The following is a 513900-nucleotide window of genomic DNA, read 5'->3' as shown; positions in this document are numbered from 1 at the left end:
GAGAACCAAGTATATAGAAGTACCCAAAATACCCACAAACCAGCTTCTTGGTCACAAATTGCAAATAGCCACATGCCAGACACCACTAGTTGCTGACAACCACAACTACTTGTGGTTATATATTTATAACCAAAATATCTTTTTTTTTGTTTTTGTTTTTGTTTTTGGATATGAGGCTTTGGCATATCTAACTGCTTTCAGAGGTTATGTTAGTGTGCAGTGATCATTATTTTATAATTCTGTTTTTATAAAACTCTTTAATGTTGACTTGAGTCCCTGTCCTAGTGGAGCAATAGCTTACAGTTTCTGTTTCCTAAGATGCACACATGCACTAGAGTCAATGTTATCAGAAGGCAAGGAAGCTACCAGTATGTTTATTGGACATTGTGCCTGTAGGAAGCCCAAACAGAAACAGGGATTAGCAGCAATGTGGGAACCCAGCACACACACACAAAGCCCTGCCTTGAACCAGGGTCCATTGCATACACACAAGAGGTGTAATTACCTCTGGAGAAGATATAGAATGTTGCTCTGCTAAACCCCATATTTTTTTATATATAATTTGGAAACACAGGCTGAGAGCAAAATGTCAGTTTCAGAGAATTTTTTCAACATAAAGCCTTCTGAAAACAGAAGGTACAGGTATGGGACCTGTTATCCAGAATGCTCAGGCCCTGTTATCCAGAATGCTCAGGACCTGGGGCTTTCCAGATAATGGATATTTCCTTAATTTGGATCTTTATACCTTAAGTCTACTAGAAAATCATACAATGGCATGTAAAGTCTAATATAGAATAAGGCTAGAAATGTGCATTGCTGTATTTTGTATACTAAATATAAACATGAACTTACTGCACTAATCAAACAAATAATTTATGCTTTCAAAGTTGGCTACAGGGGGTCACCATCTTGTAACTTTGTTAAACATCTTTGCAAGACTAAGACTGTGCACATGCTCAGTGTGGTCTGGGCTGCTTAGGAATCGTCATAAACAAAGCTGCTTGAGTTCTGCATGGCTGGGAAGTAAGGCAGGGGGGCTCCCCCTGCTGTTCATAAGTATGATTGTTTCCCTGCTCAGCAGTTAGGGACCATTTGACAATTCCTATCCACAGCAGTACATGAAGGGAGAATTTCACTGCATACAGTCAAGTTTCTTATAAAAATGGTACACATTTTTTAATTAAAGTATATTGGAGATAGGTTTCTTTTTTATTGAAGAAAGTAAAAATGGGATTTTATTTTTTTTGCCTTTACATGCCCTTTAAATAACCCCAATAGGCTGGTTTTACTTCCAATAAGGATTAATCATATCTTAGATTGGATCAAGTACAAGGTACTGTTTTATTATTACAGAGAAAAAGGAAATCATTTAAAAAAAATTAGATTATTTGGATAAAATGGCATCTATGGGAGATGGCCTTTCGATAAGGCAGAGATTTCTAGATAACGAGTTTCCGAATAACGGATACCATACCTGTATTTACTTTTCTCATGCCATTTACATAGCCTTAATACCACAAATGAGAGTTTAGCGCTCACATGAGGCATTATGGGAGGTGACATGCAAATCACTTCCATATGTTCTAGGTGCACATCCCATTGTGTTCACTTCCACAGGTCACAAAATTTCCAATTCTTGGACGGCATTCCACAAGTCACTTTTTCAATCTCAGCAAAGGGTCAATGTAGACCTGAAACTTTATTGTGATGGTCTGTGCCAGCTTAATGAATAAAGGTGTTTTAACCATATGAAAAAGTGATTTGTGGAGTGCTGTCCAAGAACTGGAAGCTTGATTTCATTGCAGCTCAGAGGCATGGAACATGGTACATGAAATGAAATGAAAGCATTTCCTTTTCAAAGGCATATATTATTAGAAAATATATTTTTTATATGTTGTAAAAAGGAATCATTTATATGAAAACATGTCCCTTTTTTAATATATTTGTATACAGAAATATATTAAAATGGTATTGTTTCTCTTCAGTAGCAGAATCTCTCTTTTTAATACTTGATCTATTTAGGTTTGATAAAAAATTAAAAAACCCATTAGAAAGCAACCAAAAGTTTTAGCATTGTGACATTTACTGATCCCAAACAGCCAATTGAATTCTGAATATGTTAGCATTTATGGTTTAATAAATAACACCCATTTCTGAAGCCCACCAGTGAATCACTAGCAAAAGTCAAATTGTTAGCTCTAGGGGCAATAGCTTTCTTATCCCTGAGTCTCAACATACGGTACTTTGTAACTTTATATACAAACTGTAGCTAAAGATATGCATTCATTCAATAACCACCATCCTTAGAAGGAAATTCCATAACTGTCCTTGCAATAAAGAAAGAATTCCTATGCTGACACTCTACAATCCTTGTTTTAGTGGAGTTTATATTTCTACATTTTGAGTATTTTCCTCTAAGGAGCCTCAATTTTAAACGGATCAAACTTTTAAACTGGTCAAACCTTTCTCTTTGAATGATATCATTCCTTTAATTAATTAGTTTTTTCTTTCTCTTTTCTTTTTTCTCTCTTTTTACAGCTTTTTACATGTCTGTCTAGTATATAGATATAACCACATTTGTACCCCATACTCCCAATGAAGTCAAAACATTTTACACACAGGCATGATTGTACTGTATTTCCAAAAACTAAAACAAAATGGGATGACATACCATATGGATATGTATATTGAAAGTATATAAACTGTAACTGTATTTATCAAAATCCGAATTCTTCTGATATTTTATTAAAAAAAAAAAGTCTCGCCAAACTAATATCCACGATTTGACCTTATTTATTATTAAAAAAGCTTGATTTAATCTGATGGAGGAAAAACGCAATAAATTCATAACCCGAATCGAGTTTTTCCCGAATAGTAAGATTTCAGATTTTTGCACGAAAAGCCTGAAATTTCCGGATTTTCGGGCTAATTTCAGCGCAGACCAGACAAACTTCCAAATAGGATAGGCACCTCTTCCATTGACTTATATACAACCTCGGCAGGTCTGAGATGGCAGATTTTTTTATGTTTTGCAGCCTCGGCATATAATACATTTTTAAAAATGGGGGTTTTTTTCACTAAAATTACTGATTTTATAGTTAAAAAAACGAAAATTGTTCGAGTTTTTAGCATTCTTTAATTTAAAAAAATGCTGTTACCTTTTCCCTATGCCATTGTGTCTAAGTATTTCTATTAGCTGGTAGTGTTTCTATTATTAACAAATTTGTCTCATTATTACTCAAGAACCATCGCATCGTGGAATGATGCACAAAGGGCGCAGAACATATACATCAATACACACCATTACAGTGTATGTATAAGGTGAAGCTCTTTATGATGTACGGACCGGAATCATTTGTAGAACTGACAAATACAAGTACAAATGTAAAAAAAAAACAATATAGATACATCTTAATGAAACACGTAAGATAATTGAATATGCCTTAAAGCACTTTTTGGCAATATTTTTTGCTTACTATGCAGTCTTAAATATGTTTCTATGCTGGAATAAAATACATTTTGTGCATTAAAATAGCTTTAAAAGCCTTCATGCTAAATTGTGGAATATTTCTGAAAGCCAGGTAGAAGAAGCCAAAACCACTTTGAGGATGAATAGAGTCAAATAACCTTTTGAGTTATGTAGGATTATAAAAAAAGTTTTCTATAATGGCTGAAATATCCTGAAATGGAAACATAGCATATAATGGATGGTTTGCAACACCTACGGGCACATTTACTATGGGTCGAATATCGAGGGTTAATTAACCCTCGATATTCGACCATCAAAGTTACCGCAATTCGTTCGTGCGAACGATTCGAAGGATTTTAATCCATCGATCGAACGATTTTCCTTCGATCAGAAATTGCTATGAAAGCCTATGGGGACCTTCCCCATAGGCTAAAATTGGTGCTCGGTAGGTTTTAAGTGGTAAGTAGGTGGTCGAAGTTTTTTTTGAAGAGACAGTACTTCGACTATCGAATGGTCAAATAGTCGAAGATTTTTAGTTCGAATCGTTCGATTCAAAGTCGCAGTCGAAGGTCGAAGTAGCCAAAAAAATACTTCAAAGTATTTTTCATTATAATCCTTCACTCGAGCTAAGTAAATGTGCCCCCTACTGTTTTTGGTTTATTGTTTAGTTATATTTTTCTCATTATTGCTGTGTCTTGTCATGTGATTTTTGTTATATAAGAGTTATTAGTTGCCATGTGGTTACTTCAACGTTAGTTCGCAAAATATCACAGTACCTAGAGAACCCCCTAAATGCCTACCCTTCTGATTCTGAGTTTGTATAACTTCATCCTACACATCCAGTTAACCTTTGTGTTCAAAATTGCATCTTTTGATAGTATTCAGATATTTTTTTTCCTAAACATTAACATTTCTAGGAAGCATATGTGCTACATGGGGCCTTACGGAATATGATGCTAAGTAAGTGAAAAAGAAAACTCAAATATATATAATACACAAGCGTCATGAATATTGTGTCAATTCCTTATAGCTAATTGATGTCATCAGTTATAATTGGTGCTTAGTGTAATTTGTCTCAAATAAGTCAGTTAAAGGATCAGTAACACCAAGAAATTTAAATGTTTAAAAGGTATGACACTGGTAAAACTGGTTTGTTTGCTTAAGAAGCACTATTAGGGTCAGGGCACGTGCTCATATTCGGGGGGGATTAGTCGCCCGGCAACAAATTTCCCCTTATTCGGGGCGACTAATTTCCCAGATCTGCCTCCCACCGGCTAGAATGTTAATCCTCAGCAGGATGGCACTCGGAGCGCTTCGTTTTCTGAAGTCTCCCTTTTCAGCTTTGAATGGCTGCCCCCATGGAAACACAGTAGCTTGTTTATACAGTAGAAGCTATTGAAGCGTTTCTTTCGCAAGCCAATTAACATATACCTGTAAATAATTCCCTTCCTGCACTATCTATATTCATATATAGATAGTGTAGGAATGGAATTATTCACAGGTGTATGCTTAAAAGCGGGGAGGCCCATTTACTATTGGTCGAATGTCGAGGGTTAATTAACCCTCGATATTCGACCATCGAAGTAAAATCCTTTGACTTCGAATATCGAAGTCGAAGGATTTACTGCAAACACTTCAATTGAACGATCGATGGAAAAATCCTTCGAACGATTCGAAGGATTTTAATCCATCCATCGAACAAATTTCCTTCGATCAGAAATTGCTTAGAAAGCTTATGGGGAAGGTCCCCATAGGCTAACATTGGTGCTGGGTAGGTTTTAAGTGGCGAAGTAGGTAGTCAAGTTTTTTTTTAAAGAGACAGTACTTCGACTATGGAATGGTTGAATAGTGGAACGATTTTTAGTTCGAATCGTTCGATTCGAAGTCGAAGTAGCCTATTCGATAGTCGAACTACCCCAAAAAAACTTCGAAATTCAACGTTTTTTTACGTTGAATCCTTCACTCGAGCTTAGTAAATGTGCCCCTTAGGGGCAGATTCATTAAGGGTCGAATTTCGAAGTTAAAAATACTTCGAAATTCGACCCTCGAATTGAAATCCTTCGACTTCGAATATCGAAGTCGAAGGATTTAGCGCTAATCCTGCGATCGATCGATCGAAGGATTTTTCGTTCGATCGAACGATTAAATCCTTCGAATCGAACGATTCGAACGATTTTAATCCAACGATCGAAGGAAAATCCTTCGATCAAAAAATCACAGGCAAGCCTATGGGGACCTTCCCCATAGGCTAACATTGACTTCGGTAGGTTTTACCTGCCGAAGTAAAGGGTCGAAGTTTTTTTTAAAGGGGAAGTACTTCGACTATCGAATGGTCGAATAGTCGAACGATTTTTCGTTCGATTCGTTCGATTTCGTTCGAATTCGAACGAATTTAACCAATTCGATGGTCGAAGTACCAAAAAAATACTTCTAAATTCGAATTTTTTTCATTCGAATCCTTCACTTGAGCTTCATGAATCGGCCCCTTAGTGTAGGACTCACGTACAATGAGGGGCCTTGACGTGGCACATGAGCTTACATATTTTGGCCAAAATATGGAACTAACACCTAATTTTTTGTAACAATTATTTTTAAAGAAAAACCGTTCTTCTTCTAAATGAGTAAATCTCGGCTGCAGAAAACAAAGCCAGAATCTAACTCTGTTTCACCAGACCTGTTAAGTTCTTTAAATTACATTTTTATTTATTCATATTATTTTATTTTAATTGATGGCAAAGACTCAAAGTAGTACAGATTGCTGTGAACATTTTCTCTTTCTGGAACATTCTTTCTTAACTGGTCCCTGGTGCATAGATGAAAATACAAGCATGGTGTGTTAACCTAAGTAACAAATTATTGCTTGCAAGCTGAAGTAGCTGTAAGTCCCTGATGCACAGATCAATTATTTACATATAAAGCAACTCAGCATCTCCTTCAGCTTCTATTTTTTTCAGTGTAGTTAGCGAATGGCCGACTTAATTTCACTTTAAGCTTCTGGCAGTTTTGAGCAAAAGTTTAAATTCACAGTGGTAAGTAGTTTTAAAAAATCTGTATTTTTATAAAGCACAATAATTCTGTGTTTATATTTTTTGTGTTTCAGGCTTTGACAGATTATTTTAATCTTTAGTGTCCCGGCGGCCCTTTATTATTATCCTTACTGGTACAGAACCAGACGAGAAAAATAGAAACTACACATCTTTTGAAGACCTTTTCAATGTAGCTATTGCAAAGGAAAAATATGTTCCTCTCATTATAGCTGGGTAGATTTCACAGTGTCAGAGAGGACTCCTCCACAAGACTATGTGGACTAGGCCAAAGCACTAAACTGAAAATGATTTAACAAAAAACAATACTAATATTCACAAGCATACATATTTAAATGACTAAAAGCTGTAAGTCCCTGATGCACAGATCAATTATTTACATATAAAGCAACTCAACATCTCCTTCAGCTCCTATTTTTTTCAGTGTAGTTAGCGAATGGCCGACTTAATTTCACTTTAAGCTTCTGGCAGTTTTGAGCAAAAGTTTAAATTCAAAGTGGTAAGTAGTTTTAAAAAATCAGTATTTTTATAAAGCACAATAATTCTGTGTTTATATTTTTGTGTTTCAGGCTTTGACAGATAATAGACAATACTAATATTCACAAGCATACATATTTAAATGACTATAGGGTTTAGACTAGGTCAGCATTGGTCAGCATTGCGTGGACTTTGTATGAAGCAGGTCATATGCTCATAGAGAGTGCCAATAAAAGCATTGATTGGCTATTTGGTAGCATGTGCACTGGCAGCCTACAGAAGGCTCTGTTGGGTAGTGCACATGGTTTTTGTAACTCATATATGAGCACCTGATTTGAAGCCCCTGGGAGCAACATCAAATGGGTCGGTGATCACCCAGGGCCAATGGTAGGGGATCACTGCTCCAGATCAAGTTGATCCTAGCATATTGGCTGAATGTGATCCTTGAATCCCTAGGGTTTAAGGAGGTATATAAAAATGATAATATAATAATAAAACTTTGACCTTGGATGAAGCCAACTTTTTACAAAAAGCCGACCATGCAGGCTACATAACTTGCTACTAGACTGCCAGCAGTTTGGCAGTGTGGGAAGGATGAGAGAAGGTGGACAAAGGGTGGACACTCTCTGCCAGCTGCATCTAACATACAAGAGGGTCATCATTTAGACATCTTAAATTGTCCATAGAGTGGCCAACCTTGAAGGTACCCAACTGATCGGCCAACCTTGAAGGTACCCAACTGATCAGACAATCAGATCTGCAGGTAGTGAAGAGTAGGCAGGTCCAGACTGAGCATTAAAATAGGCCCTGGCATTTCAGGTACACAGAGGCCAAATCAGCCCACACAGAGGCCCAATACAGCCCCTACCATCCTACTAAATACTGACTTTCTATGGGACCTTATAGCAGCCCCTCTGGCATTTGCCAGAACCCACAGATTGCCAGTCCGGGTCTAAGAGTAGGTGTAGTACTTCTTACTTCCTCAACTGATAATTAGAGATGTCGCGAACTGTTCGCCGGCGAACTTGTTCGCGCGAACATCGGGTGTTCGCGCTCGCCGGAAGTTCGCGAACGTCGCGCGACGTTCGCCATTTTGGGTTCGCCATTGTTGGCGCTTTTTTTTGCCCTCTCACCCCAGACCAGCTGGTACATGGCAGCCAATCAGGAAGCTCTCCCCTGGACCACTCCCCTTCCCTATAAAAACCGAAGCCCTGCAGCGTTTTTTCACTCTGCCTGTGTGTGCTGAAGAGATAGTGTAGGGAGAGAGCTGCTGCCTGTTAGTGATTTCAGGGACAGTTGAAAGTTTGCTGGCTAGTAATCGTTTTGATACTGCTCTGTTATTGGAGGGACAGAAGTCTGCAGGGGTTTGAGGGACATTTAAGCTTAGGTAGCTTTGCTGGCTAGTAATCTACCTTCTACTGCAGTGCTCTGTATGTAGCTGCAGTGGGCAGCTGTCCTGCTTCTGATCTCATCTGCTGACTGCTGCAATAACAGTAGTCCTTGTAAGGACTGCTTTTATTTATTTTTTTGTTGTTTTACTACTACTACTACTACTACTACTATAAGAGCCCAGTGCTATTAGTCTAGCAGTGTTGGGGAGTGGGACTGGTGTGCTAATCTGCTGCTCCTAGTAGTTCAGCAGCACCAACTTTAATTTTTTTTTTTAATATTCATTTTTTTTTTATTTTACTTTTTTTTATTTTACTACCGCTGTAGTAGTGTATAAGTTGACCTTTTAGGCATTATTTGCCCTGTAGGCATTATTTGCACACTGTTTTCTTCAACCCGCCATCGAGCTGTGTGACCTTGTTCACATTCTGTCTAAATATCCATAATATTACCGTCTCCAGAAAAAACACCGGAGTCACTTTTTCAAGCAGCCATAATATATTTTACGTAATCCGTATCCACCGCTGTAGTAGTGTATACGTTGGCCTTGTAGGCATTATTTGCACAGTGTTTTCTTCAACCCGCCATCGAGCTGTGTGAGCTTGTTCACATTTTGTCTAAATATTGATAATATTATCGTCTCTAGAAAAACCACTTGAGTTACTTTTTTTCAAGCAGCATTCATATATTTTACGTAATCCGTATCCACCGCTGTAGTAGTGTATACGTTGACCTTGTAGGCATTATTTGCACACTGTTTTCTTCAACCCGCCATCGAGCTGTGTGACCTTGTTCACATTTTGTCTAAATATTGATAATATTATCGTCTCTAGAAAAACCACTTGAGTTACTTTTTTTCAAGCAGCATTCATATATTTTACGTAATCCGTATCCACCGCTGTAGTAGTGTATACGTTGACCTTGTAGGCATTATTTGCACACTGTTTTCTTCAACCCGCCATCGAGCTGTGTGACCTTGTTCACATTTTGTCTAAATATTGATAATATTATCGTCTCTAGAAAAACCACTTGAGTTACTTTTTTTCAAGCAGCATTCATATATTTTACGTAATCCGTATCCACCGCTGTAGTAGTGTATACGTTGACTTTGTAGGCATTATTTGCACAGTGTTTTCTTCAACCCGCCATCTAGCTGTGTGTATTATCGTTTCCAGAAAAACCAACTGAGTTTTTGTTGTTGTTGTTGTTTTTTAAAAATAATGCCAGGCAAAGGCAGGCCGCCACGCAGAGGCCGTGCTAGGGGCCGTGCTGCTATGCAATCCTGTGGCCCTAGCAAATTGCCCAGTTTTAAAAAGCCAATGACCCTGAACTCCCAAAATGCTGAAGAGGTAGTTGACTGGCTTACACAGCACACCCCATCCTCTACCGTTTCTAACTTTACCACAACATCCTCCTCATCCTCCACTGCTATGGCCACCCACGTAACACTTCCTCCACCACCGGTGCCCCTTCTTCACTGGGGTCAGAGGAGTTATTTTCCAATGAGTTTCTTGAACTGAGTAATGCGCAACCATTATTGCCAGAAGAAGATGAAGGAGATGAGGACCTTACACCAGATTTAATTCTGGCAGAGAACACGATAGAGATGGACATAATGAGTGATGAGGAGGAGGTCCCCGCTGCTGCTTCCTTCTGTGATGTGTCAGAAGAAATTGATGCATCTGAGGAGAATGATGATGAGGAGATTGATGTTTTGTGGGTGCCTAGTAGAAGAGAGCAAGAGGAGGGTAGTTCAGATGGAGAGACGGAGAGTCAGAGAGGCAGTAGGAGAATAAGACTTAGAAGAAGCAGGGAGGACAGCCCGCAGGGATCAGCAGGGCAACAACATGTATCGGCACCTGTGTTCAGCCGGCCAACGCACCCGCCATTGCCGCCAATACCGCCAACTCCGCCAACTTCTACTGTTACCGCCAGATCGCACACTTCCAAAAAGTCAGCAGTGTGGGATTTTTTTAATGTGTGTGCCTCTGACAAAAGCATTGTAATTTGCAATGAGTGCAGTCAGAAACTGAGCCTTGGTAAGCCCAACAGCCACATAGGTACAACTTCTATGCGAAGGCACATGAGCGGCAAGCACAAAGCACTTTGGGAGCAACACCTCAAAGGCAACAGGCAAACTAAAAGCCACACTCCTTCTGGTCCAGCATCTTACTGCTCTACCTCTGCTCTCCTTGACCCGTCTGAACCACCCTCCACTCCGCCTTCCACCTTGACCACCTGTTCCCATTCCCAGTCATCTGCCACCAGCCAAGTTTCTGTGAAGGCCATGTTTGAGCGTAAGAAGCCAATGTCTGACTGTCACCCCCTTGCCCGGCGTCTGACAGCTGGCTTGTCTGCACTCTTAGCCCGCCAGCTTTTACCATACCAGCTGGTGGACTCTGAGGCCTTCCGCAAATTTGTAGCAATTGGGACACCGCAGTGGAAGGTACCCAGCCGCAATTTTTTTTCTAAAAAGGGAATACCACACCTGTACCAACATGTGCAGAGCCAAGTTACCGCATCTCTGTCACTTAGTGTTGGGCCAAAGGTCCATATGACTACTGACGCATGGTCCTCCAAGCATGGTCAGGGCAGGTATGTCACCTACACTGCCCACTGGGTGAACTTGGTAATGGCTGGGAAGCAGGGAATGGGTAGCTCAACAACAACAGTGGAGTTGGTGTCACCGCCACGGATTGCACGCGGTTCTGCCACCACCTCTACTCCTCCATCACTCTCTACCTCGTCTTCTTCTTCTTCTTACTCTGCTGCTGGGTCCTCCTTCTCCTCCTCCACACCTGTGCACCCCCAGCTCCCCCTAGGCTATTCGACGTGCCAGGTACGCCGTTGTCACGCTGTCTTGGGGATGACGTGCCTGGAAAGCAAAAACCATACCGGATCTGTACTCCTGTCATCTCTGCAGTCACAGGCCGATCGGTGGCTGACCCCACACCAACTGCAGATCGGAAAAGTGGTGTGTGACAATGGAAGCAATCTGTTGGCAGCGTTGAGACTAGGCAATTTAACACATGTGCCCTGCATGGCACATGTGTTAAATTTAATAGTCCAACGTTTTGTCTCCAAGTACCCAGGATTCCAGGACGTTCTCACCCAGTCCAGAAAGGTGTCGGCCCATTTCAGACGTTCCTACACAGCCATGGCACGCCTTGCTGACATTCAGCAGCGCTACAACATGCCAGTCAGGCGTTTGATTTCTGACAGCCAGACTCGCTGGAATTCAACGCTCCTTATGTTGGAACGTCTGCTGCAACAACAAAGGGCCGTCAACGAGTACCTTTTTGAACTGGGTGGTAGGACTGGATCTGCACAGCTGGGGATTTTTTTCCCCCGTTACTGGGTGCTTATGCGCGATGCCTGCAGGCTCATGCGACCTTTTGAAGAGGTGACAAATATGGTCAGTCGCACCGAAGGCACCATCAGCGACCTAATACCCTTCGCTTTCTTCCTGGAGCGTGCCGTGCGACGAGTGACAGATGAGGCTGTAGACCAGCGTGACGAGGAGCTGGAAGCGCACGATTTCTGGTCGGAATCACCAGAACGAACCCAGGCACCTGCTGCAACGCAGGGAGAGGTGCCAGAAGTGGAGTCAGAGGAGGAAGGTGGCTTTGTGGAGGAGGAGGAGGAGGACCAACAGGAGCAGGCTTCCCAGGGGGCTAGTGGTGACCTTTTGGGGACCCCTGGTCTTGTACGTGGCTGGGGGGAGGAGACCGTGGATGATGCAGTCCTTGATAATGAGGAAGCGGAGATGGATAGCTCTGCATCCAACCTTGTGAGAATGGGGTCTTTCATGCTGTCATGCCTGTTGAAGGACCCCCGTATCAAGAGGCTTAAGGAGAAGGACCTGTACTGGGTCGCAACGCTACTAGACCCTCGGTACAAGCATAAAGTGTCAGAAATGTTACCAACATACCACAAGTCCGAAAAGATGCGGCATTTACAAACCAGCCTGCAAAACATGTTGTACAATGCTTTTAAGGGTGATGTCACTTCAGGAACTCATCAACATTCCAGGGGCAGAGGTGCCAGTAATCCTGCCACGAGCACACCTGCAAGGACAAAGCCCTTTGGCCAGTCTGTAACGTCAGACATGCAAATGTTTTTCTGTCCAAGGCAGCGCCACAACCCTTCTGGATCCACCCTCAAAGAACGCCTCGACCGGCAGGTAGCGGACTACCTGGCATTAACTGCAGATATCGACACTCTGAGGAGCGATGAACCCCTGGACTACTGGGTGCGCAGGCTTGATCTGTGGCCAGAGCTGTCACAATTTGCCATGAACCTCTTGTCTTGCCCAGCCTCAAGTGTGCTCTCAGAAAGGACCTTCAGTGCAGCAGGAGGGATTGTAACTGAGAAGAGAACTCGCCTAGGTCACAAAAGTGTCGATTACCTGACCTTTATTAAAATGAATGAGGGGTGGATCTCGGAGGGTTACTGCACGCCGGAAGACTTGTTCTGACTTCTATGCAGCTGTCCTTCTCTTCAAGCCTCATGACTCCACACACAGCTGTCCTTTAGCGTCCTCCTCCTCCCTCCGCCACCGTTACAAACTAGGGTGCAAACCCTACTGGTTTAATTTTTTCTGGCCTCTGTGCTTCAGTGGCTGCAACCAAAAAAACTGGGCAAACAATGTCTACAAGGTCAACGTATGGCAAAAAATGACTATTTTCAGCATTTATATGGCATATTTTTTCTGGCAACTGTGCTTCAGTGGCTGCATCCAAAAAAATGCATATTTTCTGCATTTATATGGCATAATTTTTCTGGCCTCTGTGCTTCAGTGGCTGCAACCAAAAAAATGCATATTTTCTGCATTTATATGGCATAATTTTTCTGGCCTCTGTGCTTCAGTGGCTGCAACCAAAAAAATTTATATTTTCAGCATTTATATGGCATAATTTTTCTGGCAACTGTGCTTCAGTGGCTGCGACCAAAAAAATGACTATTTTCAGCATTTATATGGCATATTTTTTCTGGCCTCTGTGCTTCAGTGGCTGCGGCCAAAAAAACTGGGCAAACAATGCCTACAAGGTCAACGACGTTGACCTTGTAGGCATTGTTTGCCCAGTTTTTTTGGCCGCAGCCACTGAAGCACAGAGGCCAGAAAAAATATGCCATATAAATGCTGAAAATAGTCATTTTTTGCCATACGTTGACTCAACGTATATGGCAAAAAATGACTATTTTCAGCATTTATATGGCATATTTTTTCTGGCAACTGTGCTTCAGTGGCTGCGACCAAAAAAATGCATATTTTCTGCATTTATATGGCATAATTTTTCTGGCCTCTGTGCTTCAGTGGCTGCAACCAAAAAATTTATATTTTCAGCATTTATATGGCATAATTTTTCTGTCAACTGTGCTTCAGTGGCTGCGACCAAAAAAATGCATGTTTTCTGCATTTATATGGCATAATTTTTCTGGCCTCTGTGCTTCAGTGGCTGCAACCAAAAAAGTTTATATTTTCAGCATTTATATGGCATAATTTTTCTGTCAACTGTGCTTCAGTGGCTGCGACCAAAAAAATGCATATTTTCTGCATTTATATGGCATAATTTTTCTGGCCTCTGTGCTTCAGTGGCTGCAACCAAAAAAATTTATATTTTCAGCATTTATATGGCATAATTTTTCTGGCAACTGTGCTTCAGTGGCTGCGTCCAAAAAAACTGGGCAAACAATGTCTACAAGGTCAACGTATGGCGAAAAATGACTATTTTCAGCATTTATATGGCATATTTTTTCTGGCAACTGTGCTTCAGTGGCTGCGTCCAAAAAAACTGGGCAAACAATGCCTACAAGGTCAACGTATGGCAGTTGTTTAAAGAGAACAGTAGATTACTAGCCAGCAAAGCTACCTAAGCTAAAATGTCCCTCAAATCCCTGCAGACTTCTGTCCCTCCAATACAGAGCAGTATCAAGCAGATTACTAGCCAGCAAACTTACTATCATCTGTCCCTGAAATCACTAACAGCTCTCCCCCTACACTATCTCTTCCAAGCACACACAGGCAGATTTTTCAGATACATTTTTGCCCTTGATCCCCCTCTGGCATGCCACTGTCCAGGTCGTTGCACCCTTTAAACAACTTTAAAATCATTTTTCTGGCCAGAAATGTCTTTTCTAGATGTTAAAGTTCGCCTTCCCATTGAAGTCTATGGGGTTCGCGAACCGTTCGCTTACCGCTCGCGTTTTTGCGCAAGTTCGCGAATATGTTCGCGAACTTTTTTTCCGACGTTCGCTACATCCCTACTGATAATGTACCCAGTGATAATATACAGCAGCAGTTTGACAGATCAACTGTATTCTAATGGTTCACAGGTTGATATATCAAATTTAGCCTATGACTGATATACATGACTAGACAGGCATATACTGTATGACCAGTTTTGCACAACAGTGTCTTGGTATGACTAAGCCTTCTAAATGAATAATACATTGAATATTTCTGAGCTGTAAAAGAATGCTGTTAACAAAGAAAAACAACAGATAGGGATGCACAGAGCAAGATTATGTCCAGCAGCTGAAAGAGGAACTATAATTAAAATAATAAGGGTTTATGTGAAGCAACTAAGAATATTTATAAAGCTGAGTAACTTCACTTCTTCTTGTGCCAAAAAAACAGCAGTCTTGCAACTATTCTGTAATACACAATACATAGCAAGATCAATGGTTCCCTTTCTGAAAGGGTCAGGTTATGCATATACCATCTTAGCAAGAAAAAGATTTTTCATTTAATTGATTTCATTGGGACAGCAGGAGAGGTTTGAAAGATTAGCTGAAGCAGCAAATGAGGCCACTGCAAATCCCAAAAGTTCTGGGTCTTTTTGCAAGTGTAGATCTCCTTATCACTGTGTTATAATCCTCTACTAAAAGAACAACTTGGGGACAAGGCCAAGCAGGGTGGACAAGAACCGACATCAGCTTTTTACCTTTATTTGCATATATATAGCTACAGTCCCTTCCCTCAATATACTTTGGCTCCAGCCAATGAACTGGGTCTAGCAGATTTTGTTTTTGTCTGATTTATTACTTAGTATCCCAGTTCACTCATAGTTATACTTTCATACTGACAACCCAGCCTTCCATTTAGAAGTGTCAGGGGGCCTATCGGCTCCCAGCGGGTAGTAGTCGGGACCAAGGAGGAAGCTCGGGGGGTTAAAGACCAAGTTTGCGGTATCAGAAGGGAACAGGAGTAATCGTCATCAATTCCAGGCAAAAGTTCAGTAGGCAGACAGTAGAGTAGCATAAGTAGAGTAGCATAATCCAAGTTCTGGCAGGGTCAGGAATCAATAAACACGAATTATAGAATCACCCAGGAACCAAACAGGAAATCCTACAATCAGGCATCGAACCCGTGACCTGGAAGTCCTTTAGTATTTGAATTTCGTGCCAGGCGCGTGACATCATCGGACCACGTGGGTCATGGGCGCCACCATCTTGGAAGCGGTGCCGAAGAGGAGCGGATCGCGATCAGGCGCTCCTGACAAGAAGCAGCATTCTTTAACTCCATCAGAGGCCTTAGAAATATATTTTCATGGGAGCTTAATTATCTTAAATGGATCATTAGAGACTGTGCCAGCTTTCATTAAGGTACTTGCTACATTAGGTAGTTGAATTCAAAATCTTATACTTCTGTATAGTTCACTACCAGAGTGACTGTCTCCTGTGTGTGTATTGGTTTAGCAGAACCACAATAGTGTGGTGCGAGTCAACGTCATCGTTGACCTTTGGTTTTCCTTCCCTTCATGCTGCAGTGCCATTGCTACGGGTTGCTATAGCAACGTGATCGTTCCTTAGCATATCTTGCGTTTATTTTGTTCAGAACGCTTTCAGATTTCACAGGGTAGGTAGCGTTTTGGCTCTAGTATTAATTCATTGGTGGACGGTTTAAAACCAACGCAAACAATATGCCTGATTGTATTGATTGTGCGTGTGGCGTGAGAGGTCATGGGGGAGGATTCAATTTGGCGCATGCGAACTTGACACAGGGAGACATAGGATGTGACGTATAGAGGACCAACAAGGTGGCCGCAAAGACAGTTACGGGACAAAAGTTCTATGGCATAGTGCAAGTGCGGGAGACAGAATTGGGCCGTGAAAGCTTAGCGGTCCAGGAGGGGTGTGCATAAGCAAGACTTAGAGATAAGTATTAAAATGTACCTTTCCTTCTCCTTTAAGAGCCGAATGTCCATTTTTTAAAATGGACATTCGGCTCTTCTAGTGCAGTGAGCGCAATATCACTGCACTACTAATGCGGCCCCCCTGGACCTGCTCCAATGCTAAAAGTTGAAAGCTCGGAGCGGCAGGGGGGCGTTAGCAGCCCCTGAAACGCTGGTGTTTGTGTCCAAGGAGGGAACATTCAGCAGGGCTTAATATTCCAGAGTGTGGAAACTACCCAGTATGGCGAGAACCCCAGAATATTCCAGAGTGTGGAAGCCACTCTGTATGGTGAGAAAACCAGCGTGGGGAAAAGACTGAATGCTTGATTTTACTGTGTTCCAGTGACTTTATATTGGAAAAAGTCTTGTGAATAAACCTGAGTTTTTGATGAAGATGCAGTGTCCCTGTCTTTATGCTCCTCATCCTCTGCTTACCTGCCTACCATAGATAAAAGTGTACAGGCATCCAGCTTGTCACACATCCTAATCACATGGTCTAAAGAAGCTGGGACATAATGCAGGTTTGCATTTAATTAGACCAGTTTATACATAAAGGAACATGATTCTTCTGCAACCTGACCCAAAGTCCAGCTATCACATAAGGTCTCACATGTTAAAGGTAAATAGGAAGCTTTGGTCTTAAAGTTAAAGCCACTCCACAGAGGTACATGAACAGGTGGCTATTTCTCACCCCTGAAAGAGTGCCTCTTGAAGCAATAATAATATTATAAAAATGCGTAATTATTAGCCTCACAAGGAAACTTCCGCCTTCTCATTCTAGCAGGCGGAAGACAGGGGGAAGCTGTTCGGGAACATTAGTCACCCCAAAGAAGAGGTGATTAATCGCCGGGCGACTATATCTCCCCGAATCTCCTGGTGTGGCCTTACCCTTACCTGAGAGAAATACTCAAGAACAGCTCAAATAACATTTTGAAAGCCTAGTTGCTCCATGGCACCTGTTTGCCTGTCCACCTGGACCTTTTGCTCTGTGGAGTATCCAGGAGGTATAGGATTGGGTGAGGCAAGGCCATTCACCATCAAAGTAACTGCATCGCACCCTCCTACATTGGCAAGAACTTTTTTCAGCTTCTCTATGCACTTGGTAACCCCTTCTGTGGGCAGCTATTTGCTACAGAAATATAATGAAATGTACAATCAGAATTACAGAAATAATTTGATTGTAGGCTATAATCCCTGTGTGAACAACGTATGAAGTTTCATTGTTTTTAGCAAAGGCAATTTAGCCAAATTTAATCCTATAACACACAAACATGCTGTCTTTTGCTTTTTGATAAGATTTCCCTAAGTGCTCCTTATTATATCATGCCCCATGCATCGGTATCGCTATTAGACATTAATATGATTTTTTCTCAGCGCTGAAACAGAAGTCTGGCCAGATATTTTAGTGTTTATCTAACCTTGCTTGACCTATGCTATGCAACATTAATCTTTAATGACCCTGTCATGTTAGCTTGGAAGTATTTTGAAGTTAGATCCTTTCTGCGGGTAATAGATAACTATCCATTGGTTAGATTTTCTTACGTTTATAAAGGATTTCATTTCAGAAGGTATTTACCAAATTCAAAGGATGCTATATGCGTTTAAGGATAAAATATATTGGACATTACAATGTTTTTAGCTTCTTTGCACATATTTCATGTGCTTTCTGCTTAATGATTCAATATTGTGATTTTGTATAAGATTGTGTAGGGAAGTGTTATTTGCCCTTTCCCTAACTGCATAACCCTGTGACTTTAAATCTGGATCCACCAAAAGCATGGCTGCTGCTTGCACTGCAGTGAGACAGTTTTCAGCCACAGCCTGTCCAATCAGCAAGAAGGATTTGCTTCTGACCTTGTGACCTCTCTGAAAGAAGTTTGGAGCCAAAATGAAAGTGAGGCTTAGGTTAACCAGGAAGAAGAGAAGAGGAAAGCATGGACTAATACACTGAGAGCAGCCTGCAATCTCTCCTTCTCTTTTGTGAGTGTTCCTGCTGATTGAACTGAGTAGGAAGCTAGGGATTTCACCTATAGAACATTTACCCATATAGGGAATCCCATAGCCAGAGCACAGGGAGTTAGTTAACCCTTTCCAGTCAGCCATCATAGTGACTGGAACTAGTGCAGCTGCCTGAGCTATTGTTAGGGAAGTAATCCCTGTAGGATAGATAGGACTTCAGCCCTGTAGTGAGTTGCCAGCGTGTACACCGGATCTGGACTGTGGATTTCCCATCAGCCTCCGTGACACGTGCAGTGGATCCTCAGGATTTTAGGAAGCCTTTCCCTACACCAGCATTCCAAGCACAGTGTGGATTAAAGCTGCCAGACTGCTTCCCTGTATCTGCTCTGCCTCACAGGATCTCTTTCTTCTTTCACTATCACTGGGAGTTGGTGAGACCTTCACTCTACACACCCCGGGGTGCATCAATCTAGTGTTGCAACACATACCTCTTCTATTACTACTTTGGTATATCCCCTCAGACCCCTAGTGTGCACACTCACTATTCTTAAAGTGACAGTAGACATTTTCATACAAAAGGGTGATACTTATATTGTCTAATATTCATCGTATTATTGTTATTTCACTGTTCTTATTGCATTTGCATATATTGCATTTCTAATATTACATATTACTGCATATCTGCCTATTGTGTGGTTTATTGTCTGCTACAATTGGTACCAAAATCACTGCTATTGCAGTTCCCAGGGAGTTGTATGCCACCAATATCTGGTTTTAGCCCTGGGTGGAGGCACTTAACTTATCCAAACCCCGCAAATCTCCCACTTAGCGGAGGCTTGGGATCTATACTGTTAGCGCCACAGTGTGGCCCTGGATATTCCTGCCAAGATCGGGTTACAATTGCTATTGACTGAATTCATATCTCATTACCGAAAGGATGTGGTCACTTTTAAAGATTTCACCACTTTGCACTCTGACTGCCAGATAATCCTCTAATGGTTAGTTCATGAAAGGCTCCTGCATGTTGACAGTTCAGCATAATATCAGAACAAATGAAAATGATCCAACTCATATCTGACAAAGTGAAATCTTTTCCCCTGTGGTATCCTTCAGTTTCATACAGACCAGCAAATAATAAGCTGTAAATATATTCAACTGAAGTGAACATTTGAATGATATAAAGGCTGATTTATGCTTTTATTCTGCAATGCAATTTTCCCCCCCAGAATTCCAGGGTCATTGCCAATGGCCACAAAATAGCATGCATGTGTAAATAGTTACTTTTGGTGTCACTATGAACTTTAGCTAGCCACTAAACTTTATGCTAAAGGGGTAGCTCCTAGTGATGTGTGGGTCGAGAATTTCTCGACCCAGGCCCGCTTTATTTATAGACCCGCGGGTCTATAGGAGGAAGTCTATAAATTCCGGCGCTGGAAGCAGGCAGTACTAGGTCGTGGGCGGGGAGAGCAGGAGAAGAGCTCGACCCGCGCATTTCGTCCAGGGGTAAACCCGAGGGTCCCGTGGGCCTCGGGTCGGCCCACACATCACTAGTAGCTCACCTTTGAGTTAACTTTTAGTTTGATGTAGGGAGTTATCTTCTGAGACAATTTGCATTTGGTTTTCATTTTTTATTATTTTGGTTATTTATATTTGTACCCTAGCAACCAGATTGCTGAAATTACAAACTGGAGAGCAGCTGAATATAAAGCTAAATAACTCAAAAACTACAAATAATAAAACATTAAAACCAGTTGCAAATTGTCTCATCACTCTCTACATCATACTAAAAGTTAATTTAAAGGTGAACAATATTCTAGACACAGTTATGTTGCTGAGGAATCAAACCTCTGGGCTTTCCCTTCCCCATGATCTGATTTTTTTTGTACCTTTGGCTTTTGTCCGCCCAATGTTTCTGTCCAACTGCTTCCTTCTTTATCAGCTAGTTCTAAGAAAGGGGAAACTTAGGTAGAGGTACATATTTGAGCATCCAATAGCCTTCCCTCTGACCTTTCACAGTTTTCCAATGAACTGCCTGAGAGAGGTTAAAGGTGAACTCCGGCTTCCAAACTATAATTTGATAAAGAGGCCCACATAACACAGGAACCCCTAATATACCCATCACAGTTACCTGTTTCTTTAAAAAGTATGAATAAATGCAATTTTCTATGCTGAAATTCAACTGTTTAATAGTTCTTCTCTTTCTGCATCATTTGAAATCCTGGCAGGGAAGGCGGGACTAAACACTACAATGTGTTATATCTACCGCTCAACCGCCACTTCACTTTCCTGCAATGGTGGTGCTGGTTCTCCGTCGGCCCCGGCAAGGCCCCTCAACAGTAGCAGCAAAATCACGGGTCCGCACACACTCTATGGGGCACATTTACTATGTGTCGAATATTGAGGGTTAATTAACCCTCGATATTCGTCCATCGAAGTAAAATCCTTTGAATATCGTAGTGAAAGGATTTACCGCATTTCGTTCAATCGAACGATCGAAGGAAAACTAAAAATTTTCGTTTGAAACGCTCGATTCGAAGTCGAAGTAGCCAATTCGATGGTCGAAGTAGCCAAAAAAATACTTCAAAATTCAATGTATTTTTCATTTTAATCCTTCACTCGAGCTCCTATGTGTATGCCCCTATGTGTATGCAGCCCTCTTTTTATTAATGTATCACTACAAGGATCAATGTTTCCGAAACGTTGATCCTTGTAGTGATACATTAATAAAAAAAGGGGCCGCGTCCCTGACTGCAGATACATAGAGTGTGTGTGTGGACTCGTGATTTTGCTGCTACTGTTGAGGGGACTAAACACTACTTCTCGGCTTACAGACAGCATGCAGGAACTACATAACCCACAATGCATTGCACTGTGATATTCTGTTCCCTATTGAAATCATGTGTGCAGGGAATTGTGGGGTTTGGAGGATGCAGGCTGAGGACAGATGGCTGTTGATACAGAGTAACAGTAGTCAGCCAGCTCAGCAAAGTAGTCAGACAGATCAGCAGGAGAGCAGGGGGCTAGGCTTAGGGAACTGTCAGAAACCATTAAAAATCATGAAAAGTCTGTAAAAATTTTTAATTTATGTATATTGCAAAGGTGAAATTATGTTTACTTTTCAAAAAGATAAAGCTATGTTTGTGTGGAATGCCCCTTTAATAAGGGGAAAATGGAAAATGCTATATACAGTTCTGTATGCAGTTTTATACAGAATCCACCCCTGCTAGAATTCCACGATACTACTCAAAGTAACCAGAGACAGACATCTTAATGCAGGCAAGACACTATATTTCTATATATTGTGTAGCTTTTAAATATTACTATGTGGTGGAACACTTTTTTTAATATCTGCTTTTTAAAGAATTATAAATGTAATAATAATTTGCTTGCTTCTGTAAGACCAATTGTAAAGAACTAAGTTTTTTTAACTGTGACCTATGCCAAAAAGATAAAAGTGTATGTTGAAAGAGAAACATAAATTGCAAATTCTCTCTCTTTATTTCTCGTACAGACAAGTGCAGCAGGGTTGCCCTCATTGCAAAGAAAAACTGCCCACTTCAGTGCTGCAGACAAGAGCACATTTTCTACTTCAGTTGAAGTGCTCTATGAACATTCACTATGTCTAACGGTAGACAGGAAAACTGGTGTAGATGTGAAACGTTATAATAAGAACGAAAGAGATAATGAGGCTGTATTGAATCAAATTTAGGATTAACCATACAAAAAACTCATAGCACACATAGAATATATACTATATCTTTCTGCATATATATTTTAGTGTATATATATTTTATATATATATATATATATATATATATATATATATATATATATATATTTATACTGGCAGTGAAACAACTGTCTTCACCCTCTCATCCACTTTAATTGAAATCAGTGGAATGCCTTGAGCCTAAGTAAGGCGTAACTATTATTGTATGTGTCCTCTCAAAGATATATGGCGTATCCAATGTAGTTCAAAAGTTATCAGTTCTGTAAAATCGCACAGATAAATTTCTAACTTGCAGTAGAACCTTTACTGCTTTTTCTTGGGGAAAGATCTTTCCACTCTTTCCTCCCGCAGTAATTCTGTGCTGTTTTCTACTGGTTTGTATTGATATCTCATCCGTGAAAATTACTTATCTTGACTTAAAAGTGTAAACACATATATTGCTAAAAGGATACATTGATAAACACAGACAGTGATATAGGAGAGCTAAAATTAAATGGGTTGTTCACCTTTGAGTTATCTTTTAGTATGACATAGAGAGTGATATTCTGAGACAATTTGCAATTGGTTTTTGTTTTTTATTATTTGTGGTTTTTGAGTTATTTAGCTTTTTATGCAACAACGATTTATGCTCTGATTTGAATAAAAGACAGGGGAGGGCCTGACTAGGAAGATGATGGATAAAACGTAGCAATAACAGGACATTTGTAGCTTTACAGAGCATTTGTTTTTAGATGGGGTCAGTGACCCCCATTTGAAAGCTGGTAAGAGTCAGAAGAAACAGGCAAATCATTTAAAAAACCATAACAAATAAATAATGAAGACCAATTGAAAAGTTTGGCCATTCTATATGCTGCAGTATTGTTACTCCAATAAATTGCATGTAAGACATGAATAGTTGCAAGAACTATGTTCTTAGTTTAAAGTATTCTTGACCTATATGAATACTGATCTTAGTTAGATCGATAATTGCAAGAATAGAAGCCTCTCCTGAACCAGTAGATTAGTCCAACTCTGTTCTTATTAAAAATGGTTAGTGCTCTTTAGGCTTTCTGATTAATATATTTGAAGTTGAAATGTACCTACTGTTTAGGTAGGCTGGGGACATGTTAAGATGCAACCAACATTTTTGGTTGGCAAAATGAAATAGACTGTATCCAAACATCTAAGATGTTCAAAGCTATTTCTACTTTTTCAGCCGTTCAAAGCTGAAAAAGGAAAAAAAGCCCTGGTTTGCATAGTAGATAACAGATTAACTCTGTATAATATAGTGGGATTATAACAAAAGTTTATGTTATCCGCTATTAAACCTGTGCCGTTCTCCCTTTTATCTGACTAAATGGCTTTACAAGTGCAGAGCAACAGTACAATATAATTCAATTCATTTAAAATACTTTCACTTTTTGATGTTACTGGTCCTTTAAATGCTCTATTCTGCTACAGAGGAACTAGAATGTTCTGGATGGTTCATGTTAACAGTGTCATATTTTGTTCCCTGGGCCAGTGTCGGACTGGCCCACTGGGATACCAGGAAAACTCCCGGTGGGCCCAGGTGTCAGTGGGCCCTCATGCTATTAAACTTTTGGCCTATTTCATGGCCATTCCCTATTTCTATGAGAACAAAGAGGTTAAATAGATGGAATAATAGATTATAGTATGTAAAGAAAAGAGACTAGGAGAATAGAGGTTGAGTGAGGAGATGAAGAATATTAGTACTGAGAGTGGGCCCCTGGTTTAAGGTTTTTGGGTGGGCCCCTGGTGTCCCAGTCCGACACTGCCCTGGGCTTCTGAAAAAACAGTAATCTACACCGTATACCCAATATCCAGAATATATAAAATACAAAGAACATTAGTCCAGAAAATCCCTCCAGCCAGTCTGTATCAGAAGAATGCTAATTATGTAGATGTGCATGATTTTATTCAATTAGCCTCAAACACCAGAGACACTCTCCAAAATTTGTTTTAGTACCTTGGAAAATGTGTTAAGGCAGACTGAGTGAGCCTCCAGTTAAACAGACAGACTGTAACACAGAAGCAAACCCAACCTTTGTCTCTGTTTCAAGGATACATTGATGACATTTCTATAAGGGCCCAGGCTGTTGTCCTCCTTTTGCAGAAGCCTCCCAATGCTGTTACACCCCCTCCAACCCTAACAGCAGAGCCGGGCCAAGGTATTTTGGCACCCTAGGTAGGGCTTCAATCAGTGCCCCCCCCCACCCAGTCCTGCATAACCATTTCCCACCTTACCATTCATATAGCCCCCTGTACCTGTGCCAGCAGCCATCATGTTGCCCCATGTACCTGTGCCAATGGCAGTCAATCCCTCAGCTTGCCCCCAAAATCCTAATCTGTACCTATATAAACCAAAACATCCATCATAGTTTAACCTCTAATCTGCGGCAGTCCAAAAAATCCATCATATTTTCCCTAATTTGTACCTGTGCCATCATATTGCCCCAAACATCTGTGTACCTTAACCCCGTGTACCTGAGCCAGCAGCAGCAGCCAAGCCCTCATATTGCCCCCAATCTGTACCTGTGTCAGCAGCAGCCAAAAAATCCACAATATTGCCCCCAAATATGTACTTGTGCCAGCAGGAGCCAAAAATCCATCATATTGCCCTTAAATATGTACCTGTGCCAGCAGCAGATAAAAATCCATCATATTGCCCCCAAATCATCCATTTACCTGTGCCAGCAGCAGCCAAGATATTGCCCACAAATATTTACCTGTGCCAGCAGCTGCCAAGAGGGAGGTGGGGAGTGCTTCTGCCCGCAGTACTAATCATGGGCAAGAGTAGGTTGGATCAGGCGGTTTATAAAATTGAAAAACTATTAAAGGCCAAGAAAATCAGGGTTTAAAAGAAAAAAGAGCCCCACATGATAGCACCCTAGGCGGGCGCCTACTCTGTCTACCCCTAGTTCTGGCCATCTTACTGCTATTTGTGTTGAATTACTTTCATTTTTTTAATCTGACAGAATTCCTACCCTTTGCAATTATAAATCAGACACAGAGCCGCAATTAATATGACATGTACGACAATGTAAGTAGCATGATGTTTATTCCCTGACCCCACAGATCCCATAGTCTAATTTTAGCGTACACTGCTGAGGGAGCAATTCAACTTGCCAAGATCACAGACTTTAAATAAGTTAATTTTTTAGAAAAAAAAAAGTATTATCCTCTTCCTACTGGTTTAATACTTTTAAAAGACCTGAGAGTTGAACTCTGCACAACATAGACATATTCAGAAAAGCTGATTAATAACAAAGCATCTTATGTGCAACTGGTTTTCTTTTATCCCCAAAAGCCCTTTAAAATCCTGCCACAGCTCTGTACTACAGCTAATGATTCACGCACAAAGCCAAATATAGGATTCCCTCTCCTTTGCAATTTTTTTGAATTGTGTATGTAATGCCTTACTGTATAGCGTAGTCTCTCTATGTCATTTCTAATTACATTGTGTATTTTGTTCGACTGCAGGAACAAAAATCTGCACATCTGCTGGTTCCATCTTTGGTTTTTTTTAGTTTTCTTTCCAGCAGGCATGGGAAAGTTTCTTTTCTTTTTTTTCTTTTTCTGACATCTGCAGTAAACATGTTCGCTGCCTCAGACAGAAAATGAGCAGCGAGTAACAGAAGTGAGTAACCCCAGACCTTATTAGTGTAATTGATGACAGAGGCCACTTCCGCCAAGGAGTCTGGAAAGCAGCAACAATTGAAATATTTAATGACACATTAAAGTGAAGCACAAAACACAGGGGAGATTAATAAAAAGTGCTTTGCAGGGGAATTCGGCAGTTCTTATCTATAAAACAAGGCTCAAGCAATGCAGTTCATATATCTGGTTATAAGCCTGAATATTATTAGAAATGGCCATTACAATTACATGGCCATTAAGTTACTTAGTTGTTATTGCTAGAAAGTTAGACTTATTGCAAGCTGCCGTTGATATTGCATCTCACTGCCTACTGCCAGAATACCATGTTTGGGCATGGCCAGGGCATTTGGTTTTAAAGTCAGTGGTAGTTCTCACAAACAGACGTGCTGTCCTCAGAGTACAGGGCCTCCACAGCGGTGCTCCTTCTGGTATCACTCTATCCTGGAACCTATTTGTTTGGGTCTGACAACCAGGGTGGCTCCCAGAGTACTAATCCTTGCTGTGCCTAACACTAACCCATTGCCTCCCTTACCCTACCCACTACCCAACCCTACCTGCAATAGGTTAACTTACCTTCTGACCTGGGAACCACAATACTGTAAGTGGCATCACCGTGGACAGGACTCATGTAGTGGATCAACATCATCTGGGAGGTGAGGGGGATTATTATAATGCATACAATTTGCAAATATTACCTGATCTGATCCAAAGCATGTCTCTACCCTTAGTCTGAATTTCATACCTACAGAGAACTATGACTCCTACCATCTTTTACCATCTTCTCCTAGTGAGGCCTCCTACCTCATGCCCTTAAGCACCTTTCATCCCCTCCAGCAAATAGACACACCTCTGGGAAAGGAAATCCTTGGACAGCACAATTTTTAAGGTGGCATGCCGTCCAGTCATATCTACTCCCTAATTCCTGAATATACACAGGACTGGGAGTGCAGAAGATTATATTTTCGGTGTTATTACTCAAGCGCAGCATTAAGCATTACCATTTTCAGTGGCTCAGTGGTAAGCACTCCTGTCTTGGAGTGCTGGGGTTTGGAGTTCTGTACCAGTCTGTGTATTAAAAAAACAAGGAGTTTGTATTGATGAGTTTCCGCTGGTACTCTGGTCTCCCATACTTTGAAAAACATACAGGCAGGTTAATCAGCTTTATAAAACTGACACTGGTGGATATAAAAAGGGACATTAAGTTGGCCATGCACAAATCGATATAAGCTGCCGACAGAAAGTTGGCCAGATGTCGATTGGGCAGTTTTAAAAATCATATTGAATCGAGGATTGCATCAACAAACCGATGGGATTTTTAAACCTGCCCAATGGCTGCCTGCCCTTATTCTCCTCGTCACAATCCGATTGTTGGGCCCTAAGGACTACGATGTGCGGGTCAGGGTTTCCCTGACCCGCACCCGACCCTAACCCGCCCTGCACCAACCCGCGCCCAACCGCACTTGCTTCCGGGGGTCCTTTTATAGACCCGCACTGACCCCCCGATGACAGGGCGAGCAGACGCGAGAGTATAAAACAGGAACCCGGTAGTAGGATGCCGGTTGCGCCACCAGCGAGGAGCACTGCGAGGTCGACCCGCGGGTATCGGTTCGGCCCGAACATCACTACTAGGGACCACGATCAGATCAACCCAATATCTGGGAGAGATCTGCTTGTTTTGTGACCTCGCCGAAGGAAGTCTGATACAAAAGGCCATCTGTACATAATAGAAGGAAATTATTACTTTGAGGGTTTACTGGTATATTTATATAGACATTTCTGATAAAGCTTGCTTAATTTTAACCTTTTCTTTTCCTGAAACTATTGATAACTGACTCTCTGCTCTATAGGAATTATATTTTCTTATTATATAGGATTTTTGATGAGAAATAAATATTTGCTTTAAGCATATTGTTCCAATAACATAGATTTATATAAGTCCCTGCATATACTATTTTGACACTCCTGGCATATTTGATGACTTTCCAGAGATCATTTTCTTATGCATCTCTTTAAAAACCATAGACGTACTGTGCATCAAAACATTTCTTGCTTTTCTTAAATACATCCCTTGGCAGTACCTTTGGTTTAATGTCTTTCTAGAAAACAATATTTCAGTCCAGGCACTTATCACTGATAAAGAACCCCAAATCCATTTTTTCAAGTATAACCTTTTCCTTTTCTAAAATTTTAACTAATGTTCCAGATTCTTTAGAAACGATCAAACAATCTTTCAAAAGAAAATCACATAGTTACAAAACAACCAAAAGGATGAGGTATAGTGACATCGAATAGAGGAGAAAGTAGACAGGTGCTTGTAACAATATCCTGGCCTACTTCTAATTTTTAGACTCCATATTTGCAGTATTTTATGAACACCACAGACTGTTAATTGGGCTAATGGCGCACTTTATATGGGTTATTTGTGTCTTTTCTGTAATCTATTATTCTGATACATTATAAATTCATTCAAAAAGGTAATTTGTGGGTCTCATAGGGACTGTCATCTCAGGTTTGCAGAAGCATAGCACGGTCTGCAGATTCATAGTTTAGATCTAGTCACATGGGAATCCATTAAAGTTAATGTGAGCAATTATACATGATCTATATTAGACTTTAATACAGTTTGAAAGATGTCTTTCCATTTCAGTCACTCCAGGAATTCGATGGGGAAAATGGCAATTAGATTTTAAAAGCTTAGTGACGGATAAAGTCCAAATGTCAGAAATACCAATGTTTTCTTTATGTAAAGCACTTCATTGTTTTTTAATGAATGCTTGCTCTATAGTCATTGTCTCTTGTGAAGAAGAAAAGGCCAGTCTACAATTTTGTCAGCTCTAAATTTGGATTTCCAGTTTTATACAATAAAATAGTTTAGTGAGAAAGGCATCCAGTAGCATTCTAAACACATCAATCTTGAAATTTCTTATTATCACACTCTTCTGTGGTCAACTGGGTTGTGCGTGGCCCATTGGGTCACCTCAGGCCACACACCCAAGTAGTGAAAATTGGAGCTGGCCTACACATCTGAATACTGATAAAACTGACCCTACTGTGTGTGAATGTGGAAGGGACTTACATTGTAAACTCCACTGGGTTTGGGACTGATAAAGTATAATCTCTTTGAAGTGCTGTGGCAATGTTTTGGTGCTATGTACTGTCGATATAAAAATGAATTGGCTATACGGAAGTTGGTGCACACTAACTGGTATAACCAACTATTCTGTCCCTTTATAAATTGTGTATTCAAACTATGGTGTTTATATTTCTGGTTCTATCTATTCATGTTCCTGAGACCCCATCTGGTTCCAAGTTGTTGAGTCCCTTCTTTACTCCATGACCCCAACCTTGTTCCTGTGCTCCTGTCCCCGCCTTGTCCTGTCTCTGTGGAGTGCCTGGCTTTTACCTTTTGGCTGTTCTTGGACTCGTTTGCCTGCTGCCTGACCCTGCCTTTGGCATGATTACCAGACTCTGTTTCTGCCTGCCGATTTCTCCTGTCACTGGCCTATATATGTGTTTATATTTTTCACCTTGCACCAGTCCCTGTTTTGTTTTTTCTCTATTAAACTTGCATTACTTTCATTATGACTCATCATTAGCTCGACTCTGCCATTTACGAGTATTTCCCAGGCTACCCAGTTTACAGACTCCCATCAGATTGCTTCTCTGTGGTGTCAGATCGTAACAAAGTGTTAGTTACATTGTAAAGGAGTGTTAATATTTATTCAAAACCTGCCACACTTTTTTTGCTACTTATAGCTGCAATGCTACTAAATCTCTAACTTAATATTTGCTCAGTATGTAAGGTTAAACTAATTTATTAAGACTACTTGAAAATCTGATGAGGCTGTAGACAAATACTTTTCATGCATTGCAATGACTGCTGGTGTTTCTCAACAAATTTTTGCACTTCTGTTGCACTGACTATGGCATTTTAGAGAAGCTTCGGAGAAGCAATACAAATCATACATGCTACTAATGTAGACGCCCGTAGCATACATAATAATTTTATTAATGATTTGATTTTGGTAAAATAAGTCTGGGTGATGACTATAATGTGCATGTGATACAGTATTTGTGTGAGATTCCAACACAATTGTTGACTTGTACAAGGGGATAAATCAATGGTTTGATTCAAGCCTGTATTCCAGTGCAACATTTCTGGTGGCTCTCATTTAAATACTATAGCAAGACTTTGTAACAGTTGTTTAAGGGCCAATCTAGGGAAAACAATGAGCATTTACACTAAAACTTAACCTACCTTCCTAACTGGCTTTAAGACTGGACCATATTTGAACTGATCTGTTCCCACAAGTGGACCAGCCCCATGGCTATGTCAGACTGTAGTATTGGTTGTGGGGTTAATCCCCTGGATCTGCCCTGAACTCAGTCATTTCTGACCAGAAATACTACAACTCTAACTGTAACATCAAGAAGTATGGAGAACTCTGCCTGTCAATTGGCTCATGTGACCTAACAAGTATAGTTTGTTTGGTATGTTTGTGTCCACTGTGAATCATACGATCCCATTTTTTAAAATGGCAATTTTCTATTTATGATTATCCAATGGCACATACTACTAAAAAGTATATTATTATGAAAATGGTTTATTTACATGAAGCAGGGTTTTATATTTGAGCTGTTGTATGCAATATATTTTTATAGAGACCTACATTGTTTGAGGGATATAGTTTTCCTTTAAGTGGCATATTAAAGAATCTTTCCAAACTGGTATATATATGTAAATATTGCCCTTTTACATCTCTTGTCTTGAACCACCATTTAGTGATGGTTTGTGTGCTGCTTCAGAGATCACCTGACCAGAAATACTACAGCTCTAACTTTAGCAGGAAGAAGCAAAAGACAGAACTCTGTCTGTTAATTGGCTCATGTGACCAGTGTTTGGTTTGTTTGTATGCACCGTGAATTGTGGGATCCAAGGGGGCGGCCCCTATTTTTTAAAAAAGGCAATTTTCTATTTATGATTACCCAATGGCACATACTACTTAAGATATATCATTCTGAAAATGGTTTATTTACATACATAAAGCAGGGTTTTACATATGTTTTATGCAATATATTTTTATACAGACCTACATTGTTCGAGGGGTATAGTTTTCATTTAATGATAAAATAGGAAATTTGCATTTGCCCAGATTCTTTTTAAAGCACATCATTTTAAAATCCCTTTGAATGCAGTGATTATGTTCATTATCAGCTATTAAACAATAGTGTTGATAGGCTGAAACAGATTTTTTTTATTTACTTTGTACCCTGTCCTAGCATGACCTGTGATTTCATGAAGCTTGTTATCCTTAAATATTGGGAAATGAGGAACAGTGCCTGCTGATCTTGCTGCTTTCCAATACAATACACATAAATAGTTCGTTGATGCGTAAAGAGTACTGGTTTTTGACGATGAGTCAATAAATGAGTCACTATTCACATATCCTGTGGTGGTGGTGGTAATGCCATGGGATATAGAACCTAGCTGTTTTATATAGGAATCTGTAATGTTAAACAAAGTACAATGCAGTATTATAAAGAAAGTCAGAGGGATCTGTACAGTATTGCTTTTGTTGTTTATTTGGACTGAAAAGAGCATAGCAATAGTCACAAAACACTAGAGACAACAGTAATGATTGTTTCCAAAAGATTTTGGTGTTTTCTTGTTTACACCACTGTGCACACTCTGATAGAACTGTGTACTGTATATTGCACTTTGGACATACAGCCATGTATCTTTTTGTTACAGTAAAGGACATTCACAGGAGCAGTGATGTATGGGCAACAAATATTGCCAATTGAGTCATATTGCCAACCTTGGCCCATTTACTGATTACTCTTCAGTCTGCTGATATCCTAAATCCTTATCCTTTCCTTTAATTGGGCTGCATAGTTTTGTGTCATCTGCAAACACTGATACATTATTTATTACCCTCCCCTAAGTCATTAATGAACAAGTTAAATAAAAGTGGACCCAATACCGAGCCCTGAGGGACCCCACTTAGAACCTTACTCCAAGTAGAGAATGTACCATTAACAACCACCCTCTGTACCTGATCCTGTAGCCAGTTTCCTATCCATGTCCAATGATCCTCATAAAGCCCAACAGAGCTTAGTTTAGAGAGAAGTCGTGGAGCAGTGTAATCACATCCATTGGCAAAATGCAAATAGATCACATCTACTGCCCCGCCCACTGTCCAGCATCTTACTTACCTCATCAAAAAAAGCAACTTTGTCTTTATAAAGCCATGCTTATAAAGCCATTCACCAGGGCACAATTATTAATATGATGCTTTAGCAAGCCTTTAAATAATTTGCCCACCATAGATGTCAAATTTACTGTCTATAATTACCAGGCTGAGATTGTAATCTCTTTTTAAATATGGGAATTACATCAGTTTTCTTCCAATCCATATGTACCAGATGAAAGCGAGTCTGAGAAAATCATAAATAGAGGCCAGTCTAAAACCAAACTAAGCTCTCTTAGTACCCGATGATAATTGTGTATTATTCTGCACCATATATTAAGGCTGGGGAATTCTAAGAGCATGGAAGATAGTAGCAGCATCCATATCAAGCTTTCTAGATGCGAGTATCCATCCCTTTTTTTTCAGACTCACTTGCCAACTGTTATCTCCTGTTCTTGTATTAATCCAAGTCAAAAATTCAAAAAGATATATACCCAGTCAATCAATTGGTCTGTATGCCTTTTTAATATTTTTGATGAATAAAAAGTGATTTTTTAAACTTTGAAAATTGACTGGGTATATATCTTTTTGAATTTTTGACTTGGGCGCCCTTTGGAGTTGGGGGCTATATCCCAGTGTCTTTGGCCCTTTTTGACTGGCCTATATTAGATTGCAGCAGTTAAGTACGAGTATTTGTCCTGGACTTGTATTAATCCAGACAGATTATATTTCAAATGTTCCAAGAGATATATAAATAACATTTATGAATAAATAATGTTTACATTTATTGATATTTATATACACGCAGTTCCACAATTTTCATTTGTGAGCATATTAAAACCCACAACATGAGTGTATCCACATAGGGGGAATGTAATTAAAAGTGTTTTTTTTAAATGGCGTTTTTATCAATGTTTAGCACTGCTCACAATGTAAAATCATTTGCTGGGGAATATTACATTGCGCATTATCACTAAGCAAAGGTTAGCGTTAACACTTGCTCTGTAGTTTCATTAAATATGTTGTTGAAAAAAATGTTGTTTTCTTTTTTTATTACATACACTGCGAATGTTCCCAAAAGCCAAATGTTCGCAAGGAAGTTGCTGAGGTCTGTTATCAGTTAAAAAAAACATGGTCGCTAACTTGCATTAACAAAACATATTACATTCCCCCAATAGTGTTTGAACCTACCAGAATAATGTTAGGCTTGGGGGAAAATTCACTAAGCGCCGAAGCGCCTAACGCTAGCGTCAATTCACTAGCGTTGGTCATTTTCGTTATTTCGCAAATTCACGAACACTGGCGTAAATTCGCTAGTGTTACTTCACACCCTTACGCCTGGCGAATTTTCGCAACGGACGTAACTACGCAAATTCACTAACGCGCGCATTGTACTTAACGCTACCTTTTACGCTAGACTTCCTTCGCCACCTCAGACCAGGCGAAGCGCAATAGAGTAGATAGGGATTGCTTCAAAAAAAGTTAAAAATTTTTCTAAGTCCCAAAAACGCTGGCATTTTTTCTATATTATGGGTGATAGGCTGAAAAAGATCGAAAAAATTTTTGGGGCTCCCCTCCTTCCCCCCTACATTTCCTAACTCATGGCAACTTAACTATACATTTCCCAGGCATTTGTAGTGATTGTACGTATTCCAAATTTGAATTTGGCGCCGTATGCAAATTAACCATCGCTAGCGTAACTTCGCTTCGCTTAGCGAATCAACGCTAGCGCAACTTCGCAACCTTAAGCTACCCCTGAGCGCAACTTCAGATTTTAGTGAATTTGTGGAGCGCTGGCGAAACTACGCCTGGCGAAGTGCGGCGAAGTTACGCCTGGCGCAACTACGAATCTTAGTGAATTTGCCCCTTGGAGTGAGCTTTCTTTGTAATGTTGTAACTGGGGATGCACCGAATCTACTATTTGGGATTCAGCCAAATCCCCGAATCCTTGGTGAAAGATTCGGCAGAATACCGAGCCGAAACCGAATCCTAATTTGCATATGCAAATTAGGGTCAGGAAAGGAAAAAGTGGGAAAAAATCTTCCTTTGTGATAAAAAGTCACGTGATTTCCCTACCCAACTGTAATTTACATATGCAAATTAGGATTCAGATTAGGTTCGGCCAGGCACAAGGATTCGGCCGAATCCGAATGTCTAAAAAAGGCCGAATCCTGAACCGAATCCTGGATTCGGTGCATCCCTAGTTGTAACACTGCTATGGACAAATATTCATTCTGAAAACATGTACAGGTATAAGACTTGTTATGCAGAATGCTCGGAACCTGGGGCTTTCCGGATAATTGACTCTTTCTGTAATTTGGATCTTCAAACCTTAAGTCTGCTGGAAAACCATGTAAACATTAAATAAACCCAATAGGCTGGTTCTGTTTCCAATAAGGATTAGTTGTATCTTAGTACAAGGTACTGTTCTATTCTAACAGATAAAAGGAAAATCAATTTTAAATATTCAAATTATTTGGATAAAATGGAGTCCATGGGAGATGGCCTTTCTGTAATTCGGATCTTTCTAGAAAACTGGTTTCCGGATAATGGATCCCATACCTGTACCATGTTCCAAACTTCCCCTAAACACCAGATTCTTCTTTCTCAGGCTGGGATGAAAAGGGATGATATGTGATGTGCTGCATACCCTTTAGCACATTAAAATGATCATCATTTCTTCTAAGTTTTACCTGTTTATCGGCTCTTAATTCTTATCATACCTACACTCGGGCATTGATGTAACAGAGATCTTTGGCTTGTAGAATAAAGGGTTATTAAATATTCAAATAGACTATTAGGTAGATAGTTCTTACAGACTAAATGCTTTGTCATTTTTATGATATATCGCTTATACATTAGCAGACACGTTGCAAAGAATCACTGTATCATTTTCTCTACTGTTCATTTAATAATAATGTCCTTTACAACCTTTGCTCTCTCGCTTCATATGCTGGAATCTCCCCACTTTAATTAAGCACACTCTCTACACTGACTTCTCTCCTTTCAGTTAGCTTGCCAGCAATCACTGGTCTTTAAGCAGCTACAGCAACTGATATGTATCTATGTCTTCTTGAACTTATTTTACCACTACACGGATGTATTTTCAGTCACTTAACAAATTTCAGTCACTTAACAAGAGTTCCACTTGATAGGGATAGTTCTCAGGAACAATGTCTGGAGTTCATTTCTGCAAATGACTTGAGTGGAGTAGAGAAGCATTTAGTTTGCTTACCTTCTATTGCAAATGTCTAAAAATATTTCCTTCATAAGGTTTTTGCTTTCTTTGAATAATGAGCATATCTAAATGTCAACCAATCACTGAGAAGCAATTATCTGCAAGCTCGGAAACATTTAAGCTGTGCTATTTGCTAGACTAAAGGTGACCATACGATGAGACATCACCAAACAAGCGGATCTCTACCCGATATGCAAACCTTGAGGTGGGAGATATCAGGCTGATCCAATCGTGAGCCCTAGGGCCCAACAATCAGATCATAACGAAGGGTAACGGGTCATGGGATCGCGATCCGACAGGATTTTTAGTCCTGTCTTTCAGCCAGATTTCGATCGGGGAAGCCTGTCGGAGGACCCCATACACAGGCCAATAAGCTGTCGACTCGGTCTGACGGCGGCGTTTATTGGCCCGTGTATGGCCACCTTAAGGCTAATTATATCAAAGTACTTAATGTAAAAAAACAAAAACCCATTTTGACAGATCATTTATATTTTCAACACCAAAAAGGCTATTGATTGTATTCATTTTTACTTACAAACAGTATATTTCTTATACAGGAATGGGCTCCGTTATCCGGAAACTCGTTATGCAGAAAACTCCGAATTACGGAAAGGCAGTCTCCCATAGACTCCATTCTATTCAAATAATCCAAAATTTTAAAAATGATTTCCTTTTTCTCTGTAATAAAAAAACAGTAGCTTGTACTCGATCCAAACTAAGATATAATTAATCCTTATTGGAAGCAAAACCAGCCTATTGGGTTTATTTAATTTTTACATGATTTTCTAGTAGACTTAAGAAAGATCTGTTATCCTGAGCATTCTGGATAACAGGTCCCATACCTGTATCTTTGTATGGATTTCCATCAGACTGCTATATTCTCTCCTGTAATTCTGCTGAGAAATCTCTACTACCTTAAAAGCTTCAGATATTTCTTCCCACAGTAAAGAATAGGCGTTGTACAATCAGGCACAGCAAGGTTATTAACAAGGTGCAAAGAGGCCGCATACCTCATGCAATGTTGTACAACCCCACCTCACCTACATTTCATTCATGAGACACTGTCAGTTAACCCCCGTGATCAGTAAAAGATCAAGTCTTTGATTAATGTTAACCTATGCATTCGATAACCTGCGTCGTGTCTTCTTTTTCATGTTGTCCCCTGCAGTAAAAGTGTTGTTGAAAAACAAGTACATAACAAATCCAGCTTTCTTGCCCTCTTAAAATTTATCATCTGTAAATCTATTGAAAAAAACACTTTCTGGGAAATAAATCCCAGGCTGTCTGCTTCTGCGTGTTCTTTACTTATCCGTGTATTGATTTCTGTCCTGAAGATTTAAGCCTCTCAATTTGTTTTATGAGTAGGAGGCTGCAAACCTGACGATCGACAGTGATAGATATTTTTCAGTGTATTTTTATAGAGAGATAAAAAGCATTTTTTTCATATTAGTTGTTTCCTTACTTCATCAGAGAATAGTTTCTTTGACAAAAGGTGAAGGATGATTTGCGTGTTTTCCTCCTGGCTCCTGTAAGTACCTGAGTTAAAGCTTCCAACAGTCTAACAATTTATAGCATGATATATAATATACTTGTATTGAAGTGCTGTCTTTAGAGCATTCCCTCATTACCATCATTGCACAAGGAGAGGATATATTTGTAATAAATACAGTGTATATATGAAAACCGTCATAGATTGCAGACTCTATTGTAGTTTAATCCCTGCCACAACTCTGCACAACAATCAGGGTTGCACCAAACTTTCCAACATGGCAAAGAATAACATTTTTCCCAAATTAAGCTCTCTTGACATAGGAGTTAGAAAAAACAATTTCGACAAATTACCCACGTTGTATGATTCCTTCCCAAAATTCTAAAGTAATTGCGGCCACTGCAATTAGGTGCAACATTTTTCACTAATTACAGGAGGTGCGGAGATCTGCTCCACCTTTTATGTGGGAAGAAGCGCAGGATATGGGCACACACTTACATCACCTTCAGTTGTATACAGGAATGGGATCCGTTATCCAGAAACCCGTTATCCAGAAAGTTCCGAATTACAGAATGCCCGTCTCCCATAGACTCCATTTTATCCCAATAATCCAAATTTTAAAATATGATTTCCTTTTTCTCTGTAATAATAAAACAGTACTTTGTTCTTGATCCCAACTAAGATATAATAAATCACTATTGGAAGCAAAACCAGCCTATTGCGTCTATTTAATGTTTACATGATTTTCTAGTAGGTTTTACAGTATGAAGATCCAAATCACAGAAAGATCTTTTATCCGAAAAAAAACCCAGGTCCCGAGCATTCTGGATAACAGGTCCCATACCTGTACAAGTATGAAACCTGTTATGCAGAATGCTCAGGACCTAGGGTTTTCCAGATAAAGGGTCTTTCAGTAATTTGGCTCACTGTTTCTTAAGATACTAAAAAAATGTTTAAACATTTGCTCTGGCAAATTCACTAAAGTGCGGATTTTACTGAACGTTACCTCTTTTGCCAGAGTTGACTTCACCACCTCAGACCAGGTGAAGTTCTAAAAAGAAGCTACATCTTCCTCAATCCTCTGTCACTTACATCATATCCTGGGAGCAGAAAATGCATTAAAGTACAAAAAACGCTGGCGACTTTTCCTTTTTTTAAGTGGGATTTCCTGCAAAAGTCTCAACTTACTTTTTTCGGGTAACCGGTTTTCTCCAGAAATTTTATAACATATGGAACTTTAATTTTACAGTGGGCTCATGTGTAGGGCATTATATTAACTCTCTTGTCTTTATTAAGGTTCCCTGGACATGTGTAATAAAAAGTGGTAACTTCATGCATTTGCACCAACATTTATATTAAATACCTCTATACAACTTTAAATTACCGCCATATGCAAATTGACCTAAGCACAAGATCCCTAGCGAATTTTCGCTAGCGCATCTTCGATATGAAATGCTCACACTGCCGAGGTAACGCTAGCAAAAAGTCGCCAGCGTTCGGCGCCCAGGACTGAACTCTGCATGTTAGTGAATTAGTGTAGTGGTAGCAAATTCGCGCCTGGCTATGTGGTGCAATGTGTGCGAAGCGGTCACTGGCGACAATTCGCCCTTTAGTGAATCTGCCCCTTGGAATCGTGTACATGGCACTGTTTTATTATTACAAAGAAAAAAGGAAATAATTTTGAAATTATTTCATTAAAATGGAGTTTATGGGAGAAGGCCTTGCTGTAATTAATAGCTTTCTGGATAATGGATACCATGCCTGTAATTGTATTTGATACAGCTGGTGCAACAAGCAATGGGATCCTGTACTTGCTACCCAATCATGGCAGGTGCCTTGTGCTTCAGCCACCAGCAAGCCAACTGTTATATTCTGTTGTCGCAGACACAATGCAGGATATTCTAACTGTTCTCAATTAACACAAATAACAGAACTACCACCTCAACCAGGTCCTTCAGTGTGGCAATCCTCCCAGTTGGTTAGAAGGTTGTTTCAGCTCCTTATGTTTTTTGATCTTTGGTCAATGAAACCAATACATGTTGCGGTTTTAATAACAACACTTGCCCAAAAGGGTGAAACACATAACACTATAATAGATTTCAGAATTCTTTCCTATGAAGATCTGTATCTATGTTTAATTAGCTTATAGTTCTCATATCTCTTGCTGCTTACAGCTCCACTACACAGGGCACTAATTATTAATCAGCCATGCCCCCCATATACATAAAGATTGTGACAACGGGCCTTTCAAAGAGTAAAGCTATGGCAACATTTTATCATAATATAATTATGAGCAAATCACTCATCTCTAAGCAGGTCCAGACTGAGAATTAAAATAGGCCCTGGCATTTCAGGTACACAGAGGCCCAATCAGCCCACACTAGCCCACTAAATACTGACTTTCTATGGGACCTGATAGCAGCCCCTCTGGCATTTGCCAGAACCCACAAACTGCCAGTCCGGGTCTGTCTCTAAGAAATGAGTTTGTTCTCCGTAGCCATTCTCCAGTATTTTGATTTGCTGTGTATAGATAAGCACATTTTATTTATTTTATCCTGTCTGACATGCCTGATGTACAGATTTTGTTAGGTTTCTATTTCATGGTCAGAAAAGCAGATCAATATAACATGGCTATTTATGTTTATGGGGCTAACACACATATAAATTAGCCTTCTTCTTCTACCATTGCAGTTTTAAGACATCATTATGCCTTGAAGTTCTGTAGATGATTCTTGCTTTAATCACAATACTATGGGTTTCAGCGTTGAACATAAGAATTGTTATATAAAAGAAATTATGGCACTAGAACATGGGCTATAGATTTTTACTGAGAGAAAGTCTACTTTGCAACACCCTTAGATTTTGTGAAAAAGTAGCAGTTTACTGCAGACATGTGTATGGTTTCTTCCAAGAATAAGGATGGCCAAGGCTGCAATTTATGCTACTTTTGAACTGAGAGGACTGCTCAAATAGATAGGTTAAGAAAGCACAAATGTTTTATTAATTGAGGAGAAATTCATCTAAATTCACATTTACTGAATTGTGGGGTCTACTAGTAATTTGGTTAATTTTGTGGTATGGTATGTGATCTATTACTCAGAATGTCAGGGGCCTGTGGTTTTTCCCATACTGCAAAGCACCATACCTTAAGGCTAGAAAAATTAGAAATGTAAGAACAGGCCAATAGGATTGTTTTGCCATCAACATGGATTTAAGATTGTTTAATTATCATATCATGAGAAATGGCATTCCCATATTTCAGAGCTTTCTGAATACTGGGTTTCAGGATAATTGATCCCATACCGGTAAATAAACTTGTTTTAATAGAGCCAAGAAAGATGGAATAGATACAAAATAAATGAATGCAATGAAGGTTTGTGCCATGTCAAGCAACCTATTGCAATCAATTTGGTGAAAATTAAATCCCATCTGAGGATTGTGTGCTAAAGGTTAGTAGACCTGATGCAAATGATGTGTCTTTTTTACTTTGCCCCATTTGAATAAAGTGTTTTCAAAAGAATATATGAGGGAACCTTGCAGTCCCACTGTAGTTTAACTCGGAATAAGAGTAATAAGCAGCCATAAACAGGCTCGGACTGGCAATCTGTGGGTTCTGGCAAATGCCAGAGGGGCTGCTATAAGTTGCCATAGAAGGTCAGTATTTAGTGGGCTGGTGGAGGCAGTTTGGGCCTCTGTGTACCTGAAATGCCAGGGCCTATTTTAGTTCTCAGTCCAGACCTGACCATAAAATATAGATTATTTCCATTTTTGATAAGATTATCATTGCCAATAATATAATAATGTTCTTTGGTACAAGGTATTTAATTCTCTTAGTGAACCTATAACAGTTTTGTGCTAAAATGTAGGGCATGTGAGATTTTATGAGAATGCATATGTTTTATGCCAGATATTCTAAAAAGTCACTCAACTATAACACCCCTATATATTTTGCTGCCCTATATGTTCTGGGAATTATAACAGAAGGTAGGATTTCCTGGTCAGTTGATTAGGTGGTATAGGTTACTAATTGGAATGAGTGAACTTTTTCAGCCTCAGCAAAATTCACATTCACCAGCAGCTAAAATGCTGCCATGTGGTCTGTTTTACTGGGGGAAAACACAGACTGTTGCACCAGAAAATAAACCCCACAGAAGTGATTATTATGTGCATCTTGCCTTCTCAGATAATAGGCCCTTCCCAGCTTTGAATCTTCAATTTAAGAAGCTGTCCAGGCAACATGTTAGGAACAAATTGACAAAATGGGAGACATTTCTGGCCCTGGCCCCCTGGCAGGACACACACATGTGGATGCACTTGCCTCTAGATTTTCTAGCAATGTGCATCTTTACTGCAAGGTCATTTTGCCTTCCCATTGACAACAATGCATTTGGATAATATTTTGCTGATAAAATGACTGTCATTCTGTTCTTTAAACTACATGGACAATGAGCTAGAATATGATGAAGTCCAAAGGCCACCAAGGTTGCAGATTTTGCCCAGCCAGGCAAAAGCAAAAAAGGGGTGTCTTCCATAATTTTGCATGATCCTCAAAAGTGCTACAATTCATGTACAGAAAGGAAAAGGCTATTTTAAAAACTTCCCTGCTCTTTAATTCAAGTGAAGTAAAACCAAACATTTTCCTTTTTTTCTAGACATTCACATCAAAAATGCAATCAGTTTTTCCATCCAGGTGTGAAATACGAAAATAGACTTGCGGTATCCACCAGAATTATGTATAACATAAAGGGCCTGATCTTAAAATAAGGGATAGTATTTGGAGCCATTCCATAATCAAGTCTGAACAGTCTCAAGTCAAAATAAGTCTTTCAAACGTTCTGTTATACTGTTTGGTTCAAGGTAAAAGCCCTTTTGAATTTTGTGAAGGAAAGAGAAAAACTATTCTTGTATGTCAGAATTGCACTGGGAATAGCCAGCAATGCAATAATGAACACTTGAAGGCTATATATTTACTTTGACCACAGCACCCACAATTGAAATTGGAGGAAGAGTGTGGGTACTATCTGGACATATATACAGTATATATATATATATATATATATATATATATATATATATATATATATATATATATATATATATATATATATATATAGAGCAATCCACAAAAGCACTCACAGCAGCCGCCATCAAGCATGTATCAATAAGTCTTTATTTGCGCATTTGATGCACCATGCACAAATAAAGACTTATTGATACATGCTTGATGGCGGATGGAGTGCTTTCGTAGACTGCTGTAGATAGCAAATTACTATGTGATTGGTGAGTGCCGATTAATCCTACACACACACACACACACACACACACACACACCACACCAGATTTTCAAGTGTTCAAAACAACATTTCGGCCCACATTGGGGCCTTTATCAAGGAAAGGCGGAAAGATCCGAAGTCACAAAAGGAGCCAACATTGAAGTCCTGAAGCGGCGAAAAGAAACAATGTCAAGTAAGGAGCTGACACTGAAGTCCTGAAGCAGCGAAAATACCCGAAGTCACAAAAACAGCTATAATTGAAGTCCTCAAGCCACAAGTTCAATTCTACTGACACCAATGTGGGTTTTTTTTAATCCCCTGGCCACCAATGTTTTATTTTAATAATCTATAGGCCATTGCCACCAAATTTTTGCAAATTTCCTGTGTCAATTCTGATCTTTATTTGCCCATCACTATTGCACACACTACAGCATTGGAGCCTAAAAAATGTACTAATGTTCTTAGTAACTTATTACAGGGAAATGGTATGCCAGTGGGCCAGTCCGACACTGAACATAACATAAAATAATTGGGCATCTTATCACAGTTGAAGCTGTTTGGGCTGGCCATGCACCCTGCTAAAAGTAGAGATGGTTGAACAAAAACATTAAGTAAACGCAAGGAGGAATGCATGTAGGAGAGCGTATGTGCACAAATGTATATATAAAAATAAGTATGAATGGAGATGACAAGGAGAGGCAGTTTGGATCACAGACAGTAGCAAAGAGTGGTGACCTCATGTCCACAGGAAGAAAAGAGAAAGCTTGTTGGGAGAAGGTTTTTATAGGGATGCAACTAATCCACAATTTGGGATTCGGCAGAATCCTGCATGAAAGATTCGGCCGAATACCGAACCGAATCTGAATCCTAATTTGCATATGCAAATTATGGATGGGAAAGGAAAACATTTTTCTACTGCCTTGTTTTGTGACAAAAGGCACTTAATTTCAAATCCGAATCTTGCTAAAAAAGGCCAAATCCTGGCCGAATCCTGGATTCGGTGCATCCCTAGTTTTTAAGAAGTGTCTGTTCTAATGCCTAATAAAATATTTCTTCCAATATCAAATTAATTAATACAATATATTAATATAGCTAACAGCAGTATTAAACAAAAAAAACACCATCTTATAAACAGCAACCTGTCTGCCTTGGTGGAAAGTTTTCTCACAATGGTTTTGATTTTAAATGCAAATGTTTATGTATTAGGCATACAACTGGTACTGACAAATATATGTGACTCTAATCGGCTATTGTTTATGTGTCATATAAAACAAAGAACCTACTTTTATTGAATTAAGAAGTGATATGAAAGATGTAATGACCAGGCTGTGCCAGCCTAAGGTTGTAAATGTCAAGGAAAATCAATCATATGCTTTTTGGATTACCCACAGTGTATATGGAAAAGCACATATTATGGTAGTAGTTTATTGTCAGATAAGCCATCTGGTGTTTTATGCCTTGGGCTCTCAGTTAAATGTTTGCTTATTACCAAGTTGTATGTGTAGCCAACTTACAGAAAAGAATAAGTAAAGAAGCAAAACATTGCTCTTTTCCCAACAGATTGCTTCAGAAATCCAGAGAGGCAAATACAAAGTCAGTTGGGCCCAAATATACGAATGTGTGATAAATTATATGTAGGTAAAATGTACAAGTTGTAAGTATAACATATCAATATTAAAACAAAAGTGTTGCCATCTCACTTAGGACTAGGGATGCACAAATTCACTTTTTTGGATTCGGCCAAATACTGAACCAAATCCGAGGGGTGGGAAGGGGAAAACATTCTTTTCTCCCTTGTTTTGTGACAAAAAGTCACGCGATTTCCCTCCCTGCCCCTAATTTGCATATACAAATTAGGATTCGGAATCCTGCTGACAAAGGCCGATTCCTGCCCAAATCCCGTACCGAATCCTGGATTCGGTGCATCCCTACTTAGGACCCCTTCAACCTGAGACTTATTTGCAAACCAGTCACAGATAAGCTCATCCACTTTGTGCTCAGCTGAGGTTGCACAAAGTCTGTAGCATTCTTTAAAGGCACTTGTACACTAATACTGCTTCTTACACTTATATACAGTATAGTTGCGCTCTGTGTCTGTCTCACCTCCTACTGTGAATTGCACACAGTTTGTCTATTAAAGCAGCAAAATATTGGAGCTTTGACCACCCCATGTAAGAGCATTGGTGAGCTGCATATTGTTTTACATACTCATGGTGGACAGTACTGTGCAAGTATTATAGAGTTTGTTAGAGTAAATGGCCTACGTGATGCATCACAGGTACACTGAGCTTTGTCCACTCTACTGTTGAGTTATTAAAAGAGATGTTCAATTTACCAAAGAGACAGTTGGGCAGATGTGCAAAATACTGCAGTGATATGGTGCACTGGATAGAGGTGTACAACATGAAATCAAAACCAGCTGAATTCACAATTCCAAAAGAGGTATTTCAGAAGAATGGTGTAACTAGCATACAGCAGACCCCATAACTGTGGGAGGGCCTGAGTTGGTCGGGGGGGGTCTGCTTCACAGTAGTTAGTCCTTTCCCTAGCCCCTTCTGTGGGTTTTACCATTTGCCTCAAACTACTAACAAGTTGCAGGATGGAGGAGGAGAACAATGTGCACTGGGCCTCCACAACTCAAATTTATTGGATCATTGACGAAAACCAGCATCAAACAGACCAAAACTATTGAGAATCACACAATATTGAGAAGGCACAAAATATGTTCCAATTATTAAAGGGACCATCTGCTATTAACTTCTACATGATTTTGATGGTTTTAGCTGGAGTTGGATTTGAGCAGCTTTGGAGCATAATAAATAATAACATTCAAGTCTTTTTCCCTTTAAAACGCAACCAGAAAAATAAGAGGTTTATAATATTAATAATAATATTATAATATTATTAATAGGTCCCTATATCTTAGTTGGGATCAAGTACAAGGTGCTGTTTTGTTATTACAGAAAAAAAGAAAAACGTTTTTAAAAAATGTTTATGAAAATGGAGAGAGATGACCATTCAGAGCTTTCTGGATAACAGGTTTCAAGATAACAAGTCCCCTACCTATAGTAAAATAGATAGATTAATGGTGAAAATACAGGTAAGGTGGCAAAGCAAGGGGGGTGAGACCCTGTTGCAATTTAAAACAGTTTGCTATTTCAAAAAAAATCTTAATAAAATAGGTAAAAGCATTATATAGCTCCATGTTCACTGTGATAAGCAACAGAGGAATGTATTTCTCCTGTTTTATATTCATATATATATATATATATATATATATATATATATATATATATATATATATATATATATATATATATATATATACACTGCTGCAGTTAGCAACTAAAAAACAATATTTACTATACATAATTATAGTCTCCTGAGTCTATCGACAATAAAAAAAACTACCATCTGTTTCTCAAATGTTACATATCCAACTACAGGAAACCACAATGATGTTCACATACGTTATCAGTATCCCGAAAGCGGGAGGCTGCTAACACATTTAAGGAAGCTGATAACTTTTATTGAAAGAATACAATATGATACAGCTGCACATAACTCATAGGCAGTTCCAATGCTGATATTATTTGCTTTTGTTTTGTATTGACCTGATCACTGTAAAGTTAGCCATTATGGGGGTATATTTATCAAAGGGTGACGTTAGAGCTCTCCACAGTCCGCAGAGTGAAATACCGCCTCTCTCCATTCATTTCTATGGGATTTTATAAGGCGTATTTATCAAATGGTGAACTTTCACTATCACATATCTCACCTTTGAATCTTGACTTGCACACATCTTGATCTCAGAACTACTTCTTTTTATAGATTGCAATCTATTATGCAGGACCCTTTTTAAATTCTTTATCAAGTAGAGAGGGAAGTGTAAAAGTGATCAAGAGTGCAAAGAGCATGCAAGAGAATTACTGCATGGGGTTTCATGTTCTGCACCTCACAGACCTCGATCCCTAATATGTTTCTTTTTTTGCAAAATTAGTAGTTCTCTTTTCACTAGAAACAAATCCAAAATTCTTGCAAATAATTCCCTGGGGTAGAATGAATTAACAGCAATAAAAGTGCATTATGTCCATCTAGGCATGCAGTGTGCAATTTTCTTGCATTCAAATTTTCACTTGCTCTGTTCTAAAATAGGCACTTTTCTCTTTATTAGAAACTTTTTGTTAGTTAAGTAGAATTGTATTTATTTTGCTTAGGTCTCCCTAAATTACACTAGCTTAAAATGAAACAGTTTTTTCATAATTCAGCTACAAGTGCATTTGATTAAGCACCGCTAAACTCTAAACAAAAACATTGTGCATAAGTTGCTAATTTAGTTTCCATCTTGATTTTAAGATTGTTCCAATGTTGCTACTAACCATGTAACAGTTTAAAGTTATGATTTAGGGGGAGGTTTCCAAATGTTAGGCATAGTGATATAATCATTTACCTTCAGCATTCAAGATGAATCCAGCACTCACAGGACTGTATATTTAGTGCAAGTTTATTGCGATCAACATTTTGGTCACCATGCAGGGTACTTGATACCCCGGCCAGTGTTTCTGTTAGCAAAAAATGGCAACATCCCAATGTACTTCTGCAGCACAAAGTGATTTATTTTATTTCCATGTACAGTAAAAAGGCAAACTTTAAACAAAAAGCTGTCTTTTTCACTCTACTGTTCATGGGTCAGCCTGGGCAACAGAAGAAAGAATAAGTACACAGGTTGGAGTTGCAGTTTTCTGCTCACAGGGACCAGGGTATCAGGCAAGTTATTATAATCAGCTGCAGAACAAAAAGTTAAATAGTTTAAAACTCCCAACAAATTAACAATAATGGTAAATTGGAAATTGTCCTAAAATACAAATGTCTGCTAATATTAAATATTAATTTAAAAGTGAGCTTCCTCCTTAATTAAAATATTGGCAGCTTATTTTTTTGTAGTGTAATCGAGTTGCCTTTTTTTTTTTTAAAAAAGCTGGGTGTTATTCTTGATGCATTTCTAAGAAAGAGTGCATTTGTTGCAGTAACAGGATGTTCTAACGGACATATGTAGCTGTCACCACAGAGCAAACAAGGAAACACTGATGACATAATCAAAACTGTACACAACAATAATTGATTAGAAGTTTTTATTAAAGCTGAGAAGAAATAGGTTTCTCGGCAAGACATTTTTACAGCTTTTCTCAGAATTGGCAAAAAAAGGAATACAGGAAATTAGCAGGATTGCAGATACTGTATGCAGGCCTTCTACTAATATTATCTGTAAGAAGATGCACATCAACAAGGTTTGGCTGATATGGAATATAGATCTTATGGAATATAGATTATATGGAATATAGATATTATTACTCTCTGCAGATATGGCGATGTGATTGCATATAGTAGAAGAAACGCAGTAGAATGAAATAAGGCACATAATTATACAAATATAATACACAAAGACCATGCATATCCTGTTTAAAATCTTTCTTTATTAAATTTTAACAGGAATATAAAAAGGACAAGGCAGTGTACTTTCTCATATTGCATGTACATTCTCATACATTTTCTGGTATACCGTGTGGAGGGGGAGAATGTTAGCATGGGAAGGGTATAAAGGGAGAGGATAGAAAGAGGAAGGAAGGCACTTCATTTATGACCTATTGCTACGTTTAACTCTGTGTTGTCCCATTTCGATTTGTTTGTGTTGCACTGGTATGTCCTCCAGGTAGTGGAGGTGTTCAAATTTAAACTCTCGCCATTACAGCCCATAGAGAGCAAGGAAGAGTAAAAAAATAAGCTTCCCTACTATGGGGTATATTTATCAAAGAGTGACGTTAGAGATCGCCACAGTCCGCTAGAGTGAAATTCCACCAAGCTCCATTCATTTCTATGGGATTTTTAAAAGAGTGTTTATCAATGGGTGAAAGTTAAAAAAGTAGCCTTTAAAAATACCAGAGAAATGAGTGGAGAAAGGCAAAATCTCACTCTAGGGGAGTGTGGCGATTTCTAACTCCACTCTTTGATAAATTTACCCTTACGGGTTTGACATATTGCTAAACGCAATAAACATCAAGTCAGGCCTGGACTTATGAAGAGACCACAAAGGCCCGGGCCTAGGGAGGCAAAATTTGAGGGGAGGCATGGCGCCCAGCCACATCTAGAGGTGCATTGGGAGCTGGGGGCGATCATGCGCTCGTGGAGGGAGGATTTGTGCTTATTCGCCGGCAGGCACTAGGACCTGGCAGCCGGCGTATGAACTTACAGGGGGTGGACGCGTATGGGCACGTGCTAGGACCCAGAAAGCTCTCTATGAAATGCTCCTGCTGAAATTTACACTAGCCAAACTAGTGCCAGTGTTTGGCCACCAAGACACAACTTCACATTTTAGTGAAATAGCATAGTGGTAGCGAATTAACGGCTGGTGAAGTGGCGCAAAGCCTTCTCAGGCAAAAATTCGCCCTTTAGTGAATTTGCCCCTTTGAGAATGTCTTAAGGGCAGAGACACATGCTTAGATTTGGGGAGATGACAATCAGATTTCTTTGTTTTCCAAAGTCGCCCGAGGTTGCCTCACAAGGAAACTTCAGGCGACTTCAGGAAAACGAAGCGCTCTGAGTGCAGTCCCGCCAGCAATTTAGATTATAGCCGGCAGGAGGCAGTTTGGGTACATTAGTCGCCCCGAAGAAGAGGCAATTTATTGCTGGGCGACTAAACCCCAGATCTCAGTGTATGTCTCTGCCCTTAAAGAGAAGGAAAGCTGCAATCTTGGATTGGAGCTTTCACTTTCCTTTAAGGGACATGAAATGAAATTCCACAAAAAGGGTTAATTTCTAGAGAAATCTTGATAGTGGGCATGAGAAGAAGTGATTAGAGAAATGAGAAGCCATCAGTTTTTTACATTAGATGGTGTTGAGGTAAAGTAAGTACAGTCTTTTGGAACACATTTCATTGGAATTGTACAGGTATGGTTATCCAGAAACCCCTTATCAAGAAAGCTCAGAATAACGGAAAGCCTGTTTCCCATAGATTCCATTATAATCAAATAATCCAATTTTTTCAAAATGATTTCCCTTTTCTATGCAATAATAAAACGGTACATTGTACTTGATACAAACTAAGATATAATTAATCCTTATTGGAAGCAAACCCAGCCTATTGGGTTTATTTAATGTTTACATGATTTTCTAGTAGACTTAAGGTATGACGATCCATTATCCGGAAAACCCCCAGGTCACAAGCATTCTGAATAACACTTCCCATACCTGTACTTACTTTGCTTTACCAGCACTTGATACATAACACCTCATGTGCTACTAATAAAATGTAAAGCTACTAGATCCTTTAATATTGTACATTTTGTATGGTTAAACCAACTGTTCTGCATGTTTCTTGAACAGAAAGTTCTTTGTTGTTCCATTAATATCATGCACTTTGTACCTCATGAGGAACATAACTTGGCTTTTGACAAACTGTAATGTAACAGTCACACACAAATCTAATAAGTGTGATTTCTACATGCCCTATCTATGAAAAGTTTCCAAAAGGGACACGAAAGTGCAATTTATGAAACAAGGTACCACAGACGTCTAAACTATGGCCTTCTTTCTTTATTTTGCAATAAGCGGCTGACTTATACCAAAATCCTACATCATGTTCTCATTCACCTCTTCCATGTCTGTTAATGTATCCCACTTGTATAAACAGGTGAAAAATAATGTTTTGGCAGATTTGACACGGAGAGGTCACCTATAATTTCCTTAAATCAGGGAACATAAAGAACCTACTGTGCTGTCTTCTCTGGCCTAGATTAGATTTGAAACTTTAGGGATTACATGTTGTTTTTTTCTGCCAATTTTCCATTAAACAGAATTTTTTTTTCTTTGAATTGTATATTTGTATGTCACAGTAACGATTTTACAAGCAGAGTTTAAGTGGTTTACTTTCCTTTCCCTGTGCTGTTAAGCAGGCCTTTTCTGGCTCATGCAGTTTTAATGGTCCTTTATAATGAAAAGACTTTATACTGTTTTAAAAATAAATATTAGCAAAAATCTATACACTCCCTGTAGGAGAAGCAAAATAACTGAACTGTATATACTGTAGCAGTACAACATTTTAACTGTTAAGGACTTTACAAAATCACCTGAAACATACGAGGCACAAGCTTTGGGTATAGAAAAACTAGGCATCAATAAAATATTAATTTCCTGCAATATTCAGAAGTCTGACTATTTTATTTTCCAGTAAAAACGTTTTTAGATACATAGGTAATTGTGTTTTACCTAGCTAAAAATATATATATAATATAAGTATTATGTAATTATCCTAGGGATGCACCGAATCCACCTTTTTGGATTTCGCCGAACCCCCAAATCCTTTGTGAAAGATTCGGCCGAATACTGAAGCGAATCCGAACCCTAATTTGCATATGCAAATTAGGGGTGGGAAAATGAAAATATTTTTTATTTCCTTGTTTTGTGACAAAAAGTCACATGATTTACCTCCCCACCCCTAATTTACATATGCAAATTAGGGTTCGGATTCGGTTCGGCCAGGCAGAAGGATTCGGCCGAATCCTGCTTAAAAAGGCCGAATCCTGGCCGAATCCCAAATCCTGGATTCGGTGCATCCCTATATTATACATTGGTTTAAATCGTCTGCCTTACGACTGCCATAAGCAGGAATAAAATATAGGTCAACCTACTGCCTTGCTTCCCCCACAGTTCCCTGGTCTGTACATTCTGAGTAGTGATGTGCAGGCAAAACCAGCAGGGCACAGATGGGTTCAGGCCAACATTGGCAAAGGATTGGCAGAGCGGGCCATGTTCTGCGCTCTCCCTTCTGCCCTCCCTGCCATGACCTTACTGCATGGCTTCCATCTCCAGAAGCCTCTATTTATAGGCATGCACCTGTCCAACACCCCCCCCCCCTCTTTGTGACATCAGAGATGGGGCTGCATATCTCTCAGCATTTGAAAAATGGAAAGAGGGACAAAAGGGACTATTATGACCACACCCCTTTAATGGCCCCACCTCCTAATTACAATGTCCATTTTACCAAATTTGGCAGGTTATGAAAGTTTGAACATATTTCTGGGAATTTTATTGCAATGTTTTATGTGTTATAACAGTTTTGTTAATGAAAGTGAAATGACCTTTAAGCTGTGAGTCTCAGTTCTCCCAAGAGACTTGCTTATCTTAAATAGTTACAATTGTATCTTTACTTATCTTAAATTGTTACAAAAGTTTCTACGTACAGCTGCTGAATGTTCTGGGCTTTCTGTCAAAAAGCCTGTTATTTTAATTAAGTTTCAGAAACTTTGGGGCAGATTTATTAAGGTTTATTATATCAGATTTATTAAGGTTTGAATTGTAAATTAGAATTAGAATTTTCGAGTTGGATTTTTGGTCTAAAATTTTACAATACATTATCAAAAATTACCTAAAACCTGTCAAATTCATATATAAGTCAATGGGAGAGGTCTAGTGACCAATTTGGAGACGTTTGCAGCCTTCCTGATATTCAAGTTTTTTTCAAATAAAAAACTAGAATTGAGTTCGAGTTTTTGGGTTGATTTAGCTTCCAATAAGGATTAATTATATCTTAGATGGGATCAATTACAAGGTACTGTTTTATTAATACAGAGAAAAAGGAAATTATTTTTAAAAATTCAGATTATTTTACTATAATGGAGTCTATGGGAGACAGCCTTTCTGGATAATGGATCAAATATCTGTAAACTATTTTTGTAATTTACTTGTCATTTAAAATTAAATACATTGTTGGGTTTCTGGTGCATTCTGCATGGGTGTTCAGTGGGTTTACGATTACCTGTAGTAGATACCATACTTGTTCTATTTTATGTTTTGGTAGCCGAGGATGAGTAGAGTATAACAGAGCTTTATTAGCAGGTTCATGCAGCCATTACACTTCAACTCTAATACTTCAAAACAGTCTAGAAAGTACTATGTACACAGTATAATTCTTGTGCACAGTGACACCTACAGGCCCTTTGTATAAACACTACATTTAACCTCAGCCACTTATCTGAATATACTATTTCAGGAATTTGAATGAATCTGATATAATAGGTTCCTCTGTTTCTCTATCATTTTTCATTATAGCCTCAAATGTTTTAACTTAGTTGTTCCGGGCTGAATCAGTATTAGGCATATGTCGCATACAGCATCCTTGATCGGTATGGTTCTTTCAGGGAGAAATGGCTGTTCTTCCTGAGAATCGAGAAGTTCAATATGCCTATGTGACATGCAATAAAATACAAAGGAAAACGTTAAAATAGTTAATGACTGCCTAATTTGTTCGTATGTACATGAGAGATTGCTTCATACTCAAGAAAGCTTTTTTTGGGGCCTTAAAGGAGTTGACTACGGTAAAATATAGGTGTTCTTTAAATCAGTAGTTTTTTATATGCACCTTGCAGTATCTACTAATTACATGAACATAATTTATTCTCCTATAGCTAATTATCCCATCTTAGAGCTGCTTCTGACATAGTGCTGCTTCTGACATAGTGCTGCACCCTTTTAAGCCATACAGTTTGAGAAAAGTTGGTAGTTTTAAAAGAAAATGCGAATTGGCATTGTTCACAGTGACCCCATCTCTCCCATGTAATGAACATTTAATTAGTAAAGTCTTTATATTGTTAAGATGTCAACTTGCTACTGTTTATTTCCACTCCATTAAGCTGAGATTTCCCATTTTCTGTATAACTACAGAAAGAAAAGAGACTAAAATAATCAGAGAAAAATCAGATTTAAATTCAATAAGAATGTTTTATTGTAGTAAAAAAAGAATTACAATTTAAAACAAGTTCACTTATATAAATGAAGGAAAATGCAGGTATTTACCTTTTACTAAACTTAGGAGCAGATTTACTAAGGTTAGAATGGTTAACTCGAATTTTCAAAAAATATTTTTGGTCAAAACTCACAAATTCAAATTAAAACCACCAACTCGATTTTGAGTTTGAATGTGAGATTTATCACACCTCGACCCTGGAAACAGTTCTAATTCAACTATTCTTCACCTAAAACCTGCCGAGTTCATGTAGAAGTCAATGGCAGAGGTCCCTTGAACTATTTTAAGATGTTAATAGTAGCGATGAGCCACATTTTTAACAAGTTTCGCTTAGAAAACTACACCCTATAGACTCCAATGGGAAAAGTCTAGGGACTATTCAATGAAATTTTAGACAAAATGTTTCATTAATAACATACCATTCAAATTGTAAATAAAATCTAATTTATTTAAATTAAAAAATTCAAATTACCCTAAAATTCAACCTTTGATAACTCACTGACTCCCATAATGTTGGAACATATCATCTATATCAATATAAAAAATTGTGTGGCAGTAATTATATTATGAGTGAATGTATCATATTATTACATAATTTCTTTTCCTCAATGACTCTGCTAATTAAACCTGTAGTGGACTAAAAATTCCACAGTGATGCAATAGGTTTCAGATAGAATCTTGAACAATAAGGTATAGCAGCTATTTTTTTTTGCCAAAGGCGGGCAGCACAGGAGGCGTAAAGTGTGACAAATGTTGCATTGTAAGAAAGCACAAGAGCAAAAGTAAAACTGGTGAAAATTCTCTATAAGAATTTAGTAGTGATTTCCACATACTGTACGACTGTAGGGGAGAAAATTTGGTAGAGAATTTTAACTAAAAAGAAATGACAAGTAGGTTATAAACAGAGATTACGTAAATATTGCTGGAGAAAAAATGTGAAATTATGCCAAAGTGAAGAGGATTTTTACCAATGTGAAATTAATTTGTCAAAACGATCCTTTTTGTAAATTGGCAATGCTGTCATTTTGGTGAAAAGACTGCAGACTGCAGATCTTCACTCTATAGTAAATATACCCCATTGATAGTGATGGGCTTCGCTTTGCCGAAAAATTCCCCCACGAATTTTGTTCAAAAAATTTGTGAAACGGCCAAAAAACAGACGCCGGCGTCCGTTTTTTTTTTTTTTGACGCCGGCGAATTTGCCCATCACTACCCATTGACATTTTCTTTTATAGTACTATTTTTAAATTTGAAGACAATTTAAGCTAAAAATACAAATGTTTTTTCATTACATTAATCATATTTTTTTAATAAATTAAGCTAGAACCCTTTAAAAAAGGTTAAAAGAATAGTTCAGTGTGCAAATAAAAACTGTGTAAATAAATAGGCTGTGCAAAATAAAAAATGTTTCTAATATAGTTAGTTAGCCAAAAATGTAATGTATAAAGGCTGGAGTGAACAGATGTCTAATAAAACGGCCAAAATCCAACTTCCTACTTTTCAGCTCTATAACTCTGAGTTAGTCAGCGACTTGAAGGGGGGCCACATGGGACATTTCTGTTCAGTAAGTTTGTAATTGATCCTCAGCATTCAGCTCAGATTCAAAAGCAACAGATATGACCCATGTGGCCCCCCCTCAAGTCTCTGATTGGTTACTGCCTGGTAGCCAGGGTAACCAGTCAGTGTAAACCAAGAGAGCTGAAAAGCAGGAAGTACTGATCTGACTGACTTGTTATACATCAAATCACTCCAGCCTTTATACATTACATTTTTGACTAACTAACTATATTAGAAACATTTTTTATTTTGCACAGCCTATCTACAGTATTTACCCAGTTTTTATTTTTACACTGAACAATTCCTTTAAGAAACAGTGCTCTAAAACGAGCAAATGGCAGTATAAATGCTAGAATATCTGGCAAAATAATATACAATAAAACTGTTTTTATTATTTGTCTAGACCAAATGATAGCAAAAGAAACAGTAAACGCATTAGGTAAGCATGGCAAATAAATGGTCATAGAAACTGAAGCCTATAAAACACTTGGTACATCTCTTATTACAGAGGCAGAATTTGTTTCACTCTCATTAACCTGCACAGATTGGCAAATCACTGGAAAACAAATAAATTGCTACATTTTTAAAAACTAGCTCATTATTTTTGTATTGCTTAACACATATGACAGCACCCTGCAACTTTTTCCATAAATTGGGCCCATTAAATCTCATTGCACATGTTTGAAGGATGAACTACATAAAGGGGCATATTTATCAAGGGTCGGATTTCAAATTGAAAAAACTTTGAAATTCAAATTCAAAAAGACCAACTGAAATTAAGTCATAGGTTTTTTTTGTTTAAATAGGTCCATTTTCGATCTAATAGGTCCATATTCGGCCAAATTCGAATCGTTCGAATCCGGTTCGAAGTTTTTCCAAAAAAAAAACTTAGATTTTTCAAAGTCCACCAATTGACTCCAAATAGCTTCTAGGAGGTCCCCCATAGGCTAAAACAGCAATTTAGCAGGTTTTAGATGGCGAATGGTCAAAGTAGAATTTTTAAAGAGACAGTACATAATAAATTTCGATATTCGAATTTTCAAAGTTTCTTCAAATTCGAATCGAATTTGGACTATTCCCTAGTCGAAGTACAGAAAAAATAGCTCAAATTCAAATTTTATTCATTCGAAAATTCAACTCAACCGCCCCTAATTGAAGCCCTTAAACAGGCTGCCATAAAAATCCCTTTGAGTGTCATATCTGGTCCATGGGCCTCCAGTTGGAAAGCCATGCTCTGTTTTATTTTTATGCTCATGGCACACATGACATTTTTTTCAGCTGCGAGCTTCCAAAAGTCTCACTGCCAGTCATTTGCTTAAGTGAAAACCAGGTAGCTACATGTGCCATGAGCCTTAAAGGAGAACTAAAGTTTAACTAAGGAAGAAGGTAAAAATGTTATACATTATGTTTTGGGCTTCTGTACCAGCCCAAGGCAACCACAGCCCTTTAGCAGTAAAGATCTGTGTCTCCAAAGATGCCCCAGTAGCTCCCCATCTTATTTTCTGCCGATTCACTGCACATGCTCTGTGCTGCTGTCACTTACTGAGCTTAGGGACCCACTAACAATATACAGTATACATAAAATGTCACAATATAAGGCTGGTTAGTAATTAATACAGATAATTACTACATGGCAGCACAGAAATCAGTGCAACTAGTATCAGAATTTAATTATCAGCCCTGTAGCATCAGCATATATTACAGACCAACCTCATTTTCTGTTTTATCATTTGCAATGACCCCTAAGCTTAGCTTCTCAACAGCTGCTCAGAGCCCACTGAGTATGTGAGTGTCACAGACACTTTACAAGATGGTGACCCCCTGTGACAAGTTTGAAGTCCTGGATCATTGCTGTTATTGACCAGCTGAAACTTTAGGCTGGAGCAATAAGTTCAGTATATAAAATATGGCGTTTTTAGCCACATTCACGTTTAGGGTTTAGTTCTCTTTTAAAACGGCCCTTCCCATATATTCAATTTCTATTTGCAACACACTTCTAGAAGTCCAGTTTGAAGGTGAATTCATGTGATATTTTGATTAAGTAATGTGGTTCTGCACCGTTGAATTATATGGTTTAATATGACTAGTGTGAAAAAAATACTCATGTATTATAAGGGATAATGTACCCCCTACTATAAATGATAAGTATATTAGAAGTCACTGAGGGGTTCTGTGACCATATAAAGGCACAAGGCTGCAGAGTTATACAGGGAATTCTGAGTATCACTTGCATATTAAAAGAAGTAATGTACCACCTACTGTAATGGTAAACTATTGAATCCTTGTAATTTTTAAATAAGATGTTCTTATAATAAATGGCAAATCAACAAAATGGTTAATAAGGACACACTAGATTTGTGTGGTGTCAGTATAGAATATTTTACTGTACTGTAACGTAATAATAATTAATTAATAACTGTAATATTTTACATTAATTACAGTTAAGCGAGAAAGGCAGCTCTCTATGTACATATTTTTTGCAGTTTTACCCAAATATATGTGTGTTTACATGTGGGCTGCTTTGATTTTTTGGCCCGGGCTGCTTTTTTACTCCCTGTCCGGCCCTGATCATTGTGCCCTAGGCAACTGCCTCTTCTGCCTACCCCGGATATACTGTACATACACACATATAGTACCTATACTAAACTAACTATAGAGGTTCTTCCTTCTCAGATTAGCAATTTTGGGTTTTGCTTATGCAAATAAACACAAATGCATAGATAAATATGTTCAGAATATCCTTGGTTCATGCAATAAGAAAGTTACTATAAACTTCTAAAATGATACACTTTCAAAATTTATTTATTTGCATGGCCACAGAAATTTAAAAAAAATACACAAAGTACGTGGTGGTTACTCACACATTTTACAGTGACCCTCTTGAAACTTTTGTGAAAATTGTTCAATCAAATTAAAATAAATGTAACAAATAAAACAAAACTGTGAAAGACATGAGAAAAAAACAGCGGTAGCAAATGAACTAATTTTTTAGCATATTTTTGTATTTATGTTTTGCACTAAATTCAAATAAAAGTTAAAGACCAAGCTAGTAGGTAAGCTTGCAGTAACCAATAAATATCTTTGCAAAGATGAGGCAATCTTGGATGTAGCCTACATGCTCAATCCCTGGAGCCCCATGAAAGGGTTTTATAAGTCTGAAATCATAGGGAGGGGAGCATTTATGAGATGTAGGAGTAGAATTAAATTAAAACTTTCCTTGTGGATTCTTTTCTATAAATTGTTTTTCTGTTTTTTTAGAGCAAACCGTGCCCCAAGTCAAGTGCTGATCCACATCAAATAATATAACACTCTAAAACAAAAATCATATTTTATATTTATGGATTTACTGCTGGGTATGCAGTTTAAACGTTTATGTTCCTTTGCTTGATGCCAAATCTGATCTAAAATTATTAGGTTTAAAAGTTTGTGTTTTTCCATAATTCCTTCATATTTTTTTTGTAAAGAATTATTTTTCAAAAGATTAAGGCATACATTAAGAGCTATATATACAGAAAATTAAAGTATAAATACCCCACATTAGCTCTTTATACTTAGATATCAATGTAGATGAGGTATAGACAGTTGCTAGCTCATACACATTCCTCCTATTTCCTACTCCTTATTCTCTCTGTTATGCTCTTTTTTTCCTTTCTCTTTCCTATGAATTTCTTTCCATTTGCATTTCCTCTCCTACTTTGCCTCCCCATTATTATTTACTTTCTCCCCATAAAAATATCTCTACAATTACTAACGAAATGTGACACCATTCTTAACAAAGTCCTTTTTCTTTGTTTCTTTTTAGACAAAGAAAATATTGTATCAACAGTTTCAGAGTAGCGTTATACGTATTCTACTGCAGCCTGAAACTGCTTGCCATTTAATAAATGGGAAGCTGACCTGTAAGTAATTAAGTTATGCCCAGTCACAGGAATCTTCTTACTAGATGTCTATGTGGAATATTATGACCTTTACTAGAATGTATACAGAAAGAAATAATGCTGAAAGTTATTACAGTGTTTTCCACTAAATCAAAAGGGCACCAGTAAAAATAGTTTTATATTCAGAGCTGCTACATAAACCAATAAAGTAAAAATGTTTGTTTAGGTCTGATAACTTTATTGATGCAGTAAATTTAATATAGCTGTAGGGTGTCTCATAAATATATAATTTTACTGACTTAAATCATGCCAGTTCATTACAATGAAGGAAAATACAAACAACCTAACATAAAGAGTGGTTTAAAAACTAGGGGTTGCACTTTACATTACGGATACTAAAATGACAAAATAAGAAGGAAAAATAGTTTCACAATATAGTAAAGCTTGTGAAAACAAATATGTCTCCGAAAAACAAAAGGCAACAAACGATTGCATTCAGCAAAGTTGCCATAGTGCACACTTTAATTGGCGATTTATTTAGATGCCTAAACTATTCTTACAAATACATAGCCCTTGTATATGTATAGTGTCAGAGAAGGAAAATAAAGACAAAATAAGCCTAAGGATCAACCCAAAATATTCTCTTTTAGTGTTCACGGCCCGCTAATCAAATGTGTAGCCCTTGCTTCACTTGAATATATGTAATAACTACAGGGTGGCTGTACTTCTGTGTGGTCCCCAAAGCCTTCAAAACAATTTATGGATGTTCTGTCCTTAGGTTTATATAAGGGCTCCAGTGGAGTTATTCCGTTTTTACAGAAACACATAGGGGCGGATTCACTAAAGGGCAATTGTCGACAGCGACCGCTTTGCACACTTCAACCACTTTACCAGGTGCAAAATTGTTACCACTACGCTAATTCTAAAATAAACTAAATGCAAGGTTGCATCGTGGGCTCCAAATGCTGGCGACTTTTCACAAGTGATACTTCTTCAGTGTGAGCATTTCATAGCGAAGATTCGCTAGTGTTCGTTTGTGCCTATCGAAAATTCGCTAGTAATATTATGCTTATGTCAATTTAAATAGGGGGGGGGCACATAAAAGTCATATACACGTCTTTTTAGGAGGTGTAAATGCTTGAAGTTGTCACTTTTTATTACAATTTCACAAGGGAGCTTATTAAAGACATAAATGCTCATCTAATGCCCTAGACATGAGCCCATCCTAAAATATATGTGGCAGGCCCATCAAATGTGTTAAAAAAATGTACACACAAAAATCTTTGATATTAAGGCAATCCTGCTTTAAACATCAATTTAACACCTGCGGAGCTTCTGAAGATGAGGTTAATAGGGATCACCACTTGTTTCAAAGATATTCACTTCCCCGCTCTGCAGCTTTTGGCAATGGAGTACTCCCGCTCCAAATATATAGACATTTGTAGTACAAAAAACTCCAGCTATAGCAGCAGCCTGTTTGACACATCCTCCCTCTTCCAGTTCTGCAATGAGTGAGGAGTCTGTATGCCTGAAACTGCTCCAAGAACAAGTGTGAACTGACCGGACCATAGAGGGACCGATTGCCGGCACGGGACTTGTTCTCAGCACTAAACACACACGGAGTGGGACATATGGGGTGCCGTTTGTCCCAAATACATTCTGTATACAAAACTATCCCTAATACACAGAATGAATGTCTCTCATGTTATATAAGTATTTGTGACCATACACAGAGAAAAAAATATACAAAAGACTTATTTCTATTAAAAGAATGAAAACAAAATCTGGTTAGTGCACAAAAGGATGTCATTATATCACAAACTCCATTCTGTACAGTTTAACAAGCAATCTGTCTCACAAATGTATAACCTCCATGTAACGGACGCACTTATGTGCAAAGTTACTTACAGAATGAATTATGTAAAAACAAAGTTGGACATAATATATAATAGTGTAACTAACTAGTGATTGTCAAGCTAGATTTGACTGACAAAATAGATATCTGTGACAGAAAGCAAGATTTTATAGTACAGGATTCATTCTTTCCACAAAATGACAGTTTTGTTTCACAAAACAGATAAAATAACCATTCTGTGAAGCAACACTGTCAGTCACATTCCTGAACCAATAAGAACAAAGCTTATTGCCATATACAAACAAGATGAGAAGTGGCCAGCTCTGCTCCACATGGCTAAGGCAAAGGATCTGACCTGCTATAGAGGGCGCCCTCTAATGTCCCCTGTGCTGCATAGTAATAAACATGAACAAACCTTTCCTAAAAGAGCTGCTGTTAAACACTACAGGTTCATAAATGGAAGTTTTTACAAATGGCTGAGAAATATAATGCTGCTGCATTTATAATGATTGTAGAGAAAGAAAAGTATGCAAAACTTATATAAATATGATCATTTTAGGTGATATGGCTATTCTTATTGTAGTAACCTGCTTGTGTGGCCATTTTGGTTAAGGGCATTCCTGCTGTTTTGCCATTATCTTATGACTCACTCCTGTTCCTCTTCCTGTCTAAGCTGAGAGTAATAATGGGACAGGCCACACCCACCTGCGATGTTGTATTAAATGTACCAGAAGTTACTGTGCTTGTCTGGCTGCTTTGCCTGACTCTCAGAGTCAGTTATAAGTTTTATATATGATAGTTAGACTCCAATGTCTCCTCCTAGCTGTAATCTTGCACCAATTAGCTTTTAGTAGTCTCTTAATAATGTGCTTAGCTATAGTTCAACTACTACATAATAGCTTTAGCCAGAGACTTTGGACTGATCATGTGCACACATACCTCCCAACTGTCCCTTTTTCAGAGGGTCAGTCCCTCTTTTGACAGCTCAACCTGAGGTCCCTCATTTGTACTGGAAAGTCTCTCTATTCTCTGCACTGAACTGCCAGAAAAAAAAACCAAAGTTTCTAACTTAATTGGCTTTTGGCAGAGAGGCCAGTACAGCTAACAGGTGCAACTAAGATTCTTTATAACAATTTTGAGATAAGAAAATACGTAATTTTAACAGTTTAGATAAGGAGAAATATTTTCACATTTTTAAAACCTGCTAAACTTTGTAAAATGAACATGGTAATTAGGGGGTGTGGCCACAAAATGGGTGTGGTCAAAAAATTGCTGCACTACATGCAAAAGAATTTTTTGTCTCTCTTTTTATTTCCAAAATGTTGCGAGGTATGGTTCAACTACTACATAATAGCTTTAGCCAGAGACTTTGGACTGATCATGTGCACACATACCTCCCAACTGTCCCTTTTTCAGAGGGTCAGTCCCTCTTTGACAGCTCAACCTGAGGTCCCTCATTTGTACTGGAAAGTCCCTCTTTTCTCTGCACTGAACAGCCAGAAAAAAAAAAATTCTAACTTAATTGGCTTTTGGCAGAGAGGCCAGTACAGCTAACAGGTGCAACTAAGATACTTTGTAACAATTTTGAGATAAGAAAATAAGTAATTTTAACAGTTTAGATAAGGAGAAATATTTTCAAACTTTTATAACCTGCCAAATTTCGTAAAATGAACCTGGTAATTAAGGGGTGTGGCCACAAAAATGGGTGTAGTCAAAAAAAAATTGCCGCTTTACATGACTACAAATTTTTTGTCCCTCTTTTTACTTCCAAAATGTTGGGAGGTATGACCACGCATTCTCTACAGTATGATGTGTAGTTTATATGAGCAGCCACTCCTGAGTACTGCGTGTAAACAAAAGGGGGTCATTTAGGCAGGGACAATTTTAGGGGATCATAATCTATTTATATAGAAGCAACAAGCTGCACAATGCTTTATATTTATTTATAACAAAAGACTCTAATGATGTCGTCCCCTTACCTGCCCAGTGCTTAACCCTTTCACATCAGAGTGGGTGGAGGGGGGCACAACATTAAAGCAGAGAGCACAACTGTGCCCATGTCACATGCATGTCCAGGGTCGCGAGCAGGGGGGACAAGTGTTCCAGGCCTGAAGGGGGGCCCAGAAGTGCTGCATTTTTCAAAGAGCCGGGTCCCCTTTACGAGCGCCCGAGCCATGCGGCCATTTCGCATATTACAGAATGCGGAAGTGCCGAAAAGACGAAGCTGAAGTCCCGAAGCGCGGGAAAAGACCCAAATTCACGAAAGGAGGTGAAGTTGAAGTCCTAAAGCCTTTTGTTTACACACAGTACTCAGGAGTGGCTGCTCATATAACCTACACATCATACTATACACAATGTGTGTGCACATGATCAGTCCCAAGTCTCTGGCTAAAGGCGGTAAAGCTATTATGTAGTAGTTGAACTATAGCTAAGCAAATTATTAAGAGACTACTAAAAGCTAATTGGTGCAAGATTACAGCTAGGAGGAGACATTGGAGTCTAACTATCATATATAAAACTTATAACTGACTCTGAGAGTCAGGCAAAGCAGCCAGACAAGCACAGTAACTTCTGGTACATTTAATACAACATCGCAGGTGGGTGTGGCCTGTCCCATTATTACTCTCAGCTTAGACAGGAAGAGGAACAGGAGTGAGTCATAAGATAATGGCAAAACAGCAGGAATGCCCTTAACCAAAATGGCCACACAAGCAGGTTACTACAATAAGAATAGCCATATCACCTAAAATGATCATATTTATATAAGTTTTGCATACTTTTCTTTCTCTACAATCATTATAAATGCAGCAGCATTATATTTCTCAGCCATTTGTAAAAACTTCCATTTATGAACCTGTAGTGTTTAACAGCAGCTCTTTTAGGAAAGGTTTGTTCATGTTTATTACTATGCAGCACAGGGGACATTAGAGGGCGCCCTCTATAGCAGGTCAGATCCTTTGCCTTAGCCATGTGGAGCAGAGCTGGCCACTTCTCATCTTGTTTGTATATGGCAATAAGCTTTGTTCTTATTGGTTCAGGAATGTGACTGACAGTGTTGCTTCACAGAATGGTTATTTTATCTGTTTTGTGAAACAAAACTGTCATTTTGTGGAAAGAATGAATCCTGTACTATAAAATCTTGCTTTCTGTCACAAATATCTATTTTGTCAGTCAAATCTAGCTTGACAATCACTAGTTAGTTACACTATTATATATTATGTCCAACTTTGTTTTTACATAATTCATTCTGTAAGTAACTTTGCACATAAGTGTGTCCGTTACATGGAGGTTATACATTTGTGAGACAGATTGCTTGTTAAACTGTACAGAATGGAGTTTGTGATATAATGACATCCTTTTGTGCACTAACCAGATTTTGTTTTCATTCTTTAATAGAAATAAGTCTTTTGTATATTTTTTTCTCTGTGTATGGTCACAAATACTTATATAACATGAGAGACATTCATTCTGTGTATTAGGGATAGTTTTGTATACAGAATGTATTTGGGACAAACGGCACCCCATAGGGACAGAGACCGAAAAATACAGACAGATAAGAAACTTATCTGCGACTACTTTTTTTTTTATCCTGTGAGTGTAACTTTGTATGTGGGGATATGCTGAACTATAACTAAATATAAACTAACTAAGTGACAAGGTCCCTTGTCTCTTTGCGCTTTTATTTTTTACTAAAGAATCCTGCTTTAAAAATCGAAAAATGTCGCCTGCGGTTTTTTTACACTTTTTATGACTTTCCGGGGTACAGGATATGATGTCACTGACAGATGTCATCAGATTGAGGAAGATATAGTTTTGTTTCAGCAGTTTGCCTGGTCTGAAGTGGCAACGGAAACTCTGGCGAAAGAGGTAACATTCAGTAAAATCCGCAATTTAGTGAATTTGTGGAGCAACGGCCATTTGGCAGAGTGAAAAGTCGCCTGGCAATAGAGTGTGAATGAACGCTAGTGACGGTTTCTTTCGCTAGCGAATTGTTGTCTGCGTCTTTTAGTGAATTGGCGATGTCCCTTCAGATGGGATTTCTGGTGAAAAGTTGACAGCTTTAGCCACTTCGCCCTTTAGTAGGGTTAATGAGTTCACCCATTCCAGTCTTGATATGACATGCAGTACATGAGAGGTGAGGGCTAGGAGACAAAATTAACTATATAGAGCTACTTTTTGTACAAGAGTGCAAAAGTGAACACAAAAGTAATGATTAGGAAAGAAAGTCTGAAGAGGTTTAGAGAGCAAGAACAACTGGTCATTACAGTCAGCACAGGAAAAAGTTTAAAGGGAATCTGTCGTCATTTTAAACTTTTTTTTTTTTTTGCATTTTTATAAAAAACACACATCAACAACGTTAAAACAATAAAAATATTCTACTTCTGAGAAACCCACTTTAATGGCTCTCTATTCTTAGCATGGAAGACTCAACCTTTGCCAGATTATTTTGTCAACATCTGATAAGAAGGTTAATATAACACTGGGCATGCACCAAGAATCTATAAGCTTGGCACCTCTTCTGCAAAGGGGAGTGTTAGAGGATGGAGTCAGAGTGGGACCACAACATTTACTAGTGCAAATGTAAATCTGCCTCTGCTCAAGAACCCTCCTAGTATGGAAAGGCCATTTTCAGCCTGAGATTGTATATTAAACTTTATACATATGTATTAAAAATAATAATAATAATAATAATCTGGCAAAAGCTGCATGAATTACCTGTTCTTTGTGTTGCGTCACTGAATTGTCTTCCCCCATTGTTCGTCATTTATAATAAAAAAAACAATTAAGTGTAGTTAACCCTTGGACACAAACAGAAGTTACACACTTTCTTTATTGTACAATCTAAATCCCGAGCTTATACTTAACTATATTTCTACATATAAAAAATTATTTTGTTCATCAAGCGAAGTCCAAACAGTGGCTGACAATTTAAGAAATAATTAAATAATCTTGATACAAATAAAGAGATCATAGTGAAGCAGCAAGCAGGAAGTCTGTTTTGTCCCACACAATCACAAATGAATGAGCAGAAAGCTTCTCTTCTAAATCTGCAGTTATCCCCAGTGATTTCTCATTCATTGCCTTTCTGTCTGCAGAATTTCAAAGGCCCAGTCAGTCTCAGCCTGCAATGTATTTATGTTTCATAAACAAATAACTGTTCATTGATTAAATATTATTGGTTGTATTCATTCATGGGATAGGTAACACTGATATATAAAAACAGGTCGATAGTGCTCACCAGCCAATATATATAGAGTAATTTATTCAGTGGGATTACAAAACATTGCTGTTGTAAATCTGCATCAGGTCCGGACTGTTATTCAAAACAGGCCCTGGCATTTCAAGTACATAGAGGCCAAAACAGCCCCACACCAGCCCACTAAATAAGGACTTTCTATTCCATATTACAGAAGTACATACGGCATTTGCCAGAATCCACAGATTGCCAGTCCGGGCCTGACCTGCATGCATTATCAGGACCCTCATCAGTGGCATATCTAGTTACAAGGAGGATTTGCACCAAGACTCTGTCACCGCCAGATCTCCATCTACTCTGCCACCCACATTAAGACTTATAGAAGCTCTGGCAGGTAAAGTTGGCCCAGGTGTGATCACACCAACTTCTATTTAGGCCACTGGCACTCAATAGAAACAAACTTTTTCCTCTAAGGCCCTACAATGTGAACTTTTGTTGCCCCCTTGTAACCATCCCTTGTAGGGTTGTATAATTCGTTTTCAGGTAGCATTGCCACTGGTCCTCATTAGAAACCAACTTTTTCTTCTGGGACCTTACAATGTGAACTTTAATTCCCCCCTTGGAATGTACTGAATGGTAATAATGTAGTATTCAGGGCTATTTCAGTTACCATGATGATAATTATTATTAATAACATGGATTTACATAACATCAATATATTCAGCAATGACAGGACTTCCTACAATTGTACCATCTATACTTCTTTGATAACCCTATTGGACCTTCCCCACTGCCTCTTTCCTGCCATGGCTCATTGACCTGGCACTGGTAAGTTGGCAATGTCATTTTCATTGCAAGAATTTAAGAAAAAAAATGTACTTGGTTAAATATGAGAGAACGTACTGTATATATTTAGAATATTTCTGGTTTTGCCTGTTTCCTGATCTATGTCCCATGCAACAATTAACACATTCTACTTGCCTGGATTACTTTTTTGCTTGAAAATAATGTATCGCCAATAGAAGTGATGCACAAAAGAAATAGGGTACCAGCTAATAACAGAAATTACTGGGGACTTAGAAACATATTTTTTTTCCAGAACTAGACTATAAAATTATTATACCCTAATGAGAACAAAATACAATTCTCAGAATTAATGATGACACTAGGGCAAAATCCTCACCTTAATAAGTAAACAAGGCATAATACTGCCCAAAACACAGTAAGGAAATAGGTCAATATAATGGCCACAACCAATAAATAGACAGGCAAATACGCTCCAAACTCAGGTCCCTGGAAACTAGAGATCAGAGGTCTCTGGACTCATCTTAATGATTCTATAGTCTTTAGGATGGGGGATGGGATCCAACTTCTGCTTAATTATATATTAATCACAACCAGACAAATAATTCCATTGTTGTATCTCTACATCTGTTTGGTGCAGCTGGTGGAACTGTTTTTATACATGACCATCCATTCCAGACATAAAGATATATTATCCCAAGATAATATAGTAACTAGGGGCCAGTGTTCCCTATAAATTTGTTTTTGGTTATGTGTGCAAAATATATCTTTTGTGCCATTTTTAAAAATGGGCATACACTTTTAAAGATTGAATTAAACAAACTACATTTAGACTGTGTTAAAGTCTATATAAACAATCTAACAAACTAACTTGGCTTTTGGGTATTATGTCATTATGCTCCACAACTTCCCACAGTTCACCTGGGCTACTCCTTTTGTGCAATAAACCACATTATCACGAAAAGCATAAATCCATTGAATCATTAGGATAAGCTTACCGCTTTCCAAGTTGGGTCCGGGTGCTCATGCCCCAGACCTTCAGCATAGGGGAGTAATTCACGACAAAAACAGCATTAGGCAGGCACCAATCTGGAACATCCAACAGAAATAGAATCCATGAGCCAAAAGTTGAATATAAAAATATAATACCTTATTTTACACTACATCTAAAAGGATACAGCCTGACGCGTTTCGTGTCACGCAAGGACACTTAATCATAGGCTAATTTTCTTGAAATACACACAAAATATTTAAAGGAAAGAAAGCCAATAAGAGATCACTAAGGTGGAGCTAGTAAAATTGCCTAAAGACTACTAGAGACAATAAGACAATTATACCTTTAGGCAATTTTACTAGCTCCGCCTTAGTGATCTCTTATTGGCTCTCTTTCCTTTAAATATTTTGTGTGTATTTCAAGAAAATAAGCCAATGATTAAGTCAGGCTGTATCCTTTTAGATGTAGTGTAAAATAAGGTATTATATTTTTATATTCAACTTTTGGCCCATAGATTCTATTTCTGTTGGATGTTCTGGATTGGTGCCTGCCTAATGCTGTTTTTGTCGTGAATTACTCCTTTTGTGTACAGCATCAAACAGATATACCTCCCTATCACTCATGCAGGATTTGTGCCGGTGTCAGTTATTTTGTTAGGTTTTGTGTGCTGACATTAGTTATCTGAGTTAGCTCTAATAAATCCGCTAGGAATGGGAGCCCCCCTAAAAAATCAAAATCAAAATCTGACTCTGACTCCTGCATGAGAAGAGAATGAAGAGAGACAGAAAGGGGAATGCTGAGAAGCGAAAAGTGAAGAGTAAATTGATTATTTACAGAATTGTTAATTGATTATATTTAGAAGCTAAAAAATTATTGAATCTGTTACAATACAATTCTGTAATATTGAAAATTACATATGGTACATGCCACATAATATACATGGCCATCTTGCGTGTTCACACTGTTCAGCAAACCCTTATAAAAGTCAAGGTCTTGTTTCCAGGATGTTTTCTTTTTTTTTTTTTATAAAGCAACCCCTTAAATCTGGCTTTAGTATTTTATGATGACATTAGGGCAACTTTTGCTAGTACTCTCCTCTAGCCAGACAGACACAGAAGTTACAATATATTTGCACATTATTCTTCCAACCCCAGAATTTACAATATATTTGCACATTATTCTTCCACCCCCAGCCATGCTCTTCATTTATTGTCTTGTTCGGTTGTTTCTGCTGATCATGGCGTATTTGCGGAAAAGCTGTCACACAAGACAATTGTTGTGCACATCATCTCATGGGAAAATCACATGGCATACAAGTGCTGAAATTTCCCAATAAGTACTTAAATAGGCTTCTATTGTTATGTAGTAAGCTTAAGCAGTTGATGGAAGTCTTCCTTTAAAAGAAAGAGCAATTGCTTACAGGACAATCGCTTCTTGGGAACAGACTTAGCATATTCACAGGGGCAGCATGTCTAGCCCCAGACAATTGCTTTAAGGGGTCAGATTAATGACCCCCGCCAATGTCATGATTATGTACAAGATTGTTCAGCCATGTGCAACAGCACAGCTCCTACAGGGAACAGCAGAAGTGAAGAATAAGCAATTTAGAGTTTCATGGACAATGCATGTATTACTTAGCAATATAAATTAATGCTAACATTACAGTAATACTTACTGTATAAACAGTTTGAAAGGTAAGATTCCTTTTCTTGTATTATTTATGAATATAAAATAGTTTGTATCATTTTAAGCCGTGACAGTATAAAGGACTTTTGACCATATTCAATTAGCCCCAATCATTTTTGGATATGCTCCATTTACAGCTAAAATAAAAGACAACAAAGACTGGTTAATGGTAATATTAAACCAAAACAGACCCAGTGGCAGATATGTGCCTAGACATTTAAATAAATAACATTTTCCAACAGAGACTCAAAGTCCAGGGCTGAGTGGGGCAGGGATACAGGAGGTTGGCACGTGTCCCTTAGATCTGCTCTGAGGTTTGCAGCTATTCAATGCAGTTTTCTTTCAGGGACCAATGAAGCAAAAAATTTGAGGCAAGGTGTGAATTTTGCAATGGATAGAGATTAAGGAACAGGAATAAAATGAGCTGCTCTATGGATTTTAAGTTATATCACTCAATGGCCATTTATCTTAATAGGGAAATATATTGTCTATGGCAGATGCTCCTGACATTTCCAGCTGATTCTCACCTAGTAGCAGAAGCATCTGCCATAGATGGAGTGCTCCATATTCATAAGAAAGGTTAGCAGCTGTCAGCAGCCACAGCATTTTGGTCACTATGATTCATATGGTTCCCACATAACATAAGCACACCCTACTTCCCTTACCAAGCCACCTCTATGCCACTAGCCCCTTAAGCCTTTTTTCCCTTTCTACCAGGTTAACCCAATTCCACATATACAATTCCATATATATATTTGCTTAATTTAATTATGATTCAGTGATGATTGAGAGTGACCCAAGCTGGATATGTGGATAGGCCTTAAAGACTTTAATAAGTTGTAGACCCAAAAGAACAACAAATCCCTTCATATTCAAACACATGCAGATAACAACTTGCATTCTAATTATGACATTATTGCAAATCATTTCAGCATGTGTATCTTGTTGCATTGGCTGGTGAATGGCAACATCCTAGCAACCAGACATTTGTTTGAATGAGGTATCAATAGAAGAAGAAGGCATTAGTTAAAAAAAAAAAAAGAATTAAAAAGAAGCCATTTAAAAAAAGAAATGGCAATAAAAATCTAGATCCCCATAAATCTAACTCATTCATATTTGTTGGGGGTCATTGACTCTATCAACCAGCTGTCAGGCAAAATAGAACGGCAAATAATTCACCCTCCACATTTCACAGTTGCTTGGATTACTTCCATATTAAAGTAAACGTAATTTGTCCTCCCAGGAAAACGAAATTCTAAGAAACATTCCTTCAATATCAAATGTCTTTAAGACAATATAACTTACATCAAAAGCAGTGTTCCTTTATACCTTTTTGTTAAGCAGCTTATTTCTGCTACATATTTTCAAGAATCAGGACTAGCAGTATTTCTTTTCACCTTTCAGTTAATCAGTTGATTTCTACTACATTGTTTCAAGAGTCAGGACTAGCAGCATGGAGAATGTAAAGGAATAAACAAGCAACACCTATCACTGCACACCAGGGGTGGATTCTGGTTTAAAAATGCACACTATAGAGTTTTCAGGTTGAAGGTCACCCTGTGTATGCAGTGACAGGTAGTTACTATTTATGTCAAACTCAGCCTGCACTGGAAGTATTTGGTGGTTTGGTAGTTTTCTCCACTGGTAAAGATCCACTTGTGGGCAATCGGGATGAGTCACTTTAGATTTCGAGCACTTGTTTCACAATACAGAGGCAAAGATCGAAATAAATTACCCTTTACATAAAAGGCTCCTTAACATTAGTGCTGCATGATCAATGCAACTGAAGAGCAGTCTCAATGCGCATTTAAACCTGTCTTGATGACTTCAGAGCAAGTGCGAGATGTGGAGATATTTTGTCAAATTCAACCTCTAAGTTACATTCCCTGTATAATGAACTCATCTGTCTTAGAAACCAGCACTTGTGGCAAGACAGAGCCAGTGGTGGGGCTAACAAAGTGGGGAAAGGTAGGGGAGCTCATTTTAGCTTTATTTTCAGATGAAAACACATATAGGTGGAAGGGCTGTCATAGCTAGAGTAGTCTCTTAGGCCACTGACAGACGAGGAGTTTATTCCCCTGCGATTTATCTCCTCTAGCGTCGGTGACTAATCTCTGAATGCTTTCCCATTAGCAATTATGTAAATCACCAGTGGAAAAACATAAAAGAAGCTTCAGCTTTCCAAAATCGCCCCAAAGTTTTCTTGCAAGGAAACTTTGGAAAGCTGAAGCGACTGGTATGCTTTCCGACCAACGATTTACATTATTGCAGATGGGAAAACATTCAGAGAAGATTAGTTGTCTGCGCTAGGGGAGATTAATCGTGAGGCGACTAATCTCCTCGTCTGTTAGGGCACATATCGAGCTGTGGATGAACTTGTGACAGTCCTTATTGGACATCTTTTTCCTATAGAATGAGAATATTCCTGAAAACCATGGTCCACTGCCTATGACAGACTCTAGTGTTGTCATGCAGAGATCACTTTCCAATGGGATGAAGCTGCTGGTTAGAAGTGCTTCAGTTCTCCCAAAGTACCCAAATCTTAAACTAACTCTGCTGATTTCAGTGGAAGAGGGTAACGATATAAGCAAAACTGTCTTCTGTTTGCACAGTTTAATACAAATAAAGAGTAACAGATGTTTTAGCTAAAAAGAAAAGGCAGAACACATTTTCAACACAAGCACTATTTGACTCTTGTTAAAGACAGCTGTATATCGCCACCTTAGAAAAAATAATAATATATACGAAATATGGCATTATTAAGGAGACATTCATTCACGTTTCCAAGCAACATATATTGAACAAAGCTGTGTTGATATTACATGTAAATGTATACATTGTTTTCATTTTGTGAAGCAGTATAATAAGCTTTAAATGGTATCCTTTTGGGCCTTCTGTCTTTCAGAATATTATTCACTGTCATCACTATTTCAAAGATGTCTGTCTTCACTATTAAAAAAATTAACAAATCATGAATATCAGCAGTTTATTCCCTGTAAAGGACATGGTTTTGCAAGTGATGAAAAATACAGGATGCATTGGAAATATACCTAAGAAAACACAGCAGAAAAATGAAGGCGTGACAAGAACATAGTTGTATAATTTTTGTGCACACATTTAATTTGCTCCATTTATTTTATCTATGTCTATATGTCTAAAATGTTTAACAATACATTTTTACAAAAATACGGGGGAGGAATTAACAGTTGTTTAGACTTCATCGTGGAAACAAAATAATTACTGTAAATAAAGATTACATTGGAACTGCATTTCTAAAGTGCTGCTTAATTGTCTCTTGTTAAATCTATAGCATTTGAAAAGTCTTTCTCACTAAGTCATAGCTTCTCATGAACAGTACTCACCACTGTTATCCTGATGATCAAGAGAGTATAATCCAGAACAATATGCCCATCCTTATGTTTACATGGAACTAGTGCACTAAATTAAAGGGAAACATGTTTTTTTTTTCAAAATGTACCAATTATTAGCGCTCCTACAACAGAATCCTGCCTTGTAAACCATTTATCAAAAGAGCAAAAAAATTTTTTTTATATTTCATTTTGAAATTTGATGTACATGAGGCTAGACATGTTCTTAGTTTCCAAAGTGCCCAAGCCATGTAATTTGTGCTCTGTTAAACTTCTGTGACTTTTTACTGCTGTACTGTAAGTTCACCCCTCCCTTTACATCCCCCAGCAGTCAATCAGAAGAACAATGGTAAGGTAACAAGATAGCAGCATTCAGAAACCTGCACTGCTAAAATGCTTCCAATTTACATCTAGTGGTAGATATGAGAATAGCACTCAATAGTAAAATAACCAATTCCAACCAAAGCTCCTCCAGTTACATTGAGTAGGAAAAACAATAGCTTTTCTGAAAGCAATAGCAGTGTGAATTTCTGGCTCTTACCTGAAATGGCTGCCTACACACCAATATTACAACTTTTATCAGTTCAAGAACAAATGTTTAAATATTATAATGAATTATTTGCAATGTACAGTGTAATTTAATAAAACATTGCACCATAAAAACCATGATAGAATCCCTTTAAAAGACACACAACATAATTTTCTTTCACAAAATAAGCAGGTCTTAAAAAGCATTAAAAATGAAATTGTATATAATGCGTTCGGTAATTTATCAATATGTGTAGCCATTTACTATGGTTCTATTTCACACATGTTCCTCGTAAGGCAACTTCGGAAAACGAATCGCCGCGTGTGCTTAGCGCCAGTGATTTTTCATTTTAGCCAGCGCAAGAGTGAGGGAAGGCATTCAGGGAGATTGGTCGCCGCAAAGACGAGGCGATTAGTTGCCAGGCGACTAAATCTCCCCAAATGTCCCCCAGTGTGACCTTACCCTAAGACACACTAAGCTACTAGAAGCAGCTACTTGTCATGGTATGGGTATTTTCTGGCATTTTTTAGCCTTGATAAGTAGCTAATACTAGTAACTCCATGGGGCAAATTCACTAATGTGCGAAGCACCTAACGCTAGCGCAAATTCGCCAGCGTGACGTCATTTCATTACTTCGCGGTAAACTCGCTAGCGAAGTGTACCTACTCTAGCGCTACTAGAGTAGGTACGCCAGGCGAAGTTGCACTATGACGAAGGGACGTTACTACGGTAATTCACTAACTTGCGGATTTTACTGAACGTTACCTCTTGCACCAGACTTGCCTTCGCCACCTCAGACCAGGCGAAGTGCAATAGAGTAGATAGGGATTGCTTCAAAAAAAGTTGAAATTTTTTCTAAGTCCCACATAACGCTCGTGTATTTTCCTTTTTTAAGGGTGATAGGCTGAAAAAGATTGTACATTTTTTTGGGGTACCCTCCTTCCCCCCTACATTTCCTAACATATGGCACCTAAACTATACAGTGGCCACATGTGTAGGGCAATATACCACCTCTATTTTATTTTATGAAGCTTTCGCAGGCTTGTGTAGTGTAATGTATTTGCTGCTACATATACGTCCATTGTACTTTAACTTGGTGCCGTATGCAAATTAGGCATCGCTAGTGTAACTGCGCGTTCCTTGACAAATTAACGCTAGCACAACTTCGCTACCTTTTGCTCCATGAGCGCAACTTCGGATTTTAGTGAATTAGCGGCGCCCTGGCGAGACTTCGCCTGGCCAAGTGCGGCGAAGCCTGCGCTAGCGCAACTCCACAGGTTAGTGAATTTGCGCCCATGTGTCTTCACCCTAAACTGGCCATAGACACAAAGATCTAATCTGCATGTATGGCCGATGTATGACAATTTTCAGCTCCATGCTTTATATTCTTCTAGTCTGAATGGCCTGGTGTTGACAGGTAAGTTTGCTCAGTTCAGTCTCAGATCGTGTCGAAAACGTCCATGTAGTCCTACCCTTACTCAATCAAAATGCAAAATTCACCTTGCCTAAAAACATTGGTGCATGTAAATGGTTTTCAACCCAAGTGGTGGTGGCTATCAGGATCGGACTGGGCCGGTGGGACACCGGGAAAAAACCCGGTGGCCCCCTGGCTCTTGTGGGACCAGCCGGCCCAGATTTGCCTCTAGAATCGCGATGCAGAGGCTTATTCCTGCCGGCAAAAACATTGCTCGCTGCAGTGCGTCAGTGCAACGGCAGCGGGGGGGGCCTTAGGACAGCAGCCCTGGTGGGCCCCGGGCTCCCAGTCCGACCCTGTTGGCTATTGTGCCAAATCAATATGTCTTTACAATTTGGGTGGTTAGAATTTGGTGTGGACAACATTGTTGTCAAGATATTTTATTGTCTTTCTAGAGTAGGAGTCCTAAACCTTTTTTACTCGTGAGACACATTTAAATGTAAAAAAGAGTTGGAGAGCGACACAAGCATGAAAAAGTCCATGGGGATGTCAAATAAGGGCTGTGATTGCCTGTTAGCCCCAATGTGGACTGGCAGCATACAGGAGGCTCTGCTTGGCATTACACCTGGTTTTTATACAACCACAACTTGCCTCCAAGCCAGGAATTAAAAAATAAGCATCTGCTTTGATGCCACTGGAAGCAACATCCAAGGGGTTGGTGAGCAACATGTTGCTCGCAAGCTTCTGGTTGGGGATCACTGTTCTAGAGCAACACCATATTCTGCTGTTAAATGCAGCATGAGATATCTTACTGTCTACAAGAAATATGAGACCATTTAGATGAATATTTATAAATAGTGCACAAACATCTGTGGATAAGTTTTACTGAATGCATACTGGATGTTTTATATTATATTTGCAACAGGAATGTTTTTAAGTTTTCTTTTTTTCAGGTCTGATTCAATGCAGACACACTTGAGAAAGGGCACCACTTGCCTGAAACATGTCGTGTAAAGCAGCATGAATAATAAATAATCACAAGCAGTTAATCTGCGTTTGAGTGCTCTGCTCTCTTTCATTGAAAAAAAGTCAATGCAGACAGTGCTTGCTTCACAAATTGAAGCTCAAATACATCACTATAATTACAACAAGCTATATTAGCAGTTTGCATTTTGGACAAGCAAACAGGCAGCATTGTATTGTATACTTGGTTATATATTATCTATTCTACTATGAAGTATTTATCATCTCTCATATTCTTTTGTCTCTCTATTTGTATGTAAATTCTAAATATCTGAAGGGATGATTTAAATCAAAAGATAATGTTTTACAGTATATGCATTTTATGTGAGATTTGACCACTGATTGGAAGTTCTTTTGTGTTGCCCTCCAGTTTGGAATTTAAACTGCTGGGTTCCCTTTTACATGAGCAAAAAGGCAGTGATTTGCTTGTAAAGGTGGCCATACACAGAGAGGTCCGCTCGTTTGGCGATATCTCTCCTGATATGCCCACCTTGAGGTGGGCGTTATCGGACTGATCTGATAGTGGGCCTAACAATCAGATCATAATGCAGGACTGTGGGCCGGTCGGATCGTGGGACCACATCAACAAACAGATGCGGTCCGCATTCCGACTGGATTTTTAACCCTGCCCAATCAACGTCTACCCTACTTTTGGCCAGATATTGATCGGGGGCCAATAAGATGCCATTTACAACTGCTAAAATGGATGCAAAGGTGGTGCTTATTTGTGCCATTCAATAAAGTTCCCTATGTTCAAACATGTTCATTGCATTTCTGTATAGATGTGTTAGGCACAATTCTGGCCATCCAGTCTGCTCTGACAAATCTTGTGCAAAGTTGCTACTAACACTGGGGGACCTTGGAGCTACTACCAACCTAAAAATGAAGGTACCGTAACTGCAGAACTTCCTCTCCGGGTTGCATTAATAGCCCCAAAGTATCACATGTCAATGCTGCTTTAATGCCGCACACAAGAAGTGACACAATTACAAAACCTTAGCTGCAACTTGCACCCAATTTACATAAAAAATGTATTGGCAATTGTGGTCACTTTTAAGTACCAGCATCGCAAATGTGAATTTAGAAGGAGAATTTATAGACTATAATCATGAAAATCTGGTCTTATACTTTTTTTGTGTTTTTTGTTGGCCTTGGTGTGCAGCTATCAGTGTTCTTAACACACGCAAACGTAATATATCCTTTAACTATATTGAACAAGACACTTACAGTTACTACATCCCTACATTTTACAATTATGTATGTAATATAACTGTACACGTAGTTAGTTGTTCAAGACTGATTAAGTAGAAGAGCACGGGACATGAGAAAAAAATATTCGTCATTTAAAAGATGCTTCTGAGCGTACATATCAGGACTTAATTCTTCTGCAAGTAGAGATGAATAAATAATTTAGAAGCTGATTCATTCTGACAAAATTCAGTGGCATAATATAATGCACTGCTTTATTTAATATTATCATTTACTTACATAATAACAATCAATCATTGTGACAGAGAAAACATAACTGTAGATTTATGGCAGTGAGTTACATGAAGCAGCGATATCGCTATCACATTAATAATATGTATTTTGCTATTGCAAAGCATCTGGTTTCACTCACTTTCTTTTTGGCTAAATATGCACACATCTATACACACATATAAACACATGCAGTATTTTTAAAATGACTTCCAGATTCAATATTTGAAACAAACATTTGTGAAATGGGGTTATCCCCACATTTGTGGGAACATATTTATAGAGTATACTGTATATCACAACAGCTGTAAAGCCAGAACTTGTTTGGATGTGTGAGGAAATGTTCAGTGAGTGTGGACTCAAATTCGGTAAGATCTAATTTTATCCTTGCTTCTTTGGTTATCTCGTGTGTCATACTCTTACATATGTGTAATGTTGATATTGCAGCCAGGGAAAGGGTGGGGTTCCAACTATGGTATCGATGGTAACTAGCATGTTATGCCCTTGGGGCATACAGGTACCTGCACTTAGTTACAATTTCTAGACTTCATGAGAGATCAGGTCTTTCAAAATATTACTTATGTACTGTATATATCCACAATTTGCTGGTTACACTCACCTTCTAGTTTGTGCTTACCAAAGTACAATTGCACTCTCTGCACTAGAAGATTTAAAATTCCAATTTAAAAATTGGAAATTTGGCTCTTGAATTCACCAGGAGCGTTTTTGAAACTGCCCAGGTAACTTGCAGGCTGTTACCAAGTTTCTCAACTTGCCTCAAGGCAGCAGCGCCCTTGTTTACATTTTTAATTAATAAGGTCACAGCGTGTGTCACTGATATTACAAAATTGCTTTGTGTATTTCATTACAAATTTTACCTGCCCTGATACACCAGCATTGGTAGATCTATGGCAGACAAATACTGTATGTAAACCCCTAAGCATAGTATGATAGCAAAAAATGAAAACCTTGGGAAAGTTACTAGAGTAAGAGACAGAACTTTTATACTGCTGCTAAGATATTCGAGTCCACAGAAAATTTAGCATATTAAATACATTTCTCTGATTTGTGATGCATTCAGTCAATTTGTGGTCTGTCAGCTGCAAAGAATCTCTAACCTAAAATGATAGGCAAAGCAAAATGAAGAGATTAAGATTTGTATATTGTTTACTTCAGAGATTGTTTTGAACTTCAAATAAAAACATATATGTAAGTGCTTTTTTGTTCTTCTGTCGCCCACACACAAGTTCCCAATGTTTCTGTGAAGGTTTTCATTCACCCAGGTCATGGTATATCTAGTAGAAGGAGCAACTGGACATGATGTGTAAAGCTCACCATAGACGTTAAAGATTTTTCTCTCCTTAATGACCGATTTTAGTACGATCCAATGAATAGGGATGTAGCGAACGGCGGAAAAAATGTTCGCGAACATATTCGCGAACTTGCGTCAAAAATGCGAACGGTTCGCGAACGTCGCGAACCCCATAGACTTCAATGGGAAGGCGAATTTTAAAAGCTAGAAAAGACATTTCTGGCCAGAAAAATGATTTTAAAGTTGTTTAAAGGGTGCAACGACCTGGACAGTGGCATGCCAGAGGGGGATCAAGGGCAAAAATGTATCTGAAAAATACATTGTTGACACAGCGCTGCGTTTTGTGCTGTAAAGGGCAGAAATCACACTACGTCACTCAGGTGATGTTTCTGGACACGGAATGTGAAAAAGCTCACACAGCTAGGTGGCACTTGGTTAAAGACTGGGCAAACAATGCCTGCAAGGGCAACGTATACAGTAGTGGGTACGGAATATATTATTGCTGCTGTAAAAACATCACTCAGGTGATGTTTACGGACACGGAATTATTATTGTTATTTAGACAGAATGTGAAAAAGCTCACACAGCTAGGTGGCACTTGCATACCTCCCAACTGTCCCTCTTTTGACCACTCAACCCCCTGTCCCTCTTTTGTACTGGAAAGTCCCTCTTTTCTCTGAACTGAACAGCCAGAAAAAAAACAGTTTCTAACTTAATTAGCTTTTGGCAGAGAGCTCAGAACAGCTAAGAGGTGCAAATAAGATACTTTGTAACAATTTTGACTCTGGTTGGTGCTGGTAGTGGTGAACTACTAGGAGGAGCAGCACACCAGTCCCTCTTTTCTCTGAACTGAACAGCCAGAAAAAAAACAGTTTCTAACTTAATTAGCTTTTGGCAGAGAGCTCAGAACAGCTAACAGGTGCAAATAAGATACTTTGTAACAATTTTGACTCTGGTTGGTGCTGGTAGTGGTGAACTACTAGGAGGAGCAGCACACCAGTCCCACTCCCCAACACAGCTAGACTAATAGCACTGGGCTCTTATAGTAGCAAAGTAAAAAAACAAAAAAGAAAATAAAAGCAGTCCTTACAAGGACTATTGGGTTATTACAGCAGTCAGCAGATGAGATCAGAAGCAGTGCCCACAGCAGCTACATACAGAGCACTGCAGTAGAAGGTAGATTACTAGTCAGCAAAGCTAACTAACCTAAACTCACTGTCCCTCAAATCCCTGCAGAGTTCTGTCCCTACAATACAGAGCAGTATCAAGTAGATTACTAGCCAGCAAAGTTACTATCAACTGTCCCTCAAATCACTAAACAGCTCTCTCCCTACACTAGCTCTTCCAAGCACACACAGGCAGAATGAAAAAACGCTGCAGGGCTTCAGTTTATATATGGAAGGGGAGTGGTCCAGGGGGTGTGGGGGTGGTCCAGGAGGGAGAGCTTCCTGATTGGCTGCCATGTATCTGCTGCTCTGGGGTGAGAGGGCAAAAATAAGCGTCAGCTAAGGCGAACCCAAATTGGCGAACGTCGCGCGACGTTCGCGAACATTCGGCGGACGCAAACGGTCGATGTTCGCGCGAATTAGTTCGCGGGCGAACAGTCCGCGACATCCCTACCAATGAATCCGTCAAATTATCGTGAGGTTAGTGGGCACCGAATGATCTTGCCTAATGATTTTTGGTCCAACATTGGTCAGAAAATCAATCAGCCAGGTTAGAAGATTTTCATCATTCACAGTGAAATCGATCCTTTGTCCAATTGCTTGCAGGGCCAACCAGGCAGCTACCCACAGTTTTCCTGGCTTCAACTAGACAATAATGCTTGAAATGGTCTTTTTAGTTGATGGACAAATCGTACATTTAACTGACCATATCAGGATAAGCTTGGTCTTACGATAACGAAAACATCTTTTAAAAATCTTAACATCTATTGCCACCTTAAAGGAGAAGGAAACCCCCTGGGCGCAAAACCCCTCCCCTGTGTTGCCCCCCCTCCCTCCTCCCCCCTGGCCTACCTGTCCCCCTGGGCAAATGCCCCTAACTTGTTACTCACCCCTCTGCGCAGGTCCTGTGCACGGAGATCACAGTCGCCATCGTCTCCCACGTGCGTCTTCTTCCTGCTTTGACCGGCGTCTTCTCGCGCATGCGCAGTAGGAACATTTACCGGTACGGCTCTACATGCGCCGAATGTCACTGAAATCGGAAAACTTTGTTACTAATGTTACTATTCAGAGAGGTGACAATTGAAACTCACAGAGGTTGTGAAAACTGTGAGGTTACTGTAATAGAATTACCAAGGTGTCTTGAGAATATCTTCAATGATTAAAGGAGAAGGAAAGTTCTGCACTTGGGGGTGCCAAACCCCAAGTGATTGTATTTACCTATCTGGAACCCGGGGCCGGTGCTCCAATCAGCAGAAAACTGCACCGGCCCGGGGTTATACCAGTGAGCACCACGGATCGATCCTCCTCCAGCTTCTTCTTGCTTCAAATTTCCTGGGGCAAACGCATGCACAGTTGAACAAAATAGGCGACTTTTTAGTTAAAATTCGGCTTTTCATTCGACTGTGCATACGCAGCCGCATGAAGAAAGCAGTGCTCACTGGTCTAACCATGGGCCGGTGCAGTTTTCTGCTGATAGGAGCACCGGCCCAGGGTTTCAGATAGGTAAATACAATCACTTGGGGTTTGGCACCCCCAAGTGCAGAACTTTCCTTCTCCTTTAATCATTGAAGATATTCTCAAGACACCTTGGTAATTCTATTACAGTAACCTCACAGTTTTCACAACCTCTGTGAGTTTCAATTGTCACCTCTCTGAATAGTAACATTATGATTGGATTATTGGAAGAGTTTATATGCCTAGACTTCTCGTACCGGTCAGTTGAACTGAAGAAGCTGCTCGGATGAGTAGTGAAATGTCTTCAATGATTACTCAGCAAGTCCAGTTGCGCTAGGTTTACTTCTACCAGGTTCCCAGAGCCTCCCCCAAAATTATTTTGCATAATAAAATAATTACAAATATGAAGTGTTCTTTAAAGTTATTTGTAAATGTAATTTCTATTGAAAAAAGCTGGAGTGGCTGCTAACATTCTTTTACCTTTTGGGGCAGATTGATCAAAATGTGAGTTTAGAACTTAAAAAATAAAAACTCAACCACGTTATATTCATTCCTATGGGATTTTTAGAATTGTATTCATCAATGGGTGAAAGTTAGAACTCACTATTTCATAAATTCGGTTCTAAAAGTCCCATAGGAATGAATAGAACATGGATGAGCTTTTATTTTATTTATTAATCTCTAAACTCTCATTTTGATCAATCTGCCCCTTGGTTCTAACACCAGAAACAATGTAGCCCTAGCCAGCTGAGTAACAAACAAGAACTGACTTTTCTTCATGAGTCTGAACCAGTGATAAATACTGTTTTCATTTACATGTTCAAATAACCTAAAAGCCAATGTTTAATTGTATTTCTGATTTTTAAAATGGTCCAATAGGATCAGCCCACCTCCAACTGACTTCTACAGCACCTTGACAACTTTTACTTGGCAAATTTTGATATTAAAGAGCTTTTTAGAAATACAGGAAAACCACAAGTTTTTCATGATTCATGGAATTGACTGGTCATGTCCTTTGAGACAAGTGCTCTGAGAGTATGCCTACAACCCCTTGCATAAAGCAAGACAGGATTCTGCTTTCTGCAGAAAAGAAATTTAGAACAAAAGCATTTTTCAAAACTATGTTGTCCTATTAGTATAGTACGACCATGCTTACATATCGCTTTACAGAGCTCGTCTATCCATCCCTAAACAGTGTAGGTTTATCATATGGGGCAGATTTATCGAAGGTCGAATTTCAAATTTATGTGAATTTTTGTTTACTCTAATAAAGTTGAATGTACTCACAACTCAAATGGGTGGTTATTTAGGAAATAATTTGAATGTCTACAATTCGACCGAATGGGAATGACCAGAAAATTCACTCCCAATCTAATCAAATATGAACAAAACTCAAATCAAATTTTCCTCCAAAAAAAACTTGAATGTCAGGAGGGCTATTAACATCTTCAAATTGGTCAATGGACATCTGCCATTGACTTGAATGTGGCAGGTTTTAGGTGGCGAATATTTGAATTAGAGCTGTTTTCTCGTTCGAGATGTGATAAATCTCACATTCGAATTTACATTTGAGTTAGTGCTTTTAAATTCGATTTTGTGAGTTTTGGCACAAAAAAAATAATCTAATTTTAATTTGCCATTCACGCCTTAATAAATCTGCCCCTATAAATTCATAACATTTACACACTAGGGTAACTTTTTATCAGGTGTCAAACAACCTGCCAGACAAGGGAAGATGTTACAAGCTCTTTGCAGTTTAGAATTGAACTTGCTGCAAGCAAGCAATGGTGACCACTGAGCTGCTGTCTACTCTTTACACATTTTTTGCTGGCACAAGTAAACATATTTAATACTAATGGTAAAAAAACAAACTATGATTATTTGTCTATTATAAAAAAGTTGTTTTAAATCTTGGCTCTCTCTGGCAGGACTTAAACTTTCATCCTTCCCTGTCATATGGTTAGCTTATATTATTCTGATCGATTATACACACTCTCTCAGATGATCAGAATGGGGTCTTGCTTTATTATTCTAACACAGCCTTTCCTGTCATAACTCTGTTGGTGGGGTGGGGGAGGGTGGAGAGGAGGGGCAGATATGTGTTTTGTGGGGAAAGGACCAGACGTCCTTAGGGGCGAGCTGCCCTCTTTTCTGCTGCTCCATGCTGACCTCAGTCTGTGTTTTGAATTAGAGAATGAGAAAATCAATATATGGTGTTGATTATCTATTTGGTTCTGTGATAGTTCCACGGCATTCAGATTTTGTCATCATAATTGATGTATAAAGCGCCAGAAAGTGATGAAGCACTTTACACATATATATATACAATCATTTTAAAGTCACTCCCTGGGTTTCTTGATTTTCTATTTTAGTTTAGCAAAAACATTAAATATTGTGTAGTCACCAGAATAGTTTTAATCTTCCAACTAATATAAAGTAAAACAACTAGCTGGGTTGTGGAAATAAATTGCAAACATTTTCTTTCTCAGAATTCTCTAATACAGGAATGGGAAACTGATGTTCCTTAAGAATTATCAGCTCGGACTATCCACTTGACAGTAAAAAGCCCTCAAGGTTTTGTAAATCTACAGCCTCTCAGCAACCCTGTCTCAAAGAGAATGCAGCTGCTGTTGAGCCACAACTCCCAGGATCCCCGCCTTTGGTATAGAAAGAGCTATGGGGACCCATGGCTCCTTTATAAATAATAATTGGTGTTGCAGTTTATTAGCATCTGCACAGCTTCAGAACTAACATATTACTACATCAATGTAGTACAGGCAGGGGATCTGTTATCCAGAAACCCATATTCCAGGTAGCTCAAAAATACAGGAAGGCCATTTATCATAAATTCCGTTTGAAGCAAATCATTTTTATTTAATTATTTTCTTTGCAATGACAAAACAGACCTATGCTAACAAATCCATGTTGGTGGCCAAACAGTCCGATTTGGTCTTTTTCTAAAGCATTTTTAGCAGACAATGTATAGTGATCCAAATTACGGAAAGATCCCTTCTTCAGAAAATCCCAGGTTACAAATATTCCAGATAATAGATTCTACAACTGCAAGGATAACTGCTATAACATTTAGGGCAGAGACATACGTAGAGATTAGTTGCCCGTCGACTAATCTCCCCGAAATGCTTTAGGCTAGGGGCACACGGCGCGATTTCGCCGCGATTCTGCGCTGGGCGAGTTGTCGCTGCGTTTTTTAAGCCGAAATAGCTTTGCTAACTTTGGCGCTGGCGTCAATGCAAATCGCGGCGAAATCGCTGCGCTAATTCACACGCGGCGATGCTTTTTCTACTGTCGCCCGGAAACGCCCAGCGAGGCAACTTCGGACGACAATAGAAAATGAATCGCCGCGTGTGAATTAGCGCAGCGATTTCGCCGCGATTTGCATTGACGCCAGCGCCAAAGTTAGCAAAGCTATTTCGGCTTAAAAAACGCAGCGACAACTCGCTTAGCGCAGAATCGCGGCGAAATCGCGCCGTGTGCCCCTAACCTTAGAATCTAAATCGCCGGTAGGATGGCCATGCACGTTTCAGCATGTAACGCCGACCTGAGGCGGCGTACTAAATGCGGCCCTCCCCTACCCATCATGCTTACCTTTAAATCGCCAACTGGGGTCCAGGGTGCATCCCTAGCAAAGAGAGCGAAATTGCGCTCTCTTTGCTACAAAAGCCGAGTTTCCGGTTTAAAAAATGGAAAGGAAATTTGGCTCTTATAGTTACCAGGAGCGGCTTTTTCCCGCCCCTGGTAACTTCTGAGGAGCTGCCGAAGTTGCCTCACGAAAAAACTTAGAACGACCAGAAAATGAAGCGCTCTGAGTGCCATCCCGTTGACGAATTAGATTCTAGCCGGCGGGAAGGCAGTTCGGGGAGATTAGTCGCCCCAAAGAAGAGAAGATTTCTCCCCGTGTGTCTCTGCCCTAAAGGTAACTGCCAGAACCTTGATGTAACATTGGGTCAGGTGATTATAGGTGTGCTCTGGATAATTTCCTAACCTGCAAGATCCTGCCAATTATGAAAAGTGTTAGGTGGCCATAGACTAAAAGATCTGCTCGTTTGGTGACATCGCCAAACGAGTCTTTCCCCGATATACCACAAACGGGCATGGCTACATCGGGGGTAATCTGAAAGTTCAGTCCTATGGCCGAACGATCAGATTACGATGAGAGCGCACGGGCTCCGGCGGGATCGGTTGGGACAAAATCAAACCTGTACGATCGACCAAATTACCGATCTCTGCCGGACGAAAAATGTCGGGACTCTCCACACGGTCCGAAAATCGTACGAATCCTCAATTCGTACGATAGGATTTTTGCTTCTATGGCCACCTTTAACTGAGGGGCAATTACCAGCAAATTGTTACCCAATCCCTATGGAATTTGCAATTTCCATAGGGATTGGGTAACAATTTCTGCAGGTTCTATTCCCTTAAAATTGCTGTATATATATTATAGGCAGATTTGCCACTTACTTTGCTTTGTAACTTTGAAATGACCTGGCTGTGCCTAGAATTTATAAAACCAAACAGTAAAGCTCTATAACTCAACATAAAGTTCTATGTGGAGAAATAATTTCTCTGGGGTTCTCTGCAAATACGCATTTGGTCAGAAATAAATGTTTGTTATAGCACGGACTTGATGCTTCTGACAGAAACAAATTTCCAGTGATATCCAGAGCCTTTAACTCAATAAAACTAGTGTGAAAGTGCCGGGTGAATCTAGTTCAGGTGCCTCCCGCTGCCCAACGTGCGACAGCCGCACAGACTGGAGGCCGCAATGAAGCCGCGGCCGCAGAGCGCTTAGCTGGCGGGAGTTATGACAGGGAAGCCCCGGTACAATTGGAGGGTTTGTGATGGACAGAGAAGCCGGCAAGAGCTGCTCGGCGCCGGCAGAGGGAAAGAGGGAGGGTGGGTGTGGAAGTCCGCTCCGTGTTTTGCTCTTGCTCCCTCCCTCCTTCCTTTCCCCCTCCTCCGCCGCTTTGCTCCTGAACTCCAGCCCCCTCTCTATCAGCCTCTCACTCCGTCTCAATATGTCTCAAGATGGCGGCCAATGCGGGATCGATGTTTCAATATTGGAAGCGCTTTGATTTACAGCAGCTGCAGGTCAGCTCCCTTTTCTTTCCCTTTCTTCTGTCTCACCCTGTGCCGCTCTCTCCCCGCTTCCCAATCGTCCGTTCCGGGGCCCTCTCCGCGGCCAGGGACTGGGGCAAAATCGCCGGTTTCCCGGCCGCTCTCATTGATAACGTTTTATCAGAAATTGATCCTCTTTGTTCAATTCATCGATCAGCCAAGATGGCGCCGGCTCTGTGGCGCCGCTCTCTTCCTCTCCCCCGCTTCCTCTCCCGTGTCCCCTTTGCTTTTACCGAGGGCCCGGCTCGGTGGGGACCCCTCTTTTACCCCCAACACCTTTACACCTCTTCAAGTTTATTTTTTTATTGTACTTTTTTTCCCCCCCTCTCCCTCCGCTCTTTTATTGAACTTGCCTAATTTCCCTGCTTGTTTGGCTTTGCTGATGGTGGTGGCGCTGTGGTGCCAGACTGAGCTGCTGCTACTGCTTCTCCCTCCTCCTTCCCTACATCAGGCTCTGAGCTACAGTCGCACAGCCCGCTGCTTCCCACTCACATTTTGAGGAAGAAACTTTATAAAGGACACAATTAAAAGAATTCTATATATTGCCCTTTGCTTTCTGCTATTTCCTGCACAGGGGGTGATGCTTATCATTTGACTTTTGTGGGATTTCTTGCTTGGATGCTTTTTATAAAGGGAAATTTCAGAAGGACCAAATAATAGATTTTGAATTATCCAGTGTGATTCTATATTTTTGTCTTTGCTTTCCTAGGCATGTGTTTTTGTTTTTTTTTTTACCTCACGAGTTCTGTAGGGATTCTTATTCTCTAAGGTTTTGTTTGGAGGAAGGTGGGAATTTTAAGAAGCCTGAAGGAGCCTTCGTATTTCCTATATCAGGCATGTTCTGGGTCTGGTCACACTTTAGATACGGACTGTAAGTACTGGAAGGAGTCGTAGCAGACTGCAACTTTGTGCGTCACCAGTCGTTCGACCGACGGCCTCATTCATCTCTGTAGAGTCGTATGGAAATTTAAGCCAAGTTGCCTTTTTTTGTTGCTGTCAGATTTCTTACGTTGTAATGTGAAATAACATTAACATCAGAACTGACAAGTGTTGTGCATGCTTCATGCTTCGACCGTCTTGTCTGGTGATGCGGCGGTGCTGTAACCTGACAGAAAGCAAGCTGATCTGTGTAGTGTGAATGAGGCCTTAGACTTATTGAGATTACGATGCCGTACAGATTCATTCTGCGACTTCTTCTGGTGTTGTAGATGTAAACGAAATAGGTAGACTATGTGGACACATAACATCAATGTTATAGGGAAGAAAAATGAGTGGCAAAAACTCAAAACCCTTAATAGGTAACTATATCGGGCATATTTATATCAGGGTAACCATTATCGGGTGAGTGGCAGCGTCGATTTTTAACATTTTGCTCATTTACGACTTTATACTGTACCATCTGGTATCCTTTTGTTAACATAATCCAGTTCTGCTTGAACTTTTCAGCGATGAAAGCCCAATCGCATGTGATATTTTTCGAATTGTTATTGGTACCTGTTTTTCTATCCGTTCTGTTTAAGATGAGTAATGGTTGATATTGTAGGATAGTGTAAACAGTGATTGGGCACGTTACCTTTTGTCTCATTACAGTAATGATGGCTGCATGTAAATATTGGTGATGACCCAGTTTTGTGTAAGGATTAGAAATAAAATCCCATAAACTTCGTACTGTGTAACACATTGTTTCTGATGTTTTTCATTCTGAACAGAGTTGGCAAATGTCAATTATCATATAAACCTACTTATTGTTAAAAAATAACTATTTTTCCTGTAGTGTAAATGTAAGCTTTACTTTGTATTAAGGCTCACAAATTGATTTTTATACAACATATACATGATTGTATAGTCTGTATTATTTTTTCAAAGCCTAAAGTCCGATAGGGTTTTTTTTTTTCCACCCGTGGTTGTTTTGATTGTCTTTACCAAACCAGTTCCTGTTATTATTGTGTGAAAGACTGAAAAAGTACAGGTCTGGGCTACAAAGTCATGACTCGGCTCAATAGATCTTCACTGTTTAGTTACACAAGGGCAAACTAATACATTTTACTGTAGCGACATGAAGTGCTTTTAACTTAAGTTACATATTTTTTGCAGCATTAATGTTGTCCGAAGTATTTTTATATAGTGACTTGTTTGAAACTGCTGCTCAGAGTGACATTTATACCTGATCATGTTTCTTAAATTTAAAGAGAATTATATATAAAATACACCTTTCTTAAATAACTGATTATTCGTGTTTTATTTGGTTGGGGGAAATGTATGGTGACTGATATCATCATGTAGGGTTGCAAAATATGTAAAGGCTCCAAAAAGCCTAATTAGAAATAATGGAGTGTGAAACAAAATGTGTGCACACATTTAATTTATTCAGTCGGAACAAACATGTAGGTGTGGAAATCAAGAAATGGGAATACATGGTCTGTTGTCCTTGAAATAATAGTTTTTGTAAGGATTATAGATTGCATTTTGTCAACTGCACAAAGATCACGATTGTGTCTTTGTTAAATTGAAACCCATTAATCATAGTCCGAATAGAGAAGGTGAAGGGTCTCACATTTCATATGAGTGAGCAGCCTTGTTTCAATACAAGGTTTAGAAAGAAGCCCAAAGAAAAACAAACACATCAGCGTGAATCACAAGTCCAGAGCACGTATCCCTCAGTTTATTACAGTGTATCAAATAAGGCGTAGAAAAAGGCCACTAAGTATTTAAATATTGATGTCTCAACAAATAAATGGTCTGATGGGAGAAGGCACAGTTGACCTTATGGGTTTATTTATAGCACCTTCTGTTTATATTGTTTTACAGACTTTTACAAAGAGAAGTGGGCTGTATTCAGACTTTATAATCCTGTGCCTGGAAAACCAGGTGGAGTACTCAAAACGAGATCCAGATGCCGAAATCTGAAATAATGTTTTTAGATAAGCAGGAACATGTTAGGGTCTCTCTCCTTGCAGATGGGACTAGGGTTAGCACCATTATTTACACTCTCTTGGATATAATTGAAACCAAACGCATTCATTATTTTAACATGGTAGGAACATTATTTAAGAGTCATGGAATTCTTCCATCTTTTTTATGGGCCGTAAGGACATTATTCTGCTGACAGTAGACAACAAAATCTCCTTGGTGGAAGTTTACATCATGTATTGTTTAAAGATTAAACATTTTAAATAGTTATATCAGGTGTGGCCAACCTGCAAGGTCCCCCAGCAGTTGTATTACAGTCCTCAGCACCCTTAGACTGTCAGGGCTGACTGGGTGGTATAGCTTACAAACAACTGGAGGAACACACTGTGTATTGTTGATTTAGCGGTGATACCCCTCCCCCCACGTTCTAACACTGGCCCTTGAGTTGGTAAGCTGTTTTGACTTGGGAGTAATCATCCCCCCTCCATGTTTGTGACACGTAATACATTTGAAACAGGCACATTAAAGCTAAACCAAGCAGGCTTTGTTATTGATCCTCTGTTTAGAAAGTGTATTCATTTAATAGCTTCAAACATACTCAAGGCTTGTATAGATAACATTTTGGGCCATCTCTCTAATCGTTGACAAAATGGGTAAGGTGGCATCTAGACTATGTTCTGTTTACTATTTGGCAAGTTATTGGGACACCTTGTTTAGATGTTGTGGGGAGACTTCCTGCAGCAGTCTTATTAGTGAAGCAAACTGTTCATTAGCAGTGAAAATCATCTGTAGATTGTCAACCTCTTGTTTTGCCATGTCTGTAAACTAGAGAAAGCATTTACCCTCTGTATATACATGGATAATCTGGTATGCTTGGGACCTGGGGTTTTCAGTATAAGGGGTCTTTCTGTATTAAGGAGTGCCGTTCCGTAGGGCCGCTAAACATTTAAACATTAAAATAAATGGCTGAACAATAGCCTTACTATCATGGATTTGTGCTAGCTTATTTATTTAAGAAAATGTGGTGTCTCATTATTACAGCATTTTAAAGCATATTACAGCATTTTGTCACAAATGAGGAATTGTTTGTTGGAGCTTTCTGGATAACGGATCCCTTGCTGGTATTGTAGAGAGCATTTTATGAGAAACATCATATTTTGCATTGGAGGATGTTCTCTGCTATTACTTGCCTTTTGATTTGTTTGTATGTGTTTATACACACACACAAATAACTACTTTAATGCTTCTCATAATAAATACGTTTTACATTCAAGATTAAGTGCTAAGTGTTGTGACGAGGGGAGAGACTTCTGTGCTGCAGAGCTTACAATCCTTGTATTCTGGGTTGTTTTTTTTTCTAACTGCATGTGCAGTTATGAAGGTCTATATTCATTCTAGCATGGAAAAATGTACAAGTGTTTGTGTTGAAAGGTTCAAAAGAAAATAATTTGTTTTCCATGCAAGCGATCACAAACATAAAGCGGATGCTGAATTTGCCTTACCATAGTTGATCATTATGTGCACGCATACTATAACAAAATTGTGTCCAAAAAGCCCAAATTCCTTGTGTTCTGTATACAGATCAATTTTCATATGTATGGCCTATCTATAGCTTCAGCAAACCCTAATTTGAATCAACTTTGATGGGTTGGAAAAAACTTGTGTGTGTTGCTTTATGACCTAGAAATGTATTTTGCAAAGGGATATGCTCTATAAAAATATATAAACGCTGTAAAGGATATTTTAGTCATGCCTGGGAATTGTTTTTTCACTTTGCTTCGTCTGTTACTTTTTTGTGGGAATGTTATATTACAAATAAAGGAATAACATTTGCAATTAAAGCACTAAACACATTTGTCATGATATTAACTTCTTAAATTACATCAACTCTTTAGCAGTTCTAAAGTTTCATAACTGAATAATCATTATTTTTCATCTTGGTTTGCACAAGGAGGTATTTATTATTGTAATTTATGGGGGTGTTCTAATTTATATTAACTTATGTTATGGATAGAGTATTTCTAAACATTTTTCTCAGTTTGTTGTCATTATTTCTTGAGTTCTCAAACTTTTAGCCTTCCTTTTCTGGCTCTTTTCAGACTGCAGCTGAAAGTGCTTTCTTTTTGCTGGGGTCACTGACCCTGGCATCAAAAAAAAAAAAAAAAATATAAAGTGACTGACGGGCTGCTTCTTGAGCTGTATTGCTGTTGTTGTTCTTATTGCTTATTTTTAGGCCCTTTTTTTTTTATTAATCTGCCATTTTGATTTCAAACCTGCTCTGTGTTTGCGAGAAACTTACCTAGATACAATTAAATATTAAGCTTGTAAGCTGCAGAGCAAAAAAAAAAAATGCAACTAGTAATTCAAAAGCTACAAAAAGTGCAGACCAATATTTGTCTTAGACTTAAATACAGATAATTAAGCCTCTAAAATGAATGGTGTCTCCCCAGTCCAGCAGTCAATTTGTCAGTTTTTTTCCCCCTCCATGGTTTTTACTATTGAGGTATACATCAATCCTATCTTGAAATTTAGCTCAAAATGCCTGGCAGTCTAAGACAAAGTTCCAGTGCTGTCAATCATTTCCAATTCAATTGAATAGGAAGCGGAATTGGCAGTTCCGTCATCTTTTCAACCAATTACAAATGTGGCTCATGTGCCATCAGCCTTATTTTGTCAAATTCAGCTATGATTTTTTTAACTTAAACTTTGTTGGTTTTGCAAATGTTGAATTGGGGTTTCTGGCATTTCTCAGCACTTTGAAGAAAAGCCACACTGGGAGATGTGCTGAAATTCAGAGAATGTTCTTCAGCTCAGACCAGTGAAATTCAATTGTTTGCTGTAAGCATCACTGAATTCTAACACCAAACCCATTTCATAAAGTTGATGAAAAAGCTTAAAGTGATACTGACACCCAAAAATATTTTCAAAATATTAATCTACATTAAAATTTACCTATAGGTCATATTGATCATTTTTCATTGATAGTTCTGCTTTTGTAAGTAATTGTTACTTGAAGTTCCTAAACCTGTTTTGCCAACCTGACTGTCCCTTCTAAACCTGTCAGAGTTTCTAATGTTAATCGACTACTGCTGTACAAATATGGCAGCCCCTCATAGAGGGGCATGGGAGGTAAGAAAGGTAATGTAAAAGCATCAGGCAAATACTATTATGGCAAAATTACAAGTGACATTCAAAGATAATGATATTATAAGATATAAATATAAGTTTATTTTCTGTTGTCAGCATTCATATTAAGCCAATGAAAGTCTAAGGGGCTCCATTACAATTTGATAATTGTAGCAACACAATTGGAGTAATGCACTTGATTTTTTTTAGGTCAAAAGTACTTAAAGTGTCAAAATAGGACAAAACAGATGATTTAGACTTTTGTATATGACATGGCCAAAGTTAGATATACTGCGACAGTTGCCATATCAGTAGTAGTATCTTGGAGGCACATAAAGATAAAATTAAGATTTTTTTCTACAATTCACTCTACATAAAATAACTGCTTATTTTAGCACCTTTGTAGCTGAAAGCATTGATGATATGTGAAATTGAAAGGTGAAGTGCCTAGAAAATATTTATGTAAGGTTAAAACCCACCGTGACTGTATGAGGCATTCCTACTGTTGCTTTTCTGATAAGCTGGAATTCACTTTCTCAATCACTTTCTATTAGGTGGGAAACAGACATACATGTAATCTTTTTAATGTATTTTATCAATACAAATTCCCTTGTCTTTCCCCATATAAAGTGACTTAATACTGACCGTTATAAACCTTTTCCCTGCTTAGTTGAGAACTGGATAGGAGAGTGAATAAAAGGGGACTGAATACCTCAGTGAACCAAATGTATTTTAACCAAGTGATACCTGATCTATCCCTTCAGATTATGCCCCATATATGGAAGAGTCTATCAAAGCCATGCAATGCATTGTGATCTTTACTCTGTTTTTAACTTTGGGGAAATTAAAATGGCATCAGACCAGGGATTTTAAACCTATGGGTAAGGACCCAAATATTGTTTCCTGTTATGTTTATGGTGGGTCTCCATGATCCCCTTTAATACATTTAATTCTATTTAAAAGAAATTCAGCTATAATTGAAGTAGAACTAAATATAGAACTGTGGTGTGGTGTACTACGTTGTTAGGAATCCGCCAGTCATTCTAGTTGCCAGCATTCTTCTTCAAAATCTGCTCCAGAATGTGGTACATGTTCTTGGTTGCGCCACCATACTTTTCCAGTGTCTAAAGCAGGGATCCCCACCCTTTTGAACCTGTGAGCAACATTCAGAAGTAAAATGAGATGGGGAGCAACAAAAGCATCTTGGGGTGCCAAATAAGTGCTGTGACTGGCCATTTGGTAGCCCCTATGTGGATTGTCAACCTACATTGAGACTCTGGCAGTGCACCTGGTTTTTATACAACCAAAACTTGCCTCCAAGCCTGGAATTAAAAAATAAGCGCCTGCTTTGAGGCCACTGGGAGCAACATCCAAGGAGCTGGAGAGCAACATGTTGCTCACAAACTACTGGTTGGGGATCACTGGTCTAAAGCATCCTAAAGCTCAGGGATTGTCTGGAATACCAGAACAAATAGGGACAATATAAGTGGCTAAAATGACTCTGGGATGCAACAACTTACCACCTCTCATGCATTTTATCTTTTTTTCTTTAAATTGTATCTTTGGTTCATTATTAACCAATTTTAGATTCTTCAGTTTGACTCTTAGACATTATCTTGTTCTTCTTGTGGAGTGCTGTAAATATTTACATGGAATAATGCACCTCCTCTCCTAAATATATATTAGAAGTCCCAAAGATGTTGCATGACTATATTAAGGCATGAGGCTTCAGGCAATGAAAAAAAGCATATTTACATACTGGGATAGCGACGGCCAGTCAAAACAGGGAGCCATGGTTAACGGGAAACACCCCCAGTTCCAAGGGTACATTAATCAAAAATGTAAAAAGTATCCCGTAATTCATACTTCCATAAAACTCTACTTTTATTCAAAAGTCATATTAAAAGAATAAACATACAGACCCCATGGTATTCTGCCATACGCGTTTCATACCCTCTTGAGGCTTCATCCCACTGGTTTTTATAAAGGTTGGGTGGTTTATGGAATGTTAAGGCGGCTTCTGATATACTTATTTTAAAGTACAATTCTTCTGATACTTTACAAATGTTGAGATACCCTGTGATATTAGTGACGTTACATAGCACCAGTTATAATTGATGCTATTATTTGGCTCCATATTCCTCCCACACTTCAAAAACACGTGGGAAGGTTAATTGGCTCTTAAAAAAAAAAAATATGGGAGCCTTGGACTAATTAACTCTTTTATTGCTGTCTGGTGAAAGAGGGAAAAGAAACACTGCATAGCAAACCCTTACAAGAAACAGGAATGAAATTTCAATATATTGTTTTTAGAAATCACAACAATTCAAGGATGTCAGCTTGTTGATAATAACATTTAATTGAGGCATGCAGGTGTATCCAACCAGATTATTCTCTCAAACTATTCAAGTTAGCAATGCATTTCACATTGTAAGTTACAATATCAGAGTCTGCAAAAGAGTCAGTGCCATAAACATATCCAAGTACTGTTTCTGCCAGACAATAAAATACGTGACACCTGTCATAATACTCTGAGCCTGCTTTCCCAATCTGTATGTGTCTGATAATTATAGTCGCTGTTAAAGTAAAAAAAAAAAAATGCAGTTCGTGTTTTATAATGGATGAAATCTCTGACCTTTTTCAATAGCAGTTTTAAGTTATAGCTCATTGCAAAGCATATATGTATAAACGGGCAGTGGAATTTGGGAAATATAGTGTGGAAGAATAGCATATAATATATTGTATGGGAACTTCCATGATCTTATCTATTTATCTCATTTTTACATGTTAATTTATATGCTGATTTAAGTAACAGAACTGTATCTTTTAGCAAATATCTGCCACTAGGAAAGAAAACTTTGCCTTTTAGCCTATGGTGCATCCTTATATATTTCATTAGTGTTTTGTATGTCCTGTAGTGCATGAAATATGTTTCATGTGTGCAGCAATTTGCTGGAGATGGCATATTGTTTGTAGGGATGCACCGAATCCAGGATTTCGGTTCCGGATTCGGCCAGGATTCGGCCTTTTTCAGCAGGATTTGGATTCGGCCGAATCCTTCTGCCTGGCCAAACCGAATCCTAATTTGCATATGAAAATTGGGGGTGGGAAGGGAAATCGCGTGAATTTTTGTTACAAAACAAGAAAGTAAAACATTTTTCCCCTTTCCCTTCGGATTCGGTACAGTATTCGGCCGAATCTTTTACAAAGGATTCGGGGGTTCGGCCAAATCCAAAATAGTGGATTCAGTGCATCCCTAATTGTTTGCAGACTAGATTATGCAGAAATAACAGGGGTCTACCTATTATATATTATTATCTGTTGATTGTTTTTAAAAACATAATATTTTGAAACCTATTTTACACCAGTCTAGACTTGGATGGTTTTTCCATTTTTATTGTTATGCCCATGACTAGTTGTGCCATAAGCCAAGCAGGCAAGTCTTACATTGTGCCTGATTATATTTGAATTAATTGATTTTTGGTTTTTATGTTTTGCTGCTCATATCTAGCATATAAACAAGTGGGTGTTAAAGGAACAGTAACATCAAAAAGTGAAAATGTTTTAAAGTAACAAAACTATAATGCAGTGTTGCCCTGCACTGATGAAACTGATGTGTTTGCTTCAGAATCACTACTATAGTTTATATAAATAAGCTGATGTGTAGCAATGTGGGCAGCCATTCAATGGAGAAAAGGTTTCGGTTACACAGCAGTTAGCAGATAAGCTCTGTAGAACATAATGGTGTTATCTGTTGTCCACCATTTAACCTGTGCCATATATCCTTTTTTCAATTTCCGCTATTGCTACACAGGTAAGTTAAAGTAGTCACTTAGGGGTGCCTAACTTTTGGCGAGAGGTGCCAGCAACTAATTGATCAAATAGTTGCTCTGTGACATAGTTCCATGAGCATGCTCAGTAGGTACTGGTGCTGAGCTATGCATCAACAAATGGATCAAACTGTTAACGGTTTAGAAAGTTCAAGGGGAACTATTGCAAAAATGAAAATGTAATATATATTTAGTATATACAGTATAGTGAAATAAGAAACTTTCTAAATTAAATCAATTAAAAAGTTTGCACTGGTTCTGAAATAATTGAATTCATCTTCACTATTCCTCTCTCAGCATCTGTTTGTCTTCATTCTGTCTTCATGCAGCAGCTGGGTGTTAGATATTCATTGACAGATCCAATATATCTTATAGGGAGGGGGGGCTCCTTTTACATAGAAGATGTATAAGAGCTCATTCTATTAAAATCACCAGAAATCCTGTCTTTCTACATGCAGAATTTGTGCAAAAATTAAGTTATTTTGTTTGTACTGGAATCAGTTATTTGAAAGGCAGTCCCCCTATAAGATATAATGGATGTAACTTTCAATATTCAGTTGATTGTATTTACAAAGTTTCTTATTTCAGTATGATCAAGCTTATATTCAATTTTCATTTTTGTGATAATTCCCCTTTACAGAGCTGCTCCTGGGGAAAATTTGTTTCTAAAACTCACATTTTAGAAACTGTAATAGAATTTTTTTTGTTGCGTACTATTTGAAAACAAGTTTTGTGAAGGTGAATATCCCCTTGAAAGCTGCTTATCTAAATCATCATGAACTGTAATGATGCATGTGACTTTGAAGACGTGCAGGTCTCATCTGACTCGCAGCTCATTACTGATGTGAATTCTCTACAGAAACTCTTATGTGCCTTTAGTGAGAATTCTAGCTTAGTTCTCTTATGTACCACAGAATGTTAAAATATATTATAGCTCTCACCCAGGCGGTTAACAGATGTTACACACATTTGTGGATCATGAGCTGAGCATGATCAAAAATCCCTTCAGTTTTGCAGGTATGGCAAAATGGCAACTGGAATTATTAGTGGTACAGGCCCAGAATTCTGTGTCGGTATGTGCACACTCAAACACAAGGCCTGTTTATCCTGCTGTGTAAAACAAATGGCAAATTTATCTAGGTGTGTGTTTTCTTTTATCGCCAGATTTGACATTAAATTTACACCGACCTTTTGTAAGCCATATAAATCAATGGTAAAAAATTCCAGGAGTAGAGCTGGCCACAGATGCAAAGATCCGATCGTACGAATCAACGTACGATCGGACTTCTCCATCTCTCGACCTGCCACTAACCATTTCGATCAAATAAAGCACAAAAGAACAGATCAGCCGATGTTCTGCCCCTGACAGCAATTGTACGAAAGTGATGTCCGACCAAAGCTAGTGACAATCTCCCTCTGAAAATTGTACGATCGGCAATACATGCAGAGATATTACCCCGCAGCCGACAAATCTTTTAACCTGTCCTATCGACCAAACGTCCGATCTCCGCCGGACGAAAAATTACGGGACTCTCCACACACGGTCCGAAAATCGTACGAATCCTTGTTTCATACGATTAGATCTTTGCGTCTATGGCCAGCTGTCAGTTTCAGTGGAGATTGCTCAGTGAAAAACACAGAAAAAACGCAATCGATGAATGACTTATTTTTACATATCATTTCTAAGCGTCTGCTACCTCTGAATTTCTGGTTGTGTGTGTTGCATTTGGGGCCTATATATCATGCTGTGCAGAAGAACAGCGACCAAAGTGTAGAATATTTGGTGCTGCCCACTGTTTCTTAGAGGAGCTTTATTTGTATCTGATATACTAAACATTGACTTTCTGTATACATCAAAGACTCTTCAAGGCAGTGAAAATCTTGATGATCGATCGCAGATGTATTGGAATACTTGAAATTGACCTGGAAGGAAAATGCTGCAGAAGAAGCTGTCTTTAGGCAACGCCATAGTGCTCTCAGGAGGAATGGTGATGGTTAAAGCAGTCAAAAGTATTTGGTCCATCGTTTACATGACCGTCTAGCTATTAAAGGGGTGGTTCACCTTCAAACAACAAGTTGTTTTCAGATAGATCACCAGAAATAACGACTTTTCCAATGACTCTCTATTTTCTGTGTGACCGTTTATCTAATATTGAAGTGTAAAGTAGGGGAGGTGGGCCGCCGACCCTGTAAACTGTTCTAAATGGATACATTTCGTTGATACATGTCTTGCTGAACAGAATCTCTGGGTTTTATTACATGCAGCTGTTAGAATTGATACAATAGTTGCTAATATGCCAGAAATGCTGATGAGAAATGTATCAACCAAATGTTGCAAAATCGTAACAGTTTAAAAATGATACACTAGTTGCTAATACTCCAGAAATGCTGCTGAGAAATGTATCAACTAAATGTTGCAAAATGTTACCAGTTTAAAATTGTTACAATAGTTGCTAATATTCCAGAAATGCTGCTGAGAAATGTATCAACTAAATGTTGCAAAATCATAACCGTTTAGAGCAGTGATCCCCAACCAGTAGCTCGTGAGTAACATGTTGCTCTCCAACCCCTTGGATGTTGCTCCCAGTGGCCTCAAAGCAAAAGCTTATTTTTGAATTCCTGACTTGGAGACAAGTTTTGGTTGTATAAAAACCAGGTGCACTGCCAAACAGAGCCCCAATGTAGGTTGACAAGCCATATAGGGGCTACCAAATGGCCAATCACAGCACTTATTTGGCACCCCAAGAACATTTTTCATGCTTGTGTTGCTCCTCAACTCCTTTTACTTTTGTCCCTTGTTCCTTCCCACTTGCAGTGTTGTAACTCACTAGTGGGAAAACATGTGCATTCCTTGTGGGGTTACATTGGAAAGAGAAAGTGAAGTGTATGTTTTCCAAATTTTTCTTTAGCATTAATGCTGGCCCGTTATGAAGTAAACTAGGGATTGTTTTGTTGCCCGCAGATTTACTGTGGTGACAATGTGCCATTGCCCCAAATAAAATAAGTTTGTTGTTTCGATGTCATAGAGTGGTACTGTGTAGCTGTATGTGAAAAACAAAGATGAGAGACTTCAGCTGTTGTAACTGCTACTTAGTTGCTAATGGAATAGTGTTTCAGAGAACTGAAACTTGATCACTTTTGACAATGTGACATTGTTTTATTGTTAGGTAAAATATGTTTTCAATCTCTGTAATATGAAATCCTCCCCTCCCCTTGCTACAGTGATCCCTTGTCCTGTTTAACAACTGGTGCATATTGGCTTAAATATTGTGGGCCACACATTTGCAGACGTTACACTCAGCATGACAAGGCACAATAGTGTCATATCCCATTCGCTTTGTATTCTAGTGTTTTGTCCCTTCCCTCACTACAATAAAGGTGGCCAGAGACGTTCAGATTTTTCTCTCCCTAATGACCAATTTTATTGCTATACAGATTTGTCAAATTATTGTGAGGTTAGTGGGCACGATACAATCGTGCATCTGATGATTTTTCGGCTGACATCAGTCAGAAAATCGATTGGTCAGGTTAGAAAATTTTCATCGTTCACAGAAAGAATGTACCCATTGTCCAATTGTTTGCAGGGCCAAGCAGCCAGCTACTCACAGTTTTCCTGGCTTCAACTAGACGGTATCACTTTAAAAGGTCTTTTTAGTTGATAGACAAATAAAACATTTAAACGATCGTTTCAGAATAAACTTGGCCTTAGGATACCACAAAGATCTGTGTGTGTGTATGCAAAGATATTCTTTTTTTTTTCTTCAACTTTAGACTATACCCAAGGCTTGCTGCAGATCTGAATAATTTTTAAAAAATTAAATTTGGCTTCTGCACTTGCTTTGTATCTTCCCCTGCCACCTGTTATAGGACTGCAACTAAATGTTTTCTGTTATTTCCTACCTCAATGAAATCAAAATCTTCTTGCATTCTTCTATTAAGATTATTTATATGTTTTGGTATTAGCTTGTATTAGTTGCCATAATTTTTAAAAAAAAATCAATTGACAATTCTGCTGAGCCAATACCTAATCTACCGTAATTCAAACCCAAGTCATGTGATGTAAATCACAATCAACTGAAGGTTACACTTTTTTTTTTATTCTGATGATGCATTGTTTATTGGTGCAGATTAGTGTTTGGCAACTCATTTAAAGGGGATCTCCACCTAAAAAAAATGTTTTCCATAATAAAATATGCAACTGGCACATCAGCATAGAATGTGGCTGCAAGTGTGTGTTAGTTTTCCTGGAAGTTTTGTTCCTGGAAGGCGCTATTTAAGATAATTGCGACTTGCAGATAATTGCTTGTTGCCGTGCCGTAACTGCATAGCAGCACCCCAGCACTAAGAGATATGTGCTAAATGGAATGTTGACGAAGTCCCAACACATACAGTACTCAAACATTGTTGAAAACAGTTTGTTGTTTTTGCGCATTGTGTCATTACGCACAGCAATTTGTATGACAAAGCTCTGATTGACGTAATGACATGGTGATTTGTGGAAAATATGAACAGTGCAAAGGTTTTTAGGAGAGTATAACAAATCATGGGTAATTTAGAAATATATCTGGCTGAAATACTCATGTAAAAATGATTGCATTCTTCATAGGTGTTTTTATACCACACAATTTTATAATAAAATGCCATAAAACATCAACGGGGGCATATTCACCAAATAAATGGTGTAAAAATCTGTGCAAACTATGGGGCAAATTCAGTAAAGGGCAAATTTTCGCCAGCGACCACTTCGCCACACTTTGTGCCACTTCGCCAGGCGCAAATTTATCAACACTATGCTAATTCACTAAAATACAAAGTTGCATCTCAGCAGCCAATGGTTGGTGAATTTTCGCCATCGATACTTCAGCAGTGCGAAAATTTCATAGCGAAGTTTCGCTAGCGTTCATTTCTGCCTAATGAAACTTCGTTAGTACTCTTACGCTACGATGAATTTCCGGCATACAGGATATGATGTCACTGACATAAGATTGAAAAAGATGTAGCCTAGTCTGAGGTGGCGAAATAAACTCTGGCGAAAGAGATAACGTTCAGTAAAATTTGCATCTTAAAGAATTTGCGAAGTAACGACCGTTCGTCAGAGTGAAAAGTCACCTGGCGATAAGGTGCTAATGAACGCTAGCGACTGTCTGGTTTGCTACTGAATTGTCCTCTTCGCCAGTTAGTGAATTGCCAATGTCCCTGCCAATGGGATTTCTGACTAATTGTCGCTAACGTCGGCCACTTCACCCTTTAGTGAATCTGCCCCTGTGTTTGCCAGATAAAGGGTTAATCTGGTCATGTAACAAAAAAAAACCTATTTACTTCATTACAGGTGAATAAACTAGATCTTTAATTTATGTGTGAAAGTCAATATAGGACTGTGCTTTGCATTAATGTGTGTGCCTCACAAAGTATGGAAATATATCTGCAAGGTAATGATCCGGATCAAGTTGTCTCCCCTCCCATCTGTATGACTGCAGTTTTAGGGAGATGCTGTGTACTAGATCTTCATAAAAAAGACAGTTTGAATTACATTGAAGTGCTGTGCTTTGTATGCAGGAGTCGAATTCTTGCAACTAACTGTATGTACATCTGTTTTTCTAATGACCAAACATTGTTTCTCTTTTTATGTATCTGTTAGTGTTCTGTTCCAGACAGTAGAGAATATATAAATTAAACAGTGGAGTCAGTGCCATAGAATGACAGCAACAGAGCAGCATATTTTATACTTACTCCCGCCTCCAGAGATCACTACTTAAATTTTTTCTGGAAGGGCGTTATATACAACAGGATCTTTGCAAAACTTTTGCTCTACATATTATATTTAGGGATGGTTGTGACTCTAAAGCACAGCGCTTTCAGATCCAGAACTAAATTATGTCTTTGCTACAGTGAAACTATTCACATAGGGCTGCAGCTGTTGAATTAACCAAATATTTCCTTTTTGTTTAGCTTTTTTTTTTACCCAAAACTGATAGTTTACCATATCTATGACACACCGGTACATAGGTTTCTGTTTTAATTCCCACCACCCTGTTTATATTCAGTTCTACATATAATATATACATGAAGGAACCAAAATAGTTTGAAATCTTTATTTGGTTATTATGGTATGGTTAAAGGGATACTGTCATGGGGAAATTTCTTTTTTCAAAATGAATCAGTTAATAGTGCTGCTTCAGCAGAATTCTGCACTGAAATCCATTTCTCAAAAGAGCAAACTGATTTTTTTATATTCAATTTTGAAATCTGACATGGGGCTAGACATTTTGTCAATTCCCCAGCTGCCCCTGGTCATGTGACTTGTGCCTGCACTTTAGGAGAGAAATGCTTTCTGGCAGGCTGCTGTTTTTCCTTCTCAATGTAACTGAATGTGTCTGTGGGACATGGGTTTTTACTATTGAGTGTTATTCTTAGATCTACCAGGCAGTTACAGTATCTTGTGTTAGGGAGCTGTTATCTGGTTACCTTCCCATTGTTCTTTTGTTTGGCTGCTGGGGGGGTGGAAGGGAGGGGGTGATATCACTCCAACTTGCAGTACAGCAGTAAAGAGTGATTGAAGTTTATCAGAGCACAAGTCACATGACCAGGGGCAGCTGGGAAATTGACAAAATGTCTAGCCCCATGTCAGATTTCAAAATTTATTATAAAAAAATCTGTTTGCTCTTTTGAGAAATGGATTTCAGTGCAGAATTCTGCTGGAGCAGCACTATTAACTGATTCATTTTGAAAAAAATGTTTTCTCCATGACAGTATCCCTTTAACTTGTGTTTTAAATATTATTAATCTATTGATTCATCCTGGGTCTGTTAGTCCAACAACCCGTTTCACTGAAAAGATCCATATCTACCATATGATCCAATTGCAAGTGGCTAAGCTTTGAGCTTTCACATTGGCAATTTTTCTGAGTTTTTTACCCTACATACCCCCCCTTCCTCCTCCCCCAGCCTAGCTGCTACCCCGGGCAAATGCAGATTCTGTCCAGTGGAGTTCATGGGCCCCATCTTCTTCCCTTCGGTAATCTTCAGTGTAGCGGCACATCCACAGTTGGAGCAATTTTCTGTGCATGCGCCAAAACTTACGAAAATTGCCAAAGCGCAGGTCTCTTCCGAAGATTACCGAAGCGCCTGAAGATGGCGCCCGCAAATGCTGATGCCTGAATCTGCACCGAGGTGTAAGTAAAAAGTTAGGGGCATTTGCCCGGGGTAACACTTAGGCTGGGGGGAGGAGGGAGGGGGGTCTATGTAGGGTAGGGGGCTTAGGGTTTTTAAACTTTTGGGTTTGCTTCTCCTTTAAGGCTGTTGCCTTAAAGTTTAAAGGAACAGTAACACCAAAAAAGGAATGTGCTTCAAAGTAATTAAAATATAATGTACTGTTTCCCCGCACTAGTACAATTGCTGTGTTTACTTTAGAAAGACTCCTATAGTTTATACAAACAAGCTGCTGTGTAGCAATGGGGGCAGCCTTTCAAAGCACTGGTTACATAGCAGATAACAGATGCAGTCTGTAGAATACCGTTGTATTCTATTGCAGAACTTATCTGTTATCTGCTGAGTAACCTGTGCCTTTTCACCTTTTTCAGCTGATTGACTGCCCCCATGGCTATACTGCAGCTTATTTATATAAACTATATGTCTTTCTAAAGAAAAACACACAACTTTTACCAATGCAGGGCAACCGTACATGATATTGTAATTACTTTAAAACGCTTTTATTTTTTGGAGTTACTGTTCATTTAATAAGGCAGTATACCCCCTTGTTCAACATAAGTTCAGAGAGTAGGGCTTCTGCTGAAAATTTATTCTACCCCTTTAAGACTTAAACCCCTGTAATACTGAATCTTTTTTTTCTTTTGCTCATGGACCAAACAGCTGTTTAGCCAAAGAAAGCTAAAAGTGAAGTGGGGCTTTGATCACTTCAGACCTTCCAGCAATTCTGATAGATGTACAAACCGGCTCATACAAATCTGTACGGAACAGAACGGAAGTGGAAATCTAAAGTTGTTGCAGCTCTCGTTCTCGTTTACTTTCTGTTCTACTTACTGTAATTAAAAAATGCCTGGATGAACTTAATAACATATGATTCATCTGACAAGCACTAATTGCTCTGTATCAGGCCAAGAGAAGATGAATACTGTCAAAAACCACAAGTCAGACAAACTGATTCTGCCTAAGTCTGACACCATGTTCCCATGTTCAAACCAGTTTTTACTGGAGCTTTTCCAGCGCCAAAAGAAAATCCTTGCCTTTATTTTATTCTCCGTCAAGCTTTGTTATTTTAAATGATGTTCCTTTGATGAGAAAGGAATTATTCATTTAATACAGCCAATACTTATTTACTGAACATTTTATATGTGGTTTCAGGATATGTTTTGCTTTTCAGCCTGCCTTGCTCCTTGGGGTTGAAGACTTATTGCACATTAATCATGTTTTATATTAATAGACGAAGCAATACTCAAGTACGCACAAAGTCCCTCTCTCCTCTAGACAAAAATTATTTGCTGTGCAAATATGAGAACACTATGGGCAATGGGTTATTATCTTTTGCGAAAGTTAAGAAAAAAATTATAGAAGTGTTTGACTATCCACAAATATGCACATATACATGCAGTTGCATTGTTTGAATTTAAGATGGAGCAGCGTCCGTATTCGCAATGCCATGTACAAAGCACCACCATTAACTTTTATTCAGCAATTACCCCTCTTATGTCAAATATATTCAAATGTATTTTATAAAGAATGGGGGTGGGTGATGTAGTTAATACTAGGGATGCACCAAATCCACTATTTGGGATTCGGCCGAATCCCCAAAACCTTGGTGAAAGTTTCGAATACCAAACAGAATCCTAATTTGCCTGTGCAAATTAGGGGAAGGAAAGGAAAAAGTGGGTAAAAAATTATCTTTTGTGATGAAAAGTCACGTGATAGAGGGCACATCTTTATACAGTAGATAACAGCTGTGCAGAATGCAATCATTTTAGTTCTTATGCAGGAAGATAAACAATGGAAAAATGTCACATGAATGTTGGAGAACTATAGAATGAAAACATCTCCTTTCATTTAATAGGGGCTTGAGCACCTGATACAAATTTTAAAGATACAAAAATATACATGTTTTACTGGTCCTTAAACAGAAATCACCATGAAGTGACTCTTAACATTGCTGCAGTTTTTAATAGAAGATCTAAAAACACCATTTTTACATATATGGTTGGCAATGTCCTCTCAATGAATAATATTTAAGGAGTTTGTGCCTTTTCTTTGAGGCTTTGACCTGATTACTTATCCAAACATATTTGAGTTTTAACATTTTTAGAGAGAAAGTAGTTTTACAATTATGTAACATCATCAGGTATTTGCATATAAAGGAAAGGTAAAGAACGAGAAAAGAACAAAGATAGATTTGGTCCTTTCTTGGTACAGCGAAAGGGCAGAATGAAGAAAAAAATATAAATTCAATTAAAAGTAACTTTTGACAGACAGGGACTTTTCCGCTGGCTTGATCTTGTCTTTTCATGCCGAGCCATCTGGTGCAATCTCCATTACTAACAGTTTATGATATCTCCTTTTTTATGTGCAAATTATTATGTAGAACATTACAAAGATTTACAGTGACGGTTAACCCTTTACCTCCCGAATGAAGTTTGACAGTCTTATTTCCTACTACTGTCATTTATGTTACGGTCACTTTAATAAGAAGAAAATTATCCCAGCAGAATATTTTTTGGAATCTGGATTAATGCTAGAACAACTGAAGCCAACGCTCATAAGTGGAGAACATACAGATTCCAGGTAGAAATACATCAATTTGCCAACGCCATGAGACAGATCAGCTGTACCTTCAGACTACCTTTCTAGCCCATACTTTGAACTAATGTATTAAATACGCCTCCTCTGTCCTTTTGTGTTGATGAATATAATGAACTTGTGAAAGGAGTTAAAGGTGCTTTTGGAGACTGTTCAAGCAGATGTAAACTCCTGGCCTGGGCTCTCGGCGCCATATTTTACAGTAGCTGCAACAGGGTGTGGGGCTTGAAGCATCTTGGATTAATTTAGAACTGGTGAAAATAGAATACAGCTGTTCTCACAGCAGGTTTTGATGGATTTTTGAGGCAGCTTTCACTAGCAACAAATTTTGGAGTTATCAATGAGAACACAAGCTGACTGAATATTAAAGTGAAAAGTATTTAAACATATACTATATGTATTCTTTAGCCTGCTGTTTTGTAAAAGGCTAAGCAATCCATTTTCAGCCTTGTCATAAACAGGCCATACACTGTGGGGCCCATTTACTATCAATCGAATTGCAATCAGTGGGAGCTGCACTGATCTTATTGAACTGCTTTTAATTAATTCAGACTTTTAGAGGTTTTCAGATTTTTTTTCACTAGGAATTGTCAGAAACACATTTTTGCAGGTTTTGAAGTCGTTAGAGCATTGTTCAGTGCTTTTTTTTGATGGTTAAAGCGATACTGTAATGGGAAAACATGTTTTTTTCAAAACACATTAGTTAATAGTGCTGCTCCAGCAGAATTCTGCACTGAAATCCATTTTTCAAAAGAGAAAACAGATTTTTTTATATTCAATTTTGAAATCTGACATGGGGCAAGACATATTGTCTGTTTCCCTTTCCCAGCTGCCCCCAGTCACGCGACTTGTTCTCTGATAAACTTTAGTCACTCTTTACTGTTGTACTGCAAGTTGGCATGACATCACCCCCCCAGTAGCCTAATAAAAGAACAATGGAAAGGTAACTAGATAACAACCAGATTTTTTTTAATAACCCCAACCCCACTATTTTTTTATGATAACACTTTATAAGGCTTGGTTTTTATCCTTAACATTTTTCTGCTCCCTTCAATAAGGATCAATACTTTGGGTATCTTGTCTCTAATCTTGCCATACCCTCTTCAATAGAAGTTAACACACAGCACTGCATAGATCATAGAGTAAACATACATTTTACAGTGTCAGCAGTCAGAACTGCGGATGCTGTTGAATTTGCATTCTTTGACAGTTGGTTTAACTAAATTTGTTAAAGGACAAGTATAGCAAAAAATATATGTTGTAACGTATACAATTTACTCTGTACTCTGCATGAGCATGGAAATTACATCTTGTTGAACCAATGAAGGTACATGTGAAGGTTTAGGTTACATGTAAGAACTGATCTAACCACGAATCCTAAAAACATAACCTAAATATGCAAACATTTTAAGTTATGTAAAAGGTAATAAGGTCTATCTGCAAATTAAAAACAATTAGTGTTAAATGCAGGTTATCAAACTGGCTTCTTAAAATTGAAAAAGGTGTGACTCTTATTTGTAAGTCTACTTTCAGTTGTTTCATCAGTGACTCATGGGTGTCATTCAAATGAAATGGAGTATAGTTCTAGCTGCATAGATTAATTAAAGCATATTGGCTTTGGCAAATGCATACAAATCAAGGAACCATGCATGTGTTTTTAGGACCCAGAGGGCAGGCTACACCCATTTCCTTAATTAAATGGTTTTTGTAGCAAGAGTTGTCTTTTCAGTTGCTCTATAAACATATGTGAATGGATTGGTGTTGATTTACTACTTAGTGTGCTATTTCGTATATTACTCACATTCTTGTTATTTTAGTAGTTTTATATATTCGCAGTTTTAAGTCTTTTGACTCTACAGTACCCTAGAGTTACCTGATTATGCAGTATATAGGGTAACTTATGCTCTTACCTTAAAGGAGAAGGAATGTCATTTACACTTAGGGGTGTCAAAAGCTAGGCACCCCCAAGTGATTGTATTTACTTACCTGACACCCCGGGGCCGGTGTTCCTATCAGCAGAAACCTGCACCGGCCTGGGGGTCTTCCAGCGAGCACCATGGAGCTATCATCTTCTTTATTTCTTCTCTTTTAAAATTTCCCATGACTGACGCATACACATTAGAACAAAATAACCGGCTTTTTTGTTAAAGTTTTGCTTTTCGCGCTACGGCACATATATACCCGCGTTAAGTAAGAAGAAGCCGATCGCTCTGTGGTGCTTGCTGGAAGAACCCCGGGCTAGTACACGTTTCTGCTAATAGGAGCACCAACCGGGGTGTTGGGTAAGGATGCCACCTATTCGGCCCATGGAATACGAGCAGGGGGTGGGGCCATAACGCGGTGGGGGCGGGACTGTGCAGCGGCTGGGCGGGCCGTGATGTCAGGGACGGAACTATGACACGGCGATTGCTGATTGACATGTCTCGTCAATTATAGGAAATCCTGCCCAGTTTTCCTAGTTTGGAAAACCAGGCAGGTAGTTTGACTCGGCAGCCCTTCAAAAAACCGTGCTGTCCGGGTCAAAACCGGGCAGATGGCAACCCTAATTTGGGGGTGCCTAACTTTTGGCATCCCCAAGTATAACAACACTTTCCTTCTCCTTTAAATAGAAAATTGATGTAAATTGCTCAAAGGACCAATCAGATCAAGTTTTAAAACTTTGCATAACTTCAGTTTTTGGGCTTAGATCCATTTAAATGCTGTACTATGACATATCAGTGTCGTGGGGGAAAGCGGCAGGGCCTGGGCCAGAGTGGAGCTGTTTTTTTCTCCAGGGCTAAATAAATGATGGATCCACCTCTTGAATGACATGCATGTTTTACATAGTGTTTATTTGCCAACAAGTTCAAATCAGAGTGCTGCTATGTCCCCCAATAATTGTAAAATTAAAATTTAAAAACATCCTGCATAGAGCCTAGTTTTGCACAGCCTATTCAAGTACAAATTGAAGTCCATATTGCTTAATTGAATCATCAACTTTTTGTGTGACTGTTTTTAATTAATCACAATCACTGCCACCCCTGCATCTAGGTTTATGCTTACCTTCTCATAGAAGTCAATTATATTTGTACGGCAGGATCGATTGCTAATAAAACAATGCTGGCACGTACTTAGTGTTTTGATTTGAAATGTATTCCAATACCTTATGACTTAATATTCCTTCCAGAGGTTTCCTTCCACAGTCTAGCAGGCCAGTGGATAAGAATGGATTCTTTGTTTGAGTAATGACACCACATTAGCAAATCACCAATCTCTCGGTGCTATGCCAAACATGAGAGAATCCCACAAGATTAAATAAAATGCTCTGGCAACCATAGTGCTAAAACCCTTTAGCACCCTTGTATGAATACTTTCAAGTACTTTGACTATTACATTTGGTCCATTATAAAGGAGGCCTTCATTAACTTGTTTCTTATTGTCTATAAAATACTGTTTATATACCTCAAAATTTAAATAATTTGCCCTGCTTAGCAATACCCTTTTTATTTTACATTTTTACAAGCTTGATAGTCTCATGGCTAACTGTTCTTTAAACTCTTTGCCAGCCAAACACGTACAGTGTACGTGCTGGCAGGCAAGGGCTCATTCTGCCAAAAACACACATTGTACGTTCCTCTGCAGTTGAGCCCTTCTCTCTACATCATTATGTGCTTTTTAGCATAGGTGTACAAAGGTGTCTTTTTCGCTTGTTGAATTCGAGTGTGTACTTTTCAAAACTACATGGTTTTCTGGCGGTCTTTGTGCAAATTTTTTCTGCAGCATTTTAACGCGATTTTCAAAAAATGTCATAAAAACCACTATGTTTAGGAAGGATTTGTAGTGTAGATCTGGTGTAGAAAGTCATTTTTACCCTTGTTGGATTCGTCAGCATGTGTACATTCCAAATGTATATAGTTTTTTGGGGGGGTCTTTGTATAGTTAGGGTGTCTTTTGGCACATAATACTCAGTCAGTGGGCTCAGATTAAAAATGTTGAGATAAATGTGGCCAATTGCAATCATTTTAGGCAATTTTCAGAAATTGCTGCCTTTAGCATAGCTTTGCTGATTTAAGCGTAGCTTTGCAATTAGGTAGTTTGCAGTAGAAAGACATAATTACCCATTTTGGATTTATCAGAATGTGTACTTTACAAAAATATATGGTGTTTGGTTGTCTTTGTACTGTTATGGGGTCTTGCCCCACATTATACGCAGACAGGGGGCTTTGTTCACTGAAGGCAAATTGTCAGCCAAGAAAATTCATATGCACTGTTTTCATTTGGGGTCCGCACATGCCGCCTACTTTGGTATATCTGTGCATATTGGGCATCAAGCTGTTCCGTAGACCCGTGGGATTCATATTTAGGGTATTTCCAATTGTATGTAAGAAATTGGGTGAGATAAATTGGGCAAATTGTAATATTTTTTTATGTGATTTTCAGAGATGTAAAAAACCAATGCCTTTAGCATAGCTTTGCAGTTGGGTAGTTTGGAGTAGAAAGACATAATTACCCATTTTGGATTCAACAGAATGCGTACTTTCCAAAAAGATATGGTTTTCAGGGGTCACCATAATCTTTTGTAGCTTTTATCCCACATAAAACTGGCAGTGTTTATAAATTAGAGTAAATGTAAGCCATCAAATAAGTATGCACAAGGTAGTTTTTGGGGTCTTTACATGCTATAATCTTTGATAAACCTATGTACATTGGATATCAGCGGACCCCAGGCTTTCATGTGTAGGGTGTTTTATCTTGGTACCCAATAGTATGTGGGAGATAGGATGCTGCCAGGTTGAAGTTTTGAGGTTATTTTCATAAATGTCCCCAAAATCGCCAAATTTAAGAAAAGTTTTCCAGCTCGGTGGTTTGGGGTAGAAAGACATGCCTTCCCAATTTGGATTCAGGGGAATGCCTACTTTCCGAAAATATATGTATAGTTTTCTGGTGTAAACGTACTTTTTTCCATATTTGCCACTCAAAAAATGCTGTAACTGTGGTGATTTTGCAGTACCTGAAATGACAGAACTGATAGCTTGTAGGGGGGCATCTTTATTTTGGGGCTCCTATATTGCCATGTACTTAGGTAAAACCAATACACATTGGGCATCCAACTGTTCAGTGGACTCCTTGTTTTCATTTTCGTGTGTTTTACATTGGTAACTAATGATGTGTGGGGGATAAGATGGTAAAAAATTTAAGTTTTGAGGTGATTTTCGGAAATATCACCACAATTGCCAAATTTAGGAAAGCTTTGTGACTTGGTACTTTGGAAGAGAAAGACCTACATACCCAATTTGAATTCTAGGGACTGTGTACTTTCCAAAAATATATGGTTTTCTGGGGTGAATGTACTTTTTTGTAGCTTTGTCCCTCATAAAATGATGTAAATGTGTTGATTTTGCAGTGGACTCAAGGGGGCCCATTTACTTAGTTTGAGTGAAGGAATAGAATAAAAAAAACTTAGAATTTCGAATGTTTTTTTTGGCTACTTCGACTTCGAATCGAATGATTCGCACTTAAAATCGTTCGACTATTCGACCATTCGATAGTCGAAGTACTGTCTCTTTAAAAAAAAACTTTGACCCCCTACTTCGCCACCTAAAACCTACCGAAGTGCAATGTTAGCCTATGGGGAAGGTCCCTATAGGCTTTCTAATGTTTTTTTGGTCGAAGAAAAATCGTTCGATCGATAGATTAAAATCCTTCGATATTCGAAGTCGAAGGATTTACATTCGGCAGTCGAATATCAAGGGTTAATTAACTCGATATTCGATCCTATGTAAATCTGCCCCCTGGTGTCCATATTTAGGATGTTTTACCTTGGTAGCTAATTATATGTGGTAGATATGATGCTGTAGACTGGAAGCTTTGAGGTAATTTTTTCTGAATATTCACAAATCTTTATAAAAAAATGTATAACTTAGGGAAAGAATTGCAACTTGGTAGTTTGTAGTACATAGATATATTTACCCATATTGGATTCACCAGAATCTGTTCTTTCTAATAATGCATAGTTTTCTAGGGTAAACCTACTGTTAGTGAAATGTTTGGCCTTGAAATCAGAAGTATTCAGTTTTGTGGAGCGGTGCTTTGGAACTTTGGCAGTGCAGAAAGTGAGTGAGAAAGCTCCATAAAACTATATATTTGGTATTGTCGCATTCAGGAGACATAGAACTTTCCAAATCTGCTGTGTCCTTGTACATAAAACAGTTTCTAATTTTGTATTATTGGAAACATGATTTTTTCCCTGTTTTTAGACACTTAGAAGCCTATTATTTTTACAGAAGTGGAATTACACCATAATTCTAGCATATTTTGAAATCTTAGGTTGTCTCGAAAAAAACAATATATCGTTTTTTCTGGGTAAACTAAAATACCCTCCCAGGAAAGGCCCCTAAAGTTAAAGAGCGCAATATGTTAAAAAATGGTCTGGCAAGTAAAGTACCAAATCGGCTGGCAGTGAAAGGGTTAACCATGTATTGTTTGTTTTCAAGGGGAGTACTATATAGAGAGGTTTAGCATTTTGAAGACGTTTTGGGTTTGTGTATTAAGGGTCTTTCTCACAGTTGTCTCTTTAAAATAATCACAAAAGAGATTTTGTTCTATTTACTCCTTAGCTTATCCACATAAGTGCTGAAGGTTAATTCATCATTATTTCAGAAAGCATTTTTTGAGTTGTATCTTGGACATAGGGCAGCCATCAAAGATGATGGGGACCCATGCTAAGTCATAGCCGTCCCACCCACCCAAGGGGCCTGAGTTATTAGCCAGTTAAGTAGAATGGAGCAAAGTATTTTTTGCTATAGCTGCCCATTCATCATACATTACTTTCAGTTGTGTCCTTTCGTGTAAAGAGCAAGCCATCTTTTGGCATCTTGTTTTAAGGGTAGTACACAGCAGGAAATTATTTTAATAGTTCAAAGGTACCAAAAAATGGAGCCCGGTTTCCTAGTTGGGTGGAAACTGCACCTATATTTTATATTCGCTAGGTTCTGCAAAAGGTTCTGTTTTCTCATAGGGATATGTTAGTTCAGGAATGCCCATACATTATTACTGCAAGGTCTACTTTTAGTGATGTCCCATTATGATCTACATCCATAAAGGCATTTTTAGCATTCTATTCCGTGGAAAATATTACTTAAATATTGAGAAAAAGTATACTGCTATATTTTAACAAGTAACAATTTCTTATGTAACCTTAGTGTAATAAATATCTGAATGTAAAGAACGAAACAGGAGGGTGATGTAGACAAGCTGTTTGCTGATAGTGTCTTGAGATCTACTGATCACTGGCTAAAGGTCTACTGGTAGATCCCAATCTACCTTTTGGGCACCCCTGCGTTCGTTCTACATACATAATTCAATTGGAACACACACTGTTTAATTGGAACAAACACTCAGGGTAAAACTCTTTGAAGGAATTGTTCAGTGTAAAAATAAAAACTGGGTAAATAAGTTGTGCAAAATAAGAAATGTTTCTAATATAGTTAGGCAAAAATGTAATGAATAAAGGCTGGAGTGACTGGATGTGTAACATAATAGCCAGAACACCACTTCCTGCTTTTCAGCTCTCTTGGTTTCCACTGACTGGTTACCCTGGTTACCAGGCAGTAACCAATCAGAGACTTGAAGGGGGGGCCACATGGTTCATATCTGTTGCTTTTGAATCTGAGCTGCATGCTGAGGATCAATTGCAGAGAGCTGAAAAGCAGGAAGTAGTGTTCTGGCTATTATGTTACACATCCAGTCACTCCAGCCTTCATACATTACATTTTTGCCTAACTATATTAGAAACATTTTTTATTTTGCACAGCCTATCGATTTACCCAGTTTTTATTTTCATACTGAACTGTTCCTTTAAGATGAAATTGTTGAATGACAGGTGTTAGCAAGCTGTTAGCAAGCTAAGGCTATATAAAATATGACAGGACCCTTCACTTTCTCTTGATTCTCTCTCTCTGAGCCCAGTGATCTATGCAGTATTGAAGAGTGTTTTTATGACTGTCGAGATTTACTGTTTATAGCAAAAAAATGTCATTTCCTGTGCATATCAAACACGTTGACAGTATGAGAATGTCCATCTTATAACTGTAATTTCCATTAATGGGGTGGATCACCTTCATGTTAACTTTTAGTATATCATAGAATGGCCAATTTTAAGCAACATTTCAATTTGTCTTTATATTGTCTTTATGTATTTATTTTTGATAGCTGTTGAATTATTTGTCTTCTCCTTCTGACTGTTTCCAGCTTTCAAATGGGGGTCACTGACCCCCATCTAAAAAACAAATGCTCTGTAAAGTTACAAATGTATTGTTATTGCTAGTTTTTATTACTCACCTTTCTATTCAGTCCCTCCCCTATTCATATGCCAGTTAAAAATGGTGCATAGTTGCTAGATTACTTTGGACCCTAGCAACCAGATTGCTGGAATTGCAAACTAGAGAACTGCTGAATAAAGAGCTCAATAACTCAAAAACCACAAATAATAAAAAATGAAAACCAATCGCAGACTGTCTATCAATCTCTACATCATACTAAAAGGTGAACAAGCCCTTTAAATGACGTACAAAACTGTTGAGTTCAGGGAATGGTTGTGTTACAATTTTAATCTGCAAAGAAAGGTAGGATATAGAAGACTCCGTTGGAATAGCAGTGGGCTTGCTCCTGGTTTTGCTTCCATTTGTGTCTTTGTTAAAAAACAAAATGAACAAAAAAAAAAGTGGAAATGAGGAGCATATTGGTTGTTACATTTTATCCGGCAACAAGTCATTGTAGCAAATTTTCCATTTGAGACCCATACTCTAAACTCTGAAGTGCAGCTCCGAGCATTAAATAGGAGTTTTAACCTAATGTGGAAGAATGCCTATGTGCTTTTTTGGGTACTGTTGGAATATTATAGCAGGGTAGCTGTAATGATGCTTTCTGTTTCTTTTACCCTAAAGTGAACCATGAAGAGCTTAAGGTGGCCATAGACGCACAGATAATATCATACGAAACAAATTTTCGTACGATATTCGGTGCGTGTATGGTGGGAAAAGAGCCGACTGATATTGGCAGAAGACTTGAATATTGGTTGGCTCCTCAATCAGGCTGGATGGAAAATTTTGATTGGATGCCTTTGAAGGGACCCAAACATCGTCCATTGTTAGTGCTGAATCATCTGTATATCTGACGATTCAGCTCTACACTTGTGTATTGAAACAAAACAATCTTTCTTTCGTAATTATTTGTTACGTTTATTGCCACCTTTACAGGAACTCACAAACTCCGAAAGCCTATACACACTACCTTTTAATGAGTGCATTTGCATAACCATTGTTTTTCTATTAGAATATTTCGGCTTCCATTGATATGCAATTCATTTGCAAATTGTAAGGTGCAAAATTTAACTTTTGTTTGAATATGTGTCTGTTGGGTATACATATGCAGGTTGCACCAAAAAAAAAAAACTATAGATGAAATCTCTAACATTAAGGGTCAGGGCACACACTCAGATTCGGGAGATTAGTCGCCCGTGACAAATCTCCTCTTCTTCAGGGCGACTAATGTCCCTGAACTGCCTCCCGCCGGCTGGATGGCACTCGGAACAATTCGTTTTCCAAAATTGCCTCACGCGGAAACTTCGGGCGACTTCGGAAAACAAAGCGCTCCTAGTGTCATTCCGCTGGAGATTTACATTTTAGCCGGTGGGAGGCAGTTCGGGGAGATTAGTTGCCCCGAAGAAGAGGAGATTTGTTAGCGGGCGAATAATCCCCTGAATCTGAGCGTGTGCCCTGACCCTAAAGGCAATTCTGCTGTCTCCTTCAACATTTTAACTGCAGGCATATGATTGCATTTGAAGTGCCCAACTTACACAATATGAAACAACTAAAGGCAGAAAAACCAGGTGTCAAAGGCCTGATGAAATATTGCACATGTTTTGAAATTAATGCAGATGCATTTTTCTGTAATGTCTCACCATGCAGTGTTAAAGGCATACATCATTTCTCCCACAGGATAACTAAGAGCAATAAAGATTAGGGTTATACAGTATATTTTTGCATTATCATAAATATACAGCCAGTGTATATTTTCCTGAAGGAACCTGAAACTATCCTTCCTTTTCTTTGCTAAGCAATGTCAGATCAGTTAATGGCAAGCCTGCCTGCTGACTAAATATGCCTTTTGTATTGTATCAAAACTTCTTACTGTTGAACAGAAATCCTGGTGATCTCTGTCGAGTTGGCAGTAATTGGAGCTTAACAGGATGTCCGTTAAGACAGTAAGCAAAGTCTCAACTATTGTCAATAGTCTGTGTTCAGGTCTGTGTCTTCAGATCCTCCCACAACAGGCAGAGGAAGGAGTTGAAAAGTGTAAGGAAAACAAACACATCACAGTTCTGACCGAACTGCCTTTGCCCAAAACTGCAAATTAAATCCCTTAAAGGAAAACTATAACCCTCAAACAATGTAGGTCTCTCTCTCTTTCTCTCTCTCTATGGTTAGGCCATAGCTGCCCAATCAATGGACTTTGTACAATCAGAAATCAGGAGACTGCAATTGAAGCTGGAAATTCTGGATGGCAGATAACCTGCGCTGTTAAAATGTGTGGTCACCCTAGACGAGGCTCAAATGTATGGAGCTCTTTCAAATTGTAGTTCACTTAACCTGGTCATAAGTACTACTAGATACAAAAACCTACTGAACCAATTCAAACAATACAAACTTGTCATACTGCTCCCCTTTCATTGTACAGAGATGAATAAAATGTAGATGCTAACCAGTATTCTAACATTATAGCTAGTATGTTTGAAGGCTACTAGACTGCTCAAATGGCACCTGCCTATGAAAAGAACTCTAGATTTATTAAATGGTAAACATAATGAGGTTTTGCAACCGAAGAACATAATAATTGAATAAACTTTACAACTGGATTATCTGATTGAAGAAGCAGTGCCTAAAGACCCTTCCTCCACACTTTCTTCTAGTTCAATATATGCGTATGTGTGTCACGATTTAGAAATACCGCTTAAAGGAAAACTATACCCCCAAAATGAATACTTAAGCAACAGATAGTTTATATCAAATTGAATGACATATTAAAGAATCTTACCAAACTGGAATATATATTTACATAAATATTGCCCTTTTACATCTCTTGCCTTGAACCACCATTTTGTGACTCTATCTGTGCTGCCTCAGAGATCACCTGACCAGAAATACTACAACACTAACTGTAACAGGAAGAAGTGAGGAAGCAAAAGGCAGAACTCTGTCTGTTAATTGGCTCATGTGACCTTACATGTGGTTTGTATGTGAGTACAGTGAATCGTACGATCTCAGGGGGCGGCCCTTATTTTTTAAAATGGCAATTTTCTATTTATGATTACCCAATGGCACATACTACTAAAAAAGTATATTATTATGATAATGGTTCATTTACATGAAGCAGGGTTTTACACATGAGCTCAGTATCTTTTAATAGAGACCTACATTTTTTTCGGGGGTATAGTTTTCCTTTAAGGCGCACTGACAAAAAATGGCAGCCATCATGCTGCAATCATAAATATCTTAGATTTGTATTGTGGGTAAGGATGTTGCTAAGCACCATGGCCTTACTACATGCATTAATAATGCACCCTTTTTGTATTATAGGTCTTCAGGCTAATTATTATTATTATTCTTTAATTATATACCGCTAACATATTCAGGAATTTTGTTGTTTGTCGTCACCAAAATGTTTGTATTTATTTATTAGCAGCAAATTAGCTGCTCAGAAGAAATGTATGCAACCTTTGGCAAATGATGATGATCAAATCACACTCCTCAATACAGGGACTCGCATTCCCTCGTTTTTATCTAACCCATCTGCAGTCTTACACAGAAGTCCCCTAATTGTAATGGTCCAACTGAAGTAGCAAATGTGGAAAATAATGCTGAATTTTGTATTAGAAAACCATAGCAATTTGGTTTAAAATATTGTGACATGTAGCAGCCCCCTAGTAAACAAGTCCCCCAATAAGCTAAAAAGAAAATCATTCGCCACACCTTGTGTCACTGACCTCGCTCATGCTTTCTTTCTTTGACAGAGAGAACTTGACACAACAGCAACAGTATTGGCAAACAGACAAGATGAAAGTGAACAATCCAGAAAAAACCTTATTGATCAAAGTCGGGAATTCAAGAAAAACACTCCAGAGGTAAGCTAGTGTTTGACAATAAATTCAAAACATTCATTTTATTTATAGATTGACCTGTTCTGTAGACACATGCATTTGCAATATTAGCAAAATTGATTGTTTCAAAGGGAATTAATTCTACACTTTATCTTCATATATCCACTGCCATGCTATATATTGTATGTCTTATTTAACTGGTTAAGAAACACTGTATAAAATATTTATACTGTTTTGGGCCTGGATGACTCATTATTCAAGTGTTAGTGTTTTCATAATGCCATTGGTATGCCCTATTTTCTGAATATGACGCTTGTTTTTTTTATGGCTTAGCTCACTATGGAGACTTGCATGAGTCAGGTTCCTTGCACATGTAAAAGCAGTAAGCAGCCAGCCTTAAGATGGCCATAGACGTAACAATTACGATCTTTCTTGGAAAAGATCTTTCCCAGAAAGATCGTTTGTTTCAGTACACACGTGTAGAGTTGACACGTCAGATATACAGTTAGAAACAATAGAATTCTACCTGTATCTGAGAATTCAGCACTAGCAATGGCCGATGTTTGGGTGCCTTTAAAGGTGCCCGATCAAAATTTTCCATCCAACCCGATCGACGAGCCGACCAATATCCAAGTCTTTTGCCGATATCGGTCTACTCTTTTCCCACCATACACGCACTGAATATTGTACGAAAGTTTGTTTCGTACGATATTATCTGTGCGTCTATGGCCACCTTTAGAGTGCTCCTTAGTGAGTTGGGCCTAGGAGTACATGTGACTGTACCACAGAATATCAACCATTTTTGACCATTTTGATCACCCCAAAGACATGGTCCTGGGATGATATCCTAGTGGTTAAAAAAAAAAAAAAGACCATTATTTCTTGGTGTTGGTAATTCCCAGTAACAAAAAGTGCTGTAAATAGCACAGGGGTACGCAATATACAGTATGTTGAAACTCTATCTTTTAAATACCCAGGCATGATCTGGGAGCATTATTGCTGCACAAAGTTATATATTGAAAGTTCCAGATGCAATGAGCCTTTAAACCTGTTTTTATTTGCCTGACAATTTGAAACAGACGTCAATTGGGGGTGCCAACCCAAGATACTGCTGTAGGAGCACCACATGACCATCTTCTGAATCCCAGGATCCTTGCTGCTATTGTGCTGATAGCCAGTGACTTGAAGTTGAAACGCTTTTAAGTAAAAATGTGACTTTTTGCTTTACTGTGCATGTATACCTGCCCCATGGCTGTAAAGTGATCCACAAGGAAAAAGAAGATGTCTAATTGGCTCTACAATAGTACCCTTGGCCAGAGCCGTTTTTGGCAAACTGGAGCACTGGGCTGGGGTTTCTGGGACGTGATTATACATTTCCTTCTCTTTTAACAATGAAATTGATATACAACTTTTTTTTTTTAATAATGCTTTATTGGTAAAGTCACTGGCACAGACTTAATGACTGAGATGCAAAATTGCAAGAATGCATTTGCCCATAGGGACCAATAGGTAGTTTGTTTTGTTTTGTATGCTACAAGTTAGGTTGCCCCAGGTTAAAGCATTTAGCACCTATAATTATAAATCAGCCCAACTGTACTTTGGCCTAGGCTGGCCAAGGTCTGGTTACTAGTGATGACTTCTATGTCTAAGTCTTTATGACCTTGGGCAAATCATTTAATATCCCTGCAGCTCAGACAACCTAAAAACATAAGCTCACCATGAAAAGGGCAGAGAGATCTATCTTGTCTCTGTAGGAGATCAGCTGGCTGATACACTAAGCTTACACTTCTGTATAAGAATCATGATGAATTACATGTAGTGGCCTGAATCTAGAAAGCATTTACTCTGGGACCCCAGCCACAAAATGGGCTCCATGAAAATACATTTTACATATTATTATACCTAGATATCAGTGCCATAACAGTCTGTGACTTTTTACAGTTCTCTTATAAATGTTGATTTTCAAAAGCATTTTCCAATGTTCTCTTGCCATATCTACTAGTTTCTTGCAGTAAACCATTATCAATGCAGGTTGGCAGGGAAGATGTTAATGCTATTGGCACCCTGGAGACATTATGCCTTCTGCCCTTGGATGCTCAGCTGCAACATCTGGTTTCCTGTTTGTGCTGTTAAACTGATATATATATATATATATATATATATTTTTATAGTCTTTGAGCAGTTTTTTTTTAAACTTTCCCATGCAGGCAAAGAGCACAAAATATGATCATACGTTTTGGACACCTCCCCAAAAAAAGAGACAGTTGGGGTAAAACTCCTTTATATCAAAAGCATTTCAGATTTATCTGCCTTTAATTGACAGAACATTCTTTTGGGCAATTATCACATGAACACCTATGCTTGTATTGGTAGATAAATGTGCGTGCGTGCAAATCTAGGTCAGTGTCTGAGAGACTTATCCCCCTGTCCCAGGCCAATGATAGAGAAAACAGTGCTAGTCTCTGGCATGGTGCCATTCAAATTATTATATTACAGTCATACACTAAAAGCTACTATATGCAGTAAGCAGATATTTGAGATTGGTCACTTCCCTCCTGGCACAAACAGCAGCCACCTTGTCACCCTTTATGCCATTCCTGATTTAGGTTGAGTAACTAGGCAAGATCAGTGTTTCTAACAGAAAATAAAACCTGATAACCATTTACCCCTTACATTATTAATCTAAAAGTTTAATGTAGTATGAGTGTAGCGACACTACATTGACCATGTAAACGGAGTAACTTAAATTTAAAATCTATAAAGAGATTTCTAATGAGATAGGAGATAATTAATTATACTGTTTGTATGTTTTGTATCACATGTAAACCAAACCAAGTACAATGTACATGTACCCGAGAGTGTGTGCTGCAGGAATGTTAGTTTTTGTTGAACCTCGGCTATAATTCATTTTACAGTTAGGCCCATAAATCTTTGGACAACTTTTTTCTAATTTTGGTTCTGTATATTACCACAATGAATTTTAAATGAAACAACCCAGATGCAGTTGAACTGCAGACTTTCATCTTTAATTCAGTGGGTTGAACAAAAGGATTGCATAAAAATGTCAGGGACTAAAGCCTTTTTTTTAACACAATCACTTCATTTCAGGGGCTCAAAAGTAATTGGACCATTGACTCAAAGGCTTTTTCATGGGCAGGTGTGGGCAATTCCTACGTTATGTCATTATCAATGAAGCAGATTAAAGCCCTGGAGTTGATTTGAGGGGAGGGGTGCTTTTATGTGAAAGATTTTGCAGTGAACAGACATGCAGTCAAAGGAACTCTCCATGCAGGTGAAACAAGCCTTCCTTAAGCTGCAAAAACAGAAAAACAAGTGAACAACAGGTAGGTAGGTGTATCGATATCCAAGTCTACCATAAAGAGAAAAAAAAGCCAGCACAGTTCTGGAAAAACTCTCTTTGGACAGATGAAACCAAGATCAACGTTTCATAATGACCCAAAACATTCAACCAAAGCAACCCAGGAGTTTATTAAAACAAAGAAGTGGAATATTTTTGAATGTCACCTGATCTGAACCCAATTGAGCTGCATTTCACTTGTTGAAGACTAAACTTCGGACAGAAAGGCCCACAAACAAACAGCAACTGAAAGCCGCTGCAGTAAAGGCCTGGCAGAGCATTACAAAGGAGGAAACCCAGAATCCGGTGATGTCCATGAGTTCAAGACTTCAGGCTGTCATTGCCAGCAAAGGGTTTTCAACCAAGTATTAGAAATTAACATTTTATTTTCAGTTTTTTAATTTGTCCGATTACTTTTGAGCCCCTGAAATGTAGTGATTGTGTTAAAAAAGGCTTTAGTTCTTATCTTATCCTATCTTTTTGTTCAACCCACTGGATTAAAGCTGAAAGTCTGCAGTTCAACTGCATCTGAGTTGTTTCATTTCAAAATTCATTGTGGTAATGTACAGAAGCAAAATTAGAAAACAAATTGTCTCTATCCAAAGATTTATGGGCCTAACTGTTTCAGCACTTTTAGAGTCTAAAGTTTTGATCACCACTACTTGCCCTACCTAGACCATTGCTTATTAATTTGAATGGGTGGAATCAGACGGCATGCTTTGTATTCCTAATTGCAGTTGCTGGAAGGCACTTGCTGCTTCTCATTAAAGTGATTGGGGAGGCGATCAGGGTAAGTAGCAGCATTTCGATCACAGCCACAAAAAAAGCTTATAGACTTGACCTCTAGTAAAGGGCTTTCAGCTTGCAACATCTAGGTGCAAGCAGAAATAAATCTGCAACATTCCAGTATATCTATGTTTATTTTGCACATTAGATTTTAAAACCATCCCTTTCTAGCCAACGATTTAAACCGTTTTTTCTTCCTCTTTAGTATCCATGTTATTACTATTTTATGTATGTAAACTTGCTTAAAGTATACATTTTATGCATCATTTCTTCAAAACACTAAAGTAGAAAATTGTATCCATAAAGAGGCTTTTTGGTTTTTGGGTGCTTTACATTTTTATTAATGTTTCCATAAAACAAAATACGTTTTTTTTTTTCTATTTCTTTTTTTGTTTTTACATAGAGATTCTTTGTGCATTAACACATCCAAGGGGTTGATGAATATATGGAAAAATGGATTTGTACTTTTACACCGTGTCTACAATGTGACAATATATCTCCCTTTTTTTCCTTTTAAAATGTCTAGAGGCATGATTTATGATTGCCTAACATATTACTAAACTCCTGGTAGGTGTTTTACTTGGCAGAAACGGCATCAAGGGATTTTGTAAACCTTTTAGTACCACTTTTTTTTTTGGTATCTAGTTCACTTTGAAATATATAGAAAAAAATGCTGAATAGCTGAGTGATCTGAATATTTAACCCAGCAATGTGTCACTTTTTATTCAACTTAGTTGAACTATTAACAGGTTTTAAGAATATTGTTCTTGTTGAATAAGTTGTGAAGTTGTGTATATTTTTATATGCTAGTAAACTGTCGTCCGATATGAGGGGTTGAGCCCTCATATCTCTGCAAGAAATCTAGTATTGATAGTACCTGTGAAACACAGACACAGCCAAGCAAGGTCATCTATTGCCAATGCTTTTTATATTGCTTTCCATTAGCATCATATATTGTATTCATTACCATGTATGTCTCTTCCCTGCACTCTTCTCTCTCACTATTTTGCTCCATCTGAATTGCTGTTAAGGTCCCCATACACAGGCCGATATAAGATGCCGACAGATTAAGTCAGCAACAGGATTTTTAAATCTGCCAGTTATTGATCGGGGGAAGCCTGATCAATATCTGGCAGATTTAAAAATCCTGGCAGATCGAGGGCTGCATCAGTTTGTAGTTGCGGTCCACAATCCGATCACCTGTATTCGCCTTCTTGTGATCCGATTGTTGGGCCCTAGGGCCCACGATTCGATCAGCCTAATATTGCCCACCTCAAGGTGGGCATATCTGGGAGAGATCCGCTCATTTGGCGACCTTGACATTTATAAGTGGTCAGTAACAATCCGCATCTAATTCTATATTTTTAAAATATTTCTCTATGAATGTGCAAGTCTATCTGTCTTTCTGAGATAGTTTTGAATGCTGCAAACCTCTTTCACGCCACTGATTTTGGTGCAACTACAAAATGATACAGACAAATGGAGACTGGATCTGACAAGTCAGATCACACACTGAGCACTTGTGTCACTGTTTATTCTGAATGCTGTTCATCTGAATGCTGTTTACAGCCATATACCCAAAATTGTTTTTGAGCAGGCGCATGCATGCAGTTAAAGAATGATGCGTTATACTGCATGATGCAGTACAGTGTCTGAAACGCTGTATTAACCTTTAATCTAATATTTAGATGTGCATATTTTAATCTGACGTGTGCGTAAAGCCTATTGTGTGCACCCTACAAATTATTATTCTAGGGATGTATGAGGTTTATATAACATATAATGGAGTGATCAGAACTGACCATTTTTGTTTCATACCACTTAATAGTTGATGCTTCCCTTTAGGGATGAACCAAATCCAAATTGCATATGCAAATTAGGGGCAGGGAGTGAAATTGTGTGACTTTTTGTCACAAAACAAGGAAGTGACATATGTGTTCCCCTTCCCACCCCTTCTTTGCATATGTAAATTAGGATTCAGTTCGAATCTTTCCCGAAGGATTTGGGGGTTCAGCCAAATCCAAAATATTGGATTCGGTGCATCCCTGCTTCCCTTTGACTAGCAGAGCATGCTCTTTGTGAGGGCCTTACTTGCTACGGCATGACTAAAACAGTTTTACTGTCAGGTCTCCCTAAAACAGGGTTCCCCAACATCTTTTGCCTGTGAGCCACATTCAAATGTAAAAAGATTTGGGGAGCAACACAAGCAGGAAAAAGTCCCTTGGGGTAACAAATAATGGCTGTGATTGGCTATTTGGTAGCCATATGTGGACTGGCAGCCTACAGGAGGCTCTACTTGGCACTATACTTAGTTTCCAAGACTGGAATTCAAAAATAAGCCCCTGCTTTGAGGACACTGAGAGCAACATCCAAGGGGTTGGAGAGCAACAAGTTGCTCACAAGCTACTGGTTGGGGATCACTGCCCTAAAGCCATATTGGCTGTCCCACAGTGGTGGCCCAGCAAGGGAGCATTATGAATGTTGATCTGCTCCCATCCCACACCCAGACGTGCCGGAAATTTTAGACTTTGTGGAAAGGCCACCTAGGCCCGATCCTAGGGCGGCAGGATTTTAGGGGACGGCATGCTGTCCAACCACACCCACATTGATTCAAAAACACAGGTTATGCGCTGTAGATACAACATTTTTTTAAAATTCCCATGTGCCAATCCCCATTGCTTTGGTCCCGATGATGAAAATAAACAAGACAGGGGCGACGAACTGCAGTGGGCCCTGCTTGCAGCCGGTTGCTAGACATCCCTGATTTACCCATTTGAGCTGCAATACCAACATTTAATTACATTAGGTACAATTAATACTTTGATCTTACCAAAATACTGATTTATCCCTTTTAGTTTCATTCATTTTTTTTTCTCCGCCTGTAATTTATAAAATAGAGGGAAAATATGGAATGAAGCTGCATTTTATAAGCATTTTCATCAGTTGCTCCCTTGCAAAGCTTCAAATTGCTTATAATTACTGTATCGTACATGAGTGGGCGTAATTTTCTGGTAAACTAACCGTTCTCTTCAGTCTCATTATACATAGATCCAGCCGCCTCTAATCAGATTCTGACTTTTCTCATCTCAACAGAGATCATTTTGCTGTAGTTAACACAAAGGCAAACTCTGCTTTCAGACTTTTTTTTTTCTGGCGCTGTGCTAATCACAGCCTGTTCAGCATTTTGATGAAGTCATACATAGAGAATTCTGGAGGCCTCTAAAAAATCTTAGGCCTTAAAAACCCATCAGAAATGCATCACAAAATTGCATTTGTGTCACCAGTTGGGCTGTATACGTGAATTACTGATCATTTCGCAAGGTTGGCCACAAAGCGGACCCTTACCTGATAACCATATACTGTACATATCTCTAGATATCGGCTGATCAAATCATTGGGGCCTGGACCCAAAGATTGGCTCTCGATGACGGGAATGCAGGCAGTTGGCGTAAGGACCGCATTAACAAACAATGTGGTGATTGTTCGGGGAAGCTCATTTGGGGGCCCCATACACTTGGACTTGGTCTGTCAGCAGCTTTTGTTGACCCGTGTATGGCCACCTTAAGAGAGATATCCTCTTGTTATTTTTGCTTGATTTGCTTTTTGTATATGGTGTCCACTTTTATCAACCTCCAACTAGCCCTGGAAACTTAATTTAGCGAAAGCTACTACAGCTATAGTTATTGTTATAGTTATAGATTGGTTTTAGTAAATGTCACATTCTTCCTTTTTTTTTTTTTTTTTTTAATATGGCTTTAGAAAATGTCACTTTTATATGTTTTGTCAAGCCAAGCAGAGCTCTATCTATCTATCTATCTATCTATCTATAATTGTTAACAAATTCATCTTTTGTTAACAAAATCAGCCATCACAACATCACCCGGCAGTGCATTCCATAACCTAGCTGTCCTCACTGTGAAGAACCCTCTACACTTTCAAATGAAAGTTCTTTTCTTCTAGTCTGAAGGGGTGGCCTCTGGTTCCATAAAATAGATCTTCTGTAAGATATATAATGTACGAGTAATCATGTCTCCTTGCAATCGTCTTGCAGGGGGGGGGGGTTGTACAGGAGTGTAGAGGGCCCAATAAGGCTCTCAGTAATAAACAATAAATCTTTGTAGAATAGGTCAATTTACCAGTGTTTTAGGACCCTAAATTGCATTTGCTGTGGGGCTACTGACATCTAGTTATGACACTGAGAAAAACCCTAACCTTGACAGTCTACCCTCATAATTTAAATCTTCCATCCCCTTAACCAGTTTAGTTGCACGTCTCTGTACTCTCTCCAGCTCATTTATATCCTTCTTAAAGGGCTTGTTCACCTTCCAAAAACTTTTCAGTTCAATTGTTTTCAGATTGTCCAACAGAAATAAAGACTTTTTTCAATTGGTTTAGATTTTTTATTTTTAACAGTTTTTTCAAAATCTACGTTTAATGTCCCTGTCTCTGGTGTTTGAGTCTGGCAGCTCAATAATTCAGGTGCGAATTCTGAACTGTTACAATTCTGCAACATTTAGCTGATACATTTCTCAGTAGCATCTGTGGTGTATTAGCAACTATTGTATCAATTCTAACAGCTGCCTTTAATGAAACCCAGGGATTCTACTCAGCAGGGTCAAAGATAAGAAATGTTTCAACTAATTGTATCAATTTAAAACAGTTTAGAGGGTCAACGACCCCCCCCCCTCCCAGAGCTGCTTTAGAAGGTGAAAAACTAAACTTTACACTTCAATATTAGAAAAACGGTCACACATAGAAATTGGAAAGTAATTGGAAAAAGTCTTTATTTCTGGTGAACAATTTGAAACCAACTGAACTGAAAAAAGTGTTTGAAGGTTAACAACCCCATTAAGGACCAGATCCCAAAACTGCATTCAGGTGAGGCCTTACCTATAAAGAGGCAAAATAATGTTATCATCGTTTGAGTTTATGCAAGACAGTACTTTATTTGCTTTAGTAGCCACAGAATGACACTGTCTGACGTGTAATCTACAAAAAAAAACCTAGATGCTTCTCAATTAAAGAATATACTGTATAAATATATATATTTTCCCACTCTGTTCTATAACATAATCTAAATGAAAAGGCAAAACATTTTTGCTTGACTTTATAGCTATTTTGTGTTTTGTGTGTGTGTTTACTTAACATGTATGCCAAATGTCTGCGTCATTTCTTTGATCAATATTGTATTACACTTTGATAAAGTAAAAGCAAGAAATGTATTTGCCAAAGCTTATTTGGGAGTATAATGCATATACAGTTTCCTTTGTATTGTTTAACTTTGTTTGCATTAGTTCAGCCTTGTTCTGCTCAAGGTCTTGTGTGTATCGCTCACGTGTGAGCACCCTATATTCCAGGGGCAGGACGTGCTTTCATGTTCTGATTAAAGCCAGCTCAATCAGGGACAAGTAACCATTACAACCTTTACATGGAACACAATTGGCAATTGTTAACTAGATGCTGTGAGTACTTTATGCTTAGATGTGCAACATTAAAGCTGGAATAATACTGGAAAATGGGGAGAATCAGCACTGATAACGTTGTTTCACCATGGAGTTTAATGTCGAAAGGCTTGCTGTAGAACATACAGAGGTCATTACTCCGCTCTAAGAATTATAAGGTATTAATCCTGTAATTAACTTACATGACAGCTTGTCTGTGTAATTTAAAGCCCTGATTACAAATCTCCTTTTTTTGCTGTTGTCTTTAAGATTCCTTTCTGTTAACCTACATACTTTTAAACACCCATGAACTGAGATTTATGGTTGTACAACAGGTGAAATACTGAAGGTTTTCTCATCTAGATGAGCCAAAGATAGGATTGTTTTATTCTTCTGTAAATTTTTAGTTGAACATATCATAGGTTCTTGTTTTCTGCATATTTTTTCTCATTTGAGTGCGACCTGCAATGTTTTTTCCTTCCGGAGCAACCGTATAAATATTTTTTGAGGCTTTCATAAAACAGTGACCTTACTAAATGTCATGAATAATAATAGAATACTAACCTAGCTTTACAATTATTTCAAACACAGGGCCACACTTGTTGCTCACCACCCTCTTTCATATTTGCTCTAATGGCATCAAAGAAAGTGCTTATTTCTTTATTCCAGGTGCAGAGGCCACAAATTAAGCACAACATACCAGTATTGAGCTATTAGGTTTAAAAATGCCTGGGGGTATATTGCTAAGGGTCAGGACTCAGGGCACACAGGCAGATTCAGGGAGATTAGTTGCCCGGCGACAAATCTCCTCTTCTTCGGGGTGACTAATCTCCCCGAACTGCTTCCCCTGCCTTCCCCGCTCGGTAAAATGTAAATAGTCGGCGGGGTGGCACTCGGAATGATTTATTTTCCATAGTCATCTGAAGTTTCCTTGTCAGGCAACTCCGGGCGACTTTGGAAGACGAAGCGCTCCAAGTGCCATCCCGCCCGCGATTTACATTTTAGCCGATATTCGTGGATATACATATTTCAACCATGCACCCCATTTATACATTTGGAGTGCGAATACTCATTGTACTGATGATATAAATATATATATATATATATATATATATATATATATATATATATATATATATATATATATATATATATATATATATGTGTGTGTGTGTGTGCATGAATGCATCACTTAATTTACATAGGGTTGTTTGTATACAAAACACTTTTTTACAGGAACAAAAAGATACATATGGAGGGGGGCAAACTTTGCAAAAAAATAAATATAGAGAGGCACACAAATGACCCTGTCTTGTGGAGCTGACACTCTAATGGTAAAGGCACATCTGGAGATTCGGGGAGATTTAGTCACCCGGCGACTAATTGTCTCTTCTTTGGGGCGACTAATCTCCCAGAACTGGGGAAACTTCTGGCGACTTCAGAAAACGAAGCGCCACGAGTGCCATGCCACAGGCATTTTTTCATTGTAGCAGGGGGAAGCAGTTTGTGGAAATTAGTCGCCCCAAAGAAAAGGCGATTAGTCTCCGGCTGACTAAATCTCCCCGAATCTCCAGGTGTGACATTACCCTAAATATATTCCATTAGATGGAGCATGGATTAAAGTTACAAAGATTCTGCTGTGGGCAAGATAATAAATGAATTTAGTGGAGGAGATGTCTATATCAGTCATACGTACAGCTGGACTAAAGTGCTGTAAGTCTAGCTTCCTAGTGATTAGCCTGGGCGTAGTATTCCACCGATTCCCATACAGCTGTATAACCTCTTTACTGCACAAGGCAGGTGGAACAAAAGGTTGTTTATATTCATAAGTAGGCCAAGGTATTATTTCATCTATATTTCAAGCTTTTCCCTGTAGGGTGCATTTAAACCTTCCTCAACTCCCATGCAGGATATTTTCCCTGTTGGCAGAACTTCTTGAGGGAATGAGCAAGTGCACAGTAATATGAAGTACTGTATTTCCAAAAACCCTGGTCTGTTGCTTAGATCTTTATATTTTTAAGCTTTATTATGGTTTAAGAGCCTGGGTTTTCAAAAGTGTATCATATAAATACAAACATATTCACACACATGAGCCATAAACCAAGTGATTCCTATTGACAAAATGGAATGTTCCCAAAGGAACATTTTGAAATGATCAAACAGCCCTTTGTGTCATGGCCTTATTTCAAAGACTCATTTGCAGGGCTGTTAGCTGGCAGGGCCTATGATAGATTTAATTAGGTACACAGGATAAACGAGAAGCTGGGATTCATTACTTTAAAGTATCTCTTTTAAGTTATATGCATTTTGCTTGTATTTTAGCTCTGCTTCCCCTTTGGGCATTAACTGGATTCAGAGAATTGTTTCTGTTGATATCATTGTATAAGTGACGAACATTTTAATGGCAAGCACGGAAATCTTTCTGACACCTTTCCATGCTTCTGAACGCAGCCTTGTGCTCAAATCCTTTGCAGCCTCTTCGTTTTTTTTTTTTAAACAATTACTATAACAGCCGCTAATTTTAGAACCTTATCTATAGTTTACATAGCGAAGGTTCTGCAGGCAGTAATGTTCTAGTATAATGGGATTGTATGAAAATGGTAATTCTGTCATGGGAAGTTGGAACCTGCCATTTCAAATTAGTATAAACTGAGAAGTGAGCATTACTGACATTGTGAATATAGTAATTGGGGTTGATTTCTTGGCACAATGCCGATGCTGACTGACTAGCGTCTCACAAGTTAATTATAGCACAGTTAACAGAGAGAGGAGGTATTTAACGGTGAGAGAGAGAAACTGTAGTGTAATAATGTAAAGGCTGGTGTTTTTCTAATTCAATGAATAATGATTTTTTATTTCCTAAGCAATAGCTCAGTATGACCCCCCATTTCTGTGCTTTAGTTGGAGTGTGAACTTCTTTTAAGGCATTGGCCTTGTGGGCACCATTAGCCACTTGGGGCAGATCTGTCCAAGGTCAAATTGTTTTTCCTATTAAAAATTGTTTGTTTTTTTCTTCAAATTTTTCTTTTTGCACTTTGTTGTAAATTTTCGCCAAAGTCAAAATAATTTTGGTTTAGTGATATAAATATAACTCCAACTAGCCTTTTTATTAAAAAGTACAGGTATGGGATCTGTTATCTGGAATGCTGGGGTACCCCAGATAAGGGATCTTGCCACCAATATGGTTTTATGCAGCTTAGTTAAGTGCAGTTACAAGGTACAGTTTTATTATTACAGAAAAAAAGGATTTCATTTTCAAAAATTAAAAATATTTCCTAAAACAGGCACTAGAGTCCTGCGTGGGTCCATTTTTTGGAACCCATACCCGACCCGTACCCGCAACCTGCAATCCGCAACCCGCATTCTTACCCGCTTGAACCCGCTACTCCATCCCAGAGCCGGGCCAACCCAGCCAGGAGCCCTAGGCAACATGTCGGCCCACGGCGCCGGCTCAGTACTGCGCCTGCGCGAAACTTGGCTTCAGCGCGCATGCGCAAAACTTGGCTTAGGCGCGCATGCGCGAAACTTGGCTCCAGCACGCATTCTCAGAAGCGCATTTACGGGAAAGTTAACGACAGTCGGGGAGAGACGAGACCAGACACGGGGTAGGCGACAGAGCAGGTACGTGCCTGGCCCCCCCAGCTTTGCCACCTAGGCATGTGCCTACTCTGCCTACCCCTAGTTCCGGCCCTGCTCGACCCGCGAGTACCTTATCCGCAACCCGGACCCGCTGACATCAAGAATCAGGAAGTGCTGTCATTGTAAACCGGAAGTGACATCATCGGAAGTAGGCGTGATGAGTAAAAATCACTATGGAGAAGACCTGCGACCCGCAGAACCGCCTACCCGCGTCAATACCCACACCCGGAACTTCTACCCGCAACCCACAGGGTACCGCAGGTTTTTGCGGGTAACCCGCAGCTACCCGACCCGCTGCAGGACTCTTAACGGGCACTACGGAAGATGGCCTTCCAGTCATTCTGAGCTTTCTGGATAACGTATTTTGGAATAACGGATCCTATACCTGTATTTGCCATGGTTGACTAGGAGAAAGGAAATCTATCAGAATTTACAGCAGACCTTTGAGTTTTTGAACAAGGTAAAAAGTCAGTTTTTCCCTCAACCTTCGACAAATACAAGGACACGGTTTCTCTATATGGGTTCTACTGGTTTCTGTGGTTGAGGAAATTCTGTGTAGACTGCAGAAGCAACAATGTCTTGTAACTGAATATAAGTGGGAAGTATTCTACAAAAGCAAAATGTATTGCAGCTCTTACTGATATCGAAGATGCAAATAATGCAGCCGGGAAATCTTCTCTATACAAATTAAGCCTTATGCTCAAACACGGCTGAATTTAGCACATATGTAAAAACGGAAGTGTCCCCACAATGCAAGTAGTTTAGGTCACTTTATTGTGTTCTCGGTTGTTCCATACAGCTTTCTCTTTGAGTCAAATTATTAGACACTGATTAAAGGGGTTGTTCGCCTTTAAATTAACCTTACTGTCTATTTATAAAATGGGACCAGTATTGCAATTGCAATTTGTCATCTTGATCTTTTTGGACTTACTCATATTTGGGGGTAATATGTTACATGAAGCTTTGACCAGAAGATATTGTGGTGGCAACCAAAAAGCCATGCACCTGATCTGAGCCCAAACTCTTGTCATCAATGCGACGTAATGCAAACTGCATATATTATACATATATATTACTACAAATTACTTATAATATATACTGTTCATATACAAACATTATCATACTTCCATCTAAACGTCTGTATATATAAATTAAGACATATAAATATAAATCTTAACATATCACTACTCATACCACACTACAAGACACTAACGCTATCAACACTATAATATACATCATAATACTATTATATACCTTATAATAATTTATATTATCTTCTTAACCTTATATATATATATATATAAAATATTAATATTATCTTCATAAATGATATATAATATTAATATATGTAATTATATATCCCTTATAAACGGTGAGTTCTAGATGTCCTTCATCACTTAGTTCACGAGTGGATTCACTTCTTTATTCGGTTTTATCATGTCATTGAACTCTCCGTAACTACTAGATAATCACTTTTTATTACAATTGGTACATTTATCTATTTTTACTTATCTTTTATAGTATATTATATTCATCTTACATATATATATAATATGTAATTAAAAATACACCCCCTTATGTATAAATTATAATATCTCTATATAGTATATGTCCATATCGATGATGTATACTGCCTGTAAGTATGGGTTGTACCTGTAAGGGTACTTTATTATTAGATGCACAATCAATCATCAGGACCAAAAGACATCACTAAACATACCGTAACTCACTGTAACTAACATCAACTAAGAAGCCAACGAGACTTTAGATAATTAGATGCTATTTGTCATTGGGCTTATTTTAATATTAACTGCCTGCTCTGGCTTTATAAATCCATTATTATTTTTTCCACAAAGCAAATCAGCCTTTTCCATTGAATGTCACAAGGGATTTTAGGCCTAATGATTTTGTGGCCTGCAGGTGCTTCCACTGTCATATCCTGATTCCGAGGGCTATTTCTTTCCCGTCGTTCCACGTACTCCGTGCACATAATTTTCTCTTGATCTTATGAAATGCATTTCATTTCCTTCATCGCAAATTCTTGCTATGATGTCTCCATAAAATTGTCTTGTAATCTTTGAATGCTTTCATAATGATTATTGAAAGAGGCATAGTGCGTTCCTTGTAGTCTCATTAGATTATTACAAGGAACTTTGGTTTGTCCTGGCTTGAATTTTGGGAGGTGACTTTTTTCAATTAAGAAATTAACAGGCACAGTTTGGCAATTTGACTACATGAATTTTTTTTTTCATTCAGCAAGATACAGCCTGAAAACATATTTTTACTTAAGCTTGGAAGCAACACAATCCTAATAGCTCTTCTGAAATTTCAGTCTCTGCCTTAGGGGGCCAGCAAAAGGCTGCCTAGCGGATCGAGTGGAATTAAAGCTAATTACATAAATGGTCAGCATGCTGTTTTAGTAGTATGCAGATTATGCTTTTTTTCATTGTTGCTGTTCTCAGCATTGCCTAGCATGCAGGCATGCCATTTTTAAATTAAGTCACCTACTTTTCCTATCTGCACTGTATATAATAACACAGAGCAAGGCACATCTATAAGCCTATGACTGTGTGTGTGTAACACGAAACGCGTAAGGCTATGCTAATCTGACATAATAAATATTTTACTGATTTTATTGTCTGGTGGAAGACTCAAGCCTTGACTGCCTGCTCTACACATTTCTGGTTTGGACTGCTCCCCTTGCTGAAGGCTCAGGGCAGTACACCTAATCTGGTGAGTTACTTTATCTTGGTTGGACTGCTACCTTTGGTTACAAGGCACATCTATGTCAGCAGGTCACAACTGTTCCGTTTTGAGCGGGACAATCCCGCTTTTGACAGCTCAACCCACAGTCCCTAATTTGTACTGATATCGCCCGATTCTCTTTCATCTCCTGCACTGAACAGCCAGAAAAAGATACAAAGATTCTAACTTAATTGGCTCTTGGCAGAGAGCTCAGAATAGATACTTGAGATACTTTTGTAACAGTTTTAGATAAGATAAAGACTAAGACTCATCTTAAAGGGCAATTCACCTCCAATAGCAAAACTGTAATAGCTCATGAAAACCACAGAAATGTGTTCAGACTTTCATAACGTGCCAAATTTTGTAAAATGCACATGGTAATTAGGGTGTGTGGTCACAAAATGGGCGTAGTCAAAAATGTTCACCGCTCTCCACGCGGCAAATCTTTTTGTTTCTGTCTGTTTCCAAAATGTTGGGAGGTATGAGGTTATAAGCATATTGTGTTTGTACATGGTGACTTATAAAGCAGCCAGGAAGGTGAAAAGAATGTCTGTGTATTTAGTAATGTCACAAATTTTAGTTTTTTTTAAACATTTACATTTCTGTTGTAGTTTACTCTTGGGTTGGTAGGGCCACTAAAGTTTTTGTGGAATGCTGCAATCGTTCAAGCATTTTTAACATCTTGGCCACAAATGGACTGCTTCATCAGAGTATCTAGATCAGTGATCCCCAACCAGTAGCTCGTGAGCAACATGTTGCTCTCCAAGCCCTTGGATGTTGCTCCCAGCAGGTGCTTATTTTGAATTCCATGCTTGGAGGCATGTTTTGATTGCATAAAATCCAGATGTACTGCCAAACAGAGTCTCAGTGTAGGTTGACAGTCCACATAGGTGCAACCAATAGCCAATCAAAGCCCTTTTTGGCACCCCAGGAACATTTTTCATGCTTGTGTTGCTCCCCAACTCTTTTTACATCTGAATGTTGCTCATGGGTGTAAAAGGTTGGGGACCCCTGATCTAGATCATATTTCAGTTTACCAAATCAGAGTGAGCATGGCAGTAGCTTCCACTCATGTGTGTCCATATAACTAAAGGTCTGCACAATTCCAGGAGTGCTTTAGATTTTTTGTGATGAACATGGTAGTTCAATAAATTCTCGATGTTGCAGCCTGGATTTCCTTGATTTAGAGCTATAGTTTACCAAGCTTGCTTAATAGGAGGAGCTGGCTATATAGTGCAGGATCTGCTGTGGGGACCTGCAAGGTGGCAATATTAGGCAAAAAGATCTTAAAGGGGTGGTTGCCTTTAAAGGGCACCTGTTGGGTAAAAATGTTATCCCCAACCAAAGGTAATGGCTAATAGAGCCCGCATTCTGGTTTGGGATAACAGTAATTTTTGTTTAAAAAAAATGCCAGCGCTACACGAGCAGCCATGTTGTGTCACTCGCATGCAATTCATGGTACATTTTCATTATGCGCATGCGAGTGACCGGACATGGCTGCTTGCACCGGGAGCTCCCTCCTGGTGCGGGTAGCGTATCACTGGCAGGGAGCAATAAAAAAAATAAAAACAGTACTGCTATCCCCAACCGGAATGCGGGCTCTATTAGCCCACACCTTTGGTTGCCCTTTAACTTAACTTTTAGTATGTTATAGAATGGTAGAAAGTTAGAACCTTTCAATTGGTCTTAATTTTTTCTTTTTTATAGTTTTTGAATTATTTGCCTTTTTCTTCTGACTCTTTCCAGCTTTCAAATGGGGGGTCACTGACTCCAGCTAAAAACAAATGCTCTGTAAGGCTACATGTGTATTGTTATTGCTCATCTTTCTATTCAAGCCTCTCCTATTCATATTCCAGTCTCTTATTCAATTCAGTTGATAGTTGCTAGGGTAATTTGGACCCTAGCAACCAGATTACGGGAAATTGCAAATGGAGGAGATAGTAAATAAAAAGCTAAGTAACTCAAAAATCACCAATAATAAAAAATTACAGCCAATGGCAAATATCACTCTCTGTTACATATTACATTTAATTCAAAGGTAAACAACACCTTTATGATATGTATGGCCACCTTTAGGATGACTCCTTGGTTTATTATAACTGATGCCAGGTTCCACGAGACAAGAAAAAGGATTAGTTACACTTTATATTAAGAATGATTTATAACTACTGCACTATAGCCTGGAGAGGTATTGGTGCAAATTTGTTACTAAAGTGAGAGAGTTAAAAAGAGCTGACTGAGAACTTTTATACATAACATTCTAGTTTTTATATGAAATAAAATAACAGCTCTATTAAAACTTGTATAAAAAGGAAACGGAATTATAAAAATGCGTAACAATGAGGCTATGGTGTCCATTTTAGTTCAGGTGACTGATTAGCCTACAAAAAAGTGAGATTTACATTCCATGAATCTTAAAGGACAAGGAAAGTTAAACTAAATTTGTACATGATGTTTTGAGCTTCTGTACCAGCCCGAGGCAACCATAGCCCTTTAGCAGGGAAGATCTGTGCCTTCAAAGATGTCCCAGTAGCTCCCCATCTTCTTTTCTGCTGATTCACTGCACATGCTCTGTGCTGCTGTCACTTACTGAGCTCAGGGACCGACTCAAAATGTACAGAACGCATAGAATATAATTGTCACAGTATAAGGCTGATTAGTAATTAATACAGATAATTACTACATGGCAGCACAGAAACCAGTGCAATTAGCATCAGAATTTAATAATCAGCCCTGTAGCATCAGTTTATATAACAGGCCAACCTACTTTTCTGCTTGATAATTTGTGACGACCCCTAAGTTTAGCTTCTCAACAGCTGCTCAGAGCCCACTGAGCATGTGAGTGTCACAGACACTTTCCAAGATGGTGACCCCCTGTGACAAGTTTGAAGTCCTGGATCATTGCTGCTATTGACAAGCTGAAACTTTAGGCTGGTGCAATAAGTTCAGTATATGGCGTTTTTAGCCCTTTTAATTTTTACGGTTTAGTTCTCCTTTAAGATACCACACAAATGGAACATTTCTTGTTTCTGGCTTGCCCTACAGAACCTTAGTTCAGTTTTTACTTGACTTCAGAACTCATTTTAAAAATGCATGAATCCAAACTAACTTGAAGTTTTTCACGACAGTCATAATCAGGCCATGAACCATCTGGGACAATTCTTACTGTATGAAAATGCAAGGGAAGCATCTATTATTTAGAAGTTACATATTATTTGTGCTCCCAAACGGTGAGAGTAATTATAATGGCATGTACTTGCTCTGCTGAATCACTGGCTTGTTTTATGCAGGTAATGTCTGCGCACATTCACATGCTCTTCGATTGATAGGCATGCGTTGCATGGGGTTTATAACGTTTCATCCAGTTGCTGAATTGTCAGCGAGTAATTTGTTACAGACTTTCACATCTGTACATTGAATTTGTTCTTTTTCTGCTTTTGTTTGTGACATTCACAGTATCAAAACGAAGCCAAGTCAGGAAAGAAACATGACAAGAAGCGTTTAAAAATAATTTATATTCACATCGAGACTCTTTGTAGACTGGCTTAAATGAAGGGTGAGGATTAGTAGCAGTAAAATTAGTCCCAAACTTCTAACTGTCTAGATGGCTGGGGAAGGATGACTGGGCCGTTTCTAGGGCTGCCAATTGCATGGCGTGCTTGCTTATCTTCTGGCTCCAAGTCTTATGACATCATGGGAATGAAGCAGTGATTGGGGCCGGCTGGAAGTATACAGAACATAAAAAGAATAAGTTCAACATTGGAAACTTTAGTAATCTGATATTGGAAATACATGTGTTTTGCCTCAAACTGTTTAGAAAGTAGCACACCACATACTAATGAGAATTTAAAAAAGGATTTTGTTCCTTTAGGGTCAGGCCACACTGGGCGTTTTGGGGAGATTTGGTCACCTGGCGACTAATCGCCTCGTCTTTGCGGCGACCAATCTCCCCAAACGCCTTCTTTCACTCTGCACCGGCTAAGGGCAGGACTACATGGCCGATTTCGCCACGATCCAACGCGCTGCGCAAAATCACAGGCGTCACGTCGGATGCGACGGAAACAAAGTAAGTAATTCAATTGTCACATTGTGTCGTATTGTTGATGCGACGCGGCATGACTGACGGATGCAGACGCTGCACGCTGTTTCCAGCGTGCAGACTTACCTTGTTTCCATCGCATCCGATGTGACACCAGCGATTTTGCGCAGCACGTCGGATTGCGGCAAATCGCCCAAAATCCTGCCCAAAAATGAATTAAGTGATTAGTGCAAAAACTAGGCGATTAGTCACCAAGCAACCAAATCTCCCCAAAACGCCCACTGTGGCCTGACCCTTAAAAAGAACTTCAATGTGTTTTTTTTGTTTGTTTTTTTTACACAAAACATAACTGCGGATACAATGCCTGTTTAAGTGAAAGTGTTAAATCTGAAAATGGAAACCAGTGTGCCCTTTTTGCTTGTCTGCTAATATTTTTTAGCAATACTCTAACAACATTGTTCAGCATACAGTTTCCTATATCTATAACATAAACCCCCAAATGTAATAAAAAAACCCCAAATGTAATAAAAGGCACTACGTTTGCCCTGGAGCAGTAACCCATAGCAACCAATAAGATGGTTGCTTTTAAACAGGTGACCAGTAAATGCTACCTGCTGATTGGTTGCTATCATTTGTAGATGAAATCAGTCAGGTTCTTAAAGACAGCCGCTGTCATTTTGGTTTAGATATTATCTAAAAAAAAAACATACATGCATTGATATTGAAACAACATTTTTTACCCTGTCTAATCACTGAAACTAATAATATCTGCCCCAATTATTTGGAACTGCCTCAAGAAAATATGGGTTTTGAGGGGAACATTTTATAATGCATTGCACATAGCTAAAAACTGTTAGACCCTTTGCCCTTAGCAGGGGGTAGGCAGAAGAGGCACATGCCTAGGGCGCAAAGTTGGAGGGACGGTACCTCTTCTGCCAGATTCCCCCTAGTTCGGACCCTTGTGAGCCCACCTGTGGCTGCAATTCCAGCCGCTAGCTCTCCTCCATGCATGCGCACACACTCAAATAAGCAGCTTCCAGCCGCTCGCACCCTTCCATGCGTGCGCACCCACTCACATACGCATCTCCAGGGCGTGCGCTGGTCTGCGCATGCGCAATTGCTTGTTTGTGCTCTTCTATTCATATTCCAATCTCTTATTCAAATCAATGCATGTTTGCTAGGGTAATGGGAACCCTAGCAACCAGATTGCTGAAATTGCAAACTGGAGAGCTGCTGAATAAAAAGCTAAATAACTCAAAAACCACAAATGATTAAAAATAAAAACATATTACAGATTGTCTCAGAATATCAATCTCTAAGTCTACGTCATACTAAACGTTAATTTAAAGGTGAACAATCCCTTAAACTGTGGACTTACCAGTAAGATCACTGCAGAATATGGACTAGGAGCACATTAATCCCAGAGATGCCAATAAGATCTCTGCAGAATACGGGTTATGAACACATTAACCCAGACATGACCGTAAGATTGATGCAGAAGTAAATGGCGAACAATGCATGTCTTTGCTGAAGAGCAATGCCAGAACCTTTGGGATCCTGACAGCACCAATGTGACTTTGACTTCCTCTGTTAACATGATAATGTCTTGATCAATCGATTTGCCTAAGCAAGTAACCCTTTCTTTTTAATCATTGCCAAGTATGTGCTCACGCTGGTTCCTCGTTTGATTGCAAACATATTTATATTTAGGCATATTTTTATATCTCATACCAAATGCCAAACTGCAATGATATTTGAGAGCTTAGCTTTAATTAAGAAACTGACGATTCTTGCTCTGCAATTTCGAAAATCCTGTTCAGAAATCCATTATCTATTAAAGGAAAACTATACCCCAAATAATGTAGGTCTCTATGAAAAGACATTGCATAAAACCGCTCATATGTAAAATCCTGCTTTATGTAAATAAACCATTTTCATAATAATATACTTTTTTAGTAGTATTTGCCATTGGGTAATCATAAATAGAAAATTGCCATTTTAAAAAATAAGGACCACCCCCTGGGATCCTACGATTCACAGTGCACACACACAAACCATACATGTTAGGTCACATGAGCCAATAAAAAGACAGAGTTCTGTCTTTTGCTTCCACACTTCTTTCAGAAGAAGAGGATCGCTGTGTGGTGCTCACTGGTATAACCCCGGGCTGGTGCAGTTTTTTGCTGATAGGAGCACCGGCCCGGGGTTTCAGGTAAGTAAATACATTCACTTGGGGGTGCCTAACATTTGGCAACCCCAAGTGCAAGATGACTTTCCTTCTCCTTTAAAGGAAAACTGTACCCCCAAAATTAATACTTAATGTGTGCACTGTGAATTGTAGGATCCCAGGGGGCGGTCCTTATTTTTTAAAATGGCAATTTTCTATTTATGATTACCCAATGGCACATACTACTAAAAAAAATATATTCTAATGAAAATGGTTTAGACACAGTAATATTAGATTCTCCTTTAAAGGGAAACAAGGGGCAATGAGAATTTATTTCTGAAGGCCTTCATTTTAAATGTAGATCTTTATGACTGTAAAGAAAAAGTGTTGTGTGCACTTACCATACAAAATGGATGTACTGATTAGGTATATTAGCATACAATTAGATGACTATTTCAATTCTTAATGAATTTCAGCCTGTTAAACATCACCAACAGCTATGTATAAAGCTGAACACTCACATTTTGCATTGGTTCTTTTTTTATGGCATTTCGTCACAGGCAAGTGTTCTGTGACCCTTGAAAGGAATTTTAGGAGTATCGCCATCACATTCTATTTAGCTGAGCAATGTTTTTTTGTCTTTGTGGAATCAGACACTGTTATAGCAAAAATCAATTAGGTCATGTTTTTTTCTTATTATAAAACACCTAGAGATTAAGCATTCCTCCCTAAATTGTACATGCGTCTTTAGTTTATATAGATTTATATCCGCTCCTGACAAACAGGACCCAGACAAGCTTAGGTCAAACACCAAGCTAATATATCAGTTTATAGCCAGTATGTTAGTGCTGCATGGTGAGACAAGATAGGTGTCTGGTTCATATTTTAATAGTACTAATAAGTAGTTCATCATTTTCTATTTATATTTTGTGTGAAGACATAGTTTATTGTAGGCAGAGGACATGCCTTGTCTCTTTATATCCATTAAAACGTGTAAGTCTGTGCTTTTGTTATATCTATATCTACTGAAGGCTGGCTGCATTGTCATCAATAAAATCATGGCAACTGTTGCTCGAAAATTTATTTTTTCTTCTTCTACTATGGTATGAATATCCATTATTAGAGGTCGGCAAGATGGTAGCTACTGCTTATCAGTAGTGACAGAATGTTTCTCGACACACAATAAATTATATTTTTATACTGTATTGCTGAAGACGCAATGAATAAAAAACTATTTTTATGCAAAAGGTTTTTAAAAGAATTAGTTTAAATAATTCCTGGAATCGTTCAATAGAATAAATTCTGACAAATATTGAACCTAATTTGCAAATAGGACTTTAAGCATAACTGACTGAAATGATCTGTGAAAAATGTGTTACTTTTCACATGCGCAGTAATTTAGAGCCACATGAGCTTGGTTTGGCTGAACTGGGGAACCATAATTGATTCCCAGCAGCTTAAATTTTCTTATATTTATTAATACTTCTGGCAATCAGAAAGTGTTTTAACTTATGCCAATTCAACAGGACCAAATCAACTGCTTTCAGTAGTCGGATTCTATTCTCTCCTTTGGGGTGTTACAGTTCAGCAGTTTGCAAAGACTGTCAATGCAGTATTTAAAAATGGTGTGCCCCATGGTCGTTCCCCCCCCCCCTCACCGCCTTTTCCAACCTGCTCGCATTTTTTTTAAGGGATGCACTGAATCCAGGATTTGGTTTGGGATTCGGCCAGGATTCGGCCAAATCCTTCTGACCGGCGGAACCGAATACTAATTTGCATTTGCAAATTAGGAGGGGGAGGGAAATCACTTGACTTTTTGTCACAAAACAAGGAAGTAAAAAAAGTTTTCCCCTTTCCCACCCCTAATTTGCATATGCAAATTTGGTTCGGTATTTAGCCGAATCTTTTACGAAGGGTTCGGCCGAATCCAAAATAGTAGATTCGGTGCATCCCTAGTTTTTTTGAACGACTGCCCGGGTCAAAACTGCTTGCCGGTTTTCCAAATTAGGGCAGGATTTCCTATGATTGATGCAGCGATCGTCAATTCGCTTACATAAGCAGTCAGCAGTAATTCATTAGTTCAATAGATAAAGTTAGCTTCTTTGTTTGGCCCTAAACTGCACTGGCTTCATGGTATCGGTAGGTGAACCACATGTAACTCAGCTGGTTATATCTTACCTTTGCTATGTCATCATACAGGGGTTAGTTTATCGAGGTCTGAATTTTTTACGTATTTCTAACATAAAAATCCGATCAATTCCGACTGCCCGAATGGACCTTATGTATTAAGAAAAAAGCTGAAAAAATAGGGTCAGGCAAACTTCGGAGCTTTCCCCGAAAACTCAGAATTGCTCTGAGTTTTGCTACGATTCTTTTTCATAATTTGCGGAGTTTTTTGTCCAGAAACCACAAACTCAGTAGTTCTTTTTTTTAGTCTGAAAACCACTTAATTATTTGAATTTCGGATATTCTGAGCGTAATAAATAACCCCCACAATGTAGGGTCCTGATTGGGTCCAATTTCTGGAAACCAAAACAGACTCACAACCACGTTATTATCTGCTCCAAACTTCAGTTGCCTTATTTACTACCCATTGACCACTGTGAAACTGGAATTCCTATTGCTGCAAGCTGGAAGTGTCATCCTCAGAAGTCAGGGGGTGAAAATAACAGAGAAGAAAGGAATATCATTGTAAAATTTGCTCGTAATGAAACCTGCAACCCAAATGACCTGGACCCATTCTTCCAAATGCAAATCACACAAAATACCTGCATTTGTTCAGGTTCCTGACCCAGTGCAGGACTCGAATACAGGACTCTGTTTTGGCCTTTGTGGAATTAATTATAGCACAATCTTATTGCTGTTGGTTAAATGTTGAATAATGGATTTTTAATTATGGTTCATGGGATGTCAGCATGATTGCCATGTAGGGCATCTTTAGGTAAAAGGTTAGTGAGTGCTACTCTACATGTAGTCTTTATTTAATGTGTAGGGCTTCAAGACTTTATATTATAGGAGGCTAGCACTTACAAAAAATGAAATATTGTGGCATTCCCTGACATTTATGCCCTTGGATTCCAATAAAGAATTTAAATTATGAATAGTTGATGGTTTAAATTGATGTTTTATGTTGAATGCTGGCTGTAATTTCCCCTCTGAGGATTGTTATACCGAGAAACAGATGGTTTTCCAGAGTAACAAATTACTTGAATATAGAGAGAGAAAGAGAGACAGAAAGCCAGAATTGAAATCCCAGACTTGTACTATATAGGATTTCAATGGCACGGCATTAAGTATATAAGTAAGTGTATATATACATATAGGCTGCTGTTGTATATAGAATGCAAATGTGCATGAGCCCTAAATCTTTTCCTCTTATATGTATTATATGGGCTGGCAACAAACAATAAAGTGTGTAGAGGTGTAATATATATTGCCCAATCCCGCACCTTGTGTCACATTCCCTTTAGATTGTAAGATCTTTTGCACAAGCACTTTCTCACCTTTTGTACCGGTACTGGTTGTTATGTGTAACTCTGTATGTTCTATCCATGTAATTCATGTTATTTCTTTGTATAGGCACATTTATTTTACAGTGCTGCGCAATATGTTGGTGTTTTAAAAATACATGTTAACAATAATAATACAGGTATAGGATCCCTTATCCGGAAAGCCGATATCCAGAAAGCTCCGAATTACGGAATGGTAGTCTCCCATAGACTCCATTTTATCCAAATAATCCAAATTTTTAAAAATGATATCCCTTTTCTCTGTAATAATAAAACAGTAGCTTGTACTTGATGCCAACTAAGATATAATTAATCCTTATTGGAAGCAAAACCAGCCTATTGGGTTTATTTAATGTTTAAATGAATTTCTAGTAGACTTAAAGCATGAAGACCCAAATTAGGGAAAGATCGGTTATCCGGAAAACCCAAGGTCCCGAGCATTCTGGATAACAGGTCCCATATCTGTAATTTATTTATATATATATATATATATATATATATATATATATATATATATATATATATATATATATATATATATATATATATATATATATATATATATAGAGCCCAATATGTTCAGCACACAAATGATCATAAATATTCAAACCCAGGTGCTACCATCCAGATGCCGCATACAAAAATCCAAAAAATGAGGTGCACACTGGGAACATTAATAGAAGTAAAAAATCTGAATTTTTATTTAATACATTTTATTTAATATTTAAGACCTTTTAAGCCAATATGGCACATGCAGATAAGCCAACATGTTCTAGGTTACTATCCATTGTATATAGGAAGATGTTATTCTCTGTATAATCTGCTAAACTTTCTTATTTAGCTTTGTGTCTGGAAAGCACCTAAAACTTCTCCATGTGTTTTGCAAAATGTGCGCAATAAAGTTCATTGATAGCTGAATATTAACAGGAACTGCAGTCGTCTCTATGTTTAGCTAGTACTTCCATTTGCCTCTGATTAAAATCACTCAGTTCTTCATCAATCAGTCCCTTAGGGGCAGATTTACATAGGGTCGAATATCGAGGGTTAATTAACCCTCGATATTCGACTGTCGAAGTTAAATCCTTCGGCTTCGAATATCAAAGTCGAACGATTTAGCGATATTCGTTCGATCGAACGATCAAAGAAAAAAAAAAACGAACGATTTTTCTTCGACCAAAAAATAGTTAGAAAGCCTGTGAGGACCTTCCCCATAGGCTAACATTGACTTCGGTAGCTTTTAGGTGGCGAACTAGGGGGTCTAAGTTTTTTCTTAAAGAGACAGTACTTTGACTATCAAATGGTCGAATAGTCGAACGATTTTTAGTTCGAATCGTTTGATTCGTAGGTCGAAGTAGCCAAAAAAAAAACATTCGAAATTCGAAGTTTTTTTCCTCTATTCCTTTACTCGAGCTAAGTAAATATTATATAGCTCGAGTGAAGGAATAGTAATACAAAATATTGGGAGGTATGCTTCTATAATGCATTTTTATATTTTCTTTGTATTTTATGTTTTCGTTTTTTACGGACAGCCTACAGACTGCAATGGGGCCCCAGGCTTTCATGTGTATAAACCTACTTTTCCTTGCTGCTCTGCTCTCACAAGATTTAGAATATTATAAACTTTCTTTTCTGTATGACCACTGGTGCTTAAAGTTTTAAACATTTCAGAATATCCTAGAGGATGTAAAGTTTGGCAGTGTCCTTGGATTTTACTTTGAACTCAAAATCTTGGCACACAGCCATTTCCTATATTATATGGTATATTCTCTAATGATATACACTGTGTTGCAACTTTGAAAGGGGTAAAAAATTCCTAAGAATAGATTTATATATGTAACACTATCTCTTTAGCTCACAGGAGGTTCATTTGATAGGGAGGGTTCTCCAATCAGCACGGGCTTTGTGCCTTTACTCTTCTGCACTAGCTCTGAAAGGATAGAACAGCTTCCACAGGCCCAATGCACTTCTTTTCGTATTCCCAGTATTGTGATCTGATGTGGAACTAGTATATAAGTAGATTAACCAAGGGGGTTATTTATCAAAATCCAAAAATATTTTACTATTTTCTTAAATATACTCTGACCAAATCCGCACTGGTTATTTAAACCCTTATTTATCAACTAATTTTCCCGAAAAATCTTGAAATCGAACGAAAATTCAAATCGTACAAATTTTTCCACCCAAAAACTACTAAATCTTCATAGTATCTGACTTTTTCCATCCTCTGGATATAATAGATCCCGAAAAAATAAAAAAAATGTTTTCAATAAATATGTTATAATCAAAAAAAACTAAATTTTTTTCGAGTTTTTGGCATTCGTACTTTGATAAATAACCCCCAAGTGTTATATTCTGTATGTATGTGTGCCTGCTCAGTGGATATGTACCGTATATACTCGAGTATAAGCCGTCCCGAGTATAAGCCGAGGTACCTAATTTTACCTCCAAAAACTGGGAAAGCTTATTGACTCGACTATAAGCCTAGGGTGAGAAATGCAGCAGCTTCTGGTAAGTTTCAAGCAAAAAATTGAGGGTTTTTGCTCCCATTGGAGGTGCCGGCGTCTCGTTTTTGGATGCCGGCGACCATTCTTGGATGCTGGCGAATATTCTTGGAGACTATTCTTGGATGCCGGCGACTATTCTTAGGCGCCGGCGACTATTCTTAGACGCCTGCGACCGTTTTTGCACTTGACCCGCGTATAAGCCGTGGTAGAGTTTTTCAGCATATTTTGGGGGCTGAAAAACTCGGCTTATACTCGAGTATATACGGTACTACTTTAACAATGATTGGTTTTGATATTGTTAGATTTCAATTGCTACTTCAACCCCCACTTTCCAAACACATATGGGCAGCTTTGCAAAGGTCGAATTTATTTGAATTATTTTTTTCCGATCGAATTATTTTTTTTTCGATCGAATAGTCCCGACCAGAAAATTAGAATTTGAATGGAATTCAAATCGAGTTTTCCCTTTGAAAAAAACGTGAATGTCAGGAAGGCAAATAACATATTCAAATGGTTCATCGGACCTCTGCCATTGACTTGTAAATGAACTTGGCAGGTTATAGGTGGCGAATATTCAAATTAGAACAGTTTCCTTGGCCGAGGTATGATACATCTCACATTCCAATTTACATTCGAATTCGGGGGATTAAAATTCAAATGTGTGAATTCTGACACCAAATAAAAAGCAATTTCAAAAATTCGAATTCAAATTTACTATTCTACCCTTAATAAATCTGCTGCGTAGATTTTTAATATTTGGATTTATTGCTTGAAATGGGAGCCTGTATTTTCTGGATCTGATTTCCAGACTCCATTCCTACATATGAATGCATAGATTGTGTACTGAGTTTATATACTATTTCCTTTATTTATCTATACGACTTTTAATTAATTCATTTAAAACCAGATAATAAGAAAATTTAATTATATTTACTGTTCCTTTATTTCAATAGAGCTCTTTGTCTATGGCATGGTAAGGATTCACATTAGTTCTCAAATAGTTTCCATGGGCCTCTGTTAACCCTTATTTTGGTCAACTTTTATCATGCTCTTTTCTAACCCTAACCTGAACTGGGCAAGTAATTCAACACTTAAAGGAGAGTGAAGCTGAGTTTTCTGCTTTTTCTAAAAGCTGTTCTGCATAATATCCCATTGCGAAAATTGAAATGAGTTGGGTTATAACGTATATAAAATGACCACACAATACTAACTTTGTCCTTCACTACGTGTTCAATCATTTTCCAAAGCTGAATGGTATTCTTCACATATAGCCAACCCTCCAAAATAGGGCTTTGTGCTGTTGATTCCTTAACTCTCTGAAATGCTTCAACAAGGGATCACTTGTGCTACATTTAGATTTTAAAGAAGTCCATAAAATGAAAAGTATGATCTGTTCTTCACATGGCCCCTAGTGAATGGAATGGGGTTAAAACATAAAAGCACTCATGAAGTAACTCAGTTGCTGGTGATCATTTTACATGTTTGATGTAATCATGAATAAAGTGCCTCTAAAATGAAGTTTCCTAATTTAATTGCAATATATTTCCAAAAGCTCCCTGTAAGTTTGCTTAAAGTTCTGTGATTTTAAGAAAAGAATAACTCTGGGAGCTGTTCCTATACACTGCAACATAACGTAAAAGGGCAGATCAGGGATAACATGCAGAAGAACATGTTTATTTAGGCCTATGGTTTTAACAGTAACAGCTTTTTTTGTTGTCCCACTCTCAGGTTACTACAGTTAAAGCTGGCCACAGATGTAAAGATCTTTGAAAGATCTTTCCGTTATCGTGAGACCACGATTATCTCAAACGATCGTATAAATGTACGATTTGTCCATCAACTAAAAAGACCATTTCAGGCGATATTGCCAGGAAAACTGAGGGTAGCTGCCTGCTTGGCCCTGCAAACATAGATAGATTGCACTGGGAACGATACATTTTTTTAACCTGGCTGATCAATTTTCTGACAGTTGTCGGATGAAAAATCGTAAGCTGTACGATCGTTCAATTCCCACTAACTTCACGATAATTTGACGGATTGGTTGAATTTCGCTAAAATAGGTCGTTGTAATGGAAAGTGTAGAACTTACCCCACGGGACATCCAAGATGGCGACCTCCTGCCCCACCATGCGGCTCTTCCTGGTCGTAATATGACTGCGTCAGAAACGTGTCGCCTCAGGATTGGTCGCCGGCGACGGAATGGACGCCGGCGTCAGAATGTGCGTCGGCGTCAGGACGCCAACGTGAGGACGCCGGCGTTGGCGTCATGACGTCACCGCGTCAAGTTTTGGCGCCAACCTTGGACTATTTATTCCCAATTGCCCTTTCTGTCTTTGCCCAATTATAGGTCTATCTTGTATAGTTCCTGGGTGTGATTTCTTGCTATTCTGATTATCCGTGTACCGACTTCTTGCCTGTTTAACGATTCTGATCCTTGCTGCCTGTATTGACCATTTGCCTGCTTACGACTATTCTCCTGATAAATCCTTTTGTACCGCGAACTTGGTGTTGTTGTCTCCTCCTTGGTCCACACTACAACAGAGCCTTCGGGCCCTGACAGTCGTCCAGCAAAGAAAAAACTTTTCGTTTATGGGGACCTTTAATTACCCTTGTAACCAAGTTTGAAAATCAGAATGGAGATTAGTATGAGACAGGGATGCACCAAATCCAGGATTCGGTTTGGGATTCGGCCAAGATTCTGCCTTTTTCAGCAGGATTCGGATTCAGCAGAATCCTTGTGCCTGGTCGAACCAAATATCAATCCTAATTTGCATGTGCAAATTACGGTAAGGAAGGGAAATCATGTGACTTTCACAAAACTTTCTCATGAGTAATTTGCATATGCAAATTAGGATTCGGTTCAGAATTTGGGCGAATCTTTCATGAAGGATACGGCCAAATCCCAAATAGGGATTTGGTGCATCCCTAGTATGAGGGCCAGAACCGTGAGCCCTTACTGTTGACCTTTTTGACACTGACAACCAGGTAGCATTTTGATTTAATTTGATTATTTAATTTTAATTACAAATTCAGGATCTCTTCCCATCAAGGATCTCCTGCATAGTTTTTCCGTGGTTGTCAGGTCACTGTGCTGGGCTCAGGATGGATGGAGCATTAACTCAAAGTGTGGCAGTACTAAGATGGCTGCTGCTATCACCTTCCTCCTGCACCAGTACCATGTAGACAAGAACATAATACCTGCAGTAAGGTACATATACACTTCTCACAGTGTAACATATTTTAAAAACTGCATCCCTACATGCCGTAGCTTCTACCTCAGCTGTCAAACTACTGCTCTGGGCTCAGGATGCTGCTCTGTTCCTTCAGATCCCAGTACAATGAACTGATAGCAGTCAGAGGGAGGACTCCATGTGCAGGATGCTTCAAGGGGAACAATTGAGGAAATAAAAATGTAAAATAAGCTGCCTCATACTGAAGTAAGACATTTTCTAAATACAATCAATTAAAAATTCTGCATTGCTTTTGAAATAATCAAGTGTATCTTCACTATCCCCCTCTCAGCATCTTTTTCTCTTCATTCTGTCTTCATGCAGCAGTTGGGTGTCAGATGAATGATCCAATATATCTTATAGGGGGCTTCTTTTCCTAGCAGATGTATTAGAGCTCACTCCAGTTCAAACAAAATCTAACAAAATAACTGCCATCTTCTAGGCAAAAGGAGCCCTCTATAAGATCTGACACCCAACTCCTGAATGAAGACAGAATGAGGAGAAACAGATGCTAAGAGAGGAATAGTGAAGATAAACTTGATTATTTCAGAAATGGTACATAATTTTTAATTGATTTATTAAAAAGTTCAGTATGCTGAAGCTTATACAGTCATATGAAAAAGTTTTGGAACCCCTCTCAGCCTGCATAATAATTTACTCCACTTTCAACAAAAAACATAACAGTGGTATGTCTTTCGTTTCCCAGGAACATCTGAGTACTGGGGTGTTTTCTGAACAAAGATTTTTAGTGAAGCAGTATTCAGTTGTATGAAATTAAATCAAATGTGAAAAACTGAAAATTGTTGTATCCTTGTAATTTTGGTTATTTGAATGCATGTAACTGCGCAATACTTTTTACTGACAACACCAAATTGGTTGGATTAGTTTATTAAGCCTTGAACTTCATAGGCAGGTGTGTCCAATCATGAGAAAAGGTATTTAAGGTGGCCAATTGCAAGTTGTACTTCTGTTTGACTCTCCTCTGAAGAGTGACAGCATGGGATCCTCAAAGCAACTCTCAAAAGATCTGAAAACAAAGATTGTTCAGTATCATGGTTTAGGGGAAGGCTACAAAAAGCTATCTCAGAGGTTTAAACTGTCAGTTTCAACTGTAAGGAATGTAATCAGGAAATGAAAGGCCACAGGCACAGTTGCTGTAAAACCCAGGTCTGGCAGGCCAAGAAAAATATAGGAGCGGCATATGCAGAGGATTGTAAGAATGGTTAAAAACAACCCAAAGATCACTTCCAAAGACCTGCAAGAACATCTTGCTGCAGATGGTGTATCTGTACATCGTTCTACAATTCAGTGCAATTTGCACAAAGAACATCTGTATGGCAGGGTGATGAGAAAGAAGCACTTTCTGCACTCACGCAAACACTAACAGAGTCGCTTGTTGTATGCAAAAGCTCATTTAGACAAGCCACAGTCATTGTGGAACAAAGTGCTTTGGACTGATGAGACAAAAATTTAGTACCTACTGTCAAATTTGGTGGAGGTTCCATCATGCTGTGGGGCTGTGTGGCTAGTTCAGGGACTGGGTCCCTTGACCTCGAGGGTCGGATGAATTCAACCAAATATCAACATATTCTTCAGGATAATGTTCAAGCATCAGTCACAAAGTTGAAGTTACTCAGGGGTTGGTTATTCCAAAAACACAATGACCCTAAACACACTTGGAAATCTACAAAGACATTTATGCAGAGGGAGAAGTACAATATTCTGGAATGGCCATCACAGTCCCCCCGACTTGAATATCATTGAAAATCTATGGGATGATTTGAAGCAGGCTCGGCAGCCATCAAATTTAACTGAACTGGAGAGATTTTGTATGGACAAATGGTCAAAAATACCACCATCCAGAATCCATCAAAGGCTATAGAAGGCGTTTAGAGGCTGTTAAATTTGCAAAAGGAGGCTGTAATATCTCTGTTGGGGTGCCCAAATTTATGCACCTAATTTTGTTATAATGCATATTGCAAATCTTCTGTTAATCCAATAAACTTGGTCACTGCGAAAAAACACTGTTTCCATAAGACATGTTATATAGTAAAAGGAAGTTCCTACTTTGAAAGCTCAGCCAATGATTACTCTGATGAAGTGCCCAGTTTTAGGGCACAAAACACGTTACAATTGTACGCCCTCTGATGTAATATTCATATGCGTCTGAATAACGCTGAAAATTGATGTTAGCAGTGTCAGACTCCTGAATCATTCTTGATCAGCGCTCCGTAGCGGTTTGAAAGTTTAATGATTAACAAAACTCCAAAGAATTAAGAGGCTCCCAAACCTTTTCATGTGATAAAATAATTTCCATCATATTGCACTGGACAGAAATGTCCATATGTTGGAAAAAGATCTGCAAATATATTTGAATGCCCAACATACAGTATTAAAAGGGTTTTCTTTTTTGGTCGGTCAAAAAAAAAAAAACACCTTGCACATAATGTTGGCCAATTTGTATGTAAAGCTGTGTAGGGCATGCTTTCAAGTATTCACTATGATTATTGTCCTTTAGTCAAAATTAAACAGAAATGCTCAAGTACTGCTAGATTTTTTCCGCCCACAACCCCAGCAATTAAAGATATTAAGCAAAACATTTTGTAAAAAATGCCCTTCTGTCCGGTCATGTCTCCGGCAGCAGACAACCTATCAGAAGGGCATTTCAATTAGACCTTGATAAGTGAATGGTATTTGCTAATCTTTGGTGGGTGTGCATAATGGCTCATGTTCAAAGAAGTGAAGAAATGCATCAGGAATCCTGGCTCTGCTGCTTTCCCTTCGATGCTGATTGTCAGGAAATCGCACATTCATTTGTCTGGCTCAGTAATCGCCATCACATAGATAAAAAAAAAAATAAGAACACTACAATGCTTCATTATGATAACACAGTTTAGACATTTTCAAGGAGACAAGCAGTCACCTAAATTGGGATGTATGCGCAGCTTCCCATTATCTAACACTGCCTATAGCTATACTGAACCTTTTTGAAGCTGTGACAGGTCTCATTTCTTACTAATGTTATTAATTTACGTACATCAGTTAATTCTTGTAAACCCAGCATATTTAAGGGTCCGTTTACTAAAGTGCGGTAAATTGGACTGTGTTTCCTTATATGTTATCCCTGAGAATATTTTTTACTAAACAGCGATGCGCTCAGAAGTCATTGCGATCACTTGCGGTAACTACATTAACAAACCAGCTTATGTTAGCAGTAATTTTAGCGAATTGCTTATTTTCTTGCAACAAAATTGCGTTTTTGCAAATATTTATGCTTTATGGTGCTTATTATGGCAATTTTTACTGTGACATTTATGGCCAGAAATGCATCTTCAAAATAAATAAACTTTATTGACTGATGATTATACCACCCAACAACATTACCAGAGTAACACCAAACATGTATGCATCATATAAACCCTTCTGCCAATAGAATCATATGAACAAGAAATGCACAGTTTAATGTAGCCAATCCCAATGAAACCAAAAAAGCGTAGAAGCTGACGAATCCTTGGACTGTGATGGCCGTTGCCAATAAAACGCCTCTGAGCTGAAACTGCTGCTGTTGCAACAGATAGAAGCAGAAGCCAAAACATCCTGTCAGCAATAGCTACAGATCTCTCTCCTTTCAGCAAAGAACAATGGGTAGAAAAAAAAGTTTTATGGGATATTTCCTGCCCCTTGAGAATTTTCTGGCGAAAAAATACTTTTACGCCACTACATAGGTGGCTGTAAGATTTTGCGAATATTCTGGCATTGATTTTGTCTTTAGCACATTTGACTGTTTAGTAAACTGGCGTTATTTTCAGTGAATGTGATAACTGGTCGAACAATTATTCTTGCGCAAATTCGCAAATTTATATTTACCACAGGTTAGTAAACTGGCGTTAACAAATTTGGCGAAAATTCTGTCTATATATTTATTTTTAACACGCTTTAGTAAACGGGCGCCTTAGTCTGTAAAATATCGTAGGAAGTCACTGTTAAAAGAGAAATACTCTCCGTAAGCATTCTTTCAATATTGCTGCTATGCAGGTCATGGAACACCTAGGTGACTTATAAATTCTTCTTCTTGTAAACCATAAGGATGTTATAAGTTACCGAGGAGAAAGTTACAGAGAATCCAAAGGCACAAACAAATACTGCTTTCAGTAGCAATAACTTTTTTGTAAGGTTTTAAGTTTACAACTAAAGAGAGAAGTCAACAGATGCAAAGAGAGGAAAGAAGAAGAATAAGAGAAAGCATTGATGGGCATTCTCTTTATATAAGTACTTGCATCAATGCCAGGCAGTGCAATATTAGGTGAAGATTGTTCTGTCACTATAGGGCTGCAGTACCCATTTTGTGGGTCGGCCAGCCATCTGTCCCATATTTTCCCAAATTTATCCGGTCATTTGTCTTGGGAGAATATCATTGATCAGTTTTATCCAGAAGCTGAGCGTGTGTATTTTCAAGTCTGTAAAATGACCTCTTTGGCATAGTTACAAGTTGTTGTAAACACAGTCTGTCACTGTATGTATTTATAACTTTATTTGTAAAGTGCTGTTAAGGAGCTACAGCGCTGTACAACACAAAAAAGTACAATATATATAAAAGTATACACGAGGAAAACAAATCACACAATAAATATACACAGAATTCAGGACAAAGAGCTTAAAGGGATACTGCCATGGGAAAAAAAAAATTTGTTTTCAAAACACATCAGTTAATGGTGCTGTTGCAGCAGAATACTGCGCTGAAATCCATTTCTCAAAAGAGCGAACATGTGTTTTTTTATATTTAATTTTGAAATCTGACATGGGGCTAGACATATTGTCAGTTTCCCAGATGCCCCAAGTCAGGCGACTTGTGGTCTGATAAACTTCAGTCACTCTTTACTGCTGTACTGCAAGTTAAAGGGATATCACCCCTTCTCCCAGTAGCCTAACAGAACAATGGGAATATAACCAGATAGCAGCTCCCTAACACAAGATAACAGCTGCCTGGTAGATCTAAGAACAGCACTCAATGGTAAAATCCAGGTCCCACTGTGACTCCTTCAGTTACATTGAGTAGGAGAAACAACAGCCTGCCAGAAAGCACTTCCATAGTGCAGCTGTGGCTCTTTCTGAAAGTACATGACCAGACAAAATGACCTGAGATGGCTGCCTACACACCAATAATACACTTGCTGGTTCAGGAATTACATTTTTTATTGTAGAGTGAATTATTTGCAGTGTAAACAGTGTAATTTAGAAATAAAAATGACCGGTAGCTCGCAAGCAACATGCTGCTCACCAACCCCTTTGAGTGGTCTCAAAGCAGGTGCTTATTTTTGAATTCCTGTCTTAGAGGCAAGTATTAGTTGCATAAAAAATAGGTGTACTGCCTAATAGAGCCTCCTGTAGGCTACCAGTCCATATAGGGGCTACCAAACAACCAATCACAGCCCTTATTTGAAATCCCCATGGACTTTTTCATGTTTGTGTTGTTCTCCAACTCTTTTTTACTTTAAATGTGGCTCACGAATAAAAATGGTTGGGGATCCCCGCCTTTAAGTGCTATGTGGTAATATACACAGTGTGATAGAGGTCCCTGCCATGTAGAGCTTACAGTCTAAGTAGGAGGACAGCGAGAAACATTAACAACTAAAAATCATTTAAGATTTTAATCAATATATTTTGAAAGTTTCTTTCATAATGCAACACATTTTTTTTAAAAATTTACATTTAGTAATTATCTTTTAGGAATCTGTATGCAAAAAGACCTATGTTTAATTTCTGGACCTACTGGGGTTATAGGCCCAGCTTCGGGTATCCATGACTAATATAATTTGACTGGGTCACCTGAGAGTTGTAGTAGGCAAAGAACTATGTGTAGATTCAACGTTAGAGGTCCATGGTTCCCTCCAAAAGATTTGATGCAGGGCTTCATTAGTATGCCCCCCCAAAACATCTTTCTTTCACAATAACAATCAATTCCACCCAAAATTATGACTGGCGCTGTTGGTAAGGTTAAATCTTCTTGTGCCATAAATATGTATAGAGCCTGACACTGCCTGAAGGTAGGAGATCGAGAGTCTGCGGGACAGGGTCCAGTAAAATAGCCTTTAGGTACATTAATAAGGCTTAAAAAAACCTTCCGTATTCATGTGTCTCCTGTGGTAAAAGAGTGTAAAATGGATTTCTATTTAATGGATACATTGTGTTGTTCTGCCCAACGATGCTTGGAATTATAATTGCTCTACATCTGAAGCGAGGAGATTTAACAAGCAATGCGGGTAGTTTATCATTCAGCTAGCATCGGCAAAGTTATAGGAAATCTAAATGAAATGTAGGTGTTTTGCAGACGTTTGAGATAGTTCTGTCAATAAATGACACCAGGCTGACGCAGCCTTTAATTGGCACTCTTTTTATCTTTAGAGGGGACTTGCGTATGAAAGGGCGGAACTGTAATGCAGATTTCTGCACGCACCTAAACGCCAGCTCTGGAAAATCTCACTAACATATATAAGATCTCTTCATTAGATTTCAAGTAGTTTTATTACAAAGACAAACGACCATGAAGAAAGAGATACCTATGCAATTCACTTCCCACAGTGGCACTGCGCCTGATTTATATCTCCTGCATCAACCTATATTCACCTGAGTTGCCTTATGTGCAATGGCAGGATACTTCTGTTTAATCATTGCTCTGAGAAATAGGTCAAGAAGAGTAATCTACATCTCCTGCTAGTGAATAATTAAAGCTAATGGAATTTTTACAAGATCTGTGAACGAGAATTGCAGTAACGGCTGCGAGCTTAGTCAGTTCAAGGTATTTTTTATTTATCACCACAGCACACAGAAATGTACCTGGTAAATGCGTTTCAAGCCTGCACTTCTATTCTTAAAGGCGGCACTGCTGTTAGGTCAAATGGAGGAAAGAAAATCTGTAGTGATTAATTACAAAGTATATGAACAGTTTTGTAGCTTGGCAGAAAGTTCTTACGGCTGGCTCAAGATAGGAAGGTTTAGTTAAGTCTTTTTTTTTTTTTTTGAATGACACTTGGAGGATATCGATCAGACAATTGTTAAATTCCCGAGGATTACATCAGATGGTTGGCTTGGGGGTACCAAACAATCCCTGATTTGGCTCACCAAGGGGCAAATTTACTGAATTGCGTAGTGGCTAACACTGGCAAAAATTCGCCAGCTTGACGTAATTTTGCTGCTTCAATGACCCTGACAAAAATTCACCAGCGAAGTGGATTGCCTAGCTCAACTTCGCACCCAAACGCTGGTGAAGTTGCACTCTGGCGAAACTACGCAAATTTACTAAGATTTTTTTCTTTTGTCAGAGTTTACTTCGCCAGGTCAGAGCAGACGAAGTTCAATAGAGTAGTTTATAAATAAAAAGTTGAAAAGTCCCAAAAATGTTGAAATTCCCAAAAAAGTCCCAAAAAAATGCTGGCGTTTTTTGGGTGATAGGCTGAAAATGTGTTAACATATGGCACTTTACATATACTGTTGGCACATGTGTAGGGCATTAGAACACCTATATAAACTTTTATTAAGTTTCCCTGGGCTTTTGTAGTGTTCTGTATGCTCTGCAGCATACACGTCCATTCAAATTTAAATTTGGCGCCGTATGCAAATTAGCCTTCGCTAGCGCAATTTCACTTAGCCTGACGAATTAATGCTAGCGCAACTTCACTACCTTTCGCCTCCTGAGCGCAACTTCGGATTTTAGTGAATTAGCGGCGCCCTGGAGATAATTCGCCAGGCGATGTGTGGCGAAGGCTGCGCTAGTGCAACTCTGCAGGTTAGTGTATTTGCCCCCATGACTCTGTAATTCCATTGCTATAAACAGGGCTGGATTAACATTATGGGCACCCCTAGACCTGCTGCTGTTTGCCGCCCCATCCCCCTCCCTTTTATTCAAGCAAATTTTCATCATTGGGACTGGAGTAATGGGGATTGGCGCACTGGAAATTTTTTAAATCGTATCTCCAGTGTTTTCAATGTGGGTGTGGTTGGGTAGCATGCCACCCCCCTAAAATACTGCCACCCCTAGGCCTGGTCCTTGGTGGCCTTTCCATAAATCCGGGTCTGGCTATAAACAAGATCCTGTGTACCAGTAGCCACCTGCAATATTTAATATGTAGATGCTGGCCAGCAGGGCCAAGGGGTAGGCAGAGTAGGCACGTGCCTAGGGCGCAAAGCTGGGGGGGCGCCAGACACGTACCGCCTCTGTCGTCTACCCCAAGTCCGGTTCCCTTCTCTCCCCGACTCTGTGCTTTTTCTTTCTTTATTTCGTTGCTGCGTGAGCGCAAATTCACGAATGCGCACGCTACGCTGGCCTAGGGCGCCTGGCCACAAAAGTGATTCTGGCCACAAAAGAAAAAGTCATTTGTACAGGTATGGGATCTGTTATCTGGAAACCCATTATCCAGAAAGATCCGAATTACGGAAAGGCCATCTCCCATAGACTCCATTTTATCCAAATAATCCAGATTTTTAGAATGATTTCCTTTTTTTCCATATTAATAAAACAGTACCTTGTACTTGATCCAACTAAGATTACTCCTTAATGGAGGCAGAACCAGCCTGCTGAGTTTATTTAATGTTTACATGATTTTCTAGAAGACGTAAGGCAGCGCCGGGCCAAGCCGACCGCATGCCCTAGGCGACCTGGCCGACTGCCTGCATGCGCAGGAGGGGAGAGAGCGCGAAGGAGGGGAAAGCGCGTCGGAAGGTGTACGTGCATGCACAGAAGTGGAAGGGAGCGCTGGCGTGGAAAGATCGCCGGAGGGGAGGGAGCGTTTGGGAGAGAGCATTGGAAGGGAGGGGAGACAGTGTCGGAAGGGAGGGGAGAAAGCAGGAGGGGGGGAGAGAGTGCCGGAAGGGAGGGAGGCAGGGGAAAGTAGCGAACACGGACTAGGGGTAGGCAGAGGACAGGTACCTGCCCAGTGCCCCCCTTTCGTTGCGCCCTAGGCTGGTGTCTCTTCTGCCTACCCCTATTTCCGGCCCTGATGTAAGGTATGAAGATCCAAACTGCAGAAAGATCTGTTATCCAGAAAGCCCCAGGTCCCGAGAATTCTGGAAAATAGGTCCTAGCATTCTGGATAATAGGTCCCATACCTGTAGTAGTAACAGGCAGGATACACTATTGCTTTTATAGGAAATCTATATAACGGTTTTCATTTTGAAGAAAAAAAAAAACGTTATTTGGTAATGTGACTGTAAGGACAGAGAATTTACCAACGTGCTGCCCCTTCCTTGTGTTAAACAAATAAATGTTTGTGTTCATGTGTTGTATTAGCTAAACTATGCCATACTTATTTATAGTTATTTTGTCATCAAAACTCCCACCAAAAAGCTGATGCTGGGTATTGTAGTTCAGCCATAGCAGAACTGTTGTACGTTAGCTGCTAGTGCCTTGAAACTATTCACATATTTGTACTTTATTTTGGGTGCTCGAACAGTCAAGGAATATTTCAGATCCAGCAATTCTTACTAGCTGCTTGCTAAGGATGTGTATTCAGGGAGGCTTTATGCTGCACTCAGTATTGATTACTGGCATCATTACACAATTGATGCTCCCGTGGGTTCTATTAAATAGTTAATTGGGAGCTTCAATTATGTGTAACTTCATTTGTAGCTGCCAGTTTAGAGTGAGAATTGCATGAAAGCTTAAGCTATGAACTACAAAGCCTGCTAGAGGCTGAGCCTGTGTATGGAGCCAGAATAAAGCTGCCCATACATGTTATGGAGATTTTATTCGTCGTCCGACAAAAGTTCGGATACTGATCGTGTATTAATGCGATCATCTGAAACTAACATTGAGACTGAAATTTTAGGATTAGATTTCTATAAATAACAAATCTGACAATGTTTTGGCCATGAAATAATTTCCAGACCATCGCATGAAAGTCCCGGAAATACATTGTCAAAGAGATATCGTACAGATATTGTCGTAATCCAACAGACATTTTTCTAACCTGTCCAATCGACTAAACTAAGTTTCACACTAGTATAGCTGCATGTCTATGGCCAGCTTAAAGCGATACTGTCATGATTTTTATGGTTTCTTTTTTATTTCTAAATGACACTGTAATTCACTCTACTATTTAAAATGTTATTCTTGTACCAACAAATGTATTTATTTTTTAGTTGTAATATTGGTGTGGCAGCAATTGTGCCTGATTCTGAGTTTTTAGAAGTAGCCAGCACTTCAGGATGAGACAGCTGTTGTTACTCCCCTTCTCATTGTATTTAACCACTACCCAAGTCGTTCTCACTAGTGGTAGACATGAGAATAGCACCCAAGAAGGAAAAAGCAACGCAAACTAATCCTTCAGCTGAGGTGTCAGGGAGCTGCTCTCTGGTTAGCTGTTGATAGGCTGCTGCTGGGCAGAAAGGTAGGGGGGTGATAACAGTCCAACAACTCATACAGTGCTTGCGTTGGCGATCTAAAAATACATGTTTATAACTTGCAGTAAAGTGTGACTGAAGTTTACCAGATCACATGTCACATGACTGGGGGCACCTGGGAAATGGACCATTGTATCTAGCCTCATGATTTCAAAATTAAATATTTAAAAATACGGATTTGAGTGCAGATTTCTACTGGTGCAGCACTATTCACTGATTCGTAAAAAAAAAAAAAAAAAAAAACCTGTTTTCCCACAAAGAAGCCTGTAGTGAATGCTTTCTCAGTCAGTATCAACTATGGTTGAATTATAGTTCTCAAATTTTACAGTGTAAACTGCACAGAGGCTTTTTTTGTTAAATTTCAGTTCGACCTTATGGATATTATATTTTTTATCTCCTACATCAGACAATATTATGTTCAAGGGGGCACCATAATGGGATAATACAAATGTTTCAAATCTGCACCCTTGGGTACCCCATCCAATCTTTATCAGTCCGTATTTATTCCCAGTGGAGTTTAACATGCATTATGTTTGCATAGATTTCTAATGTTGGTCTCTCTCTAGGTCATTATAGCAGATGGCAGCCATAGGATTAAGTCTGACCCCTCTATTGACTGTTTAGGTTGTCCAAGGTCTGTACAATGGAGCACTTCCTAAATATTGATTCCTCCTTGTGACCATTTAATTATATATGGTAGGGTGATTTATCTCCCTTGTAAAACACATCTGTAAACTACAGCTTTGTAGTACTCTTCTATGTGTGAGGTCCTTATAGCCAGTGCCACAGAGAGGTTGCTGGAATGGAAGGCAACTTGGCTTGTTTCATTGCTAAAACCTTGGAGTAGGGATCTGGAAACTTGTGATCTCACATATATGTCAACTTCCTCAGCCCGACTTGGAGGCCGAGTTGTGTCTTTCAACAGCTGGCATCCTGAAAGTTGCTTATGTGCTTGCCTTAATTGTGCAGGAGGGCCATCATGCCCTGGATTCTGTACAGCACCCTTTTTACTTGGATTATTACATTGGCCACCTTTATAACGAATACACTCTAAGGGACTCATTTATCAAAGGTTTGACCTCGAAACTTGAATAGTATCTTAAGAAAAAACTCAAACGTCTAAAACTTGAATGAATATCACTCAAATCGGATTAGACTAAACTCGAATTGAGTTTTTTCTCTGAAAAGAACTCGAATGTCAGAAAGGCTAGTTAAAGAGGTGGTTCATCCTTAAGTTAACTTTTGGTATGGTATAAAAATGCCAATTTTCATAAATTTTTGAATTGGTCTTCATTGTTTATTTTTTGTAGTTTTTTAATTATTCGCGTTCTTCATATTCTTTCCAGCTTTCAAATGGGGGTCACTGACCCCATCTAAAAAATCAAATGCTCTGTAAGGCTACAAATGTATTGTTCTTGCTACTTTTTATTACTCATCTTTCTATTAAAGTCTCTCCTATCCATAGTTCATTCTCTTATTCAAATCAATGCATGTTGCTAGGGTAATTTGGACCCCAGCAACCAGATTGCTGAACTTGCAAAATAGAGAGCTGCTCAATAGCTTAAAATCAACAAATGATAAAAAAAGAAAACCAATTACAAATTGTCTCAGAATTTCACTCTCTACATCATAATAAAAATGAACTCATGAACAACCCCTTTCACATCTTCGAATGGGTCACTGGACCTCTGCCATAGTCGAATGCAAGTTGTTCCCAAGGTCAAGGTATGATAAATCTCGAATTCCAGTTTGGATTATTCCCAATGCGAATTTGTGAGTTTCCCAATTTGAATTAAGAATTTGAAACCTTAATAAATCTGCCCCTAAAGCTATTTGCTTACTTTTAATAGATACGGACAGACTGGTATTCATTTATACCATGTTTGCTGTGTCTAATAATAAGCATTTTTAGGAAGGAGGAAAGTGTGGCACTTGCATTTGGTGCCCTGCTTGGCTGCTAAGGTTAACTGTATACTGACAACTTTTACAAAAACCTGCCTGTATTTATATGGGATGATATATTTTTGTACAGATGCCAAAACTTCCTTTTTTGAATCACATAGATGCAACCAAGCTTCCAGCATGCTTTAAGTGTTTCATCCAAGGAGTTTGACTTGGGGCAGGTGGGACATTCACAATATGTCTAGCCCCATGTCAGATTTCAAAATTGAATATAAAAAAATCTGTTTGCTCTTTTGAGAAATGGATTTCAGTGCAGAATTCTGCTGGAGCAGCAATATTAACTGATTCTTTTTAAGAAAAAGAATCCCCATGAAATTGGGGTAAGTTTTGTGTTTGTTTTATGTGTTTGTAAGCACATTAAAGGCAGGGGCACAGGGGCAGAATCGGGGAGATTTAGTCGCCTCTTCTGCGGGATGACAATCTCCCAAAACTGCCTTCTACCTGCTATGATGAGAAAACACCAGCGCAATGGCACTCGCGTCGATTAGATTTCCAAAGTCGCCCGAAGTTGCCTCACGAGGAGACTTTGGAAATCAAAGCATCGTGATTGCATTGGCGCAGGCATTTTCTCATTATAGCAGGGGGAAGGCAGTTTTGGGAGATTGTCGCCCCGCAGAAGAGGTGATTAGTCGACAGGCGTCTAAATCTCCCCAAATCTGCCCGTGCGCCCCTGCCCTAAAGGCCGGCACTCTGTGTACAGGTTCCATACCTGTACTATAAATCCACTACACAGTGTAGTGGATTTATAGTACAGGTATGGAACCTGTTATACAGAATGCTTGGGACCTGGGTTTTTCCCCCCCGGATAACGGATCTTTCTGTGATTAGGATCGTCTACTAGAAAATCATGTAAACATTAAATAAACCTAATAGATTAACAGTAAGACTGTCCCAACAAGATTAGTTTGGATCAAGTACAAGGTACTTTTATTATTACAGAGAAAAGGACATAACTTTTAAAAAATTGGATTATTAGGATAGATATGGGAGATGGCCTTTCTGTTTTTCAGAACTTTCTGGATAAAGGGTTTCCGGATAACATATCCCATACCTATACAAGTTTTAATAATTAATATATTATGGAAAGTGGGTTGCACAACTTCCATGCAACCATCTTCAGCATGAGCTTTTCTGCCTTTGTAAAGGTTTTACAAACTTCCATTGAACATTATTACACTGCCAGAAGGGCGAAAAAAAAAATGTATTTTGGCTAGAGCGCTACTTTAAAATAGAACTGGAAATGAAGGACTGCCCCTTGAGCATTAAAGCTGCCAAGGTCTAAACATGGCCTGCTATTTTACAGTTTGACTGGATTAGTTACAAAAGTAATTTTACTGCTATCCGCCTTACTGTTTGGGGGGATGTTTTGAATCACTTTTCCTATGAAAACCATAGTATGTATGTACTGTCGTAGAATTTAATGCAATACATTAACAGGTGTTTTTGTTCTGTACTTGTATGTTTCACAGTATAGTAAGAACCAGCGTGATTTGCCCTCGTCTAACCCCTTTCATTATGTCTTTTCTTTACAGGACTTGCGCAAGCAGGCAGCTCCATTATTAAAGAGTTTCCAAGCAGAGGTAAGAGAATTTACATTTTTCTTTCAGACTTCAATGAGTGTTTTAAAGGGGTTGTTCACCGTCAAACACTTTTTTCAGTTTACTTGTTTCCAGCAGAAATAAATACTTGAAGTATAAAGTTTCTTTTTTCACCTTCTTAAGCAGGTGTGGGAGGGGGGGGTCGCCGACCCTTTAACTGTTCTATATGATACATTTAATTGATACATTTGTTATCTTTGTCAATTCCTGAGTTCCATTAAAGGCAGCTGTTAGAATTGATACACTTGTTGCTAATAAATGCTGATAAATGTATCAACTAATGTAGAAATTGTAACAGTTCGGAATCTGCTCCTGGATCACTGAGCTGTCAGAATGAAACACAAGAGACAGGAACATTAAAATTTAAACTTCCATTTGGGAAAAACGATTACAAATAAAATAAGATAGCAATTGAAAAAAGTCTTTATTTCTGGTGAACAATCTGAAAACAGCTCAACTGAAAATGGTGTTTGGAAGGTGAACATCCCCTTTAATTCTTCAACCACCAACCCCTTAGGTACCATGGGGTCCGTTTACTAAAGTGGTAAAAATATGCGCACAAAATATAGACAAATTTATTTACTAACCTGCTGTAAATATAAATTTGTGAATTTTCTTGTGCAAGAATTTGTGTTATTTCATTTGCTGAAAATAACGCTACGCACACAATACTAATGTATCTCAAGGTCGCCCAGCGACAAATCTCTTCTTCGGGACGACTTATCTCCCAGAACTGCCTCCCGCCAGCTAGAATGTAAATCGATGGAAGGATGGCACTCGGAGCAATTTGTTTTCCAAAGACGCTCGAAGTATCCTTGTGAGGCATCTCCGGAAAAGGAAGCGCTCTGAGTGTCATCCCGTCATCGATTTTCATTTTAGGCAGGGGAGGCAGTTTGGGGAGATTAGTTGCCACTAGAAGAGGAGATTTGTCGCCGGGCGACTAATCTCCCCGAATCTGAGCGTGTCCTGACCCTAAGATATAATTAATCCTTATTGGAAGCAAACCCAGCCTATCGGGTTATTTAATATTTAAATGATTTTCCAAATTACGGAAAGATCCATTATCCGGAAAACCCCAGGTCCCGAGCATTCTGGATAACAGGTCCTATACCTGTATTTACCCATTACTGGGCTTGCCCCCTGTTGGAGAGCCTTCTATGTCCACTGTTTCTTTTCAGAATCATGTCTCTTGCTGAGGATCAATAATCTCATATAGTCTCTGCTCTATACGTGTGCGTGTTTATATTAAGAAACGTCATTTTTTGTTTTAAGCAACTCTCTTTTTAATGTCAAACTACTTTCTATCCAGCTGAGGTATGTTAGCTGTGATATAAAGGTGTAGCTTGCCAGGTAAAATGCGCTCGCTTGATCAAAGGTTCCCTGTGTAACGCTAAACACTCAATGAATATGATTTGTCTAGCAGGTTCACTCAGTGATCGCTCTATTAAGGACTCTCTCAGATCTACCATTCTGTTCTCAGGCCAGCTCCATAATTGAAAACATATTTCCTACTCCTGAGCTGCAGCTGGTTTGGTTCTGCTCATGCAGAAAAGGATATAACCTTGCATAACATAGGAAATGAACGGTTGAGAGAGAAGCCAAATTCAATTTCAGTCAGATATTTCCAGGATAAGTCCATGATCTATGGAAGCAGGGGGATGAAAAGTGTGTGTGTGCGTGGAAAGGAGCGTATTCAGCAGTCTATTAATCACGGCTGGCCTCAGCTCGGCTTTGTGCGCTCACATTAGTAGGGACTCTACTATAAAGGCTGGAGAGACGCCAGCCACTCGAGAGTTAACCTCTTCTAGATCATCCATGGATATTATGCTGTAGAGGGGAATATCAGACCCTTGAAGAGATGTTTTTTTGCAGCCATTACACATAAGCGCATGGTAGCTGGGTTCTAAAGGTGGAGCCGAGTACATACAGCATATGGGGGGGGGGGATTTTCATGTTTCACTACCAAAACATATAATGTCATGTAATTTATTTCCCTGTAACTCGTCACGCTGCTAGTGTTTTTTTTTTGTTTTTTTTTATTCAACTCATTTTCTGGGGCTTTGTTTTATTAAGAGATTTGGGGTCACTGTAAAAATGGTAGGGACGAAGGATCAGATGCTGGTCGACTTAGAATAAGGGGGGGCTGGATGTTTGAATGCAAATAATTTGAAGATCACATAGCACTAAGCTTTCCCAGCCTGAAGGAGGAGGAGGAGGAGGAACACCATTTTGCACAGTTTTGCTGGAAGCTGTGGGGTGACTTAAGGACAGGAGAGGCAGAGTGGTATTCGTAAGCTGAATCCTGCTGCTTTTTCCAGAATATATGTGTCACTCAGGAGGCGTAAGGTGAACTGTTTAGACTGTGATAATAACAGAAGCTACAGCAGTGGTACCTGAAGCTTAGGGGTCAATATTTTCTGTAATCTAGTAAAGGCCTAACTAGATCCATTTCAGATGCAATTTTGTGATGAAATAAAAATTAGGGAATTTCTTTATTGGTAAGAGTTTATCTTAAATAACACGTGTGGCTAAGGTCGAGGCACAAGTAAAGCTCCCCATAGAAGCGACAATTCTTCATGCCGAACGACCGATTTTAGCGAAGTCCGACCAATCCTTCAAAATTATCGTGCGGTTAGTGGGATTCGAACGATCGTACATCTTACGATTTTTCGGACACCATCTGTCAGGAAATTGATCGGCCAGGTTAAAAAATCTTTGTCGGCCCCAATGCAATCTATCTATGTTTGCAGGGCCAAGCAGGCAGCTCCCCTTTTTTTTCCTGGCAAATTGGTCTTTTTAGTTGATGGTCAATTCGTACGATCGTTCTGAGGAGATCGTGGTCTCGCGATCAGGATCTGATCTTTTAAAAATCTCAACATCTATGGCCAGCTTAACACAGCAGCAATCAAAAGACAAGCATTTTGTTTTTTTATTGTACAGGTATGGGATCCATTATCCAGAAAGCTCTAAATTACGGAATGGCCGTCTCCAATAGACTCCATTATAATGAAATAATCCAAATTTTTAAAAATGATTCCCTTTTTCTCTGTAATAATAAAACAGTACCTTGTACTTGATCCAAACTAAGATATAATTAATCCTTATTGGAGAAAGCTCCAAGTTACGGAATGGCCATCTCCCATAGACACCATTATAATGAACTAATCCATATATTTAAAAATGATTTATTTTTTCTCAGTAATAATAAAACAGTACCTTGTACTTGATCCAAACTAAGATATAATTAATAATAATCCTTATTGGAGGCAGAACCAGCCTATTGGGTTTATTTAATGTTTGCATTTTCTAGTAGACTTAAAGTATGAAGATCCAAATTACAGAAAGATCCATTATCTGGAAACCCCAAGGCCCCGAGCATTCTGGATAACCGGTCCCAAACCTGTAGTTCCATGTTCAGCTAAAGCTACATGGCTGATTCTGGATTTCATATAGTAGTCTGAAAAAAAGGAGCATGCTATGCTTTTATGTAAACGGCACAATCAGCCCATCATATCAAGGTGCTTTCCAGTGTATATTGCTTTCCCATAGAGTTCCAGCCACAGAGGACTTTAAAGGGATACTGTCATGGGAAAACATGTTTTTTTCAAAACGCATCTGATAATAGTGCTGCTCCAGCAGAATTCTGCACTGAAATCCATTTTTCAAAAGAGCAAACAGATTTTGTTATATTCAATCTTAAAATCTTACATGGGGATAGACATATTGTCAATTTCCCAGCTGCCTCCAGTCATGTGACTTGTGCTCTAATAAACTTCAATCACTCTTTACTGCTGTACTGCAAGTTGGAGTGTTATCACCCCCCCCCCAGCAGCCTAACAACAGAACAATGGGAAAGTAACGAGATAGCAGCTCCCTAACACAAGATAACCACTCCCTGGAAGATCTAAGAACAGCACTTAATAGTAAAAGCCTAGTCCCACTGAGACTGATGACATTAATTAGGAGAAATAACAGCCTGCCAGAAAGTAATTACATCCTAAAGTGCAGGCACAAGTCACATGACTGGGGCAGCTGGGAAACTGACAAAATGTCTAGCCCCATGTCAGATTTCAAAATTGAATATAAAAAAATCTGTTTGTTTTTTTGAGAAATGGATTTCAGTGCAGAATTCTGCTGGAGAAGCACTGTTAACTGATGGGTTTTGGAAAAAACATGTTTTTCCATGGCAGTATCCCTTTGATTTATCAGTGCTTTGGTAGACAGAATTGAATGTGCCAGTTGCTGCTTTTTCTAAAAGGAAAGATAAATGTGTATTCTATTGACTAATAATTTTACTGCAGTTTGGTTATTCTGTAGCGTATTGCAGGTTGTTGTAGAAAGAGTACCTTATTTAACTGTATATTTTAATTAAGCAATACAGTGAAACCTTGATTTAAGTACCCTGTTTTAATGTTTTCCCACATTTTCCATTTTTTACTTGTGGTCCCACCAATTTATAATGCATTTCTATGGGTGCATTTCCCTTATTTAAATAATGTTTTCCCAGATTTTAATATAAAAATTTTTTTTGACTCACGAGGAAACTTTGGGCGACTTCAGAAAACGAAGTGCTCCAAGTGCCACCCGCGGGCAATTTAGATTCTAGCCGGTGGGGAGATTAGTCGCCCGAAGAAGAGGCAATTTGTCGCCGGGCGACTAAATCTCCCCAAGTCTTAGCGTGAGCCCTTAGGGTAAGGCCAGACGAGGAGATTCGGGGAGATTTTGTCGCCTGGCGACTTATCGCCACGTCTTTTGAGCGACTATCTCCCCGAACTGCCTCAGCGTCTTTTCCCCATAGGCTACAGCGCAAAATCGCCTGCGCTAATGCACACGCGGCGATGCGTTTTCAATAGTCGCCCAAAGTTGAATCTTGAAAACGCATCGCCGCGTGTGCATTAGCGCAGGCGATTTTGCGCTGTAGCCTATGGGGAAAAGACGCTGAGGCAGTTCGGGGAGATAGTCGCGCAAAAGACGTGGCGATAAGTCGCCAGGCGACAAAATCTCCCCGAATCTCCTCGTCTGGCCTTACCCTAACCCTAAGGAGTATTTTCAGCCTGTTCCTTAACTCCTCTACATCTGTATTTTACCTGCAGTTTTTGGAAGCCAGATTTACTAGAGAACATAGAGCGTGTGATCATAGCTACGTGGCATAAACATAAGCTGAGTGCATATAAATGAAGAGCGGATGAGTAAGCAGAGGCTATTTGAACTGCACATAGCTCTCAGACATGTGTTTATACAAGATAAATTTGCACAGACAAATGTGTAAGTCTATATGTAAGCTGGTATATCTAAGGTGAGAGCCGGTAATTATTCACTTTGAGGGCTGTGTACAGATCTGAAGGGGTCAGATTGAAATATGATGCCTGCAGTAATTGAATCTCATTAAGTGTGCACTCTTCAAACTGCTTTCAAGCTTTCTTTTTCAGATAACAAAATGTAAACCTTTAAAGTCATATATCATCACTTCCATACCGTTTCACTTCCTGCCGTTCTACATTGGATTTAAAGGGAGATTAACGCTAAATTAATGGTCACTGATAGATCTGAGTGCCTTTATAGTAACATGGAAGCTTCTCTTATAAAGTTAAACACTGTCATGTAAAGCCGGCTAACTCAAACTTCATCTGACCTTAAGGGTTGGGGCAGACGGGCAGATCCGGGGACATTTAGTCGCCTGGCGACTAACCGGCTCTTCTGCGGGCCGACAATCTCCTTGAACTCCCTTCCGTCTGCTTGAATGAAGAATCGCCTGCGCTAATGCACTCGCGACACTTCGATTTCCGAAGTCGCCCGAAGTTTCAGCAACCGCGAGTGCATTAGCGCAGGCGATGCTTCATTCAAGCAGACGCAAGCCAGTTCGGGGAGATTGTTGCCCCGCAGAAGAGGTGATTAGTCGCCAGGCGACTAAATCTCCCCAAATCTGCCCGTCTGCCCCAACCCTAAAAGGGGAGTATATATTGTACCTATATATGCTGTTTCTTAAAGGATAAGTAAACCTTTAAAATATGTGAATGTGAAATTGATGAGGAGGCTATTCTAAGCACTTTTGTCATGTACATTCATTATTTATTATTTTTTCATTCCAAGATATTATACGATACATGTACTGTAAATATGAATTTATTGTGTTCCAACAGCGCCACCTGCTGGCCAGTTTCCCACCAGTCTGACCAGCAAGTAGTCAAAGAAGTTAAGAAAGAAAGAGGCTGCTCTGACGTTCTTCTGCTTAGGATTAGAAATCTTTCTCAAAGCATCTTTTTTTCTCGTGGCATTGTCCTTGACTAGTTGGTGGTCAGACTGATGGGAAACTGACCAGCAAATAGCGTTGTTTGAACAAAACTCATTCCTATTAACAGTACATGTATCCCTTAATATCTTGAAATGAAAAAATAATAAGTAATGAATGTAAATGACAAAAGTGCTTAGAATAGCACTCTCATAAATTTTACACTGACTTATTTTAAAGGTTTACTTATCCTTTAATATGAGCCTAATGTACAGGGCTTGTGTTACAAAAGTATTCTGTCTACCCTTTCGGGTAATAAAATATATTTACCTAATTGTTTGCTTTTATAAAGCACTACTGGAAGGATTGTTTAGTTTGTCCCTGAAGTCACTCTACCCCCCCCTGCAAACAGAGTCATTTGAAATAATGCGCTGGATATAAACACAGACTCAGGTTGCGGCCTTTGTTGGAGAAACTCGTTTTAGAGAGGTCTTTTCAATAGGTCATTTGTAATACTAGCTTCTCCTCTGCAAACAGTGACTGAAGAACCAAAAAGGGCTGAAGGGAAGATGGTTTCAAACTGAAGGGGTCATATTTAAGTTAACTTTTAACAATTATAAAAGAATACTCACTTATTAAGCAATAAGGACAACCGATAATTGGGCTATCAACATGGCCACAAAGCATGATTCATTTGTTTGATCTAATGACCCAAGCAAGACCTAAGTTCATATGAGGTGGATCTGCAACGCCTCATTTTCTCATCTGTACCAACCATTCACCCACCCAGCATCCACAGATCACTACCTTTTGCTATTGACAATTTTGCCTTGGACAGCTCCCACTGATTCTACATGAACTCACCAGCTTTTCGATGGCATTTTTTTTACATTTGAGTTTACAAGTTATTTTTGCTTTATAAATAGCGAGTTTAATAAATTTGTGAGTTTTTGTGCAAATAATTCTAATTGTGGCAAAAATTCTAACCTTGATAAATCACCCAAGTATCATAAGTATGAGAAAGGACAAAATAAAGAACAAAGTCAGCCCTAGACAGAAGAATATTTCTTTAAAAAAAATCCCTTACTAATATAACTTTATAGGTGCATGTTTATTTAGTGGCGAAGAAAGAGTTCTTCCTGAAATTCCCTTAAAGAATTCTGCATAGGCCTTAGGAGTACTTTTTTTTGTCTCAAAATATCTACAACATGATATCATGGTGCAGGGTGAGCAAACACCTCCATTTCTCCTATGCCATCTCCCATAAAATCAGCACATTGATTTTTGGATACTTTGGTTTAAAAAGTATGTTAAAAGGCAAAATTATATAGTATAGTATGAGTGCATCTCTTTAAAAGCAAGATCCAATTGAAATAAATCTGCATGCTGTAATTAGTACAATGAAACATCTTAAGAGACCAAAGTGAATCACTTTCCTAAAACACAGACTCCGGACAAAACCTTGAATAGGCAAGTACAGTTTAATAGATATTCTAGCGAAAGAAAGGAATATACTTGTATATTTCATCCAGATTGCTTGTTACCTTATGTTTTTTTCACAATAGCAAAGCTTTTTGCCAAATAATAATTTTCTTTCTTTTAAAAAAAAAAGCTAGATTTTGTTCAGGCATAATTTCTTTGGTCGTTTGTTTTAAGGTGACATTTTTAGATCATGTGCAATGTATATTTATTGTGCTTCTTCTTTTCAGTACAATTTATTCTACTTTGTTTTCTTTGAAATTTAATAAATTCTTGTAAAAGTATAGTATAGGCCAGGGTGCCAGGTTTGGGGCTTTTAGTGTAGGGCAGAACTCAAGCTTACCAGTCTCCTGACCGGGAATGCACTCAGGGACTGAAAATGCCAACTCAGGTCTAGGTTTTTCCATCTTCTTTAGTCCTATAGAAACCACAAACATCCATAAATCTAGCTAGCGATTAAGTATTTTTCTGTGCAGGACATTCTTTGCCAGCCCAATTATTTATTACAGAACTCTTTTCAAAGCAGAAATGTATGTCTGATAAATCCTTTATAGTGTCAGTGTTTTGCAAGCTATTTAAATTTAGATTTTACAAATTGATACTGCTATATTAAAGGACTTCTGAACCTAAAATATACGGGTAGTTTATAAAAGTGTCAAAGGTATATGTAGGCAATCCCAAAACATGAAAGATGTTATAAGTCTAGATTCAGAGGCCACTGCTGTGTTTTTAGCTTTGGGGGTAAAGTCTAATGCGTTAGATATATTGAGTTTGGATACCTGCTTTTATACTAATTTCTGTGAAAAACAGGTGTTCTTTGTAAAGTTCATTCATATATACAACAGCCCTAAAACACTTGCTAACAAACACTTAAAGGAGAACTAAACCCTTAAAATGAATATGGCTAAAAATGCCAGATTTTATGCATTGAACTTATTGCACCAGCATAAAATTTCAGCTTCTCAATTGCAGCAATGATCCAGGACTTCAAACTTGTCACAGGGCACAAGCTCAGTGGGCTCTTAATTGTTTTCCAAGTTTTATTTTTGCCACTTTTTCTAAAACTGAAGCTTGATATTCGTGTCTCTGGTGTTTGGCAGCTCAGTAATGCAGGTACAAACTCTGGACTGATACAGTTTGCTCCATTAGTTGATAAATTTCTCAGCAATAGCTGTGGAATATTAGCAACTATTGTATGAATTCTAGCAGCTGCCTTTAATGAAACTCAGGAATTCTGCTCAGCAGAGACAAAGATAAGAAATGTCTAGACTAGAGTCCTGCGACGGGTCGGGTACCAGCAAAAACCTTGCGGGTGCAGGTATAGACGCGGGTCGGCGGTTCTGCAGGTTGGGCTGCGGGTCTTCTCAATAGCGATATTTACTCCTTTTTTCTGATCACGTCTACTTCCGATGATGCCACTTCTGGTTTACAATGACAGCACTTCCTGATTCTTGATGGTCAACGGGTTGCGGAATAGGTACTTGCGGGTCGGGTAGCGGGTCCAATCGGGTAAGAATGTGGGTTGCGGGTCCGCGTTGCGGATTGCAGGTTGCGGGTACAGGTTCCAAAAAATGGACTCTATTCTATGCTGCAATCCAGCTGGTTAACAGTTCTTTTTCTGCATCATTTGAAATCCTGGCAGGGAATGCAGGACTAAACACTGATGTTACAAATTGTAACAATTTCTCCACAGTTTACACAGCATGCAGGAACTACATAACCCACAATGCATTGCACTGTGATATTCTGTTCCCTATTGAAATCACGTGTGCAGGGAATTGTGGGGTTTGGAGGATGCAGGCTGAGGACAGATTGTTGATACAAAGTAACAGTAGTCAGCCAGCTCAGCAAAGTAGTCAGACAGATCAGCAGGAGAGCAGGGGGCTTGGCTTAGGGAACTGTCAGAAACCATTAAAGATCGTGAAAAGTCTGCATATTTTTTTAATTGATGTATATTGCAAAGTTGCTTGAAATTGTTTACTTTCAAAAAGCTTGTTATGTTTTTGTGGCGTTCCTTTTTAAACTTCAATATTAGAAAAATGGTCACAAAGAGAAAATAGAAAGTGATTGAAAAGGTCTTTACTTCTGGGGACCAGAAAAAAATGGTTGTCCTTCAAACTGTTTTAAAAAATTAAAATAGCACCTGAAAAAATGTTGTTGTGAAACAAGTAACTGAGTTTTGTTTTCTTATTTTGTGTTTAGATTGATGCATTAAGTAAAAGAAGCAAAGAAGCAGAGGCCGCCTTTCTGAATGTTTATAAGAGATTAATTGATGTTCCAGGTAAAAAAAAATTGTTCTTTTGTGTTAAATATAATTGCTGACCTTTGGGGTACAGGAACACTTTGCTGCTGAAATGTGAAGAACGTTAGTGCAATAATGGTTGCTTATAGCAACAGCTGGCCCCAAAGACTCTTTCCACAAAAAAAAGAATATCAAATATAATAGTTCCTTGAAAAAAGTCTAAAAAAATGTAGCCTAGGCATAGAATTTAAAGGCAGTTATTGATGGTGCAGCCCATTTGATTATCAGTGTTTAAATAAACAATTAGTAGAGCCTTTGACTACAAACTACATTGGAGCAAGTATATATTTCCCCCATGTATTCTACTGGAATTAGAGATGCAGTGAATCGAGGGTCTTCTGTAGAATTCAAGCACTTTTGAGGCAAATCCTTTGTGTCCAGCCTAACCAAATCATGGATGTTCAAGCACAGCTGACATTTTTTTCAGACAATGTAATTTATTTTTATCTTGTGGATGTGGTATTTTGGCAAATACAAGAATTATCATTATACACCAGGTGTGGCATTTACAATTCCTAGCAATGCGACCAGCTTTATTTTGCATCTTGTCTCAGTCTAAATATAAACTCAGCCTAAATCTCCTGCGGCTATAATGACTAATATAAAATGATTCATGTGAAATTTTATTATAATGTTTATTCCATTGACACATGGTTGGCATGTTATTGCGTGAACAAACCTCAAAATATGAAAACTCCTCATATGTCTGTGCCAGTATGTAATAACTTTGCATGGAAGAAGCACACCTACCGGCAAATGCTTTTTAATCCATTTATTTGCAGCAGAAAAAAAATAAAGCCCATACCTCCTACTGTCCCGGTTTTCGCGGTACAGTCCTGATTTTGTCAGCTGAACCACAGTTTCGGATTGTTTCTGAAATGTCCCGACTTTCTCTTTAATCTCTTGCACTGACCAGCCAGAAAAAGATACAAAGTTTCTAAAACTGAGGCTTTTGGAAGAGAGCCCAGAATGGCAGATGCACTTTGATACATTTGTACCAATTTAAGATAAGCAAAGAAACAATTGTAACTATTTACGATAAGCCGTCTCCTGAGGAAATTGTGACTTGCAGCTTTAAGGGCAGCTCACCTTTATTAACAAAACTTTAATAACACATAAAACCTGAACCCTTAAACCCTCAGAAATGTATTCCAACTTTCTATAACTTGCCAAATGTTGTAAAAAGGATCTGGTATTTAGGGTGTGTGGCCATAAAATGGAAACATTTTCGCCGCAAATAGCGCGGCAATGTTTTTGTCCCTCTTTCTGTTTTCCAAAAGTTGGGAGGTATGTTACCTAAGTTAAACAAGTCTTAGTTTGAATAATTTGATATAAAATATTTTATAAGCTTGCTTACTTAGTAATTGTGTGTCCTCCGCCCCTTTAAACTCCACTTTTACTTTCAGTAACAAAGCTATATACTTAAGGTGCTCATGCAGCTACATATTTTTTTTACTGAAAACCTCCCAAATGTAAAATGTACTAGTCATTTTTCCACTGCAGAGTGTGTCATTTTCCCACATATTATGCATAGTAATATGAAGCAGGCAGCTAAGTGATGGAAACTACCTTTTTATGAGTTGTGAGCGGTTATTAATGTATTTGGTTGCCTTTCCTGTTGACAGTGATGTAGTACATAGAAGCCAAGCCTAGAAAAGATTTGCCTTTGCATGGTGAATCTCATCCATTTATTTTCCAATTCATCACAAAGTGTTAAGGCGTGTCTTAAAGAATAGGAATAAAAATCACCAAGTTAAAGTCGTGGTTTCCCTTGTGGTTTGAGTGGTTATTAAAATAATTGTTTTTTTTATGTATTTTCTCCTTATTAGTCCACTCTGTGTGCTTCTTGTTTTAGGAAACTGTAAATGCTGAAAGATCTTGTTCTGGTACAAGGTAGTTGTAGACTAATATTAATGTTGATCTGTTGAAAGCAAAAAACTTTATTAGTTATATTCCTTAATAGTGCATTTGTTTATTAAAGCAGAAGGGATATAGTTACAAATTTACCCCTGTAATGGGGGTGATACATTTACAAAGATCTGTTCAATTCAACTTAAAAGTTGGTGTAAGCCCTGTATGTAACATTTCTGTTACATAGGGGAAGATTGCTGCTATAAAAACCAAAGCTGACATTTGTATTTCTACACTGCTTTTTAAATATGGCCCTGTTTCTCAACGGCTTATTATTAACACACCCATATATAAAATGGTGAAACTCTAAACGATTCTTCCTGACTCTGTAGATGTTACTAGCAGAGCATCCATATAATTTTGACAAAAGGCATATACTGGCCTCCTAAAAGCAAAGATACTTTTAAAGAATAGTCTAATCAGTTTGTGTTCCATGAGGCATGTGGTGTGCAAAATGCATAAGGCTACTATGTCACCATACATTCACAATTAATTCTATATAACAGGTATAGGTCCATAAATCTTTGGGCAGTGTCAACTTTTTTTCTAATTTTAGTTCTGTACATAATTACCACAATAAATTTTAAATGAAACAACTCAGATGCAGTTGAGCTGCAGACTTTCAGCTTTAATTCAGTGGGTTGAACAAAAAGATTGCATACATATGTGAGGAACTAAAGCCTTTTTTTAACACAATCACTTCATTTCAGGGGCTCAAAAGCAATTGGACAAATTAAAAAACTGAAAATAAAATGTTCATTTCTAATACTTGGCTGAAAACCCTTTGCTGGCAATGACAGCCTGAAGTCTTGAACTCATGGACATCACCAGATTCTGGGTTTTAATGCTCTGCCAGACCTTTACTGCAGCGGCTTTCAGTTGCTGTTTGTTTGTGGGCCTTTCTGTCCAAAGTTTAGTCTTCAACAAGTGAAATGCAGCTCAATTGGGGTCCAAATATTAATGGACCTAACTGTATATAGACTTGAGTAGCATCCATTATAGCCCTGACTAGCATCCATTTTGTCAAGGCCATACAGATTTTTTGCCTCTATTACAGAAGGATCAGGGGCATGTGCCCCTCATAAACTTTGGTTCTTCTAACGTGGAATACTATAAATATATATACATATACAGAACATGGTTGGGCTGCACAAAGGCTCACAGGTTTTACACTGCTACAGCAAATATGGTTTAAAAGAGAAAAGGTTTATTGATCCCAGATCAAAAAGCATTTTCCCTTTTTAACCATATTTGCTGTGGCAGTGTAAAACCTGTGAGCGCCATATATATATATATATATATATATATATATATATATATATATATATATATATATATATATATATATATATATATATATATTAATACACACAGGTATGGGAATGCTCAACTTGGGACCTGGGTTTTTCCAGATAACAGACTTTTCTGTAATTTGGATCTTCATACCTTATGCCTACTGGTAAATCATGTAAGCTTTAAATAAACCCAATAGGCTGGTTTTGCTTCCATTAAGGATTAATTATATTTTAGTTTGGATCAAGTACAAGGTACTGTTTTATTATTTCAGAGAAAAAGGAAATAATTTTTAAAAATCTGGGTTGTTTAGAAAAAATGGAGTCTATGAGGCAAATTCCTTAAGCGGCAAAAATTCCCCAGGCATAAATTCGCTAGGACAATGCCAATTCCCTAAAGTGTGAAGTTGTGTCCAGGGCCTGAACGCTGGCAATCAAAGTGAAGATGCACTAGCGTCGGCTAATTTGCATATGGCGGGGAATGATAAAGTTACATGGACGTATATGTTGCAGCACATACATTACATTACACAAGTCCAGGGAACCTACAGTAAATAGAATAAAATAGAGTTGTTATATTGCCCTACACATGAGTCCAGTGTATAGTTTATGTTTCATATGTTAGAAAATGTAGGGGGAACCCGGTTACCCAAAAAAAAATTTACGGACCTTTGCAGGCTATCACTCAGAAAAAAGGAGAAGTCGCCAGCGTTTTTTGGGACAAAAAATTGAGGAAGTCCTATGCACTCCATTGCACTTCACCTGGTCTGAGCTGGCGAAGACAAGTCTGGCGAATGAGGTAACATTCAGTAAAATCCTCATCTTAGTGAATTTGCTGAGTTACGTTCGTTTGCCAGAGCGCAAATTTGCCTGTCGTTAGAGTGCGAATCAACGCTAGCGTCTATCTCCTTTGCTAGCGAAGTGACGCCTGCGTCTGTGAAGTTTCAAATGACGTCACGCTGGTGAATTTTCACTAGCGTTAGTCACTTCGCCCTTTAGGGAATCTATCACTATGATAGACGGCCTTACGTAATTTGGAGCTTTTTGGATATTGGGTTTCTGGATGACGGATTCCATACCTATATATTTATATATAATATGAGTGGAGCTTTGTGTGTGTGATTCCTGCCTTATTTTTGTTTTATTTAGATTGCTTAGGCTTCTTGAAGCAAGCCCCCAGTGTTTGTGTATTGAAAAGGAAGTCTGCCCGTGTCGTTCTTCATTTTCAGAGAGGCTGTCCGGATAGAGAAGCAGCTTGTTTTGGGCTGTTATTCACTAAATAAATGCCCTGCATATTTCCTCTCTTTATTTTTAAGGCTGTTTTCTTTTTTCTCAGGAGACCTCTTTGCTTGGTTCTTCTATTTCCTGATAAGCTTCCCGATAATTTGCCAGGGAGCAGCCTCTCGTGCATTGGCCGTGTTTAGCTTTGCACAGAACCCAGAGCGCATGTGACTGACCTCTTTGTGTGCCCTTGTTTTCATTGTAAAATTAGATCAGGTTGCTCTGTTGTGGAGTGACGCAGGAAGCAGAGGGCTTGATTGAGAAGATCGCCTTTCAGTGTGGGGCTTGAGGTAATAAAACAGAAAACGTAGCCGAGGATGAATCAGACTCCTGTTTGTCCAGGCTTCCATTTCTCTATTACCATTTGCTTATTTCTGCCCACTAAATAACTGGGTGGTCTTGACACACTGGAAAGCCAGGCAGCTTTTCATCAGTTGCTCATCAGCATGCTAATTGCTGTATGACTAATTAGGCCCTGAATTCCAGTTGATTTTCTATAATGAGACAGCCGGTTTAATTATGTAATCTTATGATTATATTAGCCCTATGTGCCCTGGCAAAAAAGTAACGTATGCAGGAATGCGGTGCCATTGCATATACCGAACACACAAGGGGTTCATTCATCTCTCCATTCTAATGCAGCAAAAAGGCAGGATTAACTTGTACTGTTCTTTGTGTGAATGGCAGAGTAAAACTAGATTACGGTAGCTTGTGGCTAGCACAGTTGGAATTTAAAGGGGCACTAACATTACATCGCTTCTTGCTCAGTTTTGAGAGGCCTTTTTCCTCCATTTCCCTGGTTCTTGGATAGAACTGCAAACATACACGTCAGGTTTTTCTTTTATCGATAAAATATTTAGGGAAGCACCGAATCCAGGATTTGGTTCGGGATTCAGCCTTTTTCAGCAGGATTGGATTCGGCTGAATCCTTGTGCCTGACCAAACTGAATCTGAATCCTAATTTGCATATGCAAATTAGGAGAGGGAAGGGAAAGCACATGACTTTTCATCACAAAACAAGGAAGTAAAATATTTTCCCCCCACTTTTTCCTTTCCCTCCCCTAATTTGCATATTCAGATTCGGTTCTCAGCTTAATCTTTCACGAAGGATTTGGGGATTCGGCCGAATCCCAAATAGTGGATTCGGTGCATCCCTAAAAATATTTACTGCTAGCCTTCTTGAAAATCGCATTAACGATGCATTTAAGAATTACATGAAATGCTTTACCTTATCTTGCATATTTGGGTTGAGAAAAGACAAAAATTCATCAACCCGCGGTGCATATATATATATATATATATATATATATATATATATATATATATATATATATATATATATATATAATATATATATATATATATATATATATATATATAGACCTAGCGATACACTGGGGAAGACATCTCAGTCTTTCAACATGTGTTTTTGCAATAAGCCTCACAGTATAAACATAGTATAACCATTCAACGGATGTTCAACCTGCAGTTCTATTCAGCCGATGATTTGCAAAACTTATCTTTTTATGTTCTAATCACTGGAACTGCAGAAATCTTTCCTACCTGGAAATAGTATCAATATGTGTCCTCCAAAAGCAGCTTCGCCTTTTCCAGCTTAGTGATGTCATTCAGGTCCAAATGTTATGCCCTGGAGCACACATTTACTGTCTGTATTTGTTTCACACAATAGCAGTAATAACAAACTTGAAAAGAAAACCAAACCTTAAAGGAACAGTTCAGCGTGAAAATAAAATCTGTGTAAATAGATAGGCTGTGCAAAATAAAAAATGTCTCTGATATAGTTAGTTAGCCAAACATGTAATGTATAAAGGCTGGAGTGACTGGATGTCTAACATAATATTCAGAACACTACTTCCTGCTTTTCAGCTCTCTAACTCTGAGTTAATCAGTGACCTGAAGGGGGGCCACATGGTACATATCTGTTCAGCGAGTTTGCATTTAATCTTCAGCATGCAGCTCAGATTCAAAAGCAGCAGATATGACCCATGTGGCCCCCCCTAAAGTCTCTGATTCGTCACTGCCTGGTAACCAGGGTAACCAGTCAGTGTAAACTAAGAGAGTTGAAAAGCAGGAAGTTGGGCTATGTTCTGTTATGTTAGACATCCAATCACTTCAGTCTTTATACATTAAATATTTGGCTAACTAACTATATTAGAAACATTTTTTATTTTGCACAGCCTATCTATTTACACAGTTTTTACACTGAACAATTCCTTTAAAGCGGACCTGTCACCCAGGCTTAAAAAGCTGTATGATGAATGTCCTTGCAAATTAAACATTAGACACAAATTCTTTTTTTCCTTAAAACATCCATACCTTTTATAAATGTATTCAAAAGCCTCAGCTGTCAATCATATTGCCTGCCCCTCCTCTCTTCCTCAGGCACAGAGGTGGGACAGTCACTCACTTTCACTTTCTATTCAGTACTTCCTAGATGTCACTGCACTGCTAACATCCCCCCTCCCTCCTCCCACTCTATAATTGTGTAGGGTACCATGCATGGGCATAAGGTCCTCCATTCTGGCTGATACACAAGATTTTGGGGTGATACCAACTTGCCTTGTCTACAAAATTGAGCCTGCCTGCTTACTGTGATTGTGAATTCCAACTCCAAAATGGAGGAAACAAAATTTAAATAACAAATACAGTGTGAGTAAAGTTTATTTTGCTCAACTAACATGATAGACTTTTTAAACAACTAAAATTCACTGTATTTATGTATTTACTGTAGTTTTATGTGCAGTGAACTGTGGTTTGTTCTCAAACAAGTTTATTGCTGTGAAAAATGGACTCCTGCCAGAGTAAACTGATATGATGGCCATAGACTACAGTGCTATAGATAATTATTCTCATTCTGCTGCCCATTAGTCTTCCATGACTTAGCGATGATTTCTTTAGATTTGTAGCTAAGCATATGCCTTTATATCTTGTTTTCTTCTCTATGTTGTACTTTTCGTATAAGTTTTAGCCAAAGGAAATTGTTTTAACCCTTTAAGTGCCACAGAACGTAGAATCTACGTTCTGTGGAAAAGTAACTTGAAATGCCACAGAACGTAGATTCTACGTTCTGCAGCACTTCCGGGTTCTGGAGCGGAGGAGCGGCTGTTAGAGCCGCTCGCTCCGTTCCGCATCGATCCCCTGCCCCTAGGCAACGAGCAGAGCAGGGGATCGAGTGGCCCCTGGGGCGCGATCGCCCAGGGGCCCAAAAACAGCAGCAGGCACGTGTAACTTACGTGTCCTGCTGCTGCAGCCTACACCGCGCTGGATATCTCCGCCCCCACAGCACAGGCACACAGAGGACATCGCAGATCTCTTCCTGAGGCCCTTCCAGATCGCCTGCAACAGTCTCCAGCGATTTTTTCAGGTTAGTGCAACAATTACACACACAAACACACCAACACACACTTATTACAGTAATACACACTTAGATTCACACTTACACACACTTACACATACATTTTTGGGGATTGGGGGGGTCACTTACACTCACTGCACTTACACACATGTGCACACGCACACACGCGCACATAACATGTAATTTACCATTTGTACACACGCACATACATGGCATTGTGTCTTTTTTTTTTTTTTCTTATCGCATCGTTTCTTTTTTTGGCTGAAAAAAATGTTTTATTGCCATTACGAATAGCGTATTCGCTAACCGTACTGTGCAATATCTTTTTTATGTTATTTCGGTGATTATATTGCAATTTTGGGTATTTTGGTGCATTTTTAGCCATTTTATTGAATTTTTAGCCATTTTATTGCATTTTCAGCTCTGCGTATGTTGTGTTCACTTGTTTCTAGCCGTATAACCTGTTTGGCCCAGCTAAAATATTCAAACTGTGATTCTGACGGCCGATAACACTAGTCTGGAAAAAAAACATTGATTTTTGTGGTTTTATTGGATTTTTTTGCATTTCACTCTTTACTGCCTTATTTTGTTTTGCCTTGTAAATTTTATTTACTATATATCCATTTGGGGGTCTCTGTGCGCCACATAGTTTTGGTATATCTATGCATATTGGGCATCAAAGTGTTCAGTAGACCCCTGGCGTTCATATTTAGGATGTTTTATGCTGATAAGTTACGAAATGTGTGGCATGTAATGGGGTAGAATTCAAGCTTTGTGACGATTTTCAGAAATTTGATAAAAACCGTTATGTTCAGCATTGCTTTGCAGTTTGGCAGTTTGCAGTAGAAACACTTATTTACCCATATTGGATTCGTCAGAATGTGTACTTTCTGAAAATATATGGTTTTCTGGGGTCTCTGTACTGTTAGGGGGGTCTAATGTTGCATAATACACACTCCAGGTGCTCATATTGCAGCAGCCAGAGCGTCAGCCGTGAAAATGTATATACACTATTGTCATTTGGGGGTCTCTGTGCGCCACATAGTTTGGTATATCTATGCATATTGGGCATCAAAGTGTTCAGTAGACCCCTGGCGTTCATATTTAGGATGTTTTATGCTGATACGTTACGAAATGTGTGGCATATAATGGGGTAAAATTCAAGCTTTGTGACGATTTTCCGAAATTTGATAAAAAACGTTATGTTCAGCATTGCTTTGCAGTTTGGCAGTTTGCAGTAGAAACACTTATTTACCCATATTGGATTCGTCAGAATGTGTACTTTCTGAAAATATATGGTTTTCTGGGGTCTCTGTACTGTTAGGTGGGCTAATGTCGCATAATACACACACCGGGTGCTTATATTGCAGCAGCCAGCGCGTCAGCCGTGAAAATGTCTATACATATTGTCATTTGGGGGTCTCTGTGCGCCACATAGTTTGGTATATCTATGCACATTGGGTATCAAACTGTTTAGTAGACCCATATGTTTATATTTAGGATGCTTTATGCTGGTAATGATACATGGACAATACGATGCTGGAAAGTTGAAGCTTTGAGGCAATTTCACCAAAACCGACAACTTTGGGAAAGCCTTGCGACTCAGTAGTTTGGAGCAATAAGGCATGGGTACCCATTTTAGATTCTGTAGAATGTGTACTTTCCAAAAATGTATGGGTTTGGGGGGTAAACATATATTTCTGTGTTTTTACCCCACAAAAATGCAGTCAATGTGTTTATTTTTCATTAGCTGAAGTTACCCACGGGACTGTTTGTATGCGCTAACTTCATTTTGGGGCCTCTAAATGCCAGATACTTTGGTAAACCTATGAACAATGGCCACCAAACTGTTTGGAGGAACCCTGGCAATCATATTTAGGGTGCTTTTTCTTGGTGCATAACGATACATGGGTGATATGGTGCTGAGAAGTTGAAGCTTTGAGGCAATTTTCAGATATTTCACCAAAACCGACAATTGTGGGAAAGCCTTGCGACTCAGTAGTTTGGAGCAGAAAGGCATGGGTACCCATTTTAGATTCTGTAGAATGTGTACTTTCCAAAAATATATGGGTTTTGGGGGGTAAACATATATTTCTGTTTTTTACCCCACAAAAATGCAGTCAATTTGTTGATCTTTCATTAGCTGAAGTTACCCACGGGACTGTTTGTATGCGCTAACTTCATTTTGGGGCCTCTAAATGCCAGATACTTTGGTAAACTTATGAACAATGGCCACCAAAATGTTCAGAGGAACCCTGGCAATCATATTTAGGGTGCTTTTTCTTAGTACGTAATGACACATGGGTGATATGGTGCTGGGAAGTTGAAGCTTTGAGGCAATTTTCAGATATCTCACCAAAACCGACAATTGTGGGAAAGCCTTGCGACTCAGTGGTTTGGAGCAGAAAGGCATGGGTACCCATTTTAGATTCTGTAGAATGTGTACTTTCCAAAAATATATGGGTTTTGGGGGGTAAACATATATTTCTGTGTTTTACCCCACAAAAATGCAGTCAATGTGTTGATTTTTCATTAGCTGAAGTTACCCACGGGACTGTTTGTATGCGCTAACTTCATTTTGGGGCCTCTAAATGCCAGATACTTTGGTAAACTTATGAACAATGGCCACCAAAATGTTCACAGGAACCCTGGCAATCATATTTAGGGTGCTTTTTCTTAGTACGTAATGACACATGGGTGATATGGTGCTGGGAAGTTGAAGCTTTGAAGCAATTTTCAGATATTTCACCAAAACCGACAACTTTGGGAAAGCCTTGCGACTCAGTAGTTTGGAGCAATAAGGCATGGGTACCCATTTTAGATTCTGTAGAATGTGTACTTTCCAAAAATGTATGGGTTTGGGGGGTAAACATATATTTCTGTGTTTTTACCCCACAAAAATGCAGTCAATGTGTTGATTTTTCATTAGCTGAAGTTACCCACGGGACTGTTTGTATGCGCTAACTTCATTTTGGGGCCTCTAAATGCCAGATACTTTGGTAAACCTATGAACAATGGCCACCAAACTGTTCGGAGGAACCCTGGCAATCATATTTAGGGTGCTTTTTCTTAGTACGTAATGACACATAGGTGATATGGTGCTGGGAAGTTGAAGCTTTGAGGCAATTTTCAGATATTTCACCAAAACCGACAACTTTGGGAAAGCCTTGCGACTCAGTAGTTTGGAGCAGAAAGGCATGGGTACCCATTTTAGATTCAGTAGAATGTGTACTTTCCAAAAATATATGGGTTTGGGGGGTAAACATATATTTCTGTGTTTTTACCCCACAAAAATGCAGTCAATGTGTTGATTTTTCATTAGATGAAGTTACCCACAGGACTATTTGTATGCGCTAACTTCATTTTGAGGCCTCTAAATGCCAGATACTTTTGTAAACCTATGAACAATGGCCACCAAACTGTTTGGAGGAACCCTGGCAATCATATTTAGGGTGCTTTTTCTTGGTGCGTAACGATGGGTGATATGGTGCTGGGAAGTTGAAGCTTTGAGGCAATTTTCAGATATTTCACCAAAACCGACAATTGTGGGAAAGCCTTGCGACTCAGTAGTTTGGAGCAGAAAGGCATGGGTACCCATTTTAGATTCGGTAGAATGTGTACTTTCCAAAAATATATGGGTTTTGGGGGGTAAACATATATTTCTGTGTTTTTACCCCACAAAAATGCAGTCAATGTGTTGATCTTTCATTAGCTGAAGTTACCCACGGGACTGCTTGTATGCGCTAACTTCATTTTGGGGCCTCTAAATGCCAGATACTTTGGTAAACTTATGAACAATGACCACCAAAATGTTCAGAGGAACCCTGGCAATAATATTTAGGGTGCTTTTTCTTAGTACGTAATGATACATGGGCGATATGGTGCTGGGAAGTTGAAGCTTTGAGGAAATTTTCAGATATTTCACCAAAACCGACAATTGTGGGAAAGCCTTGCGACTCAGTAGTTTGGAGCAGAAAGGCATGGGTACCCATTTTAGATTCAGTAGAATGTGTACTTTCCAAAAATATATGGGTTTGGGGGGTAAACATATATTTCTGTGTTTTTACCCCACAAAAAATGCAGTCAATGTGTTGATTTCTCAGTAGCTGAAGTAAAGTCCTGAACAATTTGGATGTGCTAACTACATATTGGTGTCTCTAAATGCCAGATACTTTGGTAAACCTATGCATAATGGGTATCAAATTGTTCAGTGGACCCCTGGCAATCATATTTCAGGTGCTTTTTCTTGGTACCTAATATAGTTTGGGATATGCGGAGCAGCAAAATAAAACCTTTGAAATGATTTTTCAGAATTTTGAATTTTTTGTTGAAAAACCGCTATGTTCAGACAAGCTTTTATGTTTGGTAGTTGGGAGTAGAGAGACATAGTTACCCATTTTGTAATCGGCAGAATGTGTACTTTTCAAAAATGTATGGTTTTCTGGGGTAAACCTACGGTTTCAGGATTTTTTGCCTTGGAATCTAAAGCATGCCGTTTTCTGCCTTAGTGCTTTCAAAATTCGGTAATATACTGCCGGGAGTTTTTGCTGTACAGAAATCCTAAATCTCCCTAAAACTATACATATCTGGTATTGGCACGTTCGAGAGACATAAGGCTTTCCAAATCAGTTGGATTTTCATCCGTAAAATGAAATATTTTTCTGGTATAAATTGATATACGATGAAAAATGGTAATGGTATTTAGCACTATAAATTTTTTTGCACAGGTGGAAATACATGAAAACTCAGGCAGATTTAGAAAGCTCAGTTTCTACCGAAAAAAACAATGTATAGTTTTCCTAGGTAAACCATAGGTTTCCCCTCAGAAAATGCCCCTAAAGTGAGAGAGCACAAAATGTTTCAAAAACGGCTGGCATTTCGCGTAACCAAAATGTGAAATTCTGCTGGCACTTAAAGGGTTAAGAAAAGTGCTAGATGTCTGTGCAGCAAATTAAACACAGTTATGTTAAGGGAGAAGGAAAAGCCAAAACTAAGTAAGCTTTATCAGAAAGCACTATATAAATACACCAGTAAACCCTCAAAGTAATGCTGCTCAGAGTCTTCTGTCAAAAGAAACACCAAATTTCTTTCCTTCTATTGTGTACACACGGGCTTTTGTATCAGACTTCCGGTTTTCAGCATAAACCTAAGGACTAGGGCTTGAGCATGCTTAGTTTGTTCCTCTGCTCCCCTTTTTTTCCCACCTCCTTCCTCTCCTCCCTGCTGTAATCTGAGCCCAGAGCATGGAGAGACAGGAAGGAAGTGATGTCACAGCAAGCTAATATGGCAGCTGCTATCCTAAACAAACAGAGACAGTGTATAGAGCTGTTTACTCCAGTATGGTGAAGTATTCTATAAAATAAATATAGTGTTATTGCTTATGTTATTGGGGCTTATCTATTGGCAATCAACTGCCTCTGTAGCTTTCCTTCTTCTTTAAAGGAGACATATAGGGTAAATGAAAAAAAAACTAATTTTGTAGGCAATTATAAGTAAAATAAGATGTTGCTTTTACATGGTGCAAAAAAAATAAATCTTTAAAAATAGCCTCTTTATTGGAGCTCCCTATAGATGTTCTCTGGTCTCTGTCTGTGTTTCAAATGAGGGGTGGGCGTGTTGTAAATGGTCCCTGCCAGAAGCACAGTAGGAGGGGGACAGCCAATCACAGCCCTGCAGTCACACAAGCACAGACAGGCTTCAGTTCCCTATCAGGTCCTGCTAGCTGCTGATTGGTTCCTGTCCTGCATTGCAGTGAGCTGAGAGTCGCCGGCTCCCCTGCACAGCCTGGGAATTCAGGCAGCAGGAAGTGGAAGAGAAGGGAGGGATTATTAGGGTTTTTGCAGAAATATTCAATAAATCAGCCTGAACGACTACTTTTTTTAAGCACAATTGTTTAATATCTAAATGAGTATAACACACTGCTCCTTTAAGCAGGTTTTCTTCATCTCTGGAAATGGTACCAGGCAAGGGTTCTGGTGGATTCAGTCAGTGCAGAAAGTGGAAGTTAAGATTGGATCTGTGGGAATATGATACAATAATTTGTGTCCTTAGATTTAAGATCCAATCAGTGAAAGTTTCCAGTTCTGATCTAACTCAGGCAGATGTTTGTGTGAAAATTTGTTGTTGTTGGTCTACTGTCTTTGCTTAATTATTGCCATTGTGAAAGGGTCATTTTGTCCCTGTTGCTTTTGTTCTTTTGATACATGTTCCTTATTTTATCATGAATCCTCTCACTTCCGGATATAATAACTACTGTCATTACCTAATAATTACCCCAGCAACCAGGCTTTTACTGGTCTCCTAACTAGTACTTAGATGGCTCGACTGTCTGTCTCCGTTCTAATATGAGATACTGTCTGTTTGCGAGAGCTGGGTCCAGTCCAAATTATACGTGAATGAAATACAATAACTTTGTTTAACCTATTCAATACAGGGCTGTGGTAGCTGGAACATTTTTCCATAAAACGAGTCTGATCAAGTAGAGCCTAATAATGTCTTAGTCCGATCAGCTCTCCGGCTCTGGTTGGATTGCTGAGAAAAACCATGTGTCCATGCCTAATGTGTTAACGGATATACAGTATGTTCTTTCAGACTGAGGGTGGTCCGAAAATGAGTGACTGTTGTTTTGAAGTTAAATGAGCGAGCTAATGTACACTGTTGTTGATCCATTTAGTTTGATGTTTAACATTCCTCGACATGAGACTAAATCTTTGCTGCCTTTTTACCATTAAACCTGGCGCCCTCATTAGACGTGTATTCAATAATTTTATGAAAGGCTTCTCTTCTCAAGCGCCCTGCTATCATGTGTTTCCCAAAGAATTCAGCTGAGCCATTAATTTAATATTGGAAATCAATGCCGCGATGACCAGTTCAGCTATAAAAAGGACATTTGTAAGAAGCTTGTGAAAGATAAAGGGTGAAAATAATTTCATGTGACTCTTTTCAGATGTTTTATTTTATATAGGTATTTTATTTTAAAATGAAACAATTTGTTTCTGTTGTTTTCCCTGTAGCAAATCAAAAAGCTACATACATGTATCTGAATGTATCAACTTGATACTTTTCTTACTTCTACAATTTGATATTATAGTTGCTGGTTTAGTTGCATAATCAATCATCAGCAGTATGACTTACATCAGGGCTGTCCAATGGCGGCCAGCGACCCCCCCTTATGTGGCCCTCCACATCAAAGTCTGCCTGCTGTGTCTTTTTACCATTTGTAAAATTTAAAAGGTATCACTACCGAGATTAACTGGCCTCTGCATAGTTTAAAGATAAAATTCACACTGTTATCCTCTGTACTGTTCACACCTGTAATCCACACTGCATTGTTCACACTTGTGAAACCTCTATTGTTAACACCCTAAAGGCCTGTACTGTTCATACCAGAGACCCGACTGAAACTGCCCACATTGTTCACTGTTCACACTTTATACAAAAAGCTAATGGGGCACCAGCACTGTGTCACTGTATGTAGTACATATGAGACTGGTCCTGATTCCTGTTCCTCTGTTCTGCCTTCCCTATGCTCCCTGTGTCAGTGTGTGTGTCATACTTTGCCAGCTCTTTGCACCCTGTGTTTGCCATACTCTGCCTGACCTATGATCCCTATGGAACATAAGCCTGGTATTTGTTCTGGGGGTTTGTTAGCATTTTAAAAGTATTGTTAGGGGCCCCTAAGGTGTTTAATCATATGCTGGGGTACTGTATTATACACAGGGGAGGAGGAGGCATATGGATTTAAGGGTATGTCTTAATAAGACAACTTTTTTCACATATGAGTGACATCCCTGCTGGTGCCGGGCCAAGGTAGTTTGGCACCCTAGGCAAGAGCTTCAATCAGCGCCCCCCTGTCCTGCATTACCATTTCCCTCCTTAACATGATGGTTTTTAAATAAAGAAAGCAAGAAAATGTACAACACTTTTTTATTTATATTACTGCCACCTGTACCAGAAAGTCTGGCCCAGCAGCCATCCATAATACAGCCCCCCCATACCTGTGCCTGTAGCCATCCATTATACTGCCCTCCCATACCTGTACCAGCAAGCTCAGCAGCCATCCATCATACAGCCCTCCAGCAGCCATCATATTGCCCCCAATCTTTACCTGTGCCAGCAGCAGCCAAAAATAAATCTGATCACATCATATTGCCCCCAAGTATTTATGTACCTGTGCCAGCACCCAGCCCAGCAGCAACAGCAAACAAATGGCCCCTGGCCCAAATCTGTACCTGGCTGTGCCAGCAGGAAGCTTCACACTTTACAGTAATATAAAGAATGTCTTCAGTTCAGTGCAACTGTGCAAGGCTGAGAGCAGCAAGCGCGAGCCACACCAAGCAGGCCGCCAGCTCTCTGCCACCCAACCGCATCAGTGACGTCATTGACGCGTATACGCACGTCGTGCTGCACTGCCGCACCACACAGAAGGAGCTATTACTTGCTGGCAAGAGGGAGAAGGTGAAGGAGGGCGATTCCACCCCACTGAGTGACCATGATTACTGAAACAAATGATTAAATAAACGCTTGGAAAAAAAATAAAGAAAAAAACCCCATTAAAAGTGCGCCCCTCAATGATGGCGTCCTAGATAGCCGCCTACTCTGCCTACCCCTAGTTCCAGCCCTGATCCCTGTAGTGAGCACCAACCATCTGTTTTTTTGGTGTGCTATTAATGTGGACACGGTCTTGTGGTAACATGGGTGTGATTTAAAGTGGGTGTGGTCTAAAAACAGGGAGTGGCTAAAACTGGCTTCCATTATAGGCTCTCCACCATGTAGATTAGAAAAATTCCAGCCCTCTGTACCATATAAATTGGACAGCACTAGCTTACATAGTTTATATGGGAGGGAGAAAAATAAAACAAATTCATTTGAAAACCTAAATTATATATATACTAGACATTAAGCCCGTTAAATTAACGGGCGCTACATTTATAAAATATTCATAAAAACAGAATTGTTCTAGTCTAATAAAAATTCGCCAGAGACGGTCCGTGGGGCACATGCGCAGTAGCGAAATCCCACGGACACAGGGACTGGACGCAGAGACACCAACATTATTATATAGGATATATATATATATATATATATATATATATATATATATATATATATATATATATATATATGCCGGAGCACACACAATCAAAGGATCACAACTGCCTGGGTGCTGATTATAAATTAATGTAAAGGTACAAAAAAGAAAGGAACCGCACTCACAGGTCTTTCGTGAAAAATTCAGTGGTTTATATCAACGTTTCGGCTACTAAACTCAGTCTGCAGAAATAAAGGAAGTACCTATCCACACAATGCCTTAAATACCCTTGCACTTTACAGTAGTCCCTTTACAGACATCTCTGGAACGGTCCAAAATTAATGGAAGGAAGGAGCAAGTTGTCTTAAATGTAGTATAAAAGCATTAAAAATGCAAACTCCTCTGTAAAGCTTACTGGTGCAAAGTTTGTGAAATGCTCTTTCTTAGATGCATGTAATTCTAAATTTAATATTATATTTGCTATCAGTCTTCACATATGTTGGTGGAATCAGCAGTTATAAAAGTTGGCACAAAACTCACATCAGAGAATGTAACACTATTTTAGTATTTTGCCTTCCATGATGTCCTAAAAGAGCTGATTAAACAATGCACAACTTTTCAAACATCGCAGAGTAAGTCTGCACATTTATTTTTACCCGACATTTGCATATTTCAGGACGAATATCATAGCGTGTCTGTACTTTACCGAGCTAAATTATTCTCTTTATTCGTAGATCCATTACCCGCTTTGGATTTGGGACAGCAACTCCAGCTGAAAGTTCAACGTATGCATGATATAGAGACAGAGAATCAGAAGCTCCGAGAAACATTAGATGAATATAACAAAGAGTTTGCTGAAGTAAAAAATCAAGGTAAAAATTACATAAGGGCAGATTTCTTCTGTATCAAACTAATTCATCATCATCCTTTTTTTTTTTTTTTGAAGTCTGTGCTCTGACACACGTATCATGGCAGATTGGGTGCTTAAAGCAGTTGAACACTTTTTTTTAATCTTTCATTTTTTATGAGTTTTCTTTTAAAGTATTGTTTTAGTAAGAGATAAAGTTATTCATGCTGATGGGATATTGACACATTCCAAGTTTCAAGAAGTGTGTGTTGTTACACCTATGTAATGCCTGACATTGGTCTCTGTCCTATCAGATGGATCAAGCCAGTCCAGACCGAACCTGCTGCTTGTGTAGAAGTTATATATTGTCACTACTAATGGCTAAAGCTAGAGGACATATATTTATTTATCAGTATTTGACAGTGACATAACTGATATACAGTAGACTCAACAGTTGAAGGGAGAGGGGCTCTACCCTGGGAATCCCTAAAAGGATAGGAAAGAAACCGGAACCAACGGACCTTTAGCTTTAAGAGGGAAACCATGCACTGGCACTGGTTTTTTATATGCCTGGAGGTCAGGTATGACAGAATGAATAAAGCAGAGGCAGAGCAGGATACAAGAGATTGGCTATATCTACTACAGCAGTGATCCCCAACCAGTAGCTCGCGAGCAACATGTTGCTCTCCAACCCCTTGGATGTTGCTCCCAGTGGCCTTAAAGCAGGTGCTAATTTTTCAATTCCAGGCTTGGAGGCAAGTTTTAGTTGCATAAAAACCAGGTGTACTTCCAAACAGAGTCTCAATATAGGTTGACAATCCACATAGGGGCTACTAAATGGCCAATCACAGCCCTTATTTTGGCACCCAGGAACATTTTTCATGCTAGTGCTGCTCCCCAACTACTTTTACTTCTGAATGTTGCTCACAGCTTCTAAAGGTTGGGGATCCCTGTACTACAGCATAGTGACTATGTTCACTATACTCCTAAATTATGCTGTATTGTATGTTATACAGAGGAATGTCTATGCCGATATCCCTGATACAGACATTTTTATTTACAACCTTTTTACTTTGGTCTTATCCAAGGAACATAAAACCCCATCAACTACAAACTACAGAACAAAAAGCTACATAATTCAAAAACGGCAAATAGTAAAAAAAAAATCCAATAGCAAACTGTCTTAGAATAGCTTTCTCTAAATCATACTTTAAGGTAATTTAAAGATGAACAATATTTTCTGATTTAAAGGTATGAGAACTGCTAGAAAATTCCTGCTTCCTTGATGTTAGACAAAAAATGTTTATCCTCCTTAATGATATTATTTGGCTAATTGCACTACTGAAACCTCAGAAACAATAAGTACCACACCTGAGATAACAATATAATGCAGCCTGTCTCCGTTCTTGCTGCAATGGCTGCCACACACCAGTAAATGAGAGAGGCACCAAAGAGATTTGAATGGCTGCCAACATCTGGAAGAAAACCTGATAAATCCAATAACAAGCGTGATCTCATCAAAATGTTTATAGTGCTCAAAGCTCACAGTGATTAAATTCTTGTTTATACAGAAGCTTAAATAATCACTGAGAACGTTCAAGCAAGCAAACATTTTCAGTTTCAATTGACAGCCAATGGCAGCGCTTTTCTTCTGTATCCTACTGTGTATTTGGAAGAAAGGGCCTCTTGCTCTGAGAATGAGCAGCTTGCTCTCCTGCCTGGAACCCATTCTTGTGCAGTGTGCTGGGCAGGAGAGAGAAAGCGAATATAGGAATTTATCAACTTTCTCTTCTCTATTGATACTTTTGTTTCCACTTCTTGCTTCCTTATATAAAAGCTTAGAGCTAAAATGTAGGTAACGTGTCAGGATGTTCTGAGGACTTTCCACCAGCGGTTGTTGGTGGTGGGGGCAATTTCTTAACTTGTATATGGATTTTTATAAGGGATGTAAACCTTTTGACCGTTTTCTAGTTTGTGTTACTGTAATCAGCTTTCACAGGAAACCAGAATCTGGTACATTTAAGTTCAGTGCATAAACATTGTCCTCAATATCGGAATCAGTGAATTGTGAAATAAAAAAAACACTGCAGCTTCATTACACAAAATAAGCAATATTTGCTACAAGGAAGCACAAAAAATAATAAAATATAGTGCAATATTTGAATGTACTGTTGGAAACACCACATCCAATGTGTTTCAATGTAATATTCAGCCAACATGTACAGTGTAAAGGGAAAACCGTGCTTATACTTCAGTGCCAACATGTACAGTGTAAAGGGAAAACCGTGCTTATACTTCAGTGCCCCTTTAAAAATGAGAATGAATCTCCATATGCCTATCACACATATCATTCGCCTACTCAACGGAGTGAATAAAGTTCAAGCTCATAAATATCCAAAGCCAGGATGTCCCTTCAACAGTTGATATGGTGGCTAACGCCACCTCGAGGATTGTATGTCTGTTATAAAGACTCCCATACAAAAGCCACATCCATTTAAAGGGGTGCTATTATTTAGAGATACACTGGGTCTATCATTTTGTCTTGTTACCTTCCCATGGTTCTGTTGTTAGGCTGCTGGGGGGGAGGAAGGGGGTGATTTCACTTGCAATAAAGAGTGACTGAAGTTTATCAGAGCTCAAGTCACATGACTGGGGGCAGCTATGAAACTGACAATATGTCTAGTCCCATGTCAGATTTAAAAATTAAATATAAAAAAGTCTGTTTGCTCTTTTGAAAAATTGATTTCAGTGCAGAAGTCTGCTGGAGTAGCTCTATTAACTGATGCAGTTTGAAAAAAACATTTTTTCCCTTTAAGTTAACTTGATGTTGTATAACAAGTTTTCTTTTTTTTTAAATAAGTGTACTATTAAGGTTAAAAAAAAAAGTTTCAGGAGTATATAAATATAATAACAAACAATGCAAATCATTAACCTTTGTCAGAATCATCCTTCGTTAAAAAAAACATAGAAAATAATATAATAATTTCCTACCAAGTCTGTCTCACATGAAATCTTATCATGTTTTCAATGACCTGTTTGGGAACCACTTAAAACATGCAAAATGCAAGAACAATAAAGTTTGCAGTGAACAATAGCCCAAGAGCCCAACAGATTGTTAATGTGAATGTAGACAATCTATAGAAACGGTCATGCATTTGTTTCTATTTTGTTTGTAGGTTTAGGGATCTTCCCATCAGGCATTTGAACCAGTGTCGGACTGAGGTGCCAGGGGCCCACCAGAAAACCTTAGGTTGAGGGCCCACTTTCCAAACTATTATACCACCTCTCCTCAATCAACCTCTTTATTCTCCTAGTCTCTTTTTTCTACATACTATACTCTATTCTTCCATTATTAAACCTCTTTGTTCCCATAAAGAAATAGACCAAATGGCTATAAGCAAGAGGCCCACTGACACCTGGGCCCATCGTAAGTTTTCCTGGTATCCCGGTGGGCCAGTCCGACAATGATTTGAACTGTAGACTAGTGATGTGTGTGTGGGCTGACTAAAGTTCCTCCACCCGACCCTAACCCAATCTAGCAACACCAGCACCCGACCAGGCACACTCCTCTCTTTATATACCTGCGCCGATCCACCCTGCTGCTGCATCACGGAAGGGGCGGGCCTCAACAAGTATATATATATACAGTCACACACAGAGGCTGAAGAAGTGGGACAGGATAAAAGAAGATTAAAGTTCAGCCAGAACCAGCCTGAGGAACTTGGCCCAAAACCACCCAACCCGCAGGTCCCGTGGGCTTCAGGCCAGCCACACATCACTACTGTAGACCCTAAATCAGTGATCCCCAACCAGTAGCTCTTGAGCAACACCTTGGATGTTGCTCCCGGTGGTCTCAAAGCAAGAATTTTTGAATTCCTGGATTGGAGGCAAGTTTTGGTTGTATAAAAACGAGGTGCACTGCCAAACAGAGCCTCAATGTAGGTTGACAATCTAAATAGGGGCTACCAAATGGCCAATCACAGCACTAATATGGCACCCAAAGAACATTTTTCTTGCTTGTGTTGCTCCGCAACTCCTTTTATTTCTGAAAGTTGCTCACTGGTTCAAAAGGTTGGGGATCCCTGCCCTAAATGAACAAGGCTCCATAGGGACCTTTGTGGCAAATCGAAGTTTGCCTCATGAGGAAACTTCGGGTGACTTCAGAAAACGAAACACTCCCGAGTACCATCCCGCCGGCGATTTAGATTCTAGCTGGCGGAAAGGCAGTTCGAGATTAGTCGTCCGCAGAAGAGGGTCGATTTGTCGCTGGGCGACTAAATCTCCACATGTGTCTCTGCCCTCTAAAGGCGTGCACAGCTATCTAGGTGGGGCATGCGAATAGGAGAGGTTGACAGGGGGGTTAACAGAGCGCAGTTGTAGGAATGTCTATTGAGCAGAATGGCGACAGTAACACTTCAAATCAGCATTGCCCTACCTGCAGCATTTCAGCTTCAGAAGCAGGCCCTGAAGTCATATCTTTACCATAAATATTACTGTATGAGTTTAGTGCTTCAACCGCTTGTATTCCTCATTGGACTTTTTATATAGATGCTGAAGCAAAGCGTACCGATATTTAACACAGAAGCAGCAAACACTTTTCATATGGGAAATTCGTTTTTGATGTCCTAATCTGCGCAACAAAATAAATAAACTGTTCTACATGTAAATTCATACTTTAACCCGCACTGAGACTTTCTTAATCCCAGCTCAACAGAGAGATAATTTGAAACTGTTCAATAAGGTGATATTATGTTTTACGATTGATTTTTCTTTTCAGGCATGTTGCAGAAACCCTGGCTCTGTTTCCCAGCAAAATCCATTGATCCTTCTCAACTGAAACGTTTAAAGTTCAATTTAACATTTAGGGAGTTAAAGGTCTCCAAAGGGACTCATATCTATTGATTTTGTGTCAGAGTTGAAGAGCTGCAGTTTAAAACACTGTGATCCTACAGGGTAAAGAAAGCCTTGTATTATATAACCACATGAAGCTATGTAAACACATTTTCTCCCAATTGTTTTTCTACAGAGGTTACAATAAAAGCACTTAAAGAGAAAATCCGGGAATATGAACAGACCCTGAAGAACCAAGCGGAAAATCTAGCTCTTGAGAAAGAACAAAAGTTACAAAATGACTTTGCTGAAAAGGAGAGGTTAGTACCAGAAAATGTATTAAACTTCAGTGTTTGTGTATATAATATCTTTCCACATTATTTCCTATTTTGTTTTTCACTGTATATTATAGATTTAGTATGAATAATAAGATTGTGTAGTCCTAGATTAAGATAATGTCTGGGAGTTGTAATGTAGCATTGTTCTTTAATACGTTTAGCCAATAGAGGTCACCGTTAAAAGGGGTTGTTCACCTTCCAACACTTTTTTTCAGTTCCGTTGGTTTCAGATTGTTCACCAGAAATAAAAGACTTTTTTCCAATTACTTTCTATTTTCTATGTGTGACTGTTTTTCTAATATTGAAGTGTTAAAATGTTTAATTTTTCACCTACTAAAGCAGCTCTGGGGGGGGGGGTCGCCGACCCTGTAAACTTCTAATTTGATACATTTAGTTGATACATTTCTTATCTTTGTCCCTGCTGAGCAGACTCTCTGGGTTTCATTACAGGCAGCTGTTAGAATTGATACAATAGTTGCTAATACTCCAGAGTTGGTGCTGAGAAATGTATCAACTAAATGTTGCAAAATTGTAACCGTTTAGAGTCTGCACCTGAATTACTGAGCTGCCAGACTGAAATGCCAGAGACACGAACATTCAACTTAACTTAGATTTTAGAAAAACGGTTAAAAATAAAAGATGGAAAGTATTTATTTCTGGCGAACAATTGAAAGAAAAAAGTGTTTTGAAGGTGAAAAACCGCTTTGTTATCATTCCCTTTAATTAAAGCAATACTGACACATTCCTTTCATGTGATCCAGTCATATTTCAAGGACCAGGCAGTCAAATCCATCCAATTTGGACATTTGGGTTCTATATTGTATATATGAATATATATATATTTATGTGTATATATGTATATGTGTATATATATATATATATATATATATGTATTATATTGAATAATGCTAGTGATAATTACCTACATTTACGCCTTATGATTACTCTATAATTGTAATGTATTTATTTTTTCTTTTTAGAAAGTTGCAAGAGACACAAATGTTCACGTCTTCCAAGCTTGAAGAAACTGAACAGAAAGTTCAACTTCTGCAGACAGGTTTGAGAACTATTATGAAATGACTCTGATGTTGTTTTGGCACAATAGGACCTATCTGGGTAGATGGTGAGGCTTCATTCCCACGATTCTGTAAACTAATCCAGCACATGATGTATCCATTCCCCAGATACTGTTCTTGCCATGCTTTTCATTATACAGATTGTTTTAGTCCATTCTTAAGCTCACTGTTTTTGTAGCGAACTGGAAATCTTACTGTAATTTTGCATGGCATGTAGGTTTGTCCATTTTATTGGTCTCTGTGGAAAACACCCTTCCTTAGCCATTGTAATTAACATTTACTACATCAATTTAATCTTTAATTAAAAGAAGAATATTAAATAGCTGTGAACTCTTCCATGGACTGTGACACTAGCCATAGGATAAATGAAACTTGGTGGATGTAGTATCCAAAGGCTGGATTCAAACCTGCATGCAATGGCCATTGTAGCTCAGTATACACCTGGACAGGCATGTCCTTCAAGTCTCCTATTTCGATTAGAGTGCCTAAGCAGAGAGGTTTGATATTTCTGCAATCTCTGACTTTATATAATCTATTTCTTTCATCTTTAGCCTTGGACAAGTCTCAGGCATCTTTATTTGACCTGAAAGCAAAGTATGATGAAGATACATCAGCAAAGTAAGTATAGCTCATTTGATCTTGTTTTGTTAGCTTTATTTGTTTTGGCTGCACACTGCCTGTGTCTTTTTCTGCTAATATTTAGCTGCCACTTTAACTAGTATCCTGAAAGTCAAAGGACATCTCTTATATAAGGGTCAGGGGACACACAGGCAGATTCAGGGAGATTAGTCGACTGGCGATAAATCTCCTCTTCGATGGGGTGGCTAAAATGTAAATCGCCGGTGGGATGGCACTCAGCGCAATTCATTTTCCAAACTCGCCTGAAGTTTCCTCGTAAGGCAACTTCGGGCCACTTCGGAAAACGAATCGCACCAAGTTCCATCCCTCTGGCGATTTGCATTTTAGCCGGCGGGAAGGCAGGGGAGGCAGTTTGGGGAGATTAGTGGCCCTAAGAAGAGGAGATTTGTTGCCGGGGGACTAGTCTCCCTGAATCTGCCTGTGTGCCCTGACCCTAAAAGTGGGCGTACATGGGCAGATGTTTAGAAACACTATTTCTATAGACCAAACTGGTTGGTATTTTGGTTTAGCCACATGCCTGGTTGGCTAAATAACATTGATATGCTGCTTCTGTATAACTCTGTCTGAATAGAAGTGGTTAGGGGGGATGCAGCCATAATCAATTCTTGGTCTGCTGCTTCCTCTTATTCATTCAGATGGCAGATATTGGCAGAGCAGTTTCCGTTGGGACTGTCAGATACTGATGTCATGAAATATCAGGGTGATCTGCTTGTCACTAGGAGCAAACATGCAGTAGGGGTTTAGCACAAAGACTGAAACTGAACGTGTGCCTGGCAGTACTGCTTCTTAAATGCCCAGCTTCAGCCATCTACATTTATTAAAAAAAAAGTCACACCAATTTATTTTGTGTCTGATGTGCCATCAGTAAAAAAGTAACTGTGTCGTTAAAGGAGAACCAAATCCTAAAAATAAATAGGGCTAAAAATGGCATGTTTTATATACTAAACGTATTGCACCAGTCTAAAGTTTCAGCTTGTCAATAGCAGCAATGATCCAAGACTTCAAACTTGTCACAGGGGTCACCAGCTTGGAAAGTGTCTGCGACACTCACATACGCAGTGGGCTCTGAGCAGCTGGTGAAAAGCTGAGCTTAGGGGTTGTTGCAAATTATCAAGCAGAAAAGCTTTGTCTGTAATAGAAGCTGATGCTAAAAAACTGATAATTAAATTCTGATGCTAGTTGCACTGGTTTCTGTGTTGCCATGTAATAATTATCTGTATTAATAACTAATCAGCCTTATGTTGTGACATTTCTATTCTATGTGTACTGTATATTGTGAGTGGGTCCCTAAGCTCAGTAAGTGACAGCAACACAGAGCATGTGCAGTGAATCAGCAGAAAAGAAGATGGGGAGCTACTGGGGCATCTTTGGAGGCACAGGTCTTCCCTGCTGAAGGGCTGTGGTTGCCTGGTTGACTGGTACAGAAGCACAAACCATAATGTAAAACATTTCTAGCCTACTTCTTTCGTTTAACTTTCCTTGTCCTTTAAGATATGTCCGAGTTTTCTTGGGATTCTGTAGCTATACTAGTGTTTCTGTGGACAGTGAAATATTCCCACTTAATAAATGCTATTTCCACATTTATTTCCTGAATGTGCTGAATGCCATTTCCAGCATCAGATGGATGAATGGGGTTCAGTTTTATGGCTGCCTGTGATTCATACATAGTTCAGCATGCTGCCATCCCTTTCCACCACTACATCCACTACAAGTTACAGCTCTATTAATAAGCAGCCTGACTGTTAGGAACCACTGATAAGTAGAATGACCTGAGAAGGTGGCAGTAAAATATTAGAAACTCATGGCAGTTTTATGACATCCCTAAGTGAGACTTTGCTGATTGGCAGGTAACAACAAAGTGTTAGTGTCCCTTTATGACAAATGCTGAATCCTCATTAATCATAAATATCAAGTAAATATAACAAACTATAAAGGCTATAAAAGAGCAGTAGGCAGCACATTTGGTTCAGCTACATTGTAGACTGCTGAGTTTGTGAGGGAATATCTACCATTCTCTAAATGACTGTTGCTTTTGTTATAGAAATGCATAATGGTGCAAAGGTGCAGTGCCATGGAAACATGCATATTAACCCATTTAAGAACTATTTGGTTTTTCCACTCTGACTACTGCTTTACTGTGTGTTTCCATAGAGCAGGGCTGTCTAACTCAAGCCCAGTAACACATGTTGACTAAGGTATGGACACCTTTATTGGGAAGTACCAAAGACTGCTATATGGTTCACAGACAAAGCCAGCTTGCAAAAATGACGATATTATTTTCCTTATAATAATTATTATTGACATGTATCTATAAAGCACCAGTATATTCACCAGCTTTGTGGAATACATAGCTGTATACAATGAATTACATACAAAATACAAAAGTTATTTAGAGAGTTATTTAGCTTTTTATTCAGCAGCTCTCCAGTTTGCAGTATCGGCAAACGTGCTGCTAGGGTCCAAAGTATCCTAGCAACCATGCATTGATTTGAATGAGGGACTGGAAAACAAATAGAAGAGGACCTGAATAGAATGCTGAGTAATAAAAAGTAGGAACAATAAATGTTTAGCTTTACATAGCATTTGATTTTAGTACGGATGCACCGAATCCAGGATTTGGTTCAGGATTCAGCCTTTTTACAAATCTCAATCCTAATTTGCAAATTAGGGGCAGGAGGGAAATTGCGTGACTTTTTGTCACAAAACAAGGAAGTAAAAAATGTTTTCCCTTTGCCACCCTTTATTTGCCAAAAATATCCATCATATTGCCCCTAATTTGTATATATGCCAGCAGGAGCAAAAAATCCATCATATTGCCCCAAACATCTGTGTACCTGTGCCAGCAGCCACCATATTGCCTCATGTACCTGAGCCAGCAACAGCCAATCCCTCACATTGCCCCCAATCTGTACCTGTGCCAGCAGCAGCCAAAAAATCCACAATATTGCCTCTATATATCTACTTGTGCCAGCAGCAGCAGCCAGAAACCCGTCATATTGCCCCAATCATCTTTTTACCTGTGCCAGCAGCAGCCAAGATATTGGCCACAAATATTTATCTCTGCCAACAGCTGCCAAGAGGGAGGTGGGGAGTGATTCTGCCTGCAGTACAGATCACGGGCAAGAGGGGGTTGGAACAGATGGTTATAAAATTGAAAAACTATTAACAGCCAAGCAAATAATAGTTTAAAAAAGAAAAGAAAATCCGCCCTAGGCGGGCGCCTACTCCGCCTACCCATAGTTCCAACCATGGGTCAGTGGCCCCCATTCAAAAGCTGGAATGGGTCAGAGAAAAAACCCAAAAAGACAAATAATGAAAAAACTATAAATAATAATTAATGAAGACCAATTGAAAAGTTGATTGGAATTAGCCATTCTATAACATACTAAAAGTTAACGTAAAGGTGAACCATGCCTTTAATGATTCATTTTAAAACAGGGCTGGATTTCTTCAGCCTCTTCCCTGGCGCTCTGCGAAATCTCTGGTCATGGTATAATGCTCACTAGAATTTTCTCAGGGCACATAAATATAAAATAAAATGTATATGTGCAGTTTAACCCAGCAGCAATAACAAAAATGTATTGACCTTTATTAAGAACGCATACGTTTAACGCAAGACAGATTTTTACTTACAATTTATGGCGCATGTAATAGTAAGAAATCAGCTTTGTATTATACTGTAGTCAATTTATAGAAAATGTCATTAAAGCCATCACCCCAACTGGCAAGTAATAATAAAAGTAATACATGGTGTTTTTCAAGCTTGCTGTTATCACTAGCAGTAAAAATCTTGGGTTTTCATCAAATTCAGCAATATGGAATTAACATAGAGGGGAGGGAGACGTGATCTGACATCATCTGCAAGTGATATATTTAGGGCCAGCTCTATTGTATCATGGGACATGTCAGCGGTTTATCACCACTTCTTTTATTTGGAATGTATGGAAGCCAAATTTCTCCAGTTTCTTAGTTTTATGGATGACACATTCATATATACATAATAAGTGTATACAGTTTATCTGAAAAGGGATTTTCTTTTTTTTTCTGTTTACAGTTTTGCCACTATAAAATTGGTTGGCAGCAAGTTTCTAATACAATGACCATTTACCTTGGCAGCAATAGTCTTTACCTGGTGTCCCAGGTAAAGAAAAGAGTAGGCGGTCATCCATGGAGCCATTGCCTGCAAGTCTGTCAGTGCAGAGATTGGATATTCCACATTTGGCTGGTAGGACGTAGTTAAAGGAGAAAGAAAGGCTAAAATTAAATAAGCGTTATCAGAAAGGTCTATATAAATATACCAGTAAACTCTCAAATTTATGCTGCTCTGAGTCCTCTGTCAAAAGAAAAAACACATTTCTTTCCTTCTATTGTGTACACATGGAGGCAAATTTACTAAAGGGCGAAGTGACTAACGCGGGTGAAAATTCGCTAGCAAAGGAGATAGACTCTAGCGGTACTTCGCTCCCTAATGCCTGGCGGATTTGCGCTCTGGCGAATGGGCGTAACTACACAAATTCACAAAGAAGCGGATTTTACTAAACATTACCTCTTGTGCCAGACTTGCCTTCGCCACCTCAGACCAGGCGAAGTGCAATAGAGTAGATAGGACTTCCTCAAAAAATAGTTGAGCTTCTTTTCCTTTTTCAGGGTGATAGGCTGAAAAATAACGTACATTTTTTTTTGGGGTAACCAGCTTCCCCCTACATTTCCTAACATAAACTATAGAGTGGGCTTATGTGTAGGGCAATATAACAATTTTATTTTATTAAGGTTTTCCTAGGCTTGTGTAGTGTAATGTATTTGATGCAACATCAATTGAACTTTAATGCATGCTTTAATGCAAATTAGGCAACACTAGCGCAACTTAGATTCGCTTGCCGAATTAACGATAGCGCAACTTTGCCAGAGTTTGGCACCTTGGGCGCAACTTCTGCTTTTAGTGAATTAGCGTTGTCCTGGCGAATTTATGCCTGGTGAAGTGTTGCGATGTGAGCGAAGCTGTCACTGGCGAATTTTCGGAGTTTAGTGAATTTGCCCCATGGACTTCTGCAACAGACTTCCTGGCTTCAGCTTAAAAACCAGGGCTAGGGCCTGAGCATGCTCAGTTTGCAGCTCTCTCCCCCTCCCTTTTACCCACTTCCTGCTGTAATCTGAGCCCAGACAGAGCTATGAGTGAGCAGGGAAGAGACTCAGGCAGGAAGTGATGTTACAACAAGCTAATATGGCAGCTGCTATCCTAAACAAACAGTTTGTAGAGCTGTTTACTCAGGTATGGTAAAGTATTTTACTCTTGTGGTTAATCTATTGGCAATAAAGTGCCTTAGTAGCTTTCCTTCTCCTTTAAGCAAGGCACGTGTTTTCCTTATGTAAACTCTGGCTGAAATTAAATAACATTAGAAAATAGGAATTCCAATTTCTATTTAAAATAAGCAGTACACATTGTAATGTGGTAGGTTTGCATTGAGCATAAGTACGTTTCCTATTTATGATAAAATGGTGTTAAATATATTCCTTTAATACTAGGACAGCCAACGTGACTGTTGAGTGAAATTAGACATTTCAGAAGATTGGTACCTAATTGACATAATAGCCTATGCTGGCAGTACTGTTCTCAGGTCCTTTTGGGTAAAGTTGATTTTCATAAATATGGGTAGCCCACAGGCATATTTCTATTAATAACCTATGTTCCAAAATGTTTCTTGCCCTTAGTGGAGGGATTAACTATTTTTCTGCCAGGAAGGCAGTAATTAAACAGAGTTTTGCAAGGGCTGAGATTCAGGTTCCTTCTGCTGTTTAAAGTCTCCCAACCCTTATTAGGTGTGAATATTGTTTATAGAGCTACAAACTAGGGATGCACTGAATTAATAATTCGGCCAGGATTCAGGCGTTCTTCAGCCGGATTCTGATTCGGGCGAATCCTTCTGCCGACCAAACTGAATCTGAGTCCTAAAATTGCGTGACTTTTTGTCACAAAACAAGGAAGCAAAACATTTTTCCCCTTCCCACCCCTTATTTGAATTTGCATATGCAAATTAGGGTTCGGTATTCGTCCAAATCTTTCGCGAAGGATTTGGTGGTTTGTTCGAATCCAAAGTGGATTCGATGCATTTCTACTACAAACTCTTTTTATCTGACAAATGTATTTGTTGACCTCCAAATTATTATAAAAAGGTGAGTCAAATTATTAAAAAACTTAAAAAAAAATATTTGAATCATTATTAGTGAATTGTGCCATTTAAATAAAAGAGATTTTAACTGCAGGTAAAACATGGCATGGGAAGTGTTAAGTTATCCCCAGATTTTTTTTTTTTACTCTTTCTATCCTTCTACGCAATATTGGCTGTGTGTCGGATGGAATATCAGAAAGCCACTTATAGCAACCGTAAAGTTTTCCATGTGTAGGCTCAAAATAAAATGTAATTAGCCTTTATGCTTAGAACAAGGATCCATTGATGAATACAGCTGGTCTTTGTTTTATTCTGTCTTTGAGAGTGGGAGGTAAAAGTGTTCTTCATGTTTATTAATGTAGAAGGATATTTTTTTTTTCTTATTCTCAAGACAAATGCGTAACTGATTTACTTATCGCTTGTGTATTTTTCAGATTGCTAATATTGAACTCTGTTAGGAAGTGTGTTGAGGTTTTTTGCTGTGTAAGTTTTAAGGTTTAAGATCAGGAACTGCTATTGAGATCTATTTTTAATTTCAGGAAGGTATCTGCTTTACATTTTTCATCTACGTATTAATCAGGCAACTTATGTGAAGACACTGAATCATAAGTACATTATCCACGGACAAACTGATTGACCAGCTTCTTGATAATAAGGGCGGAGGTATCCATGGCCCTGCTTTTTAATGGTGCTTAGTTCCTGTGTTAGTGAATTCTGCATTTCCCAAGAAAAAAATATGGAATTTTTTGAATTCCAAATTTATGAATTGTCCCTGCCCTAATCCATGTAATTTCAGTTTAGAGTTCAAGGCAAGTTTGTTGTTTTGAATTATTTATTCAAAAACTAATTCTCAAAGGGGTTGTTCACCTTTAAAGGAGAACTAAACCCTTAATGAAAAAAAGTCGTACCCCCCCTTCCCTACATAGACCCCTCTCCCTGCTCCCCCCAGCCTAGTTGCTACCCCTGGTAAATGCCCCAAACTCAAACTAGTGCAAGCTAGATTGCAGTATTTATTCTGCAGAATGCTTTACCATACCTGAGTAAACAGCTCTAGACACTGTCTCTGTTTGTTTAGGATAGAAGCTGCCATATAACCTTGGTGTGACATCATTTCATGCCTGAGTCTCTCCCTGCTCAATTACAGCTCTGAGTTCAGATTACAGAGGGGTAGGAGGAGGGAGGGAGAGAGGACTGAGCATGCTCAAGCCCTGCCCTGGAGGTTTCAGCTGAAAACAGGAAGTCTGATACAGAAGCCCATGTGTACACAAAAGAAGGAAAGAAATGTGGTGTTTCTTTTGACAGAGGACTCAGAGCAGCATTACTCTGAGGGTTTACTGGTGTATTAATATAGACCTTTCTGATAAAGCTTACTTAATTTTAGCCTTTCCTTCTCCTTTAAGAATAGCTCTCATAAGAGGTGCCTCATTTGGTAGGAATTGCAGAACTTGGGTTCTGAGTTCAATTCCAGCAAGGGCTTTTATCTGCAAGAAATTTGAATGTACTCCCCATGTCCACAGCAAAATGCCTAGAGGTTGTCCTGTTTTACCAATATTTATTGAAATCGTATATGACTTAGAGCCTCATGGGGCCCTGTACCTCCTGGGCCTGCCTGCAACCGCAGGGTCTGATTCCTCTGTAGTTACGCCCCTGCAACCAACCACAAATGGTCCACCATTTTGGCCTCGTATAATTAGAGCATGTGTGCCCCTATTGCTTTCTTATTGCTTTATATTGCTTTTAGAGCTCTGGGAATAATGTTGTGCCCTCTGATATAATGCATGGACAGTTTATTCCATTATTTACTCTACTAAGCTGTAGTACTTATTGTCTGTCCATCCTTTATATTAATAGTCATTATTGGCATGGCAAATTTGCTTTAACTAATGTAGAATTTTGAGAATTCCCATCATCCTATTTTTGGAACCATTAGGGAAAAAAATATTTCCATGCACTGTTTTCCTTGAATGCCATTTTATGAATTTACCCTAAACATTCCAGTTGCCTATTGCCTTTGGTGCTAAATAATCATCCAAAAAGAAGACAGAACCAATATTTTTGTTGTGCACGCTTATTCTAAACTGGTGACTGCATTCCTGGAACGAGTATAAAAGACAGTGGTTTCATGGTTGTTACATGTGGTATTATGCTGAATCTATAATAAAAGTTAATTTGTAATTAAAGTTTCCAATTTCCTGTTCACTTAATGAATCATGTACATCCATAGCATGTGTTTAGAACTCTAACGTAACTTGCAATTACAGTAAGAACAGGCTTTACAAATGAGAATATTTTTATTCAAAACAGAAGAAGCTGACGCACATATTGAAAGCATGCTGCAATCACATCGGGGAGGCTGACCTGATATATGTGTGTTTGCGGTACAGGTATGGGACCTGTTATCCAAAATGCTCGGGACCTGGGGTTTTCTGGATAACAGATCTTTCCATAATTTGGATCTTCATGCTATAAGTCTACTAGAAAATCATGTAAACATTAGTTTTTAGCTGGTTTTGCTTCCAATAAGGATTAATTATATCTTAGTTGTGATCAAGTACAAGGTACTGTTTTATTATCACAGAGAAATTATTTTTAATTAGATTATTTGGATAAATGGAGTCTATGGGACTCCAGAGCTTTCTGGCTAATGGGTTTCCGGATAACGGGCCCCATCCCATATCTTGCTCATATCAGTAGATGATACCTGCTGTGTATGCACTCACAAGCATCCCTCTGCCACTTTGGTTGGTTGGTTGGTTGGTTGGTTGTTTATGACTGGTGAGAAATGTGCTTTGTACGTTATAATACTACCAAATAAACTGTTTTTCACTGGAGCAACACTACCTTAATACAATGTATGTAGTGTTATATATGTTTCAAGACATCACTAGGCAGCGTTTATAAAGGATGAAATCACTATGCAGTTGGCAACGTTTCAGTATAATTTCCAGGGATGCCTTGTCTCTAGGGCTTTTGCCATATGAGAAGGAAATTGCATATTTGTTTATTTTTATTGTTGATCTCAAAGTCAATTTTCCTTGTTTTGTTCAATTTCATCACCCATATCTTTATACAGTGAAACCTCAAATTTTTTTCAACATATTACACAGTTTTTCTATGGTACCACCAATATATAATGCATAATACATTTCCCTAATTTTACATTTTTCCTTACTTTACATTTTTTTTTCTGAAATGGGGGGTTCTACTGTGTTCTGTTAAACTTGACAGTTAAAGAAGCAAGGAGTAGGTTAATGCTGGCATTCTCAAGTGGTTGCCCTTAAAGGAAAACTATACCCCCCAAACAATGTAGGTCTCTATTAAAATATACTGAGTAAAAGAGCTGATATGTAAAACCCTGCTTCATGTAAATTAACTATTATCATAATAATATACTTTTTTAGTAGTATGTGCCATTGGGTAATCATAAATAGAAAATTGCCATTTTAAAAAATAAGGGCCGCCCCCTGAGATTGTAAGATTCACTGTGTACACATACAAACCACATGTAAGGTCACACGAGCCAATTAACAGACAGAGTTCTGCCTTTTGCTTCCTCACTTCTTCCTGTTACAGTTAGTGTTGTAGTATTTCTGGTCAGGTGATCTCTGAGGCAGCACAGATAGAGTCACGAAATGGTGGTTCAAGGCAAGAGATGTAAAAGGGCAATATTTATGTAAATATATATTGCACTTTGGTAAGATTCTTTAATATGTCATTCAATTTGATATAAACTATCTGTTGCTTAAGTATTCATTTTGGGGGTATAGTTTTCCTTTAAGTTCTGTAGAAGGAAATTGCAAAAGTGAGACCTGAAAAGAAAGTTGTGCTCATCACTATTTTTTAAAACCATTAGGCGGGGGTGCAATGAGGGTGTGACCACAAAATACATATAGTCAACTGCAAGAGGTCCTCTGCACTCAACCCATTATCAATATATTTAAGACAGAGACATTTTGTGCATACTGCTACTAAAAAATGCCTAATGGCGTCTAATAAAAGGGCAGCCAAGTTTGGGAGTTTTACTTTGAAAGCAGCTAGTAATTTGCAGGTAAAACTTAGTCCCTTTGTAAAATGTATAATTAAGCAATTGAATTGTTAATGAATCAGATGAAAATTAAGCGTAGGACTGGCCAGATATGGGATGACTTTGACGTAGTTGGCCAGCTTAAATATATTGCAATATATGGACAAACAATCCCTGTTTTGTTTAAAGGGTAAGGCATTTTTTAGTAGCAGTATGCACAAAATGTCGCTGTCTTAAATATATTGATAATGGATGGGTTGAGTGCAGAGGACCTCTTGGAGTAAATCCCAGTGTGCTGCAGCTTTCTACATGAATATATATATATATATATATATATATATATATATATATATATATATATATATATATATATATATATATATATATATATATATATATTTTACAAAGCTTAAAGGGCAGTCTCCTTACTTATTTCACTGTTAAGTCTAAGTGGCATGTTTAAAAGTTTAAAACTGGAAATAAGTCGTATTTGTTTGCCTTTCATTGAGGTGTTTAAAATATTGCTTATCTGTGTGCTCTACTGTAAGCAAAATGATTGCAATACAGAGTGCAATGTTCTTTTTGCCTTCAGACACAGTATGACTAAATGCAACAAAACTTCTCTGGGTCAAAATAAAGGATCTTAGGTCCCTTCCTTCACATTTATGTTATGACAAAACAATAAAACACACAGCAGATCCCTTTACTTGTGTCAGAATATTTTATCCTAAGATTAAAGCAGAGGTCTGACCTAAGTCGTCATTCAGTTAGACTTAGAATGCAACAAAACTATTCAAGAACTGTGCTCATTGGCATCAAGCATAATTTTTACTGGCCTTCAAGACCAACCAAAGCCCATTTGCATCTCCAGCAAAGATCCAAAGACTGGCATCCTTCCATATTCTAAAACTATAGCGAGAATAAGGAGAATTGAGTCAAACAGGCCAACCACATTTAATAAATTTGGTGTAACCGTATTGGCATGGAGTTCACTTGTTTTGTGTATGTCAAACTTGCATATACTAAAGCTTTTTATGCATTCATGTATGATTTCATTTTAAAACACCAAATAAAGCTTCGTGTGCAGTAACTGAAAAGTGTTACCACATTTGTACGTGGTTTCTTTTAAGTTAGCCAGTAAAAGAGACCTTAGAAGTCACAATGCTGTGAGCTGTCGGAGATAACAGCTTTCTGAACAGGGAAATCGTGGTTATCTCATTCATGGTACTGCTTTCAACCCTTGTTTATTAAACCATGGATATACAGAAATACAATCTTTCTGTCTTGTGCACAAACCCAGTTTCTTTGCATTTCAGTAAAGAGAAGTTAAGAATATATTTTTGTCATGTCAGGAATGATGATCCTCTAATGAAAGCATGTGCAAATAACTAATCTAACATCATTTGGGGGCATAAACCTGAGATTAAAATGTATGAAAATGGTAACCAGCTGGCCTTAGAGTTATGGCTATGCTTAGATAATTAATAACTTCACTGAAGGAAAAGAAAACACTCTTCCCTATTATTTTCAAAGGCAAACAGCCTAGGCCTGTTAGTATACTTGTGTGCCAGGCAACTGTCCCTAAAAATGCAGCATTCAGCTTTCAAAATGACCCTTCAGTGCACCCTCTTGGACCTCATATGGGCAGAATCAACTTGTCCACCATTAAAATTAGTTTTTCCAGTGCTAATCGCATTCACTAACACACACACACACACATATATATTGTTTTAAAGCATTTAAAGGGAAACTTTACATAGAGAGAGAGGGACCATGAAACTATGCAAAGCATATACACTCCGCCTCACTAGGCATGACCAGTCCAGTTGCTGACACCAGTTGCGAGATTTCATTAGCAGAAATAAAAACCAGTAAATCCATTATTGAAACCATTTTGGCCCTTTAGATGAGAATATGCTTTATGCTAGGACATAGCATCAGTATTCTTCATAAATGCTTCTCACTCATAAAGTATTGGGAAGAGGGAATTAAGGGATACTGTTACCCTAAAGCTCCCCATAGACGTGACAATTCTTCTTGCCGAACGACCGATTTTAGGGAAGCCCGACCAATCATTCGAAATTATCGTGCGGTTAGTGGGATTCGAACGATCGTACATCTTACGATTTTTCGGCCGACATCTGTCAGGAAATTGATCGGCCAGGTCAAAAAATCTTTGTCGGTCCCAGTGCACTCTATCTATGTTTGCAGGACCAAGCAGGCAGCTCCCCTTTGTTTTCCTGGCAAATTGGTCTTTTTAGTTGATGGTCAATTCGTTCCGAGAAAATCGTGGTCTCATGATGAGGATCGGATCTTTTGAAAATCTCAACAACTATGGCCTTCTTAACACGTTTTCTATGTACCTGAAAATCTAAAGAATATGGGGGCAAATTTACTTACCTCCGAAGCTGCACCAGCGTTGGCTTCGCCGAACTTCGTCAGGCGTAGATACGCCAGTCCTGCGCGAATTCATGAAGATCCGAAGTTGTGCACAAGTTACCGATCATTTGCAAAGTTGCGCTAGCGATGTTATGTTCAGTGGTTCGTAGTTACGCTAGCAAAGGCAAATTTGCATACGGCGTGCAGTTAAAGTACAATGGCCGTATATGCAGCAGCAAACACATTACACTACACACGGCCAGGGAATGTGTTCTAATGGCCTACATATGTGCCCACAGTATAGTTCAGGTGCCATCAAATGTAGGGGGGGAAGGAGGGTACCCTAAAAAAAAATTCGATCTTTTTCAGCCTATCACCCTATAAAAAGTAAAAGGCGCCAGTGGTTTTTTGGGACTTAAAAAATGGTAACTTTTTTTGGACCATCCCTATCTACTCTATTGCACTTTGCCTGGTCTGAGGTGACGAAGTAAAGTCTGGCGATAGAGGTAAAGTTGCCGAAAATCCGCAACTTGAATTGGCGTAGTTACGTCCCTTCGACAGAGCGCAACTTCGTCTGGCGTAAGGGTGCGAAGTAGGTCCACGAAGTGGCAATGACATCACGCTGGCGAATTTTCGCTAGCTTTCGCCACTTCGCCCTTTAGTAAATTTGCCCCATGATGTGAAAAGTAATCTAAAACTGTTTTTAGATTCGAAAATATCACTTTGTGTGGTTGCATGGAGAAACAACAGTGTAACCCAGAGAAGCCCTGTTAGATGGTAGAATAGGCATAGCTAATAAAATATTAAATTTTATCACTATTAGAGTAAGAAAATCAAAGCAAATGTCATAGAATAAAATTAAATGGTATTACAATAAAGCAAGAATGCCATATTTTAAAGGGCAGTCTCTCTCTCTCACCTATTATTGTTTGTGTGTGTGTATAAATGTATATTTTTTATATATTAAAATATGTTATAATAATTAGTGTGTTGTGATTGTCACAATGTTGCTGGAGTACAGGATTTGTAAGTTGCCAGGTATCTTATAGTTTGTTTAATACTTGATTTTGGGAAAGTTCTTGGGCAGCATCCCTGATTGGGTATATTTCTCTGTCATTATCTCTGTAATGTTATACAGGTAAGGGATCTGTTATCCGGAAACCTGTTATCCAGAAAGCTTCGAATTACGCAATGGTAGTTTCCCGTAGACTCCATTTTATCCAAATAATCAAAAATTTTAAAAACAATTTCCTTTTGCTCTGTACTAATAAAACAGTAGCTTGTACTTGATATAAATTAATATATATAATGAATCCTTATTGGAAGCAAAGCCAGCCTATTGGATTTATTTAATGTTTACATGATTTTCTAGTAGACTAAATTATGGAAAGATCCATTATCCGGAAAACCCAAGGTCCGTAGCATTCTAACAGGTTCCATACCTGTATACTATTATTGTAGCAAATTTATATATTTTTTTTATACAGCTTTCTTAAATTTGTTACACCAACTGTTTAGTTCCTTATATATTAATGCAGGATGCCCAAAAACGACCAGTCTCTCATATACCAATATTTCTTATGTATTGTATTTACCTATCACTTGCTTTTCATTCTTTAACAGGAATGGGCAGCCTGTAGCCTCCTGCAGGGAGACTGGGGAATGGGAGGGGTTTGTGAACACAACACTATACCATCACACACAAACACACACAATGCCATTCCTCGCTATGGTGTGACATTCCGATGGCAGGGGTCTTCATGTCAGAAGCTGTCTTTAAAAAAAAATTGACAAAACAGCCTGAAAATCAAACGCTACCTTTTCCGAAAGAGAGATAATTGAACGCATTGATTTGTTTCATGGTTTGTTTGCCCTTTCGTTCCCTTCCTGAGGTGTTGTTTGCTGAGGAATGTTTCCAATCGCCAGAAAGACAGTGGGGTGTGTAATATTTTCCCCGCCAGCTCTCCATTCAGCCAGACAAGGGGACTGTGGCGAGCCTGCACTATGAATTTTTAATGCAGAACTTCATAACACAGGCCTTGCAGCTCCACTGCTCTGTTCTCTTGAGCTTTCAGATTTAATGCTCTGATGAGCAGAGCTCAGGCCTGGGGCATTCTACATCATTCAGGGTTAACCCCTGGAACACCAATCAGAAACCTTTATTTCCATGCCAACTTGCTGTAGGGTAATGTTAGGGAATTTTGGATGAAAAGTGAACACTAAATTCTTTCTGTCTATCGATTTATGCCCAAATATTTCTTAATTTCCTAAAATAATCATCAATGTCACCTAAATCTGAATAGGTTTGCATGCATTTGCCCTGCCATATGTTCAATGGAATTTGCTTGATTTCTAAAGATATTCTTTAAAACAACACTATCATTGAGCAAGTTGTATTTCTAGATATGGGATCTGTTATCTAGAACACTTCTGAATAGTTAAACACCATTTCTCTGTGTCCCAATTAAACAAACATGTCTTAACTTGTGACAGTTTTGCATTTTCTCAGTAATAATAAGTTACTGCCTTTTACTTGACAGTAACTAATCTAGCATGAATCTGTGTAGGTGGCCAAGCTATCCTATTGGATTTATTTTTAACCTCATGCTTACCAAAAAAGCAAAATCTACAGAGCTATCTGTCAAGTACCTGACCACCAGTGCCACAGATACTATTGGGGTTATATTCTAAAGGGTGGCCACACACAGGCAGATTTAAGATGCTGATTGGGGTCTTTTAGATGGATTCATCATTCAGAATTATGTGCCCATATATGGGCCCCTCCAATGGTCCTCCCCGACGAAATGAGTGGATCTGGCCACCGTAAGTTTTCCCAGGTGCAGTTTCCTATAGAAGCCAATGGCTTATACAACGGTTAACTGTTTAAAAGCAAACATCTTATTGGTTACTTGCAGCAACCCTGAAAATGCATCTTGCCATTTGGTTGCAGTACTTGATTAGACCAGTGCCACCTTTAATTACATTTACCAATACATGTATTTTATTCTATCTATATCTTTTGTCTGTTGTATTCACCTATCAATCATTGTCCTTTGCATTAAGCATTTGGGATAGAATAGATAGATCCCATACCTGAATATGATTTAGATTGTGGGTCTGCTTCCTTCCTCCCAATTTTAACTGTCAAACAAGCTTAATGGCACTTTGGGCAGCCAGATATCTATCAGATAACAAGCATAAGCTTATTAGGGGACAGTTCCATTTACACTCTCTCTCACTGTCCTAACAAACAGATTGCTCATGCTTTCTTCAACTTGATTTGCTGGTATATGTATTTAACTCTCTTGCTATACCCGCTGGTACTGAGTAGCTATGTCATTCCTAAATTATAGTAGTAGGCAAAATATATGAGCCTGGGGGGTTTCCATCATCATGGAGATTATAATCTGATGTAACAAGCAGTAGGCCAAGTTTACTGCAGGGAAAATGCAGTAGAGTTGTAGGATGAACCTTATTTGGATCCAAAAAATAAATATCCAGTGCCCAATACTAGTCATGTCTTCTCCACATTCCAAGCTTTTGTTCACGGTGACTTGAACTAGAATTTAACACGCCAATCCTTGTAAAAAAAATATATTTTCTGGATCTGATTAACACATTCACTTTATTGTAGGATCAGGTAAACTTCTTTGTTGATAAAAACTATCCTCTTTCTTCACTTTGCTACCTATTAGGGTGGATAGGATAAAGTCTTTGTTAGTCAACTTTTGGTGTTCAAAGTAGACCCTTGAAAATAACTCTTTACAGCGTTGTATTTAAACTAGTTTTTCTTTTGTCTCTGCACAATGTCCTTGTGGTGTTGATTTTTCCATTAAAGAAAAATGTATTTCTCTTTTGCACTACCATGCAGCTCATATACTTTATTGAGCTAAGGATATGATTGGCCACAGATTGAAACTACAATGGCAATATATCCGTTTCAGTCTCCAGAGTAATAGAGACTGCTATCAAGTTATAGAATAATTAACTGGAGATTATGGCAGAGAATATGGCACTGATAAGATTGTAGTTATCTCCACCAGGGACTATTTGAAAATCACATCCAGATAAACTTCTTGGTTATGATTAAAGGAGAACTAAGGCCTATAGAAGGAATTTGGTTCTTTTTAATGGATTCTGTCATGATTTTTATGGTGTCCTTTTTATTTCAAAATTACACTGTTTACACTGCAAATAATTCACTTTACCATGAAAAATTTAATTTCTAACCCAACAAGTATATATTTTTTTAGGGATGCACCGAATCCATTGAGATTTGGGCGAATCCTTGGTGAAATATTCGGCTGAATAACGAACCACATCCAAACCTAAAGTGGAAAAAATTCTTCTTTTGTGACCAAAAGTCATGTGATTTCCCTACCCGACCCTAATTTACATATGCAAATTCAGATTCGGCCAGGCACAAGGATTCTGCCGAATCCGAATTCTGCTCAAAAAGGCCGAACCCTGAACCGAATCCTGGATTTAATGCATCCTTAATTTTTTTAGTTGAAGCATTGGTGTGTAGGCGCCATCTCAGGTCATTTTGCCTGGTCCTGTGCTTTCAGAAAGAGCCAGCACTTTAGGATGGAACCGCTTTCCTACTCAATATATCTGAAGGAGTTGTAGCAGGGCATGGATTTTTACTATTGAGTGATGTTATTATATCTAGCTGGGAGCTGTTATCTTCCAATTTCCATTGTTGTGCTGGGAAGGGATATCAATCCAATTTACAGTGCAGAAGTAAAGATTGACTGAAGTTTATCAGAGCAAGTCACATGATTGGAAAACTGACCGTATGTCCAGCCCCATGTTAGATTTCAAAATTAAATATTAAAAAATAAATTTGCTCTTTTGAAAAATAGATTTTGGTGGTGCTGCTGGAGCAGAGATATTAACTGATGCATTTTGGAGAAAGAAAAAAAAAAAACACTTTTTCCCATGACAGTATCCCTTAAAGGTTCTTCTTCAGTACCTGGACTACACCCATCAGTTATTGACAATTGACCCCAGTTAACCAATTGAACCTGAAGCAACCAATGTTAATGTGTGGAAGAAAAAGTTGCTTAAAGCATAACTGTTTAGTTGGTGGCCCTGTTGCTATATATACAAATGTATGTTTAAGGCCTTCAGAGTGATGAAAGGCTCATCATACTTTGTTTGACATCTTCTACAATAAACCCTCTATATAAGAAAATTAGACAGCCTTAAACGACATACTTGTTGTGGTGTCCAGTGAACAACAATGCAGCTCAGATTTGCCAACAGAGTACTAGTTTGAAAATAAACCTGATTTATCACTGGTTTATGTTGATTAATAAACAGCTTTGCTAGCCCATTTAATTATTAACAAAAGCTTAACCTTATACTTATGCACTGCAGGTATTCCTATTATAAGGTTCTTTGAGATTTTTTAATTAGTAGTTGTGTACAGGTAACAGATTAATTTGCCTGAAGCATTGTGTCCAAGTAACCACAGGTTGTGCAAGGTAAAATTAACAGGCAAGGGAAAATTGCACCATGTCAACGTACCTGCAACCCTTAAAATTGTAACAAAAAGTGACAGAATTACAGTTTTTGTCATCCATAATTCAGCTGATTCAGGTATATGAATATCTAATTCTACATAGTTTTTTTGCCATTAGCTGTTGTTGTGATGCAACTTGTATTGCTAAACCAGTTTGATACTAACAGCATACAGATTTACCAATCTTCTAGATATTAGCTTGATTAGTTAAAGCCTCTGTTTATCACCGTTCTTGTAGATTTAGGACCAGCTATGGAGTTTTTATAAATGGGCCATATTGTAATATATTTGATGAACATGTCTACCCTCACAGTTGAATCACACTTGGGCATCTAGTTGGGAAATTTGCTTTGTTTCTTACAGTCACTGGGAATATAAAACTTGATTAGATCCGAGTAAGTGCACTCACAAATGTACAAATGGGAAGTGTGTATAAAGCTTTTAGGGCACAGTCTCTTGAATTTTATGGGGAAAGCCCTAATGCAGTCCCATATTTGTTTGAGTCACTACAGTTAACAGGTTAACTTTACATAATATTGGCATATACAGTAGAACCCCCATTTTACTTCCCCTGATTTTAAGTTTTCCCTCATTTTACATTGTTGTTTATTGGTCCCACCTATATATTACTCATAATACATTTCCCTGATTTTACATTTTCCTGGATTTTACATCATTTTCTTCTGGTCCCCTGAAAAACGTAAAATCGGGGTACTACTGTAATAGATACCTGGCAATTTAAAGGGATACTGTCATCGGAAAACATGTTTTTTTCAAAACATATCAGTTAATAGTGCTACTCCAGCAGAATTCTGCACTGAAATCCATTTCTCAAAAGAGCAAACAGATTTTTTTATATTCAATTTTGAAATCTGACATGGGGCTAGACATTTTGTCAATTTCCCAGCTGCCCCCAGTCATGTGACTTGTACCGGCACTTTAGGAGAGAAATGCTTTCTTGCAGGCTGCTGTTTTTCCTTCTCAATGTAACTGAATGTGTCTCAGTGGGACATGGGTTTTTACTATTGGGTGCTGTTCTTAGATCTACCAGGCAGCTGTTATCTTGTGTTATGGAGCTGTTATCTGGTTACCTTCCCATTGTTCTTTTGTTTGGCTGCTGGGGGGGAAAAGGGAGGGGGTGATATCACTCCAAATTGCAGTACAGCAGTAAAGAGTGATTGAAGTTTATCAGAGCACAAGTCACATGACTTGGGGCAGCTGGGAAATTGACAATATGTCTAGCCCCATGTCAGATTTCAAAATTGAATATAAAAAAATCTGTTTGCTCTTTTGAGAAATGGATTTCAGTGCAGAATTCTGCTGGAGCAGCACTATTAACTGATTCATTTTGAAAAAAATGTTCCCATGAGAGTATCCCTTTAAGAAAACTATCACCTGATAAGGGCTTGAAGTAGGGTTTTTGGACTTCTTAACGACATGCACCTGAAAGGTCTCCAGGCAACATTATACAGTGTTTTATCAAGCATGTTCAAGCAAGATCAGTCTAGGCAGGAGAAAGCAAGCTTTCGTCATATTTTAGCCATGCTACCGACTCCACACAGCCCTCAGAATAACATACCTTCTTTATCCCTCTCTTCAGTCTCATGTCATTTCTAAATCACAAGCAGCCCATTTCAGCTAGTTCCTGGTCTAATGTGAAGCTCTGCCCCCTTTTCTGTGCTCTAATTCTCTCTTTGACTGTAAAGTCAGTAAGTGAGGTGTCTTCTGCACATGCTTGCTGCCACTGATTCAGTGGAAATCAATCAGACATTCACATCTTTGCACAAGGCTTGTTCTTAATACAAACTTAAGTGCAATTGAGTAGTGCACCTCCATACTTGGGTCTCCCTTCTAAACAAGATATTTATGTTATATCAATAATGGTGCAATCTGAAGTTCAATTACATTTTTAAAATAGTTTCTTTTTTATGTAGTTTGCTTTTAAACAATATGTTTTTACTTAACATTTGATGTTAAGGTAGTCTTTATTATGATACCATGGTGATAAACAATGTGTAATTTCTTGGGTAAGCATTAACAAACAATTTAGCTCCAGTAGGCAAATATTTACTCCAGACAGGCAGACTGTTGCTTGAATTGGATATGAACTTCTCTGCATCTGCATGCCTTTCCATTACAATAACGTAAATTAAACAAGTCCCTGTTTGGTTACACAGAGACGCTCATCAGAGTCATTGTCATTGAGATCAAGAGCAGACACTGCCACCCTTGAAACAACCAGCAAGGGTGAAACATGTATGACTAGCAGTGTTATGGGTGTTACAGGTGACTCCTTTACCTGTATATATATATATATATATATATATATATATATATATATATATATATATATATATATTTCTATACTTTGGGACTTGTATTTGGGCATCTTGAAGGACACAGATTATTGTGTGCATGCAGGTATCTAGCAACCATCATGGTTTAACATAATTTGGTCTGATCCTAGGCAATGTTGCATTGTAGGGTTTCATTTAAACGATATCACAATCCAAACCACAACCTTAAGTTTGCAGTGTGTTTTGTAGCTTATTTAACTGTTTTGTTGCTACCTAAAAAAAATATATTGCCTGTTAGCCAATCAAAAGGGAGAGGTTTTATTCCAGCAATGCATATCTGTGTGCTACACTGGGAATCTATTCACCAAACATGAGTTAAATTCACATGGCAGACACAAACCCATTTCTGTCTCAGATGTTATGTGAGCCTGGGTTAGGAAAATCTTTGGATCCTTAAAATAATGTCCAATAGTCAAAAGTATTTTCTGCATGGACTTCTGGCTCTGATATCATGGTGCTTTCTGAACTGAAAGTGTATTTGGGCTGTTTGCACATTGTTTCCTTTAGTAGGGTAAATAATTTTCTTATACAGGTATAGGACCTGTTACTTACCTCCCAACTGTCCCGTTTTTTGGTGGGACAGTCCCGATTTTGACAGCTCAACCCACAGTCCCAGTTTGGTACTGAAATGTCACGACTTTCTCTTTGATCTCCTGCATTGAATAGCCAGAAAATGATACAATCTTTCTAAAACTTAATTGGCTTTTGGCACAGAGCCCAGAATAAGTGTCAATGTGCACTTTAATACATTTTTTTACAATTTAAGAAAAGCAAAGAAACAATTGTAACAATTTAAGATAAGAAGGTCTCTTGGGGAAACTGTGACTTTCAGCTTAAAGGGCAATTCACCTTCTTTAGCAAAAATGAAATAACATAAAAAACACAGAAATATGTTCAAACTTTCATAACCTTCCAAATTTTGTAAAATTAACATGGTAATTAGGGGATGTGGCTATAAAATGAGCATGGTCAAAGAAATTGCCACGCTCCACGCACAAAATTTGTAATTTGGAACTCCACATTTTTATTTGACTGGAATATGAAAAGGAGCCGTCAATAGAAAGCAGAGTAATAAAAAGTAACAATAACGTATACATGTGTAGACTTACAGAGCATTTTTTTTTACATGGGGTCAGTGACCTTCATTTAAAAGATAGAAAGTGTCAGAAGAAGAAAGCAAATAATTCAAAAACTAAAAATGAAGGTTTCAGGAAAAATTGCTTAGAATTAGCCATTCTATAACATACTAAAAGTTAACTTAACGGAACTGTAACACCAAAAAATCAAAGTAATGAAAATATCATGTAGTGTTGCCCTGCACTGGTAAAACTGATGTGTTTGCTTCAGAAACATTACTATAGTTCATATAAACAAGCTGCTGTGTAGCAATGGCAGAAATTGAAAGGCTATATGGCACTTGTATTTGGCCATCTTGAAGGACTTTGTTACATTTGTTACAATTTAAGATAAGCAAAGAAACAATTGTAACAATTTTAAGATAAGCAGGTCTCTTAAGATGGCCAAATACAAGTCCCAAAGATAACATTATGCTCTACAGAGCTAATCTGCTATCTGCTGTGTAACTTGAGCCTTTTTTCCTTTGAATAGCTGCCCCCATTGCTACACAGCAGTTTATTTAAATAAACAATAGTAGTGTTTCTGAAGCAAACACAGCAGTTTTACCAGTGCAGGGCAACACTGCATTATAGTAACATAGTAAGTTAGGTTGAAAAAAGACACACATCCATCATATTCAACCTTTTAACTTCTTTTAACCTGCCTAATTGGCAGTTGATCCAAAGGAAGGCAAAAAACCCATCTGAAGCCTCTCCAATTTGCCTCGGGGGGGGGGGGGGGAATTCCTTCCTGACTCCAAAATGGCAATCGGACTAGTCCCTGGATCAACTTGTACTATGAGCTTCCATAACCCTGTATTCCCTCACTTGCCAAAAAGCCATCCAACCCCTTCTTAAAGCTATCTAATGTATCAGCCTGTACCACTGATTCATGGAGAGAATTCCACATCTTTACAGCTCTCACTGTATATTCTTATTACTTTAAAATAACTTCATTTTTAATGTTACTGGTCCTTTAAAGGTGAATCATCCCTTTAAATAAACTCAGTAGGATTGTTTGCCACAAATAAGAATTAATTATATCTTAGTTAGGAATTTTTTCTTATTATTTTTAAAAATGTGGCTTCTCTGGATAAAATGGAGTCTATCTGTGATGGCCTTCCTTTAATTTAGAGCTTTCTGGGTAACATGTTTCCAGATAATGGATCCCATACGTATACTGTTTCAGTATTTACCCAGCAACAATTATCAGCAGAAATCATTGGCATTCACAGTTTCACATTAAGAACTACTTTAACATTTTCTCCAAACCCCTTCTCCGTTAGCCATGGGAAACCTTTAGGGTGCACAGTGTGAAAAAGTGTTAGCTGCTTTAGCAAGGAACGTACAGGACAAAATATTACATAAGGGTTAATGTTTAAACTACTTAAAGGAAAAAAAAAAGAATTACCCCTTGTTAAAAAAAATATGATGGCCCTTTTTAGCCATTACGATTGCTCTGTGTCTGTATAGGTCATTTGCTTTCTCTGTATTTGCCCACATGTCAGAGGGAGCTGTCCTACTGCTTCATGGGGCACGTTCAGTACTACTCAGTAGTAGCACCCCATTTGTTCCTGTGCCATATAGATCATGCAGTGCTATTGATGACACATGGGTAGTGTGCTTTACTCAACAACTCAACAAGATGTTCCTTGTAGGAGAGCTAAATCATTCTGCCCTGTGTGTGGACGCAGAAAACAAATATAAATATTTAGAATTGTTTAGAAAAGCTGATATATTTTATGTATATCTTTGTCTGAAAGAGAAGATACTTTATAATACAACCCAGCAAGGATAACAAATTTGTTATGTTTTTGTGCTTTGCCTTTTGTCTCCCTCCGTACACAGATAATATAACCTCGCTCTGTTGCTCTGACTACGATGAATAAAATAGACGCCATCGAGAACAGATTTAATTTTTGACAATTATTGTTGATAAAACGGTGTTTCATGGGTATTAAACAAATCTATTGCAGAAGAGCCTTTAATGCTTCGCAAAGCACAGTACATTCTCACACGGTTCCTTTCATAGATACAGAATGAATCATGAAGTACACTTAATTCTCTGAGCCACAGCTGTTCAATTTGTCCCGCACTGGAACGATTGAACCTTGAGTGACAGTTACAGGCAATGTGATTGCTCAGTGGGTCACATGCCAAGCTATGACCTGCATTTCAAATGCTGTCTGCATGATGTTACTTGTCATTTTATGGTTTTTTGCCCACCCCCTTCACATACCAAATATATTTTGAAGCCTTGTTGGGCCACTAGAGGCCAATTTTTGTGCAGTCGCCTGCATCTGTAGCTTTCCTTATAACAGGGAACATCTCACCTTCACTGTGTAGCACTATTACCATGACTATAAACCCTAGCAAAATAGGAGGTTGCAGTTCCAGTATATATTTATGTGTAGCTCTCGTTCATTTATTGTTAGTTATGTATATGTAATGGATGAAAAATGGCAGTTTGTCTCTTAAAGGAACAGTTCAGTGTGAAAATAAAAACTGGGTAAATAGGCTGTGCAAAATAAAAAATGTTTCTAATACAGTTAGTTACCCAAAAATGTAATGTATAAAGGCTGGAGTGACTTGATGTGTAACATAATTATAGAATACTACTTCCTGCTTTTCAGCTCTATAACTCTGAGTTAGTCAGCGACTTTAAGGGGGGCCACATGGTACATATCTGTTCAGTGAGTTTGCAATTGATCCTCAGCATTCAACTCAGATTCAAAAGCAACAAATATGACCCATGTGGCTCCCCCTTAAGTCTCTGATTTGTTACTGCCTGGTAGAAACCAAGAGAGCTGAAAAGCAGGAAGTAGTGTTCTGGCTATTATGTTAGACATCCAGTCACTCCAGCCTTTATACATTACATATTTGGCTAACTAACTATATTAGATAAATTTTTTATTTTGCACAGCCTATCTATTTACCCAGTTTTTATTTTTACACTGAACAATTCCTTTATTTTAAGTTTATGAAGCTGTAAGGAATCTGTCCCCTCTATTAGTTTATTTCATTCTGCGAGTTCAGTTTAGTTTGTTCATCTATTTCGATGATTCATTGATTATTCCCGGAAATGCTTGGGGATTCTGCCTAAGGGCTTTTTCTGTCATTTATCTTAAAGGAACACTAAAACCAATAAATGAAAGTGCATCAAAGAAATTTAAATTTAATGTACTGGCACTGGTAAAACTTGTGTGTTTGCTTCAGAAAAACGATTACAGTTTCTATAAACAAGCTGCTGTGTAGCCATGGGGGCAGCCATTCAAGCTGGAAAAAGAAGAAAAGGCTCAGGTTACATAGCGCATAACAGATAAGCTTTGTAGAATAGAATAGTGTTTTACATGACTTTATTGTAATGGAATCTGAGCTGGATAACCAAGATGGCGTCCAAGATGGTGGCTCCCTGGTTCCTCACGGACGCAGACGGATGATGTCGACCTCTTCCCACACTCAGATTGGTCGCCGGCGACGGAATGGGCGTCGGCGTCAATAATGGGCGCCGGCGTCAGTCGCACACGTCAGCGCGTCAGTCGCTGACGTCAGCGCGTCCGCGCATACGTCATGACGCCGATGCGTCCAAAATTGGCGCCAAACCTGGGCCTTTATAAGGGAACTCCGGACAGTCATCAGTGCCCAATTATAGGTTTAGTTTACTACTCCTGGGTGTGATTCATTGCAAACTTCTTGTCTATTGTCTACCGACCCTTGCCTGGAATTCTCGACCTTGAACCTCTTCTGCCTGGACTGATCTTGTTGCCTGTTTTTAACCATTCTTCTGTCTCATCCTCTACTGTACTGCGAACTTGGACATTGTTATTTTCCTCCCTTGGTCCTCACTACTCCTGAGGCCTTTGGCCTTACATTTATCTGTTATCTGCTATGTAACGGGAGCCTCTTCTCCTTTTTTCCAGCTTGAATGGCAGCCCCCATGGCTACACAGCAGCTTGTTAATATAAACTAAGGCCGTCTTTCTAAAGCAAACAGAACTTTTACCAGTTCAGGGCACCAGTACATTATATTTAAAATTCTTTAAAATTCTTTATATGTTTGGTTTTACTGCTCTTTTAAGGTTACTATGAAACAGTAAATAAACCCGCAGGATTGTTTTGTTGCCAATATGAGTTCATACAGCTTAGTTAGGATCAAGCATAAGGTACAGCATAAGGGGAAAACATTTAAAAATTAAAAATTTGCCAAGAACGAATAACACCTGTTTGTAAAGTTCTGGCATATTTTTCATGCAAATACAATATTATCTGTATAAACAATACTAAATTAAGCACATTTTATTACCATTGATTCCGAACCAACTGTTCAATGGAAGCAGGGTTGGCACCTGTCCAGAATTGACCCGGACAGCCGGTTTTAAGAAGGGCTGCCCGGGTCAAGAAAGTCTGCCCGGTTTTCCAAAAAAGGAAAACCGGCAGGATCTCCCCCGATTGACATGTGATCAGCTGATCGCCACGTCATAGCCCCATCCATGTGACGTAGAACGCCCTGCCAACAACATCGCTGACCCGCCCCGGTGTCATCATGGCCCTGCCCGGATCGTAAGCCACACAAAGGTGGCAACCCTAGATGGAAGGGAGTTGATGGAAGGTGCAAATCGGACTTGTATATTCAATACTTCCATCTTATACAGAAATATAGCTGTGGCTGCTGACAGAATGTACTGTTTTGCTTTCTGAGAGCAACATTTTTATTGGTTTCATCAAGTAACAAGTCTATGGAACTACTGGTTGTAGATGATTAGTAACCATTTTGCTAGTTGCCCATGTGACTGCCTTACACTAAATACTGAGATTCCTTATCCTGTGACCATAATAGGGTATAAATACTGGCTGATATCTGCCAGTTAAAATGTTTATTGTTAAAATCATTTAAAATGCCATCCCCAAAACCCACACAGTCCTTGTTTAATCCAACAGTGTATAAAAATATTTATGCATGCTGGGATAAGAATTAATTAATATTTACAGAACCAATCTATAATTAGGTGTTCATCTTTAGCAGAAGTGCCTTTCTGGAACAAAAAAAAACTGGAATGTAAATAGTTACACTGGGGCATTACAGAAAGATGTATCTGAGAGAAATTGGTTTCTTTTCCCAGTACTTTAGGCCTTCTTTAGTGACGAAAAGAGTTTTATGTTCCGATTTACCAAGCACTGATTACGAGTAATTATGTGGTTGCATGTAAAAAAAATGTGTAAAAAAATGCCAATGATAAACGTGTAAAGTATTTTAGGCATAGTGTGATTCATTAAAATGTGTAAATGATATAGTGGATAATGTACCCCTACTGTAATTTATAACGATATAATACACAAAAGCCATGAATATCTTGTAAATGATATCCTTATAAATGGTGAGTTCTGATGTCATCAGTTATAAACGGTGAGTTCTGATGTCATTTCTGTCACATGACTCACTAAAATTTGTGTATTATAATAAATAAAGTACCCCCAGTTGTAAAATATGAGGATATTAGAAGTTACCTCGGAGTTCCATGACCTGTATAAAAACACTCGGCCTTCGGCCTCGTACTTTTATATGGTCATGAAACTCCTCGGTAACTTATAATATCCTTATATTTTACAAGAGGGGGTACTTTATTCACTATATAATACACAAAAGCCATGAATATCTTGTAAATTATATCCGTATAAACGGTGAGTAGTGATGTCATCAGTTATAAACGGTGAGTAGTGATGTAATTTCTGTCACATGACTCACTAAAATTTGTGTATTCCTTCTGCCTCGTGTTTTTATATGGTCATGAAACTCCTCGATAACTTATAATATCCTTATATTTTTCAAGAGGGGGTACTTTATTCACTATATGATTAGTCACCGAGAAGTTATGTGACTATATAAAAGCACGAGGTCACAGATCACATAACTCCAAGGTGACTAATGATATCTAAATACATTTAAGTAGGGGGTATATTATGCATTATAATCTACAGTGTTTGTGTCCAGTGTCTTACTTCCTTTGCTATATGTATGTATGTATGTGTATATATATATATATATATATATATATATATATATATATATATATATATATATATATATATATATATATATATATATATATATATATATATATATATATATATATATATATATATATAAAATTGGAGCAGCATTGGGGCATTCTTGTAGTCTGCCCTTGTAGTTCTTCTCCATATAGTAAAAAAAACAGAAAATATAGTTTTTTCTGTTATCATTTGACAAGCCATCAGTATGGACCTTTAAAAGCTAATGCAATTATCCATCCTTTTTGCTATATCATGTTAGTACATCAAATCATAATCATTAGTACTGTTTGAATCACATGGCAAGGCACTGAATGCTCATATATGACAATGAAATGAACAGGTCTCAAAGTATAGCTGATGTTAACATAAAAGCATATGGTTAAAATCTGATTTTTATATTTAATTTGATTCTTGATTTTGTTATGCTGCTCTTTTATTAATGTTTGTGTTTTTTTTTCTTCCACAGGGCAGATGAGATTGAGATGATCATGACTGACCTTGAAAGAGCCAATCAGGTAATTTTTTCTCAATTAGAGATTGTTTAAAGTGATGTTTAGGCCCCTATACTCAGTTACAAAGCGCAAGTTCTGATCATCTATTGTATGTAAAGTGTACCTCCGTCCCTCTCTAATTCAGAACTTGCACTTTGTACAGGTATGGGATCTGTTATCCAGAAAAGGCAGTCTCCAATAGACTCCCATTTTATCCAAATAATCCAAATTTTTAAAAATCATTTCCTTTTTCTCTGTGATAATAAAACAGTACCTTGTATTTCATCCAAACATAGATATAATTAATCCTTAAGGGAAGCAAACCCTACTTATTGGGTTTAATTAATGTTTACATGATTTTCTAGTAGACTTAAGTTATGAAGATCAAAATTACGGAAATATCTGTTATGCAGGGAAAACCCCAGGTCCGAGCATTTTGGGTAACAGGTCCCATACCTGTACCTCCGTATTGTGGGCTCTGCTGTAAGGGCACTACAGTAAATGATTAAATAGAGCTCTAATCAACCATGATTATTAAGGTTAATGCAAGTAATGGTTAGAAAACTTGTACAGGTGTAGAAAAAACAGAAAAAAATGTAAAAAAACAAAGCATTGCTTGTTTAGATTGGACTGTATGTAAATGTCAGTGCTATAAAATTAAAATGAATGGCATAGATATTAAAATCTGTTGCTGTCCTTGTGCCATGCATTCCTATCATGAAACAAATCCATTACACAGAACTAATCTGCTTATTTATAATGGAGTGTGTGTTTATAATTGTATTTAAATTAAAGCACCCATTTGTCAAGATATTTGTATTAATAATCTGAATAATATGTGCATAGAAGGGTCACCTAAGCTAGTCAAGTTTGAGACTGGTCCATCCCTGTTTTTACACCATGCAAGACCTGTGTTAACTATTTAAATCACTGGTTCAGGGGCAGAGCTCAACATTTACTGGTTCAGAGGCAGAGCTCGACATTTATTTTTTTTTAAATCCTGCGTTTTATTTGTGCCAGGACTTTACAATCTACTTTATACACTACACATTTGCAGAAAACAAATAGAAGTCTTTATAAATTTGCCTGAATTTACACATCATATCATGGTATTAAAGTAGGGATTATTGGAGCATTTCACACTCCTTTAAGAATATACCACCTACATTTGAATTTAGTTTTCCTTTTAATTTGTTTCCCCTTCAGACAGAAATACAAAAACTAAAGCAATAAGTGCAGATTTTGGTTTGTAGTCCTTCAAAATAAGATTTCAGAACCTACAACCATAGACTTTTTATTATTATTTTTTTTTTTTTGTAACTTAGATTTTTATTTATTTTCTCAAAAGAAAAAGAAATACAATCACAGTGAAGGAGACACATGTCAAAGAATGGATAAAGTGCAAGCATACATCTATACAACATCAATAAGACATAATGAAAGGAGCACCAGACAATATATGCCGCGCTTTACTTGCCCCACGTGACTCCTCCCAAACAACATGTACCAATTAGGACTTATTTGAAATTTAAGAGCTTCGCAGCCCAAGTGCTAGAACAAAAATAGCAAAGAACATACATGACGTTGCAGGCAGAGTCACGATCCAAATGTTTATCAAAAAGAGTGAGTGAAGGCACAAGTAAGAACATTACATACTATTGCATACAAATAAGCCAACCAATAAGGTCAACGCAGTGACCATGAACAATAACAACAAAATAAAAGAAAACAAAGCAAAAGAAAATAAAAAATAGTAAACAGTAAATAATAAATAATAGTAAATAATAGCCGTAACCATACAGACCCTTAACCGTAAAACGGCAGCATCATTGTCAGCAATATCAAAGTGAGTACCCTTAGCAACCCTGCAGTTAGACCAAATCAGTGGAAAGTAACACCCAGGCCGACCAGATTTTCAGAAAACTAGGAATCGTGTTCTTAATGTATGCAATCCTATATTCAAAATCCTTATTACTATTTAATTTCAGACAGATTTCACGTAGGGAAGGAACATTCGGTGTTTTCCATTTAGCTGCAATAGAAATCCTAGCTACCGTAAGCACATGATTGAGCAGTTTTTGTTGAGCTACAGTAAGCCCTAAAACCGGTTTGCCCAGCAAAAATGTAAAAGCATCCTTCTGTACGTCCTCATGCGTGAACCGTCGCACAAGGCCTAAGATGTCATCCCAAAACGGTTGGATCAATGCACAATTCCAAAATATGTGATAAACATCTCCCGGGGCTTCGCCACATCTCCAGCACAAATTGGAAACCCCAGGAAAGGTTTTGTGCAACCCCACTGGGGTTAAGTACCAATGCATCAATATTTTATAGATATTCTCCTTCTGCTTGGTACATGTCACACTACGCTTAGCATTATTCCAGACAGATTCCCATTCCTCCTGAGTAATGTCCAGGTTCAGGGCCTTTTCCCATTTCACCATATACGAATGTTTGTAGTCTCGTATACCAAAGGGGTCATTAATCATAGCATAAATTTTCGATATTAATTTCGTTTGAGGAAGGCCCTTAGAAGCTAATTGTTCAAAAGCAGTAGGTAGATTATTCTTAAAATATTGAGTGAATGGTAACACATAATGCCTAATTTGGAAATACATAAACCAACGTAACTGCGCATTTGGAAGCTTCAACTGAACTTCATTGTAGTTAAGCATAGACCCCAAGGAAGTGTCCAAGACATCTCGGACTTGAAACAGAGAAGTGACCTCCCCAAAGCTATTAAAAGGAGTAGAAATGGCTGGGGGAAATAGACTTTTTATTATTATTATGCCGTTGCATTGCTATTATTTTCTATATGTTTTTTTCCAGCACATATGTGGATAATGAATAGGGATGTAGCGAACGTCGGAAAAAAAGTTCGCGAACATATTCGCGAACTTGCGCAAAAACGCGAGCGGTTCGCGAACGGTTCGCGAACCCCATAGACTTCAATGGGAAGGCGAACTTTAACATCTAGAAAAGACATTTCTGGCCAGAAAAATGATTTTAAAGTTGTTTAAAGGGTGCAACGACCTGGACAGTGGCATGCCAGAGGGGGATCAAGGGCAAAAATGTATCTGAAAAATCTGCCTGTGTGTGCTTGGAAGAGATAGTGTAGGGGGAGAGCTGTTAGTGATTTCAGGGACAGATGATAGTAAGTTTGCTGGCTAGTAATCTGCTTGATACTGCTCTGTATTGGAGGGACAGAAGTCTGCAGGGATTTGAGGGACATTTTAGCTTAGGTAGCTTTGCTGGCTAGTAATCTACTGTTCTCTTTAAACAACTGCCATACGTTGACCTTGTAGGCATTGTTTGCCCAGTTTTTTTGGACGCAGCCACTGAAGCACAGTTGCCAGAAAAAATATGCCATATAAATGCTGAAAATAGTCATTTTTCGCCATACGTTGACCTTGTAGACATTGTTTGCCCAGTTTTTTTGGTTGCAGCCACTGAAGCACAGTTGCCAGAAAAAATATGCCACATAAATGCTGAAAATAGTCATTTTTTGCCAAAAAAAGTGACTCCGGTGTTTTTTCTGGAGACGGTAATATTATGGATATTTAGACAGAATGGGAACAAGGTCACACAGCTCGATGGCGGGTTGAAGAAAACAGTGTGCAAATAATGCCTACAGGGCAAATAATGCCTAAAAGGTCAACTTATACACTACTACAGCGGTAGTAAAATAAAAAAAAGTAAAATAAAAAAAAATGAATATTAAAAAAAAAAAATTAAAGTTGGTGCTGCTGAACTACTAGGAGCAGCAGATTAGCACACCAGTCCCACTCCCCAACACTGCTAGACTAATAGCACTGGGCTCTTATAGTAGTAGTAGTAGTAGTAGTAGTAAAACAACAAAAAAATAAATAAAAGCAGTCCTTACAAGGACTACTGTTATTGCAGCAGTCAGCAGATGAGATCAGAAGCAGGACAGCTGCCCACTGCAGCTACATACAGAGCACTGCAGTAGAAGGTAGATTACTAGCCAGCAAAGCTACCTAAGCTTAAATGTCCCTCAAACCCCTGCAGACTTCTGTCCCTCCAATAAACAGAGCAGTATCAAAACGATTACTAGCCAGCAAACTTTCAACTGTCCCTGAAATCACTAACAGGCAGCAGCTCTCTCCCTACACTATCTCTTCAGCACACACAGGCAGAGTGAAAAAAACGCTGCAGGGCTTCGGTTTTTATAGGGAAGGGAGTGGTCCAGGGGAGAGCTTCCTGATTGGCTGCCATGTACCTGCTGGTCTGGGGTGAGAGGGCAAAAAAAAGCGCCAACAATGGCGAACCCAAAATGGCGAACGTCGCGCGACGTTCGCGAACTTCCGGCGAGCGCGAACACCCGATGTTCGCGCGAACAAGTTCGCCGGCGAACAGTTCGCGACATCTCTACAATAATGAATATTAATGCGGTTGATGCAAGCATCAGAGCACTGTCTGACCTATGTGTGAAATGGCAGTAGTGTTCATCTTCCCTTTTTTTTATTTGCACCTTACTGTTAATATTTAAATAATATGGTCAGCTTTAATTGCTTTTTATTTTTTTGGCCACAAATTAAACGACTTGTTTAATTTCACGTAATAACCAGGAATTCACATCAATATTAAAAGCATCATTTTTATAATTAAACAGTTTAACATGCGCACACACTATAATGTTCTTAACACATACTAACAATTAAAGTTATCAACATGTTTATAATTAGCATTTAAAATAATCATAGGCTTTGCACCTTTTAATAAAGTTTGCAGTGGTATGACCTACTGTATGTTTAAAATATAATTGCATTAATCCATTTCTTCCAACTAAACTATAAGGCAGGATGTTTTCCTGCAGTAATCTCTTCTAATTTTAGCTGAATTGTATCCCATACATATGTTCAAAATAAAAAAAATTATTACTTGGGACATGTTGCTGTCCTTTCTGGCACTGAAAGTTATAGGTGAAGAGATGGGATTACATTCACCTTCTTTTGGGATGAGATAATATATGGCAATTGCTGCAGTGACAGCCAGCTCTTATGATAGACCAAAACATGAATACCATTTAAAATACAGGTATGGGCTCTGAAATATGGAAAGGCCATTTTTCCCATTGATTCCATTTTATCCAAGTATTCCAGATTTCTTTTGATCCAAACAAAGATATCATTAATCCTTATTTGAAGCAAAACCAGCCTATTGGATTTATTTAATGTTTACATGACATTCAAGTAGATTTATGGTACGAAGATCCAAATAATAAAAAGATCTGTCATCCTGAAAAACCCAGGTCCTGAGCATTCTGGATAACAGGTCCCACACCAGTATTGTCTTTGTTTTAACCACCAAGCAAAACAAATATGTACTATTTTCTAGACTTTTTTCCTGTCCAGCAGTCCCTACTGTTTTTCTTTCAAAAGTTCAGTTTTTCTAGACTACTATCAGGTAGAGAGAAATCCAGCAATTCTTTCTGAAAATCAAAAAAATCTCATTCTGGTCTAGAAAAGCCCAAAAAAATATATATATTTTCGGAGTGCAAAACACTCTCCTTTTCCAGTGGGGAACCCAAACTGCTTTTCACAGGTTTGACTGTCAGAGCTGTTAGACACTTTACTTCTGATACCTGCAACAATGTTCTATATGCCTGGGGGCTCACCCATTCACATCAGCTGAGTGCCCAGTCTCTCAGAATCAGACTGGGGATTTCTGCCGATTTCTGCATGTGCAAAGTATTCATTTCCATGCAGGGTCCCTGCCCCTAGCAGCTTCAACATCAGTCCCTGCAAAGCTAAAGCATTTTGGGTCTAACTGATTCTGGAAAAACATTTTTAACAAAATATGGGCCTTTAAATTCTAGATCTCAGTTATCAAGGTGAAAGGAATCAGTGGTCTCCATAATACATCAATAAAACATGTGTTTCATGGAAACTGTTTCTGTTATGGCACATAGGAACTTTTAATTGTTTTTGTTCAACAAATATTTATCATTTTTACAAATGGAAGTTGGCAGACAATTGCTCTACATAACTTTTAGATGAAGCATTTATTTTGGGTTTTGTCAGATATTGCTGAAATGTATTTGTCTATGGTTAAAAGAAGGATTTATATGTGAATCTTGTTGAAAATAAAGTCTTGCATGCTTTTATTCTGCTGCATTCTTACCTTGTCCTTTCTCTTTATTTGCAATGTACTATAAAGCAAAGTATGTCTTGGGCACTGGCAATGTCCAAAACTTGTTGTAGAATGCCATAGTTGTGTATTGAGAGGGAATAAAATAATTGTGGTAGTTGTATTTTGTATGTCATCGGAAAATATGTTTTTTTCAAAACGCATCAGTTAATAGTGCTACTCCAGCAGAATTCTGCACTGAAATCCATTTCACAAAAGAGCAAACAGATTTTTTATATTCAATTTTGAAATCTGACATGGGGCTAGACATTTTGTCAATTTCCCAGATGCCCCAGGTCATGTGACTTGTGCCTGCACTTTAGGAGAGAGATGCTTTCTGGCAGGCTGCTATTTTTCCTTCTCAATGTAGCTGAATGTGTCTCAGTGGGACATGGGTTTTTACTATTAAGTGCTGTTCTTATATCTACCAGGGAGCTGTTATCTTGTGTTAAGGAGCTGCTATCTGGTTACCTTCCCCATTGTTCTTTTGTTTGGCTGCTGGGGGGTGGGGGAAAGGGAGGGGGTGATATCACTAGAACTTGCAGTACAGAAGTAAAGAGTGATTGAAGTTTATCAGAGCACAAGTCACATGACTTGGGGCAGCTGGGAAATTGACAATATGTCTAGTCCCATGTCAGATTTCAAAATTGAATATAAAAAAATCTGTTTGCTCTTTTGAGAAATGTATTTCAGTGCAGAATTCTGCTGGAGCAGCACTATTAACTGATTAATTTTGAAAGAAAATTTTTCCCCATGACAGTATCCCTTTAAATTAGGGATGCTCCAAATCCAGGATTTGGTTGCGTGTATCCAAGTGCCTTGCCAAACTGAATCCGAATAAAAACAAAACGCAAACAAGGAAGTAAAAAAATGTTTAGCCAGTCTCTATTCTACTTGTTTCCCTATTTTACATATCTAAATTAGTGTTTGGGATTAGGCTGAATTCAGGATTTTGTTGAATCCTAAAATAGTGGAGTTGAAACATTCCCTGGTTTTCATAGGTGTTTACTCTTTCCCTTCCTTGCTCTTAACTGGATCTTCAGACATCTCCATATTTAAAAATGAAATGTTCAACCTGTATTACTCATTATGACTCCTTTTCATTTCTAAAATGAAATCGTTCTCGGCACGAATATAGAAATAAATTTAATAAAAAGATTCCATTTCTCCTCATATTTATTCAGCCTGATAAATGCAGCATTAGCAGCAGCAGGGGATTCCTTGCTCCTAGCGTTAAATTACTGTCATAATCGCTCAATTATTTCTTCCTTGTACTGTTTAAAATAAAAATCCATCATTTTCCACGTTTTTTTCCCCCCTAACATTTATTAGGTTGAGTGTTTAGGAAAATCAATTATAGTCAGCCAGGCATGAATTGATGAATGTTCTCAGATTAATTGTCAGTTGTTAAAATGAATGTACTTTCTCTTTCTCTTCTCCTTTTTTAATTCCTTTAGAGAGCAGAGGTGGCTCAGAGAGAGGCAGAGGCCTTGAAGGAGCAGCTTGCCACACTTAACAAATCTCTCCAGCATGTTTCCCAGGCACAGACGGCACCTGATACGGTGAGGAATAAAATCCTAGCCATTTACTAATTCAATTCACACGGCCCAAATCACCCACATAGTACTGTATTTTGCATGGTAGAAGCATTGATTTTACCAGGACAGTGTTCAGCCTAATTTATTTTTATAAATTATTTTTTTATTGAGCCTTGCAGCATATACACTTCATTTTTTTGTTTGGTAGAAACATCCTCCATTAGTAGTTGGAATCTAAAAGGGCCATTGGCATAAAAACATACAAGCTGTTCATATACAACCAGATAATATGTATTTTTAGCCTTCAACAATAACGTTTCAGAAAAGCAACTTTTATGTTTTTTTATTTGTGGTTCCATGCAGGTTTCAGTATACTTTGCTGCTAACCGATAAATTGTTATTGCTGTGATCTTCTTGTACTTATAAATGAAGTTTGCATGAAAAGGCAGAACTCCTTTAAAACGACAAAGTACAATTTCTCTAAGGAAATAATATACTGTACGGAAGACAAGAATTATATATGATTTACATATTTATGAAGCCTTTTTATTATTTTTTATACCCAAGCATGTCAAATAACTACTAGAAACAGTTTTAGTATTCAATGCATGCCTATTTCTATTAATAGGCTAACTAGAGGCTTAGGCTTATGTCTATTAGTGTTGCCTGCAGGCTTAGTTTAACTTGTTGAATAGTTTGAGACCAATGTCTGATCACACTTATTTATAAAAATTTACTTTTATAAGTGCAACATGATTGGGCCATATTGATTGAATAGGGCAGTGCTGTACAGCTGGAGGCCATTAGCTTGATGCTGCTGTCCAATGGCTTTTGTTTGGACCCTGGACTGCCCAAGGGCCCCATAGACACTTTTGAAAAACAGTTTTTAGCACTGCGGAAACATTGAAAACTGCTTTCATGGTGCTACAAAATGAGAGTGTTGCTGTCCATCAACAGTCTAGTGCTAGATTACATTTGTGGATGATCACACTTTTATGCGCAGGGCCTTACTGAATGAAGTTGGAGGGGTCTTTCAGCCAAAAATTAAAACAATTTTCAACAGTTACTGTTTCAAGGGAATATACATCCATTATGAAACATTCTCCCACAAATTATGCACGTTCAACAAACAGTTGATGACTGAAATGCTATTTGGCAAGAGGTTCACTTGGACTTGTAGGAATTTACTTTTCAAATATTAGGATTGAACCCAATGACATGCAGGTTATTAGATGTATCTGTAATATCAAGGGCCATGCCACACCAGGGGATTTGTGGCCCACTGTAAATCGCCTCTTCTGCTGGCTAGTAATCTCCTATAAATGCTTTCCCACCAGTCATAGAGGGAATGGGCAGTAGCAAAACATATGCGGCGCTTAATTTTTCCCAAAGTCATCCCAATTTTCCTCTTGAATCCTACAATAGACATTTACAGTTTCAGTATCATCCCAGAGGTTAGCCGTGCCTCTAGTTTTGCTTACTGTCCATGGCTCAGCTTTGTATTCTAGTCTACTAGTTTGAAAGAATTAGCTTCAAAAGTGATGGTGTCTTCTTAAATCAACACCGGAACATTCCTTGTGCAGGCATCTAGAGATCTCTGTGGCTAGTTCATAACTATATATTATATATATATTAGTTTTTCTGACTTGAGGAATGTATTTACTGTCCTTTACTTTACTGGTGGCCCTAGGACCACACTGTAATATTTTGACTATAAAGGGAATCTGGGGCCAGAATACAAGCAGCTGTAATATTATTGAAACGTTGTAAACCATAGTACTTCAAAACAATTTTTTCCTACTAAGGCAGGGAAAAACTAATTTAGATGTTAAATATTTCATTTTTGCAGGGCTGTGAGCATGAAAGTTATCAATACATAATAATTTACCCAGAAATTACCCATTTCTAACAATAGAAAGTAGCAGAATGCTCCCCATCCACTCGTTTTCTCTATGTTGCACATGCCATTGTTGCCTTCTTTTAACTTCAAATCATCTTCGGTAGACAATATACTGTTTTTTCAAAAACAAACCTTGTCGTACTTTGTTACAGGAGCAGTCAACAGAAGCAGTGTCACACTCTAGCATGGAGGTTGAACTTACTGCAAAAGAACGGGAGATCGCTCAGCTGGTGGAAGACGTGCAGAGGTTACAGGCCAGTCTTACTAAGCTTCGTGAAAACTCTGCCACTCAGATCTCTCAGCTTGAACAGCAGCTAAATACCAAGAACAGCACTCTAAATGTAGGTATCCTCTGCTTGAAAATGGCTGTTCTGGAGGACAATGCAGATCTGACCTACTTTCTGTGTTGTTTTTTTTTTGTTTTTTTTTTATATATTTATCCATTCAGTATAATGGAAATGAGCAATAATAAATAAAGAAGGTGATTTATTTTGTGCAAATTTATATCCAGTTGTGTTCAGAATAATAGTAGTCTGACATCACTAACCTGATCAATCGCTGTTTTTATAGAAATTATACTTGGCAAATAATATTCTGGTAGGTGTAGTAGAGTTATTGAAAACCCACAGACCCAACAGTCATGACATGCATGCTGCTGATTCTGTGTAATTGAATCATTAATTGAGGCTTGTTCAAAATAATAGCAGTGTTAAAAATAATAGCTTGTTCCAAATAATAGCAGTGTGGAATTCAATTAGTGAACTCGTTCATTCTGTGAAAAAAACAGGTGTCAATTACGGCCCTTATTTAAGGAAGGAAGGCAGCAAATGTGCTGGTCATAGTGCATTTCCCTCTGAAAATCTGAGTAAAATGAGTCGTTCCAGACATTACTCAGAATAACAGCACACGTTGATTAAAAAGTTGATTGGAGAGGGAACAACATATAAAGAAGTGCAGAAAATGATAGGCTGCTCAGCTAAAATGAACCAAAACCTGAAAGACGTGGAAGAAAACCGAAACCTACCATTCGAATGGATAGAAGAATAGCCAAAATGGCAAAGACTCATTCAATGATCAGCTCCAGGAAGATTAAAGTGAGTACTATAACAATTAGAAGACGTCTATTTGAAGCCAACCCATCGGCAAGAAGCCCCCGCAAAGTCCCATTGTTTTAAAAAAGACGTGCTAAAGAGTTTACAGTTTGCCAATGAACACATTGACTGGCCTGAAGAGAAATGGTGCAAGACTGATAAAAACAAGATTGTTCTTTTTGGGTCTAGGGGCCACAGACAGTTTGTTAGATGAACCCAAACACTGTGAAGACCGTAAAGCATTGTGGCACATGCATCATGATATGGCGATGTTTCTCATATTATGGTGTTGGGCTTATTTATCACATACCAGGGATCATAATTCAGTTTCAATACATCAAAATACTTGGAATCATGTTGCCTTATGTCGAAGAGGCAAAGTTCTTGAAATGGGTGTTTCAACAAGACAACGACACCAAACACACCAGTAAATGAGCAACATTTTGGTTCCAGACCAACAAGCTTGATGTTAGGGAGTGGCCAGCCCAATTCTCAAATCGTATTGAAAACTTGTGGGGTGACCTCAAAAAGTTTCTAAGGCAAAAACAAGAAATGCAGAAGAATTGTGGAATGTAACAGGTGCCAGAAGTTGGTGGACTCCATACAACACAGATGTGCAGCAGTTCTCAGAAACACTGATTATACAACTAAATATTAGTTCTGTGATTCAAAGGAAAGCAAAATCTTGAAACATTTTCAGTTTATACAGTGAATGCTTGAGTTTGTAAAGAAGAATGCAGTCATTGCTATATTTTGGAACAGACTAATATTCCCTTTTCTTCAGTTTCTGTAAAGGAATAACACAAATTTTTTTATTAGAGTATACCCCTGACCACTTTGTACGGCAATGTCTATTCAGATCTGTGAAGGGATATTCGATGAAGTTATTCTTCAGCTTAACTGGTATTTTATTTTATGGAAATGAATGCAGGAAATACACTGCTTGTAAACAGTGCATATTTTGTTTTTATTTTCTCTAACAAAAGGTTCCTATGAACTACATGTTATTTTATGATTCTTCAATTATTGTAGAATTATATATTAGAAACTGCTAAAAACCCTGATGATTGTTTTGGCAATGACGGATTTACAGCTTCTGGCACACAATAAGTTAAGATAAAATATATAAATTGAAGTTAAGGAAAATAAATTATTATCCTATAAAAGAAGAATAATTTACCTGCACAAGTACTGGCTAGTAAATCATTGGAAATTCCAGGTCTGAGAGTACAGGGAAGTCTGATTGAGGTTAGCAGAGGTATTGCTGCAGCTGGTAGAACACTAAAGGTGGCCATAGACGTAGAGATCCGCTCATTTGCCGCCAAATGAGAGTATCTCTCCCCGATATGCCCACAATGAAGTGGGCGATATCGGGCTGATCTGATCGTGGCCCCTAGTGCCCAATGATCGGATCAGAATGGATACGGGCGGTCGATCACAGGACCGCATAGATGCACAGATGCGATTCAAAGGGATTTTTTAACCTGCCCGATTGAGATCTGGCTGGCTTTCGGCCAGATATCAATCGGGGAAGCCCGTCAGATGACCCCGCACACAGGCCAATAGGCTGCTGACTCGGTCTGTCGGCGGCTTTTATCGGCCCGTGTATGGGGGCCTTCCGATTGGACACACCATTGCACTATATAGTTCCTTGCCATATATTTTGTCCGTTTATCTAGCCCAGTGATCCCCAACCAGTAGCTCGTGAGCAACATGTTGCTCTCCAGCCCCTTGGATGTTGCTCCCAGTGGCCTCAAAGCAGGTGATTATTTTTGAATTCCAGGCTTGGAGGCAAGTTTTGGTTGTATAAAAACCAGGTGTACTGCCAAACAGTGCCTCCTGTAGGCTGCCAGTCCACATAGGGGCTACCAATAGCCAATCACAGCCCTTATTTGGCACCACCCAGGAACATTTTTGTGCTTGTGTTGCTCCCCAACTCTTTTTAAATCTGAATGTTGCTCACGGGTGAAAAAGGTTGGGGACCCCTGATCTAGCCTGTGGGTTTTTAAGATTACATATGCTTTCTCTTCCTTTGGTTAGCACACTAGTAGTCATTTGGCTAGGGTTCCAAGCTACAACTTCAAACAAGCAGATCTGTTATCTCCACTGTTTCTTGGGGCTTATGTCCATTGAATAACTGATCTTAATCACTACTGGTATATATGATATATGTGTGACAACTGATACCAACCTGTTCTGGGACATGCTGAGCACTGGAAAGCAGCCATTAACCTCTAAAATATTGTAGTTCCCTGGAAGTCCACAGTCTGACAAGTCATATTTATGGCATGCATCACAAATATTTTCCGACTTCATCAAATTGTGCTCAGTGAGTCCTTTTTAATAGACTGTGCTTTTTGGATGCAGAGATAAAAGCAAAGCCTCTTGATCTCAAGTCATTTATTATTTCTGACATGCCTTGCCAGTCCCAGCTTTTGCATGCGTCCACTACCTTTGATAAATGAAATTTGTCTGGTGTATAAAACATGAAAATAAATGGTTGCCATGCCATTACTGCTGAAACACAAATGTCACATTTGTTTCTGAGAAGTGTAAAGGGAGCACTCGTAAAAGCACTGCACAGATATCTACTTAAAAATATGTCTGCAATGGCTATTCTCACCATTTCCCAAATCACAAGCTTATTTTAAATGGTAAATTGTAGCTAAACATTCGGTACAGTTAAATATATAATATTCTAATACAAATCAGAGGTAATTCTATCTTCTGTACTTAATGCCTGTGCTGTGGCTCACATGAATACGTTGATTGAGACAGAATGGTAAGAAATGGAGAATCCCAATGGGACTTCCTATTTGTGAAAATACACTAGAGCTGACATCAGTAACTCTCATTTTCCATTTTTTGAAAGCTGTAAGAATGATTTGATCCCCCCCCAACCATGTACCTCATAAGCTTCCCACTAGTCGGATATTTTGAGCACTCGTACCTCATGTCCTCACTCACTGATCACTCTCTTCTCACAGGCAGTCGTAACTGGCTGGTATGGTTTTTATGCATTTGTTTTGTGACCCCATAAACCGATAATAAACTAATTGGGGAGTATTCAAAAGTTTAAAAACAATCTATAGGGCCCCGGACCCATGTGTAGCATTGTCCCTGTATGCCAAGCAGATCTTAATATAGCATATGTTATATTATTGTCACCTGTGTTATTAAAGCTTTGTAGTAATATATAGTATTTAGGGTGTACTTAGTAACAGGTCAGATTAATTTTTTTTGTAATGTTGCAGGAGTGTCAAATAACGAATAACTAAAAAAAAAACACATTTATTTTGCAGCAACTTGAAGAAAAACTGAAGGTTCAGGCTGACTATGAAGAAATTAAAAAGGAGCTTAAGTAAGTTAAATGGATATGCCCTGTGTGAGTCACTTTCAAGTGAATATTTATATACAGGTATGGTATCCATTATCCGGAAACCAGTTATCCAGAAAGCTCCAAATAATCAAAACATTTTTAAATGATTTTCTTTTTTTTTACTGTAATAATAAAACAGTACTTTGTACTTGATCCAAACTAAGATATAATTAATCCTTATTGGAAGCACAACCAGTCCATTAGGTTTATTTAAGGATTGCATTATTTTCTAGTAGATTTATGGTATGAAGATCCAAATTACGGAAAGATCCGTTATCTGCAAAACCCAGGTCCCGAGCATTCTGGATAACAGGTCCCATACCAGTATATAATATATTTGTATTAGCAAAATAATTCCACAAAATGGAGATACTAACAACATTTATATTTATAATGGCCCATCAAGTATGGGATGGGGAAATTCAATATCAACCTCAAGTTAAGTTAAGGTGGCCATAGACATAGAGATCCACTCATTTGGCGATGTTGCCAAACGAGCGGATCTCTCCCCGATATGCCCGACGATTGGATCGTACTGGATCTGATACGGGAGGTCGGATCGCCGGACCACATACACGCTGAGATACGACCGCGATCCGACGGGATTTTTTAATCTGGCCGACTTTAAACCAGATATCGATTGGGGAAGCCAATCAGATGGCCCCATACATGGGCCAATAAGACCGTGTCGGCAACTTTTAGAGGCCCATGTATGGAGGCCTTTACATGCTGGATAGTCTTCAGCAACCCAGTGTTCAGTGGCACATTAGACGTCATTTAGCGTGTACTTAGTAACAGGTCAGACTAATTATTTTTTAATGTTGAGGACTGTCCATTTAAGGATGTTGCTTCCAAACACGAGTTAATCAACTTGGCTTAACATCCAGCTGCTTTACTTTTGCAATGCTGGAGGCACTAGATGGTGCCTTGCCTTCTTTGTCCACCTATAAAACAGTTTTAACTATTATTGTGGTTATTCCTTTTGTACCTATGGTGATGCAGTCACATGTAGATTAGTACTGTGAAGTGTGGGTACATGTTCATATTAATAACAGTTCCCCTTTAAATCGCTCATAACTTAAATCAAGACTGTGGTACTAAATAATTTTACCATAGTCATAGCCACCAGAATCTATTCATGTGTGTGATTGCTTGGGTCAAGTAAGAAGGATCCTTTCGCTTCAGCAAATGGGTTTCATTATCATTAAGATGGTGTCGGACACCACTTCACACGAGTTCTAATTGCAGAAAAAGATCAAATAATAAACTCTTTCTACCATGCTTTAAATATGTTAGCAACCTAGCGGAAGCATTTATGCAGAAATAATTTGCCACTCTCTTCCTTAAAGGAGAAGGAAAGGTTAAAACTAAGTAAGCCTTATCAGAAAGGTCCATCTAAATATACCAGTAAACCCCCAAAGTAATGCTGCTCTGAGTCCCCTGTCAAAAGAAACACTGCATTTCTTTCCTTCTATTGTGTACACATGGGCTTCTGTATCTGACTTCCTACCTTCAGCTTAAACCTCATTGCCCTGGGCAAGAGCATGCTCAGTTTGCTCCTCTTCCCCACCTCCCTCCCTTCTCTACTGTAATCTGAACCCAGAGCAGGGAGAGACTCAGGCAGGAAGTGATGTCACACCATGTTAATACTGCAGCTCCTATCCTAAACAAACAGAGAGTTTCTAGAGCTTTTTACTCAGGTATGGTAAAACATTCTACAGAATAAATATAGCATTCTAGCTTGCATTATTGCAGCTAATCTATTGGCAATAAAATGCCCCCGTAGCTTTCCTTCTCCTTTAAGGGTAAGGACACACTGGACGATTTGTCGCCAACGTTTTTAAAAAGCAAATCGTGGCGACATATCGCTCGTTTTGTCTCTGAACAAAAACAAATGAAAGACGCCAGCTCCTGTGCCCACAGCGCGTTTGTGAATCGCCTGTAGCTCCAAAACGCACTGAGACCCTTTTCCGAGCGATTTATCAGAAATAGCATGTACTTAGAAAAGCACTGAAATCTCCTAGACACACACATACGGATAAGTAGCAGCAATTGTATTCAAATTACAATGCGAACGCAATGACGCAAGAACGTAAAGACGCCAGGTTACAGCGGGAAGCACAAACCGTTTCCGGTTTGGGTGGAGCACGTACCGCACAGAGTAATGGGATACAAATCGCTCTGTGCCAATAGTCGCTGTGAATCGTCTGTTCAAAAAAGACGATCGTCTTGTCGCCGCGATTTACTTTTTTTTAAACGTTGGCGACAAATCGTCCAGTGTGTCCTTACCCTAAGTGTACCTTTACATGCTACCATTATTGCTATGGTCTTTAAAACTAGTATGCTAATTTAAGTTGCTTCCAGCTTCACTAATAAATGTATACACTTCTTGACAGCCTCAAATGTTACATCCTTATTAACATTTAATATTATTCTTTGGCCTGGTGGGGAAAAAGGCAATATTTAAATGACCCATAATACTTATGTCTTATTTAGGACCTGCAATTAAATATTTTACTTGGGGGTGAGTTGAGAAAGAATGTTATCTGTTATAGTGACTTTGAAATGCAGAAAATCGGAAATGCAAAAGTGGTGAATATTTACATGCAAACAGGTTAAGAATGGGCAATCAATTGTTTCTTGTTCTTTGCAGTATCCTGAAGTCCATGGAGTTCGCCCCTTCAGAAGGATCTGGTGTGCAGGTACAGGTTTTATTACTGGTTGTTTTGGCAGAGGGGGGTTGTTGAGAATTGTAGGTCAACAACAGCATAATTCCTGCCTATAAAACATCCACATTCACACAAAATGCAACTTTTAGTTCTTCACTCAGGGGTTAAAATCTCATAAACCTCTTTACACCAGAGACTTGTAAAACCCAAGGGCTTTCACACTGCAGTGAGTTTGTAGATTTTATCACTGGGAAAAGTCACTTATATTCTGCAAGAAATCTAGGGCATAGCTATCTATATTAAATAGTATGTGCTTGATCCCCCCATAGGTTTTATATTATTAATTGGTATTTTTTTTTTTTTACCAATTAAAGATGATTGTTACATCCTGTTAAATATAAGGATCCTTCAGTTCTGACAAACTCAGCACTAAAAAAAACATTTTCTAAAGCCCCTCTTTTAACGTGCATCATATTAAATTGAGTGCAGTGCTTATTCATTTCATTTGTTAAACACTTACTTTCCTGACTGTTAGCAAAGTGTTATAAGCTTGCAAAAAATATCAAACGTTTAGTTTGAAGAAAACCAGAAGTAATGCTAAATAAACTGCAGCTTTTAGTGGTTAAGACATAATTCACCTTTCTGTTCTGCAATTCTGTAACTGAAATTACTGTTTGGTAAGTTTAGGACCCAGAAAGGAAGCAAGCAAAGCAGATTTGCATTCCTATTTATATTTTATTACTTCTCTATTACTATGGCCTTCTTCGTTGAATCTATCAATGTGTCATTTTAACTTCTGGTTTTTAGGCCAGGTGTTCCAAACAACCATGTGAGAGTTTAGATGCCACACTGGAGAGATGTACAGCAGAGTAGTTAAATAACTACAGATCTAGATCAACTGCAACATTTCAACCTTAAATGGATAGCGTTTTTTCTCTTAAAAGGGAAACAAACTTGTATGGAGGCATAGGGCTGCTATGCATTTTCCTATTATTATCACATCAGTCCCATAAATAGGAGCCCTATGATGCTTTATAAATAGTGCCTTGTGCTCTCCCCATATATCTTCCTGTAAATGCCATCATGCCTTTCTTTGCCCATGTACATGCTAGTACCGGCAATGCAGTTTACCGGTAATTTGTAATACACTTTAAAAAAGCCCTTGGCCCGCCCCCAATTGGCTCACAACTTACCTTTTTTTCAGGCTTCTGCCCATCGTGAGTGTTGCTCCACCCCCTTTTGCTGCACTATGCGCGGCTAGCCCCCTTTTGCATCATGGGACGCCCCCTTTTGTTCCTGCCCCCCCCCCACCGGCCAGTAACATTTTTTTAGAAAAGATGGCAACCCTACCTACACCCAATAGCAAAATAAAAAAATTGTTGACCTTTCGTTGCTCTTTGAAAAATTTATTTATTTGATGGAATTGTTCACGTGAATATTAAAATTAATTTGAAAAGACATTACCCAATACAGTGTGTCTACTAGTAGGATAACAGAAGTGGGCAACATTTAGGGCTAGCTATTACATTGCTCCTAGCATGCATACAGCTGCAACATTGTAATTTATGGTAAACAGAGAGTTGTCTATCCCTTGGTGACAATGGAATGGAACTATAAGGTCAGGTGTATTGTTTTACTTACTTAAGCCCAACCTATGTGTGATACAGGAGCCTTACACCCAATAAAACAATGAAAAATTTTGAAGACCTTTAGTTGCTCTTTCAAAAATGTGTTTATTTGACAGCATTCTTCACAAATTCTTCACTTGAATATTAAAAGTAATTTGAAATGACATTGGCCAATACAGTGTGTCTACTAGTAGCATAACAGAAGTGGACAACCTCTAGTACTAGCTGTTACATTGCTCCTAGCATGCATACAGCTGCATCATTGTAATTTTTGGTGAACAGAAAGTTGTCTATCCCTTGGCGACAATGGAATGGAACTATAAGGCCAGGTATATTGTTTTCCTTATTTAAGCCCAACCTATGTGTGATTCAGGATGCCTCAAAACCATTGGAAGTGCTGCTACTGGAGAAGAATCGTTCCTTGCAGTCGGAAAATGCCACATTACGCATCACAAACAGCGAGCTGAGTGGTAAGTTTGCTTTGCTTGTGTTAGTGAGTATATAAAATTAGTGGAAGACAGATGAGCACAGCCTATGCCTGAGCTAAAGACAAATGACAGCAAGATTAATGAACAACAGGATCTGTGAATAATGTTTGACTTGAAAGGAGTGCAAGCTGGATAATGGAATGCCTCTCTAAAACCTCAGTAACACTGCTTTAACAAAGAGTAATTACCTGAGAAAATGGCAGATTTGTCGGCTATTATGGTAAATTGTTATGAGCTTGTTTTGTTTGCCTCCCCCCATAATACAGCACATAACTAAGAAAGGAGACAGGAGGTAAAGGAAATAGTTCATCCTCGATATATTTTCAAAGCTGTTATCTGCTTAATTAACTGGTGCTTCTTGTGTGTAAGCAAAGTACTAGCTGCGTCCTATGCATTACATTGTGCAGTGCATGGTCATTTTCTATATCAATGACAGGGCTGTATTAGAGAAGACATACCCAGGGTTAAGCAAGAACCCTAGAGCCCCAACAGTAATCATCAGAAATCAATAGGTAACCTCCCACCCAAGGGGCATCTATAGTTCGCATGTATGGGATATTTGTAGTTACAACTGCAGAGTCACAGGTTGGACATCTCTGACATAATTTCAAAATATTTAACAATGGTAATAGGTTATTAGGCTCAGAGCCCCAAAATAATTGCCCTCTCTATCCTGCTTTCAGTATATGGTCAGTATCTTGTTTCATTTCCTAACAATAAAGCCAGTTCACGTGTGGTGTTGTAGGACTGTAGATGTTGCATTGAAATTATCTAGCCTGGGGCATTGTGTCATGTTAACTGAGAGGTTTCTGTCTTTGGAGACAGTAAAATATTGGTTACGTCTTAAATGAGCCTGATTTCTTAAGTGAAATACCAAATGATCAGTGTGCTTGAATATTTTGCACCATGTTGCACTCAGATGTAAATGTTTGCTGTGGGGCACCTGTGAATTCACTTGATGTTGTGTTGGAAATGCTAAATATAACATGATATTGTCTGCTCACACCATAATGTGCATAATAGGTAAAGTGCAATTGTATGTAATATGTGTTCTCCAGGCTGCAACTAACTGTACAAGAAAGGTACAAACATGAAATGCATGTTGGTTGTTTTGGGGGCCTCTTTGGCTTACTGAAAATTCAATTTAAAAACCTAATTGGCCCTTGTTAAAAAAAATGCACTTTTTGAGTTTGTGGGGCAAACTTTGCATTTTTATCTTGGTTTTTCCCTTTTAATCCCCCATAATGCATTATGTTTGACCTTTCTTGTAGGGTCAGCCAGGAGAAAAGGGAAAGACCAGCATGAGATGCAGCGTCCTTCAACTTTGCCGGCCTCCCCTCCCTCTCAGTTGCTCCGCAACGCAGGGGAGCAGGCTTCCAATACTAATGGTACACACCAGTTTTCACCAACGGGTTTAAACCAAGACTTTTTCAGCTCATCCATTGCAAGCCCTTCTTTACCCCTGGCCTCCACAGGAAAATTTGCACTAAATTCACTTCTCCAGCGACAGCTCATGCAGTCCTTCTACTCCAAGGCAATGCAGGAAGCAGGAAGCACAAGCATGATTTTTTCAGCAGGTCCTTTCAGCACAAACTCCATATCTTCCCAAAGTTCATTACAGCAGGCAAGCCCTGATGTTAATGGTATGGCTCCTTCTCCCAGCCAATCAGAGAGCACTGGCAGTGTCTCAGAGGGTGAAGATGTAGACACTGCGGAAATTGCACGCCAAGTGAAAGAGCAGTTGATCAAGCACAATATTGGACAGCGTATTTTTGGACATTATGTCTTGGGACTGTCACAGGGTTCTGTGAGTGAGATACTGGCAAGGCCTAAGCCATGGAATAAACTGACTGTACGAGGAAAAGAACCTTTCCACAAGATGAAGCAGTTTCTTTCTGATGAGCAAAATATCCTCGCACTGCGCAGCATTCAAGGCCGACAAAGAGGTGAGACATTTTTGCGTTTATCATGTTCATTTAATGAAAATCTCCTGCATTACCAGTGCTATTTTTCCACCTCTAAAATGTTTAGTGCAAGGGCTATGCATTTCAGATACATTCACAAAAATCATCATCGTAATAGAATGAGTTAAACTCTCTTAGGCATTAATATTAAAACTCTGATTTACTATGTATGCAAATTAAGTTTTTCTATTCTAAAGCTTAGAGTTAGCCACTACCAATGTGTTGCATGCACTCTGGGCTGCCACAGGTATTTACTGGCCATGTGATTAGCTTGCTCTGAGCAAGCCTGATGACATTACTTATACAGAGCAAACACTAAGGAGGAACAGGTTAGGAAGAAAGTGTGTTCATTCATGTCATTCATTGTTTACCATTCCTGAAACCTGTCACCATTTAGACACTACCCATTTGGAACATGAAATCCATTGGCATTAGATGATCCACAGTTTATTTTCATGTGATTTTGCTCATGACATCAGATTAACATTTCCCAGATTGTTTTTTTCTTACCAAACTTGTTTTTCGACAGAAAATCCAGGCCAGAACCTGAACAGACTATTTCAGGATGTACCGAAAAGAAGAAATGGGTCAGAAGGTATGTTATGAGTAGGTGTTTTTATGTTTGCAGCTGACTGTTGGAATCGTAATGCACCCACTGTAATTAAAAAAAATTAATTGCACTTAATTCTGGCCTGGAATCTGATGGAAAAACAGATATAGTAAGTATAAAACAAACCATGGGCTTGTACCAAGAAAATGTAAAGATCAGTTAAATTCATGGTTATCCTTTTTTCAACTAAATAAATAGCTTGTATAGTAATACATCTAAGGTAATCACTACTTTATACATCGAGTGTAGATTGAACAGCCCTTTTGGAACAGTAAGATCTATACATTACATATGTCTGATATAGTACATATGTTGTGCATATGCATGCAAAGGTTACAGTTGAATTCTGAATCTGCGATGAAGAACAAGTAATATTTCGAAACTTTATTTCTTATCTTAGTAAAGTGAAAATTATAACTAATAATATATTACAATTAAACAGTACAGTATAAGTATATTAACCTGCAGTTAAAACCCGATTATAGTTTTTTTTTGTAGACGTTTTTGTCTACAAACGCCTCCTTGTCAGGCTAAGCCTAGTGTAATTTTCCTAATTCCAAAGGAAACAGTAATTCAAGAGAACAGTGAAAGAGAAGGCACATAGTCCCCCTCCATGCTGGAATAGGCAGAATTAAGTAAAGTTGTACATGTTAAGCTCATGGAATGTGGGCATATACTATCAGCTGGAAGAGAAGCATCTGAATCCTGCAGTGAAGCCTTAAATTAGATCAAATGGAAACTGTTTTTCACCAAAATTTCCAAAAAGCTTCAATAAAGAATACACTCCATGTGCCATAAGCCTTATAAAAGTACCTTTTTAGTGCTTTAACATGACTTCAGAGGCCTGTCTCAGCCATATCAGTACTGTAAAGATAATAAAGGAACTTTCCTTATCATCTCATGTGCGCTGGCAGATGAAGTTTTTAGTTTGAAAGAGGTTATGGAAATCTGTCTAATAACAAGATCTGGCCACGGTTGGCCACCATAAGTGATCCCTTGACATGGCTGTTCAGAGTATAGACATTTCTGGGAAATTTTATTACATAGATCACTGATACAGGTATCGGTTATGGGCATTTTGAAATCCATGAATTCTGTGGATAGGCAACAGTGACTACTTTTCAATGACAACCTTTTGCCGTTGTTTGTGTAGTTCTGTGTGACCATTGGTCCAATGTGCAAAAAGAGAGAGGTTGTGTAACTTCCAAACATTACCCCCTGAGTGTACTTGAGTTATCTAATACTCCCACCCACCGCAGGGGGACCAAGACTGGGTTTCTTACTCTAATAACAGAGTAGAGGATGCAGGAAAGAACAGAGACAGGAGAGTCAAGGAATTGGATTTGTTTTTGTTAGAAACAATGAGGAGCAAATGCACAGGCTGTGTTATGACTTACACGTAATCTGTTTAATAACTTCTCCCGGAATACGAGGAGTGGGTGGTTTTTGCTCCAACACGACCCTGTACATGTTATTGATTTAAAGGCAAAATGGCTTGCAACATAAGCACTACTTCATGTATTCAATTCACCCCCTTCCAAATGCTTAGAAACGAGAACTTACGAAAAAAGGTAAACACTAAACCAGTTTCAATATGGCTGCAGCATGTATGTACCTAGATCCTACGTTCCATATGATAGTGTGGAGCGGGGAGGTCTCTGTAGTTGTTTTCCCTACATAGGACATAGCTACTGTGGGCGAGCAGTGTTGTGTTTCAGAGAGATCCTTGAAGTTTCACTGTAGGTTGTAGATTGTGCTTTGTTTTTGCATCTGAAATATAAAAATCATTAAAAGAAGACCTCCACATAACTGGTACTTATCCATTATTGCAGAGTGCGGTTACCATAAGAAAGACTGCTTTCTAAATGGATACATGCAGTTACTTACCTGAGCAGCATGTATTCGAGAACTGTGTGCCACCATATTATTGCGTGTATTCATCAAACATACAGATTTAAATTAATGACTAATACAGGTGGTATCAGTAAAGCAGCAGCTTGTGTGTGCCTGTTTAAAGAGTCTTTTAAAAGACATGGCAGAATATTTAATCTGTCTTCAGTACATGAGTTAGAATAGGGGTGTAACTACAGAGGAAACAGACCCTGCGGCTACAGGAGGTATAGGGGGCCCCATGAGGCCCTAATTAATATACAATTTCAATAAATATTGAAAAAACAGGTCAACCTCTAGACATTTTGTGGGCCTCAAAAATAATTTGCTGTGGGTCCCAATAATATCTAGCTATGCCTCTGGCTAGAAATTTCTCTGTAGAAAGCTTCATAAAAAGATCTCTAGGCTTCCTCAGCTTTTGCAGCATAGACTTATTTTAGCACTTTCCTGTTGTGCTTTTCCTAGAACTCTGCTATCAACGGCTTTGACTTGAACAAAAAAAAAAAGGAAAACAATGCATCATAGGATTTTATCCTTCTCAGTTCAGATACCAAAATATTCTTTGTGCAACATAAGTTTGCTTTCTTATTTAATTCAGCCCTTTGCAACTATCTCTCCATTATTACAGAATTGGCAAGATGATATACAGTTACAACTCATTAGCGTTTCCAGAACAGAAAGCTGACTTTAAATCAGTCATTTCTAAAAATAGTTTTACTTGATCGAAACTTGGCATCCATATTTTGCCGTCTGGCCAAATATCCTGCGTTTGTTGATTCATATAATATCCTGTTTCCAAAAAAAAAAGTTGGATTTCTAAAGGAAGAAGGCACTGAGAATGACAGTTAAATTCCTTGACAGATTCATGCACGTGAATATTCGGTGTTATTCTGTTCTCTGGGGAGAGCATATTGTTAACATGGTTTTTTTCTTTGCGTTAACCCCCAAAATCCATAGCATAGTCCAGTCTGTTAAAATAAATCTGTCAACACTTTGTTGATAAAACAAATTGTTCCCGTACTTAAACACACAACCTAAATGCCGTCTTTTTATTATTTCAGGAAATATCACCACCAGAATTCGAAGCTCAGAGGCTGGCTCAGATGAAGCTATTAAGTCTATTCTAGAACAAGCCAAAAGAGAATTGCAGGTGCAGAAAACCGGTAAGCAACTTACCTTGTATATAATGTGTGTTGAGGTTGTGGAAAGCTTCTCTTTAGTTAGCAAGCTGTCACCAAAAGCTCTTTTGATCAGAGGTACATTAAACCACTGCACCACTGAGCTCAACAAAATGAATCTGCCTACATTTCATCTCTGTATCCATTCACCAAACTGTGTAATATACCAGGGTAAGATTTAGTGGCTTCCAAGAGCTTTTCCAACATTCCAAGAAGCTCAGATATGTATGACAAGAATAGGAAGCTTTCAATATTATATGGGTGTACACACTAGCCTAGAGCCTACTAGAAAATGGATGTTAAGCCATGAGTTAAAATCCAGTGACTCATTCATCATTTCTGCCTCTCTTTATACCAGTACATGTATAAATTGTTCTTTGTTCCTGGTGCAGAAAAAAGGTTTTCCTTAAAGAATCAGTAACACCAAATAATGAAAGCGTTTTAAATTAATTAAAATATAATGTAATGCTGGCCTGAACTGGTAAAATGAGTGTGTTTTCTTCAGAAATGCTACTTTAGTTATATAGTACTATATAAATAAGCTGCTGTGTAGCCATGGGGGCCGCTATTGAAAGTAGAAAAGGGTTAGGTTACATACATAGCAGATCATCTCTGTAGAATATAATGGTGTTCAACAGAGCTTATCTGTTATCTGCTATTTAACTTGTGCCATTTAGCCCTATTTCATTTACCTCAATTGCTACATAGCAGCTTCTTTAAAACAGCAGTAGTGTTTCTGAAGTGAATAGATTTATTTTACTAGTGCAGGGCAACAGCACATTGTATTTTAATTAGTTTAAAACATGACCTACAAATGCTCTAATTCCAAAACTATAGTTCAGCAACAGCTGGAAGCCACAGGATTGATATATCATCTACATTGTAATGACTTGTGTTCAGAGAGGGTGGAAGAACCCATAAACATGCAATAAAGTCCCTCTGGCATCAGGGACTTAAAGATAACACCAAAAAAAGTGTGTTAAAGTAATGGAAATATAATGTTGTGTTGCACTGCACTTGTAAAACTGGTGGGTTTGCTTTGGAAACTCTACTATAGTTTATATAAACAAGCTGCTGTGATGAAGGGAGGTTTATCCCCCCGAAACGTTGATCACGAGGTGATATAATAAAGAGGGGTGTCCCCCCAACTGCTGATCATAGCGTGTGTGCGGATCCGTTTCTTGTTTGCTGTAGCCATGGGGACAGACATTCAAGCTGGAAAAAGAAGAAAAAGCACAGGATACACAGCAGATCTGCTCTGTGATGTACAACAGGGTTCTTCTGAACTTATCTGTTATCTACTATGTATCCTGGGCTTGAATGGCTGCTCCCATGGCTACACAGCAGCTTGTTTATATAAACTATAGTATAGTGTTTTGAAGCAAACACACCGATTTTTTCAGTGCAGGACAACAGTACATTATATTGGCATTCCTTTAAAGGAGAAGAAAAGGCTGGAGGCACTTGGGGGTGCCAAACTTTAGGCACCCCCAACTCACTGTATCGACTTATGGAGCATGCGCATTAAAACGAAAAGCCAAACTTTAACTTTAAAGTCGGCTTTTTCGTTCAACTACGCATGCGTCAGTCCGGGGAAAACCAAGATAGAAGAAAACGGAAGTAGATCTCTCCGTGGTGCTCACTCCTATAACCCGGGGGCCGGTGCAGATTTCTCCTGATAGGAGCACCGGCCCTGGGTTTTTGGTAAGTTGATACAATCACTCGGGGGTGCCTAACGTTTGGCACCCTCAAGTGCCTCCAGCATTTCCTTCTCCTTTAAAACACTTTAAATTTTTGGTGTTACTGTTCCTTTAAGCTTTTTCTTCTAGGATAATACAAGGGCACACATGCACTCTACCTTTACTTGACTTTATTAGGGGCAGGTGAGAAAAGGGACAGGTGGGAAGTTATTAGCTTCAGGCCCTACTTCCTCCATGTTTGAAACTAATGGCTCCACTAAGGCTGTTTGAAAGTGCAAGAATACTGTTTATCTGAGTTTGTTCTCTCTTTTAAAAATCTCTGCTGATCTTTTTTATAAAAATAACAGTTTGTTTAGGGGAATGAATTTCCTAGATACATTTATTACATATACATTTTCCAATGGCAGTATTCTAAAAACATATATTCTTGTATCTTGTTGTGTCTTACAGCTGAGCCGGCTCAGCCCACTTCAGCATCCAATAGTGGTAATTCTGATGATGCTATCCGGTCCATTCTTCATCAAGCACGGCGTGAAATGGAAGCACAGCAGGCTGTCTTTGAACCTGCCTTAAAATCCGCATCATTATCACAAGCTGATCTTACTATCATTTCTCCCAAGCTTATCCCCACATCTGCAGTTTCCTCAGTTTCTAGTTACTCCCCTGTCGCTATACCCTTAAAAAAACATACATCTGTCTTGGACTCTGGTATTTCAACTTTACAAAACCTTTCTGGTGTAAAAAAAGAGTCGCAAGAGACGCCAGTATTAGAACTCCATAGCATAGCAGATTCAACTTATGGCATGATCCGGCATTTAAAAAGTGAGCTAGGACGCAGTAGTGTTTGGAAAGACCATTGGTGGAATACTGTTCAGCATGACAGGAGAAATGCAGTGTCATCTGAGGATACAAAGACTGAGGAAACCAGTTCTGGGAAAGAGAAGCTATCTACACAAAGCAGAACAGAAAGAAATCAGCTTCAGGGGCCTTCATCTTCAGAGTACTGGAAAGAGTGGCCCAATGCCGAGTCTCCATATTCTCAGAGCTCGGAAATTAGCATGACTGGAGCTAGCCGAAGTGAAACACCGCAGAACAGCCCCCTGCCATCCTCTCCAGTTGTGTCCATGTCCAAACCACCCAAACCATCTGTTCCTCCACTAACCCCCGAGCAATATGAGCTGTACATGTACCAAGACGTGGATACTATTGAGCTGACACGCCAAGTAAAAGAGAACCTAGCAAAAAATGGAATTTGCCAAAGGATATTTGGGGAAAAGGTAAAACATGTTTATCATTGTAAATTGGGTTTAGACTTACAAAGCATTTTTATTGAATTTAGCTTTCCAAGAAAAACACTAGGGTCATATTGTCAGTTCAAGGAATTACAGTATATAAGCATTCTTTGGTAAATCAAGATATGGATATAATTTAATAAGTTACACTTTAGCAACCTGGCCAGGGAAAGGTAGATGTTTTCTCGAATTACCAAATGTGTCCTGCGATAAGTGCAGTTGTGGCTTGTAGTTGGCACATATTATATATTGTTTCTTTGTAATATTGCCTGAAGGATCTTTGCTTTACAAAGCAGAACATACAGTCATATGAAAAAGTTTGGGAACCCCTCTTAAATCTTTGGAGTTTTGTTTATCACTGGCTGAGCTTTCAAAGTAGCAACTTCCTTTAAATATATAACAAGCCTTATGGAAACAGTAGTATTTCAGCAGTGACATAAAGTTTATCGAATTAACAGAAAATATGCAATATGCATCATAACAAAATTAGAGAGGTGCATAAATTTGGGCACCCCAACAGAGATATTACATCAGTACTTAGTTGAGCCTCCTTTTGCAAATGTAACAGCCTCTAGACGCCAACTATAGCCTTTGATGAGTGTCTGGATTCTGGTTGGTGGTATTTTTGACTATTCGTCCATACAAAATCTCTCCAGTTCAGTTAAATTTAATGAACAGCCTGTTTCAAATCATATCCATATTTTTCTTGGCCTGCCAGACCTGGGTTTTACAGCAACTGTGCCTGTGGCCGTCCATTTCCTAATTACATTCCTTACAGTTGAAACTGACAGTTTAAACCTCTTAAATAGCTTTTTGTAGCCTTCCCCTAAACCATGATACTGTAACCTTCCCATAAACCATGATACTGAACAATCTTTGTTTTCAGATCTTTCGAGAGTTGCTTTGAGGATCCCATGCTGTCCCTCTTCAGAGGAGAGTCAGACAGAAGCAAAACTTGCAATTGGCCACCTTAAATACATTTTCTCATGATTGGACACACCTGCCTATGAAGTTGAAGGCTTAACGAGCTAATCCAACCAATTTGGTGTTGCCAGTAATCAGTATCGAGCAGTTACATGCATTCAAATTATCAAAATTATAAGGGTACCCACATTTTTGCACAGCCAGTTTTTCACATTTGATTTCATTTCATACAACTGAATACTGCTTCATTAAAAATCTTTGTTCAAAAAACCCCAGTACTCAGATGTTCCTCTGAAATGAAAGTCATACCACTGTTATCATTTTTGTTGAAAGTGGAGTAAATTATTATGCAGACTGTAAGGGGTTCCCAAACTTTTTCTTATGACTGCACATATATATTTAGATAACTAGATGCCATTGGCTCTCGTCAATTCGTGCAAGGTAGGAATTAACTCAAATCTACATAGACTCCGCTCCAAACGTGAACACATACAAGCCATGTCTATTGTATGAAATGACTTACCCCTTCCCCAACCAGATGGTGACATTGTGCTCTGCATAGGCCATTACTGAAGTCAAAATCAAGTTTTTCCAAAAAAAAAAGTGATACCTGCAGGTATCTTTCACAGTTAATGAGTTGGCTAAACTTTGTCAATTGATTTCTAGATGAAGTCTGCAGGTTTTAGGTGGCGGATAGTAGATAAATCTCAAATTATAATCTCAAATTCAAATGGAGTTTGGATTTTTCCCAATTCGAATTTATCTGTTAAATTTGCAGTTGTGCTTGATCTAGGGAGACAAACGCAGGGCATAGAATGTTTGATAGTTTGTGGTTTTAATGTGGAAAACAAAATTGTGGAAAGTATAAGGGTTGAATGAATTTAGTGTTGATAAGACAACTGCATATTTCTAAAATCATAAATATTTATCTGGTCTTTCCAACTCCAGTCTTCTTATAAACCCTTATTGTTTCTGCGCTTATTGTTCCTTTGCAGGTGTTGGGTTTGTCACAGGGAAGTGTCAGTGATATGCTGTCAAGACCAAAACCATGGAGTAAACTGACTCAGAAAGGCCGAGAACCATTTATTAGAATGCAGCTTTGGCTGAATGGAGAGCTTGGTCAAAGTGTATTGCATTCACTAGGACAACAGCAAGAACAAGGTACTATTAGTATTTGTTATTATTATTTATTTATATCCAATATATCCTGCAGTGTTTTCTGATGTTTGAGTTGCACACACAAAAGTTCTAGGCAACGCACTCTTCGGATCACCCAAGGAATCGCTCAGTTTTCAGATTGCTGGTAAAAAACTTTAGTTTTATTGAAGATTTAACATTTTAACAAACTGTGTAATCCTGCGCCATGAGGTCTGACGCGTTTCGTGTCACTGCACTTCATCAGAGTCCTTCTGATGTTTGAGGACTATAAATGCAAATAATCAGCGTCACTTATCTTATTTACTAAGTGGCTTGCCTTGAGTGTTGACTATGACCTTGCATGATTCCCACAAACAGAATTGACAAGGGACATGTAGGTGTTGAGCTCTTGTCTTTTTCCTTGGGTGGAAATCTGGATTTGCTCTGCATTTCATAGGTATTGTATACTTTGTGGTTTAGTGCCCTGTGGCAAAGTGCTGATATTTAAGGATTCCTAGTGTTCCTGTGTTTCCAAATCCTTTGCTGATTTACTTTTTATTTTAATTTTTTAGCTCTGCAATCTGCAACAGCTCTGCAGGATTCTCTACAAGAAGGGTTTCCAAGTTCAGGTATTTTATACTTATTGATATAAGAATGTCTAGAGGTTGTTTGCTTTATAAGTAGAAGAGCTTTTATTTTGTACATTCCTGTAACCATCACATAAATCATAACTTGTAAGAATCCAGTTTGGCAATGTACAGTGCAATAAAAACCATTCCATAGCTTTATTTATTTTTTGCACCACATAGCTCCAAGCTGAACTGAGCCCATCTAATAAATAGGTCTGAAAAAAAGGAAAACAGTTGGTTGCATTTAAAGGCGTTGCTCACCTTACCAACACTTTTTTTCAGTTCAATTGTTTTCAGATTATTCACCAGATTTTTCAACTACTCTCCATCATTTCTTTTTTACCGTTTCTACATAATCCCCAAGTTTAAAATTTAATGTTCCTGTTGCTGGTGTTTGTGTCTGGCAGCTCAGTGATCCAGGAGCAATTTTGCCTTTAGGGCAGAGACACACGGTCAGATTATGGTGCATCGTTTTACGAAGTCGCACGAAGTTGCGTCACAAGGAAACTTTGGAAAACGAAGAGCTCCGATTGCCATCCCGCCGGCAATTTTCCTTATGGCTGGCAGGAAGGCAGTTCGGGGAGGTTAGTTGCCCTGAAGGAGAAGAGATTTGTCGCCGGGCGACTAATCTCCCCGAATCTGACTGTGTGTCTCTCTGCCCTTAATGAAACCCAGAGATTCTGCTCAGCAGGGCCAAAGATAAGAAATGTATCAACTACATTATTCACTCTTTACCATATAAAATTGAATTCCTGAACCAGCAAGTGTATTTTTTTTAGTTGTAATATTGGTGTGTAGGCGCCATCTCAGGTCATTGTGCCTGGTCATGTGCTTTCAGAAAGAGCCAGCACTTTAGGATGGAACTGCTTTCTGGCAGGTTGTTGTTTCTCCTACTCAATGTAACTGATTGTGTCCCAATGGGACCTGGATTTTACTATTGAGTGCTGTTCTTAGATCTACCAGGCAGTTATTATGTAAGGGAGCTGCTATCTGGTTACCTTCCCATTGTTCTGTTGTTAAAATGCTGGGGGGGGGGCGGAAGGAATGGGGTGATATCACTCCAACTCCAACCAGTAAAGAGTGACTAAAGTTTATCAGAGCACAAGTCACATGACTGGGGCAGCTGGGAAACTGACAATATGGCTAGGCCCATGTCAGATTTCAAAATGAAATATAAAAAAATCTGTTTGCTCTTTTGAAAAACTGATTTGAGTGCAGAATTCTGCTGGAGCATACGTTTTTAAAAAACGCATGCATTGCGCAACGCATTGAGAAATGTAGATATTTTTCTTCCATCCAGATGGCTTAATCCGGATATAGAATAGTATATCAGACAAAAGATGCTGAACAAAATATATTCCAAGGCTAGAAAAAATTACACTGGTTCCCAGTGTCAGTTCAATTCAGTGGTATGTTATGGCTGTCTAATACACACACACACATTGAAGTACTACACCATCACAGTCAAGAGGACCAGTTAATTGCTTTGATTAGTTTCTTTTAAAAAATGTCATAATTCTTAAAAGCCCTCTACATCAGCGTCGCTCCCTTCTGTGATTCAATTATTCGCTCTTTGATGCAACCGCACATAATGCTGCAGAGGATCTCATTTCATAGTGTTGTGACCATGAATTAGATCTTCAGGAATAGCTCATAGTACACTTCACTGAGTAGCTGACCAGTGTAAGCTATAAATCCATGCTGCTATACGCAAAGCTAGTCCCGCTGGATACTGTGTAATTTGAGCAGTGTTTATCTGCTGCCTTTATTAGCTATAAATATCAAGTTTAGTGGGGTGATTATTTTTGTTAGTACCTGCTCATTATTAAACTAGAGATGGAAAACTGCATTTGAAGTTACAGCTGTGGGCAATCCCTAGGGATACTGTCTCTCTTCATTGTTCGTCTGCATTCTGAGCTATCATCCATCAAGTCTAACCTCATGCTGCTTAGCAAAAGACAAACCCATAGGAATAGAAAGAAAGTGGTTCAACAACAAAAGGAGGCAACTAATTAAGGATTGCTTTTTTTCCCAGCTAGAACATATCATGCATAATGGTGGATGCATTTGTGACTTAATGTCCACAATATGTTTGGACATGCTCAAAATAATGTGCATTGCAAACAAAAGATAATGGTATCACAAGGCAATTAATCTTCTTGATCCCATAGGTACAGCTGGTGTGGAAAAAGCGATCTGCAGAGATGCTCACCTAGGAAAGGTTGTCATTGTGCTCTGGTTAAACATGAAAAACACTGAGAACAAGAGTAGGAGGGGACTTGCTGCCTTTTATTATTTCACGTACTGGAAAAAGGCATAGAGATAGCAGGTTCTATAAGATGCTGGGAGTTTGGAAATTGCCAAAGTATTAAGACCAGGAGTTTGGCAAGTAAGGTGCAGAGTTTAGTCAGAACTTGGCTTTCCCATTAAAAAATCACTTGTCTTGAATGTCTCTAGACCTGTGTTTTCCAAATTGAGGTGCTAGAAGATGCATGTATCACAAGCTTGATATCACTAGCGCTTGGGTCAGCAGTATATATTCGAGAGAGAGAGAGAAACCTTACTCCCCTATGTAAAGTCAGAAGGTTTCATAGTATGGCAAAACAATTACTCAAAAGACCTATGTTGCTCGTTCCATTGCGGTTTAGATTGATAGATTTCATGGACTGATTCCAAGCAACTCTCTTCCCAGCCAGTGCAAATTCTATAAGCATCACACCACCAGCAGTATATATCATTATTCTTTGTCTTCTAGTAGTAAGGACTCAAGGCTTATAGCTCCAGGTGCTGTATAAGCAAATTTCCCACAGGGCCTCTTTATGTCAGCTACCATTTAAAAATATTATGATAAACTTAAGTTTAATAGGATCCAGTTATAGTATCTCACATTTTTTAGCAGCTTGTGCTTAAATCTTGAAGAAATTGCAACTACATTGTTATACTTATATTAAACTAGTAGCAACTTTTTTTAAAATTTAGGTGAGAAGATGTTACTTAAACATTGAACCTCTGCATAATATGTCTATGTTCCATCATACAGGGTTGCAATGGGAAATAGACATATTTTGCAGAGGTTCAAAGATTAAATTGCATCGCCATTAAGCAGACTAAGTAGTATTCTAGGGGATGAAAGAGATTTGGAAGGAATAAAACTGCAGCCCAGTATGGCCCTTCAGCTTGGGCTCACACCCAGTTTTATCTTGCTGTCTTCTATACTAGGAATAGTATAGAGAGGAGAGCCTTTGCCCAGCTTTAAGGCACACTTGACTTTATTTGGTTTAAATCCACTTTCACACTTCCTTACCCACCCACCTGCCAATAATTTGAAATGTATAAGGCCATGATCCCAGGGGAAGACTTAATTGCTATTGGGGAAATATAACAAACCTATTCTTGACCAATTCTCCTTTTTGGAAAAAAACTGTACTGACTTTATAAAGAAGCACCAAACCAGCATTGTACCTCTGTTTCCTAGGCATCCCTTGTGAAGAATTAGGCCTGTGTATGCAATGTAGTATAAAATCAGAAATATTTACTCTACCACACAAATGTATGAGACAGACATCTGTAAGAGACCAATAAGATAAAAGCATTTTTTCAGAAAGTTCTCCAGGCCAATGCATTTTTCCACAAAGGACAGGTACCTACCCCTGCCCTTCCCAAACGAATTAGGATTTTCTTGTCTTTTAAGGCATCTCAAAAACATATTTCATAAAGTTTTATTTAACAAAACTTCTCTATGTCCTTTAATATTATCTGCACTTCTGGTTAGGACTATTGTAACAAGGTAGCAAAACTCAGCTGACTCATGCAAGAGCTGTACGTTGGCCTTTTTGTTATATATTTATTTTATTTAATATATAATTTTTTTTTTTTTTTATTCTGCCTCAACCTACAAATATGACTGCAAATATTGCTTGTTGCAGCCAGGGACCCAGACAATCAAAAAAAAAAAAAACTTTTTGTCTTAACGAGGCTTCAGTTGTGTTGTTTTATTATCTTTTGATAGCTGATCATTCTGTAGAAGCCCTTTCACATTCATCTTCCATTCTGTCTTCCATTCTGCTACCAGATTTTTAGGGTAAGCAGGGCTTTAGCAACCACCATTGAACACCGAACAAATAAAGTTAAAGAATGTGAAATCAGAAGAAATTGAAAACTAAAGACCAGTTGCAGATATTTCTACCTCATATTAAACGTTGACTTTAAAGGTGAATGTCACCTAATTTTATGTTAAATGTTCTATGTCCTTTATGCACTTAGTTTTAGCCATTTAATGTGCTTTTGATATGATTATATATATTTTTTCTTGGGGACAATAGAAAATCTTGCAGTTCATTACTAGCTGCAATGTAATCTACTGTAATACTCATAGGACTTGCCTATATTAGTCCTCCCTGTGGAGCTTATGCCTGTTCATAACCCTCCAGAGACATGAATACAGTCCTATCGAATGCTACATTAATTCCCAGCCCTATCAACATTTCATTGCAGCATAAAGCACAGGCAACAAAGCCTTTTAGAAAACTCCAGATAAGCAATGCAGCCACAGCTTTTTTTATATCTCCCATTTGCCTTGATTTTTTTTAAAGGAACAGACCTGTTTAAAATTAATGGAAAGGTTTGGGGATCCTGATTGTAGGAGTGGGTGGCATGAGCAAGTCAGGGGATGGCAGAAGTGGGTCCCATGTTAAGAGGTATGCTTTGTTGCAGATAAGCCAAAGCTATGCATTTTCGCACACCTTTTGTATTTTTGTGCATGTTGACCCCTGAGCTAAAGGTAAGGGCACACCTGGCGATTCAGGGAGATTGTTGCCTGGCGACTAATCGCCTCTTCTTTTGGGTGACTAATCGTCTGCGGCATGACACACGCGCCGCTTCGTATTCCGAAGTCGCCCGAAGTTTCCTCATGGGGCAACTTCGGAAAACGAAGCGCAAGTGAGCCATGCCGCAGGCGATTTTTCATTATAGCCGGCGGAAGATGGGGGAAGCCGTTCGGTGAGATTGGTCGCCCCAAAGAAGAGGCAATTAGTCGCCAGGCAACTAAATCTCCCCGAATCACCAGGTGTGCCCTTACCGTGAGAATGGGATTGGTCCATCTCCTTCAATGACCCCCAGCTGAAGCACCTCCTCAGGGGAGCACCTGGGATTTGCATTCTTCTGGCACCCATGCAAGAATACCAATCCAATACGTTGACAAACGTTTTCACCCATAATTTAAATAGCACGGGGCTTCTGTTTCATAAAGCAGAACAGCAGCCCTGTGTGTTATTCTCAACTATTAAAACAATTGATAGAATTATCCTAATTCTTATTAGCACTCATGTAGCAAGCTGTCCGCACAGCATGTCTTTGAGAGGGCATGCTGTTTCAGCAGATAAACCGGAAAAGCGTTTGACTTTTTAAAAAGTCAGTTTGTGTTCTACCCAGTGCAAAATGTCACTGCACACATAGTAATTTCTCTGCTTCATGACTGAATCTGAAATGGCTGCTCAGAATTCTGAAACTCACAAATATTAAGAAATCTATAGTAAACACCCTAAGCTGCATTTGTAGTGGGACTCCCCAGGGGCAAGAAAAAGATGTTGTAATCAATTACCACATCACAACACTGATGTATGATAATTAGTGAGTGTTCCTCCTGAGTGCAGCATTTGGCTGGGACGCAGCCCTTTCATGGTCCACTGCCTGATTAATATGCAAATAATAGGCTGATTGCATGATGAATGCAGAAAATGAGTTCGCTGATAACGTGAGCAGCGAAGCGAGGAGATGATAAATTACTTTTACTGACTGTCCTACATTAAGCACCCTTTCCCAGCACTTTTATCTGAAATTAAATAAAGCAGTATAGATATTATAGGGCTATGTAAAAATAATGTACTTTAATAGCTACTTTAGCATTGCTGTCTATCTCAGAGGTGTCATATACTTCCAGTGCCTTCCCTTATATCAGACTTTAAAAAATTGTTCTTTGTTGTATATAACTACTGTATATACAATAAAGACGGGGGAAGGATACAGAGTAGGTACAAAGTTATGTGATAATATGAAGGGACAAACCGGAAGGCCAAGTGCATTTAGGTGGGTCCCAGAACTCTGAAGCAACTTCAAATTTGGCAGTAGCTGGCATGTTATTTCTGTTAACAAAGCTAACATGCATGTATGAGGTTATACTTTAGTCTTTCCATAACCGATATTTTGCAAATATTGCCTGCATGTTTTATTCTACCAATGCAAAGTACACATAATAAACTACTGTGGGGTCTTTCCTTGCCATGCTAATTAAGCCTCTTAAAAGAGAATGAAAGCTACGGAGGCATTTTTTTGCCAATAGATTAGCTGCAATAGTGCAAGCTAGAATGCTATATTTATTCTGTAGAATGTTTTACCATACCTGAGTAAAAAGCTCTAGAAACTCTCTGTTTGTTTAGGATAGGAGCTGCAGTATTAATGTGGTGTGACATCACTTCCTGCCTGAGTCTCTCCCTGCTCTGGGCTCAGATTACAGTAGAGAAGGGAGGGGGGGAAGAGGAGCAAACTGAGCATGCTCTTGCCCAGGGCAATGAGGTTTAAGCTGAAGGCAGGAAGTCTGATACAGAAGCCCATGTGTACACAATAGAAGGAAAGAAATGCAGTGTTTCTTTTGACAGGAGACTCAGAGCAGCACTACTTTGAGGGTTTACTGGTATATTTGGGTGGACCTTTCTGATAAGGCTTACTTAGTTTTAACCTTTCCTTTTCCTTTAAGAACTTAAAATCCTACAGTTCTGAATTCTCCCATTGCAGTCTATGTGATTGCAGTCTATGTGAATCAACAATCCAGCCAATCCAAGCAAATGCTACGTCTGTGAATTGCAGCACTCGAAACACAGCCATTAGACTGAAGCCTATTCACTTTAAGCATTAGAAATTGAGTGCTTTCTGTGCTTCCTATGAATTTCATTGAATTGACTTGATTAAAATGTATCAAAAGTAGCCCATACTTTTCTCGCCACAGAAAAGGTTTCCCTCTGGGATGTCCTGAAAAGCCCCCCTTGGCCTATCTCAAAAAGGCAATCACAAAAAGTGTTGCTAAGTAATTTAAATGCTGTTTTTTTCCTACATCTTCTCAGATATTGACACTTTATGGTTACATTTTCTAAACAGGGTAGATACAGTATATTTTAATAAAAGTATACCATGAGGTCATTTTTAACACTCACCAAAAACTGAAAGTCCTACATTGTTAGCTAAGATTAAATTCCCATCTAAGCACATATTTTCCTTGTTCCCACCCCCAGCTGAAATTGGGGTGTTGTCATGGGTATGGAGGTGGGTATTGGATCTGTTATATGGAAACCGATCCAGAAAACTTTGAATTACAGAAAGGTAGTCTCCCTTAGACTACATTATATAGTGAATAAAGTACCCCCTCTTGTAAAATATAAGGATATTATAAGTTACCGAGGAGTTTCATGACCATATAAAAACATGAGGCCGAAAGCCGAGTGTTTTTATACAGGTCATGGAACTCTGAGACAGAAATGACATCAGAACTCACCGTTTATATAGTGAATAAAGTACCCCCTCTTGTAAAATATAAGGATATTACAAGTTACCAAGGAGTTTCATGACCATATAAAAACACGAGGCCGAAGGCCTCATGGAACTCGGAGGTAACTTCTAATATCCTCATATTTTACAACTGGGGGTACTTTGTTTATTATAATACACATATTTCAATGAGTCATGTGACTGAAATGACGTTAGTGGAAGTAGGGAATCCGCGCTCTGCCCATTAGCACCTGATGAATGAATGCATCAATCCTCCCGAACAGATGTACCGAACATCCCAAACAATTGAACTTTCAATAGGAGAGAGGAGAGCACTCTGACGCAGATTAACTGCTTGTGAATAATATTTATTTAAGCTGCTATACACAACATGTTTCGGGCTGTAATTGCCCTTTCTCAAGTGACTGAAATGACATCAGAACTCACCGTTTATAACTGAAGACATCAGAACTCACCGTTTATAAGGATATAATTTACAAGATATTCATGGCTTTTGTGTATTATATAGTGCATAAAGTACCCCCTCATGGAACATTGAACTCCGAGGTAACTTCTAATATCCTCATATTTTGCAACTGGGGGTACTATATTTATTATAATACACAAGTTTCGGAGAGTGATGTGACAGAAATGACATCAGAACTCACCGTTTATAAGGATATAATTTACAAGATATTCATGGCTTTTGTGTATTATAATCAAATCACATTTTTAAGAATGATTTCCTTTTTCTCTCTAGTAATAAAACAAAACATTGCACTATCCTTATTGGAAGCAAACCCGGCCTATTGGGTTTATTTAATGTTTGCATGACTTTCTAGTAGACTTAAGGCATGAAGTTCCAAATTATGGAAAGATCTGTTATCTGGAAAGCCCCAAGTCTCTAGCATTCTGGATAACAGGCCCCATACCTGTACAAGCCTCTTGTTATAAATGTGAAAATAGAGTGGATACCAAGAGAACAATGTAAGCAATATTTTAGGTAGGTTTATATCACTATGAGTATTATACCTTGCTGGCTGCAGCACATTCCTTACCTATTGAGACTTTAGTGGGACTCCCATAGACTCCTTTATAAATCAAATAATCCACATTTTTAAAAAATATTTCCCTTTTCTCTGTAGTAATAAAATATTACCTTGTGCTTGATCCCAACTAAGATATAATAAATCCACATTGGAGGCAAAACAATCCTATTGGGTTTATTTAATGTTTACATGATTTTCTAGTAGACTTAAGGTATAGAGATCCAAATTATGGAAAGACCCGATTTCCTGAAAACCCCTGGTCCTGAGCATTCTGAATAATGGGTCCCATACCTGTATGTTGAGAGTGATTTTTTAAAAATGGAATAATAATTACACACACTCTCACACACACAAAAAATCATGCAGTTGTGAAATTATTGATGAAGAAAAGAAAAACCCCACAACATATTTATGTAGTTCTTTACTGCAATTGTTCTCCTACTGTCTAAAGAGCTTTCAATCTAGTTTTTGCCTGAGGACAATCCAGTACTCTGTTGAAATTTTTAGGGCTTGCTTAGCTAATGCCTTATATTTCTGCATTACACCCATCTAATGCTTAAAATTCCTGTCACCATCTATTTAATAGTATCATATTCAATTTTCTGAAATCTATTTTAAATTTCAAGTAGTAAGTCAATGAGGAATCTTTTTAAGAAATTCAGTTCTAATTTTACCAGAATTTATTACAAGGCATATTTTTGCTTTTAGATTAGGATTATGGCTTGGTGTTAAACTTTCTCACACCATTTATTTACTGCAGCAAGTCTCTTAAACATTTTTCTGCATTTTTCGATGGCCTATTGCTGGAGGCAGACGTTAGCTTGCCTTTTCAGTCATGGGCCAGTGAGATGAATTGACTTTGGAGGTCAAGTGGCTACTTGAATTGAGCCACCTGGGGATTTTTATAGTAACTGCCCTCAGGGCTTGTCTCCTGGCCAACTGATTGCCCTTATACACGTAACCTTGAGTGTTCATTGTTCAGTGTAGTTAACCAGTTATCAGCTTTTCGAAGTGCATGTCCCTAGTAAAAACAGTGCTTTATACACTTCCATGGGTACTTGTGCAGTGTATTTTAGCATTAACCAGTCTATTCATCAATTTAAATTTTGCTGAACTACCAATTTCAGGGTTATTTTCATTGATTTTGTTTCACTATTGCACTAAACTGGAAGCAATCAATCAAATCTTTGCTTTAATTTTTGAAACTATAGTAGACTAATCAGTACACTTTTGGTAACGAGACGGGTCCTTCTGTGTTAGGGTTCAGCAGATGATCGCTTTTCCCTGTGTACTGGCACAGTCGCATGTAAGTGCTGCGTTTCACTTGCATTCATCGCTTATATGTGTCTGTGAGAGTACAGGCCATACGGAAGTGATGACTGCATTCATTCCTGTGCCCCCCTGCAGCCGAATGCATTTAAACGGAACACGGGAGCGCAGGAAAAATTGATCATCTGTACAAGCCCTTAATAGAATTAAGTTACTAATATTGCTAATAAAACCAGAGAGTATATTTATTGCTTGGTGTGAGGCCAGAGGCAAAAATAAACTTTGGACATTTTTATAAGGGAAAAATAAAAGTAAAGTAATAATCCTTTTTATTTTTTCCTTAATTACCAATATTCCCATCATGTAATTGAAAGGAAGGGATTTTCAAATCAATTAAAGCAATTTAGCTCTATGTTTGACTAATTGCCATATGGGCCATTATCCTAAATTGTGTGTAGGAATCATGACATACACAGAAAGGAAAAAAGGAGTTAATGGAATGCGTTACTGTGTGGGCTTTGCCATAGTTTCCTCATATACTTAACGAATAGCTGATGAGCTTGTTATTCCTTATTTGTTTGGGATCACCACATCACGAATATAAACCATAAACAAGGATTTCCTAAAATACATACCAGGCAGTATAGAACCTGTCCCAGATGGCAGAGGGAAAATATTCATGAATGCGCCTCCATTTGTGTTCCATAACAATGCATTGCATGTCTGATTAAGTGCTCTGGGAAAAATCCTTTTTTGACCTATTAACCTTCATTTAATGTAGAACTTCATAACTCGTTATGATATCTTTGTTAAAGTAATTCTTTTGTTAGAAAAAATAACGCATTCTAGAGTTTCATTAGCTATCAATCAAAGGGAATGTAGCCTACTGAAATCCCATGTTTCCTATTCATTACTAAACTCCTTAGCGCAGCACTTTCACTCTGCCTTGCTCATGGCAGAATAATTAACACTGGTCATTGGAGGCTGTAGGGTAACATCTGTGTACGGATTACGGGTTTAAAAATATTTGGGCTGTATTTAAAATTTTATATATATATATATATATATATATATATATATATATATATATATATATATATATATATATATATATATATATATATATATATATATATATATATATATATATATATATATATATATATATATATATATATATATATATATGATCTTATTTATAAAAATCCAATTTTTTTTAAAAGTCCAACCATACTAGAATCCACGATTTGACCTTGTTTATTATTAAAAAAGCACAAGTTAATCGATTCGGGGGAAAACCTGAAAAAATCTTGAAAAAATATATATATATATATATATAAAAGTCCACGAAAAAGCCAGCACTCACGATAAATGGTATAAATTGCCTGGGTGCAGTATCCAAACTATTTTGATATACAACCTCGGAGGAGGCCGAAACATTAGGCTTACATCTTTGCAATAAAACTTTCTATTTTTTATCTAAGACCTGTGAGTGCGGATCTCTTCTGTTGGTTATATATATATATATATATATATATATATATATAGATAGATAGATAGATAGATAGATAGATAGATAGATAGATAGATATATATATATATATATATATATATATATATATATATATATATATATATATATATATAATACACAAAAGCCATGAATATCCTGTAAATTATATCCTTATAAACGGTGAGTAGTGATGTCATCAGTTATAAACGGTGAGTAGTGATGTCATTTCTGTCACATGACTCACTAAAATTTGTGTATTATAATAAATAAAGTACCCCCAGTTGTAAAATATGAGGATATTAGAAGTTACCTCGGAGTTCCATGACCAGTATAAAAACACTCGGCCTTCGGCCTCGTGTTTTTATATGGTCATGAAACTCCTCGGTAACTAATAATATCCTTATATTTTACAAGAGGGGGTACTTTATTCACTATATATATATATATATATATATATATAATGTTCTTATATCTACCAGGGAGCTGTTATCTGGTTACCTTCCCATTGTTCTGCTGATGAGCTGCTGGGGGGGGGGCTTGAAGGGAGGGGGTGATTTCACTCCAACTTGCAGTTGGAGTCACATGACTGGGGGCAACTCGGAAACTGACAATATGTCTAGCCCCATGTCAGATTTCAAAATTAGATATAATAAAAATATGTTTGCTCTTTTGAAAACGGATTTCAGTGTAGAAGTCTGCTGGAACAGCGCTATTTGCTTATGTATTTTGAAAAAAAAATATGTTTTCCCATGACAGTATCCCTTTAACCTGTAATCCTTACAGCAGGTGTCCTCAACCATTTGTACAAAGCAATGCAGAACCTCGCACACCCTGTAGAATGACAAAGACGACAAAGACGCCTGGTGCACAAGGGTAGAGGCTCGGCCACCTCACGACAGGGTACAACTCAACAAAATCCGATGGCACACGGTCCTGTGTGCCATCGGATTTTGTTGAGCTCAACCATTTGTATCCTTGAGCCGCATTCAAATGTAAAGAAAGATGGAGAGCAACACAAGAATGCAAAAAGTTCCTGGGGGTGCCAATTACAGTCTGTGATTGACTATTGGTAGTTATGTGGACTGGCAGCCTACAGGAGGCTCTGTTTGGCAGTACATCTGGTTTTTTATGCAACCAAAACTAGCTCCCAGGTCAGGAATTAATAAATAAATAAATAAGCACCTACTTTGGGGCTACAGGGAGCAACATCCAAGGGGTTGGTGAGCAACACGTTACTCATGAGCCACTGGTTGGGGATCCCTGCCTTACAGTAATAAATATATTACAGATGATAGGAAGAGAAGCATAACATACAGAGATGATGAATCATGTTTGGTTATTTCTAATAGGGATGCACCAAATCCACTATTTTGGATTCGGCTGAAACCCTGAAACCTTGGTGAAAGATTCGGCTGAATTCTGAACCGAATCTGCATATACAAATTAGGGGAAGGGAAGGAAAAAGTGGGGGGAAAATCATCTTTTGTGACAAAAAGTCACGTGATTTCCCTACCGCCCCTAATTTACATATGTAAATTAGGATTTGGTACGGCCAGGCACAAGGATTCGGCTGAGTCCGAATCCTGCTGAAAAAGGCCGAATCCTGGATTCGGTGCATCCCTAATTTCTAATGATTATTATTTTATTATTTCTAGTTTGTGTTTCTGTAGTTCATTATAGTCATGTGATAGGGGGAAAAAAAGGAAACTGGATTTTGTACACCCCTTCAAAAACAAAAAACAAAAAGCCATTTCCCCCTGATAATTTACATCAGACTTTTTGGCATGTGAACAACATAAATTTTAGTGAAACTCTTGCTTTCATAATTGAATGTCATAGAAAAAGAATGACAGTTGGTATCGGTCACGCTTGCAGATTTTATATGCATTGCTATTGTGTATAGGCTCAGCATTACATCAAATGAGGCCATTTCTTTTGTGCCCAAACTGTTGGGGTGTTAAGAAGAGTATCAGACCAGTCCTTGGATAAATAATGTTTGGGTTCTTGTCAAAATGTCATAGAGCACCCTGCCATTTCAGTTCAGCAAGTTGTCCTTCTGAATGCACAGTAAGCCTTATGGCACGCCAGCAGTAAAAATGTCACTTACAATAATTACTTTTTGGTGAAAATGCTTGCTGACTTCCTACCTTTAAGCTGTTTTTGACACAGTGGGGAGATAATAAGAAATGACTTTACCCTGACTGCTCAGATAAACACTAAATGGAAATTTGTTTTATTTCGAAAAATAAAGAGCAGTGTTTCATAATGTAAATGGGGCATCGGATAAACAGAAGATTTGCCTCTGAAAATTACAGTGCACGTGTTTTTTCTTTATTTTTTTTATTGTTTTTCAGATAAGTCTTGGTGCCAAGTTCAAGTCAACAATGATCATTTTGTTGTTAAATTGCCATTTCAAACTGAAACATATATTGAATTTTTTTTTAAAAGCCACTCAGCAAAGCAAAGAACCTGTCCATGTGCACTGAGCCATAGGTCTGTCTAATATTGTGCATATTTGCACCATTGCAATAACACAAGGTAACCAATCGGAGATTGCATTCATTATTTTTCCTGCAGTTAACTGATCAAAACTAATTGCTCATTAGCTGCTATGGGCCATTGCACAGGTAAGGTTTGTCAGGGAATGAGTTCCTTAGGGTTAAATTAGTTTACTCCATATACTGTAAATATATTCAAAAATGTTTTGAGTATTCAAAAAAGCACAGAAGGCAAATGTAATCTGTGAATAAGGAGACATGTGCTTATTTATCAAAAAATCTAATTTGAGGGTTTTTTTTCTATTTCAAATAAACCATTTAAAATGTAAAAAATATTTGCTTATATATTAAAAAATATAATAAAAAATATAAATATAAAAAATTTGATTGAATAGAAGCGTGGGAAAAAAAGTTTATAAGCTCAAAAAAAACCATAAAGGGACAGTAATGTCAAACAATGAAAGTGTTTTTTAAAGTAATAAAAATATAAAGCAGTGTTGCCCTGCACTGGTAAAACTGTTTGCTTCAGAAACACTACTATTGTTTATTTAAATAAGCTGCTGTGTAGCAATGGGGGCAGCCATTCAAAGGAGAAAAGACTCAGGTTACACAGCAGAAAAGCTCTGTAGAACATGTGCCATATAGCCTTTTTTCAATTTCCGCCATTGCTACACAGCAGCTTGTTTATATGAACTATAGTAATGTTTCTGAAGCAAACATCAGTTTTACCAGTGCAGGGCAACACTACATGATATTTTCATTACTTTAAAACACTTAGGGGCAAATTCACTAACCAGAGAAAATTCGTCAGTGATGGCTTCCCTCACATGGCAACACTTCGCCATGCGAAAATTCGCCAGGACAATGCTAATTCCCTAAAATGCAAAGTTGCGTCCAGGGCGCCAAACAATGGAAAAGTTTCGCTAGCGTTAATTCGTCAAGCAAAGGGAAGTTGTGCTAGCGTTGGCTAATTTGCATATGGCGGGAAGTTAAAGTTGAACGGACATATATGTTGCAGCAAATAAATTACACAGTCCAAGGAACATTAATAAAATAAAATAGAGTTGTTATATTGCTCTACACATGAGCCCAGCCTATAGTTTATGTGCCATATGTTAGGAAATGTAGGGGGGAAACCGTGTATCCTAAAAAAATTACGATCTTTTGCAGCCTATGACCCTGAAAAACTGAAAAGTCGCCAGTGTTTTTTGGGACTTAGAAAAATGTTCAAATTTTTTTGAGGAACTCCTATCTACTCTATTGCACTTTGCCTGGTCTGAGGTGGCGAAGGCAAGTCTGGCGCAAGATGTAACGTTCATTTAAATCCGCATTTGTGAATTTGCATAGTTACGTCCATCTGCCAGAGTGAAAATTCACCTAGAAGTGTTAGTGTGAAGTACCGCTAGAGCCTATCACCTTCGCTAGTGAAATTACGCCAGCGCCCATTGGTAAATCGGCGAAGTCCCAAAATGACGTCACACTGGTGAATTTTAGTCACTTTGCCCTTTAGTAAATTTGTAATTTTACAAGCTCAAAAAACTCCAATTTGTGAGCTGACAAGCGCAAAAAAATTAAAAAATCTCAAATTTAATCGAGTTTTTCACGTTTTTGGTGCTTAAAGGGGTTGTTCACCTTTGAGATAACTTTTAGTATGATGTAGAGAGTGATGATATTCTGAGACAATTTGCAAGTTGTTTTAATTTTTTATTATTTGTGGTTTTTGAGTTATTTAGCTTTTTATTCAGCAGCTCTTCAGTTTGCATCTTAAGCAATCTTGTAACTAGGGCCCAAATTACCCTAGCAACCACGCACTGATTTGAATAAGAGACTGGAATATGAATAGGAGAGAGTCTGAATAGAAGGATCAGTAATAAAAAGTAACAATACATTTGTATGCCTATCCCAAAACCTAAAACCTAGCCTTACAGAGCATTTTTTTTTTAGAAGGGAGTCAGTGACACCCATTTGAAAGCTGCAAAGAGTCAGAAGAAAAAGGCAAATGCGGTTTCTCGCATTTCTCCCATAATTCAAGTGTCATCACGGTAACACTATAGATTTGCACTGATGCATTCAAATTGTTTGTGATTCTTTATCTGCTGCACCTATTGACACAGCTTATATTAGGAACCCACTGTCAGCTCCACGGTTCCCCTGTGACAGTTGGCTCACTTGTGCTTATCTGCAAGTACCATAATGAATAGATGCAATTATGGCGTCCATTTTTGCTTGGCTGCCATGGTAAATGATCCCTTATGTCATGTCATTCAACATTTTTTCAAAAATTCTTTGTAGTTCCCCTTTATGACCGCAAGCAGAAATATGATATTGTTTCAGTTGAACAATAAGAGCGGATATAACATTGTCTTCTTACCGTGTCTGTCTTTGTTAGCAATGTACTAAAATATTATCTCAGTGAAACTCCTCTTACTGTAACTGACGCTGGGCTGTCCATTTTGTCTGTTTCCTTCTATTATATATGACAGAAGGAAAACACAACATTCCAAAGATAACACACTCTTAACATGGCAAAAGTTGTTCCCCCCCCCCCCCCCACACACACACACTTTTGCTTAGATCACAAGCAGACACATCATTGGGAAGGCAAATATACTTCCAAGCTGTTTCTGTTATTTTTGCAGTGCCATGACGGTAGGCTGCTTTCATCATTTTCCAAATGTTTACATTTTCTGCTCGTCTGTCACTTTCTTTCTAATAGGAGTATGTCGGGTGAAAACCTGCGCATTTCTTGTGGTGCGTGGACAATGTGGCGTAGCAATTAATCTCGCTGCTCGGCATTGCTGATGCTGGGAACAAAATTGGAGTAAACTTAAAGCCAGCTTTGTGCACTTGTGTCAGGCAGGCAGCCATGATGTCGACCTTGCTTCAGGTTAAAGGACGCAGACCTGAGAAGGAGTCTGTTAATCATGTAGGGAATTTATGCCATCCCTGACAGTGTACAGTGAACAAGATAGATGACCTGCCAATTTGCTCCCTCGCTTGGCTGGATCTGGGCATATTTACAGTAGGAATTCTGCAGCTGCCTGCGACAGAGAAATAACATTTGCTATGTTATATATATATTCTGTTTATTGTGACCTTATGGTTTGCAGGAGAGAAGTAATCAGAATTGTAAAAGGCATCTTACCTCTGAGCAATCCAAAGGCTGGTTATTTTTAGGAATGAGCAAGAAAGATGACAGTTTGGCAAAGGGTCACTAAGCAATGTGAGTCATGTGAGATACGATCAGGATTTAACCACTTAGATATTATTTGGCAGAAATGTTAACGCAAATGAGATGATATCAAGGTTGGCTATTTTGGCTTTTAACTGTGCCTATAATAATGGAAAAAAAAAAAATCAGCCAAAAATTCTATTTTACCTTCCTGTATAGTAGCATTTTCAGCAGTTTGAGTTCCTGAGCTATTACTAGATTAGAATATGTGGGCCAGGATAAAGATATACTACTTAAAGGGATACTGTCATGGGAAAACATGTTTTTTTTCCAAAACGCATCAGTTAATAGTGCTGCTCCAGCAGAATTCTGCACTGAAATTCATTTATCAAAAAAAGTAAACAGATTTTTTATATTTAATTTTAAAATCTGACATGGGGCTAGACATTTTGTCATTTTCCCAGCTGCCCCCAGTCATGTGACTTGTGCTCAGTCACTCTTTACTGCTGTACTGCAAGTTGGAGTGATATCACCTCCCCCCCCCAGCAGCCTAACAACAGAACAATGGGAAGGTAACCAGATAGCAGCTCCCTAACACAAGATAACAGCTCCCTGGTAGATCTAAGAACAGCATAGTAAAATCCAGGTCCCACTGGGACACATTCAGTTACATTTAGTAGGAGAAAGAACAGCCTTTTTTTTGGTGCGTTGTAGCAGCTACAAAACATGGGCGATACTAGCACCATGTGTCATTGTGGGTGCAAAAGAAAGGTTGCTTCCATTTGAGAAAACCTTGAAAGGCTATTGCTTAGTAATGCCAAGCAGTCATTCTATTGTTTAATGATTCTATGGCTATTCCTAAACACAATTTATTGGAGTCTATCATATTTCATTCCAATTTTGTGAATTAAGTGGTATAGAAGGTCCCTCCTCCCTGATCTGCTATGTTCTCAATTCAGTGTCGAACTTTAGTGTTGCCTCTAGAATGGTAGGTATAGGCTGCCTAATCCTGCAAGTCAGCAGCACATTAGGCACATTTATGTGGCCAGGGATTTTGACATATTGATTAGTGTGGATTATCAGTGCTATTGTACCATGTGATCTGCCCCTCGTGATCTCATTCTACTTCACATGGCTCAATGGGCAACAATTTGCCTTGGTATAGGGTTGGGATTAGTGATGTGCGAAAAATATTCACCAGGCAAGAATTTGCTTGTCTTGCCGCCAGCAAATAAATTTGTGAAAATTTACTGGAGAAAAACATTGCGCGCATAAACATTGTCACGCGTTGACATTATTCGGTCGCCCATTGACTTTAATGCATTTGGCCCAAATAATTTTGATGCAGATTGACTTCAATGTGTTTCGCAAAATTCTCGCCATTTTGCGTGAAATTCACAAATTTTTCGGCGAAGCGTAACAGGTCAAATTCGCCCATCGCTAGTTGGGATATTTTGCATACATTATAAGTACTATTATGTTCTGGAAGTGCACAGAATGGGATAAGGGCAATGGAAATCAGCTTTTGCTGGGTGCTGAGTAAGAGCACATCATTTAAAATAACAATAGCTTTAGTGAACTTAATGCATTTGCAAGATAACACATATGTGCTACTTGCATTGTAGTACAAATATGTGATTTTCGGATTGGGGGGGATTAGGGAGGGGGAAAATTGGGGAAAGACAAAATCATGTTTTTTATTTAAATTTAAAGTTGCCTTTACCGACTCTTTTTCCCTTAACAGCAAAATGCTTTTGTCACCTTTTATCAATGACAACATAATTGTGTGTACTCTGGTGTGTATCATTTCTCCAGCCTCTTTAAAGTATAACTAGAGACTGTTCTAAAAATATAGTCTTTAAAGGTTGTTTGAATGTCATCTAGCAGTGTAACTTCCTTGACTAAGGAACCTATAATACCAAGCTAAGAACAATTAGTAACAATAAGAGAGGGGGGAACACTCCATTTAAACATTCTCCTTCTTGTAAGTTTCCGGCAGTAATGTGCCAGAGCTAAAGTATATGTTGGGTTATGTTTCTAATATGTGTTGGAGTGGCTTTATTGTGGCCTTTATTGAAGCTGTCCCTTGATGCAACAACTTTGTTTCTGCCAATTATTGTTATTTCTTACATTGCGGTCTCTTTTCTAGCATACTCCATGTTCTCCCAATTTCTCCATTTATTGGGTTGATTACAGTATCCACTGAAATAATACCAATAGCTAGAAAAAAATGGTTAATATGCCATCAGTTATTATCTGGACAAGTACTACCTATCCATCCAGGGACCCAGGTTGGATGCTCTTTGTCTTTCTCCAAAATTGAACTGCCCTTCTTGGTACTGTCATGACCATTTTGGTTTGAAAGATGCTTACACAATCAGCATAGGAAGGATTGTTGCAGTACAAAAAAACCTTCAGAGGGACCCAGCACACTTCTATCCACATCCTTCTGCCCACTTTCCACCCGCCTGACTCCGCCCATGTCCCGCCCATCTCCGCCCCGACTTGAGTCCCCTTCCTCGTCAGTAAGAGAGCGGCAGGGGAGGAGGGGTTTTTCTTACTAGCTATAGAGAAAGCAGACCCCACAATCTGGAGCCCCCTGTTCCCAGTGCCTCCTTTGCGATTGCAGGGTCTGCTTCCTCTAGAGCAGTGATCTCCAACCAGTAGCTCGCGAGCAACATGTTGCTCTACAACCCCTTGGATGTTGCTCCCAGTGGCCTCAAAGCAGTTGCTTATTTTTGAATTCCAGGCTTGGAGGCAAGTTTTGGTTGTATAAAACCAGTTGTACTGCTAAACAGATCCTCAATGTAGGTTTACAATCCACATAGGGAATACTAAATGGGCAATCACGGCACTTATTTTGAACCCCAATAATATTTTTCATGCTTGTCTTGCTTCCCGTCTCCTTTTACTTCTGAATGTTGCTAACCGGTTGAAAGGGTTGGCGATCCCTGCTCTGTAGTTACGCCACTGGATTGTTGGATTTACTAAAGATAATCCAGAACAACTTTAAATAGTGAGTGATTCATTGTGAAGTGAAAAAACAAGCTTCCTTTCTGGCTAGAAAGAGCATATAACTATTGCTTGTTAAACAATCAGCAGTAATTGATCCTACAGGCAATAGTCATGTAGGATTTTTTGCTGAATTGGATGCGGGCCTGCTGGGATTTTTGTTTGCATTCCTTTGGATCAGTCATTAGTGTGTTCTGGAAATCAGTGCAAAGGAATAATTGCTTCTCCAGTCTTCTGTATAACATTATATAGTACAAAATAGCCATAAATCCCTCATCCTCAGTAGTGCTTGCCCTCATGTTTCCTTAGGATATGAAGACATGTACCTGTAGCTCAAAAGAAAGTGGTATTTTTAGACATGCATAACAAATGTTTATGTTGGGCTATCAATTTTGCAGCAGACATTTAATTTAATGAATGGATGATTTTGTTTTGTACACAGAAAGCACTCCAAAGACCTCAGGTAGCTGCAGTCCTGCTCCAGACTCACCAATGAGTTCCAGTGAGTCCATTAAGAGCCTAACAGAGTTGGTCCAGCAGCCCTGCCCTACAATTGATACCAGCAAAGAAGGTGAAACGCAGGAATCCGGTGAAACGACCTGCGACTCTCAGCCTCCAACACCGCTGCCATTCCCTGGACATTCTGCACTGAGTATACAGGAGCTGGTAGCTATGTCTTCTGAACTTGACACCTATGGAATCACCAAGCGTGTGAAAGAGGTTCTGACAGACAATAATTTAGGTAAAACTTCTGTTCATTGTAGTATTATTAAAAGGGACTGTCCATGATTGTGGATGAAATATTTTCTTTTTGACTATAAAGTATCCTTTTCATTTTTCAACCGTTAGCCAATCGTTACACTGTAGTAGGGTGACTGTTAAAGGAGAACTAAAGCTTAACTAAAGAAGTTGGGCAGAAATATTGTACATTATGTTTTGGGCTTCTGTACCAGCCCAAGGCAACCATAGCCCTTTAGCAGTAAAGATCTGTGTCTCCAAAGATGCCCCAGTAGCTCCCCATCTTCTTTTCTGCTGATTCACTGCGCATGTTTTGTGCTGCTGTCACTTACTGAGCTTAGGGATCCACTCACAATATACAGTACACATAGAATATAAAAGTCACAATATAAGGCTGATAAGTAATTAATACAGATAATTACTACATGGCAGCACATAAACCAGTGCAATTAGCATCAGAATTTAATAATCAGCCCTGTAGCATCAGCTTATATGACAGACAATCCTCATTTTCTTCTTGATAATTTGCGATGACCCCTAAGCTTAGCTTCTCAACAGCTGCTCAGAGCCCACTGAGCATGTGTGTGTCACTGACACTTCTAACAGAATCCAAGATGGGAAACTCTTATGACAACTCTGAAACCCTGGATCATTACTACTGTAGAGAACCTTTAGGCTGGTTCAATAAGCTCAGTTTATAAAATATGGCATTTCTAGCCACATTCATTTTTAGGTTTTAGTTCTCCTTAAATATAACCAGAGTAATGTAGAATTTCTGTGTAGGCACAGGAATGTTTTGTGACTTTCTTCTTGTCTGTGCATCAGTCAAATCTGAAATGCAGCTGCATCTACATTTTAATTTCCATAGCAGTAGTTGTAGTTCGTATTTTAGTTTCTACTAACTGCAGTGTATATGGAATACTATTTTCACACTAGTAGCAGCATGCAGTAATGCCTTGTTATCATTATCTGCAGTTGTACCCAAGATTTTTAATTTTGAAACTATAATTTTTTTGTTGTGGCAGATTCCCAGCATTGTTTTGTTCAAATCTTTGTTCTCTAGTTTTTCCTTGAAATTTAAAAACGTGAATATTTCTATTGTTTAAAAACTAAATGGCAACCAAAAAGTTTTCGTTGCATGAAATGTTTTCTCTTGCACTATTATAAAAATTGACAATTGTTTTAACAGGGCAGCGTCTCTTTGGTGAAAGCATTCTGGGGCTTACTCAAGGGTCAGTTTCTGATTTGCTGGCTCGTCCGAAACCCTGGCACAAACTGAGCTTAAAAGGAAGGGAACCATTTGTTCGTATGCAGCTGTGGCTCAACGATCCAAATAATGTAGATAAACTCATGGATATGAAACGAATGGAAAAGAAAGGTGAGTACCTACATATATAGTAGCTTTGTATATAGACTGTAGAATGTGAAATAAGGAACATAAAAGTAAATGCAAAACTCCCTGTTAAGTCATAATGAAGTAAAATGATTGTAGAGCAGCTCAAGGAAAGTAATAACAAACCATTCCTACCTAAGATAAAATTGGTGCTCTTACCTCTAAGAAATTATAAAAAGGGGATAGATTGTTCACTGAGGCTCAATGAAACATACACTGTAAATATAATTGGATATACCCTTTAATAGTAAAATTTACTCAGAGCTATCTTGATATTTAGAATAAAAAAATAAATCCATTTATTCAATAACTTTCAAGACAGGAACCAGATTTGTATTTTTGTGCTGCTTAGCAAATATATTGTGGCATGATAAATCTGCACCTATGTGTGATCTAAAAAATAACACCCCATATCATTAAATGATGCAACACCCTAAAAAATAGAAAGTTGCCAATGGCAGGTGCAGCTTAGTAAATGTTACATTCGTCATTCAGGTGGTTGATCAATTAAAACAGCTGTATTATGTTCTTTTATTGGCATAATTAATGGCAGTCAAAAGGCCCACAAAACACAATTAAAATCTTTCTTAATTATGAAAAATAATACAGTCACCAGTCTGGAACTGAAACTTGCTCTCCCATATCACCACATGCTTGCTGAGTGGGCGGCCAATGTATAGTATGTTACACTCTGCTACAGTCTTGATCAGTGATCCCCAACCAGTGGCTCCAGAGCAACATGTTGCTCACCAAGTCCTTGGATGTTGCTCCCAGTGGCCTCAAAGCAGGTGCTTATTTTTGAATTCCAGGCTTGGAGGCAAGTTTTGGTTGAATAAAAACCAGGTCTACTACCAAACAGAGCCTTCTGTATGCTGACAATTCACATAAGGACTACCAAATAGTCAATTACAGCCCTTGTTTGGCACCCCCAGGGACTTTTTTTATTCTCGTGTTGCTCCCCAACTCTTTTTACATTTTAAAGGGCATGTAAAGTCTAAAATAGAATAAGGCTAGAAATGCTGTATTTTGTATACTAAATATAAACATGAACTTACTGCACCACAAGCCTAATCAAACAAATTTATACTTTCAAAGTTGGCTACAGGGGGTCACCATCTTGTAACTTTGTTAAACATCTTTGCAAGACTAAGACTGTGCACATGCTCAGTGTGGGCTGGGCTGCTTAGGGATCGTCATAAACAAAGCTGCTTGAGTTCTGCATGGCTGGGAAGTAAGGCGGGGGCTCCCCCTGCTGTTCATAAGTATGATTGTTTCCCTGCTCAGCAGTTAGGGACCGTCTAACAATTCCTATCCACAGCAGTAAATGAAGGGAGAATTTCACTGCATACAGTCAGGTTTCTTATAAAAATGGTACATATTTTTTAATTAAAGTATGTTGTAGATAGGTTTCTTTTTTATTAAAGAAAGTAAAAATGGGATTTTATTTTTTTGCCTTTACATATCCTTTAATGTAGCTCACAGGTCAAAAAGGTTACAGACCCCTGGTCTAGATCAATTATCCCCAAGCAGTGGCTAATGAGCAACATGTTCCTCACCAACCCCTTTGGATGTTGCTCCCAGAGACCTCGAAGCAGATGATTATTATTGAATATTGAAGATTATTGAATTTGCAGCCCTTAGAAGTGTTTTTCACACTTGTGTTGCTCCCCAACTCCTTTTACAACTGAATGTGACTCACAGGTAAAAAAGTTGGGGACCCCTGGTCTAACTATAAGACTCAGCGCAGTGTCACAGACTTCAAATATCCTCGACCCAACATGTTATTATGGTGCATGAATGAAGGGTGATAATATGCAACGAATGCCTTGTTCATTATGGGCCTATTGCTATTAATAAAGACATCGGAAAACACTTTTCAGCACGTTGAGCAAAGGCAAGCTCACTTTATAACTATATAACACACAGGGTCTGGATTCCATACCAACACAAAACGATAAAGAAATTATTTTTGTCATGTCAAATTTGTTGCTCACTTATCAATTGTAAGATATGCAAATCTGATATTGGTGGGTCAGTACAGGACAGTCTTGGCAGGGCATAGTACTAAGCAAGATACCTTTTACTTCTACCTTAGATCAATATCATCTAGTTCCAGTTATCTGAAAATTCATTTGCAGATAACTTCATGAATGCAATATTGCAGACAGCAGGCAGTGCTGTATTAATGAGGCTGCTGCAGAACTCTGTGTTTCTTATTCTCACAATAGATTATTGATAGCGATAATTTTAGTAATATAACAACTCGACAAACATTGCCATATATCACAGCCCATTCTGAAGAGTAGCACTAGCATGTCTTATTTTTCATTTGCTGTTCAACTATATTAAATTATGGCATTCAAAAACATTCTCCTGATGCCTGATGCCTTAGGCAGCCCTGGGGCCTAAAGTCAATAATTTGGCACAAGGCCTTACGGCTGGACAATCCTACTTATTGCTATAACAGTCGCTTTCTAAAGAGACAAAGCTTTTCTGGTATTATATATGCATTGTACAGGATCCAAGCACCACCTTGTGTTCAAATTGTATAAATACACATTTGTATTCAAAAAGGTGTTTTATTAGGAATGCACGTACAGTACTGAAATGCTGAACGTAGAACTTTGTGGTGTCTTTGCTCTGGCATCTTATTTCATGTATTACCATGGATAGTCTAGGCCTAGTTACCCTGCTTCTGATCTAGCCATGCATCTGAAGGACATGGGGATTCTTAAAGGAGAAGGAAAGTGACCAAAACAGTTTATTGCCAATAGAAAAGCCACAATAGCGCAAGCTATAACAATTTATTTATTCTGCAGAATGCTTTACCATACATGAGTAAACAACTCTAGAACTCTCTCTGTTTATTTAGGATAGCAGCTGCCATATTAGCTTGTTGTGAAATCACTTCTTGACTGAGTCTCTCCCTGCTCACTCTCAGTTCTGGGCTCACATTACAGCAGGCAGGGGGGAGAGGGAGAGAGGAGCAAACTGAGCATGCTCAAGCCCTAGACTTGGAGGTTTATGCTGAAAACAGGAAGTTTGATGCAAAAGTCCATGGATACACAATAGAAGGAAAGAAATGCTGTGGGGTTACTTTGGGGTTTACTGGTGTATTTATATAGACCTTTCTGATGGAGCTTAATTAATTTTAGCCTTTCCTTTAACTCTATTGAAATCAATAAATCACTAAAATCTGTTGTAGTGCTGTGACTACACTATACCAACAATTAAAGTACCATATGAGAGTGGGGCTATTTTGTCACTGTGCCTTTAATGCAATCTGTATCCTATATTTTTGGCTTGTAGCTTATATGAAACGAAGACACAGCTCAGTGAGTGATAGCCAGCCCTGCGAGCCCCTCTCATCTGGTATAGACTACAGCCAAGGAGCAAGTCCACAACCTCAGCATCATCTAAAGAAACCCAGGGTGGTGTTGGCACCAGAAGAAAAGGAAGCTCTTAAAAGGGCTTACCAACAAAAGCCATACCCTTCACCTAAAACCATTGAAGAACTTGCTACACAGCTAAACTTAAAAACCAGCACTGTCATTAATTGGTTCCATAATTATAGGTAAGTCCTTAACCCGAAGTATGTTTACTTTGAACCTGAAATAAGGTGATTAACAAACCTTTTCTTTTTGTACTCATTATAGGCTATATTTAATAACTGCATGCTGTCATTGAGGCATTTTAAGTTTGAGTTTTTAATAAAATCAGGAAAAACACTGAGGATAATATTTAAAACCAGTTAAGGACCTTAAAGGAATAGTTCCACTGCACAATTATTTCAGTCTGTATATATACCCAAGGATTATTGTATTTGTAATGGAAGAACTTTGTCTTCTATACAGTAACCTTTTTTACAGTATCTATTCCACTCTTTCAGTTAGACCAACAGTGTCGGACTGGGACACCAGGGGCCCACCCAATAACCTTAGACCAGGGGCCCACCAAAAGACCTTAGATCAGGAGCCCACTCTCAGTACTATTATAATTCCTCGTAACTTCTTTAAACACAAACACCTAAAAAGAAAAGAAACTACACATGGAGTAGTACGTTCAACTCTTCTTTGAATTATCTCTGATGTTAGAACTACTCACAATCAGGATCGTCAAACAAGAGCGTGCAGAATATTCTTTTCTAGCAGGGTATATGCAGTGTTGGAACGTGCGATATTTCTAAAAGAAAAAGAGGCTGCAGATGGTGAAGGATCGTCGGAAATCCGGCTTAGACCCTGCGGGTCCTAAAAACTTACCAAACTGTAGCAAGACAAAGGCATTGGAAGGCTCGCAGAGAGACCGCTCGATGCCGGCGTGTTTCCCAGGCGCTGTTAGACACCGGTCCCTTGAGTTCAAACAGCCTCGCTTACACAATGCGCGTCCTTAAACAATGCCGTATCTTCCCTCACAGTCAGTCAGCTCGCCTCCGGTGCCGTGCAAAGGTTAAATAAGTGATTCGGAGGGGGTTAAATCTATAACAAACTTTTATTTCATTAACACAAAAGGCCCAACGCGTTTCATATCCTACGATACTTCCTCAGGGGCATCACACGTGTAACATCACGTCAGAGATTTTATAGAGCAGGTCATTATTTCATTAGCCTAATTAGTAATTGGCTACAAGATTTTGTTTCCAAAGCTTACAATTTCGTTTAAAAATACATTGATTATAATAAATTACAATAAAAAAATTAATTTAAACACGCTTAAATAGTCATAAAACATTATTAAGTTAAAAAACATTTCAAATCAATTTCTATATTTAAACCTTTAGGAGCGAGTGTTTTGAGTTTATGTATCCAATAATGCAATAATGTAATTTATTTATTACAATGTCCCTGTAATCTACAATATATAGGACGAACGAGTAGAACTCTGAAGATTAGAATAAGGGAGCATATGAATAATATAAAAAAGGGAGTATTGACACATAGTGTCTCAGCCCATTTTAAAACTCATCACAACTCAGACCCTTCACTTTTAAAATTTATGGGAATAGTACAGAAGAAAAATCACTGGCGAGGAAGCGATATTATACTGATAATATCACGTGAAGAGACATATTGGATACATAAACTCAAAACACTCGCTCCTAAAGGTTTAAATATAGAAATTGATTTGAAATGTTTTGCTACAGTTTGGTAAGTTTTTAGGACCCGCAGGGTCTAAGCCGGATTTCCGACGATCCTTCACCATCTGCAGCCTCTTTTTCTTTTAGAAATATCGCACGTTCCAACACTGCATATACCCTGCTAGAAAAGAATATTCTGCACGCTCTTGTTTGACGATCCTGATTGTGAGTAGTTCTAACATCAGAGATAATTCAAAGAAGAGTTGAACGTACTACTCCATGTGTAGTTTCTTTTCTTTTTAGGTGTTTGTGTTTAAAGAAGTTCTAAGGATAATAGCGCACCTTTCTTGCTGACTAACATTACCGACAGTGGAAGTGTGGATCCACTAATTTTTGGTGCCGCTTTCCCTGAAAAAATTACTTGTGCAACAGCGCAGCCTTCACCCAATTCTTCTATTCCTATTATAATTCCTCTCCTCAATCAAACTCTATTCTGCTAGTCTCTTTTCTTTACATGCTATAATCTATTATTCAATCTATTTAGTCTTTCTTTGTTCTCATAGAAATAGGTAATGGCCATGAAATAGGCCAAATGTTCTGAAGCAGGAGGGCACACTGACACCTGGGCCCACTGGAAGTTTCCCTGTGGGCCAGTCCAACACTGTAGACCAATGTCACATGCAGCAATTTTATATTGGTGTATTTCAGCTGGCTAAAAAATGTCTATGACCTTCCATGGCTCCCATTGACTTGAATGGGAAACATTTTGAGGCTCAGCTGTTTTCAGGCCTAAAACCTACCCAGGATTTTTTTGTGGCTGGAAAGCACACAAACCTGACCCATTTTAGCTAAATAAGAGCATCAGGAAGCAGTGATTGGTGCTGTGCAGGTCAGTGATGGATTTATCAAGCAATTGATATTTCACATTTCCTCCTTCCACGGTCTTCCCTATTTCAAAGTTACTGAGAAATGCTTTGTATAAATATGATACATTCAGCAATTTTTCATGGACCTTTGCCCCACAAGTTTTTAGCTCACTGTTTCATGAGAGCTTTTTGGATGAAATAATTTTCCATCATTAGAGCAAGCGATGGAGTTTCTGTAAAAATGTGCTGATTAATAATAAAACCTGCATCACAGGACTTGTCTTCAACATAGAGACAAAAGAGTCAAACAAAAGGCTGCTAGAAAATATGCTACTCCAGATTAACAAAGCATTTATCTTTTTTATAAACGGCTTACAGCCTTAGGACTGGGAAAGAGTCAAGCTCTAAGAATGGTCTCTGCAGTTGCCAGCTGTGTAACGTTAGGGGCAGATCAATAAGGAATGGGCTAGAATTCATACTCGGCGAAGCTGAGGGTTGCGTAGATTGAGGCTTAAGGTGGCCATACACAGGCAGATAAAGCTGCCGATATCGGTCGTTTGGACCAATTTGACAGCTTATCTGCCCGTGTATAGGGGATTCCGACGGGTCTTCCCGATCAATATCTGGCCACGATATAGATCGGGAAGGTTTGATTTTTGACCGACCCTCCGGTGTCCCTTGGCGTATCGTAATTCGATCGTTCAGGCATACGGCCGAACGTTCGAATTACCCCCGATATAGCCATGCCGTTAGTGGCATATCGGGGAAAGATCCGCTCGTTTGGCGATGTCGCCAAACGAGCGGATCTTTGAGTCTATGGCCAGCTTAAGGTGGATGAGAAAGACTTGAGACTTCATTCTCCAGCAAACTACCATTATAGGCAGAATCAAAAGAATAAGACCAAATTGCAAGGATCAAAAACAGGAGAGGTGAAAAAGCATTGTATAGCTGTAGTGTCGGACCATTCTGCCCTACACTATATGGTTGGTGGCCAAATTATAACAACATATATTGTTATCCAGTTGTACTCTTGAGCAAACGGGAGCCATAACCTATTTGGAGACCCACTTCTGACCGCTGGTCCAACAGTTAACAGCCCTGTTTTATATTAAATTTGCTTTTGTATACTGCATGAGCGTTCATGTATTTAATAGTTTAGAAACACATCTCTGTTGGATGCATCATGGGTTTCAGACCTCATCACAAGTTTACCACAAAGGAAAAGTGCATGCTGTGTATGTTGGGTTACTGCCAGGGGAGTAACTACAGAGGAAACAGACCTTGCGGCTGCAGGGGGGCCCAGGAGAAACAGGGGGCCCCATGAGGCCTTAATTAATAAGCAATTTCAACATATATTTGTAAAAAAGGACAATTTCTGGATATGTTGTAGGACCTAAAATTGATTTATTCTGTGGTTGAGTAACATCTAGTTACGCCACTGCCTACTACACAATTTTAAGTTCTAGTAAAATACCACATTTGTTTTACAACAGACCCTTGTCTATCCAAAAAACTAGAATACTAATGAGTGAATAAGAGATGAAAGCATATAGAATAATAAAGGTTAGAATAATAAAGGTTAGAATAATAAAGGTTAGCAATGTTATGCTTGCCTGGTGTTTAAATGGTATTCAGAAATAGAAAGGGCTATTTTTATGTGGCAGTGATAATACTGTTTTCTTTACCTAATGATCAATAGCAGCTGGGCAGAGAGGTGGAGATGGTTTTGAGAGTATTGAATACAATAGTTTAGTATTGTAGTAGCCGATATTCCATAATAAATGTTTAATGTTAAGTTAACGTCAAAGTGAAGTTATTTGTTGTGCTAGATAACTCCTGAAAGGCCAACTTGAAAATCAGTTAGGGTGAGATCTGGAACGAGCACATGTTTTATTCTAGATATCCGTTATAGGAGTTACAAATACACCACTAGTTTTCTATGCATTATGAACTAAGGGGGACCCTGGCCAAAGACTGGACATATTTGGAGGGGTTGAACTTTGTCTTTTTTCAACCCAATTTAACTATGTAACTATTGTGTGGGGCATAAACTAAAGAAATATGATGATCACTGCCATGCAGAGATGGAGACAGGCTCCACTTGAATTTTTTCAGATGGATCATGTATCTACAAGCTGCCACATAAGCTGCCACATCAGCCCTTTACACTAACCTCATCCTAACTGAATAGTCTTCAGAATTAAATATGTTAAAGGAAAATATATAGTTAATGTGGAAGTAATTGTGGTAGAAATCATATGTTAAAATTAAAGTATAGTATGATTTATTGGACTTTGAATGCGTTTATAAATACTGTATACCTACTCTCTTGTCTTTTAGATCTCGAATACGGAGAGAATTATTTATTGAGGAGATTCAAGCAGGCAGCCATGGACATATTGGTTCTAGTGACTCCCCATCAGCCACAAGCAGCAGGGCCGCACACAGCTCGGAGGGAGACAGCTGTGATGGTGTTGATATGGAAAGCACAATCGACGGGAAGCATGGAGCCCTTGATCAAGATGAGTACAGCAGTCTAAGCATAATGTCTCAGGGAGGACATACCGATTCTGCTTTTGAAGAGAGTGAAGATGCCAGATCTACTGAGAAAACAGGATCCACCCACCCAAGAGTTGAAAGCCCAGACAACACGGATGATGAAGGCCAAAAGGAGATGCTGGGTCAGAGTTCTCTTTCTGTATCAAACTGTTCTGGGGAAGGACTGAGTAAAACAAAATCTGCTACTGAAAAGCTTTCCTCTACCTCAGCTGCCTCAGGCACAGTTTCTGCGAAGGAGATCGATTCAGAGAACCTATCGAGTGTGCCAAGTACAAGTTCACAAAAAGGAAATTCTATTCAAAGCTTATTTAGCTTTTCTGAGACAGCAAGTTCCAAAAACACACGGGACAACACATTGAGGAAAAAGAAGGCTGCAAACTTAAACAGCATAATTCACCGCTTAGAGAAAGTTGCTAGCCGAGAGGAACCCATCGAATGGGAGTTTTGAGATTAAATTAACCCTGGTTCCAACAAGCTGGGGAAACAAAACTGGACCTTTCACTGGTTATATCCTGTCGCGCACTTATCGCCCTGCAGGCCACAGGGCAAAAACGCCATAGGCCAAGGTGCATATAGAATTCAAAAGGAGCATTAAGCCCATTTTTTTTCTTGTGTTTTCGAGGACAAAAACTGATCTCTGTAGTCAAGCTTTTTGTACCCTGAAGTGTTTTTACTATTGCCCTAAGTGATTTTCACACTTTCTGGAATAACTCTTACAGCTTTGCCTTGTGCCCTCCTTTTCAGTGTGGGCTTAAAAATAACAAAAAAAAAAAACTTGAAAAAAAAAACAACAAAAGAAAGAAAAAAATGAATGAACCCACACCATTTATGGGGCTTTTTATCTGCCATGTAATGGCTGTAGAGCGATAATACACTATGTTCTTCTTGTACAAGGTAAAGGAGGAGATTTTTTCAGGAAAATATTTTGTTAGGTTTTTTTTTTTCCTTTTTTGTAGCGGTTTCAGTTGCCACTAAGAGATTGCACAGTCAACTGACTCTAAACACACTAGTTTGGATTCCTATTTTCAAGAAAAAAAGAAAAAATACCCATGCTTGGAACTTCGAGATAAAACACACATCTACTCCACTTATTTTCTAACAAAATTCACATCAGGAAAAAAATATCTTAATTTGTGGTAGCTGACGTAGTGTTTTCTTGTTAGTGGGATAGAATCTAGTGCACATTGTTTCATAGCTTTAACCGATTCTGGTCTTTTCCTGGCCAGAATTTGTTTATTACACTCCATTTTAGGCCAAATCAGGACAAATTATCTGAATTTAGGTATTTTGTAATCTGCTTTTTAACCTCTAACCACAGAGCACGCTGATCAGACCTCATATTTTGGAGGGCATGGGGTACAAGTTGGAATGGTTCTAATGAGTCAGCTTATTTGCGGAAGAATATATTTGTTGCTCCACATCACTGAAGGATAAATAGTTACTCAGAAAAAATTGCAAAATTAAATCAGACCCTTAAATGCAAAAGTCTGTTTTTTTTTTAAGTTACAAAAAGACTTTCTTTACTCTGATGTGATACAATGTAAATAGATAAATATAACCAAAATCACAATAAATACAATTTCATTTGTAGTTTTAATTTTCTAAGTCAGTTGAAACCCATTCCAATTTGTACCCTTTCCTTCCATGTTGTCGATATGTTTGTGTGAGAGTAAAGAAGTGTGAGAATAATCGTGTATGCAATTTTATAAGTCTGTGTATTTTCCTATGTTATTGTGCACACATACGAGTGCATTACTGCCACCTTTTTTCCAATAAGCTGGTTTATCTGTTATGGCTTCTACAAGTTTTGCTGAACTAGACTCCTTTATCGCCATATCTTAAAAACTAACAATAGATGATTTCAGTATATATATATTTTTTTTGCTTATTTATAGGTGCTGTATTTTATTATCGGATTGTTAGGAAGGGATGAAACAGGGCAAAATATTCTTTAGAGGGATAGACTGCCGGCAGTATTGGGAATAATTTACAAGATGTAGTTGTCATACTGTATATTATTGATTTGAAGATTTTTTTTTTTTTTTTTGACCTTATTGTGTATCATTGAAACAATTTGTCTTAGGTCAGCATCTTTCGATGACGTTATTTGGTGCATTCGTTACTTAAGGTTTAATAATATTACTATTATTTTTGTTTTCCTCTTTCTCGTAGGGAATTGGGGGGTATTTTTTTTTGTTGTCTTGTTTTTTTAATCATGCCCATTTGCTAAAACTCAGTGAGCTTATATTATTTAGTAGAACAGTGTAAGGCGCAGAACAACATTTTTTTACAAGGTCGTTGTCATAATGCTCTTCAAATATGTATTTTTTGCAGTGTAAAAAAATTACATTTTTGAAGAACCGAAATATTCAATCACGCAAAGACTCTAGGAGGCAAAAAAAAAGGCTAACCTGCAAGGTTATGCTTATTTTGATTTATTGCATTTCACTTTTTTTGAGGTGTTTTATTTTTAGGCATAGAAGAGAACATTCTAACTATATTTTCCATTCCATATTTCTAACTTCATCGTTTGCATCCGTTTTTCAAAGCCAGAAACCTTGTCCATTTCACAAAAACATTTCAGAACTTGGTAATTTAAGAAGTACTTTCTTAGAAGTGGATAAAGGTTTATTCCAGTATGAAGCACTGAGTTGTCCTCTGCAAGGTTTTGTTCAAGCACCATTTAGTGGCAATCAAGTTCGACTAGGAAACTACAAATTATTACTTCTGAGAACAGTGGAGTTCTTTCTTTTATAGAAAGTGCCTTCTATTGGTATTGCATAGCACAGTATCAAAGGCTATTCTAGTTTTCAATGGCATTAGTGATCTTCATCTCTATTTTGTCTTCCTCTTATGATGGGCCCGGTCTTTTTCCTGTTTCTATATCACAACAGTGTGTGGGACCTAGAGGTCCCAGTCCGACTTGACTTCTGCCCTCATGAACTCCTTGTATACTGTTGTATACTGCTTTATGTAAGAAGTCTGCTTAATTCTGGCACCAGTTATAAAAGGAAGGTAAATGCCTAATCAGTGTTAGATTAGGGTGTCCAGGACACAGCCAGGGTCAATCAAGTATTTTCCCAGTGCCCCTCCAGCCCATACCAACCCTAAGCCTAATTGTCATAGCCATGTAGGGGCACATTTACTTAGCTCGAGTGAAGGATTAGAAGGAAAAATACTTCGAATTTAGAAGTATTTTTTTGGCTACTTCGACCATCGAATTGGCTACTTCGACCTTCGACTACGACTTTGAATCGACCGATTCGAACTAAAAATCGTTTGACTATTCGACCATTCGATAGCCGAAGTACTGTCTCTTTAAAAAAAACTTCAACCACCTACTTCGCCACTTAAAACCTACCAAGCACCAATGTTAGCCTATGTGGAAGGTCCCCATAGGCTTTCTAGGCAATTTGTGATCGAAGGAAAATCATTCGATCGATGGATTAAAATCCTCCGAATCATTCGATTCGAAGGATGTAATCGTTCGATCGAACGTTTTTTCCTTCGATTGAACGAATTACGGTAAATCCTTCGATATTCGAAGTCGAAGGATTTAACTTCGATGGTCGAATATCGAGGGTTAATTAACCCTCGATATTCGACACATAGTAAATGTGCCCTGTAGTGTATTTTAGCTAGCAGATAAACACCACACACACCCCTATAACTCCTGCCATTGACATGAATGGTGACCACCTGTCACCTCTAGAGACAGTTGGTTTTAAGCCCAAAAATGCTCAAATGCATATTTCATATGGCAGAGAAACATTAAGAAGTGGGTTTATTAAAATCTGAGTTTGATTTTATTTGAGAAATGCGTGCTTGTGCGAAAATGTCTACCCATCGTTTTCATAAAGTCTGGCAAATTTCAAATTAGTTTAGAAAACCTGAACTGAATGATAGCTTCAAAATTAAAAACACAACTCCCATTGACTTTTACATAAACTCTCCAAATTTTTAGATGCTAACTATTTCATTCAAGTTCATGAGTTTTTTTTGCTCATAAAGGAAAACTATTCTCCCCCAAAACAATGTAGGTCTCAATACAAATGTATTGCATAAAACAGCTCATATGTAAAACCCTGCTTCATGCAAATAAACCATTTTCATAATAATAAACTTTTTTAGCATTATGTGCGGTTGGGTAATCATAAATAGAAAATTGCCATTTTAAAAAATAAGGGATCCCTGGGATTGGTGCGCACAAACAAACCAAGCAAACCATACATGTTAGATCACATGAGCCAATTAACAGAGTTCTGTCTTTTGCTTCCATACTTCTTCCTGTTACAGTTAGAGTTGTAGTATTTCTGGTCAGGTGATCTCTGAGGCAGCACAGAGCTATCACAAAATGGTGGTTCATGGCAAGAAAAAAAATGTAAAAGGACAATATTTACTTATAAATACATATACCAGTTTGGTGAGATTCTTTAATATGCCACTTAATTTGATATAATTTGTTGCTTAAGTATTCATTTTGAGGGTATAGTTTTCCTTTAATAAATCTCAAATTCAAGATTGTAAACTTGAATTTAAATTCACAATTTTTGCAGCAAAAAGCTTAATTTGTGGTAAAAATATAGATGTTGCTAAATCTTCCCCTGTGTATGCTATTACCCATCTCCCTACAAACAGACATTTATTAGGAGTCAGACCCTACTACCCCTTTTATAAAAAGCAATAATGATGTAAACAGATAGAGGTACTATAAGGTTTTTGTTTTTTTTTACTATTCCTTTGTATTCTTGCAAAGTAATAAACTAGAGTAATAGTTTTTTTTAAGTATTTTTCCTTTTAGCGTTGGCTTATACAGTAAGCTGAGTCAAAGTTTGTTCTAATGCAGTAGTGATGTGCAGGTCGGGTAACACCTGACCGACTTCCATTTTTAGACCCGTGCCGACTGCCCCGCCGATGACGTCACAAAAGGGTCCTGGTGAACAGGCGTGCGTCTTTAAAAAATTAAGTCGGAAGCTGTCAGTTCAAGGTGGCGGGCGGGGAGAGCAGAAAGAAGAACTCAATCCAGACCCGCCCGCCACCCGCAAAAGGGAGTGTGGGGTCAGCCTGAACCCACCAGACTCGCGGGTCCCGCAGGTATCGGGCCAGCCCGCACATCACTACAATGCAGCTATCAACCCATAAGACATAACATTTTAACACACACAGCAGTGGTGTAACTAGACGTTACTGGGCCCCACAGCATATTAAATTTAGGACCCCAAAATATTGATAAGTTGGCCTATTCTATCAAGATATGTTAAAACTGCTCATTGGGGCCTCACTGGGCTCCTGCAACCACAGGGTCTGTTTCCTCTGTAGTTAAGCCCCTGACAAACAGATATACAAAGGAAAATTCCTTGCTGTTTCATTTTACAATTTAGCATTTCTCCTGTAAAGTGTTAGCCATTGTCTAATCATTCTTTTGTGGGAGAACTTTGCCTTGTAAATCACCATGCTCTTGTCATACCGGCCAAATATAGCTGACACATAGTTGTTGACATTTGTTATTAGAAAAGACATTACTGAATTACTTTTTTTGCATGGAACATGCAATTTTGTAACTGCTACTTATTTCTGACTAATACCAGGACAAGATCAAAGTTTTAAATGGAATTCAAGTAATGGTCTTAGCTGAGCCTTTTCATGGAAGAGGAATACAGGCAGCATTTTCTGGGACACTCACTAGTAACACTGGAGGGATTACAGTCCTTCTGTATTTTGCAAACATAGTAGATTAAACACTGCCTATTAAAGTGAACCTTCCTGCGAAATCCTGTAGTTGATTTCTTTGGGATTTCACTCTTCTACCAGCTTCAGCATCTGGAACCTGACCAAAGCTAACTGTGGCCACCTATTCACCTCCTACCTATTCACATCCTTAAACCCTTTTACCAAGAGAATTTGTGGCAATAAATCCATAGAGCAGTCGCATGGAAAATCACTTGTGTAAAGTGTTGAAACATTGAGTGCATTATAATGGCATTTGTTTCCTTTAGAATGTAAGTTACTTTTCCTAGTTTTTGCCAAATAAATGCAGACACACACTTGACAGACCATGAGAATTTTCAAGGAAGCAATGAAACCTACCTACCTACCTACTTATGTAATCTACACTACATTAATTGAAAACTTTTTATTGGAACTACACAACTAATGGAAGGTAAACTAAAATGCAATATATTCACATTTTACACGGTAACAGTTTTCAAAACTTGACTTAAAGGGGAAGGAAAGGCTTGGTGCACTTGGGGGTGCCAAATGTTAGGCACCCCCAAGTGATAGTATTGACTTACCTGAAACCCCGGGCCGGTGCTCCTATCAGCAGAAAACTGCACCGGCCGGGGTATACCAGTGAGCACCATGGATCGATCCACTTCCGTCTTCTTCTTTCTTCAAATTTCTCGGGGCAAACACATGCGCAGTTGAACAAAATAGCCGACTTTTACGTTAAAGTTTGGCTTTTCATTCTACTGCACATGCGCAGCCGTGTGAAGAAAAAGGAAGACGGAAGTGGATCGCTCCATGGTGCCCACTGGTATAACCCCAGGCTGGTGCAATTTTCTGCTGATAGGAGCACCGGCCCGGGTTTCAGGTAAGTAAATACAATCACTTGGGGGTTCCTAACATTTGGCACCCCCAAGTGCACCAAGCCTTTCTTTGTCCTTTATAGTGGTACTCCTCTAGTTAATTCTGTTATGCGATCACTAAACCTAAAATGCAATTGATTTAAAAACTGTTATTGATCAAATTTTAAAAAAAAACCTGTACACCATTGCAAAATAATTGGTAGTTTATTTGTGAATGGTTTGTTTTTGATATGTATTTTTGATATTGCCTATATTAGATTTAACTTTGAGCCAGAGTAAAAAAAAAAAAGTTTTGCCAAAAAGTACACTGATTTATGGCCCCTTAGAGCTGGCAGAAAATCTTGGTGGACACCCAAAAAAATATTTAGTATATAACGTAAGACGCGCTTTAAAATGAAAATCATTGACATGTTTTTTTTAATGTTTTTTACCCACTCAATCTTAGGTGAAAACGATTTTTAATTACAATCACTGTTACTAAATCATTACATTTATAATGAGAAGGGTTTGTAAAAGAACATCAGAATACAGCACACAACACCAGTTTTTCATATAAATATGTATTATATGTATAAACACATCCCAACCTTAGTCATTTTTAGGCATCTGTCCCTGTAATTTTATTATTAAATAGCAAAGAGAAAATAGTACAAGTTCCACTAAAGTTCCAACCTACATAGTTTGGCAAGAAAATCCTGGTGGACACCCAAAAAAATATTTAGTATATAACGTAAGACGCGCTTTAAAATGAAAATCATTGACATTTTTTCTAATGTTTTTTACCCACTCAATCTTAGGTGACAACGATTTTTAATTACAGTCACTGTTACTAAATCATTACATTTATAATGAGAAGGGTTTGTAAAATAACATCAGAATACAGCACACAACACCAGTTTTTCATATAAATATGTATTATATGTATAAACACATCCCAAAGTGAAAATAGTACAAGTTCCACTAAAGTTCCAACCTACATAGTTTGGTTGTAGAAATGTATAGAAGTATTATAATGTTGTAAAACATTGTGTTTACTACAGCTGAAATAATATTTGGGCTAATATAAATAAAGTAACAGTTTAACATCTGGAATTATAACTTATAGCATCCAACCAGATACTAGCTTTCTGTCAGCTGACCACTACATTCTAGGTTCTGATTGGTTGCTATGGGTGACTGGATCTGGTGAAAACTTTATGCCTTTTATTAATTACCCCAGATTCTAATGAATTGCGTTCCATAAAAAAATGTAAAACATTTTGCAGTGTATCATCATATGATGCCCAAATTCTGATGCTCTTTATTAAAAACCTTCCTCAGAAAAAGACCAATTGAAGCCCATCTAGTTTCCCCTCTTGTCACTCTTTTGCAGGGTTATTTTATTGACCCAAACACTCTGGAGAGTTAAAAGGGGAAATAAACAACCTGAGGCCAAGGGTATTTTGGATCATTGTTTATTATGGAAAGCAGCATATCAATGTTCTTCCCTGCATTCAATCCATCCATCTATGTCTCTGTCAGCCCAACAGCAGTAGCCGCTAGGACCATATTATGGATCACTACATAAAAATGTGCCTTAACACATTGATTCCTAATACTTATCATGTTTTAAGAATTCTTCGTATTCGTTAAAACGTGTCAAATATTTCAATAGCGAATTTCAACTGATAAACTCAAGATGTCCAAAATGCTGACCCTATAGTTATTGCTGGACTAAAGCTACTTGTTTCCAGCTGAGGGTGATGGGCAATGCCCTTTACCAGCAGCTATAGAATTACACTTTGTACATCCATGGTCTAAAACAGGGATCCCCAACCAGCAGTTCATAAGCAACATATTGCTTTTCAACCCTTTGATGGTGGTCCCAAGCAGGTGCTTGTTTTTGAACGTGTTTACTGCCAAAAACAGCCCCCAGTAGCCATATAGCCAACCACAGCCCTTATTTAGAAAATGTTCAGATATCAGAGAGCTTACACCCTCCTTAACGTGATATAACCAGCAATATAAGCAGCTGTGTATAGAAAAAACATATATCATACTGGCTTGTACAGAGACACAAGGATTACTCTGTAGCACATTTGGTAAAGAAACTATTTTTTAATTTGCTTTCCCTTGCCTATTGCCTCCTGGAGTCTTTTTTTTTTTTTGAGTTGCTCAGTTTATGATTGCAGTGTTCATTCTAGAATACTTAGTTACACGTTCAGGGCTGGCATTAATGCAGATAACAGGAATATGATACAATGTGGATCCTTTTAGAAGAACCTTGACATTTTGTATATTTTAAGGTTTCTCAGTGGGAAATAGCACTTCTTTTCTTGATTCCCAAGTGTATTCCATTTCACAATATATAAGTGTTGTTTCATTTGTTGAAATAAATGGGGTATAAGAGGCACTATACCCTAAATTCCCATACCGTCGGGGGGAAAAAAGTTTGTCTTTGCTATGGAGAATTCTATTTTGGTTGGCCTGATCCCATGGATATCTAGGAGGCTCCTGGATGATTAGGCAATATCCCTTTTGGCTTCACATGAAGGGATAGATCACAATAAAAAGCCTAAGAAAGGAGAGTTTGTTGCAGAGGGACAATGACAAGGTTAAAATCCAAACTGAGCCAGTCATAACCTCACAGAAGCTCATGGGACATGAAGCAAAAGGAATATACACATTGAGCTATTATAGTTCCATTAAAACCCATAGCAAAAATATAAACCTAGGGAATAGTGGCCCTTTGCAATATCTGCTGGTACTGCGCATAACATCACAGAACAATAGGCATTTCTTTTTTTTTTCAGTTTTGAAGCAGGATTACAGGATAATTATACAATTCATTCAAACAAGGTGCAGATGAGAGGCTTCAGTTTTATGCAAAAAAAAAAAAAGAAGCTGGTGCATGTATGTATCCATGGAGTGCAACTTGTAACTATCCAGCTGTTACTGTACTTTCCTAACTTAAGGTTTTCATTGAATACTGGTAGTTGTAGTTCAGTAAACAGCTTTAACCGGGTTAAAGGATGCCCTTACCTAACCTAAATACAAAAACATGCCTATTTTAATTATAACATATAATTTCTCATTATACCAAGGGCATTTTCTGTCCACGAGCCCTTATAATTCTCTCCCCGGCTTTAAATCTAGCCCTGAACACAGCTTTTTAATACTATGAAATTCTTTTACTATGAAATTTCTTTACAGAACACTTCTCGACCATATTGTGTATCTTCATTCGTAGATTCTACTGTAAGAGCTGCCATATTGCTGGTCTTGACCAGCTTGATTGCAATAACAACAAAACTACTTGCACGTACATGTTACAGACTGGTTCTTTATATATCTTACAATAGTTTCTGTAAGTAAAAAAACAAAACAAAAGGGTTACACTGGTCAAAAGTTTTGAAAGCACCAGCCTTTTTCCAGTGCCATAGAACAAGAGACAGGCATTTATAAACACAAACACCATTTTCTTGAACAAGTAGTATGGCGGTGCCCAGAAATACTTATGCTACAAATGCTGATATCCAAGTCACTTTGTACATCAACCTAAAACCTACACTGACTATTTTGATAAAGATAAAATTAAATGAAACCTCATAATTACATGGATTGTTTTTAACCCTTTGATATTTTCACTGTTGTCTTCAGAGAATGACTCGCATGAGGCAAGCATTATGGCAGATTCTACTGATATTTATACACAGAAAATGAATATTCTCTACACATTGCGCTGTTATACTTAACTGATAGTGTAACTACATACAGTCTATGCATTTAAACATATTCTGTGCACCCTCACTTTCTGTCTTACTCAACATCTGACCCCTTCCATTTACCAAGAACTGCGCACTTCCCACAGTACCCAATGAATGAAAGTAGTGTTCCCGAGCCAGTCAGTAAGCTTACTGTGCAGGGCTCCCTAGTGTCTCCCAAAGCAGTTGTTTGGGGCCCATCAAGGGTAGTAAATCCAGCCTTGCACCAAAAACTGTTCCACATTCAAACAGTGCAACATTTTAAAGGAGAATTCAACCCGTAACATAAAAAAAAGCCCTACCCTACGTAGACCCCATCCTTCCCCCCCCCCAGCTTACCTGGTACCCGGTCGTTTTACTTACCCCTCAGTGCAGATTTTGTCCTCGGGAATTGAAGGCTGCCATCTTCTTTTCTTCGTTAAACTTCGGAAGCAGGCAGTCGTTTTCGGTGCATGCGCAGTTGGAGTAATATTCCGGTCATGCGCCGAAAGTCACGAAAATTTTCGAAAGTCATGAAAAATGTCACAAGCATTTCTGGAAATTGTCGTGACTTTCAGCGAATGCGCAGTTGTTTGGGATCGGAATATTACTCCAACTGCGCATGTACCTAAAACGACGGTCTGCTTCCAAAGTTTAACGAAGAAAATAAGATGTTGGATGTGAACTCCTGAGGACAGAATCTGCACCAAGGGGTAAGTAAAAAGTTAGGGACATTTGCCCCTTGTACCAGGTAGGCTGGGGGGGAGGAGGGGGGTCTACGTAGTGTAGGGTGGTAGGGTTTTTTATGTTACGGGTTGAATTCTCCTTTAAGGCTGACAATATGTGGACAATAAGTGGAAAATAAATGCTAAATATGCCTACTTTGAAGAAAGCTGTATTATTTCTTTTTTTTGTATTTCTGCTTCAAAATGAAACAGGACCCCAAGTTCAGTAATTAGAGGACTAATGACGTTTTTATGTTGTTCTGCTTTAATAAACACGGCTCTCAGTTCTCATATTCCTGTAATACACACAGTTTTGCTAGGTCAGACTGAAGGTTGCATGTCCAGAAGACAATGTTTAACTTCTAATTAGGAGAGGAATAAAACATTTCTTCATGTCCCTGTTTATTTAATATAAAGTTAACAAACTATATTTGTGCAATAACTACTTGCCATTAAGATGGGTGCAGCTTTTGAATGCCCTGACTACTAACACAGCACAAGATGAACTTAGACGTGATGTACTCTTTTTCATTCTCGTTTCCTGAGAAATTTTTGAATAAGCTCAATCCCCCCAGTGTATTGTGGTGTCTGACATTTTAGCAGTATTTTATGTTTTTGCTGTATTACATTAAGTCTTAGATGTTTATAAAGCTTGTTATTCACAATCACATATTTAAAAAGAAAATCCTCACAAAGACCCAACTGACCAAAAAAAATAAAAAAGTCTCATTTTGTACACGTAGCTTTGAGAAGCCCATGTTGTGTTGCTATGATTCCTCATTTGTAGCCTTTTCTTTCTTGGTATTTGTTTAAACAAGTTTTATGGCTGACGCCAGTGGGAACTGATGTCTCGTCAGCAGAAAAGGCATTGTTCAGTCTTTGTTTGGGTAGCCATAATAATGTTTGTTCTCAGCACTGTACAACGGTCCCTATATGATATGGAGAAGCAATATCACTGTATGAATCTCACACAATGTATTATTATTATTATTATTATTATTCACTAGCACCCTAGGTGTGATAATTGAAGTAAATATCTTTTATACAAACACAGAGATTGGTGGTTTGTCTTTATTTCAACCTTTTTATTTAAATATACAGCAAACATTTACATATGAGTCTGGCAAACAATTAATGGTGTTATAGTATGTTTGGCTTTTTCATTAACCTATGATCTTCTTCATATTCCAGTATCAAACTTCAGATGGTAATGAAATGCATGAGATTCACACAACCTTTGTTTTTTGTGTAAATATGTAGAACATAGAAACAAACCAATGGTTCACAACTGATGCCAAATAATATATGCTTCGGGTTTATGTTTAGTGATATTTAACACCTGTAAAAGAGAAGCAATGGCTTAAATACTGTGAATATTATGAATATTGTTTTAGCAAATGTCTTTTGCAATAATTTTATACCTTATGAACTTCATCTACTAAAGAAAAAGTACTAGGCACCAGTATATGTCTTCCAATGTTCCTTCTACTGCAATTTTTTAAGTAAATGATTTAGTATGAATTGTGGTGGCACCTGCTCGCACACCATTTTACATGTTACATGGGGACAATTGATATTTATATGTATGATATATATATATATATATATACCTTGATAAGATCTGGTGTAATATATAGGTCTTCCTTGGTGCAACTGGCATGTTAATGCAAGATGTAAGTAACTGCTTTTGAATATGTCATTTTAATATGTTTGACCTCAATAGTAAACAAGTTTCATTTAAGTTTCATTATAGCACATTGTACTCTAATACTTTTCTCTGATTTAGAAATTGTTGTCATGTATCTCTGTTTTGTAAAATACAGTTTTATATTTGATATATGTTAAAAACATGCAAAGTAATGCTTAAAAAATGTCACTGATTATCTTTTATATAGCGCAACACATGAGCTTATACATCATTCATATTAGCCATGATCCTCATTAAATTTGGCACATACTGGTCTAAATTCATTAGAATAAGAATTACTTTTTTTTCTATCTATTAAAAATCCATTGAAATGTATTGTGAAATCTGGATATACACTTGTGTCCACGAATATCGTCAGCTTTGCACTTTTTTCAAATACTGCCAGATAATTTTTAAATAATAACAATGCTACAGTGTTTACGTTTGTCTGAAAGCAATGCAAAAAAAAAAAAAAATCTGGAAATGATTGCTAAATTGCATCTCATTCCACCGAGAAGTCCCGGAATGGAATGGGCAACTGTAGTGTCCATTTTTTTCATTTGTAAGAAATATTTGAATTTCAAGCAGCTGATTCTAATTTATTGAACCAATTTCAATTGAGAAAAGACATTTCTATTTCTTCTGTATTGTGTCTGTGCACCACACTAAATATGGAGAAAAGAAAGAGAAGGAGGGAAGTGCACAAATGCTCCATTGTACTGTAATTGTAAAAAAAAACCAGACAATCTCAAGGCTACAAGTTCATCTCATGAGACCTTAGGGGGTTATTTACTAAAAGTCGAATTTTTCTTATTATATATAAAAAAATTAGTTGACAAAACTCCCAAACCTGTCCTTAATTTACCAATAAATCTGAATGGAAGAAGCATGTGCAAGGAGAAGTAATCACAAAATCATGAGTCAAATCTAATCATACAACTTTTTCAATTTGATGCTCGAAAAAGGCAACTTTCCAATTTGATGCCGGGAAAACATGACATTTTCAGATTATCAACCAAAAACCAGTCCCAAACCCTTGAAAAACATCAAGGCAAGAAATGTCTTCAAATTGATAAAGGGATATGTGCCCAGGGCCAGATTTACATAGTGGGCGCCCCTAGGCCCACTGCCGTTCGTCGCCCCTGTCCCTCTCCTTTATTTGTGCAAATTTTCATCATCTGGACTGTAGCAATGGGGATTGACGCACAGTGCATCCCTAGTGTTTTTGAACCAATGTGGGTGTGGTTGGACAGCATGCCGCCCTCCTTAAATCCTGCCACCCTAGACCCGGGCCTAGGTGGCCTTTCCACAAATCCGGGCCTGCATGTGCCATTGACTTTTATAAGATTTTGATTTTAACTGGAGTATTTTCAGATTTGGATTTTTAGCAGCTTTGGAGCATAATAAATCTTGAAAAAAAATTGCGGTTTTTTTTCCCTCTAAAAATGTGACCAGAAAAATGGAGGCTTCATAAATATGCCCCGTTTGTTCACTGTTCGCAATATTATCAAGACGTTAAAGGCCTATCTTACTATAACCAGTCTTTGCTGAACTCAAAAGAAGTTATCTGTGAAGTACTGTTTAAATTGTGGCACAGTACTGTTTAATAGCGGCGGTAGAATCCGCCAGACAGATTTAAACTTATAGTCTGACTAAAGTTACAACAGTTTCAACTTGTACTATACATTGGCAGTTCAATGATAAGGCACTCTATGATAGGACAGCCATGAAGAACCAACTGCTGCTGACAGAGAATCATAAGAAAGTCTAACTGGAGTAAGCAGAAACACATTAGAACAAGCCAAAATCCTTCTGGAATAATGAACTGTGGACAGATGAAAGTAAAGCTTCAGCTCTTCATTTATAGAGGAAGAAAATTAAACCTTTAAAGAAAAGCACACCATCCCTACAATCAAACATGGAGGAGGTTTGCTGATTTTTTGGAGTTGATTTTCTGCCTCTAGAATAGAGGTGGATTGAGTCTGTGCGTGGCATCATGAAAGCAGGAGATTTTCCAGGCATTTTAGAGCATATTTTTTAAAAGAATAATAAAGCTTAACTGAAGAAGTAGGGCAGAAATTGCATTATGAGTTGGACTTCCAAATATACCCCAGTCACTCCTTTGAAGGCCTGAATCATTACTGCTATAGAGGTGCTGAATGTTTAGGCTGGTTCAAAAAGATCAGTTTATAAAATATGGCATTTCTACCCATATTCATTTTTAGGGTATAGATCTACTTTAAACCCAGTGTCCTAAAGCTGAATTTCCATTGGAGAACATGAGTTGAGGGCACTGGCAAAATGCTGGACTGTTTTAAGTGGTCAGCAATAATTACAAGTCTAAATCCCGTTGAACATTTGTGGAAAGAGATGAAAACTGCAGTTGAGAGAAGACACCCTGAGAGTTTCCAAAAAGCAGAATGGTACAACCTCTCATTAGAGAGATGTAAAAAGCTCATGACTATAGGACATGCTCAGTTTCACTTATTGTCTCCAAAGGCCAATAATTTTGTCACATTTTTTCTGATCTGAAAGGATATGTTGAGTTCTCAATGGAATAATACCATTCTGTAATATTAATAGTTAAGCTTAAAATTGTGGAAACTTGTTTTTATCAACTTCCATTGGATGAATTTATTTAAAGTAATTTTTCAAATATTTGAAAAGTGCAAAGGTGCCGATTTATTTTGGCCACAAGTATAAAAATATTTTTTTTTTTTTTGCAACTGAATCTGACTTCTCATTGGCATATACTTCTCTCATGCTCTCATACTCTCACTGCATACTGTCACTGCACTTCAAGGATAGTATTGTGGAGGCCATGCTAGTATCTCCCACAGCAGCTGTGCGTTCTTCACCAAGGGCTGTAAATGCAGTTCTGTCTCAAGCAATAGTGCTGGAGGGACTTCTAGAGTACTTAATGGGATACTATAATTGAAAATATATTTGATTTTACATGACTGCATTTTTATTTTTATCTTTTAAAAAACCCTGATTTTACACTTTTCTTGCATTTTACATCACTTTTTTTAATTCCCCTGGTGGCTTTGGAGTTGTAAAACCAATGTTTTCCTGCAGTTTGAATTGCTTCAAAACTTATCATTCTTGTATATGATTTAAGACTAGATGTTAACCTTGATCCTACAGGGCAAATGTGCAGCTTGCCACAACTTAATTTCAGCTTTGTGCATGCCATAGAATATTTTAAGATGTCATATGAGTCATACTGATCTGCAGTGCACCCTGATGGCTGGAGTTCAAATCACAGCTAAAATAGACCGTGGAAAGACAAGACTGATGGTGGCCATAAATTATAAGATCCACACTTTTGGTAAGGTTGCCAAATGACCTTTACCCGATATGCCCAATTTAGGAGGATGATATCAGGCTTTAAACCGATTTTTGGCCCTAGGGCCAGAGAATCAGTTTACGACTATGGGTATACGAGCAGTCATATCGGAAAAATTGGACAAGAAAATCAAAGCTGTCCTATTGACATCTGGACAATTTGTTATAAGTCATGTGGGCCAGTTAGAGGTCCCTAAATTGATTATGCGATTCGGGGAGATTTAGTTGCCTGGCGAACGCCTTCCCTCTGTCTTGCCCCGGCTATAATTAAAAATCGCCATACGCCGTGCTTCGCTTTCCAAAGTCACCCTAAGTTGCCTCACGAGGAAACTTCGGGCGACTTCGGAATACCAAGCACAACATGTGCTTTAGCGCAGGAAAATTTTCATTGTAGCCGGCGCAAGACAGAGGGAAGTCGTTCGCCACAAAGACTAAATCTCCCCGAATCGCCCGGTGTGCCCCTACCCTAATTCTATTCGAAGTCTTGGAAATATCTCCACCTTCTGAAGCCATGAATAGCAGTTGCAAGGCATTCTTGCATTTCAGGAGTGAAGTTGGTTGTGAAGCTTTTACATGATCAATCAACATCATTCAATGGCTGTGATAAGTTCTGGCTGACATGGCAAAGTCAAGCTCTTTGAAAATAAAGCATCTGACCAGTCTAAAAAAGTCTTTTTATGGTGTTGTGTGCTACTTCTACTACAGGTTAGCTGTTGTGGCCTAAGAATAGAGGACAATTCATAGGTTATAAAAAAAAAATTAAAGCTGTTGTCCCGTAGGACAGATGCTTAAGAATGACAAAAGAAAAGGAGGATTTCTTTATTTAAAATGGACTCATATACACATCCCTTGTATCTCGAAACCCTAGATGTTCCTTCCAGAGTGACAGGTTGTATTTACAGTTGTGTTCAGAATAATAGCAGTCCGACATCACTAACCTGATCTATCACTGTTTTTGGTAGAAATGATATTCATACATGGCAAATAGTTTACTAGTAGGTGAAGTAGAGTAATAGAACAACAACACACCCAGCAGTCTAATCATTGAGGCTTGTTCAAAATAACAATAGCTTGTTCCAAATAATAGCAGTGTGGAGTTCAATTAGTGAGCTCACTCATTCTGTAAATAAACAGGTGTCAATTACGGCCCTTATTTAAGGAAGGAAGGCATTAAATGTTGTGCATGCTGGTTATAGAGCATTTCTGTCTGAAAATCGAAGAAAAATGGGTCATTCCAGACTTTGCACAGAAGAACAGTGTACTTTGATTAAATAGTTGATTGGATTGGAGAGGGGAACACATATAAAGAAGTACAGAAAATGATCAGCTGCTAAAGAAAATGGAAAACTGGAGACTTGCTGCATATCTTTGGTCCTGCCCCCAGATTCAGATATTTTGAGATGAGATTCTGATCCTTATATGACAGATAATGGGCAGGACACTTGAAAAGGAGATCCACGCTCTTCTTTTTGGGAATCCCACTAAATTCGAAGCACACACAAAAACTTGTTAACCAATTTCTCTCTGTAGCCCTTATTTGTGAAAGTCACAAATTATCCCCTCTCTACTAGAAGTGAAACAAAGGATCACTGTTATTATGCAATATTATAAAATATGTTCCCCTTAAGAACCACTTTCTCATATAAATTACATTACTTTCACAGACTGAAACAAGATACTTGGTTACAGTTTTCTTTCCTCTTCTCTCTCTTTTCTTCTCCTGCTTCTTTGTTCTTTTATGATCTTTTATATACTGTGTACTGTATGTTTGAAGATGAATCGGTAAATAGATCTTAAATGGCTTTAGAATATATGGCTTTTAATGTTACGCATTTGTATGAGACACATTGTTATGCTACAGTCTCCACTTGGTTGGACTATTTAAGAATGCATTTACAACCCTTTTCTTCACAAAAAAAAGAAAAAACTATTAATTTGGGACAAATTCACTAATGGGCGAATTTTCGCCAGCGGCCGCTTCGCCATAACTTGTGCAACTTCACAAGGTGCAAATTCGTTACCACTACACTAATTCACTAAAATGTGAAGTTGCATTTCAGCCAAACACAAATTTTTGCTAGCGTTACTTCGGCTGGGCGAGAATTTCATAGCGAATTTTCTCTAGCGTTCATTTCTGTCTAGTGAAACTACGATAGCACTCTTGCGCTTAGGTTCATTTAAATATGGTGGGTATCTAAAAGTCGTATGGACATCTTTATTAGTAATGTTGGTGCAAATACTTGAAGTGGCCTCTTTTTCAAACATGTCCAATGAGCCATAATAAAGACAAAAGAGATCCTCTAATGCCCTAGACATGAGCCCACCCTTAAACAAATGGGGCATGCCTCTCAAATTAGTTTTAAAAAAAATTGTTCACATATAAATCTTTAATTATTTGGACTTTGGAAGGTAATCCTGCTTTATAAAAAGAAAAGTCACCAGCATTTTTTACAACTTTAATGCATTTCCGGCATACAGGATATGATGTCACTGACATAATATTGAGGAAGATGTAGCTTCGTTTTATCAGGTCGCCTGGTCTGAGTTGTCGAAGGAAACTATGGTGAAAAAATTAACGTTCAGTAAAATTCGCATCTAAGTGAACTTTTGGAGTAACGACCGTTGGCCAGATCGAAAAGTCATCTGGCGATAGGGTGGAAACCTGTTAGTGAATTGCCGATGTCCCTGCGGATAGGGTTTCTGTTGAAATGACGCTATCGTCAGCCACTTCGCACTTTAGTGAATCTGCTCTATTGAGTGTCCTAAAGAGAAATGATGCAACATTTTGTAGTCTGAAAGCAAGATTGTTCTTTTTGTGTCTAGGGGCTGCAGACAGTTTGTCAGATGTCCCCCAAACAATAAATGAAACATGGTGGCACAAGCTTCATGATATGGGGATGTTTCTCATACTATGGTGTTGGGCCTATTTATCACATACCAGGGATCATGGATCAGTTTCAATTCATCAAAATACTTGAAGAGGTCATGTTGCCTTATGCTGAAGAGGAAATGCCCTTGAAATGTTTGTTTCAATAGGACAACGACCCCAACCACACCAATAAACCAGCAACATCTTGGTTCCACACCAACAAGATTGCCATTATGGAGTGGCCAGCCCAATCCCTGGACCTTAATCAAATAGAAAACTTGTGGGGTGACATAAAAAATGTTGTTTCTGAGGCAAAACCAAGATATGCAGAAGAATTGTGGAATGTAATAGGTGCCAGAAGTTGGTGGACTCCATACAACACAGATGTGCAGCAGTTCTCAGAAACACTGATTATACAACTAAATATTAGTTCAGGGATTCAAAGGAAAGCAAAATCATGAAACATTTTTCAGTTTATACAGTGAATGATTGAGTTTGTAAAGAAGAATGCAGACACTGCTATTTTGTGGAACAGCCTAATATTCCCTTTTCTTCACTTTCTGTAAAGAAAATTTGATACATTTTTCTTCATGTTTTGATTTGGAATAGAATGTGCAGTGTTCCCAATGCATTTGTGTGTATGGAAATAAAAGCTAATATAAGGATTTTGAGCTTTTATCACTGATAACTATTCTTAACACAACTGTAAGTGCTTCTCAAGACTTTCTTTTGTTTGGGTATAAACCAACCAAGGGGTTTTAATTCTTAATCTAGAGATGGTGATTGTCGACATAATACCATTATTAATTTAACAAATTAATGAAAGTAAATTCAGTGTTCTTCCCGGTAAAATATCTAGATTGTACCAGTTTTCGTTTTCTTGAGAACAAAGAAAAATCATTCTCCCCTATGACAAAACTAACTTTTGACCATGAAATTTGCTACTAGCCAGAATCAAGTTTTGTTAGTTTTTGGGGGTTTTTTTATTACCAAAACAAAGACTTAAAAAAAAACAGATTTAGTAAAAATAAGTTGCGTGGGTCCTAACCTGATCTATAGGTGTAGTATGCAGGACCTGATCCCACATGCACTCTGTAAACAAGATACAAATTGACTGTAATATTGCATATTTTACTGTAAAAAGAAAAATAAATTTTCGGTATCTGTGCTGTACAAGCAGATTAGATTTAACACTTCTTTTTATGGGAAAAATGTGAAGATTGGCGATTATATTCCTGCTTTAATCTTCAGATTCTGGGCAAGTATATCAACTATAGAAAACAAGAGGCAGTGGTATCCAATTCAATATGTGTGGGTGGTCCCTACAGTGAGGCTGTTTATCCATTATGTTTACATTTAAGTGTCACCAGGATCTCTTACGTGTACAGGTATAGGATCTGTTATCCGGGAACCTACCATGTTAAATTTGGGATTATGGGAAGGCTGTCACCTATAGGGGTAAATTTACTTACCTTCGAAGTTGTGCCGCCTTCGCCGCACTTCACCAGGCGAAGTTTCGCCAGGGCGCAGCTAATTCACTAAAATCTGCAGTTGTGCTCAGGGAGGCGAAAGGTAGCGAAGTTGTACTAGCGTTAATTTGTCAAGCAAAGCGAAGTTACGCTAGCGACGCCTAATTTGCATACGGCGCCAAGTTAAAGTACAATGGACGTATATGTAGCAGCAAATACATTACACTACACAAGCCTGCGAAAGCTTCATAAAATAAAATAGCGTTGTTATTTTGCCCTATACATGAGCCCACTGTATAGTTGAGTGCCATATGTTAGGAAATGTAGGGGGGAAGGAGGGTACCCCAAAAAAAATTTACGATCTTTTTCAGCCTATAGCCACCAGCATTTTTTGGGACTTCGAATAAATTTCAACCTTTTTTGAAGCAATCCCTATCTACTCTATTGCACTTTGCCTGGTCTGAGGTGGCGAAGGCAAGTCTGGCGCAAGAGGTAACGTTCAGTAAAATGCGCAAGTTAGTGAATTAGTTCGCCATAGCACAACTTCGCCTGTCATAAGGGTGCGAAGTAGCGCTAGAGTAGGTCCACTTTGCTAGCGAATTTACGCCAGAATTTTCGCTAGCGTTAGCCACTTCGCCCTTCAGTAAATTTGCCCCATAGACTCCATTTTAAACAAATAATTCAAATTTTTAAACAAGATTTTCTTTTCTCTGCAATAATAAAACAGTATCTTGTATTTGATTCTGATTAAGGTATAATTAATCCTTATAAAATACCAAATAATCCAATTGGATTTATGTAATATTTAAATTATTTTTAGTAGACAAATTGTGGAGATCCAAATTATGGAAAGATCTGTTATCCAGAAAACCCCTGGTCCCAAGCATTCTGGATAACGGGTCCCTTACCAATATTGTTATATATTCACTGTCTCAGTCAAAATTGAGTTTCTTTGGCCCTGCATTGTAATGGTGGCCCATAAATTTGATATAGCATAACCTACAAAAACCAGAGGTTGACCTTATAGTTGTGTGACCTCTGTTATACAAGCATCAATCATCAGAAACAGCCAATCAAATTCAGTAGCACTATGTTGTATTAAAATATAATGTTTTAAAAAGTACTATTAGCAGTAAGAAATCACTGGCATACAATTTTTAAAAGAAATCCGCAAAATACATTGTTTTGTACATTTATAAAGATAAATATGCCATTTGACATGGCTTAAAAAGAGAGCCAAAACAGCCGCTCTGTTCAAATGCAAAAAGATCCGGTTCTTCAACTCCTTTGGAAATGTACTTTGTAATCTCTAGGCTTTCCTTTTGCAATAACACGTGGTTACTTCCTTTGGAATTCTATCTCAGTCCCCAAGGTTTCCCATTGTAGATACCCAAATAAATTAGAAGTTGCACTAGATAGAAAAGTTTGGACCTAAATTGCCATGTTTTTTTATTCACAAATTTCACAATTGCAGAGTAAAGCCTTCAAGCAGTGTCAACAACTGGTGAAATCAGCAATTATATTCCAGCCTTGGAGGCAACTTTTGGTTGCATAAAAACCCTATCTACTGCCTAACAGATCCTCCTATAGCCAATCACAGCCCTTATATGACAACCCATTGACTTTTTTTTAAGATGTTACTCCCCAAATCTTTCTACATTTGGATGTGACTCACAGGTAAGAGAGGTTGGGGACCAATGATAAAGGGAGCACCCAGGAACTAAAACAATCCAGAATTTAACCTGGGTCTTTGTTTTCTTTTTATCTTGAATTTTCCATGCAGCTACCAACAAAGTTGTAGGAACGCAGGTTAATGATGTTACATCAATGTACGCCTCTGTTTTGGATTTTGCAAACCCACAATCGAATCAACAATATATAAACAATTTGCTTACACAAGAAGAGAAAAGGATACATGCTAATGCCTAGTGCCACACAATGCAATAGTCCAATAAACTGCGACGCACTGAAGTGAATTGCTTCTCCGCAGGTGATTTTATTGGCCCAAAACTTATGAGCAGACAAAAGTGGCAACGTTTTGGGCCTGACAGGGCCCTGTGAGGCCCGAAACGTTGCCACTCTTTGTTACCACAAGAACTTTTAAGATCATGTCCACATTAATAGCACACCAAAATAATTAATGGTTGGTGCTCACTGCAGGGATATCACTGATAAATGAAAAATGTAAGTCCTATAAAAACATTGCCTGAAATCCATATGCCTCCTCCTCCCCTGTGGATAATAAAGCACCCCCCTAAAAGGATTAAACCCATTAGGAGCCCTATAAACAATTTCCAAATGCTAACAAACCCCCAGAACAAACCCCTGCCAGGCTTACATTGCACAGGGAGCCTAGGGCAGGCAGATTATGGCACACAAAGGGAGCATAAGGCAGACATAATACAGCAGGAGACAGGGAAACCTGTCAGAACAACTACAGTGACACAATGCTGGTGCTCCTTCATCCGTTTGCCATAGGTGTGAACAGGTGGATAATGTGGGGACTTTAAGTCTGGGTCTGAGGTGTGAACAATAGACAGGGTCGGACTGGGGGCCCAGGGCTGTTGTCCAGGGCCCCCACTACACCACCACCGCACCACAGACTGTGTGCACATCACCCCCCAATGCCGCTGCTCCGCCGAGCGCTTGTGCACAGGCGCTACATTTTTCGAGCGGTCGTGGCAGGAAGGAGCCTGTAAATCGTGGATTGTGGCCGGTGGGGCCCACCGGCCCAGTCCGACCCTGACAATAGAGGTGTTACGGGTGTGAACAATACAGATGTATAAACAATGCAGGGGCCAGTTAATCTCAGTAGTGATACCTTTTAAAATTTACACAAGGTAAGTAGTCACAGCAGGTAGACTTTCATGTGGGGGGCCACACAAGGGGGGTCGTGGGTTGGATGCGGCCCGCCAGTTGGGCAGACCTGATATAGGAGGATTACATGTGATCCTGGCTGCTTCATGAAATCATCCAGTGCCCTTCGTTATCTAAAGCCAATGCAAATCACTGTATAGTATGGCTGCTATTCCAAATTAGTTTTTATGCATTTAACTATAATGTATTGATTTATATGCTACACTTTTTATAAATATACCTCTATTAGGCATGGGGGGGGGCAGCCATTCCAGTTGAAATATGGCAATGTTAAAATATAAGGTCTGTATTATACAATGTTTTAGTACCAGACAGATACAGGTAGCGAACGTTGTTCGTGGCTCTCTACAGATCTACAGAAAAAAAACCTTTCTCATATAAAATATGACTTTTTTTTGCTAAAATGTTTGTAGGTGCTGGCTGAACAAATCCAAATGATAAATGCCCTTTAAACGTATCAACATTTCTGTTGTGTTTGGATCACTGAATCCAAAAGTATACAAATAGATCAATGTTTTTCTCCACTGCAATTTTCTGTTTTTACTAATGGTAATCACAAAGTATGCAGCTACATTATTGAGTATTGGCCCAAAAGCCCTGACAATGGCAGCTCGTTCTTGCTCTAAGCATTTCTATACTGACGTCACCAGATCCATAAGAGCATACATTGCGATTTCTCTAGCATTTTCGGGAAGCTATGTCAAGTCTTAACCTGAAATTGTTTCCTGTTATCATTACTTGGCTTTCCAGTACATCCAATTGTTGACTGTCATTCAAAAGCAAAGAGCCCCATAGTTGTTAAAGGGATTCTGTCATGATTTTTATGATGTAGTTTTAATTTCTAAATTACACTGTTTACTAGGGATGTCGCGGACTGTTCGCCGGCGAACTTGAACATCGACCGTTCGCGTCCGCCGAATGTTCGCGAACGTAACGCAACGTTCGCCAATTTGGGTTCGCCTTAGCTGGCGCTTTTTTTTGCCATTTCTCCCCCAGACCAGCAGATACATGGCAGCCAATCAGGAAGCTCTCCCTCCTGGACCACCCCCACACCCCCTGGACCACTCCCCTTCCATATATAAACTGAAGCCCTGCAGCGTTTTTTCATTCTGCCTGTGTGTGCTTGGAAGAGCTAGTGTAGGGAGAGAGCTGTTAGTGATTTGAGGGACAGTTGATAGTAACTTTGCTGGCTAGTAATCTACTTGATACTGCTCTGTATTGTAGGGACAGAACTCTGCAGGGATTTGAGGGACATTTTAGGTTAGGTAGCTTTGCTGGCTAGTAATCTACCTTCTACTGCAGTGCTCTGTATGTAGCTGCTGTGGACAGCTGTCTGTCCTGCTGCTGATCTCTCATCTGCATCTGTTCTTCAAACCACTGCCACCTAGCTGTGTGAGCTTTTTCACATTCTGTCTAAATATCAATAATAATACCGTCTCCAGAAACACCACCTGAGTGACGTAGTGTGATTTCTGCCCTTTACAGCACAAAACGCAGCGCTGTGTCAACAATGGATTTTTTAGAAACATATTTGCCCTTGATCCCCCTCTGGCATGCCACTGTCCAGGTCGTTGCACCCTTTAAACAACTTTAAAATCATTTTTCTGGCCAGAAATGTCTTTTCTAGCTTTTAAAATTCGCCTTCCCATTGAAGTCTATGGGGTTCGCAACGTTCGCGAACCGTTCGCATTTTTGTCCGGACGTTCGCGAACATGTCCGCGAACATTTTTTCCGACGTTCGCTACATCCCTACTGTTTACACTGCAAATAATTCACTCTACAATATAAAATGTCATTCCCGAACCTGCAAGTGTATTTTTTTTTAGTTGTAATATTGGTGTGTAGGCGCCATATCAGGTCATTTTGCCTGGTCATGTGCTTTCAGAAAGAGCCATAACTTTAGGATGAAACTGCTTTCTGGCAGGCTGTTGTTTCTCCTACTCAATGTAACTGAATGTGTCGCACAGGCCTGGACTGGGAGTCAAAATAGGCCCTGTCATTCCAAGTACACAGAGGCCCAAACAGCCCACCACCAGCCCAAACAGCCCCCTACCAGCCAACTATATGGTACCTTTCTATTGAACCATACAGCAGCCCCTCTGGCATTTGCCAGAACCCACAGATTGCCAGTCCGGGCCTGCTGTCGCAGTGGGACCTGGATTTTACTATTGAGTGCTGTTCTATCAGGTAGCTGTTATCTTGTGTTAGGGAGCTGCTATCTGGTTACCTTCCCATTGTTCTGTTGTTAGGCTGGCGGGGGGGGAGCGGGTGATATCACTCCAACTTGCAGAACAGTAGTAAAGAGTGACTGGTTTATCAGAGAGCACAAGTCAGATGACTTGGGGCAGCTGTGAAACTGAAAATATGTCTAGCCCCATGTCAGATTTCAAAATGAAATAAAAAAAAAATCTGTTTGCTCTTTTGAGAAATGGATTTCAGTGCAGAAGTCATCTGGAGCAGCACTATTAACTGATGTGTTTTGAATTTTTTTTCCCTCTGCAAGTATCCCTTTAATATAATGCTCTGCCATTTTGTGGTGACAAAATTTAAAATAAAATGCCATTGTCTGATATTTTTTGTGTCAATCAGTTCAAACAATTAATAACACTAAATCTAATGTCTCTTTTTTTCTCAGGTCGCTCTTCAGAACTCCAAGTGCAGATCACTGAAGCTGTGACTACAATGTCTGAACAAAAAGATCTCATAAGCAAGTTGGAACATGATGTCAGCACCATTCAGTCCCTGTCTGCTACACAACGACTTGATGCAGAGGTATCACCTGAACAACGGCTTTAATAGTAGAAGTGGGCATTGGGAACTATTTCAACTAATTAGTCTTACATTATGGGATAATCTCTGGGATAGGCTGTATGGTAAGATGTTGGAGGCACAGTAGTATATTTGTGGAAGGTGTGATGTATTGCAGGATGATTGGTGTATGTATGGGACTTTATGAGAAGCTATTCACTGTATAAGTATGTTAGAGGTACCCACTGTTCCTTTAAGCTGTGCGTTCGTTCACACAAACAAATTTTGAGGCCAGCAAACACAAAATTGCAGTGCGCACAATTTATGCAGAATTTTGTTGTGCATACACCAGTTTTTGTTATTTTTTTGTTTTTAAAGGTTTTTATTTTGCATTTAAACAAAACAAGAAAAAGGAATGAAAGATAAACAATCATGCTTGGCACTTACAAGACTGGGTACAGTTGTTCACAAATCAATAGTAACTGTCACAAATCAGAGGGAGGCACAGAGCATCTAATTATCAGGGTTCAAATTATACATAGAGTACTATATAAATAAATGATGATGATAGAGTACAATCTATTGGGGATGCCATCTAACCATGGTTCTCATATTTTCTAAAAATGTTGCTGGTGTTCCCCGAGCATTTTATGTTTGATTAAAGGCAGTGTAACTTTTATTAACTCAACCCATTGTTGGAGTATTTAGGAGAATTGGGGCTATCCATTTCATAATTACTAACTTCTTTGCTTAGAACATGATGGGGCATCATAGTGTTCTAGATTTTTGCAGAGGTATTTACTCATCTATTATGCCTATTAAGCAGATCTTGGGAGACCTGATTCCAGGAAGGGATAGGCATCCGTTAATGTAATGAACAACTTCTGTCCAATATACTGCTGCTTTACGCACACATGTTTTTATAAAGTGCCCACAAAAGAATTTCTTTGAACACAGGGTCAAGAAGAAATTAGCCGTACCACATATAGAATAAGGAGTTGTATATATGGCATACTGTAAGAGTAGCAGTCACAGATATGCAATGCTTTATAGGAAAATGTTCAAGGGTCAACATTTTGTCTGTGTAATTGTTGGAGTTACATCAAACTGGGGAACTGGCCAATGAGCAACTACTGAATGGAGGGTTTGTTCTGTGGTTCACTGAATGAAGTTGCCTTTGTTATTGTATCCTGCTTGAGGAACTAGTGTAGATATCCAATACTATATGGCAGTGGATTCCAAACTGGGGGCTTGGATCACTATCAAATAAGACTCATAAGTAAGATATGGGAAAACTGCCTATTTTCTCTCCTGAACACGCTTGAAAGCCCAGCTTGGAGGTCATACAGAGTGAGATGTGGGGTGAAAATGTATTTGGTTGTGTTGGATATTCTTGGACCTCTGGCTGAATGACCTATACGTCTCTATTTTCTTATACCTGTGACCTTGTTATAAATTTAGGGCGGCCCTGACCCAAGCTTAGACTTCCGGGGGGGGCTGAATGGAAATATCCCAAGAACCAATGATATATCATGGCGATATGGCAAAGTTTATAGGGATTTTGTTGTAGGTATTGTATACTCTTAAAAAAAATTAAGACGTGACTCAATGCATGGGCAGTTGTCAGAGGGATTCCATATTGTATAGGAAATGGCTTGAGTAATAATAAATACTATAAAGAAAACAGTAGAAATAATGGCATGCCGTATGGCGCACAAGAGGAGTTACCATACTGCATGAGTTTTGGGAAAATGGGCTGGGGGCCTACCATGTGCATAAAAATGATAGTAAAACCATAGTCATACTGAATTTAATGAAATCTGCTTCCTTTTAGAGTCTTCAGATTGATTTCCCATGAAAAATAAAAAATTGATACTTTCCTTTATAAGTTATTGTGCAAGATCCCTTCAAAAACTCACAGAACATGTTTAATAGTTTTCCATTGTGAATTTCATTGGGTCATTAAACTGAAACAATTTTATGTCCATTGGTGTTCTCATTATTTTTCCTATCTCAACCCTAGATTAGCAAATATTAGTCCAGTACCCTTTAAAATGTATGGCCAATATGGATACAAAAAGTCCAACCAAAACTAGAATCCATGAATTGACCTTATTTATTATTAAAAAAGCACAATTTAATCGAATCGGAGCGAAAAACCCAAATCGTGCAATTATTTGGAGGTTTTTCCCGAATTGTATGATTTTTTTCAGGCTATTTCCAAAAAAGTAAAAAATATTCCTATTTTTGCCCGAAATAGTCGGATTTTCGGGCTAATTCCAGCACAGACCACAGAAACTTCCAAATAGGATAGGGACTTCTCCCATTGACTTCAGCTGAGATGGCGGATTTTCTGATGTGGACTTTTTGCAGCATCAGATCCCAATAAATTTGAGTTTTGCACCAAAAATCCAGACCGGAGTTTAGTAAATAACCCCCATAGAGTTCCATCAAACTAACCGTAGGAAATTAATACTAGCAAATTTATATTGTCAGTAAATGAGGACTGACTTATTTTATTCTTTCTGTTTGTGTTGATCAGGGCGCCGATATTGAAACTATGGAGAAGATCCCAGAGCCCATCAAAGAAGCAACTGCTCTATTTTATGGTAATGAAGATGATGATATGTTGAGTATGGGAGGGGTCTCAGATCAATGGTACAGGTCACTGAGCGATATCTGTAATGCTATGAGAATATTAAGCCTGCCATCTTTACAAAAAAATTGTGGAAACAGTTATTCTCCCTACTGATTTTTATAAAGATCAGAGCATAAGGACTAGCTGACAATCCCAAGCAAATAATTTTAACATCTTTCCCAGAGGTCAACAAATACAAATCATAACAAGCAACATATTATATATATATGTAAAAATGTGTTCAGGATACCAGTATAATGAATCCCATACCTAATAAGATGCACATCTGGAATTGTTCTGCAATAGGGCCTTGGAGTGGATATAATGAAATACTTCTTCAGATTTCCATTGCCCGCTGGTAAACTCATAATAAATTAGATAACTGGATGTTAAGTGTATTGGCTTTTTTCTATGCCAATGACATCTAATATGATACATAAGTTATTTCTTGCTAGCATATATCATGGAGCATCCTACTGTCAAGTATATGATAGAACTTCCCATAGCTTCTATGTACCAGATGTTTCTACCAAACAAAAAGGTACAAATATATGTCTGTAGGCGGAGTCAAAGGATCTCCCAAAATCCTCTGTGAAATAATTCAGTAGTCAAACTCCAGCACTAAGAGAGAGCATCAAGGGTGTATATCAGGGGTCCCCAACCTTTTTTATCCGTGAGCCACAATCAAATATAAAAAGAGTTGGGGAACAACACAAGCATGAAAAAAAGTCCCTTGGGGTGCCAAATAAGGGCTGTGATTGGCTATTTGGTAGCACCTATGTGGACTGGCAGTCTACTTGGCACTATACTCTGTTTTTATGCAATTAAAACTCTCATCCAAGCCTGGAATTCAAAAATAAGCACCTGCTTTGATGCCACGGAGAGAAACATCCAAGGGGTTGGAGAGCAACATGTTGCTCACGAGCTACTGGTTGGGGATCACTGGTATATATGGTATAGTAAGCCAGAAAAAGGGAAATAAATTCTGTGGCAATAGAAAGGAGCTTTTAAAACCTGAGTATTTTTCCATATAATCCAGAGAAAAAAAATATAAGCAATTAGAAACTTGATAAATGTAACCGCTCTGACTCACCGCACATACCTGGCCGCCTGTAAGTATATGACCTGGTGCTGGATTCCCTCAGCTTCCCAAGCCGCACAAAATGCAAAATCTTTATTCAGCCATGTTTAAAAGACACACTGCATGGGATTACTTAACGCGTTTCGCGGCACAGCCGTCCCTAAACATAAGCATGCTATATATATATATATATATATATATATATATATATATATATATATATATATATATGTATGTCAGTGATACAGTTTAAACAATGATATTGTCATTTTAGGTTATCCTGCAAACACTGCAAGTCCTGCACTTCCTGAAGGCCAAATGGACTCTCTCTTGTCCATCATATCCAGTCAAAGGGAGCGATTCAGGTTAAGAAACCAGGAGCTGGAAGCGGTAGGCTGGCACTGATGTTTTTTTTAATGTGTCCAACTGATCCATGTGTTTTCTCTGATTTGTTTCTCTTGGGTCACTTTCATTTCTGCCCACACTGTCTCTGCCTCTTTCCAATTTGCTTCAATGTTTTTCATATGGCTTTTGCCATTACTCCTGTTTCCAGTGTAAACACACTTTATTCTGTCCCTCTGGGTTTCCACCTAAAAGACCATTATTTGACGGGAATCATGGTAAAGATTAAGATTCAGATTGTTCTGATTTGAGGGATGGAATAGGATATAGTATAGGAATAGGAATAGTAAAAAGCACTTGATAAAGAGCAAGAGCTCAAAACATGTCGTGTTTGTGAATAAAGGCACCTTTTGCAGCAGAACCTCTGCGCTATTTTGTATCCACACCTACACTTTGGAATTTTGCATTGATTGGCTTTGGATGGAAGCAAGGTGCTAGGATACTCGAATACTCCACCAAGGGTAAAGTACCAGTCACCTCTTTTTACTAAAAGTAAAAAGCATAGTTACACTAAATACAAGTTGCTTATTTATAAACCTCTTCCTTTTCACACCATTTTTAAGGAAAGCGAACAAATCCATACTATTTATAAATATAGTATATTTGCTTTGAAAAACACTTCATTTTTATTTGCCTATGGCTTTATCTAATTTATATATTGAGAGTTTCATATCTGTGCTGGACCATGGTCACACCAGTGGCTTCATTGGCCATTATGTATAGACCAGGTTTAGAAATTCAGTCTACGAATGGTCTGCATTGGCTCCTAATATGATCCAGGGGCAAAGCAATCAGATCTATCTGATTTGGCCAGTAATTGGGTAGCCAGATTGGGGAAAGCTGCACCCATTTGCCAAGAATTAAAGATACAGCAGTCCTCAAGTTGGAAACTTCAGGCGACTTCGGGAAACAAAGCGCTCCGAGTGCCATCCCGCTGGCGATTTACATTCTAGCCGGCAGGAAGGCAGTTTCAGGGAGATTGGTCGCCCCAAAGAAGAGGAGATTTGTTGCTGGGCGACTAATCTCCCTCAATCTGACTGTGTGTCTCTGCCCTAAGCATCTCCATGCAGCAGTGTAATAAATGTGAATAAGGCTTTCAGAAGAGTAACTGATACTAGGCTGAGTCGTTAAGGTAAATGGCACATGGTGCTACTCGTTGTCCACAGTTTGTTGTGGCTACTAAATGCCAGAAAATACCCAGAATCCTTTGTCAAAACACTCAAATTACTCATATTCATACAATTCATACAAAGGCATTTTCGAACGATTATGTGATAATTATGTGATTATGTGAGTGTTTTAGAGGAGATTCTCAGTATTGTCTATGGCAGGGTATTTTCTGGTGTAGGCATGAGTAATTCCCCCTTTAGGCACGAAACGCGTTAGGCTAATGCATGCTCTAATAAAAACGTTTTAATTTTATAAATAATGTGGCTACTGCTTCACTAATAGTAGGTCTCTTTCTATTTAATTCTTTCTATATTGCTTAAATAATTGGTAACCCTTCGACTGGGGGTTCCCTGGGATGAGAACACCATATAACTTTTTTTCAACGGACTATTTGACTTGGTGATACTTTGTTTCAAGAGCAGAGTCAAACACCAGTGTTTATTTATTTGCTTTGTAGGTGCAACAGATTTACGGATGACAAGTAGTCCCGTGTGACACTGCCCTAAAAGCACATACAGTTATCCTGGCTGTTGAGAATCCCTACCATAAAACAAGACATGTATCTTAAAGGGCACCTGTTGGGTAAAAATGTTATCCCCAAACAAAGGTGCGGACTAATTGAGCCCGCATTCCGTTTGGGATAACAGTCTTTTTTTTTTTTAAATGCCCCCCACCCGCGCTAGGCTACCCGCACCGGGATCTCCCGGTTCTAGCAGCCATATCCAGTCACTAACATGCGCATGTGAGGTCACGTGCATGCGCGTAATTAGCAATTCTGGGCAGCTGTTCATTATGCACATGCGAGTGACCGGACAAGGCTGCTCTAACTGGGAGCTCCTTTTAACCACTAAATTGCAGATTAATAATTAGGGAAGCTGTGCCAATGAGGGCGTGTCTCACTGGTTTACCTTTAAGAGCCAAATTTCTGTTTTTGAAATTGGAAATATGTTTAATCTCAGAGAGCATAATAAGGCTTCTCTGTGCCAGCACCCTGGACCCCTGGAGGGCCAGGAGCCGGATTTCCTCCTCACGGTGCACCTAGGCCACACAGTCCTAATGCCCGATTCACGTGCCTCCCTCAAACGTGCACGCACCGAACCACTGGGGGCTGTACGTCCCTAGTGCGCTTAGAAATGTGGCCGGGCGACATGCTGCCCCTACAATTTTGCTGCCCTAGGCCCAGGTCTCGCCACAAATCTGAGCCTGGCAGTAGCAGCACGCTACCTCAGGCACAGAAACGGGGGCGGGCCCTGGCGCAGGACGCACAGCCGGGCCCCGCGCCCCCCTCCATAAACCTTGAACTGGGCGGGATATGTACAGCGCGCAGACTGCCGGGGGGCCCTGAGGGGGTGCGGGCCCTGGCCCGCTCGCACCCCCTGCTCCCCCGGTAGTTCCGCCACTGCTCAGGCAGCAAAGGAGCTAGGATCGGCCCTGTTAATATTACATATCTCTATCCCTTGTTCCTCTGTTGTACATACAAAATAAGTTGCACTGAAGTTCCTTTTGAAACGTTTGGTATTGAAATGTGTTTCTATATACTTTGATGTGTGTATTTAGGAGAACAGGATGATGCATCACACCATGAGAGCCCTTCAGACCGAGTTGGATAACCTGAGAGCAGACAACATTAAGCTGTATGAGAAAATTAAATTCCTGCAGAGCTACCCAGGGAGGGTGAGTTGCTTCGGATTCACCTCAATCCAAAAAACAGACCTGACATAACCTCCACCTCCCGTGTTTCCAGTTGCACAACATATGGCACTTGTGATCTGCCCACACACACGTCCGACGGTTACACTGCCTTTGTGGATATTTGCACATGAAAAGAACTATCAAACCCCGGTTTTACATTCCCTCATTTTTACACTTTCCCAGATTTTGTACATTTCAATCTTATACATTTCAGTGTGATTCTTTTCCAGATTTTAAGTTAGTTTTCCTGAATTTTATGTCATCATTTTGGCACATTTTCCGTGAAATGCCCTTTTTATCCCCTGTGAATGTTGTTCCACGTTTTAAGTCTTTTCTTTTGCCACTGAAAGGCCATCTCCCCTAGACTCCATTTTATCCAAATAATCCAAATTTTTTAAAATGATTTCCTTTTTCTCTGTAATAATAAAACCGTACCTTGTACTTGACCCAAACTAAGATATAATTAATCCTTAATGGAAGTAAAATCAGCCTATTGGGTTTATTTAATGTTAACATGATTTTCAAGTAGAGGATCCAAATTATTGAAAGATCCGTTATCTGGAATATCCCAGGCAGGGGCGTAACTATAGAGGAAGCAGACCCTGCGGTTGCAGGGGGGCCCAGGAGTGTAGGGGGCCCAGTGAGACCCTAATTAATTAGCAATTTTAATATATCTTGGTAAAATAGGCCAACTTATAAATATTTTGGGGCCCTAAATTGAATTTGCTATGGGGCCCAGTAACAACTAGTTACGCCACTGATCCCAGGTCCCATACATGTATATGCTAAATGTTTAATGCGCCACCATTTTAAATTCCTAAATGGTTTTATTTCTGGTCCTCTTGAGAATGAAAATTCAGGGTTTAACTGTTAAAAAAAGATGACATTTTTCAATCAGTTTGGACAGTTAAGGCAGAGACACACACTCAGATTCGGGGAAATTAGTTGCCCAGCGACAAACCTCCTCTTCTTCGGGGCAACTAATCTCCCTGAACTGCCTGCCGGCGGGATGGCAATAGGTGCGCTTTGTTTTCCGAAGTTGCCTCACGCGGCAAACTGCCGCCGGCAGGAGGCAGTTTGGGGAGATTAGTTGCCTTGAAGAAGAGACGATTTATTGCCGGGCGACTAAATCTCCCCGAATCTGAGCATGTGTCTCTGCACTAAGAATGCCCACTCATATCTCTCCTTTTTGTAAAGATCTGTACCGGGTTTAATTTTTCGTGCTACCACCAGAGGTCACTCCATTCCTGCTTCTAGAACAAAGTGAACCATTCATTCCTGTTTGCAGGGTTCTTTTGCTGTTTGTAATACTAAGTATAGGATTTGGCTTCCCTGTCTTTAGCATAAAACAATGATTTGCTGCTAATAAAGTATATATATATATTTATTGTCTTTCTTTCAGGGAAGCAAAAGTGATGACACTGAGCTACGTTATTCTTCCCAGTATGAGGAACGACTTGACCCATTTACGTCATTTAGCAGAAAGGTAAAGTCCTTATAGGATCTGAAAGCCAAGGGCCATGTCATGTATATGTCTGCTGGTTACATGTAAAGGCTTTACAGATTTGTATTTAAGGCTTTAGGCCTGTGTTCCAAGGTCAGACACACACCAGACATACACAGAGGCATCCAAGAGCACAACTTTGTAATAAAAACAGCTGTAATAATGAAAATCAACTGGAGAGCAGATACGTTCAATTTCTTTGTTAATTTATTGAGAGATGCATGGCACTACATGTTCCTCTGAATAAATGCACAAAGTCATTGGACTTATTTGCTCTCCAGCGGATTTTCATGATTACACAATACATTTAGCCTGGACTTGGTAACAACCAGACCCCTGTTAGATTGAGCACGAGACAATACAAGAACACTTCAGTGGCATCAAAGAACTGTTTATTTTATAAATCCTGAGCTGGTCTAGGAGCTGAGCTGGTCTACATTATAATAGGGATGCACTGAATCCACTATTTTGGATTCGGCCGAACCCCCGAATCCTTCGTGAAAGATTTGGCCGAATACCGAACCGAATCAGAACCCTAATTTGCATATGCAAATTAGGGGTGGGAAGGGGAAAATATTTTTTACTTCCTTGTCTTCTTACAAAAAGTCACGGGATTTCCCTCCCCGCCCATAATTTGCATATGTAAATTAGGATTCGGATTTGGTTCGCCCGGGCAGAAGGATTCGGCCGAATCCGAATCGTGCTGGAAAAGGCCGAATCCCGAACCGAATCCTGGATTCGGTGCATCCCTACATTATAATAAAGGGTAAAAAAAAGGGGGAGGGAAAAAGAGGAAAATTGTCCAGTATTGTATACTTGTGAACAGTAACGTACACTTACTAATATTACCAAGGGGTCCAGGTGCTCAAGCCCCAGACCTTTAGCTTGGGGAGGTAATGTCATACATATTCGATTCAATTGTAGGCTGGCACAAAAAACGGACCTCACTCCAAAGTATGATGCAAATAAAAAGTAATTTATTAAACAACATCCCAAGTGTTAGCCTTACGCATTTCGTGCCTTGTGGCACATTAGGCTGTTGGGGGGGGAGCTGGTAGTTGTTCAGCAACAGGCTGATCCGTGATTATGTATCTTATTCACTCTCACATTGGGACAGCTGCTTTCCTACAATGTTCAAGGACCTCCATCTTCAGCCCAGTTAAATCATTCACCTTCCCAAGGTTTAAGGGATGGGGGGCCAGTAATTCCTAAGCACAGCCTGTCTGTACGTTGTCACACTACTCAATTCTCAATGTTATAATAAACATCATTTTTAGGGCATACTTAGCAATCTGCTAGGTATGCTGCATGGAATGGAGCATGGAACAAAGCTGTCAAACACCCCCCCCCCCTTATTTTTTCTGGAATTACCAGATTTTGGGCTTAATCCCCCCTGGTTTCCCATCACTCATCAAGAATCCCCTCCAGCCCCCCCCCCCCGATTTCTGTCAATTTTTCGAGATTTCGGATAATTTTCAGCAAACATCTGATGTGCACATGTGCAGAACATGTTAGTAACATAAGTGGTGGGATGTGCACATGCGCAGGGCGTGTGGCTTCAGGAGACATTCAGATGTGCGTCACAGCACTTCTGCAGACATTTTCGGCAACATGATTCAAGCCCCCTATAAATATAGCTAGAAAGGTTGACAGCTCTGCATGGAAGGTCCCAAGCTAATTGGCACCAGCCACACAACAATGTTCTCAGTACTCGGCTCTACCTTACCAAACAAGCCTGGGACCTTCTGTGCAGGGAGCCTAGCAGAATGCACTCCAACTATACAGACACTCCAACCTTCAAACACGTTGTTATGCTGAAAGTCTGTGCTGTCCAGAACTGCTAATATTTCAGAAACCACTAAATAGTTTTAGGGTCTTCTAAAAACAGCCTTGCCAGCCAATTATCCTAGGACTTTCTGTGTAGAGTTCCTATCAGAAAGAACTACTTTCAGCCTTATTATATGAGAGATTTAGGGGAATATTTATACACCAATAAGGCTGCTGGTAGCCACAATGGGGGAGTGCCAATAATACAGGCTAAAATATTGGCTCGCTCCCCCTACAAAGTGCATGCTTCATTGTTCTGCTTGATAGTGTTTATTTGTGACACGGCCGGCTTGGTGAGCCACACAGTGTTTTGGAATATAATTCTCATGCTATATCTGATTCCCTGACTTCGGCCTCAGATCCACATTCCTGGCTGAGCTCTGTGCTTCTGTCCAGACAAAGTTACTTGAGGATTTAGAAACTTCTGAAAAAGCAAAGGGAGAATGAAGCACTTAGTCAGCATTTCAGGATGATTAATGAGTGGGCCATGTACCTCTTCCTGCGCAACAAGAACACCCCTCCCCTTGAATCTCACTGGTATTGCTGTTCTTTTAACTCATTTACCAGCTCCTTTACCAAGTCATGGTTATGTGATTAACCCACCCCTGCACCATGTTACAGGTCAGCAGTGTAGCCTGGAATCTACAAAGCATTACTCAAAGCATTTCAGTTCAGAATTTGATATTTAGTAAAATGAGATTCTACATTCTCCTACATTGGAACAAAACTCCACTATCATTTAGCAACAGCTTAAACAGCTACAATACTCTTAACCATTTCCATTAATTTGGGCTTAGTACAGTGAAATACCCAAGCAAGCCTAGACATAACTGACCCGTTTTCTACAGGACAGACCCGATTTTGACAGCTCAGGCTGCAGTCCTGGCTTTTTATTAAAAAGTTCAGAATTTCTCGTTGATCACCTGCACTGACACCAGAAAAAGATACAGAGTTTCTGAAACTGAAACTTGGCAGAAAACCCAGAACCCTCAGCAGGTGCACTTTGATACCTTTTTAACAATTTCAGATAAGCAAATATACAATTGTAACTATTTAAAGGGCATGTAAAGGCAAAAAAATAAAATCCCATTTTTACTTTCTTTAATGAAAAAGGAAACTATCTCCAAAATGTGTACCGTTTTTATAAGAAACCTCACTGTATGCAGTGAAATTCTCCCTTAATTTACTGCTATGGATAGGAATTGTCAGATGGTCCCTAACTGCTGAGCAGGGAAACACTCATACTTATAAACAGCAGGGGGAGCCCCCGTCTTACTTCCCAGCCATGCAGAACTCAAGCAGCTTTGTTTATGACAATCCCTAAGCAGCCCAGACCACACTGAGCATGTGCACAGTCTTAGTCTTGCAAAGATGTTTAACAAAGTTACAAGATGGTGACACCCTGTAGCCAACTTTGAAAGCATAAATTATTTGTTTGATTAGGCTTGTGGTGCAGTAAGTTCATGTTTATATTTAGTATACAAAATACAGCATTTACATGCCCTTTAAGTTAAGCCGTTCTCTTGGGATAACTGAGACTAGCAGCTTAAAGGACAATTTCATCTCCATTGGCAAAACTGTTATAAAACATACAACATTGACCTAAAACTCCCAGAAATGTGTTCCAACTTTCATAACCTGACAAATTTTGTAAAATGGACATGGTAATTAGGGGGTTTGGTCGTAAAATGGACATGTCAAACTACTTTCTGTCCTTTCCATTTTTCAAATGTTGGGAGGTATGGCTAGACTCTGTACAGGCTCAAAGAATATCCCTGTTCCCTTGGCCATAACCAGTCAGGTCATAACAAACCCATATGGCAGGCAGGGCTGTCTGGTATTTAGTTTTGCTCACCAAACCCCTGGATGTTGCGCCCAGTGGCCTCAAAGCAGGTGCTTATATTTAAATTCTTGGCTTCAAGGCAAGCTTTATAAACCATGTGTACTGCCAAGTAGAGCCTCCTGTAGCCTGCCAGTCCACATAGCGTCTATGGGGCAAATTCACTAACTTCCGAAAATTCGCCAGCGACGGCTTCGCTCACAGCACAACACTTCGCCAGGAGTAGATTCGCCAGGACAACGCTAATTTACTAAAATCCGAAGTTCTGTCCAGGTTGCCGAATGCTGGCAAAGTTGTGCTAGCGTTACTGCACCAAGCGATGCGAAGATGCCTTAGCGTTGGCTAATTTGCATACGGCGGGAAGTTAAAGTTCAATGGACGTATATGTTGCAGCAAATACATTACACTACACAAGCCCAGGGAACCTTAATAAAATAAAATAAAATTGTTATATTGCCCTACACATGAGCCCAGTGTATAGTTTATGTGCCATATGTTAGTAAATGTAGGGGGGAAGCTGGTTTCCCCAAAAAAAATTTACATACTTTTGCAGCCTATCACCCAGAAAAAGGAAAAGACGCCAGCGTTTTTTGAAAATGTTTCAACTATTTTTTGAGGAACTCCTATCTACTCTATTGCACTTCGCCTGGTTTGAGGTGGCGAAAGCAAGTCTGGCGCAAGTGGTAACGTTCAGTAAAATCCACGTCTTAGTGAATTTGCATAGATACGTCCATTCGCCAGATCGCAAATTCGCCAGGCATTAAGGAGTGAAGTACCGCTAGAGTCTATCTCCTTTGCTAGCGAAGTTACACCAACGACCGTTGGCAAAGTACCGAAATGATGTCACGCTGGCAAATTTCCATCCGCGTTATTCACTTGCCCTTTAGTAAATTTTCCCCTATAGGTCTAATAGTCAATCACAACCCTTATTTGACATCCCCAGGGACTTTTTCCATGCTTGTGTTGCTCCCCAACTATTTTTTTTACATTTGCATGTGACTCACTGTTTAAAAATGTTGGAGACCCCTGGTCTAGGCCATAAACAGTTATAGACACTATCCCTGTATGTCAGTAGGGTCACAAACTTTTTTTTTTTTTACTATACTTTATTTTTATTTATTTTTTTCCTATTACCAACAATACTATAAACCAGACCAGCAAATTACCAGTCCAGGGCTGATCCCACAGCATGTGCATTTTTTTTCTAAAGAAGAGCGCTGGTCTGGGGGAATACAATTTGCAACTTAATTTCTTAGCGGTTAGGCAGGTTATATATAGACTTAAAAGGTTGAACTTGGACGTGTGTCTTTTTTTCAACCTAACTTACTTTGTCCCATACCCTCGGCCACATCGGGACCCTCAGCAAGAACTTGCATTTTAGCTTTTTATGCTGCCATTTCCAGAAGTCTTTCATTTTTACTCAAGCAGAGTAATTTCAGTGAGTGTTATGTTACAAAACATACAGTGTATCATTTGCACTTGTTCCTTAAAGTGATTGATTTGTGTTTGTTTTTGAGTGTACATAAGGACATGCCATTCTGTGTGCAATAAACCCTGTGAGTACCGACCAGGCAGATAATAAATTGGATTGTTAAATGTTAATACTTGAAGTTTGCTTGAGGAGGCCAAGTCATAGAATATGAGCCAGCATTTATAGACCTTTTCAGTGGAAATCAACCTCCATATTTACCTTGTGGTCTTGATATCACTTACCTGAAACCACATGATGCTTCCTAAAACTACAGGAATGCACTTAGTGAGACGTATATGAATAACGCGTTCTCCATTGCCAGGGGTGCGAGTTGAGGCTGTCGCCTCTGGCGGCAGCGCCCCACTAGGTACCAGGGGCAGCAAAAATGCTGCTCCTGGTACTTTAAGAGCGAATTTCCGGGGGAGGGGGGGCAGCAGCAACTGCTGCTGCCTCAGGGGGTGGAAAGGCCAGGATCGCCCCTGTCCATTGCTACATACAATTGTTCTTCCTCCGTTTTCATGGTCAGCCAAAGAATTTGCTGTCACCTGCCATTCACTTAGATCATACCATTGCCTTTAGTTTATCATACAGTCATACAGTTAAAGGGGACCTGTCACCCAGACATAAAAAGCTGTATAATAAAAGTCCTTTGCATATTAAACACGACCCACAAATTATTTTTATTATTAAAACACCCATACCTGTTATAATCTCATATAATCTGCGAGACATAGGCAGACGCAGGTTGTGCCTAAATGGCATTGTGGGTAATTCTGCTCAGTTGGATGTCTACACCCTTCTTTGCATTCTAATTTAGCCCAATGTTGGTTTGTGAAAAGGTACAGCTATGGGGACATAGAAAGGCAAGTAGGAAGCAAAGAGTACTTTCTCTTGGCCTGGTTTGGTGTCCGACATCTGACATTATGTGGGTTCTGGGTTTTATAAATGACTGTAGGTTCAACGAAATGTATCTTTAAAATGATTTGCACTGTTTAAAGGGGACCCGTCACTCAAAGAAATTATTCTTAATCCTATTTTATCACATTAGTCAAGCAAAATGAACTTTAATTACACTGTATAAATTATTTGAATCTTGTTTCCTCCAGTCTGGGAATTCATAATTATAGCAAGAAGGCAGGAGTCATTTTGTATACAATGTTATTAGGGCAAGCCTTGTATCATCTCAGAATCTTGTTTGTGCACCAGAATAGGGGACCTGTTGTCCATCCCCATGCCATGGCTTCACAATTAAATGGTTAAAAGAACAGGGTATAGTGGCATCTAGAAAGTGCTGAATGTAAAGTGAAAGTAATTTTTTGCCTAAGGCATAAAGGAGGGACAGTCAATATTTGATTGACTGCTGAGATTTTTAAATGGGTTTTTAATGATTTAATAAAAAAAAAGAATTTGGATTTCATGTTTAATTGGAAAATAACTTTTATTATACAGCTTTTTATGGCTGGGTGACAGGTCCCCTTTAAAGTGATGCTTTTATATTTGTGCGGTCTCACCGTATTCACATAATCATATATTCAGCAAATGTCTGAAAGTATTGTGCTTGGATTTCAGGAACGCCAGAGGAAGTATCTGAGTCTCAGTCCGTGGGACAAGGCTACGCTCAGCATGGTAACGTTCAATAACTGCTCTTATTTCCAGCATTTTAGTATTGTGAGGCATTTCTTTTTATGCCTAGATGTTCTTTATTGAAAATGCACCCTTGATAAAACTTAAACTGTGGGTGAAGACTCAAAAATGGGTTGATCCCATTGTTATTTACTGTACCTGAGCCAGACTTCCGTTCTCTTGTGGCTTCCACAATTCTGACACTCGGCTGTGGAAAAGTGAAATGCCCTGTGCATGAGCAGTAAGGGGTGAGCTCTTGTGCTTTGCCTGAGACGTGGTAAATAACCCAATAAATGTTATGAAATTTGATATTGTTGACCTGATCTCATCTACTGATAATGTTGGAAATTAAAATGATTGCCCATCACAGTCATTGATGCTCCAAGAAGTCCCTACTCTAAATCACCATTGATTTCTTAATCCCATTCCCTTTGTTACACCACTATCTTAAGTTTTATTTCTAAACTGCACACTGCAAATAATTCACTCTACAATATAAAATTTGATTCCTAAACCAGCAAGTGTATTTTTTTAGTTGTAATATTGGTGTATAAGTGCCATCTCAGGTAATTTTGCCTGGTCGTGTGCTTTCAGAAAGCCAGCGCTTTAGGATGGAACTGCTTTCTGGCAGACTGTTTCACCTACTCAATGTAACTGAATGTGTCGCAGTGGGACCTAGATTTTACTATTGAGTGCTGTTCTTAGATCTACCAGGCAGCTGTTATCTTGTGTTATGGAGCTGCTGTCTTGTTACCTTCCCATTGTTCTGTTGTAAGGCTGCTGGGGGGGGGGGTGATATCACTCCAACTTGCAGTACAGCAGTAAAGAGTGACTGAAGTTTATCAGAGCACAAGTCATATGACTGAGGGCAGCTGGGAAACTGACAATATCTCTAGCCCCATGTCAGATTTCAAAATTAAATATAAAAAAAATCTGCTTGCTCTTTTGAGAAATGGATTTCAGTGCAGAATTCTGCTGGAGCAGCACTATTAACTGATGCGTTTTGAAAAAAAACTTTTTTTTACCATGACAGTATCCCTTTAAGCAGCTGATCTTGGACGAGTACTGAATATTTCCGTAATGTTTTTGAACAAAAGTATTTGTGTGTCTTCTTGCAGATCAGCTGGAAAAATTACAAATGAATGATAAATGCCATAACATTAAAGGACAAAGAACAATTAGCATTAAGTAATGTGAAATGGTTTTACTTTTCCAGGGAAAACTCGTTCTTTCTAACAAAGTGGCTCGGACGATCGCATTTTTCTACACCCTTTTCCTGCATTGCCTGGTCTTTTTGGTAAGTAGCTTTGAATACATAAATCCATGTTGCACTTCACTGCATTATAATATCACATGCAGATATGATGAACAGCTCCCAATAAAAAAAAACACAGTGTATAACAATTAGCATTAGATACAACAAATGCATTTAGATCTAGTACAAGTCCCCTCAGGTTGGGGCCACACAGGCCACATGGTCGCCAGCTGAACTCCAATCAAACAGCTGCATCAGTGTTGTGCTTCTTTCTTGGTGGCTCCCTCATAAAAGCTAAACTGATAAACTGCTACCACAAAGTGTTTTTTAGTAAAATTACTAAAAAATACACAAAAACCAAAGTAATAGTCCATCGAATAGAAACTGCACTCACAGGTCTTAAGTATATTTTAAAAAATTAATTAATTAATGAATTTATATATATATATATATATATATATATATATATATATATATATATATATATATATAAACAACCTTTCCATCTTTAAACACTACTCCCCATCACCAAGTGTCACACACATTGTATATGGCTCCGCGTGGCTTGCAGGGTACATACTGTATATACTTGTGCCCATTTGCCTTGTTCTTGTATCAGTTCATTGGAGACAGTACAGGTAGCTGGCAGATTGATATGCAGAACTGGAAATGTGCTGCCCACATTCACCACTAACTCACGCTTTATATTTGGGTTGGGTTTTTTTTTAGCATCCTCTGGGGGCCATTATAGCAGACTAGTGGGAACTTCTGCACAGTGGGTGTTTATGATTTATGTATAGAGAGTGCTGCTTTCATCACTTCGTCTTTTACTATTAGTGCTTTATATTCATGCAATATCTTAAAGCAGTGGTCCCCAACCTTTTTTGGACCAGTGCAAATAATTTTGTTTTTGGCAAGGATCAGGATGGGGTCACCGGGCCAGGGGAGGGGTCGGTTGGTCGGGGCGGGGTTAGCAGCAAGTTTGGATGCGCCAACGTCCAATTCGGCACGCCTCTTTTTTGGGCTGGGCACTCCAGTGCAGGGGTGTTCGTGGCCCAGCATTTGGGGACCCCTGTCTTAAAGGAATTGTTCAGTATAAAAAAAAACTGGTAAATAGATAGGCTCTGCAAAATAAAAAATATTTCCAATATAGCTAGTTGGACAAATATGTAATGTATAAAGTTTGGAGTGACTGGATGTCTAACATAATAGCCACAACACTACTTCCTGCTTTTCAGCTCTCTTGGTTTCCACTGATTGGTTACCAGGCAGTAACCAATCAGTGACTTGAGGGGGGACCACATGGGTCATAACTGTTGCTTTTGAATCTGAGCTGAATGCTGAGGATCAATTGCAAATTCACTGAACAATTATGTCCCATGTAGCCCCCCTTCAAGTCGCTGACTAACTCAGAGTTAGAGAGCTGAAAAGCAGGAAGTAGTGTTCTGGCTATTATGTTACACATCCAGTCACTCCAGCCTTTACACAATACATTTTTGGCTAACTAATTATATTAGAAACACGTTTTATTCTGCACAGCCTATCTATTTACCCAGTTATTTATTTTTACACTGAACTGTTCCTTTAAAAGGGAAGATTAATCGACATACCATTTGCATTTAACTTCCCATAGACTACAAAAGAGCAACAATATCTATTTATGATTGCTGAAATCTATATAGAATGACTCTGTCAAGACAAGTATGGCATCGCCCACTCACAGGTATTGATGCAAATAGTCAGAGAAGCAGCTTTGTGTGCAGTCATTAAAATACAATCAGTGTCGGACTGGCCCACCAGAATACCAGGAAAACTCCCGGTGGGCCCAGGTGTCAGTGGCCCTCTTGCTTCTAACCATTTGGCCTATTTCATGGCTATTCGCTATTTCTTTATGGAAAAAATTAATAATGGAAGAATATAGTAAGTAGATATAAAAAACTAGGAGAATAAAGAGGGTGAGTGAGAAGGAATAATAGTTTGGAAAGTGGGAACACAGTCTAAGGTTTTCTGGTGGGCCCCTGGCATCCCAGTCCCACACTGAATACAATCACAATCTTCACTCTCTTTTATATGTCCTTTGGCTTATGACTGTATTGCTTATCATCACATGACCCACTGCAATAAAAGGGTTAAAATGTGTCTGAAACGGGTAAAACTGCAAGAAGTAACAATGTCTAGTATTAAGTGCATTATCTTTTACCTTCTTTTAACAGGTATTGTACAAGACGGCCTGGAGCGAGAGTGTGGAGAGAGACTGTGCTGCTTACTGCGCTAAAAAGTATGTGTATAGATAGAGTAATAGGAAGTGGTACTTATTGCTTGCTGAGCTTCCCATTAAATCCACTTGCTGCTCAGCTGCACCTCTGGCTGGATCATCTATTCATGGGGGGCTGTACATGACTGGTATTGATTCTTCAACATATTAATCTGATTTAGTTCCCCTGAAAACTGAGTTATAAAAATGACCAATAGCTTCAGCACATGTCAACTTTCCCATGTCCACAAACCAATTTTCAGAATCTGTCCTTACTGTAAGCCCGTAGGTACCAGAAACAGCAAGGTTTAAAACACAATAGCATTTTACCAGTGGCTAGGTAGGTTGGCCACTGTGCACAAAGGTTCCTTTAAAGGAGAACTAAACCCTAAAAATTAATATGGCTAAAACTTCCAAATTTGATGTAATGACCTTTCAGTTTATCAATAGCAGCAATGATCCAGGACTTCAAACTTGTCACAGGGGGTCACCATCTTGGAAAGTGTCTGTGACACTCACATGCTCAGTGGGCTCTGAGCAGCTGTTGAGAAGCTAAGCTTAGGGGTCGTCACTAATTATTAAGTAGAAAATGCGGTTGGCCTGTAATATAAGCTGATACTACAGGGCTGATTATTAAATTCTGATGCTAATTGCACTGGTTTCTGTGCTGCCATGTAGTAATTATCTGTATTAATTACTAATCAGCCTTATATTGTGACATTTCTATTCTATGTGTACTGTATATTGTGAGTGGGCAGTGTCGGACCGGCCCACTGGGATACCAGGAAAAGTCCTGGTGGGCCCAGGTGTCAGTGGGTCCTCATGCTGCTAAATATTTGGCCTATTTCATGGTCATTCCCTATTTCTATGAGACCAAAGAGGCTAAATAGATGGAAAAATAGAGGATAGTAGGTAAAGAAAAGAGATTAGGAGAATAGAGGTTGAGTGAGGAGAGGAAGAAAAATAGTACTAAGAGTGGGCCCCTGGTCTAAGATTAATTGGTAGGCCCCTGGTCAAAGGTTCTTGGGTGGGTCCCTGGTGTCCCAGTCTGATACTGTGAGTGGGTCCCTAAGCTCAGTAAGTGACAGCAACACAGAGCATGTGCAGTGAATCAGCAGAAAAGAAGATGGGGAGCTACTGGGGCATCTTTGGAGACACAGATCTTCCCTGCTAAAGGGCTGTGGTTGCCTTGGGCTGGTACAGAAGCCCAAAATGTAATGTACAACATTTCTAGCTACTTCTTTAGTTAGGCTTTAGTTCTCCTTTAAGAGCAAGTCTGTAGAGCTCTATATCTAACCTGTTTACTGCCTGACTCCCCTGCAGCCTTCACCCCATTGTGTCCCCACCGGTATAGCGCAGCTCAATGCACCAATGTAAAGCTTTTATGTTAGAAAGTGTTGGCTTTGTGACAATCATATGGCAAGTGAATGATAGTGTTTCCCATTCTTACCACCTCCATAAACAACTTCCTCTCATCTCCCCGGAGCCTTCAAACCCAAGGATATCACTTTCCATAGAAAGCAATTCCTCCCGGGATGCCTCGTGCCTAATGGGAAAAGGACTAAAATCTCTCAGTGCTGCACATATGTGACCAGGAGGAGAGGTTTCCTTTCAGGGACATTAAATTAAGCTGAAGTACACAATGTGAGCCCTGTGTCCCACGGGCTGTTGTTATGCTCAGTTATAGTTCAGCCATAGCTGTAAATTGCAAAAGTGCTCAGATATGCCCCTTTAGTATGTTTTGCATTATTTTTGGAGGGTTTAGATTCTGCTTGTCAGTACACAAATACAAATCCTACAGAAAGTGCTTTGGGACCTATTATCTGGAAAACAGGGAAACACCCATGTTCCAAACACATGAAATAATGCATTCGTGTGCTGCAAATATAAATGAATTATACCTAGTTAAAAGGTCATTCTAATTAAAAGCCATTGCCTTACTTTCCCACCAATGTCTAACAGATACTATGCATTAATGCAGAAATATATATTTCTATGTTGCACAGTGCTCTATGGCTTGGTTGAAAAACAGGGCACAGGCAGCATCATATAAAGAGAGTGGAATATAATTGAGTTAATATAATTTAATGTACATTTGTTAAAAGAATGTGCCCTGCGGTAAGGGAAAGTAATGCTGTTCTGTAATGACATTAATATAATAGGAGACATGTAAAATGTAGCTTAGTAAACAATACGTAATGATATATTCATTAGAAAGGCACCAAATCCAAGATTTACTAGGATCCTAGTACTTTTTACACTGCTACACTGAAATGGGACCCTTAAAGTCATGTGACTATAAAGCGCTAGACAACTGAATGAGACCGCATTTTTTTCTTTTAGTTGATGCAATTTTTTTTATTTTTCTCATATTTGAATATGTAAATTTGGGATCACATGGGCCCAAAATTGGGCTGCATTTTTTGTCAAGGATTTGGTATTTGGCCAAATCCCAAAAATAAGGATTGGGTGCATAATTGGTGAATAGTGATGTCACATATAATAGTGATGTCACATATCATAGTGATCTCACTAGTCATTGAGGATTGGGAATTACAGGAAATAGCGTACTTTCTTTCAATACAAGAATATTACAATTACCCCAGAGTTCCCTTGGCTGGTCGTATCAAGTGTGATATGAGATATACGCAATTGCACATTTTAAGTTCCATGTTTAAGAAGGACAACACCCGCTGGATATTTGAGGCTAAATATAGTGGCAAAGTAGAGAGCATGCTGGACTCTTCATCAATCGTTGCACACACAGTACAGCAGGATCGTCTGTGCATGTAGCCTGGGGGATTTTATTTGGTGCAATTTTATTTACCATATAGGCAAACGCCAGAGGAGCTGCTGTAAGTTGCCATAGAGTCACTATTGGGTTGTTTGGGCCAGGGCCTAGTTTGAATCTCGGTGCAAACCTGCACCCAAGGGCTGTCCCATAAAAAGCCAGGCAAGTGCCCTCTGATGCCTGTATAGAGTAAATACAGCCATGTGTCCTGCCTAAAATTCTGCAGTAAAAAACTTTTGCAAGGGCTTGCTCTGCAAATACAAGTCTTGTGTGCCAGTGTGTATCTAAAATTTAACCCGGGGGTATAATTTGGGGGGGATGAGAGGCACTGCCCCACTGGCCACCCTGGTGCCACTACCAGTGGAACAATCATAGTATATAAAGTATAATAATAACAGTACTGTGTATAAAATAATTTAAAATTGATTATATGCACTAGGGTTTCATGCTAACAGTAGCCAATGTTCTTTTGCTCTCTTCCGTACAGGTACTCTGATCACTTGCACAAGTTCCATGAGAATGGAGAAAACGCAGCCATGTGGCAATAGGGAGCGAGAAGAGGCATCTCCAGCCTCCTGCGGCCAGGACAAGACCAGGACAAGACCAAATAAGCGAATGTGTCTCTCGTATAAGCATTAGGCACTGCTGCATGACCCAGACGCGCTGATCTTTTCAATTCTGCAAAGCAGCAGACACAGGAGCTGAGAAATGGATTTCTTATACATTTTTAAATAGGCAGATATCCACTTAGGCTGGACATTGCCCTGCCACGTTCAGGTCAATAGCACAGCTTAGTGGGCCGTTCAGTTCTTCAGTACCTTCCTGTGATGCTGCTTCTTAAAAGAGAGCAAAGCCAAACTGAAATCTAAAATATGAACATGGGGAAAGGAAAAGAACAAAGTAGATCAGGGATGTCCAGCTTTCACTTCACAAAAAAAAAATATATAAATAAATATATATATGTATATTTATTTATTTATTTATTTTTAAATTCCCATCTTGCAAGTCTATTTACCAGTTACATTTGGGACATGCTGAAGAATTCTGTGCAGACTTCAGATTGTGAAAGCTTAAGAAGTACCACAAACCAATCCTGGCTTTTCAAAGCCCTTCTTTTGTCACCCTGATGGACCTAGTTGCCATCACTGCACTGGGGTAGGTGTAGCACTGGGGTATGAATGTCTGATCTTTAGCAGAAAGTTTTATTTTCAATACAGTTTCCTGCAGGAAACATCTCCTTACCCCAAACCTTTCACCCTTACAGAAAGCAGTGATCCTTACCAGTAACATAAGCTTACCGTATATACTCGAGTATAAGCCGAGTTTTTCAGCCCCCAAAATATGGTGAAAAACTCTACCTCGGCTTATACTCGGGTCAATCGCAAAAGCGGTCGCCGGTGTCTAATAATAGTCGCCGGCGTCTAAGAATAGTCGCCGGCGTCTAAGAATAGTCGCCGGCGCCTAAGAATAGTCACCGGCGTCCAAGAATATTCTCCAAGAATATTCGCCGGCGTCCAAGAATGGTCGCCGGCATCCAAAAACGAGACGCCGGCACCTACAATGGGAGCAGAAACCCTCAATTTTTTGATTGAAACTTACCAGAAGCTGCTGCATTTCTCACCCTAGGCTTATACTCGAGTCATTAAGCTTTCCCAGTTTTCAGATGTCAAATTAGGTACCTCGGCTTATACTCGGGACTGCTTATACTCGAGTATATACGGTAATTCATTTTACCATTCTGGCCTTTCCTATAGCAACAAACTCCAAAATGTCTGTTAATGGCACTCTCTCTTTTAAGTATTCGTACATTAGTGGTTTTATGTCGGGTTAATTGGGGAAGTCTATGGCAAAAATCAATCACAGTTTCTCAATAGTCCCTTGATTTGCTGATAGACTGGATCAATAGAACGGTGGAAGAATGATTTCCTTGTGTGGATGTTGGTGGCAGGGTTCAAATTTAAATAAGTGGAGGTTCTTATATATTTACATGAATAAACATTGGGGGTGCAGGGGAGGTTTCTTATAGTCATGCCTATAGGCCTGAAATGAGCTTTATACAATAGATATCACCTAAAAGTCAGATTACAGTAAACATTGAGATAAGTATCTATCCATCCTTCTCTATCTCAGTGTGGGTATTGGTGCCTATAATACGACCAATGCAAGGGGTTAACATTTCTTATTGTGCTATATATAAGTGATGGGCAGAGCTAGCGTTTGCCGGCCGTACTACAGCAAGAGCACCGCTACAACAAGGGAAAGGACATAGCAAGCAGTTTACAAGAAGCCTCATAATGATTATGCATCCCATGCCAACTCTAGATATTTAGTGGATCTGATTTGCACGGTGGATGCCTGTTGCCAGAATCAATGGCAAGGTGCTGACAAACTCCATTCTGGAAATTAAACAACATAATATTGCCCAAAATGTTGCTGCTTTTATCCCTGCAGCTATTGATTAACATTTCCCATTGCCCCATCCATCAATCAGTCGGTTTAGCTTGTGACACAAGATGAGCAGAAGATAAACATGATCCCCGGGTCGCTGGCTGGAATTCTTCACTTTACTCATCTGGAATCCACTGGAAATGTCTGTGCATGCGGCACTCCATATACAGAGAGGAGCTGTGCGCTAGTAAACTCCCTGTTGTCTTCGTTTATTAGTCAGACCATCTGAATCCGGAATGACATTTTCCATTTCTTCAAGTTAATTGAAAAACAAGTTCTTGTGAGAAGGATTAAAGTATATTTAGGGGCTTTTAGGGTTTTCTTGCTGTTAATGGTCAGTTTTGCACACGTATTTAATAGATTGCTTTTACGTTGATTGAAGTGGGTATATGATATTTTGGGAGCTATGCAAATACCGTAATACATTTAATAAAGTCTGGGTATGAAAACTGACTCTGGTTAAGGTCATTTTTGTTGAGTTGGGGCTTTCTGGATAACGGATCTTTCCGCAATTTGGATCTTCATCCCTTAAGTCTGTTATAAAATCATGTAAACATTATATAAACCCAATAGGCTGGTTTTGCTTTCAATAAGGATTAATTATATCTTAGTTTGGATAAAGTACAAGGTACTGTTTTATTATTACAGAGAAAAAGGAAATTGTTTTTTGAAAATTTGTATTATTTGATTAAAATAGAGTCTATGGAGACGGCCTTTCCGTAATTCGGGACTTTCGGGATAACAGGTTTGCAGATAATGGATCCCATGCCTGTATTACAAGGCACAGCTTCTATAAACATCCTGGCATCTTCTACTGTACCCACAGCTTCCTTTATAGTCATTTGGCTATACAGAGCTATACCATATATATGTTAAGTAGGATTCATCACACCCTTTCTCAATACTGCGCAGACCTTGCTTAAAGGGAACCTGTCATCGGAAAACATGTCACATGACTTGGGGCAGCTGGGCAATTGACAATATGTCTAGCCCCATGTCAGATTTCAAAATTGAATATAAAAAAATCTGTTTGCTCTTTTGAGAAATGGATTTCAGTGCAGAATTCTGCTGGAGCAGAAATTTTTTCCCATGACAGTATCCCTTTAAGAGATTTTATACTGTACCTGTGTGTAGTAGTGTACATGACAAACACCTTCTTAGTGAGCTGCTTCTTCATTGTCTCCGCTTTCCCACGAATACGAGTTCTCTAGTATTGCAGTTAGCTCATGTGACTGTGTAAACCAGGTTCTTCATTAAAGGGTAAGTCACCCCCAAAATAAAAATGTGCCTAATAAAAGAAAACATAGTTCTGAGCAATTCTCCAATATATGTTTATTAAACATTGTCCTTGCTTTGTGAAAGCAGTATTTACTTAATTCCTGGTTGTTACTTTTTAATCAATGTTGGAAACGTCTTAGTTCCCCAGCAAAGACAGGTCTGTTAATCAGCTGCCTTGTCTTACATTGTATCAACAGTCTGAGCCACCACGACAGAGAATAGAAACAAATACAAATACTACTTTCAATAGCAATATATATATATACACACAGTTGTGTTCAGAGTAATAGCAGTGCGTTTAAAAGAAGTGAATAAAGCTCAAAATCCTTATAATGTCTTTTATTTCCTTACACACAAATACATTGGGAACACTGCACATTCACATTGTTCTTTTTGGGTCTAGGGGCCACAGACAGTTTGTCAGACGACCCCCAAATACTGAATTCAAGTCAAAGTACACTGTGAAGCCAGTGAAACATGGTGGCACAAGCATCATGATATGGGGATGTTTCTCATACTATGGTGTTGGGCCTATTTATCACATACCAGGGATCATGGATCAGTTTCAATACTTGAAGCGGTCATGTTGCTTTATGCTGAAAAGGAAATGCCCTTGAAATGGGAGTTTCAACAAGACAAGGACCCCAAACACAGCAATAAACCAGCAACTTCTTGGTTCCAGACCAACATGATTGACGTTATGGAGTGGCCAGCCCAATCCCCAGACCTTAATCAAATAGAAAACTTGTGGGGTGACATCAAAAATGCTGTTTCTGAGGCAAAACCAAGAAATGCAGAAGAATTGTGGAATGTAACAGGTGCCAGAAGTTGGTGGACTCCATACAACACAGATGTGCAGCAGTTCTCAGAAACACTGATTATACAACTAAATATTAGTTCAGTCATTCAAAGGAAAGCAAAATCATGAAACATTTTTCAGTTTATACAGTGAATGTTTGAGTTTGTAAAGAAGAATGCAGACACTATTTTTGAAACATTCTGTAAAGGAATAACACTATTTTGATACATTTTCTTCATGTCTTAATTTGAAATAGAATGTGTAGTGCTCCCAATGCATTTGTGTGTATGGAAATAAAAGCTTTTACAGGGATGGGATATGTTATCTGGAAACCAGTTATCCGTACATCTCCAAATTACGTCTCCCGTAGACTCCATTTTATCTAAATAATCCAAATTGTTAAAAAAGATTTCCTTTTTCTCTCTAATAATAAAACAGTACCTTGTACTTGATCCAAACTAAGATATAATTAATCCTTATAGGAAGCAAAACCAGCCTATTGGGTTTATTTAATTTTTACATGATTTTCTAGTAGACTTAAGGTATGAAGGTCTAATTTACAGAAAGATCTATTATCCGGAAAGCTTTAGGTCCCGAGCATTTAGGATAAAAGGTCCCACACCTGCATAAGGATTTTGAGCTTTATTCACTTTTTAAAACACGCTTCTTTTATTCTAAACACAACTGTAGTTACTGTAGCATTTCTTGAAAGCTGACTCATTGGGCATGTATCACCATCACCATATTTCTGTAATCTCTCCAAATATACAATCCCATTGACTAACATTTGAATTGCTTCAAGTAAATTACATTACTGGCGGCGATTCAGCTTAATTGTGGTGAAATGCGCATTTAAGCCAAATGGCAGCGACTAAGGAAATTTTGTTTCGGAGATTCAAATGTTTGCAAAGGAGTTGGCATTTTTGGGGTCATTAAATCCTACCGTGTGTAGTGATGGGTGAATTTGTCTCATTTTGCTGCGCCAAAAAACTTGTGAATTTACTGCGAAATTCATAAAAAGCATTGGTCAATGGGCGTCAAAATTATTTTGATGTCTGCGGCAATTTTTATACACATGCCTATTTTGTCCAAATACATTAAAGTCAATGGGCGTCCAAATAATTTTGACGTGTGCCAATTTTTATGCGTGCGACTATTTTGACGCAGCGCATTTTTCACCACTGAATTTTTGCAGCAGTTTTGCAAATTTGTTTGGCAGCGGCAAAACGCAGAAATTTCTCCGTGAATCCGCGCCTGTCGAATTTATTCGCCCCTCACTAACCGTGTGCCATTGCAGTGAAAAGAATGTAGGTTCTCTCTAATACGCCTACTCAAATCAGCATCAATCGGAAGGACATCAGCAGTGTCTAGTAATGTCTAGAGATTGACTTGTTTTACCAATATTTATTGAGATTGTATATGAATTAGAGCCTGTCGCAGGGTCTTCTTCTTCTGTTGTTACGCCCCTGGACATCAGTTTCTTTATCATTTCACAAAAGGAATTCCCTTCACTTCCTATTGGGTAAATTGTCATAAGACCACTGTGTCTGCTTTCTTGGCAATAGCAAATATACGTTGCAAGTAGGGATGCACCGAATACACTTTTTTGGACTCGGCCGAACCCCCGAATCCTTTGCATATGCAAATTAGGGGTGGGATGGGGAAAAGAATTTTTACTTCCTTGTTTTGTGAAAAAAAGTCATGCAATTTCCTTCCCGCCCCTAATTTGCATATGCAAATTAGGATTCGGATTTGGTTTGGCCGGACAGAAGGATTCGGCCGAATCCCAAACCGAATCCTGTATTCGGTGCATCCCTAGTTGCAAGTCTATGCTGCTTGGTTTGTTTTTTTTTACTTCTGCCTGTTACTTTGAGAGACTCGAGAAAAACAAAATGTGACGTGTAGGTTGTTACTGGTGGGAAAGCATTTGAAGGAGATTAGTCGCCTGCAGTAGAGCAGATTTATCACGGGGACGACTAATCTCCACGTGTGCCATCAGCATAACTCGCCCTGACAGCTGAACTGTATCTCTCACGAAACAGGCAGTTGCAGATTTCTCTCTATACTGCACCTTTGGGTCTCTCCTCTTTCAGTTTTAAGGAAACATTTTATTCATCAATGTGTTCTTAATATTTACCCATGCACCAAACACTGACCTCTGTGCACCACATTGTGGTTTTTCATTTGTTTATTATGAATTTGCATGTTGCATTAATGTGCAAGCTCCCTGGATGAGATGCAACATACCTGTGCACCAAAGTCTGGGGAAATACAGCACCCAGCATTTTTTGGAAAGCAGCTTAATCTATAGGGTGGAGGAGACTGGGGATTCTGCTAACCATCCCCATATGAACAGCTTTGACATTTTCATGTGTGCTGTGCAACAAGGCTAATCAAACAGTGGTCAGAGGCTTTCCACCCATTAATTACAATTCACTTTTAGAATGCAAACTGTTGGGAAAGAACCGACTGGAACTGGTCTGTGTGCCTGGGCGACGCTGATGTCACTGTGCATACAGGAGCTCTGAATAAGAAACATTTTAATGTTTTCTAAGTACAAAGAAATTAGATTTCTAAAAGGGGAAGCAACAAAGTGTCATTCCCATGACAACACATACATTCAGCTATTTTCCATATTTCCACACATTTATCGATGCACAAAAAGAACTGAATCAGGCTTGTTCTTGTTAGCGCGGGTATTAACAGCATTACACCATCTGCCTGAGGAAATGACGGCACCTTATTCATTTGTAAGGAAGCTAATATTCAGAGACAATGCAAACTGCGTGTCTGGTTTTTTTGTTGTTCATTCTTACATTTATTTAAAAGCTGTTGTGCAACACACTGGCCTTGTCACTGAAAAACTGTCCCTTTATATCTCTGCATTGATGGTCAAAACTAAAAAAATGGAAAGTGAACAGAATACTGGAGTACTATCCCAAACTGAACTGTAAACTGGTTGGAAGATAACCAACCCCTTTATAGTGATACTGACACTAACAAATTACTAATAAAGTACATTAAAAGTCACCTATGATCATTTTTTGCTGATTGTTCTGCTTTTGTAAGTAATTGTTACTACAAGTTCCTAATCCTGACTGTCCATTCTCAGGCTGTCAGTTAGAGTTTCTAATGCTAACGGACTCCTGCTGTACAAATATGGCAGCCCCCTCATACAGGAACATGGGGCATCAGACAGGTAAAAGCATCTGACAAATACTTATATGGCAAAATTATAAATAGTATGCAAAGACAATGTTATGGCAGATGTAAAAAAAAAAAAGGTTTAATTTTTGGTGTTGGTACTGTATCTCTTAAAGACAATGCTCTGAATGCATTATCTGTAATAAACTTAGTGGCAAATTTTGGGTTAATGCAATGCTCTCAATCCATTTTCTTCTGTGATCTTATTGGCATGTCTGGGTAATTATGATTAAATAAAGTGGTAAGGAGGACATGGCTTAAAAACTTCACAACTATGTGTAGTAGTTCCCTGTAAGGCAGCTGGTACAAACCCTGTGTCTGTGTGCTGTAAGCCGTTACCTAGCAACTGGCTACACAGTGATCTCAGTGCTGCAGGAAGTTACACAAGAGCTGGGGAGGGGCCGGCAGGAAAAGGAAGCAGAAGAATCTGGCAGAGAGCAGCCTGGCAGAGAGAACCACATGGTGGATAGAGAGAGAGAAACAGGAACTGCTGGTGGGCCCAGAGAGCTGGAATAGGGTTTCCACCTTTTCGCTAGGTGGAGAATGGGCAGGGGGACGTGGCTGTGATGTGGCAGGGCTATGACGTGGCAATCGACGATTAGCGTGTCAATCATGGGGAATCCTGCCCAGGAAGTTTTGACTCGGGCAGCCCTTCAAAATACCGGGTCAAAACCTCCCATGAACTCGAAATTTGAAAAAAAAATTGATTTTTCAAATTCAGGTTAATGGGATTGACCCGCAAACTCAAATCAAATTTGAATCAAATTCAATTTGAGTTTTAGCTGCAAAAAAACCTTGATTTTCAGGAAGGCTGCAAACAACTCCAAATTGATCCCAGGATATCCCCCATAGGCTAAAACAGCAATTCAGCAGGTTTAAGGTGGCGAATAATCAAACCAGTACATGATACATTTTGAAAATCAAATTCCACTAAAAAAAACAAGAAAATTTGAACTTTCACTTCGACCCTTGATAAATCTGTCCCTAAATAAACCCAAAAGGCTGGTTTTGCTTCCAATAAGGATTAATTATATCTTAGTTGGGATCAAGTACAAGGTACTTGTTTTATTATTACAGGGAAAAAGGTAATTATTTTTGCATATAATCAAGCCTATGGGAGATGGACTTTCCGTAATTCAAAACTTTCTGGATAACGGGTTTCCAGATAACGGATCCCTTACCTGTACAGAGATAAAAGGAAAATCATTTTTTTAATTTGGTTTATTTGGATAAAATTGAGCTTTCTGGATAACAGAATTGCAGATAACGGACCCCATACCAAACCATACACAGGTGGCATCAGAAACACCAGAAATTCAGACCTACACCAACCATATATGACAAAATGGGACGAAGATTTAGATCTTACGATGTCTGAGAAGTCTTGGTCATACGTGTGGGAGACAGCAAAGAAAACATCTGTGAAGTGTCCAGCGAAAGACCATCCAAAATGATATTTCTTAGGTACTACACCCCTTCACGTATCGGCAAATTTAGTGGTAATCCAGACCATTCCCTCTGTTTTAGAGGATGTTGGGAACAGTCTGGCGTCTTTTTCGATTAAAAAACTTTGAATTTCGACCATCCAATAGGCCAAATTCGACTTCGATTCGAATTGAAAAAACTTCGAATATTCAACCATTCGAAAATCGAAGTACTGTCTCCTTAAAAAAACTTCGACTTCGCCACTGCTGAATTGCTATGTTAGCCTATGGGGACCTCCTAGAGCCCATAGCCAACATTTGGCTAAGTTTTTTGAAGTCTAAGCTTTTTTTTTTTTTTTTAATCGTTCGATCAATTAAATTGTTCGAATCGAAGGATTTAAGCGGTCGATCGAATGATTTAACTTCGATCGAATATAGCCATATTCGATCAAAAAAAACTTTGACTTTGAATATCGAACTATTGCAATTTGATGTTTGAATTTTGAAGTTTTTTTCACTTCGAAATTCGACCCTTAGTAAATGTGCCTACCCCATGTACCAACTATTGCGGCTATTTGATATCAGAGCGGATACAGAATAATTCAGGAAGCCTTAGGTAAAGTTTACATGAAGATTTAATGGGAAAAATGGATTGTTTTATATCAATGAAACAAAAGCCGCTGCCTATATGTCTTATTTATCTCAAAATAGTTTTTCTGTAAATGTTACTGAAAACAATAAAACAATAAATAATAATAATAAAAAAAAAAAAAAGAAACACCAGAAATAAGCTTCAATATTTCCCCTGGGTAATACTCTGGGCTCTAACATGACATTGTGGGGCCCATTTACTAAGGGTCGAAGTGAATTTGAAGTGAATTTTCTAATTCAAAAACTTCGAACTTCAAAGTAATTTTTTGGTACTTTGACCATCGAATAGGCCAAATTCGACTTTGATTCAAATTGAGAAAACTTTGAATATTCGACCATTCGAAAATCGAAGTACTGTCTCTTTAAAAAACTTCGAGTTCGACACTTCGCCGCTGCCGAATTGCTATGTTAGCCTATGGGGACCTCCTAGAACCTATAGTTTTTAGAAGTCAATGTTTTTTTTTTTTAAATCGTTTGATCGATTAAATTGCTCAAATCGAAGGATTAAATCGATTGATTGAACGATTTTACTTTGATCGAATATAACCATATTCGATCAAAAAAAACTTCGACTTTGAATATCGAACTATTGCAATTTGATGGTCGGATTTTGAAGTTTTTTTCACTTCGAAATTCGACCCTTAGTAAATGTGCCCCTGTGTGTCATTATCAAGTCACATTTTCCACTTATGCCTCTGCCACCAAAATGAATCTGGAAACGCAATGGAGAATAAGTCTCAATACACCTTAAAAAACATAGAAATGCTTTCCTTATATGTGACTTTTTAGTATATTCCATACAGACACCTTCTGCCTATTAAATAACTAGTCCATGTACTCAGATTTAGTAAGTGGTCTTGATGTTCAGGAAAGTTTCCTTTCTTTTTCATCTTTATCCTATTGACAGGGACATGGATACTTGACTTGTGACCAATAACTCAAATCTTGGCACTAAGGTCTCTAAAGTAGTATTTGAAGATCATCCCCCAAATGTAATAAAAGGTGCTAAGTTTGCCCAGTAGCAGTAAGTCATAGCAAGCAATAAGATGTTTGCTTTTAAACAGGTGACCAGTAAATTATACATGCTGATTGGTTACTAGAGTTACTTTTCCTGGGCAAACTTAGCACCTTTTATTACATAACCCCCAAAAAATCATATTTTTGCAGAGCTACCACCTTGTTCAGCATGAGTACAAAGAATAGGACTTGTGATAAACTTGCTTTTTATCCAAAAAATGCGCTGATCCGATTTGGATTTTTGGAGGCCTTTGCTAATAATTGCTTGAAAAATAATAATTTGTAGAGGCTTTTGAGGTTTTTGTATCCTTTTGCAGATCAATCAGCGTTTTTCTTGTTTCGTGTGCTTTTTCTTTTTGCCATTCATTTGTTTTATAGAACATTAGTTTCAAAAACCTGTAAAGCAAAACAAATTTTGATAAATGGGCCCCCCATTATCTACCTCACAAGAACCAAACATGGAGTAGCTTCAGTTTTCCCAATTAGTTCAAGAAATTATAAAAAACAGAGATTTTAAAGATTAAAACAATAGATTATTAATTATGAATGCTTGAGACGTGGGGTTTTCCAGATAGGAGATCTTTCTGTAATATCGATCTCCAAACTTTAAGGAGCAGATTTACTAAAGGGCGAAGTGGCAAACGCTGGCGACATTTTGGCACAGGCGTCACTTTGCTAGCAAAAGAGATAGACACTAGCGGTGATTCGCACTCTATTGCCAGGCGACTTTTGCTCTGGCGAATGGACATTACTCCGCAAATTCACTAAAATGCGGATATTACTGAACGTTATTTTACACTGGGCTTTTGTGTAGGGCATTATAACAACTCGATTGACTTTATTAAGGTTCCCTGGACATGTCTACTTATCAGTGTAAATGTAATGTATTTGATGCACCTTATTACATAAAGACGTCCATTCAACTTTAAATTTCCTGCCGTATGCAAATTAGCCTGAGCGCAAGACCTCTTACGAATTTGTGCTAGGCGGAATTGAACGCTAGCGCATCTTTGCTTTGACTTGCTTGCATTGCCGAAGTAACGCTAGTGCAAATTCGCCATCGTCCGTCGGCCAAGTCAAAACTTCGCAGTTTAGTAAATTAGTGTCATTCCAGCGAATTTTAGCCTGGTGAAGTGGGTGCAAAGTCGTCACTGGCGAATCATCGCTGATTAGTAAATTTGACCCTAAGTGTTCTATAACATGATTTAAACGTTAAATAAACCCAATAGGATTGTTTTGTCTCCAATTAGGAATAATTATATCTTCGTTGGGATCAAGTACAAGGTACTTGTTTTATTATTACAGAGAAAAAGGAAATATTTTTTAAAATCTTTTAAATTATTTTATTAAAATTGTGTATATGGGAGATGGCCTTCCCATAATTCAGAGTTTTCTGGATAATGGGTTGCCAGATAATGGATCCTATGCCTGTATAAGCATTTGAGCATCAAGCATTTTAAGAAGGGGCCACTCCGGTGCAAAACAGTACCCCTATAGTGATGTATCCAGTTAAAGTGCATAGGATGGGGCTTATTTAGCAGTTGGTGGCAATCAGAAGTAATGCTATCTGACAAACCCTATGGCACTACTGATGACATCACGGTAAGGATCACTTTACCAGGCAGCATCAAGCCTTTTAGTAAATTGTATGGGTAATCTATAGGCTGGCAACTGATACTCCCCAAAAGTGTTCTGCCTGGCTAGTGCTTTTTATTTAGCTACAGTCAGACAATGGTAAATAGAGGTCTACTAATAATACTAAGCACAAATCTGGGGTAACATTTTTCTGAATGGGATAAAGCTTAAAGTTTGGAAAAATATTGGTTAAGGGCAGGGAAAGAAAAGTATAACTATTTTTATGTCCATGAATACAAAATTGATACAACTTCCCTGGAGTTTAAAATCATGTGATGTAAATTATAGGGAAGAAGACTTACCAGCGATTAAATTCAACTCCAGCCATTAGTTTTTTGGGGTAGAGGCTCCATCCTACTTTAATTCAGGTAAAAGAATATGTTATGTTTGTAGAATCTTGGTACCAGTGTTTTGGGGTCCTAATCTGAATTTGCGTTGGGGCCCAGTAACAACTAATTTCCCCACTTCCAGTGACACCTGTACATATAGTTACATAGTTAACTTTGGTTGAAAAAAAAGACCAAAATCAAGTTCAACCCAGTGCACATTCATATATACACTCACACTGACCCCTCCTTACACTCACATAAACTATATATACCAATTTCTACTGTATATTTATTGTAGATTTTAGTATCACAATGGCCTTGGATATAATGCTTGTCTGTCAGGAGCCCTCCTTTGCAGGGCATTTAATGTCACACACTAACGGCATTGCGACGAAAATGGTGCTAAAAGTAAAAGGAATGCCAATATGCGGGTTCAATCCCCAAAAATAGGTTGTACTTCTTGGCGTACTAGTGTGCTTTATAATTCTTTATAATAATAATGAGGAAAGATCATTTTTCCTTATGCAGCGTTCCCAGCGACTGGTGAAGCAGGCGGCATTTGGGAGAGAAGAGCCTCAAGAACTTACCCTATGTGTGTTTGCTGAGCTTCATCTGCCTCCATGCGAGTCACCAAGCCCCGGAGAATTCTTTCCACATCAGGTGGGGCTTGGTCTGTAGGGTCCATGGCCTGAAAATACTGTCAGGGCCTCACAGCCCAAAATGCGGAGGGAGAACTAGGTCACAAAGAACAAAGTCATGATTCAGGCAAAAGGTTTTAAAGGCAGGCGGCAATCGGTCGTGCTCAGAAACAATGCAGAGGGCCTAAAGTTCATGAATTAGTTAATAAATAATTATAAAGCACCCAGGAAGGCCAAGAAGTGCAACCTATTTTCAGGGATTGAACCCCCATCTTGGCGGCCCTTATTTTTTTTAAAATTTCCATGCTATTTCCGGCGAGATGACGTCATGCACACAGTGAGGCACAATGACATCAGTGCACAGCCCTGTGTGCCGCCATCTTGGGAACGCTATTGACAGTGTTCAAGAAATCACCCAAGCCCCTCTTAAATGAATTAAAGGAAAACTATACCCCCAAAATGAACACTTAAGCAACAGATAGTTCATATCATATTAAGTGGCATATTAAAGAATCTTACCAAACTGGAATATATATTTAAGTAAATATTGTCCTTTTACATCTCTTGCCTTGAGCCACCATTTTGTGATGGTCTCTGTGCTGCCTCACAGATCACCTGACCAGAAATACTACAACTCTAAATGTAACAGGAAGAAGTGTGGAAGCAAAAGACACATGTGAGTATGTTTGTGAGTACAGTGAATCCTACGATCCCAGGGGGCGGCCCTTATTTTTTAAAATGGCAATTTTCTATTTATGATTACCCAATGGCACATACTACTAGAAAAGTATATTATTATGAAAATGGTTTATTTACAAGCAGGATTTTACATATGAGCTGTTTTATGCAATATCTTTTTATAGAGACCTACATTGTTTGGGGGGTATAGTTTTCCTTTAACATAATCAGCCATCACAACAACATTCAACAGTGCATTCCACAATCTCACTGTCCTCACTGTGAAAAACCAACCTTGACAGTCTACCCTCATAATTTAAGTTTTCCATCCCTCTAACCAGTTTAGTTGCACTTAGTCTCTGCACTCTCTCCAGCTCATTTATATCCCTCTTAAGGACTGGAGTCCAAAACTGCACTGCATACTCCAGATGAGGCCTCACCAGGGACTTATAAAGAGGCATAATTATGTTTTCATCCCTTGAGTTAATGCCCTTTTTTATGCAAGACAGAACTTTATTTGCTTTAGTAGCCACAGAATGACACTGTCCAGAATTAGACAACTTGTTATCTACAAAGACCCCTAGATCCTTCTCAGTTAAGGAAACTCCCAACACACTGCCATTTAGTGTATAACTTGCATTTATATTATTTTTGCCAAAGTGCATAACCTTGCATTTATCAACATTGAACCTCATTTTCCAGTTTGCTTCCCAGTTTCCCAACTTAGACAAATCACTCTGCAACGTGGCAGCATCCTGCATGGAACCTATAGTTCTACACAATTTAGTATCATCTGCAAAAATAGAAACAGAACTTTCAATGTCCACCTCCAGGTCATTAATAAACAAGTTGAAAAGCAAGGGACCAAGTACAGAGCTCTACGGTACTCCACTAACAACACGGGTCCAATTTGAAAATGTTCCATTTACCACAACTCTTTGTAATTTATCCTTCAGCCAGTTATCTACAAATATGTTCCAGGCCAATATTCTTTAATTTAAACATTAACCGAATTAGTAAATACCCATGAATATGGCAAATAGAAAAGCCGACTCTAGAGGGCTCATAAAAACCACCAAGTTGAGGATAAAAAAACAATTGTAGAGCTAAGAGATTGGCAACCAGCAGCACTGTGCCGTGCCTGTACTATACCAAATTAGCAGTTATTTGCACTGGAATATTTTATTCAACACAAGAATACATAGTGATAGAGAGAAATCATTCAGGTTGTTATCAGAGATCCTGAATGCAACACAAATAAAGACAATATAAAAAGTTAATGAATTTACGCCACTGAAATTCCTAATAACAATAAGAAATCAGGCCTTGGCTGGTTTGTTTGACTTGTGTAACAATGTGATGTGAAGCTTCATTCCCAGAGCCGTTATGTCTGTGACATTTTGCCCACTTGTTTCAATCATTACAAACTCTTTCTGTTCCTCATTGCTAAATATATATACAGTATGACCTGTTATTGTTTCATAGAGGGGGGTGCTGATCTAGACGACTCTCCTGCTCCAAGTTCTGCATTGCCAAGAGGAAACCAAAATACATAGTAACATAGTAAGTTAGGTTAAAAAAAGACACGTCCATCAAGTTCAACCTGTTAAATCTATATATAACCTGCCTAACTGCCAGTTGATCCAGAGGAAGGCAAAAAAAACCCATCTGAAACCTCTCCAATTTGCCTCAGAGGGGGAAAAATTCCTTCCTGACACCAAAATGGCAATCGGACTAGTACCTGGATCAACTTGTCCATAATCCTGTATTTCTTCATTTGCTAAATGTAACGCATGGTATCCCAAAACCCTGAACAAGCCCCAAGGTCCCAGTCTCAGCTCATGCGTCTGCCTTTAACAACCTACTTACGCTTCGGGAGGAGCCCTTCGCTACTCGGATGCAGAGCCGGAACTAGTGGTAGGCAGAAGAGGCAGCTGCCTACGGGGTAATAATTGGGGGGGCTTTGATCAGTTGTCTCTAAAACTTTCTTCTGCCTACCCCTAGTCCTAGTCTTTCTTTTCCCCTCTTGATACCCTCCCCTCTCTTGTCTCTCCCTCCCCTCCATTGCTGTCCCCTCCCTCCCTCCCTCTGTCACTCACCCTTCCCTCCCCATCCAACTATTCTTTCTCGTTGCTCGAGCATGCCGGGGGTGGGGCTTGCTGTTTGGGAGCGGGGCTTGTTGGCGAGGGACTGGGCTTGCCGGCCGGGTTGCCTAGGGCGCCTAGGCGGACCTGGTCCGGTCCTGCTCGGATGTCACCAGTAGTGATGGGCGAATTCGCGAAATGGCACTATCGTTTTTGGACACCGGCGACATTTTTTTTCGGTGGCGAATCTCGCAAATTCGCACCTGGCGAATAAATTCGCCCATCACTAGTCACCAGGTCTTAAAGTGAGAGGACCAAGGGTGAAGTTCTGGGAAGGTGAGGGAGCTTTAATGTATACAAGAAGGACGGGGAACAGAGAGAGAGTAGTCTCGGAACAGGCAAGGTCAATAACAGTCAGTGCAGGATCAGGAACCAGGAGCGTAGTCAGGATAAACAAGTTGGGGCCAAAAACAAACAGACAGCACGGTACAGAATCAGGATCCAGAAAATTAGTCAGTAGACAGAAGTAGTAGTTGGTTCAGGCAGCAAATTAGCAAAGATCAATGCCCTTTTTAATACAACTCAATACCTTATTTGCCTTGATGCTGCTGACTGGCATTGCTTGCGACAGCCAAGTTTATTATCTACAAGGTCATTTTCCATATTGATTTGCCTAGTGCAGTCCCATTAAGGTTATAAATGGGTTAGATATTTTTACATTCCAGGTGCATAACTTTACATTTATCAACATTGAATCAACCTTTTAAATCTATATAATAGGGCCCAGATATTAGAAGATGAGAATCCATAGATACTGTAAGAAGGTAATTTGGTATTTTGAGATACCAACCAGATTTATGTCCCAGGATTCCCTGTGCTTTGCATATATCTGAAATGGTGTGGCAGTTTCTTTCTTGAAGATATATACTGAAACTAACAAGTTTTACAAGACCAAGTGGAGGAAACACCTGTCACTGGTTCAGGCCAGCAAGCTCAAAGGTATGTTTAAACACTTTAAAATGGAACCAAAAAACACCTTTTAGGTTGCTAGAAAAATGATATATTTAGACTGTAGGAGCATAAACATTGGTCAGTTGTTAGGGCTGATGCTTTCTGCTGCTGAGTAGTGATGGGCCAATTTGCGCAATTTCTCTTCGCCGTAAAATTTGCGAAACGGCGCCGGTATCTCGTTTTTGACGCCGGCGCCCGGTTTTTTGACGCTACGAAAAAAAAATTATAACGCCGGCGAATTTTCACAGGCGTTTCGCAAATTTATTCGCTGGCGGCGAATCTCGCAAATTCACCGCAAATTCGCGCCTGCCGAATAAATTCGTCCATCAATACTGCTGGGATCATGAGTAATTGTGACCAAGATATTTTCATGTATAAGGGGATTGGACAGTGACCAATAACTTTGGAGGTAGGTAAAGGAATTGCTATGGGACTTTATTCTGTTAGTAGGTCCCAGTAGGGGCAGTAGTTTTGGAGAAGTTAACTATTTTGTGAAGCTTCTTAGAGTAATTATATGGGCTGGCTGAACCATTTACTCTACCTTATAAAGAGGAATCCAAACAGGTATCTTTTCACACTAAGGGAGCTGTACCAGGGACACTGCTATAGGCCCAAGCCTTTTTGGTTTAACTGCTGTTAAAATACAGGTAAGGTAAGTTTGAATCCCTCCAGAACTCTAAAAACGCACAGGCCACCAAGCCTGTAAGTCAATCAACACTGTCTATCTAAACACCTGACTAGAAGAAGAACAAGTTGACTGTTTGTATTCTCCAGAGAATTTGCCAGTATGTTGTTCACAAATGTGTGGTTTCTGAGATTTGACTATGCCTTTCGTTAAACTGCACTGTGAGTACAGGGCACAAAATAACTAGTGCCTTTAATTTTAACCCTTCTTCTATGAATGCATAATTATTGATTTTATTGATTTTCATACATAATGGCAGCATGTACAGCACTGGGCTTTTACAGGTTTAAAACTGCAGTTTAATAATTCCTTAGCCAGATCTACTCACATTTTAAAATAATTTCTAGGAGAACTGGACGCTTTTTAAGATTCTACCCCTTCTACCCCTGTAATCCTTTCTACCTGTTAGCAGAGGTTAATTGCCTGGACAGACCTATAACAACACAAACAATTCAGGGAGTCATACATGCAATGGTCAGTGCTATATCCTTGGGTCCTGATGGCTTTCCAATGAAGTGCTATAGGGTCCTGGATGAAAAAGTGATTGGAACATTGCATATCACACCACTTCAGGCATATGAGACTTCTCTTCTCTTTAAAGGTATACTGTCATGGGAAAAAAAAAATTTTTCAAAATGAATCAGTTAATAGTGCTGCTCCAGCAGAATTCTGCTTTGAAATCCATTTCTCAAAAGAGCAAACAGATTTTTTTATATTCAATTTTGAAATCTGACATGGGGCTAGACATATTGTCAATTTCCCAGCTGCCCCAAGTCATGTGACTTGTGCTCTGATAAACTTCAATCACTCTTTACTGCTGTACTGCAAGTTGGAGTGATATCACCTCCCTCCCTTCCCCCCCCCCCCCAGCAGCCAAACAAAAGAATAATGGGAAGGTAACCAGATAGCAGCTCGCTAACACAAGATAACAACTGCCTGGTAGATCTAAGAACAACACTCAATAGTAAAAACCCACGTCTCACTTAGACACATCAGTTACATTGAGAAGGAAAAACAGCAGCCTGCCAGAAACATTTCTCTCCTAAAGTGCAGGCACAAGTCACATGACATGGGGTAGCTGGGAAATTGACAAAATTTCAAAATTGAATATAAAAAAACTGTTTGCTCTTTTGAGAAATGGATTTCAGTGCAGAATTCTGCTGGAGTAGCACTATTAACTGATGTGTTTTGAAAAAAACATGTTTTCCGATGACAGGATCCCTTTAATTGTCTTAATACAAAAAACGGGAAATACTCTAGGACTCTGTGCTTATAAAGCTGTATCCTTAAGTTTACCTTCATAATAATAGTAACATATGGCTTTCTGTCCACTAAAGAAGTATTTTCAAATATACATTCATTTAATCATTTCATAGCTATTGCTGAGGCTCATTATATATATATATATATATATATATATATATATATATATATATATATATATATATATATATATATATTAAATGGGGGTGCAATGAGGTTGTGACCAATAGACAAATACAAGAGGTTATCTGCACTCAATCCAGAGGACCTCTTCTATTTGTCTATGTGAATTTTGTGGTCACAGCCTCGTTGCGCCTCCACTTAATGTTATTAAAAATTTGTGGTGAGCACAACTTTCCCTTGTTTGTTATAAATTATACAGGAGCATTGGCCAGCTCCATGTTGTAGCTCCCATCCTTCCCAGCTAAAGTCAGGTGATCCCACTGGTGGCCAATAAAAGGGCAACCATGTTTGAGAGTTTTAACCTTGAAAGCAGCAAGTAAGTTGCAGGTAAAACTTAGCCCCTTTGTAAAATGTATAATGAAGCAATAGAATTCTTAATGAATCAGATGCAAGTTGAGTGTAGGACTGGCCAGATATGGGATGACTTTCAGCGCTGAGAAAAATATATACGCTATATACTGTAAATACATGTTAATAATAATGACTTTGACATAGTTGGTCAGCTTAAATATATTGCAATATATGGACAAACAATCCCTGTTTTGTTTAAAGGGTAAGGCATTTAATATGTCCTTAATATATTGATAATGGGTTGAGTGTAGAGGACCTCTTTTATTTGTCTGTATGTATTTGTGGGGCGAAAGCCAAATACAATTGTATTAAGAAGGTGAACCATCCCGTTAATTAATATTAATGCCAACTTTTTTTTTTTTTTGCTAGTCATGCTTTTTTGCTAGTCATGCTGGTTAGATCTGTCATTACACAAATAATCCACTAAGAGTAAAACATTGTTTTCATGCCAGGAAGGGCCATAGCTGTCAGTTTAAAATGATTATATTTTAATGTACAAGTACCACATGACAACCCAGGGACCAGGGTAATAGGTACATTCCACTTACAGAACACTTTCAGTTCTAAGGCAGTGTTTATGGGTTATGCTCACGAATTGGATGCAACCATTATATAAAAATACCACTTTCCAAATGAAGATAAATCATATAAGTGCATGTACCTTTGGGAAAGGGATCTGGGAATGAGTGGCCACTGTTGCTTCTGAGCCCTTTAGCCATGAAGATCCAACAGGCCACTCATCTACCAGGCCTACAATACGGCCTCATTGAAGAAAGACTATTGCTGTGTGCAGATGATGTACTCCTCTACTCAGTGCACCAGTGGCATCGTTATAAGTATATATTGGTCCATATCCAGTATTTTTCCATTAGATCTTGGTGTAGCAGATCCCCACCTTCAAACAGTATCTTTCTTTTGGTACTGAGAATGCAAATTCACTGCAATACTGAATACTGTATCCTGGAATTTATTACTATTATTCAAAAAGCATCTACAGCCAGCCCACCATATGGAACAGTCTACCTTTCAGGAATAAAAAATACCCAGAAATATCTTTAAATACTCCTTATGCACGAACAAGTCTTGGGCTACCACTGTAAGCAGAATTGAGAAACTCCCCTCAGGTGGTAGCGCCCAACAAGTTATAAGGGGTGGCAAAAAGCCGCTCCTGGTAACATAAGGAGCCGAAATTCTGATTTGTAATTGAGCATTTTGGTTCTTCTACTGCAGAGAGAGCTATTAGCATTGACTTGGCTGATTCAGGGCTGTACTGAGCCTTGCAATGCCCTGGTATTAGCTAGTGGCCTGGTTGGGATATAAAGAATTAACTGGTGGTTTATGCAGGATTTAGAAAACACAAATGTTATACTACAGATATTGGACCTATTATCCAGAATGTTCGGGACCTGGGGTTTGCATAATTCGAAGCATGTTGGATAACGGGGTTTCCGGATAACGGATCCCATACCTGTACAGGTACATTATGTTGGTTGTCTAGAATCTTAAAAAAAACTGCCTCTGTATAAAAGTACAGCAGACTTCCCAGTCCTTCCGCCATGTGTTCTGGCTCTTACCATGGCATGCAGTTTTAAAGATAGCTAAATAAAAACTCCACTCATCTAAACATTGCCTCTTTGATTGAGGCAATCTGGTTTTGCTTTGCTAAGATAATTAATTAATGATAATTAATGATAAATTTCTTATTCATAAATAGGGTGTCTCTGAAGTAGGAATCAATCAATGCTAGTGCTCATAATGCACATGTGTTTGCCCCAATATGTCTGCCTCACTGGAAGCTCCTTTCTGGTGTGAATGGCATATATCTTGCTAGGTGGGTTTTCTTGACAAAATTTTGTGGAGTGAAGGCTCTATTAGCCCACGTCTCTGGTAGGTGAATTATTGGTATCATAGGCTCCCTCCTGTAAGAGGTGTTGGGATAGAGATAGTTCCTCCTGGAATAAACTGTAATCTGGACATGCTCAGTTGTAAAATAATACTGGTCAGTGATTACAACATATGTGTAAAACTTAAAACCTAGAGTTTAAGGGCTAGTCCACACGGGGAGATAGCGACGCGTTTGCGGTCGCGGCGACATAGCGCCGCGCCAGTCGCCGCGACCGGCGCAGGCGACAGTTTTGTATGGGCGAGGCATTTTCAGGCGACTGTTGAAAAGCGCATCGCCTCGTGTGGTTAGCACAGGCGTTTTTACATAGGCGCCCATACAAAACTGTCGCCTGCGCCGGTCGCGGCGACTGGCGCGGCGCTTTGTCACCGCGACCGCAAACGCGTCGCTATCTCCCCGTGTGGAATAGCCCTAAGGGAATAGTCACCCCAGATGTGTGTTTTAGGACTAGCAGAGGATTTACTTCCCACCAACTGTACGTACCCTGAATAGACCTCTTATTAATCATGCATTGGATAGCCCCAAGCCCTCCAACTAAACAAGTGGTTACAATGGCTAAGACACAATACATGTTGGTTCACCACCTGATAAGGTGACATTTGGGGTGCTTGTTTGCTCCCTATATATTTCTGAAAGTCCGACTCCTGACTTCAGGGTGGGATGTTGGAACTATAGCAGGATAACTGACATGACAATGTGTATTGGTCTTCAAGGGCAACTTGAAATCTGAAAACCTCTGCTCTAGATCAACTAGAAGCTGGTTAGGAAGTCTCAGGGCAAGTCTATATTTTTCAAATTCAATATGTAACTATATTTGGATATGAACCCTCCATGTTTGGAATGCCGTGGGTGTTTATAAATGTTTTGGCATCCCTGGGGACTCATCACTCCTACTCTATGCAGAGGGTGGAAGCTTTTTTTAAACTGCAGAGGTGAATGATACCTTAAATCCCCTCAACCTTCCTGTATAATGCGGGTCCCAAGGGGCTCACAGCATTTTTTACTCTTTGTAGCAGAGAGATCTTCATTTTGTTATGAGTGAGGATCCTTCAGGTTGTGGTGAGTTCTATGTATATCTGTCTGTCTTACTATGTAGTTACAGTAAATGCTTGTGCTCCTGTAGCAAAGGGCCACAGAGCATGGGTGCAGTTTAGCTGAAAAAAGGAATCCAAAATGTAAAATAAATTGCAGCTGCAGGACTTACAGGTGCTTTTAATAAAAACGTGAAAAGTGGGGATCCTGCAAATAAATACATCTTTTAAATACTCTAAAAGTCCTGCAAGTGTGGTTTTGGAAATGTGGATCTATTCATTAAGTTTTGCAGGTAGGACCAGCACACTCTAGGTAACCTAAAAAAAATGTATTCATATACCTTGATAAAGATCCCAGTGAGGACCGAAACGTTGGACTAAATGTGAATAAAATATGTGAATAAATATTTTTACAAAACTGGACACCTCAAACAAAAAGCAGAGATAGAGTGCATACATTATTTTCAAATATATAAATAGGGGAGACATTTACTAAGAGTCGACTATCGAGGGTTAATTTAATCCATAGATCGAAGGAATTTCCTTTGATCAAAAAAAGCTTAGAAACCTTATGGGGAAGGTTCCCATAGGCTAACATTGAAGCTCGGTAGGTTTAAAGTGGCGAAGTAGGTAGTCTAAGTTTTTTTTAAAGAGACAGTACTTCGACTATTGAATGGTCGAATAGTCGAACGATTTTTAGTTTGAATCGAAGTCGAAGTTGTAGTCGAAGGTCGTAGTAGCCTATTCGATGGTTGAAGTACCCCAAAAAAACTTCGGAATTCGACGTTTTTTTACTTCGAAGCTTAGTAAATGTGTCCGTAAGCGTACAGGCAGCCAGCTTGTCACTATATGCTGGTACAAAAAAATACACTGGAGCATAAAAGCTCCTAGCATTTAAAGAATTGGCAAACAGAAATACAGAAATACAGAAATAAAAACACACAAAAAGAAAGATTTATTACTCAATGTTTCGGTTTCACACAGAGACCTTCGTCTGGACTGAAAAACACTAGGCCTGTGAGCTTGCTTTCCATTTTTATTTTTGACGGTTTTTCAAATTGAAAGTTTAATGTTCGTGTCTCTCTTGTTTCAGTCTGGCAGTTCGGTGATTCAAGAGCAGATTCTGAACTGTTACAATTTGCTACATTTAGTTTTACACAATTAATTGATACATTTCTCAGAAGCATCTCTGAAGTATTAGCAACTATTGTATCAATTCTAACAGCTGCCTGTAATGAAACTGATGAATTCTGCTCAGCAGGGCCAAAGATAAGAAATGGATCAACTAAATGTATAATTTTAGAACAGTCAGTAACCACCCCCCCAAGAGATGCTTCAGAAAGACATAAGGTGAAAGATAAAACTTTAAAGGGACACAGTCATGATTTTTATGGAAATATATAATATAGAAGCATTGTGTTCCTGTATTTGGAACTTTTTGGATAACGAGTTTCCAGATAAGAGATTCCATAAGAGTGTTTGCTTTTATACATGTGGGAGTTACATTGTTACATAGTTAAATTGGGTTGAAAAAAGGCATCAAGTTCACCCCTCCAAACTACTGCTTTTCATGCAGCAATATAACAAGATTATACATATTTTGTGTGAATAGGTATGTGACTGTTGAGATAAATGATTTCCAAAACGTGTAAAGTACAAGGACAGAGTCCTTATCTGGGCATTTATTCACGTTCTTTGGCTAACCTGTTTGATAGAGCCCTCAAATCCTTAATATGAAATGTTATTGCAACTGAGAAATGATGATGCACAACCAAATCTTCTGCCTGGGGGCTCACATATCCATCTCCACTACCGCTGCTTTATTAAATATCCCATCTGAATTATATATTGCATTTTGCATATTTATGGGGTTCCTCAAATACAAAAGCTTTCAGTGCAGCCTCACCATAACGTCTAGTAGAAGTTCTCAGTGAGTCCACTTTCATTTCAGTGAATTCTCAATGATAAACAATCCTACCATACTACCATGTAAGAAAAGCTTCAGGAAATACTGCACTGCACTAGACATTAATGACACTATGGCAAGAGTCAGAAGGCAATTCTGAGAGTTATTAGACAGTGCTGTGAGTCACTAGGCAGTGCCAATAATCAGTATATTGTGCTGGGAATTAATAGGCTAAGCTTGGAGTCACTAGGCTGTGCCAAGAGTCAGTAGGCAGTGCTGTCAGTCCGTAAGTACTATTGAGAGTCAGTAAACTGTGCTGAGTGCCTAGTTGGCTTAGTTGGAAGTCAGTAGGTTGTTTTGGCCATAAGTAGGCTGTACTGGGAGTAAAAAGTTACTACTCAGAGCCAGCTTTATTGGGAGTTAGTAGGGTGAGCTGGGAGTCAGTAGGCTGTGTTGGAAGTCAACAGGCAGTACTGAGAATGAGTAAGTTAAGATTCAGTAGGTAGTTCTGTGATTCAGTAGGCAGTGCTGAACGTAAATGAGCTGTGCTGGGAGTCAGTGGACTAATATGGGAGTCAGTAGGCAGTGTGAGTCAGTAGGTTGCGTTATGTGTCAGCAGGTGTGCTGGGATTCAATAAACTGAGCTGGAAGTAACTAGGCTGTGCTGGGAGTTTAGGCAGTCCTAATGGTCAGTAGGCCATGCTGTGGTTTTAGGCAGTCCTAATGGAGTAGGTTGTGCTGAGAGTCAGTAGAGAGTACTGAGAGCCAATTGGTTAAACTGAGAGTAATCAAGCTATGTTGAGATTCACTAGGGCAAGCCTAGGCTCATTAGCCAGAGTCAGTATGCAGTGCTGGGAGTCATTTGTCTGAGCTGGGAGTCAGTAGGTTTTGCTTCCAGTAAGTAGGGTGAGCTGGGGGTCAGTAAACTGTACTGAGTCAGTAGGTTGTGACTCTGTCCAGAGAATCAGTTGACAGTCAGTCGGCTGTAATGGGAAGGGTGAACTGAGAGTCAAAAGGCAGAGCTGGGAGTAAGCTGGCTGTGCTGAGAGTCAATAGGCAGCTCTGGGAGTCAGCAGGTAGAGGTGGGAATCAGTAGGCAGGGCTGGGAATCAGTAGGCACAGCTGGGAGTAAGTAGGGTGAGCTGGGAGCCAGTATGCAGTGCTGGGAGTCAGTAGGCTGAGCTGGGAGTCAGTGCTAAGAGTCAGTAGGCAGCACTGGGAGCTGAGGCTGAGCTGGGAGTCAGTAGGCAGCACTGGGGGTAATTAGGCAGAACTGGGAGCCAGTATGCAGTGCTGGGAGTCAGTAGGCTGAGCTGGGAGCCAGTATGCAGTGCTGGGAGCCAGTATGCAGTGCTGGGAGTCAGTAGGCAGGACTGGGGATCAGTAGGCAGCGCTGGGAGTTGGTAGGCTGAGCTGGGAGTCAGAAAGTTGAGCTGGGAATCAGTAGGAACTGCTGGGAGTTAGTAGGCAGTGCTGAGAGTCAGTAAACTGAGCTGGCAGTCAGAAAGTTGAGCTGGGAATCAGTAGGAACTGCTGGGAGTTAGTAGGCAGTGCTGAGAGTCAGTAAACTGAGCTGGGGGTCAGTAGGCAGCACTGGGGGTAATTAGGCAGAAGTGGGAGTCGGTAGACACTGGGAGCCAGTATGCAGTGCTGGGAGTCAGTAGGCTGAGCTGGGAGCCAGTATGCAGTGCTGGGAGCCAGTATGCAGTGCTCGGAGTCAGTAGGCAGGACTGGGGATCAGTAGGCAGCGCTGGGAGTTGGTAGGCTGAGCTGGGAGTCAGAAAATTGAGCTGGGAATCAGTAGGAACTGCTGGGAGTTAGTAGGCAGTGCCGAGAGTCAGTAAACTGAGCTTGGAGTCAGTAGGCAGCACTGGGGGTAATTAGGCAGAACTGGGAGTCGGTAGACAGCGCTGGGAGCCAGTATGCAGTGCTGGGAGTCAGTAGGCTGAGCTGGGAGCCAGTATGCAGTGCTGGGAGCCAGTATGCAGTGCTGGGAGTCAGTAGGCAGGACTGGGGATCAGTAGGCAGCGTTGGGAGTTGGTAGGCTGAGCTGGGAGTCAGAAAGTTGAGCTGGGAATCAGTGGGAACTGCTGGGAGTTAGTAGGCAGTGCTGAGAGTCAGTAAACTGAGCTGGGAGTCAGAAAGTTGAGCTGGGAATCAGTAGACTGAACTGGGAGTCAGTAGGCAGCACTGGGAGTCATTAGGCAGAACTGGGTGTTGGTAGGAAGCGCTGGGAGTTGGTAGGCTGAGCTAGGAGTCAGTAGGTTGAGCTCGGAATCAGTAGGCAGTGCTGGGAGTCTGTAGGCTGAGCTGGGAGTCAGTAAGTTATGCTGGACGTCAATGCTGAGAGTCAGTAGGCAGTACTGGGAGCTGAGGCTGAGCTAGGAGTCAGTAGACAGCACTGGGGGTCATTAGGCAGAACTGGGAGTCAGTGGGCAGCGCTGGGAGCCAGTATGCAGTGCTGGGAGTCAGTAGGCTGAGCTGGGAGTAAGTATGCAGTGCTGGGAGTCAGTAGGCAGGACTGGGGATCAGTATGCAGCGCTGGGAGTTGGTAGGCTGAGCTATGAGTCAGAAAGTTGAGCTGGGAATCAGTAGGCACTGCTGGGAGTTGGTAGGCAGTGCTGAGTGTCAGTAAATTGAGCTGGGAGTTAGTAGGCAGCGCTGGAAGTCAGAAGGCTGAGATGGGAGTCATTAGGCGAACTGGGAGTTGGTAGGCAGTGTTGGGAGCCAGTATGCAGTGCTGAGAGTCTGTAGACTGAGCTGGGAATCAATAGGCAGCACTGGGAGTCATTAGGCAGAACTGGGAGTTGGTAGGCAGCGCTGGTAGTTGGTAGGCTGAGCTGGGAGTCAGTAGGCAGGGCTAGGAATCAGTCGGCACCACTGGGAGTCGGTAGGCAGCACTGAGAGTCAGTAGGGTGAGCTGGGAGTCAGTAAATTGAGCTGGGAGTCAGTAGGCAGTGCTGGTAGTCGGTAGGCTGAGCCGATAGTCAGTAGGCAGCCCTGGGATTCAGTAGGCTGAGCTGGGAGTCAGTAGGCAGAACTGGGAGTCAGTAAGTTGAGCTGGGAGTTGGGTAGGTAGCACTGGGAGTTGATAGGCTGAGCTGGGAGTCAGTAAGTTGAGCTGGGAGTCAGTAGGCAGCTCTGGGAGTCAGTAAGTTAAGCTGGGAGTCAGTAGACAGTGCTGGGAGTCAGTAGGCACTGCTGGGAGTCAGTGGCGATGCTGGGAGTTGGTAGGCAGCACTGGGATTCCGTAGACAATGCTGGGAGTCGGTAGGCAGCACTGAGAGTCAGTAGTTTGAGCTGGAAGTCAGTAGGCAATGCTGGGAGTCAGTAGGCTGAGCTGGGAGTCATTAGGCAGAATTGGGAGTCAGTAAGTTGAGCTGGGAGTTGGGTAGGTAACACTGGGAGTTGGTATGCTGAGCTGGGAGTCAGTAAGTTGAGCTGGGAGTCAGTAGACAGTGCTGGAATTCAGTAGGAACTGCTGGGAGTCAGTGGCAGTGCTGGGAGTTGGTAGGTTGAGCTGGGATCCAGTAGGCAACACTGGGAGTTGGTAGGCTGAGCTGGGAGTCAGTAGGCAGCACTGGGAGTTACTAGGCAACACTGGATTGGTAGGCTGAGCTGGGAGACAGTAGGCAGCACTGGGAGTCATTAGACAGAGCTGGGAGACAGTAGGCAGCACTGGGAGTCATTAGACAGAGCTGGGAGTCGGTAGGCTGAGCTGGGAGTGGGAAGGTTGAAGTGGGAGTCAGTAGGTTAAGCTGGGGAGTCAGTAGGGAGCCCTGGAAGTCACTAGGAGCTGGAAACAGGGAGTCAGTAGGTTGAGCTGACATTCAGTAGGTTGAACTGGCAGTCAGTAGGTTGAGCTGACATTCAGTAGGTTGAACTGGCAGTCAGTAGGTTGAGCTGACATTCAGTAGGTTGAACTGGCAGTCAGTAGGTTGAGCCTTGAGAGACCGGGCACCTCCCCCAGCTCTGGGGGTGTGGAAACCAAGAAAGGGATTTGGGGAAGGTGCTCGTGGCACGGGGATGTGTTGTCGGTACAGGGAGATGGAATAGAGGGAGCGTGTTGATTGCACAGCACAGGATTTAAATCCCCGGCGCATCCAGCCCTCAGCAATGATCCCCGTCACAGAGTAAGTGCTGCTTCTTTCTCTCCCCCCTGGGTTTCTATGGAACCTTCTCAGTTCTCGCTTTGCTGGCTGATTCCAGTGAGCGGGGCTGTCAAATGTTGGGGAGGGAGGGGGTTTCTGTGCGTAGGGAGGGGAGGATATATCTACACACTGTACAAATATATCATTAGCTGCTGCTGCTGTTCCCCCGTGCCTCCCCCTCCGAGCGGTACAATGTGTTCCATGAAAGCCTGACGTGAGTGTGTGTGAGTGGAATTATGTGCATCGCGCGTGTAATCCTGTTTAGCCGCCGCTCCTCCGCTTTCTGACAGGATTTATGCGCCTTGTCCTTTCTGTGGATGGTGGGGCTGCACATGGCTGCCCGGGTCTGTCTCCTGCATTATTTATAGAGGTTACAGTGTGGAGCAGCTGATGGTCCTTTCAGGCAGATGTTGTTCTCTGTGCCTGGGGGAGGTGCGTGTAATTCTGCTAGTGTTTCCTAATGGAGACAGACACACACAGGCTGCTGCTGTGATACAGAGAGAGAGAGAGAGGCTTCTCATATGGATGAGTGGAGAGCTGTCAATCAAATCTCATTAAAGGGGTACAGGCTAAACACAACCTGATTTCTGGGTTGGTTCTTACAATTTACAGTAAAGGGGAATCTGTTCTACAAAAGGGGAGCACTGGCACAGCCGACACTCACTGTTATTCCTTTAGTGACACATGGACCCAGGGGAGAAATTTTGATATAAAACAAATTGGTTTATTATTCTACATTTCAATTCTACATGTACTGGCCATATACAGTCGTGATGGAGGGGCGTAAAGCTTTTATTTTCTCTTTTATCTTCAGATGCCAGTAATATTGGGAGATGTGGACATGATTACACTTTACAAGTACATTAGAGGACATTATAGACAAATAGCAGGGGACCTTTTTACCCATAAGAGCAGAGACACACTGCTATTTCGGGAGATTATTCACCCAGCGACAAATCGCTTCTTATTCGGGCGACAACTCCCCAAACTGCTTTCCCGCCGGCTAGAATGTAAATCGCTGGTAAGATAGCACTCGGAACGCTACGTTTTCCAAAGTTGCCTCACGAGGCAACTTCGGAAAGCCAAAGCAATCCGAGTGTCATCACGCCGGCGATTTACATTGTAGCCGGCAGGAAGGCAGTTTGGGGAGTTTAGTCGCCCGAAGAAGAAATTTGTTGCAGGGCGACTAATCTCCCTGAATTTTTGCGTGTGTCTTTGCCCTAAAGTGGATCACCGTACCAGAGGCCACCCCTTCAGACTAGAAGAAAAGAACTTTCATTTGAAGCAACGTAGGTGGTTCACAGTGAGGACAGTGAGGTTGTGGAATGCACTTCCAGATCAGTGCCGATCCTTGCCTTTATGCCGCCTGAGGCGGCCTTCCGTTGCCGCCCCCACCCCTCACCCCTCACCTTTTAAGCGCCGGAGGGGGTCTGGGGCGCTGCACGTCGCTAGTGCAGGGAGCGCAATTGCACTCTCTGCACTAGAAGAACCGATTTTCTGGGTTGAAAACCGAAAATTCGGCTCTTAGTTACCAGGAGCGGCATTTTTGGGATCGACATTGGGATCGACCATCATTTTTACCGGCCCCCTACCTGTGGATATCACTCTCAGAAGTTGTTGCTATGTTTCTTTTTTGGGTTGACTAATCACCCTGAACGGCTTCCCCCTGTCTTCCCCTTGCTAGAATGAGAAAACGCCTGCGGCATGGCATACACGGCGCCTCACGAGGAAACTTCTGGCAATTCCAGAAAATGAATCACCATAAATGCCATGCCCCAGGCAATTTCTCATTCTATCAGGGGTGAAGACACACAGAGCTACTAGTAGCAGCTACTTGTTGTGGCTAAAAAATACCCTGCCATAGACAATACTAAGAATTACCTCTAAGGGGCAGATTTACTAAGGTTCGAATGGTAAATTCAAATTCCAATATTTATATTTTTCGGTCACAAATTCTAATTTAAAACCACCAACTCGAATTTGAATTCGAAAGTAAGATTTATCACACCTCGACCCTGGAAACAGTTCCAATTCGCCTATTCTCCACCTAAAACCTGCCCAGTTCAAGTAGAAGATAATGGCAGAGATCCCTTGAACTATTTGAAGATGTTAATAGTAGTGATGAGCCTAATATTTGCCAAGCTTCTCTTTGAAAATTACATCCCCATAGACTCCAATAGGGGAAAAAAATGTTGGGTGTCAAAAAAAATGTTGGGTGTCAAAAAAATTTCTTGCCTCTTTTCCTCTTTTTGTTTCTTTTTTTTTTTTCTTGTTATCCATTTTTATTTTCATTGTTATGTAAGCTGACTTTCTACTACATCCTTTTCTTCTACCTTTTATAAAATCAATAAAAGATTTCATAGTTAAAAAAAAAAATTGACGCTCAAAAGTCAATTATTTTTTTTTCCGGAGGAAAACTTGATTGGAATTCGATTTGAGTTTTTGGGTCAAGGACTATTTTTTTCACATATAACATAGCATTTGAATTGTGATTTGAATTTATTAGTTTAAAAAAAATTCACATTACGCTAAAATTCAACCTTTGATCCCCCTTTAGTGTCTTAGAAAAGCCAATTATCACTATAGTTTATTTTGTAGCCGTGACAATTAGCTGCTACTGGTAGTTCTGTGTGTCTTCACTCTAATACATCCTGTTTCTTAAGTGTTTGCTGTTCCTATTTATAGTTCTAGAGGGCCGCAGGTTGGAATGCCCCTGGAAAATGGGAAGGAAATTATAGAATCCTAATGCATTTAACCCAGTGTTTGCAAGTGTGCAATATAAAGTAGGTAGACTTTAGCATTTAATCCCCTTAGCATATTATCACCAATCTGTATCCAAGGATTTCCAAATATATGTGACTGCTTGCATTGTGACTGCTCATTTATATGCTTCTTAAATATAGAGCACGCTGTCTATATATCTGTCTATTACTGTACATTGTGTGTGTGTCTGAGGCTCATCGTGCTACTGAAAGGGCAGACTTTCCAGAAGAAATCTAATATGGGACAGTGGAATTCATTTATGGGTGCATCATAATTCTGTTTCTGGATGCAGATATATATCATTTTTGTCATAAAGTTTTATAATAGGCTGATACAAGGGATAGGTTATAGGTTAAGTTATAAGGGATAGGTTATTTCTTCATATCATTTTGTTATTGTGATTTATGGATAAAGCCTGGCTCATCAGTTGGTTTATATAGTATCATAAGCCAACTACAAAGTACAGATGGCTATAGACCAGCACATTTACATACATCCCAACATTTTAGAAATAAAATGAGGGACCAAAAAATTAGCTGCAAATATGCTCGGCAACATTTTTTTGACCATGCCCATTTTTGTGGCCACACCCCCTAATTACCATGTTCATTTTACAAAATTTGGCAGGTTATGAAAGTTTGAACATATTTCTGTGGTTTTTTTCAGTTATTACAGTTTTGCTAATGAAGGTGAATTGCCCTTTAAGCTGTGACTCTCACTTTTCCCAAGGGACCTCCTTATCAAAATTGTTACAATTAACTTATTTGCTTATCTCAAAATTGTTACAAAGTATCTTAGTTGCACCTGCTGGCTGTTCTGGGCTCTCTGCCAGAAGCCAGTTTTTTGTTTCTTTTTCTGGTTGTTCAGTGCAGAGAAAGTTGGGACTTTTCAGTTCAAATGCAGGACTGTGGGTTAAACTTTCAAAAGCAAGATTGTCCCATTGAAAATGGGACAGTTAGGAGGTATGCATTTAATCTGCTGATTCGGCTGAGGGCCACACAATCGGATCAGCCTGATACTGCCCAGCCTGATCTGTTCATTTGGAGACCTCACCAAAAAGTGGATATTATAATCAGGGCCACCATCAGGGGGGGAAAGGGGGGAGAGTTGTAGGGGGTCCCGAGGGTCATCTTTCTGAGAGCTGCTGACTTCGGGAAGGCATGGACGTTTAAGGGGCCCTGGCCACCAATTTTCTTATAATGGGGGGGGCCCTGGCCACCAATTTTGGCCACCATTTTTTTTCTCATGTGGGGTCCTAGCCACCAATATTTTTTAATGGGGAGACCTTGGCCACAAATGTTTTTTTTATGGGGGGCCCTGACCACCAATATTTTTTTCTTTTTTATTAACATGTGGAAACCCTAGCCACCAATATTTTTTTGTTTTTTTACTGTGTGGTGGGGGGCGGACCTGTGGCGTGGGGAGGGCAGACCTGTAGGTGAGGCTTGCGGTGGGTGCAGCCCAGGGGGCCCAGAAAATGTTGTCGTATAGGGGTCCTGCGATTTCTGATGGCGGTCCTGATTATAATGTATGGCCAGTTTCAGTTTGCTCTTGTTGGAGCTCATCAGTGCAGAGTAGAAACTGAGCCGATGGGGTGGGGCATAATAAGGTCTTCTATGTCAGACTCACCATTGGGCCTGTCTGTTCATTTGTAGACCTGGCTGCATGAGTGGATCTATATGTGTATGACCAGCTTTTAGATAATGACATGCAAAATCTGGGAGAGAAAACGCATTTCTGGCTTTAACCAAAGTACCGCTTCCAAATGAAAATAAAAATAGCTTCAAAACTAATGACAATATTTACATAAAATATTTTAATTAATCAATAAATGCAATGCATTCTGATTGCTTAGTATGACGTTTTCTATTCGGCTAAAAAAAATTTGGGCGGAGTTCCCTTTTATTGTAGTACAAGGAAAAACCTTTCAAATTGATTGTGAATGAAAAGCTCTCAGGACAATTTGCAGAATTATATGAGTAGCAATCTCTCCTCTAGTCACTGCTTGTAACTGGCCACACATATCTCAAGGGAGCTGTGAAAATTAGGGGCTTTTGCAATTTCCAGTGCTCACCAGAGAATCATTAGTTCATTGATTTGTGAAACAGTAACTCATTACAGGTATGGGACCAGTTATCCAGAATGCCTGGGGTTTTCCAGATAAGGGGTCTTTCCATGATTTGGATCTCCATATCTTACTACTAAAAAGTCATTTAAACATTAATAAACCCAATAGGAATATTTTGCCTCTAATAAGGATTAATTATAGCTTAATTACAATCAAATAAAAGGTACTTTTTTTTATTATTACAGAGAAAAAGGAAATAGAGTCAATGGGGCATGGCCATCCTGTAATTCAGAGCTTTCTAGATAACAGATTTTCCAGATAACTTACCCTATACCTGTATTATTATTATTTCTTTATTGATATAGTGTTGACATATTCTGAAACACTGTGCAAGGATTATGCATCAGCGGATTGTGCAATCTAAATTCCCTATCACATTCACAAACACGGTGGTCAGGTTTATGAGGAGCCCATTTACTTGCCTGTATGTTTTTGGAGTGCAGTAGGAAAGGAGAGTAGTAGGAGTGAAACCCATGGCTGGAATTCTTACCTAGTGCTGCAAATTTTCAGAAGGGCTGCCTGGGTCAAGACAGGCTGCTCGGTTGCCCAAATAAGGAAAACTGGGCAGGATCTCACCTGATTGACATGGCAATCAGCCAATCGCTAATTGCTGTGTCATAGCCCTGCCCACATAATGTAGCACGTACACCCACTGGCCCGCCTCGGATGTCTACATTTACCTACATATTTTTGTCTAACACTTAAAGTAAGATTTAGCTGAACATGGAAATCCCTAAGTTTGGTGGATCAATCCCCAATAAGCACCCTAATATCCCTAAGAACTTCATGGTTCTTGGCCTAAAACAACTTGTTTTGGCAGAGTGCCCACGGGTAATATTTCTATTGGAAAACACCTAGACCAGTGTGCCAGATGCATGTTATTTTGACTGTTGTCGCTGAATTGGTATTTACTTAATCTAACAGTCTGCTAAGCATCTTAGCTAAATATTTCAAGGCAGTATCTTATTACCCTGATGGAAATGCTTGAATGACTGAATTCCCCGGAGGGCCGTATAAGGGAAAGGAAAGCTCTGACAAGATGAGAAATTCATGGGATCTCTGTAATGGGTTTACCAAAGAGGAGTGACAGTAAGAAGAACTCTGCTTCCTAAACAGAAGAGGGAATGCTGTACAGTTAGCAGCGGTAAGGCACACTCCCATTTCTTATTTCTAAGGGCTTTAGCACACGGGCAGATTCGGGGGAGATTTAGTCGCCTGGCGACTAATCGTCTCTTCTTCGGGGTGACAATCTCCCTGAACTGCCTTCCGCCTGCTAGCGGCGCATCGCGGCACTTTGATTTCCGAAGTCGCCGAAGTTTCCTCATGAGAAGAGGCAATTAGTCGCCAGGTGACTAAATCTCCCCGAATCTGCCTGTCTGCTAAAGCCCTATAAGGGCAAGGCCAGATGTGGCATTTTTGATTTGCGTTTTTAAAAAAGAACAGCCAGGCATAAATACGCCACTGAAACCACATGCGACCGTCAACATGCGTTTTTCATGCGTTTTTCAGCACGTAGGATTCTTTTCCCAACATGTTTTTTTCATTGTTCTCATTGAATTTGGACACCATATTTAAAATACACTGCGTATTTACGTAAAGTGTGGTTTCAAACATCCCATAGAGTCTATTGATTTGGTAGTTTCTTGACGTATTGGCGTTTCTGCTCAAAAACGCCAATACTGGCGTCCTGTGGCGGATTTCAGCTTGCAAGCGCCCTGTGTGAATTGCCATAGTGTGTTTTCCATTAGTTTCAGTGGTAGTGCAGTTTATGCGTATTTACGCCTGGCTGTTCTTTTTTAAAAACGCAACGTAAAAACGCCACATCTGGCCTTGCCCTAAGGGGTTGCTCGCCTTTAAATTAACTTTTAGCCTGATGTAGAGAGTGATATTTTGAGGCAATTTGCCGTTGGTCTTTATTTTTTATGTTTTTTTTTTTAATTATTTAACTTTTTGTTCAGCAGCTTTCCACTTTGGAATATTAGCAACTCTTTGGTTGCTAGGGTTCAAATAATCCTAGCAACCAAGCAGTGGTGGGAGTAAGACATTGGAAAGGTAAATAGAAGAGGGGCTGAATAGGATAAGTAACATAAAGTGACAATAACAATGAAATTGTAGCTTCACAGAGCAATCGCTTTTGACTTCCGGGGTCAGTGACCTTCTTTTAAAAGCTGGAGAGAGTTGGAAGAAGAAGGCAAATAATTTGAAAATACTGAAAGTTATATTAATGGTGAAGCACCCCATTAAAGTAATAAAAATTCAAGGGATCAATTTATTTTTCTATAAATGTTAACCATAATAAAATATTATGGTAATATTTACTGAGCTAAGCATCGCCCCATTGTGAGGCTCCCCATGTACAAATATTTGCTAATTTGTGTAAAAGAGCATAGGAAATTAATCTGAGACAAAGCAGTTGCTCCCCACACACTAAGTGGGTTATTTATCAAAGTCCGAATTTATCTCAATATTTTCTGCGACAAACTCCAATCAAATCCGCTCGGGTTTTTTTCGCTTATTCATTATTACATTTTCCCGAAAATTTGCTTTGCAGGAAAAAAAATCAATTTTTTTCCGGATTTTTTCATCCAATTTTCATGATTTTCTAGATTTTTTTTTTTTGGAATTTTCACCATAAAATTTCGGGGTAATGCACGAAACCCAGCGCACATAAAAAAATCATTGGGGCTTCTCTTATTGACTTATATGCAACCTCGACAGGTCTAAGATGCCGGATTTTCAGATTTCGGATTTTTAAATCCTAGGGGGTTTAATAAATTCCTAAAAGTCTGATTTTATTAAAAAAAAAAAAAATCACAAATTGTTTGTGATTTTTGCATTCAATTTTAGTAAATAACCCCTGTAGACATTGATGGAATAAATGTGCTATTTTTATTTTGTACCAGTATTTGTGCATATCCCTTTTTACGCATATTGCATTTATTGCATCCAAAATGCATTGCCATTCAGCATGTAGCTTAAACAAATGATCTCTCCCTCTTTCTCTCTCTCTGGCACCCTCATTTATGTTGAGCCTTTTGTGGCAACCTATCTGCAGATCTATCTATTTTTTCTCCTGGCCGTGATTCGGTGGGTAGTAATTATGTATACAGTATTTATCTTGAAAGTATCCATATTTAAATCAAATGAATGACTCTACTTTTTCCCCATAACTGTGTTGGCCCAGCTGAATGGAAGTGGTAATGTATTTATGATAATCCCTGACATGAAAGCACATCCAGCCTCTCACATCACTCAGCAGATGGGTCTGGGTAATTGTGTGCTTTTCACACAGCTGTTCTGCTGTACATCATAAAAGCTTATCACCGTCCCACTATTGACTGCGGAAATGGAAAGCACAGCTTGGAGAACACGGGTGCACTGGCTCCTCTTCTGCCGTCCTTTTATCCTCTGATGGGAGCGGGAGCTTGTAACAAAGGAGGTTGGGACTGATAGACAATCATTGGCTGTACCTAATGCTTACGGCAACGCAACATGTGTTTCTCATTGTCTCTGCTCAGTCATAGTATATTCTCAGTTCTAGGGGCCTAATTATCAATAATGAATTACGTAATTATAATTATCCTTTGCTTGTATAGGCTGCAGTTTACAAAGATCGTTACACATCAGTCTCCCCCACAGTGCAGCTTAATGTCACATTAACACAATATACACACACACATACTATGGTCATTTTATTAGGAGCCAGTTAACCGGCCTGTATGTATTTGAGGTGTGGGAGGAAACCAGAGAATGAGAAGGAAACACACAAAGAGAAAATACAGACTCATTGCAGATAGTGATCTAGTCGGGCATGAACTAATTATTGAGCCGCAGTGCTGCTCATACATATATTACAATGATCTGCTTACCTTAAAGTGCACCTGTCACACAGACATAAAAAGCTGTTAATAAAAGTCCTTTTTTAAGTTAAGAATTCTTTTTTTTATTAAAGCACTCATAGCTGTTAACTAAACTTATTTAAAAATATCAGCTGTCAATCAAATATTGTCTGCCCCTCCTCTATGCCTTAGGCATAGAGGCGGGGCAGGCAAATACTATCACTTTCCATTCAGCACTTCCTAGATATCCCTGCTCTCCCCACATTCCCCACCATTCTCTTAACCATTTAATTGTGTAGCCAGTGCATGGGGATGAACATCAGGTCCCCCATTCTGGTGCACAAACAAGATTCTGAGATGACGCAAGGCTTGTCTTAATAACAGTGTCCACAAAATGGCTGCTGCCTGCTTGCTATAATTATGAATTCCCAGACCAAAGAAAACAAGATTCAAATACTTTATATAGTGTAATTGAAGTTCATTTTGCTTGACTAACGTGATAAAATAGGATTTGGAATAATTATTTTTGGTGACGGGTCCCCTTTAATGGCCAATCTGACATTCCTACTGGATTTTTCTTGGATCGACATGTATTTATACTCCAGACAAGGGAGGTGCGTATTGTGGTGGGATCAGGGAATCCTGTGGGGAGGCAATAAATCACCTCTATTCACTTCACCACTGGACGATGTCTCTGCAAATCAAGTTAGTCACTTCTAGTTCTATTTCTTAAAGTGAAAGTTAACTGTTAAAACTGGTGACTGTATATGGTATACAAAAATTAGCATTTATTACATTTCCCTGGCATCCCTCGACAGACTTAAGGGGTCATTTCCATTGACCTAAGAGCACTATGGCACATAAGAGCTCATATTTTTAGTGTTTGTGTACCAAGCACTTCTGCCCTGGGTCTGGCTGTACTCTGTCTTATGGACATAGGGCAGGAGGTAAGCACAGGGCTGAGCCAAATAATGTACAAGTTAGGGGGCTGGAGGGGGATGTCTAGGTGCCTCCCTCTGCCCATCCCTCATGAATATAAAACTGTCAAACACAGGCAGCACTGTATTCATGAATAATTAATCAAGAAAGGAAATGCTGCATTGTTCCTGTTTTATGTACTTTGTACCCTGCCTTCCAATTGGTAAATGAGCCCTTTAGAATCGCACCTACGCATGACAGTATACTGTAGTTTTTGGGAAAAGGCAAGTATGATTAAGGTCAAATAGTTAGGGGAGAACAAGGTGCTCCAGAATTAATTGTAAAGTAACTCACCAAACAGTAAAAGTGGTCCAGGTGCACCAGCCCCAGACCCCCAGCTTTAGGGAGCGGTACAGCAGAAGATAAGGAAGCAGAGCTGACCGGCACTTAAACGGATCCACAAGACCATAGATATTCAGTTAAAAAATAAATTTATTAGTAGAAAAGTTAAAAATATAGCTGCAGCTCCATCTACCCTACGCGTTTCGCACCCCTCAGGGTGCTTAGTCATGGGCTCCCTGTATATCTATGGTCTTGTGGATCCGTTTGAGTGACGGCCAGCTCTGCTTCCTTATCTTCAAGTATGATTAAGGCCCTTGTTTCCAGGGCCACTGCATTTTTTTTATAAAAGGAGCACTGACCTGGAGAAACACAACAAATTAAATTAAGAAACCTCCCCTCCGGCTACTGACTACTCCACCACCACCACCACCACCCCCATTACCGCTGCCACCAGGGCTGATGAAAGATTTCTCTCTTTCAAACCCTAGGACTGTTCGCTGTTTCCTAATTTTTCCATTACTCTTCATTTAACAAGGCATTTTCTCAACTGCCAGGTTTTTTCCTAAATGAGCTTTACTGGGAGCCTTTAACTCTAGAGCATGTCATTGGGAAGCCATCTTACTAGTAAAGGGGTGTTTTGTGGGTTTCTGGTGGTCAGGGTAGAATACTGCTGAATGGACAAAGGACATAACTTTGAATAACTTGCAGTGTTGTACTTAGGAAAGAGAATAAAAATTTGCAATGGAATTAAGATCAACTGTCACATGAAAGTAGATGGCCAGGCACACCATGAGATCTTCTTGTGATCTGGTGGCCTGATAATTGGCAAAACAATTATTGCATTTTTTGGATGATAGCATGTGCTGTGGCAGGTAATTAAAACATTTTGTTTTAATTATGTTTTTGTGTTTACAAATATTTACCTTTCATAAATGTATATATATATATCTATATATATATATCTATATATATATATCTATATATATATATCTATATATATATATATCTATATATATATATATATAATGTCAATGTTGGGTATACAAACAATACAACATGGTGTAAGCACTGGAAATGTGACTGGAATATAATAATTACAATTAAAATACACATAAAACGCTGCGGCCTTTGTGTATAATGAGGAGAACATTATTCATGCACACAACTCCAGGAAGTTATGAGGGATTATTATTTGAAAATGACAGTATAGCTTGTGTTTTAGACCTCGTTTGAATGAGTAGTTGTTTTGTACTTGTTTTTCTCTGGAGAACATGTGCAGCTGGTTAGAGTTTACCATAACTAATATACCACATTCGTCAAAAGGTTAATATTATTAATTTTGGCAAGTGGTCCTGCAGTGGAATGATAGAGTATCGCCATTCCAGATATACAGTTCAGCACCTCCAGCAGTCAAACTTAAAAAGGGGGTGACAAATTGTTATATTTAAGATACATTTTACCCCTTGTACCCACCCTGATAGAGTCCTGCGCGGGTCCATGTTTTGGAACCCGTACCTGCAATCCGCAACCCAGAATGAGGCAACCCTCATTCTTACCCGCTTAACCACCAACCGCATCTATACCCGCACCCAGAACTTCTACCCGCAGGTTTTTGCGGGTAACCCGTGGGTACGTACCTGACCCGCTGCAGGACTCTACACCCTTATGCCATCTTTGTCTCTAGTTCCAGGTATCTTTTAAAGAAAACTTTACTGTAACACATATGCCTGCCAAAGGATACCTGGGAAAAAGGGTCAATAAACACTGAGCAGATATTGTTCCTATGTATCAATCCATAGATCTCGCTATCTGTATTGGCCTGGTAAGAGAATTTGCCTACCCATGTAATGTAATATGCAGTTTGTGAGTTTTGGACTGAAGTAACAGACACTGAAGGTATTCACAAAATGGGTCTACATTTTACTTTTGGTTCCTAGCAAGGCATCCTTACAACCAGCAAAATTATACAAAAATGTCACACACAGGTAGCAGTGACCCCTGTGATTTGTATCAGTTATTTGCACCTTGCCCCCAATTTCATACAGTGAATGAGGCTGATTGTGTGAGTAGGGAACCTCTGTAGAATAGCTATGTTGGTGTATCTCTGATAAATGACCATTGTTCCAGAGACTCAAGCTTTGAGCTGGACTAGAACTAAGAGACAGGTTATGCAGAAATCCAAGAACTGTTGTACATTCTGTGTGTGTACATTCCACAGCAAGACATTTATTCTCCTGGCCACTAGTGATGGTCGAATTTATTCGCCAGGCATGAATTTGCTGCAAATTTATGCACTTTGCCACCTGCAAATTTTTTTGCAAAACTGCTGTAAAAATTTGCCTCAGAAAAATTTGCACGCGTAAAAAAAGAAAAAACGCCCATAGTTGATAATGGATAGTAAAAAAATTGTTGCACAGTTTGATGCCCATTGACTTCAATGCATTTGGCAAAAATGTTACCCATCACTGCTTGCCACCCTGACCAGCTATAATAAATGCCCCCGACACAGGAGAGTTCTAAAATACCAATGGCTGCAACAGGGGCAGATGCACTTAGCACCACAGAAGATAATTGGACAGGGTCAAATTAAAAATCCTACAGCTCAAGGGTTATATCAGTATCACATTAATGGGAACTGCAGGTAAACTGATTATACTGAAGCAGACGCTGCACTGAGCCCTGTACAGATTTATGTTTGTCCTTCCCTAACCCATCATTGAGGTAATACAGAACCACTTGTTTTTCTGTTTAGTCATCCTCGTCATGCTCCTGAGCACACTCCCTTTAGCAACAAGGACAGAGGAAAATAGGTTACACATTGATTTCTGTGAGTCACCCCATGGCATACAGATTACAGACATCACTATATTTAACTACATTTGCAAGAATAGCTTTTAGCTGCTTTGTATTAGAAAGTGAACATGACATGCAGGGTCGCCTTATAATAAAAGGAGCATTAGCCCAGGGCACACTAGGACAGGGGGCTCTCCGTCAGCCCTTTCAAGTAGCTGGTCATACCAGTGGCAGGCTTCAGTCTAGCTATATATACAGTAGTTATTTATTTTATTGATAAGAGGTGTAGAGGTTCTATCCAGGCTCAAGAGGCCGTTACTGAGCAAAGATTCCCTATTTATCCCCTATAAGCACAATGCACAACATGTTCTGTTTATTTGTTATTTCTTATCATACCTGGAGTTTGTAGAAGTCAAGTATAAGGGCTTTAGGGTAAGGTCACACTGGGCGATTTGGGGAAATTTAGTCGCCTGGCGACTAATCGCCTTGTCTTTGCGGCAACCAGTCTCCCCAAAATACCTTACCTCTGTCTTGCGCCGGCTAAAATGAAAAATCAGCTGCGGCATGGCACACGTGCCGCTTTGTATTCCGAAGTCGCCACTTTGTATTCCGAAGTCGCCCAAAGTTTCCTTGTGAGGCAACTTCGGGCGACTTCAGAATATGAAGTGATGCGTGTGCCATGCCGCAGGCGATTTTTCATTTTAGCCGGCGCAAGACAGAGGTAAGGCATTCAGGGAGATTGGTTGCCGCAAAAACGAGGCGATTAGTCGCCAGATGACTAAATCTCCCCAAATCACCCAGTGTGACCTTACCCTTAGCACACGGGCAGATTCGGGGAGATTTAGTCGCCTGGCGACTAATCACCTCTTCTTTGGGGTGGCAATCTCCCTGAACTGTCTTCCGCCTGCTAAAATGAAAAATCGCCTGCGGCAATGCACTTGTGGTGCTTTGATTTCCAAAGTCGCCCGAAGTTTCCTCGGAATTCGAAGCACCGTGAGTGCATTGCCGCAGGCGATTTTTCATTCTAGCAGACGGAAGGCAGGGGAAAGGCAGTTCAGGGAGATTGTCGCCCTGAAGAAGAGGCGATTAGTCGCCAGGCGACTAAATCTCCCTGAATCTTCCCATGTGGTAAAGCCCTAACACAGACCTCCCAATAAATCAGATTTAAAGGGACCAATCTGCAATGGTTGGGCCCAAAAGGTGTTGGTGACTTACTGCATACCTCCCAACATTTAGGAAATAGAAAGAAGGACCAAAAAGATTTGCTGTGAGGAGCGAGGCAAAAATGTTTTGACCACGCCCATTTTTGTGGATACACCCCCTAATTACTGTGTTAATAAAATTTGGCAGGTTATGAAAGTTTGTACACATTTCTGTTGTTTTTAAGTGTTATTACAGTTTTGCCCTTTAAACTGCAATCACAGTTTCCCCAAGAGACCTGCTTATCTTAAAATGTTACAATTGTTTATTTGCTTATCTTAAATTGTTACAAAAGAATCTGCCAAATATTCTGGGCTCTCTGCCAAAAGCCAGTTAAGTCAGAAACTTTGTATCTTTTTATGGCGGTTCAGTGCAGGAGAACAAAGAGATAGTTGGGACATTTCAGCAACAATCCGGGACTGCGGGTTGAGCTGTCAAAATCTGGGACTATTGTTCCTATTCCTGAATTGAACCAACAATTTACTAATCAAATAATAAGAACTTATTATGCATCTGAAAGTGTCTACACAGGCCCTGTTTTGTCTACTTAATCTCATTGTTTCTGCCATTTAAGGCTGGATTAGAAGTGAATGACCTGTGTTCTAGAAGCTCATGGTTCTGTTCCACGTTGTTTGTTACAAACTGTTGCTGGAATTCAGTTAATACAGGACTTGGCCCTTGTCCCTTTAATTTGTAATCAAACCGACAAGATTCTTTTGAATAAGTTACTATTTAGCATTGCTAAAATGATAGGGGCAAAACAAGTATTCTATCATGTGTGTGCTTCTTCCTATACACTGTTTAGATTGTAAACTCAAGGGAACAGAGCCCTCTTTGCCGCCTGTGTGGGTCGTTATTTGCATGTAATTTGCATGTTCAGTGCGTGTGCTATTCTGTTATACAGTGCTGCACTTTATAAAGAAGTTGTTAATATTATCAATATCTTTAATTGTCTTAGTCTTGAATAATGAACTATGTCACCTCTGGGAATCACACACTAAGGGGCATATTTATCAATTTCGAATTGAATTTTTAAAGAGACAGTACATGATAAATTTCGATATTCGAATTTTTGAATTTTTTTCAAATTGAAATTGAATTTGGACTATTCCCTAGTCGAGGTACACAAAAAAATAGCTTGAAATTCAATTCGAATCGAATTTTAAAAAAATTAAAAAATTCGAATATCGAAATTTATCATAAAGTCTCTTTAAAAATTCAACGTCGACCATTTGCCATCTAAAACCTGCCGAATTGCTGTTTTAGCCTATGGGGGACCTCCTAGAACCTAATTGAAGTCAATTGGTGGACTTTGAAAAATCGATCGAATACGATGTTACTTCAATTTGTACGATTCGAATTTGAACAGAAACGGCCTATTCACCCGGAAAAAAAAATTGATTTTTTTTTTTACATAAATTTCGGTTGCTCTTTCTTTATTCGAATTCCGAAGGTTTTTTTATTCAAAAATCGACCCTTGATAAATCTGCCTCCAAGTGTGTTGTGTTGTCCCTTTACTCCTTTCCTCACATAACATTTTCATAGAGGGAACAGTAGATCAGAGCAGCTTTGACTAGGAAATGCTGAGCTTTGTACTGTATTTATAGTATATATACAACGTTAATGTGCGGTTTTCAAGGAATTTTCTAGGAACCTTAAGAAAAAAAAGTCAGCATTGTAAGAACATTTAAAGGGGAGGTTCCGCATGAAATTTGCTAATGTATGCAAAAACGTTTGTTGATCTGTACAGCTTTCATTTATCATAAAACCTGAGCTGTTTACACATAGGTTCCACTGGATTCAAAGCCTTCACCTTCCCCAGCAGGTCTGCTCTTATAATAATGAAATCCGACCTGTGCTTATTATGACTCCTCCTCTGCAAATTGTGCAAGAAATATCAATTTGGAGTGCAAGTTAAAGGGATACTGGGAAAACATGTTTTTTTTCAAAAAGCATCAGTTAATGTTGCTGCTCCAGCAGAATTCTGCACTGAAATCCATTTTTCAAAAAAAAAAATTTTATATTCAATTTTGAAATCTGACATGGGGCTAGACATATTGTTAGTTTCCCAGCTGCCCCCAGTCATGTGACATGTGCTCTGATAAACTTCAGTCACTCTTTACTGCTGTACTGTAAGTTGGAGTGATATCACCCCCTTTCCCCCCAGCAGCCTAACAAAGTAGCTGCTCCCTAACAAGATAACAGCTGCCTGGTAGATCTAAGAACAACACTCAATAGTAAAAGCCAAGTCCCACTGAGACTGATTCAGTTACATTAAGTAGGAGAAATAACAGCCTGCCAGAAAGTAGTTCCAGCCTAAAGTGCTGGCACAAGTCACATGACTGGGGCAGCTGGGAAACTGACAATATGTCTAGCCTCATGTCAGATTTCAAAATTGAATATAAAAAAATCGGTTTGCTCTTTTGATAATTGGATTTCAGTGCAGAAGTCTGCTGGAGCAGCACTATTAACTGATGCATTTTGAAAAAAAAAATGTTTTCCAATGACAGTATCCCTTAATGTTGTAGATCTCCACTATTAGGCTGTAACTTTGGGGTAAGGGGTTCTGCCTTCCAGGATGTTAAGGGCAATAATAATTTATTCGTCATGTATTAACCATTCTGATATTGTGTGCATTGATGACACAGGAACATCATTTTAATGAACCAGATGATCCCCTTCCTGAACAGTATTGAATGCATTTACTTGTCATTTACTTGGGAGGGCCCATCCTTGCTGCCCTTTATGTCTTGTGTACAAACACTTAGGAAAAGGAAAGAAATGATCTCAGAGCCATATCTTAACAAAGTTATTCTATGTTGACATGAATGACATTTCTCCAGTTAGCCGCTGCATGCAGTTTAGACCAGTGTCCATTTCATGCAGTAATGTACGAAGCCCAACATATCTGCAGGGCAGTCACTTGTGGGAATTATGTGCAGCTCCTTAGAGATCTGTAGAGAAGTGATGGGGTGAGAGGAACACTTTGATGAATGTGCGGTTCAATTCCAACCAGGGCACTTGGGGGCGAAGAATCAATTCATAAAGTAATCACCAGGTTGTGCACTATTTACTCACTGGGTGTTCCCACTCTCATGATATTACAGTGATCAATATGGGAGCCACTCTCAGAGCATAAGTGCCTTGGGACCCACTGCCCTAAATCATTGTCCCTCTATACCAAGAAATGATCACCCTATAGGTTGGCTCAGGAGTAAGAAAGGTTGTGGAACCCTGCTCTATACCAAGCAATTCTCACTGAACCCTACTGGTTGTTTTATACATTAAGAGCCTTATGCCTTGAGATGGTTACAAAGTTGTGCCATTTTTATAAGCTTTGTAGGGACAGTAAAACTTCAGGCCCGGATTTCTACATGGGCCGCCCCTAGACCAGAGAGTCCCCCATGAGTGTGCCCCTCTTTCGAGTACAGCCAACCTTCATAGCACTGGGGATTAGGCGTGCAGTTGTGTGTCCCCCCATTGCTTATGATAATACAAATCTGGGCCTGCACCCTTTTATTAGGATTCTACCAGACATGTATTCTTGTATAATGCTGTAATTTGTACATAACTAATCTCAATCTCATGTTTAGGGTTGAGTATCTGGCAAGCAGCCTAGGTCATGATTGTGAAAATCACGTACAAGCATATGTTTCGAAAGCAGAAGGCTGATACAGGTATGGAACCGGTTACCCAGAATGCTTGGGACCTTGGTTTTTTGGATAAGGGGTCTTTCTGTAATTTGATCTCCATATCTTAAGCCTACTAAAAAATCATTTAAGCATTAATTAAACCCAATCAGATTATTTTGCCTCCAATGAGGATTAATGATATCTTAGCTGGGAATCAAGTACAAGGTACTGTTTTATTATTACAGAGAAAAAGGAAATACTTTTTGATAATTTTAACTATTTGATTAAAATCAGAGATCACTATAACATAATGGATAACGGGTTTCCAGATAACGGATCCCATACCTGGTATGCAGTGGGATTATTATTAGACACATGATGGCAGATTTACTAAAGTTTGAATGGTAAATTCGAATTTGAATTAAAATTTTCAGTGTTTTATTTGGTCAAAACTCACAAATTCAAATTTAAAACCACCAACTCAAAAATTTAATTCAAATGTCAGAGGTATCACACCTCAACCCTGGAAACAGTTTTAATTTGACTATTCTCCACCTAAAACCTGCCGAGTTCATGTAGAAGTCAATGGCAGAGGTCCCTTGAGCTATTTTAATAGTAGTTTTGCCAAGTTTCTCTTAGAAAATGCCTATAGATTCCAATGGGAGAAAAATAATGTTGCGTATTGAAAAAAATTGACCAGCAAGAGTTGAGGGTTCTTTTCGGAGGAAAACTTGATTTGAGTTCGGGTCAGGACTATTCAATCAAATTTTGGATGTTCTAATTCTTTCATAAATAAGATACCATTTAAAAAAAAATTACATTATTCTAAAATTCAACCTTTGATAAATAACCCCCTTGATGTCACTGTTTAAAAACCCAGTGCTAGCGACTATAGGAACAGCAAGAAGATGCTTTCTGTTTGTTTTGGTTACAAAAAGATCCAGTTATTCTGCAAAAATCTCTGTCTTGAGATTCCCCTACTCAGTATAAATGCACTCAGGACTCTGCAGCTAAATCTATGCAAGTTTAATCATTCTTATTGATTGTATTGCCAGCAAACGGCTGAATTGTATTTGCTGAATGTAAATATTTATATTATAATAAGACTAGGGCCTGAGAAAATGATGCAGCTACCTATACTCTCAGTGTGTGTAGATGTCCAGCCAAATGTATGGCCTACTTACATTATCTATGGGGCCTATTAACTAACATTCAAATTTATTTTATTCCCCACAAATCTCTAAAAAATGGTGGTTTTCCTATATTACGTTAAAGCTCTAAAAATGGGAGATTTATTAAGTGTAAAAACCACGGAAAATCCTAATCCAAAATTCTGAGGTCCTATAGAAGTAAGTGGGAGTTTCGCTGATCCTTTTGGGCCTTCTTTAATCAATTTAGGCTTTTATGAATTTTTTTTCACTAGGAATTACCCGTAAAATTATTATTCATGATTATTCACAGTTTTTTTTTTTTCCATTCGTGCATTTTAACTTCGGATCCTTTAATCAATTCCACCATGTTCGTGGTTTTAGAGCTTATTTGTGGTTTCAAAGACTTCTAAATCACTAAATTTATATATGGGCCTCCCAAGTCCATGAACAGAATGAGATTGTTAACATTAAAACTTTTGTAATAGAATATTGCAATGAATTTTCTTTACCAAATTATTATCTTGTAACAGAAAAAGACACTGAGGCATCCCCATTTATTTATATTTACAGTAAATACACATTGACATGTCAGTTCATAGCTTTTTTTTGCATATGTATCATTTCTATACTTGCTAGTTGTTCCTATTATCCACAGATAATCCCTTTGTATCTGACTTTTTGTTACTGGAAAGTACCAGGTTTTTAAATCTGTTCAACTGCACAGAAGTGTTTATGACAAGGATCCCAGCCTTCGTTTCTGCTCCATCCCACTGCTATAAAGAAACATGTGCAGGTATGGGATCCGTTTTCCGGAAACCCCTTATCCAGAAACCTTTGACTTACTGGAAGGTCGTTTCCAATAGTCTCCATTTTATTCAAATTATCCAAATTTTTAAAAATGATTTCCCTTTTTCTCTGTAATAGGAAAACAGCTCATTGTACTTGATCCAAACTAAGATATAATTAATCCTTATTGGAAGCAAAACAGTCCTATTGGGTTTCATTAAAGCTTAAATGATTTTTTAGTAGACATGATATGGAGATCCAAATTACAGAAAGACCCCTTATCCAAAAACACAATGTCCCAAGCATTACAGATAACAGGTCCCTTACCTGTACTAATACTAACACGTATACAGTGGGTACTTCTGCCTACTATAATGTTGGGCTGGGGAGAACACCTGAAAGCACCAGTACTGGCAATTTTAACTTATTGCACCAGTACAGGTATGGGACCTGTTATCCAGAATGCTCGTAAGCTGGGGTTTTCCGGAAAACTGATCTTTCCTTAATTTGCATCTTCATGCCCTAAGTCTGCTAGAAAATCATGTAAACATTAAATAAACCCAATATGCTGCATTTGCTTCCAGTAAGGATTAATTCTATCTTATGTTGGATCAAGTATAAGGTACTATTTTATTATTACAGAAAAAAAGGAAATCACTTGTATTATTTGCAAATGGGAGACAACCTTTCTGTAATTCAGAGCTTTCTGGATAACAGGTTTCCAGATAACGGATCTTATACATGTACTGACAATTTAGGCATTTCTTATTCTATGCAATTCAAGGCAGCCCACATTTTCGGATGTTTTGGAGCTATGCCAAAAAAGTGGCAGCCTGGCAAGTAAAACACCCGAAATCTGTCGAATGTGCCAAGAACACTCTAAGCTCATTAATGATGAACTAATTAATCAACAGTGACAAATCAACAGGTGGAGTAGCATACCTTCCCTAGCGCCTGCAGAATTACTTCTACATGCAGTGGAATAGGCTTTATATGAGTAACTAAACAACTCCCTGCCTAATGGTTGTGTTGGCTTCTACATTCAAGCTGTGGTCTTTTCTAAAGCCTATTACTTAGAAACTATTGATTTGGGCTTGTTGGTTGTAGGAATTAAACACATACCTTTTTATATAGCGTTATATATAGTGCTGTTTGTATATGCAACTTACATTAATAGTAAAGACAGGGGACAAACATTGCAATAAATATATATTAAGAGTGACGAAGACTAAGACCCACATTTTAAGAGACACAAAAGGAACAAGGTCCCTGTCCTGAAGAGATTTCTGGATCTAGGTGACTGTGGAAATTAATTTAGATCCCGTTTGGAATTCATTCAGAACATTGTGATTTGTGGTGTGAAATGTTTTTAGCAAGTTTTCACCAGGTGAACCCAAAACACATAGACAGGATTTAAAAAGGATGACCCTTTTATTCTCCTTGCTACTTATTATTATTTATCCCGCCCTCTTCTCTTCTCCCTTTACTTTTTGAAACTGTGTTAAAGGGGAACTCCGGCTTCCAAAAAAAATTTGATAAAGAGGCCCACATAACGCAAAAGCCCCTAATATACCCATCACAGTTACCTGTTTCTTCAAAAAGTATGAATAAATGCCATTTTCTATGCTGAAATCCATCTGTTTAACAGTACTCCTTTTTCGGTATCATTTGAAATCCTGGCAGGGAAGGAAGGACAAAACACTGATGTTACAAATTTACAAATTACAAAGAACAATTTCTCCACAGCTTACAGACAGCATGCAGGAACTACATAACCCACAATGCATTACACTGTGATGTTCCTTTATTGAAATCACGTGTGCAGGGAATTGTGGGGTTTGGAGGATGCAGGCTAAGGACAGAGGGCTGCTGATACAAAGTAACAGTAGTCAGCTAGCTCAGCTGAGTAGTCAGACAGATCAGCAGGAGAGCAGAGGGCTAGGCTTATGGAACTGTTCCAAACCATTACAAATCATGAAAAGTCGGCATATTTTTTAACTGATGTGTATTGCAAAGTTTCTCGAAATTATGTTTAATTATGAAATTTATGTTTTTACTTCAAAAAGCTTAAAGCGATACTGACACGTTCCTATAAAAATCATAGGAACATGTCAGTATCAAGTAGGTGCTGCACCTGGAATAGTTACCCTCACAGCCGCCCCCAGCCCCGCGAACCTGTGTGCAGCCGACCCGCTGACACTACTAATGGATCTTCCGCGTTGCTTCAGTGACGCTGGGCTGGGTGCAGCGCAATACTTTCATAGGCTGAATTCCTGTTTTCATTCGTAATTAGCCTATTGGAGTGTCGGGTTAATGCAGGTTTGAGGGGGCTGAGGGGGCGGCTTTGAGGTGAACTATTTCACGTGCAGCATTTACTTGATACTGACACGTTCCTATGATTTTACAGGAACGTGTCAGTATTGCTTTAAGTTATGTTTGTGCGGAGTTCACCTTTAAATTACACCATGCATGCAGTGAAATATTACCATGAAGGCAATCCAGAACTTATGGTTGCCAGAAGGCCCACTTGCATGTAGCAGGGGTGGTGGCTGGAGGAGCTGGTCAGGGTGGAGATGGGGAGGATCAAGGGAGGAGGTGGGGAACAACCCAAGGCCTTCATCCATGTACAGGCATGCCAACACAGATTTCTTTCATTGAACACGTAATTATCCAGTCTTCTATGAGCTGAACCCTACTCCTCTATTCATCTTAACCCCTAAATTGAAACCACTGGTGACACACCCTATTATCCTCAGAAACAAGGTGCAATTCCAGTCCTGACACTGAGCTCCTAAGTTTCTGATGTTGAGTTTCATACTTCCCTCTGGGCCTGTTTTTTGTTGGTCAAAGCCAAATCACGTTCCTAAAAAGCAGCAGGGCTTCATGTGGACAAATTGTGGATGAATTGAGGGAGTATTAGGGTGTAAATGGGTGTGATCAGGATGGAGCAGGGCGTGGTCTTTTTTGTCCCTCATTGGATAATTCAGATGTTGAGAGGTATTCAATTTGTGTGCAGTCAGGTGCAATGCAAACTGTAAAATGTTATGTGAATGTATACACCACTGATATAGTATAAACTTGTGTTCTATTGCTGGAGTTTGTAGTCATGGTCGGACTAAGCAGTGCCTGGAGGGGGAGTGTTCTGGCTAATACGAGGAGGAGTTTACATAAGGCTAGTGGGTCCTTTATGTGGCAACCCCAGTGGAGCTAGACCACCCCAGTCCAACACTGTTTGTAGGTCTGGATTCAGAATGAAAGACTTAAATATGTTGTTATGGGATTATAAAGGAATGGTAAAGAATTATAAAGACAACAGGTACCCTGTAGAAGGGATCATGTGGTAAGCCATCCAGTGAAATGTAAAATGCAGATTCACAGTTGCACACCCTGTGCCTTCTGGTGAGTGAATGCCTGGTGCACCATGATGGAGGGATTGGAACCTTCCCAATCCTAAAAGGGTGAGAAAATTCACTGACAGTGTGTGTCAGTGAATGTTCTTGTCCCTTTAAGCCACCCAGTAAGACAATGGCTGCTTAGGCAAAACCTGAAAGCTTATCTAAAAAATGAGGTCACAGAAAAAGTGTTAATAGAAAATAAATAAAGATGTTGTGCTGTTATTTTCTTTAGTCAAATCTAAAGGTAAAATAAAATAAAAGGTATTAATGCCCCTTTAATATAGGTTTGCATATTTTGTGGTGCTAAATGAGGGTGGACAGTTTAAGGCAGTTTATCATAGAAGCAACGTTTTCTAGAGGGTTATGTGCCTTCCCCTGATTGCTTTGTTTCTCTTTTCCTCTTATGAATCATGACAAGGCTGAGGTTACTGTCAGGACATGTCGCACGACTACTGAAGTACCTTTCTGCATTCCAGCAGGAACAATATGCTACAAAACTGAACTGCAATTCCCCCAGCTTGACTGTCCTTCACTCGCCACAAAACGTTGTTCCCATGCTCAAATGTTCAAAGTTTTCAAACTATAAAATCATATTTTCCCCTTAGCTATGCTTGAGCTCCTAGAATAATGTACTCATAATATATTTATTTAATGTTGTAAGTGCTTTGTCCATTTAAAGATTGTACTCAGCAAGTGCCGGTTACTTATGATCTTTCAGGGGCTAAGACTATCTGGCCAGAATCAAGTGCTGAATCTGAAATATGGATCGAAGCATAACAAATGGTATCAATCTCCGGCAGTGCATAACTGCTACTACTATGTGCTTCTATATACAAAACCAGTATAGTCGTCTAGTAACCTGTTTGATTGGTGCAGTCTCTCTTTGTATGTTGCGTAGTTGATATTGTGTGCGCTTCAACCACCTTATTTAACCTTGTGAGTTCGGTGCAAAGCAGTCTGAAAACCCTTACCAGGGGTTTACATACAAGAAAATATACTGCTGTAGCACCTCTTTGTTGCAAGAAGTGAAAAAGGTGAAAGGCTGGTTGTCTGACCTAATGAATTAAAGTTTTCACTTTTTGCAACAAAGAGGTGCTGCAGTGAAAATCTTTTCTTGTAACTCTGTATATGTCACGTCTATAGACACCACTGTATTAAATCAAGGAATTGTATACCAACATTAGCACAGTGCGTGCCATTCCCACACAAATGCCATGGAATAAGTTCATGTCATAACTTGCACTTGATTTACCAGAGTGAATGTTAATTTGCATCTATATTACTGTAATGTATGCCGGGCCGCCATCAGGGGGGGACAGGGGGGACAAGTGTCCCAGGCCCGGGCATGAAGGGGGGCCCGGCAGTGCTGCAGTTTTCAAAGAGCCGGGCCCCTCTTACGAGCGCCCGAGCAGTGCGGCCATTTCGCAAGTCCCGAATGTAGAAGTGCCAAAAAGCCGAACAGTCGAAGGACCTGAAGCCACGAAAACAGTCGAAGCCAAAGTCCCGAAGTGGTGAAAAGACCCGAAGTCACGAAAACAGACGAAATTGAAGTCCTGAAGCGGCAAAAAGACCCAAAGCCTTGAGTTCAATTCTACTGAACACCAGTTTGCGGTTTTTTTTAGTTTTTTTTAATCCCCTGGCCACCAATGTATTATTTTTATATTCTATAGGCCCCTGCCACCTATGTCTTTTTTTAAAAAAAATTCTTTGTAACTTGTAAGGGGGGCCCTGGCACCAATGTTTTTTTTTAAAAAAAAAAATTAAAAAATTAAAAATATTTAACATTTTTTTTTTATTGGGGCCCCAATTTTTTTTGTAACTTGTAAGGGGGGGCTGGCACCAATTTTTTTTAACTTGCGAGGAGGGCCCTGGCACCAATGTTTTTTTAAAAAATATTCTTTGGGGCCCAATTTTTTTTAACTTGTAAGGGGGCCCTGGCAACAATGATTTTTTAAAAAACTTTTATGGGGGGCCCTGGCGCCAACGTTTTTTTTTAATAAGGGGCCCTGACCATCAATAGCTTTTTATAACTTGTGGGGGGGTTACTTTTTTAGCGCCAATGTCTGTGTGGTCTTGTGATGTGGAGTGGGTGGGCTATGGGGTGGGACTTGGGCGCCAGTGTGGGCTGGGCCCAGGGGGCCCCAAAAATATTGTTGTACGGGGCCCCGTGATTTCTAATGGCGGCCCTGATTGTATGCAGGTAGTTGTGGTTACAACTGGCCTGTAAATGAGACATTTTGGCTTGTATAAACAAAACCAGTATAGTCGTCTAGTAATCAGTTTGAATGGTGCAGAATTCAGTGTGCAAGTGGTGGAGAGCAGGTGGAGGATATAGAAATGGTGTTCTTATACAGCAGAGCCTAGACCCTGCTTTCATTGTGGAGGGGTACAGTGTGGGACTGGGATGCCAGGGTCCCAGCAGAAAACCTTAGACCGTGGGCCCACTTTCCAAACTATTATTCCTCGTCTCCTCACTCAACCTTTTTATTTTCCTATGGGGGAATTTAATAAAAGTCGCAAAGAGCAAAACAATTCGCACCAATAAGAATAAAAATCCACATCTCGCAATGTAATATTATTCCTTAAACTGTTATCGCATTGCAGATTTTAATTGCGCAGTGCAAATTTTAATTGTGAATTTTAATTGCGCACTCATAAGAAGTGCTTGAAGGTGTTTTCGTTTTTCTGTTATCGACTTTTATTACATTCTCCTGCTAGACTTTTATATCTACTTATTATAGTCTTACTATAGTCTTCCATTATTAAGCATTTTTTCCCTATAAAGAAATAGGGAATGACCATCAAATAGGCCCACCGAGAGTTTTCCTGGTATCTCGGTGGGCCAGTCCAACACTGGAGGGGTACAACCTTTGATCTGGGTCAGTGTGCACAGTGCAATTGACACAGGGCGATGAGGGAACCCTGCAGCTACCACCTGGTTCAGAAGTGTCGGTAGCTCCAGGGTTCCCTTATGTCAATAGGTGCAGCAGCGCTCAGTTTGGAGCAGAAGGTAGGAAGGACTGAGCTGCAGAAAAGGACTGACCTGCAGAAAAGGACTGAGCTGCAGAAAAGTGTCCTAAAATAATGAAAATATAATGTAGTGTTGTGCTGCACTAGTAAAACTGGTGTATTTGCTTCAGAAACACAACTATAGTTTATATAAACAAGCTGCTGTGTAGCCATGGGGGCAGCCATTCAAAGCTGAAAAAGGAGAAAAGGCACAGGATACACAGCAGATAACAGATAAGCTACAGTATCTATTATACAATGGGATTCTTCTGAACGTATGTGTTATCTACTCTGTGTCCTTTGCTTGAATGGCTGCCCCCATGGCTACACAGCAGCTTGTTTATAAAAACTATATTTGTTTTTCTAAAGACACAAGTTTTACCATTGCAGGGCAACAGCACATTATATTGTCTTTCCTTTAAAACACTTTCATTTTTTGGTGTTAAAGTTCCTTTAATGAAAGTGGTTTTACCCGCAACTAACAGCAGGGAAATTACAGGGACCTCAACTGCACTTGTGGGTGTAGATGTGCCCTTTTTTAATTATATACAATTGATATTGTGGCAGTGTGTTGGGAGTTTCCTTAAATGAGAAGGATTTAGGGGTTTTTGTTCTGGGCAATGTTATTCTGTGGCTACTAAAGCAAATAAAGTTCTGTCTTGCATAAAAAAGGGCAATAATTCAAGGGATGAAAACATAATTATGCCTCTTTATAGGTCCCTGGTAAGGCCTCATCTGGAGTATGCAGTGCAGTTTTGGACTCCAGTCCTTAAGAGGGATATAAATGAGCTGGAGAGAGTGCAGAGACTAAGTGCAACCAAACTGGTTAGAGGGCTGCAGGGCCGGAACTAGGGGTAGGCAGAAGAGGCAGCTGCCTAGGGCGCAATGATTGGGGGGCGCTGGGCAGCTACCTCTTCTGCCTACCCCTAGACCTGTAAATCTGTTTACAATAAGCGCCGCACGCTCGAGTGGCGTTTCTGCGAATGCGCGCCGGGAACATCTTTACTGCGCATGCGCGCCGGAACGCCTTTACTGCGCATGCGCGCCGGGAATGTCGTTACTGAGCATGCGCGAGTGACGGGGTAAAGGAAGGGGCGAGCAGGCTGGCTGGGCTACCTAGGGCGCTCAGCCTGCTTGGCCCGCCTCTGGAGGGCTGGAAGACTTAAATTATGAGTGTAGACTGTCAAGGTTGGGGTTGTTTTCTCTGTAAAAAAGGTGCTTGCGAGGGGACATGATTACACTTTACAAGTACATTAGAGGGCATTATAGACAAATAGCAGGGGACCTTTTTACCCATAAAGTGGATCACTGTACCAGAGGCCACCCCTTTAGACTAGAAGAAAAGAACTTTCATTTGAAGCAACGTAGAGGGTTCTTCACAGTCAGGACAGTGAGGTTGTGGAATGCACTGCCGAGTGATGTTGTGATGGCTGATTCAGTTAATGCCTTTAAGAATGGCTTGGATGATTTTTTGGACAGACATAATATCAAAGGCTATTGTGATACTAAGCTCTATAGTTAGTATAGATATGGGTATATAGAATTTAATTAAAAGTAGGGAGGGGTGTGTGTATGGATGCTGGGTTTTCATTTGGAGGATTTTGAACTTGATGGACTTTGTCTTTTTTTCAACCCGATTTAACTATGTAACTATGATATGTCAGCTGGGTTGATTGCTATTCACCATTGGCCATAAAATAAATAACCAAAATTTGATTCATTTCCCAGTGAATGGAAGAGAAGTGCTTGAATTCTCCAGATAAAACTCTGGCCTGTAGTGTCTCTGACTTTTTCTCATGTAACATATGAATCAACTGTCACTTTTTTGTGCACGGGAATGTGTGTCAGATGCAGGCGCCTTATGAGGACGGCTTGTATGTATGAAGCACCTCCAGCACTCGCACAAACAGAAGCATGCAGTTCTATTACTTCCCGAAATTAACTTCCCCATTATGCTTGAAAAAGCTGTGTTTAAAAATCAGGGCGATATTTAGAAAGCTATTCTAGACTGTGAATTCATCATTGTGTCTTTTTAGGGATGTGCTCACTCTTTCATGTAAAGAAACATTGTTTTACAAATACCATTTAATGCAATCTATAGCTTTCCAGCTGATCAACATACACCTTATACAGTATAACCCATTTTTTTTGGAATAGAAAAGAGAAATCTGTGTGATACAATGAAACTTCTATACTTTACTCTACACAAGCAGACGCTCAAAGCACTTGTTTGGATTCAGGCCTGAATTTGCATCTAATATTATTGTATTGCATGCAGGTAGTTGTGATTACAACTGGCCTATAAATGAGACATTTTGCTGCTGAGCAGAGCCTCACAGTTGTTGTGATGCCTCTTGTACCCCCTAATGCAGGGGTGCCCAGACTTTATCATCTTGTGATTTACTCTTGCCACCTGACATCCATCATGAGATCTACCTTAAGAACTCATAGCGCGATAGCACCAGTGTCGGACTGGGCCGGCGGGACACCGGGAAAAACCCCGGTGGGCCCCGGGCTCTTGTGGGCCCCGCCGGCCCAGATCCGCTACTTAGTGGGGCGGCGCGACCCCACTTTGTTTGGGGTCGCGGTAGAATAGAAGGGCTGCGCATGCGCACAAACGCGGCGCCGCGCGCATGCGCACAAACGCGGCGCCGCGCGCATGCGCACTAGCCGCCTGCAGCACTCCGGAGCGGCAGTGGCGGCTGGAGGGGGCCCTGGGGCAGTAGCCCCGGTGGGCCCCATGCCTCCCAGTCCGACCCTGGATAGCACAGAGGCAATTCCATGTATAAATACCCCCAGCTCCCCAATTCGCTGAAAAGCATTGAATTCTGTGGGCGACTTTTACACGCAACTATTTTTTTATAATAAAAAATCATTTTTTTACACGCATGAAAAAAAAAGTGATCGACTGGTACACCATGATCGACAACTTGAGCACCCCTGTCCTAATGACTGATTTTAGAGTAAATTGCCCCTCCAATAACCTAATATATCCTCCATTACTAAAAAAGCACCAAACACTTGTTTCTGGAAATAGTTATTGCAAGGTAAGGCAATACTTTAAAACTTCCTTTCTGTTAATGTGAAGGGATACCCATCATCTGGAAATGCAGTTAACCACCCTGAGCAGTTTCCAGTTTAATTCAATAGAACTAAAATGTTTTCAATAAAAGATCTATTATTATATGTTCCCTTTACGCATTTATACATAGTGATCAAATCTTCTGATGTACACCATTCCAGCTCTTTAACTTAGATCTTCCACTCCCTTTATTCCCTTAGATATCATTAAGCTGTTTATTGTTATTGTGGTTATGCTTTATTTTTATTTATTTTTTTACTGTTATGTGAGGTCAGAGTGAATTGGAATATAATATTCGGAATTGGATAAGTGAGTTTGTAGGATTCTCAGGTTGATATGACGAGGCCTAGGGCATGTTTAGAAAGCCATTTTTATGGGTATTTCAAAGGAGAAGTCTTGATGAAATTCAGTTTATTGCATTTTTTTAGATTGATAAATGATGGATTGGAAACCGTAGTTTGTAGCTTAAGGCTCAGTAACAGGCACCAATGGAACACATAGCAGTAAGCATCGGATACATACGACATGTTCTCATAAACCAGCTGCTGCCCAGGCAACAAGAGACTAACACAGTTAAGGTTTCCCAAACACCTTCAAGCACTTGGTCTATTGCAGGAACTCCAGCTTGAGATGGGCATTGTATGAATTATTTTTTTTGTTGTTTGTAGCCCTGAAGAATATACTAAAATAAATATTAGGTCATAATAATTTAACTGTATTTGGCTACAATCATTCTTTGACTTCTAAAGCAAATAAAGTTCTATCTTGCATAAATAAGGGCATTAACTCAAGGGATGAAAACATAATTATGCCTCTTTATAGGTCCCTGGTGAGGCCTCATCTGGAGTAAACAGTGCAGTTATAGGCTCTAGCCTTAAGAGGGATATAAATGAGCTGGAGAGAGTGCAGAGACTAAGTGCAGCTAAACTGGTTTGAAGGATGAAAGACTTAAATTATGAGGGTAGACTGTCAAGGTTGGGGTTGTTTTCTCTGGAAAAAAAGGAAACTTGGCATGATTACACTTTATAAGTATATTATTATATAATTTTTATTATTATATAAGTATATTAGAGGGCATTATAGGCAGATAGCGGAGGGTCTTTTTTCCATAAAGAGGATCACCGTACCAGAGGCCACCCCTTCAGACTAGAAGAAAAGAACTTTCATTTGAAGCAACGTAGGGGGTTCTTCACAGTCAGGACAGTGAGGTTGTGGAATGCACTGCCGGGTGATGTTGTGATGCTGATTCAGTTAATGCCTTTAAGAATGGCTTGGATGATTTTTTGGACAGACATAATATCCAACACTATAGTGATACCAAAATCTACAATTCATATAGATATTGGTAGAAATAGTTCATGTGAGTGTATGGCGGGTCAGTGTGTGCACAGGGTTTTATTTAGTGGGGTTGACCTTGATGAACTTTGGTCTTTTTTCAACCCAACTTAACTATGTAATTATTCCAGCAATCAGTATATATATATGTGCTAGGAATTCTGAAATTACTGATAAAGCTGAGCTCACTATCTGCAAAAATGCAGAGAAATATCTTCCCTTTAGGAAAACATCGCCTGCTGGTAATTCTATACTCTCATAGTATTTGTATTTGTCACTTTTGGGCCACTAACATCATCACCTTACTGAGCAGTACAGGTAGGAACAATGTGGAATTCTCAGTATTGTGCCAGGAATATGTTTGTTGCTGTTATGAGGGCAATAAGGATCATTTTAAAATAGATCCTTATATGAGAAATTGTTTTCTTTACCACCAGGAGAGCGTGATGTGTAGGGGATTCAATAAAATCTAAGCAGTCCAAAAGAGTATTGACTGAACAGCTGGCCTATACAAGTCCTGGAACTTAACTGAGGACATTGCAATAGTATAGTTTGTGGCAAATATATAAGACTCCCCCCAAAAGGGGACTAATAATGGGTTTTCATACATGTGACAGCGAAGGGGTTGTACAGTGTATTAAATGGGGGTTGTCTTACTTGAGCCAAATTAGTCATACTATAAAGGTATGGTTAATTTATAAACCTTATTCTTTACAGATAATTATGCCTTTATATTAGAGATGCACCAAATCCAGAATTCAGTTCGGGATTCGGCCATTATTCTGGCTTTTTCAGCAGGATTTGGATTCAGCCAAAACCTTCTGCCAGGCCGAACCAAATCCTAATTTGCATATGCAAATTAGGGGCAGGGAGGTAATTGCGTGACGTTTTGTCACAAAACAAGGAAGTAAAAAATGTTTTCCCCTTCCCACCCCTAATTTGCATATGCAAATTAGGATTAGGATTTGGTTCATATTTGGCCGAATCTTTCAAGAAGGATTCGGGGGTTTGGCTGAATCCAAAATTGTGGATTTGGTGCATCCCTACTTTATATACTTTTATAGATAATAGACTACTGATGTTGTTGTGGAGCTATAACAAATGTTGCTTCAGAATCTGATATGGAGACCCATTACATTTATATTAAAAAGATTGCTGAACGATAAGATTTGGAGTGTTAATTATCTGTTTGTTGTTAATTACACTTTTTGGTGATTATTTAAAGAGGAAGAGGTTTATGAAGTTATGCTGCACAGTTGATGAAGGGTCACCCCCCCCCCAATGTTGTAGTTGGGAAAGATGGTGCCTAAATGAAAGCACCTGCACTGGTGGATGTGTACGTAAATTATAATTTAGCAAAATAATTAGAAGGAAGAGAAATTAACGGTCGAGGGAAATCAAATTGCAGAAACAGGATGGTACTGCTGACTTTCTTGTTTTTAGCACTGTGGTCAGTGATGAATCAAGTTTCATTTTCTTCTTGTTGATTAAAATAATACTGGCATGTGACCCCCTCCCCCCTTTCCTTATTGTTTCTGCATGTAATAGCCTTAAAGTGATACTAACAGGTTTCTATCAAGAGATATTATGCAGTGGCAGATTCCTCGCAGCACAGTGGTATCTTATGTTTTTTGCCACCCAAATATTATTACTTATTACAGATCTTGGGGTCTCAATTCCATAAGTGGGCGGTTCGTGGTCACAGTGAAAGGGCATTCCAGATTTACCAGCAAGTTACCCCAACATGGCAGGTGTTTTACTGATTAGGCCCATGAAATACCAGCTGGGTAGCAACCGTAAGTGAAGCCCCCCAAGCCAAATTTCTAGAAATAGTAGTAGTAGTATGGGTAATGGCAATTATTGCTCTGCACAAGGCACTTTCTAGTGACAGTAGTGTTTTACTCACAAATTAAGAATTTCCATTTCAGCATGTGTTATAAGTTTCCATGGCATTCTGACAAATAGCATGTTTGAGTTGTCAACAGGAAAAAGTAGGTCTGAAACTAATGGTAGGAAGCAGAGGCACGTGCCAAGTGCACAACTGAGGTGGCGGCGTTAATACCCTATGCACGTGCCTTTGCTGCCTTCTCTAAATGCTTGGGAAAAAATCTGCTTAGTGGGTGTTGGGGGAGCTATTGCATACTTCCCAACATTTTGGAAATAAAAAATTTTTTGTTGACCATGCCCATGTAGTGGCCACACCCCCTAATTACCATGTTCATTTTACAAAATTTGGCAGGTTATGAAAGTTTGAACATATTTCTGTGGTTTTTTTCAGTTATTACAGTTTTGCTAAAGAAGGTGAATTGCCCTTTAAGCTGTGAGTCTAACTTTTCCCAAGGGACCTGTTATCTTATATTGTTACAATTACTTATTTCCTTATCTTGAAATTGTTTCAAAAGTATCTTATAAGCAGCTGTGGCTATTCTGGGCTCTCTGCCAAAAGCCAATTAAGTTAGAAACTTTGTTTCTTTTTCTGGCTGTTCAGTGCAGAGAAAACCTCGACTTTCCAGTACAAACGAGGGACTGTGGGTTGAGCTGTCAAAATAGGGACAGTTGGGAGGTATGGTTATTGGTGGTGGCAACGAGTGGGTCAGTCAGTGTTGCAGACTAGAGATGTGCAGGCTGACCCCGATACCCACGAGACCCGCGGGTTTACCAGCCAGTTGGCCGGGTTCGGGCTTACCTCGCACCCCCCCTTTCCGGCGACCTTCCAAATGACAGCTTCCGACTTCTGGATTGAACTTTTATAGACGTGTGCCTCTCGCCCTGCCCCTTTTGTGACGTCATTGGCGGGGTCATGGCGCCTTTATCTTTACACAAATTTCCCAAACATTCAGCAAAGTCACAAGAGAGTGGTCATCGGAATACCGATCTCTACAGAGTAGTAAGAGATCCTTAAAATGCCGTTATTTCAGTGATGTTTCAAAGACTTCTCAAGCATCTAACATCTTCTCTCACTCTGCCAAATAGAAGTTCTTCAAACTAAACATTTATATAAATATATAAATATATCTCTCACTGGGGTTAAGATTTCATATTTATTTGAGGTGACAGGTTAGGTTTTTAATTCATGCAGAGTTACAGTGGTGCAAAGCCATCTTATCCCTTAAAGGCTAACTGTCACTCAGACTGTACAATAAAAGTCCTTTTCAAATTAAACATGATACCTGAATTTTTCTTTCTGTTAAAACATATTTATCTGCTATAAACATATTTATAGGGATACTGTTGCAGGAAAACATGTCTTCCTAATAGTGACGCTCCAGCAGAATGCTGCACTGAAATCAGTTTTTTAAAAGAGCAAACAGATATTTTTATATTTAATTTTGAAATTTGACATGGGGCTAGACATATTGTCCGTTTCCCAAGTGCCTCCAAACCATGTGACTTGTGCTTTAGTAAACTTCAGTCACTCTTTACTGCTACCCTGCAAGTTGGAGTGATATCTGGGAGCAGAGATCGTCCCCAAAACACCTACTTTCACATTTTTTGGGCCAATCTCTGCTTCAAACCAACACTTTGTGTAAACAGGGCCTTAACCTCTATGTCAGCTGAGCATCCCTCTTTGAAACAGTTAATATGATTGAACCTGCCATGCTTTAAAGAAAACATACTTTTTATTTTCGTGGTTGTCATTACTGAGTCACTTTAATTTTTAATTGTATTTATCTCTCAGGCACATTCTGTTCTGTGAAGCTGAAAAATATAAATGCCATGAATTATTAATATTTATTTTTTAAAATAAAATTTCGTAATAACATGCTGATGTCTTACTCGATTTGTCAGTAATAGCAAGACGTTAATAAATTCAAGCAAATTGAATAACTATATATATGTGGCTGCATGAGAGCGAGTCCTTGTCTGAAACCAGGGAAGAATAACTTATGTTTCTTATAATGAACTGTGAGTGAAATTGGTATATACATGGTTGGACTGGGGGTTCGGCGCACCAGGCCCCAAACTTAAAGGAGGAGTAACACCAAAAATGAAACTGTCCTAAAGCAATGAAATTATAATGAACTGTTGTACTGCACTGGTAAAACCGGTGTGTTTTCTTCAGAAAACACAACTATAGTTTATATAAACAAGCTGCTGTATAGCCATGGGGGCAGCCATTCAAAGTAGAAAAAGGAGAAAAGGCACAGGATACACAGCAGATAACAGATATGCTCTGTAGTATACAATGGGATTCTTCAGAACTTATCTGTTATCTACTCTGTGTAATGTGCTTGAATGGCTGCCCCCATGGCTACATAGCAGCTTGTTTATATAAACTATAATTGTTTTTCTTAAGCAAATACACCAGTTTTGCTTGTGTAGGGAAACAGTATTATATTGTCTTTCCTTTAAAACACTTCCATTTATTGGTGTTGCTGTTACTTTAAGGGCCCACTCCTCCTACCCCGTATGGCAAACTCCTCTGTGTATGTCCACCCAAAAGCTCCCAATGTGCCATCCACCTACTTGCTGCTCCCTCCCAATGCTGCTGCTGATCCTAGAGGGAGGCCTTAGTTGGTGGAGCCCACCGGGTTTTCTCCTGGTGCCCCATCGGCTAGAGTTGCCACCTTTCCGTGGTCCGTGGTCCAGGGAGGAGGGGTGGTGACATCACAGGGACGGGTCAGTGATGCTATGGGGCGGGGTGCAAGCTGTAACAGGGCGGGGCTATGACATGGTGATTGGCTGATCTCAATGTCAATCAAGGTGGAAAACCGGGCAGACTGTATTGTAGCATCATGTTATTTCACTATGGTTATTTTCAGTATATCAATTTCCAATGTGTGAAATTGTCATTAGCATTGTTGTGTTGTTCTCTTACTGAGGAGTAAAACTGACTCTATACTTATTCTGATTTCTGGAAAAGTTGTGTTTGCTAAACATTTTCTTCTGCTTCCCTTTTAGTTTCCTAAGAGTGAAATGGAGCAACCATGAATGGTGATGCACATAGTAAAGACTCTTCCTCCCAGATTCCTGACTGGAAAGAATTTTGTGAGCTTCATGCGCAAGCAGCTGCCGTGGAATTTGCACAGAAATTCTGCAGGTTTCTGAGGGAGAATCCTCATTATAATGCTCCTGGGGCCGAAACGTCATTCTCTCATCATTTTGCTGCCAATTTTCTAGACTTCTTCAATTTTGAGGTCAGCAGGGTATATGTGTCAGATTCTCCCACAAAATACAACATAGTTCCTTTTGTAGGTCTACAAAACTGCCAGGTGCCTTTAGCTAGAAATTTTGTACCCCGCAAAGAAGAAACGTCCTCAGAGTCTTTAAACAGCATGGACAATCCTGTCCCAAATCTAAACCGGACTCAGGCCCGTGTACATAAAGTTTCATCTTATGGCCACTCACGCAGCTCTGAAGATGTTTCGGTTCACGAAAGCTCAAAAACAAAGTTTAAAAAGGGCTTCTCTTTGCGCAACATGAGCTTGTGCGTCGTGGATGGAGTGAAGGAAATGTGGCACAGAAAGTCCTCTCCTGAGCCAAGTTTGGACAATGGGACAATAAGACGTTCCGATCGTGAGCATTGCACTTCAGGTAGCAAGGAACATGTTGAGCCACGTGAAAAATGGACCCAAAAACTGCGACTTTCAAAAACGCCAGCATCAAAAATAGATGTTGTTGACATTCAGAGAGAGGGAACTCTCAGGTACATGGTGGCAGATGACTCGAACTGTGTTGGTAACTCTCAGTGGCAGAAATGCCGCTTACTTTTAAGGAAAGCCGTGAAAATCGAGGGAGAAAGATTCCTGCTTGAATTTTATGTGCCTCCAAAGGTAATATTCTTATTAATTTTTATATATTTGCATGTTATTTGGTATGTTCCTAGAAACCCATTTATTATATTCCTGTGTTCAACTTCTTCAACTGATGAGATGAGGGCCCATCGGGTTTTTTCCTGGTGTCCCGCAGGCCCAGTCCGACCCGGGCTGTGAGAAGCTCTCACTTCTGCACTACCACTAATGATGGCCTATGGCACGGGCAGGTGTATAGTTGCAACAATCAAAATAACATGTTGTCAAATGTCTGACAAACTTATGACCCAAAAATGTGACAATGTTGGCTGTGGTGCTTTACAGTGATGTCCTCATCATAGTTAAGTAGCAGGTATTTTAGTCCCTCTAAAGTGAGCGGCCAGTTACAAGGGGTGGCAAAAAGCCACCGTTTTTTAACCGTGAAGTTCAGCTCTGCTAGTGCAGAAAGCGATGTAGCGCTCATTGCGCTAGCGATGTAGCGCTCATTGCGCTAGCGATGCAGCCCCTTTTTACCCGCTCTGACGCTAAACTTTTAATCGCGGCACAGGAGAGCGGGGAGGCATCACGGTTGCTTCCTCAGGCGGCAGCAGCCCACAGATCGCCCTTGCACGTCCAGCAGAAGGGGGGCACTAGGAGATTGTAGGTTAAATTTCAGTCCACATCACCCAGAACCTGCCCGCAGGTCCCTGGGCTTCGAGTCTGCCCGCACATCACTACCCAGCTTCTATATAGATAGGGTTGCCACCCGGTAAAACACCTACCAAGGCAGGGGCCGGTATTACAAATTTATGTAGTTGCCGGTAATTTGTAATACCCTTAAGAAAAAGCCCTTTGCCTGCCCCCAATTCGCTCAGTACTTACCTTTTTTTTTCAGGTTTCTGTCCATCGCGCATGTTGCTCCACCCCCTTTTGCAACACTATGCGTGGCTCTGCTCCTTTTACACCACGGTCCACCCCTTTTTGTTCCCCCCATCTGCCAGTAAATTTTTTTAGAAAAGGTGGCAACCCTATATACAGATCCCACTCATATATAAGGGATATCTAATCTGTGATACTAGCACATCCATAAGGTATCATGAAAGCAGATACAATAGTGTAGTGAAGAAATACAGAGGAATACTGGCAGAGCAGTGTGGCAGGGAGTCAAAATACAGAATTTGTTCCCTTCTCTGATTCAAACTCTGTTTTATAAATAATTTCCATTCACAAGAATAACTGCTTGTGGTAAATAACTTCATTATATAGTATAGGTAAACTATAGCCAAAATATAAAGCTGCTTTGTCTGGAGAAGTAACATTCACAAATATATATATATTTAAAATTTTCCACTAGTGGTCCTAGCGTGAGATGTGAAACTGAGACAGACTGTTTCATGGAAGAAGAAGATGTTTTTTTCTATCTGCGCATAAGATTTCATGCTTGCCTGACCCTGGAAATCCTGCAGTGATTTTACTCTGAATGCACAGCAGAAAGACATGTGGCAAAGAAGACAATTGTTTGCAGTCTAATAAATACAAAATATATTGGATCATAACAGAACTCTTACTCCAAAAGGCCTGGGCTGAATTTCGTTGTTGGACCATTGTGGCCTTTGGCCAGTCAATTATAGGACAAATAAATCTTAAATTAAAGCATTTTTAAATTGGAACAGTGGCTTAAATATAATAGGAGCAGCCAGGGTTGGGTGAAGGGGGGGGGGGATTCCTGTTAAATCCAGCAGAAGTGGGCTCATGGTTACTTGACTGTATGGGGGGGTTGTGAGTTGTGCACCAAGTGATTGTTTGTAGTCGAGAAGGCCCACATTTATTTTTATATTTTATGGGGAGACAGTTTTAGAATGAAAAATACATTTTGGTGTTGATGCCTCCCTATGATAATAGGATTGCTGTTATAGCAAATGGTACAGCAGGCCTTTGTCATAATACTAATAAGACCATCTTTAATCTGGGCTTTACTAGCCTAATATTTTGTCACCAGCTGCCACTAATGCTAGATTATGAAATATACTCATTAGCGACACACTTAGAACCTCAGTGAGTTTTACTTTTAAAATGTATAGTGGATTGCTGAAGGAACAAACGAATTAGCAGTTGTATTTTTAAAGCACCAACGTATTCCCCAGCGCATTAGACTGCTACATAATGATGTATACAGTGTCGGACTGGCCCACCGGGAAACCAGGAAAACTCCTGGTGGGCCCAGGCTTCAGTGGTTATAAACATTTGGCCTATTTCTTGGCCATTCCCTATTTATATGAGAACAAAAAGGCTAAATAAATGGAATAATAGATTATAGTATGTTAAGTAAAAAAGACTAGGAGAATCGAGGTTGAGTGAGGAGAGGAAGAATAATAATACTGAGAGCGGGCCCCTGGTCTAAGGTTTTTGGGTGGGCCCCTGGTGTCCCAGTCTGACACTGGATGTATATGTTGGACAGACAGACTGATACAGTAGGTGAAGAGGATCCTGCTCATTAGAATTCACAATATTAATCTGCTCAGATCATCATTTCTCTAATCCTATATGTTTCTTTTTCCTCCACACAAGGAAATGTTATATCCAATTCATAAGAATTGAGGAAATTAGCAGCAGCATTCTTTTAGGTTATTATTTGCTTTGGTGTTAAAGATAAAATCCTAACTAATATAGATTTAGTTGCCCTGCGACAAATTGCCTCTTCTTCGGGGGACTAATCTCCCTGAACTGCCTTCCCGCCGCTGGAATCTAAATGGCTGGCGGGATGGCACTCTGCGCACATTGTTTTCCAAAGTCGCCCAAATTTGCCTCACGAGGAAACTTCGGGAAGGCAGTTCGGAGAGATTAGTCGCCCGAAGAAGAAGATTTGTCATTGGGCAATTCCCTGAATCTTCACGTGTGTTTCTGCCCTAATGGTGGCAGTTTGTGTTCACTTTCCAAGAAGTAGCATGCTTAGGCTAATAATGGGTGTGCGCCATCGCCTGCTTTCAATATGTTTATCCAATTGTGCTAAGTAGTATATCTGAGACCCCTGGGAACCGTGATCATGTGTCATTCATGTTTTGTTTTCATTTAACTAATTTGCCATCTGTTGGCTTGGAGGCCACCACCTGACACCGCACCAGGCCTGTAGTCCAGATGCACAGATTTATTTATGTGCTGAATATATGCCGCCTTCTAACACGCTAAGCTATCAATCCTTTTAGCTAGGGATTAAGTGGAGGGAGAAAAACCCTGTCTATTTTAACTATTGCCTTTTAGTATAGTAAATAGAAATCTTACCTGTAATGTGCGCATAATCGTATTAAACCTTGAAGGGTGCACAACAAATACTGAGGTCATATTCAGTGTCGGACCGGCCCACCAGGAAAACTCCCGGTGAGCTCAGGTGTCAGTGGGCCCTCCTGCTTTTAAACATTTGGCCTATTTCATGGTCATTCCTTATTTCTGTAACAAAGAGGCTAAATAAATGGAATAATAGATTATAGTATGTAAAGAAAAGAGACAAGGAGAATAGAGGTTGAGTGGGGAGAGGAAGAAAATAGGTTTTTTGGTGGGCCCCTGGTGTCCCAATCTGACACTGGTCATATTTACCCTGTGCCCTCCTGCATCTTTACTGGTAGTCCATTTTGCTTGCTTCAACTGCCCCTCCAACACCATTCTCATACCAGGTAAACGTGCATCTTGCTATGAAGGCCTGTAGACAGTTCCTAGATGAGACATTCCGCTCTCACTAAACTCTGTTCATCAGATGAAGTCTTGACTGGAGACTTAATTCTGTTTAAAAGTGTGCCATACATTTGAGACAGTTGATATTGTGCCGTCCTTAAGAACAATGAGAAAAAAGTGCACCAAACGAGAAATAATTGATCCAGGGTAATATAATGAACAACAAAATCCACACTAACCCAGCATTTTAAGGTGGCCATACACAAAGAGATATGCTCGTTTGGCGATGTCACCAAACGAGCGGGATCTCTCCCCGATATGACCACCTTGAGGTGGGCAATATCGGGCTGATCCGATCGTGTTCCCTAGGGCCCAACGATCGGATCCTAACGATGGGTAACGAGTGGTCGGATCGCAGGACCGCATCAACAAACAGATGCGGCCGTGATCCAACGGGATTTTTAGTCCCGTCCGATCGACATCTGGCCTACTTCCGGCCTAATATCGATCAGGGAAGCCCGTCGGAGGGCCCCAAACACGGGCCAATAAGCTGCCGACTCGGTCTGTCGGCAGCTTTTATCGGCCCGTGTATGGCCATCTTTGGACTAACGATGGTGCAATTATCCGATCAATCATTATTTCTTTATAACGCACAATAATCCCATGCTAAATGAAGGGGGAAACATGAATACTGCAGTGATGTATTCTACACGATTCAGCACTGCACAATGTCTTATCTGGGCATAAATGGAAGGTTCATTTAATATAAACACAGATAAATGAATTGATAACAAACAGATCATACTATGAGGATTTCCCTCTCTCCCCACGTGGGGCACGTTTACTAAAGGGGAAGTGACTAACGCTGGCGATGATTCACCGGTGTGACGTCATTTTGTTACAGGCACAGGCGTCACTTCGCTAGCGTTCAGTAAAATCCGCATCTTAGTGAATTTGCGTAGTTACGTCCATTTGCCAGAGCGCAAATTCGCCTGGTGTTAGGGAGCGAAGTACCGCTAGAGTCTATCTCCTTCGCTAGCGAAGTTACGAAATTACGTCACGCTGGCGAATTTTCGCCAGCGTTAGTCACTTTGCCGTTTAGTAAATTTGCCCCATGGAGCGAATAGGACTTCCTCAATTTTTAGTGGAAAAATGTTCTAAGTCCCAAAAAAAACGCTGGCGTCTTTTCCTTTTTTTCAGAGCGATAGCCTGCAAAAGTTCTTAAAATTTTTTTTTGGGTAACCGGGTTCCCCAATACATTTTTTAACATATGGAACATTAACTATACAGTAGGCTCATGTGTAGGGCAATATAACAACTCTATTTTATTTATTAAGGTTCCCTGGGCTTGTGTAATTTAATGTAGTTACTGCAACATATACGTCCATGTAACTTTATAATTTCCCGCCGTTTGCGAATTATTTTGAGTGAAGACCTCTGACGAAGTTGATCTAGGCTTTGATTGCCGACATTCGGCGCCCTGGATGCAACTTCACATTTTAGTAAATTAGCGTTGTCTGAGCCAATTTTCACCTGGCGAAGTGTAGCAATGGGTGCAAAGCCGTCAGTGGCGAATTTTTGCAGGTTAGCAAATTTCCCCCTATGTGTGGTATTTTCCCATCATTTTGTGCATCCACACATGCCGATTCGCACTTCTGCGCATTTGAGCAAGAGCTACACGGTCGGCCAGGTTGCCTAGGACGTGTGCCTGGTCTGGCCCGGCTCTGAGTACGATCGCTCGTTGGATACAAGGGTGAAATCTGCATGTCTATGGGCAGATTTAGTCTTCATTCTCACATGCATATTAAAGAAATAAAAGCTACTGTATATGGTTAATGTATATAAATAGATTAAAAGTAGGCATAACTCAATTTCAGACTCATCCCAGTTTATTGTTTTTTGAACATAAATATTGATGCACTATCCATTAGGCAAATGCCTTAATGTCCAGTCACAGGATCACTGTCCCTGGAAATAATTGGAAAGTTTGTACAATTATACATATATATATATATATAGTGAATAAAGTACCCCCTCTTGTAAAATATAAGGATATTATAAGTTACCGAGGAGTTTCATGACCCTATAAAAACACGAGGCCGAAGGCCGAGTGTTTTTATACAGGTCATGGAACTCCGAGGTAACTTCTAATATCCTCATATTTTACAACTGGGGGTACTTTATTTATTATAATACACAAATTTTAGTGAGTCATGTGACAGAAATTACATCACTACTCACCTTTTATAACTGATGACATCACTACTCACCGTTTATAAGGATATAATTTACAAGATATTCATGGCTTTTGTGTATTATATACATATAAACCCATTCTACAGGCTTCAGGCAACAGTCTAGTCTAGAGTTTGGTAGTTTAAGTTTTATGTATGTTTTTTTTTTATAAATTAAACCGAAATAACTGAGGTCATCAGTTTTTGTGGAGCACTGTAGCATTGGAGGGAGGCACTTGTTCTATTTCTGCAGGTAATTACTGTACTGTTTAATAAACAGGTTTTAACTGAATGCACAGAAAAATACACTGCTCTGCTTGGCCATCTGCTACATTTACAAATAATTTCCTACTGGTTTCAGTGGCTGCTTTAATATGTTGGTGTTTGTAAAGTAATGGCAAAGCTCAAAGGATTCGAAAACAATGGGGAGATTTAGTCGCCTGGCGACTAATCGCCTCTATTGCTGAGCGACAATTTGCCTGCTATAATGCGAAAATGCCAGTGCCGATGCACTCGCGGTGCTTCGATTTTCAAAGCTGCCCGAAGTTGCCTCACATGGAAACCGTGCGACATCGGAAATCGAAGCGCCACAAATGCATTGGTGCTGGTGTTTTCTCATTATAGCAGGCGGAAGGCAGTTCGGGGAGATTCTCGCCCCGCAGAAGAGGCGATTAGTCACCAGGCGACTAAATCTCCCCAAATCTGCCTGTGTGCTAGCTCCCTAAGAAGCCATTTTGCTTATATTGTCTGAAAAACCAGGCTAATCTGTTCCTTCCAGACAGACAGAGTTCAGTTTTAATGCGTTCAACCACAGGGAAATGCAGTAAGAAATGCAGTCGACTCCTTCATATAGGCACATACTAACACGGGCACACGTAAGTGCCAAACTCAGGTGGAACAGAGCATGTTGTGTTTGGTGTTTACATGTACCTGTGTAAATACAACCCGATTTAAAAGAATAGATTGCGTTTTCCCTGCGGTTGAACACAGGGGAGTGCAGGGTGAATATGCCCGTATAGATTAGGTTAACTGTGCCACCTTTCAGAAATGAACACTGGCAGCCAGCTATGAGGCTAATTCAACTGTTTGTGGCTATTTGTAAAGGTGTAATGTTTGGCCACCAGTGCAGTGTAAAAAGTTTACTTTTAGATCTATAATGCTTTGTTTTTTCCCTATTACAACAGAATAAATGTGGCTGCATGAGGAGTTGTGTTTGCTGTCCATGTATTAAAATGAACACAATTGCACGTGCGTATGGTAGAACACAAGTTGCAAGTCACAGCATAATAGGAAAGGCAAACACAATACAAAAAAAATTAAAGTGTTGTACCAAAAAAATGAAAATAACTAAAATATAATGTATTATTGCCCTACACTGGGAGAAACTATGGGGGGAATTCACTAAAGGGTTAACTAACGTTAGCGAAAATTCGCCAGCGTGACGTCATTTCGGCACTTCGCAGATTTACTAACGGGCGCAGGTGTAAATTCGCTAGCGAAGGAGATAGACTGTAGCGCTACTTCGCACTGTAACGCCAGGCGCATTTTCGCTCTGGTGAATGGACGTAACTACGCGAACTGACTAAGATGCAGATTTTACATGTACGTTACCTCTTGCGCCACACTTGCCTTCGCCACCTCAGACCAGGCGAAGTGCAATAGAGTAGATAGGAGTTCCTCAAAAAATAGTCGAAAATTTGGCGACTTTCAGTTTTTCAGGGTGCAAAAGATCGTAATCTTTTATTTAGGGTACCCGGCTTCCCCCCTACATTTCCTAACATATGGCTCATAAACTATACACTGGGCTCATGTGTAGGGCAATATAACAACTCTATTTTATTTTATTAAGGTTCCCTGGACTTGTGTAATGTAATGTATTTGCTGCTACATATACGTCCATTGAAATTTAACATCCCGCCGTATGCAAATTAGCCAATGCTAGCGTAACGTCACTTTGCTTGCTGAACTAACGCTAATGAAACTTCGCCATCGTTCGGCGCCCTGGACGCAATTTCGCATTTTAGTGAATTAGCGTTGTCCTGGCGCATTTTCGCCTGGCGATGTGAGCGAAGCCGTTGCTGCCGAATTTCTGCAGGTTAGTGAATTTGCCCCTATGTGTTTCCTTCATAAACACTATTATAGTTTATATAAACAAGCTTCTAAAAAAAAAAAGGAGTCTAAAAAAAGAAGAAAATTCTCAAGTTACATTGTAGATAAAAATATTCTGTAAAATCTCATTGTATACTACAGAGCTTATCTGTTATCTGTAAACATATATAAACTATAGTACAGTTTCTGAAGCAAACACATCATTTTTCCCAGTGTATGGCAAAAGTACATTATAGTACATATAGTTTTTGGGATACTGTTCCTGTTATGAATGCCATCAATAAATGCAACATTCGTGTTTGAGTGTAATTTTAGTACAACGCTCGAAATGAAAGAAATGCTCCCTACTATGTTTCATTTGCTACTGCACTAGAAATAAATGAGGTCAATAACTATAAATTGTTGGATCATGAAGTGGATTCCTGACAATATGGGTCTCTAAAAGGTTAAAGGAACAGTAACACCAAAAAATGAAAGTGGATAAAAGGAATGACAATATAATGTTCTGTTGCCCTACACTGGTGAAACTGTTGTGTTTGCTTCAGAAACTCTACTATAGTTTATATAAACGAGCTGATGTGTAGCCATGGGGGCAGCCATTCAAGCACAGGATACACAGTAGATAACAAGAGCGTTCTGAAGATTCCCATTGTATACTACAGAGCTTATCTGTTATCTGCTGCGTAGCCTGAGCCGTTTCTCCCTTTTCAGCTTTGAATGGCTGCCCCCATGGCTACACAGCAGCTTGTTTTATAAAAAAAAAAACAATTGTAGAGTTTCTGAAGCAAGCACACCAGTTTAGGAAACACAAATGTAACTACACACTGGTAATTTGTATATACGCATGTGTTCGGTTTATTGGACTCTGAATGTACCTGGACCATGTAATGCACTGTACAATGTGGGAAATGCCTAGAAACAAATAGATGCAACCTGAGTCTAAGAGCAGAAATTAATTGTGGAAATGTATTTAAAAGTCCATCCCGATCCAGTGTCCATATGATCCTTTGCTACAGTACTTTCTTGGTTTTCATTTTGCCTTGTGATTTTATTTACAGTTTTGAAAATCTTTGTTCTGTCTTTTTCAGTCTTCAAAGCCTAAAGTAAGCATTCCACTCTCTGCTATTTTGGAGGTGCGGACAACCATGCCCCTCGAGATGCCAGATAAGGACAATACATTTGTGCTAAAGGTATGCTTTCTTGTCGCATCTTTTTGGGCATATGACCCAAAAAAAAGTCAACCAGCAGGAAGATATATTTTATACCTATATATATATAAATAAAGACCAGTTCCAACGTTGAATAGCAGACATGGTGCCCCCAGATCACTTTAGGTCCACGTTGCAGTGGAACTACCGGGGGTATGACTGCACCAGGGCACGCACCCCCTTGGGGTGTGCCGGTGGTTAGGTCGCTTGCGAATCCACCATTACTGCCACATTGACATCTTTGGAATATGGCTATAATATATTACATTTTTATAAAGGTAACCACTGGAACCCAATGCTAACTTATATATGCCCATAATGTCAACTTTTGAGGTGGGCACCAGAAGCGATAGTAATGAAAGGAAAGGGCTAAAGTAAGAATGGGAGACATATACCAAGTTGCACAGGGCTAGTGTACCCAAGAAACAGAATAACTTTGTTTAAAGGGATACTGTCATGGCAAAACACATCAGTTAATAGTGCTACTCCAGCAGAATTATGCACTGTAATCCATTTCTCAAAAAAGATTTTGTTATATTGTCAGTTTCCCAGCTGCCCCAGTCATGTGACTTGTGCCAGCACTTTAGGATGGAACTACTTTCTGGCAGGCTGTTATCTCTCCTACTTAATGTAACTGAATCAGTCTCAGTGGGACTTGCCATTTACTATTGAGTGTTGTACAGCAGTAAAGAGTAACTGAAGTTTATCAGAGCACAAGTCACATGACTGGGGCAGCTGGGAAACTGGCAATATGTCTAGCCCCATGTAAGATTTCAAAAATGAATATAATTGCTCTTTTGAAAAATGAGTTTCAGTGCAGAATTCTGCTGGAGCAGCACTATTAACTGATGATTTTTGAAAAAAAATATGTTTTCCATAACAGTATCCCTTTAAATTGACTTAAAATTTTTGCCAGAAACCCTCTCCCCCAAAATTGGTTTTTGAGTTTGATTTCTTGAATATATTTCTTTTAAAAATAATGTATATGATATTTTCTGCTAGTTTTTGGTTACTGGTACCCTGGGGGGAATAAGTACACTGAGTCTTGGCACCAGGTCCGGAACTTTGGCTTGAACCTGGGCATTTGTAGTATATGCAGAAGTATTCCTGTGGGAGCAACTCCATTTCCTCACCAAATCTGAAAGAGACCTTAGAAATCTTCAGGGGGGTTTGAGGAAAACAGAAACCACACAAGCTCTTGAAACAGAAAACACACTCAATGTACAGGACCAGCAACACTAACAAATGATTCATTTTCACTGACATGCTGTTTATTTCTTTTCTATAATTATACTTACGTTTCTTGATTTTTATTGCAGTATGTTGGCTCATTAGTTCTCAAATTGGAGATGTCTTTGATATAAATACAATACCCCCTGCCTGTACAGTCTCAGAAACATGATTCTCCTTTGAGCTCTGGATTATATGTATATTCTTTTCATGTGCAAAACAAGGACCAGAAGGGACCCTGCTGTTACTGTGTTACATGTACAATATGCAATGGGATATATGAGCATATATGATATATTTTTCTTTTTATTATTATAGGTAGAAAACAGTGCAGAGTATATCTTGGAAACAATTGACTCTCTTCAGAAGCACTCATGGGTGTCTGATATACAGGATTGTATTGACCCTGGGTAAGAACTTGGATATAATGTTTTATCATTTTAACCCTGTATAAACCCCACCTTTATTTAGGCCATGCCCATGTCTACAAATCGCCATGTAAGTTATGCCCCAACCCCTACTTTGAGGTTAGATACCTCTTACCTCATTTCCTATATTTATTTATACAGGTATGGGACCTGTTATCCAGAATGCTCGGGACCTGGGGTTTTTCTGGATAATGGATCTTTCCATAATTTGGATCTTCATACCTTAAGTCTTAATGTAAACATTAAATAAACCCAATAGGCTGGTTTTGCTCCAATAAGGATTAATTATATCTTAGTTTGGATCAAGAACAAGCTACTGCTTTATTATTACAGAGAAAAAGGGAATTATTTTTAAAAATTAGAATTATTTGATTATAATGGAGTCTATGAGAGATGGTCGTTCCATTATTGGGAGCTTTATGGATAATGGGTTTCTGGATAATGGATCCCATACCTATATAATATATATATATATATATATATATATATATATATATATTTTTTTTTTTTTTTTTAGGAGTTCCTATAAAAACTCTGTTCACTGAGGTGTGCACAGCAGTACTACCTACATGGTTGGCAAGAGGGTTGAGTGGCCTGTGGCAAGTTATGCATCTGATTGGGCCAACTGGACCTTGCTGTATCCAGCATAACCTGTGGAAAAATGTATAGGCTGCCAGGGCAGGAGTGAAGCAGCAGAATTAGTTTCCCCGGTAGACCTGTTTATCTTAAGAAATAACAAAAACCATAGATTTTTCATAGTTAAAACAACAGGCAAAAAGTAGGTTTAGCATAAACCCTAATAAAGATATTGATGGATAGAGAACTGGCTAAAAGATAGACTACAAAGAGTGGTGGTAAATGGAACATTTTCTAATTGGACCAGTGTTGTTAGTGGAGTACCGCAGGGCTCTGTACTAGGTCCCTTGCTTTTCAACTTGTTTATTAATGACCTGGAGGTGGGCATTGAAAGTACTGTTTCTAATTTTGTAGATAATACTAAATTGTGCAGAACTATAGGTTCCACGCAGGATGCTGCCACTTTGCAGAGTGATTTGTCTAAATTGGAAAACTGGGCAGCAAACTGGAAAATGAGGTTCAATGTTGATAAATGCAAGGTTATGCACTTTGGCAAAAATAATATAAATGCAAGTTATACACTAAATGGCAGTGTTGAGAGTTTCCTTAACTGAGAAGGATCTAGGGGTTTTTGTAGATAACACGTTGTCTAATTCTGGGCAGTGTCATACTGTGGCTACTAAAGCAAATAAAGTTCTGTCTTGCATAAAAAAGGGCATTAACTCAAGGGATGAAAACATAATTATGCCTCTTTATAGGTCCCTGGTGAGGCCTCATCTGGAGTATGCAGTGCAGTTTTAGACTCCAGTCCTTAAGAGGGATATAAATGAGCTGGAGAGAGTGCAGAGACTAAGTGCAACTAAACTGGTTAGAGGGATGGAAAACTTAAATTATGAGGGTAGACTGTCAAGGTCGGGGTTGTTTTCTCTGGAAAAAAGGCACTTGCGAGGGGACATGATTACACTTTACAAGTATATTAGAGGACATTATAGACAAATGGCAGGGGACCTTTTTACCCATAAAGAGGATCACCGTACCAGAGGCCACCCCTTTAGACTAGAAGAAAAGAACTTTCATTTGAAGCAACGTAGGGGGTTCTTCACAGTCAGGACAGTGAGGTTGTGGAATGCACTGCCGGGTGATGTTGTGATGGCTGATTCAGTTAATGCCTTTAAGAATGGCTTGGATGATTTTTTGGACAGACATAATATCAAAGGCTATTGTGATACTAAGCTCTATAGTTAGTATTGATATGAGTATATATAGAATTTGTGTGAAAGTAGGGAGGGGGGTGTGTATGGATGCTGGGTTTCATTTGGAGGGGTTGAACTTAATAGACTTTGTGTTTTTTCAACCCAATTTAACTATGTTACTATATTTTATTTATATTTGCCTATGATTAAGGGAATGTTTTCCCGAAACGCGTAAGGCGATGCTGTTACCTTAATATGCTACAATAAACCTCCCCATATTCATCCAGAGTGCCGCCTGTATTGCTCATTTGGATCTATGTAACTATATTACTTCTAACAGAATTATGACTTTTATTTTCCACAGTTGAATTGAAAAAAAAGCTTGAATTTGAAAGAAATAAATCTGCCCCTTATTTGCCACTGTAGTTTCTTTGTACGTTATTTTTAAATGCACATACTGAATATTTCTAAAGAGAATTTTGCTGACATTTACATTGTTCCTCTTCATATACAGAGATAGTGGAGATGACATAGAACTTTCATCTTGCGAACAGGGAACCTGCTTAGCAGGCCAGGCATCATCATGTAGCTGTGAGTTTCTTGCTGAGGGTAAGTCTTTGTATTCATCTTCTGTGCCCCCTCTACAGTGTGTGATTGCCATCATCTATTGAACTTCTATATCCTCTCAAGAAACCCTGTTGAGGAATATTAATTGTTTTGGTGACATATGTTAAAAACGGCACATTTGTCAGGGAATCTAGTGAGCCTTTTGTAGTCCTGTGCCCTTAAGCAGCCATTGGATCTGCTGCCCTATTTTTATATCATGTACCACATATAGCAATGTACCAAGTACTCTTCATATACTGTATGCACATGTGATCCACATTTAATTAGGGCAAACTCGGTAACATCACATACCAGTTCTAATTGTGCTGCTCTCGATGTGATGATTTAATAGACTTGAAAGAGGTAATGTACTAAAAGGCGCTAACTTTGCCCAGGAGCAGTAACCTATATCAACCAATCAGCAGGTAGAAGTGAACCAACATCTTATTGGTTGATATGGATTACTGCTACTGGACAAACGTGGTGCTTTTTATTACATATGGAAGCAAGTAATTTAAGGCAGAAACCACCATATGTAATATAAGACACGTAGGGGCACATTTACTAAGGGTCGATTTATTAATTAACCCTCGATATTCGACCATCGAAGCCGAAGGATTTACCACAAATACTTCGATCGAACGATCAAAGGAACGATTAAATCCTTCAAATCGAACGAGTCGAAGGATTTTAATCCATCGATCGAACGATTTTCCTTCGATCAAAAAAAGCATAGAAAGCTTATGGGGAAGGTCCCCATAGGCTAACATTGATGCTCGGTAGGTTTAAAGTGCCGAAGTATGTAGTCGAAGTAGTTCGACTATCGAATGGTCGAATAGTGGAACGATTTTTAGTTCGAATCGTTCTATTTGAAGTCGTAGTCGAAGTAGCCTATTCGATGGTCGAAGTACCCAAAAAAACTTCGAAACTTCACTTGAGCTTAGTGCCCCCACGTTTGCCCAGGAGCAGTAACCCATAGCAACCAATACGATGTTTGCATTTAAACAGGTGACTAGTAAACTGTACCTGCTGTTTGGTTGCTATGGGTTAATGCCCCTGGGCAAACGTAATGCCTTTTATTACTTAACCCCCAATGGGACATATCTAATGGTAGGGGGGTGCTGGACACATACCTTTTCTGCCATATATCCAGTGCACCTCATGTTCCTGCTGGAATATGTGCTTCTGTCTAGCAGTGGGGGGATTTGGTGCAGGGGGGGAGGTGCAGTGCGGCTGGAGGCTATGCCATACACAGCAGGGATGATGCCGATTTCTGGTCTTAATATAAAAAAAAATCATCACAAGTCCGAAATGACAATTTGACCAGCTGACATTGTTCCAAATGTAATCATTGCAATATTTCTATATATTCTTGCTTGCTAAAAGGGAGTCCGTTACTTTCAACCATTTTGAAATAATACACATTCATATTCTCATATTTTCCAGAGGAAATACTTGTTTAGTGACTAGTCAGTACTGACTTCATGCAGAATGATTTCCCCCCTAAAAAACTCACTAAAACAGTTTTCCATCCTCTCATTAGGAGTTTACCGACCTCTGGACACATGTGCTACAGATTTTTCAGCCGCCTCTGCAGTTCCACCATATCCAGCACCACTCCAAGTCAGAAACAGAGACCAGTCTTCTGCAGAACATCTTGTACATGTTCCTTTAGAACATTTTCTGCAGACATTGGAGTCTCCGGCCTCTAACCAATTACCAGGTACCTTGAAAAAAAAACATGAAAGTCACTGCATAATATTTACAGTATAGTCATATATTCATATAATTAATTGGCTTTTTGTACTGATTTATGGTAATCTCTTTATCCACATCAAAGGAGGAATCCGCACTCTCAGGGTTTAGGGCTTTAGCACATGGACAGATTCGGGGAGATTTAGTCGCCTGGCGACTGGGGCCTTTGGTCCTAACACTGAATAGAGCCGTTAGTTGGATCGTAATATTCACAAACTCCCCCACTGGCCGCCCCTGGACTCACATGCACCACTTATCTGAGATCTTATGGACAGGAACTAGAGCCTCTGGGACTCTATGCAGATGTGCTTCCCCCTTCCCTCTACAAATATACGTTTTTTTTACCGTTTACCGCTGGCATTAATGACCCATTATTAAGGATGATGATCATCTCTGTATCTGCAAATACATATAATAAACGCTACTGGATATGGGATTACAAAATGCTTCAATGTTTTACTCCGGAACATATTGTTATATTGTTGCGGTTTTTATGATTCACTACTACACCAATAAGTCTGTCTGATAATGATTTTTGTAATATTGTTTTATATGTATAGTTTCTTTCTTTCTTTTTCTTTTTATCGTTCCTTTATTTATTCACCCACCCACACTGACGCATAATAACACCATGGTCTCCTTTTCCCGCCACTGAGTGTTTAAACGATTAGTTTTGTTTGTGCAATGCACTTTGAGAAAGGCTAGAGTCCTAACCGAAAAGTTAGCAGTTTTCTTTACTTTCCTGTAATAAGAGGGTTATGCTGGACTCGTAAAACAATAACTCTCTGCAACATTTACAAATACTTCCCATAACTTTCCATTTCTTTTCCTGACTATTCCTTAGGGTATTATGAACAAATATAGCATCCACCAGAAAACCTCACAACACTGGGTTATAGCATAGGCTGGGGCAGTGGTCTGGGGGGGAGGGGCCTGGACCCCGAGTCTGACGATGCTTGAAGGGGGGTAAATTTGAATTTTTTCAGTAAGAAGTCTTATTTACTTATTTATTTGTTGTTTTTTTCATTAACTTTGTTTATTACATTCCCACGAATAGAGTTTCTTTATCTTCATCTCAGTGTTATGCTGAACTGTCTGTTTCTTTAGAATTATCTATAGAGGCTTATAATAGGTAGGTTGTTCCAAGGGATCAACAGGAATTAATAGGCTATTCTTGTATGTTTAAAAATTGCAGTAATCTAGCTCTTTCTTAAATCGTACATACATACATATAGTGATTTATAATTTACATCCTTTTTATTCTATATTCCAAGGTGATGAAGGTGAGGAGGAGATTGAGATAAATCTGTCTGATTTCCCTTGGTTTCATGGCACACTGTCACGGATCAAAGCTGCTCAGCTGGTACTTTCTGGTGGAACTCGAGGTCATGGGCTCTTTGTTATACGTCAAAGTGAAACACGTCCCGGGGAATATGTGCTGACCTTCAACTTTCAAGGGAAAGCTAAAGCAAGTATTGATGTCATTTCTCAGTAATAGTATCTTGTTTTTTATATGAAAACAACGGGTAACCCTTTTGTTTCAGAATTCCTAAATCTGTACCTTTATCTGCAAATCCTTTATAATTTAAGGATAATAATTAGCCCATGTAGACCAACAGATGAGAGGGGTGGGTGTATAATAGTTATGAAACAGTTCTCGAGAACAAAAGTCAATATGGAAAAAAGTAGTAGTAATTCCTGCTAAATAGATTGTCATATTGTAAAAAGCAAATTATTCTGTCAAAGGGGTTGTTCACCTTTGAGTTAACTTTTATATAGAGAGTGATATTCGGAGGCAATTTGCAATTGGTTTTAATTTTTTATCATTTGAGTTTTGAGTTGTGCACGCTGCACAAACAATTGAAACAATAGGTAGGTGGCCAAACCATGTGTAGTTTCTTGTACTCTCTGTCTTTCCAGCTGTGGCCTGGTCAGCGAGAGTGTTTCTAGTCGGCCTGTGTATGGCCACCTCTAGAGATGCCATCTGCAGATGCCTTACAACCTCATGTTCAACTCAATAAATTTATCAGGGGTGTCCAAACTGGAAATGCAGTTTTGAGCATCCCATGGGCCCTACATTAAACTGTTCCTCATTTCACTAACCCAACCTCTGCAGCAAATGCAAACCTCATTTGTAAAATCTTTTCACGTATAGAGTATAAACCAGCAGTAAAAACTTCTTAAAGAAGAACTAAACCCTAAAAATGTATATGGCTAGAAATGCCATATTTTATTATATTTTATACTTATTGAACCAGTCTATAGGTTCAGCATTTCAATAATAGTAATGATTCAGGCCTTCAATATTGCCACAGGAGTTTCCCATTTGGATTTTGTTGAGTGTGTCTACAACACTCACATGTTATTATTATTATTATTATTATTATTATTATTATTATTAACATGTATTTATATAGGGCCAACATATTGCATATCGCTGTAAAGTAAATGTGATTATACAACTAAATCACATGAAATTATATACATAGAACATATGGAGTTACATACATCACAATCAATACCTGTACAAAAGGTGAGGAAGGCCCTATGCAGAAAGAGCTTACACTCTAGAGGGAAGGGAGTAATACACAAGGTGTGGGAGTGGGCAAGATCGAATTAAGTGGGTGAGAAATGTGGTATTGTATGCGGTGTTGCGTTTGGTAGTTAAAGGAGAAGGAAACCCAGTCGGCGCAAAAACCCTCCCCCTCTCCCCTGTGTTGCTTCCCCTCCCCCCTGGCCTACCTGTCCCGCTGGGCAAATGTCCCTAACTTGTTACTTACCCTTCTGCGCAGGTCCAGTCTATGGAGTTCACCGACGCCATCTTCTTCCAAGTAATCTTCTTTCTGGTTTGACCAGCGCATGCGCAGTAGGAGCATTTTGCAGGTACGGATCTACTGCGCATGCGCCAAAAGTAACCAAGTGAAATCGGAAAACTTTGTGACTTTTGGCGCATGCGCAGTAGATCCGTAACCTCGAAATGCACCTACTGCGCATGCGCAAAAACGCCGGTCAAAGCAGGAAGAAGATCGCGTGGAAGAAGATGCTGCCTGTGAACTCCGTGGACTGGACCTGCGCAGAAGGGTAAGTAACAAGTTAGGGGCATTTGCCCAGTGGGACAGGTAGGCCAGGGGGGAGGAGGGAGGGGAAGCAACACAGGGGAGGGGGGGGGGTTTTGCGCCGACTGGGTTTCCTTCTCCTTTAAGCAGAGTGAGGGTAGGTTTCTCGAAAGAAGTGCGTTTTAAGAGATTTCTTGAAAGCAGAAAGGTTGGGAGAAAGTCAGACAGACAGTGGGGGAGAGAGTTCCAGGGGAGGGGTGCAGCCCTTGCAAAGTCTTGAATGCGAGCATGTGAGGAGGTAATGAGAGAAGAGTTGAGTAGCAGGTCAGTAGAGGAGCGTAGTAAGCGGTTGGGTGAGTATATAGAGATGAGTTCAGAGATGTAGGGCGGAGCAGAGTTATGTTTGAATGTCAGCGTCATTAATTTGAATTTGATTCTGAAATGTAGCGGAAGCCAGTGCAGGGATTGACAGAATGGCGAGGCAGAGGAGGAGCGGTTGCTGAGGTGTATGAGCCTTGCAGTAGTGTTCATTATGGACTGGAGAGGTGACAGTCTCTGGAGGGGAAGGCCAATTAAAATAGAGTTACAGTAGTCTAGACATGATATGACGAGAGAGTGAATAAGAATTTTGGCAGCATCTTGGGTGATAAATGATTGTATTTTTGGATATGTTCCTTTGGTGGAAGTGACATGATTTAATAAGTGACTGGATATGAGGAGTGAATGACAGGGCAGATTTGCGCCAGCAACGCTCAAGTGCACGTGAGTGTCTTTGGAGCGCTTTTGTATGAACAGTATGCCAAGGTTGAAGTGGTTTGGGTCTAGCATGTTTCGTTTTTGTAGGAGCAAACTCATTAAGGGCAGTGGTGAGAGTACTATAGTAGACAGAGGTAGCCACATTAGGACAAGAGATGGCTGAGATATTAGAGTGAAGAGAGTCAAAGGAAGAAGAGAGATGTGACACGTCTACAGCTTGCAAGTACATGTTTGGGGAATAGCAGGGGGTGTAGAGGGAGTTGAAATGTGAGCATATTGTGATCAGAGAGGGGAAATGGTGAGTTAGTAAAATTGGTGGTTGAACAGAGTCTGGTAAATACCAGATCCAGAGCATTACCATTGGAGTGTGAGGGGGAGTCTGAGCACAAAGATAAGCCTAGGGAGGAGGTTAGTGAAAGAAGTTTAGAGACAGAAGGGTTGTTAATGTTCAGTGTACTTTGAGCAGCTGTTAAAGTGTACAGTGACACCAAAAAAATAAAGTGTTTTAAAGTAATGAAAATATCATGTAGTGTTGCCCTGAACTGGTAAAACTGATGTGTTTGCTTCAGAAACACTACTATAGTTCATATAAAAGTGTTTTGTAACCATTGGGGAAATTGAAAAAGGCTACATGGCACAGGTTAAATAGTGGATAACAGATAACACCATTATGTTCTACAGAGCTTATCTGCTGTGTAACCTGAGCATTTTCTCCTTTGAATGGCTGCCCCCATTGCTACACAGCAGCTTATTTATATAAACAAAAGTAGTATTTCTGAAGCAAACACATCAGTTTTACCAGTGCAGGGATACACTGCATTCTATTTGTATTACTTTAAAACAATTTCATTTTTTGATGTTACTGTTCCTTTAAGATGCAAAATTTAGGGGTCACAAATCATCAAGCAGAAAATGAGCATGTGCAGTGACTCAGCAGAAAAGAAGATGGGGAACTACTACGGCTTTTTTGGAGACTCTGATCTGCACTGCTAAAGGAATGTGGTTACATTGGGCTGGTATAAAAACCCAACACATAGGGGCAGATTTATCAAAGGTCGAGGTGAATTTTCGAATGAAAAAATTTTGAGCTATTTTTTCTGTACTTCGACTACGGAATAGTCCAAATTCAATTCGAATTTGAAAAAAATTAGAAAATTCGAATATAGAAATTTATCATGTACTGTCTCTTTAAAGGTTGACTTCGACCAATCGCCATCTAAAACCTGCCGAATTGCTGTTTTAGCCTGTGGGGGACCGCCTAGAACCTATTTCGAGTCAATTGGTGGACTTTTTCTTTGATTCGTACGACTCGAATTCAGCTGAATAAACTTCGACTTAATTCCAGCTGTTTTTTTCTAATTCAAATTGACGTGTTTTCAATTCGAAATTCAACCCTTGATAAATATGCCCCATAGGGGGTTATTTAGTAAAACCTGAATTTTTCTGGTTGGGTTTTAAAGGGGAAATCATTTTTTTGTGGAAATAAAAAACAAAATCTTTTTTTGGGATTTATTAAAGTCCGATAATGTTAAAAGACCAAATAAAAAAGTACTTCAACTCAGACCTGCCGAGTTCATGTAGAATTCAATGGCAGATGTCCCATTGATATCACAAGTTTTTAACTGCAGAAGAAATTTTTGGAAAAATCTTTTGTTAATTAGGGGGGGAAGTCAGTGCGGATTTGTTCAGAGTCGCTTTCAGAAAATTGTGAGAACTTTTCGTATTAGATAAATAACACCCTAATTATACCCCGAGGCAGTTAAAAGTCAGAATACCAAAGTAATACATCTCAAACCTGCTGAGGTCATCAGTGTCGGACTGGGACACCAGGGGCCCACCCAAAAACCTTAGACCTGGGGCCCACCAATTAATCTTAGACCAGGGGCCCACTCTCAGTACTATTTTTCTTCCTCTCCTCACTCAACCTCTATTCTCCTAGTCTAATTTCTTTCATACTATAATCTATCATTCCATATATTTAGCCTCTTTGTTCTCATAAAAATAGGGAATGGCCATGAAATAGGCCAAATGTTTAGAACCATGAGAGCCCACTGACACCTGGGCCCACCAGGACTTTTCCTGATATCCCTGTGGGCCAGTCCGACACTGGAGGTCATGAAGAAGTCAATGGCAGACGCCCCTTTTACAATTGGAAGATCTCATGATCTGTGCTGGGTTTCCTATGATAACCCAAAAAAATTAGTGGTTTTTGAGCAGTAATCCGAAATATTTGTTTGTTTCGAATTTTTTCGAGTCTTTTCCAGCACCAAAGTTTTTGAGTTATTTTATTGATAAATAAGGCAAAATTGTGTATGGGAGTTTGGTCAACGTTGTTTTGCTAAAATAATGAGAACATTTCAAGTTTTAGTAATTAACCCCCATAATGTACAGCATTTCTTCCATGCTTCTTTAATTAAACTTTAGTTCTCCTTTAACTTTCTTAATTTCTATGGGACAAATATGCAGGGTATCCTCTTAAAGATATATATATATATATATATATATATATATATATATATATATATATATATATATATCCCTTTTGTTATAAAGTTAATTTTATATCTAGGGGGCCCATTTACTTAGCTCTAGTGAAGGAATAGAATAAAAAAAAACTTAGAATTTCGAATGATTTTTTTGGCTACTTCGACCATCGAATTGGCTACTTCGAGCTTCGACTACGACTTTGAATCGAACGATTCGAACTAAAAATCATTCAACTATTCGACCATCCGATAGTCGAATTACTGTCTCTTTAAAAAAAACTTGGACCCCCTACTTCGCCACCTAAAACCTACCGAGGCCAATGTTAGCCTATGGTGAAGGTCCCCATAGGCTTTCTAATGTTTTTTAGGTTGAAGAAAAATCGTTCGATCGATGGATTAAAATCCTTCGAATCGAACGATTTGAAGGATTTAATCGTTCGATCGAACGATTTTTCGTTCGATCGAACTGTTTGTAAATCTGCCCCCTAGTCATTTTCTAAATTTTCTTCAAAAATGGATGATCCTTTACAGCTTTCTGCTAGTTGTTTTGGAATTTTCTCTATGTACTGTTCCATTGCTGACTTGTGTATGAAGAAACAATAAACGTTGTAAAAAGAAAGAAAGATATATATGTTCTGTTTTGTATTACAGCACCTGCGGTTGTCTTTAAATGAAACGGGCCAGTGTCACGTGCAGCATCTGTGGTTTGAGACCATTTTGGACATGCTCAAGCACTTTCATTCTCATCCCATCCCACTGGAATCTGGAGGTTCTGCTGACATTACCCTGCGCAGCTTTGTTGTGGCCCAGCGCCAGTTATCAGGTGAGATGATACTATTCTTTCTAGTTACAGTCAATCTATATCCTGACCTTTTTGATATATGCCTACCAGATTTTGTGTATATTCTGCATATAAAATTATGTGTGCCAGATGAATAAATGGGTTCTTTGAAAGAACTATACAATGTTTAACCCTAATGTATCCAATGAATTCATATAATTCTGGATTCATTTTTAAAACTGGGGATGTATGCTTTTTTGATATTTATAAACACGGTTTCTATTGATAGCACTCCAGACACATAGGGCTTTCTCTAGATATGCAGACATTTGAAAACAAGAACCACTATTGCTTATCTAGAGAAAGTCCAATGAGTTCACTGAAATCTTCTATTATGCAAGCCTTTAAAGGAGACATGTAGAATAAACAAAAAAAAAACTCAAAATTTTGTAGGCAATTATGAATAATATATGATGTTGGTTTCACAGTGGGCTAAAAATAATAATAATTATTTTTATTATTATTATTAAAAATATCCCTGTTATTGAAGCTCCTTATAGATGTTCTCTGGTTCCTGTCCGTGTTTCAGATGAGGGGTGGGCGTGTCCTAATGGTCCCTGCCAGAAGCACAGTAGGAAGGGGACAGCCAATCACAGCCCTGCATTTACACAAGCAAAGACATGCTTCATTTTCCCATCAGGTCCTGCTAGATGCTGATTGGTTCCTGTCCTACAGTGCAGTGAGCTGAAGAGTGCCGGATTTGCTGGGTGGGCGCCCACACTACTTCACACCTGCGCAGGAGCGCTGGTGTGCAAGCGCCGGAGCACTGGGGAGCAGCGCGTCCCCAGTGCTCCCCATAGAGCGGTTGGGCGGCATTCCTCCCGAAAAATGTGCCACCCTAGGCCGGTCCTATGTGGCATCGCCACAAATCCGAATTTGTGGGCCTAGTGCAGCATAATTTTAGGGGCGGCATGCGTCCAGCCGCAATCAGTTCTTTAACTCTGCTTCGTGTGTAATCTCCAGTGCTCTATTCCAAACTGGCGCATGCGCTTGTGAGGGCAGGACTTGCGTAAGTGTGTGTGTGCGAGGGGTGGGCGGGCGCTAGAAGCCACTGGCATATGGACTGCCCATTTAGAAATCAGGGCCTGCCTGCACAGCCTGGGAAAGGAGGCGGCAGCAAGTGGAACAGATGCAGAAATTTACAATTTTATAGTAACAAGAAACACAATTTTGTAAATCGAAAAGAGTAAAATGCACTGGCACGCTCTTGTTTTTTATATTAAATATCTCCTTTAACATTCCCTCTAGTATCTACTACAAATGCACCTAAATCACCCACTGAATGTTCTCCATCTATTATATTTGTCTCTCTCCATAGAAGCCTGAACAGTTCTAAACTGTTATAATCTCCACAAAAGGGCCGGTGCACTGTAGTGTGGTTGTTCTGCAACTTCAGCTTTGTGTTTGTCTGTCTTTGTGTGGTTATTAATGTGTGGAAATTATCTTGCAGTCATGTAAAAAAAATAAAACACAATACACAAAAATAGGCTCGTTAAGACCTATGACACATGAGATGTTTGGTCAAAAGTGCTTTCCAAATGTCAGTGGTAGCACTATTCTTCGGGGCGACTAATCTCCACAAACTGCCTCCCGCCTTCCTTGCCGGCGGGAGGCATTTCGGGGAGATTAGTAGCCATGGAGAAGAGGAGATTTGTCGCTGGGTGACTAATCTCCCCAAATCTGAGCGTGTGTCTCTGCCCTTAAGGACCACTGTTTTTGACATAAACTCATTAGGTCATAACCTGTGTAGAGAACGGACGTTATTTGAAGTAGCATGGATTCCTTTCAGTCTGTGGAGCCGGGATATACTCTTAAAAGAGGTCAGAATGACAACAATAAAAACATTTTATACACTTCCATTAACTAGTGTGGCTTCCCATTGACTTCATCCCCAGCTCAGAATATAATGATAGTGTTCATGAGCCTGGCTTGTTTTTCCACTACTCAGCAGGATGGAAATGATGGCTGTTCTGTATGTGCTTGTTCATACACTATGCATTACATCTTAGTGGGAATAGTCAAGGGACAGAGTGAGCCTTTTACACAAAAGCCCATTGATCTCTGCTCCATGGAATCTCTAATGCTTTTAACTTTCTCTCTATTCTTTCTATCTCACATTGATCATTTTCTTTGATTCCTTTGACCTTCATTACTGGGCTCTGCCTGGTCTCTTGTTTCATATGTGATATATTGCTCTTCAAGCACTGCCAATTATCCATGAAAATAAATAAACCAACAAAAACCATTGAAATCCCAGAATTTATCTTAGGGCAGAGACACACGCTCAGATTCTAGATGATTAGTTACCCAGCGACAAATCTCCTCTTCTCCGGGACGACTAATCTCCCCAAACTGCCTTCCTGCCAGCTAGAATGTAAATCCCCGGCGGGATGGCAATCGGTGCGCTTCGTTTTCCGAAGTCATCGGATGTTGCCTCACGAGGAAACTTCGGGCGACTTTGGAAAACAAAGAGCTCTGAGTGCCATTCTGCCGACGATTTCGATTCTAGCCGGCGGGAGGCAGTTCAGGGAGATTAGTAGAAGAAGAGGCGATTTATAGCTGGGCAACTAAATCTCCCCGAATCTAAGAATGTGTCTCTGCCCTTAAAGGGATACTGTCATGGGAAAAACTGTTTTTTCAAAATGAATCAGTTAATAGTGCTGCTCCAGCAGAATTCTGCACTGAAATCCATTTCTCAAAAGAGCAAACAGATTTTTTTTTTATATTCAATTTTGAAATCTGACATGGGGCTAGACATTTTGTCAATTTCCCAGCTGCCCCAAGTCATGTGACTTGTGCTCTGATAAACTTCAATCACTCTTAACTGCTGTACTGCAAGTTGGAGTGATATCACCCCCTCCCTTTTCCCCTCCAGCAGCCAAACAAAAGAACAATGGGAAGGTAACCAGATAGCAGCTTCCTAACACAAGATAACAGCTCCCTGGTAGTTCTAAGAACAACACTCAATAGTAAAAACCCATGTCCCACTGAGACACATTCAGTTACATTGAGAAGGAAAAACAGCAGCCTGCCAGAAAGCATTTCTCTCCTAAAGTGCAGGCACAAGTCACATGACTGGGGGCAGCTGGGAAATTGACAAAATGTCTAGCCCCATGTCAGATTTTCAAAATTGAATATAAAAAAAAACTGTTTGCTCTTTTTGAGAAATGGATTTCACTGCAGAATTCTGCTAGAGTAGCACTATTAACTGATGTGTTTTGAAAAAAACATGTTTTCCGATGACAGGATCCCTTTAAGGTCTGACGATGACTGTGATTTAGGATTACTTACCAGTAAATTATTTGGGGTGTAACTACAGAGGAACAGACCCTGCAGGGGGCCCAGGAGGTATATGGGGCCCCATGAGGTGCAAATAAGGAGCGATTTCAACATTTATTGGCAAAACAGGGCTCTCTGGATATGTTGGGCGCCATAAAAATAAATTTGCTATGGGGTCCATTAACATGTAGCTTTGCCACTGGGAATTATTGCTGTATCTAACATTATGCATCATGGAAAACTCTAGTTTAGCACCTATTGGTCTTGACACACAAATCTGGTTTATTGCACTGGCCAGACTAGATTCCACATAATTACTTGGAGCTTAAAGATAGAGCCTAATGCATAAATACTTTATATTCACATGCCCGTGCCCTATTCTCTGCACTGCTGGTCCTGACTACATGTAGCATTGACACAATACTTCGGTAATCAGATGTCCTATAGCTAAGACTCTAATTCCCACAATGCCTTGCACTCTTCATTGATTCTCCTTTGTCGCAGCTCTATCAGTTGCACTGTATGCATGGTGTTGCAGGGTTTGGAGTCTTGTTGGAGGAGAGCTGACTAATGCTATATTGTTTCAGTGGTGAAGGTAATCAGAACCAGCATCACAGAGAATAGCAGGGAAGGGCAGACAGATACAGATTTCAAGAAAACATACATCAACAGCTTCAAAATGATTGGAAATGACCATTGATTAGTTGATTACCATTACAGTACTTTTGGTTTTATTATTCAAATGTTATTTCTGGGCAATACCTCCTTTCATTCAGCCAGAACATGCTTTCAACAGAAACCCTATTTATCAGAATACAAATGCTTATTTCAGCAGTGAGATTACTAATTAGATAGCCGCTCAGTGTGACTAAATTATTAGTGTGCAAAATGTTGAGCAATTGTATCAGAAATTATTTGCACAATTAAACTGCACAATCAGTAAAAGCAAAGGAAGAAGGATGTGGTTCTAAATAATCATCAGAAAATCTATAACTGATCTCTTTAATTGCAGGCCCAGTTTTTCTTGATATCTAAGAGGTCATTTAAAGCATTTTTGGGTTATTGAATAGCTCTTAGATTTCCATTAAGCCTTTCTGTGACAAAAGCAGATCTGCTTAACGGAACAAAAACCCACATTTTTATACAGAACAGATTTTGTGCTGACATTGCTTCAAGAGACCGTCTGTAAGTCAGCAGTGAGTGCTGCAACTGTAGACACACAATATGATATGAGTGATAAATGTTGCCATATTGTGTACTGGTACTCTATAATTGAAAATGCACTCTAGAACAAAATCAACAATCTTGGAACTCTTCCTGCATTTGGCAAGGAAACCTGAAATAAAATGAAGTATGCATGTGAGGTCGGCAGATGTAGGACCTTGGAGCTTGGGACAAGGCTGGTCTTACCTGTAACCTGTCAGACAAACACCAAAATTGTCTATTGTACAGAAGGAAAAATTTTTTTAATTTTAATAAGATGCCAATCTTTCTACTGTTCTTTCAGCAGATCCTGCACCTTCCCAAAGCACGAGTGTCCAGCAACAAAACAGTAGGACTGAAACTCAACACTACTTTGCAAGTTCCGGAGCAAGTAACATACACCCAGTGTCTCCCCCCGAGAGCTCAGCCTCAGCTTCAGCCCCGCACCCAGCATACCACCGAGTAGAAGCCACTCTTGCCACCCGAAGCCGTAGCAACAGTGCAGAACTTTTGCTAGAATCACCCAACGGGAGCACAGAAGATTACCATGAGAGTGATGGGTCTCGGAGTAGAACTAGGGCTGTGGAGAACCAGTATTCTTTTTACTAAATCATTTGGAATGAAACTTGGGCACTACTACATTTTCCTTCATTCACACTGTATGGCCTGTATTTACTAAGTGGTGCTAGTCTTTAAGCAACCTACCAAAATCAGAGGACATTAGCTGGTGTGTGTCTTATTGAGTAGCACACCTTAGAACCTACCTACTGTCTTTACCTTTTATAATTCCTGTATGTTTTTTTGTCTCATGTAGCTAATAGCAAAGTGCAGCCTTTCCAGACCTTGGGAGTTATTGGAGCATCTGACTTCATATCACATTCAATAGCGAATAGCACTGTAACTTGCAGAAGAAATGGTTTACTAATGCTACCAATAGGCATAATTCTTGATCCAATTGAACCCTATTTCCACTAACAATCTAAGCGAATCGGTACATTCTTTTGCCAATGGGGATCGGAGGGCCCCTCTGAAGATATTTTGCCTGGTGGGGCCCGGCCACAACCATCCGCAGTACTGTGCTGCAACTTTTTATTCCAAATTCCACATGTTTCAAGTCGACAAGGACCCTTGAAAAACGTGGAATTGGGAATAAAAAGTTACAGCACAGTACTGCGGATGGTTGTGGCTTCCTTCATACTGTGTGCTTTTACTGATTGGTTGCTATTGGTTAGTATACTGATTGCAAACTTTACAACTTCATTACATTATGCCAAAACTGCCTTAAAATTTGCTTCTGTTGTTGTAAGAAGCTCAGCGTGGTTTCCTTCGTATGAAGTAGGCAAAGAGGCATAAGTGTTGTGAATGTACTGGTGCTACTCATGCTACACTAAGGCAGCACTAACCCTTGTGCAAATCTACTCAAAGCAGTTAGTGGTGTAAATAAGACCATAGAGTGAACAAGTTCTCTTGGCTTCCATTTTTACAACGTCCTTAAAGGGGGATGTCAAGTAACAATTTAATTAAAGGCAACTAATTATAATAAGTGTGATATCAAGTTTTACATTGCCTGCGTGTGTTTATTCATTTATCTTCTCCCCAGCATTTAAGATGATGCCTTAAAGGGCGGCTAGTTTGATTAGGTTAAAATAATGTCATTACATTGACTTCTTCTATCTTGTTATTCACACTCATCGCTCCTTGTGATGTCAGAAAGCAGCGAATCCAGTTTGATGTTAAAACTCAGACATGACTCCAAAGCTGCCGTTTCTCCTTTGTCTTTTTCAAACGACGAAAAATTTGGAATGAATCGTATTTATGTGAATGAATCAGTTGTGACATTCACTGATCATTACAAGTTTCCAGAACTCAGTAGAGATATATAATATACCTATAATGCTGTCCGTGTTATTGACAATGAAGGCCTAGGGAAGTAGCAGTTCTGCCTATTGCATTGTGCTTTCATGGACACTATGGGGCTGAAACCACGTTGATCCTTCAAACAAATGAATTAAATAATAAATACGCTGGCCCTTGGACTTCATGTGCCAGGATATTTTTTAATTTTTTGACTAAAGAATTGAAGTGGCCATACACATTCAGAATTGGTATATATAGATAAATAAAGTGTGTGAACCGTGAATCTTCTGCTGTTGCTAAGAGACCTTGCCGGGTCGACGGAGAGCCAGCACCAACATTGCAGGAAAGTGAAGAGGCGGGAGAGCGGTAGATATATCATTTAACACTCAGAATTGGGTCATTTGATTGTTTTTTGACCATACTGACCAACCATCTGAGGACAGTCAGTGAAGAAGAGTTGCACCCCTGCAGTTGGTCCCAATGAACCATAGAATAGAAAGACTATGGGGGTTATTCACTAAACTCCGAATGCAAAAATCCCGAAAAAATTTTCTTTATAAAATCAGACTTTTAAAAAAAATCCGGCATCTCAGACCTGTCAAGGTTGCATATAGGTCAATGGGAGAAGTCCCAATGATTTTTTGATGTGCGCTGGGTTTTTGGGAATTCCCCCGACGTTTTTGGGCAAAATTCTGAGTTTTCAGGTGAAAAATCCAAAAAAATCGTGAAAATCATATGAAAAATCCCAAAAAAATAGTGAAAATGTAACGCAAACAAAATTTCCGGGAAAGTGTATTAATAAACAAGCCCAAAAAATCCGTGCGGATTTGGTCAGAGTTTTTTTCAGAAACTATTGAGATAAATTCGGACTTTGATAAGTAACCCCCTTCATGTATATGGCCTGTTGTACAGTATCTGTCCATTGGGCCAATCAGTCAGATACCATGCAGGTTGGACCTGTGTATGACCCCCATCAGCTAAATATATCAAGCTCATCCTCCACAAACATACCCTGGGGAACATTATTACTTTTTCACCAATATAATGAAATTGTGCATCACTCTGCTATGTGATCAGTGAACACACGTGTGCCTAGTTCCTGTGGTTCTAAAGCCTATAACCATCTATAGAACATTTCATGTAATAGCAATGCAAAGCTTTATGGTCACCTTTTTTATCTGAGAGGGCGAGACACAACTGCCATTTTTTTTCTGAATTACTGACTGCCATTGTTCAAAATGTACGGGCTCCTAAGATTTCTGGGAACTAGATATTCCAGCTTCTTTTATCATTTATTTGGAGGCTAAGGATGCAGGGAGACGCAGTCAATAGCAGCTACAGAGCAAGGAACCTGCCATCCCTGCAAATCCAAGACGCAACGAAAATGCAGTTCCAAAAATACTTTTTTTTAAAGGAATTTTTGTTTTCTATGTAGATCAGTTGTATAAATGAACTTTTGTTGTAGTATTGTTATGTAATTTAAAGACTGCCAAAATACACCTGTGACGCATATGTCCATATGTTTTGGTAATGTAGTGATTTTTTGATATTTGTATGATTTTGTCCCCTTTATCACACAGTTCTTCTTAAATATACTAGTAGAGTCTTTAATAAAATATGTCTAATTATATCTCCTGTCTAAAGAGTATTCACTGTGGTGCTATTTTTATATCGATTAATATTATTAATAGTATGACATATGGAGACAGATTCTTCTCAAGGATTTCTTGCAGGACCTATCCAAAAATTACAAAGACTAACATCCATGAGTAAACAGTAAACACTGTTGCGGGATGAAACTTTGCCCAAATGTTGCCGGACTACAAATCTCAGCATACCTCAAGATATAAGGATTAAAACATGCTGGGAGCTGTAGCCAAGGAACCCCATGATCGTGTTCTTAAAGTGATACTGACACCAAAAAATGTATTTTCAAAATATTCTACATTAAAATTCACCTATAGGCCATGTTGATAATTTTTTGCTGATAGTTCTGCTTTTGTAAGTAATTGTCACTTGAAGTTCCTAAAACAGACTGTTTTGCCAACCTGACTGTCCCTTCTTAACCTGTCAGAGTTTCTAATGCTAACGGACTCCTGCTGTACAAATATGGCAGCCCCCTCATACAGGAACAGAGTAGTAAGAAAGGTAATGTAAAAGCATCAGGCCAATACAGTAGAACCTCCATTTTACGTTTTTCCGGGGACCAGAAAAAAATGGTGTAAAATCCAGGAAAATGTAAAATCAGGGAAATGTATTATAAATAATATATAGGTGGGACCACAAAACAACAATGTAAAACGAGGGAAAACTTAAAATCAGGGGATGTAAAATGGGGGTTCTATTGTACTTTTATGGCATAATTATTAATAGCATTTAAAGATAATGTAATGATTAATATTAAAAAAAAAAAAAAAATTCTGGTCTCCCTTTAAAGGAGAACTAAACCCTAAAAATGAATATGGATAAAAATGTCATATTTTGTATAAAGACCTTATCGCACCAGCCTAAAGTTTCAGCTTGTCAATAGCAGCAATGATCTAGGACTTGTCACAGGGGGTCACCATCTTGGAAAGTGTCTGTGACACATGCTCAGTGGGCTCTGAGCAGCTGGTGAGAAGCTAAGCTTAGGGGTCGTTGCAAAATATTAAGCAGAAAATGAGGTTGGTCTGTAATAAAAGCTGATGCTACAGGGCTGATTATTAAATTCTGATGCTTGTTGCACTGATTTCTGTGCTGCCATGTAGTAATTATCTGTATTAATTACTAATCAGCCTTATATTGTGACATTTCTATTCTATGTGTGCTGTATATTGTGAGTGGGTCCCTAAGCTCAGTAAGTGACAGCAGCACAGAGCATGTGCAGTGAATCAGCAGAAAAGAAGATGGGGAGCTATTGGGGCAACTTTGGAGAGACAGATCTTTACTACTAAAGGGCTGTGGTTGCCTTGGGTTGGTAGAGAAGCCCAAAACATAATGTACAACATTTCTAGCTACTTCTTTAGTTAAGCTTTAGTTCTCCTTTAAAGAGATACTGCTTAATTAAACTTCCAAGCTCTCAAGAGACAGTGATCCTGCATTCACCTTTGGCATTTTTCATATATTCATTACTTAGCAATTGAACAGTGACAAATAAGCAGGACATCATGTTTTGGTGCCACGTGTACTTGTTTCTGTGCCCCTGCACAGTGCTGATCTGATTTCTGAAAGGGTCAGTATACCACCTTTTCAACCTTATTTCAATGAATCTGGCTTGAGCTGGACACACAGTATATTTCACCTACTGATTCAATTAGGCAATACCTATGATTTCTATATTTCTGTCACTAAACAGGACAACATCTGAAATTGATAATAAAGTCACATTCTACTTCCTGATCCTGTGGACAATTAAAACAAATACTCCCTTTCCCAAACTGAGTCCTGTTAGGTAAGGACAGTGATCCAACCTGTAGCTTGCAAGTAACATGTTGCTCTCCAACCTCTTGGATGTTGCACTCCGTGGCCTCAAAGCAGATGCTTATTTTTGAATTCCAGGCTTGGAGACAAGTTTTGGTTGCATTAAAAACAGGTGAACTGCCAAACAGCAGGCTGTAGGCTGCCAGTCCACATAGGGGCCACCAAATAGCCAATAATAAGCCCTTATTTTGCACTCCAGGAACTCTCTGGGTTTTTTTATTTTTGAATGTGGCTCACCGCTCAAAAAGGTTGAGGACCCCTTGGTTAGGAGATAAGGAGCAAGTCTACACACAGTGGGTTTCTCACCAAACTACTGGATTATGCTGGTATGAGTCAGGAATTAGAATGTGAGTTTATACAACAATAGGCAAATGGGATAAACGGTATATTTACCCTTTAAAGGGGTGCTTCACCTTCACGTTGACTTTTAGTATGTTATAGAATAGCGAATTCTAAGCAACTTTTTAATATTTTTTTATAACTTTTGAAATATTTGCCTTCTTTTTCTGTCTCTTTCCAGCTTTCAAATGGGGATCACTGTTAATTGTTATTGCTTTTTATTACCCATCTTTCTCTTTAGACCCTCTCCTGTTCATATTCCAGTCTCTGCTAGGATGATTTCACCATAGCAACCAGATTACTGAAAATGCTAACTGGAGAGCTGCTGAATAAAAAGCTAAATAACAAAAAAACACAAATAATAAAAAATGAAAACCAATTGCAAATTGTCTCAGAACATCGCTCTCTAAATCATACTAAAAGTGAATTTTAAGGTGAACAAACCCTTTAAATATTGGGGCTGCCTGATGCAGCTAGCGGACATCAGGGGCTTCAAGTATAGAACCCTAAATAAAATATCACTACTCCAAATATGCTTTAAATGGGTTGTTCACCTTCAAACAACTAGTTGTTTTCAGATATATCACCAGAAATAAAGACTTTTTCCAATTACTTTCTATTTTCTATGTGTCACCGTTTTTCTAATATTGAAGTTTAAAGTGTAATTTTTCACCTTCTAAGGACAGGGGCACACAAAGCTACTGGGGAAGATTAGTCACCCATCAACAAACCGATTCTTCTTCCCAACTAATCTCCCCAAACTGTCTCCCCGCCGGCTAGAATCTAAATCGCTGGGGGATGGCACTTGGAGCACTTTGTCGCCTGGAGTTTCCTCGTGAGGCAATTTTGGGTGACTTTGGAAAATGAAGCTGGCGGGGAGGCAGTTTGGGGAGATTAGTCGCCCAAAGAAGAAGCAATCTGTTGCTGGTTGTCTAATCTCCCCCAGTAGCTTCATGTGCCCCTGCCCTAAAGCAGCTCTGGGAGAGGGGTCGCCAACCCTGTAAACTGTTCTAAATTGATACATTTAGTTGATACATCTCTTATCTTTGTCCCTGCTGAGCAGAATCCCTGGGTTTCATTACAGACAGCTGTTAGAATTGATACAATAGTTGCTAATACTCCAGAGATGCTGCTGAGAAATGGATCAACTAAATGTTGCAAAATTGTAACAGTTCAGAATCTGCACCTGAATTACTGAGCTGCCAGACTGAAACACCAGAAACAAGATCATTCAACTTTAAACTCAAAATAAAATAAATAATGGAAAGTAATTGAAAAAAAGTCAACAAAATATAAACAACTGAGCTGAAAAAAGTGTTTGGAAGGTGAACAGCCCCTTTAAGGGATGAAGAATCCCTAACCATAGCGAGTTTAACCATTTTTTCTTGCATCGAACATATAACTGCAATATATACAGTATTCCCATTGTTTGACTCCAGAATTCTCATTGGCGCATCATCTTGAAGAGCTGGGGAGTGCAATGGCAGAGGCTTGTGAAGACATTAAAATTGTCCCTGAAAAAATATATATCTCTATTCTATTATAACTTGTTCAAATAAGCACATTTAAATATATATACATATCTTTTACCATTTAGACAATATAGTCAATATTGTCCTCAGCCGCAATTCACTTGAAAAACAAGAGAAATAGAAACTGCTCTGCTCTCTCTCTGAGTTTCCCCTTTGTGTGTTAAAGCCTAGAGTATGACAACTTTTACCACTAATATGGTCATTACACACTGTTTTTTAAGATGTAAATATGTTTTGTCATCACGTTCTTTTTAACAGCTCATAAAAGCAGAATGTATTATTCCTCTTATCCACAAGGTGACAGCAGAGTACTCATGTTGCAAGAAGATGGGTTATTGAGACCAAGGAAAAGAATCCATTAGTAGAAAACTGGAATACATTCTTAGATGTGCCAGACAATGAATTCTATATAATGACAACAAGGTGAGAAAGGGAGTTTAACATGCATAAAATCATGAACACAATTGGGAGCGGTCTTATAGATTTGCTATTTCAACTTTTAGTGACCTTTGGATTGCTGGCTCGATGCCTTAACCATTTGGCCAGGTGAGAAAAAGGCAGGGCAAGATGCTGGCTATGTGTTACCTGGCCTCTGCAGTCCCAGCCCAGCTGCAGCCAGATTGGCCTCTCCAGCCCCAACCCAGCTGCCGCCTTAGTTTCAATTAGCCAATCAGGGCTGACTCTACCCAATTTAAGGTCAGCCCTCCAAACACACCTTGCCAGAGCATTGTTCCCCAAACTAGCAGTGTGGCATTGTCCCTAGCTAAGGGTTTCAGCTTTTGCCTTCTTGCCTTGTTCTGTCCTACCTTGAACCTTTCCCCCATTTCCTTGTCCTTTTCCTGTCTGGTCTTTCCCTCCCAGTTCTGCTCCAGTTCTACCTTTTACCTTGTCTTAAACTATTTCAGCCTTGCCCTTGACCCGACCCCTGCCTTGCCTGTTCCTGATTTCTGCTTCCTGTTCTACCCTGTACCTTTCTCGGAATTCACCTTGTACTGACCTTGCCTTGCCTCTTCCTGATTCTTGCTTCCTGACTCTGCCTTGTACCCACTCATCTCGCTCTGCATCTTTCCCTGCCTTTTCCAGTCCTCTCCTGCTATCCGGCTCTCCAGTCCTCTCCTGCTATGCCCACACCGTCCTGTCCCATCCAGTCTGTTCCTGTTCCACTCCTGCTCCATTCAGTCTGTTCCTGTCCTGAGTTGTTGCCCTCTTCATCCTGCCTAGTCCAATCCTGATCTTCGCCCTCTGTCCTGTTCTGCTCTGCACTTGATATAGTCTGACTCTTCGCCCTCATCAACCTGTTCCTGCCTTCCCTTTACGTGTTCCCTAGACACATACAGCTCCTGCCTCAAGGACTCGCCCTTTCCCCATCAGTCTCCACAGCGCCCACTACCTAATCCTTGACACTACAAGATTAACTATGAACAACTTTGTATTACAATATGAGAGGGCTAGATAGATAAAATGTGTTCCTCCAGTTATTGCTGAATGAGAAAGAATAACAGGGAGATACTGGAAGCAGCAGTTCAATAAAAAGAGGCAAAAGCCTGCCCATGTCTGAGATGTGATGGATCAACATTTCACTGGATAAGACATTGGACTAGTTCAGGGGCACAGATCCTAAACTCCGTTGGCCTAGGGCAAATTACTTCATCATCATGTACCTTGGGCCAAAAATGTTAACTGTAAACTTTACAGGAAAATGATTCTCTTTGGATGAAAACGTAAGATTTCTGTTTACACCACTGGGTGCTGTAAAATCAGAGGCAGAAATACAGATGCCATTTGATTTTATTACAGGATAAAAGACGTTATTCATTGAGGCCTAACGTTTAACCATGGCCCGTATACATCGCAAACTTCAAGATGGGTTTTTAGAAGCATCTTGTAAATATGGCCCCAACTACAGTGTGGGAACCACTGCATTCGAGCGGCATGCACTCTTATTTATAAAGAATTCCCATCTGTGCCAGTGAAAAGCACAACATCCATTGGCATCCAAGCAAATGTGCATGAAATAGAACGTCAATAAACAGAGGAAGCACTGAGCTGGCAGGGATTGGTGTTGGGCTGCTCCTGATAAGAGATATTTGGGAAGCACCAATACGATGCAAATTCAGCCCCATGATAAATGCTTCCGCTGCTGCTTCACAATGAACTGTAGCACAGTAGCAAACTTCTTTCCAAATCAAACCAAAATCATTTAATATACAAATTATGATACATTCCCATAGCTGCACACTAGTGATGGTAATTCAGTAGGATGAATTATTTTCACGCAAGAAACTTACTGCTGTGCATTGCTTCCCATCCTTTAGCAGCTCCTTTCCTTGAAGCCTCAGAAGTTGAAGTCAGACTTGTGGACCAAAGTTTCAGTAGGCCGAATCTGTTTTCTCAGCCTGCGAAAATTACTCAAACTGACAACAGCCGGCCTGTGTGCACATAACCTTTAGGCCTAACAGCTTTGGGGGAAAACCCCAAAAGCAATTAATTGCAAAAAAAGAGGAGAAAAGGAAGTAACTTGACTTTTCTGCTTTTTGCCCAACAACGAACAATGATGGATGTTACTGTGTGACATGTAGGGTCTCTCCACAAGCAGACTGAAGAACACAAAAATACCATCATTTCTGAACGAAACCCTTTATCGATCACACATATTTCAAACCAGGAGACCCTTTATAAAGTGTGAGGCCTCCTGACTGAAAAAGGTTTTGTTTAATTGCAGCTAGATCCTGCCTCACAGCCTATTTCTGGACTACATTAAGAGATTTTGACTTCTTACACTTTGAGGGGCAGTTGAATGTGGAGATGAAGGCTTGAAAATGTATAAACCGATGTGTATAAAAAACAGATCCGCACACACGCTGATTAATGCAGTCGGGGAATATCCCCTTTTATTCAGCCACCAAATATCAACGTTTCGGGGGGGAACACCCACCCTTCATCAGGTGAAGGGTGGGTGTTCCCCCCCCCAAACGTTGATGTTTGGGTGTTCCCCCCCCAAACGTTGATGTTTGGTGGCTGAATAAAAGGGAATATTCCCGACTGCATTAATCAGCGTGTGTGCGGATCTGTTTTTTATACACATCGGTTGCTAAGGGACCCGGCCGGGTCAACGGAAGGAACGCACCACCAATTGCAGGATTGGTGAACTACAGGTGTGCGGTAGGAGAATTACATTGAAAATGTATAAGGCACCAGGTGTTTCAGTTAATTTATGAAGAATTGACCATACAATGGCAGAACTTGGCTGCCAGATCAAACACCCTCAACACAGTTAGCAGCCTAATGACCAGTGTATGGGTCCTGATCAGTAGGTGATTCCATCAGCCAAAGAACAAATGGGGGACATTTATCATTTAAGTCCTTTGGCTTTTGTAAATGTGTCAGAATTGTATTAACTGCTTTGAGCAGTTGAATATAATTAATTCTTAAGAGTGTTAGAGTTCAGCATCAGTGCAGTTCTCAAACACCCTGAAAAGGCCCAGACAGATAATAAGCATTTAGTTAAATTTAGCGTTGATACATAATTGTAAATATGAACTGATTGTACATTAAAGGTGATGAGACATAGGGAGATTTGTCCCTGCGGTAAAATCTTTGCTACGGCGGGTGACCAATTTCATGAAAATGATTTCCATAGAAAAACAATAGATCAGCGCATGTAAAACCTATTACTTGCAGTGATCTGACATCACGACAGGAAAATGCGATGGAAGGCTATTTCATGCGATTAAGCCAGATCAATTAAAAGAGAAGGAAAGTTGTTTTTACTTTGGGGTGCCAAAAGTTAGGCACCCCCAAGTGATTGTATATACTTACTGCACACCTCGGGCTGGTGCTCCTATCAGAAGCAAACTGCATCGTTTCGGGGGTTCTTCTGGTTTCCCCGATATGCCATTAACAAACATGGCTATATCGGGGGTAATCTGATTGTTCGGCTGTATGGGCTCCGGCGGGATCGGTCAGGTCAAAATCAAACCTGACCGATCGACCAAACGACCGATCTCCGCCGGATGAAAGATGTCGGCACACGCCACACACGATCCGAAAATCGTACGAATCCTCGGTTCGTACGATAGGATCTGTGTGTCTATGGCCACCATAACTTTTGGCACCCCCAAGTAAAATGCCTTTCCTTCTCCTTTAATGTTATGCTATGGACAATCTCCCTGTGTGCCATGGGCCTAAAATGTAAGAACAATGGGCTGATAAATGACAAAACAAATGGCAAAATATTGGATTCTTACAGATTAACGATGATTTGGTTGGCAAAAAAAGCAAACATATGCCTAGTTCTAAATAGGAAAATGTCAATGGCAATTTCCTAAAACAGAAATTCTGATTCTCCAATGAGCCTGTGACTGCAGAGATTCAATCTGTCCAAAAGGTCAATCAGTCCCATCAGGGAAATTTCGACAATCATATGAGTGGCCAAATTGAAAAAAATGTATCCAATCAACTGCCTGATTAGTCAGATATATGTCAAAAATCAGCCCATGTTAAAAGTGTATAATTTCAATCAAAATCTTATGAGAAAACCCTAGGGAAACAACTGAATGTAAAAAGAATAAAACAAGTGGTGGCAGATTTACCTAGGGTCGAATATTAGAGGGTTAATTAACACTCGATATTAGACTGCCGAATGTTAATTGATCGTTCGATCAAACAATTAAATCCTTCGACGGATTTTAATCCAACGATTTTTCTACGATCAGAAAATTGCTAGGAAGCCTATGGGGACCTTCCCCTTAGGCTAACATTGCACCTCGGTAGGTTTTAGGTGGCGAAGTAGGGGGTCGAAGTTTTTTTGAAAGAGACAGTACTTCTATTATCAAATGGTCGAATAGTCAAACGATTTTTAGTTCGAATCGTTCGATTCGAAGTCGTAGTCGAAGGACGAAGTAGCCAATTCGATGGTCGAAGCAGCCAAAAAAATCATTCGCAATTCGAAGTTTTTTTTCTTCTATTCCTTCACTCGAGCTAAGTAAATGGGCTCCTAACACAAAAATTCTGAATTTATATTGATTTCCCCTGGAAGCTAAGAGCTATCTTTAACAACACCACCAAAAAATACAAGGGTTCTAAAGTAACAGAAATATACATGGGCGCAGCCATTCAAAGCTGAATAGGGGAAAAGGCACAGGATACACAGCAGATAACAGATAAGCTCTGTAGTATAGCACAGGATTCTTAAGAACTAATCTGTTATCTACTGTGTATCCTGTGATTGAATGGCTGCCCCCATGGCTACACAGCAGCTTGTTTATATAAACTATTGTAGAGTTTTTGAAGCAAACACACTAGTTTTACCAGTGCAGGGAAACAATACTCCATATTATGTTTCCAATATAACACTATATAATGTTACCTTTTCTTTAAGAAGTTCAGTGAGCAGGGGTCTTGAATGGCAATTGCTTGCTGGTATACTTTCATCAGGTGACTGTTATTTGGAAATGTGATTACCATGTGTTCACAAAGAGCAATCACGTGTCTTTAAATCCTTGACTGAAACTTTGCATGTGTATCTTTTACAGTTGATTCGAACAAGATGACACTGAAATAATGGACATTGTAACTAAATAACCATGGGGAGGATATAATTCATTGTTATTTAAACACTGTTGAAACTGTATCGTTAAACTACTGGAAGTACTATTGGTGTAGTAATTGAATAGATGGCAACATAGTATTCATTGGTTAAAGATATGCTGATGCATTTTTGTCTACTGGTCACAAGATGGAGCTTTAGACACACGTGGGGTTTATGGGTAATGAAGTGCTTAAAAGCTGTTTTTTCTCATACCATTTGTAACATGCACCAGATGAAGGACCAGCTGGGTCCGAAACATATAGTGCGATAATAAAACTACGTACTTTCAAAGACTCTCCAGATTTTCTTGTTATTATATGATACCGTGGTGGAGATTGCTACTCCATGGGGCCGATTCACTAACTTCGAGTGAAGGATTCGAAGTAAAAAAACTTCGAATTTCAAAGGTTTTTTTGGGCTACTTCTACCATCGAATGGGCTACTTCGACCTTCGACTACGACTTCGAATCGAAGGATTCGAACTAAAAATCATTCGACTATTCGACCATTCGATAGTCGAAGTACTGTCTCTTTAAAAAAAACTTCGACCACCTAGTTCGGCATCTAAAAGCTACCGAAGTCAATGTTAGCCTATGGGGAAGGTCCCCATAGGCTTGGCTAACTTTTTTTGATCGAAGGATATTCCTTCGATCGTTGGATTTAAATCTTTCGAACCGTTCGATTCGAAGGATTTAATCGTTCGATCGAAGGAATAATCCTTCGATCGTTGAATCGAACTAACTGCGCTAAATCCTTCGACTTCGATATTCGAAGTCGAAGGATTTCAATTCCTAGTTCAATTCCCGATAGTAACTCACATAGAGATGAAGTAATTTTACTGGGTGGAGTATAACTTAGGCAGATGGATGCTTTATGGCCACACACTAATAAAAATATATGTAAGTTAAATCACGGAAGTGATAGCTACTGTATATAACAGAATATGATGGTAATATAGGGGGCGATATTCCAATGTGTGTGAGTCTTTCTCAATTTTTTTTATATTTGTAACACTAGCATTTTTAACCCATTTCAGTGTTTTAAATATCTATAACACTAGCATTTGTAATCCATTTCATGTGTAGAACATTGTAATGAGTTGATATGTGAGAGATATGGATAGAATTTGCAACATTTAGTAACTATATTGAACAATGTTTCAGGATTAGGCTATTGGGTTACAAAGTTATTTATTTTACTGGTATCTGTATTATGAAAGAAGATAAATGGAAGGAATGTTTGTAATTGTAGATAAACGTGTAATTGGTGTTTACTTATGACAGATCATGTAAATTCACTGCAGCTGTTGTTTTCCCGCCAGTTTGTGGTTTTAAGGCATGTCCATAGTTGGGTTTGGCACTTTGAGAAAGGCCTTGGATGGGACCGAAACTTGAGCCACTTTCTATAATTTTAAGACCTGAGAGTCCTGATCCTTTTTGCATTTGTTGGAGATTAAATGATGATCGTGCACCCAGGCATACTAAGGGGCAGATTTATCAAGGGTCGAAGTGAATTCGAGGGAATTTTCGAAGTAAAAAAATTCTAAATTCAAAGTAATTTTTTGGATACTTTGACCATCAAATAGGCTACTATGACTTTGACTTTGAATTCGATTCGAAGTAAAAATACTTCAACTATTCGACCATTCGAAGTACTGTCTCTTTAAAAAACTTCGTCTTCAATACTTCGCCAAATTAAACCTGCCGAAGTGCTATGTTAGCCTATGGGGACCTTCTAGAGCATATTTCTAAGTTTTTTGACGTCTAAGAAATGATGGATGAAATACTTTGAATCGTTCAATTCGAAGGATTTCATCGCTCGATCAAACGATTTTACTTCGACCGCAAATGCCCAAATTCGATGTAAAAAAACTTCAACTTCGATATTCGAAGTCAAAATATTCCAATTCGATGGTCGAATTTCGAGGCTTTTTCTACTTTGAAAGTGCCGGCTTTTCGTGGATTTATTTTTTATACAAGCATAGATTTATATACATTAAAATACTGTACTAATGTCAGGTGTTTACTACTGAAGGAAAGTGTGATGCTGCTGATGCGATCATCCTATAATTACTCTCTTTATTAGTCATTTTCAGACCAAAAGAAACACATTTTCACTTAAAAATGTTTGTGTATCTTAATATGGGACACATTACCCTAAACTTACAGAGGTTAACATGACCTCCTCTGAAACAGAGACGGGGAAGTGCTGGATAGAAGGGTAAAGCAGAAAGGTGATGATAAAATAATGGGTTGGGAGTAAGGGAAATGTGGAGATGGGAAAGCAGAATCTACATGTGGAGGGAGAAAGAGAGAAAATGTAATGGGGGGGTGGAAAGAATAGTATATTGGAAGTGTGAACAGCATAAGAAAATGTGGAAGAGGTAGTGCAGTTGAGGAAGACGTGCAGTTGAAAGGGCGGTGTAGGAGAATAGACCTGAAAAAGGAGAGAATTAAATGGTGAAGAGTGCCTAGGACAGCCAAGAAGTTAGAGGGAAAAAAGATAGAGGGAGCAAAAGAAAAAATAAAAGTGAGTAGGGCTGAAAAGATGGGAAGAATCAGAAGAAAACTCTTGACCAGCCACTATTAAGCACAAGGATCTTTATCTATTATAAATGTTTTATTAAAGGAGAATAGAACCCTGGCTCCCAACATAGGCTCCATCCAACAGTCCCTTCCCCATGCCACCAGTTAGTCTCAAAAGTGTCTCTCTGTGTATCACCATTAAAAATGCAGATTTGCACAGTGGGGTTGGAAGGTGCCATCCCGTGCATCTTCAGATGCTCTTCTGGTGAATAGTGCCACAGCAGCATGCACAGTGTAAGCCATTATGGACCTGGATTCATCTGGCCATGTTCTGTGTTACAGATCAAACAGGAGAAGATCAAAACCAGCATGACGTGGCAACTGGTAAGGCGGTACACATAGAGAGGCAGTTCTGCAACTAACCGGTACCACGGAAGGGAAGGATTAGTTATACTTCAATATGAGAAGCAAGTATGGTTATTTTTTTCTGAGAAATTATTCCTAAAGAAAGCCTCTTGCACACATGTGCATATTGTTTTGTTCCGCAATAAAAAAAAAAACCACAAAATACTTTTCAAAATTCATGACAGGTCAATATAATTCACTTTAATGTTGACAATAAATTAAAAGGCAAAAGGGAAAGTTAACCCTGACAATAAATTAATCATGTTTTGCACACACTTTCAGTGAATTTTTTATACTGTATCCAAGTAGTCCAGGCTGCTAATTGTGATTTATGAACTGCCTTAGATGAGAGATATCAACTATAATCCAAAAATATACAAAGATTACAAATTTACAAATCCTACCTAGGACATATAAAAGTATCTATATATAATTTTGCACACACACAACACATACAACTTCAAAACATAGTAGTACAGTGGTGCTTGAAAGTTTGTGAACCTTTTAACATTTTCTATATTTTTATATGAATGTGACAAAACACCATCTGATTTTCAAACAAGTCCTAAAAGTAGATAAAGAAAACTTAGTTAAACAAATGAAGCAAAAATGATTATATTTTGGTCATGTATTTAGTGAAAAAAAATGAGCCAATAACATTTCTGAGAGTGGCAAAAATAAGCAAATCAGTATTCACTCTATTTCCGTTGCTATTTGGTGTGACCCCCCTTGTGCAGCAATAACTGCAACTTAAGTAACTGTTGATCAGTCTTGCACATCGATTTGGTGGAATTTTAGTTCATTCCGCCATACAGAACAGCTTCAGCTCTGGGATGTTTGTGGGTTTTCTCACATGAACTGCTCGCTTTAGGTCTTTCCACAACATTTCCAGTGGATTATGGTCAGGACTATGATTTGACACTCCAGAACATTCAGTTTATTCTTATTTAACATTAATGACTTGTTTGTTTAAGATCATTCTCTTGATCACTATCACTTGAGATTCAGCTCATGGACAGATGTCTTGACATTTTCCTTTAGTATTTTCTGGTATAGTTCAGAATTCATTATGTTATCAATGATGATAAGCCGTCCAGGCCCAGATGCAGCAAAACAGGCCCAAACCAGATCACTCCCACCACCATGTTTCACAGAAGTGTTAATGCTGGAATGCAGTGGGGGGTTTTTCTCCAAATGTAATGCTCATCATTTAAGCCAAAAAGTTCTATTTTGGCTTCATTCATCCACAAAACAATCTTCCAGAATCCTTCTGGTTTGTCCACATGATTTTTAGCAAATTGTAGACGGTCAGCAATATTTTTTGGGGGAGAGCAATGGCTTTCTACTTGCTACCCTGCCATACACACCATTGCTGTTCAGTGTTCTCCTGATGATGGACTCATGAACATCAACATCCGCCAATATGAGACAAGCCTTCAGTTACTTAGAATTTATCCTGGATTCCTTTGTAAACTCGCAGACTATTAAGGTTGCCATACACGGAGAGATCCTCTCGTTTGGCGATGTCGCCAAACGAGCGGATCTCTCCCCGATATGCCCACCTTGAGGTGGGCAATAGCGGGCTGATCCGATCATGGGCCCTAGGGCGCAACGATCGGATCCTAACGGTGGCTTTATGGGCGGTCGGATCGCGGGACCACATCAACGAACAGATGCGGCCGCGATCCGGGATTTTTAGTCCCATCCGATCGAGATCTGGCCGACTTTCGGCCAGATAATGATCAGAGAAGCCTGTCGGAGGGCCCCATACACGGGCCAATAATCTGCCGACTCGGTCTGTCGGCAGCTTTTATCGGCCCGTGTATGGCCACCTTAAGACACCTTGCAGTTGAAGTTACCTTTGATGGCCGACCATCTCTTGGTAGGGTAACAACAGTCTTGAATTTACTCTATTTGTAAACAATCAGTCTGACTGTTGATGGTGGAGTCCAAACTCTTTAGCGATAGTCTTGTAACCTTTTCCAAGTCGTCTTATTCGGCCTCGCACTCAAAGGGATACAGCCAGAAATTAAACTTTAAACATTTATTTACACATCCATAAAAAGTCCAATTGTGAAATTGTGAACCACTACTTAAAACAATGCTTACAATGAACTTTAAAGTGTTCAGTTATCCATTTTTGAATAGAGAATTTATAGATATTGATATTGTGGGTTTATAAGTTGGAACCATTTCCAGCTTTATGGGCATCAATAACTATTTTTCTGAGGTCCTCAGACACCTTCTTTGTTCGAGCCATGATACACATCCACAGATGTGTTGTATGTTTGATCAGGCTTTGCTGGATCCCCGTTCTTTAAATAAAACAGGGTCTCTCACTCACAACTGAGAGAAGGGTCATGAGGAGCTAAAATACCCTTCTTCATGGAAGAATTGCAATAACAAGCCTTCGGAAAATATATAGCACTGCCTTAATATCGGAAATGAAAAGCGTTAACCCTCACTTCATGAAGTATAGAAGGAGACATGCAAATGACTCCCCCATGTCCTTGTGGCCAGAACCAGTAGTTTGCTAGCACACCTTAATAATTCACTGCCATAAATGGCTAGTATGTGTGAAGATGTTGATTTTAACGTTTTACATTTTTTAATGATTTCCCATTTATACAGAGGAAAATTGCAGATGAAGAAATAATGTGTTCACAGTAATTAAAGGGGACATGTCACCCAAAAATAAATATTCCAAATCCTATTTTGTCACATTTGTCAACCAAAATAAACTTAAATTACAGTATATAAATTATTTTAATCTTGTTTCCCACGGTCTGGGAATTCATAATTATAGCAAGGAGGCAGGAACCATTTTGTGGACACTTGCATCATCTAAAAATCTTGTTTGTGCACCAGAATAGGGGACCTGATGTCCATCCCCATGCACTAGTTACATCATTAAATGGTAGAAAGAGAGGAAGTGGGGAGAGCAGAGACATCTAGTTTGTGCTGAATGGAAAGTGAAAGTAATTGTCTGCTCTGCCATAGGCATAGAGGAGGGGCAGGCAATATTTGACAGCTAAGATTTTTAAATTAGTTTACAACAGTTATGAATGCTTTAATAAAAAAAAAAGAATTTGGATTTCACATTTAATTTGAAAAGGACTTTTATTATACAGCTTTTTATGTCTGGGTGACAGGTCCACTTTAATGCATTTATGATTTTGGCCTTCACTAGGTAATATCGGATCCAACCCTTTGAGAAATTATGTAATCAATTCAGTGATGCATAATGCATTTATTCTCTGTGCTGCTAGGTAATATACAGCTGAATTAATCAGAATGTACCACTAAAAATCAAGTCCCTTCAAGGCAGAGTAGCCATGTTCCTAAGGCGGTGCAATCATTTGCCAGGGGATTTTTTTTTAAAAAAAATTGTGCTTTTAAACTGTTGCATGATCTTATAAAGAAAGTTTGTCAAGATAAATGGAGAAGCGCGTGTCCCTTGCATGATGATTGATTGAAGCACTTGTTAGCTTTACCTAATGGTCCCCGGTGCAAGCACCATTTACACCAGCCCTCAGCCTCCATCATGAAATTAATAATAATGAGGCCCCCCAGCACAGCGTGATCAGGAATCCCATAGCAGTAATATTTGGGCACATTAGTGAAATGATCTGCCACTTGGTCTATACTGCTGCCTGTGAGTTGAAGGTGTTAGCAATACAAACGTACTGGCACGTAGAGATGCTCTGTTTCACATACTTCTTTAGGGCTGAAGGTGTCAATAGACGTCCTGACGTGCCAGTACAGTAAACTAAAGTAATATGGCGTCACTACGTTCCAGTACGTGTCTATTGCTAACACCTTCAGCACACAGGCAGCAGTATAGACCAAGTGGCAGATCATTTCACTAATGTGCCCAAATATTACTGCTACGGCTACATGATTCCTGTAATTTAATGTTAATGGTTCAAAGAATTTTGGGGCTGAATGGTCGGCCCCCACACATTTTCACCTCACCAAATCTGGCCCTCGTTGCAAAAAGTTTGGGCACCCCTGTGTTACAGCATCATTTTTACAGGCTAGATAAAATACTTACCAAATGAAAATCTTATAGCACTCTTTTAACTTCCACAATGACTTTTATTTACCAAGACCAATACAAAATATGTTCAAAAATTCCAAGAAATCCCAAAAACATGCTGATTGTAATAAAAATATTATTTATTAAACCATATTAAAAAGAATCAAAAAGTCCCTACATGGCCTAACACGTTTCATGCTTAACTAGCACTTAGTCATAGGCAATGTCTGATTAAGTGCTAGGTAAGCATGAACCGCGTTAGGCCATGTGGGGACTTTTTGATACTTTTTAATATGGATTTTTTATTACAATCAGCATGTTTTTGGGATTTCTTGGAATTTTTGAGGCTATACCTCTATTTGATCACTAGAGGACCCCAGCATGCTGTCAATTATTTACTAGTGTATATTTTTCCAGCAACTCTGTGAAGACAATACAAAATATATGAATAACAACTGTTAACCCTTTTTTCATGGAGCCATGAATTTCCTATAAATGATGATAGTGATGTGATTTGTGTTGTGTATTATAAAAACAAGTAGACCCTGTTGTAAAAAATTAGTCGTTACCAGAGTGTTCCTATATATTGACCTGCAATCTACTTCTTTCATATGGCTGACAAATGCCTGCTGACTTCTAATATGCTTATGTTTCACAATCGGTGGTACATAATTCCCTTAAGTTTTTGTATTGCATTAAAATTATTCAGAGCAAGGGATGGATTAATTGCGGCTTTGAATGTGGGCTGCACTGTCCGCATACCCTTACAAAACCATACGTCCCAACATTTTGGAAACAAAAAGAGGGACAAAAAAAGTTGCCACGCAGTGCGACAATTTTTTTTGGCCACGCCACCACAAATTACCATGTTCATTTGGCAGGTTATGAAAGTTTGAACATGCGTCTGTGTTTTTTTTTCAGTTATTAAAGTTTTGCTAATGAAGGTGCATTGCCCTGTAAGCTGTGAGTCTAACTTCTCCCAAGAGACCTGTTTATCTTATATTGTTACCTATTTGCTTATCTCAAAATTGTTACAAAAGTATCTTATCTGCAGTTGTGGCTGTTCTGGGCTCTCTGGCAAAAGCCAATTAAGTTAGAAACATTATTTCTTGTTCTGCCTGTTCAGTGCAGAGAAAATCAGGACTTTCCAGTACAGAGGAGGGACTGCAGGTTGAGCTGTCAAAAGAGGGACTGTCCCTCTAAAAATGGGACGGTTGGGAGGTTTGAAAACTACATTGACCATGGAGGTACAGAGACTCAATAATGAGCACTCTATGCCTTATTGCTGTACACGTGGATAAGTCAATTTGCATACATTCATTTTAATTTGTAAATGCCAACTACATATATTCATGTTAAATTCATCAGCCAAAATCAGCTTTAGATACTTTCTAATTACAGCTTCAGAAATAGATCTGGTTTGAAAGAAAAAAAAAAAAAGTAGTGCTGGCATACCCCTATATTGCTTCTGGCCCTGCTGCACCCCAATTAGGAGCAATGCTGCAGGAGAAGTGCAGACAGACCTGACCATCACCAGGATTCAATGTGGCACTGCTCAAAACAAGTCTACTCTCTACTCTATATATTTATATGTGCATTGTATTCCTTGGAAACCATGGCAACTACAGAGGAAGCAGACCCTGCGGCTGCAGGGTAGCCCTGGAGGTATAGGAGGCCCCATAAGGCCTTAATTAATGAGAAATTTTAAGATATACTGGTAAAACAGAACAACCTCTAGATATGTTGGTGGCCCTAAAATGAATTTGCCATGGGCATACCTCCCAACTGTCATTTTTAGAGGGACAGAGTCTCTTTTGACAGCACAACCCGTAGTCCCTCGTTTGTACTGGAAAGTCCCTATTTTCTCTGCACTGAACAGGCAGAAAAAGAAACAACGTTTCTAACTTAATTGGCTTTTGGCAGAGAGCCCAGAACAGCCACAGCTGCAGATAAGATATTTTTGTAACAATTTTGACATAAGCAAATAAGTAATTGCAACAATATAAGATAACAGGTCTCTTGGGAGAAGTTAAGCTGGCCATAGACGCAAAGATCTGATCATACGAATCAAGGATTCATATGATTTTCGGACCGTGTGTGGAGAGTCCCGACATTTTTCGTCCGGCGGAGATCGGTTGTTTGGTCGATCGGACAGGTTAAAAGATTTCTGTCGGCTGCGGGTAATATCTCTGCATGTATTGCCGATCGTACGAATTTCAGAGGGAGACTGTCACCAGCTTTTGTCGGACATAACTTTCGTACGATTGCTGTCAGGGGCAGAACATCGGCTGATCTGTTCTTTTCTACTTTATTTGATCTGAATGGTTAGTGGCAGGTCGGGAGATGGGAAAGTCCGATCGTACGATGATTCGTACAATTGGCTCTTTGCATCTATGGCCAGCTTTAGACTGACAGCTTAAAGGGCAATTCACCTTCACTAGCAAAACTGTAATAACTGGAAAAAAAAAGCCACAGAAATATGTTCGAACTTTCATAACCTTACAAATTTTGTAAAAGGAACATGGCAATTAGGGGGTGTGGCCACAAAAATGGGTGTGGTCAAAAAATCGCACTACCCACGGAAACTTTTTTGTCCTTTTTATTTCCAAAATCTTGGGAGGTATGCGTGGGGCCCAATAATTATCATCTAGTTACGCCACTACTTAGAAAGGTTCCCCCTGGTACGATTCTGACATCTACTCCCAAAACTCAAATGAAAACGCTGCTCTGGTTTACAGAAGTAGTAAATTGTTGGTGAGCAGTCCAATAGATGACAGAAAAGCGAATAAACCCGTTCGTTTCTCCTAGAAGCCAGACAATACTACCCATATCTCCCAACATTTTGGAAGTAAAAAGAGGGACAAAAAATGTTTTCGCACGTAGAACAGCAACATTTTCTGTGGCCACACCTCCTAATTACCATGTTGATTTTACAAAATTTGGCAGGTTACGAAAGTTTGAAAATAATTCAACTTAAACTAAACTGTATCTCAAAATTGTTAGAAAATATCTTATTTGCGCCTGTTGGCTAAAAAAGCCAATTAAGTGAGAAACTTTGTTTCTCTTACTGTCTGTTCAGGGGACTTCAGGGACAAATCAGGGACTGCGGGTTGAGCTGTCAAAAGAGGGACTGTCCCTTTAAAAACGGGACAGTTGGGAGGTATGTCATGTTTTCCGTGCCTTTCTCAAACACGAGGACGCACTAGTATCAGCGACATACCCAGATGAAGCATTTTAAAGTCAAAAATCCAAGCTAGTCAAAAAGAATCCGCCCCACGCACCCTATAGTCGCCGCTTCAATGACGCACTTCCGGAAGGTGAGGTCAGATCTTTCCTGTGCCGCCATTTCGGGATTGGTGAGGTCGGGATCGCTGGTGAGAAGAGCAGCGTCTGGTTTTGGGGCGGCGTCTTTTGCCGCCGTAACGTCGAGTACCGGGGCGCTAGGGAGAGGTCCGTAGGAGGAGGAGGAAAGCCATGGCGGGCAACTTCGACTCCGAGGACCGGGCGAGCTGGTACTGGGGCAAGCAGAACAGACAAGAGGCGGTGAATCTTCTGCAGGGCCAGCGGCACGGTGTGTTTTTAGTTCGGGACTCCACTACTATACCTGGTGACTACGTCTTGTCTGTCTCTGAGAACTCCAAGGTCTCCCACTATATCATCAACAGCGTCAGCAACAACCGACAGAGTGGGACTGGTGAGTAGAGCACAAGGCTTCATAGAGAGGCGAGCAGGGGGATTCATTTTACATTACATATGGTACAGTATTGGGGCTCGACGTGCAGCTGTCAGTCACTAATAACAGCAGCCGGAAGCTCAAGGCCTCGGAAATAGATTCATATACAAAAAGAACAAAACACCAGCACCGAGGGTCTTGTGTTTAAAGAAAAAAAACTTGTATTGTTACGTGATATGTAAAACCGACGCAATGTCGTACATATCCTGTTACGATATTACAAGTTATTGCTTCAAACACAAGACCCTTTATGCTGGTGTTTTGTTCTTTTTGTATATAGATATGTGTATAGATACATTGTGAGCATCTAGTGGGCCCTGTTCCTTTCTTTATACCAGGGGTGTCCAAGCTTTTGGCTCGCCGGGCCACATTGGAAAAAGATAAAATTGTCTGGGGCCACACGTGAAATACACGAACACGTTTAGTTTGTAAAAGTAAAGGAAATACACAGAAAAGAACTACAATGCCAGTTGGATAACCAGATGGAGCTATACACTGGAATATGGGACACCTGGATAATAAATAGAAGTATTATTATATTATTATTACTACTAACTGGGCAATGGGCAGACTCCCCCTCCCCCCTCCGCCTATTTCCTCGGGAACCAGATGTTTCAAACTGGGCCACATTCCTATGCATCCTGGGCCGCATGTGGCCCTCGGGCTGCATTTTGGGCACCTGGGCTTTATACCATTCTCCATGGAGTACTAACAATGGCCAATGTTTGTGGCACCCAATCAAAATTTTCCGTCCAGCCCGATCGATGAGCAGACCGATATCCAAGTCTTCTGCCGATATCCGTCTGCTTTTCTTTCTTTTTTTTTTTTTTTCAAATATCGTACGAAAATTTGTTTTGTATATTACCTGTGCGTTTATGGCCACTTTTAGGATGAGTCTCGCTGCCTTATTACCTCCAAGTTTAAGCTGGCCATAGACGCAAAGGTCCAATTGTACGATCGGACTTTCCCATCTTCCGACCTGCCACTAACCATTCCGATCAAATAAAGTAGAAAAGAAGAGATCAGCCGATGTTCTGCCCCTGACAGCAATCGTACGACAGTTATGTCCGACCAAAGCTAGTGACAGTCTCCCACTGAAAATCATATGATCAGCAATACATGCAGAGATATTACCCGCAGCCGACAGAAATCTTTTAACCTGTCCGATCGACCAAACGACCGGTGAAAAATGTCGGGACTCTCCACACACGGTCCGGAAATCGTACGAATCCTCGATTCGTACGATCTGATCTCAGCGTGTGTGGCCAGCTTTAGTTGGAATGTGTAATTACGTGATCCAGTGTTATTGAGTTGCACACACTTTCTGAGGATGACATTTTAATTCCTTCTTTCCACTTGTGTCTGATTTTTGTCATCTAGAACAAATTATCTCTGGTCTTCAAAGTGTGAACAAGGAGCTGAATGTAGCATGTTTGTCAACAGACTGGTTTATATCCCAATTATTCAGAAGCTTTTAAGCTTCATAGGAAATAATTGCGTTTGTGGTTTGCACGCCTGACCTCAAAGCATGTTTTCAACTTCCTTAAATGGGTTGTTCACCTTCCAAACACCTTTTCAGTTCAGTTTTTTCAGATTAACCAGAAATAGAGTTTTTTTCAATTGCTTTGCATTTTTAATTTTTTATCGTTCTTCCAAAATCTAAGTTTAAAGTTTAACGTTCGTGTCTCTGGTGTTTGAGTCTGGCAGCTCGGTAATTCATGTGCAGATTCTGAACTGTTACAATTTTGCAACATTTAGTTGATACATTTCTCAGCAGCATCTCTTGTGTATTAGCAACTATTGTATCATTATAACAGCTGCCTGTAACGAAACCCAGAGATTCTGCTTAGCAGGGAAAAATATAAGAAATGTATCAACTAAATGTATCATTTTAGAACAGTTACAGTCAGTGTGACCCCCCCCCAGAACTGTTTTAGAAGGTGAAAAATGAAACTTCAATATTAGAAAAAACAGTCACAAATAGAAAGTAATTAGAAAAAGGTTTTATTTCTAGTTAACAATCTGAAACCAACTGAAAAAAACATTGGAAGGTGAACAACACCGTTAAACAGGAACATAGGAATATCAGAGTTGATAGTATGTATGAAAAACCATCTATTCATAGTACAGCTATAGGACCTGTTATCCAGAATGCTCAGGACCTGGGGCTTTCTGGATAATGGATCTTTCTGTAATTTGGATATTCATACCTTAAGTCTACTAGAAAAACATTAAATAAACCCAATCTGTTGGTTTTCTTTCCATAAGGATTCATTATATCTTAGTTTGGATCAAGTACAAGGTACTGTTTTATTATTACTTAGAAAAAGGAAATCATTTTTAAAAATATGAATTATTTCATTATAATGGAGTCTATGGCAGGTGGCCATTCCGTAATTTGGAGCTTTCTCCAATAAAGATTAATTATATCTTAGTTTGGATCAAGTACAAGGTACTGTTTTAGTATTACAGAGAAAAAGGAAATCATTTGTAAAAAAATTGGATTATTTGCATAAAATGGTGTCTATGGGAGACGGCCTTTTTGTAATTCAGAGCTTTCCGGATAATTGGCTTCTGCAGAACTGATCTCATACCTGTACTGTGAATTAATTTAATTTAAAAAAAAACATGCTGTTCTGTGACTCAAACATTGGTTCCCCAAGATCTTCCTTTGCAACAAATTCCAAATAATATCTCTGTGTCAAATGCAGTTAAAATGTGATTATTAAACACACAGATGTATTGATTTGGCAGATCTTGTTTTTTTGAATCACTTTTGCCAGTTAGTTGTGTAGTTTGTTTTTTTTTCCTCTGATGGAAATAAAATGTAGGATGAGAAAATCCCCAGTTCTGCAGTTCCTTATTTTATGGGACAGTGCTGGTGGGAAAGTTTCTTTTAATCTGTTGAAATAAACTTTGATTTTACCATATGTGTGGGCCTTGGAGTGCTTGCCAGCAATTTTTGTTTGAAGAGCTGGTGGGAAGGCATCGTGACACTTCTATAGTCAATGTATCTGATCATTTAAAGGGCTACTGAATATATTGCAGTACACATCATTATAAATGCAAACATCCAAGTCTCAAAGTGTGCATTGCAAGGTTTGTGCTTTAAGAATGCAAAAATGAATGGTTCCTTTTGGCCCCTCTCAGGAAAAATTGTGCTGGTCAAAACTGACTTGCAATCTGGCTGCACTGCCTTGAGCCTTCCTCACGAGGAAACTTCAGACGACTTCGGAAATCGAAGCGCCACAAGTGCATTGGCGCTAGCGTTTTGTTATTATAGCAGGCGGCAGGCACTGCGAAAGCAGTTTGGGGAGATTGTCGCCCCGCAGAAGAGGTGATTAGTCGCCAGGCAACTAAATCTCCCTGAATCTGCCCGTGTGCTAGCTCCCTAAGTATATTCTGTAAATGTGTATCTGCTTATATAGGATATGTAGACAAGGTTTAATATTTGACCAATTGCTCTGTTAAGAGTTTTGTAAATAGCACATGACCATTCATATATAACCAGTCAAATGATATTAAATTTTCTAGCCGAAGAACATAAAATCGCTTATTTCATCCTTTGAAAATTTTTAAAAGGAACAAAAGAATTCGAACAAGTTGGCAGCGTATAATCCATTTATTACGTAGTCGTATAAAGCAGTGGCACGATAGAAACCATGACATTATACAATACTATAAAAAAAGTAGAAAAGAGAATGTTGTGCTAAGTATGCAAGGGAGTAGAGTAGGGAAACTATTTTAAGCCTAACATTGTTCCTGGTGGGGAAAATTAAGGTCTGTGATTGCCTATTTGGTAGTCCCTATGTGAACTGGCAGCCTACAGGGGGCTCTGTTTGGCATTACATCTGGTTTTATACAATGAAAATTGCCTGGAAATCAAAAATAAGCACCTGCTTTGTGGCCACTGAGAGCAACATCCATGAGGTTGTTGATGAACTTGTTGCTCGTGAGCCAATGGTTGGGGACCACTTCTATAAGTATGCAGATATATTATACTGATTGCAGGCAGGTGACTAAAGTGTTTTTGAGAATCAAATTTGTGTTGTGTCTCTTGATCCTTCTTGGGTAGTTTGTCTCACTGTGGGCAACTGCAGTATTAGTTAATAGTAAACTATTTTCTGCTATTTTTGCTAAATACCACTGGTACAACTAAGTGAGCCTTTCTAGTTGTGGTTAGGTATCTGGTTGTGATAGTTCTGTTAGCAAGGAAGGCATTTGTACTTTCTTTATAGGTGTGACTCTTGTGTGCTGTTTAAATTCGAGCAGAATCTGGCAGTCTGAAAGCGTAGGCAAATGCTGCAGGTCCTTCTAGCTGTGTAATTCTAATCACTGTGAACTGAATAAAGCTGAACAGTTAGTACATAGATTGAAGAAAAGATAGTTTGATTTGTCTAGCCACACAGATCGATAAATATTGTTGAGCTTTTCAATGAACCAGTGAACTGAATAAGCAGAGCTGGCAAAAGAATGAGGGAGCTGTGCTCTGATGTTCTTCTGGTTAGGAGAAAAAAAGAAACCTTTCTCAAATCTTTCCTTAGCAGAAGAACATCAGAGCAGCCTCTTTCTTTCTCCTGACAACTCCCTTGACTACTTTATGGTCAGAAATGAACCAGCAGGCGGCAATGTTGTAACAAAATGCATTCATGTTACCAGCACATGAATCCTCTAATATCTTGGAATTAAAATAAAATAAATGTACATTGCAAAAGTGCTTCGAATAGCACCCTCATCAATTTTACATAAACTTATTTTTAAAGGAGAAGAAAAGTCATCTTGCACTTGGGGGTGCCAAATGTTAGACACCCCCAAGTGATTGTATTGACTTACCTGAAACCCCGAGACGGTGCTCCTATCAGCAGAAACCTGCACCGGCCCAGGGTTATTCCAGTGAGCACCACTGAGCGATCCTCTTCCGGCTTCTTCTTTCTTAAAATTTCCCGGGGCAAAAGCATGCACAGTTGAACGAAATCGGAGACTTTTAAAAGTTCGGCTTTTCGTTCTACTGTGCATACGCAGCCACACGAAGAAAGAAGGAGCCCGAAGAGGATCGCTCTGTGGTACTCACTGGTATAACCTTGGGCCGGTGCAGTTTTCTGCTGATAGGAGCACCGGCCCGGGGTTTCAGGTAAGTAAATACAATCACTTGGGGGTGCCTTAACATTTGGCACCCCCAAGTGCAAGATGACTTTCCTTCTTCTTAAAGTTTATTTATGCTTAAAGTTGTATGGCTATACATGAACCTATAAAAGCTGTCCGCTTATTTGGTTCAGGTATGGATTCCTCTTGACAGCATGGCCAACTAATTTCTATTGAAATTGGGCAAGTAAATGATATACTAGAAAATCCATCAGATTAGGCTAGAAAGCAATCAGATCATCCTGGTTTGGCCCAGTGAATGTGTGACTGAATCAGATCAATAAACGCCTTGTTTGGCAAATGAGTGTATACCCAGCTTTATTTTTTAAATTTTTCAATCTATACTATTCAGGGAGATTAGTCGTCCCAAAGAAGAGGCGATTAGTTGCCGGGTGACTTAATCTCCCCCTATCTCCTGGTGTGACATTACCCTAAAAATGATCACAGTACTGTCTGTTAAGTACATAGGTATTATAATAGAAAGTACATAGGTACCGGTATGTTGTGTCTAAATCTACCTGCTTTACTATGACTGACCAAATCAAAATTTTAAAGGGCTATTAACTAAAAGAAATTGTTTTATATACTCTTGCCCTGCACTGGTTAAAAAAATTGTGTTAACAAAACTATTATTTATATAAATAAACTAACTGTAACGCCAAAAAATTAAAATATTTTAAAGTAATGAAAATATAAATGTAATGTTGTCCTGCTAAATCTGGTGTGTTTGCTTCAGGAGTGCCAATACTTTACTAATGAGAGATTTACTTTTAGTGATGATGTCCCATTATGATCTACATCCATAAAAGCATTAGTATTCTGTTCCATGGAAAATATTACTTAAATATTGACTTGTGATAAAATGTATATTGTTATATTTAAACAGCTATTTCTTATGTAACCTTAACGTTATAAATATCTGAATGAAAAACATGGAACGGATGAGTAATTTAGACAAGCTGTTAGTTGATAGTGTCTTGAGATCTACTGATCACCAGCTAACGGTCTACTGGTAGATCCCCATCTATCTTTTGGGCACCCTGGAAGCTGCATTGGGAGACCAATGTCTGGGTCAGGTTTTTCCCACTTTATTTTAGCAATCTGTTAAATGAAAGACCCAAATTAATATTTTTCATTTCTGCCATTAAGTTTACCCATCTAAAAATAAATATGTGCTGTTTTCTTGATCTGATTTTTTTTTTTCCCTTCTTCCAGCAGGAATGAGCCAGTCCCGATTCAGAATAGGTGACCAAGAGTTTGACTCATTACCATCTCTTTTGGAATTTTATAAGATACATTACCTAGACACTACCACTTTAATAGAACCCATTTCCAAGTCTAAGCAATCTGGTGTAATCCAAAGACAAGAAGAAGTTGAATACGTGCGAGCTCTCTTTGACTTTAATGGCAATGATGATGAAGATCTTCCATTTAAGAAAGGAGACATCCTGAGAATTCGCGAGAAGCCCGAGGAACAGTGGTGGAATGCGGAGGACAGCGATGGAAGACGGGGCATGATACCTGTGCCTTACGTCGAGAAGTACAGGCCTCCCTCTTCAGCAGGGTCAGCCCTGATTGGAGGTAACCAGGAAAATTCGCACCCGCAACCACTGGGTGGGCCGGAGCCAGGGCCCTATGCCCAGCCCAGTGTCAACACTCCGCTGCCTAACCTTCAGAATGGGCCCATTTTTGCCAGGGTTATCCAGAAGCGCGTCCCTAATGCCTACGACAAGACAGCCTTGGCTTTGGAGGTATATAATGGGCACAACATTAAAGGAAAATTCTTCCAAAGGCATTTCCTTTACAATACACACTTCTTTAGACCAAAGTCCTGTATATGCCAATGCAGGGAATAAAAGCTCCTATACAAGGCTGAAGTAGATAATACAATCATTTCTCTGTAAATGCCAATATGTTTAGCACAGGGGTGCCCAAACTTTTTGCAACGAGGGCCAGATTTGGTGAGGTGAAAATGTGTAGGGGCCGAACATTCAGCCCGACATTCTTTGAACCATTAACATAAAATTACAGGAATCATGTAGCAGTAATATTTGGGCACATTAGTGAAATGATCTGCCACTTGGTCTATACTGCTGCCTGTGTGCTGAAGGTGTTAGCAATAGACACGTACTGGCACATAGTGACGCCATACTACTTTAGTTTACTGTACTGGCACGTCAGGGCGTCTATTGACACCTTCAGCCCTAAAGAAGTATGAGAAAACAGCGCGTCTCTACGTGCCAGATCATTTCACTAATGTGCCTTAATATTACTGCTATGGGATTCCTGATCGCACTGTGCTGGGGGGCCCCATATTAATTTCATGATGGAGGCTGAGGGCCAGTGTAAACTTGAAAACGGGCCACACTTTGGACATGCCTGGTTTAGCATGTTCTGATACTTCCCCATGTGTTTTAAACCCAAGGTTTAAGGTAAAACATTTTTTAGCACATTTATGGCACTTTTTAAAAAAAATGATACTGCCTTATTAAAAAAACAAAGGCAAATAAATATGGATGCACCGAATCCAGGATTCAGTTTGGGATTCTGCCTTTTTCAGCAGGATTCGGATTCAGCCAAATCCTTCTGCCTGGCCAATCCGAATCCTAATTTGCATATGCAAAATTAGGGACGGGGAGGGAATCCCGTGACTTTCTGTAACATATGTAGTATATGCAAATTCGGGTTTGGTGTTCGGCTGGATCTTTCACTGGATTCGGGGGTTCGGCCAAATCCAAAATAGTGGATTCGGTGCATCCCTACAAATACATTTTCACTGTTATTAGGTATTCAAAACATAAAAGTATACATTTCCCCATGTGTAAAAAAAAAAAAACTTCCCCAGTAATAATTTGCAACCAAGATGATTTACAGCTAAACAAGTGACCAGTAAATGCTTCTGATAATTTGCTATAGGTGACTAGACTGCACCTTATATTACATGGCCATGTATTTAAGGTAGTTTTGAAAGAACAGTTCAGTATAAAAATAAAAACTGGGGAAATAGACTGTGCAAAATAAAAAATGTGTCTAATATAGTTAGTTCTAACAGAACACTACTTCCTACTTTGCAGCTCTCTTGGTTTCCACTCTCTCTTGGTTTCCACTGTTTCCAGGCAGTAACCAATCCATAACTTGAGGGTGGGGGGCACATGGGTCATAATTGGTGCTTTTGAATCTAAGCTGAATGCTGAGGATCAATCGCAAACTCACTGAACAGTTATGTCCCATGTGCCCCCCCTTAAAGTCGCTAACTCTGAGTTAGAGAGCTGCAAATCAGCAAGTAGAGTTCTGGCAAATTATGTTAGACATCCATTCACTCCTGCCTTTATTAATCACATTTTTGGTTAACTATGTTAGAAATATTTTTTATTTTGCACAGCCTATCCATTTAACCAGTTTTTATATTTACACTGAACTGTTTTTTTAAGACATTTTTTTCCTAGTGAATTCTCATTTTGTGCTTATTTCCACCCTTGGTTTTTAGAGCATGTCTTTTTTTCACACACATCCCTACGCCTCTATTTTCTATGTTGACTGATCAGCTTAAAGGTCAGTTTGGTTGAGATTTGGGGTGAATACTTAGTTGCTGTTTTAGGTGTTTTGGCTGCTCTGTAACTTGATCTTTAACCTTCATATTAGGGTTGCACACATTTTTCCAGAATCTAGCTGTAACTAGCCTTCAGGCTGTGCTACTCACCTCCTTCCCCCCCCCCCCAATTAAGACCCTTAACAGGGCCATAGACGTAGAGACCCCCCCTCTCTCCCCGATATGCTTTGTTAAACATCTTTGCAAGACTAAGACTGTGCACATGCTCAGTGTGGTCTGGGCTGCTTAGGGATCGTCATAAACAAAGCTGCTTGAGTTCTGCATGGTTGGGAAGTAAGGCGGGGCTCCCCCTGCTGTACATAAGTATGATTGTTTCCCTGCTCAGCAGTTAGGGACCATCGGGCAATTCCTATCCACAGCAGTAAATGAAGGGAGAATTTCACTGCATACAGTCAGGTTTCTTATAAAAACGGTACACATTTTTAAATTAAAGTATAGTGGAGATAGGTTTCTTTTTTTATTAAAGTAAAAATGGGATTTTATTTTTTTGCCTTTACATGCACTTTAAAGTTGGCCATACATGTTACAAAATACAAAAATGATAAGCTTTACTCTTAAAGGAAAACTATACCCCCCAAACAATGTAGGTCTCTATTAAAAGATACTGAGTAAAACAGCTCATGTGTAAAACCCTGCTTCATGTAAATGAACCATTTTCATAATAATATACTTTTTTAGTAGTATGTGCCATTGGGTAATCATAAATAGAAAATTGCCATTTTAAAAAATAAGGGCCACCCCCTGAGATCGTAAGATTCACTGTGCACACATACAAACCACATGTAAGGTCACATGAGCCAATTAACAGACAGAGTTATGTCTTTTGCTTCCTCACTTCTTCCTGTTACAGTTAGTGTTGTAGTATTTCTGGTCAGGTGATCTCTGAGGCAGCACAGATAGAGTCACGAAATGGTGGTTCAAGGCAAGAGATGTAAAAGGGCAATATTTATGTAAATATATATTCCAGTTTGGTAAGATTCTTTAATATGTCATTCAATTTGATATAAACTATCTGTTGCTTAAGTATTCATTTTGGGGGTATAGTTTTCCTTTAAGGTAGAGGAACTCTTAGTGAAAACTATACCCCCAAAATGAATATTTAAGCAACAGATAGTTTTATATCATATTAAATGGCATATTAAAGAATCTTATCAAACTGGAAAATATATTTAAATAAATATTGCCCTTTTACATCTCTTGCCTTGAACCACCATTTTGTGATGGTCTGTGTGCTGCCTCAGGGATCACCTGACCAGAAATACTACAACTCTAAGGGTTGGGGCATACGGGCAGATTCGGGAGGTTTTAGTTGCCAGGCGACAAATCTCCTCTTCTTGGCGGCGACTAATCTCCCTGATCTGCCTTCCACCAGCTAAAATGAAAATCATTCGCCCCCAGGCGATTTTCATTTTAGCTGGCGGAAAGCAGATTGAGGAGATTAGTCGCCGCGAAGAAGAGATTTGTCGCCTGGTTACTAATCTCCCTGAATCTGCCCGTGTGCCCAGACCCTAACTCTTAACAGGAACAAGTGTTGAAGCAAAACAGACCTCTGTCTGTTAATTGGCTCATGTGACCTAACAAGTATGGTTTGTTTGTGTGCACAGTGAATCATACGATCCCAGGGGGCGGCCCTTATTTTTTAAAATGACAATTTTCTATTTATGATTACCCAATGGCATATACTACTAGAAAAGGATATTATGAAAAGGGTTTATTAACATGAAGCAGGGCTTTACATATGAGCTGTTTTTTGCAATATATTTTTATAGAGAACTATTTTGTTTGGGGAGTATAGTTTTCCTTTAAGAGTAAAAGTAAAACTAGCTTTTACATTAAAGTCCAATTTATGGTGTTCTTTTTAAATATATAGGGCATGTCTTATCCCTTTTAAAACTGTGGCAAATTTTTCTGGATCCATTGCATACGTACTGCTTAGTTTATGAATGAAGTTTTCTTTTGCCCTTTGTGGCTGTTAATCTAGAGTTTGTGTATCTTAAAGAAAACTCATTATACACAACAAAGACTTGAACTGTAGGAAAGGAGGGTTTGTTTATACAGTGGTTTCTCAATGAACAACTGTTATCTTTAGATTTTGCTCACATGAGCAGTAAATAGAAAGTGACTGTGTAAAAAAATTCTGTTTTGGCCCTTTTTAGTACAAACAATCTATTTGTGGCTCAAACAAAAGGTAAAAAGTATGTCCCGCACAAGTCCTCTCCATTAAACTCATGTTGCACAAGGTGTATACTACCCCTTTAATAGAAGAACTATGATTCCCCATTCTTTTCCCTATTTTGTTCTGGGTCTTACCAGCAAACATCAGAGCACATGGACAAATTATATAAATAAAAATGAATGTACATGTGATCCAATGCTGATCATATTTCATACACTCAAAAAAGTCTTAAAATATGCAGTCTGCTTTCCACTAGCTGCATACAGGTGTAAAGACCTCCATACACGGGCCGATAAAAGCTGCCGACAGCTTATTGGCCATGTGTGGGCCCTCTGATGGGCTTTCCCCGATCGATATCTGTCAGAAAGTTGGCCAGATATCAATCGTGCAGGGTAAAAAAAATCGCGTTGGATCGCGCCCACGTCTGTTTGTTGATCCGACCGCCCGTATGGCCTCCATTCTGATAATAACGGATCAGCCTGATATTGCACACCTCAATGTGAGCATTTCAGGGATATATCTGCCAAACGAGTGGATCTCCCTGTGTATGGCCACCTTAAAGTGATACTGACACTAAAAATGTTCTTATTTTCAAAATATGAATATATTAAAAGTCACCTATAGGTCATGTTGATCTTTTTTCACGGATAGTTCTGTTTTTGTAAGTAATTGTTAGTTGAAGTTCTTAAACCTGACTGTTTTGCCTACCTGACTGTCCCATCTCAGTCTGTCAGAGTTTCTGATGCTAATGGGCTCCTGCTGCACAAATATGGCAGCCCCCTCATAGAGGAACATGGGGCATCAGACAGGTAAAAGCAAAAAATACTTAAATGGCAAAATTATAAATAGTATGCAAAGACAATATTATGATGGATATAAAAAAAGGTTATTTTCTGGTGTCCTTTTCTCTAAGTATTGCCATCAAGCAAAGATTCACATTTATCGCATGTTATCTACATTATCACACTGATGTCTGTTGGAAAGACAGAACATGTTAATGTAAAGAACATGCAATCATCATAGATCCATTTAATAAGTGTTTGATATTAATCTTTTTCTTATTTACTTTTGTTCTTTTGCATACTTTCTCAATAAGGGGTGCACGTTATTACATTTTGAGTGGTTCTAAGGCAGATCAAAATTTGAACTTTTTTCCTCTATTCAGTGCTTCCTGTATACAATGGGAGAGAGACATAATGGGGCTCATTCATCAACACTGGGCAAATTTGCCCATGGGCAGTTACCTATAGCAACCAATCAGCGATGAGCTTTTTAAAGCCAGCTGCAAGTAGAACAATGCATGCAGCATTTTGATTGGTTGTCATGGGTTACTGCCCAAGGGCAAATTTGCCCACTGTTGATAAATGACCCCCGATGAAATTATAAATGTATGGTCAAGGAAATCTAGATGAATTGTATTTGCTCTCACTTTTTGCTCCTGGAATAAGGCACATGGCCGTCAAGTCTAGACTATCCCTGGAGCTAGAGGAAAACAAAATGCCAAATTAGAAGTTTTGCACATTAAAGGCAAAATATACTTGCATAGAGGCTGAACCGAGGAACATACTGCTAAGTATAATGGTGTTTCTTTTAATAATGGTCAAATTTCCATTTCTAGAAAAATATTATGGCACAGAGTTGTCTTGGTGGGGACAAAATAATTACTTCTGAAAAGTTTTATATATGTTCATGATGTTCTAGATGTGTATATGTTCATAATCGTTTGTTTTGCACATTACCAGAAAATGTACTTCTCCATGTAACTATTGTTGTTAGGTTACTGGCACATGTGTCACCTGCAGCAGCCGAGAGTTAGTGTGTTCCCTGTACCAGTACCCTCAAAGGAGAAGGAAAGGCTAAAATTAAGTAAGCTTTATCAGAAAGGTCTATATAAATACACCAGTAAACCCTTAAAGTAATGCCGCTCAAAATCCTCTGTCAAAAGAAACACAACATTTCTTTAATTTTATTATGTATACATGGGCTTCTGTATCAGACGTCCTTTCATCTTAAACCTCCAGGGCTTGGGTTTGAGCATGCTCCATTTGCTCCTCCCCTCCCTCACTGCTGTAATCTGAGCCCAGAGCTATGAGCGAGCAAATACTCAGGCAGGAAGTGATGTCACAGCAAGCCAATATGGCAGTTGCTATCCTAAACAAGCAGAGACAGTGTCTATAGCTGTTTACTCAGGTATGGTAAAGCATTATAAAGAATAAAAATTGCGTTCTAGATTGCACTGTTGTGGATAATCTATTGGCAATAAACTGCCATGGTAGCGTTCCTTCTCATTTAATCCTCTCGTAATAATTGTCAGCCTGTCTTGATTTAGGGCAGGATTTCTAAATGTACACTCAGGTTTAGTGCACTTGTCTCACAATTATTGGAAGGTCAGTTAACTTTTTTTCTAAGGGGCTCAGTTACCGCACTGATACTTGGGGGGAGTTTGTTTTATTTTAGGGTTAGGGTAAGGGTTATTGCCTTTTTTTTTCATCTCTGACTAAGACACATCAAAACTGAACAGTGAAGTGAGAGAAAATTGAGACCTAAATCTGTAAAATATCAGAAAACTGTATGACAGTATCTTTTAAACAGGTTTGTATGCTTCTTCGATCTCTTTCCATTTTTGAATGTGTGAAGTAGTGCAAACCCAATGCTTGTAGCAGTTATGTATAAAGGATATTTTTTTTATTTTGTAATCATGCTATATTGGTTTCTTTCCCCCTATAGGTTGGTGATCTAGTAAAGGTAACAAAGATTAATGTGAGTGGCCAATGGGAAGGCGAGTGCAACGGGAAGCATGGTCATTTTCCATTTACACACGTGCGTCTGCTGGATCAACAGAACCCCGAGGAAGACTTCAGCTGAGTGTGGCTTGGATCCATTCCTGTGAGAAGCGAACAATCTTGCTCTGCCTCCCTCTATTTCTTCATCTGCCATTTAGACTGCCTTTAACAAATTTTGAGTAGTCATGCCCCAGAATCCCTCTTAATTGCAGTCGTCCTATAACTGAGATGTGGCAGAATCCTGGCTCAAGTCCTATAATAGGCAGATTGTAAAGGTTATGCTGAGGAAATGTAACATTCTAATGCAAAGAACTGCACAATTTATTGTAGCGAAGCATTTTATTGGAACAGGAGACACAAGTTTTCATCCTTCCCGTGTTCAAACAAGCAGTATCATCTAAAGATATATCATTGGACTCCACTTTTTTTTTTTTATCCTTTGTATTTACCAACTTTAATATGTCAATAGGTTAACACTGTATGGTATTAAATTAAGCATCCACTATGCTGTACAACCCATTCTTTTCTGATTAAGAAGCCAGTCATATCTTTTCACACAGTGGATTTATTGATTAAACTCCTTTTTGAAAGCAGGACGATCAAGGGGATTTGCCTATTGGTTTTAAAGTACTTTCCTTATTGAAATGGCAAGACATAATCTTCCAGTTAAAATTCTCCCATAAAAAAAATGGAGCTAAAATTGTCCACGGATCAAATGTTGTCCTTGATAGCTCCTGCTGCATGTTTAGCTATAAGCAGAAAGAATACATTTCAGTACAAGCTGCGACAAAAAAAAAACTGATAAACCTCTGCCTTTTTTTTTTTTTTTAACATTGGCCTGTGACTTGTTAGTGAGGCATAAGCTTGAGATTTGACCGCGTTCACTGTGCATTTTGTGATTTCTCCCTCTTTAAAAAAAAGGGGGGGTTTACTAGCAAGAGGGTCCAATCAACAGAAATGCAACTTTATTTCAGGAGATGCTGTTCAGACACCCAGGTTACTTTTTCCACATGCAGTTTTAAAGGTGGGATTGTTAGGTTATACACTACAATCAGTCATTAAGTTATTCTTGCTGATTTTTCTTTTCACTGCCAGCCATGACTTCCAAACCTTCCTGAGTTTGCACCTCGTTCTGTTAGGAGGAACTAAATGTACCATGTAATGTCACCCCTTTTTTCTGTGTGTGACATGGACTGGACCAGTTTGATTTTCTGTCTCTTGGTGTAATTCTTGGCAAAGATTTTTGGGTGTAGGTACCGAGTTTTGAGTTAGGGTGCCAATAACCACCATCCAGTATTTAGATATTTTTGGACATTAAAGCTATCTTTTGAAGAATTCATACAGGCACATCTTTGGCATGCATTGGAGGCTTTAATTTTTAAAGGAAAACTATACCCCTAAAATAAATACTTTAGCAACAGAGTTTATATTAAATTAAGTGGCATATTACTTACCAAACTGGAATATATATTTAAGTAAATATTGCCCTTTTATATCTCTTGCCTTGAGCCACCATTTCGTGATGGTCTGTGTGCTGCCTCAGAGATCACCTGACCAGAAATACTTCAACTCTAACTGTAACAGGAAGAAGTGTGGAAGCAAAAGACAGAACTCTGTCTGTTAATTGGCTTATGTGACCTAACATGTATGGTTTGTTTGGCATGTTTGTGTGCACCGTGAATCCCAGGATCCCAAGGGGCGGCCCTTATTTTTTAAAATGGTAGTTTACTATTTAGGATTACCCAATGGCACATACTACTAAATAAGTATATTATTATGAAAATGGTCTATTTAAATGATGCAGGATTCTACATATGGGCTGTTTTATTCAATATATTTTTAGAGACCTACATTGTTCAGGGGGTATAGTTTTACTTTAACTGACCCACAGTTTCTGTTTAGCTTTGTGTTAAACAGCGACATTTAACAAAAGCATGTCTCAAAAGTGAATTGTAAATACATAGGTCCAATTTGTTTCTGGGGAAAAATTCCCTCAAGGAAAAGCAATGATAATGATCAAGGGATGTGTTCTGCAAGTAAGCTACGGCTGACCATATACCCTAACAATGTATTTGCTTAGCAAGATCTCTAGGTGAGCGGATTTAGCCATCCATCCAAATCATCATGCTGATCAGATCATGTGATCCTTGGGCCAACGATCAGATCATTTTGCAGATGTAGAAAAAAAAAATAGGAAAATTGGTCTATTGGACTAACAAATTTCACTTTAGGTGGCTCTCGTGTAGAGGCAGCAAATAGTCAATTAAAATATGTAGAAGATTTTACATACTTTATGAAAAAGTACAACATATATACACTCTCCCTTAGAATTCAATCCCATCCAGCTTGTGCAAGCTGGGATAGTCATGCTTTGCTATGGAAAGCCACATGTTCCATTTCCATTAGACATGCAGAAAATAAGGACCATCTTTGCTAACTTAAATGCCTTTCAGCCAAATTGTTCCTATTCTGATGCAATTCCCAGAGGCCCACCTTAGTTGAAAGCCACAGACTCGCTGATTTTATTTTTCTATTCTTCTATTAAAGAGGAACTGCAACCAAACATGTAATTCAATGCAGTCTAGGTTTTTGTATTCATTTTATTCTTAAACAGCAGGAAACTGCTGGGGGGGGGGGGGGTGGGTGTGTGTGTGTGTGTGTGTGTGTGTATAATTTTTTTTTTTTTTTAAATACCATCCATTACTGGAAGGTAAACTGACTCTACCAGATAAGAACTGTGTACTTGTATAGGAATTCACACCAGCCTTTGATAAAAGCAATTCGGCATCTAAGCTGATACTTCACATATGGCTTCCTTGCTTTTGTTTTTTAGCAATAACAGTATTTTTATTGAACATCATGTTAGAAATTAAACTGTCCACCAGAGCTTTATGGTTGAATTGGTATATTATTTTTTCTTTTTTTGCTCAGTAGGTGGCAACAGAGGAGTACGTCTGGTGGTGACAAGCTTCTACTTTTGTATAATTACACATGTACAGGAGGAACTTTCTGTGAAAGCAGGGAGCTGTTCTCTATAATGTGTTTAAGGGGGAAAAGCATTCTGTTTATATTTTGTTTAAGATGTACCCTCTATATAAAAACTGCATATTTTCATATCTTAAAGGGGTTGTTCACCTTCGAACAACTAGTTGTTTTCTGATAGATCACCATATGACATTTTCCAATTACTTTCTATTTTCAATGTGTCACCATTTGTCCAAAGCCGCTCTGGAAGGCAGGGTCGTCGACCCTTTAAACTGTTTAAATTGAAACATTTCTTATCTATGTCCCTGCTGAGCAGAAACCCTGGGTATTATTACAGGCAGCTGTTGGAATTGATACAGTAGTTGCTAATACTCCAGAGATGCTAAAATAAAAGTCTGCACTTGAATTATTCAGCTGCCAGAACTCAAACACCTAAATTTAGATTCTGAAAAGACAGTAAAAAATAAATAATGGAAAGTAATTGAAAAAAGTCTTTATTTCTGGGGAACAATCTAAAAACAAGTCAACAGAAAAAAAGTGTTTGGAAGGTGAACAACCCCTTTAAGGTATGTAAAACCTGCCATGTTGATTGTCTGGGAAGAAGTATCTGAAAGGTATAAATGTAACAGATTTCCCTAGCCTAGTGGGCTTAAATGGGTCATTTCACCCTCTGTCTCTATAGAAGATACTTTAGCCAAGGCAGGCTTTAAGGCCTGAAAAGAATTTACTTAGAGTAAAACCAGAGTCCATCACATTTCTAAAGGTGCAGCCATTTAAAGAGGGAGTACCACCAAAAAAAAAACATGTAGCCATGAGGGCTGCTTATAGTCATGTTCCAGTAGAGTTGTAGGACTCCCATTTAGGACCATGACTGTATGATTTGTCACCCCCAGGCCACAAATTGGCCCATTTAGGACCATGACTGTATGATTTGTCACCCATAGGCCACAAATTGGCCTAACGATACCTTCCCATCTGCATCTATTGAAATTAGTGTATGTAAAACAGTTTACATGCGGGATTTCTGGGTAATCATGCAAAAATGCAGTAGAAGGTATATTTGTGCGATTACTGGGAATCGCCACATCTGAAGTATTTTACATGCATCTATTCCAAAGGATGCAGGCAGGTACTTTGGGCTGTTTTATCACCTGTAGGAGAAGAGGTTTCCTATTGGCAATCAATCACCCAGTCTGTCACTGCCATTACTTGTTTTAGTAATTCAATCAGGATTTCTAAAGCTTGTTTTTTCTCATGGGGCCCAATGTAAGTCTGTGAGACAACTACATGACCCAGGAATCTATTTAGAATTAATTGTGTTCCTTATTTCAATTTATTTGTTGTTACAAGACATTCCACTCTATTAAATGGAGACGTCCCATCCCCAAACAGCTTAGAGACTACATTTTGGCTTCCAAGTTGAGATTTATTTGGCTAAAGTAAAGGTAAACTAGATAAAACGGTCACTGATGACTAGCCATCTATAGGCTGAAAATGAGATTTTTATAATGGGCAAACAAATGTAGCCTTTTTCTTTGTTGCTATTTTTTTTTTTTTTTAAAGTGGAAGAAAATGGTTAACAGAAAGCTGCATAAAGCGAGAGAATCCCCTGGAATGTTTAAACAGTGTTAAGTATTGCTTTTAGTTCTCATCATTTGAATGCATCTATATAGGAAATGACTAGCAAGCCTTCATAGCTCCAGCCTTGATAAATCTGCCCCATAGTTTCCTTTTATATGGTTACTGAAAAAACGATTTGTTGCAGATGATCTATTTTATTTTGAACTAATAACATTTCTTCACATTTTAATGGCTGCTTTAACCTCTTTAGGGCTATAAATGTTTTGGTTTCAGACTGTTAACAGCACCCAGTACTATCCTACAAGTAGCCTAAAACATACAGCAACGAAGCACTAACTCACAAAACACTAATGTATATAGGCAAAAATGTAAATTGGTGCTGCCAGTAGCCCCAACCAACGTTTTTTTTTTTTTTTTTAAGTTCGTTTCTCATGTGCCTTTTTATGTATCTCTCAAAAACAGTTCCCCCCCCCATAATTGAAGAAAGAGAATTTTGCTGGAGTAGAGTTAAGTACAGCCTTCCTAGTACCCATTGACTTTGAATGTTTTTTTCTTTCTTTGTAGAAGTACAAAAATGCAAAGATTTTCTTAATTTACTAATTTTACCAATGAGACAATTTGTTTACGTTTGGAAATCCAAATATTTTGCATACTGACTTTTTTTCTCCATGGCGTTAAAAAAACTGAAAAAAAATAGACTATCTTCACTGTTAAACCACTAAAAGTATCCATGGACACTAATATCTGTCCTTTTCATGCTAAAACATACACCTTCTGTTCCTCCGAGACCTTTACACTCAGTCTATCCAAATCTGTGCACTTTTAAGGATGAAAGTGTTCCAATCATGTTGAGACTATGAACCGGTGATTGTATTATTCTGATTTGTATTTTTTTTATATGGTTAGTATTACATAAAAGTTTATTTTCGGATCATTTTCTGTATTTTGTAAACTATTAAAAAGATTTACATAAGTATTACTGATTTTGGATACTTTTCATGGTTATAAAATGCAATGCTGAATACATTGATGTGCTGCTGTTCAGAGTCGGCTGTACAGTTTGCCTGTTTTTGCTTCTTGTATCTTTCAGAGGTCGGTAAAGGCCACATAGACTGATAATTGCACTTTACGGTGCATACTTTGGCAATACAGTCTTTATATGGATTGTTGAGACTTTGTCTTGGAAAGTGGTTGCTTTTTGTAGAACGGGAAAGGCAGCAAGTCTACAGCTCTTCAATACCATCCTCTAATCGTGTGAGAGTGCCGAAGAGTCACTTACCTGTAAAATCACCTTGTGTTTCTTTAAAGGAACAGTTCAGTGTAAAAATAAAAACTGGGTAAATAGTAGTGATGTGCGAGCCAACTCGATACCCGCCGACCTTGCATCCCTCTTTCCGGGTCTCATGCAGGCTAAGCTCTTCTGACTTCTCTCCCCGCCTGCCACTTTCCAAATGCCAACTTCTGGGTTGAAATTTTATAGACGTGCACCTGTGAGCCTCGACCCTTTTGTGATGTCATCTGTGGGGTGGTGTGGATCTATAAAAGCAACCCAAAAGTCGGGTGTGGGTCGGGAAAATCCCAACCCGCACATTACTAGTAAATAGTCTGTGCAAAATAAAAAATGTTTCTAATATAGTTAGTAATCCAAAAATGTAATGTATAAAGGCTGGAGTGACTGGATGTCTTCTATAAAAGCCAGAACACTACTTCCTGCTTTTCAGCTCTCTAACTCTGAGTTAGTCAGTGACTAGAAGTGGGGCCGCATGGGACATATCTGTTCAGTGAATTTGCAACTGATCCTTAGCAGCAGCTCAGATTTAAAAGCAACCATTTTGACCTATGTGCCCCCCTTCAAATCTCTGGTTCCTGCCTGGTAGCCAATCAGTGGAAGCCAAAGCAGGAAGAAGTGTTCTGACCATTATGTTACACATCGAGTCACTCCAGCCTTTATACTTAACCTTTTTGGCTAACTATATTAGATACATTTTTTTTTTTTATTTTGCACAGCCCATCTATTTTCCCAGTTTTTATTTTTGGATCAAACAATTCCTTTAAAGGCTATGCGAATGACAGGCGTCCCCAGAAATGGTGTCTTTATTCCATGATGTGTATAGTGCAACCTTTTTACCGGTTGTTTTAGTGATTTAGGCGTGTTCCCTTAGGCCACGTTTTAGAAAGTTGTTATAACTTCATATTGAGGTTTTGAAGTGACCGATTTTATTCCCCTCAAGCTTTGCCTGTTATCCAGTAGAAATAAATTTGTGCAGAGGGACAGCTGGATTTTCTGGTGCCTGTTTTGTAGTTGAGGTTTATGCCGAGGACTGGTCTGATTTTAGGTGAATTACTGGAAGTTCTGCTACTACAGACCATTTCAGAACGCAGCTGAAAAACTGATTGTATACAAGCAGAACAGATCTGAGTTTGTTTAAAGGTATAGGGAGTATGCCAAATGTATTATTTAAAGCTCCAGTGATGTGCCTTGTTTATAACTTACTTTGCCATTGTTTGAATTTTCTTTACTTTCCCTTAAGAATGGAGGTATATTATGGTATGCTGCTTGGCAAAATGGGGCGGGGTGGTTGCATGGTAGAGTGGATGATTGAGAAATGGCAGTCATACAGGACAGAGCATTTATTCATTACATTGTTTTTTATTACATGCAAACCAAATCAGCTGCTGCATTCCTTACTAATTTCAATAGAGGGCCAAGGTCTGTTCTATGTGTTTGGGTTATTAGATCCTAGCCCTTTCTCACTAATATTTTTATAATGCATATTGTTTGGGTAATGTGTACGAATGTTCCGTCTTAATCCAAATGGGTTCTAATCATGGAAATAATAGCACTGCATCTTAAGCATTTTGTTACAGGATGGGGGACTGTTTAAAGCAAAAAGAAAAATGTGCCATTGTATATTAACAATATACACTTTCACACCAATACAGATTTCTTTTTATAGCATGTATCTATGTTCATAATACGCTTAGTAAATAAAGAAATGGACAAATATCTGTGTTGTGTATTTGTACGATTACAGATCTTATTCCTTGCCAGGTATTAATAGGGTTAAATACTGTTTTTTACAAGACGCCTCAGTTAATAGTGCTGCCCTGAAATCCATTTCTCAAAAGAGCAAACAGAATTTTTTATATTTAATTTTGAAATATGACATGAGGCTAGACATATTGTCCGTTTCCCAGCCGCCCCCAGTCATGTGACTTGTGCTCTGATAAACTTAAGTCACTCTTTACTGCTGTACTGCAAGTTGGAGTGATATCATCCCCCTCCCTTCCACCTCCAGCAGCCTAAAGGTGGCCATACACGGATAGATCCGCTCGTTTGGCGATGTCGCCAAACGAGCGGATCTCCCTCCAATATGCCCACCTTGAGGTGGGCAATATCGGGCTGATCCGATCGTGGGCCCTAGGGCCCAACGATCGGATCCTTCACGTTCGCAAACGGGCGGTCGGATCGCGGGACCGCATCAACGAACAGATGCAGCCGCGATCTGACGGGATTTTTAACCCCATCCGATCGAGATCTGGCCGACTTTCGGCCAGATCTCGATCGGGGAAGCCCGTCTGGGGCCCCCATACACGGGCCAATAAGCTGCCGACTCGGTCTGTCGGCAGCTTTTATCGGCCCGTGTATGGCCACCTTTACACAGAACAATGGGAAGGTAACCAGATAGCAGCTCCCTAACACAAGATAACAGCTGCCTGGTAGATCCAGGAACAGCACTCAATAGTAAAATCCAGGTCCAACTGTGACACATTCAGTTACATTGAGTAGGAGGAACAAAAGCCTGCCAGAAAGCAGTTCCATCCTAAAGTAATGGCTCTTTCTGAAAGCACATGACCAGGCAAAATTACCTGAGATGGCGCCTACACACCAATATTACAACTAAAAAAAATTTATATTGTAGAGTGAATTATTTGCAGTGTAATTTAGAAATAAAAATACATCATAAAAATCTGGACAGAATCCCTTTAAAATAATAAATGCTGGCATTGTTCTATTGGGTCTCTGTATCAGAGTGCGAAGGATGGGCCTTGCTGTCATTCTCTTCTTTAAGTGCACTCTCCTTGCTGTGTCTGTGTTTAAAATTAAAATCTTTCACTATATGCATCTTCTTTTTCACCTATTGATCTGATATTTTTTTGTTTGATATTACATTTGGGTTTGGGAATGCATGTGGAGGCTTGTTTATTAAAGTAATTCTGTCATGATTTTTATGGTATGGTATAACTAAGCATACCTCCCAACTGTCCCATTTTCAGCGGGACAGCCCTGATTTTGACAGCTTAACCCGCAGTCCTGGGTTTGTACTGAAAAGTCCTGACTTTCTCTGCACTGAACAGCCAGAAAAATAAACAAAGTTTCTAACTTAATTGACACCAGGTGCCACTAAGATACTTTGTAATTATTTTGAGATAAGCAAATAAATAATTGTAACAATTTAGATAAGGAGGTCCCTTGGACAGCTTAAAAGGCAATTCACCTTTATTAACAAAACTGTAATAACTGAAAAAAACCACAGAAATATGTTCAAACTTTCATAACCTGCAAAATTTTGTAAAATGAACATGGTAATTAGGGGTTGTGGTTACAAAATGCGCGTGGTCAAAAAACTTTAGCCGCATTGCACGCACCAAATTATTTGTTCCTCTTTTTATTTCCAAAATGTTGGGAGGTATACGTAAGGTATCCCAAACCCAGAACTAACTCCATGGTTCTGGTCACGGCTCACTCTTCTGCTTATAGCAGCCCTTCGCTACTCAGATGCTGCCAGGAGAGGACCAAGCACAGCGTTCTGAGCAGGCTATGGAATCTAACGTGTAGCAGTAGAACGGGAAGCATAGTCAATGGCCAGGCCGGGTTGTTATCAAACAGGCAATGCAATACACAATCAGAAAACAACTGTAGTCAAGGTCACAGGCCAAAATTAAAGAGTAACACAGTACAGAATCTGAAGAATGGTCAATAACAGGCAGTTGTCAGTACAGGCAGCAGGATGGCTAAGTCAGGGACAGGCAAGGGTCAGGAACAAAGATCAGATTTAATAAACACACCAAGGAGCTATGGAAAATAGACCTACGTTGTGCAGTGAGTATTTGAACATGGCCCCTTGAATATTTGAATTTTCGTGCCAAACACGATGACGTCAGACACAGAGGAGAATGGGCGCTGTGTAAAATGAAATTTCAACCCGTTATCCGCTGTCTTTCCTGTGCCTTTTCACCTTTTTTAAGCGTTCAATGACTGCCCCCATGACTACAAAGCAACTTTTTTATATAAACTATAGTCTTTCTGAAGCAAACACACCGGTTTTATCAGTACAGTGCTACACTGCATTATAATTTAATTTCTTTCAAACATTTTCATTTTTTGGTGTTACTGTTCTTTTAAAGAGGTCCGATAGGATCAGCGCGGCTCCCATTGACTTATATATCACCTTCATAACTTTAACTTGCCAAAGTTTTACATTAGAGGTTTTCATGGTTTTTACACTTAATAAATCTCACATTTTTAGAAAGGAAAACCACAAATTTTTTCGAGATTCATGGAAAAAAAATCACAATTTGATTGTAACAAGAAGGGGCCTATATACCAAGAAACGCCTATCCCACCCAGAGACACTTCTTACATAGTTTCTGGGAACTCACAAAGGACAATACCTGGGTCTGCTAAGGCACCTTCTCACTAAGGCACAATATAATATTTTCTCCAGCGCTGGCACGTTACACACAGTAGTTGGAAAACATAATAAAGAATAAAATATGGGTGTATTGCATATTGTACTTTGAGAAATTCTACTTGGCTTTCAGTTAGCAAATTTGACTGTTGATTAAAGTGTATAGAAATTTTTTGAAAGGGGTATATTTATCAACTTCTCTCAAATTCTGTAGTGTTGATTAAGCAGGTTGATAATCCCCCAGGACGACCAATAGTGTCCAATGTGGATTCTATTTGGCAACCATTGGCAATATATGTAGATATGTATTGACACTACAGAATTTTTGAATAAACTACAAAACATAACCATACCCTCAGGTGAATTCCTAATGTGCCCCCTTGATGTAAAAGACCTATTTACCTCAATCCCCCATGGTGAGGGTATTGAATGTATGCATATGTACCTGTCACAGGGGAGCTTACCAAATCACACTATTAATTTGATATGTAATATGCCGGAAAATGTTTTGCTTAAAAATTACTTTCAGTATAAAGGGGAGTTTTATCTGCAACTACAAGGATGTGCCATGGGTGCCAACATTGCAACTGCCTATGCCAATATTTTTATGGACTATTTTGAGAACTTTTATTTTCACAAATGATCAATTTGCCCATCTTATACATGGTTATATGCGCTATGTAGATGATACATTCTATGGTTGGGCACATGAGAAGAGCTTAATGAATTTTTGCTATACTTGAACCAAACACATTCCACCATCAAATTCCCTCTAGAGACCAGCTATACTACGCTGCTTTTCCTGGACTTAAACATTACATACACAGATAACACATTCATTATCTCAGTTTACACTAAACCAACAGGAACAATTTATTAAGACCAACTTGGTACCATCCTCCAGGACTTTGATAAGGTCTCCCCAAAAGTCAATTATTATGAGTACATCGAATTACCTCCACTGATGAGATATATGCCAAAGAAGAGACTAGGATGATGAATAAAATCTTGGATAAAGGATATGATAGAGTCAGCCTTGAAACCAATAGAATGTGCGTAGCAGGGAATTAACCCGGCTCCAGCATGGGCAGGGTGATGGCAAATAAAGTTTAACCTCACCTGCTGAGCGTTTTTGTTGATTGCGCAGGCAGGCCCGGCAGGTGAGGTGATTTTGATGCTGATTGGTGGAATCCGGTCACGTGACGGTACCTGTAGGGTATAAAAGAAAGGCGCTTACCGGGATTCGGGTTCTTCGGCGGAGAAGGTCTGCGCCCACCCACCCAATTTTTTATGTATGTATATTAAAAAAAAATATATATATATATTATATGTGAATTTTGAGTTTTTGAGTTTTGAGTTTTTGTTTTTTAGGCGGCCATAACAAATAAATATGGCATGGATATTATAATTTGCTAAATTTTAATAGTCATATGGCGGCCTGCTGGGTATGAGCAGAGGCTGGCTGGTTTTCAGATATCAAAGTATGGATAACTTTTATTTTAAAATTACACTGGGCTATCTTAAGTACAGATCCTAAGTATGGCCATTTGTTTCAATTATCTCCCATGTTTTCATACAGAAGGGGCACAAATATTGGAGACCTTATTAAACCTGGGTCCCAAAGCAAACACCCATGCAATGTTCCCATCAATCCTAAATCTAATGGCACTTTTCCCTGCAGTAATTGTGGCCATTGTAATGGCATAATTCCTGGTAATATGGTTACACACCCACAGCATGGCACCAAACACAACATCACAGGGTTCTTCACGTGTGACATAAAAGATGTGGTGTACTGCACTAAATGCCCATGCGGTTTGGCATACGTGGGGCAAACATCTAGACCCATAAAAGTTAGATTGAACGAACATAAATCAACCATACGGAATTACCAACCTCCGCCCACACCAATGAATTCCACAGACAGTAATGAAAATAAAGGGAAAGATAAAATGACAAAAAAAGAAGCTCTATTAGCCAAACACTTCTATACACAAGGGCACCGAGTAGCACAATTACAATGGCAAATACTTGAAAAAGTTACAGTACAACAAGGCCAGGACAAAAAGTGTTGATTACTACAGAGAGAGGGCTACTGGATTTGGCTACTCCAATCCAGATGCCCCAAGGGGCTTAATGAAGAATACAATTTGTCTTGTTTCCTTTGAGTTGTTTTTTGCAATTTATTAAATAAAGTGTCTTTTTTTCTAACAGATAAGAAAATCTTCCTGATAATCATTCAAGGCTAAGTAAAACTCCAATTTCCTTTTTCCTATACATACAGGGTGAGTTATATACTTTGTATCTAAGCTGTAATCACAAACTGCTACATTAATTGCTAATCCATATCCTTATCTCCTGCTTGTTACTTTGTTACATTATTTTTTATAGTGGCTATTTTTTTCATTGTACATTGAAATTCACAAAGACTTTGTCAAAAAGATTTTTTCACTGACATTTTTTACTTGGACTCTTTTGGTAACTTTTTAATATAGACCTATTAGTCACTATCTATATCACTTCGCACTTCGGCACTATGAATAAAGCAAGGTTTTATCCTGCATAACCAAGCCTTGTGTGCCAGTAAATTTGTTCTTGTCATGTCCAATACATAGGCCAGACATTGTCCATTAAAAACCCGTATTAGAGAACACATTTTGGACATCAAAAGAGAAAATCAAGACTCCAATTTTGCCAGAGATTTTAATGAATGTAATGGTGGTGGTGACACCACTAAACTATCAGTCATAGGGATTGATAGAGTAGCAAGTGGAAGGAGAGGGGGTGGGAATCATCCCAAAACAGTCACATGGCGGCCCAGGGGAAAAGGGGGGCCCCAAACTGCAAGGTCTGCTTCCTCTATAGCTAACAAGAAACCCCCTTCCCCAGCTGCTTTCTTACCTGCTGCGGAGAAGCAGAGTCAAAAAGCAAAAGAAAATAGTTGCGAAAACCAGTTCAGGCACGAAACGTGTTAGGCCGCTGTTATCTTATCTTAATAAACTTTTGTATTTTTTACAACATTTGATTGATTTTTGGAGGGACACACCAGGCGGGGAGTGGGAGGCGGGAAGTGGATAGGAGGATGGGGATCATAGTGTGCTGGGCCCCTCTGAAGATGTTTTTGCAAGGGGGGGGGCAGCGCACTCTAGTTACAACACTGTGGGTATTTCACCTCCAACCTAGAAAACCTCTTGATCTGAATGATTTCGACATTACATGCTTTTTAAAATGATATATACCGTATATTCTTTTTACAGGGTCTTTTGAAATAACCCGTTCCTGTTGCTTTCTAACTGAATTGTAATTATACATTGATAAATTTCAAAGAAGTACCTAAGTATGTCTGGTATACAAAGAGATCCTCGTGTCTGTGATTATCCATGTTCCCTGGATACTTTTGGGGTAATTTTTGCACCTATTTTTCTCTTGTGTCACTTTGTCTCTAATTTTACCTTGGAATTTGTGTTTTGTTTATCATTATCAATCATGTTTTTCAACATTAATTGTATTCCTGTGTGATCCTGTATCACAATTTGAGAGGGAGTTGGTACTGTCGAGTCAAATGACTTACACTCCACTCATCACAGTGATTGGTGGATTTATTTGCTCTTGTGCAGGAGCGTGACATCTAGCCTATGAGTAAGAGCCCCAGTAGGCACAAAACACATATGGCTCTTGTCCTTCTTGTCCTAATAAATGTTTTTGTAGTTTTAACTATTTTCCTTTGATTTTCTGGAAAGCCCACATTATGTGGTTTTGGTCATAGAACAGTTTAGCCCCACAACTCTGATGATTTGCCCAAAACTCTTCCTACTCCCTGGAAACTCTTTTGTAACATAGTAACATAGTAAGTTAGGTTGAAAAAAGACACACATCCATCAAGTTCAACCTTTGAAGTCTATATATAACCTGCCTAACTGCAAGTTGATCAAGAGGAAGGCAAAAAAAAACAATTTGAAGCCTCTCCAATTTGCCTTAGATGGGGAAAAATTCCTTCCTGACTCCAAGATGGCAATTGGACTAGTCCCTGGATGAACTTGTACTATGAGCTATCTTCCATAATCATGTATTCCTTCACTTGCTAAACACCATCCAACCCCTTCTTAAAGCAATCTAATGTCATACTTCAGGACTATCCCACCTAAGCAAAGAACACTGGAGGTTTATTTGGATGACTTACTGTCAGTGGATGGTTGAACAAAACAACCAACCAATCTGGAATACATGCATGTCTATATTGTGATACAATATGGTCGAAATTGGTCAATCTGTCTGACCAAATCTGATCACATGGCTAGTTTTAGAAGACAGTTACAGTTATTCATTGAAGGAAGAACCAACTCTTTTTGCAGATTTTGGAGAATCCTTGGAGTTCATTTAGACCAAATCCTTAGATCAGTGGTAATTCTGCATCCTACTATGTCTCCTGTTAATTAGGCCTCTAAACATGCATTTTTGAAAATTCCTGTCACCGGTGGTTTCTATTCATCAAAATGACAGGTGACCATGAAACGCTATTGGATAATGTTTAAAAATACTGTTCAAATTTGGTTCAGCCGCTATTTCGTTGAATCTTTTGTACAGGATTGGGTATTTGACCAAATCGCCATTGCATTGGGGTTAGCTTAGACTTCTGATATTTTGGTACAGATATTGTTTTGAGAAATGTCACTACATTATACAACACAGCTGGAGCTCTTGACTGCATATACACTATTCTGATAAAGATTTCTGGACAATGGTGTAAGTTGCACTCATTTCTCTGATAGCAAGGTCCTTTTGCCTAGAAGATGTATTAGAGCTCACTCTATTAAAATCATCAGAAATCTTGTCTCACTACATGGATTTGTGCAAAAGGCAGTTATTTTGTTGGATTTTGTTTGTACTGCAACCAGTTATTTGAGTGAGTTCTATGTCTGCTTGGAAAGGAAGCCCCCCTATAAGATATATTGGATCATTCTTCTGAAACCCAACTGCTGCATGATGACAGAATAAAGAGAAAAAGGTGCTGAGAGAGGAATAATGAAGATAAACTTGTTGATTTTAGAAATTATGCAGAATTTTTGATGATTGTATTTAGAAAGTTGCTTACTTCAGTATGAGGAAGCATATATTACTTTTTCATCTTCAAGATAGTTCCCCATTAAATTGGAAGTAAAAAAACTTAACTAACCTTTACAAAGCTGAACCCAACTATACCTTGGTATAAATAGGAATGCAGACTAGACTGTGAGCTAGACCTGATCCCCAAAATTGCTACCCAACTTCCCTGAAGCTCTTGTGGATGAATGGAAGCAAATCCCATTAATAATGCTCCAAGATCTAGTGGAAACCTTTCCTGGAAATCAAAGGGCAACTTCATATTACTGTATTACCATTGTGTTGGGAATAAGATGTTGGACGGGCAGGTGTTAGGCTAATGGCACACATGTAACATTTCTCCACTGGCATATTTTAGCCGACAAAGAAACACCAGGTGTGGCTCCAATCACCAATATGAATGAAGTGGTGATTTTTTTGCTAATGACACTACATTGTGCAAAACTATTAAGTTTAATGTAGGATGTTGCCACTTTACATGGTGATTTGATTAAATTAGAAAAGCAGGCAGCAAACTGGAAAATGATGTTCAATGTTGATAAATGCAAGTTATACACCTAGGGGCAGATTTATCAAGGGTCGAAGTGAATTCGAGGGAATTTTTAAAGTAAAAAAATTTGAAATTCGAAGTAATTTTTTGGATACTTCAACTATCGAACAGGATACTACGACTTCGAATTTACTTCGAATTTACTTCGAATTCGATTCAAAGTAAAAATAGCTTGAATATTCGACCATTCGATAATCGTAGTACTGTCTCTTTAAAAAAACTTTGACTTCAATAAAAAATCAAAAAAATTAAACCTGCTGAAGTGCTATGTTAGCCTTTGGGGACCTTCTACAACCATTTTCTAAGTCTTTACACATCGAAGTAAAATCGTTTGATTGTACGCTAAAATCATTCGATTCAAATGATTTAATTGTTCAATCAATCGATTTTACTTCGATCATTCGATTTGGTGAAAAATACTTTGACTTTGATATTCGAATTCAAAGTATTTTAATTCGATGGTCAAATTTCGAAATATTTTTTTTTTTATTTGAATAAGAGACTGGAATATGAATAGGAGAGGGACTGAACAGAAAGCGGAGTAATACAAATGAGCAATAACAATAAATGTGATTGGAATTCTATAATATATGTAAAGTTAACTTGAAGGTGAACCACCCATTTAAGGAAGAAATGCAGCAAATGTTGTGCATGCTGGTTATACTGCATTTCTCTCTGATCAGACATTGTTCAGAAGAACAGCAAACATTGATTAAAAAGTTGATTGGAGAGGGTAAAACATATAAAGAACTGCAGAAAAGTATAGGCTGCTCAGCTAAAATTATCTCAAATGCTTTATAATGGCAACCAAAACCTGAAAGATGTGGAAGAAACCTGAAAACTACCATTCAAATGGTTAGCAGAATAGCCAAAATGGCAAAAACTCGGCCAATCAACTCCAGGGAGATTAAAGAAGGTCTGAAGTTACCTGTGATACTGTTACAATTATGAGACGACTATTTGAAGTCCAGCTATCGGCAAAAAGCCCCAGCAAAGTCCCATTGATGAAAAAAAGTGCTGAAGAGGTTACAATTTGCCAAAGAACACATTGGTATAACGGAAAAATGGTATAAAGAGAAATGGTCCAACATTTTGTGGACTGATAAAAAAGCAAGTTCTTTTTTGGTTTCGGGGCTGCAGACAGTTTGTCAGATGACCCCCAAACACTGAATTCAAGTCACAGTACAGAGTGAAGCCAGTGAAACATGGTGGCACAAGCATCATGATATGGGGATATTTCACATACTATGGTGTTGGGCCTATTTATCACATACCAGGGATCATGGATCAGTTTCAATTCATCAAAATACTTGAAGAGGTCATGTTGTCTAATGCCGAAGAGGAAATTCCGTTGAAATGGGGTTCAACAAGGCAACGACCCCAACCACACCAGTAAACCAGCAACATCTTGGTTCCAGACCAACACGATTGACGTTATGGAGTGGCCAGCCCAATTCCGGTTAATCCAATGGAAAACTTGTGGGGTGACATCAAAAATGCTGTTTCTGAGGCAAAACCAAGAAATACAGAAGAATTGTGGAATGTAACAGGTGCCAGAAGTTGGTGGACTCCATACAACACAGATGTGCAGCAGTTCTCAGAAACACTGATTATACAACTAAATATTAGTTCAGGGATTCAAAGGAAAGCAAAATCTTTAAAAATTCAATTAATTCAATAAATTCAGTTAATTCAATAAGGGGGTTATTTATTATTCTAGAAGGACTTTTATAGGGGAAAATACAATTTTTTTGCAGGAAAAGTCTGATTGGCGTTAAAAGGCAGATGAAAAAAGAACTCCAACTCAGACCTGCCGTGAACATGTAAAAGTCAATGGCAGATGTTCCGTTAACAATTAGATTATTGGTTATTGGTGTATACATGTATATATATATATATATGTATATATATATATATATATATATATATATATATATATATATCAGCTATTTGGGCTGGAGCACACACAATCATAGGATCACAACGGCCTGGATGCTGTTTGCAACAACCCCTAAGCTTAGCTTCTCAACAGCTGCTCAGAGCCCACTGAGCATGTGAGTGTCACAGACACTTCCAAGATGGTGACCCCTTGTGACAAGTTTGAAGTCCTGGATCATTGCTACTATTGACAAGCTGAAACTTTAGGCTAGTGCAACAAGTTATAAAAATATAATGTAAAATGTACAAATGTAAAATATGGCATTTTTAGCCACCTTTATTTTTAGGGTTAAGTTCTCCTTCAACAGTCGTCTGCAGCTGTGTAATTATGTTTTTAATGAATATGCATATTCATAACAAAATTAAGTCTGACGTAGCACTTTCCCCTTACTAGATAGTGACTGACACCAGTAACGTAACTACCCATCTCTGGGCTGGGGTGCAGGCTGTGCAACTGGGCCCCCTACATGACGCAATCTCTGCTGTGAATCTGCATGTGCACGAACCATCTGCGGCCCCGAGGGGGTACAGGTCCGGGTGCAATCGCACCCCCCCACTCCCCTGGTAGTTCCGCCACTGACTAATACTGCCTAGAAAGAAAATACATGAGAAAATAATTACCAGTTTTGAATATCAATAAATTATTGTGAATCGTGTTTTTTTCTTAGACAACATAAGTGGGTGTGTTCATTTATATTATGCTTTATGCCTTTTACACACTTGCATTTTAAACCCTACAAAAATATCAGATTGCTCTATAGCCATAACTGCAGACAATCAGACCCTGTGGTTGCAGGGGGGCTTGGAGTGTAGAGGGTGCAGTAAGGCCCGAATTAAGGAGCAATTTAAAAAAGTCAACTTATCAATATTTTGGGCCCCTATATTAAATTTGCTGTAGGAACCAGCAAACTCTAGATACACTGGATAGCTTACAAATAAAATCAGATTGGAATGTTGCAGGGGCACAGTGACTCACACTAAATTAGCAGTTCATGTTCTGGTCATGAGACTGGGTGAGTTACTATAATTAACATGTACAAGTATGCAACCCGTTATCCATATTGTTTGGTTTGGTGGCAAGTGGGTCGGGAAAAGCCTGACCCGCACATCACTATTGCTGAGCAAAATCCATGAGCTTCATTTAAGACAGCTGTTAGAATTGATACAATATTTGCTAATATTCCACAGATGCAGCTGAGAAATGTATCAACTAATTGTATCAACTAATGGAGCAAATTGTAACAGTTCAGAATCTGCACCCAGATCACTGAGCTGCCAGACTGAAACACTTAAGGGAGGAAGATTACATTTTAGACTTTGATTTTGGGGAAATTGTAAAAAACAAAAAAAGGAAAGCAATTTTAAGAAGTCTTTATTTCCAATCAACAATCTGAAAACAACTGAACTAAAAAAAAGTGTTTGGAAGGTGGACAATCCCTTTTAGTCAACAACAACAAAAAACAACAACACATTAACACATGAATTAAACCCAATATAATTGTTTTGCCTCTAATAAGGATTAATTATATCCTAGTTGGAATCAAGTACAAGGTACGGTTTTATAATTACAGAGAAAAAGGAAATCATTTTTAAAAATGGGAATTGTTTGTTTTTAATAGAGTCTATGGGAGATCACCTTCCCATAATTTGGAGCTTTCTGGATAACAGATCTCATATGCGTATTTATAAAACACCTATATATATTCCTCGGCCTTGTACAATAATTGGGTGTATATGTTAAACATACAAGAGCACATATAAAAACCATCAGAAACCAATAAAGAAATAAAGAGAGCCCTGCCCAAAAGAGATTACAATCTAAAAGGAGAAGGGGTTAAGACACAAGGTGGGCGAATTGTCGCCAGCTACCGCTTCGCACACATCGCACCACTTTTCCTGGCACAAATTCACTACCACTACGTTAATTCACTAATATGCGAAGTTGTGCCCTGGTCGCCGAACGATGGCAACTTTTCACTTGCGTTACTTCAGCAGTGTGAGCATTACATAGCGAAGATGTGCTAGCATTTGTTTGTGCCTAGAGAAAATTTGTTAGTGTCTTGCGCTTAGGTCAATTTGCATACGGCGAGTAATTTAAAGTTGTATGGACGTCTTTATTATAAATGTTGGTGCAAGTGCTTGAAGTTACCACTTTTTCTTACAAAAGTCCAGGGAACCTTAATAAAGACAAGCGAGTTAATATAATGCCCTACACATGAGCCCAGACAGAAGATTGAGGAAGATTTAACTTCTTTTTAGCACTTCCCGTGGTCTGAGGAGGCAATGTTCAGTAAAATCCGTACTTTAGTAAATTTGCGGAGTAGCGCCTGGCAAAAATATAGTACTCTGGAGAACCTTTGTTGGTCAAACATGTAATCTTTTATTGAATGGCACGGCACAACATGTAGTGCCGTGCCATTCAATAAAAGATTACATGTTTGAGCAACAAAGGTTCTCCAGAGTACTATATTTTTGACTTATGAAGATAACGAAGTTTGGCTACTCCCAAATCTGTTTGATGAACCAAATACACTAAGAACAAAAGGAAAGCTTTTACCAACACTTGGAATTTGTACTTTGAACACTAACCAATGAGCAATTTCAAAAGATTTTATTGCTGAAGTCTATCTGGCGTCCCTACATGATTGTGTTATGTGGCTCAGTAACTTCTAGTTACACCACAGAGTAATACATTGGATCGAGTTACTGTGCCCCCCCATGATAACTCCTATAAGTCCCTCTCAAGCCATCCCCATGTCACTGTGTCCCCTTCTTCACATCCACATGAAAGACTGTAAGCAGCCATTACCCCGTCCCTTGCAAATAGGAGTGCGCTTCTGGAAAGGGAAATGTGATAGAGGATGAGGCATCGCAGAAGCGGTGAGAGAACAGAATTATGGAATAATAATGGATTAATAGAATAGAGGTCCCTGCTCACAGCACAGTTTGGCACAATAAACTTTAGGACCCCACCTACTTCTGAAGCCTTGGCAGCAGCCAGCAGGGTTGACAGGTTGGTGGGTTTCCAGCCAAATTGGGCAACTAAATTAAAACCCAGGTGGGTTTAGAAAGTGCAAACTAGCCAAGGTATGGATTTGGGCTAACTTTTGGGCCTTTGGCTGGTTTGTACTTTGGAAACCAGCCAAAGTTTTTTTTATTGCCCTAATGTGCCTAATGTAGTTTTTGTTTAACAATTTGCCGACTGCCAAGTTTAATGAAAGACTACAATAACCAGCATGCAATGGGACTGACTTGTGTAGAAGTTGAGAGTTACCAGATTTACCCAGTCTCCCGTCACTCTTAAAGGAGAATTCAACCCCCTAGGCCAAAAATCCCTCCCCCCTCCCCTGCGTTGCCCTCACCCCAGCCTACCCCCCCCAGCAAATGCCCCTAACTTGTTACTTACCCGAAGTCACGAAGTTTCTGAAAAAAGAAATCGGAAAGTTTGTGACTTTTGGGGAAGTCACGAAGTTTCCGATTTCTTTTTTCAGAAACTTCGTGACTTTCAGCGCATGCACAGTAGATCCTTACCGGTAAATGCCTCCTACTGCGCATGCGTCACCAAACGCCGCTGAATATAGGAAGAAGAGCGCTCGGGAGAAGATGGCTGCTGTGAACTCCCCTGGAGAGGACCTAGAAGGAGGAGTAAGTAACAAGTTAGGGCCATTTGCCCAGGGGGGAGGAGGGAGGAGGGAGGGGGGCCTATGCAGGGGAGGGATTTTTGCGCCTAGGGGTTGAATTCTCCTTTAAGCATTCTCACATTTTCTGGTGACTTTCAGTCAAGAATCTGCTGGCCACCACAATGTCTAGAGGTTGACCTGTTTTACCAATATTTGTTGAAATATTATATGAATTCAGGCCTCCCTCTGTAGTTACGCTCCCGGTGGCGGGCGAATCAGTCCTATTTTGCTTCATGGAAAAATTTGCAAATCTGTGAAAAATTGAAAAAGGCTTTTTTTCACACACATTCATTTTTTTAGCCTTTTTTTTCACTGCACATATTGTGCTATTTTTGGGCTACTTTTAAAGTGCCTCTTGGATAGTTTCGGGGTGACTTTGGCTGGTTTTATAAAGCAGACCTGGCAACCCTGCTTGGCAGTTACTAGAATTGAAAGCTCTCATTGACATTACATGAGTATTACCTCAGTGTGACAAAGCGCGTCTTTTCTATTCCACTACCTCCACCACCACAATAATAAATGAGACAATCGTTCCAGAACTCCCGGACTCCCTTATAAGGTCGGCATGAAGCGTAGACCCTGCCCTTTGATTCCTGACGCAAAATCCATTGGGCTCCGCCCATTTCTGCCGCGCCTGCTGCTGTTGCTAAGGAGCCGTTGCCATAGAGTTGAGCGATTGTCCGCGTGCGCAGGCGGAAGTGCCCGGATTGAGGCTGCCATCTTTCCCGGGCAGAGCCAGAGCGACAGAGAGGTTGAGCCACTGGGAGACGGAGACAGACAATCGGCTTCCATCCGCCCAGTAGATCGCCTTTAATCCCCGCTAGCTACCGCCATGGAAGAGCGAGAGGATCTAGTGTACAGAGCCAAACTGGCAGAGCAGGCCGAGAGATATGACGGTAAGAAGGATCGGTGAATTCCCCCCCTTAGGTCGACGGGCGGAGAGAATGGAGGCGAGACAAAATGGCGGAGGGTCTAGCAAAGGGAGGGGAGGACAAAGGAGACCCTGACAGTACAATAGCAGCCGCTTTTCTGGCGTGACATTCGCGTAGAACTGGCGGCACACTGTGTTACAGGAGCTCCCCGGGGCTGTCTGGTGGCGGTCAAGCGGGAGGGGCTGTGGGAGGAAGGGAGACTGCTTATAAAATGGCGACTGCCGAATAGGGCGAGACTATGGGGGGCGGAGGGCGATTTATGGTGTAGATTGACCCCTTCAGCCTTTTGAGAGAAATAACAGAACCTTAGAATGCGAGGACGCTGTACCCTTGATAAACTAGACATCCCGGCATCCTCTCGCAGCCAGGCTGCACGGGCTGATTGTAGCTGTGGAGCCGCATAGTGCCGTGGGGAAGATACACGGTGTAGGGATATGTGGTGGCTGGTGTGGGGATACACAGTGACTGGTGTAGGGATATATAGTGACTGGTGTAGGGATATATAGTGACTGGTGTAGGGATACACGGTGACTGGTGTAGGGATATATAGTGACTGGTGTAGGGATACACGGTGACTGGTGTAGGGTTATCTGCTTATGGGCGGATCACTGCTGAAGATGGCGGCCGGGGCCGGTAGAACGTCCGCAGTGGTGCAATTTCCTGCAAATCTGGCAAAATCCGCATGTCTGGGCAGCGGGGCAGGGGTTAAGGCATCGCCATGTAAATGTCATGGGGGTGGGATGGCCGTCAGGCAGCAGGGCGGCATTTAGGAGCTGAAAGGAACAAGACTGCCTCATTGTCCCATGGTATCCTGGACCTCTCCATGTTCTGTGTGTGATCAGTAACGAGATCTCTTGGCTTTTACACACACTGCTTACACGATCTGTCCTACGGGCACCCCTCCTCTATTCTACACGGCCCTGCAACCTTCAGCTTCTAAACTACAACTCCCAGCATTCCATAAAAAAGCCAAGCTAGACCTGTGCATAGAACTGGACTAGAACAGAATTTTCTTTATAACATCCCCAGCACCACAGAGCAGCTCTGTCCAAACTCTGCTGGTTTCACTTTGTATTATATAAATGTAGACATATATATATATATTTTTTTAACTGTTCCAGCTTCTTTGTAAGGCGTCCGGGCACTAGAGCTTTCATTGCACATTGGTGCAGAGTGTTATTGTGCAGATCTTTATTGTCATTCCACTGACAGTGATATGGGTGGGGGGAGGCAGGGAGATGCTGAAAGCCATTTTACTGTGCATGTAATATTAGCTGGAAATCGTCCTCTCCGATTGCTTCATTATAACTGGGTCATATTTTCCATCGGGCCTCCAATTTCCATATGAGATTTTATCCGTTTAAACTGTCCCAGAGCTAAATGATATGGTTCTGTCTCTCCATATTATCCAGCCTTTCCTCGGTGAAGCAGTAGGTTGCGCCTTGCTCCACACTCCTCCCTGGGCCTGTGAGCTGTTTGATGCATCCCGGCTCATTCATTCCTGTCAGACCTGTCACTCATCATGTGGAGGGATTTGTAGTTCTGCATCTGGGTGCGTGTCTGTGAAGAGTTGGCAGGTGTAGGTGTGCCCTGTCTCACACAATGGCCTTAGTCCTGACCTGTATGTTCTACTGGATAACCCACATCCTTTGTTAAAATAGTGATATTTTTTTTTATAAAATCAGTATTTAATTTGATTTCTTTCTGCCGCTCTTGATTTTCCTTTACACCCTTTGGGAGACTAAATACATTTTTCTTTACATTTCTGCCACTGTTCATTTTTAGCATTTAGATTTTTACTAAATGAACATACATATTTCAGATAACTTGCCAAGGGGCTGTTTGAGACCTATATTGAAAGCCTTATTGATGGAAGGGGAAATTCACCTCCTCCTCCTTGCATTTATGGAATTCTTGTTTATATGGTTACCTTTGTCTCACTTGTTTACTATATTTGGAATCTTGGGAATGCTGTAGTGTTCTAGAACAGACCCTCTGAAACCTGACCGGGGGTGGGACAACTTATCCAGTTCTCTACATATGTTAATTATTATGTGTATAGGAAAATGTTCTGTGATGCTTGCATATTCACATAAAGGGCATCCTTGATAAGGCATAAGAACAGGTTTCGAGAAGCCCATGTGAAGCCATCAAAATATATATATATATATATATATATATATATATATATATATATATATATATATATATATATATATATATATATATATATATATATATATATATAAATTTTCATAATTGCATACAAAATTTCTCCTTTTAAAACTACAGCTGCCCAATTGCTCCATTGTATATGTTTTTATTTTATTGTAATATTTACTCTGTATTCCTGTATAACTCTTAGCTGCCCCTACAACCATTGCACAGTGCTGACTGCTTATAGTCTTTACGAGTTGCAGGGCGACTTCAGAATACGAAGCGACGCGTGTGCCATGTCGAAGGCGACACTTCATTTTAGCCGGCACAAGACAGAGGTAATGCATTTGGGGAGATTGGTCACCACAAAGATTAGTTGCCAGGCGACTAAATCTCCCCAAATCGCCCAGTGTGACCTTACCCTTAGTGGGAGAAATAACACGGTTTCCCATGACAGTATCCCTTTAAAGATGTGCTGAATCACTGTCTAGATATCTCCAAAACAGTGTTACCTGTATCTGCATTGCTTTTACCGCTGGCAATTTCAGTTATTTCCAACAGAGAAGAATTTTCATGAGATTTGTCCCCTGCACTTGTGCATTTTTATAGCGGGCGACAAATCTCCCCATCAGCCACTGCCTTTAACTTGGTTGCACCTGCCTAATGTTTTACTTTGGAGTATAAAAATCTTTGACCTAAAGGACTGTCTAAAACACCCAAGCACCTTTGGACAACTTTTTTTCTTCTGGCCGGTTTTACTACATTCCATTTTCAGATCAAATTACAGTTCCTGAACTTCCTTTCTAACTTTTCCTGTTGTGAAGTTCTGGCCCCGTCCTCCCCTAGACAAAGGATGTGCACAATGTGGTCCTCGGGGGTGTAGGTTCCTTGCACGTGTGTAACATGAATTCAGGCGTATGTATGTACAACACATGGGGCATGCCCTGACCTGCTTTTTGTCGGTATAGTAGACATCACAGATGAGTAGCGAAAGACTTGTAGTGGAGGTATGGGGCTCCTTTCAAATACAGGATTAGTGCTGTACACCTACACAGTCCTATTAAAACTGAAACTTGTCTCTATCCCTTTAAGAGATTGTAGGGACTGTTCCTGTTATAATTAGCATGCACTTATAAAACACCAGCATGTTCCGCAAATTTATACAATAAAATCATAAAATGTTTTCAGTTTATGCTTCTTTTTGTTCACTGGAGGAATATCCCCTAGATCACCGGAAGTGATTCTATTAGTTTTATATACTGGTTTTTTCTTGTTTATTGGCCACCATAAGACTGTTGATGAAACCGCAGTATAATCTCTTCTACCCTTGTTTGGCAAATAGCTTCCTACTGGGCTAAAATAATTGGCCAACAAGAGGATGAACAAGTTTGCTAACCAAAAGAACCAGTCATCTGTTTAATTTAATAATTAGATTAATAAACTATGCAGTAATCACCTTTTTGCTTTCTTTGAATTCTACATTTCACAGCACAAATGACAGCTTTAATCCCATCACTCAGTGGTAAAGAAATTAATTGGCAGTGATTCGTGTGCCTTTAGACTTGGCTTTATTTAAAGGTGGTGTAACTTTATCAATTTTCATATCTACATAATGTAAACTTCCTAAGGGTAAGGCCAGACGAGATTCGGGGAGATTTTGTCGCCTGGCGACTTATCACCACTTCTTTTGCGCAACTATCTCCCCGAACTGCCTCAGCATCTTTTCCCCATAGGCTACAGCGCAAAATCGCACATGCGGCGATGCGTTTTCAATAGTCGTCCAAAGTTGCCTCAGTGCAACTTTGGGCGACTATTGAAAACGCATCGCTGCGTGTGCATTAGCGCAGGCGATTTTGCGATGTAGCCTATGGGGAAAAGACGCCGAGGCAGTTCAGGGAGATAGTTGCGCAAAAGACGTGGCGATAAGTCGCCAGGCGACAAAATCTCCCCGAATCTCCTCGTCTGGCCTTACCCTTAGTGTTTCTATGAAACCTCCCTCTGCTCAGTCAAAATAGTCTTTTGTTTTAGTTGCACTCACTTTCTGCTTGCAATTACATGTATACAGGCATGAATGCAGAATCCAGACCTGGGGCTTTGGATCTTTATACCTTAAGTCTAATAGAAAATCATGTTCACAATATGCAGGGTTTGCTTCCAATAAGGATTAATTATATCTTGGTTTGTATCATGTACAAGATACTGTTTTATTATTACAGAGAAGAAGGAAATCTTAAACTTTTAAAATATATTTGGATAAAATAAAGTCAATGGGAGGCGGCCTTTCCCTAATTCAGAGCTTTCTTGGATAATGGATCCCATACCCGTACTTAGTACTATGACCTGTGTAATAGTAGTCGTGTTGTATATGCAAAGAAAATAATTGCCCAATGAAAGATATTACTACTTCTAGTGAAATTAACATTTATGTGAACCACACATTGTAATTTCGGTGCAGTAAAATATCCAATTTCAGATTGCAGAGAGTGGTAGTTAGCATATAGTCAGACTGTTTAGTGTCTATGCCATAGAAAAATATTGCTATCAATAGATTTATCTGCAAACTGAGTAGTCTTGTTCACTGTTTGATGGATGGTCTGTGTAAATGTGTGCCCATAGATGTCCCATTAGTCAGCTATGTTTGCCTCCGCCGTGGTATCTGTGTAAGATATTGTTAGCAGGGTCATCAGTCCTATATTTATTTTGTATCACTTGTTACTGTAAATTTAAAGAGCTGTGTGAAGTAGTGGCGAGAGGGTTGAGAAGTTCTCGACCCACACCTGACCCTAACCCGCCCTCTCCCAACCCACATCCGACTCACCGTTCCCCCCTCTCTGTTTATAGGCCCACGCCTGCCCTGCAATAATGTCACAAAAGGGGAGGGGACAGACGCGAAACTATAAATTTAGGTGCCAGAAGCCTGCAATGCTAGGTTGCCTAAAGGTGGCCATATACTATAAGATCTGCTCGTTTGGCAAGGTCACCAAATGAGTAGATCTTAACCTGATATGCCCGCTAACGGCTGGGCGATATCGTATGAATCCGAATGTTCGGCCCTGGGGCCACATGATCGGATTGCAATACTACGAATTGGCTCCAATAGGTCGCAAGACCGCATCAACTAGCCGATGCTGTCCTGAATCGTACAAAAAATCAAACATGACTGATCGATATCTGGCCGATTTTTGGCCTAATATCGATCGGGAGGACCCGTCGGGAGCCCCCACACATGGGCAGATAAGCTGCCGAATCGGTCTAAAGCAGTGGTTCTCAGCCTTCCTAATGCCGCGACCCTTTATTACAGTTCCTCATGTTGTGGTGACCCCCAACCATAAAATTATTTTCGTTGCTACTTCATAACTGTAATTTTGCAGTAGCTGCTCTCTCACATGTGTGACTGGTCTGCATAAGTACATTATGGTGCCAACCCTGTCACATACACCTATATTTGTATGGGGTGTATGTGATGGGGTTGGCGCCATGATGTCATCACGCCGGGTACTCGTCTCTGGGCGCAGAGCTGGGCCAAGGTAGTTTGGCACTCTAGGCAAAGGCTTCAATCAGCGCCCCCCCCCCCATTCTGTAGGACCATTTCCAGTCAAAATATTGCCCCCAATCTGTACCTGTGTCAGCCAGCAGCCAAAATATTGCCCCCAAATCTATCCAGGTGCTAGCAATACCCAAAATATTGCCCCCCCAAGTATGTACCTGTTGTGCCAAGTGGCAGCATATTGCCCCCCAAGTCTTTAACTCTTGTGCCAACAATGCATTGCCCCTTAGTCTGGCAATACCAAAAATATTGCCCCAGATCTGACTATGCCTCTCTGCTCAGTGCTCACTATTCTCCAACAACACCAGGCAGCCAGTTTCAGAACAAAGAATTGCACATTGTCTTCTGGCTGGGCTCTCTTCAATGCGCACACCAGCGTGCCAGGCCAGTACAGCTCTCTATGCAGAGTGATGTCACCATGCGCCGCTTCATACAGCGCATGCGCATCCGGACCACTTCATTGGAGAACTCTTTGCGAACTGGAGGGAGAGAGGCGCAATCAGACCCAGGGCAAAGGGAAAGTAAGAGGGAAGTGGGGAGCAGAGCGGAACTCTGCTGGAGCATGGGAGAACCTTCAAACAAAGAAATTTAAAAATGCACCCCCCCCCTACGACTGTGCCCTATGCAGGTGCCTACTCTGGCGACCCCTGTGAAAGTGTTGTCCGACCCCAAAGGGGTCGCGACCCACAGGTTGAGAACTGCTGGTCTAAAGGACTGATATCGGCAGCTTTAATCTGCCCGTGTGTCGCCACCTTTAGACATTGTGCAGGAGCTAGCCCAAACGTGCCCGACTCACAGGTCCCGCTGGGTTTCAGGTTGTCCCACACATCAGTAGTGTGGAGGTGGCCACAAACAAGCAGATTTGCCTGTCCCTGAAAGATCTGCTCATTAGGCGACATGAGAGAAGCCTGAACTGAAGGAAGGTTAAGGTCTGTAAGATTACTAGAAGCAGAACAATAAAAAATGCAGCATTTTCTAAAAAAACACAACCAGCCTGTTCCTGGTGTAAGGAGGGACACTGCCGAGTGGTGATGAGCTTTACCCTGCCCCTTGCTCTTGTGCTGAGATTGCTTCTATATGAGGCTTTGTCATTTACACACTGACTCCTGCTATGCACCCACAGAACAACCACTGCTGCTCCTCTCTACCAATAGGATTGGAGCCCGTGCCTAAGTTACTGAAAGGACTGAATGTATCAATTGACTGCTGCCTTTTTTTTTTTTTTTTTTTTTAAGCCTTGGCCAAGTGCTTTTCTTCAGCTTGTGAGCAGTGTAATTAGCTGAGTGTTTTGCAGCTCCACCAGTGATTGCAGCTGTACCAGTGAGTGTCAGCAGAAGTGCTTGATAGGGGGTGGGAAGGAAGCTGAGCTCCTTATTTATACTGCTCACTTACATGGGCTCGGGTTCCATCCCTATCCCTACAGCTGATCCACTGTGCCTGGCGCAGCTTATCCCCACAAGCCTTCCTGGCTCCTCAGCAGCAGGGATGTCACTAGTCACCTGCCTGTAGCCAGTCCTGCATTTGCAGTGTGTGAAATCTGCTCCTTTTAAAAAATGTATTATATGTTTTAATGAAGTTCTTTCTAATCTGTAAATAGATCAGACCTACATACCACCAGTTAAATAATATAGGAACAGATCTGCTATAAGGACATTAGCAGTGCCTGGGTTATACTAGTAACAGGGTTGGGCATGATACAACACAGGTGGTGCAGGTTCTTGAATTCCTGGTAAGATGTTTAGCCTACAGCATTAGACTAAAGGCACGTGCATTTTCTCTGCCTCTGGATTTCAGCCAGTGGTGAAGCTCCTCCCACTGACCAATGGAAACCACTCTTACTTTTAAATTGTGTACTAGAGCAGTACTATTAGTAATAGCATTGTCTTGGTTTTTCTCACACGGCTAAAGTATGCAGACTGGAGAAATACCACTGTCCCCTCAGCCTAAAGGTGTTTGCTAAATTGCTTAGCATTCTAGACAAAAGCTTGGGCTATATGTTTGCCTGGATTGCCTTTGTAAACTTCCTATTTTTACTGCTAATCTTATCTATTCAGCTCTTCTGTACTGCACATCTGCACCCTTGTCTTGACCCACGCAGTTTCATATCTCTGGGTGACTTTCCCTATGAGCTCTGATGTCATTACTCCACAGTGACTCTGCCCAGTTTAAAGGGATACTGTCATGGGAAAAAATGTTTTTCAAAATGAATCATTTAATAGTGCTGCTCCAGCAGAATTCTGCACTGAAATCCATTTTTCAAAAGAGCAAACAGATTTTTTTATATTCAATTTTGAAATCTGACATGGGGCTAGACATTTTGTCAATTTCCCAGCTGCCCCTGGTCATGTGACTTGTGCCTGCACTTTAGGAGAGAAATGCTTTCTGGCAGGCTGCTGTTTTTCCTTCTCAATGTAACTGAATGTGTCTCAGTGGGACATGGGTTTTTACTATTGAGTGTTGTTCTTAGATCTACCAGGCAGCTGTTCTCTTTTTTTAGGGAGCTGCTATCTGGTTACCTTCCCATTGTTCTTTTGTTTGGCTGCCGGGGGGGGGGAAAGGAAGGGGGGTGATATCACTCCAACTTGCAGTACAGCAGTAAAGAGTGATTGAAGTTTATCAGAGCACAAGTCACATGACTTGGGGCAGCTGGGAAATTGACAATATGTCTAGCCCCATGTCAGATTTCAAAATTGAATATAAAAAAAATCAGTTTGCTCTTTTGAGAAATGGATTTCAGTGCAGAATTCTGCTGGAGAAGCACTATTAACTGATTCATTTTGAAAAAAAAAATTTTTTCCCCATGACAGTATCCCTTTAAGTTCAAATATCGTGTTTAGTCCTCAGCATATACACAAAGCTGTACAATAAGGGTAAAAGCATTATAAAGATGGAAAAAGACATTTGTTAGCAGAATGCATTTAGATGACCTCCAGACAACCATGTTTTTGCATAATGAACATAATACATTTCTTATTTTTCAGATTTGTAGATATTAATTGTTTATACTTGCAAATGTTACTGCTGTTGAAATTTGTATCCATTTTCGGCTTCTGACTCTTGAAGCAGCAGGATCCAGCTGATTAATAGACTTAAGGTGGCCATACACAGAGAGATCCGCTGTGGATCTCTCCCGGATATGCCTCATTGAAGTGGCCGATATCGGGCTGATCCAGTCGTGGGCCCCAGGAGAGGAAAGGAGGCCAAACGGGTGGTCGGATCGCAGGACCGCATCAACGAAAAGATCTGGCCACGCTACCAACAGATTTTTTTAACCTGCCCAATCGGCATCTGGCCGACTTTAGGCCAGATATCGATCAGGGAATCCCATCGGATGGCCCCACACGCGGGCCAATAAGCTGCTGACACGGTCTGTCCGCAGCTTTTGTCGGCCAATGTATGGGGGCCTTTAAAAAATAAAAACTGCCAGTTACATTTTCTTTCAAGATCCACAGAGCAGGAAATGTTAAACATATACTGCTTTTAATAGTAACTGACGCTGTTGAAAATATGTAATTTGTATATTGGAAAGTTGGTTAGAAAACCGTATAATGGGTGGTGATTCCTTTTTCTTTCACTTAAAGGGGTTGTTCACCTTCAAACACTTTTTTCCAGTTGGTTTCAGACTGTTCACCAGAAATAAGTACTTTTTCCAGTTTTCCTATTTTCTATTTGTCATGTTTTTCTAATACTGAAGTGTAAAGTTTCATTTTTCACCTTCTAAAGCAGCTGGCAGGAGGGGTCACTGACTCTGTAATTGATCTAAATTGATACATTTAGTTGATACATTTGTTATCTTTGCCCTGCTGATCTCTGGGTTTCATTATTTGATACAATAGTTGCGAATGTTCCGCAGATACTGCTGAGAAATGTATCAACTAAATTGAGTCAATTTTAACAGTTCAGATGCTTCCTTGATCACTGAGCTGCCAGACTGAAACATTAGAGACTCAAACATTAAACGTACATTTTTGGAAAACTGTAAAAAATGGAAAGCGATTGAAAAGTGTTTCTGGTGAATAATCTGAAAAAAAAAGTGCTTGGAAGGTGAACAACCCATTTAATAAGACTAGAGAACTTTCCTCATTGACTTCTATTAAAAGTGCCCACAGGCAAATGAATGCAAGACTCTTACCTGTAATAGTGAATACCTGTTGGTTCAGTAGAACCAGTTTTTATAAAGATTACAAATATTTTACGCTTACTTCAAATACCCATAGCTGTGATATTATTGTGATCAGAAAAGCATTGCAGTCTTTGAGATTTAGAGGCTAAACTCCCCATAGACGCAACGATTCTTCTTGCTGAACAACCGATTTTAGCGAAGTCCGACCAATCCTTCGAAATTATCGTGCGGTTAGTGGGATTCGAACGATCATACATCTTATGATTTTTAGGCCGAGATCTGTCAGGAAATTGATCGGCCAGGTCAAAAAATCTTTGTCGGCCCCAGTGCAATCTATCTATGATTGCAGGGCCAAGCAGGCAGCTCCCCTTTGTTTTCCTGGCAAATTGGTCTTTTTAGTTGATGGTAAATTCGTACGATCGCTCCGAGAAAATCGTGGTCTCACGATGAGGATCGGATCTTTGAAAAATCTCAACATCTATGGCCAGCTTTAGATGCATTGAGGTTGGCATTAAAGGATGTGTGATTTGTAACTTCTTTTAATTTGTGCTCTCTGTCCCGGGGGGGGGGCTGTTTTGGAACAAATATTTACAAATTGATTGAGCTTTGTCTGTTCTATTTTTTATTATTTTTCATTGCTCAGTCTTATGCTGATTTATTTAATTGAAATACTTGTGGAAGATGTAAAAATTCATACAAATAGTCCTGTTGAATACACTAATTCGCATGAATTTCTATTTTTTTTTAGAAATGGTGGAATCTATGAAGAAAGTTGCAGGAATGGATGTGGAATTGACAGTAGAAGAAAGAAACTTGCTCTCTGTTGCATATAAGAATGTGATTGGAGCCAGGAGAGCGTCATGGAGAATAATCAGCAGCATTGAACAGAAAGAGGAGAACAAAGGGGGAGAAGATAAACTCAAAATGATAAGGGAATATCGACAAATGGTGAGACTGCCCTCTACAAGCCACACAAGCTTTTTATATAGGGCACCATTATGTAGGGTGCACAACAGTCAACTTTGCCTAAGGGTCAGGGCAGATTCGGGAGATTAGTCGCCCGGCAACAAATCTCCTCTTCTTCAGGGCGACTTATCTCCCCGAACTGCCTCCCAGCTGGCTAGAATGCAAATTGCCGGCGGGATGGCACTCGGAGCGTTTTGTTTTCCGAAGTTTCCAAGTCAGGCAACTTCAGAAAACGAATCGCTCCGAGTGCCACCCCGCCGCTGATTTACATTTTAGCTGGTGGGTAGGCAGTTCGGGGAGATTAGTCACCCTGAAGAAGAGATTTGTCGCTGGATGACTAATCTCCCTGAATCTGCCTGTGTGCCCTGACCCTAAATGTGACTAAAAAAAAATAGCAGAGACATATTTTCTGGTCAATAAATAAAACCATTAGTACTACAAACGGGCCACTACCCATGGTTCCCCTTGTTGGAAAGCTTTCTTTCTTTTTTTCTTTCTTTCTTTTATATTGCTGGGTAGTAGTCTATTTTTATCATTATGATCAGAAGAGGAACAGAGATTGAGGGATAAGGAAACTTGGCACGGCTATAGCCCCTTAAGTTGGCCACAGACGCAAAGATCCGATTGTTACGAATCAACGTACGATCGGACTTCCCCCATCTCCCGACCTGCCACTAACCATTCAGATCAAATAAAGTAGAAAAGAACAGATCAGCCGATGTTCTGCCCCTGACAGCAATCGGACGAAAGTTATGTACGACTAAAGCTAGTGACAGTCTCCCTCTGAAAATCGTACGATCAGCAATACATGCAGAGATATTACCTGCAGCCGACAGAAATCTTTTAACCTGTCCGATCGACCAAACGACTGATCTTCGCGGGACGAAAAATGTCAGGTTTCTTCACACACAGTCTGAAAATTGTACGAATCCTCGATTTCTACGATCAGATCTTTGCGTCTATGGCCACCTTAAGAGGCACAATATAACCCTTGTTCATTAATCCAATAAATAGGAATTGTGCTTAACATGCCTTTTGTCTCACTTGCTGTTTTCTGTACATTGAACTCGCGCTACACAAGGGAGTATGCTGCTGCTTTAAGTTAGTCAGACATTGCAAAGACCATTTGCTGGTTTGTGTTTCTGCATGCACCATTGTGTGCTTTACTCCATTATATTTTTGTATTAATTCCCCTAATAAAGATTACCATGTCAGCAAGAAAAAAAAAAATATATTACAAATTCTTTCCCGCCAGCATTACACTCAAAAGTGTATCCTCCATAATGCAAAGCTACTCTTGCCTTTATGTCCCAGCATGAGGGTTGTTAAATGCTCCATCACACTAACATTTTAAGGAAATGCCTTACACCTGGAGGCACATTATCAGGGGTCGTATTTCGTATTCATGCGAGCTTGTTAAAAGCCCGATAAACTCCCATGAACTAGACATTCGACCAATCGAAATTTATTATAAAAGCTGAATTTTTTAAACTCTGGTGAATAGGTTCGACCCTAAAACTCTAATTGAATTTTATTTTGACTCGAATGTCAGGAAGGCTGCAAACAACTCGAAATTGATCCCTGGGCGTCTCCCATTGACTTAATTAGCAATTATGAAACTTTTAGGTGGTGAATAGTCGAATTTAAGTTCTTAAAGGGCCAGAGTATGATGAATCTCGAAAGTCTAATTTGATTTTTTTGAAAAACTCGAATTAAATTTGAATATCTCCCTAGTCAAGTTTGACAGTTTTGACCATAAAAAACTCAAATTTTCATAAGCTGCAGCAACGAAACAGTTAGGTTTGCCCACAAGTACAGAGTGGCTTGTGGTAATTGGCAGCTCTACTATGTGTGGTAATAATGTGTATAATGTCAATACACATCGGTGCTACTGAGGCTTCTTGTCACATCATTACAATAAAGTTGATTTTCACAATAAGTGTTCTGCTGAATGATATCTATAGGCTATGGATTTCCATTGGTACAGACAACCGCTTTGAAAATGTATTTTGCCCTCCTCGCTTTTTATATAAAACGGTACAATTGCTTGATTTAGCACCTGCAACATTTAGGTCATGCAATAAGTAGCGCTACAGTCATCATGCAGACACATACATGGCTTTCTCTCTAAAAAGGATGGTTTTAGGATCTTGGTACCTGGTAGTTCTCAGGCACCTTTCCAAAATGTCACCAAACTTTGTCTTCTAAAAAGCCTTAAAGGGATCCTGTCATCGGAAAACATGTTTTTTTGTTTTTTTTTTTTGTTTTTTTTTCAAAATGCATCAGTTAATAGTGCTACTCCAGCAGAATTCTGCACTGAAATCCATTTCTCAAAAGAGCAAACAGATTTTTTTTTATTCAATTTTGAAATCTGACATGGGGCTAGACATTTTGTCAATTTCCCAGCTGCCCCCAGTCATGTGACTTGTGCTGCACTTTAGGAGAGAAATGCTTTCTGGCAGGCTGCTGTTTTTCCTTCTCAATGTAACTGAATGTGTCTCAGTGGGACATGGGTCTTTACTATTGAGTGTTGTTCTTAGATCTACCAGGCAGCTGTTATCTTATGTTAGGGAGCTGTTATCTGGTTACCTTCCCATTGTTCTTTTGTTTGGCTGCTGGGGGGAAAAGGGAGGGGGTGATATCACTCCAATTTGCAGTACAGCAGTAAAGAGTGATTGAAGTTTATCAGAGCACAAGTCACATGACTTGGGGCAGCTGGGAAAATGACAATATGTCTAGCCCCATGTCAGATTTCAAAACTGAATATAAAAAAATGTTTGCTCTTTTGAGAAATGGATTTCAGTGCAGAATTTTGCTGGAGCAGCACTATTAACTGATTCATTTTGAAGAAAAAAAAAATCCCCATGACAGTATCCCTTTAAACTATTGACTAAACCTAATTGATTTTTTTGTTTGTTTTTCTTTTCTTTTCATTGTGTATTTATTAAATTTTAAACAGATATATACACACATTGAATTGAAGTGGTATGGGACCTGTTATCCAGAATGCCCGGGATCTGGGGTTTTTCTGCATAATAGATCTTTGTCTTAAGTCTACTAGAAAATCATGTAAACATTAAATAAACCCAATAGACTGGTTTTGCTTCCAATGAGGATTAATTATATCTTAGTTGGGATCAAGTTCAAGCTACTGTTTTATTATTACAGAGAAAAAGGAAATCATTTTTAAAAATTTGTATTTAATTATAATGGAGTCTATGGGAGACAGCCTTTCCGTAATTCGGAGCTTTCTAGATTATTGGTTTCCGCATATCAGATGCCATACCTGTACTGGATATGGAGCCATTAGGGATGCACCGAATGCACTATTTTGAATTCGGCCGAATACCCAACTGATTCAGAATCCTAATTAGCATATGCAAATTAGGGGTGGGAATGCAACAAAAAATTATTTCCTTGTTTTGTGACAAAAGTCAACCGATTTCCCTTCCTGCCCCTAATTTGCATATGCTAATTCATATTCCGTTTGGCTGGGCAGAAGAATTCGGCCGAATCCTGGATTCGGTGCATCCCTAGAGCCGATACAAAGTACTGTTTTTATTATGAAATTACTTTTGCATTTAAAAATTTGAATTATTTGCTGAAAATGTAGAGAGAGTGGGTTTTCTGGATAAGGGATCCCATACATGAATTTGCAGGTGCCTAGGCATCACTTTTCAGTAATGACTTTCCTGAAGAAAGGTTTTGAGATGTCGTATTTTGTTTCAGGTTGAGACTGAGTTGAAATCTATCTGTAATGACATTCTGGATGTACTGGACAAGCACCTCATTCCAGCTGCAAGCAGTGGAGAGTCCAAGGTTTTTTACTATAAAATGTAAGTACCAGCAACAGATACTTTCCTAACTGAATTGTTTTGAAATGTAACTTTAAGTGTGAAATATTAAAGCAAAACAATTTGGTGGGGCTTCTTATATTCATGGTTTAGTCTGTCCTTACTCTTTGAATGTAGCATGTAAAGTATGACCGTGTAATTAGTTATCCAGCCACTGAGATCAGATTCATCCTAGGCTTTAGTGTAAGTGCAGTAGTTCAGAAGCATTTGTACTTATGACTATTTAGGCAGATCTAGAGAGCCATTGATTGTTGTCTTGGCTCTGTAATTCACCTTCACTTCTCCTATACCCATCCCTTCTATGGGGTATATTTATCAAAGAGTGAAGTAAGAGTTCGCCACAGTCTGCTAGTGAAATTCCGCCTCTCTCCATTCGTTTCTATTGGATTTTTAAAGCCGTATTTATCAAAAAATTAACTTTAATCACCCATTGATAAATACTCTTTTAAAAATCCCATAGAAATGAATGGAGAGTGGCTGAATTTCACTCTAGAGGACTGCGGTGATCTCAAACTTCACTCTTTGATAAATATACCCCATAGTCTTTTATAGTGAGTTGCCTTTTGCACAAATTTTAACCGCTAATTTAGACGAAACACAAGTGTCTGGAAAATAAAGAAAAAAGCGTTGCAGCCTTACCATAAAATCTAAGTAATAAAGATAATAATATGGGATCAAGACACCAGAAAGTTCCCTATGAACAGACAAGAAACTGGTTACAAGCATTCAGTATTAACCAAAGCCATCCGCTTCATGGTATATTTGTTTGCTGAACAGGATGTTGTGTCATGATAATAATAATAATATGTGCCAATGCATAGTTTCACCTGTTCTGCTTTATCCTTCCACAGGAAAGGCGACTACCACCGATATCTGGCAGAGTTTGCTCAAGGCAATGACAGAAAGGAGGCTGCAGAGAACAGCTTGGTGGCTTACAAAGCTGCAAGTGATATCGCAATGACAGAACTTCCTCCAACACATCCAATTCGTTTAGGTCTTGCACTTAATTTCTCTGTGTTCTACTATGAAATTCTAAATTCCCCTGACCGTGCCTGCAGGTGAGTGTTACCGTAAACCTGCAAAGGGTAATCTTTAATTATTACTCTAACCTGTGCCTACAGTTGTAGTATGTTGGGTGTGAGGATTATGAGATGCACATGTCAGACTTGTCAACCTCCTCTAGATCTTTTGTCACAATTACTAAAAATATAGAGCAGAAGCAACTGGGAAAGAAGGTGATATTGCCACACAAAGTGCTTTTTTTGTATGAAGCTTGTACACTATGAGCAATAGTAAAGTGCTACAAATACATTCTACCTTAAGAGGAAGGGAGAGTAATATTTAGTGAGGGATCTGGGGTGCTGGTCAAATGATGCTGCCTGGACCACCCACAGTTGAGCTTAGTCTTCTGTCCATTGGTCAAGTCACTCCCAATTTCAGCCGCACACCCTGTCTGTTGCTGAGCTAACTTATTGGTGGTTAGAATCACTTCAGGTCAGTAGCTATTGTGTTCCTTGTTGCTCAAAAAGATGAAAAGGCGGCAGTCCGGTGAGATACAGAATTTGGTTTGATAAAAATCACCTATTGTGTTCCTTGTACATGTATGAGATCTGTTATCCAGAATGCTCAGGACCTGGGGTTTTCTAGATAATCTTTCTGTAATTTGGATCTTCATACCTTTATGTCTACTAGAAAATCACATACACATTAAATAAACCCAATAGCTTGGGTTCGCTTCCACTAGCATTATATGCTAGTTTGGATCAAGTACACGTTCTTGTCTTATTAAATAATAAGGAAATCATTAAAAAGGGGTCTTATACTATGGAGTCTATGGGAGCTTGCCTTTAGTAATTCGGAGCTTTCTGGATAACTGGTTTCCGGGTAACAGTGTACAGGTAATGGATCAATCGGGTTGGGGCATCTAGGATAGAACCTGCTCAGTAGTAGTTGTGGAGAGTTTCTCAGCATTGTCATCTGTTTTGGAAAAAAAAAAGCTTTTCTAGACAGATGGATTAGGAACTTCCAGACGTATAATGATCAGAACTTTTTTTTTTTTTTTTTTTGCCTTTATTTCATGATTGTTTTCCTGCAATAAGAACGACGTCTTGCTGAAACCAACACTACTTTTGTTTTATAGGTTGGCAAAAGCAGCATTTGATGACGCCATTGCAGAACTGGACACACTGAGTGAAGAAAGTTACAAAGACTCCACACTTATCATGCAATTGTTACGTGATAATCTGACACTATGGACTTCAGATATGCAAGGTGACGGTATGTACCATTAGTCTGTTTTATGTCCAATCACTTCACAATCCTGATTTTAGTCTTTGTTACATATTATGCCACAACAGTGACCCCTTTCTCATAAGTTCAGGTGAAAGAGCACTTGTTTGTGGTACCTCCCAGAAGCAGTTTTGAAGTAACAGCATAGGCTTTTATACACCATTCAGAGGCTTTTCTTACCAGGCTTTGCTGGCAACTCGTCTGCCCTTTTGTAGTTTTAATAAAGTATCACTATTCAAACACGCACTGACTTTTGCAGGTGTCATGTTTGGCTTCTTATAAACAATTTAGTGTGCTTTATACTTGATTTACTGTTCTCCATTGTAATTCCTATGAGGTTTTAGTTCTGAAAAATTTGAAACTGTGTTTATTACTTGGGAAACTGCTCAGCATAGCCCTTAGCAAATTACTGGATTGCAGTTCTAGACCCTGTCCCAGAATAGTGTTCTTGCAGAAGTGTAGTGTTGTACAAAACCATTGGGCAATGCAGCCAGTCACATCTGCAGCTAAAACAACCAGATATTTATCTTGCTATCCATGTCCAGAAAATGTAATCCAGACGTATAAATTATATCCCACGGTTGCTGTATATAATGAGGATTCTGGAAGTTTTATTCCTAAATCAATTAGTTTTTATTTTTGTTCATGCCATAACGTCACTTTCACCCTTCATGTTCCCCCCCCCCTTTTCTGTGTAGATTCTTAAAAGGAAACCCACGTTCATTTCCTAAATATTTGTTGTAAGTTAATCCAACTGCATCAAGAAGCTGCCTTGTTTTCCACTGTAACCGCTGCATTTGACATTGAGCTTTGTGTGCGTCTGCCCAGCCAAAAATGGCAGCAATATTGAATAATTTAGGGGGAATACAATTTGCCGGTCCACACAGGGCAACCAAAGCTCCCAGGGCCTTGCCACAGTTCCAAAAGCACCACTAAAAATTTAGCCAAAAACAATATCCCAGAAGCTATATAATTAAAAAAATATCTTAAGTTGACATAGTAAAAAATGGTACATACGGACCCCTCTTGAGTGGATTATTGGAGGGTCAGTATGTACCATTTTCTACCATGTTAACTTAATTAAGATATTTTTTGAATTTTATATTTAGTAGCTTCTGGGATATTGTTTTAGGCTAAACATGGCATCTTGTCATCTGCTAGTGGTGAAGTCTTAACCCTTTCACTGGTTTTGTTCATCTTGTTCCACTCCTTTGCTCTTGTTCAGTGAGCACATAAAGGGTTAAATTGCTGCACTAGATTTTGGCTGGATGGTTGCAAATAATTCTGTTAGGCATGACTCCCATCAGTTTTCTATTTGTTTTATTTTTTATTTATTTTTTTTAGTTGAAGGGCCTTGCATGCTGAAACCTTTGTGTTTGTTTATCATGGTTTCTTTCCTCAAGTATCTTCCATGGAACAATCCTTGTACATAGACCCTGCAAGTCATAGTTTTGTTTTTCTATTTATTTCTAGAAGTTCTGACTTTTTTTTTTTTTTTTTAATCGGTCCTGTCAAAAATAGGGGTTAAAGGGGTGGTTCACCATTAAGGTAACTTTTATTATGTTATAGAACGAAAGGTTTGTTCACGTTTGCGTTAACTTTTAGTATGACGTAGAGAGTGATATTCTGAGACAATTTGCAATCGGTTTTCATATTTTATTATTTGTGGTTTTTATTCAGCAGCTCTGTTTGGAATTGCAACCATGCATTGATTTGAATAAGAGACTGGAATATAAATAGGAAAGGTCTGAATAGAAAGGCAAGCAATAAAAAGTAGCATTACAGTTGTAGCCTTACAGAACATTTGTTTTTAGATGGGGTCAGTGACCCCCCCCCCCCATTTGAAAGAAGAAAAAAGTCAGAAGAAGTAGGCAAATATTTCAACTATAAATAATGAAGACCAATTGAAAAGTTGCTTAGAATTGGCCATTCTATAACCTACTAAAAGTTAACCCAAAGGTGAATCTTTCTCTTTATGATAGGGAGGTACCAGTAGTCGGTCATCCGTGATTGGTGCCATTTTTAAACACTTGTTATCACATTGGCCTTGATGTAAAACTCAACAGTCTATTGGCTTATTTATCAGATCCCTCCTCCCTAATGTTCATTTATTTTCTCAGATCATAGAGAAATGTAAGAGCAGAGTAGACAAAATACATATTAGTTTGCTGTGTTTCTGTATGTGTAGCATTTGTGCCTAATCCTTTCTCTGCCCTGGGTCTTACACTTCAATTTCTATTCCTAATTTGTTTGCTGTAATGTGTGTGTAATTAACAAAGCTCATTTCTCTGGAAACTAACAGTAGCCGGCCGTGCATGGAGATCTTTATGGGTGTGTGAACTTGTAATTGTGTTTATACAAGCGTGTGTGCCTGCAATAAAGAATTCATGATGCCTGCCAGCGGCTGCTTTATATTCTGTGGGAACAGTTGTTACATGTAAAGAGGGAAAAGCCTCTATACCAGCAAAGCTCAGCTACTGCCCCACATATAATAATCCTGATCTAATAAACAAGGGCAAGTCGATGAAGTGAAGACCAAGGGGTGACTGAGATCTCTGAAGATTCTGCCACTGACCTGCTTACAAATAAAATGAGCTATTGTACACTGAGTAGTCACAAGGTTCCTGTTTGTATGTAAGATATAGTGTTATTATGTATTCTGCTGAATAGTTCTGCTATAGACATAGAATAAGAAACATTGTGCTCCCCCCCAGTCCCTCCATACCATTAGCCCCTGTCAGCTGATGGGAGACAAGTGAGGGATCAGTGAAACACCTGCACTAATGACGTGTCCTACTCGCTGCCCAAACTCTCACACTGCTATGTCTCACACTGATACTATCCACTTGTATGAGCTGGGCACATTATTACAAAGGGTATCGAGGGAACAATTTAGCAGCAGTTCAGGTTTGATGGTGATTTTTAGCAGTGCTATTAATTATTGAATTAAAAAAAATATATTGTACAAGTAGTTCGGGCATAATGTGTGTGTGTGTGTATATAGTGAATAAAGTACCCCCTCTTGTAAATTATAAGGATATTATAAGTTACCGAGGAGTTTCATGACCATATAAAAACACGAGGCCGAAGGCCGAGTGTTTTTATACAGGTCATGGAACTCCAAGGTAACTTCTAATATCCTCATATTTTACAACTGGGGGTACTTTATTTATTATAATACACAAGTTTTAGTGAGTCATGTGACAGAAATGACATCAGAACTCACCGTTTATAACTGATGACATCAGAACTCACCGTTTATAAGGATATAATTTACAGGATATTCATGGCTTTTGTGTATTATATAGTGGATAATGTACCCCCTACTGTAATTTATAAAGATATTATGTTACTGAGGAGTTATGTGACTTTTATACTGGTCACATAACTCTGAGGTGACTTCTAATATCTTTATAAATTTCAGTAGGGGGTACATTATGCATTATAATCTACATTTTATGTAAAATATCGGGGGAGGGGTCAGCGTCCAATTGTGGTCGCCAGGGTCCAAATCGGGCGCACCGGCGTTCAATTTGAAAGTGTTCTGACGTCAGAAAGTGCCATTTGAAAGCATATAATTTACAGTCTGGTCCCATAGGGAAATGACCAGACTGTAGATTATATAGTGAATAAAGTACCCCTCTTGTAAAATATAAGGATATTATAAGTTACCGAGGAGTTTCATGACCATATAAAAACACGAGGCCGAAGGCAGAGTGTTTGTATACAGGTCATGGAACTCCGAGGTAACTTCTAATATCCTCATATTTTACAACTGGGGGTACTTTATAATAATACACACATTTCAGTGAGACGTGACAAATGACATCAGAAGTCACCATTTATAACTGATGACATCAGTACATTGTTTTGTGCTTCTGTACCAGCCCAAGGCAACCACAGCCCTTTAGCAGTAAAGATCTGTATCTCCAAAGATGCCCCAGTAGCTCCCCATCTACTTTTCTGCTGATTCACTGTACATACTCTGTGCTGCTGTCACTTACTGAGCTCAGGGACCCACTCACAATATACAATACACATAGAATAGAAATGTCACAATATAAGGCTGATTAGTAATTAATACAGATAATTATTACATGGCAGCACAGAAACCAGTGCAATTAGCATCAGAATTTAATAATCAGCCTTGTAGCATCATCTTATATTACAGACCAACCTCATTTTCTGCTTGATAATTAGTGACGACCCCTAAGCTTAGCTTCTCAACAGCTGCTCAGAGACCACTGAGCATGTGAGTGTCGCAGACACTTTCCAAGATGGTGACCCCTGTGACAAGTTTGAAGTCCTGGATCATTGCTGCTATTGACAAGCTGAAACTTTAGGCTGGTGCAATAAGTTCAGTATATAAAATATGGCATTTTTAGCCACATTAATTTTTAGGGTTTAGTTCTCTTTTAAATACACACTCTACATAAGTACACCAGCAATGTGGCGGCCACTTTGTCACAAGTATGTAGTTGGCTTTTTTAAAACAAAGGTGATACCTATAGATCATTTTTTGTTGATAGTTCTTCTTGTATTGTTACTTAAGTCGGCTTGTAACGGACTACTGCTGCACAAACATGGCAGCCCCCTTATAGAGGGACATGGGGGTAGGAAAGGTAATGTAAAAGCATCAGGCAAATACTTTCATGGCAAATTTATAAATAGCATTCCAAGACAGTGGGGCTCATTTTTCAACACTGGGCAAATTTGCCCACGGGCACTAACCCATGGCAACCAATCCGATAGCTGCATTAATTTTTCTACTTGCAGCTGGCTTGAAAAAGCTAATCACTGATTGGTTGCCATAGGTAACTGCCCATGGGCAAATTTGCCCAGTCTTGATAAATGAGCCCCGATGTTCTGATGTAAAAAGCAAAAAAGGTTAATTTCTGGTGTCTACCACCTATATCAATTATTTTAATTGTTCCTTGTGATTGAGTAGAATTGGGCCAAAAAAATAAAAATCTTGTCATGTTTTTGTATTTTTCTATAGCCTTGAGCTTTCCATGTTGTGTGCTAATGAACTCTTTCCTGTTTCAGGTGAAGATCAGAATAAAGAAGCACTGCAGGACGTGGAAGATGAAAATCAGTGAGACATTAAAGCCAACAAGAGACCCTCTCTAACCAACTGCCCCTTCCCTCCAAAATAAAAATCCCGTCTCACTCTGAGGACCTCCAAAATTTGACTTTTCCGCTGGTTCTCAGGATTAGGTTCCTGCCCAGTTGGGTGTATGATTTTTACACAGTTTAAGCAAGGCAAGAGTGAATGACTGTGGGTTTTGCTGCTGCTGCTGCGCCAGCCATTTTAGCTTGTATAAGACACTAACAGGACTGCATTAGGGATTGTCTCCAGGCCATCCAGCACTGTTACCTTTTAGAAACACGTAGAACGAGCAAACGTTACTCCTTAGGGCAGACCAGAGTCGATCGCACTGTACAACTTGTGTGGTGGCTTTTTTTTTTTTTTTTTTTTTTTTTTTATAAATGTCTGAACTTCATAATATTGTTTCAAATGTGGTTAGAGCTTGACGTTGCCGATTGCTTCCGAATGTCCTCGTAGTGGTTTTGCCGTTAGTGTTTTCGAAACTGTGCAAAAAAAAAAAATGTGGCTGAAAAACTCTGGCGCTGGTAACAGTCAACAATCCGGGTTAATTCATTCTTGCCTCCTTTTTACTCTCCCTCCTCAGAGCAGGTTAGCGTTGGAGCCGGTGTTGAATAGCCTGCATGCGTGTTGACATTTTCTTTTCCTTTTTTCTCTTCTCCCCTCCCCGCCCTTCTTTCTCTCGCTCAAGCCTCTCTTTCGTTCAGTATGTGTAACTTGAAGCTAATTTGTACTACTGGATATCTGACTGGAGCCACAGATCCACAATCTGTAATTGTTCTTACTGAAACACAGCATGGAATTAACATTAAACTTAAATAAACAAACCTAAATTAAAAAATGCCAAATATTACTGTTACTTGATGGCTTGCTGTCTGTGTTACAATATTGTATGGATAGTCTAACGTAGCCTTACGGACCAGCGTTCTGTCCTCTAACTCCCCCCCGTATCACCGTACTCTAACACCCTCTCACCACATTCACTAGCCGGTAACATTTCTTCTCAGATCAGCACTGCTTCTCAAGATACAAATACTCTGCGTGTTTGTGTTCATACTCGGATAAACGTACTAATGTGATGCGTATGCAGCTTGTTTTATAGGTATTTAATATTTTCCTGAGGATTTGCCAAACCATGTTATTTTTATTTTAGACTTTTTTGATTGTTGGAGGGATATACTAGCTTCATTAGATTTTTTTTTTTTTTTAAGTCCCTGAATGGTGTAGTCTTATCAGATTTCAGGAAAATTGCCACCCAAGTGTAATTGGCTTCCTTGAATAAAAGCATCCATAAAGTAAACCTATACTTTTTATTTTCTTTTGTCAGAAAACCATTGGGTCATTGTCTTTTCGCATGAACAGACGCTAAATCGATTGGTGTGATGTGTATGGTAGAGTCCTGCAGGAGGGTGGGTACCCGGAAAAAACTGCGGTACCCTGCGGGTTGCGAGTATAGACGTGGGTCTTCTAAATAGCGATTTTTACTCCCTTTTTCTGATCACGTCTACTTCCGATGATGTCACTTCCAGTTTACAATGACAGCACTTCCTGATTTACTCCTTTTTTTCTGACCATGCCTACTTCTGTTGATGTCACTTCCGGTTTACAATGGCGGCACTTCCTGATTCTTGATGGTCAGCGGGTCCGTGTTGCGGATAAGGTACTTGCGGGTTGAGTAGCAGGTCAGGGTTGCGGATTGCAGGTGTCTGGTACGGGCACGGCCGTTCCTGCCATGAGGCAAGGCTAGCACCTTGCCTCAGGCATGCAGTGAACAGCCAGTTACAAGGGGCGGCAAAAAGCCACCTCCTGTAACTTTAAGACCAGAAATTCGGCTCTGCTAGTGCAGAAAGCGCAGTACGCGCTTCTGCACTAGCAATGCAGCCCCTTTTGACCCGCTCTGACGCTAAACTTTTAAGAGCGGGAGAGGGGGCGGCATCGGGGTTGCTGCCTCAGGCGCCAGCAGCCCACAGATTGCCCCAGAGTACGGGTTCCAAAAAATGGACCCGTGCAGGACAAACCTTTAGGTACAAAGCTTACACTGGGGCTCCATTCTGTGTGCTCTGAACTGGCCATTAAAGGAACAGTAACACCAAAAAAGTAAAGTAATGAAAAGATCATGTACTGTTGCCCTGCACTGGTAAAACTGATGTTTGCTTCAGAAACACTACTATAGTTCATATAAACAAGCTGCTGAATAGCAATGGCGGAAATTGAAAAAAGGCCATATGGCACAGGTTAAATAGTGGATAACAGATAACATTATGTTCTACAGAGCTTATCTGCTTAGTAACCTGAGCCTTTTCTCCTTTGAATGGCTGCCCCCATTGCTACACAGCAGCTTCTTTATATAAACTATAGTAGTGTTTCTGAAGCAAAGTTTTACCAGTGCAGAGCAACACTGCATTATATTTGTATTACTTTAAAACAATTTTATTTTTAATGTTACTGTTCCTTTAAGGCCAGGGGTGAGTTGTTAATAACCTTAACCCTCATGGTTGCATGAACGTACCTGCAGGAGTTCAATAATAGTAGGTTACTCCCCACCCACTGCAAGAATCCCCCCCCCCCTGATGGTTAGGCTGAGATTGCATTGAATGCTGATTTTGCTCATAAGGGTAATTATAAAAACCAAACTTGAAGGTTACACTAGGCTAATTAGAAATCTATACCTGCAACCACTATATGAGATGGAATTCTAGTTCTACAGTGGCTCAACACTATATGAGAAACCTGCAACAAAGCTGCTGTCACTTTAAATTGCTTTGGACAATACGGATATTGACTAGGAAGCTTGCCTCCCTACGATTCATACACATGGGGGTTATTTACTAAACTCAGAATGCCAAAAACCTGAAACATTTGTGTGGTTTGTTTTTTTAAGTATAAAATCCGAATTTTTCGTGAAAAAAAAAATCACGGATTTATTGCACCCACAGGATGGAAAAAGTCAGAATCCGAAAATCCGCCATTTCAACGGGAGAAGTCAAAAAGATTTTTTGATCTGCACTGCGTTTAATGCAATAATCCGGGGTTTTTTGGGTGAAAATTCTGAAAAATTTTTGAAATTCTGAGTTTTCTGGGAGGATATTTTAAAAAATTAGTATTCACTTTTTCTTATTTTTTTCCCCACAAACAAAATTTTTGGTTAAGTACATTAATAAATAAGCCGAAAAAACCTGTGCGGATTTGGTCGTTTTTCCCCCAGAAAATATTGAGATAAATTCGGGATAAATAACCCCTATAGTCTTATGCTGCTGTGCCACAGTGGCAGCCTTTTAAAGGAGAATTAAACCCTAAAAATGAATATGGCTGAACATGGCATATTTTATATACTAAACTAATTGCACCAGCCTAAAGTCTCAGCTTGTCAATAGCAGCAATGATCCAGGACTTCAAACTTGTCACAGGGGGTCACCATCTTGGAAAGTGTCTGTGACACTCACATGCTCAGTGGGCTCTGAGCAGCTGTTGAGAAGCTAAGCTTAGGGGTCGTCACTAATTATCCAGCAGAAAATGAGGTTGGTCTGTAATATAAGCTGATGCTACAAGGCTGATTATTACATTCTGATGCTAATTGCACTGGTTTCTGTGCTGCCATGTAGTAATTATCTGTATTATCAGCCTTATATTGTGCCATTTCTATTCTATGTGTACTGTATATTGTGAGTGGGTCCCTAAACTCAGTAAGTGACAGCAGCACAGAGCATGTGCAGTGAATCAGCAGAAAAGAAGATGGGGAGCTACTGGGGCATCTTTGGAGACCCAGATCTTCCCTGCTAAAGGTCTTTGGTTGCCTTGAGCTGGTACAGAAGCCCAAAACATAATGTACATTTCTAGCTACTGCTGTAGTTTAACTTTCCTTATCCTTTAACTGCCATACATTAGCAAATCAGTAGTCGAGTACTGGACTGGCAATGCTCTATCAAACTCTATTGATATAGATTTCTCTGTGGCTGAAAGGCAAGCGGCCATAGAATGTGAAAAACTGGCTATTTTTACAGAGCTGCACTGCCTTTTTGTGTGTTTTTAGATTAAGACCTTTGAGATAAGGTAGTGGTTTTGCCGTGCATTCACTGGAGAAGAGGAGTGGAGAATGTTGTGTAAGCAGCTGGTTCCTGTGTAGCATTCCCATGTGCAGCTCTCACGAGTACATGATCGTACAACTAACCATCTCTTTAAAGGGCATGTAAAGGCAAAAAAATAAAATCCCATTTTTACTTTCTTTAATAAAAAAGAAACCTATCGCCAATATACTTTAATTATAAAATGTGTACCGTTTTTATAAGAAACCTGACTGTAAGCAGTGAAATTCTCCCTTCATTTACTGCTGTGGATAGGAATTGTCAGATGGTCCCTAACTGCTGAGCAGGGAAACAATCATACTTATGAACAGCAGGGGGAGCCCCCACCTTACTTCCCAGCCATGCAGAACTCAAGCAGCTTTTGTTTATGACGATCCCTAAGCAGCCCAGACCACACTGAGCATGTGCACAGTCTTAGTCTTGCAAAGATGTTTAACAAAGTTACAAGATGGTGACCCCCTGTAGCCAACTTTGAAAGCATAAATTATTTGTTTGATTAGGCTTGTGGTGCAGTAAGTTCATGTTTATATTTAGTATACAAAATACAGCTTTTCTAGCCTTATTCTATTTTAGACTTTACATGCCCTTTAAAGTGTCATCAGTATCACAGCTTGCGTATTTCCTGCTCATTCCACACAAATCTGCAGCTTCAAGCCACTGCTTTTCAGCACCGCCCGTATATTCTGTACTGGAACCAAATGTAGGTATAGAAAATATATATTTAGAAGAAGGTGCTCAATACTGATATACCCTCCTGCTTGAAGCTGCTGAAGGCTCTGAGTAAGGGCTCTTACAGATGGTGTTTTCACCTGCATTCCAGTTTCATGTGTTCAGCCGCAGGGGAGCGCAAGAGTAGATGCACTGAATTCTTTTCAATGGGGCTGTATTCACACAGATGCATGTACCGTATATACTCGTGTATAAGCCGTCCAGAGTATAAGCCGAGGTACCTAATTTTACCTCCAAAAACTGGGAAAGCTTATTGACTTGAGTATAAGCCGATGGTGAGAAATGCAGCAGCTTCTGGTAAGTTTCAATCAAAAAATTGAGGGTTTCTGCTCCCATTGGAGGTGTCGGCGTCTCGTTTTTGGATGCCGGCGACCATTCTTGGATGCCGGCGAATATTCTTGGAGATTATTCTTGGACGCCGACGACTATTCTTAGGCGCCGGCGACTATTCTTAGATGCCGGCGACCGTTTTTGCGCTTGACCCGAGTATAAGCCAAGGTAGAGTTTTTCAGCATGTTTTGGGGACTAAAAAACTCGGCTTATACTCGAGTATAAACGGTAACTGCCGAACACCAGTAAAATGCAACATTCTGCGTCCCAACCTGCGTTCGGCACTTACATGCATCTGTGTGAATACAGCCCCATTGAAAATAATTCAGTGCGACTACTCCTGCGTGAAACCGGAGCGCAGGTAAAAACGCTAGTCTGTAGTAGCCCTAAAGGTAAGGGATATGGTCTACATTGGGTCATATGGAGGCAACTGCTCAAATACTGGAGACAGAGAAGCATCTTGGCTCTGGCAGTGTCACTGGTGAAAATGAATACAAACTACATCAAGTTTAAGGCATTTATATTTGGAACTTGGTATCATCATGGGATCCATTAACCGGAAACCAATTATCCAGGAAGCCCAGAATTATGAGAAGGCTGTCACCCACCATTTAAAAAAAAAATGATTTCCCTTTTCTCTGTTGCATGAATCCATATTGGTGGCAAAACAATTCTATTGGGTTATGGTCACCAGCGTCTGCATCTGACAGTCGTATCGAGACGGATCAACGCTGTGACTTCATCCAACATTTCTGTCTCTTACCTTATTTCCGTCTCATGCGATTTGTCGGATCGCGCCGAAAATGTCTGTGTAATCCTACCCTTAAGCTTCTCTGAAAATCAGTGAAACAGCGAAACATTCCGTAAATGCATGGAAGTCAATGGGCGACAAATTTCTTTTTTGATGTTTTTGACAATTTTTTTCACCCACTGGAATCTATAGGCGTCTTTTTCACATCGAAACGTGGCGAAAAATTTCGCTCATCACTACTGATCACACATAACACATTTGCGGATGATTATCGTGGCTTGACAAATAGTTGAAAGCTGAAAAAGGTGACAAGACTATCTCTAAAGAGTTTGGACTCCACCAATCAACAGTCAGACATATTGTGTACAAAAGAAGGAAATTTAAGGCCACTGTTACCCTACCCAGAAGTGGTTGACCCACAAAGAAAACTCCAACTACAAGGTGTCTAATAGTCTGAGAGGTTACAAAGGAAACCAGTGGAACTTCTGAACAACATAAGGCCGGTCTCATATTGGCGAATGTTGATGTTGATGAGTCCATCATCAGGAGAACATGGAACAGCAATGGTGGGTATGGCAGGGTAGCAAGGAGAAAGCCACTGCTCTTCCCCAAAAAAATTGCCGACTGTCTACCAATTTGCTAAAGATCATATGGACAAACCAGAAGGACACTGGAAAAATGTTTTGTGGATGGATGAAGCAAAAATAGAACTTTTTGTCTTAAAGGGGATCTATCGTGAAAATCAAATTCTCCTGATGGATAGTTGAGGTGGAAATAATAAAATCTTCAAATATATTTCTTTAGCAGAAATGCTTACTTTTATTGTA

The 513900-nt window shown here is 39.2% G+C and overlaps 4 protein-coding genes across 10 annotated transcripts; all 4 read left to right on the top strand.

Moving 5' to 3' along the window:
• Window positions 1-85415: 85415 nt before the first annotated feature.
• Window positions 85416-335389, top strand: cux1.S (cut like homeobox 1 S homeolog). Of its 3 annotated transcripts, XM_018249098.2 has the most exons (24): window positions 85416-85717; window positions 117463-117573; window positions 162857-162904; window positions 172833-172911; window positions 190558-190695; window positions 195697-195820; window positions 196819-196895; window positions 197466-197532; window positions 225639-225687; window positions 233271-233375; window positions 235404-235592; window positions 239645-239703; window positions 242375-242423; window positions 244392-244488; window positions 245778-246452; window positions 247000-247065; window positions 250032-250133; window positions 252299-253125; window positions 255060-255225; window positions 255774-255830; window positions 276322-276621; window positions 277807-277995; window positions 281320-281584; window positions 286291-288417. In XM_018249098.2, exons 1-24 carry the CDS (start codon window positions 85655-85657, stop codon window positions 286955-286957), a joined length of 4569 nt encoding a protein of 1522 aa, XP_018104587.1. In that variant the 5' UTR covers window positions 85416-85654; the 3' UTR covers window positions 286958-288417. The 3 variants fall into 3 exon arrangements, with proteins under 3 accessions (XP_018104587.1, XP_018104588.1, XP_018104590.1); XM_018249099.2 differs by lacking the exon at window positions 247000-247065; XM_018249101.2 differs by lacking the exons at window positions 245778-246452; window positions 247000-247065; window positions 250032-250133; ... (5 more) ...; window positions 281320-281584; window positions 286291-288417 and adding exons at window positions 312429-312565; window positions 315084-315150; window positions 316535-316650; ... (4 more) ...; window positions 331258-331322; window positions 334577-335389 and having other exon boundaries at window positions 85449-85717.
• Window positions 335390-362515: 27126 nt separating this feature from the next.
• On the top strand, window positions 362516-427721 carry sh2b2.S (SH2B adaptor protein 2 S homeolog). 3 transcript variants are annotated; one of them, XM_041583650.1, is made up of 10 exons: window positions 362516-362740; window positions 380335-380418; window positions 398034-398905; window positions 407961-408062; window positions 409629-409720; window positions 412022-412116; window positions 413657-413836; window positions 415143-415336; window positions 420818-420989; window positions 425794-427721. In XM_041583650.1, exons 3-10 carry the CDS (start codon window positions 398060-398062, stop codon window positions 426096-426098), a joined length of 1986 nt encoding a protein of 661 aa, XP_041439584.1. In that variant the 5' UTR covers window positions 362516-362740; window positions 380335-380418; window positions 398034-398059; the 3' UTR covers window positions 426099-427721. The 3 variants fall into 3 exon arrangements, with proteins under 3 accessions (XP_041439584.1, XP_018104586.1, XP_018104584.1); XM_018249097.2 differs by lacking the exon at window positions 380335-380418 and having other exon boundaries at window positions 425797-427721; XM_018249095.2 differs by lacking the exon at window positions 380335-380418.
• Window positions 427722-448534: 20813 nt separating this feature from the next.
• On the top strand, window positions 448535-463272 carry crk.S (v-crk avian sarcoma virus CT10 oncogene homolog S homeolog). Of its 2 annotated transcripts, none has more exons than XM_018249093.2 (3): window positions 448535-448929; window positions 455329-455861; window positions 462624-463272. In XM_018249093.2, the coding sequence occupies exons 1-3, from the start codon at window positions 448710-448712 to the stop codon at window positions 462759-462761; spliced, it is 891 nt and encodes a 296-aa protein (XP_018104582.1). In that variant the 5' UTR covers window positions 448535-448709; the 3' UTR covers window positions 462762-463272. The 2 variants fall into 2 exon arrangements, with proteins under 2 accessions (XP_018104582.1, XP_018104581.1); XM_018249092.2 differs by having other exon boundaries at window positions 448537-448929; window positions 455326-455861.
• Window positions 463273-484805: 21533 nt separating this feature from the next.
• On the top strand, window positions 484806-508481 carry ywhae.S (tyrosine 3-monooxygenase/tryptophan 5-monooxygenase activation protein epsilon S homeolog). 2 transcript variants are annotated; one of them, XM_041582990.1, is made up of 7 exons: window positions 484806-485102; window positions 495714-495913; window positions 499661-499767; window positions 500637-500843; window positions 501926-502062; window positions 502773-502814; window positions 507121-508481. In XM_041582990.1, the coding sequence occupies exons 1-6, from the start codon at window positions 485039-485041 to the stop codon at window positions 502778-502780; spliced, it is 723 nt and encodes a 240-aa protein (XP_041438924.1). In that variant the 5' UTR covers window positions 484806-485038; the 3' UTR covers window positions 502781-502814; window positions 507121-508481.
• Window positions 508482-513900: the final 5419 nt, after the last annotated feature.

The sequence above is a fragment of the Xenopus laevis genome, chromosome 2S, assembly GCF_017654675.1.
Source record: "Xenopus laevis strain J_2021 chromosome 2S, Xenopus_laevis_v10.1, whole genome shotgun sequence".
Taxonomy (NCBI): domain Eukaryota; kingdom Metazoa; phylum Chordata; class Amphibia; order Anura; family Pipidae; genus Xenopus; species Xenopus laevis.
The sequence above is the reverse complement of the archived record's forward strand: the minus strand, read 5'-3'. Positions and strand labels throughout refer to the sequence as shown.

What these genes read in the sequence shown, in the direction of transcription:
- crk.S (XM_018249092.2), top strand. Translation starts at nt 448,710, where the DNA reads ATGGCGGGCAACTTCGACTCCGAGGACCGGGCGAGCTGGTACTGGGGC. An exon ending in CAACCGACAGAGTGGGACTG is followed by an intron (nt 448,930 to 455,325) that starts GTGAGTAGAGCA and finishes CCCTTCTTCCAG; the next exon opens with CAGGAATGAGCCAGTCCCGA. An exon ending in AGACAGCCTTGGCTTTGGAG is followed by an intron (nt 455,862 to 462,623) that starts GTATATAATGGG and finishes TTCCCCCTATAG; the next exon opens with GTTGGTGATCTAGTAAAGGT.
- cux1.S (XM_018249098.2), top strand. Translation starts at nt 85,655, where the DNA reads ATGGCGGCCAATGCGGGATCGATGTTTCAATATTGGAAGCGCTTTGAT. An exon ending in GACTTTGCTGAAAAGGAGAG is followed by an intron (nt 195,821 to 196,818) that starts GTTAGTACCAGA and finishes TTTTCTTTTTAG; the next exon opens with AAAGTTGCAAGAGACACAAA. An exon ending in CAGAAGGATCTGGTGTGCAG is followed by an intron (nt 242,424 to 244,391) that starts GTACAGGTTTTA and finishes TGTGTGATTCAG; the next exon opens with GATGCCTCAAAACCATTGGA.
- sh2b2.S (XM_018249095.2), top strand. Translation starts at nt 398,060, where the DNA reads ATGAATGGTGATGCACATAGTAAAGACTCTTCCTCCCAGATTCCTGAC. An exon ending in GGCCTCTAACCAATTACCAG is followed by an intron (nt 413,837 to 415,142) that starts GTACCTTGAAAA and finishes CTATATTCCAAG; the next exon opens with GTGATGAAGGTGAGGAGGAG. An exon ending in ACTTTCAAGGGAAAGCTAAA is followed by an intron (nt 415,337 to 420,817) that starts GCAAGTATTGAT and finishes TTTGTATTACAG; the next exon opens with CACCTGCGGTTGTCTTTAAA.
- ywhae.S (XM_041582990.1), top strand. Translation starts at nt 485,039, where the DNA reads ATGGAAGAGCGAGAGGATCTAGTGTACAGAGCCAAACTGGCAGAGCAG. An exon ending in GCAGGCCGAGAGATATGACG is followed by an intron (nt 485,103 to 495,713) that starts GTAAGAAGGATC and finishes ATTTTTTTTTAG; the next exon opens with AAATGGTGGAATCTATGAAG. An exon ending in TAAGGGAATATCGACAAATG is followed by an intron (nt 495,914 to 499,660) that starts GTGAGACTGCCC and finishes ATTTTGTTTCAG; the next exon opens with GTTGAGACTGAGTTGAAATC.